Below are 576,716 nucleotides of genomic sequence, written 5' to 3' on the forward strand. Positions count from 1 at the left end.
TGCTCATCATCTTCCTCCTGTGGCACTTCTCTGCAACATCCCAAAACGGCGCTGCACCTCCTTCGTTCTCCTAAAAAAAACGTCATTGCGCTCTTCGTCGGGCCATCTCCGTCACCACGACGGACAGCCCCGAGCTTTGCATCACCTTAGTTCGGGCTCGCGTCGCCCCCGGTTGCCATTGCGCCAACTAAACCCGAGCTCGTTGATTCTTTTCACGGGACGGGGATGCTCATCAGTGGTCTCCCGATCGTCGCCCCAACGCCTAGCTCTTGAAACTCTCGCCCAACACGGGCCGCCGAACCGACACCGCCCTAGCTTCCGTCGCTCGTGCTTATGGTTTGAACCTCCTTATGCGCCGGAATCTCGCCGGACCTTGAACCACTTAACCAGTCCCCTCCCCAAGCGGCTCCTAAGTCTCACCATGAAACCCCGGAGAATCGACGACCACCAACAACGGGTTCGGTAGAGGTTCAAAACTACCATCGCTACTCCATTTCACACGGCTAAACCCCTCCGAATGGTCATCCACTCAAAAGACCGTCCATAGTTTGAAACCAAACAAAGACATTAAACTACCAACCAAAGCAAACAAGTGCAGCCAAGTGACGAACCGAGAAAAGGAGTCGAAAACTTGCGATCGGACATGGGTATTATAGTTAAAACAGACCAAGAACTCAATAGCAAGACCCGTAGCGGCCGAAACAACACGGTGGCCTAAGGCTCGCCGGTCCGAGAAATGGAAACTCTCGGCCCGGCGAGCTGCGAGGATGAAATGGGGACCACCAAGATCGAGAGAGGGTGCCAACCTTTACGAACGAGGTCACGGGTTCGCGGGTGACTTCTCGGAGATTGGCAACTGCGCTCTTGTTCTCCTTAAGCTTCCTTCGCACCCCTTCTTCCTCCCTATTTTTTTTTTTCGACCGAACCCCTTTCTTCCCGGAGCCGAACCAACGAACCTTGAGCCCGCCCTCCTCTCCTTCTTTTATGCTTTTCTTGACTCATTCCCCAAGTTTCAACTCGTGGACGGGAGTGAAATCCGCTCGACGTAGACGTGGGTTGGTGAATAGCCACGTGAAGTGAATGGTGAAAATGTGAGTGACGTGAAGCTTGTGCAAGAGAGGGTGACGTAAGTGGGGTGAAAAATGAGAGATGGGCTGTTGGGAAACAAAAGGGGAGTGGGCTGAGGAAAAATAAAAAAGGGAAGATGGGTTGCTCGTCCGGCCCGTGTGAGGAAGAAAAGCGGAGGGAAGAGATTTGGGCCGAGAAATAAAAAAGGCAAGTCCAGTCAAAAGGAGAAAAATGGCCAAATAGGGCCACGTTACGTCCGTGCCGCCCCGGGCCCGGTGGGCACGATCCGTTTTCTTCTTTATTTCTTTTTCTTTTTCTTTTTTTTTTCTCTTTTTTTTTAAAATTCGTTTTATATATTTTTTTTATTTAATTTTTCTATTTTTCAATAAGACAAAAATAAATTAGACGTATTCTTATTTAATGAATAATAATAATAATAATAATAATAATAATAATATGAGATCGCCAAAATTAGGTGTCAACAACGGTAAACATGTGTTAGAACTTGTTAAGTTCTACAAAACCCGGTTAGTACATCTTCCATTTCTCTTACTTTTTGTCATTAACAAATCTCTAATCTATATTATCATTTTATTAGGACAAAAAGGAAGTGAAAGTACATGCTCATTGATATATAGTTGCTACCATATACGATGCTCGATTTTTGAGAAGATGAGCTATATTTAACATCTTTTATGTCCAACTAAGCATGTAGAAAATGTTGCATTGAAGATTGCATTTCATGCCTTATAATTTTCAAAATAGCATGAGCTGCATTGTATATTCTCTACCCCATTAGCGCGCTGCGATTGATTATATTCTTATATATTATTATGCTCAATGGATATGCTATCTCATGATTACATTATTTGGTTATCTTAAAATGGAGATTGCTTTACATGCTTATTATGTCTTGATTTGAAATACTCGTTTCTGGCAAGATCTTATTACTTTCAATACATAATATCTTTGAAATATGTTTGCACATCCACATATTAAGAGATTGTTTTTCCATCACAAAAAAAAAGAGGAGATTATTAAGGAAAATCACTTATGATGCTTTGAATATGACAAAATAATCAAATGCTACTAATACATATAATGGTTGAGTAGAATCGGGTGAAAGATGCACAAGCTGTTAAGTAGATGTTGTCTTAATAGAACGTCCGAAGGTTGTGAGTTCTCTATTAATGGTGAATAAGGCATTGGGCGTAAAGGTTTCTACAAGCTAGAGGTACCCGAGTAAAAGGTGAATAAGCCTAGAACGGGAAGTTCGATAATGCTTGGAGGGACCTTGGATAGGTGAATAATGAAGTAGAGCCACAATTGCCAATACGCTTAGAGAGACTAGAAGATGGAAGCTCTAGTGAAGTTTGGATATCGCATTTGAAGATTGTATGTGCTCGGATGTTGGCACTAGACGAGCTCGGACGTTGACATAGGACAAGCTCGGATTCTGACGAGACTTCCGAAGCAACATTCAGATTCAAACACAAATCATTTTTACAATGGCTAGTGGTCCGGCTTGAATTTCTTTCTTGTGATAGACAAGCTATCTTCCATAAAATGAAGAACTCTACTTATGGAAACCTTGATTCAAATTGTATAGGCGACTAAATCCACGAAGATTCTGATCTCATCTCTCAAGGGCTACTAAATCTTCTTTGTTCAATCTTGTCCAATGGGTTGATTGCAGAGTAATCCTCGGAAGGTTTTCCAATGGGTAGATTGAAAATGGAGAAGTATAAAAGGAGACCATTGTACTGAAGAGCATAAAGAGATCAACAGTAAAAAATTCCAAAGTTCAAAGAGAACTTCAATTTATATACTTGTCTCCCACGAGCATTCATTTATATATCCTTGAGAGGTGTTGGTTGTATTTAGCTTGTGTTTAGGTGTAAGATAAAGAATCCTATCTGCTTGAGTATTAGCAACACCTACTTCAAGAAGAAGTGATTGGGTATAGGCGACACTTGCTACTATAACCTTTGATCGATTGATTAGTGAAATCCTACCAATATGATGTTAGTGTGGAGTGTGGATGTAGGCTTGATCCAAGCGGAACCACTATAAACATCGTGTGAAAATCTCTCTACTCTTCAACTCTCCATGCTTTATTTGTAATAATTGAATTGTGCATAGTCGGACTCTCAAGTCATCTTAGAATCTATTCTTGATCGGATTATAAACTAAACTTCGAGCTTGGTTATTTTAACTCCGCGATAATTTGAAACTATTTTTTATAATAACTTATTCACCCCCCTTAGAATATAAATATGCATATGTATTGATAATATTGAGCTACGACTGATTATACTCATATTATTATGCTTAATTTATCTACTATCCATTGATTACATCATTTTGTTATTTAAGCTGGAGCTCGCTTTACGTGCTTATTATGCCTTAATTTGAAATGCTTGTTTCTGGCAAGATAAGCTTATTACTTTTAATAGACAATATCTTTGAAATATGTTTGTACATCTGTATATTCAGAGATTTTTGTCATCATAAAAAAGGAAGAGATTGTTAGGGAAAAAGGCTTATGATGTTTTGAATATGAGAAAATAATCAAAGGCTAATAATGTGTATAGTAGTTGAGTAGAACTGCGTAAAAGATGCACAAGCCATTATGAAGATGTTTTCTTGATGGAACGTCTGAAGTTATGAGTTCTCTATCAATGGTGAACAAGGCATTGGGCGCAGAGGTGTCTACGAGCTGGAGGTACTTGAGTAGAAAGTGAAAAAGCCTAGAAGTGGAAATTCAGTAAAGCTTGGAAGGACCGTTGGTAGAGCCACAATTGCTAATACATTTAGAGGGACCATCGGATGGAAGCTCAAGTGAAGTTCTGGTTATTGCATCCGAAGTTTGTATGTGCTCAAATGTTGGCACATGATGAGCTCAGACGTTAATGCAAGACGGCTCAGACATTGAGCTCATATGCTGATGAGCTCAAACACCGAGGAGACTTCAGAAGCAATGTTCAGATTCAGACGCAAATCATTTTTACAATAGATAGTCTTCTGGCTTGGATTTCTTTCATATGATAGACAAACTGTCTTTCCATAAATGAAAAACTCTACTTATGGAAACCTATATTTAGATTGTATGGGCGATTGAATCCATGAAGATTCTAATTTCATCTCTCAATGGCTATTAAATCTTCTTTATACAATCTTGACCAACGGGTTGATTGGCAAGTGATACTCTGAAGATTTTCCAATGGGTAGATTGAAAATGAAGGAATATAAAAGGAGACCATGGTACCGGCGACCAAAGTGAGATCAATAGTCGAAAAATTCCAAAGTTCAAAAAGAGCTTCAAACTAAATACTTGTCTCTCGTGAGCGTTCACTTATATGTCCTTGAGAGGTGTTGGTAGTATTTAGCTTGTGTTTAGGTGTGAGACAGAGAGTCCTATCTGCTTGAGTATTAGCAGCAACTACTTCGAGAAGAAGTGCTTGAGTTTAAGTAACACTTGCTAGTGTAACCTCCGATGGATTGATTAGTGAAATTCAGGTAGAAGGCTGTTAAAGTAGAGAGTGGACGTAGGCGTAGGCTTGATTAAAGCTGAACCACTATAAACATCGTATGAAAATCTCTCTATCCTTTGACTTTTATTTATTCCATTAGAGAGTTTATTGCACACACATGAATCTTGAGTATATTGCTATTCATATTCAGTTTCTGACTTGGTTATGAACTTGTTTGTTTTAATTTTGCATTGTTTTGAACAAGTTTTTGAAATCATCTATTCACCCCCCTCTAGGTAATATCGCTACCCCCAACAGTTTATTTCTAAGACATTGAGGAGAGTGCTGGAGAACTGGATAGTCTTGAGAGTGCGTGAATCAGCAAGAAACAAACAAGTCGATGTAGGAGAGGAGCAACGAGGAGAGGGGAGAGACTAAGGCTTTGTGGGGAGAGGGAAATGAGGGAGAGGAGAGAGAGCATGTAGTCGGAGACTGCTAGTGAGGGGTCGTAGTGTCAGCGGCACGCGATTTCAGGCGATAAATGCGGGTCGAGCGAAAGCATGGAGAAGAGAGTTGCGGAGGGAGAGGAGGATGAGGATGTTTACTGGAGGCGAGGGAGGTCTTGCGCGAAGCGGATAATGTTGGTGTCCATCAATGGCAGCTCTCCGACGGCGGTGGCCATTGAAGTGGCAGCTGCTTCTTCTGAGGTGCTGTCCGTGTTGCGAATGGGAGGAGGAAAGTGATCAGCTTTTTAGAAAAGCGAAAGGTGAAAAAAAGAGTAATTCTGGATAGTGTTGTAACATTTTTAGATTAGAAATTCACTTTCCTAAATCTATGCGTCGTTATTTTTTATGACCAGAATGTGTTTTTGGTTAACTAGTCCTTTCAGCTATTTGGCCAGAATTGTCTCTCGCTACTAAATATTTTTGACCAAAACTCATTCTTCAATTCTTAATTAAGTGAAACAGGGTTCTCGGGGCATCTCCGGACAGGAAGCATCATAGGTAGAGACACAACAACTAATTTGATCCACATAGGAATGTACAAAGGCGAACCGTGCTAGAATCTAATTGACGACAAGATTCTATTGTATAGACTTGATGACATTACCAGATATAAACAAACTATGTTAGAATTTAATTGATGAAATACTTTGAGAACACACAAGTACTATGCGGGGATTTTATTAACAACTCAATACTCATGATAGAGATACACATTGGAATTTAATCAATGAGACGAATCTAAAAGCTACAACTACAAAAAACAAAGTGCGATACTAGAAAGTAAAAATAAAGACAAATTTGCTTGATTGGGCGGAGGGGCACTTTCTGATGGCTGACTTGTGGTATTTATAATGACCTCATGGCATCTGCCTCCTGATGGTTATTCTAGCGATTCCACTCCTCAGCGTAACCTCTATCGATTTATCTCTGTGATCCTGTATTTCTGCGAGTGTTACATCCATGTTCTTGAACAATTATCCTTGTTGTGTGTGAACTTCTCCACGATCTTCATGTGTCAACTATTCCATGTCCCTTCTCATCGTTGCTGAGTGGTAACCGCTCCCTCAAAAAACTTGCACGTTTGATCTCAACTGCCCTTGTTGTTGTCAAGTTTCAAAATGATACTTTTATCTAGAAATTATTACAATAAATGTTCGTCGCCAACATTTGCATTGTGGGCTATCGATTATCTGTCATCATATTTCGATAACTGAATACGTAGTGCTGACGAAACCCCGTGCATGTCGATTAAGCCAATATATATTGAGATTCGTGTGTTATGGGCATGATTGCCTATACACCCATGCCATCCACGTGTTCGCCTTTGCTCACGTGCCATGCCTACGCTTATTGACTACCAAATTACTTTTGGTGTCAATATATTCACCCTTCTTAAAATAATTGAAACAAATTTTGATTCTTTTAAAGTCATACCTCGATTGCGCGTGCTGTTCTCATTGGCAACACCGACGTCCGTATTGCTCTTTTTGACACTTTGTACTTCATGTACAGTCCTCCAGGTCATAATACCTTGTATCGTCGCAATATGCCATTATGAACACTCATGATTTACAAATCGTTATCATGACGGGTCATATCTTTTCAATTCGCCGACCTTCAGATTTGATTTTTTTTATCATTGTTGATCTTTTTGAGATTTTCAAATTAGGGAAACAAATCATGATACTATTATTGACACCTAAATTTTGACTAATTCTTTTCAGTCATTCTGCATAAAAAATTAGAACTAATTTCGGTTCTAAATAAAAATAATCAAATCAATTTCTCATGCTTATTTTTAGCATGAATGCATTACATCAGCATTAATTTGGACTGATGTCAAAATTACGTTTGCGAAGCATTTAATAAGAAATGGCACATAGTTTGCATTTAATTGCCGCCATTCAGACAAAGAATTATCCATCCCATTCTTTGCCGAAAATAGGGATCTGGTCAGAGGAGATAGGAAAATTGTGAGCTATTGTCTCCATTGAACATATGCGAAACGATGACCTCACATGTCAAGTCAAGCTCCCTCATCCATTGCCTACGATGACTTCCTTTGTCCTCATTCACTGATTTCTTTTGGTTTCTTCCTTTGCCATTTTCAGCCGACAAAGAAGAAAGAATGGGTGAAGCCGATGCATGCATTCAATGAAGGGCAGATGGAGAGGCGAAAAATGGGTCGGAGAAATCGAGAGAAAAAAGAGAACACATAGGGAGACCATTCACATCTTACACGGCCACAGTGCAAATGAAAAGAGGGGACAAGACACGCCACAAAAATAAACAAAACCAGTCCAAGCGGTGCTACCAAGTCCTCCATCTTGAAGTGGGCTTCCATTGTCTTCTTTCATGTTTTTTCCCACCTGATTCAATGATGCGCATGCATGCCGATAATATAGGAGGGCGCCTGTGAAGTTTGTCTTATGGGCGCTATTTAATGAAGACGGTTAATGAGTCAAAACTTTTGTCGTGTCTTTGTGTCCCTTCTTCCTATAAAAGGAGAGGGAAGTCCGGAGAGGAAAAAAAGAAAAAACAGAGGAGAAGGTATAAAAAATTGTCGAGAAGCATCCAGAACAGAGAGTTCTCTCATGCCTGAGACCTCCATCATAGCTCCTGCCGATCCTGACTGAACGTGACGCCTCAGTTGAAGTTGTGGGTCCAAGAAGTTTCCAACGCTTCAGCTTGCCATCGCTGCAGGTTTTCGCCCAAAACTCACTGCTGCCTAAGGACTAATTAAGCTGCTGTGTAGGCGAGACCAAGCTGCTGTTTGAGTGAAACCGAGTACCATCTCGGTGTAATTTCGAGCTGATGGATTGTATCTTAATATGAATCAGAACAATCATAAAGATAATAAAAAAAATATATGAAACATGGTTTATCCAGGTTCATCCCAAAATAGGGCTATGTCATGCAAAGAGATTTCACTATGATTTAGGTTTACAGCTGCAAAACTCATTACAATGATAATTCATACGACCACAATATATAAGACCTAAAAATGGGTCCAAAACCTAAACTTATCCAAACCCTTTTGATCCCACAATAAATGGACCAGCTTAAATACAAGCCCAAACCCGTTGTTGTTTTGAGAGCGTTGGCCCCGAACCCCCATCTACCGACCGGGCAGCGGGACTCCCCTTTTGGGGATGGTATCCCCAAACCCCCGCGTTCCATGTGCACGGGTCATATATCGTCGGTTCATACTTTAGTTTTCCCAAGCTCACGTAGGCATGCCCGATATGAGAAACAAGGGTCTTTGAAGTATTCGACAACTCTAACATTCTCCTACTTTATGGATACTTCGCGCAAATAAGAGACTTCTCAACATCATTCCTCTTCAATCACATCACAGCAGAACACCATTCAAACTTCGCACCCATGACGGCTTTAGTAAGGAAGTTTGAACTATTTTCAATTGTGTTGACCTTTACAAGCCGAACCTCTTTCTTCTCTATCTTCTCTTGGATAAAATGATATTGTATAGATGTGCTTTGTACGTAAATGAAACGCTAGATTCTTAGCTAATAAATAGCCCCTTGATTGTCGCATCTCACCTCCACGGCACCTTGCTCAAAATCGAACTCCAAGTACATCTGCTGTAACCATACGGCTTCTTTTTCGGCATGAGTAAGAGCCATGTATTCAGTCTCCGTAGAAGAAAGCGCTACCACGCTTTGCCTCCTACTCATCCAACTAAATGCCGCACCAAATAATGTGAAAACATGTCCGCTAGTGGACTGTCTACTATCAATATCCCCACTCCAATCTGCATCTACATGGCCTACAATATCAATGGTGTTTCCATTCCCTGTACCTTTAAAATACAAAGAAAAATTTCAAATTCTACGAAGATACCTGAAAACTCTTTTGATCGCATTCCAATGTTCTCTACCCGGGTTAGACATATATCAGCTCAAGACTCCCACTACTTGGGCTATATTCGGACACGTGCACAACATAGCATACATCAAGCTACCCACTGCACTTGCGTATGAAACTCAAGCCATCTCCTCAGCCTTCTCATCCGTTTTAGGGCATTGTTCCGCATATAGCTTGGCCCCTAAAGCTATAAGGATACCAACAGGCTTGCAGTCCGTCATATTGAATTTCTTCAACACTTCTTTGATGTATTTCTCCTGCCCTAGCTATATCTTCTGTTTCCCATGGTCCCTCGTAATCTGCATGTCCAAAATAAAATTTACAGGCCCTAAATCTTTCATTTCGAACTTTCTAGCCAACAATTTTTTCACGGATTTCACCATCTTCACGCTATTCCCGATTAATAGCATATCGTCTAGGTACATCCGCGTATAGCCCGAGAATGACAAACCGATCACCCGTCCTCTTCACATAAACACAGTTGTTAGAGTTTGAACATACAAAATCAAGCTGGAGCATGTATGTGTCAAACTTCTGGCACTACATCCTTGATGATTGCTTCAACCCGTATAAAGACTTTTTCAACTTGCATACCAGATTCTCTTTTCCTTTTGCTTCAAAACCTTTTGGTTGCCTCATATAAATCTCCTCCTCCAAGTCCCCATGAAGGAAAGTCATTTTTACATCCATACGTTCTGCGTCAAGATCACATGCAGCTGCCATGGACAGAACGAACAGTATCAAGGTCAATTTCCCCACGAGAGAAAAAATCTCATCATAGTCAACTCCCTCGATCCGAGAATATCCCTTGGCTACGAGCCTCTGTTAAATATGTCTTGAAGTTTATGTACTCGGTCCGGTTCATCACCCGAATCGACATATTTTTGTGCGGCCCAAAAGTGGAGAAAAAATTGAAATTTAGTTTGTGACGCGGAGAGTTAGGTTGATAGGACCGACATTTTTTTTTGGTTCTATTTATACTGCGGCTAGGGTTTTTTCGTTTGGTTTTGAGGATTTTCCTTACGCAAGAGACTTGTGAGCCGTGTGCTTTTGTTCAGTTGATAATACCGACTTACGTAATCTGTACTCTCTTTGATTATAGTAAAATCTTGTTTTGCCTCGCCCGTGGACGTAGATCACCTGGATTGAACCATGTAAATTGTTGTGTTCTGTGTTTGCTTTTCGCATTCCTTTCAACAGCCTTGCTTTAGACATGGCCGAGGTGGAGCCATCGGGCGACACATCACAGCAACGGCTACGGTGGAGGGCCTGGGCAATGATCACCGAAGCAAAGACCAGCGACTTGTGGGGTTGGCAATGGTAGCGGCAGCGACTCATGCAATTAAAATTTTAATGATTATATTCTTATTATTCCCGAATCTGATAATGCCGACTTTTTAATCTTTGCACCTCACGTACATATGCAAACTTTCGGCCGTATTAACTAATTAATGGATTTGGTCAAACTTTCGATCTATATGGGTTTAATCTAATTTAGTATTTAAGTTTAGTACCATTCATTTAAGTCCGTATGCCGCTGCTCCGATTAAAATGCAAATGCTTATATGCAGAAAATTAAGCTAACCTAAATGTAAACTATATGAATTTGAATTAAATATTTTTGGTATGGACTAATGTTAGTTGAGAATTTTTATGCAATTAATAGCTAAAAAAGATAGCCGAAATTTAGGTGTCAACCATTCCGATAAGTGTCGCCTTTTGAACTTGTATGACTAATATTCGGAACATCATATCCACGGTCCAAGTTTCCAAGATCATCCCCAGTTCCAGCTTCCCTTGAACCTTGTTTCCCCCAAAAGCGTGGGGAGTTGCTACCTATTCAGGGGCCTTTCCTCCCGATATTTGGATTACCGAGTCTTCTCACTTTTGAGGTTTCGCCTCTTTTGAAGCGAACTTCTACAAGTGGAATCTGTAGATGAAAGAGGATCTTCGAATACAACTTATCAGGTCCGCCAAACTCCCCGATACAGTTCTTGCCTATGGTAATTTTCTCGTTGCATCCTGTCGAACGTCTGGCTCGATTAGCGATGAAGAGCTGGCGGCGTTCCGCCTCTTCTGGCTTTCCAAGTATGTCTTCTCTGGTCCATCGCTTGGAGCGTCTAAAGATTTTCTTCATATTTCTTCCAACCTTGCGGTGGTACACTGATTGTCAAAGAAAGGACGGTTTTGCCATGGATTTGAAGTATACCCTCCACAGTATTGTGCTAGATAATTTGGTTTGGTGCCGACTGTACCCATGCAAATTCTGTATTCTTTCGAGTTTCCTTTCATGAACAAGCATAAATATAAACCATCGGAAGATGACCCTTTCAATAGCTGTTGCACTGCATAGCCGGAATTCTGTTGAGATTGGAACATTCGACACCAATCCTGGTCATACTCTTGAATGGACCACATAGTGGATCTCTTTTGCCTTTGAGAGTCCTCATGAAGAAGCCGTTAAATCTGCTCTGTCTCGGGTAAAACCACGTTCTCTTTGTGCCAAATCAAAGGATGTCGGTAAGAAAGGAAAGAAAAGTCATGGATCAAACTGGATCTTCTGCCCAACCAGAACCCTCGTCTACGATCAAGGAGATTCCTCTAAAGAGGGCTTACATTTACTAATGGGAATATAAACTAAGGGAGTTTCAGACTTGTTTCTTCTAAGTTGCGTGTATTAGGGAAAGCTAAACGGAAGGTCATCAAAGGTAACCTTTAAAATTGTCATCCCTGGCTAACCTCCACGTTCCTTTTAATGTATATATTCTTGCTCCTGGCAGATACTACTTTGACAGCTAGGGTCACCTCTCCTATCACCAGGAGCTCTCGATTGGCTGAACTTCAAGCTTCCCAGGAAGGGGAATCGAAGACACAAACATGCCCCTGTCTAGGAAAAGGAAGAGGAATCCTTCGGTTTTGCCTGAAAATCCTTCTGAGGATATTCATAATAATGTGGATTTGACTCCATCCCCGCTGTTCCAGTCGATAACCTTCCTACAGGTGGCAGCAAGAGCACTTTTGTAGCTAGTCGCAACCTCCATTCTTCTCCTTTATCGGGCATGTCGCTTGTTCCTGTTTCGACTTCTTTAGTGGCATCTGGTGAGTACTTCCCAATATATTGATGACCGCTTCATATGGTAATTTATTTAGATACGCTTGTCGATAACTTAAAAAGAATTCGCCTGGTGTACCAGTCGACACATCTCAGCGGTCTTTGGTGAAAATTTAGGTCGCGGCAATGAGAATGCATGCGAGCCCCAGAAGTGGAGGAGATCGAGCAAGTTCTTCTCCTCCACTTCATAAAGATAAGAGACAGGCAAAATCAAAGCCTATGCCTTATCTCAATAATTATGCTCAAAAAAATCATGTTTCACAAAAACGCCTATGCCGCATTTTCTTGGTTCGATCATAATCAGTTAGGGGGCATTTTTAAGTGAATCACGGAATCGATTCTCTGATTGTATCCAGTCGTAATCACATGTGTTTTCTCATAATTTTTGTATGAATTGTCACAGGATAGAGAAATTAAATAAAATTGCAACAGACAGTCCAAGTTTGCCCTCTCGCTTGGTCCGATAACCATCACATCTTTGAAGATTTGACCAAGATCCTAGGAAATTTATAAAATCCCCAATTAATTAACTCGGGTATAACCAAGTATTTACCCTTTTTCTTATACTGTAAATTTCATGACCAGAATTAGTTGAATTGCCGCCCCATTTAATGACTACTTTCCATGTAATGGGATTACTTTGACACATGCAAAAGTGGGAAAAGTGTCAAAAAAAGCCTAAACTTATTGCATTGGATCCAATTTAGTTTTCAACCTTTTGTATTGGCGACAATTTAGTATTAAGCGTTTTGCATTTATGCAAATTGAGTCCTAAACCTTTTGAATTTGTGTCAATTGAGTTAATTCAGCCAATTTTGGCCGAAAATCGCTAACGGAGATGTTAATTGTCCTACATGGCACGGCTGGCACTAACGTAGATATTTTTTAATATTATTTTAATAATATTTTAAAATTTTAAATATTTGTTTTGTTTTTTTCCTTCTTTTTTCTTGCACTTTCTTTTTTCTTTTGATTGGGGGACAGCATAGGCCAACGTCCTTGCCGGACCCAGGCACCCTCGCCCTGCCGGATCCGGCAAGGACTACGATGCCCCCGCCAAATCTGGCTAGACGAGGACACTGCGGCCCTAACAGGCCATAGCAAGGGCCCGCAAGCCCATTGGGCAAGGGCCGGCGGGGTTCATCTAGCGACCCGTGCTGACCTCGAAAAAAAAAAAAAAAGGAACTGCAAGTAAAAAGAAGGGAAAAAAATAAAAAAAATAAAAATATTAGTAAAACTATTAAAATAATATTAAAAATATCAAAGTAATATTAAAAAATATCTACGTCGGTGCTAACCAAGCTTCGTAGGACCACCAACGTTAATTGGCACGATACAAAAGGTTTATGACTCAATTGGCATAAATGCAAAATATCTAAAAGCGAATTAGCACCAATCGCCGGCCCCCACCACCCATCGCAGGCCATCGCCGACCTTGCTGTTGCCGATCATCGCTTGTTGCCAACCACCTCCAAACTCTACCGCCCAACGCCACCCTCCACGGCCGCCTCAACCATCGTCGGCCACAGCCAACCTCCGTTAGCCGCCGCCAACCACCACCCACCGCCGGCCTCTGCGGCTGCCATCCATCGCCCACCGCAGACCACCGCCGCCCACCATCGTCCCCCGCCTCACTGCCAATGGCCGCCACCCACCGCCTACCATCACCGCCAACCATTACTTGCCGCCAACCTCTGCAGCCCGCCGCCAACCTCTGCAGCCCACCGCCACCCTCCGCCAATTGCCGCAACCATTGCCGGTTGCCGCCTATGACGTCCCAAAATTTCTACTTACGTAAGAAAAATGGATTTGATGGATTTGAATCACGAATTCCAGTTTGGAAAATAAATTTGGATTCTTGAAGATTTAAGGGACAAAAATTGGATTGTTCTACCCACTGATTGGTGGTCGAGTTGGTTTGAGTTCAGTTCCTTTTACGAGAGATCATGGGTTCAAAACTCCTTAGCGCCGGTGTCTTAAGTGGGGGGTTGTGGTGGTGGGCTCCTACGCTAGCCTCTCCCGAGGATTAGTCGTGCTCCGCCGTTGTGTTGAGCGAAGCTCACCGACCGCGCAGAACCTCGTCAAAAAAAAAAAATGAATTGTTCTTCCTTACAAAAAAAAATGGATTATTTTGATATGTCGGTAAGAGAAAGTCAAGCTAAAATAATCAAGTCGTCGAGTTATAGTACCGAGACTCTTTGCTCCTGAATCTAGCCCTGAGCGAGTCTTAAATGTGTAAATACAAAATTACCCTCAATCGATTGTGCCTAATATACAATCAGTCTTAAGATGTCAATTGACCAAAATGTCATTGCCTTTATGTACTAGAAATCAAAATAATTCAAATTTAATTTGACCACTTGTAAGCCTCGCTTATCTTTTCTTCTATCCATCACCATCACCTTTTTTTTTTCTCTCTCCTCTCTTCTCTCACCCCCAACTTGCCGACCTCTCTCTTTTACCCCATCTTGTGGCAACTTTTCCCGCCTCCATCACATCACCATCACTCCATCAGCCACATCATTGTCTCTCTTCTGCGCCCCCCAACAAGCCCCGCGGCGCTCTCTCTCTCCTTTCCCCCTCCCCTTACCCGACGACCCCCTTCTCTTCTTCCTCCCCCCTTTCGTCTGTGCACGCCCGACGCCGACCCCACCTACACCGCCAACCACCGGCCGTCCACCTCTATCGCCGATCGCCGAGCTGCCTCGCCGTCGCCCCGACCGCTCGCCGAGTTCGCTCTTCGTCTGCCAGGAACGGACCTAACCGGAACCCCTCTATATCTCATCCCCTCCTCCTGCTCATCTAACCACCCACCCAGCCACCACCACACCTCGCCATCAGTCATCGCCGCTCCGTCGCCACCCAACTACTGCCGACTACCCAGCTCGCCGCGCCACCTCTTTCTGCCGTTTGTCCAGCCATGCGAGGCCCGAGAGACCCGAGAGCTCCCCCTTCCCTCTAGGCCTTGTATTGCGATGCCACCAGCCCGACGCCTACATCCGCGCCGCTGGTCGTCATTCAGTCCGTCGCCCCTAGCCCTCCGTGTGCCGCCTGTCAACCCGCCGGTCGCCTGAGCTCTGGTCACCCGAAAACCCCAACCCGAGGAACCCACAACCGAGACCCTCCGTCCGTGAGCCCAACTCGAGGTCGCACCCCGCGATCCAAGCCCGTGGATTCCACTTGAAACCATCAGCTGCCGTAGGCCCGAGCCAACCCATGCCGTAGCCAAGAACCCGCCGTTGTCATCGTTGTCGCCGCCACGCCCGAGTTATCACCGAACGTCGATTACTCGGTGAATTAACCCGTAACTCTCAGCGAGGCCGTTAATTATGTTTAGGGATAGATTAATTAGTTTTAATCATAGATTAGTTAATTAACTGTGGTCGGATTAGGTTAGTAATCCTGGTTAGGTTAGGTGATCACAATTAGTTAAGTTAACTCTGGTTGGATAAAATAGACAGTGGCTAGTTGTTTTTAGATTGTATTTAATGGATTGACAGTGATGACCGATCGCGAGTGTGTTATTTAGCTGGAGTCTAGTGGGCCGTTAATTGACGGGTTCATTGTTTAAGATGGACTCAATTAAGTGTAATTGAATTAATTAATTAATGTCGGGCCAATTAAGCGTAACCGGAATAATTAATTATTATTAACGATGGATTGATGGGTGATTATTGATTGATCATTGAGTGCACTGATGTGGTGTATGTATGTATGTATGTATGTATGTATGTATGGGATTAATCATCCCGTATCAAATACAAAGTCCAGTGAATAAATTGTGCATTCATGTGACGACGTGTGGATCAAATCGCATATTTAAGCATGAAAATGGCCTTAGGCCGAGTCTTTAAGCATTACCGTGTGAGCATTTGACTAAATGCCAAAGATAAGAATTGGATGATTGTACGGTATGCTTGTGTGGTCATATGATGAGATTATGCCGTGCTAGTCGTACGGCATCCTACAAGTTCATATCGTGCTAGTCGTACGGAATCACACGACTTATTATATGCTCGTCAATCCGTGCCCGTACCAGTCGTACGGAATCACACGACTTATTATATGCTCGTCAATCCATGCCTGTGCCGGTCGTGCGGATTATACGGATTGTTGGATGCCAGTCACAAATTGTGACGAACCAATGCTCCTTTTGGAATGCTTTATGCTATGTCGTGCCGTCCCCGGAAATAAGGGACGATGCATGGTCCCGCCAGTAAACACTACCAGTCGTAATGTTTGGGCCACACTAGCCATGTGGGTCACCCGATAATAAATGGATTTCGTGTGGTATCATGTGCATGCAAGTTAATGTGATGCTTTGTTAGTGAATTGTTTGATGTGATTGTTGAGTCGAGTCGAACATTACATTATGTGTGGATTGCGGCTAGTCGGCTTGCATGTGGTTGATATTATATGCTTGTAAACTGTGCTGGTTGGTAGGGTGTCTTGAGTGAATCAACGCCCTAGCCAGGCTTAAGCTTTGACTCATTGAGATTCATATCTCACCTCGTTATTGCTAACCATTTTCGGGCCCTTACCCGTGGAGAACCGAAAGTGGACGTGGACCTTATTGGAGTAGTTTGGGAGTCGTGTTAATCTCGGAATGGTACCTCCGAGAGTTGTAAAAAGTGGCTCGATGAATGGGCATGTAGATATTTCACTTCTTTGGGTTAACAAAAATAATTAAATAAAAAGTGCACTTTGCTAAGCCGTCATGATTTGATTGTTGTGATGTCTTACCCTGTTATCCCCGTTGTTTAAATTGTTGTTTGGGAGTTGTACGTTTCCGCATGTGCTCAATAAAACGATAAAATGTATGGGTCAATGACGTGCCTAGGACATCGTCCTTATTGACCTGAGGCACATTGGTAGGGCTATTGCATACCCGAGGATTGGGGCGTGACACCGCCAACCACAGCTAATCTCCATCGACCGCCGCCACTGCAACCACCGACACAGCCGAAGTAAAAATAAATAATAGTTTTTATTTTTAAATAATAAATAATAATTTTTAAAAGTATAAATTTTCGACGGTTGTCAAACGAACTTTTGTTCCATGATCAGAAATTTTACGTCATTATCAAACGCATTTTCTGCTCAAAAACTCATCCAGAAGCAGAAATAGAAAAATTTATTTCTAACTAGAAATCTATTTCTTGAATAGAATAGTTGTCATGCACCCCGGAAGTCACGCCATCATCTAATGGTTAGGTTGAAATTTGATCAGAGTTAAAAATGCGGGAAAATATGATTGAAAGGCAAATGAAGATATGAAAAGATATAACTTTAGGATCTTCTATTTTGAGTTTGAATTGAGAGCCATATCCTTCATCTTGACTTGACCCAAGCAAAGCTAGCTTGCTAAAATCTTTTTCGCTTTACAAAAATGATAGCACTATCCAAAAAAAAAAAAAAAATTTAACAAGAAAAGCTCCAGAAGAAGGAATTAAAGTCCCAATCACTCAAAGCGCCTTCAACGCTAAGGTTTCGTGCACAGTACACTGCATCTTTTGATATCAAAACAACCAAAGCGACCTTCAAAAGACCAACAAGCCACAAAACAAGCACATTCAAAGAAAGGAAACTCGAAAGATGGAGAGGCACTTGGATCTTATTTCGCAAGATGATCTGTTCTTATCATTATTGTTTGATGTTCCTCAAGTATCAGATTCTGAATATGCGCATGAGTTGCAGCTTCAGGAGGTTTTAGAAGTCTCCTGGGTGATGAATATGAATCCTTCAGAAAGAAATGCTGGGTCTTCCTCGTCTTTTGTGGTTGTGACTGAGGCAAACCCGAGCAGAAGTCAGATGAAAATCATAGACCCGGTTGAGATTGGTGTTCAGAAAGATGGTGGCCAGTCATCAGAGAGCTTCTGTGAGATTTGTGCAGAGAGAAAAGAGCCCAAAGAAATGTTCAGGACCGGGACCGTGTGTTCTCACAACTTTTGCTCTCTCTGCATAAGCAGGCATGTGGAGACCAAAGTCCTGGACAGTGTCACCACCATCAAATGCCCAGGACTGGAGTGTGGGGGTGTCCTACAGATTGATTCCTGCAGGCAAATCCTCCCTGAGAATGTCCTCCACATGTGGGACAAGTCGCTGTGCGAGGCGATGTTTCTCAACTCGCAGAAGTTCTACTGCCCTTTCAACGACTGCTCAGCCCTTTTGATCAAGGACTATGAGGGAGGGCAGGTGATTAGAGAGAGCGAATGTCCATATTGCCATAGGTTGTTCTGCGCCGAGTGTTCCGTGCCGTGGCACGTCAGCATGTCTTGCGAAGAGTTTCAGTCGCTGAATGAGGATGAGAGGGGGAGTGAAGATCTCATTGTAAGGGAGCTTGCAAAGGAGAAGAAATGGGGAAGATGCCCTAAATGCAAATTTTACGTGGAGAGGACTCTGGGTTGTGCTCACATCACTTGCAGGTTTGTGATACGTTCACTGAAAAGAATCACTTGCTAACGAATCTTTGTTGAGATATTTTTGAAATCCTGTATATGCCAAAGAGTTGTTGCTTGGGTGTAATTGGTGAAACACAAATTAGAGGGTATCTTCCAATTTTCAGAGGAATTGTTGTCGATCATGGCCTCCATCACAATGTAATTCAAGTACATTGTCTCAGCGTATTTCGTCAAACTGTAGTGGTGGTTAAAATACTTTTGAAAACAGTGTGAAAGTTGCATGACTAGGCAATGGCCAGTACGTACTTTGATAATTAGACACAAGACAGCTTTTATATTCATCGGGCTTTATCTGTGATTGTCAAAGGTACACTGGCCAATTCTGTCTATCACTAGTAGTGAAAATCGCGCTGCTTAGTGTTTTATTGTAAATCCTCCGGCAAAGTTAGTGGTACCTGAGTTTGTGAATGTTCAGTTGTTCCTCAGTGGCTTGCAATTGCAGGTGCCAGTTTCAGTTTTGCTATGGATGTGGATCAGAATGGACTCATTTTCATGGTGGTTGCACAAGAAACTGAGCAGCGAAAGGCACAGGAAGAAAGGCCTAACCATGTAATATGATCAGTTGCATCTGTATTTATCGTTGATAAGAATTTGTGGTGAAGTAAAGTAGCGATGCAATCAATGTTTTTTGGTGAAGGAACATATAGTACATGGATTAAAACGGCTCTATGCTTTTTTCCCAGTGTGTGTTGTTCATGTTTGAGCTTCCCATCACCTGTCAATCTTTTCTTCCAAGATTGTCACCGCAAGATTATTCAATACAAGTAATAGCCACAATTACTTCTCAATTTATCAGTGGGTGTGTCTATTCGATATGGCTTTAGAATGCTTTCACACTTCAATCCTGTGGCTTCTTTGATCATCAAAATAGATTGTCCCTTATGCTTTTTGAGAGTTGATTGTTGCTTAAAGTGTTTCTATAGACACAAAGTAGAATTATTTGCTCGTCCATGAAACAAAAGAAGTAAATGAGAGTATGAACGCTCTGCCGATGTTCCTAAGATCTGCCATTGCATCTGAGTATTGATAAGAATTGTGCTATCTTTAAGACATTCGGATTCCTTTTGTCGGGGTTTGAACGACGGTCATTCTGGCCCCGCCTCAACATGTTGTCTCCAAAAATATTGTACGTACTGTTTTTAAGTATTCTACTCATTGATAAAAAATACTCGTTTGCCTTCAACTAGAATGTACCCAATAAAAAAGAGAATATATAAAGTGGCTACTCCTTTCAGCAGAAGTTGCTGAGCTTATGCCTTTTGTTGACTAGTTGGCAGAAAGAAATAAAAAATACTTTCTTGACTACAATATACCATTCACACTGGAAATTGCTTATGCCTCCTCTTTTCACCAGGTCCAATTTCATGGCATCTCAATATCCCAAGGCCAAGGTAGACCAGAAAGAGCATCAGTAAGATCGGTTTGCATTCTACCCCAGTCTCAGAAAAACAACTTTATTTGATATTGTGTTTGAAGGCTCTCGCCCAATATTACTTATGATCTAAGATACATGAATGTCATCAGTCAAGATCATCAAAAATCCAAAGTAAACATAATTTAAAAGGTGTATGCTGGCCTTTAAGAGAAGGAATCTTTTCTGTGTCTGCTACTACATTTAATTATCTTTTTGAGATGGCTTTTTCATTTTTCAGCACTAGAACTCTTCTGGGTGAAGCTAAGAAGACTTTTCTTTTCCTCCTTATAGCTTCAATCCTTTTCGATTTAGCCTTCTTATGACCTATACGAATTAAAAATCACAGTCCTCGTCTGCATAACAGGAAAGAAGTTATGGTTCTAGTACTGTCTTCAACTGTTGATATTTTTACTTAAAATTTATGTTCGTCGCGACTTCCTGACCCCACGAGGTATATGGTACCATCAAAGTCCATGTTCAGTGCTAGTCGACAGATTATGAAAGACACACGGTGCGGCTTGACTGCGAAAATTGTAGAAATGGTTGACTACAAGACTCATTGATTTTTTGCAAGAATTGGTTCCGTCCGATCATGCCTAATGTGAAGAAGAGGACTATTGGAGAAAATAACTCTCAACAGGAAAGCAATTCCAAAAATTGCTCTCGACCAGTCAAGCAATTCTTTTACTCTTGGCAAATGTCGTGAGAGCTTCCAAAGTTGATAAATTCATTTTATTTTTCTTTGTATATAGGACTTTATCTTTCCACACATAAAGGCCGTATGCATAACAAATTTTCCTGCTAATGTTTTTCCATAAATCACTATCTACCATTTAAATTTTAAATACATATAAGAAATAACAATAAAGTATATTCTTCATGGTTTTATAGCTTACTGCTTACATGCATATCGATCAATTTTTTTCCAATGGAAGAAGAATCCTAAAACACCGACGCTCCTATGATTGTCACTGGGCCCTCTTTAAATAATGCCATCATGCTTGTATTGATCAACAGTTGCGTACCTACCTTCAAGTTAACATCGTTGAAGTATCCCTTCTAGTTAGCTCAATTTAATTCTCTACTCCTAGGCTACGATTTAATGGGCATGTATGTTCAAACTTTTAACAAGTAAAATATTTTCAAAAACCAGATTTCTCAACTCGATTTCTGGATTCAAGGATTTGATTGTATGGGCAAGCAAATTCTCTCAAATCTCTGATGCTTCAACCTCAATGGCTACGTTGTCTTTATTTATCAATGGCTAGTTTGGAGATTGATCCTTGAGATGATTCTATCCAATGGGAAGCTTGGATGTCGAGAAGTTTATAAGGAGCACAAGGCACGTAGAGTGAGTAAGATCAAGAGTTCGACATCCATATTTCGAGAGACCTATACATATTCTAAGTAATTTTTTGAAGGGTGTTGTGCAGTGTTCAAAAGTGCATAGAGTGAGAAAACTTTGGATAGAAGCAACACTCGTTTCTAAATTGAAGTGATTGAGTATAAGCTATCACATGTTACTATAATCTCTAATTTGATTAATTTGTGTAATCCAACCAGTAGGCTATTAGTGTGGAAGAGTGGACGTAGCATATTCACCCCCTCTAGGTGATAGTGTTGGCCAATAACAACAGTGCTACGTTGTGAGAGCCATCTCTTGACCGTGTTAGAGCCACCTCTAGAATCACAATTGTGCAACTATGTCTATATATATCGATGGGATTACGTATTAGGTATAAATCATTTGATAGTAAATGTTTGATACATTATCATTAGCAATTTTTATGTCTAGAGGAAGTGGTGGATTCCGTGCGGAGGCGGTAATGTGTTTACTTGGCATTGTGGAGGCTGATTTACTAACAAAACGGTCGGATTCATCTAGATTGGGCAGAATCGGAGATGGAAGTCCTGGAACAGGAGGGTACAGCGGAAGCTAAGTGGAACTTGAGATATTACCCTAGAACTCTTGTTGCACCTATTCCTTGAAAGCATTTACTTTTAAATTTATAGAGTTACTAACTTTTCATATAGAAAGAAGGGTAGAAGGACACCTCAAGTGTCAATATTTGTTTACGACCCTCAAGTGAGGACCAATATTTTTTGCCGGCTCACTTAAGTGCCAAATCAGAGAAAAAACAATCACTTAATTGCCAACGGCGAGAAATTTCCGGCCAACTAATTACGTGTCATTTATTTTTAACTTAATTATGTGATGATTTAAAAAAAATAGGTCACGTGGTGTCCATGTAGACTGGGTTGGTGTAGTATATGTTTTTCTCTTTTCGCTGAATTATTAGTAACGCGATATTAGTTATCATAAGATATTTCAACAAATTTAATTTCTTGAGATTTTTAAAGTCAAATTCGTTAGATGTACGGCAATACTCTTTAAATTAGCGAGGTGGATTGATGATGACTCTAACCTTGCATTCTGTAACTTTTTTTTTTTTTTTAATCTCAATATACCAATGTCAATTCAAAACTCAACTCAATGTCTTCACAACTTTCAAATATTGAAGTAAGATGTCAATCTAAACGTAAAATACAAAGGATTTTTTTTTAAATATCTAATAAAATAATGTGCATTCAAACTAAAGTGAATGCGACACATTTTGTTTTGCACCCTATCCATCACGGTAGTCATGTTAACTAGGGAACGAGCCTGTTGAGTAATATTTCTATCAAAGAGAGACTCGAAGCACCAAAAAAAAAAAAAAAATGGATCCTCCAAATTCCCAGCTACCTACTGTGGTTCCACCGGCAACTTCACCGGCGACAGCACCTACCAAACCACCCTGACCACCCTCCTCTCCTCCATCTCCACCACCAACCCCTTGTCCCTCTCCTACGGCTTCTTCAATGCCTCCACCGCCGTCTCCGGCGCCTCCCAAACCTTCTACGTCTTTGGCCTCTGCCACGGTGACTTAACCGCCAAGAGCTGCCGCGCCTGCCTTGATGTCTTGGCCTCTGACATCAGCCGCCTCTGCCCCTTCCAGAAGAAGGCACTCCTCTACACTGGGAGCTGCATCATCCGGAACTCAGACGCCTCGTTCTTCGGCGCAGTCGTGACAGACCTCATGTACGTGGCGAGAACCTCCGACAATGTCTCGAGCCGATACACTTACGCAGCAGCAATGACGAAGCTGCGAGAACCTGCATGATATTTCGATTGTGATTAGAACCCATCGTCAAAGGAAAAGAGAGGCTAAAGCTTGCTTTATTTGTGTGTGATCGTCTGTAAATGAAGCTAGTCAGAATAACATTAAATAGCAATGTTAGACATCCTAAGAAACTTTATCGAATTTCTCTTATTAGGTGTTTGAAATGAATGGAACCCGTGTATCAAAATGAACTAGATTCAATCACCAGCGCCTGAATAAAATATTCAAACAAATAAAAAAAAAGTCCTAAGAATGAAGGACGATGGATTCGATCACCGTCACCGGAGATGGTGACCAAACCCGGTGACAACTACCGGGATTGTTGTCTCTCTACCACAATGGTCCTCTAAGAGAGACAGAGAGAGGGGATAAGTACACCGTGAGTACCATAACTTGTGTACGGCGTTCATTTGAGTGCTAGAACTTTCAAAACGTTCACTTGAGTGCCATAACTTTCAAAAATCGTTCATTTAAGTGTCACAACTTTCAAAAATCGTTCACTTGAGTGCTAGGTCAGCTTTTCCGGCGTCCACGTTAGCGATGATACTCAAGTAAACGATTTTTGAAAATTATAGCACTTACGTAAACGTTTTGAAAATTATAGCACTCAAGTGAATGCCGTGCAAAAGTTATGACACCGATAGTGTACTTATCTCGAGAGAGAGATCAAAATCAATTGGGGTTAGAATCCATAGCAACCATCCTTAGGGTCACACTAGTTTTTTCACTAGCACTGATCAACTCGATGCAAAATCCAGGTCAGAAATCAAAGTTTCAAAATGGTGCTCTCGTATATTTTGCTTCTGAAGTGTCCCGCAAGTTTCTTCTTGGTGGTTGCGCTGGTTCTTTCATTGGCTGAGGAACCATCTCAACCTTAATGAGCAAGATGAGCAAATACCAAGGTTGAAGTCATTTTGTCGAAAGCCCCGAACCTTCGACTTTCTCCCCATAAGGGACAGGGAACTCTAGTGAAAGGTCCCATCGATTACGGTGGTTGTGTAAGGCAAGAGACAAATTCTCATGTCCGGTATTTGATGAATCAAAAGTGTAACGTTAATTAGGGTTAACAGAGATATAGAAAGTGTAACTAGTTACCCTGCAGAAGATTTGCAAGATTGCATTGGCTGTTTCTTGCTCTAGTCTGTTTCTGTAAACCATTTCACTATTTTTACTCTGATTTCCGTAAGAAATTCAGAAAAGTAATGAAATTGAAGTCGAAAAGGCAATCAATTATCCCTAAATACATAAAATTTTACAGTATAATGCGACATACTCCAAATCTTATTGGACGGATATCAGTAGATTGACAAAATCCAGAAATCCATATAACTTCCCCTTGAGTTATCATAGAACGACGTGATGTATTTTGTGATGCGTATTTGTTCCTGTTATATCTTTGCAACATGAGTTTCGTTTCCATATCATAAACATAATGTGCCGGTGCTCCCGAATGTTTGGACGTCCGTGCTATAGAAAGAATTGTTCTAATCTGAGCTGCTACCAATCATGAATTGCGACTTCAAACTGGATTAAATGCATTGCTTGATGTTGGCAGGAAATAATTGTGGTTCTATGGCAGAGTCGGTAGTTCTCTTGGTGATGGTTGTTGTCCCTGTGTTTTGCTTTATTAGAAGGAGAAGAAGTGATCCAAGGAAGGTCACATCTAGTAAGTGGATTTATCGATTATTTTGTGTTATCAAGCTTAGCATGAGGATTAATGTTAAGATGCATTCACATTGCATTGTTATGTGTTCAAGAGAATGTAGTGAGACGGCCTACCATGGCTCCGATGGATTTGAAGCTCCAGAGCCAAAGCGCAACCATCTCAACACCGACATGGCCTGCACATCCGACGGATGCCAATGGTGAAGAAATGTCTGATGGGATAAATCGAAAGTGAGGCTCACGCAAAAACTCACAACTCAACTCTGCTCATGAAGGAGGAGGAGACCGAAGATGGATTTTCAATATTCTATATTTAAAATCGATTCACCCATACCAAAATGGTTACAAGATAAACCTATTTATAGACTTGATTCATGACTCTTGAGATACTCTAAAAACATGAACAAACGCATGTGTATACATTGCATTTGCTATACATCGGAATATGAATCAACTCTTAAGAGACTCAACTAATAATGACTCTTAAAAACTACACAATAATAAGGACAAGTCTTGGTTGGTGCACTAGTTCGTGCATGTGTCTTAGGAGTCTAACGGACATCCACACGTTGATGCGCTCCACGAAAGTCCGGATTGCGACCTGGCTTGTTTGCTCATTCTTGTTTGTCATGTTGTTTTTCATATTAGCTAGCCAGTGATGGTGGTGTTGAGGAGTAGTGGACATGGATGGTGGCTAGCGTGTACAGGCGGATTTATGATGGTGACACAGCCAACACTTTTCTGAAGGAACCGTAGTATAGATATGGATAGCGATGGTGGTAGTATTTGGGAGTGGATACCTCTTGTTACCCACCCAGTAGCCTACGTTGATGTTTGACGATCTCAGATGTACCTAACTGGGTATAATGATATATAAAATCAGGTGTTATGGTACATGTGGAATGATCTTGTTATTACATGTGTAGGTAGTTAAACCCTTAAAGGCCACACCCTATAGCCGTGCGTCCTTGTTGATTGTGTAATGAGGCCTCATGAGTGATTTTTGTTGGTCTTCCGCATGCGCCACGTAATATATATGAAAAGATTAAGAGAAAAACGCGAGTAGGTGACGACTTGGGACGTCACATCGGAGCAGCAACGGGAGTGAACGATGACCGAGCAGAGGCAGCAGTAGTGCGGGGCAGCAAGGCTTCGTTGGGGATGTTTCGACCGAGAGAGGCTTCTTGGATTTTACTACACTTCCCGCTGTTTTCCTCTCTAATTTTCTAAGCAGAATTTTCTGTATTTTGTCCCCCCAAACCCTAGACATAGTAGCATCATTATTTTTAGGCACAAACGTTGCAACTCAGGGGCCTGGAATTCTTAATTATCCGCAAAATAAACCCGAAATCAAAATATAATTTGAATTAAATTCAATAGGACCAAATTGTGTTAAATTGAGCCTCATGCTCATTGGAGAATTCGGCTAGGCCCTTTATATGGGCTAGTCGAATTGTCCCAGCCCATTGTGGGCTTGATTGCTTTTTTTTTTTTTTTATTTGGCGGGCCTAATTATGCCTTTTACAATTAATTGACATTTATTTATTTATTTTTTTGGGTCAGATATTGACATTTAATTAAAAAGCCATTTTTTTTATTAAACACGAATGGGCTAACTCCAGCTTGAAATAGGCCTTGAGGCCTTGCAATTTTTGGCACCTGCTTCCCTTTGATTGCCGAATTCAGCTTTTGTGCTCTGGTCCGTCCGTGTGTCAATTTTAGCTCTAACTTTCACTGCCGGTCCAATTGAATGCAAATGTTAATGCATATAGAAATTTAATTCAAACTATATGAATTTTAATTAAATACTAAGATTAGTCTCTAATTTTTTATGTAGATTTTTCAAAGTAACTTAGCCAAAATTTAGGTGTTAATAAGTACTTAATATGATTTTCTGATCTAAACAGCTATCCTTTCCAACTCCTTTGATGAAAAAACCATCTTATCTTATCTTGCAATTCTTGAACAATTTCTCATTGTTATCCTCTCTCTTTCCATCCCTTTTTACATGAACTTCTTCATGGAACTAGTGAATTATTAGCAAGGGTGAGTAACAAGAACTTTAATTTAATATACTAACCAAAGTTAGGTTCCCATTCAAGAAATATAAAAAATCGATGGATTATTGGATTTACATTTGAGAAATAATAAATACAAATAATTGATCTAGTTTGTTCCCCCAAGAAACAACAGCCGAATCGGAAATCACTAATACCAATTTTATGAAATAAGAAATCAAATCGAAACAGATGGTTGGTTCAGGTCGGAGCGGTTCCTAGTTCGATCGGTCCACCTTGGTCAATATGATGTGTTACTATCTTAGGTAATGCACATCGCCGAGAGGGGGCCGACTCCCTAAATGTATTAGCGGGGGCCATTCGACAAAGGCAAGTAGCAAATGCTAATATCGGCGCATGCCAGAGGCGGTCAATCGCAAAAGCGCGTGGGCGGTGCACACCACCTCGAATCAGGGCGATGTCCTCGGAGGCGTGCCACCCATTGTTTTGCTCATCCCGATGAGAGGGGTCTGAATATGTGACCAAAATCAATGTTCATCGAGCAAAACTTTTGAAACCGGGAAAAAATCAAAAGTTCTAATACCAAATGTAAACCATGGAAACGACCCCCAATATCATCATAACTAGAATCTAGAACTTTAACGGAGAAAAGGGATTCGTGCACCTAATTTAGAAACCATCATTCTTGATACGGATTATCGATGATCCAAAACTCAAGCGCTTCTCCTTTATTGGCCCATGTATCATTGGCTCAAGGAGACTGTCCCTCATGAAACCTGATGTGAGGTTATTTGTGCATTCATTAGGAATAGAGAATAGACTTGAACGCTATTTATAGAATTTCTAGCCTATCTCTCTCATCATGGGTCAGGCTCAACTCGGCCCACACAAGGCAAACTCATGGTAGACTTACTAAGAATATTTATGTCTTACTTTATTAAACCAATGCCGTAAAACGATAAATTACAATCTCAATTAATGTAACCAGAAAAAAGTCTCAACGAAACACAGTTCATCCATTCGTCAGCAATCATTCAATTTGCAAATTCTTTGGTGTTCATTTATGAAATCCTTTATGTTGAATAATTGCTCAAGAGACTCTTTGGTCCTCAGTGGTCTGCCATATTACTTTCCATTCCCACTAGCACTACCGGTAAAGACTCGACAGAAGGCATCAATGCTTTTCTATGATAGCTGCAAAAGAAAAGAGATCCCTTTTCCATTATAATCGCAGACGACGGATACTTCGTAGAAAGGAGTCTTTGCTTTTCTATTTGAGTCGATGCTTCCTCGAGACCCGACTTTCTCACCCGTCGCCTTATTATACTTTCAAAACACAGATAGGCAGTAAAAGAAGACACTTCTTTTGCGAGACCCCAAAGTTGCCCCTTGAGAAACACGACAAGTCTGCAAAAGTTTAGTCATCCGTGTTGACGAGGTTTGTGTTTGTGCGTGTTCCTTTTTTTATTTTTCCCCGCTGAGGCATTAATGAGTCGTGCGATTTTCATAATCAAAGAGAGACTCGAAACGCACCAGAAGAAAATGGATCCTCCAAATCTCCTTATCTTGCTCCTTCTCATGTTTGCTTCCACCACAAACGCCCAATTCCCGGCGAGCTACTGTGGTTCCACCGGCAACTTCACCGCCAACAGCACCTACCAAACCACCCTCACCACCCTCCTCTCCTCCATCTCCACCACCAACTCCTCGTCCCTCTCCTACGCCTTCTTCAATGCCTCTGCCCCTGTCTCCGGCGCTTCCCAAACCCTATACGTATTTGGCCTCTGCCGCGGTGACTCGACCCCTGAGGACTGCCGTGCCTGCCTCGATTCCTTGGCCTCCGATATGCGCCGCCTCTGCCCCCTACAGAAGGAGGCACTCCTCTATACCGGGGACTGCATCATCCGGTACTCGGACGCCTCGTTCTTTGGCGCACTCACGACAGAACCCACTTACGTGGCGGGGGCCCCTGGCAACGTCTCAAGCCTGGACACATACGATGCAGCGATGTGGAAGCTCCTGAACAGTCTGTGGCCCGAGACGGCAGGTGGCGGCTCTCTGAGAAAGTACGCGTCCGGGAACCAACTAGCAGGGCCTGACATGATCTACGCGTTGACACAGTGCACGCCGGACCTAACGGAGCAGCAATGCACAGACTGCCTACTGATAGGCGCCCAGACGGTGAGGGACTGGGACAGTCTCACAGGAGGACGGTTCATGGTGCCAAGTTGCCTGATTCTGTGGGGGATCAATAATCAGTTCTTCAACCCGGTCAGTGTGCCACTTCCACCGCGGCCGCCGCCACCACCGACACCGCCATCGCGTAAGGCAGATGTGCCACCTCCATCACCAGGTACGTTGGCTCTTGTTCAGGAGTGAGGTACCAGCGTTGGGGTCTTTTTTGTTTCTATAAAATTATGTGGGTTTCTGGTGAGATTTACACAATCAATTTTTCCGTGTGAGCTAAATCTACAAGCTCTATAAACCACACGAGTTTTTTTTATTGATATATGCTCAGTAGATTATGTAATCTTTATTTTTTTTTGGTCGAAATTATGTAATCTTTATTGAATAAATGCTTTTTGGCGAAAAAGAAGGTATCGGTTGCTCAATATTTTCCGAAAACAAGAATATATGTTTAGGTTTCGTTTGCTTCGCAAAAAATGTGACATTCATTAAAAATGTTCATTTTCCAAGAAAATAACAATGTTTTCCTATATTTGGCTGAGACCCGAAAATACTGGAAAATATTTTTTTGTCGTTTGGTTAAAAATTGCTAACGAGGACGCTAGTTGCCGTACATGGCATGCACGGCTTCCCCGACGTGGATAAATTTTATAATATTTCAAAAAATCAATTTTTAATAAATTTTTACATTATTTTCTCTTTTCTCCCTTTTGTTCTTTTTCTTCTTCTTCGTCCACCAATCACCAGACCTCAACTGCAACTGGCTTAATTGTGTTTGATTGTCCATAAATGAAGCTAGTCACAATAAGATTCGTTAGCAATGTTAGATATATCTAACAAATTCTATGGAAATTCTCTAATTAGATGTTGAAATAAATGGTTCCCGTGTATTAAATGATCAACATTACCAATCAAGGGAGTTTCTGTAAAATCTCTTATTACTTATAGGTCCGATGAGAAATTGCTTCATATTTTTTTTATATCTTATACTTTGGTCTGGCAAAATGCCCAAAAATAAAAATATTCCGACATTTTAAGTTTTGACGAACATAAGGTAGGATGAAATAAAAAACAAAATATTCAGATAATTATTTTTTTTTTAAATAGACCTAAGACTAAAGGACACCGATTCGATCACCGCCACCTGAGATGGTGACCCAACCCGGGGACGACCACTGTGATCCTGTGATTGTTGTTCTCTACCACAGTGGTCATTTCAGACAGAGACTTAAAATTGAAGTCGAAAAGGCAACCGATTATCCGTAGAAACTTAAATTTTAAAGTATAATGTGATGTATTCCCATTAGACGAAATCTGGTGGGATGGCAAAATTCAGAAATCCGAGTAAATTTCCCTTGAGCTATGGGAGAACGGGCCCGATGTATTTTTTGCGTCCTAGTTTGTGGTGCGTATCTGTTTTTGGTATATCTTTCCAACGTGAGTTCTGTTTCCCCAGTTGTAATGGCGCTTTAGAAATTTCTCCAAGGTACGATTTTGTTATCAGTGAGCTATGATCATAAACATAATGTGCTTTTGCTCTTGCAGTTGGAAAGAGCAATTCAACGAGGAAAGTGATCATTGCGGTGGTCACAAGTGTTTTTGCACTACTCGTCGTCGGTGTTGTCGTGCTCCTGAAAGTGAAAAGGAAGAAGAAGCAGCCCAGACAAAGTGTCAAAGGTGAGTCCTTATCCTTTTGCATTGGAACAGCAACTGTTCATGAGGGTTTGTGGTTTATTAGTAATGGTTGCTGGTGCAATTATGTATACCGAAAGTTTGCGAAACTTTCATTACGAAAAGATAATGATGCTTGCTCTGGATGACCGCGTTTCGTCTTTCTAGGTGAAGTTGTGCTTGAAATTAGCACGGCGGAGTCGCTGCAATTTGATTTCAGCACTATCAGAACCGCAACGGATAACTTCTCTGATTCCAAGAAGCTTGGACAAGGCGGTTTTGGTGCTGTTTACATGGTAACAATCAACAAAGCACAACCTCTACTCCCTTGTATTCAATATTTAAGCAACCAAATAGTCAAAGACGACATCAATCTGACAGTCTTCGAAATGCTTCAATGTACCAATCGATACTCACAAGGATCTAATTTGGTGAGATTTCAGGGTCAGCTCTCCAACGGACTGAAAATCGCAGTGAAACGGATGTCGCACAATTCCAGCCAAGGGGAAGTAGAATTTAAGAATGAGGTCATGTTGCTAGCTAGGCAACAACATAGGAACTTGGTCAGGCTCCAAGGCTTCTGCCTGGAAGGAGTCGAACGGCTTCTCATTTACGAGTTTGTGCCCAATTCGAGCCTTGACCAGTTCATATTCGGTATGTTTCTCCGTAATCATTTGTGACATCAGATCCTCCCAAATGTTTAATGGACACCTTATAGACTGTGATTTGACCAAAATGCCTAGATTCCCGGAAGCGTGTGAATCTCAACTGGGATAAGTGTCACAAGATAATAATGGGTGTTGCTCGAGGGATGCGTTACCTACACGAAGAATCTCGACATCGTATCATCCATCGGGACCTCAAAGCCAGCAACATCTTGTTGGACTCGGACATGGATCCGAAGATATCAGATTTTGGTACGGCGAGACTGCTCAAGTTGGATCAAACTCATGCGAAGACAAAGCGAATCGTGGGGACCGAGTAAGTGCCACGATCTCCTACAGCTAATGAGTAGCAAAACAACAAAGCAAACCGTAGAGCTAATATGGTGAACTTATTGTGATGCATAGCAGATATATGGCGCCAGAGTATGAGATGAACGGAAAGTTCTCGGGCAAGTCGGATGTATACGGTTTCGGAGTGCTGGTTTTGGAGATTGTGAGTGGTCGCGGGAACAATCACCACATCGGCAATGACATGGAGGACCTTATAAGCTACGTGAGTATAAGAACATGCCTTCTCATTTTGCATAGTATTTGGGAGATGAATCTGCTCAATGTTTGTCGGATCTTTGCGGGTTTGGAAGAATTGGAGGGAAAGATCAATATCGAACATCATCGATCCCTCCATAGCTTCTGGTTCGAATACTGGAATTGTGAGGTGCGTCCACATTGGCCTGCTATGTGTCCAAGAAAACGAAGCTAGCCGGCCAACGATGGCCTCAATTTGCCTCATGCTTAGCAGCCCCTCAGTTGCTCTCCAAGTGCCGTCGAGACCCGCATTCTTCATTCACGGGGCCGTGGTATCTGATGCGTCATCCACGCAGGATTACAGTTCAAGAGTATCCGAGGCGGAGAGATCAAGAAGCGAATCGAACCAGTTCTGAAAAAAATGAGGCCTCTATCACCGAGCCGTACCCACGGGGCCACGGTTGCCTTAGAAAATGGGTTGTTAGCGTACCCTGCACATTGCTTTTTGCCTTTGTTGTGGTTTCCACATCACCAAAAGTAGCTTGATGTTTGTCATTTTGAGGAGTTATATGGCTTCAAAGGCTTGGGATTAAATCCAGATTCATAGAAGGTTGGAAGTGAAGTGTACTTAGAAAAAGTCATGCCTTGCATACATAAACATCAAGCACAAGCTTGTTCCCCGACCCAAAGATTCTAGATCCATTGCTATTCATAGAATCAATTCTCCGATCGTATCCCATTGTAATGATAATTCTCTTTTCCTAATTTCTATGTGAATCATTGCAACATACGAAAAAGTTATGTGATATGTGGTCCAGAACTAAGGCTTAATCTCACTTGATCCGATCACCATCGCATCTTTGAAGATTCGATGTAGATCCTCGAAAACCTATAAAATCTGCAGTTTATTTGGGTCTAGTCAATTATTTAGTCTTTTCATAACACATGTAAGTTTCCTGCACCTAATTTGTTGAGTTTCTGTCCTGTGTAATGGGACTACTTCTTTCCTCATCTTATGCATCAATTTTCGTCTTGTTATGGATGTATGGAGGTACTTGTTCTTTCTTCTTTGACATTCGAAATATGAACTTTGAGATTGATAGATATTAACTTTCCTGCATAATTTTCAGGCAGGCTTAAAGCTAATATGTATTCAATCAAAGCAAAAATCGAAGTTGTTATAGTTTGAGTAGAAAATAGGTCACAAATCTGTTCAAACTATACTATAAATACTCCTAGATATTACTATTTTTTGCTTAATGCTCAAGTGATATATGGAGCCAATTTTTATGCATCAAGCTAAGGCTATTTTCGATTTAGTCAAAGACTATCTATATGTATGTCCACGCTGAGAGAATCGTAAGGAATTAGTTTTTAAGATATAGCCCAAAACAGTTATATCGAGCAAGAATCGAACCTATAATCCCGACGTTTTTCGGATACAATATTTTACCAAAATTAAGGTTCTCCTAGGCCTAGCAATTAATAAGACATTGACTGTTCATGAGACTTGAGGAGGGAAAATTGTATAAAAAGTCTTATTGTACGGCAGCTAATTCAGTATAAGCTTTTCAATTGTGTCAATTTAGATCTAAACTTTTTCGTTGTATTAATTCAGTCTTAAAGCTTTTTATGATTTACCAACTTAGTCCTAAACCTTTTAACGATTTGTCAATTTTGGCAAGAATTCGGCGACGTGGCAATTTAGTCAGCATCAACTGTCTTAAGTGGCATGATCATTGCTAACATAGACTATTATTGCAATTTTTCATTTTCTGAGTTTTTTTCTTTTTTTTTCTCTTTCTTTCTTTATTTTATTTTCCTTTTTTCCTTTAACCCCCCACCGGGTTAGCCATCCCCGAAACTCATCCATGGTTGGTGAGGTCATCGACCTCAGGTGAGAAGCGCCCTCGCCTGATCTAGTAAGTTGTACCTCGCTCGAAGACGACGAAAGGAAAAATAAAAGAAGAAAAGATTATCCACATCAGCACCTGTTTGACACATAGGATTGCTAGCGCTAGGGGTTAGAAAAAAAACCAAGATCCACCCAAATCGGACGGACCGAACTATACCTAACTGGCTAGTTTTCAGTCGTTCCTAATTGAGCTTCGGCCGAAGGTGTATCTCCAACAAGTGGTCCGATTGACCACCGTCGGCATCAAATGATTGATCGATCCGAACCCGACATGAATTACATTGAAAAAAAAGATGGAATTTAACAATCGACACGATTCCTTAAAAATTAAATCTCCTATTCCATAATTTTAAGTGCCAACTGGTTCATCACTTTTCATGCATATCTGTGTCCTCAACTATGAAGAACCGACACGTGAAGAAGGCAACCGCATCAGTGTCGGACACGTATCGGACACGGACACGCGTCCGACAGGCTCCGATACGCGTCCCACACGCGGTCAACGCGTGTCGGAGGTCCGACACGGCGTCAACGCCGGTGAGACGCGAGTCGAAGAGGAAGGAGGGAGTGGAAAGTACAGATCTGGACATGAGAGAGATGATGAAGGAGAGAACCGGCGACCGCAAGTCGGTGAGGAAGGAGTGTGGGGAAAGCGCGGATCTGGAGGAGAAGACAGAGTGCAGAGTTGTAGGTAGAAGCAGAGGCAGCGACGAGTAGAAAGCGAGTCAGCGCCACTCAGCGCTAGAGCGAGCAGAGAGCGAACGCAGGAGGAGAGACGAGGCAGCTAAAATCACGGAGGTCGTCGTCGCCGTCGCTTGCTTCGCGAGACAGGGAGGTGGGGTTGACGCAAGATGAGAGAGAGCACTGGGAAGACACAAGATGAGATGAGAAGATGAGAGAGGAGAGAGAGCGTTAGCGTGGGGAACGAGATCTTTCCAAAAAGTAAAGAGAGAGTGAGGAAGGGCGACGATCTTTTTCAAAAAGTAACGGGTGAGGGAGAGTGGGGCAGCACAAAATCAGAGAGAGGGTTGAGATCGTTGGGAAAACGCAAGATGAGAAGATGAAGATGAGAGAGGCATTAGCGCGGGGAAGACGAAAGATGACAAGAGAGAGAGAGAGAGAGAGAGAGTTCAGTCTGTGTCTCATCAAGTCATTTCGGGAAGCATCCTTCGGTCAAGTGATTCATTTTTCTTTTTTATTTTATTATCTTTTTCCTTGGTTGGCTGAGCTTAAATTACGGGATGAATCACAGTAGAAATTTATTTTTTTGTAAATTCTCTATTTTTATAAAATGTCATAAAAATAATAAATTATCTTTGTATATAAAAAAATATTTATTTAATATATAGCGTGTCCCAACGTGTCGAAATTTTTTATTTTTTGAAAAAAAACGTGTCGGCATATCATGTAGTGACGTGTCCTATATTGTGTTCGTGATACATAGGTCCTCAACCATGAAACTAAAATCACGCGTTGTCGTTGCGTTTCCGTTGTCCTTGCGTAAAGACAGACTTCGTGGAAAGGAGTCTTTGCTTTTCTACTTCTTCGAGGAATTTCTCGCTGGTTGTCTTTTTCATACTTTCCCGAGACAGAGAGGAGAGGCAGTTAAAAAGAGTCGATGGCTTTTCGAGAGTCGAAGGTTGCCCCTCGAGAAACGCGATAGCTCTGCAGCAAAAGCTTTTTTTTTTTTTATCCGGGTTGGTGTCGTATATGTTTTGTCTTTTTGGCTGAATTATTGAACACAATTTTTTTTTTTTTTTTGCACCCCTGTTGAAAAAATGGATCCTCCTAGTCTCCTTTTCTTGCTTCTTGTTCTGATGTCTGCTTCCACCATGAACGCCCAATTCCCAGCTACCAACTGTGGTTCCACCGGCAACTTCACCGCCGGCAGCACCTACCAAACCACCCTCACCACCCTCCTCTCCTCCATCTACACCACCAACTCCTCGTCCCTTTCCTACGGCTTCTTCAATGCCTCCTCCACCGTCTCCGGCGCCTCCCAAACCCTCTACCTCTTTGGCCTCTGCCGCGGTGACTTAACTGCCTTTAGCTGCCGCGCCTGCCTTGATGCCTTGGCCACTGACATGCGCCGCCTCTGCCCCCTCCAGAAGGAGGCACTCCTCTACACCGGAAACTGCATCATCCGGTACTCGAATGCCTCGTTCTTCGGCGCAGTCGCCACAGAACCAACGTACGTGGCGAGAACCTCCGACAACGTCTCAAGCCCGGACGCTTACGATGCAGCGATGATGAAGCTCCTGGACAGTCTGTGGGCCGAGGCGGCAGGTGGCGGCTCGTTGAGAAAGTACGCGTCGGGGAACGAATCGGCGGGGCCTGACATGATCTATGCGGTGGTGCAGTGCACGCCGGACTTGACAGAGCAGCAATGCACAAGCTGCCTAGTGAAAGGGGTCGAGACGATCAAGGAGTGCTGTGTCAGGTACACAGGAGGACGGTTCATGGTGCCAAGTTGCATGATCATGTACGAGACCAATCATCGGTTCTTCGACCAGGTCAGTGTGCCACTTCCGCTGCCGCCGCCGCCATCGCAGGAGGGAGATGTGCCGCCTCCACCACCAGGTATGTTGGTTCTTGCTCAGCAGTTAGGTGCACGCCTCCGTCGCAAAGAAATTACGAGGCCATAATTGAAATATTGGTGATAGGAACCCGCATGAGATCTTTGATTATGACTAGAACTGGTTGTCAAAGGAAAGAGAAGCCAAAACTTGCCTTAATGTTGTCTGATCGTCCGAAAATGAAGCTAATCAGAATAGGATTGATTAGCAATGTTAGACATGTTGAAATTGTTGTCCTCATCGCTTGACAACGGGTTCTACATGTTCTTTATATTCATGTGGTCGCCCTACACCTACTACATTAAGCTTTTGGGTTGAACTTTCTAATAAGACATACTAATAAGTTTTCTCAAAATTCTCCTATTTGGTATTGAAATAAATAGGACCCTCGTATTAAAATGATCGACAATCAATAAAAAAAATCAACATCACCTAATATTAGCAATCAATGAAAAAATCAACATCACCTAATAAGAGAGTTTTTGTGAAATCTCTTATTACTTATAAGTTCGATAAGAAATTCCTTCATGTTTTTTATATGTTATATTTTTTATTGGCAAAAAATAGACATATTCTTACGTTTAAATTTTTATGAACATAACATAGGATGGGGTAAAAAATAAAACATTCAAAAAAATTAAAAAAAATGACCTAAGACTAAAGGATGGTCGATTTGATTACTAGTGTAGTGTTGTTAATTAGGGTCAACAGGGCCATAAAAAGTGTATCTAATGCTGTTCCGCATGTAACTATTGGTCCCATATGGGCACATGGGGAGCGTCTAATGACACTGCAGGAAATTTGCAAACTTGCATTGGGTATTCCTTGCTCCGATCTGTTTCTGTAAACCATTTCACCGTCTTTACTTTGATTTCCATAAGAAATTCATGAAAGTAATGATATTTAATTCGAAAAGGCAATCAATTACACCAAAAATACTTAAAATTTTAAAGAATAATGCCACATATTCCAAATTTTACTAGACAAAAATTGGTAGGTTGATAAAATACAGAAATCCGTATCACTTGCCCTAGAGTTATCATAGAGTAGCTTAATGTATTTTTCACATCGTAATTTGTGGTGCGTATATATTCTTGTTATATCTTTCCAACATGAGTTTCGTTTCCGCAGTCATTATTGCACTTTAGTAATTTCTCCAATGTACTACTTAGTGATCACTAATCAGTGAATAATGATCATAAACATAATCTGAAATGCTAGAAATCATGAATTTCAACTTCAAACTAGGTTAAACGCATTGCTTGATGTTGGCAGGTGGTATCTTGAAGTCATTACGAATTGTGGTCGTTGTGGCAAGTTCGACAGTGCTCTTGGTGATGGTTATTGTCTTCGCGTTTTGCTTTATTAGAAGGAGAAGAAGTGATCCACAGAAGGTCTCATCTGGTAAGTGGATTTATTGGTTGTTTTTTGTTCTGCATTTTAGTTGTTATGGAATGATTATCAATCTTGTGATAAGGATTAAGTGTTGTGGGAGAGAGAACGGTGTGAGTTTGGTTAATGTTAAGATGCCTTCACATTGGACTGTTATGTGTTCAAGAGAACGTAGCAAGACGGCCTACGATGGCTCCAGTGGATTTAAAGTTCGAGAGCCAAGGCGACACCATCTCAACACCGGCACAGCCTGCAAATTTGACAGATGCCAGTGGTGGAGAAATATCGACCACGGCCGTTCAATGCTCATCACAGGCATCAACAAATGAAGCTCAAGACGGATCGACACAAACCATTTCATGCCTCATCAACAACATGTAAGCCGATGCGAGCTACTGTGCAAATTGGTTTGTGCTTTTGAAAGGTCTAAACTCAAGGTAAGTTCCTTAAAAATATAACCAGAGACTATAGATGTAATAAATTATCGGAGTTATAGATGCATGGACGTTGTCTAAAAATTCATGGAACACGTAGCAATTGAAAGAGATCCGAAATGGTTAATACTCAAATTCATGCTTTTGATGTATGAAGTGTGCTTTGAAGAGTCAATTTTTTTTAAGAATCTATTTCAGGATCGCAGTCACTTCATCATCGGACATGATGTACAAATCAAGCTATTCAAGTTATTTACTAGCTCCTCTCCTCTATAACTTTATTCACGGCCTAATATAATCTCCGAAAGACATTTTTTTACGTTGCTCCACGCTAACATAACATTATGTTTTGTTAACGTCTTCTCCCAAAGGAGTGCAGGGAAATAGCAAAACTAAGAAAACAAAGTTGATTTGCTTATTTCAGATGTAATGCTGCTGCTCGACCACATTCAATCATTCATGAAACTTTTAATTAGCATGAATCAACATAACATGAACAATAAACTTGAACGAGAAAATCGAAATACGTTGATATGCCCATTTCTAGTCAAAACGAGAAAAAACCAGAAAACACATCTCTCCCTCATCATAGCTCCCCCCGGGGTAATATACTGGTTAATAGCAAACTGGATATCAAAATTGGGGTCATAGTTACACTTAGGCAAACTTACCAAAAAAGTATCAAACATATTGTAATTGTGTTAATATAGTCCTAAAACTTTTGCAATTGTGCCGATTCAGTCCATCCGACCCATTTTGGCCAACTAGCACTAATGTGGATACTGGTCGGCAACATACTGTTTTAATATTATTTTGAAATTTTTTTTCTTTATCTTTCCTTTTTTGTCTTTTTCTTTTCCTTTTGGGAAAATACCACCAACAACCTCAAACTATTGCTTCTCTAACACATTTACTGTGAACTTGCTTTTGCGACGTCAAAGCCCAAAACTACACACGTTGTGACCTAAGTAGCACCGACACCGACGCGCAACACACGACACAACACGACATGACACAACGACACATTATTTCTAAGAAATAGAGAATTCCGACACGTTGGAACACGTTATTTATTAAATGTATATTTTTATATATGCATGATAAATTATCATTTTTACGATTATTTCAATCAAATTAATTTGATTTAGATTCACAAAAAAAATAAATGTATAAATAGAAGCTTAGAATTGATCCCGCATTGACAGTGAGGAAAATAGATAAAAGCAAAATGACATTAGAAGATGCGGACTAAACCCTCCAACAAATTGTTACGTTCATGGGAACAATTACAGCATCGATCAAATGCCTCAAGATGAAAGGATTGGAGACAGACTTGGACGGCCGATTTTAACGATTCCAATTCTAGGCTTTTGTTATTTTCATTCAGCTGTTATTTTGAGGTACATTTAGCAAAACATCAAAAAAAGAAAGAAAGAAAAAACAGAAAATTCCACAATTTAGTCTAAGACCCTAAATTGACTATCGAAAAACAAGGAAAAAAATTGTGAAGGAATAAGAAGGAAATCAGAGAGCTCAACCAGCTAGAGGTGAGGGCTGGCAAGGTCCTTACCCATCCCTGGCGAAGCTCGAACTCGACAAATTTTGCGAGACTAGCCGCTAGCCGGGCACTAGCGATGTCAACCTTGCTAGCCTAGTAAGGCTTGACCTCACCATCGCTAGGCGAGGTTGGCCTTGCCAATGGCTAGACGAGGCTTGTCCATGCCAGATCTAACGAGGGTCGAGCCTCGCTAATGGCAAGGCAAGCTTCACCAGAGGTCGACAAGGTCGACTTAGCCGGCCCTCTCCCGTGGCTAGCCACCGAGTCTCGACGACCGACTAGATGAAGAAGAGAAGAAAAAGAAAGAGAAAGAAAAGAACAAATAAGAAAAACAAAAGAAATATCATTAAAAATTGTTCACGTCACTTCAATTGTGTCACATAGGACGGATGCCATCTACATCAGCGATTTTCGGCCAAAATTGGCTGGATAGTGTTGATACCTAATATTTTGGAGCTCCATTTTTATCATTATTTGCATAGAAAATTAGGGATTGGCCCCAATCCCTAAACAAAAATATTAATTAGCTTGCGTACGGTTTTAGGAGCATGGAGCGTGCAAATAAGCTTGAGGCATTAAGCCTTTTATCGCTAAAAGCCCACAAGGATTAAAGAATTTAGCCCATAATTGATTGAACGAACAAAAAATCCTAGTTTATTGTTCTAAATTGGTGCTTTAGGATTCATAATGGGTGCTGGAGAATTGGAAGTACACGGCCAGAGCTTGGGAGATGCGGCCACAATGCACACGAGCAAAATGGCGAGCAAATCGTAAAGAGAAGCGAGCTTCTTATCATTTTCAGGTATTGATAAAATGTTGTTCTAAAATTAATGTGAATATGTTAAACGGATATTGCTATTAAAATGTGAAATCACTAGATTAATAAACGCGGAACAATAAATAAAAAAGGGGATTTATGTGCTTCAACCCAAAAGTCTGATACCTACTCTACGGGAGAGCCATCAATAAATAACCTACTAATAATCAATGAATTATGAAGTTACATTTGCTCACGCTCTTGAGTGTTTTTCATAAGTAGATTACACCCAAACCAACATTGTGTATCAATAAAACAACCCAAGAACCCACTTTGCACAAATCACCCTATGACCCTTTTGGATGGAGATCTCTTCATACAGCTTTGAGAAGTTCATTATGCAGCTCCAGCAAGAAAAGAGACATCGGGTTTTAAACAAAATACAAGTCCTCCCAATGGATCAAATTATGTACATGGCTCAAGCTCGAGAAATAATTTAACAAGATCTATAGCCTCTGTCAAATGTACATACTATCTTGAAGTGAAAACATCTGCATCTTAAAGCTACATATTCGTCCTTAACCCTAACTTTATCTCGTGACTAATAGCCAACCATGGATCGACATTTGGAGCATAGGAGATCAAAGTACTGTTCATCCATTAATTAGCAATCATTCAATTTGAAAGTCCTTTGTTTTTCATTTCCGAAATCTTTTTATTGTTGAATTATTAATCTAGAGAGTCTTTTGTCGGCATTGGTTTACCATATTATATTCTCCCATTCCCACTAGCACTACACGCTAGACTTCTAAGTGTAATATTATGGAATAGGAGATTTAAGTGGAGTGTTCGTCCTGCCAAACAAACTAATATAAAAATGTCGCGTCAGTATTATTTTTTGGATTTTTTTATTTTATTGATATAGCGGGTCAATTGAAGTCCGCATCAGCTTTCACACGTTTCAACTAGTTTACTTCCAATGCACTCCCCCACATAAAATTAATGTACTTTTTGAGTACCCTCGACAAAACTTGAAACAGCATCTTTAGAAAAGGTTCTACGTTGCTTGGTCATTGCCAGTTGTCTTTTGCTTTTCTATTATACTTGAATAAGACAGAGTTGACAAAAAAAAGAAAAGAAGAATCAGACAAAGACTCGGCAGCAGGAGTCGATGCTTTTCTCTTATAATTGCAGAAAGTCTTTGCTTTCTATTAGGGTAAACGCCTTCTTCGAGAATCGAACTCCCCGTTGCTGGAAAATCGCCAGTCAAAGGAGCTGACACTTTCTTCGAGACTCCAACGTTGCCCACCGTAAAACACGGCAACTCGGCAACAACAATGCAACAACTCCGCATGAATGTCTCATTTTCTCAGATAAAAAATTGAAATTGACTTATTTCAAATAAAGACATAAAATTCCCTCTTTATTTTAAGAAAAGGCTTAAACAAGAGCATTTTTAGTCATTTTATTTTTTTTCCTTTTTTATTTTTTCTCTCTTGTTTTCCTTTGGTTTTTTCCCTTCATTAGCCGGCCGACTAGACCACCAACGAGGGCTAGGAAGCCTCACATGGGGCCATTGAGGGCGAGCAAGGGATGGTCTCGCCCCACCTAGGCGCGGTGGGCAAGGCGGGCCCTCGCCCAAATCTAGCAAGTCTCGCCTTGACAGTCCCGGGAGAGGCGACCTCACTTGGGCAAGGAGAGGTTGTCCTCACTATTTTGAGGGGTTGGTGCCATGGAAGCAAGGCCCTCCTCAACAGCCGTGAGGCAAGCCCTAGCCATATCTAGGCGAGGGCTCACCTCGTCTATCGCGCCCGTGAAGGGTGAGGTTGTCCCTCATGGCCGTCGAGGGAGGCCTCTCCTCGATGGCCCTAAGCGAGGCAGCCATCCGTCACCGGTGGCGTAGCTGGTCAGCAAAACCAAGATGAAAATACAAAGGAAAAAAAGAAAGAAAAAGAGAAAAGAAGAAACGAAAAAAAAAAAAAAAAAAAGCAAATGACGAAATGTCATTGGTCAAGTCCTGATTTGAAACAAAGAGAGTGGCACTTCAAGTCTTTATTTAAAATAAGGTTCACTTAAGGCCCTTATTTGAGAAAATAAGGGTATTGCAGTCCTTATTTGAAAATTTCCTAAAATTGGTGATCCGGGTTGATGTGGTTTGTGTTTTTTTTTTCTCCGTTGAAATATTGATGACGTGATAAAGTTTCATAAGATGTTCCGATAAATTTACTTTCTTAAGGTTAAACCCACCCTTCGTCCATGTCGTGCGACTTTTATATTTGCTCAACTCAAGTTCTTTAGGTCATTTAGTATGACAATGCTCTTTAAAAATGGTATTTTTGGCCAAATTTAGCGAAGTGGATGATGGCTCTAGCTTTCATTCATTAAAATTTTGTGAGATATAACTTTGGGCCACGCTTTTCGAAATAACTTAGTCAAAATTTAGGTGTCAATTAGTACTTAGTATGATTTTCTGATCTAAATGGCTATCCTTTCCAACTCCTACGACGATAAAACTACCATATCTTCTCTTGAAATTCTTGAAGAATTTCTAATCGTTGTCCTCTCTCTTTCCATCCCTTTTTCCACGAATGGGCTCATGGCTCATCACCAACATATAAGACGACAGCTGCTGTTCATATTAGTTTATGCTTTTGAAATGTCTTCGTCAAGATAAGTTCATTAGAAATCTAATAGGTGAATATGCTGTGGAATTGTGTAATATAAAATTACAACTCTCGTTAATTTTTATAATATGAGGGTATAGAGAAACACCCTGCAATGAAGATGAAATAGTTAATACTTAAATTCAAGCTTAAGTATATGCAATTTGCTCTAAAGAGTCAATTTTTTGAAGAAAATATTTCAAGATTGTAGGTATTACTTCATCATCTCACATGATGTACAAATCAGGCTATTCAAGTAATTTATTAGCTTCTCTCCTCTATAATTGTATTCACGATCTAACTTAATTTCTGAAAGACATTTTTTTTTTTTTAAATGTTGCTCCACACTACATAACATTTATGGGTGATTGGTTGGCGGTCCGGTCAGGTTCCACCCAAGAACCAGGAATCGAACTAAATGATCCTGGGATCGAATGTTCTTAGGACGGGAAGACCGGTTTGTTCCGGTTCTCAAGCGATCCAATGAAACCGGTGAATTACTAGTAGGGGTGAGCAACACAAATTTTAATTTTAATATACAAATTAAAATTAGATTTCCATTCAAGAAATGTAAAAAGTCGGTGAATCATTGGATTTACATTTGAAAAAAAAAAAAAAATAAAAATAATCGGTCTGATCCGGTTCCCCCGTGGAAAGGGAGCCGGATCGAAAATCACCGATACCAATTGTTGCTCAAGAGACTCTTAGGTCATCATTGGTTTGCCATAGTATATTTTCCCACTCCCGCTAGCATTACACGCCAGGCTTCTATTTTTAAAATTATATGATAGAAGAATTAATCATCTGTCGAGAAAACAGCATTTTTATTGCAATCGCAGAAGCCGGAGACTTCGTAGAAAGGAGTTATGTGATTTTCTTTTAGAGTCGATGCTTCCTTAAGACCCGAATTTCTCGCCGGTCGTCTTATTAGACTTGCAAAAGACAGACAGACGGGCAGTAAAAGAAGGCAATGCTTTTTCAGAAACACGACAGCTCTACAGCAACTCTGCAGAAGTTTGGTAATCCGGGTTGACATGGTTTTTTTTTTTTTTTTTCCGTTGAATTATTAACGAGTCATGCGATTTTCATAATCAAAGAGAGACTCGAAACACCCCAGAAGAAAATGGATCCTCCAATTCTCCTCCTCTTGCTCCTCCTCATGTTTGCTTCCACCACAAACGCCCAATTCCCGGCGAGCTACTGTGGTTCCACCGGCAACTTCACCGCCAATAGCACCTACCAAACGACCCTCACCACCCTCCTCTCCTCCATCTCCACCACCAACTCCTCGTCCCTCTCCTACGCCTTCTTCAATGCCTCCGCCCCCGTCTCCGGCGCTTCCCAAACCCTATACGTATTTGGCCTCTGCCGCGGTGACTCGACCCCCGAGGACTGCCGTGCCTGCCTCGATTCCTTGGCCTCCGATATGCGCCGCCTCTGCCCCCTACAGAAGGAGGCACTCCTCTATACCGGGGACTGCATCATCCGGTACTCGGATGCCTCGTTCTTTGGCACACTCACGACAGAACCCATGTACGTGGCGGGATCCTCTAGCAACGTCTCGAGCCTGGAAACGTATGATGCAGCAATGTGGAAGCTCTTGAACAGTCTGTGGCCCCAGGCGGCCGGTGGCGGCTCGCTGAGAAAGTACGCGTCCGGGAACCAATCAGCTGGGCCTGACATGATCTATGCGTTGACACAGTGCACGCCGGACCTAACGGAGCAGCAATGCACAGATTGCCTACTGGTAGGCGCCCAGAAGGTGAGGGACTCTGACAGGCTCACAGGAGGACGGTTCATGGTGCCAAGTTGCCTCGTTCTGTGGGGGATCAATCACCAGTTCTTCAACCCGGTCAGTGTGCCACTTCCGCCCCGCCGCCGACACCGCCATCGCATGAGGCAGATGTGCCGCCTCCATCACCAGGTACGTTGGCTCTTGTTCAGGAGTTAGGTACACAGCGTTTGGGTCTTTTTTGTTTCTATAAAATTATGTGGGTTTCTGGTGAGATTCACACAATCAATTTTTCCGTGTGAGCTAAATCTACATGCTCTATAAACCACACGACTTTTTTTTATTGACATTTGCTCAGTAGATTATGTAATCTTTATTGAGTAAATGCTTTTTGGCGAAAAAGAAGGCATCGGTTGGTCAATATTTTCAGGAAAAAAGAATATATGTTTAGGCTCCGTTTGCTTCGTAGAAAATGTGATATTCTTTAAAAATGTTCATTTTCCAGGAAAATGACAATGTTTTCCTATATTTGACCAAGACCTGAAAATGCTAGAGAATATTTTTCGTCATTTGGTTGGAAATTGCTGACATGGATGCTAATTGTCCTACGTGACAAGCACCGCTTCTCTGACGTGGACAAATTTTATGATATTTCAAAAAATAAATTTGTTCTTTTTTTTTTTCTTCCGCCACAAATCACCAGGCCTCGACCGTAGTTGGCTTAATTGTATTTGATTGTCCAAAAATGAAGCTAAACACAATAAGATTCGTTAGCAATGTTAGATATATCTAACAAACTCTATGAATGTTCTCTTATTAGATGTTGAAATAAATGGTTCCCGTGTATTAAATGATCAACATTACCTATCGAGGGAGTTTCTGTAAATCTCTTATTACTTATAAGTCTGATAAGAAATTGCTTCATATTTTTTATATCTTATATTTTGGTCTGGCAAAATGCTGAAAAATAAAAATATTCTGAGATTTTAAGTTTTTACGAACATAAGGTAGGACGGAATAAAAAAAATATCTTCAGATAACTAATTAAAAAAAAAAAAACACTTGAGACTAAAGGACACTGATTCGATCACCGCTGCCCCGGGGACGACCACTGTGATCCTGTGATTGTTGTTCTCTACCACAGTGGTCATCTAAGAGAAGAGAGAGAGAGAGAGAGAGAGAGAGAGAGATTTAAAATTGAAGTCGAAAAGGCAACGATTGTCCATAGAAACCTAAAATTTAAAGTATAATGTGGTATATTCCGATTAAACGAAATCTGGTGGAATGGCAAACTTCAGAAATCCGAATAAATTTCCCTTGAGTTATGAGAGAATGGCCCGACGTATTTTTCGCGTCCTAGTTTGTGGTGCGCATCTGTTTTTGGTATATCTTTCCAACGTGAGTTCTTTTTCCCCAGTTGTAATGGCGCTTTAGAAATTTCTCCAACGTATGATTTTGTTATCAGTGAGCTATGATCATAAACATAACGTGCCTTTGCTCTTGCAGTTGGAAAGAGCAATTCGACGAGGACAGTGATCATTGGGGTGGTCACAAGTGTTTCTGCACTACTTGTCATCGGCGTTGTCGTGCTCCTGAAAGTGAAAAGGAAGAAGAAGCAGCCCAGACAAAGTGTCGAAGGTGAGTCCTTATCCTTTCGCATTGGAACCGCAACCGTTCATGAGGGTTTGGGGTTAATCAGTAAGGCTTGCTGGTGCAATTATGTATACCAAAAGTTTGTGAAACTTTCATTACGAAAGCCACGAAAAGATAATGATGCTCGCTCCGGATGACCGCGTTTTCGTCTTTCTAGGTGAAGTTGTGCATGAAATTAGCAGGGAGTCGCTGCAATTTGATTTCAACACTATCAGAACCGCAACGGATAACTTCTCTGATTCCAAGAAGCTTGGACAAGGCGGTTTTGGTGCTGTTTACATGGTAATAATCAACAAAGCACACCCTCTGACTCTCTTATATTAAATATTTAAGCAACCAAATAGTCAAAGACGACATCAATCTGACAGTCTTCGAAATGCTTCAATGTACCAATCGATAATCACAAGGATATAATTTGGTGAGATTTCAGGGTCAGTTCTCTAACGGACCGAAAATCGCGGTGAAACGGTTGTCGCAGAATTCCAGCCAAGGGGAAGTAGAATTCAAGAACGAGGTCATGTTGCTAGCTAGGCAACAACATAGGAACTTGGTCAGGCTCCTAGGTTTCTGCCTGGAAGGAGTCGAACGGCTTCTCATTTATGAGTTTGTGCCCAATTCAAGCCTTGATCGGTTCATATTTGGTATGGTTCTCGGGTAATCATTTATGACATCAGATCCTCACAAAATGTTTAATGGACATCTTATAGACTGTGATTTCACCAAAATGTCTAGATCCCCGGAAGCGTGCGAATCTCAACTGGGATAAGCGTCACAAGATAATAATGGGTGTCGCTCGAGGGATGCGTTACCTACACGAAGAATCTCGACTTCGTATTAGGGGTGAGCGGTTCCGGGTTCCTTGCAGGTTCCACCTGGAACCCGAAACCTACCCGTCGGAACAAGTTCCTCATTTTTTAGAACTTGGAACCTGCCCGTCATACCTTGGAACCTGGAACCTACCCTATCACAGGTTTTAGGTCGGTTCCGGGGTATCCGAAAACCTATCAATTTCTGTTATTTTCTTTTATTTTTTCATTTTTAGTTAAGCAAAATGACAATGAACGCTACAACATCTAAGAGAAAGTAGAGGTGAGTGATTTTAGACTTTGTACAGGTTACATTTAGAACCCGAAACCAATCCATTGGAACACGTTTATCATTTTTTGGAACCTGAAACCTAAAAATTTGTTTGGCTCCAAATTATACACTCATCATTAGATGCCGTAGAATATTATATGATCGTGCAAAAACATATACCAAGAAAAATATAAACATTTATTTCAGAATCTAAGGGTCCAGGTTCCGGGTTCTAGATAGTGGAACCTAGAACCTACCCATTGGAACAGGTTCCTCAATTTTTGGAACCCGAAACCTACCCGCATACCTTGGAACCTGGAACCGGACCGGATCCTACGGGTTCCGGTTCCGAGTTCTCGGTTCTACCCTGGAACCATGCTCACCCCTACTTCGTATCATCCATCGGGACCTCAAAGCCAGCAACATTTTGTTGGACTCAGACATGAATCCGAAGATATCGGATTTCGGTTGGGCGAGACTGTTCGAGTTGGATCAAACTCATGCAGAGACAAAGCGAATCGTGGGGACCGAGTAAGTACCACGACCTCCTAGAGCTAATGATTACCAAAACAACAAAGCAAACTAGAGAGCTAATATGGTGAACTTATTGTGATGCATAGCGGATATATGGCACCGGAGTATGAGATGAACGGAAAGTTCTCGGACAAGTCAGATGTATACGGTTTCGGAGTGCTGGTTTTGGAGATTGTGAGTGGTCGCAGGAACAATCACCGCATCGGCAATGACATGGAGGATCTTCTAAGCTACGTGAGTATAAGAACATACCTTCTCATTTTGCATAGTATTTCGGAGATGAATCTGCTCGGTGTTTGTCGGATGTTTGCAGGTTTGGAAGAATTGGAGGGAAAGATCAATATCGAACATCATCGATCCCTCCATAACTTCTGGTTCGAATACTGGAATTGTGAGGTGCATCCACATTGGCCTGCTATGTGTCCAAGAAAACGAAGCTAGCCGGCCAACGATGGCCTCGGTTTGCCTCTTGCTTAGCAGCCCCTCGGCTGCTCTCCAAGTGCCGTCGAGACCCGCATTCTTCATTCAACGGGTCGTTGTATATGATACGTCATCCACGCAGGATTACAGTTCGAGAGTATCCGAGGCTGAGAGATCAAGAAGCGAATCGAACCAGTTCTAAAAAAATGAGGCCTCTATGACCGAGCCGTACGCACGGGGCCACGGCAGCCTTAGAAAATGGGTTGTTCGCGTGCCCCGCACATTGCTTTTTGCCTTTGTCGTGGTTTCCACATCACCAAAAGTACAAACATCAAGCAGCTTGATGTTTGTCATGTTGAGGAGTTATATGGCTTCAATGGCTTGGGATTAAATCCAGATTCATAGAATGTTGGAAGTGAAGGGTACTCAGAAAAAGTCATGCCTTGTATACATAAACATCAAGCACAAGCTTGGTCCCCGACCTGAAGATTCTAGATCCATTTCTATTCATACAATAAATTCTCCAATCGTATCCCATTGTAATCATAAGTCTCTTTTCCTAATTTCTATGTGAATCATTGCAACATACGAAAAAGTTATGTGATATGTGGTCTAGAACTAAGGCTTAATCTCACTTGATCCGATCACCATCACATCTTTGAAGATTCGATGTAGATCCTCAAAAACCTATAAAATCCGCAATTTATTAATTTGGGTCTAGTGAAGTATTTAGTCTTTTCATAATACATGTAAGTTTCATGCACCAAATTTGTTGAGTTTCTGTCCTGTGTAATGGGACTACTTCTTTCCTTTTCTTATGCATCAATTTTCGTCTTGATCTATCAAAGGTACTACTGCATCCTACTTTTTCTTCAACTAGCTTGTCATAGGAGCATTATTGTCTTGATCAATCGAAGAGTACAACATCCCTTGCTTATGTTGGGGTTTAATTATTGTTATGGATGTATGGAGGTACTTGTTCTTTCTTCTTTGACATTCGAAATATGAACTTTGAGATTGATAGATATTAACTTTCCTGCATAATTATTTGGTAGGCTTAAAGCTAATATGTATTCAATCAAAGCAAAAATCGAAGTTGTTATAGTTTGAGTAGAAAATAGGTCACAAATCTGGGGGGCAAAGTCCTTGCTACTTTAAGGCAATTAAAGCTCAAGATTACCGCAGCAAAGTGCGTTCCATCGAGGCCTTGATTTTATGCATATATTGAGCATATCTTCGAACATTGGGCATATATTTTTTGGCTTTTATATATATATATATATATCTCGTGGTTTGATTTTTAAGTAAACCTAAAAAATTTATAAAAAAAAATTTGTACCTTGCTCTTGAATAAAATTTTCAGAAGTTACAATTCAAGATGATTTTTAATGTAAATTGAACTTTCAGAAAGTCAATCTTTAATTTATGTTAACTGTCACCAAATTTTTGGGTTGGACTCTTCAACACATAATAAAAAATCGAAAATTCATGAAAAGACGAGGTCATTCATTTGTATATCATATAGTTTAATTGTCATGCATATTTACTATGTCCATCATACATTTTTTCCATGTCATATAAGTTTTAGAACATATCTTTGCCCGTCATTTATGTTATGTTATGTAGTTTAATCAAATCATGTCGTATATCCTATAGGTTAGATTTCACATCGCATGTCACATCTAGTTAGAACTCATGCTTTTAAGTGCATCAAAATTCAATTTTTTTTAAAAGTCATCATTATTAATGTCATATTTGCATTCATACATATTGCATTCATATAATCAAGAAAGCCCAAGAAAAAAAACATTTTTGCACCTTGATTTCTAAAGTTGAATAAATTAATTTTGCCAATTTTAGGAAATTTTCATACGAATGGTACCGAAAGGGCGTTAATTGAAGAGTTAATGTATCGTGTCGTGTCGTGTTGCGTGTCGTTGTTGGTGCTTCTTAGTTGATAAGTTCACTATGTAGCATCAGCAGGAAAAGAGACACCGGATTTTAAACAAAATCAAAATCCTCCCGACGTGTCGGGTTCCGTACAAGGCTCAAACTAGAGAAATAATTAAACAAGATCTATGACCTTTGTTAAATGTATGTATTGTCTTAGAAGCAAAAAAAGTTTGCATCTTAAAAACTACATAAATCGACTAACCTTAACCTTAAACTTTTATCTTTAGTGGTTAATAGCCGATCGGGAATCGAAATTCGGGGTCGGTCCTCAACTTAGGAGATCAAAGTACGGTTCATCCATTCATTTGTAATCATTCAATTTGCAAGTCCTTTGTTTCAGTTGTCCAAGATCTTTTATGTCGTATTGCTGCTTAAGAGACTACGCTAGCGCTACACGCTAGACTTCTAATTTTAAAGTTATGGAATAGGAGATTTAAGTGGAAGTTCCCTCTCATCCAACAAAGTAATATAAAAATGTCGTGCCAACCAAACTAGAAACAAAAATCACGCGTTGTCGTTGCGTTTCTATTGTACTTGCGAAAGACAAACTTCGGGGAAAGGAGCCTTTGCTTTTCTATTAGAGTCAACGCTTCTTCGAGGAATTTCTCGCTGGTTGTCTTTTTATACTTTCACAAGACAGAGAGGCAGTAAAAAGAATCAATGCTTGTTCGAGAGAGACTCGAAACACCAAAAAAAAAAAAAAAAAAAAAAAGGATCCTCCTAATATCCTTTTCTTGGTTCTTGTTCTCATGTTTGCTTCCACCATAAACGCCCAATTCCCAGCTCCCTACTGTGGTTCCACCGGCAACTTCACCGCCGACAGCACCTACCAAACCACCCTCACCACCCTCTTCTCCTCCATCTACACCACCAACTCCTCGTCCCTCTACTATGGCTTCTTCAATGCGTCCTCCACCGTCTCCGGCACCGCCCAAACCCTCTACCTCCTTGGCCTCTGCCGCGGTGACTACACTGCCTTGAGCTGCCGCGCCTGCCTTGATGCCTTGGCCTCTGACATGCGCCGCCTTTGCCCCCTCCAGAAGGAGGCACTCCTCTACACCGGGGACTGCATCATCCGGTACTCAAACGCCTCGTTCTTTGGCTCAGTCGCCACAGAACCCACGTACGTGGCGAGAACCTCCGACAACGTCTCAAGCCCGGATGCTTACGACACAGCGATGATGAAGCTCCTGAACAGTCTCTTGGCCAAGGCAGCAGGTGGCGGCTCGCTGAGAAAATACGCATCGGGGAACGAATCAGCAGGGCTTGACATGATCTATGCGGTGGTGCTGTGTACGCCGGACTTGACGCAGCAGCAATGCACAGGCTGCCTAGTGAAAGGGGCCGAGACGATCAAGGAGTGCTGTGTCAAGTACACAGGAGGACGGTTCATGGTGCCAAGTTGCGTGATCATGTACGAGACCAATCATCGGTTCTTCGACCCGGTCAGTGTGCAACTTCCACCGCCGCCACCATTGCAGGCGGGAGATGTGCTGCCTCCACCACCAGGTATGTCGGCTCTTCTTCAGTGGTAGGTACAAGCCGAGGCCATTGCAAATAAATTGTGAGGCCATAACTAAAACGTTGGTGACACGAACCCCGTATGTTGGCCTTAATTGTGTTTGATCATCCGAAAATGAAGCTAACCATAGTAAGATTGATTAGCAATATTAGACATACTGAGAAGTTTGATCGAAATTCTCTTGTTAGGTGTTGAAATAAAGAGGACCCGTATATTAAATTATTAACAATCAATAAAAAATCAACTTCACCTAATAAGGGAGTTTCTGTGACATCTTTTATTACTAATAATTTCGATAAGAAATTTCTCCATATTTTTTTTATCTCATATTCTGGTTTGGCAAAATACTGAAAAATAAACATATTCTGAAATTTAAAAAGTTTTTATGAACATAAAAATGAACTCGCTTCGATCACCTCCGCCTGAGTATAATATTATTACAAATAAAAAAAAAAACCTAAGACTAAAGGACGGTCAATTCAATCACCGCCGCATGAGATGGTGACCTGACCCGGCGATGTCCACCGTGATTGTTGTTCTCTTTACAACAGTGGTCATCTAAGAGAGAGAGAGAGAGATCAAAATAAATCTAGGGTTAGGATCCATAGCAACCATCCTTAGGGTCACACTGGTTTTTTTCGTAAGCACTGATCACCTCGATGCAAAATCCAGGTCAGAAATCAAAGTTTTAAAATCGCGCTCTCGTATATTTTGCTTCGAAAGTGTCCTGCAAGTTTCTTCTTGGGGGTTGCGCTGGTTCTTTCATTAACTGAGGAACCATCTCAACCTTAATGAGCAAATACCAAGGTCGACGTCATCTTGTCGAAAGCCCGAACCTTGGACTTTCTCCCCATAAGGGACAGGGAAACCCCAACCACGAATTGTCAACTCTAGTGAAAGGTTTTCTCGATTACGGTGGTTGTGTAAGCCAAGAGACAAATTATCATATCCGGTATTTGATGAATCAATAGTGTAATGTTAATTAGGGTCAACGGAGATATAAAAAGTGTAACTAATAACCCTGCAGAAAATTTGCAAGATTGTATTGGATGTTCCTTACTCCAGTTTGTTTCTGTAAACCATTTCACGATCGTTACTCTGATGTCCGTAAGAAATTCATTAAAGTGATGAAATTGAAGTCGAAAAGGCAATTGATTATCGCTAAATACTTAAAATTTTAGACAATAATGCGATATATTCCCGAGTCTTATTAGACGAAAATGGGTAGGTTGGCAAAATCCAGAAATCCATATAACATTCCCTTGTGTTATCATAGAACAGCGTTATGTATTTTTCACATGGTAATTTGTGGTGTGTATATGTTCTTGTAATATCTTTGCAACATGAATTTTGTTTTCACAGTCGTAATTGCACTTCAGTAATTTTTCCGGCGTATTACCTAAAGATCTAGAAAGAATTCATTTTAATTTGAAATGCTAGCAATCATGAATTTCAACTTCAAACTGGATTAAACGCATTGCTTGATGTTGGTAGGTAATATCTCGAAGTCATTACGCATTGTGGTTGTTGTGGCAAGTTCGACAATTCTCTTGGTGATCGTTATTGTCTCCGTGTTTTGCTTTATTAGAAAGAGAAGAAGGAAGGTTTCATCCGGTAAGTGGATTTATCGATTGTGATTGAATGACTTCTAGTGTGGGAGGGAGTATGGGGTGATTTTTGTTAATGTTAAGATGCATTCACATTGCATTTTTATGTGTTCAAGAGAACGTAGCGAGATGGTCTACCATGGTTCCGGAAGGCGCAACCACCTCAACACCAGCACGGCCTGCAAATTCGACAGATGCCAGTGGTGGAGAAATGTCGACTCCATCCATTCATGGCTCATTGCCGCCATCAACAAACGAAGCTCAAGACGGATCTACACAAACCGTTTCATGGTCCATCAATGACATGTAAGGCGATGCGAGCTGCTGTTCAAATTTGTTTATGGTTTTGAAAGGTCTAAACTCAAGGTAAGTTCATTAAAAATCTAACTTGGAGACTATAGGTCTAATTTATTATCTGAGTTATAGACACATGGACGTTATCTAAAAATTCATGGACCGCGTTGCAATTGCAAGGGACATGAATTGGTTAATACTTAAATTCAAGCTTTTGATATATGAAGTTTTCTTTGAAGAGTCAACTTTTTGAAGAATGTATTTCTTGTTCAAGTTTATTGTTCATGTTATGTTGATACATGCTAATTAAAAGTTTTATGAATGATTGAATGTTGTCAAGCAGCAGCGTTACATCTGAAATAAGCAAATCAACTTTGTTTTCTTAATTTTGCTATTTCCCTACATTCCTTTGGGAGAAGATATTAACAAATCATAATGTGATGTTAGCGTGGAGCAACATAAAAAAAACGTCCTTGGAAGCCGGCCGTCCCGCGATATATTGTTTTAATATTTTTTTTGAAATATTTTTACTTTTTTTTTCCTTTTTTTTTTTTTTTGAAAAAATACCACCAAAAAACCCCAAACTATGCCATCTCTAATACATTTACCTTGAACTTGTTTTTGCGACATCAAAAATCCCAAACTATGCACGCTCTGACACGTTTACCGCAAATTTTTTTGTGATACCATAAACCTCAAATTTATATTCGTATGACACATCTACCATCCGTTAAAAATTCGTTAAAAATATGATATGGTGCCATGTTAGTACCACACGAGTGCCAAGTCAATAGAAGTTTAGAACAAAAATTAAAAACTAAGAGCAATTCGAATTTACTATTCATCATCTTCAACCTAGCAAGCACCGAATGAGTTTCATTATCCACCACTGCCAAAACCTCTTAGTAGCGTTCATCGGCCCTACTTGACCGACCTTCAAATCTTGCCACGACGGCCATGAGCTTTGAGGTTGGATCTAGCTTCAAAGTTCTTAGCTACAATGGCCGCTCGATCTCGAGCTCGAAGCTTTGCCTAAGGGTTTCCGGATTTTGTCTCTTTGGCGACGAGACGGGTAAGCCCTACGCTTCATCTTTGCGAGGGGCGGACGGTGGACTAAGGTTGGTGGTTATGTACTCGCGCAGGAGGGGCACATGGTGAGGGTAGTCGGGGGAGCTGCAAAAAAGGTTGAAAACAATATGCAAATACAAAATGTTAAATGAAATTCAGATTGACAAATGCCAAATGGAAAACAATATGGGCAAACGAATATTTGCATAAACAAAGGACTGAAACAACACAAACCTAGAAACTCAATTTAGGGAAAAGAGGAGCGATTCGCAAGAACAGTCAAATTTAAGTAAGAAAGTGCTTGGAAATGAGAAGAGCCTCAAATCACACAATAGCAGAGTAATAAATTGATGCGATTGAACACCTACCGTACGCATTAAGACGAAATTTACAAGCCCTCAAGACAAGCATGGAGCTCGAGCGATAATGGTAGCTGCGACCTTCGAACCAAGATTGGACCTCGAAGCTTGTGGGCGGCATGACCAAATCTATTGGATGTGGTCAAGGACGGATGCCGCCATATGTGACATCCCGAAATTTTGAAGTCTATAAGAAAATAAATTCGATGGATTTTAGTCACAAATTTCGATCTAGTGAATAAAATGGGGTTTTTGAGATTTAAGAGACAATAATTAGATTGTCCCGAAACGTTGGTAAGAGAAAGTCAAGCTTGGATAATCGAGCCATCGGATCATAGTCTCGAAACCCTTTGCACTAGAGTCTAGCACCGACCGAACCCTAGTTGTGAGATTTTCAATAATGCCCTCGGTTTTAATACTAGTAGATTAATTTACCCTCCGGTGACCCAAATTACGGTTTTGTCCCTGGATATTATTCATATAGGACGAAAATATTAATGGAGATTTGCCCCGTGGGCCCCACCCCCATTAATTCATCTCACATCACTATCTCTCTTCTCTTTCTCTCTTTCTCCTACCCCTCTCTTCCTCCATTTTTGCTCAACCACCATCACCATCTCCTCCTCCATCCGCCCTAGTCGCCGATTGTCCCTCACCACCGGTCGCCGCCACGCCGTCCTTTATCATCGTGTGGAACCACAGCGGGCTGAGCCTAGCCGAACCGCCGCCATGCCACCCAAACCGTCCCACGCCCGAGAGCCCGTCTTTTTGGATTTTTGCGTGCGCCGAAGAAGAAATCGCTCATTTGAGCCCATTCGGAGGAGGAATCGAGCTCCGTTTTCTCCTATGCGGCTGTAAGATCGAGGGCTATTTGGATATTAGGGCTGATTGCTAAGAAAGTAGATGAAATTTCGTGGATCTGAGCTGGACAGAGGTTGGTTGGTGGAGACCCAATTTGTTCGGTGTCGATTCAAGTTCCACTATTCGTCATTCGTTGCCGCGCCGCCATGGGTTGTTGTCGTCAACCAACGCGCCACCCCCGAGCTCAAGCTACCGACCTCCATGCTGAGCCGAGAGGTCGAGAGCATCTAAGGATCGTCGTTGTCGCACTCGAGTTATCGTTGCCTATCATTTGTCATCGCCGGCCGTTATTTGTGAGTTAATCCCTAATCTCCGATTAGGTTGTTAATTATGTTTAGGGATGGATTAGTTTATATTAATTGTTGGTTAGTTCAGTTAATGATGGTTGGGTTAAGTTAATTGATTACGGTTGGGTTAGTCAACCACGATTATTAAAGTAACCGTAGTTACTTTTCGTTAACCATAGTTACTTTTAGTTAACTATAGTTACTTTTCGTTAATTACGGTTACTTTTAGTGAACTGTAGTTACTTTTCGTTAACTGTAGTTACTTTATGTTAACCATAGTTACTTTTTATTAATCATGGTTGGGTTATTTAACCTTGATCGATAAGCTATCAAGGGTTGGACGATAAGCTATCGAGGTTTGGAAGATAAGCTATCGAGATTTTGGTGACGAAGTTTGGACGATAAGCTATCTAGGTTTTGGGCAATAAGCTATCAAGGTTTTGACGATAAGCTATTGAGGTTTGGATGATAAGCTATTAAGGTTTTGACGATAAGCTGTAGAGGTTTGGATGATAAGCTATCGATTTATTATTTTACTAATATTATTGTGTAGTTTTAATACTCGTCTGTGATTGTTACGTGCTTGAATTGTGATGTCGATATTGGGAATAACCATTTAAATTGGCTTATGTAATAAATTGATTGGCAACTTTCAAGGATGGTAATTGAAATGTGTGTAGTTGATCACGGGCAATTTATTTACCGCCTGTTTCATCTCGTGCAATTTATTTATTGCGTATTTGGCATGTAAGTTGTGATTAGTGTTCTGGTTGTTAGACTTGATTTGTGTGTGGTTGAATGCCATGTTAAATACTATATAACATGTGAGCTAAGGCAAGGTAAGCTGATATGTGATTGATGATTAACTATTGAGTTGCGTCCGATCATGTGGTAGTTAGAGTATAACGCTAGTCGCACCCTATTGATATGTTATCGATAGTTACCTTGTGTATTTAGGCCACCCCGAGTGAATCAGCGCCCTATTTGGACTTAGGCATTGACTTATAGAGATTTTATATTTCACCCGTTGTTGTTAACAATTTTTCAAGCCATTAGTTGTGGAAAGCTGGAAGTGGACGTGGATCCCTTTTTAAGTTAGCACGGAGTAGCGTTAACCCCATCCTAAATCTGGTATTTTGAGGGTTGTAGGAAGTAGCCTTGAAGTAGGGCTTGCGTGTATAAATATACTTCATAGGGTTAACGATATAAATGAAATTATCTTTTCCTTTTGTTGATTGTTGGTTGTCCGCTGACTGTTCCTATCGCTTTTAATAGTATTTGGGGAAGTAGCACATTCCACATGCGTTTAATCAAAGATAAAAAAAAATGAATGGGTCGATGATGCGTCCCGAGATGTCACAACTTAAAGACCAAGAAGGGATGTTGGCATGCCCGATAGGTGATGGGCGTGACATCCTCATTTAAGTGGTATCAGAGCAAGGTCATCTTGAATCATTTGGTCATGGCTTGGAGTGATAAGGTGCATTGGGAATTGGGATAGTTAGTAGGATTAAAACCCGTGCTTGTAATTGTTGAGTGAACTTTGGGTTACTGTTTTTGAGTTCTTTTGGCATGTCAACTTTGGTCAAGCGGAATTCCGTAAGGTTCCTACAAGTTGAGCAGCCGTATTATGAAAGTGCCTAGAGGAAAGGCAATGCAAGAGGATCCTTGAGTGGATGGGATTCTGCGGGCATTGGAAGCCCTAGGAGAAATAGTAAGGCAGCAAATGAGGAACCAAGCTACATTTCGCCAAGCTGTCGAAGTATGCACTAAGGATGGTTGAGGACCCTGTGGATAGGACAAGGAGATTTCCAATGGACTGAAACCCGAGATTAAGGATCAAGTAGTGCCACTAACTTTCAAGGATTATAGGCTTCAACTTCTATTGTATTCTAATGGCTTTAGTATTGACTTTAATTGATAATCCCGAGTGGTCCTCAAGGGTGATATGATTGAGATTCGCAAGGAATACAAATGAGGATTGGGAATTTTTAAGCGTGGATTTGAGCTAGTAAATGTGCTTGAGGTATAATGATTTACTTATAGGCAAAAGTCCGGTTGGATTATATGATTGTGATTCTAGCTTATCAACGATCAAGCTCGAGGTATATATAGTTGAGCATAGGCAATTGATCTATGAGATATGACGGTCGCTCATGGAATTAGAAACTTTCGATTGATATTGATTTGAATTGTGTGATGAGTAGTGAGGACGATCGTGCATTGCACATGTTTATTGCAAACGAAAATTGAGAAATGTGCATGCATGAACATATCATTATTTTGTCGGGCTTTGATAAATCATCGCTTGGTATGGGACAAGCTATACGGGATGCCTACAAACCGTAATGAGATGTGGTATAGGACATGTCGAATGGGACCTTTTTAGTAGGTGCCCGACTTGGGGACAAACCAGGCAAAGGCTAGTGGACTTATAATGACCTAATCTAACAAGGGTAGGAAGTGACACCGGAACAAAATGGCTTGAGCAAGGAGCGGCTTCTGGCATATTTCTAAGATGGCAATGGGGGCAAGAATGAACCAAGTTACGCATTGAAAGGTAAGTCTAGAAGTTGTGCTAAGTCTGACCTTTATCAAAAGATACATTGCATTAAAGTTGTTTCTCAAAGTGAAAAATATTTTTTCGAAAATGCATAGCATTGCATCTCAATGATTGGAGTGGTGAATGAGAGAACAATGAGTGGATTGAAGTACCATGGACAAGTATGTGAAAATGCCTAGACTGCCTGGTGGGAAGTTAGTGAAAGTCTATCATGATACCTCCAAGGTTGTTTTCGGAGAAGATCCCATCTGTGTGAGGAATGTGTTGTTTGTATGTGTCTGTAGTGATATATCCTAGAGAGGTCTAGATTGCATCACGGAATGCTTGGAGTTTGATTTCCAGAGATTCGAGGATTGCATCAGACTTGTTTGAAATTGTGTTTTGTGCGAATACCGTAACCAAAAGAACCACGGGTAGGCATGTTGATCAAAGAGTTGTGGAAACGAATATGAAAGGTTCGTAATGGCAAGTTATAAGTGGATGACATATTGTGGTTTGCCAATTGAATCTATGAGTTACTAAGGTCGGTGATGACCCGGAATAAGGTTAAGATTACGACATATGGCAATTAAGAAAAATAAGCAATCAAAGTGCGTAGCGAAAGCGTAGTAAGGCCTCATAGTTTAATGAGATGATGACTATAAGGGTTTTGCATTTGATAAGAAAGGAATTTAAAGGCCAAATTTCGAGAACAAAATTTCCTAAGAATGGGAGATTGTGATATCCTGAAATTTCGAAGTCTATAAGAAAAATAAATTCGGTAGATTTTAGCCATGAATTTCAGTTTGGTGAATAAAATGATATTTTTTAGATTTAAGAGACAATAATTGGATTGTCCTGAGACGTTGGTTCGGAGAAAGTCAACCCCGGGTAATCGAGCCATCGGATCATAGCACCGAAACCCTTTGCACTTGAGCCTAGCCCCGACCGAACCCTAGTTGTGAGATTTTCAATATTGCCCTCGGTTTTAATACCGGTAGATTAATTTACCTTCGGTGACCCAAATTATAGTTTTTCCCTTGGATATTGTTCATATAGGATGAAAATATTAATGGGAATTTGACCTATGGGCCCACCCCCATTAATTCACCTCACATCACTCTCTCCCTTCTCTTTCTCTCTTTCTCCTCCCCCTCCCTTCCACCATTTTTGCTCAACCACTATCACCATTTTCTCCTCCTCCATCCGCCTACGTCACCGGCTATCCCTCACCATCGGTCGTCGCCACGCCGTCCTTTGTTGTGGTGCGGAACCACCGCGGCCGAGCCTAGCCGAACCATCACTATCCCGCCCAAACTCCCCCACGCTCGAGAGCCCATCTTTTCTGATTTCTACACGTGCTCGAGAAGAAATCGCTCATTTGAGCCCATCCGGGAGGAAGAATCGAGCTCCGTTTTCTCCTACGCTACCGTAAGATCGAGGGCTATTTCAATTTGAGGGCTGATTGTCCAAAAAGTTGATGGAATTTCATGGATTTGAGCTGGACAAAGGCTGATCGATGGAGACCAAGTTTGTTCTGTGGCGATTCAAGTTTCGCCGTTTGTCGTTCGTTGCCGTGCCATCGCGAGTTGTTGTCGTCAAGTCACGCGCCACCCCCGAGCTCAAGCTTTTGACCTCCATACTGAGCTAAGAGGCCGAGAGCCATCAAGGATCACCGTTGTCCCGTTCGAGTTATCGTCGCCGATCGTTTGTTGTCGCCGACCATTATTTGTGAGTTAACCCCTAATCTCTGATTAGGTCGTTAATTTCATTTAGGAATAGATTAGTTTATGTTAATTGTTGGTTAGTTTAGTTAATGATGGTTGGATTAAGTTAATTAGCTACAATTGGGTTAGTTGACTTCGGTCGGGTTAGTCAACCTGGATTAGTTAAAGTAACTATAGTTACTTTTAGTTAATCATAATTAATTTTTGTTAACTATAGTTACTTTTCATTAACTGTAGTTACTTTATGTTAACCATAGTTACTTTTTATTAACCATGGTTGGGTTAGTTAACCTTGGTCGATAAACTATCGAGGGTTGGATGATAAGTGATCAAGGAAGTTATCGAGGTTTGGACGATAAGCTATCTAGATTTTGGTGATAAACTATCGAGATTTGGACGATAAGCTATCCAGGTTTTAGGCGATAAGCTATCGAGGTTTGGGAGATAAGCTATCATGGTTTTGGCGATAAGCTATCGAGGTTTTGACGATAACCTATCCAAGTTTTGACGATAAGCTGCCAAGGTTTAAATGATAGGCTATCGATTTATTATTTTACTAATATTATTGTGTAGTTTTAATACTCATATGTGATTGTTATATGCTTGAATTGTGATGTCGATATTGCGAATAACCATATAAATTGGCTTATGTAATAAATTGATTGGCAACTTTCAAGGATGGTGATTGAATTATGTGTAGGTGATCACGTGTAATTTATTTATCACATGTTTCATCACGTACAATTTATTTATTACATATTTGGTATGAAAGTTGTTATCGGTATTCTGTATTGAGCCTTGATTTGTGTATGGTTGAATGCCATGTTGAGTACTGTATAATATGTGAGCTAAGGCGGGGTAAGCTGATATGTGATTGATGGTTAACTGTTGAGTTGCGCCCGATCATGTGGTAGTTAGAGCGTGGCGCTAGTTGCATGCTATTGATATGTTATCGACAGTTGTCTTGAGCCAATCAACGCCATACTTAGACTTAGCCATTGACTCATAGAGATTTTATATCTCATCCGTTGTTATTAACAATTTTTCGGGCCATTAGTTGTGGAAAGTTGGAAGTGGACGTGGATCCCTTTTTTAGTTAGCACGGAGTAGCGTTAACCCAAACCTAAATTTGGTATTTTGAGGGTTGTAGGAAGTAGCCCCGAAGTGGGGCTTGCGTGTATAAATATACTTCCCAAGATTAACGATATAAATGAAATTATCTTTTTTGCTGTTGATTGATTGCCTATTGATTGTCCATATCGCTTTTAATAGTGTCCGAGGAAGTAGCATGTTCTGCATGCGCTTAATCAAAGATAAAAAAAATGAATGGGTCAATGACGCGTCATGAGACGTCACAACCTAAAGACCCGGGAAGGGATGTTGGCGTGCCCGATGGGTGCGGGGTGTGACACTAGAGGTCCAGGCAGAAGTGGGTAGTGATTTTTTGTCTTTTTCATGTTTTTTTGATGTGGCGCTTGCATAGTGCAATGTCAACACCACATCGGACTAACTTTATCTTTTTAATCATCATTTTTAACGAAACCTTAACGGAAGGTAAATGTGTCACACGAACACAAGTTTGGAGCCTTTGGTGTCACAAAAAATTGTTCGGGTAAATGTGTCACAGTGTACTTAGTTGGGGGTTCTTAACGTCACAAAAAAGAAAAATTCAAGGTAAATATATCATAGTGAACACAGTTTAGGGTTTTCGGTGGTATTTTTCCTTCTTCTTTTTATTCCCCTTCCATTTTCTTCCACCAAGTTGTGAGTTGCTGTTTAGATTAGTTTATCTTCCTTACGTTCTCTGCTCGTTTACGGGAGAAGTACTAGATAAAGATGCTGATGTTGATCATCGCAACTCTCAAGGCTCCACCACGAACGCTCGACTACATCTCCTTCAACCCAAGCCATCTATCACCACCGCTCTCGCCCTCTTATAGGAACTAGATTAGTTGTAGGTACAATTTGATGAAGACGCCACCAAATCTGAGCTAGCGAGGTTTGCCCTTGCCAGTGGCCAACGGGGGCAAGCTTCACCTAAGGCCGATATGGTTGACCTCGCCGACCATCCCCTCTGGCCCGTCGCTGAGGTTCGGTGACCGACTGGAGGAAGAAGAGAGAATGGGAAGAAAAACAAGAAAAAAATAAAAAGAAATAAAAAAATTCAAAAAAATCATAAAAATATTAAAATATTATATCACCGGATGACTAGCGTTTATCTGCATCCATGATAGCACCGACTTGCCCAAATTGGCCGAATGGACTAAATTAGCACTATAATAAGAGGTTTAAGACTAAACCAAGAAAAAGAAAAATTTCAAATTGAATTGGAATAATTGCAATAGATTTATGACTTTTTTGATAATTTTCCCGTTACACTTAGGAGTTCAATATACGATTCATGTCCATATCAAAGTCTTCTATGTTGATTCATTGCTCTAGAGACTTTGCAATCATCCTTTTACAAAACCATATTCTCCCATTCCTACTAGCATTACTAGGGGTGAATATGATTCCAAGGTAGAATCGGGAACTAGAATACTAGACCGGTTATAGGTTCAAGGATATGCAAGATAGGTTTCGGGTTCTAAAAATTGAGAAATTGGTTCCGACGGGCAAGTTACAGGTTGCGGGTTTCATATTTCTGTAACCTTAAATAAGTCTTTGTGTTTTTATTGTTCTATAACTCCACGCGATCATATGGTATTCCATAATGTTTAAAGATGAGTGTGTAATATGAAACTACTAGTCCGAGCTTCTATTCTTAGCGATATCGGTGACTAAGACTGTTACTTTATTAAATCATCACCTCTAATGACCATTATGTGAGGCATTAAGCCTTTTATTGTTAAAAGCCCATAAGGATTAAAGAATTTAGCCCATAATTGAATGAACGAACAAAAAATCCTAGCTTATTGTTATAAATAGGTGCTTTAGGATTTACAATGGGGGATGGAGAATTGGAACTACATGGCCAGAATTTGAGAGATACGGCCACAATACACCCATGAGCAAAATGGTGAGAAAATCGTAAAGAGAAGGGAGAGAAAAAGTTCTTCTTGCACACACGTTTGATTCTCTCGCGTCATAAAAGGGTAAAATTTTTTATAGGTGAAGATATGAATTTCTCACATGTCATAAATGGATTAACATTTATCGGGTTACGAACTTTTGATATAGGAAAATACTTTCCGCATAAAAGTTTCTAAGCAAGCTTCTTATCATTTTTAGGTATTGATAAAAGGAAGCTGCTAACCTGACAATCCGATAATACTACTATTTATTTCTAGCCACACGATTTTCCAACTAATGAATGCTTTATGCAAAGTAGCCGGTGATGGTGTGTGGATCTACGATTTGAGATTATATCATCTTCAACGGTAGTGTCAAGGAAGCATTTTCCTTGATAAAATGTTGATGTTCTAATATTAATGTAAAAATGTTAATCGGATCTTGCTATTAAATCAATGCAAAATCACTAGATTAATAAATGCGGAACAATAAAAAAAATACCAAAGAGTTATGTGGTTCGGTCCAAGAGTTCGATACATACTCTACGAGGGACTTAGCAAGAAATAACCCACTAGTAATCAATGAATCATTGATGTAGAATAGTTGGCGTGTGATTTTTTTAAAAAACACGATCGCCGTAAATTGGGGTGATTCCACCTCTGATTCGCACTTGGGACTAGCAAGCCCGGATCGTACTTAGATTTAGTCGATCGTATGGAAATGGGTCGCTGATCAATACTCACTGCTTTGCTATGACTAATGTCGTATTTTCGCGTTTCAAAGTCGTTTAGATAGGTTTTCGGGCAATTTTTCTATTTTAGGCAACTTGCAATACATCCGATCGCAATATTTGATTCAATTTCTATTTTGATTTGATTAGATTTGATTCATATTATCTTGTTTTATGTTACCCTAGTTCCCAAAGGAGTCCTATCTATATAAAGGATGTCCACCCTTTGTAATCGACAAAATTCAATCTATCAAGTTTAGTCAATCTTTCGGGAAAGCTTTCCTGTTATCACTTTCCCTACCTCATTTGGTATTAGAGCAAGGTTCTCCCTACGACAATGACTAATAACGTGAATCGACAACCTCCGTAGCTAAGGGCCATCCCGATGAACATGTTACACAATAGGAGTTTACCCAATTTGCTAAAGAAACTTGGCGAACTTTGCGGGATAACAAACGGACGATGCAAGAATTGCTTGATGCAATCCAACGATTGTCTACAAACCCAAACCCTAACCCCGGCGTTCTTCCGGCCAAGCGAGTTCCGATCGATCGCATCCCAAAAGTAGTTGTGGAACAAAGGGCCAACCCCCAGTGCAGGCATCAAGCCTATACTGGGGATTCTGATGAAGATGAAGGCGAATTTCCGGAGCCGATCCGTAGGGGCTACCGGAATGGAGGCTATCGACGTGGTCTAGAATAGTACCAATTGAAGTTCGACCTCCCCACCTTCAATGGCAATCTCAACATTGAAGACTTCCTTGATTGGCTTTGGGAAGTTGAGAAATTCTTCGACACCATGGATATTGAAGAGAATCGCCAAGTGAAATTGGTGGCTAACAAACTAAAGGGTAGGGCCTCGACGTGGTGGGAACAAACACAATTATCCCATCACTATCAAGGCAAGGATCCTATTCAAACCTGGAGTCCGATGAAGCAGATGCTCAAGATGCGGTTCCTTCCACTCGACTATGAACAAGTCTTGTTCCAGCAATTCCAAGATTGCAAATAAGGAAGTCGGAAGGTTCAAGCTTACACAAAGGAATTCCTCCGACTTTTGGCCCGCAATAATCTTGCTAAGTCAGAAGTGCAACAAACCACTAGGTATATCAATGACCTGCATTTAAATATCCAAGATCGTATTTTGCTGCATCGTCTATATTTTGTAGAGGACGGGCAAGAGATGGCAAAAAAAGTAGAGCTACAATTGGAGCGTAGCAACTTCTCAAATTGAGGGGGCAATTATACTCCTTGGGGGACATTTGGACGAGGAAAATCGTAAGAGGTGGCTGAGTCCTCTAATCGGCAATTCAACAATACAAATCGAAATTTGGGGAGTAATGTTAGAGCGCCTAAGCCTTCCAAAACCCCCGCATCAAACGCCCGTGATGCTGTTGCTACGAATCCCTACGCGAAGCCCTATCTAGGGAAGTGCTTTAAATGTAATGAACTTGGGCACCATTCGAGTGACTGTCTGCGGTGAAAGGCGGTGAACCTGGTCGAGCATGAAGATGAACTTTACAAGAATGATTGGGAAGATGAAGAAGAGGTGACCGAAGAAGAAAGGGAACATATTAATTGCATAATTATACGGTTGTTATTAGCTCCACGAAAGGATGATTCACAACAGAATAACCTTTTCCACACCCGTTGTACTGTCAACGGGAAGGTCTGCGACGTCATTATTGATAGCGGCAGCTGCAAGAACATTGTATCAAAAGCACTTGTCGATCACCTCCAATTGAAGACAGAAGCTCATCCCTCGCCTTATACGATTGGTTGGATCCATAAGGGAACCCGAACTTAAGGTAACTCGGATTTTTTGTTTACCTATTTCTATGGGAAAATCGTATAAGGATACAATAGTTTGTGATGTTATTGAGATGGATGCATGCCATGTCTTGCTGGGACGACCGTAGCAATATGATGTTGATGTTACTCACCAAGCACATGAGAATGTTTACTCCTTTGTGTGGGAGAAAACGAAAATCACTCTTCGTCCTTTGGAGGAAGCTGCTCGTGTTTCACGAGCTACGTAAAAATAGAATGGGATTGGCATTCTACTTAATGTTCGCAAAAGAAATCGCATGTATTTGATCATAGACAATGGATCCAAGCAGGAAGCCATCAAATTTCAAAAGCCCTCCAACCGTTGCTGAAGGCTTTCTCTAGTCTTAGTCCTAAGGATTTACTCGATGGGTTACCATCGATGTGAGACATCTAGCATCAAATTGATTTTCTACCCGGTCCTAGTCTTCCCAACCTATCGCATTATTGCATGACTGCGAAGGGAAATCTAATACTATGGGAGAAGGTGAAAGAAATTCTTCGGAAAAGGGTTTATACGAGAAAGCATGAGCCCCTATGCCATTCCTGCCCTCCTTACACCGAAGAAAGATGGAAGCATGCGAATTTGTGTCGAAAGTCAAGCAATTAACAAAATTACCGTGAGGTATCACTTTCCTATTCCTCGTTTAATGATATGCTTGATAGGTTGGCAAGGCCAAAGGTCTTTTCGAAGATTGATTTGCGGAGTGTATACCATCGTATTCGCAAGAGACCAAGAGATGAATGGAAGACGGTGTTCAAAACAAGCGAAGGACTTTACCAATGGTTAGTCATGCCCTTTAGACTTACCAATGGTCATAGCACTTTTATGCGCTTGATGATGCAAGTCCTCAAACATTTCTTGGGAAAATTTGTGGTGGTTTATTTCGATGACATGCTTGTCTATAGCTCGGATGAACAGCAGCATGTAGGTCACCTACGAGATGTTTTACAAGTTCTAGAGGTTAATCAACTCTATATCAACTTGCCCAAATGCAGCTTTATGACCAAACAATTGTTGTTTCTAGGGTATGTTGTTAGTGTAGATGGCATTCAAGTCGATGAGGCAAAGGTTGTTGTCATTCGAGAGTGGCCTACACCCAAGATTATTGGGGAAGTGTGGAGCTTCCATGGCCTAGCAACATTCTACCGTCGGTTCATCCACAATTTCAATGCCATCTTAGCTCCTATTACATAGTGTTTAAAGAAGGGGCAGTTCAAGTGGAGTGATGTAGCAAAGGCGAGCTTTGCCTTAATAAAGGAGAAATTATCTATTGCTCCAGTTCTTGTTTTGCCAAACTTTGACAAGGTATTTGAACTAGATTGTAATGCTTCTGTAGTAGAAATTGGCACTATGCTATCCCAAGAGGGCAAACCAGTTGCTTATTTTAGTGAAAAATTGAATAAAGTTCAGCGCCGATGGTCTACTTATGAACAAGAATTCTATGCTATGCTACAAGCTATTAAACATTGGCAGTTTTATCTCTACCACCGTGAATTTGTACTCAACACGAATCACCAAGCACTCAAGTATATCAAAAACTAGAAGCATTTGAATAAAATGCACGAGCGTTGGGTTTCTTTCTTGGAACAATTCAATTTTGTTCTTCGTCATAAAGCATGTCATCTTAACAAAGTAGCCGATGCTCTAAACCGATGAACCGCATTGCTTGTTACTATACACAATGAAGTGGTGGGCTTTGAGTCTTTGTGCAACCTCTACCTTGAAGATGAGGATTTTCAAGATACTTGGGCGAAGTGTAAAGCTACTGGTTTCTTTGGTGACATAATTATCCATGATAATTTTTTGTTTTATGGCAATAAGTTGTGTAATCCGCGTAGTTCCCTTCGAGAGAAATTGATTCAAGAGCCGTATGGTTGGAGCCTTGGGGGACATTTGGGGCGCGATAAATCCATCGCCTTGGTGGAGGAGCATTATTATTGGCCTCAATTGAAGCGAGACATTGGGCGTTTTGTTTAGAAGTGCCCTATTTGCCAAATTACAAAGGGGCATTCCTAGAATATTGGCCTTTATACACCACTCCCAATTCCATCTAGACCATGGGTGGATATTTCCATGGATTTTGTTTTGGGACTCCCGCGAACCCAACGAGGTATAGATTTTGTCTTTGTGGTGGTGGACAAATTCACGAAGATGTTACATTTTATTCCTTGTAAGAAGACATCCGATGCTTCTCATGTTGCTGGTCATTTCTTCAGCAAAGTGGTGCGTTTACATGGTGTACCAAAGACAATCACTTCTGATCGAGATACCAAATTCCTCAGTCACTTCTGGAGGACCCTATGAAAGTTGTTTGGCACAACTTTGCAGTACAATAGCTCCTTCCACCCTCGGATTGATGGGTAGACCGAAGTGGTTAACCGAACTATGGCAAACATCATCCATTGTTTTTACAGTAATACGCTAAAACAGTGGGACCAATAGCTTGCCCCAGCAGAATTTGCTTTCAATAACACGGTCAACCGTTCCATCGGCAAGTCTCCATTCGAGGTTGTTTACGGTTGTGTACCTCAACATACTCTTGATTTGGTTCCTTTGCCTAAGATTCCTGGTTATAGCGTGGCGGCAAAAAATTTGGCGACCAAAATTATGGAGATTCAAGCTGATGTTGCGTGTCAATTTGCTACTTCTAATTCAAAGTACAAGGATGATGCTGATAAACAGCGTCGTTCCAAAGTTTTTGAAGTAGGCGATGAAGTCATGGTTTATCTACACAAGGAGCGATTCCCTATCGGCACTTATAATAAGTTGAAGCAACGGAAGGTGGGTCCATGTCTCATTCTTCGCAAGATCAATGATAATGCTTATGTCGTTGACCTTCCAGCTGACCTTTCTAGCTTGCCGACGTTTAATGTGGCTGATTTGTTTGAATATCACTCCCCCGATATTCCTTTATATCCGGATCATAACTCGAGGACGAGTTCTTCTGAAGAGGAGGAGAATGATGTAAAACAGTTAACGTGTGATTTTACGGAAAAATGCGATCGCCAGAAACCAAGGCGATTCCATCGCTGATTCGCACTTGGGGTTGGCGAGCCCATATTGTACTCAGATTTGGTCGATCGCATGGAAATGGACCGCTGATCAATACTCACTACTCTACTGTGATTAATGTCGTATTTTCGCATTTTGAAGCCGTTCAGATAAGTTTTCGGGCAATTTTTCTATTTTAGGCAACTTTGCAATACATCCGATTGCAATATTTGATTCAACTTCTATTTTCATTTGATTAGATTTGATTCGTATTATCTCGTTTTATGTTATCCTAGTTCCCAAAAGAGTCCTATCTATATAAAGGACGTCCACCCTTTGTAATCGACAGAATTCAATTTATCAATTTCAATCAATCTTTTGGGAAAGCTTTCCTGTTATCACTTCCCCTGCACCAATCACAAAGTTACATTTGCTCACACTCTTGATGATTTTTCATATGTAGGTTACACCCAAACTAACAGTGTGTATCGATAAAACAACCCAAGCACCCACTTTGCACAAATCACCCTGCGACCCTTGTGGATGGAGATCTCTTCATATGGCTTTGTGAACTTCACTATGTAGCTCCAGCAGGAAAAGAGACACCGGATTTTAAACAAAATACAAGTCCTCCCAACGGGTCAGGTTACGTACACGGCTCAAGCTCGAGAAATAATTTAACAAGATCTATGGCCTCTATCAAATATAGATACTATCTTAGAAGCGAAAAACATCCGCATCTTAAAGACTACATATATCGCCGTACCTTAACCCTAAACTCTTATCATCAGTGACTAATAGCCAACCATGGATTGAAATTTGGAGCTTAGAAGATCAAAGTGCGGTTCATCCATTAATTGGCAATCATTCAATTTGCAAGTTCTTTGTTTTTCATTTCCGAAATCTTTTTATTGTTGAATTATTAATATAGAGAGTCTTTTGTCGGCATTGGTTTACCATGTTATATTCTCCCATTCCCACTAGCACTACACGGCAGACTTCTAAGTGTAATATTATGGAATAGGAGATTTAAGTGGCGTGTTCATCCCACCAAACAAACTAATATAAAAATGTCGCGTCAATATTATTTTTTTGATTTTTTTTATTTTATTGATATAGCGGGTCAATTGAAGTCCGAATCAGCTTTCACGCGTTTCAACTAGTTTACTTCCAATGCAGTCCCCCACATAAAATTAATGTACTTTTTGAGTACCCTCGACAAAACTTGAAACAGCATCTTTAGCAAAGGTTCTACGTTGCTTGGTCATTGCCAGTTGTCTTTTGCTTTTCTATTATACTTGAATAAGACAGAGTTGTCCGACCAAAAATAAAAAAATAAAAAAAAATAAGACAGAGTTGACATAAAAAAGAAAAGAAGAATCAGACAAAGACTTGGCAGGAGGAGTGATGCTTTTCTCTTATAATTGCAGAAGTCTTTGCTTTTCCATTCGTGTAAACGCCGTCTTCGAGACTCGAACTCCGCGTTGCTTGAAAATCGCCAGTCAAAGGAGCCGACACTTTCTTCGCGACTTCAACGTTGCCCACTGTGAAACACGGCAGCTCTGCAACAACTCTGCGTGAATGTCTCGTTTTCTCGTAAAAAAGTTTGAAATTGATTTATTTCAAATAATAACATGAAACTTCCTCTTTATTTTTATAAAAAAAAGGACTTAAACAAGAGCATTTTTAATTATTTTTTTCTCTCTTTTTTTCCTTTGGTTTTTTCCCTTCATTCGCCGGCCGACTAGACCACCGACGAGGGCTAGGAAGCCTCGCATGGGGCCATTGAGGGCAAGCGAGGGATGGTCCCGCCCTACCTAGGTGCAGCAGCCCCTCACCCAGATCTAGCAAGGCTCGCCTGGACAGTCCTAGGAGAGGCGACCTCCCCTGGACAAGGCGAGGCTGTAATACAGTTTTCAAGGGGTTGGTGCCATCAAAGCAAGGCCTTCCTTGATGGCCGTGAGGCAAGCCCTAGCCATATCTAGGCGAGGGCTCACCTCGTCTATCGCGCTTGGGAAGGATGAGGTTGTCCCTCGCAGCCGTCGAGGGAGGCATCTCCTCGATGGCCTCAAGCGAGGCCGCCCATCCGTCATCGATGGCCTAGCTGGTCGGCAAAATCAAGAGGAAAATACAAAAGAAAAAAAGAAAGAAAAAGAGAAAAGAAGAAATGAAAAAAAATCAAAAAAAGCAAATGACGAAATGCCAATGGTTAGGTCCTTATTTGAGCAAAGATGGCGGCACTTCAGGTATTTGTTTGAAATAAAGTCCACTTAAGATCCTTATTTGAGAAAATGAGGATAATGCAGGCCCTTATTTGAAAATTTCCTAAAATTTGGTGATCGGGGTTGATGTGGTTTGTTGTTTTTTTTTTTCCTCCGCTGAAATATTGATGACGTGATAAAGTTTCATAAGATGTTCTGGTAAATTTACTTTCTTAAGATTAAACCCTTCGTTTATGTCGTGTGACTTTTATATTTGCTCAACTCAAGTTCTTTAGGTCATTTAGTATGACTATGCTCTCTAAAAATGGTATTTTTGGCCAAATTTAGCGAAGTGGATGTTGGCTCTAGCTTTCATTCATTAAAATTTTGCAAGATATAACTTTGGGCCACGCTTTTTCCATTTTTTTTTTTTTTTTTTTGCTAAAACACTACTGTTTTGACAAATTTTCCCTAATAGGTCTCACTTTTTAGCACCCTCCGTCACTGTTCTAAGTAAGTGTTCTCTTCTTCTTTTTTTTTGTGGTGTCCTTTCTTTTATTGATTTCCTTTTTTTTTCTCGTGGATCCCACATCTAAAAGTGGGACCCACAAAAAGTAATATAGTCAAATTATTGTGTTATGGAGTTTTTTAGCCAAAGAGAAAGTAGAAAAAACGCAGCCCTATAACTTTTTGTGACCTCAAAGGCATTTTTGTATCAATGTAAATTTAGTACTCAACTCAAGGTTCTTACAATTTTCAAACATTAAAGTGAGAGGTCGAACCAAGTGGAAAAGTACAAAGGAATTTTTTTAAGTATCTTATCAATTAATATGCGCACAGACTAATAAAATGATTCTTGCTCCAGTCTGTTTAGCATTCCAGGCATGGCGCCCGCCCCTGTATAAAATGATTCAACACCTTTTGTTTTGCACGCTATTGACCAAGGCAGTCATATGATCTATCAAAGAAAAAATGGATCTCCTTCTCTTGCTTCTTCTTCTCATGTTTGCTTCGACCATAAACGCCCAATTCCCAGGCCTACTGTGGTCCGACCAACTTCACCGCCAACAGCGCCTACCAAACCACCCTCACCACCCTCGTCTCCTCCATCGCCACCACCAACTCCTCGTCCCTCTCCTACGCCTTCTTTAATGCCACCGCCGCCGTCTCCGGCACCTCTCAAATCCTCTACCTCTTTGGCCTCTGCCGCGGTGACTTAACCGCCCAAAGCTGCCGTGCTTGCCTTGATGGCTTGGCCTCGGACATGCGCCGCCTCTGCCCCCTCCAGATGGAGGCACTCCTCTACACTGGGAACTGCATCATCCGGTACTCAGACGCCTCGTTCTTTGGCACAGTTGCGACAGAACCCTCCTACATAGTGAAAACCATTTACAACGTGTCGAGCCCGGGCGCATACAAGGCAGCGTTGACGAAGCTCCTGAATGGTCTGGGGACCGAGGCGGCAGGTGGTGGTTCGCTGAGAAAGTACGCATCGGGGAACGAATCGGGAGGGCCTGATATGGCCTACGCATTGGTTCAGTGCACACCGGACTTGACCGAGCAGCAGTGCAGCGATTGCCTGGTGATAGGCGTTCAGGCGATGAGGGACTGCTGCGCCACTTACACTGGAGGACGGTACATGGCGCCAAGTTGCTTGATCTTGTGGGAAACCAATAATTCGTTCTTCGATGCGGTTAGTCAGCCACTTCCGCCGCCACCGACACCACCATCGCATGGGGCAGATGTGCAGCCTCCACCACCAGGTACGTTGACTCTTGTTCAGGATTTAGGTACACGGCGTTTGTATCCTGGTTTTAGATGAGCTTCACAAAATCAATTGTTCATATGAGCTTTGTAAACCATACCATATTTTTATTGTTATGTACTCAGTAGATCATGTAATTTTTATCATTTGGATTGATCCGTTGAATAATTAAATTTTGGCAAAATAGAAAGTATCGGTTGGTCCGTATTTTCAGGAAAAAAAGATATGTTTGATCTTTGATGCATCTACGTGGCTACTAATCAACTATCAGGGTCAGCTCATTGAATCACAACTTAGGGCATTCACGGCTCACAAGCTGTCGTATGAGATTATGTGTCTAAAACTTGATAGCAGGTGTAGTCTAAAGCTACATGGCCACTGGCTAGGGTAATGTATCCCTATCAGATGTTCGGTAATTACTAGAACTTTATAGCATCCGTCGTCAAAGGAGAAGAAAGGCTAAAACTTGCCTTAGTTGTGTTTGTTCGTTCGAAGACGAAGCTAATCCGAATAAGATTGATTAGCAATGTCAGACATACTAAGAAATTATATCGACATTCTCTTATTAGGTGTTTGAAGTGAATGAGACCCATGTATTAAATTATTGACAATCAAATCAACATCACCTAATAAGGGAGTTTCTGTAAAATCTCTTATTAGTTATAAGTCGATAACGTATTCGTTCGTATTTTTATATCTTATATTTTGGTTTGCAAAATACTGAAAAATAAACATATTCAAACCACAGTGGTCATCTAAGAGAGATCAAAATCAATCTAGGGCTAAAATCCATAGCAACCATCTTTAGGGTCACACTGGCTTTTTCGTTAGCAGTGATCACCACCACAATGGTGGCCCCTTCGAGTACGGTGGTTTCGTAAGATGAGACAAATTTAGAGAATAATGCGATATATTCCGAATCTTACTAGATGAAAATTGGTAGTTTGACAAATTCCAGAAACCTAAATAAGTTTCCCTTGAGTCATCAAAGAACGGCGTGATGTACTTTTCGCATTGTAATTTGTGGTGAGTGTCTATTCTTGTTATATCTTTACAGCATGAGTTTTGTTTCCACAGTTGTAATTGCGCTTCAGTTTTTTCTCCAATGTATTAATTAGTGATGAGTGAGCAATGATCATAAACGTAATGTGCCTTTGCTCCCAAATGTTAAGATGTCCGTGCTACAAAAAGAATCATTTTAATCTAAAATGCTAATAGTCATGAATTTCAACTTCAAATTGGATTAAACACATTGCTCGATGTTGGCAGGTAGTATCTCAAAGTCATTACGCGTTGTAGTTGCTGTGGTAGTTTCGGCAATTCTCGTGGTGATGGTTATTGTCTTCGTGTTTTGTTTAAGGAGAAGAAGTGATCTACCGAAGGTCTCATCTGGTTAGTGCATTTATCGGTTGTTTTGTGTTCTCCATTTTAGTTGTTATTGAATGACTTATTGCCAAACTTAGCATAAGGATTAAGTAGTGTGGGAGGTAGAATGGCGTGATTTGGTTTATATTCCCTTTCTAAGTGACGTTGCATAATCTAAAACCAATCCTACATTTTTGTGTACTGATTAAGAAAAAGCCCAAACGGCATGTTAAGAACAAGAAAATTATAACTTTTTTCTGATGGGATTCGGGGAGATCTCTTGTTGATTGCTCTGCATTTTCTTCAGTGAAAGAGGAGGTCGAAACTGCTGAAAGCTTACGGTTCAAATTAAGCGAGATCAAGGCAGCCACAAATTCCTTTTCAGAAGGCAATAAAATTGGAGAAGGGCGTTTTGGAAAAGTGTATCGGGTAGCTGGAAATTTGTTTTGACGTTTATTTTGGAATCACATCACTACATGGAGATAAACATTGTTTCTTGCAAATGAAATTTTGACTGTAGGGCACTCTTGAAAATGGACAATGCATTGCTGTGAAAAGACTTGAGGGGTGTTCTATCCACGGTCAGCAACTGTTTAAGGATGAGTTCACTCTGATGGCCACACTTCAGCATGATAATCTGATTAAGCTCCTTGGGTATTGTTTGGAAGAAGGGGAAAATATTCTTATTCTTGAGTTCGCACGCAATGGTAGCCTCGAAGGATTCATTTATGGTAGGAACTTGGACGTTCAAATTTGTCGCTTACATTTCACTTATAGTTAATGTATTGAGAACCTAAAAGATGTCTATTTTGCAGATTCAAACAGACGTATGTTGTTAAGTTGGGAGAGGCGTCTGAGTATAATAGGAGGAATAGCTCAAGGACTTCTTTACCTGCACGTGGATTCCCGCCTTGGGATCATACACTGTGATCTGAAGCCTGGCAATGTTTTGCTGGATGAGAACATGAATCCCAAGATAACTGATTTTGGATTGGCAAGGCTATTCGCTTTGGACCAAGGTAGAGCAAATGCCGCACAAATCGAAGGAGCTTCGTAAGTTTTGAACTACACTTATCTAAAGCTCCTTGGTTTGTTTCAACCTTTCTAGGAAAGTATGCAATGAAAACAAGCACCAATTTCAGTTTCCGAATTGACGATTCTTGGATCCTTTTGTTTTATGTGTTGCAGTGGCTATGAGGCGCCTGAATTTGTGCGGCATGGAGAGATATCTATGAAGACTGATGTGTACAGCTTCGGCGTAGTGGCATTGGAGATCATCAGTGGCAAGAAGAATTCACACTTCAGCAGTTCGGGGAATTCGGAGCACCTACTGAGCTACGTGAGTTTACAGTTGTGGAGCTTTGCCCAACAATTTAGCAAGTGAAAATCTATTCTACTTCTTCTTCCGCATGTGAAATTACAAAATCCATTTACTTGCTTTCACGATTGTACACTGCAGGCATGGAAAAATTGGAGAAAGAGAACGGTTTCTCGCCTTATAGATCCGATTTTAAACGGCAGTTCGAGAACCGAATTGTTAAGATGCATTCAGATTGCGTTGTTATGTGTTCAAGAGAATGTAGAGACACGGCCTACCATGGCTGCTGTGGTTTTAATGGTCGGGAGCCAAAACACGACCCTCCCAATACCGACACGACCTGCATATTTGGCAGATGCCAGTGTTAGAGAAATGTCGACTTCATCGGTCAGTGGCTCGTCAATGACATCAACAAACGAAGCTCAGGACGGATCCACACAAACAGGTTCATGCCCATCACTGGCATGAAAGACAATGCCAGTTGCTGTTAAGATAAGTTTATGATTTTGAAAGGTCTAAACTCAAGGTAAGTTCATTAGAAATTTAATCGGAGAATATGCGGTGGAAATGGGATTTTTGTAACACGAGGGTACAGAGAAACACCCTGCAAGGGACACCAAATTGTTAATACTTAAATTCAAGCTTTTGACATGCCCAATTTGCTCTGAAGAGTCAATTTTTTGAAGAAAATATTTTAGGATTGCAGACATGATGTACAAATCAGGCTATTCAAGTAATTTATTAGCTTCTCTCCTCTATAACTTGTATTCACGATCTAATTTAATCTTAATGTTGCTCCACACTGCATAACATTTAGGGGTGATTGGTTCTTAGTCCGGTACGGTCCCACCCAGGAACTGGGAACCGGACCGGATGGTCCTGCGATAGGACATAGGTCTGGCCCAGTTCTTGAGTGATCCCGTGTGGAACCAATGATTAACTAGTAGGGGTGAGCAACTCGAACTTTAATTTTACTATATTATTTAAAATTAGATTGCTATTTAAGAAATGAAAAAAAATTATCTGGCTTCGTGAATGTTTGGTGGTATGTTATATTGGGTTGGTGAGATGGTCATGACTTGTTGTTGGAGAGTGTTTTAGCCAAATTATTAGTAGAAAAAGCGCAGCCCTAAAAAAATACTAGAGATTTACATGGTTTGGTTTGTTGAGAGTAAAGGGGGTCAAGTGTGACGGCCAAAATTTCCGACCAAAGTTTAACGAGTGGATTAGTCAAATGTCAAGCTTGGGGTATTCAACATGGTGAATTGGGGATTAAATAAAGTGGCAATGGACTACTTGACCTTGGTGCTCGACAGGCGCGACAATAGTAGAAAATTTTGGGGCAAAGATTATCTTGGATCACGAAGGAGATATGTCGCGCTAGAATTGATTCGTGGTTCGAGCGGGAAGCACCCCCAAACAGGGATAAGCCACCACCACCAGCCCTATAATTCCCCCCTAAACCCCCCCCCCCCCCCCCCCCCCCCCCCCCCCCCCCCCCCCCCCCCACCCCCCCCCCCCCCAAAAAAAAAAAAAAAAAAAAAAAAAATAAAAGACTATTTCATTTCCATTGGCAGATAATCTTTAATCCTACAGAGCTATACATATACAACCCCATGTTTCGAGACGGCTCCCTAAGACCAGAAAAAAGATAGGTAGGTCGGGGCAAGGTTAAAATCATATCTACTACAAAAGATGGGTCACGTCACCCTCGTCCATACATCTCCCAAAAAAGTCTCCACGACGACAGCGGTTCATCAGAAATACTCGAGCGTAGGCGCTAGGTTGGGCGATCAAAGATCGGGTCATACTCGGGGTCGACTACCTCCCCGTCGGGTGTATTGATGTCCATTGGGTCCCGGGTTTCGATCCTAGGTCGGGGCAAGGTTAAAATCATATCTACTACAAAAGAGGGGTCACGTTACCCTCGTCCATACATCTCCCAAAAAAGTCTCCACGACCATAGCGGTTCATCAGAAATACTCGGGCGTAGGCACGTAGGTCGGGTAGTCAAAGATCGGGTCGTACTCGGGGTCGACTACCTCCCCGTCGGGTGTATTGATGTCCATCGGGTCCCAAGTTTCGATCCTAGGAGTCATGGTAGGTAGCCCCTCGAATCCACCTATCGACCCACAGAGAGCATCATCGTGGCGCACGAATCAAGCTTTGAAGCGGTAGGGCACTAAGTGCACCAACCCCTCCTCTACCTATATGGTCGTCACATGATGCTCCCCGCACCGGATTTGTCATCGGACCGGATGGTACTCGATATCAAATGACTTGTCGAAGGGGACTTCGAATAGAACCGAACGAGTCTCCATTACCTTAGTCCTAAAAAGGGTCAATAATAATATGATGAGAAATAAATCTCGGTGAGTCAATGCCTAAGCCCAACTAGGACGTTGATTCACTTGGAGCAACCTAAACGTACAGCACAAGTCGATAACATATCAATAGCATGCGATCTACACTATGCTCTAAGTAATCACAGAAATAGGCACAGCCAAGAAGTATATCCATAATCACATGCAAGCTTACTACGCCTTAGTTTATGCATAATGCAACACGACACAACTCAACAATCACTCCAATCAAGACATATAACCAAAACACCCAAACAGCTTTCATGCACAGAAACCCACACGTGTTCCGGTTATAAATGGATATTCGGCCTGGCACACTAGATAGTTGGTGCTTAGCATATTAGACGATTCTTGCTCTACTGGTATGACCATGCATCGTTCTATTACTTCGGTAGTGGTAACTGTTACGCCGTGTAATTCTGATCGACATGGCACGGCATAACATGCATTCCTATAAGAAGCGTCGGTTCATCACAAGCTGCGACCGGCATCCGACCAACCCGACGTCACGGATTGATATGTATATGACAAGTCGTGTGATTCCGATCGACATGGTACAAATGTGTCGGGAAATCATCATATGACCACACAAGCACACTAGACAACCAATCAATTCTTATCTTTTGCATTTAGCTAAATGCTCACACGGTCATGCTCAAGACTCGGGCCCGGGCCATTTTCATGCTCAAATATACAATTTGATCCACATGTGGCCACATGGATGCATAAATTATCGACCGGACTTTGTATTTGAAATAGGATGATTAAGTCTAGTATATATATATATACACACACATACACACACAACCAATGCATATAGCAGCCAATCAATAATCACCCATCAATCAATCCATAATAATAATTAATTATTCTGGTAACGGTTAATTAGCTTGACCACAATTAATTAATCTAATTATAATTAATTAAGTCCATCTTAATTAATTAACCTGGCAATCATCAATGTACTTGGCTTCAACTAACTAACTCGCTCGCGATCAAATCCAATGCGATCTACCATCAACTAGCCGCGATCTATTTTATCCAACCAGAGATAACTTAATTAAATGTGATCATTTAACCTAACCTGACCATAGTTAACTAACTAATTCAGGATTAATACTAATTAATCTATCCCTAAACATAATTAACAATCTAACCGAGGGTAAGGAGTTAACTCACAACTAATGGTCCGATATGACGGTGGCGGAGAAGAGGACTCGGCGGCATCACGAGCGCAACTCGATACGGGTCGGGCTCGGGTCACGGCGGCTCGGTCTCGGGTCGGGCTCGAGCTCATTGGCGAAGGGTCTCGAGGCTATGGGTTCCTCAATGGCCGGGGACCGGACAGCTAGGGTTGGCGGTTGGAGGTGATGATGTGGTTGCAAGCTCGGTGGGTTGGGGTTGACGGGTCCCCGGGGGCTCGGGGTGGCTGAAGGAGGCAGAGCACGGCGGGAGCGGCCCGCATTGGCTCGTTGCTAGCGAGCAGGTGAAGCGACGGTCAGGCGGTGTGGCGGGGTGGTGGTGCAGGTGGTGGTCTGCTATGGTGGTCGAGAGAGGATGACTCGTGGGTAGAGGTGGTGGTGCGGTTTCGTGGGACCACGACGAACGGCAATGGCTAGTGAACGGTGTGAGGCCGGTGGGCTCGGCGATGGCCGGGCAGCGTCGATAACGGCAGACGGAAGTGGCGAGGTGGTGGCTAGTGGTGGTTGGCCGAAGCAAATGGGAGGAGAGGGAGAGTCGGAGGTGGCTCGGTCACCAATTAGGGGGGAAAATGTGAGAGAGAGAGACAGAGAGAGTCAGAGAGACAGAGAGACACGGAGAGAGGGATAAGTTGAGTTACAAGTGAGTGTCATGACCCTCTTCGGACCTTGATCCAACGAGGCTAATGGATTACCGATCGGGCCTTCGACCTCGGGATGAAGAGGCTTCAAGTTTTCTCGGCGCGGGCCCTCCCAAGCCCATACCAAATTGCGGAGGGAGTAAATTTATGTTTTGAGTTTTTCGACGATAAGAGTCGATCGAGTTCGACCTTGGTGTGGTCGTGGTGGCATGTGCGATTTGTGCATGCGTTTGGAGTCGCCACCAATCCTTCTTGGTTGGAAGACCAAAAACCCCATCGAACGATTGGGAGAGATCTTTCGGTTACGCAGAAACTGAGATTTGAGTTCGGGGACTTGATTATATCGATGTCATTACCAATGTCCTTTCGGTACCTAACGTGAGTGATTATGCTAATTGAGATTTCTTGCAAGTGCGATTTTCAGGAGAAGTGAGTTGGATCGGGGGTTTTCATGCAAATTTGAAGATTAATCCTATCAATCACAACCAATAAAATCCAATCATATATGGAAATCGGACACATCAACACCAATCAAGGGCCTCCTAGTATAACCTTAATTGCTTAGAGAATGTGTGATTCGGGGCCAAGGATAGTTCGGAGAAATTTGGAAACAATTCTTAAGAAGGGAGAAATCGTCATTTTTTTTAAGGTTAGGGAAACGAATTATCCAAAATAGTCCATGGCCGATTGATCATGGCCATATTCTATTTTTGGGAATTTTTATGGAATTTTTTGAATTTTTTGGAGACGACTAGCCATAAGGGCAAAATTGTCATTTTTTGAAAGGTTGGGAGTTGAAACACCTGAAAATAGGTCTCGACCAGTTGATTGTAGCCATTTCCTAATTTTTGAAATTTTTTTGAACAAATTTTTTGGAGACGATTTGCCACAAGGGCGAAATCGTCATTTTGGAATGATAGGGAAACAAAACACCCAAATTAGGACTTGGCCAATTGATTGTAGTCATTTCCTAATTTTCGGGATTCTTTGAAATTTTTGAATTTTTTGTATTATTTTATATATAAAAAAAAATTAATTTTTTTTAAAATTTTGTAAGGACCGGGATGACCCGACCCGCGCGTTGAGGGTGTCTATCCCAAACCATACGGTTTTCGGATCGGCCTAAGCGACACCATTTTAAGAAAATATATATATATTTTGGGATTTTTTTTTTTTTTGAAATTTTGCTCAACCAACGGAAATCTTGTGGGGCAAATATCTCGACCCTTAAAAATAAGTAACTGGAGCCAAGCACATCATGGGAAACTAGGAAGAAAAGGGTTTTTAAAATGATTGACAGTTTTGGAAAAACGCGACCGAGCGCTTCATAACGACATCGTAAATACACCTACTTAGTAGCCAACATAAAAAAATAATCAACCCCCAATTTTGCGGTTCATTATGGTGTTTTTGGAAGCGAATAACTTAATCTATATAGACAATTATATCAAACCCAAGATACCAATGTGAAGTGCTACATACAGAGAGCAAAATTTATCAAAGAACCACCTCATAAGCCCGAGAAATCACCAAGAAAAAGACCCCAAAGTGACAGGTTCGCACTGCTCTCAACACTTAGAAAATTTTTCAATGCCCAGGAATGGTTCACAGAGGCATATTCGGGACCGATTTTCTTGCACTCTGATCCTAATCGGCACAAGAACCATATATTATTGCAAAGATCTATGTATGAGGAGTAATTCAAGACAAAAATGACACTTAAATATTATAAAACGAATGAGAAGAACGACCCGAAAGTCAAGGGTTTGAATTGTTTTTAGACCAGAATCAGACCAACAAGGAGTATTCGGGCCCCCATATCTCACTCCATATTCAGAAATAATGGCCAAGCCATATATCATCGTGAAGATCTATGTACAAGAAACCATTTAAAACAAAAATCACCCCAAAACCATATAATACCGGAGAGAAAATCACCTCGAAAGTCAAGAGTTTGCACTAACCTAAGCTCCAACACCTAGAAAATTTTTAGGGTCCGGAAAAGTACAATTCACTGAGGCAACTTTAGAGGATCGTAACTCGCACGTCGATTACACCCAAAGAGCAAATGATATATGAAAATCAAGAGCTACACAAGAGGAAGAGATTGATCCAAGAATGACCCGGAAATCCCGTAAAACGAGAGAGAAAAATGACTCCAAAGTAAGGGGGTCGAACTGTTTTTGCTAAAAACAGGGCAAATGGCTGGTCAATTAATCATGTTACCGAGCTCATATCTCAACATCCATGCATTGTGTAGGGAATAAAATGGTATCATTACGAAAATCCGCACACATGGAACGCAACAAACTCAAGAACAACAAAAAAAAAATCATGAGAAGGCAATGAAAAAAAGCTCAAAGTAGGGTATTCGAATAGCAACATGCATTTCATCAAACACATGGCATGCAACACGAAAGACATGAATCTAGGGCATTTCAAGCGAAACCAAAGTACATAATGACTCAAATAGGATGTAATAAGCAGGGAAACATATATTGAATAGGTCGGTTTGCCCCCATTTGACCCGAAGGTCGAACGAGACCTAACCAGGAAAAATGCACAAAATCGGTAAAGAGTTAGTCATGAAGGGACATTTACGTTACCTTTTCGGGCTGCTCGGCGATGATAGGTAGTCAATGATGGCTATTTCGATAGAATAGGTATTGGTCAACTTCCTCCCAATGGTGGTTGTCACTCACCTCCCGACGTTCGCTCCGTATGTGCCCTCAAAGAAACTTCCTCACCAGCCCGAGGAGCTCACCAAATCAGCTTTGGTTGACCTCTCTCTCACAAAATCAACCAAAATTTGCAGAACCCTAAGCTCTATGACGTCTCTCCCCTCTTATAGACAACACTCGGTAGCTTTGCGCGCGTGCTCCTCCCCTGTACGAGTACACTAGCCACTCAATATTCCTTCTAACGGCCACTTTTGTCATTTTGTCTTGTACCCAAGCCAGCTCACTCCTTTTCGTACCCAATTCACTTGCGAAAAATGCCAAAAAACGACGAGTAACATTCTGGAATATGGTTAGGAGGGGTATGTGGCGTAGGTCGTGCGAAATGGCCGCGGATTTGGTCGAGACTCGACTAGTTTGTGTACCAATTTTGCTGGTCCGGGCAGTGGCGAAAATGGGGTTGGATGTCTCGGCTCCGGCGACGGCAAGTCGCAAAAATGGGTTCAACGGGATCGAGGTTGAGTTAGCTACAAAACCTACGCTTTATGGTCGCCGATTATGTCCAAAATTGTTTTCAATTTGGCCGATATTGGCTCGGGGGTCGGCTGGCCCGGAAGAAGGGCTGGAGCTTGAAGATGATGAACAGTTCCGGGTCGGTGGGCCGGATCCGCCCGACCCGGTTTGACAATTTTCATCCAATTGGCTCTCAAATTGACCTTTCTTCACCAAATTGAAGTTGAAATTGAGTTCTACAACATGTTTTCCATCTAATAGAGGTATTTTGGGGGTTAAATGATTTGATTTAGCGCAAAGACCACAAATCCAAAGTTTGGCCCAATAATGATTTTTCAATAATTCAAAGCCTAAACGATCGAATCGAGCCGAGCTACCTCCACCAATGCGTTTAGAATGATGAAAAACATATGGTAGTGGTCTTGGATTTGCATGGGTGTTCATAGGAAAAATTTAATTTCAATATTTGTGAAACCGGGGACTAAATTGAAAAGAAATAGTGCAATTAATCTCTTTTAGTCAAAATTGATCAAATTGGATGGCAAGTGAACCCAATCGCACCTCAAGGCTCTAGATAACAATGTCATAGCTTATTAAAAGTGAAAATTGAAAATTAAAAGACTCGAAAAGAAATTTTTATGCTCGATTCGGGTTTACATTTGTTAAGGAACATAGTGACCCAAATCGAATTTTCAAAATTTTAAGTGACCAAAGTGAAGAGGGAATTAAAATAAAAATATGTACTATTTTTTATATATATTTTTTTACCATGAATGGTATTTTTATGATTTTTTGGGTATTTTATAATTAAATAAATTCAAGAAAATATCGAAAATTATGAAAAATATTTTTTGTTCAAAATTGGTTCCTAAGGCTAGGCCAAGGCTTCCAAAGTTGATTTCGCAAAATTTACAAATTTTTAGCTATTTTTAAATAATTTTTCAAAATAAAAGAAAAACTAAAAATCGAGTGTCAACAGTGAGGTGATTGGGTAGGTAAGATGTGAAGGGTGGCCCACAGATAAACTCAAGTTCAAATTTTTTTGTCTTGTAGTGCATAAATTCAAGAGCAATTTGGTCATTAGTATTTTAAGACTGGTTGGTCATTTGGCACAAACAACCGTGGGTATTTTGGTACTTTCAAGGTCAGTGGCCGGGTCGAGCTAGGCTCGTGCTCGAAGGGTCTCGGTACTACTATGCGACAACTAAACCGCCGGAGCTTAAACTACTCTGACTAACGTCTCAAGAATATCCAATTATCATCTCTTAAATTCTCAAAAATCCAAATTTATTTTCCAGGCTGGAATTCATGATTTGACTTTCATTTAATCAAGTTATCTTACGGACATCAAAATTTTGGGACGTCACACTCTCTTTCCCCAACAGTTGCTCTTGCGCATGCCAAGGAAAGGGAGTAGAGACTCAAGCTCGTTCTTGCTTTGATTTGGGCTCCATTTTCTTTTAGAAGCAATCCCAGGCAAGTACTACCTCTGTCCTAACCACTAGGCCGCTCAATAGTCGTTCGTTTTGGTGCGACGAGTTATCTTGAAAATAGGTTTGGTGTGTGAGAGTTCTGCTTGCATAGAAGGGTAATAGCCTTTAGAAGAACGATCCACCGCTTGAGTTAGCTTCCTCGGGTTATGGGTAGTTAGAATTCATGAGCCGATCGTCTTGGATGTTAATGAGCTAGTGGAATTTTGGAGTAGTACCAACTATGGGTGGCTGGCCGTGGGATGTAGAGAATGGTCCATGGAGTTTGTGGCCCATCGAGTGATGCTATCGACTATAGTATGATCTCTCGGTCATAGGTAGTTTGAATTTGAGGAGCAAAGGATGAAATTATCGTTGGAACGGAGTGATTGGACAAGGAAGTTGCGTGTAAGGGCGGTTTGGCTATGAGCTCTATAGGAAATTCATATTTTGTTGTGATTATTGTGGTGTGAGCTCTATAGGGAATTCATATTTTATTGTGATTTTTGTGGTGTTCCTTGGCGTTATCTGATTGTTTGAATTTTTGTCTGAATAACTGGTGAATTGGATAGCTTAGTCGTTTGGTTAGATGTTTAACTTGCCGAGCTTCAGCTCACTCCCGTTGATTACCTCTTTTTCATATAAGCTTCCCATTTGAGAAGTAGTGGACTTGGATGGTGTCATTGGAGCTTGTCGAAGGAGACGGCAGATAGTACTCTGGAGCGCTTCTTCCTTTGTAATCCTCCCAATGTATTCTCATGTTTGTTTTAAGTTAAGAAAGATGCAATCAATGGTTATCAATTATATAAAAATAGTTGCTTTTGAGATGCGTGTCTACGGGTGCTATTTCATGCATGTTGTACAGGTTAAGAAACCCTACTAGCAAGGCCATACCATTTTTGGCGTCGTGCCTGAATTTTGTTTCGCATGCACTTGTTTATTCCGTATGGCCGCTAACTATTTCTGGTTCACTAAGCTTCCGCATGTGCCTTCTACTATCGATAATATAAGATTAAAACAGAGTTCGTAAGCAAGGTGGAAGCCTTGGGATGTCCCGACCGTTACATCAAGCGAATTGATAAAACAATTGGAACGAAGGAAAGAAAATTGGACACCAGATTTACGTAGTTCGGTGTGAGACAATGAGATTACAATCATTCGAGCACTCAAACATACTATTGGTGTTTCCCAGCCCTCAATTACACCTAATAACTCACACGTTGTTTAACCTTTCACAATTCCTAGTGAAATTTCACTCGAGGAATTATATAAATTCTATTCACAAGAATTTAACTAGTTAAATCACTAACTGGTATAATTACAACAAGCAAACTCTCACGAGAAGAATTCTCTCTTCTCTTGGCCACCGAATGAACTTGGCGCACTTTGACGTTCAAGGGAACTCCTCTAGTTATAATCAAGAGAAGCCTCCCGTCACTTACTACTGTATGAGAAAGTCTTCTTTGAAAGCAACATAAAGTAACATGGGGGCACCACCGCTTCTTTTCCTCTTGTGATACACAAAGGTCTCTCGTTAGCTCTTCGTTTCTTCTTCTTCTTGGTAAAGTCCAACGGGACAACAATGATGGCCCATTAAATGCTGCTCATTTTCTTCTCTCTTCCCCCCACGTTCACATAGCCTTTGGTAAATAAGACAAAAGGAAAGAAGGGAACACAAGTGGTACAATGTCCTCTTTCCTCCATTGCGGCTGCACGCGTCCATCAAGCCGCATTCTTAATTCTCCAGAAGCCTGCGTACATTTAATGTAGAGAGCTTGGCCAGCATACAAATTCTTAGGCGATCACAAAAGTCCAATGTGGACTATATTTATTGAAACAAATTTGCACACATTAATTTTGATGATTGTTTAATGGGCTTAAATTTGAGACATATTTTAATACAGTCCAATTGTGGGTACGTACTCTACAAGAGAGTCAGCAATAAATAACCCACTAATAATCAATGAATCATACAGTTACAATCACTTACACTATGTTCTTCTTCCTTCCTTCTCCTTCATTCTTATTGGCGACAATGCCCACCAAACGACACCCTCTCTTTCCCTTGAGCTGTGGACGATGATGCCTTGGCCCGACGACGGTTCCTCGAGATACTTCTACCTCAACTCGGTGACTCAATGAGACTATCCTTCACAAAACCTAATGTGATGTTGTTTGTGCATTCATTAGGAATAGAGGATAGACTTGAATGCTATTTGTAGAGTTTTCAGCCATGCTCTCTCATCACGAGCTGGGCTCAACTCGACCCGCACAAAGCGGACTCATAATAGACTTATTAAGAATATTTATATATTACCTTATTAAACAAATCCCGTAAAATGTTAAATTATAATCTCAATAATGTAGCCCATCCCCAAAAAAAACTCTTTTAGAAAGACAGTTCATCCATTCATTAGAAATCATTCAATTTGTAAGTTCTTTGTTTTTCATTTCAACAATCTTTTAGTTGCACTTTTCCTCAAGAGATTCGTTGGTCGTCTTGGCTTGCCATATTATTTTTACCCATTCCCACTAGGACTACACGCTAGGCTTCTATTCTTAAAATTATGGAATAGGAAATTTAAGGGATAATGACATAAATGGTTCTTGAACTTTGATTTAATGTGCAATGTGGTCTCTGAACTTTTAATTTGATCAATATGATTTCTAAACTTTTGGAACGTGTTAAACTTAGTTGCTCAATTATAGGAATATGTTCAATATAGTCTGTCCAGTAATTCAAGTTCGGGGATGACTTTGAACATTTTCATACGGTTCAGGGACTAAGTTGAACATGTTCAAAAAGTTCAGGGATCACATTGAACAAATTGAAAGTTTATGGGTCATATTACACATTTTTCGCCTGAATGCTTTTCTATTATAGCTGCAAAAGAAAGGAGACTCATTTTTTTATTGTAATCGCAGAAGACGGAGACTTCCTGGAGACCCGGATTTCTCGCCGGTCGTCTTATTATAATTGCAAAAGACAGACAGGCAGTAAAAGAAGTCAACATTTGTATTTTCCGGGTTGATGTGGTTTGTGTTTTCTTTTTATCCTTTTTTGTTGAAGTATTGATGAGTCGTGCGATTTTCATAGTTGCTAAAGTCAAGTTCGTTTCGTCATTTAGTATCACAATACTCTTTAAAAATGGTATTTTGGCCACCCATTTTGAATCCTCCTAACCCAATAATGGATCTTTCAGGCCAAAATGAGTGATATGGATGATGGCTCTAGCCCTTCATTCTTTAAAGTTTTATAAGATGTAACTTTTTGTGATCTCAAACGTATTCTTATACCAATATCAATTTAAAACTCAACTCAAGGAATCTACAACTTTTCAATATTTAAGTACGATGTCAGTCTATACGAAAAATACAAAGGATTTTTTAAATGTCTTAAAAGACAATGTGTTCCCAAATTAACAATTTGCCGTATCTAGCGTGCCAATCATGTCAGCCACCCCTATATAAAATGATTCAACATGTTTCGTTTTACACCCTACTCGAAACAACACCCCGCCCCCAAAAAAGAAAAACAAAATGGATCCTCCAAGTCTCTTTCTCTTGCTTCTTCTTATGTTTGCTTCCACCATAAACGCCTATTTCCCAGCTGCCTACTGTGGTTCCACCGGCAACTTCACAGCCGATAGCACCTACCAAACCACCCTCACCACCATCCTCTCCTCCATCTCCACCACCAACAACTTGTCCTTCTCCTACAGCTTCTTTAATGCCTCTGCCCCCGTCTCCGGCGACTCCCAAACTCTCTACGTCTTTGGCCTCTGCCGCGGTGATGCGACTGCTGAGCACTGCCGCTCCTGCCTTGATGACATTGCCTCCGACGCGCGCCGCCACTGCCCCCTCCAGAAGGAGGCACTCCTGTACACCGGGGACTGCATCATCCGGTACTCGAACACCTCGTTCTTTGGCACAGTCGCGACAAAACCCATGTACGTGGCGGGAGCCTATGTCAACGTCTCAAGCCCGGATGCATTCGATGTGGTGATGAGGAAGCTACTGAACAGTCTGTGGGCTGAGGCGGCAAGTGGCAGCTCGCTGAAAAAGTATGCGTCCAGGAACGAGTCAGCGGGGGCTGACTTGGTCAACATGTTGATGCAGTGCACGCCGGACCTGACAGAGCAGCAGTGCAGCGACTGCCTGGGGACAAGTATCGAGATGATCAGGGGCTGCTGTGCCACTCTCGCTGGAGGACGGGTCATGGTGCCGAGTTGCTTAATCCTGTGGGTGACCTCTTTTCACGTCTTCGACTCGGTTAGCCAGCCACTTCCTCCACCAATGCCGCCGCTGCCAATAGCGCCATCACCGCCGCCACCGATACCGCCATCGCATGAGGCAGATGTGCCGCCTTCACGACTAGGTACGTTGGCTCTTGTTCAGGAGTTAGGTACTCGGTGTTTATATCCGGGTTTTAGGTGAGATTCACGAAATCAATTGTTCATATGAGCTTAATCTATATGCTCTATAAATCATTCCATATTTTTTCTGATATATGCTCAGTAGATCATGTAAGTTTTAAATTTTAGGTAGTTCCGTTGAACTAATACTTTTTGGCAAAAAAGAACGTATCAGTTTGGTCTGTATTTTCGGGAAAGAAAATATGTTCAATATTTGATGCTTCTACATGGCTACTAATCAACTATGACAGTCGGTTCATTGAATCACAACTTATGGCATTCATGGCTCACAAGCTGTCGTATGAGATTGTGAGTCTAGGCTAGGGTAATGAATCACTAGCAGATGTTCGACAATTACGAGAACTTTATAGCATCCGTCGTCAAAGGAAAACAGAGGCTAAAACTTGCCTTAACTGTGTTTAATCCTTCGAAGATGAAGCTAATCAGAATAAGATTGATTAGCAATGTTACACATACTAAGAAATGTTGTCGAAATTCTCTTATTAGATGTTGAAATGAATTGGACCAGTGTATTAAATGATCAACAATCAATGTAAAATTAACATCACCTAATAAGCGAGTTTCTTTTTTGGTTATGTAAACCCCCCAAACCTTATGGGACTTTCTTTGTTGTGATGCCCTTGGGTTGAGTTTACGTTCTGCTAACCCAAGCTGAGAAATAAAGATTACTTGTGTTTCCGACCAAAAAAAATTAAAAAATAAAAAAAAAAATAAGCGAGTTTCTGTAGAATCTCTTATAACAGTTCCATAAGAAATTGCACCATATTTTTTTATATCTAACATTTTGGCTTGGCAAAATACTGAAAAATAAACACATTCCTACATTTTAAGTTTTTTTGAACATAAGATAGGATGGGGGTAAAAAATAAATAATCAAACAAATAAAACAAAAGTACCTAAGACCAAAGGACGATCGATTCAATCACCACCGCCTGAGATGGTGCCCCAACCCTGCGACGACTACTGGGATTGTTGTCCTCTCTACCACAGTGGTCATGTAAGAGAGAGAGATCAAAATCAATCTAGGGTTAGTATCCGTAGCAACCATCCTTAGGGTCACACTGGTTTTTTCATTAGCAGTGATCACCTATGAAGCACCGACACGCCAAACCTCTCGGCGTGTCAGTGTCGGACAAGTGTCGGACACGGACACGAGTCCGACACTTTCCGACACGCGTTCGACACGTAGTCAACGCCGGCGACACTTCGGGGACACGCGAGTCGTGAAGAAGGAGGGCGGGAAAGGCAGATCCGAAGGGCAGAGATTGGTGGGGGGAGGGGGAAAGAGCATCTCGGGCCATGAGAGGGATGAGGGAGGGAGCCGGCGACGCGCGGCGAGCGTCCGAGCAGGGAACAACTTTTGTGCACGACGGAGCAGAGAGCGAACGAGCAGGAGGACAGAGCAATACAGCATCAGAGGAGAGATGAGAAGCAAAAACCATGGTGGCCGACGTCGGGGTTGGCTTCACGAGACAGAGAGGAGTGAGAGAGGCGTGAGAGATTTTTTCAAGAAGCAGAAAGGAGGATGGAGGGGAACGGAGCGAAGAGAGATGAAACATGTGAGATGTCCTTTTGGTGATTTTTTCAAAAAGCAAAGAGAGAGAAGAGGGGGAGACAAGGAGGAGAGAGAGGGGTCGGAGGCGTGTGTCAAATATTTTTTCAAAAAAAAGTAGAGAGAGAAGGGGAGGAGACGTGAAAGAGGAGGAGAAGCGTGCAGACGTAGATTAAGAAATTTTTTTCTTTTTAATTCATTATTTATTTATTTTTATAGGCTGATTGGATCAAATTATAGAAGTACCTGTGGTGGTATGAGCTTTATTTTTATTATAAAAACTCCTTTTGCAAATCATCCATTTTATAAAAGAAATTATAAAAATAATAACATATCATGCATATATAAAAATATATTTAATATATAACGTGTCTCCAACGTGTCGGAAATCTCTATTTTTTAGAAATGACGTGTCGACGTATTGTGTCGTGTCGTGTCGCATGTCACGTGTTAGTGTCGGTGCTACTTAGGTGATCACCACCACAATGGCGGTCACCTCGAGTATGGTGGTTGTGTAAGACAAGAGACAAATTATCATATCCAGCATTTGATGAATCGAAAGTGTAATGTTAATTAGGGTTAACAGAGATATAAAAAGTGTAACTAATAACCTTGCAGAAAATTTGCAAGATTGCATTGGACGTTTCTTGCTCCATTGTGTTTTTGTAAACCATTTTACTGTCTTTACTCTGATTTCCTTAAGAAGTTCATGAAAGTAATGAAATTGAAGTCGAAAAGGCAACCAATTATCCCTAAAAACTTAACAATGTAAAAGAAAAATGCGATATATTCCAAATCTTATTAGACGAAAATTGGTAGGTTCACAAATTCCAGAAACCTGAATAAGTTTCCCCTGAGTTATTAGAGAACATCGTGATGTACTTTTCACATTGTAATTTGTGGTGCATGTTCATTCTTGTTATATCTTTGCAACATGAGTTTCATTTCCATAGTTGTAATTGCGCTTCAGTTTTTTCTCCAATGTATTACTTAGTGATCGGTGAGCAATGATCATAAACATAATGAGCCTTTGCTCCCGAATGTTAAGATGTCCATGCTATAGAAAGAATCATTTTAATCTGAAATGCTAACATTCATGAATTTCAACTTCAAATTGGATTAAGCAAGTTGCTTGATGTTGGCGAGTAGAATCTCGAAGTCATTACGCGTTGTGGTTGTTGCGATAGTTTCGGCAGTTCTCCTTGTGAATGTTTTTGTCTTCATTTTTTGTTTTATGAGAAGGAGAAGAAGTGATCCATTGAAGGTCTCATCTGGTTAGTGGATTTATCGGTTATTTTGTGTTCTGCATTTTAGTTGTTATTGAATGACTTATTGAGAAGCTTAGCATAAGGATTAAGTAGTGTGGGAGGGAGAATGGCGTGATTTTGGTTTATGGTCCCTTTCTAAGAGACGGTGTAGAATCTAAAACCAATCCTACATTTCTTGTGTAATGATTGAGAAAGCCCAAATGGCATGTTAAGAACAATAAAATTTTAGCTTTTTGTTTGATAAGATTCTGGAGATCTCATGTTGATTGCTCTGCATTTTCTTCAGCAAAAGAGAAGGTCAAAATGGATGAAAGGTTACAGTTCACGATAAACGAGATCGGGGCTGCCACAGATTCCTTTTCAGAAGGCAATAAGATTGGAGAAGGGGCATTCGGAAAAGTGTATAGGGTAGCTGGAAATTTTTTTTGATGTTTTTCTGGGAATCACATCACTACATGTAGATAAACATTGTTTCTTGCAATTGAAAATTTGACTGTAGGGCACTCTTGAAAATGGACAATCCATTGCTGTGAAGAGGCTGGAGAGGTATTCTGATCAAGGTGAGCAACATTTCAAGAATGAGGTCACTCTGATGGGCAGACTTCAGCACGATAATCTGATTAAGCTCCTTGGGTATTGCTTGGAAGATGGGGAAAGACTACTTATTCTTGAGTTCGCACCCAATGGTAGCCTCCAAGGTTTCATTTCTGGTATGAACTTGGACATTTCAATTTGTCGCTTCCATTTCACTAACAGTTAATCTATTGATTGGACAGATTTTTGCGTCAAACCATTTGGCAATACTTTGCATTCCATGTAGAACGATTCAGAACTTAAATGATCACTATTTTGCAGATTCAGACAAACGTGTGTCGTTAAGCTGGGAGAAGCGTTTGAGTATAATAAAAGGAATCGCTCGAGGACTTCTTTACCTGCATGAAGATTCCTGCCTTAGGATCATACACCGTGATCTGAAGCCTGGCAATGTTCTGCTGGATAAGAACATGAATCCCAAGATTACTGATTTTGGCATGGCAAGGCTATTCCTTTTGGACCAAAGTAGAGCAAATGCTGCACAAATCGAAGGAACTTCGTAAGTTTGAAATAAACTTATCTATAGCTCCTTGGAATGTTTCAACATTTCTAAGAAAGTATACAATGAAAACGAGCACCAATTTCAGTTTCCCAATTGATGATTCTTGGATCCTTTTGTTTTACGTGTAGCAGTGGCTATATGGCTCCTGAATATTTAGGGCGTAAACAGATCTCCGTGAAGACCGATGTGTATAGCTTCGGCATAGTGGTTCTAGAGATCATCAGTGGCAAGATGAATTCATACTTCACGAGTTCGGGGAATTCGGAGCACCTCCTGGACTACGTGAGTAAAAAAAATTGGAGTTTTATCCAACAATTCAGCGAGTGAATATCTATAATACTTTTCCTTGTGCATGTGAAATTACAGAACCCATTTACTTGCCTTTGTGATTGTGCACTGCAGGCATGGAAAAATTGGATGAAGGAAACGCCTTTTTGCCTTATAGATCCCATGTTAAACGGCAGTTCGAGAAGCGAATTGTCAAGGTGCATTCACATTGCGTTGTTATGTAGTCAAGAGAGTGTAGAGAGCCGACTCACCATGGATTCGGTGGTTTCAATGCTCGAGAACCAGAACACCACCCTCCCAATGCCGATGCCGCCTACATATTTGGCAGATGCCAATGCTAGAGAAAGGTCGGCTTCATCGGTTCATGGCTCATCCCTGCAGTCAACCAAAGCTGAGGACGGATCCTCACCCTAGATGATATTATCACGGAGAATCAGCGCTGAATTTGGAAGTAGGACAATGCAAGCTGCTGTTCAGTTGAATTTATGGTTTTGAAGGGTGTAAACTCAATAGAAATCTAACCGGAGAATATGCGGTGGGAAGGTGAAATATAGAATCAAAAGCTCTGGTTTATTTTTGTAATATGAGGGGATAGAGGCATGAATCCGTTATCTACGGATCGGTTAATACTTAAATTCAAGCTTTTGATATTTGCAGTTTGCTTAGAGGAGTCAATTTTTTTGAAGAAAATATTTCGAGATGGTAGATATTACTTCACCATTTGACATGATGTGCAAATCAAAATTTGGGTCAAGGTTACACTTAAGAGTTTAATATATTGGGGTGTAGTTCATATTTTCCATCGACAGGAAAGCACTGGGTCCTAGTTTTATAGTTTGAGCTCATATTTTTTCATTGATAGTTTGGACTTAGGCTCATGAATAACTACTGCTACATATTATTTGTTTTTTTTTTTGTGATTGAGGGATGTAACGAGAGGTGTGAGGTGTTAATTATAGTGAAAAATCCTCTGCTGGACGTAACCCTAGTTTAAGGGTGAACCGGGATAAAATCTCGTGTCTCAATTTCTCTTTCCCACTTTTACGCTTTAATTTGCCATGATTATGTGCCAAGTCCTAACCATACGGTTAATTCATTCAATTTGCAGCCTATCCATATCAAAGTTTCCTATGTTGCAAAGTTGCTCCAAATACTTTCTAGTCACCCTTTGACCATATCGCACTCTCCCATTCCTATTGGCGGGAGCAAAGTTTTCGAAAAATTGAAAATCAACAGAATGATGAAGCATAACTCCTCTCGCCCGGAGTGAATCATAGCACTTAATGTGATTTTCTTATCTAAACAGCTTTCCTTTCCAACTCCCTACGGCGATAAAACCACCATCTCTTCTCTTGAAATTCTTGCACAATTTCTCATCGTTGTCATCCCTCTTTCCATCCCTCTTTCCATGAGCCGGTTCATGGCTCATCACCGATAGGTAAGACGATGCAATATGCTGTTCAGATTGGTTTATGCTTTTGAAAGGTTTAAAGTCAAGGTAAGTTCATTAGAAATCTAATGGGCGAATATGCGGCCGAAATGCGAAATATAAAAAATGAAAACTCTCAAGTATATCAATTTGCTCTAAGGAGTCAGTTTTTTTAAGAAACTATTTCAGGATCGCAGGTATTACTTCGTCGTCTCACACGTGTTAACACCTAATTTTGTCGGTGCCTGCTAAATTTAATTTATTTTTCTTTACGGCTTAAAATAGGAAACGGTTAAATTGGATTTCCCTATTCCCCATTTTATTTGCCAATTTGAGAAATTTTAAATTAAATTTAGTTTCATCTGATTTTTAATATCGAAAAGAAATGAAAAATATAAACTGGAAATTAATAAATAAAAAAAATGGATCGAACTGGGTTGAACCCAAACTTCCCATTTCCCTTTTAAATTCCCGTGGCCCAATCTCTTCTCACTCCCCCCTTCTCTATCTCTTGTAGCCCAGCCCGCACATTCTCTCTTTCCCACTTTCTCGTGCCCGCTCTCTCTCTCTCTCTCTCTCTCTCTCTCTCTCTTCATACGAGATCCGCTTGTCTAGTCGGGCCGGGTGAGAGACTTGGGCTGAGCGAAAGCCAGCCTAGCAGGGCCAACGAGTCTCCAATGCGGGCCCCGGACGTTGAACCCCGGGTACAATCCCTTTTATTAATCATTAAGATGAGAAAAATCCATAAAATTTCAAAAAACTAGAAAATAGGTAGTAAATGCCTGTGTTTGCCTATTATGTCTAGTTAGGCTCTTATGTGGCTGTATTGACTACTTTCCATGTTTAATTCGCATGATTTAACTTTAACTTAGCATGTGAATATTTGGTGGATGACTTGATCCGTAATGCATGTCTCAAGAGATAAATTAGTATGGTAATTAGAGTTTAATTCAAAATGCTCGTTTTATCCTTTAATTTGCTGAAATTTGCTAACTACCTACTTTGAGTGAATACATGTTTAAATGCTCGGATGCATGAGATTGGCACATCGATGTGACCATCGATGGCGATGTCCATAGAGGTGGCAGCTCATTGGGGTTTGGCTATGGTGATATACCGGTGTCCGGTCCGATCTAATTTATGTATACCCGATTATGTCTCGGCCCTGATATTTGGGATTGTCGCTTATATTAACTTGGTATGCATGTCTAGATTCCAGTCGGTAGTTAGCTGTTTTCCATACGTTGAGCGTTTATTACAGCATCGTCTTTTGATAAATTGCTTGTTAAATGCTTTCCTAGGTACTAGGTCAAGGATTAAATAGGTAATTGCACAAAATGACAAAAAAACATTATGCATGATCATCTAGCATTGGTTAGACACTAGCAAGATTAAAATGATGCGCATAAGTATGATCGGTTTAGGGAATATTAACTAGTTAGGTGTCAAAAAGGCGCTAATAATTTAGTTCGCCTAAACAAGTCCTCGAACCTAGAAGCTCTGATTGCGCAGGAATTGAGATGATACTCTCATGTCTCGATTGGTTTCTAGCCGACCCCAATAGGCTAGAGGCGACTCCTAATAACCTTTTAAGTTGCTAATCAGTAAAATGAAATCCCACTTCACACAAGGAAGGACTTAGGAGAGTTCACGCCTAGAATGATAGACAATACCTCTAAACCCGTTGGACTATTGAGAAAGGTAAAGGCAGGTAGTAACAACATGATATACAAATTAGGCTCTTCAAGTAATTTATTAACTTTGCTCCTCTATAATTTGTATTCACGATCTAATTTAATCTCTGAAAGACATTTTTTTTTCTCAATGTTGCTCCACACTATATAATATTTATGGGTGATTGGCTCGTAGTCCGATCCCATCCAAGAACCAAGAATCGGACCAAATGATCCCAAGACTGGATGGTCCCGGGATAGGACGATCGGTCCGGTCCGTTTTCCAAGCGATCCAATGAAACCGGTAAATTATTAGTAAGGGTGAGCAATACGAATTTTAATTTTAACATACAAATTAAAATTAGGTTTCCATTCAAGAAATACAAAAAGTGGGTGGATTATTAGATTTATATTTGAGAAATAAAAAAATTAAAATAATCGGTATGGTTCGGTTCCCCTAGAATCGGAGCCGGACCGAAAATTACCGATACCAATTGTCACGCCCCGACCCTCGGGTACGTAATATCCCTACCAAATCGCCTCGGGTCATAATGATAACGTCCCAGGTACGCTATCGACCCACGATAACATATGGCACATGCGGAAACGAACAACTCCCAACCATACAAAACAACGGGGATAGTCAAACATAACACCCGTAAAAGTAGGATATCAAAATACATATCTATCAGATAATAGCTAGCCCTATAGAGCTACAGACAAGGCAAGGTCAAATCCTCATCTACTCCAAAAAGAATCAACGGCTCCCAGCCTACGAACTTCATCACTTCGGACCTGAAAATGTTCCCACAAAGGGGTGAGATAAAAATCCCAGCGAGTCAACGCCTAAGCCTCAACTAGGGCGATGATTCGTCCGGATACCATATCGGGCAATCACATATTCATATCAATCACATGCAACTTACTTGACATTAAGTCACGCAGATGTGCACCATGAATATAACGTGAGACCATGCCAACTCGAGACGATCATCGAGGCAATCAAGAAACATGGTATACTCAAACATAAAGCAACATTGGACATCACACGCAGTCCATTTATTAATGATGATTTTCGTGAATGAAATTCTTTGGATCCATACAACGCAATGCTGGGGTCCATTAATTCGACCCGCACAACACAATGCCGGAATCGACTTCTGATAAACAGGCATCGTCCCGACTCCTTTCGGCGATGGCAACCACAAGTGATAACTCAATATCTCAAGTAGGCATTCCCCTAAAGGGCTTCGGTCCGTTATAAGCCGCAACCGGCAACCGACAATCCATGACTCGACATGGAAGGTCGGGCAACCGACAAGTCGTGTGATCCGTACAAAAAGATACGATAAGAACTTGACAGGCCACGAATCATCATCCATTATGTGATCACTCAATTCATCCATTAGTCATGCCACTTACTTTATTTAAATTATAACCGGATACCCAAAACTTGACCACAGGCCATTTTTATGCTACGTGCATCACAAGAGACAATTGAATGCATATCGCTATCTACCAGCTTTAGCAAGTAAATACAGGATGGACGGTTATCAAACGATCATGCAATCATGACAGTCAATGGCCTTTTATTTATAGGCAATCCATGCTAATAAGTCAAGTTAAATATAAACCCAACTCGACTATGTCAACTAAAATCCATAATAACAAAATTATCGCTAATCAATTATTAACTAATCGATCGCTCTTGGCTAATCAATCCTTCGCTCACTATCAAGCAAGGCCAAGCACAAAATAAGCAATCTCAAATCAGACAGCCATAAATATGACTAACCCAACCGATTAGGGCCATTTAACCTAAATCCACTTCCTCGCCTAACCGGCCCTAATCGAACTACCTAAACACTTAATAATATAGGAAGACTAATCCAAACGTAATTAAAGACCTAATCAAGGATTAGAGGTCAACTCACAGTCAAATACTCGAGTTGAGATTGGCGGCGGTCCTTGAAAAATTCTTCGATGCGAGCCTCGAACTCGAACGATCCGCGAACCTTAGTTTCCGTCCAACGAGTCCAATTCTTTAATTTCTTTGGCCCACGGGCTCAATTCAAGGCCCAAATTCGAAGCCCAACAAGGTAAGACATGGCCCAAGTCAAAATGGGCTTCGGCCCCACTCGATAGGCCCAATTAATCTCGGCCCAAGCCCAAAACAGGGCACCCAAGTCCAGAAAACAGGGGAGGCCGAGACTGTTTGGGGCTGGAACGGCGGCTACGGGCGGCGGCCAGAGCTGGGGTCGGCGGCCAAAGGTCGGGGAAGGTTAGAGGGTGTCGTCGGTGGTCGGTGGTGGCCGGAGCAGCGACGGCAAGGGCAGAACAGTCCTGTTTCTTCAAAAACAGGGCAGATTGAGCAGGCCTGACGGCGACGTGTACAGTTTCAATTTCGAGGACTGATCTGGGGGTTTTTTTTAGATGGAAACGTCGTAGAGAGGTAGAGGAAGGTGTGTACAAATTTTGGGGTGGTTTCGGGTCCGTTTGCTATGCGAACGGGCTCTGTTTCTCCAAGTCAGTCTTTAAAACTGCACTGTACAGCAGCAGGGGAGGTATTCCGGTTCTGTTTTTTGGTCGTTTGGGGCGGTGGCCGGCGGGATTGAGGGCGACGGCGGCTGGGACACGTCCAAGGGTGTCTGAGGAGGTTGCAGGTGGCCAGATACGGGAGCTGGAGGTGGCGGAACCGGCGAGCTTGAGCTTGCACAGAACCGGCCCCAAAACAGGGGAACCGGGCTGAGCTTCTGGTTTTCCGGCTCTCCGGCGAGCTGCGGCGGTGACGGGCGGTTGGTGACAGTCGAGGGGGTCCTGATGGGTGGCGTGGTGGTGGTAGCGGGCGTCGGTGGCGACTGGAACGCCGCTGCAGCTCCCAAAACGCAACAGCAGCAAACTCGGCCAAAACAGAGCAGGGGATGCCGAGTTGCTTCCAGGGGTATTCCGGCGACTCCCGGTGGCGACGACGGTGGCGGCGGCCTTCTATGGATAGAGGAGGATGTGATGAAGGTCGGGTGGTGAGCTGGTGGGGTGTCGTTCACTCAAGGGCAGCGAACAAGGGAGTGAAGCTCTGTTGGTTTTTGCCAAAAAAAACAGAGCAGGGGGGGTAGGTTTTCTTAAAAACCTACGTATAGAGAGAGAGAGAGAGGCGGTGGAGAGAGGCGGTGGAGAGAGGGAAAGTCCAAGATGACTTTTGACCCAAGAGAATTCTAGAGAAAGGTAGGGCCCACCTACATTATAAACTTTGTCTTTTAATCCATAAAACCCTAGGGGCACAATCGTAATTTTCCAAAATTTCAGGGGCATTTTTGGTACTTTGACATATGAGGGTGGATTGGACATTTGGCCATCCAATCGAGGGTAATTCAAGATTCTCGATGGTCAGCTCAACCAATTTTAAGGCTCGAACTCGAGAAATTTCAATCTCAAATCGAATTAACTAATCGATCGTATTTCGATTCTATTCGACAAACTATTCCAAAAACTAATCGATTTTCGATTTCCAAATTCTCAAAATATAATTTTGAGAGACAAAATGAAATTCACGGTCATTCTATAGTATGAATTTCACTATTTACAGAAGATGAGTTTCAGGGCGTCACACCAATTCTATGAAATGGGGAATCAGACCGGTTTCCTCGAGAACTTGACCGAACTAGCTGGTTGGGTCCGATCAAGTCAATATCTACTTCGGTCGGTCTATTTTGCTCACCCCCAACAACAATAAGATATGTCAATATCTTATTTAATGCGCATTGCTAGAGAGGGGTCAACTCTCCAAATATATTAGCAAGGGCCGTTTAGCAAAGGCGGGTGGCGGATGCTAATATAGCATGCGCCAAAGGTGGTCAAGCTCATGGGTGGTGTACATTGCCTCAAATAAGTGCGTAGTTGAGCATGGGCAGTGCACATAATCTCGAATCGGCATGTGTGGCATCCGTCGAAGGCGTGCCACCCATTGTTTTGCTCATCTCGACAAGAAAAGTCCAAATATGCGATGAAAATCAGTATTCATTGAACAAAAATTTGAAAATTGGGAAAAAAATCAAAAGTTCTAGCTCTAGACAAAGGACAGCTCTTATACCCATATGTAAATCGCGAAAACGGCACCCCAATATCACCATTACTAGAACTTAAAAAGACAATAACGGAGAAAAGGATTTGTACACCTGATTTTGAAGCCATCGTTCTTGTTATGGAATGGCAACGATCCAAAGTTCAAGTGCTTGTCCTCTGTTGTCCTCTGTATCGTTGGCTCAACGATACTACCGCTCCCGAAACCCGATGTAAGGTTGTTTATGCATTCATTAGGAATAGATGAGGACTTAAACGTTATTTATAGAGTTTCCAGCTAGGCCCTCTCATCACAAGCCGGGCTTAACGTGGCCCACACAAGCCAGGCACATAATAAACTTGTTAAGAACACTCCAAAACCAGGAACCGGACCCCCGGTCCGGTCCGAGCTAGTCCCGGTTTAATCGGTCCAACTTGCTCACCCGTACCGGACAAGATAAAATGTTGATGCTCTAATATCAATGCAAAAATGTTAATCGGGGTATTACAGTTAAATCAACACGAAATCACCAGATTAATAAATGCGGAACAAAAAAAAAATGAGAGATTTATGTGGTTTGGTCCAAGTGTCGGTACTTACACTACAAAAGAGCCAACAACAAATAACCAAATGGTAATTCAATGAATCACGGAGTTACAATTGCTCACACTCTCGAGTGTGTAAATTACACCCAAACCCAACAGCCCAAGAACCTACCTAGCACAAATCACCATTCGCTCCTTGTGTATTGAGATCTCTTCGTACAGCTTTGAGAAGTTATGAAGTATGGACACTTTCTAGAAGCGTGCAGGTCAATTTTAAGTATTTTCAATAAATTAGGGATCAACATGCAAATCTATCAAAAATATATATACTTAAGTCATATACCCAGCCACCCCAAAAATAATATACCCAACCAACCCTAAAAAAACCTAATCGTAAATCCCTCCCATAAGAAGAAAAAAACTCACCGTTGATATTTTTATAATTAAAATAAATATTTAATATATAACGTGTGCCAACGTGTCGGAGTTCTCTATTTTTTTTAGAAAAGACGTGTCGGCATATCATGTTGTGTAGCGTCACATATCTCGTGTCGGTGTCAGTGCTTCTTAGTTGATAAGTTCACTATGCAGCTTCAGCAGGAAAAGAGACAACGGATTTTAAACAAAATCAAAATCCTCCCGACGGATCAAGTTCCATGCAGGGCTCAAAATCGAGAAACAATTAAACAAGATCTATGACCTCTTTTAAATGTATGTATTGTCTTAGAAGCAAAAAAAAAAGTCTGCATCTTAAAAACTACATATATCGACGTACCTTAACCTTAAACTTTTTTATCTTTAGTGGTTAATAGCCAATCGGGAATCGAAATTCGGGGTCCGTCTTCAACTTAGGAGATCAAAGTACAGTTCATCCATTCAATTCCAAGTTCTTAATTTCAGATTTCCAAAATGTTTTATGTTGGATTGCTGCTCAAGAGACTACCCTAGAGCTACGCATTAGACTTTTAATCTTAAAATTATGAAATAGGAGATTTAAGTGGAAGTTTCCCCTCATCGAACAAAGTAATATAAAAATGTCGTGCCAACTGGTCCATCACTTTTGTCGAACTAATGCATTCAGGATTTTTTATTTCTAGAGTGCCCTCAACCAAAATTGAAGCTAAAATCACGGGTTCTCTTTGCGTTTCTATTATACTTGCGAAAGACACAGATTCGGCAGGAGGTGTCAATGCTTTTCTCTTCTAGTCGGAGAAGACGGAGACTTCGTAGAAACGAGTCTTTGCTTTTCTAGCTGGGTGTCTTATTATACTTGCAAAAGACAGAGAGGCGGTAAGAAAAGCAAACTTGAAACTAAAATCACGCGTTGTCTTTGCCTTTCTATTATACTTGCGAAAGACAGAGACTCGGCAGGAGTAGTCAATGCTTTTCTATTATAGTCTAAGTAGCACCGATACCGACACCGACACCGCCGACACGCGACACGACACGACACGCCGATACGTTATTTCTCAAAAATAGAAAAATCCGACACGTCGGGGACACGTTATATTAAATATTTTTTTTAAAATATAAAAAAATAAATAAAGCCGAAATAGGTATTATATGCACTGATTCCAATCGTAGATGGCGAGCTTTCACTTAAGTCAACAATTCGACAAACTCAAGAATTGTAAAAAATAGAAAGATATCATATTCTGAAAACTTAAAAGCATGGCACCATAAAAGGATACCAAACGAGATTAGAAGGTTTTATCTTTCATAAAAGACCTGAAAGTTAGCATTGCCGAGTAGTTAAGGCTAAATTTTTAGAAGATGGGTCAGTCTCACAACCACAACTCAGAGAAAAGGAAAGGGAAAAGCGACGACGGGGGTCGTAGTTCTACAATATCTAGGGTTCCAAAGTCCAAACTATCGTTATTAAGTTTTTTCTCTTTTTTAATGAACTTCACATGTCCGACACACCGGACTCGAGTGTCGGCAGAGTGTCGGCCCCATTGACCAAGTGTCGAAATGCCGATACGCGGTCAACGCAACCGACACGGGTGTCGGGAGGTGTCGGACGGGTGTCGGTGTCGGACACGTGTCGGACACGACACTCTCACTTAGGAAGGAGTGTCGGTGCTACATAGATTATAGTCGCATAAGACAGAGACTTCGTAGAAAGGAGTCTTTGCTTTTCTAGCTGGGTGTCTTATTATACTTGCAAAAGACAGAGAGGCGGTAAGAAAGGAGTCAACCCTTGAGAAACGCGACAGCTCTACAAAAGTTTGCTCATCCGGGTTGATGTGGTGTTTTTTGTTTTTAACTGAAGTATTGACAACGGGATATATTTATCATAAGATATTTCAACAAATTTACTTTCTTAAGTTTAGTAAAGTCAAATTCGTTAGGCCTGGGACAAAACTCTTTAAAAATGGCATTTTAGCCAACAATTTTGAATCCTCCCAACCAAATAATGGAACTTTTAGGCCAAAATTAGTGAGGTGGATGATGGCTCTAGCCTTCCATTCTTTGAGGTTTTATTAGATGTAATTTTTTGTAATCTCAAAACGTATTCTTATATCAATGTCAATTTAAAACTCAACCCAAGGTTTTTTTGCAACTTTTAGACATTAAAGTAAGATGTCAATCTAAACAGAAAATACAAAAGATTTTTATTTAGGGTTCCATACGTATATAAAATGACTCAACATGTCGGCCACCCCTACATAAAATGACGGAACATATTTTATTTTTACACCATATCGATCAGGGTATTCATATCATGTAGGGGACAAGCCTGTTGAGTAATACTTCTATCAAAGAGAGACTCGAAACGCCCACGAAAAAAAAAAATGGATCCTCCAAATCTCCATCTCTTGCTTCTTCTCGTGTTCGCTTCCACCATAAACGCCCAATTCCCAGCCTACTGTGGTTCCACCGGCAACTTCACCGCCGACAGCACCTACCAAACCACCCTCACCACCCTCCTCTCCTCCCTCTCCACCACCAACTACTTGTCCTTCTCCTACAGCTTCTTTAATGCCTCCGCCCCTGTCTCCGGCGACTCCCAAACTCTCTACATATTTGGCCTCTGCCGCGGTGACTTCACTGCCGAGGACTGCCAAGCCTGCCTCGTTGACATTGCCTCCGACATGCGCCGCCTCTGCCCCCTCCAGAAGGAGGCACTCCTCTACAAAGGGAACTGCATCATCCGATACTCGAACGCCTCTTTCTTTGGCGCAGTCGCGACAGAACCCATGTATGTAGCGGGAGCCCCTGCCAACTTTTCGGACACATTCGATGCAGTGATGAGGAAGCTCCTGAGCAGTCTGGGGGCCGAGGCGGCCGGTGGCAGCTCTCTGAAAAAGTACGCATCCAGGAATGAATCCGCGGGGGCTGACTTGGTCAACATGTTCATGCAGTGCACGCCGGACTTGACGGAGCAGCAGTGCAGCAACTGTCTGGGGACAGGCGTCCAGACGATTAGGGACTGCTGTGCCTCTTACGCCGGAGGACGGGTCATGGTGCCAAGTTGCTTGATCCTGTGGGGGACCTATCACAACTTCTTCAACTCGGTTAGTCAGCCAATTCCGCCAGCGCCGCTGCCATCTCCAGCGGCGACACCAACATTGCCATCGCATGAGGCAAATGTGCTGCCTCCACCACCAGGTACGTTGGCTCTTGCCCAGGGGTTAGGTACACTGCGTTTATATCCGAGTTTTAGATGAGATTCACAAAATCAATTGTTCATATGAGCTTAATCTATATGCTCTGTAAACCATACCATATTTTTACTGATATATGTTCGGTAGCTCATGTAATTTTTATTTTTTAGATTGTTCCATTGAACATATACTTTTTGGCAAAAAAGAAGGTATCGGTTGGTCTGTATTTTCAGGAAAAGAAGATATGTTTAATCCTTGATGCATCTACGTGGCTACTAATCAATTATGAGATTGTGAGTCTAGGTTAGGGTAATGAATCACTAGCAGATGTTCGATAATTACTAGAACTTTATAGCATCCGTCGTCAAAGGAAAAGAGGGGCTAATTAATCCTTCGAAAATGAAGCTAATCAGAATAAGATTGATTAGCAATGTTAGACAAACAAAGAAATTTTATTGAAATTCTCTTATTAGATGTTAAAATGAATAGGACCAATGTATTAAATGATCAACAGTTAATGTAAAATTAACATCACCTAATAAGGGAGTTTCTGTAGAATCTCTTTTAAGTTCGATAAGAAATTCCACCATATTTTTTTATATCTAATATTTTGGCTTGGAAAAATACTGAAAAATAAACACATTCTTACATTTTAATTTTTTTTATGAAAATAAGATAGGATGGGGATAAAAAAATAAATAATCAAACAAATAAAAAAAAATAAGACCAAAGGACGATCAATTAGATCCCCGCCGCCTGAGATGGTGACCCAACCTGGCGACGACTACTGGGATTGTTGTCCTCTCTACCATAGTGGTCATCTAAGAGAGAGAGAGAGAGAGATCAAAATAAATCTTGGGTTAGTATCCATAGCAACCATCATTAGAGCCACACTGGTTTTTTTTTTTTCCATTAGCAGTGAACACCACCATAATGGTGGTCACCTGGAGTAAAGTGGTTGTGTAAGACAAGAGACAAATTATCATATCCAGCATTTGATGAATCGAAAGTGTAATTTCAATTAGGGTTAATGGAGACATAAAAAGTGTAACTAATAACCCTGCAAAAAATTTGCTAGATTGCATTGGATGTTTCTAGCTTTAGTCTATTTCTGTAAACCATTTTACTGGGCTAAAGTATAATACAAGTGCCAAAACTTGTGTACGGCGCTCACTTTAGTGTCAAAACTTTCAAAACAACCACTTAAGTGCCAACTTTTTTTGAAAACAATTACTTTAGTGCCAACTTTTTTTTTAAAAATGATCACTTCAATGCCAACTCCAATTTGAGCTTACGTGGCTCATGGGAAATCCGACATAGGCCATTTTTTATTAATATTTGAGTTGACGTGGCTCGCCGGAATTGACACTGAAGTGAGTATTTTTAAAAAATTTGGCATTTAAGTGGTCGTTTTTAAAAAAAATTGACACTTATGTTATCGTTTTGAAAGTTTTGACATTGAAGTGGTCATTTTTCAAAAAATTTGGTACTTGAGTGATTATTTTGAAAGTTTTGGCACTAAAATGAGTGTTGTATACAAGTTTTGGCACTTATAGTATACTTAAGCCCATTTTATTGTCTTCACTCTGATTTCATAAGAAGTTCATGAAAGTAATGAAACTGAAGTCGAAAAAGCAACTAATTATCCCTAAAACTTAAAAATGTAGAGAATAATGCGATATATTCCAAATCTTATTAGACGAAAATTGGTAGGTTGACAAATTCCAGAAACCTGAATAAGTTCCCTTTGAGTTATCAGAGAACAACATGATGTACTTTTCACAATGTAATTTGTGGTGTGTGTCTGTTCTTGTTATGTCTTTGCAACATGAGTTTCGTTTCCACAGTGGTAATTGCGCTTCAGTTTTTTTTCCAATGTATTACTTAGTGATCAGTGAGCAATGATCACAAACATAATGTGCCTTTGCTCCCCAATGTTAAGTTGTCCATGCTGCCAAAAGAATCATTTTAATCTGAAATGCTAACGGTCATGAATTTCAACTTCAAATTGGATTAAACGCGTTGCTTGGTGTTGGCAGGTAGTATCTCGAAGTCATTAAGTGTTGTGATTGCTGTGGTAGTTCCGACAGCTCTCTTGGTGATGGTTATTGTCTCCGTGTTTTGCCTTATTAGAAGGAGAAGAAGGAAGGTCTCATCTGGTAAGTGCATTTATCGGCTGTGATTGAATGACTTCTTATCTAGCTTGGCATAAGGATTAAGTAGTGTGGGAGGGAGAATGGCTTGATTTTGGTTAATGCTAAGATGCATTCCCATTGCATTTTTATGTGTTCAAGAGAACGCAGCGAGACGGCCTACCGTAGCTCCGGTGGACTTAAAGTTCGAGAGTCAAGGCGCAACCACCTCAACACCAGCACGGCCTACAAATTTGACATATGCCAGTGGTGGAGAAATGTCGACTACATCCGTTGATGGCTCATCAACGCCATCAAGAAATGAAGCTCAAGACGGATCCACACGAACCGTTTCATGGCTCATCAACGACATGTAAGGCGAAGTGAGCTGCCGGTCAAATTAGTTTATGCTTTTGAAAAGTCTAAACTCAAAGGTAAGTTCATTAAAAATCTAGCTGGAGACTATAGGTGTAATTTATTATCTGAGTTATAGATGCGTGGACGTTATCCAAAAATTCATGGAGCGCCTTGCAATTGCAAGGGACATGAATTTGTTAATTCTTAAATTCAAGCTTTCGATATATGAAGTTTGCTTTGAAGAGTCAATTTTTTGAAGAATGTATTTCAGGATTGCAGTCACTTCATCATCTGCCATGATATACAAATCAAGCTATTCAAGTTATTTACTAACTCCTCTCCTCTATAACTTTATTCATGACCTAATATAATCTTCCAAAGGCGTTTTTTTATGTTGCTCCACGCTAACATAACTTTATGTTTTGTTGATGTCTTCTCCCAAAGGAGTGTAGGGAACTAGTAAAATTAAGAAAACAAAGTTGATTTGCTTATTTCAGATGTAATGCTGCTGCTCCACCACATCCAATCATTCATGAAACTTTTAATTAGCGTGCCAACATAACGTGAACAATAAACTTGAACAAGAAAATCAAAATACGCTGATACACCAATTCCTAGTCAAAACCAGAAAAAAAAATACTATTAATTATCGGTCCGGTCCGTTTCTGCTTGGAAACGGGAGCTGGACCGAAAATCAAAGATACCAATTTTATGAAACAGGAAATCGAACTGGCTTCCCCCAAAACCGGACTGAACTGGATTGTTGGATCCGATCGGGGCAGTTTTTGGTTCAATCCTTCCGCCTTGCTCACTCCTAATAACAATAAAATGTGTTAATATCTTATTTAATGCAAATTGATGAGAGGGCGCCGACTCTCCAAATGTTTTAGTGAGGGCCACCTGAAAAGGCGGGTGGCGGATGCTAATATCATCACGCACCTGTGGCGGTCAAGCGCAAAAGTGCAATGGCAGCGCACACCGCCTCAAATAAGCACGTGGTTGCAAGTAGGCAGTGCACACCACCTCGAATTGGCATGTATGGCGTTCCCTGGATGCGTGCCACCCATTGTTTTTCTCGTCTCAACAAGAGGAGTCCAAATATGTGATCAAAATCAATATTCATCGAGCAAAAATTTTGAAAACAGGAAAAAATAAATAGTTCTAGCTCTAGACTATGGAAAGCTCAGATACCACATCTAAACCGTGAAAACCGCTACAAGATCACTATTACTAATATCTAGAAACACAATAATGGAGAAAAGAGATTCGTGCACCTAATTTGAAATCCATCGTTCTTGATGCAAAATAACAACGATCCAAAGCTCAAATGCTTCTCTTCTATTGCCCTCTATATCATTGGCTTAACAAGACTACCCTCACAAAACTTGATGTGAGGTTGTTTATGCATTTTTTAGGAATAGAGGAGAGACTTGAGCGATATTTGTAGAATTTTCAGTTTGGCACTCTCATTATGGTCGGGCTCAACTCGGCCCACACGACCCAGCTCATAATAGACTTATTAAGAACATATACATATACATATACATATATCTTATTTTATTAAATCAATCCCATAAAACAATAAATTATAATCATAATTAATGTAGCCCACCCAAGAAAACTATTAGAAAAGATGGTTCATTCGTTCATTGGCAATCATTGGATTTGCAGTTTCTTTGTTTTTCAGTTCAGAAATCTTTCATTTTGAATTATTGCTCAAGAGACACTTTTCTCGTCCCTGGTTTTCCATATCATATTCTCCCATTCCCACTAGCACTACACGTTAGGCTTTTATTTTTAAAATTACAGAATAGGAGATTTAACTGGAAGTTTTCTCTCACCAAACAAAATAACATTATTGAATTTTTTGATTTTTTTCATATAGCCAGCCAATTGAAGTCCAGATCAGTTTTCACGCATTATTTTACTGCTGTAGCGCTCATAACAAAACTTGAAAATAAAATCACTAGGAGATGAACAAATTTTCCTTAACATCTAGTTAATCATCTGTCGAGAAAACAGCATCTTTTGTAGAGATTCCACCGATAAAGACTCCACCGAATACGTCAATGCTTTTCTATTATAGCTGCAGAAGAAAAGAGACTCCGTTTTTTAATGTAATCGCAGAAGACGAAGACTTCGTAGAAAGGAGTCTTTGCTTTTCTATTAGAGTCAATTCTTCATCGAGACTCGAATTTCTCGCCGGTTGTCTTATTATCCGCCCAAAAGACAGAGAGGCAGTACAAGGAGCCAATGCTTTTTCGAGACTCGAAGGTCTGCAAGTTCTTTGTTTCTCATTTCGGAAATCTTTTATATTGAATTATTGCTCAAGAGAATACACCAGCACTACACACCAGACTTCTAATTTTAAAATTATGGAATAGGAGATTGCAGTGGCGTTGGAAAAATATTAAATAACATAAAAATAAAAATAGTTAGAAATCTATTTAGAAAAGACAAGAATATAAGAACAATTATCTGAGGTGTGTAAATACTATCTTTAAGGATAATTTCGCCCTTTGTAGTATGAAACTTGGTGCATAAAGCTCTAGTGGCTATTCTTCCAGGATACAACATATCTTCCTCTATATTCCGCATAGAATAATAGAGAGAACAAGAACAACAATCGTTAACGTAAACCCAGCTAATAAAGAGAAATAAATAAAGGAGAATATCTTATTTTTGTATGTTTTTATTGTAATAGGAAATTCTCTCTATAGGCAAATAAGGAAGAGAGATAATAAATAAAAAAAAATCAAATCACCAATACAAAGCCGATTACAACTCGATTGCATTGGTTGCGGACATACTCACCATTTAAACCGTTGCAAAATAACTGCTTCGATAATACAAAAACTAATGAAATATCTAATAATCCCCATATATTTCAAGACGTTTTGAAAAAGAAAATGCTGGGTTAATGAATATAATGCGGTGGAGCTGTTGCTTGTTAGCCCATGAATTAGACCTACAAAGAATGAAATATAATTCACGAAATCATTGTTAAAGTTTGAAACTTCTATGAAACAACAATTTCTTTGTGAAATATTATTTTCATCAGCAACATTACACCCCCACAAATTTTGTTATTCAACGCGGTTTTGAGCTTAATAGGACAGGCGTGTGAAATTTTAGCCAAAAATTTTCATAGAAGAGGCCTCACATCATACTTATATAGGTGATTCCATCAAGTGTATTTTGCAATTTAATACACCATCAATAATAATGGCTATGGAATTCATTAAGAGGTTAACTCAGCCTTTTTTTTTTCTTTGTAGTCTTACACTATTCTCACCTTAAGAGGGACATAAATTTCAATAGTGCATCATTAATATACACGTGACTTATTATTACTTGTATAAACCTAATTCATGGGACCGCCAATCATATAGGTTAGGTTACCATCACTGTTGATTTTCTTCAGCTGGCTTAAGTCCCATTCCCCTTGATGCATATAGTCAAAGGACGGCCAAAATCACTTTTGACATTGCATAATCAATGGACATAATTCAATTTCTATGCAATTGCTTTAACTCATCATTTCTCAATTGGACGTATCTCTATGTTTTTTTTTTATTGAAAGTTCCATTCTTTGCAATTGTTATTGCCACTTGTAATCGGTTTCATTCATCTTTTCAAAAACTTGAGCAGTTCTCAAATTGTCAAAATAAATATTTTCATCTCCTCTCCATTTAGAGGGTAGGAGGATAAATTATTATGTTTTTATGCATATGCCTAGTGGCACTTGAGTCCACAATCCATTCTTTTGCATTGACCACAATATTGGCATGATAAATGACCGCAGTAATTATGTCATCAAAATCAAATGCTTCTACCAAGTCAACTTTTGGTTTAGCTGGATTGTAATTTTTCCCGTAATTTTGTTTGGCTAATTTCCATACTATAATATTTCCATCAAAGTGAACACTATGGATTTGAAAGTTAGCATCATAGTATCTTTCTAACACAACGAAATATCCGTTAGATAAAATGCCTTGTTTATATCACAGCGAGGTATCCCATAGAGTCGGAAACAAATAGCCTTAAGCAATGCATCTATTCACACTCAACTTGGTAACAAAAAAATGAGCACTACCAGAGTCATATCTCGAACAAAAGCACCAATTAGTTCTTCTTATGCGAACGACAAACTCGGCAGGAGAGTCAATGCTTTCCTATTATAATCGCACAAGATGGAGACTTCGTAGAAATGAGTTTTTTCTTTTTCTATTAGAATCGATGCTTCCTCGAGACCTGAATTTCTCGCCGGTGGTCTTATTATACTTGCAAAAGACAGATAGGCAGTAAAAGAAGTCAATTCTTTTTCGAGACTCCAACGTTGCCCAATGATGGCCACCCCTATATAAAATGATTCAACATATTTTGTTTCACACTCTATCGATAAGAGGATTCATATTGTCTAGGGAACGAGATTGTTGAGTAATACTTCTATCAAAGAGTCACCCGAAACACCCGCAAAGGGGGGAAAAAATGGATCCTCCAACTCTCCTGCTGTTGCTTCTCCTAATGTTTGCTTCTGCCATAAACGCCCAATTCCCAGCCACCTACTGCGGTTCGACAGGCAACTTCACCGCCAACAGCACCTACCAAACCACCCTCACCACCCTCCTCTCCTCCATCTCCACCACCAACTATTTGTCCTTCTCCTACTCCTTCTTCAATGCCTCTGCCCCTGTCTCCGGTGCCTCCGAAACACTCTATGTTTTCGGCCTCTGCCGCGGTGACTTCAACGCTAAGGACTGCCGCTCCTGCCTAGATGACATTGCCTCTGATATGCGCCGGGTTTGCCCCCTCCAGAAGGAGGCAATCGTCTACAAAGGGAACTGCATCATCCGGTACTCGAACGCCTCGTTCTCTGGTGTAGTCGCGACAAAACCCATGTACGTGGCGGGAGCCCCTGCCAATTTTTCGGACACATTCGATGCAGCGATGAGGAAGCTCCTGAACAGTCTGGGGGCAGAGGCGGCGGGTGGCAGCTCGCTGAAAAAGTATGCATCCAGGAATGAATCAGCGGGGGCCGACCTGGTCAACATGTTTATGCAGTGCACGCCGGACTTGACAGAGCAGCAGTGCAGCAACTGCCTGGGGACAGGCGTCCAGACGATCAGGGACTGTTGTGCCGCTTATGCTGGAGGACGGGTCATGGTGCCGAGTTGCTTGATCCTGTGGGGGACCTATCATAATTTCTTCGACTCAGTTAGTCACCCAATTCCGCCGCCACCGACACGAGCTCCAGCACCAACATCACCATCGCATGAGGCAGATGTGCTGCCTCCACCACCAGGTACGTTGGCTCTTGTTCAAGAGTTTGGTACACGGCATCTATATCCGGGTTCTAGGTGAGATTCACGAAATCAATTTTTCATATGAGCGTAATCGATATGCTCTGTAAACCATACGATTTTCATTTTATTGATATATGCTATTTAGGCCATGTAATTTTTATTGAATAAATGCTTTTTGGTGAAAAAGAAGGTATCAGTTGGTCAATATTTTCAAGAAACAAAGATATATTTAGGCTCTGTTTATTTCGCCGAAAATGTGTCATTCTTTAAAAATGTCGTGGAAGTCATTTTTTCAGGAAAATGACAATGTTTACCTATATTTTCCAGAGACCTGAAAATAAATTGGAAAATATTTTTCGTCGTTTGGAATGAAACTTACGAATGCAGTGAAATTGAAGTCGGAAAGGCAACCAATTGGCGAGATGACAAAATCCTGAAATCCGAATAACTTTTCCTTTGGTTATCGGAGAATGGCGCAATGTATATTTCGCATCGTGATTTGTGGTGCGCATCTGTTCTTGATATAACTGTGCAACATGAGTTTCGTTTCCACAGTCGTGATGGCGCCTTAGTAATTTCTCCAACGTATTACCCTTTTATCAGTGAGCAATGATCATAAACATAATGTGCCTTTGCCCTTGCAGTTGGAAAGAGCAACTCGACGAGGACTGTCATGATTGCTGTTGTCACAAGTGTTTCTGCTCTACTTGTCATCGCCGTTGTCGTGCTCCTGAAAGTGAAGAGGAAGAAGGAGCAGCAGCCCAGACAAAGTGTTGAAGGCGAGTCTTTATCCTTTTTCACTGCAACAGCAACTGTTGATGAGGTTAAGAAAGATCACGAAAAGTAATGACTACGCTTTTGCCCCAGCAAAGTAGTAAGAGCCGCTTTGCTTTTGACAATTAGGCCGAAAACTTTATAAAGGTTAGGGTCTAGGATTTATTAGTAAAACCTACAGGTGCAATTAGATATACTAAAAGTCTGTGAAACTTTCATTATGATGAAAAGATAACGATGCTCACTCTGAATGACCGTGTTTTCGTCTTTCTAGGTGAAGTTGTGCAAGAAATGAGCAAGGCGGATTTGCAGCAATTTGATTTCAGCACTATCATAGCGGCAACGGACAACTTCTCTGATTCCAACAAGCTTGGACAAGGCGGTTTTGGTGCTGTTTACATGGTAATAATCAACAAAGCACCCCCTTTACTCTCTTGTATTCAAAATTTAAGCAGCAAAATAGTAAACGATGACTTCAATCTGATACTCTGCGAAATGCTTCAATGTACCAATCGATACTCACAAGGACATACTTTGGTGAAATTTCAGGGTAAACTCCCCAACGGACGGGAATTCGCGGTGAAACGGTTGTCGCAGAATTCCAGCGAAATGGAAGTTGAATTCAGGAACGAGGTCATGTTAATAGCTAAGCAACAACATAGGAACTTGGTCAGGCTCCTAGGTTTCTGTCTGGAAGGAGTCGAACGGCTTCTCATTTACGAGTTTGTGCCCAATTCAAGCCTTGATAAGTTCATATTCGGTATGTTTCTCTGGTTGTTATTTTGTGAAAATCAGATCCTCACAACATGTTTAATGGACATCTTATAGAATGTGACTCCACCAAAATGTGTAGATCCCGAGAAGCGTGCGAATCTCAACTGGGATAAGCGCCACAAGATAATAATGGGCGTCGCTCGAGGAATGCTTTACCTACATGAAGAATCTCAAGTTGGTATCATCCATCGGGACCTCAAAGCCAGCAACATTTTGTTGGACTCAGACATGAATCCAAAGATATCGGATTTCGGTACGGCGAGGCTGTTCAAGTTGGACCAAACTCATGCGGAGACAAGCCGAATCGTGGGGACCTAGTAAGTGCCACAACCTCCTAGAGCTTATGATTACCAGAAGAACAAAGCAAACTATAGAGCTAATATGGTGGACTATTTTGATGCCCAGTGGATATATGGCACCAGAGTATGCTATGAAAGGAAACTTCTCTGTCAAGTCAGATGTATACAGTTTCGGAGTGCTGGTTTTGGAGATTGTGAGTGGTCGCAGGAACAATCACCGCATCGGCAATGTCATGGAGGATCTTATAAGCTACGTGAGTATAAGAAAATGCCTTCTCATTTTGCATAGTATTCCGGCAATGAATCTGCTCAATGTTTGTCAGATGTTTTCAGGTTTCAAAGAATTGGAGGGAAAGATCAATAGCGAACATCATCGATCCCTCCATAAATTCCTGTTCGAGTACTGAAATTGTGAGGTGCATCGAGATTGGTCTGCTATGTGTCCAAGAAAATGAGGCCAGCCGACCAACCATGCTCTCGGTTTTCCTCATGCTTAACAGCCAGTCGGTTGCTCTCCAAGTGCCGTCCTAATCTCATACGTCATCCACGCTGGATTATAGTTGTGACGCCCTGGAAATTCGACCTTCTTTTGATAATAGAATTTAGTTATGGATCGTCTGTGAATTCTAGTTTATTGCTTGAGATTGAATATCGAGTATTTAGGCAATGGAAATTGAGAATTTCCTGAATCGTCGATGGAATTAGTTTAGGGTTCGATCGATTGATCGTTTCGTTTTAGGATTGAAATTGTTGAGCCTAAGCTTTGTTCTAACCAAACTAGATTAAGTTTGGACGAGAATACCCTTCATAGAAATGCCAATTGCCTAAACTACCCTTGGCTTGACAAATGACCAAAATGCCCTCGACAATTTTGGAAATGACAAAAATGCCCCTAGGGTCTCTATCAAAGTATTTATGAAGGGAGGACCCACCTTATCACTTATACCCCTAAAAACCAAGGCCACCTACCCCCTCTTTGGCCGGCCCCTCTCTCTCCCATATCCTCTCCCAACCGCCTCTCTCTCTCCCTCTATTATCTCTCTCTCGCCTTACTCCATCTCTCTCGGTTTTCACAGCGCGCCCGGGAAGAAATCGCTCGTTTGAGCTCATCCGGAGGCCAAATCAAGCTCCGTTTTTTCCTACGCGATTGTAAGATCAAGGGCAACTCAAATCTGAAGGCTTTTTTTCAAAGAAACCCTTATGTATTCATGAATTCGTGCTGAACAGAAGCTGTTGGGGAATACTTGGTCCGTTCTGCTTCTTCGGTTCTGTTTAAGGGAAACAAGGCTGTTGCTCATTGCTGCGGCCTGCTGCCACCACTCACTCCGACCACCTCAGCCCTCCTCTGAGTTTCAGGCACCGCCTCCAATTGTCAGAAACCGCCATAGAGCCGCCGAAGAAGCGGAAACAGCTGGCAAACCCAACCTGCCCTGTTTCCCCTGTTTTTGGCGCCGCTTCTGTTCTGCTTTGGAACAGCACCTTCTGTCGCCTTCCTCCGCCACCAGCGGCCACCACACACTCCCCGACACCCCCTCAGACCTTCACCAACCACCCTACGAAGTCTCGACGCCGTTGGAACCCTGAACAGCCCAAAACCGTCCCCTGCCCTGCTGCTGTATAGTGCAGTTTTCAAAGTCTGACTTGGAGAAACAAGGCTTGTTTGCATAGCAAACGGACCAGAAACCACCCCAAAATTTGTACACACCTTCCTCTACCTCTCTACGATGTTACCAGCTAAAGAAAACCCCCAAATCAGTTCCGGAATTTGAAACTGTACACGTCGCCATCCGGACTGCTCAATCTGCCCGGTTTTGGAAAAACTGGACTGTTCCGCCCTTGCCGTCGCTGCTCCGACCACCACCGACCACCATAGCCTCCCTCTGACCACCTTACACCTCCAACATCGATGCCGGAGCCACCCACCGCCGGTCGGACCCCAGAACAGCCACCACAGCCACAAAACAGCCACGAATTCCCCTGTTTCTGGTCTGGGCCGAGTCTAGTTGGGCCTGTTTTGTGGGCCGGCGAGTTGGGCCAAGGTCCAATCTGTCTTGGACGGTGTAATTGGGCCTAATCTCAAGCCCGTGGGCCCATAGGACCAGAATTTTGAGCCCATCGTTTGTGATTTTAGGCCCGTGATCCAAACCGCACCCGACATTCGTGCCTAAGGTTTTCGAGGATCATCGTCGCACTCGCCTCACCCGATTAACCGTGAGTTGACTTCTAATCCCTCGCTAAGTTGTTAATTGCATTTGGAATTAGCAGAATTGTGTTTCCTAGGCATTTAAGTAGATTGATTATGAACCGATTAGGCTAGGCTCTAGGTAGGCTAAATGATCTTGTTTGAGAAGAACAGTTGATTACGATAATCCGTGACTGAATTGTTGGATTCATGATCACCCTTATGAGAAAGAAGTTGGTTCTCAAAGCGTCTATATTTGGGTTTTGTTATCAGATTGCCCTATCTTGTGAATTGCTTGATAAGTCTCATTTGAGTGATTATGTGCCTTGTCCAACTAAAGATCAATTGGATGATTGTTTGAGGGACGTTGATCCTTTATGCTCCTATTGGACTTCGTGATTGGCATTGTGCATTCATACAACCTCAAATGTCTCAAAATGCATGTTTTAGCATAAAAATGACCAAGGGCCAAGTCTTTGAACATGATTGTGTGAGCATCCGGCTAAATTCATAGCTAAGAATGAAATGGTTGCTAGATGAGTTGAATAGTCATATGATGGAACGATAACGTGTGGCCCGGCGAGTTCGTATCGTGTCTACGGCATGAACCACATGACTTGCTAGTTGCCGACTTCTTGTGTTGTGCCATGGGTCGTCGGATGCCTGTCGCAGCTTATGATGGACCGATGCTCCTTAATGGAATGCCTACTTGAGGTATTGTGTTACCACTTGTAGTTGTTGTCACCGAGAGGTTATGGGACGATGCTTGGTTTACCGGATGACAACCACAACATTGTGTTGCGTGGATCGTATTAATAGATTCCGCCATTGTGTTGTGCGGATCTATTCGCATTAGTCGCGCAAATCATCGTTAATAACTGGACTTCGTGTGGTGTCCAATGTGTGACTGATGTTGAGCTGCATTATGGGTATTTGAGAACTTGATCATTGATTTGGATTGACACGATTATACATTGTACCCATGTTGCATTACATGTGATGTCCTGGCAGGTAAGTTGCTTGTGTTTGACCCGCATGTATCCCATAATCTGTGATTGATCAATAGGATGTTCTGAATGAATCAACGCCTTAGCCGGGCTTAGGCGTTGACTCGCTGAGATTTATATCCCACCCCGTGATTGATAAACTTTTCAGGTCCGAGTTGATGGAGCTAATGGTTCTTGTGGAACTGTTAAAGCGAGGATGACATAGACCTTATTTGGAGTAGATACGATGTTTAACCTCACCCCGCCTCGAAGCATGAGGCTGATTAGTATATTACCTTGATTGGGTTAGGACATGTCCGTAAACAAAATGATGTTTTTGAATTGAAGTGTTTCCCGCTTTCTATCACTATCTTGTTTATTGTCCGGGAGTATTAAGTATTTCCGCTTGCATAATAAAGTATCGTGGGTCGATAGCGAGCCTGGGATGCTATCCTTTATGACCCGAGGGACAATTTGAAACGGATGCCATGTACCCGGGGATTGGGACGTGACAAAAGTTCAAGTGTAACCGAGGCTGAGAGATCAACAAGCGAATCAAACCAGTTCTGAAAAAATGAGGCCTCTATGACGGAGCCGTACGTTAGCCTTAGAAAATGGGTAGTCAGCGTGCCCTGCGCATTGCTTTTTGCCTTTGTCGTGGTTTTCACAGCTTGATGTTTCTAATTTTGAGGAGTTTCATGGCTTCAATGGCTTGGGATTAAATTCAGATTCATAGGATGTCGGAAGTGAAGGGTACTCTTAAAAAGTCATGCCTTATACACATGTAACATCAGGCACAAGCTTGGTCCCCGACCCGAAGATTATAGATCTGTGGCTATTCATATAATCAATTCTCTGATTGTATCCGATTGTAATCATATGTCTATTCTCATAATTTCTGTGTGAATTATTGCAACATATGAGAAATTTGTGGTCTAGAACTAAGGTTTAATCTCACTTGATCTGATAACCGTTGCATCTTCGAAGATTCGATGTTGATCCCTGAAAACCTATAGAATCCCAGGTTTATTAATTCGGGGCTAGTCAAGTATTTAGTCTTTTCATTATACCTGTAAGTTTCGTGCACCGAATTTGTTGAGTTTCTGTCCTGTGTAATGGGACTGCTTCTTTCCTTATCCTATGATTTAATAGTCGTCTTGATCTACTACTGCATCGTACTTTTTCTTCAATTAGCTTGTCATAGGAGCATTTATTGTTTTGATGAATCAAAAAGTACAATTATCCTTTGCTTATGTTAGGTTTTAAATAATTGTTGTGGATGTATGGAGGTACTTGTTCTTTGTTGTTTGGCATTCTAAATATGAACTTTGAGATTATGTTGATATTAACTTTCCTGCATAATTGTTAAGTAGGCTTAAATCTAATATGTATTCAATCAGATCGAAAATCGAAATTGTTATAGTTTGAGTAGAAAATAGGTCACAAACCAGTTCAAATTATACAATGAATACTCCTAGACATTACTATTTTTTTGAGTAGTGCTCAAGTGACAAATGGAGCCAATTTTTATGCATCAAACTAAGTCTGTTTTCCGATTTAGTCATAGACATGTTATCTATATGTATGCCAACGCTAAGATATTCGTGAGGTATTAGTTTTTAAGAAATAGCTTAAAAGAGTTATATTAAGAATCGAACCTATAATCCTGAGTTTTTTCAGATACAAATTCCCAGTTATTTTACAAAATTAAGGTTCTCCTAGGCCTAGCAATTGCTAAGACATTGACTCTTCATGAGACTTGAGGAGGGAAAATTGTGCAAAAAGTCGTAAACCTATTGTATGGTAGTCAATTCCATCCTAAACCTTTCAATTGTATCAATTTAAACCTAAACATTTTAATTATGTCAATTTAGTCCTACACCTTTTAATGATTTGTCAACTTAGTCCTAAACCTTTTAAAAATTTGCCAATTTAGTCATTCCAACCAATTTTAAAAACGTCACTTTAGTGTCAAATTCCCGCACGATCTCGAATATTAATAAAAAATAACAGTGTCGAATTTTCGAAGCTTTGGACTAAAGTGATCGTTTTTAAAGAAGTTGGTAAGAAATGATCGTTGAAAGTTTTGGCACTAAAGTGACGCACCAACTTATTGTCTTAAGCCTTTGCCAATTTAGTCTTCGGCATGCGTCATCAACTATTCTACGTGGCATGGTTGTCACTAACATGGACAATTTTCGCAAATTTTTAAATTTTTCATATTTCTTTTTTTTTTTTACTTTTCCTTTTTCCCTCCTGCAGGCCATCGCCGAACTCATCCATTTCCAGCAAGGTCTTCGGCCTCAAACAAGGACCGCCCTCGTACGATCCGGTAAGGGCAACCTATGCTTGAAGATGATGGAGGGAAAATGAAAAATGAAAAACTGGAGAAGAAAACGAAAAAAAAATATGAAAATTATCCACGCTAGCAATTGTCGTGCCATGTAGGATGGCCAACGCTAGCCGGACCCAAATTGTTTTGTCAAAATTAGCTAGGATGACAAAATTGGCAAATCGTCAAAAGATTTAGGACTAAATTGAAAATTTATTAAAAGGTTTAGGACTAAATTGACACAATTGAAAAGTTTAGAGTTGAATTGTCATTATATAATAGGTGTAGGACTTTTTGGATAATTTCCCGACTTGAGGATGACTCTATATGATTATGACCACTCCGAACAAAACAACTACATCAACTTGCTAGTTAATCAAATAAATTGGAACTAGCATATAATCTTTATTTAGCAAAAATTGATAGGTGTCACGCCCCGATCCTCGAGCACGCGGCATCCCTGCCTTCTCGTCTCTCGGGTTAAAAGGATAGCATCCCGGGCATGCTACCAACCCTTGAGATTAATTACGCATGCGAAAATGTATAATACTCCCGGACAATAATATAAGATAGGGATATGCAAGTAGAAAAACGCATTAATTCAAAAACATGATTTTATTTACAGTCACATCATAGGCCAACCGAGATGACACACTAATTGGTCCCATACTTCGGGGAGAGGTAGGACTAACTTTGTATCTACTCCAAATAAGGCTACATCACCCTCGTCCTCATCAGCTTCTCAAAGAACTACTACCTTCATTAGTTAGAACCTTAAAGTTGTAACCACGACGGGGTGAGACATAAATCTCGGTGAGTCAACGCCTAAGCCCGGCTAGGGAGTTGATTTGCTCGGAACCCCTACTAAATAGTCATAGAATCATGGTGTAAATCTTTCGGTCACATGCAAGCTTACCTGACTGAAGCCACATATAATATAATGCAAAACATGACGTAACAATCATATCAATCAACTCATGGGCCATGCATCACGTCAACTCGTCCAAAACGTCTTATCAATCAATCGCATACCTCAATGTAGATATTTCATCCACATGCAACTCACCTACCAGATTACCACACAAATGCAATGATAACTCGGACATGTGCGAATATGTGCCTCTGTCATTCTACTCAATCCGTCCCATACTAGATTTCATAGTCAATATGCGCACACACTTGCCCATGAATAAGTCACAATTGCATGTAGTTTAATTATTAACGGCCGTTTGGCCTTGCACACTGGATAGTTGGTGCATAGCACACTAGACAGTTGGTGCTCTTCTAGCAGGACTAGGCATCGTCCCTTACTTCCGGCGACGGCATCCGATAATCCGTGTGATTCCGATCGACATGACACGGAACTACCAGGAATCTCTATAAGGGCTTTAGTTCGTCACAAGTCGCGACAAGTATCCATTCAATCTAACGACACGGAAAGGCGTGCATCTAACAAGTCATGGAATTCCGATCGACACGACACGAGATTGTTAGGGAAGATCCATTATATGACCATTCAAACACACTTGGCAATCCATCGGTTCATAATCCCATTTTTAGCCATATGTTCACACGATATGTTCGTGACTCGGCCCAAGGCCGTTTTCATGCCAATACGTGCAATTGATGCCGGATGTGGCCATACGAATGCACGAAATCATGTATCGAACTCTGCATGCATCACGAGGTAATTTTCCCCCAAATCAAACATCCAATCCGTCAATGGCCAATCAAAGTATTCAATCAAACAATCGATATAGGCGATCGATTCAAGCAGGTCAATCAATTCAATCATGAATATTTGATCGAATTATGCACATTTAAGCTCAATTCAAAATACAATTTAATATTAGTCGATTTGATTAGTCAATCGATCGTACGCTCGTCTCTAATCTATCGCTCACTCCCGATCAATCAATAACGACCATTCAATCAATCAATCTCATCCAATTAGCCATAGAATCCTAGCTAATTTAAACTAACTTAACCAATTAGAGCCATTGAACTTAAACCAAGTTTTTAACATAAACCAGCCCTAATCGAGCTACCTAAACACCTAATAATCTAAATAAACTAATCCGAACATAATTAATGACCTAACCAAGGATTAGAGGTCGACTCACAATTAAATACACTAGGCGAGTACGGCGTCGGTCCACGGAAGTCTCGAGCTTGGGCACTGCCCGCACGGATCCTCGGACACTCAGCCCAAATCCTCAGCCATGGACTCGGACACTTGGGCTCACAGGCTCGGCCAATCGGCACACTTGGCAGGACACATAGGCACACTTTCTGGGCCACTCGGCCAAGCTCTCGACCAACTTGCCCGGACACGACCCAGGCTCTCAGCCAATTTTCTCGATACACGGCCCAGCTCAACTGGGCACGGCCTGGGACCAAAACGGGACGTGGCCCGTGAAACAGGCCCACAGCCTAGCAAAAAAGGGTACTCCAGGCGTGAAACAGAGCAGGCATGGCCGGGTGTTGAGGCGGCTATTCGCTTGGCTTGGAAGGGTCTCGAAGCTGGCGACTTGTGGCGGAAGACTTGGAGGACCTCAAAGAATGTCAAGGGAAGTTGCTAATGGCTCGTAGTGGCCGGAGCAGTGGCTGAGGGCTATAAACAGAAGCAGAATCATAGCACAGGTGGAGGCAGAGCAGAACAGGGGAATATCCAGGCTTGCGATGGCTGTTCAGCGATGGACGGAGGCTACATGCAGTCGAGAGTGGTAGCTAGGGATCAGAGGAGCTAGAGGGTGGTGTTGCTGGTGGTTGTGGCCAGGCTGAGGCAGAGCAGCAGCTCGAGCAGATTGGCTCAGGCAAAACTGACAGAAAACAGAGCAGGCGGACAAAGGCTTCGGGTTTGGGGTCTGTTCAGGGTTCCAACGGCGTCGGGGCTTCGTGGGGTTGTCGATGGAGGTCCGAGGGAGTGTGGGGGAGTGTGTGGTGGTCAGAGGTGGGCGGTTAGTGGCTTACGGAGGCCGGAACAAGAGGGAACAGAAGTTGACGTAGCAGAACAGGGGAAGTCGCGAACAGGGGAGGTGTCGGGGCTGCTCAGGCTGGCTCGCGGCTAAACCGGCGGTGGTGGTTGCTGGCGAGGACGACGAGAGATGGCTAAGAGTGGTGGTTGAAGGCTGGAGGACGGCTAGTGGTAGCAGAACAGCAGCAGCTGCAGTAAACGACGGTAACAGCAGTTCGGGTGGCAGAAAACAGGGGAGTCGGATCTGGGGCTATTCAGCGATGGCCAAGCGCGGTGCGACGGTGGTGGCAGGTCGACGGCTACGGCATGAGGGAGAGGAAGCAGGAAGGGAAGCTGCTCGGTTGGTGGTGTCGCCCAAAACAGTGGAGGAAGGGAGAGGGAGTCGGTGTGCAAGGGGGTGTCGTCAAAAGGAGAGAGAGGAAGTGGGAGGCGGTGGAGAGAGAGAGAGAGAAAAAAAGAGAGAAAAAGAGATGTTGCCAACTTTTGACTTGGATGCTTAGAGATAAGGTGGGGCCCGTGTCATTAATTTCCTCTGTCTTGTAGTTCCTAAAACCCTAGGGGTAAAATCGTCATTTCACAATTAGGCTAGGGGCATTTTGGTAATTTTGTATTCAAGGGAAATTCAGACATTTGGCAATTCAACGGAGGGCATTCTAGTCCAATCTCAAGTAGGTTTGATCCGAACCTAGGCTCAAACACAAGAATTTTTAATTCTAAGGCGCGGTGACTAAAGGATCAAACCCGAACTAATTCGATCGTTGATTCGGGAAATTTCCAATTTCCAACTCTTAATTCTTTCAAATCCAATATCTTGAATCAAATTGGAGTTCAATCTCAAATCTTTCATTGAATTCAAATGCCATGCAAATGTTGAAAATCCCGGGCGTCACAATAGGTATTTGATGTCATAGCCATATGAAAAGACTAGGGATGAACATGGTTCAAGTATAGAATCGAGAATTGGACAACGGCACCAATGGGAACTGGTCTAGTTTTAAGTTGTAGGGTATGCATCATAGGTTTCATGTTTCAAAAATTAGGGAATCGGTCCCAATCGGTGGAATCTGAAACAAGTTTTTGTGTTTTTCTTATTCAAAATTTTCGCATGATTCAATCCTACATTTTTTGTAATGATTAAGAAAGCCCAAATGGCATGTTAAGAGCAATAAAATTTTAGCTTTTTTTTTATAAGATTTTGGAGATTTCATGTTGATTGCTTTGCCTTTTGTTCAGCAAAAGAGAAGGTCAAAACCGCTGAAAGATTACAGTTCACATTGAGCGAGATCGTGGTCGCCACAATTCCTTTTCAGAAGGCAATAAGATTGGAGAAGGGGCATTCGGAAAAGTGTATGGGCTAGCTGGAATTTTTTTTTTTTTATGGTTTTTTGGGAATCGCATCACTACATGGAGATAAACATTGTTTCTTGCAAATGAAAATTTGACTGTTGGGCACTCTTGAAAATGGACAATACATTGCTGTGAAGAGGCTTGAGAGTTACTCCGATCAAGGTGAGCAACATTTGAAGAATGAGGTCACTCTGATAGGCAGACTTCGGCACGATAATCTAATGAAGCTCCTTGGGTATTGCTTGGAAGATGGGGAAAGACTTCTTATTCTTGAGTTCGCACCCAATGGTAGCCTCCAATTTTTCATTTCTGGTACGAACTTGGGACGTTTCAATTTGTCGCTTCCATTTCACTGATAGTTAATCTATTGATTGGACAGATTTTTGCATCAAACCATTTGGCAGTACTTTGTATTCCACGCAGAACGATTCAAAACTTAAATGATCACGATTTTGCAGATTCAAACAAACGTAGGTTGTCAAGTTGGGAGAGACGTTTCAATATAATAAAAGGAATTGCTCGAGGACTTCTTTACCTGCAAGAGGATTCCCACCTTAGGATCATACACCGTGAAATGAAGCCTGGCAATGTATGCTGGATGAGAACACGAATCCCAAAATAACTAATTTTGGCATGGCAAGGCTATTCGTTTTGGACCAAAGTAGAGCAAATGCTGCACAAATCGAAGGAACTTCATAAGTTTGAAATAAACTTATCTATAGCTCCTTGGAATGTTTCAACCTTTCTAGGAAAGTATACAATGAAAACGAGCACCAATTTCAGTTTCCCAATTGATGATTCTTGGATCCTTTTGTTTTACGTGTAGCAGTGGCTATATGGCTCCTGAATATTTAGGGCGTAAACAGATCTCTGCGAAGACCGATGTGTTTAGCTTTGGCATAGTGGTTCTAGAGATCATCAGTGGCAAGATGAATTCATACTTCACGAGTTCGGGGAATTCGGAGCACCTCCTGGACTACGTGAGTAAAAAAAATTGGAGTTTTGTCCAACAATTCCGCGAGTGAATATCTATAATACTTTTCCTTGCGCATGTGAAATTACAGAACCCATTTACTTGCCTTTGTGATTGTGCACTGCAGGCATGGAAAACTTGGATGAAGGAAACGCCTTTTTGCCTTATAGATCCCATGTTAAACGGCAGTTCGAGAAGCGAATTGTCAAGATGCATTCACATTGCGTTGTTATGTAGTCAAGAGAACGTAGAGAGCCGGCTCACCATGGATTCGGTGGTCTCAATGCTCGAGAACCAGAACACGACCCTCCCAATGCCGGTACCGCCTACATATTTGGCAGATGCCAGTGCTAGAGAAAGGTCGGCTTCATCGGTTCATGGCTCATCACTGCAGTCAACCAAAGCTGAGGACGGATCCTCAACCCTAGATGATATTATCATGGAGAATCAGAGCTGAATTTGGAAGTAGGACAATGCAAGCTGCTGTTCAGATGAATTTATGGTTTTGAAGGGTGTAAACTCAATAGAATCAAAAGCTCTGGTTTATTTTTGTAATATGAGCGGATAGGGCGGGAACCGTGAAATACAGACCGATAATATTAAACTCTGGTTTATTTTTGTAATCTTAGAGGAGTCAATTTTTTTTTAAGAAAATATTTCGGGATGGTAGATATTACTTCACCATTTGACATGATGTCCAAATCAAAATTTGGGTCAAGGTTACACTTAAGAGTGTCACGACCTAAAAAATAAACAAGTTAATTTTCGGGCTAATGGATTATCAGGTTAATTAATTAACTAACCTAACTCGGATTCTCCCAAGTCCATACCAAATCGCAACTTAAGGTTCAAATAATTAACATGCAACGTGTTTTGAATTTGGAGTCGCCACTAATCATTTTCGGTAGGTTGATTAGAAACCTAAATAAAATAGCGGGAGAAAACTATCTTGTTTCCGCGAACCGGAGATTTTGAATTCGGGGATTTGGTTACGCTAGATTACTCTAACGCCCTTTCGGTACCATTTTCATGAAAAATATTTGATTTGGCAATTTTGATGGATTTTACTTGAAATTCAAAGATGCAATTTTTTTGGTTTTTCTTCTTTTTTATGGGGATGTAAAACATTGAACTTTGTACGATATACACCATGGATGATTTAGAAAGAAAGAAAACGCAGCCAATCACGAGTATTTACAAAAATAAATTAACATGTAATAATGCTAAATTTTGGGACACGTGACATGTCTAAAATAAACAAACAAATGTTCACACCAAACGATTACATTTTTGTAGATCGAGATGGAAAGGGTTACCTTCTATTCCACAAAATCTTACTCACGTACACGTTATGGCTTCCTTCAAGATCTCGGAGTTGGAAGAACGTGGCTATCGTCGAAAAAAGGCAAGCAGTGGCGTTGTTGGATGGCGAGAGGCGAAGTACGTGCCGGGACTCGTCGAAGATGATGCTCGACTAAAACTCTTTTCTTCACTCTCAAATTTTCTCTTACGATTTTTCTCAAGAACTCTCTTTTTTCCTCTTCAAAGAATTTCTCTCACAAATTCTCTCAATTCTCTTCCACTCTAAAACTCTCTCAATTCTCTTTCACTTCCTCCTCCAATTCTCAAGAACTCTCCCCCCTTTTATAGCCAAATTTCTCCATCATCTTCCCTTCTTCATCTTCTCTTCATCATCTTCTCTTCATCACCTTCCCTTCATCATATTCATCTTCTCTTCTTCATCTTCCCTTCACCATCTTCCTTTCATTATCTTCTCTTCTTTATCTTCTCTTCATCACCTTCCCTTCATCATCTTCCCTTCATCATCTTCCCTTCTTCATCTTCTCTTGGTATTTGCAATGCGAGTCCCCGAAGTTTCAAGTATTTGCAATACGGTCCTCAAGTTTTAAGTATTTGCAATACAGTCCCTGAAGTTTCAAATCTTCTCGGTATATTTTTCCATCCCGTGCCTAGTCTAGACGCATGCTAAATTAAGTGTTCCGCTTGCCCAATTATATGCCAATGCAATGTACGCTAAAAATAAATATATGAGATGATTTTTTATAATTTTTATGCAAAAAATAGATTAGTCAAAATTTAGGCGTCAACAAAGAGTTTAATATATTGGGGTGTGATTCATACTTTCCATCGACATGAAAGCGCAAGATCCCAATTTTATAATTTCAGCTCATATTTTTTCATTGGCGGTTTGGGTTAGGGCTCATAAATAACTACTGTTACATATTATCTATTTCTTTTATGATTGAGGGATGTGACGAGAGGTGTGAAGTGTTAATTATAGTGGAAAATCTTCTGCTAGACATAGCTTTAGTTTAAGGTGAACCAATATAAAATATTGTGTCTCAATTTCTCTTTCTCACTTTTACGCTTTAATTTTCCATGATTATGCGCCAAGTCCTAACCATACGGTTAATTCATTCAATTTGCAGCCTGTCCATATCAAAGTTTTCTATGTTGCAAAGTTGCTCCAAATACTTTCTAGTCATCCTTTGACCATATCGCACTCTCCCATTCCTATTTGCGGGAGCAAAGTTTTCGAAAAATTGAAAATCAACAGAACAATGAAGCATAACTCCTCTCGTCAAGAGTGAATCATAGTACTTAATGTGATTTTCTTATCTAAACAGCTTTCCTTTCCAACTCCCTACGGCGATAAAACCACCATCTCTTCTCTTGAAATTCTTGCACAATTTCTCATCGTTGTCATCCCTCTTTCCATCCCTCTTTCCATGAGCCGGTTCATGGCTCATCACCGATAGGTAAGATGATGCAATATGCTGTTCAGATTGGTTTATGCTTTTGAAAGGTTTAAAGTCAAGGTAAGTTCATTAGAAATCTAATGGGCGAATATGCGGCCGAAATGCGAAATATAAAAAACGAGAACTCTCAAGTATATCAATTTGCTCTGAGGAGTCAGGTTTTTGAAGAAACTATTTCAGGATCGCAGGTATTACTTCGTCGTCTCACACGTGTTAACACCTAATTTTGTCGATGCCTACTAAATTTAATTTATTTTTCCTTACGGCTTAAAATAGGAAACGGTTAAATTGGATGTGCCTATTCCTCATTTTATTTTCCAATTTGAGAAATTTTAAATTAAATTTAGTTTTATCTGATTTTTAATATCGAAAAGAAATGAAAAATATAAAATGGAAATAAAAAAAAAAAAAACGGATCGAACTAGGTTGAACCTAGCCAAACCAGGCCCAAACTTCCCATTTCCCTTTTAAATTCCCTGTGGCCCAATCTCTTCTCACTGCCCCCCTTCTCTATCTCTTGTAGCCCAGCCCGCACATTCTCTCTTTCCCACTTTCTCGTGCTCTCTCTCTCTCTCTCTCTTCATACGAGATCCGCTTGTCTAGTCGGGCCGGGTGAGAGACTTGGGCCGAGCGAAAGCCGCCCTAGCAGGGGGCCGAGTCTCCAATGCGGGCCCTGGACGTTGAACCCCAGGTACAATCACTTTTATTAATCATTAAGATGAGAAAAATCCATAAAATTTCAAAAAACTAGAAAATAGGTAGTAAATGCCTGTGTTTGCCTATTATGTCTAGTTAGGCTCTTATGTGGCTGTATTGACTACTTTCCATGTTTAATTCGGATGATTTAACTTTAACTTAGCATGTGAATATTTGGTGAATGACTTGATCCGTAATGCATGTCTCGGTAGATAAATTAGTATGGTAATTAGAGTTTAATTCAAAATGCTCGTTTTATCCTTTAATTTGCTAAAATTTGCTAACTACCTACTTTGAGTGAATACATGTTTAAATGCTTGGATACATGAGATTGGCACATCGATGTGACCATCGATGGCGATGTCCATAGAGGTGGCAGCTCATTGGGGTTTGGCTATGGTGATATACCGGTGTTTGGTCCGATCTAATTTATGTATACCCGATTATGTCTCGGCCCCGATATTTGGGATTGTCGCTTATATTAACTTGGTATGCATGTCTAGATTCCAGTTAGTAGTTAGCTGTTTTCCATACGTTGAGCGTTTATTACAGCACTGTCTTTTGATAAATTGCTTGTTAATTGTTTTCCTAGGTACTAGGTCAAGGATAAAATAGGTAATTGCACGAAATGATAGAAAAAAATTATGCATGATCATCTAGCACTGGTTAGACACCTAGCAAGATTAAAATGATGCGCATAAGTATGATCGACTTAGGGAATATTAACTGGTTAGGTGTCCAAAAGACGCTAATAATTTAGTTAGCCTAAACAAGTCCTCGATCCTAGAAGCCTCGATTGCGCAGGAATTGAGACGAGACTCTCATGTCTCGATTGATTTCTAGCCGACCCCAATAGGCTAGAGGCGACTCCTAATAACCTTTTAAGTTGCTAATCAATAAAATGAAATCCCACTTCACACAAGGAAGGACTTAGGAGAGTTCACGCCTAGAATGATAGGCAATACCTCTAAACCCGTTGGACTATTGAGAAAGGTAAAGGCAGGTAGTAACAACATGATATACAAATTAGGCTCTTCAAGTAATTTATTAACTTTGCTCCTCTATAATTTGTATTCACAATCTAATTTAATCTCCCGAAAGACATTTTTTTCTCAATGTTGCTCCACACTATATAATATTTGTTGGTGATTGACTCGTAGTCCGATCCCATCCAAGAACCAAGAATCGGACCAAATGATCCTTGTCGCAACCTAAAAAAAAGACAAGTTTATTTTCGGGCTAATGGATTATCAGGTTAATTAATTAACTAACCTAACTCGGACTCTCCCAAGTCCATACCAAATCGCAACTTAAGATTCAAATAATTAACATGCAACGTGTTTTGAATTGGAGTCGCCACTAATCATTTTCGGTAGGTTGATTAGAAACCTAAATAAAATAGCGGGAGAAAACTATCTTATTTCCGCGAACCCGAGATTTTGAATTCGGGGGATTTGGTTACGTCGATTTCTCTAACGCTCTTTCGGTACCATTTTCATGAAAAATATTTGATTTGGCAATTTTGATGGATTTTACTTGAAATTCAAAGATGCAATTTTTTTGGTTTTTTCTTCTTTTTATGGGGATGTAAAACATTGAACTTTGTACGATATACACCATGGGTGATTTAGAAAGAAAGAAAACGCAGCCAATCACGAGTATTTACAGAAATAAATTAACATGTAATAATGCTAAAATTTGGAACACGTGGCATGTCTAAAATAAACAAACGAATGTTCACACCAAACGATTACATTTTTGTAGATCGAGATGGAAAGGATTACCTTCTATTACACAAAATCTTACTCACATACACGTTATAGTTCCCTTCAAGATCTCGGAGTTTGGAAGAACGCGGCTGTCGTCGAAAATGGCAAGCAATGGCGTTGTTGGGTTGCGAGGGGCGAAATATGTGTCGGGACTCGTCGAAGATGATGCTCGACTAAAACACTTTTCTTCACTCTTGAATTTTCTCTTCTGATTTTTCTCAAGAACTCTCTTTTCCTCTCTAAAAATTCCTCTCAAAAACTCTCTCAAAACTCTCTCAATTCTCTTCCACTCTTCCTAAAAACTCTCTCAATTCTCTTCTACTCTCTTTCTCAATTCTCTTCCACTTCCCCCTTCTAAAACTCTTCTCAAGAGCTCTATCTTTTATAGGCAAAGTTCTTCATCCTTCATTCTTCACCTTCATTTCTTCACCTTCCATCTTCATCTTCTCTTCTTCATCTTCATTTCTTCACCTTCCATTTTCATCTTCCCTTCTTCATCTTCATTTCTTCACCTTCCATTTTCATCTTCCCTTCATTATCTTCCCTTCATCATCTTCCCTTTTTCATCTTCTTTTCATTATCTTCCCTTCTTCATCTTCTTTTGGTATTTGCAATACGGTCCCCGAAGTTCCAAGTATTTGCAATACGGTCCCTGAAATTTTAAGTATTTGCAATACAGTCCTTGAAGTTTCAAATCTTCTCGGTGTATTTTTCCATCCCGTGCCTAGTCTAGACGCATGCTAAATTAAGTGTTCCGCTTGCCCGATTATATGCCAATGCAATGTACGCTAAAAATAAATATGTGAGATGATTTTTATTTAGAACTAAAATTAGTTCTAATTTTTATGCAAAAAATAGATTAGTCAAAATTTAGGCGTCAACAGTTGCCCCTCTTTGAGTGGAGGCTCGTAGAGGTTCCGCTCAAAGACAAAATTGAATCCTAAATTTTGACAAAGGCAAATTATGGATGAACTTTTTGGCGGGAGTTTTAATCCCATTTTTTATATAATGAAGTGATGCATGATATGCAAGACTCTAAATAACATGTGTCATAATTTCCCTTTTTCATGTTAGAGAAACCTGCACATGGATCGCATACAAGAATACCTGTTTTACCAAATTTCTCGTAAGCTAATGGTTCTCTTAATTTCCAAGTTTCTTTTTGCAGATGCAAGGATTTTAAGGTATCGGTGCCTTATACGTTATCGGAGACTTCTCCCTAATGCAAGACAGCGCAAGATATGTGTGTCGTTTGAGATCACAAGAGCTACGTCGTTGTGAGTTGAAAGAAGTGGAACCAAGTTCACAAGAGCTACGTCGTTGTGAGTTGATTAAATGTTGAAATCGCCGGTGCATATGTCTTCACGATTCGACAAAGGGGAATCAAAATCATAAGAGCTACGTCATTATGATTTGGTTTGGATCAAAACCATGGGTGCTTATGTCTTCATGATTTGATAAAGGAGCCGAAAATCATAAGAGCTATGTCATTATGAGCCGACTAAAGGTCAAGATCACCGGTGCATACGTCTTCGTGATTCGAGATCGAAATCATAAGAGCTACGTCGTTATGATTTGATAAGACGTCAAGATCGCCAGTGCATATGTCTTCACAACCTGACGGAAGAGGCATATTGCCCGAATTGAACAATATTTGATAGGAGCACCATCGAATGGAATCAATAAGTACAAAAGGGGCATATTGCTCGAATTGAATCATAACAACTATCATCGGAAGAGTTGTTAATTTGAAAAGGGGTTCGGAAAACTTACCGGGTTCTCCAAACGATTAATCAAGGAACGAAACAGATTGTTGTATCGTACCGGTAGGCATTTGCCAAGCAAAACTTGTTCATTCAATAATCCTTGGATGAATTTCGAGACCTTGGGAGGGAACTCGAACATCGGGAATGTATTACCTATCATAGAATGTCAGAGGTAACACACACAAACATATTCAACAATGAGTATAATGCAATCACTCATACTATGGTTCATGCATAACCATTCTGTCAAGTTTGCATTACCAATTTTGTCCAGGGAGGTTCTCACATTACGAATACCTCGAATGTGAGCTGAATGGGGGGACTTCAGTCCGAAAGGGCTTTCTCTCACTCTCGAGAAAAGCTATTTATCCTGTCTGCAGGATTCAAGAGAAATCACTCAATCTTTCCATCATCGCATTCGATAAGGATCCAAGTAATCTCGCAATTGATACGACCGAGCCGATCTGGAGGTCTTGATTAGGACCGTAATGAGGGCTAGGTCAAAGGTTTACAAAGGGGACTCTAATTGAGTCAAGGCTGCTGAAATGAATTTCTTCATCATCTGCTCCGGATTTACAACTCAAGAATCCCGCAAAAATGAGAGAGAAATAATCTTGCTCGAACTTCTTCGAGTGATGCTTAAAATCATTTAACTCTACGTTAACTCAAGTGTCCTAATCGAAGAGACTTTGGAGGGTTATAACGTAGGCTAGGATTGGGGACCGAGGAACGAAAATGCTCGTTTGGCTCGGAAATTAAATGAGAAGGGGCTTGACGTTGGTGATCATCGTTGACTAGTCACCGATCTTGGTCTTCGGAAATGTCTTGTAAAGAATACCATCATTGAATGAGGGATGGTAGATTTCTACTGAAAATTGCACTTTGCAAACCGATTTCTTGGGGAGTCTTCTTCACAACAAGTGTCTGTCAAGGATTTGCAAGAGACACAATGCAAACATGTACATGGAATTTACAACTTAACATGCAAAAATGTACATTCAAAATTCAGAAGTACTTTACAAATGAATGTGCATTGGCCTTACTTTTGGTAGGCACTTTGCTTTTCCTATGCTTGAAATTTTCATATGAGATCGGCCTTTGCTTTTCTTACTCCCGACTCTCATTTTTCTTTTTTCTTCTTTTTTTCGAGAAGAGATTTCTTTTCCTTTTTCTTTGAGAGCTCTTCAGCATCTCTTTATTTTTCTTTTTTTTTTTTTTTTTTTCGAGAGCGAGCCCTTCTCCTTTAAGCCGAGTTTGCCTCTCCTTTTTTTTACAATCCCATGATTTTGAACCTGGAATTACAACAAACATAAACATTTACAAAGAAAAATTATGTAAACATAAAAAATCTAGCATACAAGAAATGAGTCCATTCGGGAATTCTCTGTTGACCCGACCATCTCCAATTCTAATCATTGGGACAATGCTATCTTTGTCTTTGGAATGAGCAAATGATCACCAACAGGGGTTTAAGAAATGAATTTGCGGGCTCAAGTGGGCTATGCAAAGAATGAAGTGTATAGGATAGAGAAGTGAATGCTCTTCATCATCCTAAGGCACTTGAATTAAAATTCGAGTATAAATGCAAAGAAACACCCGAAGATTAATGTTAGTCCGAGCAAGAAAATTTCTAACCATTTACCTCGTGTTGCTGCTGGAATTAACTCGTCTGGACTCCGATGTGGGGTGGTTCTTGACAGGGGTAAAAAAATGAAACCACCGCTCAAAAGGGGTAATCAATGGATCACCTGTAGTGTTTGGGATAGAGAACCGAATGCCTCTGTCATTTCGGCTATCGTACCTTTTGCGAGAAAACCTTTTACCTTGTGAAATGCGGAACTTAGCCATCGTTCAACTCTCCTGAAAAAATGGGACGTGTTTGGGAAAGGATTGCCTTTCATCATCCTGTCCCGCCCCATTCCATACATTCGATGTATCTTATGTAGTTCGTGTTCCTTATTCAGAGTTGGTAAATTAAACATGAGGAACAGTCATGCGCAAACTATGCAATGTATGAGTGTTTTTGAGCATCTAAAATGCAGCAACTTTTTATCTTGGTGGACAGAATTCGCAAGCACATAAGAAACTCCTTAGGGGCGTGGATTGGGAGTTGCCCCTGCTCATGCAAATGAGTTGCAAAACTTCATTATCTGGTTCGAGACATGAGATTGTCAAAGGCTCCAGGAATTTCTTATTTCATTAATTTTTCAGGGAGAATGGATACTTCCCTATCTGGAAAGGCGGTGACCCCTGTAAAAATCAAAAGGGAAAGCATCAATGTACGTTCTCATGTCCTAAACGAGTTGAAACGATACCGCTTTACCCTTGTACGTATTCCTTGCAAACTTTGAATTTGAAAAGATCGATTCATCTGGATCGGATTGTATGTCCGGGATGTTATCTCTCCGGTTTTGTAACCATCTGGGCTGAGCTTCAATCGGCATTGAACTGCGAAGCAAAACGGTTTTTATTAATCTTTGTACATTGATGCCAAATCCCGGGATCGAACCTGGGATGCCTCGGACCATTGTCATTCCCCCAACCACTAGGTCGTGGTGCTGTTGGCGTCCACGGTTGGTTCGCTTTTTGCTATATTGTTCTCAAAAGCAGTTGGCAATCCCTGTCGAGAATGAAATAAGCTTAAATCAGAGTTTGAAATGAACGAGAGCCAATTGGGACGATACGGAGTTACCCATTTTTGAGCCCGATACATCCGAACGTGCTGAACCGGGTTGGAAGTTCCATCATACTTCTCAAAGTCGGGCATCTTGAACTTCTCTCGCACTGTGATCTTTGAAAAGACAGACAGGTCAATCTGGGATATGTTGTGAGTCCCCTCGACTTCTCGGATCCTCTGTTCCATTTGGGCCAACAGCTTGGCCGCATCACCATTCAATCCGGGGGCCACGGGACTGGCTTGAGGGATTGGGACTACGGGCGGCGTGCTCGAGCTCATGCCCGTGATGATCACATTTTCTAGCGGCATTATCTGATAGGGAGCAGCTTCCGGGGCTTTACCGGAGTTATCCGCAGGAGGAATTTGAGCAGGAATGATTAGCGGCGGGCTGGAGGTGGATGATTGAAGTTTGGCGATGAAGGCAGCCAACATTTCTTCCATCTTTCGGGACATCATCCCTTCAAAGCGCTCGGTCAAGGAGCTAAGTTTCTCGTCTAGGGCAGCACTGACGGTAGCGTTGATGTCGGCCATCCTCTTCGCGATCGATCGAGTAATATGTGGAGGATCCGTGATAAATTACCTGTACGCAGTAACAAACCCAAAATGAGTACAGGGAGCAAGAATAGCGAGCCGGCCCATGACATCCCTCTAGACTCAAACGAACAAAGTGATTATGACCAAAGGATTGAAACATGTAATTTTCAGTTTATCCGCTTTTACGAAAAAATTCATATTAATTCGCATGTTGATCAAAACATGTCCAAATTTTACGAGCTTGTAGTTGAGAAGATGATGAACAACTTTTATGTTGGCCAATCGGACTAGAAATGCACGGGTCAAATCAGTTTAATGTGTTTTTCCAAAAAATCACATTCAGAAAACTGTTATAACCGCAGGTAGTTGAAAAAACGAAAGGCCATCTTAAATTATGAATTTAATTCTGAAATTTTGTAGGATATTAGTTGAAACATAGGTCTACAACTTTTGTGTTTGGCACTTACTCAAAGCTCGATCGTAAAATTTAGTAAAAGTCGCACAACAAGAACAAGCCAAATCAGAAATGAGGACAACCGATGAAATTGTAAAAGCTACGGAAGCAAAGTGCGAAATTGGAAATAAGACAACGATACTCCTAAACCATGGACCAGCTCAAAATAAAAATGAGATAATAGGGTAAAAGAGACAAGAAATTACCGTTCATAGGAAGAAAATGTCAATCACAAAGACATGCGCATGAATTGTGAGTTTAAATCTTATTCTATCTATCCAAAAGGCTTTTGCAAAGTGAAATGATGAACGAAGCGACATGTCGCAGCCTCGCGCGCAATCATCATGACTAGTCGCAGCCTCGCGTACAATAGTCATGACTAGTCGGGTTCAATCACTTCGGCTTGGTTCGGTCGACAAGGGCAATTCTCATGCATCGTAGCCTCACGTGCATAAGAACGACCCTTGAGCCATTTTTTTGAAAAAATTTTCGGGATCCAGATGGGATAACCTTTAGCGAAGCCTTACCGCCAAGGTTAAAGAACCATCTAAATACCATCTTAAAACTATTAGTGTGACCCAAGTCCGGTCACGGGTTATGTGCGGTGTGGTGCAAATACAATAAATCATGCACAACAATTAAAGGCAAACACCGCTTCAATGATTCAAAAGTTAAATCACAATTCCAATTCACCAAGCCTGCAAAACAAAGGGTTAGCCGATCACTCCTCCCCTTATAACTCCCAATCTGCAAAAACATTTAACACCTAAGAATGAGAATTCAACCAAAGTTTACCAAATCAAGTGATTTCTTTTTCATGAAATTATCTGGCCTAAGTCCTCTTCGGGTCCCCGGTGGAGTCGCTAAGTCGTCGCGACCTAAAAAAAAGACAAGTTTATTTTCGGGCTAATGGATTATCGGGTTAATTAATTAACTAACCTAACTCGGACTCTCCCAAGTCCATACCAAATCGCAACTTAAGATTCAAATAATTAACATGCAATGTGTTTTGAATTGGAGTCGCCACTAATCATTTTCGGTAGGTTGATTAGAAACCTAAATAAAATAGCGGGAGAAAACTATCTTATTTCCTGAACCGGAGATTTTGAATTCGGGGATTTGGTTACGTCAGATTTCTCTAACGCCCTTTCGGTACCATTTTCATGAAAAATATTTGATTTGGCAATTTTGATGGATTTTACTTGAAATTCAAAGATGCAATTTTTTTGGTTTTTTCTTCTTTTTTATGGGGATGTAAAACATTGAACTTTGTACGATATACACCATGGGTGATTTAGAAAGAAAGAAAACGCAGCTAATCACGAGTATTTACAGAAATAAATTAACATGTAATAATGCTAAAATTTGGAACACGTGGCATGTCTAAAATAAACAAACGAATGTTCACACCAAACGATTACATTTTTGTAGATCGAGATGGAAAGGATTACCTTCTATTACACAAAATCTTACTCACATACACGTTATAGTTCCCTTCAAGATCTCGGAGTTGGAAGAACGCGGCTGTCGTCGAAAATGGCAAGCAATGGCGTTGTTGGGTTGCGAGGGGCGAAATATGTGTCGGGACTCGTCGAAGATGATGCTCGACTAAAACACTTTTCTTCACTCTTGAATTTTCTCTTCTGATTTTTCTCAAGAACTCTCTTTTTCCTCTCTAAAAATTCCTCTCAAAAACTCTCTCAAAACTCTCTCAATTCTCTTCCACTCTTCCTAAAAAACTCTCTCAATTCTCTTCTACTCTCTTTCTCAATTCTCTTCCACTTCCCCCTTCTAAAACTCTTCTCAAGAGCTCTATCTTTTATAGGCAAAGTTCTTCATCCTTCATTCTTCACCTTCATTTCTTCACCTTCCATCTTCATCTTCTCTTCTTCATCTTCATTTCTTCACCTTCCATTTTCATCTTCCCTTCTTCATCTTCATTTCTTCACCTTCCATTTTCATCTTCCCTTCATTATCTTCCCTTCATCATCTTCCCTTCTTCATCTTCTTTTCATTATCTTCCCTTCTTCATCTTCTTTTGGTATTTGCAATACAGTCCCGAAGTTCCAAGTATTTGCAATACGGTCCCTGAAATTTTAAGTATTTGCAATACAGTCCTTGAAGTTTCAAATCTTCTCGGTGTATTTTTCCATCCCGTGCCTAGTCTAGACGCATGCTAAATTAAGTGTTCTGCTTGCCCGATTATATGCCAATGCAATGTACGCTAAAAATAAATATGTGAGATGATTTTTATTTAGAACTAAAATTAGTTCTAATTTTTATGCAAAAAATAGATTAGTCAAAATTTAGGCGTCAACAATCTTAAGACCGGATGGTCCTGGGATAGGACGATCGATCCGGTCCGTTTTCCAGGCGATCCAATGAAACCGGTAAATTATTAGTAAGGGTGAGCAATATGAACTTTAATTTTAATATACAAATTAAAATTAGGTTCCATTCAAGAAATACAAAAAGTAGGTGGATTATTAGATTTATATTTGAGAAATAAAAAAATTAAAATAATCAGTATGGTCCGGTTCCCCTAGAATCAGAGCCGGACCGAAAATTACCAATATCAATTCTATGAAATGGGGAATCGGACCAGTTTCCTTGGGGAATCAGACCAATTTCCTCGAGAACTTGATTGAACTAGCTTGTTGGGTCCGATCAAAGTCAATATCGCTTCGGTCGGTCTATTTTGCTCACTCCCAATAACAATAAGATATGTCAATATCTTATTTAATGCGCATTGCTAGAGAGGGGCCGACTCTCCAAATATATTAGCAAGGGTCGTTTAGCAAAGGCGGGTGGCGGATGCTAATATAGCATGCGCCAAAGGTGGTCAAGCGCATGGGTGGTGTACATTGCCTCAAATAAGTGCGTGGTTGAGCATGGGCAGTGCACATAATCTTGAATCGGCATGTGTGGCATCCGTCGAAGGCGTGCCACCCATTGTTTTGCTCATCTCAACAAGAAAAGTCCAAATATGGGATGAAAATCAGTATTCATTAAACAAAAATTTTAAAAATGGGAAAAAAATCAAAAGTTCTAGCTCTAGACAAAGGACAGCTCTTATACCCATATGTAAATCGCGAAAACGGCACCCCAATATCACCATTACTAGAACTTAAAAAGACAATAACGGAGAAAAGGATTCGTGCACCTGATTTGGAAGCCATCGTTCTTGTTATGGAATGGCGACGATCCAAAGTTCAAGTGCTTGTCCTCTGTTGTCCTCCGTATCATTGGCTCAACGAGACTACCGCTCCCGAAACCCGATGTAAGGTTGTTTATGCATTCATTAGGAATAGATGAGGACCTAAACGTTATTTATAGAGTTTCCAGCCAGGTCCTCTCATCACAAGATGGGTTTAACGTGGCCCACACAAGCCAAGCACATAATAAACTTGTTAAGAACACTCCAGAACCAGGAACCGGACCCCCGATCCGGTCCGAGCTAGTCCCGGTTCAATCGGTCCAACTTGCTCACCCATACCGGACAAGATAAAATGTTGATGCTCTAATAGCAATGCAAAAATGTTAATCGGGGTATTACGGTTAAATCAACACGAAATCACCAGATTAATAAATGCGGAACAAAAAAAAATATGAGAGATTTATGTGGTTTGGTCCAAGTGTCGGTACTTACACTACAAGAGAGCCAACAACAAATAACCAAATGATAATTCAGTGAATCACGGAGTTACAATTGCTCACACTCTCGAGTGTGTAAATTACACCCAAACCCAATAGCCCAAGAACCTACTTAGCACAAATCACCATTCGCTCCTTGTGTATTGAGATCTCTTCGTACAGCTTTGAGAAGTTATGAAGTATGTACACTTTCTAGAAGCGTGCAGGTCAATTTTAAGTATTTTCAATAAATTAGGGATCAACATGCAAATCTATCAAAAATATATATAATTAAGTCATATATCCAGCCACCCCAAAATTAGTATATCCAGCCAACCCCAAAAAAACCTAATCGTAAATCCCTCCCATAAGAAAAAAAAAAAAAAACTCACCGTTGATATTTTTATAATTAAAATAAATATTTAATATGTAACGTGTACCAACGTGTCGGACTTCTCTATTTTTTTTTAGAAAAGACGTGTCGGCATATCATGTTGTGTAGCGTCACGTATCTCGTGTCGGTGTTGGTACTTCTTAGTTGATAAGTTCACTATGCAGCTTCAGCAGGAAAAGAGACAACGGATTTTAAACAAAATCAAAATCCTCCCAACGGATCAAGTTCCATGCAGGGCTCAAAATCGAGAAACAATTAAACAAGATCTATGACCTCTTTTAAATGTATGTATTGTCTTAGAAGCAAAAAAAAAGTCTGCATCTTAAAAACTACATATATCGACGTACCTTAACCTTAAACTTTTTTTATCTTTAGTGGTTACTAGCCAATCGGGAATGGAAATTCGGGGTCCGGCTTCAACTTAGGAGATCAAAGTACAGTTCATCCATTCAATTGCAAGTTCTTAATTTCAGATTTCCAAAAGGTTTTATGTTGGATTGCTGCTCAAGAGACTACCCTAGCGCTACACATTAGACTTCTAATCTTAAAATTATGAAATAGGAGATTTAAGTGGAAGTTTCCCCTCATCGAAAAAAGTAACATAAAAATGTCGTGCCAACTGGTCCATCACTTTTGTCGAACTAATGCATTCAGGATTTTTTTATTTCTAGAGTGCCCTCAACCAAACTTGAAGCTAAAATCACGGGTTGTCTTTGCGTTTCTATTATACTTGCGAAAGACACAGACTCGGCAGGAGGTGTCAATGCTTTTCTCTTATAGTCGCAGAAGACGGAGACTTCGTAGAAAGGAGTGTTTGCTTTTCTAGCTGGTTGTCTTATTATATTTGCAAAAGACAGAGAGGCGGTAAGAAAAGCAAACTTGAAACTAAAATCACGCGTTGTCTTTGCGTTTCTATTATACTTGCGAAACTAAAATCACGCGTTGTCTTTGCCTTTCTATTATATTTGCGAAAGACAGAGACTCGGCAGGAGGAATCAATGCTTTTCTATTATAGTCGCATAAGACGAAGACTTCGTAGAAAGGAGTCTTTGCTTTTCTACCTGGGTGTCTTATTATAATTGCAAAAGACAGAGAGGCGGTAAGAAAGGAGTCAACCCTTGAGAAACGCGACAGCTCCGCAAAAGTTTGCTAATCCGGGTTGATGTGGTGTATTTTTTTAACTGAAGTATTGACAACGGGACATATTTATCATAAGATATTTCAACAAATTTACTTTCTTAAGTTTAGTAAAGTCAAATTCGTTAGGTCTGGGACAAAACTCCTTAAAAATGGCATTTTAGCCATCAATTTTGATTCCTCCCAACCAAATAATGGAACTTTTAGGCCAAAATTAGTGAGGTGGATGATGGCTCTAGCCTTCCATTCTTTAAGGTTTTATAAGATGTAATTTTTTGTAATCTCGAAACGTATTCTTATATCAATGTCAATTTAAAACTCAACGCAAGGTTTTTTTGCAACTTTTAGACATTAAAGTAAGATGTCAATCTAAACAGAAAATACAAAAGATTTTTATTTAGGGTTCCATACGTATATAAAATGACTCAACATGTCGGCCACCCCTACATAAAATGACGGAACATATTTTATTTTTACACCATATCGATCAGGGTATTCATATCATGTAGGGAACAAGCCTGTTGAGTTATACTTCTATCAAAGAGAGACTCGAAACACCCACGAAAAAAAAAATGGATCCTCCAAATCTCCATCTCTTGCTTCTTCTCGTGTTCGCTTCCACCATAAACGCCCAATTCCCAGCCTACTGTGGTTCCACCGGCAACTTCACCGCCGACAGCACCTACCAAACCACCCTCACCACCCTCCTCTCCTCCCTCTCCACCACCAACTACTTGTCCTTCTCCTACAGCTTCTTTAATGCCTCCGCCCCCATCTCCGGTGACTCCCAAACTCTCTACATATTTGGCCTCTGCCGTGGTGATGCGACTGCCGAGGACTGCCAAGCCTGCCTCGTTGACATTGCCTCCGACATGCGCCGCCTCTGCCCCCTCCAGAAGGAGGCACTCCTCTACAAAGGGAACTGCATCATCCGGTACTCGAACGCCTCTTTCTTTGGCGCAGTCGCGACTGACCCCATGTACGTGGCGGGAGCCCCTGCCGACTTTTCGGACACATTCGATGCAGCGATGAGGAAGTTCCTGAGCAGTCTGGGGGCCGAGGCGGCCGGTGGCAGCTCTCTGAAAAAGTACGCATCCAGGAATGAATCAGTGGGGGCTGACTTGGTCAACATGTTCATGCAGTGCACGCCGGACTTGACGGAGCAGCAATGCAGCAACTGTCTGGGGACAGGCGTCCAGAAGATCAGGGACTGTTGTGCCTCTTACGCTGGAGGACGGGTCATGGTGCCAAGTTGCTTGATCCTGTGGGGGACCTATCATAACTTCTTCAACTCGGTTAGTCAGCCAATTCCGCCACCGCCGCTGCCGCCTCCAGCAGCAGCAGCGACATCACCATCGCATGAGGCGGATGTGCCGCGTCCACCACCAGGTACGTTGGCTCTTGCCCAGGAGTTAGGTACACGGCATTTATATCCGAGTTTAAGGTGAGATTCACGAAATCAATTGTTCATATGAGCTTAATCTATATGCTCTATAAACCATACCATATTTTTACTGATATATGTTCGGTAGCTCATGTAATTTTTATTTTTTAGATTGTTCCATTGAACATGTACTTTTTGGCAAAAAAGAAGGTATCGGTCGGTCCGTATTTTCAGGAAAAGAAGATATGTTTAATCCTTGATGCATCTACGTGGCTACTAATCAATTATGAGATTGTGAGTCTAGGTTAGGGTAATGAATCACTAGCAGATGTTCGATAATTACTAGAACTTTATAGCATCCGTCCTCAAAGGAAAATAGGGGCCAATTAATCCTTCGAAAATGAAGCTAATCAGAATAAGATTGATTAGCAATGTTAGACATACTAAGAAATTTTATCGAAATTCTCTTATTAGATGTTGAAATGAATAGGACCAATGTATTAAATGATCAACACTTTTATGTAAAATTAACATCACCAAATAAGGGAGTTTCTGTAGAATCTCTTATAAGTTCGATAAGAAATTCCACCATATTTTTTTATATCTAATATTTTGGCTTGGAAAAATACTGAAAAATAAATACATTCTTATATTTTAAGTTTTTTTATGAACATAAGATAGGATGGGGTAAAAAATAAATAATCAAACAAATAAAAAAAATAAGACCAAAGGACGATCAATTCGATCCCCGCTATGACGCCCTGGAAATTTGACTTTCTTTTGATAATAGAATTTAGTTATGGATCGTCTATGAATTCTAGTTTGTTGCTTGAGATTGAATATCGAGAATTTAGGCAATGGGAATTGAGAATTTCCTGAATCGTCGATCGAATTAGTTTAGGGTTCGATCGATTGATCGTTTCGTTTTAGGATCAAAATTGTTGAGCCTAAGCTTTGTTCTAACCAAACTAGATTGAGTTTGGACAAGAATACCCTTCGTAGAAATGCCAATTGCCTAAACTACCCTTGGCTTGACAAATGACCAAAATGCCCCCGACAATTTTGGAAATGAAGAAAATGCCCCTAGGGTCTCTTTCAAAGCATTTATGAAGGGAGGACCCACCTTATCACTTATGCCCCTAAAAATCAAGGCCACCTACCCCCTCCGTAACGGCCTTGGGCCCCACGTGCTTCCGCTGTGCCACTCTGCAAGATATTGTCCGCTTTGGACACACAGTCCTCACGGTTTTGTTCCTCCGAGCGTCGCCCATACAACGCCCGGAAAACGCGTCTTGCAAGTCCAAGGGCACCCAAGCCTTATCAAGCCTTCCCAAGACCTCCTCCTAGGCAATGTGGGACTAGAGGAGTTGTGACAAACTCCCCCCCTCAAAGGTACGGCGTCCTCGCTGTGCCCTCTAGCACCAGCGAGTGCCCGCTGCGGCCCCACATGCGGTCGGAGGTCGGCTCTGATACCAACTGTAACGGCCTTGGGCCCCACGCACTTCCGCTGCGCCACTCTGCAAGATATTGTCCGCTTTGGACACACGGTCCTCACGGTTTTGTTCCTCCGAGCGTCGCCCATACAACGCCCGGAAAACGTGTCTTGCAAGTCCAAGGGCACCCAAGCCTTATCAAGCCTTCCCAAGACCTCCTCCTAGGCAATATGGGACTAGAGGAGTTGTGACACCCTCTTTGGCCGGTTCCTCTCTCTCCCTTATCCTCTCCTAACCGCCTCTCTCTCTCCCTCTATTATCTCTCTCTCGCCTCACTCCATCTCTCTCGATTTTCAGTGCGTGCCCGGGAAGAAATCGCTCGTTTGAGATCATCCGGAGGCCAAATCGAGCTCCATTTTTTCCTACGTGATCGTAAGATCAAGGGCAACTCAAATCTGAAGGCTGTTTGTCGAATAAACCCTTATGTATTCATGAATTCATGCTGAACATAAGCTGGTAGGGGATACTTAGTCCGTTCTGCTTCTTTGGTTCTGTTTAAGGGAAACAAAGCTGTTCCTCATTGCTGCGGCCTGCTACCACCACTCACTTCGACCACCTCAGCCCTCCTCTGAGTTTCAGGCACCACCGCCAATTGTCAGAAACCACCATAGAGCCGCCGAAGAAGCAGAAACAGCTGACAAACCCAACCTGCCCTGTTTCCCCTATTTTTGACGTCACTTCCGTTCTACTTTGGAATAGTGCCTTCTGTCGCCTTCGTCTGCCACCAGCGGCCACCACACACTCCTTGACACCCCTTCAGACCTTCACTGATCACCCCACAAAGTCTCGACACCGTTGGAACCCTGAACAGCCCAAAACCGTCCCCTGACCTGCTGCTGTATAGTGCAGTTTTCAAAGTCTGACTTGGAGAAACAAGGCTCGTTCGCATAGCAAACAGACCTGAAACCACCCCAAACTTTGTACACACCTTCCTCTACCTCTCTACAATGTTACTAGCTAAATAAAACCCCCAAATCAGTTTCGGAATTTGAAACTGTACACGTCGCCGTCCAGACTGCTCAATCTGCCCCGTTTTGAAAAAACTGGACTGTTCCGCCCTTACCGTCGCTGCTCCGACCACCACCGACCACCATGTCCTCCCTCCGACCACCTTACGCCTCCAACATCGATACCGGAGCCACCCACTGCCTGTTGAACCCCAAAATAGCCACCACAGCCACGAATTCCTTTGTTTCCCCTGTTTCTGGTCTGGGCCGAGCCTAGTTGGGCCTGTTTTGTGGGCCGGCAAGTTGGGCCAAGGTCCAATCTATCTTGGGCGGTGTAATTAGGCATGATCTCAAGCCCGTGGGCCCATAGGGCAAGAAGTTTGAGCCCACCGTCTGTGATTTTAGGCCCGTGATCCAAACCGCACCCGACGTTCGTGCCTAAGGTTTTCGAGGATCGTCATCGCACTCGTCTCACCCGATTAACCGTGACTTGACTTCTAATCCCTAGCTAAGTTGTTAATTGCGTTTAGAATTAGCAGAATTGTGTTTCCTAGGCATTTAAGTAGATTGATTAGGAACTGATTAGGCTAGGCTCTGGTTAGGCTAAACGATCTTGTTTGAGAAGAACAGTTGATTGCGATAATCCGTGACTGAATTGTTGGATTCATGATCACCCTTATGAGAAAGAAGTTGGTTCTCAAAGCGTCTATATTTGGGTTTTGTTATCAGATTGCCATATCGTGTGAATTGCCCGATAAGTCTCGTCTAAGTGATTATGTGCCCTGTCCAACTAAAGATCAATTGGATAATTGTTTGAGGGACGTTGATCCTGTATGCTTCTGTTGGACTTCGTGATTGGTATTGTGCATTTATCAACCTCAAATGTCTCAAAATGCATGTTTTAGCATGAAAATGACCAAAGGCCAAGTCTTTGAACATGATTGTGTGAGCATCCGACTAAATTCATAGCTAAGAATGAAATGGTTGCTGAATAAGTTGATTGGTCTTATGATGGAACGATGACGCGTGGCCCGACGAGTTCGTATCGTGTCTACGGCATGAACCACATGACTCGCCGGTTGCCCGACTTCTTGCGTTGTGTCATGGATCGTCGGATGCCGGTTGCAACTTGTGATGGACAAATGCTCCTTAATGGAATGCCTACTTGAGGTATTGTGTTACCACTTGTAGTTGCCGTCGCCGAGAGGTTATGGGACGATGCTTGGTTAACCAGATAACGACCACAGCATTGTGTTACGTGGATAGTATTAATAGATTCCGACATTGTGTTGTGCGGATCTGTTCGCATTAGTCGCGAAATCATCATTAATAACTGGACTTCGTGTGGTGTCCAATGTGTGACTGATGTTGAGCTACATTATGGGTATTTGAGAACTTGATTATTGATTTGGATTGACATGATTAAACATTACACCAATGTTGCACTACATGTGATGTCCTGGCAGGTAAGTTGCTTGTGTTTGACCTGCATGTATCCCATAATCTGTAATTGATCAATAGGATATTCTGAATGAATCAACGCTTTAGCCGGGCTTAGGCATTGACTCATTGAGATTTATATCTCACCCAATCGTTAATAAACTTTTTAGATCTGAGTTGATGGAGCTAGTAGTTCTTGTGGAACTGTTAAAGCGAGGATGACGTAGACCTTATTTGGAGTAGATACGATGTTTAATCTCACCCCACCTCGAAGCATGAGGCTGATTAGTAGATTACCTTGATTGGGTTAGGACATATCTGTAAACAAAATGATGTTTTTGAATTGAAGTGTGTCTTGCTTTCTATCCCTGTCTTGTTGATTGTTTGGGAGTATTAAGCATTTTCGCTTGCGTAATAAAGTATCGTGGGTCGATAGCAAGCTTGGGACGCTATCCTTTATGACCCAAGGGACGATTTGATATGGATGCCACGTATCCGGGGATTGGGACGTGACATCCAATTTGGTATCGAGCCAGGTTAGCCTTGATCCATTTGGTTATGGCTTAGAGTGATAAGGAGCGTTGGGATTTGGGATCGTTAGTAGGATCGTAAGGCTTATATGTGTGTTTGTTGCTTAAGATTTAAGGCTTTATGCCTGAGCTTTTATTACGTGTTGCTATGGGGTGAGCAAGACTCCGCAAAATACCTGCTATATTAAGCAAACCGGAATGAGATAATGCCTTACGAGAGGTTGGTTCAAGAAAGTTCTGGAGTGAATGGAACCTCATAGACGTTGGAAACTTCGAAAGCTACAATTGGACATTAAGTAAGGAATCAAGCCATTGTTGACGCCGCTGCTCCACGTAGAGACCTATTGGATGGAGGTAGGAGCAGTGGGCCGTTGATGTTTGAGTTGGTGAAGCAACTTTCGAAGCTTGAACCATAGAAGTCTAAGAAAGTAAGAGATCCAGAGAGTGCAACCTTGTTGATTAGGAAAATGGAGAAGACATTTGCATTATTGAGATGCTCAGAAATGGGCAGAGTAACTCTGGTCGTATATCAATTGTAAGGTAAAAATAGTGTGTGATGGGAAGTCATGTAAGGAGACACCTTTATCGAAGGTATGATCCCGATGTAGGATGCTTTCGTCGAAGCCTTTTGTGGTAAGTTTACATTGAATCACATGTGAGAACAAAGGATGATTGAGTTCTAGTAGCTTCGACAAGATCAGATGACCGTAAATCAGTATGAGGTGAAGCTCGCCGAATTGTTGGAGCATGCACCAAGGATAATTGGGAACCCCGTGAATAGGGCGAAAAGGGTTCAAGATGGATTGAGTCTTGAGATTAAGGATCAACTGGTGTTATTGAACCTTGGGCGTTATGATAAGTTGTACGAAAAGGCTTAGTTGGTGGAAAGGAACTTGAACGGAAGGACAATCGCACTTGGTTTGCGATTGGTACCTCTTGCTTGGAATAGCCATCAAATTGAGGAAAGGTCGATAGTAGAAGCAAGGTATCCTATTCTACCCAATCTAAGGAATGTTGTGAAAAAGCCGGCAAGTGGCCCTAAGAGTAGATGTTAACTCTGTAGGAGGAAGTATAGGGCAACCCGTTGTCCCTTTTATAGGTACTTGCTTTGCACATGATTAACCAGATCATCAAGTGAAGGGCTACCCATTGAGGCGAAGAAAGCTCAAGTATCCCCACCGTGAGAAGGACAATCGCAGGAATATGTCCCATAGAACAACTTGGGTTGACTCCGTTAGGAAATAAAGTGGTAGAGTGGTGATATGGTTGAGATATGTAGGAAAACTAACGAGGATTAGGGAGTTACAAGCTTGGATTTGGGCCAGTGAGTATGTTTGATTTAAGTACTCCTCGTATGGATGGAGGATCAGCTAGAAGTTACGACTGCGATTTGGATTATTATCAACCAAGTTTGAGGACGTGGTTTAGTAACCAACGGATGGAATGAATGACGCATTCGGAAGACGAAGACTTAACTTGGAATCGTTGGAAATTGGTGATTAACAATGGTGGAATTTGGGATTGCGATGGTTGCTAATCATAGGCTCTAGGTCTGAATCTCTGCGGCACCCTAGTGGGTTTTAAGTTATTGATCTTGTCGACAACCCCGATTGATGAGGCAAGTATGGCAAGGATATGGCAAGGATATCTCAAGGTACCGATGTGCACTCTAGACTTGCTAAAGAGTCATCAATTACCACCATCAAAACATGGTTTGAGAGAATAAGGACGTTGTTTGTCAGAAAAGACTTAGGATTTTTCCTTGTGTAGCATGATTACTAGTGATGCCCTTAAGGAGGTTAATGAAATGGGCAATCCTATTGAGATTGCGCAGGGAATAACCTTCAAAGAGAAGGTCAGTATTTATAACATGAATTAGTTCCAAAATCTAGTCGATAAAGAGTTATGTTTGGCATACGAAGATGGTTCGACTAGGTAGTCACTTAGAGAAGGTTCCAAAGAGCATACCTTTTCAAGGTCCGGCCAAGGCATTCATTGCAATATTATGGACGGGGACATTGTGTTTATCAATAGGCCGTCGACTACACATAAGCACGATCGGGTTGTGTACATGACGATCATACTGTGAAGATAAATCCCTTGATCTATGGACCTCTTAGTGCTAACTTCAATGGAGAATGTATCCATTTGTTTTATCCCCAGTTAGCACCAACAAGGACCGAAGTTGTAAAACTCTTTTCTGTGGGAAAGAACGAGGAAGGTTCGTAATGACAAGTTATGAGTGAATAATGTAATAAGACTCACCAGCTGACTTTGTAAGTTGATGGAGTCGATGATGACCCAATGTAAGGTTAAGATTGCGAGATGTGATGATTGGGGAAAAGCTAGTGATCAGAGTGCGTAGGAAAAACTTGATAAGATTATGAAGCTGAGGGGGATAAGGATCACAAGTTTTGTTTAGGAATTAGACTATTCGTAAATGATGGCTAAGAGTTGAGGAGGCCACCGAGACTTAGAGGTCGCCTTCGACTTGGATCATGGCTTGACTTGCCAGTCGATTATGTTATAAATCAAGGTGATGACCTTGAGTCAAGCATGGATTGATTTGGATTGATCTTGCCCAGATATAAGTCGACCATGGGATCGCCCTAAACTCAAGCAGGAATTAATCCATGGCGCGATTTATGAGATTGCATTGACCGACAACCAAGCTAGCCATGAGTCCAATGGAGGATGATTTGTACTAGAACCCCGTACTAGCCACACACTAGTAAGGATTAGCTACCCTGGTCTACGTGATGTGTTGCTGGAGAACTATGGATCGAGACAAACTAATTCTGCATCAATTTGAATTGGTCATGAGAGGTGATCTCGATAGTGTTCGACTGTACCATCAGTCTAGAAACGGGTGATTCCAACCCTAGACCGAAATAGTGAAGGTGACCCTTGACTTGTCAGCTAACCACGAGCAGGCTTTACTCGATAAGATGGACAATCCGATCTTTAGCTTGATTAGACACCAAGGGTCGAGAAATCCCTAGATGTTTCATTGATTGACTAGTGACATATTCAAATCCTAGAGCGATGATGAAGAGATCAAACATTAGTCGATCTTGCCCATTTAAATAGAATGCCCAAATTGCTATTAGTGCTAGTCATGAATGGCATGTGTAGAAACAGAAAGGGAAATTGAGTCCAAGATACGTTGGACCGTTTGAGGTCTTGGAACGAATGAGAAAATCTGGCGTACTGTCTTGCATGGTTGTCGAGGCATGCTCAGGTTCACAATGCATTCCACATCTCGATGTTGGGGAAGTACGAGCCCGACCTCGCTCATGTGCTAAGTTATAAAGAGATCGGGCCGGATGAGCAAGCATCATATGTGGAACATCCAGTTAGAATCATGGATCGGAAAGAGCAAGTACTCCGGAATAAAACAATTCCCTTAGTCAAAGAGATATGGCAACATCACGGGATAGGAGGAGCTATATGGGAAAGCAAAGAAAGTATGAGGCGTATCTAGCCTAATCTTTCTGAAGGGATGTAATCGTAGTCAAATTTCGGGGACGAAATTTCCTAAGGTAGGGAGAGTTGTGATGCCCTGGAAATTCGACCGTCTTTTGATAATAGAATTTAGTTATGGATCGTCTATGAATTCTAGTTTGTTGCTTGAGATTGAATATCGAGAATTTAGGCAATGGGAATTGAGAATTTCCTGAATCGTCGATCGAATTAGTTTAGGGTTCGATCGATTGATCGTATCGTTTTAGGATCAAAATTGTTGAGCCTAAGCTTTGTTCTAACCAAACTAGATTGAGTTTGGACGAGAATACCCTTCGTAGAAATGCCAATTGCCTAAACTACCCTTGGCTTGACAAATGACCAAAATGCCCCCGACAATTTTGGAAATGAAGAAAATGCCCTACGATCTCTATCAAAGCATTTATGAAGGGAGGACCCACCTTATCACTTATGCCCCTAAAAATCAAGGCCACCTACCCCCTCTTTGGCCGGCCCCTCTCTCTCCCTTGTCCTCTCCTAACCGCCCTCTCTCTCCCTCTATTATTTCTCTCTCGGTTTTCAGCATGTGCCTGGGAAGAAATCACTCGTTTGAGCTCATCCGGAGGCCAAATCGAGTTCCGTTTTTTCCTAAGTGGTCGTAAGATCAAGGGCAACTCAAATCTGGAGGCTGTTTGTCCAAGAAACCCTTATGTATTCATGAATTCATGCTGAACAGAAGCTGGTAGGGAATACTTGGTCCGTTCTGCTTGGTTAGTTCTATTTAAGGGAAACAAGGTTGTTCCTCATTCCTACGGCCTGCTACCACCACTCACTCCAACCACCTCAGCCCTCCTCTGAGTTTCAGGAACCACTGCCAATTGTCGGAAACCACCATATAGCCGCCGAAGAAGCGGAAACAGCTGGCAAACCCAACCTGCCATGTTTCCCCTGTTTTTGGCGCCGCTTCTGTTCTGCTTTGGAACAGTGCCTTCTATCGCTTTCATCTGCCACCAGCGGCCACCACACACTCCTTGACACCCCCTCAGACCTTCACCGATCATCCCACGAAGTTTCGACGCCGTTGGAACCCTGAACAGCCCAAAACCGTCCCCTGCCCTGCTGCTGTATAGTGCAGTTTTCAAAGTCTGACTTGGAGAAATAAGGCTCGTTCGCATAGCAAACGGACCCGAAACCACCCCAAAATTTGTACACACCTTCCTCTACCTCTCTAAGACGTTACTAGCTAAATAAAACCCCCAAATCAGTTTCAGAATTTGAAACTGTACACGTCGCCGTCCAGACTGCTCAATCTGCCCGGTTTTGGAAAAACTGGATTGTTCCGCCCTTACCGTCGCTGCTCCGACCACCACCAACCACCATGTCCTCCCTCCGACCACCTTACACCTCCAACATCGATACCGGAGCCACCCACTGCCTGTCGGACCCCAGAACAGCCACCACAGCCACGAATTCCTTTGTTTCCCCTGTTTCTGGTCTGGGCCGAGCCTAGTTGGGCCTGTTTTGTGGGCCGGCGAGTTGGGCCAAGGTCCAATCTATCTTGGGCGGTGTAATTAGGCATGATCTCAAGCCCGTGGGCCCATAGGGCGAGAAGTTTGAGCCCACCGTCTGTGATTTTAGGCCTGTGATCCAAACCGCACCCGACGTTCGTGCTTAAGGTTTTCGAGGATCGTCATCGCACTCGTCTCACCCGATTAACCATGACTTGACTTCTAATCCCTAGCTAAGTTGTTAATTGCGTTTGGAATTAGCAGAATTGTGTTTCCTAGGCATTTAAGTAGATTGATTAGGAACCGATTAGGCTAGGCTCTGGTTAGGCTAAACGATCTTGTTTGAGAAGAACAGTTGATTGCGATAATCCGTGACTGAATTGTTGGATTCATGATCACCCTTATGAGAAAGAAGTTGGTTCTCAAAGCATCTATATTTGGGTTTTGTTATCGGATTGCCCTATCGTGTGAATTGGTTGATAAGTCTCGTCTGAGTGATTATGTGCCCTGTCCAACTAAAAATCAATTGCATGATTGTTTGAGAGACATTGATCCTGTATGCTCCTGTTGGACTTCGTGATTGGCATTGTGCATTCATACAACCTCAAATGTCTCAAAATGCATGTTTTAGCATGAAAATGACCAAGGGCCAAGTCTTTCAACATGATTGTGTGAGCATCCGGCTAAATTCATAGCTAAGAATGAAATGGTTACTGGATGAGTTGATAGGTCTTATGATGGAACAATGACGCATGGCCCGGCGAGTTCGTATCGTGTCTACGACATGAACCACATGACTCGCCAGTTGCCCGACTTCTTGTGTTGTGTCATGGATCGTCGGATGCCGGTCACAGCTTGTGACGAACCGATGCTCCTTAATGGAACGCCTACTTGAGGTATTGTGTTACCACTTGTAGTTGCCATCGCCGAGAGGTTGTGGGATGATGCTTGGTTTACCGGATGACGACCATAGCATTGTGTTGCGTGGATCGTATTAATAGATTCCGGCATTGTGTTGCGCGGATCTATTCGCATTAGTTGCGCCAATCATCGTTAATAACTGGACTTTGTGTGGTGTCCAATGTGTGACTGATGTTGAGCTACAATATGGGTATTTGAGAACGTGATCATTGATTCGGATTGACACGATTATACATTGCACCAATGTTGCATTATATGTGATGTCCTGGCGGGGAAGTTGCTTGTGTTTGACCTGCATGTATCCCATAATCTGTGATTGATCAATAGGATGTTCTGAATGAATCAACGCCTTAGCCGGGCTTAGGCGTTGACTCATTGAGATTTATATCTCGCCTCGTCGTTGATAAACTTTTCAGATTCGAGTTGATAGAGCTAGTAGTTCTTGTAGAACTGTTAAAGTGAGGGTGACGTATACCTCATTTGGAGTAGATACGATGTTTAACCTCACCCGACCTCGAAGCATGAGGCTGATTAGTATATTACCTTGATTGGGTTAGGAAATATCTGTAAACAAAATGACGTTTTTGAATTGAAGTGCTTCTTGCTTTCTATCCCTGTCTTATTTATTGTCTGGGAGTATTAAGTATTTCCGCTTGCGTAATAAAGTATCGTGGGTCGATTGCGAGCTTGGGTCGCTATCCTTTATGACCCGAGGGACGATTTGAAACGGATGCCACGAACCCGGGGATTGGGACGTGACACCCGCTGCCTGATATGGTGACCCAACCTGGCGATGACTGCTGGGATTGTTGTCTTCTCTACCACAGTGGTCATCAAGAGAGAGAGGAGAGAGAGAGAGAGAGAGAGAGAGAGAGAGAGATCAAAATCAATCTTGGGTTAGTATCCATAGCAACCATCGTTAGAGCCACATTGGTTTTTTTTGTCATTAGCAGTGATCACCACCATAATGGTGGTCACCTTGAGTAAAGTGGTTGTGTAAGACAAGAGACAAATTATCATATCCAGCATTTGATGAATCGAAAGTGTAATTTCAATTAGGGTTAACGGAGATATAAAAAGTGTAACTAATAACCATGTAGAAAATTTGCAAGATTGCATTGGATGTTTCTTGCTCAAGTCTGTTTCTGTAAACTATTTTACTGGGTTAAAGTACAATACAAGCGCCAAAACTTGTATACGACGCTAACTTTAGTGTCAAAAATTTCAAAACAATCACTTAAGTGCCAAATTTTTTTTAAAACGATTACTTTAGTGCCAATTTTTTTTAAAAATGATCACTTTAATGCCAACTCCGATTTGAGCTGACGTGGCTCGCCGGAAATCCGACGTAAGCCATTTTTTATTAATATTTGAGCTGACGTAGCTCACCGGAATTGGCACCGAGTGTTTTTCAAAAAATTTGACATTTAAGAGGTCATTTTTTTAAAAAAAAATTGACAATTAAGTTGTCGTTTTGAAAGTTTTGACACTGAAGTAATCATTTTTCAAAAAATTTGGCACTTGAGTAATCATTTTGAAAGTTTTGGCACTAAAGTGAGCGTCGTACACAAGTTTTAGCACTTGTAATGTACTTAAGCCCACTTTACTGTCTTCACTTTGATTTTCCCAAGAAGTTCATGAAAGTAATGAAACTGAAGTCGAAAAGGCAACCAATTATCCCTAAAACTTAAAAATGTAGAGAATAATGTGATATATTCCAAATCTTATTAGACGAAAATTGGTAGGTTGACAAATTCCAGAAACCTGAACCTGAATAAGTTTCCTTTGAGTTATTAGAGAACAGCATGATGTTTTTTTCACAATGTAATTTGTGGTGTGTGTCTGTTCTTGTTATATCTTTGCAACATGAGTTTCATTTCCACTGCGGTAATTGCGCTTCAGTTTCTTGTCCAATGTATTACTTAGTGATCGGTGAGCAATGATCATAAACGTAATGTGCCTTTGCTCCCGAATGTTAAGATGTCCATGCTGCAGAAAGAATCATTTTAATCTGAAATGCTAGCAGTCATGAATTTCAACTTAAAATTGGATTAAACGCGTTGCTTGATGTTGGCAGGTAGTACCTTGAAGTCATTACGCATTGTGGTTGCCGTGGTAGTTTCGGCAGATCTCGTGGTGATGGTTATTGTCTTCGTGTTTTGTTTAAGGAGAAGAAGTGATCCATTGAAGGTCTCATCTGGTTAGTGGATTTATCGGTTGTTTTGTGTTCTGCATTTTAGTTGTTATTGAATGACTTCTTGCCAAACTTAGCATAAGGATTAAGTAGTGTGGGAGGTAGAACAACGTGATTTTGGTTTATATTCCCTTTCTAAGTGACGGTGCAGAATCTAAAACCAATCCTACATTTTTGTGTACTGATTAAGAAAAAGCCCAAACGGCATGTTATGAACAAGAAAATTAGAACTTTTTTTCTGGTGGGATTCGGGGAGATCTCATGCTGATTGCTCTGCATTTTCTTCAGTGAAAGAGGAGGTTGAAACTGCTGAAAGCTTACGGTTCAAATTAAGCGAGATCAAGGCTGCCACAAATTCCTTTTCAGAAGGCAATAAAATTGGAGAAGGGGGATTTGGAAAAGTGTATCGGGTAGCTGGAAATTTGTTTTGACGTTTATTTTGGAATCACATCACTGCATGGAGTTAAGCATTGTTTCTTGCGAATGAAATTTTGACTGTAGGGCACTCTTGAAAATGAACAATGCATTGCTGTGAAGAGACTTGAGGGGTGTTCTATCCACGGTCAGCCACTGTTCAAGGATGAGTTCACTCTGATGGCCACACTTCAGCACGATAATCTGATTAAGCTCCTTGGCTATTGTTTGGAAGAAGGGGAAAAAATTCTTATTCTTGAGTTCGCACCCAATGGTAGCCTCGAAGGATTCATTTCTGGTAGGAACTTGGACGTTCAAATTTGTCGCTTCCATTTCACTGATAGTTAATGTATTGAGAACCTAAAAGATGTCTATTTTGCAGATCCAAACAAACGTATGTTGTTAAGTTGGGAGAGGCGTCTGAGTATAATAAGAGGAATAGCTCAAGGACTTCTTTACCTGCACGTGGATTCCTGCCTTGGGATCATACACCGTGATTTGAAGCCTGGCAATGTTTTGCTGGATGAGAACATGAATCCCAAGATAACTGATTTTAGCATGGCAAGGCTATTCGCTTTGGACCAAGGTAGAGCAAATGCCGCACAAATCGAAGGAGCTTTGTAAGTTTTGAAATACACTTATCTAAAGCTCCTTGGTTTGTTTCAACCTTTCTAGGAAAGTATGCAATGAAAACAAGCACCAATTTCAGTTTCCGGATTGACGATTCTTGGATCCTTTTGTTTTATGTGTTGCAGCCGCTATGAGGCTCCTGAATATGTGCGGCATGGAGAGATATCTGTGAAGACTGATGTGTACAGCTTCGGCGTAATGGCATTGGAGATCATCAGTGGCAAGAAGAATTCACACTTCAACAGTTCGGGGAATTCGGAGCACCTACTGAGCTACGTGAGTTTACAGTTGTGGAGCTTTGCCCAACAATTTAGCGAGTGAAAATCTATTCTACTTCTCCTTCCGCATGTGAAATTACAAAATCCATTTACTTGCTTTCGCGATTGTACACTGCAGGCATGGAAAAATTGGAGAAAGAGCACGGTTTCTCGACTTATAGATCCGATTTTAAACGGCAGTTCGAGAACCGAATTGTTAAGATGCATTCAGATTGCGTTGTTATGTGTTCAAGAGAATGTAGAGACACGGCCTACCATGGCTGCAGTGGTTTTAATGGTCGGGAGCCAAAATACGACCCTCCCAATGCCGACACGGCCTGCATATTTGGCAGATGCCAGTGTTAGAGAAATGTCGACTTCATCGGTCAATGGCTCGTCAATGACATCAACAAACGAAGCTCAGGACGGATCCACACAAACAGGTTCATGCCCATCACTGGCATGAAAGACAATGCCAGCTGCTGTTAAGATAAGTTTATGATTTTGAAAGGTCTAAACTCAAGGTAAGTTCATTAGAAATTTAATCGGAGAATATGCGGTGGAAATGGGAAATATAAAATGAGAACTCTTGTTTATTTTTGTAACACGAGGGTACAGAGAAACACCCTGCAAGGGACACCAAACTGTTAATACTTAAATTCAAGCTTTTGACATGCCCAATTTGCTCTGAAGAGTCAATTTTTTGAAGAAAATATTTTAGGATTGCAGACATGATGTACAAACCAGGCCATTCAAGTAATTTATTAGCTTCTCGCCTCTATAACTTGTATTCATGGTCTAATTTAATCTTAATGTTGCTCCACACTGCATAACATTTAGGGGTGATTGGTTCTCGATCCGATACGGTCCTACCTAGGAACTAGGAACCGGACCGGATGGTCCTGCAATCAGACGACAAGTCTGGTCCAGTTCTCGAGCAATCTAGTGGAACTAGTGATTAACTAGTAGGGGTGAGCAACTCGAACTTTATTTTTACTATATTATTTAAAATTAGATTGCTATTTAAGAAATGAAAAAAAAAATTATCCGGGCCCGTGAATGTTTGGCGGTATGTTATATTGGGTTGGTGAGATGGTTATGACTCGTTGTTGGGGAGTGTTTTAGCCAAATTATTAGTAGAAAAAGCGTAGCCCTAAAAAAATAGTAGAGATTTACATGGTTCGGTTTATTGCGGGTAAAGGGGGTCAAGTGTGATGGCCAAGATTTCTGACGAAAGTTTAATGAGTGGATTAGTCAAATGTCGAGCTTGGGTATTCAACATGGTGAATTGGGGATTAAATAAAGTGGTAATGGACTACTTGACCTTGGTGCTCGACGGGGTGTGACAATAGTAGAAAATTTTGGAGCAAAGATTATCTTGAATCACGAAGGAGATGTGTCGCGCTAGAATTGATTTGTGGTTCGAGCGGGAAACACCCCCAAACAGTGATAAGCCACCATTGCCAGCCCTATATAAAGGCCTAACCTTCTCTCTTCTCACCCATTTAAGACAACTCTCTCTCATCTCTCTTCTTCTTCCTTTCTTCTCCTTCATTCTTTTTGGCGATAATACCCACCGAACGACAGCCTCTCTTTCCCTTGAGTTGTGGACGACGATGCCTTGGTCCGACGACGGTTTCTTGAGGTACTTCTACCTCAGCTCAGTCCTCATCGTTGCCTAACTCCCTCTCTATCACGCCCCAATCCTCAAGTACGCCACAATCCTACCAAAATGCCTCAGGTCATAAAGGACGACATTCCAGGCACGTCATCGACCCATACATTTTATCTTATTAATAAGCGTATGCGGAATGTACAACTCCCATATGACGAATCAAACAACAGGGATAGGAAAGCGGGACAACCAACAACAGCAGTAAACTCAGCAAAAGTCTATTTCCTTTCCATTGGCAGATAATCTTTAACCCTACAAAGCTATATATATATACAATCCCATGCTTCGGGACGGCTCCCTAAGACTATAAAAAAGATAGGCAGGTCGGGCTGGGGTTAAAGTCATATCTACTATAAAAGAGGGGTCATGTCACCCTCATCCATACATCTCCCAAAAAAGTCTCCACGACCATAGCAGTTCATAAAAAATACTCGAGCGTAGGCGCGTAGGTCGAGTCGTTTTGAGTTTGACTCTAGTGTTTGAAGTTATGCCTCCCGTCGGTCTAGTGTATTTTGGGAATGTCCATCGGGTTCAAGGTTTCGATCCTAGGGGTCGTAGTAGGTAGCTCCTCGAATCCACGGATCGATCCATAGAGAGTATCACCGTGGCGCACGAACTAGGCTTTGAAGCGGTGGGGCACTAAGTGCACCAACCCCTCCTCTACCTATATGGTTGTTACATGATGCTCCCGGACCCAATCTATCTCCGGGATTGGATGGTACTTGACATCAAATGACTAGTCGAAGGGGACTTCGAATCGAACCGGACGAGTCTCCATTACCTTAGTCCTGAAAAGGGTCGATAATAATGGGGTGAGAAATAAATCTCGGTGAGTCAATGTTTAAGCCCGGCTAGGATGTCGATTTACTTAGGGTGGCCTAAACGTACAGCACAAGTCGATAACATATCAATAGCGTGCGATTTATGATATGCTCTAATTAATCACGGAAATAAGCACAACCCAGCAGTATGTCCACAATCACATGCAAGCTTACTACGCCTTAGTTCATGCGTAACGCAATACTCGACACGACTCAACAGTCACTCCAACCAAGACATATAACCAAAGCACCCAAATAGCTTTCATGCATAGAAACCCATACATGTTCCGGTTATTAAAGGCCATTCGGCTTGGCACACTAGACAGTTGGTGTTTGCACACTAGACAGCTAATGCTTAGCACACTAGAGAGTTGCTGCTCTAGTGGCATGACCATGCATCGTTCCATTACTTCGGTAATGGCAAGCGTTAAACCATGTGATTCTGATCGACACGGCATGGCATAACGGGCATTCTTGTAAGGAACGTCGGTCCATCACAAGCTGCGGTCGGTATCCGACCAACTCGGCATCACGGATTGACATGCATATGACAAGCCGTGTGATTCCGATCGATACGATACAAACGTATCGGGAAATCATCATATGACCACACAAGCATACTAGACAACTAGTCAATTCTTGTCTTTTGCATTTAGCCAAATGCTCACACGGTCATGCTCAAGACTTGGGCCCAAGCCATTTTGATGCCCAAATATGCAATTTGATCCACACGTGGTCACATGAATGCACAAATTATCTACTAAACTTTGTATTTGAAATAGGGTGATTAATTCTAGTAAATATATAATATATACACAACCAATACATATAGCAGCCAATCAATAATCACCATCAATTAATCGATTATAATAATTAATTATTCTGGTTATGGTTAATTAGCCTAATCGCAATTAATTAATCTAATTATAATTAATTAAGTCCATCTTAATTAATTAACCTAGTAATCATCAATCCACTCGACTTCAGCTAACTAACTCGCTCGCGATCAAATCGAGTGCAATCTACCATCAACTAGCCACGGTCTATTTTATCCAACCGGAGATAACTTAACTAATCGTGATCATTTAACCTAATCGGGGTTACTAACCTAACCCATTAACGGTTAACTAACTAATTCAAGGTTAACACTAATTAATCTATCCTTAAATGCAATTAACAACCTAATCGAGGGTTAGGAATTAACTCACAACTAACGGTCCGATATGACGGTGGCGGTGAAGAGGACTCGGTGGCATCACGAGCTTGGCTCGATATAGATTGGTTCGGGTCGAACTCGGGTCACGACGGCTCGGTCTCGGGTCGGGCTCATTGGCGAACGGTCTCGGGGTTATCGGCTCCTCGGGCCGGTGGCCGGACAACTAGGGTTAGTGATCGGAGGTGACGATGGGGATGCGAGCTCGATGAGCTAGGGTTGATGGGTCCCCAGGGGCTCGGGGTGGGCGAAAGAGGCGGAGCACGGCTGGAGCAGCCCACGTTGGCTAGATGTTAGCGGGCAAGTGAAACGACGATCGGGCAGGTGCGGTGGGTGGTGGTGTAGGTGGTGGTCTGTTGTAGTGGTCGAGAGAGAAGGAGGAGTCGCGGGTAGAGGTGGTGGTACGGCTTTGCGGGACCATGACGAATGGCGATGGCTAGCAGATGGCGTGAGGCCGGTAGGCTCGGCGATGACCGAGCGATGTCGACAATGGCAGACGGAGGTGGCGAGGTGGTGGCTGGTGGTGGTCGGCCGAAGCAAATGGGAGGAGAGGGGGAGTCGGACGTGGTGTAGTCATCGATTGGGGGAAAATGAGAGAGAGGAGAGAGAGAGAGAGAGAGAGAGAGAGAGAGAGAGAGAGAGAGAGAGGTAGAGAGAGAAAAGTTGAGTGATAAGTGAGGTGTTTGAGTAGGTGAGATGTGAAGGATGGTCCACAGGTCAACTCAAGTTTGAATTTTTTTGTCTTGTAGGGAATAAATTTAGGAGCAATTTAGTCATTAGTATTTTAAGATTGGTTGGTCATTTGGCACAAACAACTGTGGGTATTTTGGTACTTTCAAGACTGGGGCTCGGTAGAGCTAGACTCTGGCTCAAAAGGTCTTAGTATTACTATGTGATGACTAAACTATCGGAGCTTAAACTACTACGAACGACGTCTCAAGAATATCCAATTATCGTCTCTTAAATTCTCAAAAATCCAAATTTATTTTATAGGCTGGAATTCACGATTTGACTTTCATTGAATCAAGTTATCTTATAGACGTCAAAATTTCGAGACGTCACACTCTCTTTCCTCGACGGTTGCTCTTGCCCATGCCAAGGAAGGGAGTAGAGACTCATGCTCATTCTTGCTTTGATTCGAGTTCCACTTTCTTTGAGAAGCAATCCCAGGGCAAGTACTACCTCTATCCTAACCACTAGGTTGCTCGATAGTCGTTCGTTTTGATGTGACGAGTTATCTTGAAAATGGGTTTGGCGTGTGAGATTTCTACTTGCATGGAAGGGTAATAGCCTCTAGAAGAATGATCCGTCGTTTGAGTTAGCTTCCTCAGGTCATGGGTAGTTAGAATTCATGAGCTAATCATCTTAGATGTTGATGAGCTAGTGGAATTTTGGAGTAATACCAACTATGGGTGGTTAGCCGTGAGATGTAGAGAATGGTCCATGGAGTTTGTAGCCCATCGAGTGATGTTATCGGCTATAGTATGATCTCTCAGTCATGGGTAGTTCAAATTGAGGAGCGAAGGATGAAATTATCGCCGGAACGGAGTGATTGGACAAGAAAGTTGCGTGTAAGGGTGATTTGGCTATGAGATCTATAGGGAATTCATATTTTGTTGTGATTGTTGTGGTGTGAGCACTATAGGGAATTCATATTTTATTGTGATTGTTGTGGTGTTCCTTGGCGTTTGTTGACTGTTGAATTTTTATCCGAATGACAAGTGAATCGGATATCTTAGTCGTTTGGTTAGATGTTTTACTTGCTAAGCTTCGGGTCATTCCTATTGATTACCTCTTTTTCAGATAAGCTTCCCATTTGAGAAGTAGTGGACTTGGACGGTGGCGATGGCGATGGAGCTTACCGAAGGAGACGACGGATAGTACTTTGGAGTAGTTCTTCCTTTGTAATTCTCCCAATGTATTCTCGTGTTTGTTTTGAGTTAAGAAAGATGCAATCAATGGTTATCAATTAAATAAAAATAGTTGTTTTTGAGATGCGTATCTACGGGTGCTATTTAATGCATGTTATACAGGTTAAGAAACCCCACTAGTAAGGCCATATCCTTTTTGGCGTAGTGCATGTGTTTTGTTTCGCATGCACTTGTTTATTCTGTATGGCTGCTAACTGTTTCTAGTTCGCTAAGCTTCCGCATGTGCCTTCTACTATCGATAATATAAGATTAAAATAGAGTTCGTAAGCAAGGCGAATGTCTTGGGACGTCCCGTCCATTACATCAAGCGAATCAGTAAAATAGTTGGAATGAAGGAAAGAAAATTGGATACCATATTTACATGATTCGGTTTGAATGTCGGAATCTACATCCACAGGGAAAGCAGCACGGAATTTCACAATAAAAACAAGTGATACAATGAAATTACAATCATTCGAGCACTCAAACATACTCTCGGTGTTTCCTAACCCCCAATTACACCTAATAACTTACACAGTGTTTAACCTTTCACAATTCCTAGTGAAATCTCACTCGAGGAATTATACAAATTCTATTCACAAGAATTTAACTGGTTAGATCAGTAACGGGTATAATTACAATGAGCAAACTCTCATGAGAAGAATTCTCTCTTCTCTTGGCCACCGAATGAACTTGGCGCACTTCAACGTTCAAGGGAACTCCTCTATTTATAATCAAGAGAAGCCTCCCGTCACTTACTACTGTATGAGAAAGTCTTCTTTGAAAGCAACATAAAGTAACATGGGGGCTCCACCGCTTCTTTTCCTCTTGTGATACATAAAGAGCTCTTGTTAGCTCTTCATTTTTCTTCTTCTTGGTAAAGTCCAAGGGGACAACAATGATGGCTCATTAAACGGTGCTCGTTTTCTTCTCTCTTCCCCACACGTTCACATAGCCTTTGGTAGAGAAGACAAAAGAAAAGAATGGAACACATTCAATACAAAGTGGTACACCGTCCTCTTTCCTCCATTGCGGCTGCACGCGTCCAGCAAGCAGCATTCTTAATTCTCCAGCAGCCTGCGTACATTTAAAGTAGAGAGCTTGGCCAGCGTACAAATTCTTAGGCGATCACAAAAGTCCAACGTGGACTTTATTTATTGAAACAGATTTGCATGCGTTAATTTTGATACTTGTTCAATGGGCTTAAATTCAAGACATATTTTAACACGGTCCAAGTGTTGGTACATACTCTACAAGAGAGTCAGCAACAAATAACCCACTAATAATCAGTGAATCATATAGTTACAATCGCTTACACTCTCCTCTTCTCCCTTCATTCTCCTTCATTCTTTTTGTGACAATACCCATCGAACGACACCCTCTCTTTCCCTTGAGCTGTGGACGATGATGCCTTAGCCCGACAACAGTTCCTCGAGGTACTTCTACCTCAGCTCGGTGACTCAATGAGACTGCCTTTCCCAAAACCTAATGTGAGGTTGTTTTTACATTCATTAGGAATAGAGGATAGACTTGAACACTATTTGTAGAGTTTTTAGCCAGGCTCTCTCATCACGAGCTAGGCTCAACTTAGCCTAGACAAGGCAGACCCATAGTAGACTTATTAAGAATATTTATATATTACCTTATTAAACAAATCCCGTAAAATGGTAAATTATAATCTCAATAATGTAGGCCATCCCAAAAAAAAAACTCTTCTAGAAAGACAGTTCATCCATTCATTAGGAATCATTCAATTTGTATGTTCTTTGTTTTTCATTTCAAAAATCTTTTAGTTGCATTTTTTCCTCAAGAGACTCGTTGGTCGTCTTGGCTTGCCATATTATATTCACCAATTCCCACTAGGACTACACGCTAGGCTTCTATTCTTAAAATTATGGAATAGGAGATTTAAGGGATAATGACACAAATAGTTCATGAATTTTAATTTAATGTGCAATGTGGTCTCTAAACTTTTAATTTGACTAGTATAGTTTCTAAACTTTGGGAACGTGTTAAACTTAGTCACTTATTTATAGAAAGATATTCAATGTAGTTCTTCTAGTAATTTAAGTTTGGGTATGACTTTGAATATTTTCATACAGTTTAGGGACTAAGTTGAACATGTTCTAAAAGTTCAGGAACCACATATTGAACAAATTAAAAGTTCAAGGACCACGTTGTATATTTTTTTGCGCGAATGCTTTTCTATTATAGCTGCAAAAGAAAGGAGACTCATTTTTTATTGTAATCGCAGAAGACGGAGACTTCCTGGAGACCCGGATTTCTCGCCGGTCGTCTTATTATACTTGCAAAAGGCAGACAGGCAGTAAAAGAAGTCAACATTTGTATTTCCGGGTTGATGTGGTTTGTGTTTTCTTTTTTTCCCTTTTTTTTTGAAGTACTGATGAGTCGTGTGATTTTCATAGTTACTAAAGTCAAGTCGTTTCGTCATTTAGTATAACAAAACCCTTTAAAAATGGTATTTTGGCCACCCATTTTGAATCCTCCTAACCCAATAATGGATCTTTCAGGCCAAAATGAGTGATGTGGATGATGGCTCTAGCCTTTCATTCTTTAAAGTTTTATAAGATGGAACTTTTTGTGATCTCGACCGTATTCTTATACCAATATCAATTTAAAACTCAACTCAAGGAATCTACAACTTGTAAATATTTAAGTACGATGTCGGTCTATACGAAAAATACAAAGGATTTTTTAAATGTCTTAAAAGACAACGTGTTCCCAAATTAACAATTTGCCGTATCTAGCGTGTCAATCATGTCAGCCACCCCTGTATAAAATGATTCAACATGTTTCGTTTTACACCCTACTCGAAACAACACCCCCCCTAAAAAAAAAAAAAAATGGATCCTCCAAATCTCTTTCTCTTGCTTCTTCTTATGTTTGCTTCCACCATAAACGCCTATTTCCCAGCTGCCTACTGTGGTTCCACCGGCAACTTCACCGCCAACAGCACCTACCAAACCACCCTCACCACCATCCTCTCCTCCATCTCCACCACCAAGAACTTGTCCTTCTCCTACAGCTTCTTTAATGCTTCTGTCCCCGTCTCCGGCGACTCCCAAACTCTCTACGTCTTTGGCCTCTGCCGCGGTGATGCGACTGCTGAGCACTGCCGCTCCTGCCTCGATGACATTGCCTCCGACGCGCGCCGCCACTGCCCCCTCCAGAAGGAGGCACTCCTGTACACCGGGGACTGCATCATCCGGTACTCGAACACCTCGTTCTTTGGCACAGTCGCGACAAAACCCATGTACGTGGCGGGAGCCGCTGCCAACGTCTCGAGCCCGGATGCATTCGATGCGGTGATGAGGAAGCTACTGAACAGTCTGTGGGCTGAGGCGGCGAGTGGCAGCTCGCTGAAAAAGTTTGCGTCCAGGAACGAGTCAGCGGGGGATGACTTGGTCAAAATGTTGATGCAGTGCACGCCGGACCTGACAGAGCAGCAGTGCAGCGACTGCCTGGGAACAAGTATCGAGATGATCAGGGGCTGCTGTGCCACTCTCGCTGGAGGACGGGTCATGGTGCCGAGTTGCTTAATCCTGTGGATGACCTCTTTCCACGTCTTCGACTCGGTTAGCCAGCCACATCCTCCGCCAACCCCGCCGCTGCCAATAGAGCCATCACCGCCGCCACTGATACCGCCATCTCATGAGGCAGATGTGCTGCCTTCACGACTAGGTACGTTGGCTCTTGTTCAGGAGTTAGGTACTCGGCGGTTATATCCGGGTTTTAGGTGAGATTCACGAAATCAATTGTTCATATGAGCTTAATCTATATGCTCTATACATCATTCCATATTTTTACTGATATGTGCTCAGTAGATCATGTAATTTTTAAATTTTAGGTAGTTCCGTTGAACTAATACTTTTTGGCAAAAAAGAACGTATCAGTTGGTCCGTATTTTCGGGAAAGAAGATATGTTCAATATTTGATGCCTCTACATGGCTACTAATCAACTATGACAGTCGGTTCATTGAATCACAACTTATGGCATTCGTGGTTGACAAGCTGTCGTATGAGATTGTGAGTCTAGGCTAGGGTAATGAATCACTAGCAGATGTTCGACAATTACGAGAACTTTATAGCATCCGTCGTCAAAGGAAAAGAGAGGCTAAAACTTGCCTTAACTGTGTTTAATCCTTCGAAAATGAAGATAATCAGAATAAGATTGATTAGCAATGTTACACATACTAAGAAATGTTATTGAAATTCTCTTATTAGATGTTGAAATGAATAGGACCAGTGTATTAAATGATCAACAATCAATGTAAAATTAACATCACCTAATAAGGGAGTTTCTATAGAATCTCTTATAACTATTCCATAAGAAATTCCACCATATTTTTTATATCTAACATTTTGGCTTGGAAAAATACTGAAAAATAAACACATTCCTACATTTTAAGTTTTTTTAACATAAGATAGGATGGGGGCAAAAAATAAATAATCAAACAAATAAAACAAAAGTACCTAAGACCAAAGGACGATCGATTCAATCACCACCGCCTGAGATGGTGACCCAACCCAGCGACAACTACTGGGATTGTTGTCCTCTCTACCACAGTGGTCATCTAAGAGAGAGGGAGAGATCAAAATCAATCTAGGGTTAGTATCCATAGCAACCATCTTTAGGGTCACACTGGTTTTTTTCATTAGCAGTGATCACCAGCACAATGGTGGTCACCTCGAGTACGGTGGTTGTGTAAGACAAGAGACAAATTATCATGTCCAGCATTTGATGAATTGAAATTGTAATGTTAATTAGGGTTAACGGAGATATAAAAAGTGTAACTAATAACCTTGCAGAAAATTTGCAAGATTGCATTGGACGTTTCTTGCTCCATTTTGTTTCTGTAAACCATTTTACCGTCTTTACTCTGATTTCCGTAAGAAGTTCATGAAAGTAATGAAACTGAAGTTGAAAAGGCAACCAATTATCCCTAAAAACTTAAAAATTTTAAAGAATAATGCTATATATTCCAAATCTTATTAGACAAAAATTGGTACGTCGACAAATTTCAGAAACCTGAATAAGTTTCCCTTGAGTTATTAGAGAACATTGTGATGTACTTTTCACATTGTAATTTGTGGTGCATGTTCATTCTTGTTATATCTTTGCAACATGAGCTCCGTTTCCACAGTTGTAATTGCGCTTCAGTTTTTTCTCCAATGTATTACTTAGTGATCAGTGAGCAATGATCATAAACATAATGTGCCCTTGCTCCCGAATGTTAAGATGTCCGTGCTACAGAAAGAATCATTTTTATCTGAAATGGTAACACTCATGAATTTCAGCTTCAATTTGGATTAAACCTGTTGCTTGATGTTGGTAGGTAGAATCTCGAAGTCATTACGCGTTGTGGTTGCTGTGGTAGTTTTGGCAGTTCTCCTCGTGATGGTTATTGTCTTCGTTTTTTGTTTTATTAGGAGAAGAAGTGATCCATTGAAGGTCTCATCTGGTTAGTGGATTTATGGGTTATTTTGTGTTTTGCATTTTAGTTGTTATCGAATGACTTATTGCGAAGCTTAGCATAAGGATTAAGTAGTGTGGGTGGGAGAATGAAGTGATTTTGATTTATAGTCCCTTTTTGAGAGACGGTGTAGAATCTAAAACCAATCCTACATTTTTTGTGTAATGATTGAGAAAGCCCAAATGGTATGTTAAGAACAATAAATTTTTAGCTTTTTGTCTAATAAGATTCTGGAGATCTCATGTTGATTGCTCTGCATTTTCTTCAGCAAAAGAGAAGGTCAAAATGGCTGAAAGGTTACAGTTCACGTTAAGCGAGATCAAGGCTGCCACAGATTCCTTTTCAGAAGGCAATAAGATTGGAGAAGGGGCATTCGGAAAAGTGTATAGGGTAGCTGGAAATTTTTTTGATGTTTTCTTGGGAATCGCATCACTACATGGAGATAAACATTGTTTCTTGCAAATGAAAATTTGACTGTAGGGCACTCTTGAAAATGGACAATACATTGCTGTGAAGAGGCTTGAGAGGTATTCTGATCAAGGTGAGCAACATTTCAAGAATGAGGTCACTCTGATGGGCAGACTTCGGCACGATAATCTTATTAAGCTCCTTGGGTATTGCTTGGAAGATGGGGAAAGACTTCTTATTCTTGAGTTCGCACCCAATGGTAGCCTCCAAAGTTTCATTTCTGGTACGAACTTGGACGTTTCAATTTGTCGCTTCCATTTGGCTGATAGTTAATCTATTGATTGGACATATTTTTACATCAAACCATTTGGCAGTACTTTGCATTCCACGCAAAACTATTCAGAACTTAAATGATCACTATTTTGCAGATTCAGACAAACGTGTGTCGTTAAGTTGGGAGAAGCGTTTGAGCATAATAAAAGGAATCGCTCGAGGACTTCTTTACCTGCATGAAGATTCCCACCTTAGGATCATACACCGTGATCTGAAGCCTGGCAATATTCTGCTGGATAAGCACATGAATCCCAAGATTACTGATTTTGGCATGGCAAGGCTATTCCTTTTGGACCAAAGTAGAGCAAATGCTGCACAAATCGAAGGAACTTCGTAAGTTTGAAATAAACTTATCTATAGCTCATTGGAATGTTTCAACCTTTCTAGGAAAGTATACAATGAAAACGAGCACCAATTTCAGTTTCCCAATTGATGATTCTTGGATCCTTTTGTTTTACATGTAGCAGTGGCTATATGGCTCCTGAATATTTAGGGCGTAAACAGATCTCCGTGAAGACCGATGTGTATAGCTTCGGCATAGTGGTTCTAGAGATCATCAGTGGCAAGATGAATTCATACTTCACGAGTTCGGGGAATTCCGAGCACCTCCTGGACTACGTGAGTAAAAAAAATTGGAGTTTTGTCCAACAATTTAGCGAGTGAATATCTATAATACTTTTCCTTGCGCATGTGAAATTACAGAACCCATTTACTTGCCTTTGTGATTGTGCACTGCAGGCATGGAAAACTTGGATGAAGGAAACGCCTTTTTGCCTTATAGATCCCATGTTAAACGGCAGTTCGAGAAGCGAATTGTCAAGATGTATTCACATTGCGTTGTTATGTAGTCAAGAGAACGTAGAGAGCCGGCTCACCATGGATTCGGTGGTTTCAATGCTCGAGAACCAGAAGACGACCCTCCCAATGCCGATACCGCCTACATATTTGGCAAATGCCAGTGCTAGAGAAAGGTCGGCTTCATCGGTTCATGGCTCATCACTGCAGTCAACCAAAGCTGAGGACGGATCCTCACCCTAGATGATATTATCACGGAGAATCAGAGCTGAATTTGGAAGTAGGACAATGCAAGCTGCTGTTCAGTTGAATTTATGGTTTTGAAGGGTGTAAACTCAATAGAAATCTAACCGGAGAATATGTGGCGGGAAGGTGAAATATAGAATCAAAAACTCTGGTTTATTTTTGTAATGTTAGAGGAGTCAATTTTTTTTTAAGAAAATATTTCGGGATGGTAGATATTACTTCACCATTTGACATGATGTCCAAATCAAAATTTGGGTCAAGGTTACACTTAAGAGTTTAATATATTGGGGTGTGATTCATATTTTCCATCGACATGAAAGCACAAGATCCCAATTTTATAATTTCAGCTCATATTTTTTCATTGGTAGTTTGGCTTAGGGCTCATGAATAACTACTGCTACATATTATCTATTTTTTTTATGATTGAGGGATGTGACGAGAGGTGTGAAGTGTTAATTATAGTGGAAAATCTTCTGCTGGACATAGCTTTAGTTTAAGGTGAACCAATATAAAATATTATGTCTCAATTTCTCTTTCTCACTTTTACGCTTTAATTTTCCATGATTATGCGCCAAGTCCTAACCATAGGATTAATTCATTCAATTTGCAGCCTGTCCATATCAAAGTTTTCTATGTTGCAAAGTTGCTCCAAATACTTTCTAGTCATCCTTTGACCATATCGCACTCTCCCATTCCTATTTGCCGGAGCAAAGTTTTCGAAAAATTGAAAATCAACAGAACAATGAAGCATAACTCCTCTCGTCAAGAGTGAATCATAGTACTTAATGTGATTTTCTTATCTAAACAGCTTTCCTTTCCAACTCCCTACGGCGATAAAACCACCATCTCTTCTCTTGAAATTCTTGCACAATTTCTCATCGTTGTCATCCCTCTTTCCATCCCTCTTTCCATGAGCGGTTTCATGGCTCATCACCGATAGGTAAGACGATGCAATATGCTGTTTAGATTGGTTTATGCTTTTGAAAGGTTTAAAGTCAAGGTAAGTTCATTAGAAATCTAATGGGCGAACATGCGGCGGAAATGCGAAATATAAAAAATGAGAACTCTCAAGTATATCAATTTGCTCGAAGGAGTCAGTTTTTTGAAGAAACTATTTCAGGATCGCAGGTATTACTTTGTCGTCTCACACGTGTTAACACCTAATTTTGTCGGTGCCTGCTAAATTTAATTTATTTTTCTTTACGGCTTAAAATAGGAAACGGTTAAATTGGATTTGCCTATTCCCCATTTTATTTGCCAATTTGAGAAATTTTAAATTAAATTTAGTTTCATCTTATTTTTAATATCAAAAAGAAATGATAAATATAAAATGGAAATTTAAAAAAATAAAAAAACTGGGTTGAACCCAAACTTCCATTTGGGTTGAATCCTAGCTCCTTTCAATCCTAGTAGCCCAAACTTTCCCACTTTCTCGTCCCAATCTCTCTCTCTCTCCCCTCTCTCTCTATCTCTTGTCTAGGGCCACTGCGAAAGCCAGCCTAGCAGGCTAGCGAGTCTCCAATGCGGGCCCTGGACGTTGAACCCCAGGTACGATCCCTTTTATTAATCATTAAGATGAGAAAAATCCATAAAATTTCAAAAAACTAGAAAATAGGTAGTAAATGCCTATGTTTGCCTATTATGTCTAGTTAGGCTCTTATGTGGTTGTTTGTTGACTACTTTCCATGTTTAACTCGCATGATTTAGCTTTAACTTAGCATGTGAATATTTGGTGAATGACTTGATCCGTAATGCATGTCTCAGTAGATAAATTAGTATGGTAATTAGAGTTTAATTCAAAATGTTCGTTTTATCCTTTAATTTGCTGAAATTTGCTAACTACCTACTTTGAGTGAATACATGTTTAAATGCTCGGATGCATGAGATTGGCACATCGATGTGACCATCGATGGCGATGTCCATAGAGGTGGCAGCTCATTGGGGTTTGGCTATGGTGATATACTGGTGTCCGGTCCGATCTAATTTATGTATACCCGATTATGTCTCGGCCCCGATATTTGGGATTGTCGCTTATATTAACTTGGTATGCATGTCTAGATTCCAATCAGTAGTTAGCTGTTTTCCATACGTTGAGCGTTTATTACAAGACTGTCTTTTGATAAATTGCTTGTTAATTGCTTTCCTAGGTACTAGGTCAAGGATTAAATAGGTAATTGCACAAAATGACAAAAAAACATTATGCATGATCATCTAGCATTGGTTAGACACCTAGCAAGATTAAAATGATGCACATAAGTATGATCAGCTTAGGGAATATTAAGCTGGTTAGGTGTCGAAAAGGCGCTAATAATTTAGTTAGCCTAAACAAGTCCTCCAACCTAGAAGCTCTGATTGCGTATGAATTGAGACGATACTCTCATGTCTCGATTGGTTTTTAGCCGACCCCAATAGGCTAGAGGCAACTCCTAATAACCTTTTAAGTTGCTAATCAGTAAAATGAAATCCCACTTCACACAAGGAAGGACTTAGGAGAGTTCACGCCTAGAATGATAGGCAATACCTCTAAACCCGTTGGACTATTGAGAAAGGTAAAGGCAGGTAGTAACAACATGATATACAAATTAGGCTCTTCAAGTAATTTATTAACTTTGCTCCTCTATAATTTGTATTCACGATCTAATTTAATCTCTGAAAGACATTTTTTTTCTCAATGTTGCTCCACACTATATAATATTTATGGGTGATTGGCTCGTAGTCCGATCCCATCCAAGAACCAAGAATCGGACCAAATGATCCTAAGACTGGATGGTCCTAGGATAGGACGATCGGTCCGGTCCGTTTTCTAGGCGATCCAATGAAACCGGTAAATTATTAGTAAGGGTGAGCAATACGAATTTTAATTTTAATATACAAATTAAAATTAGGTTTCCATTCAAGAAATACAAAAAGTGGGTGGATTATTAGATTTATATTTGAGAAATAAAAAAATTAAAATAATCGGTATGGTCCGGTTCCCCTAGAATCGGAGCCGGACCGAAAATTACCGATACCAATTCTATGAAATGGGGAATCGGACCGGTTTCCTCGAGAACTTGATTGAACTAGCTGGTTGGGTCCGATCAAGTCAATATCCGCTTCGGTCGGTCTATTTTGCTCACCCCCAATAACAATAAGATATGTCAATATCTTATTTAATGCGCATTGCTAGAGAGGGGCCGACTCTCCAAATATATTAGCAAGGGCCGTTTAGCAAAGGCGGGTGGCGGATGCTAATATAGCATGCGCCAAAGGTGGTCAAGCGCATGGGTGGTGTACATTGCCTCAAATAAGTGCGTGGTTGAGCATGGGCAGTGCACATAATCTCGAATCGGCATGTGTGGCATCCGTCGAAGGCGTGCCACCCATTGTTTTGCTCATCTCGACAAGAAAAGTCCAAATATGCGATGAAAATCAGTATTCATTAAACAAAAATTTGAAAAATGGGAAAAAAATCAAAAGTTCTAGCTCTAGACAAAGGACAGCTCTTATACCCATATGTAAATCGCGAAAACGGCACCCCAATATCACCATTACTAGAACTTAAAAAGACAATAATGGAGAAAAGGATTCGTACACCTAATTTGGAAGCCATCGTTCTTGTTATGGAATGGCAACGATCCAAAGTTCAAGTGCTTGTCCTCTATTGTCCTCTGTATCATTGGCTCAACGAGACTACCGCTCCCGAAACCTGATGTAAGGTTGTTTATGCATTCATTAGGAATAGATGAGGACTTAAACGTTATTTATAGAGTTTCCAGCTAGGCCCTCTCATCACAAGCCGGGCTTAATGTGGCCCACACAAGCCAGGCACATAATAAACTTGTTAAGAACACTCCGGAACCGGGAACCGGACCCCCGGTCCGGTCCGAGCTAGTCCCGGTTCAATCGGTCCAACTTGCTCACCCGTACCGGACAAGATAAAATGTTTATGCTCTAATATCAATGCAAAAATGTTAATCGGGGTATTACAGTTAAATCAACACGAAATCACCAGATTAATAAATGCGGAACAAAAAAAAAAAAAATGAGGGATTTATGTGGTTTGGTCCAAGTGTCGATACTTACACTACAAGAGAGCCAACAACAAATAACCAAATGGTAATTCAATGAATCACGGAGTTACAATTGCTCACACTCTCGAGTGTGTAAATTACACCCAAACCCAACAACCCAAGAACCTACTTAGCACAAATCACCATTCGCTCCTTGTGTTTTGAGATCTCTTCGTACAGCTTTGAGAAGTTATGAAGTATGGACACTTTCTAGAAGCGTGCATGTCAATTTTAAGTATTTTCAATAAATTAGGGATCAACATGCAAATCTATCAAAAATATATATACTTAAGTCATATACCCAGCCACCCCAAAATTAATATACCCAGCCAACCCCAAAAAAACCTAATCGTAAATCCCTCCCATAAGAAGAAAAAAAAAAACTCACCGTTGATATTTTTTATAATTAAAATAAATATTTAATATATAACGTGTGCCAACGTGTCGGACTTCTCTTTTTTTTTTTTTTAGAAAAGACGTGTCGGCATATCATGTTGTGTAGCGTCACGTATCTCGTGTCGGTGTCGGTGCTTCTTAGTTGATAAGTTCACTATGCAGCTTCAGCAGGAAAAGAGACAACGGATTTTAAACAAAATCAAAATCCTCCCAACGGATCAAGTTCCATGCAGGGCTCAAAATTGAGAAAAAATTAAACAAGATCTATGACCTCTTTTAAATGTATGTATTGTCTTAGAAGCAAAAAAAAACAGTCTGCATCTTAAAAACTACATATATCGACGTACCTTAACCTTAAACTTTTTTTATCTTTTGTGGTTAATAGCCAATCGGGAATCGAAATTCGGGGTCCGTCTTCAACTTAGGAGATCAAGGTACAGTTCATCCATTCAATTGCAAGTTCTTAATTTCAGATTTCCAAAATGTTTTATGTTGGATTGCTGCTCAAGAGACTACCCTAGCGCTACACATTAGACTTCTAATCTTAAAATTATGAAATAGGAGATTTAAGTGGAAGTTTCCCCTCATCGAACAAAGTAATATAAAAATGTCGTGCCAACTGGTCCATCACTTTTGTCGAACTAATGCATTCAGGATTTTTTATTTCTAGAGTGCCCTCAACCAAACTTGAAGCTAAAATCACGGGTTGTCTTTGCGTTTCTATTATACTTGCGAAAGACACAGACTCGGCAGGAGGTGTCAATGCTTTTCTCTTATAGTCGCAGAAGACGGAGACTTCGTAGAAACGAGTCTTTGCTTTTCTAGCTGGTTGTCTTATTATATTTGCAAAAGACAGAGAGGCGGTAAGAAAAGCAAACTTGAAACTAAAATCACGCGTTGTCTTTGCGTTTCTATTATACTGGCGAAACTAAAATCGCGCGTTGTCTTTGCCTTTCTATTATACTTGCGAAAGACAGAGACTCGGCAGGAGGAGTCAATGCTTTTCTATTAGAGTCGCATAAGACGGAGACTTCGTAGAAAGGAGTCTTTGCTTTTCTAGCTGGGTGTCTTATTATACTTGCAAAAGACAGAGAGGCGGTAAGAAAGGAGTCAACCCTTGAGAAACGCGACAGCTCTACAAAAGTTTGCTCATCCGGGTTGATGTGGTGTTTTTTTTTTTTTTAACTGAAGTATTGACAACGGGATATATTTATCATAAGATATTTCAACAAATTTACTTTCTTAAGTTTAGTAAAGTCAAATTCGTTAGGTCTGGGACAAAACTCTTTAAAAATGGCATTTTAACCATCAATTTTGAATCCTCCCAACCAAATAATGGAACTTTTAGGCCAAAATTAGTGAGGTGGATGATGGCTCTAGCCTTCCATTCTTTGAGGTTTTATAAGATGTAATTTTTTGTAATCTCGAAACGTATTCTTATATCAATGTCAATTTAAAACTCAACCCAAGGTTTTTTTGCAACTTTTAGACATTAAAGTAAGATGTCAATCTAAATAGAAAATACGAAAGATTTTTATTTAGGGTTCCATACGTATATAAAATGACTCAACATGTCGGCCACCCCAACATAAAATGACGGAACATATTTTATTTTTACACCATATCGATCAGGGTATTCATATCATGTAGGGGACAAGCCTGTTGAGTAATACTTCTATCAAACAGAGACTCGAAACACGCCCCAAAAAAAAAAAAAAATGGATCCCCCAAATCTCCATCTCTTGCTTCTTCTCGTGTTCGCTTCCACCATAAACGCCCAATTCCCAGCCTACTGTGGTTCCACCGTCAGCTTCACCGCCGACAGCACCTACCAAACCACCCTCACCACCCTCCTCTCCTCCCTCTCCACCACCAACTACTTGTCCTTCGCCTACAGCTTCTTTAATGCCTCCGCCCCCGTCTCTGGCGACTCCCAAACTCTCTACATATTTGGCCTCTGCCGCGGTGACTTCACTGCCGAGGACTGCCAAGCCTGCCTCGTTGACATTGCCTCCGACATGCGCCGCCTCTGCCCCCTCCAGAAGGAGGCACTCCTCTACAAAGGGAACTGCATCATCCGGTACTCGAACGCCTCTTTCTTTGGCACAGTCGCGACAGAACCCATGTACGTGGCGGGAGACCCTGCCAACTTTTCGGACACATTCGATGCAGTGATGAGGAAGCTCCTGAGCAGTCTGGGGGCCGAGGCGGCCGGTGGCAGCTCTCTGAAAAAGTACGCATCCAGGAATGAATCCCCGGGGGCTGACTTGGTCAACATGTTCATGCAGTGCACGCCGGACTTGACGGAGCAGCAGTGCAGCAACTGTCTAGGGACAGGCGTCCAGACGATTAGGGACTGCTGTGCCTCTTACGCCGGAGGACGGGTCATGGTGCCAAGTTGCTTGATCCTGTGGGGGACCTATCATAACTTCTTCAACTCGGTTAGTCAGCCAATTCCGCCACCGCCGCTGCCATCTCCAGCGGCAGCACCGACATCGCCATCGCATGAGGCGAATGTGCTGCCTCCACCACGAGGTATGTTGGCTCTTGCCCAGGAGTTAGGTACACGGCGTTTATATCCGAGTTTTAGATGAGATTCACGAAATCAATTGTTCATATGAGCTTAATCTATATGCTCTGTAAACCATACCATATTTTTACTGATATATGTTCGGTAGCTCATGTAATTTTTATTTTTTAGATTGTTCCATTGAACATATACTTTTTGGCAAAAAAGAAGGTATCGGTTGGTCCGTATTTTCAGGAAAAGAAGATATGTTTAATCCTTGATGCATCTACGTGGCTACTAATCAATTATGAGATTGTAAATCTAGGTTAGGGTAATGAATCACTAGCAGATGTTCGATAATTACTAGAACTTTATAGCATCCGTCGTCAAAGGAAAAGAGGGGCTAATTAATTCTTCGAAAATGAAGCTAATCAGAATAAGATTGATTAGCAATGTTAGACATACTAAGAAATTTTATCGAAATTCTCTTATTAGATGTTGAAATGAATAAGACCAATGTATTAAATGATCAGCAGTTAGTGTAAAATTAACATCACCTAATAAGGGAGTTTCTGTAGAATCTCTTATAAGTTCAATAAGAAATTCCACCATATTTTTTTATATCTAATATTTTGGCTTGGAAAAATACTGAAAAATAAACACATTCTTACATTTTAAGTTTTTTTATGAACATAAGATAGGATGGGGATAAAAAATAAATAATCAAACAAATAAAAAAAAATAAGACCAAAGGACGATCGATTCGATCCCCGCCGCCTGAGATGGTGACCCAACCTGGCGACGACTACTGGGATTGTTGTCCTCTCTACCACAATGGTCATCTAAGAGGAGAGAGAGAGAGAGAGAGAGAGAGAGAGAGATCAAAATAAATCTTGGCTTAGTATCCATAGCAACATCATTAGAGCCACATTTTTTTTTTTTCATTAGCAGTGATCACCACCATAATGGTCACCTCGAGTAAAGTGGTTGTGTAAGACGAGACAAATTATCATATCAAGCATTTGATGAATCGAAAGTGTAATTTCAATTAGGGTTAACTAAGATATAAAAAGTGTAACTAATAACCCTGCCGAAAATTTGCAAGATTGCATTGGATGTTTCTTGCTTCAGTCTGTTTTTGTAAACCATTTTACTGGACTAAAGTATAATACAAGTGTCAAAATTTGTGTACGATGCTCACTTTAGTGTCAAAACTTTCAAAACAATCACTTAAATGCCAACTTTTTTTTAAAACAATTACTTTAGTACCAACTTTTTTAAAAAATGATCACTTCAATGCCAACTTCGATTTGAGTTTACGTGGCTCATGGGAAATTCGACATAGGCCATTTTTTATTAATATTTGAGTTGACGTGGCTCGCAGGAATTGACATTGAAGTGAGTGTTTTTAAAAAAATTTGGCATTTAAGTGGTTGTTTTTAAAAAAAAAAATTGACACTTAAGTTATCGTTTTGAAAATTTTGGCATTGAAGTGATCATTTTTCAAAAAATTTGATACTTGAGTGATTATTTTGAAAGTTTTGGCACTAAAGTGAGTGTCGTATACAAGTTTTAGCACTTATAGTATACTTAAGCCCATTTTACTATCTTCACTCTGATTTTCGTAAGAAGTTCATGAAAGTAATGAAACTCAAGTCGAAAAAGCAACTAGTTATCCCTAAAACTTAAAAATGTAGAGAATAATGCGATATATTCCAAATCTTATTAGACGAAAATTGGTAGGTTGACAAATTCCATAAGCCTGAATAAGTTCCCTTTGAGTTATCAGAGAATAGCATGATGTACTTTTCACAATGTAATTTGTGGTGTGTGTCTGTTCTTGTTATATCTTTGCAACATGAGTTTCGTTTCCACAGTGGTAATTGCGCTTCAGTTTTTTCTCCAATGTATTACTTAGTGATCAGTGAGCAATGATCACAAACATAATGTGCCTTTGCTCCCCAATGTTAAGATGTCCGTGCTGCAGAAAGAATCATTTTAATTTGAAATGCTAACAGTCATGAATTTCAACTTCAAATTGGATTAAACGCATTGCTTGGTGTTGGCAGGTAGTATCTCGAAGTCATTAAGCGTTGTGGTTATTGTGGTAGTTCCGACAGTTCTCTTGGTGATGGTTATTGTCTCCGTGTTTTGCCTTATTAGAAGGAGAAGAAGGAAGGTCTCATCTGGTAAGTGCATTTATTGGCTGTGATTGAATGACTTCTTATCTAGCTTGGCATAAGGATTAAGTAGGGCTTAAGTACACCCCAAGTGCCATAAGTTGTGTACGGCGCTCACTTTAGTGCCAAAACTTTCAAATCGATCACTTTAGTGCTAAGTTTTTGTAACTTCGATCACTTCAATATCAAAACTTTCAAAACGATCACTTAAGTGCCAACTTTTTTTAAAAACGATCATTTAAGTGCCAATGTTTTTAAAAAAACGATCACTTTAGTATCAAATTCACCGAGCCACGTCATCTCAAATATTAATAAAAAATAACACGTGTCGAATTTTTGGCAAGTCACGTCAGCTCTGGCACTAAAGTGATCGTTTTTAAAAGAAATTGGCACTTAAGTGATCGAAGTTACAAAAACTTAGCACTAAAGTGATTGATTTGGAAGTTTTGACACTAAAGTGAGCACCGTACACAACTTATGGCACTTGTGGTGTACTTAAGCCGATTAAGTAGTGTGGGAGGGAGAATGGCTTGATTTTGGTTAATGCTAAGATGCATTCACATTGCATTTTATGTGTTCAAGAGAACGCAGCGAGACGGCCTACCGTAGCTCCGGTGGACTTAAAGTTCGAGAGTCAAGGCGCAATCACCTCAACACCAGCACGGCCTACAAATTTGACATATGCCAGTGGTGGAGAAATGTCGACTACATCCGTTGATGGCTCATCATCGCCATCAACAAATGAAGCTCAAGACGGATCCACACGAACCGTTTCATGGCTCATCAACGACATGTAAGGTGATGCGAGCTACCGTTCAAATTAGTTTATGCTTTTGAAACGTCTAAACTCAAAGGTAAGTTCATTAAAAATCTAGCTGGAGACTATAGGTGTAATTTATTATCTGAGTTATAGATGCGTGGACGTTATCCAAAAATTCATGGAGCGCCTTGCAATTGCAAGGGACACGAATTTGTTAATTCTTAAATTCAAGCTTTCGATTTATGAAGTTTGCTTTGAAGAGTCAATTTTTTGAAGAATGTAATTCAGGATTGCAGTCACTTCATCACCTGCCATGATATACAAGTCAAGCTATTCAAGTTATTTACTAACTCCTCTCCTCTATAACTTTATTCATGACCTAATATAATCTTCCAGAGGCCTTTTTTATGTTGCTCCACGCTAACATAACATTATCTTTTGTTAATGTCTTCTCCCAAAGGAGTGTAGGGAACTAGTAAAATTAAGAAAACAAAGTTGATTTGCTTATTTCAGATGTAATGCTGCTGCTCCACCACATCCAATCATTCATGAAACTTTTAATTAGCGTGCCAACATAACGTGAACAATAAACTTGAACAAGAAAATCAAAATACGCTGATACACCAATTCCAAGTCAAAACCAGAAAAAAAAAAAATATTAATAATCGGTCCGGTCCGTTTCTGCTTGGAAACGGGAGCCGGACCGAAAATCAGAGATACCAATTTTATGAAACAGGGAATCGAACTGGCTTCCCCCGAAACCGGACTGAACTGGATTGTTGGATCTAATCGTGGCAATTTTTGGTTCAATCCTTCCGCCTTGCTCACTCCTAATAACAATAAAATGTGTTAATATCTTATTTAATGCAAATTGATGAGAGGGCGCCGACTCTCCAAATGTTTTAGTGAGGGCCACCTGAAAAGGCGGGTGGCAGATGCTAATATATCACGCACCTGTGGCGGCCAAGCGCAAAAGTGCAATGGCAGTGCACACCGCCTCAAATAAGCACGTGGTTGCAAGTAGGCAGTGCCCACCACCTCGAATTGGCGTGTATGGCGTTCCCTGGATGCGTGCCACCCATTGTTTTTCTCGTCTCAACAAGAGGAGTCCAAATATGTGATCAAAATCAATATTCATCGAGCAAAAATTTTGAAAACAGGAAAAAATAAATAGTTCTAGCTCTAGACTATGGAAAGCTCAGATACCAAATCTAAACCGCGAAAACTGCTACAAGATTACCATTACTAATATCTAGAAACACAATAATGGAGAAAAGAGATTCGTGCACCTAATTTGGAATCCATTGTTCTTGATGCAGAATAGTAACGATCCAAAGCTCAAATGCTTCTCTTCTATTACCCTCTATATCATTGGCTTAACAAGACTGCCCTCACAAAACCTGATGTGAGGTTGTTTATACATTTTTTAGGAATAGATGAGAAACTTGAGCGATATTTGTAGCATTTTCGGTTTGGCACTCTCATTATGGTCGGGCTCAAGTCGGCCCACACAAGCCAACTCATAATAGACTTATTAAGAACATATACATATACATATATATCTTATTTTATTAAATCAATCCCGTAAAACAATAAATTATAATCATAATTAATGTAGCCCACTGTCGCGACCTAAAAAATTCGAAAATTTCTAGGCTAATGGATTATCGGGTTAATTATTTAACTAACCTAACTCGGACTCTCCCAAATCCATACCAAATCGCAACTTGAGGTTCAATTGATTAACATGCAATGTATTTTAATTTTGGAGCCGCCACTAATCATTTATGGTAGGTCGATTAGAAACCTAAATAAAATAGCGGGATAACTATTTTATTCCTACGAACCAGAGATTAAGAGTTTGGGGACTTGATTACGCCGGATTACTCTAACGCCCTTTCGGTACCATTTTATTTCATGAAAAAATCATTTGAGAAGGCAACATTAATTAATTTTAACCTAAGTCACTAACAAAGGTTATCATGCGGGTGCACAATCAATTAATGAACATCCAGAAGTCAATATAATCAAGGGAGCATGCGCCACAAAATTATTGTTTTCACTTTTTGATTTTTTTTTTACATGAATGTATGAAAAACTATACTATATGCAATGCAATGTTATGAATTAAATGCCGGACTAAACAAGATAACATGCAAATTAAATTAATATGCAAGTGAGACCGTGGTTTAATTAAATTAACTACGTGACATGTAAATTAATTAAAACCTAGACATGCAATTCTAATACGCAATATATGCTAAAATGCAACCTAATATGACATGGTAAGAAATAATGACGTAGCAAAGATGACGTGGCATGGATGACATGGCATGTATGATGTGGCATGGATGATGTGGCATGTATGACGTGGCATGGATGACGTGGCAAGGATGAATGATTTTTTTATATTTTCGGATGAATTAATTTCCTAAAATAGAACTATGCCAAAACAATATTTATCTTGCATATTTTAGAGTTCAAATTGACCTAAACCCTAATATATTAAGATAGATTATTTTAAGCATAAAATTCTATTTAAACATGCAATTTCTATTCTAGTATGCAATCTAACCTAAATAAAAAAAATTAGATATGCAATATCTACATGACGTTATTTTTTAAAAGATGCAATTTTCAGATATGCAAAGTGAATGAATGCAATTTTTTTTAGAATTTTTTAGATCACATCATGCGACGGGTATGTTCTAAAAAAAATATGACAATCAAGCAATTCAAATCAAATGAGCAAAGTGAATATACCAATCAATATCAATCAAGAAAGTGGATATATCAATCAAGTTTTGAAATATTTCGCGAATATTTGAGTCAATCTTTAATTCGTAATCTTACGATTAACGATTAAACCCAAATCCTTGCCTAATCGAGTATTCCATCAATAATCCTAAAGATGGACGTTCTCGATCGTGTGACAAGTTGCGGATTAGGAAAGAAAATTTTCCTAATCAACCTGTATTTTGAAAAAATATCCACTTTGATGCAATATTCAAGATATGCAAATAAATCACAAAATAAGCAAGTGAATATATCAAAGTTCAAGATAGGAAATTTACCTTGTCTTGCAAATTTATGCTTCCCTAATTTGGACCGGACCAAATTTTGCACTCCGAGCTTCCACTCCTTGGATCGGTTTAGTGAGGACACGTTCGGACAAGAGAAACCAACGTTGACGTTAAATGGCCCATGATCGACAGAGGACAGCCGCAACGCAGGGGCAGTTCAACTTGGCCTTTTGTGTTACTTGAGACTTCGGATGAAGGAGAGGAATTGACTGGTGCAAGTTTGCAGATGAATCTTCTTGAAGACCTCTCGAGCCGTCCCCCGCACTTTTCTTTAAAGCTCTCTCTCTTGCCCCGAAAACTCCTCACGCACGCTCTTTTTTTGATTTTTCTATTTTCTGAGCCTCCGGACCCCCATTTCAACGTGAACATGAGTCTTATATAATGCTAGGTTTAGAGCTTCAAGTGAATATTTCATTTCCTATCTTGAGATAAAGGATATTCTTAAAGAAATCTCAAAATTTGATAATAAAATGCTGAATTATCCTCCAAGATTTATTTTGCTAATTGGCATTATATAAATTTTGGCTATAACAATGGGCTCAGCCCAATTTTGTGTGGGCTTGGGTTCATTGCTTGTTAATTTAAGCTCAATTCTCCGCCACCGGTCCAATTATGTTGATGCAAAAGTAATGCAATGGATGTTAAAATGATTAAATATTTTTGGCCAGGGACTAAGATTAGTCCCTAATTTTCTATGCAAAAATGACTAAAAACGTTAGTCAAAATTTAGGTGTCAACACCCACCCAAGAAAACTATTAGAAAAGATGGTTCATTCGTTCATTAGCAATCATTGGATTTGCACTTTCTTTGTTTTTCAGTTCAGAAATCTTTCATTTTGAATTATTGCGCAAGAGACACTTTCTCGTCCCTGGTTTTCCATATCATATTCTCCCAATCCCACTAGCACTACACGTTAGGCTTCTATTTTTAAACTTATAGAATAGGAGATTTAACTGGAAGTTTTCTCTCACCAAACAAAATAACATTATTGAATTTTTTGATTTTTTTCATATAGCCAGCCAATTGAAGTCCAGATCAGTTTTCATGCATTATTTTACTGCTGTAGCGCTCGTAACAAAACTTGAAAATAAAATCACTAGGAGATGAACAAATTTTCCTTAACATCTAGTTAATCATCTGTCGAGAAAACAGCATCTTTTGTAGAGATTCCACCGATAAAGACTCCACCGAAGACGTCAATGCTTTTCTATTATAGCTGCAGAAGAAAAGAGACTCCGTTTTTTAATGTAATCGCAGATGACGAAGACTTCGTAGAAAGGAGTCTTCGCTTTTCTATTAGAGTCAATTCTTCTTCGAGACTCGAATTTCTCGCCGGTTGTCTTATTATTCGTCCAAAAGATAGAGAGGCAGTACAAGGAGCCAATGCTTTTTCGAGACACGAAGGTCTGCAAGTTCTTCGTTTCACATTTCGGAAATCTTTTATATTGAATTATTGCTCAAGAGAATACACCAGCACTACACACCAGACTTCTAATTTTAAAATTATGGAATAGGAGATTGAAGTGGCGTTGGAAAAATATTAAATAACATAAAAATAAAAATAGTTAGAAATCTATTTAGAAAAGACGAGAAAGTAAGAACAATTATTTGATGTGTGTAAACACTGTCCTTAAGGGATAATTTCACCCTTTGTAGTATGAAACTCGATGCATAAAGCTCTAGTGGCTATTCTTTCAGGATATGACAGATCTTCCTCTATATTCCGCGTAGAATAATAGAGGGAACGGGAACAACAATCGTTAACGTAAACCCAGCTAATAAAGAGAAATAAATAAAGGAGAATATCTTATTTTTGTATGTTTTTATTGTAATAGGAAATTCTCTCTATAGGCAAATAAGGAAGAGAGATAATAAAAAAAATAAATCAAATCACCAATACAAAGCCGTTACAACTCGATTGCATTGGTTGCGGACATACTCACCATTTAAACCGTTGCAAAATAACTGCTTCGATAATACAAAAACTAATGAAATATCTAATAATCCCCATATGTTTCAAGACGTTTTTGAAAAAGAAAATGCTGGGTTAATGAATATAATGCGGTGGAGCTGTTGCTTGTTAGGCCATGAATTAGACCTACAAAGAATGAAATATAATTCACGAAATCATTGTTAAAGTTTGAAACTTCTATGAAACAACAATTTCTTTGTGAAATATTATTTTCATCAATAACATTACACCCCCACAAATTTTGTTATTCAACGCGGTTTTGAGCTTAATAGGACAGGCGTGTGAAATTTTAGCCAAAAATTTTCATAGAAGAGGCCTCACATCATACTTATATAGGTGATTCCATCAAGTGTATTTTGCAATTTAATACACCATCAATAATAATGGCTATGGAATTCATTAAGAGGTTAACTCAGCCTTTTTTTTTTCTTTGTAGTCTTACACTATTCTCACCTTAAGAGGGACATAAATTTCAATAGTGCATCATTAATATACACGTGACTTATTATTACCTGTATAAACCTAATTCATGGGACCGCCAATCATATAGGTTAGGTTACCATCACTATTGATTTTCTTCAGCTGGCTTAAGTCCCATTCCCCTCGATGCATATAGTCAGAGGACAGCCAAAATCACTTCTGACATTGCATAATCAATGGACATAATTCAATTTCTATGCAATTGCTTTAACTCATCACTTCTCAATTGGACGTATCTCTATTTTTTTTTATTGAAAGTTCCATTCTTTGCAATTGTTATTGCCACTTGTAATCGGTTTCATTCATCTTTTCAAAAACTTGAGCAGTTCTCAAATTGTCAAAATAAATATTTTCATCTCCTTCTCCATTTAGAGGGTAGGAGGATAAATTATTATGTTTTTATGCATATGCCTAGTGGCACTTGAGTCCACAATCCATTCTTTTGCATTGACCACAATATTGGCATGATAAATGACCGCAGTAATTATGTCATCAAAATCAAATGCTTCAACCAAGTCAACTTTTGATTTAGCTGGATTGTAATTTTTCCCGTAATTTTGTTTGGCTAATTTCCATACTATAATATTTCCATCAAAGTGAACACTATGGATTTGAAAGTTAGCATCATAGTATCTTTCTAACACAACGAAATATCCGTTAGATAAAATGCCTTGTTTATATCACAGCGAGGTATCCCATAGAGTGGGAAACAAATAGCCTTAAGCAATGCATCTATTCACACTCAACTTGGTGACAAAAAAATGAGCACTACCAGAGTCATATCTCGAACAAAAGCACCAATTAGTTCTTCTTATGCGAACGACAAACTCGGCAGGAGAGTCAATGCTTTCCTATTATAATCGCAGAAGATGGAGACTTTGTAGAAATGAGTTTTTGCTTTTTCTATTAGAGTCGATGCTTCCTCGAGACCTCAATTTCTCGCCGGTGGTCTTATTATACTTGCAAAAGACAGATAGGCAGTAAAAGAAGTCAATTCTTTTTCGAGACTCCAACGTTGCCCAATGATGGCCACCCCTATATAAAATGATTCAACATATTTTGTTTCACACTCTATCGATAAGAGGATTCATATTGTCTAGGGAACGAGATTGTTGAGTAATACTTCTATCAAAGAGTCACCCGAAACACCCGCAAAGGGGGGAAAAAAATGGATCCTCCAACTCTCCTGCTGTTGCTTCTCCTAATGTTTGCTTCTGCCATAAACGCCCAATTCCCAGCCACCTACTGCGGTTCGACCGGCAACTTCACCGCCAACAGCACCTACCAAACCACCCTCACCACCCTCCTCTCCTCCATCTCCACCACCAGCTATTTGTCCTTCTCCTACTCCTTCTTCAATGCCTCTGCCCTTGTCTCCGGTGCCTCCGAATCACTCTATGTTTTCGGCCTCTGCCGTGGTGACTCCAACGCTGAGGACTGCCGCTCCTGCCTAGATGACATTGCCTCTGATATGCGCCGGGTTTGCCCCCTCCAGAAGGAGGCAATCGTCTACAAAGGGAACTGCATCATCCGGTACTCGAACGCCTCGTTCTTTGGTGCAGTCGCGACAAAACCCATGTACGTGGCGGGAGCCCCTGCCAACTTTTCAGACACATTCGATGCAGCGATGAGGAAGCTCCTGAACAGTCTGGGGGCAGAGGCGGCGGGTGGCAGCTCGCTGAAAAAGTATGCATCCAGGAATGAATCAGCGGGGGCCGACCTGGTCAACATGTTTATGCAGTGCACGCCGGACTTGACAGAGCAGCAGTGCAGCGATTGCCTGGGGACAGGCGTCCAGACGATCAGGGGCTGCTGTGCCACTTATGCTGGAGGACGGGTCATGGTGCCGAGTTGCTTGATCCTGTGGGGGACCTATCATAACTTCTTCGACTCAGTTAGTCAGCCAATTCCGCCGCCACCGGCACCGGCACCGGCACCGACATCACCATCACATGAGGCAGGTGTGCTGCCTCCACCACCAGGTACGTTGGCTTTTGTTCAGGAGTTAGGTACACGGTGTTTATTCCCAGGTTTTAGGTGAGATTCACAAAGTCAATTGTTCATATGAGCTTAATCTATATGCTCTATAAACCATACGATTTTCATTTTATTGATATGTGCTCCGGAGGTCATGTAATTTTTATTGAATAAATGCTTTTTGGCGAAAAAGAAGGTATCGGTTAATCAATATTTTCGGAAACAAAGATATATTTAGGCTCCATTTATTTCGCCGAAAATGTGTCATTCTTTAAAAATGCCTTGGAAGTCATTTTTCACAATGTTTACCTATATTTTCCTGAGACCTGAAAATAAATTGAAAAATAATTTTCGTCGTTTGGAATGAAACTCACGAACGCACTGAAATTGAAGTCGGAAAGGCAACCGATTGGTGGGATGACAAAATCCTTAAATCCGAATAACTTTTCCTTTGGTTATCGGAGAATGGCGCAATTTATATTTCGCATCGTGATTTGGGGTGCGCATCTGTTCTTGATATAACTGTGCAACACGAGTTTCGTTTCCACAGTTGTGATGGCGCCTTAGTAATTTCTCCAAAGTATTACTCTTTTATCAGTGAGCAATGATCATAAACTTAATGTGCCTCTGCCCTTGCAGTTGGAAAGAGCAAATCGACGAGGACTGTGATGATTGCTGTCGTCACAAGTGTTTCTGCTCTACTTGTCATCGCCATTGTCGTGCTCCTGAAAGTGAAAAGGAAGAAGAAGGAGCAGCCCAGACAAAGTGTTGAAGGCGAGTCTCTATCCTTTTGCATTGCAACAGCAACTGTTCATGAGGTTAAGAAAGATCACGAAAAGTAATGACTATGCTTTTGCACCAGCAAAGTAGTAAGAGCTGCATTGCTTTCTACAATTAGGCCAAAAACTTTATAAGGGCTAGGGTACAGGGTTTATTAGTAATGCCTGCAGGTGCAATTATATACACTAAAAGTCTCTGAAACTTTCATTATGATGAAAGGATAACGATGCTCGCTCTGAATGACCGTGTTTTCATCTTTCTAGGTGAAGTTGTGCATGAATTTAGCAAGGCGGAGTTGCAGCAATTTGATTTCAGCACTATCAGAGCGGCAACGGACAACTTCTCTGATTCCAAGAAGCTTGGACAAGGCGGTTTTGGTGCTGTTTACATGGTAATAATCAACAAAGCATCCCCTTTACTCTCTTGTATGCAAAATTTAAGCAACAAAATAGTAAACGATGACATCAATCTGATACTCTTCGAAATGCTTCAAAGTACCAATCGATAATCACATGGACATACTTTGGTGAAATTTCAGGGTCAGCTCCCTGACGGACGGGAATTCGCGGTGAAACGGTTATCACAGTATTCCAGCCAAATGGAAGTTGAATTCAGGAACGAGGTCATGTTAGTAGCTAAGCAACAACATAGAAACTTGGTCAGGCTGCTAGGTTTCTGTCTGGAAGGAGTCGAACGGCTTCTCATTTATGAGTTTGTGCTCAATTCGAGCCTTGATAAGTTCATATTCGGTATGTTTCTTGTGAAATAAGATCCTCACAAAATGTTTAATTGACATCTTATAGAATGTGATTCCACCAAAATGCGTAGATTCCCGGAAGCGTGCGAATCTCAACTGGGATAAGCGTCACAAGATAATAATGGGTGTCGCTCGAGGGATGCGTTACCTACACGAAGAATCTCAACTTCGTATCATCCATCGGGACCTCAAAGCCAGCAACATTTTGTTGGACTCAGACATGAATCCGAAGATATCGGATTTTGGTACCGCGAGACTGTTCGAGGTGGATCAAACTCATGCAGAGACAAAGCGAATCGTGGGGACTAAGTAAGTGCCACGACCTCCTAGAGCTAATGATTACCAAAACAACAAAGCAGACTGTAGAGCTAATATGGTGAACTTATTGTGATGCATAGCGGATATATGGCACCGGAGTATGAGATGAACGGAAAGTTCTCGGACAAGTCAGATGTATACAGTTTCGGGGTGCTGGTTTTGGAGATTGTGAGTGGTCGCAGAAACAATCACCGCATCGGCATTGACATGGAGGACCTTATAAGCTACGTGAGTATATGAACATACCTTCCCATTTCGCATAGTATTTCGGGGACGAATCAGCTCAATGTTTGTCAGATGTTGCAGGTTTGGAAGAATTGGAGGGAAAGATCAATATCGAACATCATCGATCCCTCTATAACTTCTGGTTCGAACACTGAAATTGTGAGGTGCATCCACATTGGTCTGCTATGTGTCCAAGAAAACGAAGCTAGCCGGCCAATGATGGCCTCGGTTTGCCTCATGCTTGGCAGCCACTCGGCCGCTCTCCAAGTGCCGTCGAGACCCGCATGCTTCATTCACGGGGCCGTCGTATCTGATACGTCATCCACCCAGGATTGCAGTTCAAGGGTATCTGAGGCTGAGAGATCAAGAAGCGAATCAAACCAGTTCTGAAAAAACGAGGCCTCTATGACCGAACCGTACCCACGATAGCCTTAGAATATGGGTAGTCAGCGTGCCTTAGAATATGGGTAGTCAGCGTGCCCTGCGAATTGCTTTTTGCCTTTGTCGTGGTTTTCGCAGCTTAATGTTTCTAATTTTGAGGAGTTATATGGCTTCAATGGCTTGGGATTAAATCCAGATTCATAGGATGTTGGAAGTGAAGGGTATGCAGAAAAAGTCATGCCTTATACACATAAACATCAAGCACAAGCTTGGTCTCCGACCCGAAGATTCTAGATATGTGGTTATTCATACAATCAATTCTCCGATCGCATCCGATTGTAATTTTATGTCTCTTCTCATAATTTCTGTGTGAATCATTGCAACATATGAGAAATCTGCAGTCCAGAACTAAGGTTCAATCTCACTTGATCCATAACCGTCGCATCTTCGAAGATTCGATGTAGATCCTCGAAAACCTATAAAATCCCCAGTTTATTAATTCGGGTCCAGTCAAGTATTTAGTCTTTTCATTAAGTTTTATGCACCGAATTTGTTGAGTTTCTGTCCTGTGTAATGGGACTGCTTCTTTCCTTGTCCTATGATTTAATCGTAGTCTTGATTTACTACTGCATCCTACTTTTTCTTCAATTAGCTTGTCATAGGAGCATTTATTGTCTTGATGAATCAAAAAGTACAATTATCCTTAGCTTATGTTAGGTTTTAAATAATTGTTATGGATGTATGGAGGTACTTGTTCTTTCTTGTTTGGCATTCTAAATATGAACTTTGAGATTGCGTTGATATTAACTTTCCTGCATAACTGTTAGGTAGGCTTAAAGCTAATATGTATTCAATCAAATCGAAAATCGAAATTGTTATAGTTTGAGTAGAAAATAGATGACAAACCAGTTCAAATTATACTATAAATACTCCCAGAAATTACTTTTTAGAGTAGTGTTCAAGTGATAAATGGAGCCAATTTTTATGCATCGAACTAAATCTGTTTTCCGATTTAGTCAAAGACGTATTATCTATATGAATGCCGACGCTAAGAGATTCGTGAGGTATTAGTTTTTAAGAAATAGCTTAAAACAGTTATATTGAGTAAGAAATCGAACCTATAATCATAAGTTTTTTCAGATACAAATTCCTAGTTATTTTACAAAATTAAGGTTCTCCGAGGCCTAGCAGTTGCTAAGACATTAACTGTTCATGAGACTTGAGGAGGGAAAATTGTGCAAAAAGTCATAAACCTATTGTATGGCAGTCAATTCCATCCTAAACCTTTCAATTGTGCCAATTTAAACCTAAGCATTTCAATTATGCCAATTCAGTCCTACATCTTTTGATAATTTGTCAACTTAGTCCTAAATCTTTTAAAGATATGCCAATTTAGTCATTCCGGCTAATTTTGGTCGAAATCGCTAACCTGATGGTCTTGTGAACACCTGTCACGCCTCAATCCTCGAGTACGTAGCATCCGTGTCAAATCGTCCCTCGAGTCATAAAGGATAGCGTCACGAGATAGGCCATCAACCCACGATACTTTACTATGCATGCGGAAACGTACAATACTCCTACACAATAAAAGAGATAGGGATAGAAAAGCAGAAGTACATTAATTCAAAAACATTGTTTCGTTACAATTTGTCCTATCCCAATAGGGCAATACACAAATTGGCTCCATACTTCGGAGTGGGTAAGGTTAACTCGTATCTACTCCGAACAAGAGACTACATCGCCCTCATTCTCAACATCAACTCCCAAGGAAACCATAAGCTTCATTACTTCGGGCTTGAAAATGTTACCCATGACGAGGTGAGATATAATCTCAGCGAGTCAAAGCATGAGCTCGGCTAGAGCATTGATTCATCCAAAACATTCCGCCCATCAATTATATATCACATAGCAATCAATTTCAATCGTAGGCAACTTACCAGCTAGGATACCACACGTAATGCAACATGAATAGAGTATAACAATTATATCAGACCGATTCAACTATCCAGGCACTCAATCATTCACGAATCATCACATCATCATTTAGACATTGGACACCACACGAGGTCCATTTGTTATTAACGACGATCGGCACGATTAGCACGTTCAACTCACACAATTGGTGAGGCTCACACTACAATTAGTAGTGTCATCTGGCAGGACTAGGCATTATCCCATATTCTCTTGGCGACAGCAACTACAAGCAATGTATCTAGTGCACCCAGCACGGCACGGCGAGTAGGCATTCCCATAAGGATCATCGATCCATCACAAGTTGCAACCGACATCCGACAATCCATGCATTCTATCTTGGAAGTACATAGAAGGTCGTACAATTGACAAGTCATATACCCCGTACTAGTGTCACAAGAACTTGACAAGCTGGCATCATCACTCCGTCACATGATCATTCACTTCATCCGACAGCCATTCAATTCTTATCTTTGATTATAGTCGGATGCTTACATAATCGTGCTCAAGGACTCGGCCTTCGGCCATTTTCATGCCAAAACATGCGGTTTGAGTCATGCGAGAACATATGAATACATAATGTTATCTACCAGATTTTACAAGTCAATATAGGGCGAACAACTAATAAACGATCATCCAATCCAACCAATAGCCAACCAAGTCGGTTAATCACATAAGCAACCCGGATGATCAATCAAACAATCAATATAGACGATCGATTCAAGCAAAGCCAAGCATACCGATATGAGAAATCAATCGAACCTCACTTATTTGCACTCAATTCATGCATCATTTCATTGTTAACCAATCCGATTTATTAGTTGAATGTATGCTCATCTCTAGCCTATCGTACGCTCGCGATCAACTAAGAGCAACCGTTCAATCAATCAATCCAATCTCATTTATCCATAGAACCCTAGCTAATCAAACCAACTTAAACAATTAGGGCCATTTAACCTAAACCAAATGTTTAACCTAAACCAGCCCTAATCGAACTACCTAAACACCTAAAAATCTAAATAAACTAATCCGAACGTAATTAGCGACCTAACCAAGGATTAGAGGTCGACTCACCGTTAATTAGGCGAAGTAAGTGCGACGACGATCCTCGAAAATCTTAGGCACGAACATCGGGTGCGGTTTGAACCACGGGCCTAAAATCACGGGCGATGGGCTCAAACTTCTAGCCCTATGGGCCCAAAGGCTTGAGATCGGGCCCAATTACACGGCCCAAGATAGATTGGGCCTTGGCCCAACTCGTCGGCCCACAAAACAAGCCCAACTAGGCCCGGCCCATACCAAAAACAGGGGAAACGGGGGAATCGGGGGCTGTTTCGTGATTATGGTGGTTGCTCCGGGGTCCGACGGGTGGTGGGTGGCTCCGGCATCGATGGTGGAAGTGTAAGGTTGTCGGATAGAGGCTATGGTGGTCGGTGGTGGCTCACGGTGGCTTGAGGGAGGCGGAATAGCGGATGAACCGAAACCGGAGCAGAGTAGGGGAAAAACAGGGGAGGCGACACGGCTTCGATTTGAGGGCTGTTCGGGCTTCCACCGGTGTCGAGGCTTCATGGGGTGGCCGGTGAAGGTCTGATGGGGTGTAATGAAGTGTGTGGTGGTCGGAGATGGCTGAGGAAGGCGGCGAAGTGGCTGAAAACCAAACTTGGACAGAATCGAAGCAAAATAGACCAAGTATCCCCGACCAACTTCTGTTCAGCACGAATTTGTGAATACAAAAGGGGTTTCTTCAACAAACAGCCTCCAGATTTGAGTTTTCCTTGATCTTACAATCGCATAGGAAAAAACAGAGCTTGATTTGGCCTCCGGATGAGCTCAAACGAGTGATTTCTTCTCGGGTGCAAGCAGAAAACCGAGAGAGATGGAGTGAGGTGAAAGAGGGATAATAGAGGGAGAGAGAGAGAGAGGCAGTTGGGAGAGGATATGGGAGAGAGAGTGGCCGGCCAAAGAGGGGTAGGTGGCCTTGACTTTTAGGGGCATAAGTGATAAGGTGGGCCCTCCCTGCATAAATACTTTGATAGAGACCCTAGGGGCATTTGAGTCATTTCTAAAATTGTCGAGGGCATTTTGGTCATCTGTCAAGCCAAGGGTAGTTTAGGCAATTGGCATTTCTACAAAGGGTATTCTCGTCTAAAGTCAATCTAGTTTGGTTAGGACAAAGTTTAGGCTCAAGAATTTCAATCCTAAAACGAAACGATCAATCAATCGAACCCTAAACGACTTTGATCGACTATTCAAGAAATTCTCAATTTCCATTATCTAATCCTCGAAAATTCAATCTCAAGCAATAAACTAGAATCACAGACAATCCATAATCTATATTCTATTATAGAAAAGAGGTTGAATTTCCAGGGCGTCACAACACCGACTATTCTACATGGCATCACTAACATGGACAATTTTTGCAAATTTTTTAAGTTTTCGAATTTCTTTCTTTTCTTTTTTTTTTTGTACTTTTCCTTTCTTTTCTTTTCTTTTCTTTTCTTTTTCCTTTTTACCTCCACAGGCCATTGTTGGCAAGGCCTTCGATCTCAATTGAGGACCACCCTTGCACAATGTGGTAAGGGCAGCCATCACCCGAAGCTAACGGAGGGAAAATGAAAAATGAAAAAGCGAAGAAGAAAAATGAAAAAATAGTAAAAATTATCCACGCCAACACCTGTTGTGCCAAGTTGGATGGCCAACGTTGACCAAACAGAAATATTTTCGCCAAAATTAGCTAGAATGACAAAATTGGCAAATCGTTGAAAGGTTTAAGATTAATTGAAAATTTATCGCTTAGAACTAAATTGACACAACTAAAAGGTTTAGAACTGAATTGTCGTTATATAACAGGTATAGGAAATTTTGGATAATTTTCTTGACTTGAGGATGACTCTATATGATCATCACCACTCCGTACAAAACAACTACATCAACTCACTAGTTAATCAAATAAAATGGAACTAGTGTATTATCTTTATTTAGAAAAAATTTATACGCATATAATGTCATAGCCATAAGAAAAGATTAGAGATGAACATGGTTTCGGGATAGAATCGGGAATTGGACGACAAGACCAGTGGGAACTGGTTTAGTTCCAGGTTCTAGAGTATGTAGGACAAGTTCCATGTTTCAAAAATTAGGGAATCGGTCCCAAGCGGTGGAATTTGAAACAAGTTTTTGTGTTTTTTTTATTCAAAATTTTTGCACTATTCAATCCTACATTTTTGTGTAATGATTAAGAAAGCCCAAATGGCATGTGAAGAACAATAAAATTTTAACTTTTTGTCTAATAGGATTCTGCAAATCTCATGTTGATTGCTCTGTAATTTCTTCAACACAAGAGGAGGTCAAAACTATTAGAGTAAACGGCTAGGTTACAGTTCATGTTGAGCGAGATCGGGGTTGCCACGGATTCCTTTTCGGAAAGCAATAAGATTGAAGAAGGGCCATTTAGAAAATTATATTGTGTAGCTGGAATTTTTTTTTTATTATGTTTTTTTGGGAATCACATCACTACATGGAGATAAACATTGTTTCTTGCAAATGAAAATTTGACTGTCGGGCACTCTTGAAAATGGACAATACATTGCTGTGAAGAGGCTTGACAGGTATTCTGATCAAGGTGAGCAACATTTCAAGAATGAGGTCACTCCGATGGGCGGACTTCGGCACGATAATCTAGTTAAGCTCCTCGAGTATTGCTTGGAAGATGGGGAAAGACTTTTTATTCTTGAGTTTGCACCCAATGGTAGCCTCCAAGGTTTCATTTCTGGTATGAACTTGGATGTTTCAATTTGTCCCTTCCATTTCGCTGATAGTTAATCTATTGATTGGACAGATTTTTGCGTCAAACCATTTGGCAGTACTTTGCATTCCACATAGAACGATTCAAAACTTAAATGATCACTATTTTGCAGATTTAAACAAACGTAGGTTGCGAAGTTGGGAGAGGCGTTTGAGTATAATAAGACGAATCACTTGAGGACTTCTTTACCTACATGATGGTTCCCACTTTAGGATCATACACCGTGATCTGAAGACCGGCAACATTTTGGATGAGAACATGAATCCCAAAATTACTGATTTTGGCATGGCAAAGCTATTCCTTTTGGGCCAAAGAAGAGCAAATGCTGCACAAATCGAAGGAACTTCGTAAGTTTGAAATAAACCTACCTATGGCTCCTTGGAATGTTTCTTGGAAAGTATACAATGAAAACAAGCACCAATTTGAGTTTTCCAATTGATGATTCTTGGATCCTTTTGTTTTAGTGTAGCAGTGGCTTTATGGCTACTGAATATGTAGAGTGTAAAGAGATCTCTGCAAAGATCGGTGTGTATAGCTTCGGCTTAGTGGTTCTAGAGATCACCAGTGGCAAGACGAATTCTGTTGGAAATTAAACCAAATTCATTAAGTATTGCCAAGGTTTCGATGAGTCCATTAGACTCCCAAGGTGCATGCACGCGCTAGTGCATGAATCAAGAATTTTCTTTAATGCTTTTTAGTCTCTCCAATTGTCTTTTAGAGTTACAATGTTTTGATTAATGCATTTAGTTGTTCTTTATTTATGAGTCGTGTAATTGAAGAGTCATTGTATTATGCCTATATAAAGGCTTGTCTTGTAACCATTTGGGTATGGGTGAATCGATTGTGAATACAGTATATTGAAAAGCCACCTTTTGTCTCCTCTTCCTTGTATGAACAAAGTTCCTTTGTGAGTGCTTGTTGAGTGCCCCATAGTCGACTTCTCCCAACAAATTGGTATCAGAGCTTCGGGGTTTCGTGATTATGGCATCAACAAGCAACCTTCCTTTTAGTATCCGAGTCCTCACCAAAGAAAACTATGGGAAGTGGGCTTCCGGAATGAAAGCCATACTCGGCGCCCATAGTGTGTGGGATCTCGTCAACAATGGCTATGATGAGCTAGATGAAGATGTTGCGTTGATTCAAACTCGGAGGAATGCGTTGGAGAAGACTCGTTCGAAAGATCGACTTGCGTTGTCAATCATCTTTCAAGCCTTGGATGATTCCATGTTCGAAAAAGTCTCGAATGCTACTACATCCAAGGAGGCATGGGAGATTCTTCAAACCACGCACCAAGGTATTGAGAAAGTAAAGAAGATTCGTCTTCAAACTTTGAGAGGCGAATTCCAGGTAATTCGTATGAAAGAATCTGAGTCGATTTCTGATTATTTCACAAGAGTTTTAGCTATTGTGAATCAGATGAAAAGGAATGGCGAAGATGTTCCTGATGTTCGTGTTGTCGAAAAAATCCTGCGGTCATTGGATAAGAAGTTCAACCACATCGTCGTCGCTATCGAGGAATCAAAAGATGTCGATTCTATGACGGTCGATGAGCTCATGGGTTCGTTACAAACCCATGAAGAAAGACTAAAAAGAAATAAGCATGAACCGGTGGAGGAAGTACTCCAAACTCGGTTGTCGATCCGAAATGAGAAGGAACAAAGACGAGAACCTATGCAAGCCCGAAGCACTAATCAAGATCAAGGTCGTGGTCACTTTCATGGAAGAGGTCGTGGACGAAGCAGAGGGGAATTTGCTCGCAGATAAGGTGGCTACCGGAATCAAAGTTTTGTTCGTGGAAGAGGGAGAAATTCGAGAGATCAACGGTATGATAAATCTAAAATCCGTTGTTATCATTGCAATAAACTGGGTCATTATGCTTCCGATTGTTGGCATAAAGAAAGTAGTGGAGCGGATGAAAAGGCAAACTTGGTGAATGATGCCAATAACGTTCTTTTATTGGCATTCAAAGAAGATGGAGGAGAAAAGAGTGATACGTAGTACTTGGACACTGGAGCAAGCAACCACATGTGCGGAAGAAAGGAGATGTTTGCCAAGTTAGATGAGACAGTCAAAGGGAAAGTCTCATTTGGTGATAATTCCCAAATTCTTGTCGAAGGCAAAGGTACAATCCAGATTCGTTTGAAAAATGGTGCACTTCGGTTGATTTCTAACGTTTATTATGTTCCAAAAATGTCAAGCAATAGCTTGAGTTTGGGACAGCTTCTGGAGAAAGGATATTCTGTGCACATGAAAGATCTTAGCCTTGTGCTAAGAGATCAAAATAATAGGTTGATTGCATCCGTGAAGATGTCGAAGAATAGGATGTTCACTTTGAACATCAAAGATGAAATGTCTACATGCCTTCAAGCATGTGTAGACAATCCTTCGTGGCTATGGCACTTGAGGTTCGGCCATCTCAATTTCGGCGGACTCAATATGCTCTCTCGCAAGAAGATGGTGTATGGCTTACCGCATATTGATCATCTCGATCAATTATGTGAAGGGTGTGTTATTGGCAAGCATTCTAGAACCAGCTTTTCGAAGGAGTCGACGTATCGGCGAAGAAGCCACCGGAGTTGATTCATTCGATGTATGTGGTCCGATCACTCCTGTCATACGAGAATCATCGATACTTTGTTACGTTTATTGATGATTTTACTCGAAAGACTTGGGTGTTTTTCTTGAAAGAAAATCGGAAGTGTTTGATACGTTTAAGCACTTCAAGAAAATGGTTGAAAAGGAGAGTGGTTATTTTATCAAGTCTTTAAGACCGATCTGGAGGAGAATTTACTTGGAGAATTCAATCAATTCGTGATTACCATGGTATTCGACGTTTCTTAACGGCGCCGTACTCCCACAACAAAATGGTGTGGCTGAACGAAAGAATAGAACCATTCTCGACATGGTTCGTAGTATGTTGAAAAGCAAAATTTGTCAAAGGAGCTTTGGGAAGCTATCGATGTGCAATTTATCTGCAAAATCGATGTCCCACGCAAGAACTCGATGGTGTTACTCCTGAAGAAGCATGGACCGGGAGAAAACCTACAGGTTCTCACTTAAGAATTTTCGGGAGCATTGCTTATGCTCACATACCCGATCAGAAAAGATCGAAGCTAGAAGACAAGAGCAAGAATCTTATTTTTATCAGGTATGATTCCTCATCGAAAGCTTACAAATTGTTTGATCCTGTTACTTTGAAAGTATATGTAAGCAGAGATGTGAAGTTCGATGAAGATGCTTTGTGGGAAGACAATCGACAAGTCGTCGAATCCCCTCGTAGTGATTCTGTCGAAATGGGGCGTGATTCTGTCGAAATAGAAGACAACTCATCGAATCCTTCATCTTCCTTTCAAACATCATTTTCAAGTCCAAGTTCATTATCACCAACTTCTTCAAATGGTGTTGATGAACCGATAGCACCAAGATCGAGAAGATTATCTAAACTTTATGAAACCACCGAAGAACTTCATCTTATATGTCTTCTCGCAGACTGTGAACCACTTATTTTCGATGAAGCTGCTAAAGAAGAAAAATGGAGAAAAGCCATGGATGAAGAAATAGAAGCCATCGAAAAGAATCAAACATGGGAACTCGCGGATCTTGAAGGACAAAAGGCGATCGATGTCAAATGGGTGTATAAGGCCAAGAAGAACGAGAAAGGAGAAGTCACTCGTTATAAGGCCGACTAGTCGCAAGGGCTATAAGCGAAAGTTGGGATCGACTATGACGAGGTGTTTGCACTGTCATCCGAATGGAAACCATCCGACTAATGATTTCCATTACAGCTCAAAATCGTGCCCATATATCAAATGGATGTCAAATCGGCATTCCTGAATGGTGTTCTTGAAGAAGAAATTTATGTCAAACAACCACTTGGGTTTGTTGTGAAAGGTCATGAAGACAAAGTGCTGAGATTGAAGAAAGCTTTGTATGGGCTTAAGCAAGCTCCAAGAGCTTAGAACTCCAGAATCGATGCTTATTTCAAGGCGAATGGCTTCGAACAATGTCCGTATGAACATGCTCTCCACTTGAAGCACGAAAGGTGATGTTTTATTGGCATGTTTATACGTCGATGATCTTATCTTTACGGAAATAATTCCGGATTGATCGACACTTTTAAAGCGTTGATGGTGAAAGAGTTTGAGATGAGATAATGGTCTCATGAATTATTTTCTGGGTATCAAGTAAAGCAAAATGCAGATGGGATTTTTATTTCCCGGAAAGGATATGCTGAAAATATCCTTGAGAAATTCAACATGAAAAATTGCACTTTGGTTAATACTCCGATGGATTGTGGTGCAAACTGTAGTTCGATGAAGGTGTCGATGTTGATTCGCATATTATAGAAGCTTGATTGGAAGCTTGAGGTATTTGACTGTACCACCATTTCATGTATAGTGTCGGAATTGTGAGTCGATATATGGAGAATCCGAAGACATCACATCTTAAAGCAGCGAAGAGGATACTTGGTACATCAAAGGTACTATCTCTCTTGGCTTGTATTATTATCGTCGAACTATTTCAACTCGAGGTTATTCAGATAGTGACTATGGGGGAGATGTCGATGACCGAAAGAACACTACGGGTTTTGTATTTTATTGGTGACTGTTTTACATGGTCATCGAAGAAGCAATCCGGTGTTACTGTCGACATGTGAAGCGGAGTATGTTGCTGCATCATCGTGTGTGTGTCATGCGATATGGTTGAGAAAGTTGCTAAAAGAAATCCATATGGAACAAAAGGATGCAACGGAAATTTTTGTTGATAATGTTTCAACCATTGCTTTGGCAAAGAATCCAGTTTTTCATTAGAGGAGCAAGCATATCGATATTCGATATCATTTTATTCGAGAACAAGTTAGCGACAAACAAATCGAAGTTGTGCACATGAAGACCATTGACCAAGTCTAAGATATTTTTACAAAACCTCTCAAGATCGAAGTGTTTCGGAAATTCAAAAGTTTACTTGGAATGATCGACGGAAGAGAATTTGGTTTAAGGGGGAGTTTTGTTGGAAATTAAACCAAATTCATTAAGTATTGCCAAGGTTTCGATGAGTCCATTAGACTCCCAAGGTGCATGCACGCGCTAGTGCATGAATCAAGAATTTTCTTTAATGCTTTGTAGTCTCTCCAAGTGTCTTTTAGAGTTACAATGTTTTGATTAATGCATTTAGTTGTTCTTTATTTATGAGTCGTGTAATTGAAGAGTCATTGTATTATGCCTATATAAAGGCTTGTCTTGTAACCATTTGGGTATGGGTGAATCGATTGTGAATACAGTATATTGAAAAGCCACCTTTCGTCTCCTCTTCCTTGTGTGAACAAAGTTCCTTTGTGAGTGCTTGTTGAGTGCCCCATAGTCGATTTCTCCCAACAAATTCATACTTCACCAGTTCAGGGAATTCGGAGCACCACCTAGACTACGTGAGTGAAAAAAGTGGAGTTTTGTCCAACAATTTAGCGAGTGAATAACGAATATCTATAATACTTCTCCTTGCGCATGTGAAATTACAAAACCCATTTACTTGCTTTCGTGATTGTGCACTGCAGGCATGGAAAAATTGGAATAAGGAAACACCTTTTTGCCTTATAGATCCGATGTTAAACGGCAGTTCGAGAAGCGAATTGTCAAGATGCATTCACATTGCGTTGCTATGCAGTCAGGAGAACGTAGAGAGCCGATTCACCATGGATTCGGTGGTTTCAATGCTCGAGAACCAGAACACGACCCTCCCAATGCCGATACCGCCTACATATTTGACGGATGCCAGTGCTAGAGAAAGGTCGGCTTCATCGGTTCATGGCTCATCACTGCAGTCAACCAAAGCTGAGGACGGATCCTCACCCTAGATGATATTATCACGGAGAATCAGAGCTGAATTTGGAAGTAGGACAATGCAAGCTGTTGTTCAGATGAATTTATGGTTTTGAAGGGTGTAAACTCAATAGAAATCTAACCGGAGAATATGCGGTGGGAAGGTGAAATATAGAATCAAAAACTCGGGTTTATTTTTGTAATCTGAGAGGATAGACGCATGGATCCGTTATCTAAAGAGATACGGACCAGTTAATACTTAAATTCAAGCTTTTGATATTTGCAATTTGCTTAGAGGAGTCAATTTTTTTGAAGAAAATATTTCGGGATGGTAGATATTACTTCACCATCTGACATGATGTCCAAATCAAAATTTAGGTCAAGGTTACACTTAAGAGTCCAATATATTGGGGTGTGGTTTATACTTTTCATCGACAAGAAAGCACGGAATCCCAGTTTTATAGTTTGACCCCATATTTTTTCATTGATAGTTTGGGCTTGGACCCTTGAATAACTACTACTACATATTATCTATTTCTTTTGTAATTAAGGGATGTAAAAAGAATTGTGGATGTAACTCTAGTTTAAGGGTGAACCAGGATAAAATCTTGTGTCTCGATTTCTCTTTCTCACTTTTACGCTTTAATTTGCCATGATTGTGCGCCAAGTCCTAACCATACGATTAATTCATTCAATTTGCAGCCTGTCCATATCGAATTTTTCTATGTTGCAAAGTTGCTCCAAATACTTTCTAGTCATCCTTTGACCATATCGCACTCTCCCATTCCTATTTGGCGGGAGCAAAGTTTTGGAAAAATTGAAAATCAACAGAACAATGAAGCATAACTCCTCTCGTCAAGAGTGAATCATAGTACTTAATGTGATTTTCTGATCTAAACAGCTTTCCTTTCCAACTCCCTACGGCGATAAAACCACCATCTCTTCTCTTGAAATTCTTGCACAATTTCTCATGGCTGCCCTCCCTCTTTCCTTCCCTCTTTCCACGAACCGGTTCATGGCTGCTGTTCAGATTAATTTATTCTTTTGAAGGTCTAAAGTCAAGGTAAGTTTATTAGAAATATAATCGGAGAATATGTGGTGGAAATGTGAAATATAAAATGAAAATTCTTGTTAATTTTTATAATAGGAGGGTATAGAGCAACACCCTGCAAGGGACACAAAACAGTTAAAACTTCTTTTTTTGTCTAAAGTTAATACTTAAATTGAATCTTTTGATATGTGCAATTTGCTATGAAGATTCAATTTTTTGAAGAAAATATTTCAGGATCGCAGGTATTACTTCATCATCTCACATGATGTACAAATCAGGCTATTCAAGTAGGCTTCTCTCCTCTATAATTTGTCTTCAAGATATAGTTTAGTCTCCGAAAGACATTTTTTTTAATGTTGCTCCACACTACATAACATTTATGGGTGATTGGCTTGTGGTCCGGTCAAGTTCCACTCAAGAATCGGGAATCGAATCAAATGATACAAGGACCGGATGTTCCTAACATAAGACAATCGGTCCGGTCCTGTCCGGTCCCTTGGAAATCCAATGAAACTCGTGAATTATTAGTAGGGGTGAGCAACACAAACTTTAATTTTAATATACAAATTAAAATTAGGTTTCCATTCAAGAAATATAAAAAATCAGTGAATTATTAGATTTATATTTGAGAAAAAAAAATAAAAAAGTAATCGGCCTAGTCCGGTTCCCCCTAGAAAGGGAGCCCGACCGAAAATCACCGATACCAATTTTATGAAACAAAAAATAACCCGGTTTCCCAAAAAACCAAAAAAATAAATCCCAAAAAAAGCGCTTCCCCATTCCTTCTCTTCTTTTTTCTCAAAAAAAAAAAATAATTTTTTTTTTTATTTTATTAAAAACAAGAGGGCCAACCAATTTTCAAACGGGTCGAGGTTTCTTAGCAATCGTGGGAACCGGCTAATTAAGTCAGTCGGGCATCGTAGTCCGGTTATCGATTCGAACCGGCGGTCGTCGTCATGTCTTGCTCACCCCTAATAATAATATGATGTGTCAATATTTTATTTAATCAATTTCCGCATCAAACTAGAGAGGGGGCCAACTGACTCCAAATGTATTGAGCGAGGGGTCATCCAAGGTGGGAAAAAAGGCGGGTGGCGTTTTGTTTTAATTTTATTATATATTTTATAAATAATTATATATTATTGGGGTCCCAATACAAGACACACCGGAGGTGGTCAACCGCAAAAAGCGCTTAGGGGACGTTGCAGTGCCGCCTCGAATAAGCACATGGTCGCATGTGGACGGTGTACACCATCTCGAATCGGCGTGTATGACATCCACCGGGGGCATGCCACCCACTGTTTTGCTCGTCTCAACAAGATGAGACCGAATATGTTATCAAAATCAATTTTCATCGAACAAAATTTGGAAAACGGAAAAAAATCGAAAGTTCTAGCTCTAGACTATGGAAAGCTCTGATACCCACATGTGGATGGCAAAAATGGCACCCCAAGATCACTATAATTAGAATCTAGAAACACAATAATAGGGCAAAATGACACCTCAAGTGCCAATATTTGTGTACGGCACTCACTTTGGTGCCAATATTTTTTTTCGGATCACTTAAGTGCCAATTTTTTTTTGTTTTTTTGAAAAATGATTACTTAAATACCAACTCTATTGAGGTCACCGGAATTTCTTGCCGTTGGCACTAAAGTGATAGTTTTTTATCCGATTTAGCACTAAAGTGATCATTTTTTGGATCGCTTAAGTGCCAATTTTTTTGGAAGACGATTATTTAAGTGCCAACTCTAGTGAAGTTGTTGGAATTTCTTGTTGTTAGCACTAAAGTGATCGTTTTTCTTCAATTTGGCACTAAAGTGATCCCAAAAAAACATTGGCACCAAAGTAAGCGTCGCACACAAATATTGGCACTTGAGGTGTCTTTATGTCCAATAACAAAGAAAAAGGATTCATGCGCCTGATTTAGAATCCATCGTTCTTGATGCGGAATAGCGACGATCCAAAGCTCAAGTGCTTCTTCTCTATTACCCTCCGTATCATTGGCTCAATGAGACTGCCTATCACGAAACCTGATGTGAGGTTGTTTGTGCATTCATTAAGAATAGAGGAGATACTTGAGCACTATTTATAGAGTTTTCAGTCAGGTCCTCTTATCACGAGTTGGGCTCAACTCGACCAACACAAGTCGGGCCTATAGTAGACTTATTAAGGATATTTATATCTTATCTTATTAAATCAATCCTATAAAATAATAAATTACAATCTTAATTAATGTACCCCACATAAATTAAAAAAAACCTTAAACAAAGTACAGTTCATCCACCCGTTAGCAATCATTCAATCTGCAAATTCTTTGTTTTTCATTTAAGAAATCTTTTATGTTGAATCATTGCTCAAGAGACTCTTTGGTCATCATTGGTCTGCCATGTTATATTCTCCCATTCCCACCAGCACAACACGCTAGGCTTCTATTTTGAAAATTATAGAATAGGAGATTGCATTGGAAGTTTCCTCTCATCAAACAAAATAACATAAAAACGTCGGGTCAGCATTATTTTTATGAAGCCTAAATCAGTTTTCACGCGTTTCAACTGGTCCACTTCCGATGCACTCCCCACGTTCAAGGATCTTACTGCTGCAGTGCTCTCGACAAAACTTGAAACTGAAATCACTAGGAGATGAACAAATTCTCCTTAACATCTGGTTAATCATCTGTCGAGAAAGCAGCAGCATCTTTTGTAGAGATTCCATCGTTAAAGACTCGACAGAAGGGGTCAATGCTTTTCTATTGTAGCTGCAAAAGAAAAGGGACTTGCTTTTGTTTATTGCAATCGCAGAAGACCGAGACTTCGTGGAAAGGAGTCTTTTGCTTTTCCATTAGAGTCGATGCTTCCTCGAGACCCGGATTTCTGGCCGGTCGTCTTATTATGCTCGGCAAAAGACAGACAGGCAGTAAAAGAAGTCAAATTCTTTTTCAGAAACACGGCAACTCTGCAGAAACTCTGCAAAAACTCTGCAAAAGTTTGGTAATCCGGATTGACTTGGTTTGTGTTTTTTTTTTTTTCTTTAGCTGAAGTATTAATGAGTCGTGCGATTTTCATATTTCCTGAGAGCAAAAATTTATTTAGTATCAAGAGCTTTTAGAATAAAAGTCCGTTTAATTATGCAATTTCATTTTTACTACTTCTTGAGCTTTTTTTTTTTTACTCCAGAAGTAGTTTTGAAGTCACTTGAAAAAGTTTTAAAAAAAAAATTACTTCTCTTCAGAAGTTGAAAACTCAATTTCTCATTAAAATCTGATTTAGAGAGCAGAAGTGTTACCATACGCGCTCTAAGTTTCCTCATTTGGTATGACAATACTCTTTAAGAATGGTCTTTTGGCCACCCTTTTTGAATCCTCCCAACCCAATAATGGAACTTTTAGGCCAAAATTAGTGAGGGGGATGATGGTTCTAACCTTCCATTCTCCAGCGTATTCTTATATCAATGTCAATTTAAAACTCAACTCAAGGTCTTTACGACTTTTAAACATTAAAGTAAAATGTCGATCTAACCGGGAAAATACAAAGGATTTTTCAAATGTCTTATAAGACAATGTGCAATCAAACTAAATAATGTGCCGTGCCTGGCGGGTCAACCATTGCGGCCCCCCTTTATAAAATGATTCAATATATTTTGTTTTGCACTCTATCGATAAGGGAATTCATATTATCTATCAAAGAGTGACCCGAACACCAAAAAAAAAAAAATGGATCCTCCAACTCTCCTGCTGTTGCTTCTTCTAATGTTCGCTTCCGGCATAAACGCCCAATTCCCAGCCACCTACTGCGGTTCCACCGGCAACTTCACCGCCAACAGCACCTACCAAGCCACCCTCACCGCCCTCCTCTCCTCCATCTCCACCACCAACTCCTCGTCCCTCTCCTACGGCTTCTTCAACGCCTCTGCCGCCGTCTCTGGCGCCTCCCAAACCCTCTACGTCTTCGGCCTCTGCCGCGGTGACTTGACCGCCGAGAGCTGCCGAGCCTGCCTCGATGGCTTGGCGTCCGACATCCGCCAGCTCTGCCCCCTCCAGGAGGAGGCACTCCTCTATACCGGGAATTGCATCATCCGGTACTCGAACGCCTTGTTCTTCGGCGCAGTCGCCAAAGAACCCACTTACGTGGCGAGAACCACCGACAACGTCTCGAGCCCGGACACATACGGTGCCGCGATGAGGAAGCTCCTGAACAGTCTGTGGCCCGAGGCGGCGGGTGGAGGCTCGCTGAGAAAGTACGCGTCGGGGAACGGATCAGCGGGGACTGACATGATCTACGCGTTGACACAGTGCACACCGGACTTAACGGAGCAGCAATGCGGAGACTGCCTATTGTTAGGCGTCCAGACGATCAGGGATTGCTGTGACAGGTACACAGGAGGACGGTTCATGGTGCCAAGTTGCCTGATTCTGTACGAGACCAATCATCAGTTCTTCGACCCGGTCAGTGTGCAACTCCCGTCGCCGCCATCGCCATCCCCATCGCAGGCGGCAGATGTGCTGCCTCCACCGCCAGGTATGTTGGCTCTTGCTCAGGACTTAAGCACACGGTGTTTGGAATTTTTTTTTTTTTCTATAAAATTGTGCGGGTTTCGCGTGAGGTTCACACAATCAATTCTTCGCTAAATCTACATGCTCTATAAACCATAGATTTTTTTTATATTGATGTAGGCTCAGTAGATTATGTATTTTTTATTGAGTAAATGCTTTTTGGCGAAAAAGAAGGTATCGGTTGGTCAATATTTTAAGGAAAAAAGAGGGTTTTTTTCCAAAATAATTTAAAAAAATATATATTTACAAAAATATTTTTTAAAAATAAATATTTCTAGATTTGGGCCTCGTTCGGCGGTTGGGTTACCGAGCGAGGCCCGCTCAGCAGCCCAACTGCCGAGCAAGGCAGCCACCGGGCCCGCCTGTGTTTTTTTTTTTTTTTGTAAATTTCGTATTTTTTTTAATTATTGATACTTAGAATGTTTATTTTATTTATAATTTTTTTTCTTGTGAAGCTTATATTTATAACATTATTAGCAATAATTAATGTAAATATTTATAGATGGGAAACCGCAAGAAAAGAGTTAAAAACCGCATGAAAAGATTAAAAACCGCAGCAAAAAAGTGGAAACGAGTAAAGAAATGGCAAAACTTTGGAAGAGCATATCTCATCGCTCGGGCGTCCATTTGAGACGATTTTTTTTTATTTCACATAATTTTTCGAGACGAATCCATTGGCAAACAGCCGTAGGCGGTTTGGCCCGGCTTTTTTCCCAAAAAACGCCGTTTTCCTTGTCAATTTTGCATTTTCTCCCTTCGATGCTACTTCTCGATATCGAATGAACCCTCCTTTCCCTCTTTCCTCTTTCAATCTTTTAGCCGGTCGGCTAAAATTCGGTCACCTCACTTTTGCCAGACAAATGCTCGTGACTAAATCGGCAAAATTAAAAATTTTACGATTAAATTGACATTCACATAATAGGTTTAGGATTGAATTGGTGATTTGCCCACATAGGAATTAGGAAAGAATGGAATCATCTTGAGATATGGACAGTTTTGGATTACAGCTTAATTTCTTCTGGACATTTGCTCTTTAAGCGTACCCTGTTTGTTCGTCTCTTGGCTAATGGTAGCAATTCCAGTTTTTAATCTCGTACACAGTAACACATAGAACTGATGCTGTTGAGATATGGTTGTCCATTGTAGGCAAAAGCAATAAAACTACTGTGATAATCATCGCCGTCGCTGTTCCTGTTGGCGTAGCCGTGGTGCTTCTCTTCCTCGCTTGTTGTTTCAGGTGGAGGAAAGCGGCCAAGACTTACGAAGTCGCCCAAGGAGATGAAAGCGGTATGAAATACGTATCTGGTGCCATATACTTGGATGGGGCAAAGAAACCGTATACGCGGGATGTACTGTACTATGCTTTTGCTGAAATCACCATCTTGTGTTGTTTCGTCGTGCAGGCGTAGACGACATTACAAACATCGAGTCCTTGCAGTACGATTTGGCCACCATACAAGCCGCCACGGACAACTTCTCTCATCAAAACAAGTTGGGCGAGGGCGGATTTGGTGAAGTTTTCCAGGTATGATTAGTTAGAAACTAGACTGAGAATGGCTTAAGTGTGTACTTGAAAGAAATCAAAATGTAAAGATTTGAAGATCTCTGATTTGGTAACTTAGAAGATTTGATCAGGAGCTATTCATGTGTACTTAGACATCAAAATGCTAACCTTTCCAGGGTAGGCTCCCTAATGGACAACAGATCGCCGTGAAGAGACTATCTCAAGGCTCGGGACAAGGTGCCGGAGAATTCAAGAACGAGGTCGTACTGGTGGCGAAGCTTCAGCATCGAAACCTCGCCCGGCTGCTTGGGTTCTGCTTGGAGGGTGAAGAAAAACTGCTTGTCTACGAGTTTGTGCCGAACAAAAGCCTCGACTCCTTTTTATTTGGTACGTTGTGCTTCAATATATCCTAGCTTTTGGAACCTAAAGCTAGTTCCTTGCATAAATTATATTCAAGAGGATTTGTTAAGCAAAGGTACCGGCATTGGAATTATGCATACACGCAGATCCTGAGAAGAGCAGGCAATTGGATTGGCCGATACGTTACAAAATAATATACGGGATTGCTCGAGGAATGCTCTACTTACATGAGGACTCTCGGCTTCGGATCATTCACCGCGATCTGAAAGCGAGCAACATCTTGTTGGATGGTGAAATGAACCCGAAGATTTCAGATTTCGGCATGGCAAGGATTTTCGGAGTCGATCAAACACAGGCGAACACGAACAAAATTGTGGGGACTTTGTAAGTATTGATATGCTTTGTTCTCTACTTCTTATGCTTATGTATACTTGTATTGCTGATGTACTTTGGTTTGCAGTGGTTACATGTCACCTGAGTATGTGATGCACGGGAAGTTCTCCGTGAAGTCCGATGTCTATAGTTTCGGCGTCCTACTTCTTGAGCTCATTAGTGGTAAGAAGAACAGTTTCTTCTACCAAGCAGATCGGGGCGAAGATCTCGCTAGCTACGTAAGTTGCAGAAATCGGCTATAACTGATGAGAAAACTGTTGAACAAAGCAGATTCGACGTACTGAAAAATTTTCTCCGAATGAACTGTCTTTCAGGCCTGGAAAAATTGGAGAGACAGCACGCCGTTGGAGGTGTTGGATCCAGCCATTAGCGACTCATATTCGAGGAATGAAGTTCTTAGATGCCTCCACATTGGTTTACTATGTGTTCAGGAAGATCCAATGGATAGACCCACAATGGCAAACATAGTCCTTATGTTGAACAGCTACTCCGTTTCTCTCGCGCTGCCCCAGCAGCCAGCCTTCTTCCTCCGGAGCAGGACCGACAGACCCATGAAAGACCTCGAATCGGACCAATCCGCCACCAGGTCTATGCCGTTGTCGACCAATGAGATGTCGGTCAGCGAAGTTTACCCCCGGTGAACCGTGAAGTGATCGGAAATCTTTCTTCAGGATAGTCTCACAGAGACCTTGATCATAAGGTCCTTGGGATTCCACTGAGATCAATAATGAACAATGAGCAAACACCTTTGTCCTGTACATGTAAAGGTACAAAGCGTCTGCCCTTTGAGGCCAATCATGTTTTGATCCACTAGGCATGGTAGGCTGTTTAAGAAATGTAAGTTCTTCCTTGTCCAAAGAAATAATTAGCTGAAATGACTAGGGTTTCAACGATGGTCGTTTATGTAAGGACATACATCCGTTTACAGCCTCGCTCGAGCCAGATTTAGGCCAGGAAATTTCTTGGCTTGTTCCCTCAGCTTTTCCCAGGCAAAAGTTTTCCGTGTAGGCCATTAATGCTGAGGTATTTGCTTTAAAGTTGATGAATCAACAGACAGACAGTGATTGGAGCTTAGGACTTAATTCAAACCAACTACGTTTGATCTCAGCGATTGGGCGAGGCGTGACCGTCAGTGATCGGTGGGGTCGAGCCTTGTCTAAGGTAGGCAAGTTGCCCGTGACTAGCTCGAGGAAGAAGAAAGAAAATGAAAAAATAAAAAATAAAAATAAAAAATAAATTAATTTGAAATAAATTTAAAAATATTATTAAAAATTATCCACGGCAGTGCCGGTCGGTCAAAGTTGGACGGATGGACTGAATTGACACAAATACAAAAGATTTAGGACTAAATTGATACAAATACTAAAAATTTATTATTGAATTGAAAAAATTTAAATATTTAGAATTGAATTGGAAAAAGAGCAATATGTTTAAGATTTTCTTTTTACATTTTTTGGATAATTTTCTATTTAAGTAATTAAAAAAGTCAATTATTCAATTTACAGTGTCACTTCTTTCCCTTTGCAATTAAAACCCTTATCTCACGAATTTTTTGGGCCACAAATTCGTCATCTCACCGAGCTACAAAGCTTTAGTACAATTTCGAGTATGTTAGGCGCGTTCGTTTCTCGAAAAATAAGAAAAATAACCGCTTATACTTCTTACAAAAATAGAAGAATGAAATTCTTTTACTTATACTTGCATATTCATCCATAGGTCAAATCGGGTATGAAATTATCGGAATAATTATTAGAGACTCAAATGATGGATATGCGAGCATGATAACTTATATGTTGTTCTATATCTCGATGAATCTAGTAACTTTTTCTTGAATTGTATTATTTGGTCGATGTATCGAAACAGATAACATTCGAGATTATCTATGATTATACATGAAAGATCCTTTTTTGGCTTTTTCCCTAGCCCTGTGTCTTTTATCTGTAGGAGGTCTTCCTCTACTAGCAGGTTTTTGCGGAAAACTTCATTTATTTTGGTATGGATGGTAGGTAGGCTTATACTTCATGGCTAGGGCATGAATGATAACCATTCCGTTTCTCTATTTCTATTCCAAATCTATTTCTAGAACAGGTTTGGAATATAAATTCGTTTCATAACTCAATTTTATTTTTCTATTTCCGGAACATAAATTTGTTCCGGAAATAAATTTGGCGCAAAAATGATAAGTTAAACCTTTTGGGTTCTCTGTTTTCGGAAGCAGATGTGATAAATAAGAATCCTTCTCATTGCTCACTCTTTCTCTCTTGCGTCTCAATCGTTGTAGACCTGTCTGTTGACCCACCAATCTGTGGTTCTCCGGTCGCCATCCGCCCGTCCGTTGGTTCGTTGTCCACCGGTTTGCCGTCCGCCTACCCTTCCGCCGTCTGTCATTCCACCCATCCCCCGATCATCCATCACAGGTTCGTCGGTCCTCTCGTTTGCCGGTCACCGTCCGACAATCCTTGGCAACCCTAAAAATTTGATGTTGTTATCAAACAAAGTTCTGTTTCGGGAACAGAAATTTTGTATTGTTATCAAACACATTTAGTAGCTCAGAAACTCGACCATAAACTAGGAATAGAAAAATTAATTCATTTCTGACCTATAATTGATTCCGGAAACAAAATGATTATCATTTGCGCTTATAAATTATTATCTATGCTGAAAACATTTTTCGTTGACTAATTTTTCTAAACGATATAAGTAATTATTTTTCGAAAAGTATTTTTTAAATTGCTCATTTTTCGCGAAACGAACGCATCTTTACAGTCCCGTCACTAATACTTTTACTTCTTCTTTTTTTTGGGGTCGTTGTGCTAATACTATTACTTACCTGTAACATTTTTCCGACTCTTTCCCGAGACAACTGAACATTATCTTCTTCTTTTTATAATTCTGTGCTCAGTTCCGCAAGCAAAAAAAGATCGTCAGACTATCATGAATTTTCGCTTCAACTTCTCCCTCGCCCTCTTCTTCTTTCTCAATCTTCTCAGCAATCACAGCCGTACTGTAGAAGCCGCACCTAATTATCTATTGCACGACTGCCCAAACACCACGCTCTTCGCTCCCAACTCCACCTACCAATCCAACCTCAACACCCTCCTCGATAACCTCTCCTACGCCGTTGCCAACAACGCCGGCGGCTTCGCCAACGGCACCGCCAGAAAGGACGCTCCTGGCCATGTCTACGGGCTCTTCCTCTGCCGCGGCGACATCAGCACCGCCATCTGCAGCGATTGCGTGGCCAGCGGAATAAAAGACATCGTCAAGCGATGCCCCGGCAGGAGGGTCTCCACGATCTGGTACGACGAGTGCATGTTGAAGTACTCGGACCAGTCTATTTTCTCGGTGCTGGAGATCGTACCTGGCGACGTGATGCCGGATGCCGGGAACGTCGCCGACCCAAATCGGTTCGTGCAGCTGCTAGGTGAGACCATGAACTACGTGGCGGAGAGGGCTTCGGGGAGCGAGTCGGGGAAGAAGTTTGCGGTCGTGGAGGCGAACTTCACGAGCTCGCAGAAGCTGTACACGCTCGCGCAGTGCACGCTGGACTTGACGGGGTCGGACTGCAACACATGCCTCCGGGCCGATCGCGAATCTACCTCAGGGGAAGGGAGGCGGCAGGTCGTTCACTCCGAGCTGCGGGGTGAGGTTCGAGCTGTACCCTTTTTATAATGCCTCAGCCGTGGCGGCAGCTGTGCTTCCGGCGCCCCAGCTTCCTTCTCCTCCTCCTGCTCCGTTGAACAGACCCAAAGGTACGTACTTGATTGAATCAAGGAAATGGATTTAGCCATGAAAGCTCAACCTGGATACGTTTGCCCCTTGATAGTTTAGGATTGTGGATTACTAGTTTTTCCCTTTTATAGCTTCTGGGAATTGATCTGTTGATCTTTGCTCATTGATTCCGGTGATGAATTATGTCCATCTAGGCTTGTGTTTTTTGATGTCCTAGCCCATAAATATCTATCCGGGTATGCTTTCTATAATTTTTTTTCGGGACTTTACTGGCATAACAACACTTGTATGGCTGTGTGAACCACAAATTCTTAAAAAAGTGGGCCCCACAATAATTTATAAATAATTATTATTAATTTTTTGTGGCTCAAAATAGATGTTAATATAACAGTCACCCAAAAAATTGTTATATGATCACATCCCATATTTTTGGGGCGAATAAGGGTGTATCTGGTGGTTTTGAACTTTGAGGGAGTTTTCTTTATTGAAGCATGTATAACATTTAATAATAAAAAAAATGTCCCTAAGAACTTGCTTAGTAATCAAATAACACAAAGTTCTTAATTTTAGATTCACTATTTTTTTTTCCATATTTTATGTAGGAAAATGATTAAGTGACAGTTCTTAATCTACTATGAGAATAACCGTTTATTCTGGGCCATAAAAAATAAAAATAAAAAGAATAATTATACATTATAGTGAGATCCACTCTTTTAAGAATTTGTAGCTCGTAACATGCTGTTGCTCTCACAGTGACCCCACAATTCTTATGGTGGCAAATTCCCATTTATGTGATCGGTGTTTCGGAAGTCAAAATATTTTTGTTTGTAAAGTATACTTAACAACTAAGATCTTTATGAATATCCAGTCATAGGTACGGGCCGCATGTTCTTTTTGTGTTGTATAGTTGATCTCTAGATTTTTCCTTTTTGTTGGTTTGTTGCCTTTGCCTAGCAAGTAGCAAATGATGTCTCAAATGGTTTCGTACATATTTCACATTCTCTCATTCTTTTTCTTTTCAAAGAGTGGTGATTTCTCATTTATGTTTTTTTGACCTTTAATGCTTCGTTGAAGTCTTCCGTCCCAGAAAGTCAAGATGAGGTGCAATTTTAGGTGCAAACTTTCCTAAGTGGATCAGCCAGTTGTCTCAATCTCAAACCAGTTAAACATGGAAGATTCTAACATCACTTCTGAGATTAAGATTATCTAGAGAACTTTCACAAGAAAACCATTGATAGTAGACTATTGGATTCAGATGTTTAGGGCACGCATGACAACACTTTTGGTGTAGAAATTTGTTTGGTAACGTAACTTCTGGAGCAAATATCAATTTTTCTACTTTTGAAGTTTTTTTTTTTTTTTTTTGGCTCCGAAAGCAATTTTGGAGCCACTTCACTCCAGAAGTACAAAAATCAAAATTTGGCCAGAAGTTGATATCCACAATAGAAGTGTTGCCATGCTTGCCCTTAGCCTTTGAAGCTCGTGTTTGGTCTAATTAATCACTAATACGAAATCAAGAATGGTTGCACTCCTACAATATAAGAATTATAAAAGGGAAAAAGACATAGTGAGAAAATGAAATCTCATGCCTGAAGAGCTTAAAGAGCATGATTTGAGTGGAAAAAGATAGTAGAATCACTTACTTGAATGAGTCTGTAATATCTGTTTTTTCAAATTAGCTTCTAGCTGTGGCAGCTAATTAGCAATTCAAATTACTAAAATATCATGCACCCCTGTGATATGGTTGCACATATGCAGGCAAAAGCAATAAATCTACCACAATAATCGTTGCCGTGGCTGTTCGGGTTGGCGTTGCTGTCATACTTCTCTTTGGCGCTTGCTGTTCACCATGGAGTATAACAACAAAGACATATGAAGTAGTCAAAGCAGAAGGCGGTACATATGTCACGTCCCGACTCTCAAGCTTGCGACATCCCTACCTTACTCACCTTAGGTCATGAATGATAGCGTCCCTAGGTAGGCTATCGACCTACGAAAATTTCGGCGCATGCGGAACGTGCAAATCTCCCAAACAATAAAAACAGCAGGATAGTATAGCAGGAAAATTAACACAATCAATTAAAAAAAAACATAACTTCATTCAACAGCCAGAGCAGACGAATCTTAACCCTACCGAGCTACGGTAAATATGTACAATCCCATTCTTCGGAGCGGCTCACTAGGACCTCAAAAGACATAAGGTCGGGTAAGGTTAATCCTTCGTCTACTCCCAAAAATCCTACCACAATTCTCTTGGTTCAACGTCCATGGCCTTCAGCATGCCTGAAAATTGTTAACCACAACGGGGTGAGAAATTAATCTCGGTGAGCCAACGCCTAAGCCCGGTTAGGACGTTGATTCGCTCAAACGCCCTAATAATTATCACGTCAACATTGTTGACACCTAAATTTTGACTAAACTTTTCAATCATTTTTGCATAGAAAATTAGAGCTAATCTTTTAGTTCTAGACAAGAATAATTAAGTCATTTTTCATTCATGCATTGCATCTGCATTTATCTGGATCGGCGGTGCGAGATCGAGCTTAATTTGTCAGGCGATTTGGACTTAAATTGATGGGCAAATTTTCTAGCAATTCATGGACATATGTGCCGGAAAATTTAAAACAATTTTGGAGCTTATATTTTTAGAAAAAGGCTTTATCTAAAATGCTAATTATTTGGAAAAGCCTAATTAAGCTCACATTGACATGAAAATTCGACTAGCCCATCTATAGGGCTAGACCAAAATTTTTACTCATTTAAGGATAAATTTATGTAGGAATTACACCCTTCGGGACTTAATTCAAGTTATATTTTGAGCCCGGGTTTATTTTACAAAAATTAAGAAACTTTAGGCATTTGATTTGGAACACTTTTATCTATAAATACAAGTGTTATGCCTAGGGTTGAGGGGGGCCAAATTCAATATTAGAACACACGGCAGAGACGGTGAGAGGGAGAACGTAAGAGGAGTTGCGGAGAGAAAAGACAAAAAAGAACGAAGTTCTTTGCTTCCTCCTCCATGGGTTGACACGAAGGGAGAATCAATATCAGCCCATCTTTCTTCGTGCTCATTGAGCGAGTCTACTGCAGCCCAGTGATCGTCCCAACAATTTCACCCGACGGTGATTTATTCCTCCACGGGCAACAACATCCCGGTTATTGACTAATCACCGTTGCTCTAGTTATTGCCCGATATTACCCAACGTGTCGCGCAACCACCACGACGGAATCAGCGGTCGTGCCCTCAAGCTCCAGGCGATTTTTGCAAGTTCTCGGCCAACGCATCGGCGCGTAGCTCCTGTTCTGGCCGATTTCCGCGCACCGCTCGTGGACACCCTGTCGAAGCCCTCTCTAACCGTTGCTCCTTATATTGCCAACGACACCAACAATTCATAAAAATTCGAGATTGCATCTCGTTTGCTGGGTGTCTTTGTTTGCGGTCTTTAAAGTGAGTTCTCACACCACGACTAGTTTTGGCTTCACGGTGTACTTCCTTGCAATCCCTCCAGTGGTACGCACATAAAGTCAAGCTTCAGAATCTAAGACCAGTGGACTCCCTTGAAGACGTTGCAGTATTTTGGCAGATCCGAACTTGAGAACACCCATCAGCCGAGCACCACCACCAATTTCTTGTTGTTCAATTGCCTCTCCCTAACAATGTCCTGTTTGGTTTATTCAAGTTGTTCTGCGGTCCTTGGCGTTGTCGGTACCTCCGATTGCCAGCGACCATTTTCATTAATATCAGTGCAGGCTTGAGTTGTTCCCAATAAGTCCGATCCAATTTGGGATCACCCGGTGGTCAAAGCAAATCGAAGTCTGATTAATGGTGGTCCCAGTATTCCACTTGCTCACATGTCCCTTTACGGTTGACCAGCATTCAACGTAAAATGCAGAATTTTTAGCTTGGAAAAGAGTTCAAAATCGCTACTGCGAATCAAGCCTTAACAAAGCTCCTAGGCGTGCGAGAACCCTAGCCGATTGGCCTCCTTTTCGATTTGGGTGCGCAATCCTTGAACAAAGTTCGAATTAAGAAATCGCAATCGCATGATAAGGTAAAATTCTATCCCTTGAATGTTAAGATTATCTTGTTTTCCTAATTTGATTTATTTGAATTATTCGAGCATATCTACAAGAAAGATTGTTGCTTAATCATGCATGTTTGAAGTTTCTGAATAAATCTTGAGATGTCATGTTTATCTTTTTTGAATTCGTGGCATATCTTGTTGTAGTTTTATTTTGAGGAATCTTGATCTTGATCATATTTGATAAGATATTTGCATTTTCTCAAAATTTAAGTATATCTACGATCAATCTTAAGGTCTTCTGAAATATTGAGCATATCTTTTTGAATTGGGATAATTATCAAGATATTCATTGCAAATCTTAATATAACTTTCCTAATTTTAAAAGATGTTAATATCCTTTGTGGATAGGAGCTTATCTCCTTTAGAACCTCAAATCCCTTAAGGGTTTTAAAAATTCAATAAATATTTGCACATCTTTAAACAAAACTGCCTATAATGTATGCTCCCCGGTGCCTAGTCCCCGGAAAATTAAAGCACACGCCTTAGCCACGATCTCGTGGAATGGGATGGTGATTTAAATATAGAAATTCGTATTCTGCCCTTTGGCGAGAAGGGATGTTGTATTTCTATATATTATCCGCATATTGGCTCGAATCTTCGAGGGAGCGGATAAAATCTAGCTCGGCCCGGATCTTCGGGAATGAGAAGATTTATCGGAAAATCGGATTTAAAGATATATTATGGGCATTTTTGTTTAGTTTTGTTCAAATTCATTTGTTTCAATTCAAAAATTCGAAAAAGTAAAAAAAAGGGAAAATTCGAAAATAAAAAAGGGAAATCAAAATCACAAATCATCAATCGGAAAGGCATTTTCATGAAATTTGGTACTGAAGGGTGTTAATTAAAAATTAACATAACGAAGTCCCCGAACCCTAAACCTCTGGTTAGCGGAAAATAAAGTATTCTCCGTACTTTTTTAGGTATCTAATCTACCTACCAAAAAGATTAGTGGCGGCTCCTAAATTAAAAATCAAACCTAAGTTGCGAATTGGTAGGGCTTGGGAGAGTCCGTATTAGGTTAGTTAATTCATCTAATTAACCTAATAATACATTAACCTAAATTAATTTTTAGGTCGCGACAAACATAGAACAATTATTTCAATCACAAGCAAACTTACCCTCCATGCCACACAAAATGCAATGCGGACTCGACTCAATAATCAACCAACCAAATCAATTCACCACTACAAAGCATCACAACACTTGCATGCACAGGACACCACACGTAGTCCATTTATTATCAGATCCAACCCGTAGGTCCAACACACTAGTCGGTTGATGCTCTCCTGGCGGGACCAGGCATCATCCCTTACTTCCGGCGACGGCGTCTGATTGTCCATGTGACTCCGCTCGACCAACCGGAAGACAATGATTGTCGACACGGCCCGGAGCTAACAGGAATCCTAAAAAGGCTTCGGCCCATCACAAGCTGCGACCGGCAAACGTACGGCTAGAAGATAATGACTGACGCACATCCAGCAACCGTAAGACAATGATTGCCAGGACCGAACGACCGTAAGACAATGATCGTCGGAATTATCCCATTATGTGACCACTCAGGCACTTCGACAACCAACCAATTCTTTTCTTGGATTTAGGTCGAATGCTCATACTCGCATGTTCAAATACTTGACCCAAGGCCGTTTTCATGCAAAAACATGCAATTTTATCTCATACGTGATCACATGAATGCGCAATTTATATCGACCGATAGACCAAGCAAGTTGGAGCGATTAACCTCTAATCGGACTCCCACGGCAATCAATAGCCAAACCGGCACTCACGGCCAATAATTCAATAATTCAATTAATCAATTATAGCCAGTTGATTATTAATCTCAATTTCAATTCCAATTGCGCACTCATCTCTAACCTATCGCTCGCTCGCGATCAATCAATACAATCAATCAATCTCATCTAATTAGGCATAAAATCCTAACTAATTAGACTAACTTAACCAATTAGGGCCATTAAACCTAAACCAAGTTTCTAACCTAAACCGGCCCTAATCGAGCTACCTAAACACCTAATAATCTAATTAATCTATTCCGAACGCAATTAGCGTCCTAACCAAGAGTTAGAGGCTAACTCACCAAATTAATAGCTCGGGCGGTCTCAACTCGAGCGGCGGCGACACGAACTCGGCTCGGCCCGACGACGACGACGACTCGCGGCCCGATCCACTTAGCTCCGGGCTTCTAATTTGGTCAAAGGCGGGCCAAAGACTTGGCTACACCTCGGGACAGTAGCACGGGGCTCGGGGGTGGCGGTTGGAGGTGGAGGCGGTGACGGCACAAGAGGCTGGTAGTCGGAGATGAAGTCTTGGGTCGGTGGCCGCACGAAATATCACCAAGGGAGAGGTTGGGTGTGCACGGTTCTGTGGGGGGCCAAATCGCGCGAGTAACAGGGGAAGGGGGGCTGCAGAGAGAGAGAGAGAGAGAGAAAAAAAAAAGAAGTCACGTGGACTGCTAGAGGGTGGACCAGATTTGACTGGGGTTTGACTGAGGTGGGGTCCACAAGATATTTTAAAAAAAATCTTGTCTTATATGCATTATTGGAGGGCAATTCGGTAATTCGATAAATCGGGACTGATTGGATTTTTGGCTCAACCAATTGGAAAATAAAATTGGGAATTTCACGGGCTAGGTTCGGTCCAGAAAAGTTTAAGCATGAGGATTAAAAATCCTAAGTCCCGGCGACCACGGTTTCGAGACCCAATCGAAACCGAACGACATTTTGGGAACCGTCTAAAATTTGTCACTTTCATCCTTGCGATCCGAAAATTTGCACCGACTAAAATTCCATTTCTTCCTTTTTTATTGAATTTAGGCAAATTTACAAACTTCGAATTTCTCGGGCGCCACAACATAACTACGCACATGTTTATGCATTGTAGTCCGAGAAGATTTCGAAACTGTGGACGTGTGATACACAGTTCTATGCTTTTGGTGAGGGACCATATCCTGTTGTTTCGACGTGTAGGCGGAAGTGAAATTACAACTGCAGAGTCATTGCAACACCATTTAGCTACCATACAAGCTGCCACAAACAATTTCTCTCATCAAAACAAGTTGGGTCAGGGCGGATTTGGTGAAGTTTTCCGGGTATTGTTAATGTTGGTTATGTGAAGTTGTGGTCGGAAGCAATTCGTTTGTACTCAAACAAGCGAATGAAAAACTTTTCAGGGTCGGCTTCTGAATGGACAAGAAATAGCTGTGAAGAGGCTATCTGAAGGCTCAGGACAGGGAGTAGGAGAATTCAAGAACGAGGTTGTTCTGCTTGCGAAGCTTCAACATCGAAACCTCTTGCGGCTGCTTGGGTTTTGCTTGGAGGGAGAAGAGAAGATACTTGTCTACGAGTTTGTGCCGAACAAAAGTCTCGACTACTTTCTATTTGGTACGTCGCACACTACAATAGACTCTTCAGATGTCATTTTCCATGTGGAAGAAACTGTATGCCCGATTAGCATGATCATAGAGTTGAAACTCTCCCTGGCTTCTGGGGAACATGATGAAAGTTCTTTGAGGATTCATCAACTCAGAATATTTGGTTTATAATCGTGTAAATATGCAGATCCTGATAAGAGAAGGCAGTTAGATTGGTCAAGGCGTTACAAGATAATATCTGGAATCGCTCGAGGAATGTTGTATCTGCATGAAGATTCTAGGCTCCGGATCATTCATCATGATCTAAAACCGAGCAACGTCCTGTTGGACAATGAAATGAACCAGAAGATTTCAGATTACGGCATGGCTAGGATTTTCGGAGTTGATCAAACTCGGGCAGAAACTAATAAAATCGTGGGGACCTTGTAAGTCTCAAATTTTTTCTAGTATGACTCAATTCATTAGAATGTGGTTCATTTGCAAGTTGATCATTTTATCAGATTATAATTACATAATGGATGCTGCCGTCTGTGTATTTTCGTCTGCAGTGGTTACTTGTCTCCTGAGTATGCAATGCGTGGGCAAATCTCGGTGAGGTCCGATGTCTATAGTTTTGGTGTCCTAATCCTCGAAATCATTACTGGCAAGAAGAGCAGCTGCTCTTTCCAATCAGACGGGGGCAAAAATCTCGCCAGCTATGTGAGTTCCACCTGTGCTATTACGACATATATTGCGCTGCATGGATCTAATTAAGTTGAAATTCCTCCACTGATACAATTTTTTCTTCAGGCGTGGAAGCATTGGAGACCTGGAACACCGCTCGACGTGTTAAATCCATCCATTGGCGACTCATGTTCGATGGATGAAGTGATTCGATGCCTCCACATTGGTTTACTAGGTGTTCAGGAAGATCCAGCTGATAGACCCACCATGCCAAGCATAGTCCTTATGTTGAGCAGCCACTCTGTCAAGCTTCCACAGCCGCGACGACCGGCCTTCTTCCTCCAGAAGAGCACCGAGAGACAGCTGAAGGAGCTCAAGTCGGGTGAATCCACCAGTGGGTCTGTGCCGTGGTCAATTAATGAAATGTCGGTCACCGAGGTGTACCCTCGGTGAATTGTGACTCGAGGGGAAGTCCTTCATACAGAGACCTCGAGATCCTTGGCCTTCCACAAGGATCATTAATGAACAATCAACAAGCACCTACGAAGACAAGATTATTCATATAAAATCATGATTATCTATGGACACAAAGCCGTCATCTCCACTTCGCAGGATCATATTTCTAGATCAGCATGACTTTGGGATCATATTATATCTTATATTTTGGTCTGGCAAAGTGCTGAAAAATAAACATATTTTGACATTTTAAGTTTTTAAAACATAAGGTAGGATGGGATAAAATTTTTAAATAAAGATTTAAAAAGAACGACCTAAGACTGAAGGGCATCGATTCGACCACTGCCGCCCGGGATGGTGACCCAGTGATGACTGCGGTGTTCCTCTAAGATGAGAAAATCCATTGTTGGTGGTCCGCATGTATATGTTGGTTCCGTATGTGCACATCGGGAGCGTGTAATAACTCTGCAAAAAAATTTGCGAACTTGCATTGGATGTCCCTCGCTCCACTCTACTTTTGTAAACCATTTCGCTACCACTGTCAAGTGTTCTAAAATCTTAGGCGTGCAAATATTTCTTTGGGAAGGCAAATTCGGCCCGGAAGATTTGAACTCAGAATCTCCTGTTTTGATACCATGTGAAATTTTGTGAAACTAGTGCCAACAGTTTGAAAAGCTTAAACTATTAGATGAAAATGTGGTTTAATATTTAACTACTCTAATACTCTGATTTCCGTAAGAAATTCATCAAAGTACTGAAATTGAAGTCGAAAGGGCTACCAATTATCCCCAAAAAATTAAAAATTTAGAGAATAATGTGATATATTCCGAATCTTATTAGCCGAAACCTGGTGGGATGACAAGATTCAAAAATTTCTCCAACGTGTTACTGAGCAATCAGTGAGCAATGATCATAAACATAATGCGCATTTGCTCTTGCAGTTGGGAAGAGCAATTCGATGAAGACTGCGATCATTGCGGTCGCCACAAGTGTTTCTGCACTACTTATCATCGGTGGTTTCCTGCTCCTGAAAGTGAAATGGAAGATGAAGCAGCCCGGACCAAGTGTTGAAGGCGAGCCTAAGCAGCCCGGACCAAGTGTTGAAGGCGAGCCTAAGCAGCCCAGACCAAGTGTTAAAGGCGAGTCTTTATCCTTTTGCATTGCAACAGCAACTGTTCATGACGTTAAAACACATCATGAAAATAATGAAGTTGACTAATTACTATGCTTTTGCACCAGCAAAGTAGTAAGAGCTGCATCGATTTCGACAATTAGGCCAAAAACTTTATAATAGTTAGGGTTTAGGGTTTATTGGTAATGCCTGCAGGAGCAATCATATATACTAAAAATTTGTGAAACTTTCATTATGACAACTATGAAAAGATAATGATGCTCGCCCTGAATGACCATGTTTTTGTCTTTCTAGGTGACGTTGTGCATGAAATTAGCACGGCGGAATTGCAGAAATTTGATCTCAACGCTATCAGAGCGGCGACGGGTAACTTCTCTGATTCCAAGAAGCTTGGACAAGGTGGTTTTGGTGCTGTTTACAAGGTAATAATCAACAAAGGACACCCTTTACTCTCTTGCATTCGAAATCTAAGCAACCAAATAGTCAAAGATAACATCAATCGGATACTCTTCAAAATGCTTCAATGTACCAATCGATACTCACAAGGACATACTTTGGTGAAATTTCAGGGTCAGCTCTCCAACGAACGGCAAATCGCGGTGAAACGGTTGTTGCAGAATTCCAGCCAAGGGGAAGTTGAATTCAGGAGCGAGATCATGTTAGTAGCTAAGCAACAACATAGAAACTTGGTCAGGCTCCTAGGTTTTTGTCTGGAAGGAGTCGAACGGCTTCTCATTTACGAGTTTGTGCCCAATTCGAGCCTTGATAAGTTCATATTCGGTATGTTTCTCAGGTTGTCATTTGTGAAATAAGATCCTCACAACATGTTTAATGGACATCTTATAGAATGTGATTCCACCAAAATGCGTAGATCCCCGGAAGCATGCGAATCTCAACTGGGATAAGCGCCACAAGATAATAATGGGCATCGCTCGAGGGATGCTTTACCTACATGAAGAATCTCAAGTTGGTATCATCCATCGGGACCTCAAAGCTAGCAACATTTTGTTGGACTCAAACATGAATCCGAAGATATCGGATTTCAGTATGGCGAGGCTGTTCAAGTTGGACCAAACTCATGCACAGACAAACCAAATTGTGGGGACATAGTAAGTGCCACGACCTCCTAGACCTTATGATTACCAGAAGAACAAAGCAAACTAGCTAATATGGTGGACTTATTGTGATGCACAGCGGTTATATGGCGCCGGAGTATGCGATGAAGGGAAAATTCTCGGTCAAGTCAGATGTATATAGTTTCGGAGTGCTGGTTTTGGAGATTGTGAGTGGTCATAGGAACAATCACTGCATGGGCAATGACATGGAGGACCTTATAAGCTATGTGAGTAGAAGAACATACCTTCTCATTTCGCATAATGTTCCGGAGAAGAAGCTGCTCAATGTTTGTAAGATGTTTGCAGGTTAGGAAGAATTGGAGGGAAAGATCAATATCGAACATCATCGATCCCTCTATAACTTCTGGTTTGAATGCTGAAATTGAAAGGTGCATCGACATTGGTCTGCTATGTGTCGAAGAAAACGCAGCTAGCCGGCCAACGATGCACTCGGTTTTCCTCATGCTTAACAGCCACTCGGTTGCTCTCCAAGTGCCGTCGAGACCCGCATTCTCCACGGACAGCACCATCGAATCTGATACGGCATACACACGGGATTACAGTTCAGAGGCCGAAAGATCAAGAAGCGAATCGAACTAGTTCTCGAAAAGCAAGGCCTCTATGACCGACCCGCACCCATGGTAGCCTTAGAAAATGGGTAATCAGCGTGCCCCTAAGCATTGTACTTTGTCCTTGTTGTGGTTTTCGGATCATCAAAACTACATACGTCAAGCATAACTTTGAGGAGTTATGTGGCTTCAATGGCTTGGGATTAAATCCAGATTCATAGGATGTCGCTATAAATACATGAGAATGCATGTGATTCGCAGAAGTGAAGGAGATCAAAGAGACGCACATTGCGGCCGAATATGTCTACATCTTAAGCTTAGGCATGCCACATTATAGTATAACTTTGTTCACACCAACCCACGTCACACTCAATTCTCCAATCGGATCCGATTTTCATCATGTGTCTCTTCTCGTAACTTCTATGTGAACCGTTGCAACACGTGAAAAAGTTATGTAATCCACGTTCCATAACTAAGGTTTAATATCGCTTGGTTCAATTGTTGAGCAAACATCCTAATTGATTTTGAATTTGATAAAATAATCCATATTCTCTAGAGTCTGAGTTAATACATAGAAACACTCTTTTATATATTGTCCTAAATACTTTTTTTTTTGTCATAGTCCTAAATACATTCAGATGCTGAGGAATGGTTATATTGGATTTTAGACTTGTAACTCAAGCTCAGACGCTAACACGGGAAGAGCTAAGACTCTCAAGGAGTATTTCAGATTAAACCTCCGACACTGGTTAAGAGATATTATATTGTCACAACAGCTAGCAATCAGGTTGCATTCATCTTTGGAGCATACCAATTATAAAAAACATTTTGCTCTATCAAATACGTGGATTGAGAAAGAAGAGATTTATTACCAAGCAAATAATTCTATCTATGGAAATCCAGATCTTAATTATATGGGCGATTAAATCAATGGGAGATTCTAATCTTATTTCTCAAGGACTATGAAACCCTTTGTATACAATATCGTCTAACGGGTTAATTGGAGAGTGATCTTCTAAAGACCTTTCAATGGCTAGATCGATGTGGAAGAGTATAAAAATAGACTTCAAAGTTGAAGAGAGTACAAGAGTCCGGAATATGAAATTCCAAATTTCAAGAGAAAGCTTTAAAGTTCACTACTCATTCTTGATCAAAACACTGTCATTCTCGGAGATTCTTAATCAAGTGATTGAGTGTAAGATAGATTTATCTATCAACTCAAGAAGTGTCACCAAGTTGTAACCTCTAAGCTATTCAATAGTAAAATCTAGCCGATTGGCTGTCAGCGTGAAGAAGTGGATGTAGGCTTGAACTAAACCGAATTACTATAAACTTCGTTTGCAAATTCTCTATCCCATAAACTCGTTTATTATTATTATTCTTGATAGTAGAATTGTGCACAATCAGACTCTAAAGTCACCTTGGATCTTATTTTTTATCGGACTCTAAACTAAGTTATGAACTTGTTCTGTCGAATTCCGCATTGTTTTAATATTTTGAAATCACCTATTCATCCCTTCCACGTGATACCGCTAGCCACTACAATTTGTATTAGAGCTTGGTACTCTTTATTCGCAAGTGTTTTTATTTCTGAGTTAACAATCTATCATGGCTAGCAATTCTACACCAATTTTTGTGGAAGGAGGAAGCAACTCCCGACTTCCTTATTGGATGGGAAGGAATATTGTGATTGGCAAAACAAAATTTTTTTTTCCTAGGTGGGAATCGGACCGGACTTATTTTTTCATAGAGAAGCCGAAACAGGGCGAGATCTTGGGTTTCTCGACGTCGATGCACAACTGCGGTCAAGGAAAAAATCGAGTAATTTCGCTTGATCGTCCCCAAATCTCATTTTGGAAAAATGTCAAAAAATTCATAAACCTATTACATTGATGCAAATTCAGTCATAAACCTTTTATTGATGTCAATTTAGTCTTAAACCTTTTGTATTTGTGTCAATTGAGTCCGTCCAATCGATTTTAGCTAGAATTCATTAACATGGAAGCCAATCGTCCCACGTGGCACATCTAATGTTGACGTGGACATTTTTAAATATTTTCTAATATTTGTTTCAATAATTTGTATATTGTTTTTCCTTCTTCTTTCTTCTTCGTTCTTCTTTCCTTCCCTCTTTCGCATCGTAGGTGGCCGGCCACCGTCCAACCGCAGCCAGTACACCACGCACTGGGACGACTAAGCTTGACGAGCCGAGGGCGAGCCTCGCACTTGCCCAAGCGGGGTGGCCTCGGATGGCATCACCCTAGTGAGGATGAGCCCCAGTGAGGTTGTCCTCACCTAGCTAAATCCATCCTCACCGGGTCGAGGTCGTGACGATACCTCGCCATCACGCCTTCAACAATCATCAAACACCAACCCCTCACAATTTGAGTTGTCACTACATCCCTACATTCTGTCTTTCACCATTCGCGAAGGTAGTGGGTTGGCGTCGGCGGCGGCGAGTGTCGACTGTAGCGAAGCTGGCCACAATGAGTGTCACGCCCCGACTCTCGAGCTCGCAACATCCCTATCTTACTCGCCTTAAGTCATGAATGATAGCGTCTCAGGTAGCTTCAAGACAATTAATAACAACGGGATAGTGCAGTAGGAAAATTAACACAGTCAATTTACAAAAACAATTTCATTCAAAAGCCAGAGCAAATAAATCTTAACCCTACTGAGCTACAGTAAATATATACAACCTCATTCTTCGGGGTGGCTCACTAAGACCTCAAAAAAGACACGAGTTCGGGTAAGGTTAATCCCTCGTCTACTCCCAAAAATCTTACCACAATCCTCGCCTTAACGTCCACGACCTCCATCACCGCTTGAAAATTGTTAACCACGATGGGGTGAGAAATTAATGTCGGTGAGCCAACGCCTAAGCCCAGCTAAGGCGTTGATTCGCTCGAGATATCCTAACAATCAATCACATCAGCATAGAGCAGATATTTCAATCACATGCAAGCTTACCCTCCAGGCAACACATATTGCAATGCGGACTTGACTCAACAATCAACCAACCAAACCAATTCAACCCACTGCAAAGCATCACAACACTTGCATGCACGGGACACCACACGTAGTAATTTATTATTAGATCCGACCCGTAGGCCTAGCACATTAGTCGGTTGGTGCTCTCCTAGCGGGACCAAGCATCGCCCCATACTTCTGATAGTCCATGTGACTCTACTCGACCAACCAAAAGATAATGATTGTCGACACGGCACGGTACTAACAGGAATCCTAAAAAGGTTTCGGCCCATCACAAGCTACGACCGACAAACGTATAGCCGTAAGACAATGAGCGACGCGCATCCCGCAACCGGAAGATAATGATTGTCAAGACCAATTGACTAGAAGACAATGATCGTCGGAATTATCCCATTATGTGACCACTCAGGCACTTCGACAACCAGCCAGTTCATTTCTTAGAAATTAGGGCGAATGCTCATACTCGCATGTTCAATACTTGGCCTAAGGCCGTTTTGTGCAAAACCGTGCAATTTTATCTCATACTTGATCACAAGAATGCCCAATTATATCGATCGACACACTAGGCAATTTGGGGCGATTGACCTCTAATCGGACCCCCACGGCAATCAACAATCAAATTGGCATTCACAACCAACAATTCATAAGTCAATTAACCAATTGCGCCCGGTCGATTATTAATTCCAATTTCAATTTCCAATTGTGCACTCGTCTCTAACATATCGCTCGCTTGCGATCAATCAATCAAATCAATCAGTTTTACTCACCAATTAGTTATAGACTACCTAGCTAATTGACTAATCTTAACTAATTACGGTCATTTAACATAAACCACGTTTCTATCTAGCCCGACCGTAATTACTCTATCTAAACACCCTAATTAGTTCATTAAACTAATCCGAACGCAATTAGCATCCTAACCAAGAGTTAGGGGCTAACTCACAATTAAAAATAACTCGGACGGTCTCAACTCTAGCGGCAGCGACACGAACTCGGCCCGGCCCGGCCCGGCGATGACGATCGGCGACTCGCGGCCCAAATTAAACTTCGGGCTTCCAACTTGAACAAAGATGGCCCGAGGACTTGGCGACACCTCGGGACAGCGGCACGGGACTCAGGGGTGGCAGCCGGTGGCCGGAGCTTGCTGGAACAGTGGCTGGCCTGCGTGAACAGTGCTTGGCAGAGGAAAACAGAGCATAACAGTGAGCGTCGGGGGCTGTTTTTGGGGTTTTGAGCTGTGCAAGGTCAGGGGAATGGTTGGCCAAGATCGGGGGGGTTTCCGGGGGAGCTTTGGGTGGCGGCGACGGCCCCGGCGGATGGCCGGAGGCGGCCAAATCGCGGCTGTACAGAACCGCGACGCAAAACAGAGGAAGCTCGGGCAGAAAAGGGGAGGTAGATCCGGGCTGTTCGCGGCCTCCACAGGCGACAGCTGGCTTCCACAAGCCTCGAGGGGCGACGGGAGGTTGAGGGTGATGGCTGAGGATGGTCGGAGAGCGGCGGAGGAAGCTGAGCTGCGGCGGTTCAGTGGTTCGAAGCGAAACAGGGTTGGAGGTCCCGAAACAGGGTACGTCGGGTTGCTGGCTTCTGTGGCGGCGGAAACCGTGGTTGCTCTGGGCTTCGCGGCCACGACGGGCGACGGCACTGGGCGGGGTGGCTGGCGGATCGAGTACGACGGCTCAGGGTAGCTGGTGGTGGCCTGAGGCGCGGCCTGAAGCGGGCTGCAGCAAAGGGCAGAACAGAGCAGGGGACGCCGGGCTTCCTCGAGCTCGTCGGACTGCAGACGGCGGAGGTACGACGGCGGTGGAGTGGTCGTGGTGTCGGACGATGGTTGGCTGCAAGGCGGAAGCGTTCGGCGGTGGAGTCGCAAGCCAACGATGGAGAGGGTGCTTCGGTGGGGGTGGTCTTCGCGCAATAACAGGGGAGAAGAAGACTAGCGGGAGAGAGAGAGAGACGGCTGAGTTGACTGGTGGGTGGCAGATTTGACCGAGGTGGGGCCCACCAGTCCACTTACCATTAAAATATTTTGTCTCCCATGCATTATTGGTGGGGCAAAATGGTAATTCGATAAATCAAGACTGATCGGATTTTTAGCTTAATCGATTGGAAATAAAATTTGGATTTTCACGGGTTAAGCTCGGTTCGGAAAAAGTCTAGGTCCATAGAGGCCATGGGTGGTCCGAGTGGTGGTTCCACCTGGAACGCAGGGAAGGAAAAAAAAGAACGAAGAAGAAAAGAAAAAAATAAAAAAAAAATTATGGAATTGAAAAAAATATTAAAAAGATATGTAAAAATGTCCACGCTGGCGCCGATCATGCCACATGGCATGGCTGGCATCCACAGTCACGAATTCCAATCAAAATTAATCGAATAAACTCAATTAGCACAAATACAAAATGTTTAGTACTAAATTGACAATTCAATGTGATAGAATGGGCTATTCGATGTCTAGGCACACCTTCTTTATTCGGATGTTATTTCTTCCGTTCTAAAATTTTCTTTTTTAAAGAAATTAATGGCTGTGGTTTTTTAGAAACGATAATTGAAAGAAGTCCTATAATTGACGCACGCAAGCAAGAGTATACCTCATTCAAGAGCTTAGTTTCTGGCGCAAGTAACACATCGAGACAGGTTGATACATTTTATGAACAATGTCTGTCAGGTTGGGCTTCTTCGAGACAGGGACGAACTTGATTTTGTCCTTAAATTTGCCTATGTGGAAACCGCAGTAATTCCAACTCCTATGGCTTGCAAAGAGAATCAAATTTTGCCACAACACTTTTTAGTTTAATGAATTTGATGGGATGAGAAATAGAGGTAAGTCAGTCTAATCGAAAATAGCTAACATGGATACTGACCATCCTACACTAGCATGGACATAATATTTTAATACTTTATTTATTTCTCTTTTCTCTTTCCTTTTTTTTCTTTTCTCTTTCTTTTCTTTCTTCTTCTTCATCGCCAGGCCTCGGCGACTAGCCAAAGGCGAGGGCCGGCAAAGGGGAGGCTCGACCTCTCCAAATCCGGCTAGGGCGAGGCTTACCCGGCCATCGATAGGGCTCGCCCGCCCCTAGGGAGGTCAACCTCGCCCTCATAGGGCAAAGTCAACCTCACCATGGCCAAGCAAGGCTCGATCGGCTAGAGGAAGAAGGAAGGAAAAAAAAATATAAATTTTTTTAAAAAGAGAAATATTAAAATATTATTAAAACTTATCCACGTCAATACCGGCCATGTTATGTAGGATAGGCGGCATCTATGTCAGCTTTTTTTTGTTAAAATTTGTTAGATGGAGTGGATTGACACAAATGCAAAAAGTTTAGGAACTCAATTGGCGGAAAAAAAAACAGAGTTTAGAACTGAATTGATATAATTGTAATAACTTTAATAACTCTTTCATTTTTTTTTTTTTTTTGTGGATAATTTTCCCTAAATAAATAAACTTGGCTGCGTCATGTGCTAACCATGATAAACAAATAGAAAGATAATAAAAGTCGCCGAGTAAAGACAAGGTCTGCTTCTTCAACCCCCCAATTCAGTAAACAAAGGAGTGCCAGAGCGGCGCCCACAGTGGTCGCTCTTCCCAGGAAACTTCCCATTTGAAGACCGAATTCATTTGGCCGCAGAATAAACTTCTAGCCACCCACTTTGACAAAGAGAGTCTCCCCCACCTTATCGTTCATCTCATTCTCCATCGTTGCTTCAACTTCAAGGGCCAAAAGCGGAGAAAATCATCAAGTTTGGGATTTCCTAGGCTTGTTTGGTCCGTGAAGAAAGAAAGAACAAGAAATGGTTGATTATGCTGGAGCGGCTGTGGGAACGGCATTTGGCGAGCTGTTCGCGCTCGTTAAGCACGTAGTGAAGACTGTTGCCACGTTTCGTGATCAGCTGAAGAAGATACAAACCACTTTGGGCGACATAGAACCTATAATCAAGGACATGAACAAGTACAACGATCGGCTGAAGCGTGGTCCGGAAGAGATGGCTCCAATCAAGGACCTATTGGAGGAAGGGAAAGCACTTGTCAACAAATGCTCGGCGATCCACGGGCTCGACCCTGTCACGAAGTATACGCACTCGAAAAAGCTTACCGAGTTCAACGCGGCAGTGGTGGAAAAGTTCCAGCTTTACATGCCGCTTCTGAATGCAAGGGACGAAAAGGAAATATTGGTGGACGTGAAGGCGATACAGGGAGATGTGAAGGAGGTCAAGAACTTGTTAATTTCCATGCTGAACAGCGGAGCCCTCCAGCGCAGGCCCGAGGACTTGGGCGACCTTGCGCTCCCTGCGGCGCCCGATTTCATTTTTCGGGTCGGAAGTGGAGGCATCCTCAAGCAAGCTCAAGGACTTGTTAACTTCCATGCTGAACAGCGGAGACCTCCAGAGCAGGCCCGAAGCTTTGGTCGAGCTTGCGGAGCTCAAGGACTTGTTAACTTCCATGCTGTGCAGCAAAGCCCTCCAGAGCAGGGCCGAGGCTTTGGGCGACTTTGCGGTCCCTGCAGGACCCGATTTCATTGTCAGGTCAGAGGTGGAGGCATCCTCTAGCAAGCTCGAGGAGCAGTTGCTCGAGGAGGGAGCGTATGTGATTGCTGTGAACACCGGGGGCGAGTGCGAGAAGACCAGTCTGCTTAGGAAATTATGTCGGGGACTGGCAAATCAAGGTATGTGTGATTAGTACTTTAATTGATCCGGAACTAAACAAAGTAGGGATGAATTAATTGAATTGATCCTTGCTGATTATGGTAAAATTTACCAAAACAGCCCACCATCTATGTGTATTGGAGCTTCTTGGTTATTATCCTGCCATTTAATTGAATTGATCCTTCCTAAACAGACTTGTTTAGGTTTAGAACCGAATTGGTATCTGTCCAATAGATTTATGACTTTTTTGGTAATTATCCTGCCATTTCTGTGTGTAGGTTGAATGATTGAATTCCATTACATGTTCTCTCTGTCGATCAATCCGAAAGGAAGACAGAAACTTCTTTCATATTGATCGAGTAAAAGAAGACAATGATTATATATTTATTCGTACTAAAAAATAAAAATAAGTGTATAAGTCATGTTCCTTGTTTTTTTTTTTTGTCGAGAATTCGATGTTCCTGTTCACTTCTTTTAAAAATGATCAAGAAAATCCATTGTTGTTGGTCTGCAGATCGGGAGCGTCTAATAGCTCTGCAAAAAAAACTTCCAAACTTGTTCTCTCTGTTTCAGTAAACCATTTCACTATCTTTACTCTGATTTCCATAAGAAATTCATGAAAGTAATGAAACCGAAGTCGAAAAGGCAACCAATTGCTGGGATGACAAAATTCAGAAATCCGAATAACTTTCCCTTGATTTATCGGAGAATGGCGCGATGTATCTTTCGCATCATATTTGGTGGTGCGTGGTGGGCATCTGTTCTTGTTATATCCTTCACTCTGTTCAGTCGTAATGGCGCTTCAGTAATTTCTCCAGTGTATTACTTAGTATCCAGTGAGCAATGATCATAAACATAATGTGCCTTTGCTTCTGCACTACTTTTCATCGGCGTTGTCGTGCTCCTGATAGTGAAAAGGAAGAAGAAGCAGCCCAGACAGAAGAAGCAACCCAGACAAAGTGTCAAAGGCGAGTCTTTTAACCTTTTGCATTGGAATAGCAACTGTTCATGAGGTTAAGAACGATCATGAAAATAATGTAGTTGACTAATGACTATGCTTTTGCATCAGCAAAGTAGTAAGAGCAGCATCGCTTTCGACAATCAGGCCAAAAACTTATAAGGGTTTATGATTTACTTGTATGCCTACACGTGAAATTACATGTACTAAAAGTTTCTGAAACTTTCATTATGAAAACTATGAAAAGATAATGACGCTCGCTCTTTTTTTTTTTTTGGGTTGGAAGATGCTCACTCTGAATGACCATGTTTTTGTCTTTCTAGATGAACTTGAGGATGACATTAGCACGGCGGATCGGCTGCAATTTGATTTTGGCACAATCAGAGCAGCAACGGATAATTTCTCTGACTCCAAGAAGCTTGGACAAGGAGGTTTTGGTGCTGTTTACATGGTAATAATTGACAAAGCACATCCCGTATTCTCTTGTATTCAAAATTCAAGCAACCAAATAGTCAAAGATGACATCAATCTGATACTCTTCCAGATGCTTCAATGTATCAATCGACTCTCACGAGGAACTAATTTGGTGAAATCTCAGGGTCAGCTCTCCAATGGACAAGAAATCGCGGTGAAACGGTTGTTGCGGAATTCCAGCCAAGAGGAAGCAGAATTCAGGAACGAGGTGATGGTAATAGCCAGGCTAAAACATAGGAACTTGGTCAAGCTCCTAGGTTTCTGTCTGAAAGGAGCTGAACGGCTTCTCATCTACGAGTTTGTGCCCAATTTGAGCCTTGATAAATTCATATTCGGTATGTTTCTCGGGTTGTCATTTGTGAAATTAGATCCTCACAAAATGTTTAGTGGACATCTTATATAATGTGATTCCACCAAAATGAGTAGATTCCCTGGAGCGTGCGAATTTCAACTGGGATAAGCGTCACAAGGTAATAATGGGTGTCGCCCGAGGGATGCTTTACCTACACGAAGAATCTGGACTTCGTATCATCCATCGGGACCTCAAAGCTAGCAACATTTTGTTGGACTCAGACATGAATCCGAAAATATCGGATTTCGGTATGGAGTGGCTGTTCGAGTTAGACCAAACAGAGATAGAGACAAGATTCGTAGGGACCTAGTAAGTGCTACAGCATTCTAAAGCTAATGACTACCAAAAGAACAAAGCAAACAATAGAACTAATATGGTGAACTTATTGTGATGCACAGCGGATACATGGCGCCAGAGTATGTGATGAACAGAAGCTACTCGGTCAAGTCAGATGTATACAGTTTCGGAGTGCTGGTTTTGGAGATGATGCGTGGTCACAGGAACAATGACCTCATGGGCAATGACATGGAGGGCCTCATAAGTTATGTGAGTATAAGAACATACCTTCTCATTTCGCGTAATATTCCGGAGATCAATCTGCTCAATGTTTGTCAGATGTTTGCAGGTTTGGAAACAATGGAGGGAAGGATCAATCTCGAACATAATCGATCCCTCTATAACATCTGGTTCGAGTACTGAAATTGCAAGGTGCATCCACATTGGTCTACTATGTGTCCAGGAAAATGCAGCTAGCCGGCCAACGATGGCCTCAGTCCTTCTCATGCTTAACAGCCACTCATTCACACTCCCAATGCCGTCGAGACCAGCATTCTTCATTCATAGCACCAGCGAATCTGTTATGTCATTCACGCAGGATTACAGTTCAGTGGTATCTGAGGCCAAGAGTTCAACAAGTGAATCGAACCAGTTCTTGAAAAGCGAGGCCTCTATGACCAAGCCCCACGGTGGTAAGAGCTGCATCGCTCTCAACAATTAGGCCAAAAGTTTTTGAAACTTCCATTATGAAGACTATAAAAAGATAATGATTCTCGCTCAGAATGACCGCGTTTTTGTCTTTGTAGGTGAAGTTGTGCATGAAATTAGCATGGCGGATTCACAGCAATTTGATTTCGGCACTATCAGCGCAGCAACGGAGAACTTCTCTTATACCAAGAAACTTGGACAAGGCGGTTTCGGTGCTGTTTACATGGTAATAATTTGACAAAGCACATCCTCTACTCTCTTGTATTCAAAATTCAAGCAACCAAATAGTCAAAGTTGACATCAATCTGATACTCTTCCAAATGCTTCAATGTACCGATCAATACTCACGAGGAACTAATTTGGCGAAATTTCAGGGTCAGCTCTCCAATGGACAAGAAATCGCGGTGAAACAGATGTCGCTGAATTCCAGCCAAGGGGAAGCAGAATTCAGGAACGAGGTGATGGTACTAGCTAGGCTACAACATAGGAACTTGGTCAGGCTCCTGGGTTTCTGTCTGGAAGGAGTCGAACGGCTTCTCATTTACGAGTTTGTGCCCAATTCAAGCCTTGATAGCTTCATATTCGGTAATGTTTCTCGGGTTTTCATTTTGAAATCAGATCCTCACAAAATGTTTAATGGACGTCTTATACAATGTGATTCCACCAAAATGCCTAGATCCCCTGAAGCGTGCGAATCTTAACTGGGATAAGCGTCATAAGATAATAATGGGTGTCGCCCAAGGGATGCTTTACCTACACGAAGAATCTCAACTTCGTATCATCCATAGGGACCTCAAAGCCAGCAATGTTTTGTTGGACTCAGACATGAATCCGAAAATATCGGATTTCGGTTTGGCGAGGCTGTTCAAGTTGGACCAAACTCATGCACAGACAAACCGAATTGTGGGGACCTAGTAAGTTTCACGACCTCCTAGAGCTTATGATTACCAAAAGAACAAGGTAAACTATAGAGCTAATATGATGGACTTATTGTAATGCATAGCGGATATATGGCGCCGGAGTATGCGATGAAGGGAAAGTTCTCGTTCAAGTCAGATGTATACAGTTTCGGAGTGCTGGTTTTGGAGATTGTGAGTGGTCATAGGAACAATCACTGCATGGGCGATGACATGGAGGACCTTATAAGCTATGTGAGTATAAGAACATACCTTCTCATTTCGCATAATGTTTTGGAGATGAAGCTGCTCAATGTTGTCAGATATTTGCAGGTTAGGAAGAATTGGAGGGAAAGATCAATATCGAACGTCATTGATCCCTCTATAACTTCTGGTTTGAATGCTGAAATTGAAAGGTGCATTGACATTGGTCTGCTATGTGTCCAAGAAAACGTGGCTAGCCGGCCAACGATGCGCTCGGTTTTCCTCATGCTTAACAGCCACTCCGTCGCTCTCCAAGTGCCGTCGAGACCCGCAATCTCCATGGACAGCGCCATCGAATCTGATACGCCATACATGCGGGATTATAGTTCAGAGGCCGAGAGATCAAGAAGCTAATCGAACCAGTTCTTGCAAAGCGAGGCCTATATTGTCGGAGTTAGCGAATACTTCAAGGACCCTTGTTTCTCACACCGGCTACGCTCACGTGAGCTTAGGGAAACTGAAGTGTTACCCAACGACATGTGACCCCTGCGTGCGGGATGCGAGGGTTCGGGGGCAGCACCCCCGACACGGGTGTCCCGCTGCCCGTTCGGTGGGCAAGGGTTCGGGGGCAGCTCCTCCCGACGGAGGTTTCTGGGTAATCTCTTTGCAAGACGTAACCCTAATCTTGGGGTGAACCTGGGTAATCTCGTCCATCTTTCCAATTTTTCTTGATTCTCTGTGTGATCGTCTGATTCGGTTTCGATAAATCCCTTCATATATGACCGACCCATACCCATGGTAGCCTTAGAAAATGGTTAATCAGCGGGCCCTGAGCATTATATTTTGTCCTTGTTGTGGCTTTCGGAAGTTATATGGCTTCAATGGCTTGGGATTAAATCCAGATTCATATGATGTCGCTATAAATACATGAGAACGCATGTGAGCCGCAGAAGTGAAGGAGATCAAAGAGACGCACATTTTAGACGAATATGTCTACATCGTAAGATTAGGCATGCCACATTACAGTATAACTTTGTTCACACCAACCCACATCATATACTCAATTCTCCAATCATATCCGATTTTCATCATGTGTCTCTTCTCGTAATTTCTATGTGAACCGTTGCAACGCACAAAAAAGTTATATATATTCCGCATTCCATAACTAAGGTTTAATCTCGCTTTATTCAATTGCTGAGCAAATATGCTAATTGATTTTGAAATTGACAAAACAATCCATATTTTCTAGAATCTGAGTTAATACATAGAAATTCTCTTTTATAGATTGTCCTAAATACATTCAGATGTTGAGGAATGGTTATATTAGATTTTAATCTTGTAACTCAAGCTCAGACGCTAACGTAGAAATAGCTCAGACTCTTAGGGATTATTTCATATTAAGTCTCAAACAATGATAAAGAGATATTATATTATCATAACGGCTAGCAATCAAGTTAGATTCGTCTTCGGCAGCGGCAATGGAGTTAACATGGATCGGCTTCACCAGATCTGGCTTGGACGAGCCTTGCCCATGCTAGCAAGGCCTCACTAGGCATCGGCTAGGCGAGTGTTAGCCATAGCGAGGCTCGCCACAACAAGTGTTGGCCTAGGTGAATGTCGGCCGTGGCGAGTCTCGCCTTCACCGGTGCTTGCCCTCGGCCCGACAAGGCAGCCGTCCCGGCATGTGGTGTGCGGCCGGGCGATGGCCAACCACCTGCAATGCGGGGAAGGAAAAAAGAACGAATAAGAAAGAAGAAGGAGAAAGGAAAAAAGAACAAAGAAGAAAGGAAAAGAGGAAAAAAAGTATAGAATTCAAAAAAATATTAAAAAGGTATGTAAAATATCCACGTAGGCGTCAACCGTGTCACGTGACACGGCTGGCATCCACGTCATCAAATTCCGATCAAAATTGACCGGATTGACTCAATTAGCACAAATGCAAAAAGTTTAGAACTAAATTGGCACTAATAAGAATTTGAGAATTGAATTGTTACTAATGCAATATGTTCAAGACTTTTTTGACACTTTTCCCAAGATAATGGCGAGATTTCATGCTTCTGACCTCAAGAGCCGAACAGGAGAGAAGATCGATGAAGTGGGCTCATTTTTCAAAGCCATGCACGAGAACGCTATGTGGGAAAGGCAAACATAAACTTTTGTATTGGGAATCTTCCAAAACTGCTGGTGTTGTTCCATGGATTTTGGGCAACGTTTTTTGGTGACAGGTTTCGCAAGAATATTGTTGACGCCTAAATTTTGACTAATCTATTTTTTGCATAAAAATTAGAACTAATTTTAGTTCTAAATAAAAAATCATCTCACATATTTATTTTTAACGTACATTGCATTGGCATATAATTGGGCAAGCAGAATACTTAATTTTGCGGGATGAAAAAATACACCGAGAAGATTTGAAACTTCGGGACTGTATTGCAAATACTTAAAACTTCGGGGACTGTATTGCAAATACTTGAAACTTCGGGGACTGCATTGCAAATACCAAAAGAAGATGGAGAAAGGAAGATGGTGAAGAGAAGATAATGAAAGGAAGGTAGTGAAGAGAAGATAAAGAAGAGAAGATAATGAAAGGAAGATGGTGAAGGGAAGATGAAGAAGAGAAGATGAATATGAAGAAGGGAAGATGAAAATGGAAGGTGAAGAAATGAAGATGAAGAAGAGAAGATGAAAATGGAAGGTGAAGAAGTGAAGATGAAGAATGAAGGATGGAGAACTTTGCCTATAAAAGAGGAGTAGAATTGAGAGAGAAGGGGGGGAAAGTGAAAGAGAATTGAGAGAGTTTTAGAGTGGAAGAGAATTGAGAGAATTTGTGAGAGAAATTCTTTAGAGAGGAAAAAAGAGAGTTCTTGAGAAAAATCGTAAGAGAAAATTTGAGAGTGAAGAAAAGAGTTTTAGTCGAGCATCATCTTCGACGAGTCCCGGCACGTACTTCGCCTCTCGCCATCCAACAACGCCACTGCTTGCCTTTTTTCGACGATAGCCACGTTCTTCCAACTTTGAGATCTTGAAGGAAGCCATAACGTGTACGTGAGTAAGATTTTGTGTAATAGAAGGTAACCCTTTCCATCTCGATCTACAAAAATGTAATCGTTTGGTGTGAACATTTGTTTGTTTATTTTAGACATGTCACGTGTCCCAAAATTTAGCATTATTACATGTTAATTTATTTTTGTAAATACTCGTGATTGGCTGCGTTTTCTTTCTTTCTAAATCACCCATGGTGTATATCGTACAAAGTTCAATGTTTTACATCCCCATAAAAAGAAGAAAAAATCAAAAAATTGCATCTTTGAATTTCAAGTAAAATCCATCAAAATTGCCAAATCAAATATTTTTCATGAAAATGGTACCGAAAGGGCGTTAGAGTAATCTAGCGTAACCAAATCCCCGAATTCAAAATCTCCTCGGTTCGCGGAAATAAGATAGTCTTCTCCCGCTATTTTATTTAGGTTTCTAATCAACCTACCGAAAATGATTAGTGGCGACTCCAAATTCAAAACACATTGCATGTTAATTATTTGAACCTTAAGTTGCGATTTGGTATGGACTTGGGAGAGTCCGAGTTAGGTTAGTTAATTAATTAACCCGATAATCCATTAGCCCGAAAATTAACTTGTTTATTTTTTTAGGTCGTGACAGCTTGGCGACTCACTGGGAATGTAAGAGGACTTAGGCCGGATAATTTCATGAAAAAGGAATCACTTGATTTGGCAAACTTTGGTTGAATTCTCATTCTTAGGTGTTAAATGTTTTTGCAGATTGGGAGTTATAAGGGGAGGAGTGATTGGCTAACCCTTTGTTTTGCGTGCTTGGTGAATTGGAATTGTGATTTAACTTTTGAATCATTGAAGCGGTGTTTTGCTTTTAATTGTTGTGCATGATTTATCGTCTTTGCACTACACTACACACAACCCGTGACCGAACCCGGGTCACACTAATAGTTTTAAGATGGTATTTAGATGGTCCTTTAACCTTGGCGGTAAGGCTTCGCTAAAGGTTATCCCATCCGGATCCCGAAATTTTTTTCAAAAAAATGGCTCAAGGGTCGTTCTTATGCACGTGAGGCTACGATGCATGAGAATTGCCCTTGTCGACCGAACCAAGCCGAAGTGATTGAACCCGACTAGTCATGACTATTGTACGCGAGGCTGCGACTAGTCATGATGATTGCGCGAGGCTGCGACATGTCGTTTCGTTCATCATTTCACTTTGCAAAAGCCTTTTGGATAGATAGAATAAGATTTAAACTCACAATTCATGCGCATGTCTTTGTGATTGACATTTTCTTCCTATGAACGGTAATTTCTTGTCTCTTTTACCATATTATCTCATTTTTATTTTGAGCTGGTCCATGGTTTAGGAGTATCGTTGTCTTATTTCCAATTTCGCACATTGCTTCCGTAGCTTTTACAATTTCATCGGTTGTCCTCCATTCTGATTTGGCTAGTTCTTGTTGTGCGATTTTTACTAAATTCTACGATCGAGTTTTGAGTAAGTGCCAAACATGAAAGTTGTAGACCTATGTTTCAACTAATATCCTACAAAATTTCAAAATTAAATTCATAATTTAAGATGGCCTTTCGTTTTTTCAACTACCTGCTGTTATAACAGTTTTCTGAATGCGATTTTTCGGAAAGACACATTAAACTGATTTGATCCGCTCATTTCTAATCCGATTGGCCAACATGAAAGTTGTTCACCATCTTCTCAACTACAAGCTCGTAAAATTTGGACGAATTTCAGTCAACGTGTGAATTAATACGGATTTTTTCATAAAAGCGGACAAACTGAAAATTGCCTGTTCTATTCCTTTGGTCATAATTACTTTATTCGTTTGAGTCTAGAGGGATGCCATGGGCCGGCACGCTATTCTTGCTCCTTATACTCATTTTGGGTTTGTTACTGCGTACGGGTAATTTATCACGGATCCTCCACATATCACTCGATCGGCCGCGAGGAAGATGGCCGACATCAACGCCACCGTCGGTGCTGCCCTAGACGAGAAACTTGGCTCCTTGACCGAGCGCTTCGAAGGGATGATGTCCCGAAAGATGGAGGAAATGATGGCTGCCTTCGCCGCCAAACTTCAATCATCCACCGCCAGCCCGCCGCTAACCATTCCTGCTCTAATTCCTCCTATAGACAACTCCGGTAAAGCCCGGGAAACTGCTCCCTATCGGACAATGCCGCTAGAAGACGTGATCTTCACGGGCGTAAGCTCGAGCACGCCGCCCGTAGTCCCAATCCCCCAAGCCAGCCCCGTGGCCCCCGGGTTGAATGGTGATACGGCCAAGCGGTTGGCCCAAATGGAACAGAGGATCCGAGAGGTCGAGGGGACTCACAACATACCCGATTGACACTGTCTGTCTTTTCAAAGGTCACAAGGTCTTAGGAGAAGTTCAAGATGCCCGACTTTGAGAAGTATGATGGAACTTCCAACCCGGTTCAGCACGTCCGGATGTACCAGGCAAGAATGAACAAGTATGCGATCAATGGCCTCCTAATGGTCCGGACTTTCCAGGCTAGTTTAAAAGAAGCTGCCATGAGATGGTATACGGACTACGAGATCTACCGGATGGATGATTGGGAGAAGGCAGCTAATGCTTTCATCAAACATTTTAGCTTTAACTTGGACGTGCTGACCACCAGAGAAGATCTTGAACAGCTTGAGATGAAGAGAGGAGAAACAATCAAAGCGATATGCTACCGGGTGGAGGAACGTGGCATCTCAAGTGAAACCATCCCCTCCCGAAAGGGAGCTCATGAAATTGTTTGTTTCAACTCTGCTGCAAGTTATGAAAACCCGAATTGCGGGATCCGCTGCTACGTCATTCAGCCATCTCATCGCAATGGCTGAAGAAATCGAGAACGGTATGAAGAAAGGTTGGTACGATGATGTCACCACGACGACTAAGAGGTTTGCGGTAAGGAAAGATAAGGAACCGGCTCCACAGGTTAACATGACCTACAGCCGAGAAAACCCATGACCCGGACGCCGGTTGTGCAGATTCCTAATCAGCAGAGAAGCTAATTTCCGCGCACAACGACAAAGAGGGAATCAACGGCCCCCTCGGCGGTTTACTCCTCTACCAGGAACCCCGTCACGGGTACTCGCGGTTCTACGTAAGAGAGGTTTACTGACTTCCGAGCCTCTACGATCCGGTAACACGAGCTCGCCAAAATATGATCCATCAAAGAAATGTGATTACCACTTGTGGGGAGCCTTGGACATGACACCGACACTGTTTCGTGTTGAAGCATCGGATTCAAGATCTTCTTGATTCTAAGGCATTCTCATTCCAAGACAACAAACAGCCAAATGTCCAGAATAATCCTTTGCCGATCATTCGGTAAAGTTAATGCTTGTATTCGGGCTGGGAATCGACACAGGTTGGTGCTAGTAAGGATGAAGGAGTCTTCGATATCGCCGGTTGTTTTGATGATGTAACCATTGCTGCTATATCTGAAGACGGAGCGCATAAAGAGGAACCTTACCTAGCGCCTAAACCTTCCAAATCATTCATTAACGCCATGTGTGATGATCCACTGGAGGGTTTAGATTCGTAGTAACATCTTTATGTTTATGCAATCCTCTGCGTGGGACATTTTCTGTTTCCTTTAGGTTTTGGGTCACATTGGGATTTCTATTCTGTGTTGCACTCTTGAATTTTTTCCTAGAAGATGTAATTTCATATCAATAAAATTGCACTATTTTTCGAATCTTGTTGAAGTATCCCAAACCAACCCGATGACGATAACCAACGACCAACAAGTTTGTCATCATGGTAAGAACTGAGGGTTGGGCTTCTTCAAGAATTCATGTCCCACGGTTTTGAAAAAAAAATAATAACAAAAAAATAAATAAATAAAGTTCTTCAAAAAAAAAAAAAAAAACACCGCAATTAAACCTTGTTTGTTTTTCTGATTTTGTTACTTTATGTTTCGTGGGGATACATGAGGAGGGAAACCTAGTGGATTTAGAAGTATACGACCTAGATGAGTCCAGTCCAGATTATGAGGAAATTCGTCGAGATTTCGAACGACATGAGGAGATCAAGCCCTTGACAAGTGAACAAACTATCTCGGTCAACCTAGGCGATGCGGAAAATCCTAAAGAAGTTAAGATCGGGGCAAACCTTTCCAAAGAGATGATTGAGCGCTTGATTAAGCTCTTGAAGGATTACCGGGACATTTTCGCACGGTCCTATGCGGGATATGCCCGGTCTTGACCGTTCTATTGTCGAACATTGTTTGCCGATCGATCCTTCGGCTAAGCCCGGTAGTGCAAAAGTCAAGGAGGGCCGGACCTGCACTGGTCCGGAAGATCAAAGAGGAAGTCATGAAGCCGCTTGACGTCGGATTCTTGGAGACTACAGAATATTCTGATTGGGTTGCCAATATAGTCCCGGTCATGAAGAAGGATGGACGTATTCGAGTCTGTGTCGATTACCGAGATTTGAATAAGGCCAGTCCTAAAGATGATTTTCCCCTCCCACATATTGACATGCTCGTTGTGACGATCATGCAGGTTTGAATTGTTTTCATTCATGGATGGTTTTTCCGGGTACAATCAGATCCCGATGAATGTCAATGACAAGTTGAAAACCACTTTCACCACACCATGGGGAATGTTTCATTACCGGGTGATGCCGTTCGGTCTCAGAAATGCTGGGGCTACTTACCAACGAGCCATGGTTGCCCTTTTCCACGACATGATGCATAATGAGATTGAGGTTTACGTTGATGACATGATAGCAAAAACAAGGCATGGAGAAGATCACGTCGAAACGCTCAAGAAATTGTTCGACGGACTCCGAAAGTACAAGTTACGCCTCAACCCCGCCAAGTGTGTCTTTGGGACCAGCTCGGGCAAGCTGCTCGGATTCGTGGTGAGCAATAAGGGTATTGAAGTCGACCCTTCTAAAGTCAAGGCTATTCGTGAGCTTAAGCCGCCGACGACGGTTAAAGAAGTTCGAAGTCCGATGGGTAGGCTAAACTATATTGCTCGATTCATCTCTCGGTTATCAGAAACCGCTAAGCCATTCCTCAAGCTGTTAAAAGAAGAATGCGCTAATCCAATGGGATAGCGAATGTGAAGAAGCTTTTGGGAAACCGAAGCAAAGATCTCATGAGTCCACCCGTGCTTGTTCCTCCAACACCGGGGCAACCTTTAATCCTCTACCTCACAATCCTTAGTGAGTCTTTGGGTGCTATGTTAGCACAAGAGAGGCAGGAGGATGGAAAAGAACGAGCCATTTATTATCTGAGCAAGAAATTCACCGCTTCGGAAATGAAGTACACCGGCGCAGAAAACATGTGCGGCGTTAGTCTGGGTACTGCATAGGCTTCGGCAATATACCTTGCATTACCAGGTACTTCTGGTGACAAAGTGCGATCCTATCAAATACTTGCTTAATCAACCCGCCTTGATTGGTAGACTTGCCAAATGGCAAATCCTCATCTCCGAATTTGATGTTCAATATTTGTCCCAAAAGTCAATCAAGGGACGGGCTATAGCAGATGTCCTAGCTGAAAATCCGGGGCGAGATGATGATGCCTATTATTCCGAGGATCGGATCATGTCGGTGGAGGATTACATCTGGACTATGTATTTTGACTGAGCTGTCAATTTATCGGGATCGTGCACGGGCGCGGTTCTGATATCTCCAGGTGGTCAACATTATCCCGTGGCCGCAAAATTGGTATTCCCTTGCACAAATAACATAGCGGAATATGAGGCATGCATCCTCGGTCTGCAGGCTGCGATTGAAATGGGGATAGCCCGACTCAAGGTGTTCGGAGATTCCGCTCCGATTATCCTTCAGATCGTTGGAAAGTGGAAGACGAGAGATGCTAAATTGCTACCCTACCATGAGTATCTGGATAAACCGGTGGAGGAATTTGAGGATATCTGTCGCGACCTAAAAAAAAAATAGACGAGTTAATTTTCGGGCTAATGGATTATCGGGTTAATTAATTAACTAACCTAACTCGGACTCTCCCAAGTCCATACCAAATCGCAACTTAAGGTTCAAATAATTAACATGCAACGTGTTTTGAATTTGGAGTCGCCACTAATCATTTTCGGTAGGTTGATTAGAAACCTAAATAAAATAGCGGGAGAAAACTATCTTATTTCCGCGAACCGGAGATTTTGAATTCGGGGACTTGGTTACGCTAGATTACTCTAACGCCCTTTCGGTACCATTTTCATGAAAAATACTTGATTTGGCAATTTTGATGGATTTTGCTTGAAATTCAAAGATGCAATTTTTTTGGTTTTTTCTTCTTTTTTATGAGAATGTAAAACATGGAACTTTGTGCGATATACACCATGGATGATTTAGAAAGAAAGAAAACGCAGCCAATCACGAGTATTTACAAAAATAAATTAACATGTACTAATGTTAAACTTTGGAACACGTGACATGTCTAAAATAAACAAACAAATATTCAAACCAAACGATTACATTTTTGTAGATCGAGATGGAAAGGATTACCTTCTATTACACAAAATCTTACTCACATACACGTTATAGTTCCCTTCAAGATCTCGGAGCTGGAAGAACGCGGTTGTCGTCGAAAATGGCAAGCAATGGCGTTGTTGGGTGGCGAGAGGCGAAATGTCGGGACTCATCGAAGATGATGCTCGACTAAAACTCTTTTCTTCACTCTCGAATTTTTTCTTCTGATTTTGCTCAAGAACTCTCTTTTTCCTCTCTAAAAATTCCTCTCAAAAACTCTCTCAAAACTCTTTCAATTCTCTTCCACTCCCCCCTAAAACTCTTCTCAAGAGCTCTCTACCATCTCTATCACAAAAATTCTCCTCCTCAATTCTCAAGAACTCTCCCTCTTTTATAGCCAAATTTCTCCACCATTCATTCTTCATCTTCATTTCTTCACCTTCCATTTTCATCTTCCCTTCTTCATCTTCATTTCTTCACCTTCCATTTTCATCTTCCCTTCTTCATCTTCATTTCTTCACCTTCCATTTTCATCTTCCCTTCATCACCTTCCCTTCATCATCTTCCCTTCTTCATCTTCTTTTGGTATTTGCAATACAGTCCCCGAAGTTCCAAGTATTTGCAATGCAGTCCCCGAAATTTTAAGTATTTGCAATACAGTCCCCGAAGTTTCAAATCTTCTCGGTGTATTTTTCCATCCCGCAAAATTAAGTGTTCTGCTTGCCTAATTATATGCCAATGCAATGTACGCTAAAAATAAATATGTGAGATGATTTTTATAATTTTTATGCAAAAAACAAATTAGTCAAAATTTAGGCGTCAATGTACCCCCTCTTTGAGTGGAGGCTCGTAGAGGTTCCGCTCAAAGACGTAATTGAATCCTAAATTTTGACAGGTGCAAATTATGGATGAACTTTTTGGCGGGAGTTTTAATCCCATTTTTTTAATGTAATGAAGTGATGCATGATATGCAAGACCCAGTAAATAACATGTGTCATAATTCCTCTTTTCCATGTTAGAGAAACTCGCACATGGATCGCATACAAGAATACTTGTTTTACCAAATTTCTCGTAAGCTAATGGTTCTCTTAATTTCCAAGCTTCTTTTTGCGGATGCAAGGATTTTAAGGTATTTGGCCTATCTGTTATCGAGACTTCTCCCTAATGCAAGACAGCGCAAGATATGTGTGTCGTTTGAGATCACAAGAGCTACGTCGTTGTGAGTCGAAAGAAGTGGGATCAAGTTCACAAGAGCTACGTCGTTGTGAGTTGATTAAATGTCGAAATCGCCAAGTGCATATGTCTTCACGATTCGATAAAGGGGGAACCAAAATCATAAGAGCTACGTCGTTATGATTTGGTTTGGATCAAAAATATGGGTGCTTATGTCTTCATGATTTGATAAAGGAGCCGAAAATCATAAGAGCTATGTCATTATGAGCCGACTAAAGGTCAAGATCACCGGTGCATACGTCTTCGTGATTCGATACCGAAATCATAAGAGCTACGTCGTTATGATTTGAAGAGATGTCAAGATCGCCGGTGCATATGTCTTCACGTCCCGAGATTGAAACCATAAGAGCTACGTCGTTATGATTTGATAAGATGTCAAGATCGCCAAGTGCATATGTCTTCACGTCCCGAGATTGAAACCATAAGAGCTACGTCGTTATGATTTGATAAGATGTCAAGATCGCAAGTGCATATGTCTACACGACTTGACGAAGAGGCATATTGCCCGAATTGAACAATATTTGATAGGAGCACCATCGAATGGAATCGATAAGTACAAAAGGGGCATATTGCCTGAATTGAATCATAACAACTATCATGAGAAGAGTTGTTGATTTGAAAAGGGGTTCGGAAAACTTACCCGGGTTCTCCAAACGATTAATCAAGGAACGAGCGATTGCTTAGTATCGTACACGGTAGGCATTTGCCAGCAAAACTTGCTCATTCAATAATCCTTGGATGAATTTCGAGACCTTGGGAGGGAACTCGAACATCGGGAATGTATTACCTATCATAGAATGTCGGAGGTAACACACACAAACATATTCAACAATGAGTATAATGCAATCACTCATACTATGGTTCATGCATAACCATTCTGTCAAGTTTGCATTACCAATTTTGTCCAGGGAGGTTCTCACATTACGAATACCTCGAATGTGAGTTGAATGGGGGGACTTCGGTCCGAAAGGGCTTTCTCTCACTCTCGAGAAAAGCTATTTATCCTGTCTGCAAGGATTCAAGAGAAATCACTCAATCTTTCCATCATCGCATTCGATAAGGATCCAAGTAATCTCGCAATTGATACGACCGAGTCGATCTGGAGGTCTTGATTAGGACCGTAATGAGAGCTAGGTCAAAGGTTTACAAAGGGGACTCCAGTTGAGTCAAGGCTCTTGAAATGAATTTCTTCATCATTTGCTCCGGATTTACAAGTCAAGAATCCTGCAAAAATGAGAGAGAAATAATCTTGCTCGAACTTCTTCGAGTGATGCTTAAAATCATTTAACTCTACGTTAACTCAAGTGCCCTAATCAGAAGAGACTTTGGAGGGTTATAACGTAGGCTAGGATTGGGGACCGAGGAACGAAAAGGCTCGTTTTGGCTCAGAAATTAAATGAGAAGGGGCTTGACGTTGGTGATCATCGCCGACTAGTCACCGATCTTGGTCTTTCGGAAATGTCTTCAGAAAGAATACCATCATTGAATGAGGGATGGTAGTTTTCTACTGAAAATTGCACTTTACAAACTGATTTCTTGGGGAGTCTTCTTCACAACAAGTGTCTGTCAAGGATTTGCAAGAGACACAATGCAAACATGTACATGGAATTTACAACTTAACATGCAAAAATGTACATTCAAAATTCAGAAGTACTTTACAAATGAATGTGCATTGGCCTTACTTTTGGTAGGCACTTTACTTTTCCTATGCTCGACATTTTCATATGAGATCGGCCTTTGCTTTTCTTACTCCCAACTCTCATTTTTTCTTTTTTTTTTTTTTTTTTTCGAGAAGAGATTTTTTTTCTTTTTCTTTGAGAGCTCTTCAACATCTCTCTATTTTGCTTTTTTTTTTTTTTTTTTTTTTTTTTTTTTTTTTTTTTCGAGAGCGGGCCTTTCTCCCTTAAGCTGAGTTTGCCTCTCCTTTTTTTTTTTTCAATCCCATGATTTTGAACCAGGAATTACAACAAACATAAACATTTACAAAGAAAAATTATGTAAACATAAAAAATCTAGCATACAAGAAATGAGTCCATTCGGGAATTCTCTGTTGACCCGACCATCTCCAATTCTAATCCTTGGGAAAATGCTATCTTCGTCTTTGGAATGAGCAAATGATCACCAACGGGGGTTTAAGAAATGAATTTGCAGGCTCAAGTGAGCTATGCAAAGAATGAAGTGTATAGGATAGAGAAATGAATGCTCTTCATCATCCTAAGGCACTTGAATTAAAATTCGAGTATAAATGCAAAGAAACACCCGAAGATTAATGTTAGTCCGAGCAAGAAAATTTCTAACCATTAACCTCGTGTTGCTTCTGGAATTAACTCGCCCGGACCCCGATGTGGGGTGGTTCTTGACAGGGGTAAAGAAATGAAACCACCGCTCAAAAGGGGTAATCAATAGATCACCCGTAGTGTTTGGGATAGAGAACCGAATGCCTCTGTCATTTCGGCTATCGTACCTTTCGCGAGAAAAGTCTTTACCTCGGGGAATGCGGAATTTAGCCATCGTTCAACTCTCCTGAAAAAATTGGACGTGTTTGGGAAATGATTGCCTTTCATCATCCTGTCATGCCCCATTCCATACATTCGATGTATCTTATGCGGTTCATGTTCCTTATTCAGAGTTGGTAAATTAAACATGAGGAACAGTCATGCGCAAACTATGCAATGTATGAGTGTTTTTGAGCATATAAAATGCAGCAACTTTTTATCTTGGTGGACAGAATTCGCAAGCACATAAGAAACTTCTTAGGGGCGTGGATCGGGAGTTGCCCCCGCTCATGCAAATGAGTTGCAAAACTTCATTATCCGGTTCAAGACATGAGATTGTCAAAGGCTCCGGGAATTTCTCATTTCATTAATTTTTCGGGGAGAATGGATACTTTCCTATCTGAAAAGGCGGTGACCCCTGTAAAAATCAAAAGGGAAAGCGTCAATGTACGTTCTCATGTTCTAAACGAGTTGAAACGATACTGCTTTACCCTTGTACGTATTCCTTGCAAACTTTGAATTTGAAAAGATCGATTCATCTGGATCGGATTGTATGTCCGGGATGTTATCTCTCCGGTTTTGTAACCATCTAGGCTGAGCTTCAATCGGCATTGAATCTATGAAGCAAAAAGGTTTTTATTAATCTTTGTACATTGATGCCAAATCCCGGGATCGAACCCGGGATGCCTCGGACCACTTGTCATTCCCCCAACCACTAGGTTGTGGTGATGTTGGCGTCCACGGTTGGTTCGCTTTTTGCTATATTGTTCTCAAAATAGTTGGCAATCCCCTGTCGAGAATAAAATAAGCATAATTTAGAGTTTGAAATGACCGAGGGCCAATTGGGACGATACGGAGTTACCCATCTTTGAGTCCGCTTGGTCTTTTACTCGTATTCTCCCAAGTAAGGCTATTCGGAATCTCTCTTTACGGGCGTTCAGGGGCGTCGTCCACAAATTGATTTACTACGAGCCTAGCTTAACAAGGAACTTACGCACTTGATAAGATAGGAGAAAATTCGCCCTTTAACTCTAGACATGTTCTAGACAGTTAGAAAGTAAAAAAATCCCACGTAGGGGAACTATACATGGAATTAAAGGAGTATTCATGCGAGATTGGTTCCACCTCTCTTGCTGGCCACTTCAACGATCAACCGATTCTGTCTTGGACTAAACACCAACAATCGTTGTTTGAAGACCCATAATAACTTGCTTCGGATCACGGCTCCGGAGGTCCTTCATTTCCAAACAGGCTCATCAAGGTAGCAAGCTCATCATCAAAGTAATCTTCTGATTTTTCGAGCAATTGATACTCGAATTGGGCATTGTTACTTGCTAACACCGGTGACGATTCCTTGTGAGCAGTTTGACTCCTTAAGCTTGAGCCTCCGTCGTTGCTTGGGAACTTGTAGGGATGATCAACCGGTCTGCTACTAGAACCACCAGTGGAAGGTTGGTATGCCATGTATTCTTGATTGGGAAGTGGCCGGGTACCTTTTGCTCGGTAGGTTTTCCCGAATTGATCTTCCAAGCCAACTCCGGTCCGGTCGCCTTGGTCCCAAGCTGCATCGTGCTTCCTCAGCTTATCTCTAACCCTTTGAAGGTGATTTGTGACACTTTACATGGTGAGTCCGTCTATATTCATCATTTTGTGTACAGCCAATGGTCGTGCTGAATTGATTCCTAGCCGTCGAACCGCCTCAATGAATATAGAATGAAGCTTGGCGGACCAAAGGGGCCTTTTCTTTTGGACAAAATCGTCGTCGTCGCCTTGGTCGTGGTTTTTTTGTACGAGTAATTGCTTCCTTACAGCATGCTGCCAAATGTTTTGGAGCACTCGAACGCAGACCGGCTTCTGTAGGACGTCTCGAGCACCATGCGATATGGCCCTCGTTATGAACTGCTGATCATTACTTGCTGATACTACGATGACCTGTATGTCCAACTCGGAATCAATGATCTTTAAGAGACTGAAACCGTCCATGTCGATCCCTACGACGGCTGTGACGACGATGTCAAAATCATATTTGTACCGCCTCAGTACTTGTAAGGCATCCGTTGCCTTCGCATAAGCAAAAACCCTGTACATGCAACTTCTCAGCATAGCAACGAGGATTGAGAGGGAAACGGGGTTGCCATCAATGGCCATGACTCGCAGATCCTCGGGATAGGAAGGTTCCCATACTTCCGCTTGGAATGAACGTGTTTTTCTTTTAAAACCTTCCATATGTAGACCGAAAATGGCTGTTTCGACTAGAGAATGAGCTTTAGATATTCTTGGACTTGCAAAAACAAATTGCCCGAAAATCACAAAAGCGATGATGGCCTTTCGTGACGGATTCTGAAGGTCGCTAGGTGCATGGAGACTTCAAGTTCTTTATAAACTTCCTCTCTCTTTTTTTTTTTATTAGTCTTGCAGACGGGTTTTCGCTTTCTCTACGAAAGAGGACAGCTTTTTCTCTCCTTTTCGGTCTTAGTGCCTTGGATCCGTTTCGTAATAACTCTTATCTCTCACTCCATCTATCATCTTCTTCCTTTTCTGATATGGAGGAGCCCTCAAATCTTTTCACTTTCTCTACAAACGAGGCAGTTACTTCCCTCCTCAAATCTTTTCGCTCCCTCCTACGAGCGAGGCAGTTATTTCCCTCCTCAAATCTTTTCACTTCCTCCCGAGGCGGTTATTTCCTCGAATCTTTTTGCTTTCTCTAATAACGAGGCAGCTATTTTTTTCTCAAATCTTTTTGCATCTACCTATGTGAAGGCTTTTAATGCTTTTCCTTTCGGCGTTCGGTCAAATCTGACAAAGAATTTACGCATTTAAGCATGACGATATTTGCGGATAGTACTGTTCTTTGCCCCTTGATTAACTCTAGGCATAAAAGGAAGAATGTATCACATGGGGACTTTGTAACAAACAGTACATTCATTCACGCATGTCTCTACTTCTCTTGAGAATTCATAAGGGCTAGCTAGTAATGCTCAAAAGAGTGATATTTTGAAAGCCCATAATAAAAACTCAAGCTTCATGTAGGCTACGGATTCGGAGTTTCATCGGTGTTGAATTGGCCGATTGTGACATCGTGGAAACTCCAATTGTAGTGATGCATGTCACTTCCCTCGAAGGGCATCGGTTACGCCTCCGCAAGGCCGACTTTGCGGGATGTATCCCCAACGAAATCCGATTGTGCGAGAACTTGCTCGGGAGGATGAATCGATAAATGAGCATTTTCAATGCTCGGATGTGGCTCATCAAGGAACATGCCACCAAAGGTGATGGGGTTGCTTTGCGAGACATGGCAAATAGCGATGTTAAGAGTATCCCTATACCTCTTGATCTCTGCTCGAAGCTCTTCATTTTCTTCCTTTAGAGACGCAAGTTCATGACTTTCACTTTGAACTTTCACTCGGGCCCGCTTGTTTTGAAACCAAACCTGACCTTCAAGGGCTCCATTCCTAGCTTCCGGCTCAACTCATTTTTTCGTTTCCCGTTCACGTAAGGGCACTCCTTGAAGGCAGCTTCGAGCTCTTTGATTTGATGTTTTCTTTTTCGGGGTTGACTACGGTTGCTTGCTGCTTGCTATTGTTGTTCTTGTTATCGAGATCTTGAACTTCATCGCCAAGGGAGTTGGGTTTTACGGCTTCTGTGGCTGGATCCGGCCTCGAAATTCAGCAGTTCATTCTCGGGGATGTCTAGGTTGGTTGCCTCCAGTAAGTCCCGGTAACCTCCAAACATGTTGGATTGAAATACTTCTTACTGCCTTTTGTTCACTCTACTCTCCGTTGTATGCTTACTCTCTCCAAATTCTTTCGAGTAAACATGCATGTTCCGGAGCCTCCCTTTTAACGTGGATGAAAACCACTAAGCCGGTGCTTCTCCCAAGATTTCGTGTTTCCCGCTCTGTCTTCTTCATTTCCTTCGACATGGTGGGACCCTCAAATCTTTTCGCGAAGTATGCTTGTCCCTCTTTTAATATGGCGGAACCTTTAAGTCATTTCGCAACTTTTTCGAATTCGTGAGCCTCGAGATGGTAGATCCGTGATTCACGGACGAAACGTCTGTAGTTTCACCCGGATAATTAACTCGGCCCCCACAATAATTATTGCTATGACTTTTCCTGCCCTTTAAATTAGGATTTAACGCCGAGACGATCATCGCTTTCATGTCTTCATCTCCAACCTTCTAAGCACTCTTTCGCATCCATTCTTTTTCGGTTGCTTCAACAACAATGGCCTCCCTCCCCGCACACGTCTTCTCGGCTGAGGTTTTGGCCAAATGGGAGAAACTTTATAATCTCCTAGGCCAGGGCTACTCTTATATAGCCAACCATCCGGAGGTCGAAACCGAAATTCGTCTTATGTTTAGGGATATGGACACTACTTCTATTCAAGGTACCAAGTTAGAAGAGGAATATAGGATCTTCCCTACCCTCTTCACTAACTTCCTGGAGGCTTACAATCATGCTCATCAAGATGTTACTTTGGCCCATCTTGTGAGGGCACGCTATCGGGATCGGACGGATAACTTGGTGTTGGCCGGTCTTGTAGCCGACAATCATAAGAAGGCCCTTGACTATGGTAATGAACAAGTCTCGCTGCTGATTCGTGAGAGGGGGAACTTGGTGGAACGTTTGGCCATGTCCCGGACCATCTTCAAGCGCGATCCGCTCGATATCGTTTTGAAATTCCAATGCACATGGCTGGAAGAAAGGCTGGACGATCTGACCCTAGATATAGCCCGCGGGAGAATGCTGATCCATGACTTGGAATCTGCTGCCGAGTATCACGAGGACAGGGTGGCCAAGCTTAAAGAGAAATGTGAGCTCCTCCTCTTTAAGCTAGCGGATCTCGATTCTCGAAGCGATCGGTGTAGGCGGAGCATCAACCGTATGGAGAGTCAGTTAAACTCCTTTGTGATGCTCATTAGGGCTCGGTTTGGCTTTACGTTCCCACCCCGATGATCCGTTTGTAAGGTTTCCCGATGGATGGAATAAATGCAAGTTTTTACTGATTTGCATTTTGCTTTCGCATTATTCCTTCTTCCATATCTTGACGGATTTTATCTTGGTCGTCATATTTTTTTGCAAGATAACCCATTTACTTTGTGGATATGTAAATCTCACGCTCCCGATGATCAATTCAATTGGGCCAGAGAAACCCCCATTTGAAATAATCTCTCAACAAACGAATGCCCGAATGTGAACAACTCGCGAATCTGTCTTAATATTATAACTCGATTATGAAAACATGAGAGTAAATCAAGTATAATATTTTTTACAGATCGTAATTGACTGGATTGGTAAAGATACGACCATCCATCTCGGCTAGAATCAAAGCACCACCAGGGAGCACCTTCTTTACTATATATGGACCACCATAGTTTGGAGTGAACTTCCCTTTTGGGAGTGGGACCATTGGCAACAATTTTCGCAAGACCAGGTCATTGATCCGAAAATATCGATGCCGAACTTTTTTGTTGAATGAATTAGCAACCCTCTCGCCGATAACACTCGGCCATGACATATAACCTTAAGTCTCTTTTCATCGATCGGATTCAATTGGCTCGCCCTCTGCTGGATCCATTCAGCTTCCGTCAGTATAGCTTGAGACAGTATACGTAAGGAAGGAATTTCCACTTCAACCGGTAGAACAGCCTCCATTCCATATACAAGAGAATACGGGGTTGCCCCGGTAGATGTCCGGATCGAGGTCCGATACGCCATAAGTGCAAATGGCAACCTCTCATGCCAATCGCGATAATTTTCAGCCGTCTTCGCTAAGATTTTCTTGATGTTCTTGTTGGCGGCTTCTCTTGCTCCATTCATCTGAAGACGATATGGGGAAGAGTTCGGATGCTTGATCTTGAACAATTCGTCCATTAGCTTGTTGTTTAAGTTCGAGTCATTGTCGGTGATTATAGCTTCGGGTGAACCGTATCGAGCAATGATATCCCAGCGGATAAAATTCACGATATTTCGTGCCGTGACCGCTAAATAGGATGCGGCTTCGATCCATTTGGAGAAATAGTCAATCGCCACCAAGATGAATCGATGGCCATTGGATGCTTTAGGGTTGATAGGGCCGATAACATCAATGCCCCACATAGAAAACGGCCATGGTTCGGATAAGCGATGCAACTCGTTTGGAAGGACATTAATCTTGTCACCATGAATCTGACATTTGTGACAGCTTCGGACATGCTGAACCGGGTTGGAAGTCCCATCATACTTCTCGAAGTCGGGCATCTTGAACTTCTTCCGCACTGTGACCTTTGAAAAGATAGATAGGTCAATCTGGGGTATGTTGTGAGTCCCCTCAACCTCTCGGACCCTCTGTTCCATTTGGGCCAACAGCTTGGCCGCATCACCATTCAATCCGGAGGTCATAGGGCTGACTTGAGGGATTGGGACTACGGGTGGCGTGCTCGAGTTCATGCCTATGATGATCACATCTTCCAGCGGCATTATCTGATAGGGAGCAGCTTCCGGGGCTTTACCGGAGTTATCCGCAGGAGGAATTCGAGCAGGAATGATTAGCGGCGGGCTGGCGGCGGATGATTGAAGTTTGGCGGTGAAGGCGGCCATCATTTCTTCCATCTTTGGGGACATCATCCCTTCAAAGCGCTCGGTCAAGGAGCCAAGTTTCTCGTCTAGGGCAGCACCGACGGTAGCGTTGATGTCGGCCATCCTCTTTGCGATCGATCGAGTAATATGTGGAGGATCCGTGATAAATTACCTGTACACAGTAAGAAACCCAAAATTAGTACAGGGAGCAAGAATAGCGAGCCGGCCCATGGCATCCCTCTAGACTCAAATGAACAAAGTGATTATGACCAAATGATTGAAACATGTAATTTTCAGTTTGTCCGCTTTTACGAAAAAATTCGTATTAATTCGTACGTTGATCAAAACATGTCCAAATTTTACGAGCTTGTAGTTGAGAAGATGATGAACAACTTTTATGTTGGCCAATCGGACTAGAAATGCGCGGATCAAATCAGTTTAATGTGTCTTTCCAAAAAAATCATGTTCAGAAAACTGTTATAACCGCATGTTGTTGAAAAAACGAAGGGCCATCTTAAATTATGAATTTAATTCTGAACTTTTGCAAGATATTAGTTGAAACATAGGTCTACAACTTTCGTGTTTGGCACTTACTCAAATCTCGATCGTAGAATTTAGTAAAAATCGCACAACAGGAATAAGTCAAATCAGAATTGAGGACAACTGATGAAATTGTAAAAGCTACGGAAGCAAAGTGCGAAATTGGAAATAAGACAATGAAACTTCTAAACAATCAACCTAAACCATGGACCAGCCCAAAATAAAAATGAGATAACAGGGTACAAGAGACAAGAAATTACCTCTCATACGAAGAAAATGTCAATCACAAAGACATGCGCATGAATCGTGAGTTTAAATCTTATTCTATCTATCCAAAAGGCTTTTTGTAAAGTGAAATGATGAACGAAACGACATGTCGCAGCCTCGCGCACAGCCATCATGACTAGTCGCAACCTCGCGTACAATAGTCATGACTAGTCGGGTCCAATCACTTCGGCTTGGTTCGGTCGACAAGGGCAATTATCATGCATCGTAGCCTCACGTGCATGAGAACAACCCTTGAGCCATTTTCTGAAAAAAATTTCGGGATCCGGATGGGATAACCTTTAGCGAAACCTTACCACCAAGGTTAAAGAACCATCTAAATACCATCTTAAAACTATTAGTGTGACCCGGGTCCGGTCACGGGTTGTGTGCAGTGTAGTGCAAATACGATAAGTCATGCACAACAATTAAAGGCAAACATCGCTTCAATGATTCAAAAGTTAAATCACAATTCCAATTCACCAAGCACGCAAAACAAAGGGTTAGCCGATCACTCCTCCCCTTATAACTCCCAATCTGCAAAAACATTTAACACCTAAGAATGAGAATTCAACCAAAGTTTTACCAAATCAAGTGATTTCTTTTTCATGAAATTATCCGGCCTAAGTCCTCTTTGGGTCCCCAGTGGAGTCGCCAAGCTGTCGCGACCTAAAAAAAAAATAGACGAGTTAATTTTCGAGCTAATGGATTATCGGGTTAATTAATTAACTAACCTAACTCAAACTCTCCCAAGTCCATACCAAATCGCAACTTAAGGTTCAAATAATTAACATGCAACGTGTTTTGAATTTGGAGTCGCCACTAATCATTTTCGGTAGGTTGATTAGAAACCTAAATAAAATAGCGGGAGAAAACTATCTTATTTCCGCGAACCGGAGATTTTGAATTCGGGGACTTGGTTACGCTAGATTACTCTAACGCCCTTTCGGTACCATTTTCATGAAAAATACTTGATTTGGCAATTTTGATGGATTTTGCTTGAAATTCAAAGATGCAATTTTTTGGTTTTTTCTTCTTTTTTATGAGAATGTAAAACATGGAACTTTGTGCGATATACACCATGGATGATTTAGAAAGAAAGAAAACGCAGCCAATCACGAGTATTTACAAAAATAAATTAACATGTACTAATGTTAAACTTTGGAACACGTGACATGTCTAAAATAGACAAACAAATATTCAAACCAAACGATTACATTTTTGTAGATCGAGATGGAAAGGATTACCTTCTATTACACAAAATCTTACTCACATACACGTTATAGTTCCCTTCAAGATCTCGGAGCTGGAAGAACGCGGTTGTCGTCGAAAATGGCAAGCAATGGCGTTGTTGGGTGGCGAGAGGCGAAATGTCGGGACTCGTCGAAGATGATGCTCGACTAAAACTCTTTTCTTCACTCTCGAATTTTCTCTTCTGATTTTGCTCAAGAACTCTCTTTTTCCTCTCTAAAAATTCCTCTAAAAAACTCTCTCAAAACTCTTTCAATTCTCTTCCACTCCCCCCTAAAACTCTTCTCAAGAGCTCTCTACCATCTCTATCACAAAAATTTTCCTCCTCAATTCTCAAGAACTCTCCCTCTTTTATAGCCAAATTTCTCCACCATTCATTCTTCATCTTCATTTCTTCACCTTCCATTTTCATCTTCCCTTCTTCATCTTCATTTCTTCACCTTCCATTTTCATCTTCCCTTCTTCATCTTCATTTCTTCACCTTCCATTTTCATCTTCCCTTCATCACCTTCCCTTCATCATCTTCCCTTCTTCATCTTCTTTTGGTATTTGCAATACTGGTCCCCCGAAGTTCCAAGTATTTGCAATGCGGTCCCCGAAATTTTAAGTATTTGCAATACGGTCCCTGAAGTTTCAAATCTTCTCGGTGTATTTTTCTATCCCGCAAAATTAAGTGTTCTGCTTGCCTAATTATATGCCAATGCAATGTACGCTAAAAATAAATATGTGAGATGATTTTTATAATTTTTATGCAAAAAATAAATTAGTCAAAATTTAGGCGTCAACAATATCTCATTTGAGTATCCGTCCGGGACTCATAATCGATTCGCCGATGCATTGGCTACCTTGTCTTCAATGTTACAAATCGCCAATGGACTTGAGGTTGACCCCATGAAGATCGAGGTATTAAAAAAGCCGGCATATTGTATGGTCGTGATCGATGAACCCGATGGTAAGCCGTGGTACCATGACATCAAAACTTATATTCAAAAGCAGCAGTTCCTCGAAGAAAGTACCGTATCTGACCAAAAGTACATAAGGAAGATGGCTTTGAAGTTCTTCTTAAACGGAGAAAATTTATACAAGCGATCATTCGATTCTGTCCTACTAAGATGCGTTGATTCAACCGAAGCGGTTCGTCTGATGATGGAAGTGCATGAAGGGATCTGTGGTCCACACATGAATGGCCACATGTTAGCTAAGAAGGTCATGAGGTTGGGTTATTATTGGCTCACGCTCGAAAGAGATTGTATTCAGCATGTCCGGAGTTGTCACAAATGTCAGATTCATGGTGACAAGATTAATGTCCCTCCGAATGAGTTGCATCGATTATCTGAACCATGGCCGTTTTCTATGTGGGGCATTGATGTTATTGGCCCTATCAATCCTAAAGCATCCAATGGGCATCGATTCATCTTGGTAGCAATTGACTATTTCTCTAAATGGATCGAAGCCGCATCCTATTTAGCGGTCACGGCACGAAATATCGTGAAATTTATCCATCGAGATATCATCGCTCGATATGATTCACCTGAAGCCATAATCACCGACAATGGCTCAAACTTGAACAACAAGCTAATGGACGAATTGTTCAAGGAATTCAAGATCAAGCATCCGAACTCTTCCCCATATCGTCCTCGGATGAATGGAGCAGTAGAAGCCGCCAATAAGAATATTAAGAAAATCTTAGCGAAGACGGCTGAAAATTATCGCGATTGGCATGAGAGGTTACCATTTGCACTTATGGCGTATCGGACCTCGATCCGGACATCTACGGGGGCAACCCCGTATTCTCTAGTATATGGAATGGAGGCTGTCCTACCAATTGAAGTGGAAATTCCTTCCTTACGTATCTTGTCTCAAGCTAAGTTGTTGGCCGAAGCCGAATGGATCCAGCGAGAGGGACGGCCCAATTGAATCGATCGACGAAAAGAGACTTAAGGCTGTATGTCATGGCCGGTGTTATCGGCGAGAGGGTTGCTAAATCATTCAACAAAAAGTTCGGCCTCGATATTTTCGGATTAATGACCTGGTCTTGCGAAAATTGTTGTCAATAGTCCCACTCCCGGAAGGGAAGTTTGCTCCAAACTATGGTGGTCCATATATAGTAAAGAAGGTGCTCCCTGGTGGTGCTTTGATTCTAGCCGAGATGGATGGTCGTGTCTTTACCAATCCAGTCAATTACGATGCTGTAAAAAAATATTATACTTGATTTCCTCTCATGTTGTCATAATCAAGTTATAATATTAAGACAGATTCACGAGTTGTTCACATTCGGGCATTCGTTTGTTTCCTCACTACTAATCTTTGCTGAGAGATTGTTTCAAATGGGGGGTCTCTCTAGCCCAATTGAATTGACCATCGGGAGCGTGAGATTTACATATCCACAAAGTAAAGGGGTTATCTTGCAAAAAAATATGACGACCAAGATAAAATCCGTCAGCATATAGAAGATGGAAAAATGCGAAAGCAAAATGCGAATGAGCAAAAACTTGCATCCATTTCATTCAGCGGAAAACCTTACAAACAGATCGGCGGGGTGGGAACGTAAAGCCAAAGCGAGCCCTAATGAGCATCACAAAGGAGTTCAACCGACTCTCCATACGGTTGATACCCCGCCTACACTGATCGCTCCGAGAATCAAGATCCGCCGGCTTAAAGAGGAGGAGCTCACATTTCTCTTTAAGCTTGGCTACCTTGTCCTCGTGATACTCGACGACAAATTCCAAGTCATGGATCGAGCATTCTCCCGCGGGCTATATCCGAGGGTCGGATCGTCCATCCTTTCTTCCAGCCATGTGCATTGGAATTTCAAAACAATATTGAGAGGATCACGCTCAAAGATGGTCTGAGACATGGCCAAACGTTCCACCAAGTTCCCCCTCTCACGAATCAGCGGTGAGACTTGATCATTACCGTAGTCGAGGGCCTTCTTATAATTGTCGGCTACAAGAGCGGCCAACACTAAGTTATCCGTCCGATCTGATAGCGTGCCCTCACAAGATGGGCCAAAGTAACATCTTGATGAGCATGATTGTAAGCCTCCAGGAAGTTAGTGAAGAGGGTAGGGAAGATCCTATATTCCTCTTCTAACTTGGTACCTTGAATAAAAGTAGTGTCCATATCCCTAAACATAAGACGAATTTCAGTTTCGACCTCCGGATGGTTGGCTATATAAGAGTAGCCCTGGCCTAGGAGATTATAAAGTTTCTCCCATTTGGCCAAAACCTCGGCCCGAGAAGACGTGTGCGGGGAGGAGGCCATTGTTGTTGAAGCAAGCGAAAAAGAATGGATGCGAAAGAGTGCTTAGAAGGTTGGAGATGAAGATATGAAAGCGATGATCGTCTCGGCGTTAAATCCTAATTTAAATGGCAGGAAAAGTCATAGCAATAATTATTGTGGGGGCCGAGTTAATTATCCGGGTGAAACTATAGACGTTTCGTCCGTGAATCACGGATCTACCATCTCGAGGCTCACGAATTCGAAAAAGTTGCGAAATGACTTAAAGGTTCCGCCATATTAAAAGAGGGACAAGCATCTGCTAAAAGATTTGAGGGTCCCACCATGTCGAAGGAAATGAAGAAGACGGAGCGGGAAACACGAAATCTTGGGAGAAGCAACGCTTAGTGGTTTTCATCCACGTTAAAAGGGAGGCTCCGGAACATGCATGTTTACTCGGAAGAATTTGGAGAGAGTAAGCATACAGCGGAGAGTAGAGTGAACAAAAGGCGGTAAGAAGTATTTCAATCCAACATGTTTGGAGGCTACCAAAGACTTACTTGGAGGCAACCAACCTAGACATCCCCGAGAATGAACCGATGAATTTCGAGGCCGGATCAGCCGCGAAGCCGTAAAACCCAACTCCCTTGGCGGTGAAGTTCAAGATCTCGATAACAGCAACAACAATAGCAGCAAGCAGCAACCGTAGTCAACCCCGGAAAAGAAAACATCAAATCAAAGAGCTCGAAGTCGCCTTCAAGGAGTGCCCTTACGTGAACGGGAAACGAAAAAATGAGTTGAGCCGGAAGCTAGGAATGGAGCCCTTGAAGGTCGGGTTTTGGTTTCAAAACAAGCGGGCCCGAGTGAAAGTTCAAAGTGAAAGTCATGAACTTGCGTCTCTAAAGGAAGAAAATGAAGAGCTTCGAGCGAGAGATCAAGAGGTATAGGGATGCTATTAACATCGCTATTTGCCATGTCTGCAAGCAACCCCATCACCTTTGGTGGCATGTTCCTTGATGAGCCACATCGAGCATTGAAAATGCTCATTTATCGATTCATCCTCCCGAGCAAGTTCTCGCACAATCGGATTTCGTTGGGGATACATCCCGGAAAGTCGGCCTTGCGGAGCGCGTAACCGATGCCCTTCGAGGGAAGTGACATGCATCACTACAATTGGAGTTTCCCGATGTCACGATCGGCCAATTCAACACCGATGAAACTCCGAATCAGTAGCCTACATGAAGCTTGAGTTTTTATTATGGGCTTTCAAAATATCACTCTTTCGAGCATTACTAGCTAGCCCTTATGAATTCTCAAGAGAAGTAGAGACATGCGTGAATGAATGTACTTGTTTGTTACAAAGTCCCCATGTGAGACATTCTTCCTTTTACGCCTAGAGTTAATCAAGGGGCAAAGAACAGTTACTATCCGCAAATATCATCATGCTTAAATGCGTGAATTCTTTGTCGATTTGAGTGAACGCCGAAAGGAAAAGTATTAAAAGCCTTCACATAGGTAGATGCAAAAAGATTTGAAAAAAAATAATCGCCTCGTTATTAGAGAAAGCAAAAAGATTCGAGGAAATAAGCGCCTCGGGAGGAAGTGAAAAGATTTGAGGAGGGAAATAAGCGCCTCGTTCGTAGGGGGAACCGAAAAGATCTCGAGGAGGGAAATAAGCGCCTCGCTCATAGAGAAAGCGAAAAGATTTGAGGGCTCCTACATATCAGAAAAGGAAAAAGATGACAGATTGAGTGAGAGGCAAGAGTTATTACGAAATGGATCCAAGGCACTAAGACCGGAAAGGAGAGAAAAAGTTGTCCTCTTTCAAAAAGCGAGAACCTATATGCGAGACTAACGGATCAGAAAAAGTTTATAAATGACCACCGGAACTCGTCACGAAAGACCACCATCACTTTTGTGATTTTCGGGCGAGTGTTTTGCAAGTCCGAGAACATCTAAAGCTCAGTCTATGGTCGAACCAGCCATTTTCGATCTACATATGGAAGGTTTTAAAAGAAAAACACGTTCATTCCAGGCGGAAGTATGGGAACCTTCCTATCCCGAAGATCTCGCGAGTCATGGTCATTGATGGCAACCCCGTTTCCCTCTCAATCCTCGTTGCTATGCTTGAGAAGTTGCATGTACGGGGTTTTTGCTAATGCGAAAGCAACGGATGCCTTACAAGTGCCGAGGCGGTACAAATATGATTTTGACATCGTCGTCACGGCCGTCGTAGGGATCGACATGGACGGTTTCGGTCTCTTAAAGATCATTGATTCTCGAGTTGGACATACGGGGTCATCGTAGTATCGGCAAGTAATGATCAGCAGTTCATAACGAGGGCCATATCGCATGGTGCTCGAGACGTCCTACGAAGCCGGTCTGCGTTCGAGTGCTCCAAAACATTTGGTAGCATCTTTGTAAGGAAGTAATTACTCGTACAAAAAAACCACGACCAAGGCGACGACGACGATTTTGTCCAAAAGAAAAGGCCCCTTTGGTCCGCCAAGCTTCATTCTATATTCATTGAGGCGATTCGACAGCTAGGAATCAATTCAAGCCACGACCATCGGTTGTACACAAAATGATGAATAGACGGACTCACCATGCAAAGTGTCACAAATCACCTTCAAAGGGTTAGAGATAAGGCGAGGAAGCACGATGCAGCTTGGGACCAAGGCGACCGGACGGAGTTGGTTGGAAGATCAATTCGGGGAAAACCTACCGAGCAAAAGGTACCCGGCCACTTCCCAATCAAGAATACGGGTCATACCAACCTTCCTCGGTGGTTCTAGTAGCGAGACCGGTTGATCATCCCTACAAGTTCCCGAGCAACGACGGAGGCTCAAGCTTAAGGAGTCGGCGCTCCACAAGAATCTGTCACCGGTGTTAGCAAGTAACAATGCCCAATTCGAGTATCAATTGCTCGAAAAATCAGAAGATTACTTTGATGATGAGCTTGCTACCTTGATGAGCCTGTTTGGAAATGAAGGACCTCCGGAGCTGTGATCCGAAGCAAGTTATTATGGGTCTTCAAACAACGATTGTTGGTGTTTAGTCCAAGACAGAATCGGTTGATCGTTGAAGTGGCCAAGAAGAGAGGTGGAACCAATCTCGCATGAATACTCCTTTAATTCCATGTATAGTTCCCCTACGTAGGATATTTTTTACTTTCTAACCTGTCTAGAATTTGCCTAGAGTTAAAGGGACGAATTTTCTCCTCTCTTGTCAAATGCGTAAGTTCCTTACTAAGCTAGGCCCGTAGCAAATCAATTTGTGGACGACGCCCCTGAACGCCCGTAAAGAGAGATTCCGAATAGCCTTACTTGGGAGAATACGAGTAAAAGACCAAGCGGACTCAAAGATGGGTAACTCCGTATCGTCCCAATTGGCTCTCGATCATTTCAAACTCTAAATTATGTTTTTTTTTATTCTCGACGAGGGGGATTGCCAACCTGTTTTGAGAACAATATAGCAAAAAGCGAACCAACCGTGGACGCCGACATCACCACGGCCTAGTGGTTGGGGGAATGACAGTGGTCCGAGGCGTCCCGGGTTCGATCCCGGGATTTGGCATCAATGTACAAAGACTAATAAAAAAAATTTTTTTTGCTTGGCGGTCCGGTACCGATTGAAGCTCGGCCCAGATGGTTACAAAACCGGAGAGATAACATCCCGGACATACAATCCGATCCAGATGAATCGATCTTTTCAAATTCAAAGTTTGCAAGGAATACGTACAAGGGTAAAGCGGTATCGTTTCAACTCGTTTAGGACATGAGAACGTACATTGATGCTTTCCCTTTTGATTTTTACATGAGTCTTTGCCTTTCCGGATAGGGAAGTATCCATTCTCCCTAAAAAATTAATGAAATAAGAAATTCTTGGAGCCTTTGACAATCTCATGTCTCGAACCAGTTAATGAAGTTTTGCAACTCATTTGCATGAGCAGGGGCAACTCCCAATCCACGCCCCTAAGATGTTTCTTATGTGCTTGCGAATTCTGTCCACCAAGATAAAAAGTTGCTGCATTTTATATGCTCAAAAACACTCATACATTGCATAGTTTGCGCATGACTGTTCCTCATGTTTAATTTACCAACTCTGAATAAGGAACATGAACTACATAAGATACATCGAATGTATGGAATGGGGCAAGGCAAGATGATGAAAGGCAATCCTTTCCCAAACACATCCCATTTTTTCAGGAGAGTTGAACGGTGGCTAAGTTCCGCATTTCACAAGATAAAAGGTTTTCTCGCAAAAGGTACAATAGCCGAAATGACAGAGGCATTCAGTTCTCTATCCCAAACACTACGGGTGATCCATTGATTACCCCTTTTGAGCGATGGTTTCACTTCTTTATCCCTGTGAAGAACCACCCCACATCGGGGTCCGGACGGGTTAATTCCAGCAGCAACACGAGGTAAATGGTTAGAAATTTTCTTGCTCGGACTAACATTAATCTTCGGGTGTTTCTTTGCATTTATACTCGAATTTTAATTCAAGTGCCTTAGGATGATGAAGAGCATTCACTTCTCTATCCTATACACTTCATTCTTTGCATAGCCCACTTGAGCTCGCAAATTCATTTCTTAAACCCCTGTTGGTGATCATTTGCTCATTCCAAAGACGAAGATAGCATTTTCCCAAGGATTAGAATTGGAGATGGTCGGGTCAACAGAGAATTCCCGAATGGACTCATTTCTTGTATGCTAGATTTTTTATGTTTACATAATTTTTCTTTGTAAATGTTTATGTTTGTTGTAATTCCTGGTTCAAAATCATGGGATTGTAAAAAAAAGGGAGAGGCAAACTCAGCTTAAAGGAGAAGGGCCCGCTCTCGAAGCAAAATAAAGAGATGTCAAAGAGCTCTCAAAGAAAAAGGAAAAGAAATCTCTTCTCGAAAAAAAAAGAAGAAAAAAATAAAAATGAGAGTTGGGAGTAAGAAAAGCAAAGGCTGATCTCATATGAAAATTTCAAGCATAGGAAAAGCAAAGTGCCTACCAAAAGTAAGGCCAATGCATATTCATTTGTAAAGTACTTCTGAATTTTGAATGTACATTTTGCGAGTTAAGTTGTAAATTCCATGTACATGTTTGCATTGTGTCTCTTGCAAATCCTTGACAGACACTTGTTGTGAAGAAGACTCCCCAAGAAATCGGTTGCAAAGTGCAATTTTCGGTAGAAAACTATCATCCCTCATTCAATGATGGTATTCTTTCTGAAAACATTTCCGTAAGACCAAGATCGGTGACTAGTCGGCGATGATCACCACCGTCAAGCCCCTTCTCATTTAATTTCTGAGCCAAAACGAGCCTTTTCGTTCCTCGGTCCCCAATCCTAGCCTACGTTATAACCCTCCAAAGTCTCTTCTGATTAGGACATTTGAGTTAACGTAGAGTTAAATGATTTTAAGCATCGCTCGAAGAAGTTCGAGCAAGATTATTTCTCTCTCATTTTGCGGGGGTTCTTGACTTGTAAATCCGGAACAGATGATGAAGAAATTCATTTCAGCAGCTTTGACTCAACTAGAGTCCCCTTTGTAAACCTTTGACCTAGCCCTCATTATTGTCCTAATCAAGACCTCCGGATCGGCTCGGTCGTATCAATTGCGAGATTACTTGGATCCTTATCGAATGCGATGATGGAAAGATTGAGTGATTTCTTTTGAATCCTGCAGACGGGATAAATAGCTTTTCTTGAGAGTTAGTGAAAGCCATTTCGGATCGAAGTCCCCCCATTCAGCTTACATTCGAGGTATTCGTAATGTGAGAACCTCTCTGGACAAAATTGGTAATGCAAACTTGACAGAATGGTTATGCATGAACCATAGTATGAGTGATTGCATTATACTCATTGTTGAATATGTTTGTGTGTGTTACCTCTGACATTCTATGATAGGTAATACATTCCCGATGTTCGAGTTCCCTCCCAAGGTCTCGAAATTCATCCAAGGATTATTGAATGAGCAAGTTTTGCTGGCAAATGCCTACCAGGTACGATACGACAACTGTTTCGTTCCTTGATTAATCGTTTGGAGAACCCGGGTAAGTTTTCTAAACCCTTTTCAAATTAACAACTCTTCTGATAATAGTTGTTATGATTCAATTCAGGCAATATGCCCCTTTTGTACTTATCGATTCCATTCGATGGTGCTCCTATCAAATATTGTTCAATTCGGGCAATATGCCTCTTCCGTCAGGTCGTGAAGACATATGCACTGGCGATCTTGACATCTTATCAAATCATAACGACGTAGCTCTTATGATTTCAGTCTCGAATCACGAAGACATATGCACTGGTGATCTTGACCTTTAGTCGGCTCATAATGACATAGCTCTTATGATTTTCGGCTCCTTTATCAAATCATGAAGACATAAGCACCCATGGTTTTGATCCAAACCAAATCATAATGACGTAGCTCTTATGATTTTGATTCCCCCTTTGTCGAATCGTGAAGACATATGCACTGGCGATTTCAACATTTAATCAACTCACAACGACGTAGCTCTTGTGAACTTGGTTCCACTTCTTTCAACTCACAACGACGTAGCTCTTGTGATCTCAAACGACACACATATCTTGCGCTGTCTTGCATTAGGGAGAAGTCTCGATAACAGTATAAGCCAAATACCTTAAAATCCTTGCATCCGCAAAAGAAGCTTGGAAATTAAGAGAACCATTAGCTTACGAGAAATTTGGTAAAACAGGTATTCTTGTATGCGATCCATGTGAGTCTCTCTAACATGAAAAAGGGAAATTATGACACATGTTATTTGATTCTTGCATATCATGCATCACTTCATAAAAATGGGATTAAAACTCCCGCCAAAAAGTTCATCCATAATTTGCCTTGTCAAAATTTAGGATTCAATTTTGTCTTTGAGCGGAACCTCTACGAGCCTCCACTCAAAGAGGGGCAGCTGTTGACGCCTAAATTTTGACTAATCTATTTTTTGCATAAAAATTAGAACTAATTTTAGTTCTAAATAAAAAATCATCTCACATATTTATTTTTAACGTACATTGCATTGGCATATAATTGGGCAAGCAGAATACTTAATTTTGCAGGATGGAAAAATACACCGAGAAGATTTGAAACTTCGGGGACTGTATTGCAAATACTTAAAACTTCAGGGATCGTATTGCAAATACTTGAAACTTCGGGGACCGCATTGCAAATACCAAAAGAAGATGGATAAAGGAAGATGGTGAAGAGAAGATAATGAAAGGAAGGTAGTGAAGAGAAGATAAAGAAGAGAAGATAATGAAAGGAAGATGGTGAAGGGAAGATGAAGAAGAGAAGATGAATATGAAGAAGGGAAGATGAAAATGGAAGGTGAAGAAATGAAGATGAAGAAGAGAAGATGAAAATGGAAGGTGAAGAAGTGAAGATGAAGAATGAAGGATGGAGAACTTTGCCTATAAAAGAGGAGTAGAATTGAAAGAGCAGGGGGGGAGAGTGAAAGAGAATTGAGAGAGTTTTAGAGTGGAAGAGAATTGAGAGAATTTGTGAGAGAAATTCTTTAGAGAGGAAAAAAGAGAGTTCTTGAGAAAAATCGTAAGAGAAAATTTGAGAGTGAAGAAAAGAGTTTTAGTCGAGCATCATCTTCGACGAGTCCCGGCACGTACTTCGCCTCTCGCCATCCAACAACGCCACCGCTTGCCTTTTTTCGACGATAGCCACGTTCTTCCAACTTCGAGATCTTGAAGGAAGCCATAACGTGTACGTGAGTAAGATTTTGTGTAATAGAAGGTAACCCTTTCCATCTCGATCTACAAAAATGTAATCGTTTGGTGTGAACATTTGTTTGTTTATTTTAGACATGTCACGTGTCCCAAAATTTAGCATTATTACATGTTAATTTATTTTTGTAAATACTCGTGATTGGCTGCGTTTTCTTTCTTTCTAAATCACCCATGGTGTATATCGTACAAAGTTCAATGTTTTACATCCCCATAAAAAAGAAGAAAAAATCAAAAAATTGCATCTTTGAATTTCAAGTAAAATCCATCAAAATTGCCAAATCAAATATTTTTCATGAAAATGGTACCGAAAGGGCGTTAGAGTAATCTAGCGTAACCAAATCCCCGAATTCAAAATCTCCGGTTCGCGGAAATAAGATAGTCTTCTCCCGCTATTTTATTTAGGTTTCTAATCAACCTACCGAAAATGATTAGTGGCGACTCCAAATTCAAAACACATTGCATGTTAATTATTTGAACCTTAAGTTGCGATTTGGTATGGACTTGGGAGAGTCCGAGTTAGGTTAGTTAATTAATTAACCCGATAATCCATTAGCCCGAAAATTAACTTGTTTATTTTTTAGGTCGTGACAAATATCACCAACCACAATTCATGATCTGCAGGCCGTCTAGAATGAGAGTTTAGGACCGACTTTTGACATTTTTGTGCGGTTTTGCCCATCGCCTGTCGGCTACTGAGAGAAGTTCCTGGATCTTTATTCATACACGTGTCCTCTTCTTACAAGTCGAGCCAAAATATACCCAATCAATTAGAAAACAAAACAATCATATAATTAAAACAAAAGTTAATATCACGAAAAACTATAAACTAGTACGTCCGGATCAATCTCGATTGAGTCCAGTGATGATCAATTCAACGCGACAGAATGGGTCACCCCATGTCTAGGCACACATTATTTATCCGGATGTTATTTCTTCTGTTCCAAGATTTTCTTTTTATAAAGAGAAACAACTGAAAATAATGACTGTGCTTTTTCAGAAAGGATAATTGAGAAGAAGTTGTAATAATTGAGCCAGAAACGACGAACCTATAACGGACTTCGGAAAATATCGACCGGAGAGACTTGGCAACGACTTTAATAACCAAAGGCAATCGCTTACATTGTTCCACCATCTGCCACAGGGAAAAAATGAAGCAATAAATTGAAGCCTGATAGGAATCATGATTAGTACATAGCAATAAATTAACCCAGAGTTTCGATGACCATAACAAGTCCTATAATTGACGCACGCAATCAAAGAGTATGCCTCATTCAAGAGCTTAGTATCTGGGGCACCCACGCTACGACCATCGACAGTAACACATCGACAAAAATGGTCCATCGCTTCGTCATGAGTCAGCGAGTTAATGAATTTGATAGGATGAGAAATAGAGCTAAGTCAGTCCATTCAGCCAATTTTGATCGAATATAGCTGATATGGACACCAACCGCCCTACGTGGCGTTGACGCAATATTTTAATTTTTTCTTCAATTTTTTGGCATTTTCATTTATTTTTTTAAATTTTCTCTTTTCTTTTCTTTTTTCCCTTTTCTTTCTCTTTCTTGTTTTTTTTCTTTTCTTCCTTCTTTCTCCAACCTATCGCCAGGCAGGCAAGGCTCGACCTCGCCATCACCGGAAGAGGTCAACCTCGCTAGATTCGACTAGGACAAGGCTCGCCCAGCTATTAGAGAGGCTCGCCCACCCTTGGCGAGGTCAACTTCACCATCGCTAGGCAAGGCTCTACCGGCTATGGGAAGAAGGAAAAAAAAAGGGAAAAAGAAAGGATAAAGAACAGACAAATAAGAAAGCGAAAAAATATTAAAGTGCTATCAAAATTTTCTAAGTCAACGCCGATCGCGCCACATAGAACGGTCGACATCCATGTCATCTATTTCCGGTCAAAATTGGCCGAATGGACTTAATTAACACAAATGTAAAAAATTTAAGACTCAATGAATAATATAAAAAGAGAGAGTTTATGAGTGAATTAATACATTCGTAATAAATTTACAATTTTTTTTTTTTGGTAATTTTCCCAAAATGAATAAGACGCGGCGGCTGTTACGCGCTTAACTAAACTCTCGTGCTAACCAAGTCAAAAGTCGCCGATGGCTCCCTATTGACGGAGACTTAAACCCGGGCCATCGCCATGCAACTTCCGACTGGACATGGTCAACGAGTAACGACAAGGTCTTCTTCTTCAACCCCCCTATTCATGAAATAAAGGAGTGCCAGAGCGAGGGCTGCAATGCTCGCTCTTCCCAGGAAACTTCCCATTTGATGACCGACTTTATTTGGCCGGAGAATAAACTTCTAACCACCCACTTTGACAAAGAGAGTCTCTCCCACCTTTTCGTTCATCTCATTCTCAATCGTTACTTCAACTTCAAGGGCCAAAAAGCTCCTCTTCCTTCTTGACTCTGCATAAAAACCCAGAATAAAAAAGCAGAGAAAATCGTCAAGTTTTGGATTTCCTAGGCGTGTTTTGGTCCGTGAAGAAAGAAAGAACAAGAAATGATTGATTATGCAGGAGCTGCGGTGGGAGCAGCGTTCGGCGAGCTGCTCGGGCTCGTTAAGCACCTAGTGAAAACTGTTGCCGCGTTCCGCGGCCAGCTGAAGAAGATCCGAACCACTTTGCGCGACATAGAACCAATCATCAAGGACATCGACAAGTACAACCGCCTGCTGAAGCGTGGTCCGAAAGAGATGGCTCCGATCAAGGACCTACTGGAGGAAGGCAAAGCACTCGTCGACAAGTGCTCGAAGATCCAGGCGCTCGACCTGGGCACGAGGTATACGCACTCGAAGAAGCTTACCTACTTCAACGCGGCAGTCGTGGAAAAGTTCCAGCTTTACATACCGCTGCTGAATGCGAGGGACGGAAAGGAAGTATTGGTGGACGTGAAAGAGATTCGGGGAGAGGTGAAGGAGGTCAAGGACTTGTTAATTTCCGCAATATGGTACAGCGGAGTCTTCCAGAGAGGGCCTGAGGCTTTGGGCGACGTTGCGGGACCTGCCGCGCCCAATTTCATTGTCGGGTCGGAGGCGGAGGCGTCCTCAACCTCAAGAAAGCTCAACAAAGTAGAGATATCCGAAGTGGCAACTGAAGGTATGTCTGATTAGTACTTTAATTGATCCAGAACTGAACAAAGTAGGGGATGAATTAATTGAATTGTTCCTTGCCAATTACGGTGAATCTAGACTCAATCGACAAAATTGAATATGACAAAATCAGAAATCACAAAATTGAAATATTTATAACTGAATTGGTATCCGTACAATAGATTTAGGACTTTTTTAAGTAATTATCCCTCCATTCATGTGTATAGGAGTTATCGCCTGAACGATGTTCCCCGTTTGGACATATTTGAATGCTGGAATCCCATTACATGTTCTCTCTGTTGATCAGTTTGAAGGGAAGAATAAACTAATCATCGTTCACATGAAAGGCAGAAACTTCTTTGAAAGGTGATCGAGTTTTGGAAGAATAAACTAATCAACTTTCACACGAAAGGCAGAAACTTCTTTGAAAGGTGATCGAGTAAAAGAAGACAATGACCATATATTAATTCGTAGTAGGAGATATAATTAGTATGTGAGTAGATGTTTCTTGTTCACTTCTTTCAAAAGTGATCCACAAAATCCATTGTCGGTGGTCTGCACATTGGGAGCGTCCAATAACTCTGCAAAAAAAATTCCAAACTTGCATTGGATGTTCATCGTTTGCTCTGTTTCTGTAAACCATTTCACTGTCTTTACTCTGATTTCCCTAAGAAATTCATGAAAGTAATGAAATTGAAGTCGAAAAGGCCACGGGATGACAAAATTCAGGAATCTGGATAACTTTTCCTTGAGTTATCCTAGAATGAGGCACGATGTATCTTTCAATCGTAATTTTCGGTGAGCATGTGTTCTTGTTATAAGTTTGCAACACAAGTTCCGTTTCGACAGTCGGAACGGCGCTTCAGTAATTTCTCCAGTGTATTACTTCGTATTCTGTGAGCAATGATCGCAAACATAGTGTGCCTTTGCTTCTGAACTACTTATCTTCGTTGTCATGCTCCTGAAAATGAAAAGGAAGAAGCAGCAGCCCAGACAAAGTGTTGAAGGCGAGTCTTTAACCTTTTGCATTGGAATGGCAACTCTTCATGAGGTTAAGAAAGATCATGAAAATAATGAAGTTGACTAATGACTATGCTTTTGCACCAGCAAAGTAGTAAGAGCTGCGTCGCTTTTGACAATAAGGCCTAAAACTTAAAATGGGTTACTAGTATGCCTGCATGTGAAATTACAAATACTAAAAGTTTCTGAAATTTTCTTTATGAAAACTATAAAAAGATAATGATGCTTGCTCTGAATTACCGTGTTTTTGTCTTTCTAGATGAAGCTGTGCATGAAATTAGCACGGCGGATTCGCAGCAATTTGATTTTGGCACTGTCAGAGCAGCAACTGAGCCATTTGAGCTTGGCACATTGGGGGCGTCTAATAAGTCTGCAAAAAAATTCCAAACTTCCGTTGGACGTTCATTGTTTGCCATGCTCCCGAAAATGAAATGGAAGAAGAAGCAGCGCAGACAAAGTGTTGAAGGCAAGTCTTTAACCTTTTGCATTGGATTAGCAACTGTTCATGAGGTTAAGAAAGATCATGAAAATAATGTAGTTGACCAGCTTTTGCACCAGCAAAGTAGTAAGAGCTGCATTGCTTTTGACAATTAGGCCAAAAACTTTATAAGGGCTTAGGATATATTAGTATGCCTACAGGTGCAGTTATGCAGTAAAAATTTGTGGATCTTTCATTTTGAAAACTTCAAAAGATAATGATGCTCACTCTGAATGACCGCATTTTTGTCTTTCCAGGTGAATTTGATGAAATTAGCACGGTGGATTCGCAGCAATTTAATTTCGACACTATCAGAGCAGCAACGGATGATTTCGCTGATTCCAAGAAGCTTGGACAAGGAGGTTTTGGTGCTGTTTACAGGGTAATAATTGACAGAGCACATACTCTACTCTCTTGTATTCAAAATTTAAGCAACCAAAATAGTCAAAGATGACATCAATCTGATACTCTTCGAGATGCTTCAATGTACAAGGACCTAATTTGGTGAAATCTCAGGGTCGGCTTTCCAACGGACAGGAAATCGCTGTGAAACGGCTATCGCAGAATTCCCACCAAGGAGAAGTAGAATTCAAGAACGAGGTCATGTTACTAACTAGGCTACAACATAGGAACTTGATCAGGCTCCTAGGCTTCTGTCTAAAAGGAGTCGAGCGGCTTCTCATCTACGAGTTGATGCCCAATCCGAGCCTCGATCAGTTCATATTCGGTATGTTTCTCGAGTTGTTGTTCCTGAAATCGGATCTCTCACGAAATGATTAAGGACATCTTACAGAATGTGATTTTCGACATAACGTGTAGATCCTCTAAAACGTGTGAATCTCAACTGGGATAGGCTCCACAAGATAGTAATGGGTGTTGCTCGAGGGCTGCTTTACCTACACGAAGACTCTCGACTTCGGATCATCCATCGGGACCTTAAAGCCAGCAACATTTTGTTGGACTCAGACATGAATCCTAAGATATCAGATTTAGGTTTGGCGAGGCTGCTCGAGTTGGACCAAACACAGGCAGAGACATCCCGAATCGTGGGGACCTAGTAAGTGCTACAGCCTTCTAAAGCTAACGACTGCCAAAAGAACAAAGCAAACAATCTTTACCAAAATTTATTGTGATGCACAGCGGATACATGGCGCCGGAGTATGCGATGCATGGAAAATTCTCGGTCAAGTCGGATGTGTTCAGTTTCGGAGTGCTGGTTTTGGAGATTGTGAGTGGTCAAAGGAACAATCTTTGCCGCATGGGCAAGGACACGGTGGCCCTTACAAGCTATGTGAGTATGAAAACATACCTTCTCATTTCGCATAATATCCCGGAGATAAGTCTGCTCAATGTTTGTCAGATGTTTGCAGGTTTGGAAAAAATGGAGGGAAGGATCAATATCAGACATCATCGATCCCTCTATAACTTCTGGTTCGAGTACTGAAATTGCAAGGTGTATCCACATTGGTCTACTTTGTGTCCAAGAAAACTTCGCCAGCCGGCCATCCATGGCCTCGGTCTTTCTCATGCTTAACAGCCACTCGGTCACTCTCCAAGCGCCATCAAGACCCGCATTCTTCATTGACAGTGCCAACGAATTTGATATGTCATCCACGCAGGATTACAGTTCGAGAGTATCTAATGTCGAGAGATCAAGAGGCAGATCCAACCAGTTCTCCAAAAATGAGGCATGTATGACGCAAGATTACAGTTCGAGTATATCTAACGTCGACAGATCAAGAGGCAGATCCAACCAGTTCTCCAAGAACGAGGCCTCTATGACGCAGGATTACAGTTCGAGAGTCTCCGACGTGGAGAGATCAAAAGGCAAATCCAACCAGTTCTCGGAAAACAAAACATCTATGACCGAGCCCCACGGTAGCCTTAGAAAATGGGAGACCAGCGTTCCCTGCTCATTACTTTTTATGTTTGTGGTGGTTTTCTTATCATCAATGTTACAAAAAAAGCTAAGCTTTTGTGCTTGATCTTTGTAACTTCGAGGAGTTAAATGGCTTCAATGTCTAGGAGGTTGGAAGTGAAGGATACTCACAAAAATTCGTGCCCTGTATATGCAGATGGTCGTTTATAAAACAAATAAAAATGCCTTTTTTTTTATGTTCCAAATAGTAAAGATGGGAAAGTGTGAGATACTTTATAAGTGGAAGGCTATTCTAATCTTTCAAATTAAGAAGTGAGCAAGTGAGCTATACCCCACTATACCCACGTGTGCGTGCGCGATTATTAGAGCACTTGACACGCTTGCGCGGTCGCGGATCAAAAGTGGCACTAGTCAATAATTTTTTTTTTTTTTTAGATTTTAGTAATGATTTAACTATTATGTCCTAACGAAACAGTGAGACAGTTATTTTCTGTTAATTTTAACTTTTAATTTTTAAATATTTAATTATGTCTAATGGTTATTAAGGGCTCTTACAACATCCACAAAGGTGTGTCCGCATTTGCAGTTATTCGGACATGAAGAGGTGTGCCCGAATTAACCTATTTTGGACATGACGAGGTGTGTTCTTTTCGCTAACATGTACATTACATTATGTTCATTTTTTTAAGAACAACTCCTATTTTTGTTTCTTTTCAAAGAAAAACAGTCACCGTTTTAATTTTTTTCCCTTTAGAATTCTAGGAGAAATATTAGAATTACTATCTAATATTCTCGCTTGAGACTTTATTTATCCTGAAAGATTTTTTTCGATAACCATATGCGACGTTGCGGGGCAAATAATTCATTAAAGAGAGTGTTATCACGTCTCAAACTCCGATTCCATTTATTCCCATTCGATTGTCATGTTTCCCAACAATATGCATAAACATCAAGGACAGGCTTCGTCGCCCGACCCTAAGATTCTAGATCCATCGCTAGAAAGCAAAAGCGATTCTCGTAGTAGCGAGCGATAAAAGAGGGCAGTTCTTCTCTTCCACTTCGTACAAGACGAGACAGACAAATCAAAGCTTTATGTCTTATCTCAATAACTAGGCTAAAAGCATGGCATTTCACGCCAACGCCCATTGCTGACGAATATGTCTACATCTTAAGCTCAGGCATGCTGCATTTGCTTAGTTTGATCGAAGTAGGGGACCTTTTATAGTATAAAGTTGTTCACACAAACCCACGTCACAATCAATTCTCCGATCGTATCTGATTTTAATCACGTGTCTTTTCTCATAATTTGTGTCTAACATACGAAAAAATTATGTAATCTGTGGTCCAAAACTAAGGTTCGATCTCGCTTGATCCAATAACCATCACACCTTCGAAAATCTAGGTCCTCAAAAACCCATAAAATCCCCGGTTCATTAATTCGGGCCTTATTTACCTTTTTTTATCATACCAGTAAAATTCATGAACCGAATTCGTTGACTTCCCAACCTATGTAATGGGACTACTTTTCTTCTCCTATGCGTGAATTGTCGTCTTGATCTGCATCCTACTTTTTCTTCAATCAGAACACTCGTTTGAATCCAAAGTCTATGTTAAAAGTGGCTTACTTTGCGACAAATTGAGCAGCGATGGTCTCGCCTCCGACCGTTCTTGTCTTAATTGTTGTTATCTTTCCCTCGATCTCGATGAGCTCCCCTTAGTTGAGTGCCCGTTTCTTCTTGCCGTCTCTGTCAGGCTCCATGAACTTACCTCTATTTCCTATCTCCAGTGTCGATCCGTTTCTCATCTTACTCTTGAACCCTCCTTTGTTACTGAGTAAGAGCACTTTCCATCATCCTTGACTAATACCTTAGACTATTGTCTGTGTAAAGTCTCTTGGTCGACCAGTATATTCTCCAACTCAGTAAGAGTTGCGTCTCGAGCCCATCCACGGGTGATTGTCACAATGCCGTTGTACTCAAAGAGTCATGCCTGGCCTAGCCTCCATGGACCCAGGCCGAGCCGCCGAGGATTGGACACAAGTATCAAGGTTCCCATATCCAAGTGCCGAAGTCTCTAATCTAAGTGCCAAAATTTAAGTATATGTTTCCCATTGACAATTTAGAAATGTTTCATTGATTCATTTTTCCAAGCGATCCAAATACTAGAAGAACGAGGGATAAAAAATCAACCAGGAAACATACGGAGTGTTAGACTTAATTGAGTGTTTTGATTGATGAATTAATAATACTCAAGAAAAGACATAAAAAAATGTGAACAACTGACTCAGAGGTTAATGTTGGTGTCCCAGTCAGAAACATGAGAGAACCTAACGGTGTGTTTTTTTTTAGGAAAATCTTATGAAAAAAAAAAAAGAAATACTTTCCAAGAAATATTTTCTCATTTTCAACTTAAGGAGTTCATTTTGCTAACTTTACACATGCATATTTTCGTTGACCGTAAATAGTTTTCTATTGAATGATCAATTTTAGCAAATTAAAAGCACGAAAGTCTAGAAAGCTGATTTGCATAAAAATTTTCAATCAAACAAACGCACCCTAAATTGAAAAGCGATAGAACCATGTGACTCAGTGCCGAAATGTTTCCGAGGAAAAGATGCAACTGAAATTGCCAGGGGCTCAAGTCTTAAGAGGGAGAAGTAACTTCAAGCAAATGAGTAAGATGATTCATAGTTGATTCTCACAGTAACTACAAAGTTTACCTTTAATTTTATTTAGCTTGCAAAAGTCTGTCGACAAAGTAGAAAATTTACCTCCCATCTACGCCAGATGGTGATCGGTTTGCTATTTGGGCACCCGTGCCGTCCTCTGCAATTGCATTGTTGCCGCAGTTGGCGCAATCATGAACTGTGTTCGAACCCTTGTCAGACGGCGCTCTTGTAAAAGCCACCATGAAGAAGCGCATTCGCCGTCAGAGAAGCTAACAGATTGTTAAGATTAATACTAAGACAGCTGCTCACCGGAGGGTTTCTCAGATTGCAAGCAAGACTCGCACGCGATGTAATCCGGATCGGCATAGGAAGAACTATGAGCCTGATAATATCGTGTTTACTCAGTGGTATATAGGCTGCGGGTTCATGAAAATGGGGCAGAACAGCAGATCGAAGTCCTGGAACAGGAATGCGCAACGGGAATTTGGGATGTTGCGTTAGAGCTCTTGATGCACTTGTACCTGGAAATCATTTACTTTTCAATCTACGGGGTTACTAACTTTTGATATTAGTTGGTTAATGGCCAATTGAAAAATCGAGATTTGGGTCAAAATGTACTACTTAGGAGTTCAAAATACGGTTGATCCATTCGATCAGGAAGTTCTTACTTTTTTATCCGTTCGTTTGGCAAAAAATGAGGTGCTTTTGGAAAATGACTTCTACAAAGTCATTTTTCAAGAAAATGACAATATTTTCTGATGTTGTTTGAAACCTAAAAATGAATTGAAAAATATTTTCACCGTTCGGTATGAAAAGTCGGATTTGACTTTCCCCGTGCACTCTTTTCAATAATTTTTTATTTTTATTTATTGTTATTTTTAAATTCAATGTTTTATTTTTTATTTTGTATTTTTCTCATTTCTTTTTCTTTTTTTTCTTTTCCCATCTTCTTCGACCGATGGCCGGCCCGTCGCCATGGCCAGCGACCGGTCAAAGAAGAAGGGAGAACAAACAAAATAAAAATAAAAAAATAAAAGGCAAAGAAAAAAATAAAAAATCTGAAAATAAAAAGAAAGAAAAGAAAAAATTTAAAAAAAAAAAAGGAATATAAAGGAGTGGAGGGAGTAAAGATGAGTGAAAACAATTTTTCTCTTTTTAGAAGAGGAAATCATTTTCTCCACTTTTTGAATGTATTTTTTTTATAGGTGAAAAATATTTTCCTTAACCCATTTTATTTTTCATCTATCGAATGCCGAAAAATTCGAAAGATATTTTCTTTCGAAAGTTGTTTTCCGAAAAAATGAACGGAGCCTTCGTTTCAAAATTTTCGTACGTCGAGTTATTATTGCTCAAGAGACTTTTGTGGTGGTCCCTGGTTTACCGCGTTATATTCTCCCATTCCAATTAGCACTCCCCACTCGGCTTCTATAAATGTACGAAAGAAGACATGGCACGAGCACGAGCTTGTCACGCTAGACCCAGGCCACACTGGTGCGTGTTGGAAAAGCTGAACTTCGATGATTTATTGTTTCCTTTCGTCATTGTCCTTATCTACTCCAATCTCAATCATTGGTCATAGGACATGATACAACGTAGTCTGAAACCTTCGTAGCAATTGTTTAAAGTCAATATAGAGTCATAGTGGCCTGATCTTAAAAGTTAAGACAAAGATAAACGCGTTGTCACGGAAGTTAAGATCAACGATTATCAGAAAATTAATTATGTCAGAGGAGAGCCTAATGTAAGAAAATTAAATATGTTATTAACCGTTCGAGAGGATTGGATAAGTCGGTATTCGATGATACAGGTCGTTATTTTATGGGCAAATGTTCGAATATTGGAGGCTGTTGCGCTTTTTTTTAACGTTGCACAAGAGGCATTACCGCGGGTTCCAAATCCACTGTGCCGAGCTATGTATCATGTGTGTTCGGGAGGATTATCAAAAAAGTTATTTACATATTACAATTATGTCAATTTAATCCTAAATCTTTTTCTTTTTTATCAATTGAATTCTAAACTTTTTGCTTGTGTACTAATTCAATTCATCCAACCACTTTTGGCCGAAAATCACCGAAGTGGCGCAACCGACGATGTCGTGAATAATTTTTAATAATATTTTTATATGACACTTAAATGATCCAAAAAAAAAGATAAGTATTAAAGCGAGCTCCGTATATAAATATTATCACTTGAGAAGTCTTTCGTTTGAAAATATCTATCTTTCGCCATTGCATAACAAGATAAAGACGGTTGTTGCGGTCTTGAAAGACTTTTTGCAGGTTTTCAGCAATGCAACGGACGTTTTTGGGTCTGACAATTATCTGTCAAGCAACCACTCATTTTGTTCCATACATGGTATAAGTGAAATTAGCAAATGAGGAGGGCGATTCTTTTTTAAATGAAGCAGCATTGACCGTGATTAAAACATCCTAAATCTATTGCAATTATACCTATTCAATCTTAAATCTTTTTCCTTTTGTCAATTAAGTCCTAAACCTTTCACATTCGCCCACGACTAGCGAAGGTGGCCATGGCCTCACACATGGCCGCTATTGCCTTACCTAGCCGAGGCAAGGGCTTCGCGGCTCTCACCGGCCATAGTGGGGAAGGAAAAGAATGAGAAAGAAAGGAAAAAAGGAAACAAAAATTATTTTAAATTTTGTCCACGTCAGCACATGCGGCGTCACATCAGCGCCGACCAACAAAATGGATTGAATTGGCGCAAATAAGAAAGATTTAAGACTCAATTGGCAAAGAAAAGGATTTGGGACTGAATTAACACAATTGCAATAGGTTTAAGATTTTTTTTATTAATTTTCTTGTCTTAAATTCGAGGTTAAAGATGGAATACACTGTTGTGGTAGCCGAAACGGTGGATTTCCCAGCTACATTACAATACCTCGCTCCTATGACTTCTTTGGCAAGCGAAAAGCTCCTTTCTTCCTTGTTTTACAGTTAGTTGGCTTGCTAGCTGCATTTCTTATCAATCGCTCGTTCCTTTTTACCAAAATTCGGGGCCTTGTAAGGATGTCCAATTGAAGTAGATATCGGCGATGGTGAGGAATTGGTTCTAAAATCCGTATGTTGGATGTGCCAATCGATTCCATCCGACGAACTCCATCCCACAAGTGGAGATGACGCCTTCATCAGGCAATGCCTAGAAATTTGTATGTCATTGCTTCGTGAAAAGAAGGATACCCCCACCGGCTTTTGCTAGCTCTTTGTCTTCAACTACTAGTGAGGTCGAGATGCATTTGACGACGAACCACATTCAAAGAATCGGCCACGACAACGTCGGCATAATGAAGCGATCGGAGAGCAGAGTCCCGTGTTTCCAATTCTTTCTACCATGGCTCGTAACTTCCCGATCCCATAGGATTCATGGTATCATCGATGCCCAGTGCAATGCTAGCCGAAAGATTATAAAAGATATTAGGTGATGCTTAACCGCAAAAAATTATAGAAATGGCTGGTTGAGGAAAAGAATTATTCCTTTTTTTTTTTTTGTCAGAAAGAAAAACTTTCATTTCACTTAAAAGAGATGTACGTAACTTCAAGACAAAGTCTATTACAAAGCATTACAATCCAGTGCAAATCTAAAAAATAGATCAATTTGGTATATCCCGCAGCAACTCCCTCCTTCCACGGGAACGGATTTTTCATAGCATTATAGCACAATCGACAACCGATCAGCGAAACTCGCATCATCATTAGTTATAAGTACACGCTGAAATCTTTTAATATAGTAAAACTACGGCTTTGTCAAAAAACGGTGCGTGCCTAAGTTCGGCACTATCATTGTATAGAGACAATAACAAGAAGTTGAAAAAGCGCATATAACATCTTGTAAATACTAGATCTATATCTAAATCGGGAGAGAAGAGCGGCAAAGCATATACAAAGAGGAGTTTCGGAGACTTACGAAGGGCTTGAACGGTATTCACAAAATCACCGAAGAAGTCTTGATGATTCTAAAAGATGAAAAGATAAAGAATGATTTAGAAAATTATCGCGACCTAAAATTAAGATTTCCAAGCTAATGGATTATTAGATTAATTAAATGAATTAACTAACCTAACTCGAGCTCTCCCAAGCTCTACCAAATCGCAACTTATAGTTCAATTGACGTGCAAAGATCTTTAAATTGGAGTCGCCACTAATCGTTTTTTGTAAGTCGATTAGAAACCTAAGTAAATTAGCCGGAGAACTAAATTACTTCTACGAACCAAAGATTCTAAGTCCAGGGACTTGATTACGCTATATTACTCTAATGCCCTTCCGGTACCATTTCATTTCATGAAAAAAAAATTTGTTGGGCAACATTAATTGATTTTAACCTAAGCAACTAACAAAGGTTATCATGCGGGTGCACAATCAATTAATCAAACAATCAAAACTCAAGGTAATTGTAGGGAGCATGCGCCAAGGACAATTGTTCTCACTTTTAGATTTTCGCTTTCTTATAAAGAAGAAAGACAAACCTATATGCAATGCATGAATTTATTCTAAGAATGCAATTATAGGAATGTAAACTAACCTAAGAGCGCATGACTATCATAATGACATGCAACTACCAACTACATTGTGTATGAATTAATTAATTAACCTAAGCATGCAACTCTATATGATGACTTAATTGACTAAACATGCAATTCTAAATGCCGTGGCAAAGATGACATATAATGCATAATGAAATGACATGAATGACCTTTTTTTTTTTTGCATTTTTTGAATTTGTGAAAGACCCCAAAATAAACTATGCCTAAAAAATAGTTATCTAGCACATTTTAGAGTTTAAACTTTCCTAAAATTTGACCTATTAAAAATAGATAATTTTTTAACATGAAAATCCACTCAAATATGCAGATTATATCCTAGAATGCAATCTAATTTAAACTATCCTAGGTTTTATTTAAAGGAAAAAAATATATCTAAATGATTTTAATTCTGTAATTAAACTAAACATGCAACCTTATCTGAAGTGCAACGCAACTTTTAGAATTTTAAATATCATACAAGAGAATATTCATTCTAAAGATATTATACCTATCAAATCAATCAAGAAAGTGATATATCAACCGATTTTTGAAAATATCTCGTGAACATTCGAGTCAATCTTTAATTCGCAATCTTACGATTAACGATTGAAATCAAGTCCGTGCTCGTGTGGCAAATTGCGGATTAGGAAAAGATTTTCCTAATCACATCCGCATGGTTAGATAGGCAATGTTCTAAGAGATGCAAAATATTTAATGCTATGCTAAAATATGCAAAGGTATGCAACAAATCACAAAACAGGCAAGTAAATATTGCGATTGATAAAGATACATAATTTTTACCTTGAATTTGAGATAAGCTCGATCGGGTCAAATCGGCTCGGTGAGGACTCGCTTACGGTAGGGACTCCTTGGGCGTGAGGCTGGTCTCACGGCTAAAGGACGAATTCGACAAGAGTCGGGGCCCACTAAACTGAGCAATAAGAACTACTTCGGTGCCCACTATCATGGCAGCAATTTCATGGACGATTGTGGACGTCTGACCATACGGTGCCCACTTTTTTTTATAATAACCGAATTATTGAGTAGAATACGAATCACATAATAGTTTCGGTCCATTATGGGCTCCTTCGAATTTTATGCCTCCGCAAGTTTCGTCCAGAAAACTTAAGTCCAAATCATCTACCGTTGGTCCAATAAAAATGTAAATTCACACATGCTCAAAAAAAATAAAATGAACTAAGTGCAAATTATATGTAAGATGATTTAATTATTTTTTGTAGGGGCTAAAGTTAGCTTTTAATTTTTTATGCAACAAATTATTAAACAATAAATTAAAATTTAGGTGTCAATAAAAGTTATATTCATCTGATTCAAGAAAAGGTTTAATGACTTCGTAAGCATCAAAATTCAAGCCGCCACAACCCCCACTACCAAATTAAAAAATGTGGACGAAACAGATTTCGACGAAGCAATTTGAGTAGGAGCTTGACAAGCTATATGTTCATACCTTATTAATGCCTATCGACATTAAATCAAATAAATACCCATAACACTAAAAAGAAATTAGAAAAATGGATCGTCCAAATCTCCATCTCTTGCTTCTTCACATGTTTGTTTCCACCATTGACACCCAAGATCTCTTCCCACGCGAGGTCTGCGCCACCCCGGCCAACTTCACAGCCGGCAGCGCCTACCAAACCACCCTCCTCTCCTCCATCTCCACCACCAAATCCTTGCCCCTCACCTATGGTTTCTTTACCGCCTCCGCTGCTGTCTCCGACGCCTCCCCAACCCACTATGTCATCGGCTCCTGCCGCAGAGACCTCGCCGCTGAGACCTGCCGCACCTGCCTCAACGCCTCGGCCTCCGATGTCCACCACCTTTGCCCCCTCCAAAAGGAGGCAGTCCTCTACAACGAGAACTGCACCGTCCGGTAATCCAACGCCTCAATCTTCGGCACAGTCACAATCGACCCTGACGACCAGTTGTACGGCTGGAACGACGTCACGGGCCCGAAAACATTCGACGTGGCACTGCGGCAACTGCTGGACAATCTATAGGGCAAGGTGGCGGCCGGCGGCCCACAAAGGAAGTACGTGACAGGAAGCGTGCCTGTGGGTTTCGACACGATCTAAGCGATGGTGCAGTGCAAGTCGGACTTGACGCAGTAGCAGTGCAACGGCTGCATGGTGACGGTGGTCGCGAGGCTGTCGTTGTGCTGTGCCGGGAAGATGGGAGTAAGGATCACGGCACCAAGTTGCTAATTCCAGTATGAGACCAATGCTCGGTTCCTCGATCCGGTCGGAGAACCACTTCCACCGCTGCCCGCACCTCGACTGCAGGTGGCAGATGCGCTGCCTCCACCACCGGGTACGTTGGCTCTTGTTGAGGAGTTTGGTAGTAGGCCATCATGTCCTTTTTTTCTATAATTAATTATTCAGGTTCCACGAAGATTTACACGATTAATCGTTCAAACGAGTTTAAAGAACTTGCTTTATAGATCATCATGCAATTTATTTCTTCCTTCGGATCGATACATTGGATAGATGCTTTGTCGCCAAAAAGAAGGTGAGCGTTGGTCCATACTTTCGGCAAAAGGAGACGTGGGCCATTAGTCAACACTAGTCAACTATCACGATCAGCTCATTGATTGAATCACAACTTGCGACAAATTTATTATTGGGTGCTGAAATAAGCGGGATCCGTGCAATAAAAAAGCATGTTTGGAACAGAAATCTATTTCGTAATACAATTTTATTTTTTTTATTTTTGAAATAAACATTTAGTCATAAAAATAGATTTGGAATAGAAATGATTTTCTACTTCTCTATTTCTTGAATAGAAATAAAAATAAAATTTTTTTCATCGTCTATCCTCAGCAGCGAATCACCAGTCGTGGTACCAGTCACTCGCCACCCATCAATCCCCGATAACAAGCTGCCAATTGTCCGAGTATTTCTCTTTCTCGTTGAAGCTGTGGATGAAATAAGCAAAGCGGAGTCCCTGCAAATTGATTTTGCTATCAGAGCGGCAACTGATAACTTCTCTGATTCCAAGAAGCTTGGAGAAGGCGGTTTTGGTGCTGTTTACATGGTACTAATTAACAAAGCATGCTCTGGTCTCTTGAGTTCAAAATTAAAGCAACTGAGTAGTCATAGATGACATCAATGTGATGCCCTTCAAAATGCTTCAATTAGATATCAATATTCACAAGGACCTATTTTGATGAAATCTCAGGATTGGCTCACCAAAAGACAGGAAATCGTGGTGAAACGGCTATCGCGGAATCCTGGCCAAGGAGAAGTAGAATTCAAGAACGAGGTCATGTTACTAGCTAGGATCCAACATAGGAACTTGGTCAGGCTCCCAGGTTTCTATCTGGAAGGAGTCGAGCGGCTTCTCATCTACGAATTTGTGCCCAATTTGAGCCTTGATCAGTTCATATCCGGTATGTTTCTCGGGTTGTCATTCCGTGAATCGGATCCTCATGAAATGATTAAGGGAACTTCTGATAGAATGTGATTTTCAACAAAACGTGTAGATCCCCTGAAGCGTGTGAAGCTCAAGTGGGATAGGCGTCACAAGATAACAATGGGAGTTGCTCGAGGGCTGTTTTATCTACACGAAGACTCTCGACTTCGTATCGTCCATTGGGACCTCAATGCCAGCAACATTTTGTTGGACTCGGACATGAATCCTAAGATATCAGACTTCGGTATGGCAAGGTTGTTCGAGTGGGACCAAACACAGGCGGAGACGAATCGAATCGTCGGGACCTAGTAAGTGCCACAACCACCTATAGCTAATGCTCATCAAAATAACATAGGCAAACTATAGAGCTAATCCGATAGACTTACTGTGATGCATAGCGGATATTCCGCCGGAGTGTGCGATGCATGGAAAATTCTCGCTCAAGTCCGATGTCTTCAGTTTCGGAGTGCTGGTTTTGGAGATTGAGTGGTCAGAGGAACAATCCTTTCCAGGTGGGCAACAACACGGAGGTCCTCATAAGCTACACACCTTGTCGTTTCGCACGATGTTTCGGAGATCAATCTGTTAGAATATATTTTAATATTCATTGTGGCCTTTATTAATTATTATTATAAATATTAATTGGTCTTATATATATATATATATATATATATATATATATATAGTTTCCTATTTAGTCTAATATGGTGTTGGATAGTGTGGGCCGAGATAAACATTATCTTTAATGAGGGGATAAGTTTTAATCTCTATAAATAGAACTCAAGTCCCTCCTCTAAACCATATTATCCACATTACCTCACATAAGGAGTCGTCGAAAAGCGATACATAAGAGGCCGTCTCATTGAAGTCGGTGATTAAGGGGATTAATAGAGGAGAAGCTCTTAAGTATCGAATCATCATAATTCCGCATCAAGACCGATGGATCAGAAACAAGATGCGTCAATTCCTCTAATTTATGAATCTGTGATTCCCGTCTCTATACGTGTGATTCTTGGGTCGCTCAGCTAACATGTGGTATCGGAGCAAACATGTCTTAGATCTCGAATCACGTTTTTGGTATTTTTCGAAATTTTATTTTTGTCGAAAGTTTAAAATAATTATATGTTCTGAAAGTGCTCGTCGATACGAGAAAAATTGTATAAATATTGCCGATGGATGACGGGGGACGGACCGCCACACGCAGCCACGCATCGAGACCGAAGACCACGCGCTGGCCCAAGCCCATACGTGCCGGGGTGCGGATCGGACCCAACCCGGGAACCGACCCGACTCATAACCCAATTCGATCCGGCTGACCTTTGACTCGAACTTCCCTATCGAACCGGTCGCTAATCGATCAGATCGGGTTAAGCTCGATTGAGTTCGCCGGTTCGGTTAGAGGAGCGGTCGGACCGATTTAACCGGTTGGACCGATTTCAAAACGGCCGAGAAGCAGAACACGTGCCCCGCACGTGTCGCCGCGTAGGCCTCACGTGCTGAACCTTTTGGTGGCGAGTGGGCCTCACGCGCCGAACTTTCCGGTGGCGCGTGAGGGAGCGTGCGACCTCCCATCGGCGAGTTCCAGGTACCGACGTGCTCGCATACTCATGCTCTACAAGGTGGTATATTTATTTTACATGTTTGATGCCTTTATGGATGGAAAATACCTATGGAACTCTAAATATGTGTATTTTTAGGGTTTTTATGGCATCATCTATGTATTTCTATACGGTTTCATGAAATATAGGTGCAAGCTCACATGTGAGTACCACATACAGATATGTGGAACATAATTTATCAATTACATGTTTATGGTTTGACATGTATTATTGATTGTATCGATGAAAATTAGCAATGCGTGTAATTTTGCGGAGAATTGCCCCTTTCCGAAATTATATGCATACGGTAAATGTGAAATATAAAGTTTATATCCCAATTTCAGGAAAATTCAATTGGGTTGTGACAGGCAAAGTGGCACACTTGATTGGGTTTAATAAATAACGGTTTATAAAATATTGGGATGCCTCTTGTTAATGCGTAATTATACTCCCAAGTGAGGTAATTGCGTATTGTTACATGGAGAGTTGCACGTACGACATATGGTTGAGAATTGATTAGTCTAAGTATTTTCACACACCCAAAGATGGTGATTAACAAAAATTAATGTAAATTCTTATGACCGCCGTAGTGTAAGGAGTATACAACCGCATGTCATATTTTCTGCCCAAAAGTGATTATATGATGACATACACATCTCTCAAGGTGAATTTTCACATTATGCTAATTATAAACATTGATTGGTTTTTAGTCACCGTTTTTGTGAACGGCAACTCTGTTAAAATTGAGAATTGAGATTTTTCTTGGATCAAGTTTTGAGAACTAAATGGGGATTTTCTATTTACGAAGGACCGGCAAATATTTGTATTGCTCTTGTCAAGAAAGACCCCGCAAATCTCACTTTCATTAGTGAGAACCTTCAAAAGCACAATGTGCTAGTTGGGTAAAGAACAATTGGATTTGTTTGTTTGATCGATCCATTAAAGAACACTTTAAAGTGTTTTGCCAGGTAATTGTACTGTTATATAAATGAAGGAAGCCCTAGTGACCTGGAATCATGTCTCAAAACTTGTCCACGTCGGCACTAACTGCGCCACGTAGGAAGAACGGCGTCCATATCATCTATTTCATATCAAAATTGGTCGGATAAACTGAATTAACATAAACGCAAAAAAATTAGGACTCAATTAATAATAGTAATAAAAAGAAAGTTTAGGATTTAATTAAGGGCTTTTTTTCAAATTGCATAAAAAAAAATTATTTACCAAATAAGGGGAAAAAAAATTTATTTACCAAATAAGGGGAAAAAAAATTTAATTACCGTTTAGGGGTCCGCTCGTCGGTTTGTGTGCCGAGCGCACCCGCTTGGCGTCTATAGTGCCGAGCACACCGATCGGCATTATAGGTGCCGAGGCGCTGTCTTGCTCGGCACTATAAGTGCCGAGCAAGACAATAAGCACAGAGAGAGCAGTTTTGCTCTCTCACCTTCTTTTTTTTTTCGCACGCTTTAGTGCGAGAGAGAGAGAGAGCAGAATTCTCGCTCGCACTAAACGCTTTAGTGCGGAGCAGAATTCCGCTTTTCTCTCTCTCTCTCCACTAAAGCGTGCAGAGCAGGGAGAGAGAGAGAGAGAGCAGAATTCTACTCTCTCTCTCTCCACATTCGGTCTTGCTCAGCACTCGTGAGTGCCGAGCAAGATAAAAAAGCATGCGGAGAGAGCGGACTTCGCTCTCTCTCGCATGCCGAGCCCTTACCCGCTCGGCGCATACCGCCGAGCGGGTAGGGGCCCCTGCGTCGCCGGCGCCTTTAATCAAAGGCGCGAGACGACGTGAAAGGTGCTACAAAGCACCTTTCACGAGTGTCTGAGCAGCCTTCGGCTCGCTTTAAGCAAAGCCGAAGGCTCTCCGTTGATAAGCTCATCCACGTAAGCTTCATTCTCTCGCATTTCGCTCCTCCAAGGAAGTTCATCGCTCCTTTGCATTTCTGCGTTTCGCCTCTCAGAAGCTCATCTCTTTCTACAAATCGCCTCCTCTCAGAAGCTCATCTCTCCTCCGCATTTCGCCTCTCCACAGAAGCTCAACTTTCCACCGCATTTCACCTCTCCACAAAACCTCATCCCTCTTTGTTGAAGCCTCCTTCCCGAGAATCTCCGATTTTAAGTGATCCGGATATTAAGTGAACAGAGTGTGGAGTCCGCTAGGAGCCCTCCCCTCGCTTTGATTAACTTCGGCGAGATTTGTTCTTAATATCCCGACCAAGTTTTAATCAGATTCTCTAAGACGTCATTTCTTGTTTTCTTCTATATAGCTCACGAAGATTTTCTCATATCCCCCTCTCCTCAGGTGCCTTTATTGATATTAGGGTTTTATTTTATTGCAAATATTTTTGCCATGTTTAAATTAAATTGGGACTTTTTTATTTTTGCGTAAGCCGAGAGAAAAGCAAAGCCGACCTTCTTACTAGTTTGAGGTAAACCTTGTTATAGTTATTTTTTGCGGTTTCGTAAGTATTGTTTTATTTATTTAATTATTATTTGTAGACTGAATAGTTGTAATGTTTACGATTTGTGGTAAATAAAAAAAATGACCATAATCTCATAAGAACAAATTTTGAGGACTCATTTTTGCAACTACGTCCACATATTTATTTTGACGATTTTCAAAATTTAAAAAAGAAAATTAGGAGTGTGAAATGATTTTTTGGACAGAACCATCTTGTTTGGACAGAACAATAGAAGTTAATGAAAGGACAACATTGCATGGCTCCATAAAAAACCCTAGAAAAGTAGCAAGACGAAGCAAAACCGCGGCCATTTTCACCCTTCAAAGAAGAGTGGCTTTACATGAACCTCTCTCCCTCTCTCTCCAGTTATTTTTTTGCTTGTTTTTGGTCTGATCTCTCTCTCCAGTTTGCCCACCCACAATATTGCAATGGAAGTGTAGGTGTTACGTATGGAAAAAGTATGACCGCTCAATATATTTTTGTATAACGTGGTTTGTCTTCTTTGTCTTTGTTTTTTTAAGTCATGAGCAGTACGGATTTCGCTGCCCAAGAGGGGCCTCTAACATTCTTTATTCGAGACAGATTACATAGTTAGAGATTGGCTTCTTTTTGGGGCTTTTTTTAAGATTGCATAAAAAAAAAAATTATTTACCAAATAAGGGGAAAAAAAACTTAATTACCTTTTACGGGTATGCTCGGTAGTCTAGGTGCCGGTCCGAAAAATATTTTTTCGGACCGAGAAGCAAGGGCGGGGTTTGACCCGGTCCGAAAAATATTTTTTTAATAATTTCAAAATTCGGATAATGGAAAATTACAAAATACTAAATGGATTAAAAATAAAGAAAAATCATAAAGACTTTCAAAAAAATGAAGGAAAAAAATATTAAGAAAATGGGAAAATAGCCACAATGAAGTGGCCATAGATTATTTTGGCTGGCGACTTAAAAAAATGACGATTTTGTCCTTTTGGAAAATTATATCCCAAAAAAATTGTAAGAAATCATCAAAATTAGGAAATGGCCACAATCAATCGGCCATGGACGATTGACGATATTTTGGCCGATAACATTTGAAAAATGACGATTTTGCCCTTCCGGCAAATCGTCTCCCAAAAAATTCAAAAAAAAATCTCAAAAATTAGGAAATGGCCACAATCAAATGGCCATGGACGATTGACGGCATTTTGGCCGACGAATTTTGAAAAATGACGATTTTGCCCTTCCGGCAAATTGTCTCCCAAAAAATTCAAACAAAATCTCAAAAATTAGGAAATGGCCACAATCAATCGGCCATGGACGATTGACGGCATTTTGGCCGACGAATTTTGAAAAATGACGATTTTGCCCTTCCGCCAAATTGTCTCCCAAAAAATTCAAAAAAAATCTCAAAAATTAGGAAATGGCCACAATCAACTGGCCATGGACGATTGACGGCATTTTGGCCGACGAATTTTGAAAAATGACGATTTTGCCCTTCCGGCAAATTGTATCCCAAAAAATTCAAACAAAATCTCAAAAATTAGGAAATGGCCACAATCAACTGGCCATGGACAATTGACGATATTTTGGCCGATAACATTTGAAAAATGACGATTTTGCCCTTCCGGCAAATAGTCTCCCAAAAAATTCAAAAAAAAATCTCAAAAATTAGGAAATGGCCACAATCAACTGGCCATGGACGATTGACGACATTTTCGCCGACGAATTTTGAAAAATGACGATTTTGCCCTTCCGGCAAATTGTCTCCCAAAAAATTCAAACAAAATCTCAAAAATTAGGAAATAGTCACAATCAACTAGCCATGGACAATTGACGGCCTTTTGGCCGACGAATTTTGAAAAATGACGATTTTGCTCTTCCGCCAAATTGTCTCCCAAAAAATTCAAACAAAATCTCAAAATTAGGAAATGGCCACAATCAATCGGCCATGGACGATTGACGATATTTTGGCCGATAACATTTGAAAAATGACGATTTTGCCCTTCCGGCAAATCGTCTCCCAAAAAATTCAAAAAAAAATCTCAAAAATTAGGAAATGGCCACAATCAATCGGCCGTGGACGATTGACGGCATTTTGGCCGACGAATTTTGAAAAATGACGATTTTGCCCTTCCGCCAAATTGTCTCCCAAAAAATTCAAAAAAAATCTCAAAAATTAGGAAATAGCCACAATCAACTAGCCATTGACGATTGACGGCATTTTGGCCGACGAATTTTGAAAAATGATGATTTTGCCCTTCCGGCAAATTGTCTCCCAAAAAATTCAAACAAAATCTCAAAAATTAGGAAATGGCCACAATCAATCGGCCATGGACGATTGACGGCATTTTCGCCGACGAATTTTGAAAAATGACGATTTTGCCTTTCCGGCAAATTGTCTCCCAAAAAATTCAAACAAAAATCTCAAAAATTAGGAAATGGCCACAATCAATCGGCCATGGACGATTGACGGCATTTTTGCCGACGAATTTTGAAAAATGACGATTTTGCCCTTCCGCCAAATTGTCTCCCAAAAAATTCAAACAAAATCTCAAAAATTAGGAAATGGCCACAATCAATCGGCCATGGACGATTGACGGCATTTTGGCCGACGAATTTTGAAAAATGACGATTTTGCCCTTCCGGCAAATTGTCTCCCAAAAAATTCAAAAAAAATCTCAAAAATTAGAAATTGCCACAATCAACTGGCCATGGACGATTGACGGCATTTTGGCCGACCAATTTTGAAAAATGACGATTTTGCCCTTCCGGCAAATTGTCTCCCAAAAAATTCAAACAAAATCTCAAAAATTAGGAAATGGCCACAATCAATCGGCCATGGACGATTGACGGCATTTTGGCCGACGAATTTTGAAAAATGACGATTTTACCCTTCCGGCAAATTGTCTCCCAAAAAATTCAAACAAAATCTCAAAAATTAGGAAATGGCCACAATCAATCGGCCATGGACGATTGACGGCATTTTGGCCGACAATTTTGAAAAATGACGATTTTGCCCTTTCGGCAAATTGTCTCCCAAAAAATTCAAACAAAAGCTCAAAAATTAGGAAATGGCCACAATCAACTGGCCATGGACGATTGACGGCATTTTGGCCGACGAATTTTGAAAAATGACGATTTTGCCCTTCCGGTAAATTGTCTCCCAAAAAACATTTGATATATTGATCTGGCAAATTGTCTCCCAAATTGTCTCCCAAAATGACGATTTCTCCTTCTAGCAATCGGCCCTTAGGCCTATACTAAGACATTTATTTCATTTGATATATTGATAGTGGGTATGTTAATTTGATAACGTATATGGGACAATATTTAGGAAATTGTAGTTTAGAAATCATTTCTAATTTATTTAAATCTCGTAATGTCGTCTACATCTTTTGCGATTGTACTGGGAGGCACAATAGTACGAACCGAATATGGAATTGATTACGAAGGCGGACAATCTACCATGTTCGGGATGGCAAATATATCGACATTTGATGAGTTACGTGTGTCGATTGAAAGCGCTTTGAATATAACAGGAAACCAATATATTCAAACAGTGGTGTATAGATATCCGTATGTAACACGCAATTGTGTTACATATGACATTACGGAGGTGCATGATGATGCCACGATTACGATGATTCAAGAATTTGCACTTCAGGCTGGTGGTATGGGGTTCTTGCGGTTTTATACAACCGTAGCAAAACATCAATTGAGAGATGATTTCGCGGAGGAAGCTTCGAATGTTGGTGAAGATGATGATGGTCCGCATAATCGGTACGTGCAAGCCGATGATAATGCTGATAATGCTGATGATGATGATGATGATGATAATACCGATAATGCTGCTGCTGATGATGATAATAATGATGATAATGCTGCTGCTGCTGATGATAATAATGCTGATAATGCTGATGATGATGATAATAATGCTGATAATGTCGCTCTCGATGATGATGATGATGATGGTGATGAAGAAGATGATCTTTGGATGGACTCCGATGACAATGACGAAGAAGATGTCGGATGTGAGAATATGGAGGCTTACTATAATACGCAAGACAGCAATCCCATTTTGCCGTTGGTACATCCACCGCCTTATTCGGAGATCGACTTTGACATGATGAAAGACGACACAAGAGCCAAGCCGGGCCGTATGCTATTTGATCCATCAAAAGAATTTGATGTTGGCATGTTGTTTCCATCACGGGACGCGGTGCAATTGGCTACGAAAGAGTACTCTCTTAGGAGAAATCAAAATTTTCGCAGTTATTTGACAAAGAAAGACGAATATGTAATAAGGTGTGGCAATTCAAATGGACCGTGTGGTTGGAGGCTCAGCGCGATTGCTAAATCGGGTGGCATGTTTTGGAAAATAAGTAAATATAATGGGCCACATACATGCGGTTCTCCGTAAATGTCACGGGATCATCGGCACCTTGACCAAAAGTACCTCTACAGCAAAATAGAAGCAATGGTCGTTGTCCAACCAGATATCAAAATCAAGCCACCGATGGCGGAGATTCAAGATAAGTCGCAATTCGAACCTACTTACCGTAAAACCCGGAAGGCCAAACAAATGGCGATCGCGTGACAATTTGGTGATTGGGATGAATCATACGGTAAGTTGAGGACGTGGATGATCGAAATGAAGAGTCGGAATCCAGGTTCACATTTTGTGATCGATGATCATATCAACCTAGATCAGGCCGCACGGTTTTGAACCGGATGTTTTGGACTTTCAAGCGGACGATTGAAGGCTTCGCAAGTTGTCGTCCCGTGATTTTTGTTGATGGTACATTTTTGTACGGAAAATACGAAGGAACCTTCCTTTGTGCGGCCTCCCTTGATAGAAATAATCATATTTTCCCGCCGGCATTTGCCGTAGTCCATCGGGAAAATGTTGATAATTGGACTTGGTTTATAAATCTGTTGCGGATATATGTCACTAGGAGAGATGATATTTGTGTAATATCAGGCAGACATATCGGTATTCAACGAGCAATGGAGACAAGACGGTGGCGTCCTCCACATGCCCACCATAGATATTGCATTCGGCACATTGCCAACAACTACAACAAATATTTCAAAAATGCCGAAGGGAAAAAACTTATTCGGACGGCAAGTAAATTCTCGAATTTGTAAATTTTAAGAAAATACGTATGGAAAAATTTGAGTACAAAGTACTAATTAATGTTGTCATGTACGACTTACGCGAACCAACGGCGGAAGTTCGACTAATTCATGAGCCAAATTAGGGAGTTTGATCCAGCCACAGTTGCATGGTGCGATCAGATTCCAAGAGAAAAATGGACAAAGGCTTATGATGAAGGGAGGAGATATGGATCGATGACGACAAATTTAGTCGAATCGGTCAACGGGATGCTGAAGGGTTTCGTGGTCTACCAATAGCAGCCATGGTCGACAAGATATTCTATCGGTTGGTGCACTATTTTGATACGAGAAGAACAATGTATAGGATGCAGAAAGACAACCGGTGGAAATATACAGAATTTGCCGGCGTCACGCTTCAACGTAACAGTCAAAAAGAAAATAGGCATGTCGTCACGTGTTTCGACTCTGATAGAGGCGTTTTCGAAGTGACAACTGGACGTGACAGATCCAGAGGTTCAGGGGGCCACAAACACATAGTGCGCCTACACTTGAGAACGTGCACATGTGGGAAATTTGAAGGATTGAAAATCCCATGTTCACACGTAATGGCAGCATGTCAAGCGTATGGCATTGATTGCGAACCATACGTAGATGAATTCTATACTTTAGAGAAAACCCTTCAATGCTATCAATATATGTTTAATCCGTTAGGGCATCTTCATTACGAGCTTGAACCCGACGAGCTGCCATTAGTGCCGCACCCGAGTCGTATTCGGAAGAAAGGAAGGCCCCGTACATCACGGATCCGGAATGAGATGGACTCGAGAAGCGCGAGCAATAGCTCTTCGTGAAATCATTGCACGCACTGTGGAAAATCAGGGCACAATAAGAAAACTTGTGCACATAGATCGGCCGGAGAGTAGATCATACTTGCTCGATCCTTATGTATTTCGTTCCTATGCGTTGTAAGGATGATCGTATTTCTATGTTATAAAATCTCTTTGTCTTTCGAAGTCATCAAATGAATATCTTCATATGGGAAAAAAATTGTATCATGAAATAATTTCTATGTTATAAAATAATTTCTATCGTCGTGTCGATCCTAGGAAATAAACGAATAACGGATGTTGGCGCGTAAAAAGGACACGGGGCGTGACAAGTATCATGAATTTTTGTAATGTTATAATATCACAATTGCACGATATTTATTCGGTTTATGTGTTCCATGTTATATATACATATGGGAATTTGTTGTAATGTTATAGTATCACAATTGTGTAGATATGGCACAGAGTACTTACATTCAGCCGGGCCCAGAGGATGATTCACTACTTATCGGGCAAGCCCGACATAGATCTCAGGCTATATGGGACGCTAAGGTAATTGAAGATTTTTCAGTTGATCTGTACTTTGTAACAATATCATCAAAATTGCTACTAACTATTCATGTTACATGTCACAGATACCTCCGATAGAAGCCCTTCGATGTCGGCGAGCGATGCTACACGTAGGTGATCTTGATCCACGGATAGTCCCGTATCTGCAAGCTTCAGCATTTTTTGGCGTTTATTTGATGGGATTCGTGCAGCTAGATTGGCACTTAATTACCGCATTGGTCGAGCGGTGGAGGCCCGAGACCTACACCTTCCATATGCCGGAAGGTGAATGCACTATCATCTTTGCAGGATATTGCAAAGGTCGACAAGCCTTCCTATAGATGGACGTGCATTCATCGGCCCCAGGATTGTGAATTGGGCCACTGAATGTGACGATCTACTCGGTGCTCACCCAGCCCGGTTGCGGGGCACAGAGATCGGTTTGAGCTCTTTGAGACAGCGCTTTGAAGAGCTTCCGCCAGACGCCGATGACGTCGCCATAGTGCAGCATTCCCGGGCTTTCATTCTCCGTCTGCTAGGAGGATCTATTTTCTCGGACAAATCAGGTGCCCGAGTTAGTTTGCTATTTCTTCCATTATTGTCGAACCTTAACGTCCCTACGCAGTATAGTTGGGGTTCAGAAGCACTTGCATGGTTGTACCGAGAGTTATGTCGTGCAACCGACCCGCAGACGAAGCAAATGGGCGGTGCCTTACATATACTGCAGATTTGGACGTGGGAGCGCTTCAGATGTGTCTCCCCATCCCCGACGGTTGAGGTTCCTTTAGGACTTGCACCTTTCGGTAGTCGGTATGTGATCTATTATATTTTTAGTTCGTGCGTCATTAATTCCTTCCAATGCGTATAATATAAGAAAATTGAATGTTTTTTGTTTATGCGGTTGGAGTCACGGTCGAAGCACGACGGAGATCCCCACGCATACGTTGATACATCTGCGCTACCAACTTGATAGATTGGCATCCGAAGATGTAAGTAATGATAGCAACGAATGAGTTTAATATAATGTTAGCTTTTAAATTAATTCTTCATTTAATTTCATATGTTTTATTATGATAACAGATTATTTGGGAGCCCTATGGTGGCGACATTCTGGAGAATGTACCAGCCTTCTGCTTGCAGGGACGGGATATTTGGAGGGCTCGTGTGCCACTCATCTGTTTTTGGATAGTTGAGTGGCATTATCCAGATCGGGTACTTCGCCGGTTTGGTATGCAGCAGCCGATACCTACTCCTCCCCGCGATCACACAGGCTTGCATGATATTGACAATAAGCCACCCGGGAAGGATTGGGCGGCTAAACACGGACGATGGATCGCTATGTGGGACAGACGTACCGAATATGTAGTCCATGTCGATCCCGCCACGGAGGAACTCCACTTTCACTCAAGATATATGGAGTGGTTCATGAGACATACACGGAAGTGGATTTCTATTACGGGAGCTGCAATGGGTTCAATGGTTCATGCAAATACTTTCAATTTAATTCATTAACTATATTTTTACTAACATAAGTTATTGTAATTTTATAACATTTGTTGCTTGTCATATCATTACCAGGGTGATGGTGTGGAACAAATCTTACGTATCTTAAATTCACGTCCATCTCGTCGGACTTGGGGAGATGTATGGAGGATAGCTAAGGCAATGTTATACGCCCAACATGAGGAGAGGCGTCTCACGATGATGCCACCACCCCAACCAGCCACTACAGCGACAACCGTTGGCCCTCACGATAACGATCCGCCCGAGCCTGTTCAATCGACCCGGAGGACTCCTCGAGCTCATGTAGTTGGCGATGCCGTCCCTTACACCTTCGAGTATCATACGACGGATTTCGCTCCGGGTTTCACTTCAGGATTAGACCGGATGGGTTTCAATGCTGGATTCACCCCTTTTGCCGCCCCATTTCCCGAGGGATCTACTTTTGCATTTCCCGATCCGGAGACTCCGGCTCCTTCTCCTACTTCGTATGTACCCGATTTCTCTCCTTTTTATTCGAGCTTCTCTCGAGAAGGATATGTACCGTCCGGGCAGGGCGTATTTTCACAAGATATGCCTTCATCATCTACACATCCTCGTCAGACGGATTCTCCTCCTCGGCCTCCTCCTCGTCCATACAATACTAGAGCCGCCGAGCACCGAAGAGAGCCACGTTGCGGAACAAGAGGTCATGTAGGAAGACGACATCGTTAGTACATGTAATTGCGACAGTCCGATTATTATCTATTATGAAAATAGCATGTTTTTCATATATCTCAACACTTTCATTTTATCAATATTCTGAATTAATTACACTAATAAAATAAGCTTCAAAAGAAACAATTTATAAATAAAATAATAATTATTAAAAACTTAACAAAAATAATGATTTCCTTTTTAAAAAACGTCGAAAGCGAACAAAACGCCCTGAATCGTCCATGGCCGGTTGATTGTGGCAATTTTCTTTTTACAATTTTTTTGGGAGACAATTTGCTAGAAGAGCAAAATCGTCATTTTCTAAAAGTCGTCGGCCAAAATACCCTCAATCGTCCATGGCCAGTTGATTATGGTCATTTACTAATTTTTGAGATTTTTTACAATTTTTTGAAAGACAAATTGCCGGAAGGGCAAAACCGTCATTTTCTAAAAGTCGTCGGCCAAAATAACCCGAATCGTCCATGGCCGGTCGATTATGGTCATTTACTAATTTTTGAGATTTTTTATAATTTTTTTGAAAGACAAATTGCCGGAAGGGCAAAACCGTCATTTTCTAAAAGTCGTCGGCCAAAATACCCCCAATCGTCCATGGCCAGTTGATTATGGTCATTTACTAATTTTTGAGATTTTTTATAATTTTTTTAAAAGACAATTTGCCGGAAGGGCAAAATCGTCATTTTCAAAATTCGTCGGCCAAAATACCCCCAATCGTCCATGCCAGTTGATTATGGTCATTTACTAATTTTTGAGATTTTTTATAATTTTTTTAAAAGACAATTTGCCGGAAGGGCAAAATCGTCATTTTCAAAAGTCGTCGGCCAAAATACCATAAATCGTCTATAGCCAGTTGATTGTGGCCATTTACTAATTTTTAAGATTTTTTACAATTTTTTTGGAAGACAATTTGCCACAAGGGCAAAATCGTCATTTTCTAAAAGTCATCGGCCAAAATACCCCGCATCATCTATGGCCAGTTGATTGTGGCCATTTATTAATTTTTGAGATTTTTTACAATTTTTTTGCAGACAATTTTCCAGAATGGTAAAACTATTATTTTCTAAAAGTCGTTGGTCAAAATACCCCGAATCGTGCATGACATGTTCATTATGGCCATTTTTGACATTTTTTACAATTTTTTTCGAAGACAATTTGCCATAAGGGCAAAATCATCATTTTCAAAAGTCGTCGGCGAAAACACCTTGAATTGTCTATGGCTAGTTGATTGTTGCTATTTACTAATTTTTGCGAGCTTTTATAATTTTTTTAGAAGATAATTTCCTACGAGGACGAAATCGCCGGGCCAAGATCGGGGCCGGTGGTGGGGAGGGGCGGCAGGGGAAGGGGGCGGCGGCAGGGGGAAGAGGGGTGGCGGGGCCGGTGGTGGGGTGGGCCCCGCTCGGCGCTTATCTCGCGGAGCGGGTGCCTGGCTCGACAGTTAGCTCGGCGGTTTAACCGCTGAGCGGATGCCCGCTCGGCGGTCTTACTGCCGAGCAGATCCCAAAACGGCAATTATATTTTCTCTCCCCTAAAATGGTAAATAAAATTTTTTTTGTATGCAATTTGAAAAAAAACCCTTTAATTAATATAATTATCATAGATACGTGACTTTTTTTTATGATTTTTCCAAAATGAATAAAACGCGGCCGTTACGCGCTTAACTACACGTCTTGTGCTAACGATGGTAAAAGTTGCCGATACCTCCCTCTCGACAGAGACTTAAACCCGGGTAACGACAAGGCGTCCAACGGTCGCTCTTCCCGGGAAACTTCCTGACTGACTTTATTTGGCCGGAGAATAAATTTCTAACGACCCACTTCGACAAAACAGAGTCTCTCCCGCCTTTTCGTTCATCTCATTCTCCATTGTTGCTTCAACTTCGAGGGCCAAAAAGCTCCTTCTTCCTTCTTGCCTCCGCAAAAGATCAACCTCTGCAAATCTTGGGATCCGAAGCATCCTTGAGACCCATCAAAGTTTCGGATTCTCTAGGCTTGTTTGGTCCGTGGAGAGAGAAAGAACAAGAAATGGTTGATTATGCAGGAGCAGCTGTGGGAACGGCATTTGGCGGGCTGTTCGAGCTTGTTAAGCACCTAGTGGAAACTGTTGCCGCGTTCCGTGGCCAGCTAAAGAAGATCCGAACCACTTTGGGCGACATAGAACCAATCATCAAGGACATCGACAAGTACAACCGCCAGCTGAAGCGCGGTCCGAAAGAGATGGCTCCAATCAAGGACCTTTTGGAGGAAGGCAAGGCACTCGTCGACAGGTGCTCAAAGATCCAGGCGCTCAACCTGGGCACAAGGTATACGCACTCGAAGAAGCTCACCGACTTCAACGCGGCAGTCGTGGAAAAGTTCCAGCTTTACATGCCCCTGCTGAATGCGAGGGACGAAAAGGAAATATTGGTGGATGTGAAGGAGATTCGGGGAGAGGTGAAGGAGGTCAAGGACTTGTTAATTTCCGCAATATGGTATAGCGCAGTCTTCCAGGGAGGGCCTGAGGCTTTGGGCGACCTTTCGGTGCCTGCGGCGCCCGATTTTGTTGTCAGGTCGGAGGTGGAGGCGTCCACAACCTCAAGCAAGCTCAGCAAAGTAGAGATGTCTGAAGTGGCAATTGAAGGTATGTCCGATTATTACTTTAATTGATCCAGAACTAAATATAGCAGGGATGAATTAACTGAATTGTTACTTGCCAATTACGGTGAAAATTACCAAACAGTCCTGGACATATTATATGGATGCTAATTTAGTCCTAAACCTTTTGACGAATTATCAATATGGTCCTTCCGACTAATTTTAGCATAAAGTTACCGACTCGGACGCCAATCGTCCTAGATGGAAACAGCCGGCATTGAGACAAGTTTTCTTTGATTTATTTTTGTTGTCTTTTGAAATTTTTGCTTTTTCTTTTTCTTTTTCTTTCTTTGATTCTTTTCCCTTTTTTTTTTTTTTTTCCTTCTAAGACTACCGAGGATTGTCAGCCGACCGGGGGCGAGGGTTGGCTGCTAAACCTTGCCAAACTTAGTAGAAATAAAAATAGAAAAAGAAGGAAAAGCTAAAAAGAAAAATATAAAAAATTAGAAAAGTAACAAAAAAATTTTAAAAAGCTCTAAAAATTGATCGCAATGACTATGTTGAAAAATCGTCAAAAGCTTCAATACTCAATTGAAAAAATTGCCAACCAAAAAAGGTTGACAAAATTGAATCTGACAAAATAAGAAATGACAAAATTGAAAAGTTTATAACTAAATTGATATCTGTACAATAGGTTTATGACTTTTTTGGTAATTATCTTTTTATTTATGTGTTTAGGAGTTATTGCCTGAACGATGTTCCCCTTTTGGACATATTTGAATGTTTGAATCCCATTACATGTTCTCTCCGTTGATCAGTCCAGATGGAAGAATAAACTAATCAACGTTCACATGAAAGACAGAAACTTCTTTGAAAAGTGATAGAGCTTTGGAAGATAAACTAATCAACGTTCACACGAAAGACAGAAACTTCTTTGAAAAGTATCGGGTAAAAGAAGACAATGACCACATATTAATTCGTAGTAAAAAATAGTATATAAGTACATGTTTCTTGTTTTCTTTCAAAAGTGATCTACAAAATCCATTGTCGGTGGTCTGCATATTGGGAGCGTCTAATAACTCTGCAAAAAAAAAATCAAGCTTGTATTGGATGTTCCTTGTTCGCTCTGTTTCTGTAAACCATTTCACTGTCTTTTCTCTGATTTCCGCAAGAAATTCATGAAAGTAATGAAATTGAAGTAGAAAAGGCAACAGGATGACGAAATTCAGGAATCTAGATAACTGAGTTATCCGAGAATGAGGACGATGTATCTTTCAATTGTAATTTGCAGTGAGCATGTGTTCTTGTTATAAGTTTGCAACACGAGGTCCGTTTCCACAGTCGGAACGGCGCTTCAGTAATTTCTCCAGTGTATTACTTCGTATTCTGTGAGCAATGATCACAAACGTAGTGTGCCTTTGCTTCTGAACTACTTATCTTCGTTGTCATGCTCCTGAAAATGAAAAGGAAGAAGCAGCAGCCCAGACGAAGTGTTGAAGGCGAGTCTTTAAACATTTTTGCATTGGAATGGCAACTCTTCATGAGGTTAAGAAAGATCATAAAAATAAAGAAGTTGACTAATGACTATGCTTTTGCACTTGCAAAGTAGTAAGAGCTGCATCGCTTTCGACAATTAGGCCAAAAACTTAAAAGGGTTACTAGTATGCCTACATGTGAAATTACATATACTGAAAGTTTCTGAAATTTTCATTATGAAAACTATGAAAAGATAATGATGATTGCTCTGAATTACCGCGCTTTTGTCTTTCTAGGTGAAGCTGTGCATGAAATTAGCACGATGGATTCGCAGCAACTTATGTAGTAAAAATTTGTGGATCTTTCATTTTGAAAACTTCAAAAGATAATGATGCTCACTCTGAATGACCGCGTTTTTGTCTTTCTAGGTGAATTTGATGAAATTAGCACGGTGGATTCGCAGCAATTTAATTTCGACACTATCAGAGCAGCAACGGATGATTTCTCTCATTCCAAGAAGGTTGGAGAAGGAGGTTTTGGTGCTGTTTACAGGGTAATAATTGACAGAGCACATACTCTACTCTCTTGTATTCAAAATTTAAGCAACCAACTAGTCAAAGATGACATCAATCTGATACTCTTCGAAATGCTTCAATGTACAAGGACCTAATTTGGTGAAATCTCAGGGTCGGCTTTCCAACGGACAGGAAATCGCTGTGAAACGGCTGTCGCGGAATTCCCACCAAGGAGAAGTAGAATTCAAGAACGAGGTCATGTTACTAACTAGGCTACAACATAGGAACTTGGTCAAGCCCCTAGGCTTCTGTCTAAAAGGAGTCGAGAGGCTTCTCATCTACGAGTTTATGCCCAATTTGAGCCTCGATCAGTTCATATTCGGTATGTTTCTCGAGTTGTTGTTCCTGAAATCGGATCTCTCACGAAATGATTAAGGGACGTCTTACAGAATGTGATTTTCGACATAATGTGCAGATCCTCTGAAAAGTGCGAATCTCGACTGGGATAGGCGCCACAAGATAGTAATGGGTGTTGCTAAAGGGCTGCTTTACCTACACGAAGACTCTCGACTTCGTATCATCCATCGGGACCTCAAAGCCAGCAACATTTTGTTGGACTCAGACATGAATCCTAAGCTATCAGACTTCGGTATGGCGAGGCTGCTCGAGTTGGACCAAACACAGGCAGAGACATTCCGAATCGTGGGGACCTAGTAAGTGCTACAGCCTTCTCAAGCTAATGACTGCCAAAAGAACAAAGCAAACAATCTTTACCAAAATTTATTGTGATGCACAGCGGATACATGGCGCCGGAGTATGCGATGCATGGAAAATTCTCGGTCAAGTCAGATGTGTTCAGTTTCGGAGTGCTGGTTTTGGAGATTGTGAGTGGTCAAAGGAACAATTTTTGCCGCATGAACGAGGACACGGTAGACCTTATAAGCTATGTGAGTATGAAAACAGACCTTCTCATTTCGCATAATATCCCGGAGATAAGTCTGCTCAATGTTTGTCAGATGTTTGCAGGTTTGGAAAAAATGGAGGGAAGGATCAATATCAAACATCATCGATCCCTCTATAACTTCTGGTTCGAGTACTGAAATTGCAAGGTGTATCCACATTGGTCTACTATGTGTCCAAGAAAACTTCGCCAGCCGGCCATCGATGGCCTCGGTCTTTCTCATGCTTAACAGCCACTCGGTCACTCTCCAAGTGCCATCAAGACCCGCATTCTTCATTGACAGTGCCAACGAATTTGATACGTCATCCACGCAGGATCACAGTTCGAGCGTATCTAATGTCGACAGATCAAAAGGAAAATCCAACCAGTTCTCCAAAAATGAGGCATGTATGACGCAAGATTACAGTTCGAATATATCTAACGTCGACAGATCAAGAGGCAGATCCAACCAGTTCTCCAAGAACGAGGCCTCTATGACGCAGGATTACAGTTCGAGAGTCTCCGACGTGGAGAGATCAAAAGGCAAATCCAACCAGTTCTCGGAAAACAAAACTTCTATGACCGAGCCCCACGGTGGCCTTAGAAAATGGGAGACCAGCGTTCCCTGCTCAGTACTTTTTATGTTTGTGGTGGTTTTCTTATCATCAATATTACAGAAAAGGTTAAGCTTTTGTGCGTGATCTTTGTAACTTCGAGGAGCTAAATGGCTTCAATGTCTAGGAGATTGGAAGTGAAGGATACTCACAAAAATTCGTGCCTTATATAAGTTGATCGTCGTTTATAAAACAAATAAAAATGCCTTTTTTTTTTTTTTTGGTTCCCAATAGGAAAGATGGGAAAGTGCGAGATACTTTATAAGTGGAAGGCTATTCTAATCTTTCAAATTAAGAAATAAGAACTGAGCAAGTGGGCCATCTCCCACTATACCCGCATGTGCGTGCTCGATTATTAGAGTACTTGACATGCTTGTGCGGTCGCGGATCGGAAGTGGCACTAGTCAATAATTATTATTTCTTTAGTTTTTAGATTTTAGTAATGATTTAACTGTTGTGTCCTAGCGAAACAAGATGACAGTTATTTTCTATTATTTTTAATTTTTAATTTTTAAATATTTAATTATGTCTAATGGTTATTAGGGGCTCTTACAACATCCAAAAAGGTGCGTCCGCATTCGCAATTATTCGGACATGAAGAGGTGTGTTCTCTTCGCTAATATATACATTACATTATGTTCATTGTTTTAAGAACAACTCCTATTTTTGTTTCTTTTCAAAGGAAAACAGTCATCTTTTTAATTTTTTTCCCTTTAGAATTCTTGGAGAAATATTAAAATTACTATCTAATATTCTCGCTTGAGACTTAGTTTGTCCTGAAAGATTTTTTTCGGTAACCATATGCGACGTTGCGGGGCAAATAATTCATTAAAGAGAGTGTTATCACGTCTTAAAATCTAATTCCATTTTGTTCCCATTCGATTGTCATGTTTCCTAACAATATACATAAACATCAAGCACGGGCTTGGTCCCCTAACACTAAGGGTCCGTATGGTAACGTTTACATTTCCGGAAACATATTTGGAACAGAAATATTTTTTTGTATTTTCGCTCCCGGCTACGATTTTCGAGAACGTAAACGCGTTTGGCAAATACAAAAAAAAAATACTTTTTTCACCAAAAGGAAGGATGTACAACAAGCCGCCGGCGGCGGCGAGCGGGGGCAGCGACACACCGGCGACCTGTGGCTGCAGGGGGCGGTGATGGCCGGCAACCGGCGGCAATCGGCGGCCACCGGTGGCCGGCGACCCGTAAGCGGCGGCGGCGACGGAGGCGGTTGGAAAACAGCTAAGGCTGCCGGCGACCGGCGGTGGCGGCGATGGAGGTAGCCGGCGGAGACCGGCGACAGCGGAGGCGGCCGGCGACCAACGGCGGCCGCTTCAACTCCTCGCCGACAATGGTGAACGTTAGTAGCTTGCACAAGCTCGCCTTCAAATTGTTTCAAAAAAATATTCCAAAACCTAAAAACAAGTTTTTTTTTGTTTCTCATTTTTGCTCTAAAAATGTTTTTGTTTCTCACTTTGGAACAATTTTTTACCATACACATTTTCGGAGTGTTGCCATGCAGACCCTAAGATTCTAGATCCATCGCTAGAAAGTAAAAGCGATTCTCGTAGTAGCGAGCAATAAAAGGGAGCAGTTCTTCTCTTCCACTTCATACAAGACGAGACAGACAAATCAAAGCTTTATGTCTTATCTCAATAACTAGGCAAAGAGAAAAAATAAAATAAAAATAAAATAATCTCAAAATAAAAAGAAAGAAAAAAAAAAAAAATAAAAGTATTTAAAAAGAAAAGGAATATAAAGGAGTGGAAGGAGTAAAGATGAGTGAAAATGATTTTCTCTTTTTTAAAAGAGAAAATCATTTTCCTCACTTTTTGAATGTATTTTTTTCACGGGCGGAAAATATTTTCTCGAGTCGTTTATTTTTCATGCACTGAATATCGGAAAATTCAAAAAAAAAATTTGAAAATTAATTTTCCGAGAAATGAACGGAGCCTTCGTTTCAAAATTCTCGTGCGTCGAGTTATTATTTGCTCAAGAGAGTTTTGTGCTGGTCCTTGGTTTACCGCGTTTTATTCTCCCATTCCAATTAGCACTCCCCACTCGGCTTCTATAAATGTACGAAAGAAGACAATGGCACGAGCACGAGCACGCCACGCTAGACCCAGGCCACACTGGTGCGTGTTGGAAAAAGCTGAACTTCGAAGATTTATTGTTTCCTTTCGTCATTGTCCTTATCTACTCCAATCTCAATCATTGGTCATAGGACATGATACAACGTAGTCTGAAACCTTCGTAGCAATTGTTTAAAGTCAATATAGAGTCATAGTGGCCTGATCTTAAAAGTTAAAAGACAAAGATAAACGCGTTGTCACGGAAGTCAAGATCAACGATTATCAGAAAATTAATTGTGTCAGAGAAGAGCCTTAGGCTGCGTTTGGGAACCCACTTGCAAAGCTCTTTGGGCCTGTAAAGTCTCTTAGCCAAATGTTAGAGTGTTTGGCAATTATTTTTGAAGAGCCCATTTCCCAAATGCTAGCATTTCCAATGCCTTCTAAAGGCCTTTAACTCAAGGCTCCTCCTTACCTGCTTTAGCTTTCTAGCTTTCTCGGCATACAAAAAGGCTGAGTTAATGAATATTTTTAATTTCCAATCTTGCCCTCATTCAGTCTTCATAATTCAACATTTACCCTTTTTAACCTGAAAACCCTTGCATCTGTCGCTTTTCTCCTCCTAAGCGGAGCTCGCTCGCCACTCTTCTTTCCCCCCCGAACGCAGCTCAGCTGGTGACATCGCTTGCCTGTATGCTTTCGGTCGCCTGGTTGATGCTCGTCGCCGATCTCCTGGTCTACGGTTGCACCACCGCAGCAAATCCATTGTTGCGAGGTTCGCCGAGGTAGCACGACCCCCGCATTACCGTGCTTGAAGAAGGTATCCCTTGAGGCAGGACTTCTATGCCAACTTGTGCCCAAACGTCGAGAGCATCGTGCGCAATGCCGTTTGGCAGAAGTTCCAGCAGACCTTTGTCACTGTCCCTAGTACTCTTCATCTCTTTTTCCATGATTGCTTCGTCAAGGTATTTCCGATACCCCGTGATTGAATTTGAAGACCCATCTATTCATTTTTGTTCGGGATTAACCCATTCGTGTTTTGGTACTTTCTTTGGATAAGTGGGGTTGTGACGCTTCGGTGATCGTGGCGTCCACCGCTAGCAACAAAGGCGGAGAAGGACCATCTGAACAACTTGTCGCTGGCCGGAGACGGGTTCGACACCGTGATCAAGGCGAAAGCGGCCGTCGACGCGGTCCTGAGCTGCTGGAACAGGGTCTCGTGCACCGATATCCTCGCCATGGCCACCCGAGACGTCATCGCCCTGGTTGGTGTGCTAATTTCTCGCATTAAATAGTTTCGAGTCATCGCAATGCCGATAATTGGTGCCACATTCGTTGCTCTAGAAATCTTCTTCATCCTAAATGCGACGACCATGGAAGCTCCGAAGAAATGGAACGTCAACTTCACGAAGCACCTGAAGTAGAAGCTGAAGCTGAAGCGCAATGTCTATCGCGACGGCTTCCTCTCTCTTCGCAACTCCACGGACAAGGCACCTTTGTTTCACTACTAATCTCTGCCACTAATGTTAAACTCAACCCGATAAGCAATTTAGTTGCATTTGATATGGCTCGGACATGATTTGGTTTGATTAGCTAGTCTATTTCAAAAATGCAGTAGCAATCGATCCATTACCGTTTTTCCCTGAATTTAGCTTGCTCAAGAGTACTGAATGGCAATAACTCAATGCTGCTTAGGATTATGAATATGTCTATCATCACGGATTGTTATGTTTTGTGCTTTTGGTTGTAATACTCTCCATCGTTAAGCTTGTTCTCAGTAGATTAGTCCATGCCCTGATCAATGGTCGGATATATGATAAGTAATGTTGTATGAGGCAGGGAACTACTGTTAGAATTCAGGATTTTGGTGAATGATGAAGTTGTTTGTTCCATGGAGACACTGATGTTCAATGCTTATTTGGTTGGTGTTGTGCCTGAAGGAGGGCAAAGTGCATTGTTTTTTGAGAGCCTGAACAATTGTTTTTGTTTTGGCAGCACATGGTACTTTCGATATTGTGCTTGATTGAGGATATTACTGGTCAAGTAATACAAAGTTTTTTATGGAGATGGAAGAGTGCAAGGTATCTAGAAGTAGATTGGGAGAGTCTGCTTACTGATGGTGATGTTGTAAAATTTGGGATTGTCTTAGTTGAATTGGAGAAATAAAACTGTCATTTTGTCTGCCTTGGGTGCATATGTTTCGTGTAATTCGCAGTGTTGCAGCTATCTTAGATTAGCTGCTCTTAGTTTTACTTTGTTTTGACAACTTTGTGGCGTTATTGTGGTATTTTGGTAGAAAGATGTTCAACATGTTGCGCTTGACTTTGCCTAAGCATTTGGGGTATTGCCTTTCTGCAAGCCTGAGTTAATGAATTGTGGAGACTGTGCTTTGTTTGATGCTAGTTCCTTTATTTTTTTTATTAAAGCGAGAGGATCGTATTCAACTCTCTTTCTTTTGTATGTCAGAATTTGGTCAATGCAATGACACAGTTTAGAGGAATGAAAAACCAAGAGAGAAATTGGTTGAAATCTATGGTGAATTGAAATCTTTCTTTTGAAGTGATGTATTGCCTCTACAAGTTTTTTTCACTTGAAATATGTGATGGTTCTCATTTACAACTGATGAAATCCGTATGAATGGTTACTGGCAATAGAGAAGGTTTCCGTATAATGCCACCATTTATGCTTTGGTGTTGGCGGTTTTGATAGATTGAATCCAAGAGCCTTCGATGTCAAACTTAGACGGTTTATTGGTGCCTTCAACAACAAAACTAGATGGGTATCTCTATGAGGCATGAAGTTTGCACATCCACAAGTCCAGCTTGATGTGCATTCAGATAGTTGATCTCATGGGGCATATAATCATTCAAAAGGGATTGAATCGGTTCTCTGCGGGAGAAATTCATTGTCTGTGAGCTTTGCTATATGTGATCTTCAGCAAGTTTGGAATGCTTTTCTATTTCTTTCTTTGTGTGTGCGTGTTTAGTAATTGTCCAGAATTAAGAAGTCCAGCTGCAGGAGGGCATATGTATGAGGTGTGTGGTTAAGCATTCTTTCGCATTTTGGTCAAATGTAAAAGCAGGGATAAGTACATCAGGAAATTTGTTAAGTATATTTCTGGTGATGGGAGATGTGATGGATATTCGGTTGACTCTATGATATAAATAAATATTTGAATGCTTGAAATGATAATATATTCACTAACGTGACACGTTTGTATGATCAAATAGCAACAACTTTAAGAAATAAGAAGTTTGTAATATTCAAGGATAACGTATTTTTTTCCTCGAGACATATGCGACCATGTTTATTATAGTGCAATTGCTCTCTTTTTAGTTGAGATATCCACTTTGATTTGATTTTTTAATTATAAATTTGTGCGTATGTAACAATTATTTTTTTAATTTTAAACAAATTGCATTTAAAAACTAAAATTTAATCACATCTAGAGACCTTTCGAATTTATGTTTACCAAACAGCATTTTTCCAAAGCTGCATTTCAAGGCATTTTTCAATTACAATTTACCAAACAGTCTTTGCATTTTACTAAATCCCTTTAGTCTAAAGGCCTTTGCATTTTCTCAAAGACTTTCTCCAAAAGCCAAACCAAACGCACCCTTATGCAAGTAAGCGGGCATGATGATTCATTTAAAATATATATATTATTAATCGTTCGAAAGAGGATCGGATAAGTCGATTCGATGAGACAGATCGTTGTACTTAATTAAATATTTCGCATAATTTTATGGGGCAAATGTTCAAATTCTGAGCTGCGTATTATGTGTGTTCGGGAGGATTACCAAAAAAGTTCTTTACATATTACAATTGTGTCAATTCAATTATAAATCTTTTTTTCTTTATCGATTGAGTTTTAAATTTGTTGCATGTGTGTCAATTCAATTTATCCTACTAATTTTGGCCGAAAACCACCGACTTGGCCCGGCCAACGATGTCATGAATAATTTTTAATAATATTTTTTATATGAAATTTAAGTAATAAAAAAATAAGTATTAAAGTGAATATCGTACACAAATATTATCACTTGAAAAGTCTTTTGCTTGAAAATATCAGTCTTTCGCCATTGCATAACAAGATAAGACGGTTGTTGCGGTCTTGAAAGACTTTTTGCAGGTTTTCAGCAATGCAACGGATGTTTTTGGCCCGACAATTATCTGTCACTGTCAAGCAACCACTCATTTTGTTCCGTGCATGGCGTCAGTGAAATTAGCAAATAAGAAGGGTGATTCTTTTTTAAATGAAGCAACATTGACCACAGTTAAAATACCTTAAATTTATTGTGATTGTACTAATTCAGCCTTAAATCTTCTTCTTTTTTGTTAATTAAGTCATAAACCTTTTACATTCACCCACTGCTGATGAAGGTGGCTAGGGCCTCGCACGTTAGTGCTATGCCCTTGCCCGGGCAAGGCAAGGGCTCCGCGGTCATCGTGAGCCACAGTGGGGAAGGAAAAAAAATGAGAAAGAAAAGAAAAAAGGAAAAAATATATAATTTTAAAATTTATCAACGTCAACATATGTCACACCACGTCGGTGCCCGCCGGCAAAATAGACTGAATTGGTACAAATACGAAAGATTTAAGACTCAATTGGTAAAGAAAAAGATTTTGGACTGAATTGACACAATTGCAAGAGGGTTAAGACTTTTTTGATAATTTTCTTGTCTTAAATTGAGATTAAAGATGGAATACACTATTGGGGTAGCCGAAACGGTGGCTTCCCCAGCTACATCATAATACCTCGCTCCTATGACTTCTTTCGCAAGCGAAAAGCTCCTTTCTTGCTTTCTTTACGGTTAGTTGGCTTGCTAGCTACATTTCTTATCGGTCGTTCGTTCCTTTTTACCAAAATTTGGGGCCTTGTAAGGATGTCCAATTGAAGTAGATATCGGCGATGGTGAGGAATTGGTTCTAAAATTTGTATGTTGCATGTGCCAATCGATTCCATCCAACGAACTCCATCCCATAAGTGGAGATGACGCCTTCATCGGGCAACGCCTAGAAATTTGTATGTCATTGCTTCGTGAAAAGAAGGATACCCCACCGGCTTTTGCTAGCTCTTTGTCTTCAACTACTAGTGAGGTAGAGGTGCATTTAACGACGAACCACGTTCAAAGAATCCGCCATGACAACGTCGGCATAACGAAGCGATTGGAGAGCAGAGTCTCGTGTTTCCAATTCTTTCAACCATGGCTCGTAACTTCCCGATCCCATAGGGTTCATGGTATCATCAATGCCCAATGCAGTGCTAGCCGAAACACTATAAAAGATATTAGGTGATGCTTGACTACGAAAAATTATAGAAATGGTTGGTTGAGGAAAAGAATGATTTTTTCTTCTTCTTTTTTTATCAGAAAGAAAATTTTTCATTTCACTTAAAAGAGATGTACGTAACTTCAAGACAAAGTCAATCATAAAGCATTACAATCCAAGTGCAAATCGAGAAATAGATTAATTTGGTATATCCTGCAGCAACTCTCTCTTCCACAAGAACGGATTTGAGTTGAGTCGAATATGGTCCGAGGGGAGACACGTTCATGAAAAGCGTGAAATCGTGCCTTCGGGGACCGATCAACTATGAACAATTCTTACTTAGGGCTAAGAGTAGGAACATCAATTCTCCGACTCTTATAACTTTTTATAGGTTCAACAAAACTCAAGATATGAAGAACTTAAACAAAATTTTCTATTCCTAATGTTTCTGAATCTTTGTCACGCCCCGACTCTCGAGCTCGCGACATCCCTACCTTACTCGCCTCGGGTCATAAATGATAACGTCACGGATAGGCTATCGACTTACGAAAATTTCGATACATGCGTAACGTGAAAATCTCCCGGACAATCAAAACAACGAGATAGAATAGCAGGAAAATCAACGCAGTCAATTCACAAAACATAACTTCATTCAAACGCCGGAACAAACGAATCTTAACCCTCTTGAGCTATAGTAAATATGTACAACCCCATTCTTCGGAGCGGCTCATTAGGACCTCAAAAAGACACGAGGTCGGGTAAGGTTAATCCCTCGTCTACTCCCAAAAATCCTACCACAATCCTCTCGGTTCAACGTCCACGGCCTTCAAGATCGCCTGAAAATTGTTAACCACGACGGGGTGAGAAATTAATCTCGGTGAGCCAACACCTAAGCCCGGTTATGACGTTGATTCGCTCGGACACCCTAAAAATTAACACATCAGCATAAAGTAAATATTTCAACCACAGGCAAACTTACCCTCCGGGCCACACGTAATGCAATGCAAACTCGACTCAACAGTCACCCAACCAAATCAATTCAGCCCACCGCAAAGCATCACGGCACTTGCATGCACAGGACACCACACGTAGTCCATTTATTTTTATATCCGACCCATAGGTCCAACACACTAGTCAGTTGGTGCTCTCCTGGCAGGACCAGGCATCGTCCCTTACTTCCGGCGACGGCGTTTGATAGTCCGTGTGACCCCGCTTGACCAACCAGAAAACAATGATTATCGACACGGCACTGAGCTAACGAGAATCCTAAAAAAGCTTCAACCCATCACAAGCTGCGACCGGCAAACGTACAGCTAGAAGACAATGGGTGACGCGCATCTAGCAATTAGAAGACAATGATTGCCAGGACCGAACGACCGGAAGACAATGATCGTCGAAATTATCCCATTATGTGACCACTCAGGCACTTCGACAACCAGCCGACTCATTTCTTGGATTTAGGTCGAATGCTCACGCTCGCATGTTCAAATACTTGGCCCAAGGCCGTTTTCGTGCAAAAACATGCAATTTTATCTCATACGTGGTCACATGGATGCGCAATTTATATCGATCGATATACTAAGCAATTTGGGGCGATTAACCTTTAATCGGACCCCCACAGCAATCAACAAATAAACTGGCACTCACAGCCAACAATTCAATAATTCAATTAATCAATTGCAGCTAGTCGATTATTAATCCCAATTTCAATTCCAATTGCGCACTCGTCTCTGACCTATCGCTCGCTCGCGATCAATCAATTCAATCAGTCAAATCAATCTATTCTATCTAATTAATCTCATCTAATTATGCATAAAATCCTAACTAATTTGACTAACATAACCAATTAGGGCCATTGAACCTAAACCAAGTTTCAAACCTAAACCGACCCTAATCGAGCTACATAAATACCTAATAATCTAATTAAACTAATCCGAACGCAATTAGCATCCTAACCAAGAGTTAGGGGCTAACTCACAAAATTAATAGCTCAGGCGGTTTCAACTCGAGCGACGGCGACACAAACTTGGCCCGGCCAGCGGCGATTATCGGCGACTCTTGAAAATTCCTCAGCATAAACTTTGAGGCCGGTGTCGAAATTACTGTTTACCGCCGGAATTACTATTCACGGGCGACCGGTGGCACTATTCACGCCGGTACTGTTCACCCCCCGGTACTGTTCACCCGAACGAAAAATTTCTGCTCTACGCTCTCGGGACGACGGCGGGGCTGCGATTCCGGCGGCCGAGACACCCAGATCTAGTGGGTCTCAAGTGGCGGCTGGGGGTCGAGTGAGTAGAGGGCGATGAAGACTCGGGACAGTAGCCCGGTGGCTGTGGGTCTTGGGTTTTGGGGGTTTGCGAGTCGCGACGGCTTGACCGACGGGATTGGGTGGCGGCTCACGGTGGGGTGACGGTGAAGATGGAGGTCGGACGGTGAGCAGAGGGCAGATCTGGAGGAGTAGGTCGCGGGTCGCCGGGTTCACGAGCAAAGCTTCGAGATGGTGACGGCGCGGACGAGCAAGACGAGCTCGGCGACGGCTAGAAGTAGTGACAACAAGAGGTGTGGGTGGCTGGGGAAGTGGTGGTTGGGTGAAGGGGGCAGACCAGCGAAGACCGAAGAAGAAGAAAATGAAGACAAGAAGTTGAAGGTTGAAGAAGAACAGTAACAAGGGGGTTGGTCGCGCGGCAGAGAAGAAAGAAGGGAGAGAGAGAGAGAGAGAGAGAAAGAAAAGGACAGTCACGTGGGGAGGGGGGGCTAGCTGAGGAGAGAGAGAGAGAGGGTGAGGAAAGAGAGAGTGACGTGAGAGAGGGTTGATGGGTGGGTGAGTGGTGATGGGACTACTGATGTCCTATCACCATTAAATTTTTTGACTTTTTGTGCATAAATATTTGAAGGATAATTGGAATATCAGATAATATAGGATTGGTTGGACATTTAGCTCAATCGATTGGAAATAAAATTTAGAATTTCACGGGCTAGGTTCGGTCCGGAAAAATTTAGGCACGAGGATTAAAAATCCTAAGTCACGGCGACCGAGATTTCGAGACCCAATTGAAATCGAACGACATTTCGGGACTCATCCAAAAATCGTCACTTAATTCCTTACGGTCCACAATTCTCTTCCTTTTTATTGAATTCGGGCAAATTTACAAACTTCGAATTTCCCAGGCGTTACAATCTTCATATTGACCCATTTAATCGTTTTAATCCATTTTCATGTGGTACAAATCTAACGACCACACCGGACCCAACACATATCCGATCCAACCCGTATTACTTAAACACTTCTATATTTAGCTAAATCATGAAATATTTTTTTATTATAATTTATTTAAAAAAATATTGCTAAAACACTTTTGTTCAATACAGTGAAATTTTTATAATATTTTTTAAAATTTTTTATTTTTAAAATTATTTTTGTTTGAAATAAAAAAGAAAATTTTTAAAATATTTTTAAAAATATTTTATGTTTTATTTTTTCCCTTTTTCTTCGACGAATGATGCCGGTTCTCACTTTGTTTGTCTTGTTTCTCAAAAGTGATTCTGAAACAAAAGAATCAACTTTTTTTATTTTTGTTTTCGCTCCAAATTTGTTCCCCGAGAACAGAATCAGAAAATTTGAGAATCAGAATCATATATGTTACCAAACAAGTTTATGATCTTTTTTTTTATGTTTTGAGGAACATAATCAGAATCATTACCCCAAATAGGCCCTAACTTTCCCAAGCTCTGGTTGCCAAATCCTCACAAATGGAAATTTGTGCTCATTATGGCACCGCCATTCATGGTAAATAATGGTAAGGTCATATTAGCAGGTTCCTATCATAAAATGCATTTTTTTTAGTTTTACATCGTTGTACCACTGTTGACGGCATTAGTTTTAACCGAACGCAACATATTATACATTGTAAAAAAATATGATTATCTTAATATTACGATATGATAGTATATATAGAATTTCCCACATTACATCATACGAGCAAAATTTCCCACATACGACATTAGTTTTATTGTTGAACGAAATAAGTTTCTTATTTTATTTCATGAGACATAGATATTGCGACAAAAAACGTTGTACAATGTGAATATTCTTGTTTTATGAGCGTAATATCGTTGCATTACAACAAAACGTAGGGTAAAAATGAAAGAGATCATACTGCAAAGTTGTTCATAGATGAACGATGCAATGAAAATTGAATTGAGCTTCAAGAGAAGTAGTTAGGAAGAACAAACCATGGTTTTCCATTTTCCTTCTTGTTAAGGGAATTGTTTTAATTTTTATGTAAAGAATCAAACTAACCTATGGACTTCCAGTTCTTCTCCGAATGAAAAATTGTGTCAACATAGCGTAGAAACTCAATCTAACCACACCATCACGCTAGCAAGACTTTTCTTAACATTTTGACGATTTACCAATTTAGTCCTAAACTTTTTGACGACTTTTCAATTTAGTCACAAACCTTTCAATTGTATTAATCCAACCTTAAACCTTTTGAAATTTTGCTAATTTTACTCCTAAATTTATTATTTGGATAATTGTGTGAAAGGATTACACTGACAAATTATCAAAAGTTTTAGGACTAAATTGATAAATAGTTAAAAAATTTAGGATTAAATTGATAATTGATAACAAAAAAAAAGTTTAGGACTTTCCAAATTTTGATATCTATGCGGTTTCGTGGCGTCGGTAGTCCACGAGTTCACTGATCTTGTGTGCCGTCGTTCGCGATTTTAATTTGGTGGGGCGAATAGAGAAGATAAGCTAGCATCAGTTGACCGTTTCTTCAACATCAAGGACAAGCTTGGTCCCCCGATCCCAAGATTCTGGGTCGGTCGCTTTCGATACACGAGAATGCATGCGAGCCGTGCTAAGTGAAGGGGACCTGAAAGTGCTGGTTCTTCTCTTCCACTTCGTACAGGACGAGACAGACCAATCGAAGCCTATGTCTTATCTCAGTAAATTAGTCTTAAAACATCACATTTCACAACAACACACATTGCAAACCGATAAGTCCGACATTTTTCAACTTAGGCAGGCCGCATTCGATCGTGGTTGATTAGGGGGGTCAGGGAAAGCGTTTCGATCCGGCCGTGATCGCATATCTCTTTTCGTAATTTATGTATGAGCAGCCGCAATATGGAAAGAGTTAAAAGATATTGTGATCAACAACATTGATTCAATAACCATCACATCTTTGAAGAATCGATGTTTATCGAGGAGAATTTATAAGATCCCCAGTCACAATTAATCCGCGTCTAGTCAAGCATTTGCCCTTTTACTTATACCTGCAAATTTCGTGAACTGAATTATCTGACTTTCCATCCAGTGTATTGGGACTACTTCTTTCCCAATCGTACGCATGTACTGTCGTCTCGATCAATCAAAGTCACGGCAATTGTACCTTTTTTATCATTTATTTTATAAGAAAAGGTCAACTGCTATTTTATGAATCTGGAGCCTCTTGTCTTGATCAATCAAAAAGTACTTGATGTTTTGATTTAAATAATTGTTATGGATGAATGGAGGCGCGTGTTCTTTCTTATTTTAAACAAGAATTTCAGATTATAGAGACATAAGGACCTAAGCAAGTCTTTAAATTATTTCATCTAAACTCTAAGACGTAAAATTCGAAGGTATTTTTTAGGATGAAAGGAAAAAAATATTTTCTCTCAACTAAGGAGGTTGTTGTAATATAACGCAAAACTAATCAGGATCTTACAAATAAGTTAATGCGAAAGCACGGAAAAATAACGAAGAACGATAAAGGATATTATAAATTACGTGGTTCAGTTCGAATGTTGATATCTACGTTCACGGAGAGAGTCAACAAAAACAATATATTACAATCGGAGAATCGGAATTTCAATCGTTCAATACATTTTTATTTTTCGCACCTAGATTATACCAAAATTCAAAGTATTTACAAATAAAACAATTTGATCGGATATATAAAACTCACGCATAAATTTTCTGTATTCAGATTCCTTCGCGCGATCAAGAGAATTTCACTGCGTCGTCTTTTTTTAATCTCTCGTGTCGTCCTTCTCGCAGAGTCTATTGCGCGCGGGTTCTACGTTCTTTTTGAGACTGCGGCTAGGTTGAAACTAAAAGTCTAAAACAAACCACGCTTTTGTCTTCTTTTTTATATGACCTCAAAAAAAACTTAGACTTTGTAGGGCCCACAAAATATATAAATATATTTGTACCCTTTTCATTTAATTCAAAAACAAAAGTAATCTGCAGCACATTAAAGTTCAAGTCATGAGCCCCCTTCTCTTGTCCTGTAGTGCCAATAACAATTCTGGAGGAGGAAGAATATCTTTGTCGCACGCCATGCGAGGATTTGTTTTCCTTTAGGGTGCACTTTGATTTTTTTCCTTCAAGGCGTTTTCTCTTTACTTGGATCAGTATGGGCGGTGGTAGTCATTGATTAAGAAGTGATCTAAGGTGGAAGTAAAAAATACTCTCAAGTTGGAAAATCTTGCAAAGTTAAAAATAGTATTTTTTAACTTTCTCTTAAGTTTTACAACGGATTTCCGCTTGATTCACGGAAACAGTAAAGTGTTACATGCCCTTAATGGACCGGTTTAACAGGTCGGTACTTATCTGTAAACAATTTTAAACTCGAGACACAATTCAACGAGAATAACAGTAAAAAAGATAGACTCCACGTCAATTTTAATTGGCTACCATCGGATAGACAAGTATAGTAGCCTTTCACGCTTAAAGTGAGTCATTCGAGCTTCGACTCATGCATTGTCAACCTATACTTTGCACAATGCGTTTAGCCGACTTGTCGGCGATGTACCCCTAGTCAAAGACTTCTTGCATAATTGTTGGGTAGGCTTAAAGGTACTACTTCATTCGATCAAACCAACAACAAAATAGGGAAAAGTATCGGAAAAATTTTAAATTTATTGTATTTATACAATTTAGTACTAAATTTTTAGTTGGACTAATTTAATCATAAATATTTTTAAATTAGTACCAATTCGGTCCACAGAAATCACCGATGTGGATATTAGCCGTCATACGTGACGCGGTTGGTGCTAACATAGACATCTTTAATAATTTTTTAAAAATAATTTTTTATTTCTTTTTTTTCATTCGTTCTTTGTTTTTCACTTTGGCTAGTGAAATGCCAGCAACCATCACCAGCCATTGGGCAAGGGTGAGCTAGCCCTCACCGACCTCTGACAAGGGTTGATTGGCCCTAGTCGGCCGCTAGCGAGGGTCACGACCCTCACCAAGATCCGGCGAGGACTAGGACCCTCGGCGGACAAAGTGAAAAAAATAAAAAACTATTTAAAAATATCCACATCGGCGCCAGTTGGGCTACATGAGACGGCTAACGACCAAAATTGATCGGATAGACTGAATTAGTACTAATGCGAAAAGGTTTATGACTAAATTGATTCAATTGAAAAGTTTAGAACTAAATTGGTACCGTGTAATAAGTTTAGGACTTTTTTTATACTTTTCCCATAACGAAACAAATTAATAGGAAATCACATTTTCTTTGACCGATAATTGAGATTGCTTTAGTTTGAGTTGAAAATGGGTCACAAATCAGTTCAAATCATACTATGGATACTTTTAGGTTCCGATTTAGTCAAAGGCATATCATGTCGATACCATAAGATTCGTCATAACTTGAAACAGTTACATTAAGTGAGAATCGAACCAAAGAGACGAGTTTCTCGAGACACAACTTCCCAACTATTTTACCAGTTTAAGGTTCTCCTAGTTCTAACCAAAAAAAAAAAAAAAATTCTCCTAAGCCTAGCAAATGCTAATAACACATTGCTTGTTCATGAGCTTGAAAATGACTCTATAATCATCACCACTTTGAGCGAGACGACTGCATGAACTCACCAATTAAATCAACTAGGATGTCAATTTTTTTTTTCCTTTGGTCGGAAACTAGGATGTCAATTCCAAAAGCATGAAATCTCAATCTTTTTTAATATAGAGCTTACACATATGTGTCTTGTAAGTAAAAGGAAACTAAAAGGTTTAAAATGAGTGTAAAAACAGATAAAGGTATAAAAACGCAAATTTATTCACTTTTGACCTAATAACCACTTACATGCCTCTATCTTTATGAACATCATTCACATAATTCCCCTCCTTGCATACTCATTTTAGCATTTTGCTTAGGGTTTTGGTGATTTGGTTTTTTAATTGGTTTTGGGATGTGTGAGAATTTAGGATTTCGGGTAGACGTAGGACACGGGATTAATGATGTAAAAGTGCAAAGTGATTTCCAAATTGAGGGTCATCAATTCCCAGTTCGATCCCAACACCCCGAAATCGGGAATTGAATCAAAAGGACCGATCCCAATTTCAAGGATCGGGAATTGGACCGAATCGTCCTAGGATCGGACCGACCGATCCGATCCGATTCGAGCGGTCCAATCATTGGACTGGTCTCATTTTTTTTGCGATTTTCCGTTAAATTATTCTCGTTAATAACATATCCATTGGACCATCTCTTGTTAATTGCATCACATCATCGCTAAACCTAAAATTCATACTAAGCATCTTACATTTATGTTTAGGTTTAAGTTTAGGGAAAAAAAATTAAAATATTATTCGGTCCAGTCGGTCCAATTGGGAACCGGAACGAACGTAACAATTTTCGATTTTACGGAATCAAGGATCGAACCGAACCGATCGGTTCGGTCAGGTCCGGTCCAGGCGATTCTTGATTCGGTCAATTCATTATGACCGGCCCTGCTTCAAATGTAAAATTAAATGCATTTGATATTTGTAATAGTAGAGGTTTTTGGCAGTTATTGGGTACAAAATAAGGTATGGTTTTCCTTACCAAAAAAAATAAGGTATGGTTTGGGTACTTTTCGCATATGAATTTAGGTAACCATTAAACAAAAATGGAAAGTATCTATAGATCAAAGTGTTTCGATTTCCAATTAAACTCCATAATCTTAGATTAACATGATCATGGAGATTTTAACTGTGGAGATTTTCCCTCTCGAGATCTATTTCAAAATTCAATTTCCCTTTCTTGTGGATTGACGCCATATAAAAACTGCTGCACCAAAGCGAATTTTCACTTTTCTTTTGCCACCATATTTTTTTCATCAGTGATCACTTTCTTTAACCGTCATTTCTTTTATTACCGCTAATAAATAATCTCTTGACTTGACCCAAGTAAAGCTAGAGTAGTAAAAAAAAAAAAAGCACTATCCAGAAAAAAATAAGATTAAAAAGCAAAAAAAAGGAAAGAACTTCCTGAAGAAGGGAATACGATAAGATTTGATTGACACGACACCGAATCTTTAAGTCTAAATACGAAGAAAAAAATTACGATCTTCAAAAGACAAACAGGCCACAAAACCAGTAGCAGCACACTCAAAGGGAGAAACTTGGAACCAGAGCTGCCATAAATAATCCGTAGTTGAGGAGTACAGAGCATATGGGAAACGAAGCGGCATTTGATCTTCTCTCCCAAGACGATCTCTCCTTGCCGCCCCTGTTCGACGAGGGTGAAGACAGTAGGGATCAGAAGACGGTGACCCATCAAGCGACGGACTCTGAGTATGCCCAGGGGTTGCTGTTTCAGGAGGTTTTAGAGGTCTCCTGGGTGATGAGCATGAATCCTGCGGAAAGAAATACTGAGTCGTCTTCCTCGTCTGTGGTGGTCGTGACCGAGGCAAACCCAGAAAGAAGTCAGGTGAAAATCATGGACCCGGTCGAGACGGGTGTTCGAAAAGATGGCGGCGAGTCGTCGGAGAGGTTCTGCGAGATTTGTGCGGAGAGGAAAGAGGCCAAAGAGATGTTCGGGAACAGGACCGTGTGTTCTCACGTATTCTGCTCTCTCTGCGTAACCAGGCATGTGGAGACCAAAGTCCGGGACAACGTCACCGCCATCAGATGCCCGGGAATGGAGTGCGAGGGCGTCCTGCAGATTGATTCCTGCAGGCAAATCCTTCCCGAGAATGTCCTCTGCATGTGGGAGAAATCGTTGTGCGAGGCGATGTTTCTGGAGTCGCAAAAGTTCTACTGCCCTTTCAAGAACTGCTCAGCCCTTTTGATCAAGGACTGCGATGATGAGAAGGTGATCAGGGAGTCCGAGTGCCCGTACTGCCACAGGTTGTTCTGCGCCGAGTGCGGCGTGCCGTGGCACGCCGGCGTGTCATGCGAGGAGTTTCAGTCGCTGAACGAGGATGAGAGAGGGTCGGAGGATCTCGTTGTGAGGGAGCTTGCGAAGGAGAAGAAATGGGGGAGATGCCCCAAATGCAAATTCTATGTGGAGAGGACTCAGGGGTGTCCTCACATCATTTGCAGGTTTGTGATACATTCACTGAAATAAATACATAAATTCGCTGCGTAGTGGATTATTTATGGATGAATAAGCAAGAAGCTTGACACAATATAGCTCCTTTGTTGAGACTTTCCTGAAAACCTGTAGATGTCACAGAGTTGTTGCTTCTGCTTAGTTGATGAAACAGAGAAAACAGGGAATCCTGCTTTTTCAGAGTAATTGTTGTTGATTGTGGCTTTTAATCACGTAAAAGGCAACTGAACACATGATAATGTAATTCAAGTACACGGTCTCAGTGTATTTCATCACATTGTAGCAGTTAAATACAGAGTGTCGAAGCTTCATGACTTGGCAATTCCGTATGATAGTTTCATAATTAATCATAGAATGTTTGATATGATATGCAAAGGCACACTAACTGTCTTTCTGTTGGATGGAGAATGTGGTGACTTTGCATAATTCTGGTGATCACCCCTACTGAAAATTCTGCCGTTTAGTGATTTATTATGGAACCTGCAGCAGAGTTAGTGGTGCCTCATTTTGCGAATGTTCGATTGTTCATCCTTTTCTGCTATTTGAGGGGTATATAGTTTTAAGAATGGCAATCAATATGCGATGGCCAGCTACCAGAATGTGGGTCGTCAAATTTCTCTTCTCTGGCAAATGAACGATTGTTCATTGGTGGTTTGCAATTGCAGGTGCCAGTTCCAGTTTTGCTATGGATGTGGATCGGAATGGACTGAAGCTCATGGTGGTTGCGCAAGAAACTGAGCAAAAGGTGCAGGAAAGAAGGCTCAACCATTTATTAATTTCCATTGCATCTGAATTTTATGGTTGATAAGAACTTGCGGTACAGTGTAGTATAGTAAGGACGTGAAGGAGTTTTTTTCGGTGAAGCTACATATAGCATATGGTTTACACCTGGTCTACGATTTTTCTTCCTGTGTGCTTTCTTCGTGTTTGAGCTTCCAGTCACCTGCTGAATCTTTGTCAAGAAATTACTGAAGGATCATTCAATACAAGTCACTATTGCAAATATTGATCAATTTTATCAGCAGATGTGTCTATTCCAAATGGTTCTAGAATGCTTTCCCACTTCAATCTTGTGCTTGTTTGAATTTTTCCTTATTTCCGACAAAACTGATTGTGCCTTATGCTTTTTAAGAGTTCATTTTGTTGTTTAAAATGTTCCTATACAGGCAAAGTAGAATCATTTGCTCTTCCATAAAGCAATAGAAGTAACTGAGAATGTGGACACTTAGCCAGCGTTCCTAAGATCTGCCATTTAGTCTGAGAATTTCTAAGAATTGTGCAATCTCTCCAAAACTTGTTGGTGTTTTTGCCTATTGTCAGGGTTTGAACCACGGTCATTTGCAGCCCCGCCTCAACATCTCATCTCCAATATTCATTGTTTGGAGTGGTTTTAAGTTTGGTACTCATTGGTAGAAAATACTCTCTTGCATTCACTAGAGCCTACAAAAACAAAAGACTATAAAATAGCTACTCCTTTCGGCAGAAGTTGCTGAGCTAACACCTTCCATTGATTCCTTGACAAAGAATAAATTTCTTGACTACAATGCTACCTTTTCACACTGGTGATTGCTTATGCCTCCTCTTTTCGCCTAGTCAAATTACATCATATTTCAATTTCTCAAGACCAAAGTAGACCAGAAAGAGAATAAGTTAGATAGGTTTGCATACTTCCGCAATTTCAGGAGAACAACTCCACTGATTTTTTGTTGAAGGCACTCGCACATAGTTACTTATAAACTAAGGTATATGTATATCATCAGTCAAGAACATCAAGAATCCAAACTAAACATAATTTAATACTTGAATGAGGTACGAAAGAACATGAAGTTTGGCTCTAATGTCACAAGTTCGATGCTAAACGTGTATGATATTAGACTGGGGGAGGTACAAATATGTTAGAAACAGATAGCGCAGGCTGGCCTCTAAGACAGTGATGTGTGTAGTGGTCCGCATATTCTGATAACAAAAGCTGAAAAGCAGTTGCTCTTACATAAAGTTGAGGCAGGTGACAAAAAATGTCTGCTTGCAATATTGCTTATGCTTTGTCTTGTTTTACTATTGCAAGTGCGTCTATCTTTCCTTGTCATGATTTGTGAACCTCAAAGGACTAGGAATCTTTCTATGCCCGCTACTAAGTCTGTTATGTTTTTTAGATCGCTTTTTCTTTTTCCGACGCTAGAGTGCTTCTGGCTTCTGGGTGACGCTACAGTGCTTCTGGGTGAAGCTAAGACTGTTCTTTTCTTCCGGTATAGCGTCGATCCTTGTCATTTTAGCATTCTTATGACCTATACGGATTAAAAATCACAGTGCTTGCTGGAATAACGGGAAATGAGTTGTGGTTCTAGTACCGCCTTTCACTGTTGATGTTTTTGCTTGAATATGAATCATGTTCATCGCATCAGCAAAGGATTGGCCGACATGATTACCAGTTTCACTAGGCGACGTTCTTCACCATGATACGACCGATAAGTGGTAGCAAATGAACCAGCAAGAAAAGTTGTGAATAAGTGACTACAAGAATATCAGAAGGTTTAATACTACAATGGTCATGCCCACTGCATCGCTGCTGGTGGCGGGTCTCGAATCACCTGCACAGAAACTCATAAGAACAGTTATCAGATATGAGTTTTATGATGTTTGTTGTTATTCGCACTTCACGATTATGTAGTGGCGGCTATGATATCTTTAGCGAATTCAAGATTAATGAATGCGAAGTTACTTAGCTCACCATTACTATTTGTATTCGCGAGGTCAGAGATGTTTGAATAGAACTGATAATCATGGTACCCCAAGTTGCAACCAGACCCAAGGATCTCCCGCCCTCTTTTGTTCGCGATCATGGCAGAAAATCCCACAATTTGATTGTCCAAAATTTCGCACAACCGGACTTGCTGATGTCTCTCCTGCATTGAGCCAGTCCATGTCTTTTCCCGCCCTCTCCAACATCCAGAACAGCAACCTGGAACATCAATGGTTGCTCTGGCGCTGTGGTCGTGAGTTTGCTCATGAACACGATTCCTCTTGGAGCAAAAGATGGGATTTCATAGTCGGTTTCATTGAACAACCCCGTTGAAGGTCCATCGACTTTTCCAAAGAAATTCTCATGTGAATAGCCCAGGAGCCACCAACTGCATCTCAGAAAAACATCTTGTGATTCAGTCGAAACTGAACGTTTTGATTGATGGTACTCAAGAAAAGACGAAAGAAGCATGGACTGCTGTGAAATCGCGCCGTTGAAATGTTTCCTGGAGAAAATATGCAACTCAAATTGCCAGGGGCTCAAGACCTAAGAGGGAGAAGTAAATTCAAGCAAGAGAGTGAATACATGGATGTAGAATGAAATGAGTATAAGGATTCAGAATTGATCTCACATTACTTTTATTAGAAACTACGGATTTTTCCTTTTATTTCATTCAGTTTGCAAAAGTATGTCAACAAAGTTGAAAATCGACCTCTCTCACCTATGCCACATGGTGACCTGTTTGCTATTTGGGCACTCATGCCGTGCCTCTCCAATGGCATTGTTGCTGCAGTTGGCACAATCATTCGCTGAGAGATTGCCTCTGCATTGAACAATGCCATAAACTTTGCTCGAGCCTTGTCTGGCGGCGCTCTTGTAAAACCGCCATGAAGAGGCACATTTGCCGCCAGAGAAGCTAACAGATCATCACGACCAGTCTGAAACGGCTACACACCGGTGGTTTTGTCGGATTGCGAGACAAGAGTCACCCGCAAAGTATTGCGAATCAACATAGGAAAGGCTACATGAACTTGATAATATCAGAGCTGACAGTGAAATGGTGAGCATTGATCGGACATTGAAAGTTCTCATATCAGTTGGTGATTTTCTAGTCTTGAAATATGACCCTGACGGTGAGTTGCTCTTGAAATGGTTTTTCAGGTCAAGGAAGATCAGTCCTGGAATGGTTTCTCACGCTATGTCCAAAGTCAACTCTACTATGGGCATAAGATGGATTTTCACCTTTCAACGGGTGAAGCTATGAAGCATTCTGCTTTTGACAAGTTAAGTGCACGTATAGTTGCTCAAAACTCAACCCGACTGGACTTGGAACTTTTCATTTTGCGCCAGCATTGATCTGTAAAATCACCATACTAAGTTTGGGCAAACTGTAAGCAGACAACAGATCATATTCGATAACCCATGAAAGTTTGCCACGTCATTTGGGGCATCAGCTCTAAAAATTAATGTTACAATACACAACATCGTACTCCAAGTCGGATAAGTCGCCTCATCAATCAAGAATATCTAATCTCAAAATGAAAATTCGTACACCACAACTGTCCTGTTGCCAGAGGCTACTAGAATATCCTCCTAATCAGGATTTATCAGGAATAAATCAGTTGCTCTCAAAACATAATCCGGTGCCCCAATGTCACTTCTTTCATACACATTACAGCACAGCCATGCTTTTCTATAATGGGAAGAAGTAAAGATCAAATTCCTCGAAATACAAATCTTCTATTACAAGTTCTTCAATGTGGCACATCTAAAAGTTTGATGACATTCAGCCATAACTCAATCGAGAATCTGCAGAACGTATGGCTGTTTGGCGGCGAGGGACGCCAATTTCGCAAGCATTCACTCTTGCCGCAAACCGAAGAGAACAAAGAGACTCACCAACGGAAGAAGGTTCGGGAGAGAGGTTCACAAACATCAAAGTTTTAGAGTCCCCGCCCAAACATGGCTGTGATTCAGACATTTAATTAGAATTTAACAGTAAGATATGTCAAATCACAGGACAGATATATGCATTGGGACAAGAGATACAAGTCATGATCCAAATAGATAAACAGAAGAACTGCGAAAGGAAATATACCTGAAGAAGAGTTGTCAGCTTTGAGTTTCTAAAGGGAACATGGTCCTCTCTCTTTGCTAAGGCGAATATAACATCGCTCAGGCATGATAAACTTTTATTGATTGCCTAATTCACATTGAGAAACAAAGACATAGGTGCTTAAGAAAACGATCAGGCAAAATAGATAAGCACCATCTTAAAATGTTACTACCTACTGTACCTGAGTTTCTTTCAATCTATCTCCCGTTGCTCCACTTCTTGAGAGCCGCTCACTTCCAGCAAGATCAATAAGATTCAGCACACCTTGCACATGTTGCTCAGTGTTCTGGAGACAAGAGCGTAAATCAAAACTTGGGTGTTACAGCCGAGACAACATATCAATAATAGTGTAGTATAACAGGTGAACAACATAGTAACAAATATTGTCTCTACCTCATTCACTCCAGATATCCTCAGTGTAAAAACGGAGTGACTTCTTGATGAGTGTTCATTCATTAGTGTCTTCCCCACTGACCTGAAGAAACAAAATGACCAATTTTACTTGGCATTGGAAGATAAAAAAAAACATGTATAAAAGTGATAAAACAACCATAAGTTGGGCAACTTAAATGAGTCATCAGACTCTGTTGAAACACATTAAGCTAAAAAATGACAAAGTCTAATGCCATTGAATGTTGAAAATCTCTTGCTAGGCACAGAAGACCAGTATGGACATTTAAATCAACAAGAACTCACCTGCTTTGTGCAGCCTGCTCCAAAAGCAAGTTAATTTCTTTGATACTGCACACGTCAACTATGGTGAGGTCGGGTACATAGGCATTTCCACTTGCGTCATGTTTAATTGTGTACTGTTTTCCACTAACTCCGCTTTCACCACGTGCCATATCCAATGAATTAATTCGATTTGGTAACAGCAAATCACGAATGGTTTCGTTGTATATCTCCAACATTGAAGCCTACATTGCACCTCCATATTAGCCAATTTGCAACAGAGATCACAAGGAAAAAGAATATAAAATAATCAGATATTTACTTGTAATCTGTACTTCCATCCCTGGGCTGAAAGAGCTTGGCTAGTCTGAAATATTTGTTCGAGAGACCGCGGTATCAACCCTTTTTGTTCCGGAGCATTAGGTTTACCCAACATGGTGTAGGTTTTACCCGAACCTGTTTGGCCATATGCAAATATACAAACCTGCGAAGTATCAGATAAGTGAAATTCTTTAAATGCAATACTATTCTTAGATAGAGAAATTTCATTTATTTTCCAGTTCTGGACTTTTAATTATGTAATTGAACTAAAGAAGCACAATAGTTACTACAAAAAACACATCTTCATTTGCAACAAATCAATTAAAAGAGAGCAACTATGAGACATGAATGTTTAGTTAGGATAATTTTTTTCAAAAGCTTCAGGAAAATTCTTTTTCCGTGTAATCAAAGAAACTAACAGCAAAAGTCACCTTATAGCCATCGAGGGCGCTCTGGACTAACTGTGATATCTCAACAAAGACATCTTGCTGGGAAGCCTCATGAGAGAAGACTTTGTCAAATGTGAAAGTATACTTTTGTCCACCTTGTCATAAGAAGAATAGCCACATGAGATATTTGTGTTCTCCCTTTCAGGTTAGGCTAAAAAAGCTTAAAAAGAAACCTTTAGCAAAAAATATATATATGACATGCGCTTATATTTGGTCCGTCAAGCAAATAGGGTGTCAACAAAATTTCTAGCTTATAGAGAGTATTCTTTACCAGTTTGAAGTAAATCGATCCCTCGACCAAGAGTTTCTGTCGATGTTGGATACGAGATGACTGTTTCGGTTCCAATAGCATCATCCGGCAACAATGGACGTACTCGGCAAAACACTCTTATATTCCCTTTTAATTCCTAAAGTAAACAAGATCTTAGCATATAATTTTATATAGGTTATCTGTGTGCTATTAGACAAGATGCTTACCAAGATGGTGTTATGTAATTTTTTCCTTAGCTGTTCTCCTTCACTAAGTTGGAGCTCTGCATTTGCCAAGCGTTCTTGCAATTCAAATATTGTCCTCTTCTGCTCATCAAATTGCGCCGTTGTTTCTATAGCAGATAAATCAGCCATCTAAAGGAAAGAAAATAAGTACCGTTCAAAGATATTTTGATAGAGAAACACCACTAGAGGAATATATTGGAAGACATTACCTTCAACTTTTCATTTGCAGCAGCAAGCTGGTGCTGCAAAATTTGTATTTGCTCCAGCTGAGAGGAACATGTTTCCTATGAACAAAGCAAAAGTCATATCAATTTCTTTTCTAAGAAAGGAACACATCCAAACAAGAAACATGGTTTCCCAAAAACCTGCAAGGCATTGGACTTTATCGTTAATCTATCCAGCTCCATGAACGATTGGCCCGTTTTCTCCTTAAATTTCAACAAGTCGGTTGTTAAGGCCTGGACTTCTGAAACCCGGTGATCACGATCTTCTCTCACCCTTTGTAATTCTTCTCGAAGGCATTTAACTTCATCGACAAGTGATTCCTTTAGCCTAACAGCCTCATCCACTGAAGCCTATAAATATAGAAAAATTAAAGGCACTTCCAAAGCCAATGAGCATAATAGTAACAACTATACGCTAAAAACGTGTTAGGAAAAGAAAAGGGTCAAAACATCTACACTAGTCTTCACTAAGAGCAGCAAAGGGGCAGCAAAGGGGCAGATATTTCACTAGATTCTACCGTATGAAACCATGCATGCTTGGAAAAAAAAATTAAGTTAGTCTACATTACCTAGTCCCAACAAAATCCACGTGGAATGCATTAATTCCACATTGATAACATGTAAAAAGTAGTGACATTCGAGTTCCCTAAATGACGAAAAAGAAAGACTTTCTATGCATCAAAAACCAAATGAATAGCAAATAGAATATGAGAAGTAGAAAGAGTAGTACTCTGGATGAAGTGAGTTGCTCTTGGAGTGTATTGTAATGACCCCTTAAAGTACTAAGGTTTTCTACAATTGCCAGTTTCTCCTTTTCCACTTTTTTTAGTGACTCATTGCCTGTTGACAAATCTGTTTGAAGTTTACTGTTGTACTGCTGTAAACTTGTGTTGTACTCTTGCAATCTCTTGTACATATCTTTCTGAGAAGCAATCTACATTATTTGCAACATATAAAAATAATTAGTGGCTGATAGAATGTAATTGACCCAAAAGTGTAAGACAATGACATTCCTTGGAAGAATTTGATCTTACCTGGTGATCAGCAGCCAATTTCTCTTGTTCAGCTTTCTTAAGATCTTCCGAAAGCAAGCCCTGTACCTTTTCAGAAGCAATCCTTGCTTCCTTTTCTTTCGCATGGCACTTAAGTGCATCCTAGTAGTCACAACCATGAAGATTAGGGAAACAAGTCAGTGCACAACTATTGAAACATTTTTTAAGTCAAAGACAACTGCATAAATAGTAGTCTTACCATTTTCTCTGCTGATTCTTTTGTGAGTTTCTTTTGTAGAGAACAGTTATCATTTCTTAATTGAGCAAGAATTTCATTGAGCTCACCCAGCTTCTTTTCCATCTCAAACTCTACATGCGTACGAATTTGTCTATGTCAATTAGCATACTGTAGTCACTAATGGTCCACAAGATAAGTGATCCAATATCCAATGGCACAGAACTTGCAACAACACTTTCATTTCATAATCAACATGGCACGTGCATGATTGAATGCTGTTTATCGGCACGTGATGATGGAGCTAACCATCACACAAGATAAAGAATTTTCTGGCATGGTAGCTACTCTAAATTAACATAATACAAAAGCAATGAAGGGAATTGATTAGATGAGATACAGCAACCAGATAGATATGTAACTTTTGAATTGTTTCCTTCTCTATTGTTATATTGGGTGGCACTTATCTAACTATAACCTCATAAACACTTGAAAATCATCTAAGCACGTCAGCATACTTATGAATGTGTAGTTTAGCTATATTTCAGAACAATCTCTACATCGAAAATTATTTCAAAAGCAAGACACCAAAGAGCTATGTGGTGTGCACATGCAAATGCAAACTTAAGGCAGTGGGTCCTGTATTGATCAGCTTAGCATGAATCAGGGGTTGTTGCACATCGCACCGATCAAAATGTCACATTTGACAAACTGCTAATATCTTCTCCTATTTGATGTTAAAATTGTAAAGAGTGCTGGTTCTTTTGACAAGCACGGGAACCATCTTGTCGTGAATGTGCATACTCAAGATGGAGTGTTCCTCTTGCATACATGGCAGACTAGACAGGTCTATACGAGTTTCTTTTGCCAATAATAACATATTAAGTCCATGATTTGTAACTGTCACAAATGTTTGTATCCACCAGTCCACTTGATTTTAGAAAAGCATAAACTCATGTTAAAGTGTTACTTCAACTTCATGAAAATTAGTTTCACGGAAGGACAAAAAGAAATTAGAATTGCAGAGAAAAAATTTACCGGTATCCATGCATTTCTTCTGTGCGGATTCCAATGAATCTCGCAATCTTTCCTGCTCAAGGAGGTGCCCTTCGTCAACTCGTTGGAACCACTTAACACAAAGCTTTAGTCTCTTATTGTGCTCAATTGTATATTCCAGTTTACCCTGTCAAGAGAGAAAGATAAGAATTTGAATACTTGCGCAAGAAAAATTTTGAAAAGTGAACACAACCTTGAGGTCAAACTTCTTGGTCTTCGGCTTCTCATTCAACAGCGTCTCTATTTCTTCTTTCGCGAACTCAACAGGGACATTCTCTGAACCCTCTGTACTTGCTATTTCTGCATTGGAGGTTGCATCTTGCCTATTATTCACCTCAGAGAAAGCCTGCCGTGCACGGCTTGAGCTTGTCGGACCAGTTGCTCTCGCTGCACCAATTCGCCTGCGTTTGTCCAAGGGGACTTCTACCATAGCACCCTTCTTCTAGAAAACCCAAAAGACAGTTAAAGTACCATGCATAAAAAACTGGAACAATCAAAACCGAGCCTCTATCTTGTTAAATATAATACTGTCAAGAGAGATTTTTGTGAAGCTTTATTGCATTTTGAGGGTATGTTACTTCCTGTTAGCATCCCATATAGCTTGGACAATAACACATTTAAGAAAATGTTCAACGCACTTCAAAGCCTATTTTCAATTTCATCACCCCATTCATTCTGCACAGTAATCCCTTATTCATATTTCAATTGTTTATTTTCCGCAAGAGATCACATATCAAGCTGGACAATAGTCGTGGCCAGACAAACACGGCTTCCAGACATATATAGCATATGAAATCAGACATGTAAATGTACTCCCAATTGCTTTGCATGAGGATGCAAATTAAGCACCTTAAGAATGGGCAAACAGCGAGGACAGACAATGGTTATACACAAATTCTAAGGCCTTTTTGTCATTCTTAGGAGTAATTTCAAGGTTCAACCCATCATTCTGAGACCACCGCGTTCAGATCAGGAAGAAAGCGAACGGTAGCTACAGAATGAAGATACCGGTCGGCCCAACAAAGTGCAAATAGCTGGAATTCATGCGGTTCATACATAACGCCTAGAAAAGAGCTTCGCACATCAGAAACGCGTCCAATTTCGGTGCGCCCATCGAGTCTTCAGATGAAACCACGACGAAAACAGAAAAGGGCCAAAGCAAAAATAAAACAAGCCCAAAAGGTCGGGGAGGGGGAATGATTCTTACGGCGTTCGGGCTGCGAGGTTGCCTGTTCTGGTTGCGCGTCGACATCGAGAAATCGCGATCTCACGGCGGACGTCGGAGTCGGATGCGCCCGGGGGCGTCAATCGGAGTCGGATTTCGTCGGCGGAGAAGCGAAACTGGAGCTTGGACTGCGAGAGATCGTAAGAGTTCGGCTTCCTCCGAGCGATTCCTTCGGGGGACCAAATCGAAGGCGAGTGTCGGAGAAGCAGAATGTCGCGCAGGGCGAGAGAGGGGAGGGGGGCGCGTGAGAGATGAGTTCGAAATTTTTTGAAATGAGAGAGAGCGGTTAACGTTGGGTTAGCCTTTCTTTTGGGCCTAATTGGGCCTCCAATTTTGCCAGATGTGCCGTCGGCCCAGGCATAGGGTCCGGAAAGTTCGGGTCCACATTTCGGGTTCCGGGTGATTTTGAAAACGGGTCGAATTTGGAGGTGCCTAAACCAAACCGGTAACTGATCAATTCAAAATCGAGTATGCTCTGATGTATCCAACTCAAGATAAATTGCGTCTATCCATTCATTAGATTATGGGAATAACAATCTCAAACCCAAGCAACCTTAAAAAGTTATCTTTATCGATTTCACCATTTTTTGGGTATAAATCACACCAACTAATCGATAGATTGTAATTTTGAATCCCTTCTTTTCAATTAGTAACATGAAAGAAGTGAAATATAAGGTAGCCAATCACTTCCGATGTGTTTGGTATGTGGAAATGAATTCAGGCTAGAAAGTAACTTCTACTATATATAATCAAATGTGTATTCGACTTTGTTTGGTTGCATCATTAGATGTATCTTAATTTGATTTGGCATATAAGCAATGGCATGGATCCAAAACCATCCATATTGTTCATCCCTAACTTGCTAACTAAAAGGAAATTGAATGCCTTGAGTTAGTAATAGGGCAATGCAATTTAAAACGAAAAGTAGTGTTGGCCCTAAATGATCCACTTGTATATGACGACAAGTATGGTCGAACATAACAAAATTTTATTGCCGGCTCGAATGAAGTCAATCTTTCTATAGGGCTCGTTTAGTTTTATTGAATAACGGGTCCCGAAATGGATCCTCATTCTAAGTCATGTACTTCTTTAGAATAAGATTCATTTTCCATTATTTGGATAACAAAATATTATGGTCTTATTAGAGAATAATTCTCGCCAAATAAGGAGACCTATGATTGGCGATAAAACCGCGGGACAACCAGCAACCGATTGCGGCAACTCGCAGCCGGAGTCAATGGGGTTAGGTTTTTGATCATGTTGTGGCTATGAAATTGGTCTAGCGGAATCGGAATCTCAATACTAACTATAATTAGGTCTATTCAAACTTTGCATTTCCTTAAGCATCCTATTTTACGTGGATTTCAAATCCACATCACTTGTAAAATATCTTTATTTTACAATTCGACACATTTCACAATTTCTTCTCCACCCCCTTAAGGAATTTCCAAATCAGTTTCCACGTGTCAGCTTGAGTATGTGGCCAAAGTTATCCATACTTTTCGTATAGTACACGTATGTTACAAATACCGTATATTTCATGCATCTTCTAATGAAAAATACTTTTGTAAAAAACTGTATTTTATAATTAAGATGAAAGTTCTTTAAATTCTAACTCAAGCACCGTTTATAATTTCTTCGAGCAAAATAAAGGGATTCGCATATTTTTTTTTCTTTTTCAAATTTTGCCAAGCATGACCCCGAAATTTTTTTTTTTTCCTCAATAGACAACCTACAATGAAATATATCTATAAAGGCTTGACCAGGTACTTAAATCATGTGATCTCAATGCAACCGATCCCGCATTCGGATTGCGTCTCGCAAACAAAGTAATTTTGGATGGGAGCTAAATTCATCATCTTGTAAGTTGAGTCTTACTCGATACATGTGCATTGAACAGTTTGTTTAAGAGTTAGTCGAGTAAAAAGTTTAAATACACCATATTATAAAAAAAAAAAGAATTAATAACACGAAAAATCTCAAATTGATATGCATCTACGACAAATTTATCAAAACTATTTTTTTAATGACGAAAAATCTCAAATTGATACATTTGTGACAAATTTACCTCCAAACTATTGTTTTAACAATCAAAAATCCTAAGTTAGTACACCGGTGGCAAATTTACCTCAAACTAATTTTTTTGATCACGAAAAATTCCAAAACCGGTAGATCTATGACAAATTTACACTTCGTTAAATTAGGTTAATACCACGAAAAATCTCAAATTGATACACCTATGACAAACATAAGGTGAAAATCCTAAAGTGGTATACCCATGAACTACCACGTGTCATTTAACTTAACAATTTGACGGTTAAATTTAATGAAAATTAATGGAGGATAAATTTGTCACTAGTATACCAATTTGAGGTAAATTTATCACATGTGTATCGGTTTGAGATTTTTAGTGATAAAAAAATAGTTTGGAGTAAATTTGTCACTAGTGTATCAGTTTAAGGTTTTTCATGGTATTAACTAAAAAAAAAATATAGACAAACTTTTTTATATTAATGTACTTCATAAATTCAGGATTTTGTTTTTATTTAAACTTAAATGATGCCAAAAGAAAGAAAGAAAAACTCCCACTCAGCGCCGCCAGATCGCATCTCTTTCCCGATGGAGTCTCCACCGGCGTTTCCGTCGTTGGAAGACGAAGCATCTCAGGTGACACAAGCCCGTGAAGAAGACAGAGAAGCAGCCCCAGGAGAAGAAGAAGAAGAAGAAGATTATGATGGAGAAGAGGCGGCCAAATCCCGTAAACGGACGAGGGCCAAGAACGGTCGCGATCCGACGCGGAAAGCCTGGAGCAAAGCTGACGAATTGCGGGTCCTAAGGCGATTGCTCGAGTTCTCCGCGCAAAAGAAGGAGAACCCAGTCTACGATTGGGACGACATTTACAAATTCATAAGAAGCGATCTCGAGACCTTCTACACGAAGGATCAGGTGAGACGCAAAGTGCACACCTTGAAGAACAATTACAGGGACCGGGTTAAGCTGGGCAAGAAGAAGCAGGCCATGTCCCCGGATGAACTGGCTGCGTATGGGTTATCGAGGAAGCTGTGGCGTGATGAGGTAAAGGGCGAGTCGAGTGCGAGAGATCATGGGAATGATGAGACCGATAGGGGCGATAGGATGGATTTGGCTGCGCTGAAGGCCGAACTGCTCATGTTCGACCAAATGCCCAAAGGAATGGACTCGGGGTTCTTGGATGAGATTAAGAGGTTTTATGTAACTGGAGTTGATGAGGAATTCCTGAGGGCTGGTTTGGGCTTGATCGAGAGGAAGCAAAGGGCAGAGCTGGATGAGAAGAGGAGGAAATTGCGAATGGCTGAATTGGCAGCTCTTGTGGAGCGGGCTGAATTGATCCGTCTTGCTTTGGAGGCGATTCTGGAAGCTTATGAATCAAGAAAGCTTTTGAGTGTCATGTTCAGGTAGTATATTGTGCCTCTGATGACCTTAGAATGGAGAAGGGTTAGGTGGAAAGCGAAATGTCATTCTTTTGGGTGAAGCTTGCAGCTGCAGGTGCTCTTGCTTCATCAAGTGTATATAAGTTGCAACTTCACCGTAAAAGCTTATCTAATTGGACTTCTTTGGTGTCCTTAGATCAGAGTCCTGAATATTGAGTTTATATGGCATGAAGAGAGGCCTACATGCTTTTGAAATTTATGCTGGTTCTTTGCCTGCTTTTGTATGGTATCCGATGTTGCAAGAACTTTGGTTCTCACCGTCTCAGCGATGATTAATTGGTATCCATGTTTGTCGAATACTGTTTTGCTTGACATGGCATGGTACAAGAGTGCGGTGTGATGGCTATGTTATAACTTAATCTGTTAATGTTTATATGAACTATGTGTTTGCTGATTGCCAAATGTTATTTGCAGTCTTCCTCGTTGCCCGTTGTCAACACTCACAGCTTGGCAAGCTCGTGTTATTTGAAGCTGCATTAAGTTCCCATGACTTCATAACCTCAAGTTCTTAGTTGTTCTGTGGTTCCATTTTCATGTTCCTTCATAGCCCAATTTGTTTGTTGCCCATGGAAGTGGAATGCATGCTGATCTTGAAGTTTCACTCCGGTCGCTCCTGGTTTTGCAAACTTACTGTTTCACTTCCCCGAAATGCAACTTTGTTTAATCTTTATAGGTTGACATACAGTTCTAAGTAAAAATAGCTGCTCCGCGTCCTATGTGAAGAAACTAGGCAGTGAGGTTGCTAAGTTCACTTTGGTTTGTTTTGTTCTGAAATTAAAAACCATTTGTTTTTCTCTTCGAGAGAGAGTTGAATTTGAATTGTCAAAGTGCTTGGGTTTTATCCTCATGCTATCACTAACCAGATTTGCGTTGTTTGTTTTTTGGATGTTGTGTGGGTTGATCCTCTCAGTTCTGAGAGATGGTCACACGGCTTTGTTTTGTCCGTTCCTTGGATTCTAATGATCGGCTGCCGTGTTTGGCTTTTGAGTGGGTGACTTTGTATGCTTCTGGTTTGGGCCTTCGCGTTATTTGCCGTTTGGTTATAGTTGGGTTTTTGGTGTTTGGTTTCCTTGGCGGCTATATTAATGATTCCGCTGTTTACTGTTCTTCCTGACTGGTTTATGCCAAATTTGTCTAGATTTTTGTAGATTGCATTGATTATCTCATAGAATCGGGAGTTAGATCTTGAAAACAATGCTGATGACTGATGGTTTTAGGATCTGCAGTTTTCAGGCCCTTAAATTTATTATTTGGTTTCAGCTCCACTATGTTTTCTTCCTTATTTCTCTTATATGTGCAATGTCCAACCGATGGATTTCAGCACGAGGTCTACTCGCAGAACGAGCGTGTCTCGGTCACAGATGGCTAAGCGTGAGCAACCGTGTGTACCAAGTGGGCTTGCTTTCAAAGCTAGATCAGGGATGAGACTGTGCTTGTGTCCGTGTTTCGCAGTTTGAAGACCGAAAAACGAATAAACAATGTCGTTTCGCGGGGATGCGATTCGCCAAGCTGGGGCAAACAACGGTGTCCGGCCCTATTGGATTAGGAATGCAAAGGGCCTTTACTTCGAAAGCAGATCTACCTCGATCTGTTTTATTGCCATTTGAGGAAGATTTTCTTTCAATTTTACGTGGTGATTTTGGTGCTCTTCAGAAAGAGGCTAAGGAGACATTTCCACTCGAGGCTCGAGGTCCCCTTCAAAGATCGAAGGAAATTTCACTTGCATAAACAATGTTTCGGCTCACTGCGTATACCTGGGAAGAAGCTGTTGTTGTGAGGTTGTCTTCTGGGATTCAGTGAGCCATTCCTAGTGCTGTCAAGACGATATCACTCAAACCCTTCTTGAAGGCACGTGCAAGTCATGTGCTATTATAATCATAAGAAGAACAAAAAAAAAAAATAATATTAAGCACATGAAGATTATTTCTTTTCCACATCAATTTTTTTTTTCCATTTCATTAGTTCACTTATTCAATTGAATAATGACTTCAATTAAGTGACTCAAGATTAGTTTTACTGTAAGCGCATAAAATTGGCACTTAAAGTAGGCATTATCAATATGGCACGATGAAGTAGTAACCATCTCTAAATTTATATTTGTGTATCTTTATATTACGGCGAATTTAAGTAACCTTGTGTAAAAGTGAAATGAAAGTCGAAAATAAAAATAAAAATATTGGATAAGGGTTTGGTTAATTGACTTTGAAAAGCAATATCTTTGCTAAAGCTTTTAAATATTTTGCATAGTCTTTTAAAAAATATTTGAAAAGCAACTTTGATGTAAATGTTGTTTGGTGAAAATAAACTTAATAAAAAAAATTTTGAAAAAAGACCTCATGTAAAAGTGAATGTGACAAAATTAAAGTAATAAAAAAATTAATTGCATTTCGCAAAAGTCCTTTAGCCCAAAAAATAAAAATGACAAAAATAAACCAAACAATATTGGGTCATTTGACTAAAGGCTTTGAACTAATTGCCAAAGCTAAGTAGGTAGGGTTAATTCAAACATAGGTTGGTTTGAAACCCATTGTAGCTGCTTGACAAGTACTAAACATCAGACTACTGTGACATTACCCACTATCAATCCACCGTGCCAACTCACCGTGCCCTTGTGTTGGTTTTGTACATCTTATATAAACGTGCCGTTTGTTTGGTTGAAAGTGTGACAAAAAAATCATCATTTTTCAATAAAATGACTATATTTTTCAATGTTTAACTAAAGATTGAAAATGAAAAATAAGAATATTTTTCACCTTTTGTTATGAAAAATCTCATTTGATTTTATTTTCCTCCAAAAAAAATCCAAAAAATTCAAATTAATATTTTTTTACTTACTTTTTTTTTCCTTTTTCCTTTTTCCTTGCTCGGTCGCTAGCCACGACAATAGCCGCTAGGGATAATCGGTTCCAGGATAGGTGGTTCACACCTTAAAATCGAGAACCATTCGCTAGGGATCGGCTCCGCTAAATGGAAACCGTGAACTGTCCACTTATTCCATGGATCCACCCAAGAACCGTACCACCGGTTCGGTCCGGTTCACGGATGGATCCATGGAACAAGTCCTACCAAGCACCAATATCAATTAAAAAAGATACGCAAGTGAACTAGATATTCATTTTTGGGAGTTTTTTGAGGGAATCCTACCAACTTTGGAAGTTCTCTAGATGTCCGTACAGTTATGATATGTGAAGTTCATTTAGCATTCAAGTAATTAACTCCATTGGGTAAGGTATAATACACAAATTCAATTCAGCACAATTCAACAAACGTTGGAACTGATTTTCATGTTGAAAAGTAAAATGCTGAACAATCTACATGATCTCGGGTTCCAAATTGATTAAAAAGAGGAAACAAAAGAAAATTAGTGAACAAATAAAAAAAATTCAGCAGCTCTTATCTATCCTCGAGCCACCAAAATTAGCTTTCCTTCCCTCCCTAGCCAAAATCGCTTTAGCTAAAATGATCTTAGGCTTTTGGTTAAATTTTGAGGGGCTTTGAGAAATGAAATGGGCTTTTAATGAAGTTTGTAAATACATTTTAAAAACATTTAAAGAACTGCGAAATGTTGTTTGGTGAAAATGAACTTTGTAAAATATTTTTTTTTGAAAAAGGTGTGCGGTGGGCCGGGCGTGGCGGCGGTGCCGTGACGGGGCGGGCGGCGTGTGGGTGGCAAGCAAGGTGAAAAATTAATAAAAAAATTGTTAGCCCCTTAGTAAAGTACCTCTGAGGTTTTGGGGTTTGTGTTGTCTCCCAATGTAAAATGACAACCTTTCTTGACTTACAGCCTTAGTAGATCACAAAATGATATTTCATGGCAAATCGGATCCTAAGAAGATTGAGCTTGGCCCGGGTCACTTAAGCTAGTTTAAATTAAAAAATATATACATCTACATTATATAAGTAGGTCCGGTCCGGTTGGGTGGTTCCCACATGAAATCGAGAATCAAATCGATATCACTGGTTTCAGCAAATTGAAATCGGAAACCGAACCGGTACTCGGTGAGAACCACCCATAACCAATTGGTTGGGCATGGGCCGATCCGGTTTGGGTGGATTCTAGTTTTTTTACTCACCTGTAGGTGAGGGATGAGCTTGCTCAAGCCGCACTAGAGGTTGGCGAGGTTGAGCTTGCCCGTGGGCGCCAAAAGGCTCTTATGGTCCAAACCCAAACTAATAATATACACAATCTCTTGCTTTTGTAATTGAGAGTTGCAACAAAGATATGAAAGGTGCTAATTATAGTGAAATGATCTATTGGATGTAGTTATAATTTAAGAATGAACTAGGATAAAACCTTTTTCTTAATTACTTTTTATCGCTTTTAGTCATTATTTCGTTGTGGTTGCGCACTTAATCCGAACACGCTCGAGGCCAGCGAGCAATGGTACCTTCCATGGGTTGAGGGTCGTCGGTGTACTCGATGTTTGGGACCAGCATCTCGTTGTCCTTCCGTTGCAACAAAGAAGCACAAAAAGCACTAGACGAAGAGAAATCGTAAGACCTCGAACTGGATCACACAAATCCTAGGCAAGTAACGAACAACTAAAGAAGTATTGATCGCCACGGAAACGAATTGCAAAAGAGATCACATCAAAATTATAGTTGCAAAAGTGACAAAATCAAGTCTAGAGAGGTGGAGCTCGCCGGATCTACCGAGGTCAAGCCTCGCCGACCTTGGGCAAGCTCAATCGTCGCCTATGGCCGATCGTCGACCGTCCCCGTGGTCGGGTTTGGCAGAGGAAGAAAGAAAAAGAAAATGAAAACAATAAGTTAAAAAAGGAAAGAAATGCGTGCAGAGAAGAAAGAATGTGGTCTTTTCATTGGTAGTAAATACTTTCATTAACTAGTTTATTTTCAGTGAACCAAATGCCGGAAAATAACAAACATAATCAAAGTGCCGTGACATATGAATATTAAAAAAAATTCAATGAATGTCTAAAAATTTCGTATTTGAAAGTCAGCGACGACAAATCTCATGAGAAATGGTTTCTTGGGGAAGTATATAGACTCTTATTTATAATGGACGCTTACGATTGAGTGTGTTTTTTTTTCTTTAGAAAATTGTGATATGTTTGATACGGTGAAGTTGAATAGAATGAAGAAATAAATAAAATGAGACACAACAAAAGAATCAAATGAAAATTTTTTATTGTTGATTAGTAAATCATGGGAAGAAAATGGAATGGGATTAATTAGTAGTGGTATTATTACATTGAAATATGATCATATTGAATTTGCATATTAATATTTTAGATTTTAATAAGAAAATAATAACCATAGATAAAAAGAATATAAATATAATTACTTATTCTCATAATTATAGAGTTTATAAAGACATTTTCGTGAAAACCTTCGACCTTGACGCTGTTGCTGTTGAAGACTTTGAAAAGAAGGTGCTTTTCCCTTTCTACCCTTGTCGGATGCTTTGGATTTAGATTTGGATTTGGATTTCCCGCCATTCCTCCCGTTTGACGATCCGACACCAGCAGCGCATCGCGCCGTCCATTTCCTTCCGAAACCAACGGCCACAGATCTTTATCCGCGTCCTCGCTCCTCGTTGGCCAACCTCCACTCATCTCCTCAAAACTACATAAACTCTAGAGCGAGCTGCAACTTCTTCGTCAAACTCTCCGTCTCTCCCATCCCGCCCGCTCAAGCTCAATTCCCAACGCCTGCAACTCAGAGAAAATTCTCCGTTCTGCCATGGCCGGAAGAGGAAAGGCACTGGGCGCCGGCTCCGCCTCGGCGAAGAAGCTGAGCTCCTCCCGCAGCTCGAAAGCCGGCCTCCAGTTCCCCGTCGGCCGCGTCGCCCGCTTCCTCAGGACCGGCAAGTACGCCGACCGCCTCGGGGCCGGCGCCCCGGTCTACCTCGCCGCCGTGCTCGAGTACCTCGCCGCCGAAGTAAGCCGATGGCTTGGCCGATTGTTTTCATTAGCTTGATTGAGAAGCCGAGTCGATCTTGATTCTAAATTTTGCATTTTCGCCGTTCGACTTAGGTTCTGGAGCTGGCTGGGAACGCGGCGAGGGACAACAAGAAGACGCGAGTCGCGCCGAGGCACATTCAGCTGGCGGTGCGCAACGACGAGGAGCTGGGGAGGCTGCTCGGCGCCGTCACCATCGCCAACGGCGGCGTCCTGCCGAACATCCACAACACGCTGTTGCCGAAGAAGGCCGCCGCCGGCGCCGGTTCCCGGAGCTCAGTCGCCGTCGACGACGCCTGATTGACCTTCGAATCCTTTTTTGTAATCATGTCCAGACCAGTGTAGGAGAGTAGAGATCGTTGGTAGGAACGCCAGAAATGTGAAGGTGGGTTTGAGGTTTCGAACGATTTGACATGTAAATTGAAATCGAATGCCAATTGGAGACTCCTGATCTGGGATTGGATCGAACTGTCGATCTTATTCTGATGAAAGTACAAATCAAGAACAGCATATATGCTTCTTCAATCGATTCCGTGGGGAAAAATCCATTCACAATCAAACGTTCTTCGATCTGAATCCAAACATTCAGGCAACAACAGGAGAAATAAAAAAACTAACGAAAGGAGCAAACTTTAGAAGACGAATCCGAAGCAACTAAGCATGTTCCTGTCCTTGTGCTCTTTGTCTCTGTTGAAGAACCATCATCCTGTCTTCCTTCCTCGTGGCCTCGGCCGACACGAAGTATGCAACCGTGAAGAGCCCGTGGATGAAGCACAGCACTCCCCCGATCGACAGCAGCCGGTGGTGGGCGATCCAGCAGGTCCTCCTCGACTTCGAATTGGATAATGTCCCCACCATCAGCATCGAGAATGCGACTGCCAAAACTATCCTGAAATCACAGCACGATGTAGTTTCTCAGTTAGTCGGTTTCATTCGATTTCGCCACATGACTGTTGCACCGACACGAGTTTGGGGGGCTTGATCGGCCTAGAATCAATATTTCTTCAAATTGTGGCAAGCTTGAGACATAGTTTGTCAGGCTCGGTATCTACTCCAAATTTCGTCACGTTCAACAGCACTAATCTACTCGTTACCCAAATGCGGAGGATCATCGAGAACATCAAGATCCACCAAGCTGGTAGTTGCAACTAACTCACGCAGCATATCATGACAACAAACCTTTTGCGACACGATACACGAATCCATGACTCGATAGTTCGTCGCTCAATTGACATGACCATTGAGCGAAATTCTCGAAATTGGACAAACGCTTGTCTTTGCACACTCTCACCATGTTAGGCCAATTAAATTAGGTAAATCTACTTAATAATGTCCCATGTACAGATGAGGAGCTCGGTATAACAACACGACACGTGATTTCACGTGCCCCATGCTGTTCGGGCCAGAGCGTCCCCGAAACCCATGAAGAAAAATCGTGCCCGAGCGAGGGATTTCTAACATCTATGACGATTAATTTTTCGGAAGAGAGAGTGAAAAAGTGTACCAAGAGAAAATGAGAGAGGCCACGGCTAATTGCTTGTTAGCGGTCTCTCTGTTCAAATCCTCCTTGGACCAAATGCAAACGCATCCCCCCACCAAGTTGCCTATCGCATGAGCCAGCGCCAAGAGCACGCACGCAGCCAGCCCGAGCTTGAACGCTTTGTAGCTCGGCTCTCGACACTCGAACACCCGCACCTTCAAATGTTTCACCTGTCGAACAAATTTCACACACGTCGTCTTCACTCCTCATCTCTTTTTTTTTTTATCGCCTCTTGATAAGGAGAAGCAGACATTTGATGCCTTACCTGATTCTCAGCTTTCTCGGCCTCGATGCCGAGAATCCCGGCGACCACATCCATGACCAAGATCAACACACAGAACAAGAATCCCGCCTTCTTCACCAACTCGAAACGGCGATCGCGGGGGCAGTGGGCGGGACGGCACCCGAGTCTCGTGTATGCATCGGTCCTCTCTGAATCAGCTCAGCCCAGGAGCTCTCAATTTACGAGAACACACGAGTCATGGAATCCGAATAAAGCAGGGGACAGGTGATGAAGGGGTTGACACCATTTTATGGGGGGAGAGATTAGCTGTGATTTGAAAAAAGTTTGCCTTTGTTTCTTCCTTTTCTTCTTTATTCTTGCCTTGCTCCACCTTTTGGTGCAAAATGAAAATTCGGATTCCTTGCATGGAGGAAGAAGAAAAGGCAAGCACAACTCCAATTTTACGATCTTACTCTTACAGCAGAAAGAACGAGTAATTACTAACCTCTTTTCGATTTATCGGACGAATTTCACCGTACGAAAATACGAGAACACATTTGTATAATACGCGATTCGCACGGGTTTTTCTAGCATGTGATTCCTTCTATCGGGTAAGTGATAAACTTAGATTACGTAAATAATTACTTTCTGACGGGAGTAGATTCATAATAAGAAAAAATAAGTTGAGAAAGAAAGTATTTGCGTCTCCTGCAAGAATATTGGTAAATTTGATCGAGGGTGATGATGACATTATCCATGCCAATTGTGTTTAGTCGATTGATGATTACGTAATTTCTCGAGAATCCCCTCGCTTCGACATGAACCACCTTGACTTTGCCCGGACTGAGGAGGACTTAGGGTTTGATATTATAGTGCAATTGAGGTCGAAACTTACTTAGAGATCAAACATACTTGAAGAAAAAGGATGGAAAGGTTAGAAGTCATGCCGTAATTTACATCATTGTTATACGTAGGTATTGTCTTTAAACTTTGAGGTTCCGTTTGTTTTACGGAAAAACAAATGATTTAGAAAATATTTTTCAAAAAAAATGATCGCTTGTATCGATTGAAAAAATTGAATGAACGAAAAATATTTTTGTCGCCCACAAAAACGTTTGTACATAAATTGTAGTCGACAATGAGAACATTATTCATTGACCAATTATTTCAAGTGATAAAAATGATTATTTTAAAAAATATTTTTTGAATTATTCATTTTTTGTGAAATAATATAATCAGTTAATTACTATTGTAAAAACGGTTTTATATTTCTTTCAAATGGAAGAAGAAAGATGGTTGTTGTTAGTGGAAACGAAAGTGATTAAAATAATGTCCACTTTCTCGTTTCTTGAGAATCATTCCACGTGACCCAACAGCACAATAACATGAACAGATTTACCCCAAATAAAGAAACAACTGATGTGTGAATTAGCCCATTTTAATTTTAAGTTCAGTTTGTTTTGCGAAAAACAGACTTCTAAATTTTTTTTTGAATTTTCCAGCAACCGTTTCAAAAAAAGTAGAAAAGTCGAGGAAAACATTTTCACCTTATAGAAAAAACACTGTTAAAAGCGGAGAAGATAATTTTCCCCCTTTTGAAGAGAGAAAATTATTTTTCCTCATCTTTCCTCCCTCCATTTCCTTTTAAAATATTTAAAAAAATTTGAAATTTGTTTCCAAAATTTTAATTTTTATTAAGTATTTATTTTGTTCCTTTTCTTTTTAATTAGTTTATATATTTTTTTACTTTTTTTTCTTTCTCAACGGGACGGTTGGTGAGCCTCAAGCTCACTAGACCTCGGCGAGGTCGGCGCTCGCTCGAGGTTCGCATGTGGCCCATCCGAAGAAGGCAAAAAAATAAAAAATAGAAAATAGAAAAAAATTAAAATTTTTAAAAAAAGAAACAATAAAAATAAACAAATTAAAAGGATTGCACTCGAAGAAAACTAAATTTGATTTTTTTTTGTATCGAACAAAGGAAAATATTTTTTAGTTTATTTTCATGTTTCAACCGAACGCCGAAAAATACCGTCATTTCTATTTTCCGGAAACAATTCATTTTTTGCGAAACGAACGGAGCCATACATGAGTCGTGCCTTGATGGGCTTGGATTCGACGAGCTGGTATATGGACCTATTTTTCATATGATTATCATTTTTACCGAGATTCGAAATATTCTTTGGTTGCGTTTAGTCGTCGGGATTTTGGTCAGGATAGGATTGGATATGATAGGATAAGAAATCTAGGGATTTGGCCATATCCTATATCATTGATTTAAGTCGGATATTCTCATATCCTATCCTATCCTATCCTGTATTTGGTAAAAGCTGTATATCAATATAAAGGACATATATGCCCTACGTTGCTCATGAAATATTTCGATCTTATTACTATAAAATTAATGTTCTCATACAAAAAAAAAAACTTGAAAATATACACATGTTATTAGATTTTCAAACCCTTTGCAAAAAATAAAATAAAATGAAAATAGAAATAAATGCAGAAGTTAGTTTTATATGATGGATAGGAAATCCTTCACCTTATCCAACCCTTCCATTTTTATCCGTTATATGCTCCTATATCCGACATTATTATATCACCGGATATGATAAAACATATCTTTTCCCTTTTAGCGCCTTTAAGTATTTATGTGGGCTTGGACAAGGCATTTATCCGGGGAGCTAATGGAAAGGCTTACAGAATTTGATAAATACTAGATTCACGATAATTCACTCCCGGCTAACCGTAGTTTAAGGTAACGAGATTTGAGTTTTGACGTAAAATTTGATTAGACTTATGATTATTCTTCAATTTCGCATTAAGCATTGTAATACAGCACATCTTTCACAATTATTCTTTTTTTTTTTCGGTTAGCAATTAAAGTACAAGAACCAATTCAAGTGTCCATTAATTGCGGTAAGTAAAATACAAATAAATAAAATTAATTTTTTTAAACGCAAATCTATATGCCAGCATTTGAATGTCGAAAAATTCAGGTATTTCGAAACAAGAGAAAGTCAAACCGTGTTGGATAGCTATTTTTTCATCACGAGAAATTATTTAGCAACACACACACGCATATATATATATATATATATATATTAAAATGAAATTGGACCATTGATTAGAGAAAGCCCTTGTAGGAATCACATCGGATCCACTACTTCTGACGGTCCATATTAATTATGGTTATTTAGGGTGCGGATGTTTCGTGAAAAATAAATCATTTGAAAAACAATTTTTCAAAAATAATTGCTTATTGTAGACGAAAAAATTTAGATATAAATTTTTATCGATAAAAAAATACTTTAATTTCAGTATTATTTCAAGTAATTATTTTTTGAAGTTTTTCAAATCATTTGTTTTTTGCGAAGCAAACGGAGCCTTAATTGAGGGTAAAAGTGAATTACGGACGACAGGTTTGGGCCATAGCCCAGCCCAATGACAGCCCATTTAATTGGGCCTTAGCCTCTGATGCGTCCGGCCCATCATCATCACTTCGCCGAATGAGAGAACAGGAGCAACCTCCCCCTGCGATGTTCACTTTCTTCTCGTATTATCACCAGCGTCATCTCTCCCTCCTTCTGCAGATTCGGAGCTTCTCTCCAAGCGATTTTCACTTTCTTCTTCCGGATCATCTGGTGGAGGTCGCCGATCCGCAACGCCAGATTCAGGTTCCGGCGAGCGATTGACCGAGCTTCGCGAGGCGATTTCTTCCGGAGAATTCGACACAGAGAGCAGGGCAAGGCATCGCGCTTGGGGCGGGGGAGAGCCAGAGAGAGAGAGAGAGAGAGCGAGACAGGGAGGGAGGTGCGATGTCTAAGAAGAAGACGTTCAGCGGGAGCACCATGACGCTCAAGGACTTCCATGGCGGCTCCATCCCCTCCGATCTCCCTCTCCCTTCTGCTCCTGGCGTGTAAGCTCCGGAATCTCGAGCTTGATGCTTTGTGATTCGTTTACGAGTGCTTTCTCTGTCTGAAACATTCGGCGGTTAATTTTTTTTCGTGTATCGTTCTCTGTGTCTCTGTGGCCGACTCGTGTTGCGCTAATACTGGATCTGAGCTCCGAGTGTCTCCTCTTAGTGTTCTCTGGTCATAATGTGTTCTGTGCGATATGATTTGTGTTGGTTGGTTTATGGTATTGCTCATTGATGGATAAACTGGATCTGCGACTGGATAGGTAAATGATTAACGCCTTTCTTTGACTGCCGCAGTACTGTGAGGCCGTCCGACCGTCCGGGATTCGAGAGGCAGGCTCCGTGGGGTAATCCTGTGGGCCGTCCTGATCACCGTTCTCGGCCTAACTCGTCCCCAGCGACCAGGCATTTTGATGACAAGTCGCCGTTCCTCAGTCAAACTATGCCTATTGGCCGTAATTTCGATGAAGATGAGCGCAAGCCCCTTGATGGAATATCAGCCTCGCGTCGAACAATAAGCGATGATAGCATTCGGGTTCCTTCCCGTTTGGAGCTGAAGCCACAATCTGTCACAGTGGGCAGGGTTCCAAGTCCGCAGGGCCAATCTCAGGTTTTGCAGTTGCCGAGCCATCCTCAAAGTGCATACTTTGGAGTAGCTGCAGAGGGTACACAATTGGGTATTAGTTCGCCAAGTGCAGGTGGAAATAACAGGCCTGGAGTTCCTGGGTCCTCGCTGAATGTCTGGGCTGCAAGGAAGGAGGCTGCAAGTGTTGGGGAGTCATTTCAGTCTGCCTGGTCTGCTTCAAGTGCTTCTTCCAAACTGGTACACGCCAGTGCTCTTGAAAAGGTATCATCTGGTAGGTGGCAGTCGAAACCAACAGTTCCGCATCAGGTCGATGTGGAAGTTAATAAGTTTGTGGAGGAAGAAAGTGAGTTAATCACCAGGGGAGTTGATGATGGGAAGTTTAGAAGGAGCAATGTGGTGGCTGCCAGGGAACATCATGATGCAGCACTGGCGAGGCATGTGGAGAGGAATTTGAATGTTGCTGTAGGGTTTCATGGTGGTAGGAAAGGGTTGCCAGATCATATGATGGTTGAGTCTTCAGATGGAAAAGAAAGGAGCCCACTTATTTATTCTGAGTCTGTTAAACTGATGCATACAGAGGGTAAACTTGGTCAATCTAGATTGCAGCAACCAGTGCCTTCAGAAGCATCAGAGAGGCCTAAGTTGAAGTTATTTCCTAGGACGAGGCCATTGGAGAGTTCTGAACTGCCTTCTGGCGAGCCTAAACTGGTAGGCATTCTAAGTACTCCTACAGTTATCATCGTGGTTGTCTATGTTTTAATTTTGTTCCCGTTGCTTCTTGGATTGATATAGGTGCATCAGAGACCAATTGACTTGGTACACTCAGGAATGACTGATGAATTGCAGGGCATAGTGAATCCTGCAAAGCATGCTTTACATGGACCGGAAAGTGGGAATCTGGCAGTGGAGCGTCCAAAATTGAACTTGAAACCAAGATCACAGCCCATTGAGCAATTGGAAGGAGACAATGAACGTGATAGGTGAGTGACAAATGTAGTCCTTTTATGGATGATTGTGCAGCTGATGCCTGGAAATTGAGATTATTGCTCAAAAATTGTTTTGAGGATTAGTGACATTGGAATTTAATCTTTGTTATCCCCTAATAAGAAACTGATAACATCTGGTTAAGTTGATGTATCATTTTGGTGCATTCAGAATACAGTGTAATTTCTGAGGATGCTTTCAAAACAATGTCTTCAGAACAGTCATTGCCACACAATCTTGTGCTGCATTTGTTTGTAAAAAGCAGAGGCATTCTTCCTGATGGACTGGTAGTTACAGAGTTTTCAGTTGAAAGTAAAATCATCACACATAGGTTATCTGCATTCAACAAGAGTCCCTATGAAAATCCTCTACGACGAGCCGATGGGACACAGTCTCACGAGGTTCTTTTCTTTCCTTTTGTAAAATGAAAATGGTGAAGTCATTTGGTTTTTTTAATGGGTGGTTTCTATTTAAGGTAATGCTTGATGGGTAATTCTTGCTTTTGTTTTTCTCATGTCAGCATTGCAGCTCTTCTTGTCAGCTTTGCACATTGTATTGATGTTGTTTGTCTAACCAGTAGTTGCATGTGGTTGGTGCTTGCGATGTTTCAAGTTGGTTGAAAATCGTCTACCAGACTCGAACTCGTTTCAATTCGAGGCCAGGGAGACGTTAATTTTTTAGACATCCTCTTGGACATCAAGTATTGAAGATGTGACTTGTCCTGTTATGTGTGATATACTGTTGGGCCTGTTGACTTCATGGCAATGTAAAAGGTTCACTTTATTCTATTGAAGCAGGACAGTTTGGATTTTTACTTTTAGTGTAATTTTCCGGTCTAGGACCCTCACTGAATATTTTGTCATACTCCTAGAAGGCCTAATGTGTTGCTTCAATGGCGATTTTTACTTTGGCATGGGGTTGGCTGAATATGCCAACAGCTTTGATAATTAGACTGAAGCAGTCATGCATGAAAGTTAGATTGGGCATTTGTCTTGAAAGATTTCCCACTGTGTCTTAGCAAATAAGATCTTTTCAATACAGTTGGTACAGGATTTGTAGAGTCGTCTCATTGATACATGAGTCATGCGTAATTATGCTGTGATCCAGATGGCTCACTGGAGTCTCTCTCTCTCTCTCTCTCGACATCTGAATATGCGGTACCTAAAAAGGGGTGAATCTCATCAATTCTTTACTGGACCTTTGCACTGAAACAGTTCCTTTAAGAAATTCTTACATGCTATCTGATATGATTGATGCAGGAATTATGTGTTTGGTGGTGCTCGTCCACGAGAATTGGTGAGTGCTTGTATTTGTTTCTGTCAGGGACATAAAATAGGTTTATCATACTAATGATTACTAGCATTTTTCTTTCTCTGGATAGATTTTAACTTGGTGTTATCCACGTGGCGCAAGGTCAAGTTTTGATATCTCCTTCTAACTTACCAATTTATTTAGGTGTAGTTATTCCAATTGAATAATGCAGGCCCTTATCACAAGTTTGTAGTTGAGATTGATGCAATGTCAATCACCAAATCACTGCCATGGTTCATAAACTGTATGTTGGACTTTTCATTCACTTTCCTGTCAGTAGCCATTAGAAAACTAATGGAGATTGGGAGGATGGTGCGTTAAGCATGTTGTTAGCCGGGTGGCGAGATCAGAATGATTGACGAATCCAAAAAGACGCGCAACTTTAATGGCCAAATTTGCAGTATACCCTTCTCAATGTCCTTTTTACTCTCTTCATTGGTCTTCCTATTTTGACCAGGGAGAGTTTCTCTCTGTGTCCTTATTGGTGGAAAAACAGGGGGGAGGGAGGTGGTTTCCCTTAGTTAATCTTGTTTTCCTTTAGGGTTGGTAACACTAGTAGCTTATTGTCCCAGTTTATGTCCCAACTCTTATCACATTTTATTTCATATTTCAGGTTCTTAGAGAGAGAGGGATCGATGATGTACCTGTCAACAATCACGATTTGGGACCAAGTTCTGACAGGTATGCATTTTGTGCCTTTTTTGTTGTGCACATTTCCGGATGTTGATTATAATTGGTGAACTTTTCTGTGCAGGTTAAAAAATGATGTTCCAAAGACGGAGAGAGCTTCAGGGAATGTTATACCTACCTATCACAGCCAACAATCTGAAAACCTTGTTATTGATCAGAGAAATGGGAAGAAATTTGAGAGGAAGGATCAAAGGATAGTTGAAAAAGATGATGTACAAAGGAGGAGCTGGCGCAACGAGAATCGTCAGAACGGTAAAGAAGCAGAGAAGCAGCAGCCGCCTCACCATCAACAACAGCAGCCAGAGAGGCGGCCTTCTCCCGAAACATGGCGCAAGCCAGTGGAGGAGCCGCCAAAACCAGCTTCCCCAGAAGCAGGTGTGCGATTTGGCAAAGCAGCTTCAGCTGTCGAGCTTGCCCAAGCATTTTCCGGTTCATTATCGGCTCAGCCGTCAACTCCAAAGTTTTCTGGTCAAAAGGGCATCCCCACGCAGCCGCAGATGCCCTTCTCACGGCTTACGGGTCCTGCTTCTCGCCCACAGATCAATGGTTACTGAAATCTCTCCGGATTGGTGTGTGCACACACCCAATAGCAGTGATAGGGAGCCTGGAAGCATTTCAATTGAGCATGTGCACTAAACTAAAGCACATGATCCAGTGCTACTTAATTTTTCTCCATTTTCCTATTTGTCCTCTCTTTTGGTTTATGATGGAGAACTTGCTGTAAGAGGACCGCATTCTTGCATTGAAGCCCTCGAAGGATCTGTTTTGCAACATCAATCATCTCCTTATCAGTCCACTTGAGAAATTAAATCCCTCGCAGTTCATCGAAATGCAGACGGGATTCCCGGCTGACCCAAGTTCATGGGAAGGGGATGGTTGCTTGAGTTGAGTTCACAGTTTGGATGCATGTAAGATGGATCTTGAGGCCGCTTTGGTTCATTTGATATATACAGGCAGCGTGAAAATTTGGTGAAAGATGTTTGTTGAATGATGGGGAAAGTCTGCCCATAACACCGGGAGCGTGAGCTTTTGGTTGTTCTAGAACTAGCTGACTCCTAATGGAGGGAATTCTATTGTCTTGACAGAATTTATCACTAATGAGAGAGAATAAACAATTTTCAATGTTTTGACCCAAAAAAAAAAAAAAAAAGAAAAGCAAGTCAATGTAGAATTCATGTGAATCTTCTTATTGATTTTATTTTTATTTTATTTTTATTTTTTTGAGTGATAGGAATGCTACATTACCTGTGAATTATAAGTAGTCTAATTAAAGATTAAATTTTGTGCCAACAGCCGGTAATTCCCTTAATCCCGAGGGGCAATTTTTCCTCGCGCGAGATGCCTTTGGGTGGGACTTCGACGTACGACCCCCAGGGCAGGTTTTCCTTTTCAACCAGCCAATATGACACTACTAATTGCTAGATTTACGCAAGAAATTAAAGTTTACGGATTTTAAGGAGATGATACGACATTAATACTAGTCAATTTGGCGCACGGGAAAGCTGATTCGCAAATAATTTAGCCGAGCCAGTAAGAAGCAGCTGAAATGCATTCTTGTAGTCTATCGCTTCGACAATTCATTATCATAGACAAAGTTGAAGAATAAGAGGTAACAAACATTTGTCAAATAAAGTCAGTGACGCAGTTGTCCTTCTCCGTCTTTGACCCCTAAAATAAGCTCTTGGAAGCCTCGCCAGATTTGGGGAAGCTTCTTGTATGGACCCGGGTCGACTAGACTAGGTCCACGTCTACCATTGATCATGTAGGCCCCGCATATGAGACCTGAATGATCAGCGGTGAAGAGCGACCCGGTCTAGCGGCCCTGAGTTCGGGGCAAGACCAGCCCCTGATTCCGATGTAGAGTCTCAATGATACCAGGACTTCAGTGGTCCATCTTTCTTCGAGAGGTCATATTGCTTGTGGAATTTTGCTGGCCTATTTGTGCCCCTCATTGTTTGATTCTCCGTATTTGGCGATTCTCCTCATGCTTCCCCACACCACCACAACTGTAGCAGAAAGTACAGGCTTAACGATGCATCCACGAACAGATCTTCCCTATCCCCCTTTTCATCATTTTTACCCCAGGAAGCAAGGGTTACCACTGAAGTCTCAATGATACCAGGACTTCAGTGGTCCATCTTTCTTTAAGAGGTCATATTGCTTGTGGAAATTGCTGGCCTATTTGTGCCTCTCATTCTTTGATTCTCAGTATTTGGTGATTCTCCTCATGCTTCCCCACACCACCACAACTGTAGCAGAAAGTACAGGCTTAACGATGCATCCACGAACAGATCTTCCTACCCCTCGTTTCATCATTTTTACCCCAGGAAGCAAGGGTTACCTGTTGAATCAATCTTCTCGTTATATAAGCGTTTTTCAAAAAATCACTGGTGTTGCAAGCATCAATTTAACTGTGACATCTAGTTTCTGATGAACACAAGCCACATAGGTCTTTCAGGAAGAAAAAACTCCGTCCAACATCTAGAACATGCGAAGAACGAGCAAACCAAGAAGGTTCAATCAACTGTGTATTCTACTTCATTAGAAAGAAGTAGATAACATACTCATAGCTTGTGCTGCGGCAACTCTTCTCTACATACTTCAGCATCCTCTAAGAGTTCATTGTTGATTCGTTGCCAGGCTTGGCCACAGCTATCGTTGATATTCTCTTCTTGCTTATTAAATAGTAACAGCCGAAGCATAGGGTGAACTTTCTTCATTTAATTGGTAAATACACGGTATAAAGAGGAAGAGAAAAACTTGGAATTACTCTGGCCCATCCTGTTGTGAACTCGTCATATCAATATACTACCTGAAGCATCATAGATATGGTGAAAAAAAGTGTGAAACAAAGAAGTGTACCTGCACTGTTGGATTGTACAATTTATATACCGATGACAACTGGATGCTGAAGCTTGAGGAACTGGACTTTTTTCAGCCTTAACGAGCCCAGACACCAAAATTAACCACACGCTTTATTTGAGAAAGCACTTTTTCATGGGCATACTAGATTGCTTGTCTCCAACTTACTAAAAGTTCTAAACCTCACTGAAACAATCTACACGACATGTTTTTTCTGAAGTTGCTTTCACCAAAATTCACAGCAGGACCATTGGCCACTCTTAAAATAATGAAACCGGTGTATATCTCTGATGACTGTTTCCCTATCTAAGAGTTGGGAAGCAGACTTGGCGAAGTTTTGACAGTCAACACAAATTCCAAACATCAAAGTAAGGTTCTTTCCTGCTCATTGTGAAAACAAGACTATTCTCTCTCTTCTTCTTCTACATCCTGCATTGCCGACTTCACACGAGGAGAATCTCCATCCTTTAGTCATCCAATTAGTTTGCCCAAGTATGAATGCACCTCAGCAGCTTGTGGGTGCGAATAGTCTCCCATTATAAATGCATGCACCTGACCATTCACTTGGATCCACGATTGCCCAGGGTGCTTTTTAAGCCCTCCCTTTTGCATTTGATTTCTAACTAGAGCTGCCTGCTCCCATTTTTTATCAGTGGCATACATGTTTGACAACAAAACATAAGGTTCCTGATCACGTGAATTAAGTTGGATTAATTTCTCAGAAACCCTTTTTCCCATATTAACTCTATTGTGCAGTTGACAGGAAGATAGAAATGACTTCCAAATTGCAATTTGGTCAGATATGCCATTGCTATAAATAAACTCCTTAGCCTCATTCAATAAACCCTTTCGCCCATAAAGATCCACCATGCAAGCATAGTGTTCTATTCCAGGTTTGATTCCATATACATCTTTCATGAGCATGAAATGTTCATGACCTTCTTTAAGCAGTCCTGCATGGCTGCAAGCAGTTAAAATACCAACAAAAGTTATCTCATTTGGTATAGTTCCCTCATTAATCATATGCTTAACAAGCCGAACAGCCTCCTTACCTCTCCCATGTAAAGCGAAGCTGAATATCATTGAAGTCCATAGCACAACATTCGAGTCTTTACTTTGCTCGAATACTGATGATGCATCATCGAGGCTCCCACATTTGGAATACATATCAATCAATGAGGAAGAAAGGTGAACATCCTGGTAATACCCAACTTTCAGGATGTAGGCATGGATCTTTCGACCAAGTTCTAATATACCAACATTTGCACACGCTGAAATAATGCTTGTAATGGTACATTTGTCCACCTTCATACATTTTCGGACCATCGTGCTAAAAATTTCAAAGGCGTCTTCATAGTTACCATTCTTCACAAACCCAGAAACCAATGAACTGCATGCATATGCATCCTCGTAAGCTATTTCACAATTCTTCGTGCTCCTAAACATTAAAGGCCAACAATTAAATACTATTGAAGCCTTTTCAGTTTCTCCACATTTGCAATACATATCTATGAGAGAAGTCCTGATAAATTCATTACTGTTGACTCCCAATCTAATAGCTATCCCATGAACTTGCCTTCCAACCTCCAAAAGAGACAAAAAAGAAGCCAAAACCAGAGCTATGGAAAAGGTCACCTCGTTAAACACCGGTCCTTTTACCTTCATCTCATAAAGCAGCTCCAGTGCCCTTCTTTCTGATCCATTTTGCATAAGCCCATCTATAATCGTATTCCAACTAGCAACATCTTTGTATGGCATACTCTGAAATAGATCAAACGATTTCTCTGCATTTCCACCACGTAGGTAAGCACCAATCATTACGTTCCAAGAAATGGTATTCTTCTCTCTCATCAAATCAAACAACCTCTCCACAGCATTGATATCCCCGCATTTCGCATAAACATCAAGAACAGAGTTTGCCAACACGGTGTCGACATGAATTTGGTTTCTGATGATCCACCCATGAACACCTTTACCCAGTTTGAGCTCATTCAAGCTGGAGCAACACTTCAAGACACTCGACAAAGTGAAGTGATTCGGACAAACACCCTCAATCGCCATAGCCCTGAAAAGATCCAAAACCATCCTCCAAGACCCGTCGCGCGCAAAAGCGGACAGAAGAATCGTCCAAGCCCGGACATCTCGCTCGGGCAATGCATCGAACATCTTCTGGGCGTCGCCCAAGTTCCGAGCTTTCGCATAAAGAGCCAAAACGTAGTTGGCAACGCTCACACCCTGCACGGAGCCTTTCTTGATCGCTGCGGCGTGGAACGTCTCTGCCGCTGTCTCCGTTCCTGAGCAGCTAAAAGGGGGAGAGTGACAACACCGATGCTGAACTCCATTGAGCTCCAAGCTAGGAGGGTTCCCTGTTCCTGGGGTTCGAGAATCCACGAAGAGTAATGGCCGATGATCGGGCAGAGGAAAGGATCGAAGGCGGCTGCAGTTGGCCCTCAAGGTCAGTCTCAATTGCATAACCAGTTGCTTGAGCTCTCCGCTATGTCGGCTTCGATCGATCTGGAATGGGATCAACGGTCAACTCTATGGCCTCATTAGGAATTTACAACGGTCATGAGACATTATAAATGATAATTTATAATGTAACCTAGTAAACACTATTGACAATTTCCCGACCGCCCCCCTCCCAAAAAAAAAAAAAAAAAAATATTGACAATTGACAAAATAATTTCAAAAAATCGCCTTCATCAAATATATAACTAGTATTTGACAATGAAGTATAAAAATAAATCACATGACGATTCTGTGAAATAATATTCTTATTTCTAGTTAAAAGATGGTTCGACCAAAACACAACTCATCATTTTACCATTTGACATATATACCCATATCGATTGAATGCCTAATTTCATGATTGATTTGACCCGACTACTCTTGGAGGGACACGATGAACGGGCATTTGATTTCTTTTTTTTATGAGGATATTATGACAAGGTTATATGAAAAGCAAGTATATACGAAAATCATTCGAGAGAATTAACTCGACACACTTTCATCGAAACACCTTTGACTTTGCTCGGCTCTTACTATCAAATGAAAGTTCCCTAGTTCGCAAGTTAACAAGTTTTAGGGAAACCCGGAATGGGAAATTTTCCGAATGATTTCATTTGTAAAGAAAAAATTAGTGTGTAGGGTCAGTTTGTACGGTACTCTCGAGCATCGAGTACTTTTCGTTTTATGATCCAGTGCAATGTTAAGCTCAATTGGTTCGAAGAAAGTGCATTAATGATGTCCAACAGGTTCTGCTTAGTCGACGTACGTCAAGATTTTATTGATTTGTATCTAAAGCCCGCCTAGACATGTAAGACGGCAATAAGTGATAACTCAGCCATACTAATCCTGTGCGAATGTACATTAAAAGGGCTTTCCTCCCTAAAGCTACTAAGGACAACACCACCCCCCCAAAAGATTGAATTACTCCAATTGGTTGCTACAGCAAAAGGGCCTTGATTAACTCTAGCTCCAATTATGCGCCCATTACCATTCTAAGTGGCTCGTTGTATCGATCTCGAGAGTGCTTTCGTAATAAAAGTTCCAAGTGACAATTAGGGTAGAAGCCGAGTTGGGAACAACGCATCTTATCATGATAAACATTCTATTTGAGGTTGTTATTGCGTTTTTTTGTTTGTAGTTTAACATGACTTTTCAATATGCGGCATTCATTACCTTAAAAGACGGGACACAAAATTATAAGTCTAATTTAGACTAGCATCATATGCCGGAGAGGGGGAGCCACACACCGCCGATCCGTCGTCGGGTCCGATTAATTTCCTTGACTAAGCCAGCATAGACCTTATAATTCGCGGGCAAGAGGAGTTTGCGGAAGCTGTCTGCGCATGAGGTCAATGTGATGAGCAACTTGTTGGCACATCCGATCTTGGAATTAACGTGCAAGTTACTCTACTTTTCCGCTCTCGGAAACAGGTCCCTCGTGACCTATGATTAGTCTCCTTCGAGTCCTTTATGCACAGGGACTTAGAGAAGGAGATTGTCCCCAAAGTGTAGTCCATGGTACCACTTGATACTTCATTGGATATGATGTGTAGTTCTTGCCACCTTATAGGGGTGGGACCATAAATTAGGTGGCGATTTAGATGATTGATCATCTTTTTGCTTGTAATTAGAGACTTCTTATTTTGGTTCGACTCGACGGCAATAGACAATGACTCCTACGAAGGGCTACGATTGTGATTTGCTTACAATTATGACTTGATTTGAATTTGAGGTCTACTGCTTTTACGATTGTGATTTGATTTCGATTATGGCTTGGTTTGAATTCGAGATCCGCCACTTTATTGAACCGTGATTTTGGAAGAAAAGTATAAAAAAAGTCATAAATCTATTCTAATTGTGTCAATTTAGTCTCTCTAGCTAATTTTGGTAGGAAATCGCCGACGTGGTCGTTGACCGTCTTACGTAGCATGATCGACACTAACTTGGACAAATTTTGATTATATTCTGAATATATTTTATAATGCTAGCTTATTTGGTTTAATACAAATAGTAAGTACTCATAATTAATTAGGCAAAAGCCACCAAAAAGGGAAGAACTATAAAAAAAGTCTTAAACCTATTGCAATTGTGCCAATTTAGTCTCAATTTTTTTTTGTCAATTCAGTCTTAAACCTTCTATATTTGTACCAATTCAGTACTTCTAGGCAATTTTGACCACCGACGCCGACGTGTGCGTTGACCAATGTTGATTTGGACGATTTTTTTATAATATTTTGATATTTTTAATTTATTTATTTCCTTTTTCTTTTTGTTTTTTTCTTCACTTTCCTTTGGCTTGTTACCGATCCGGTGGCTGACCTGAGCCGGCGAGGGCGAGGTTGGCCTTGCCTAGGCCGAGCCTTGCCGGATCCAAGTAAGGCCAACCTTGCCATGGCTGGCCGAGCTCGTGCAACCATGGAGGCAGAGCTTGCCCGGATCGATATTGAGAAGAACAAAAGGAACCATAGATTGGTAGATCTGGGTCTGTTTTTGCTTGACGCTTTGATTGTTGGGCCTTTGTATTTGTTAAGGTCGCGATTGGGTCAAGAATATGCTCGATTTTGGATGTGTTTGACAGGTCCGGGAAGAAAATGGAAGAGGAGCACTATTGCTAGGCTCCGCGTCTCTACGCCAACAACGGCGGCTTCTTGGGGAGCCCCTGTGATGGCCATGACTACTTGAGCCCGAGCTCGCATAGCCATGGATAGGTTGGCCATGCCCAGATCTGAAGAAAGGCCGAGCCTAGCCATCTCCGACGAGGTTGCCTAGCGATGGTGGCTAGTAGGGGTGAGCAAATTGGACCGCTCGGACCGGGACCGATTGAATTTTTTTTTTAATTTTTAAAAGTTACCCTAAACAGATTTAGGGTTATGATGAGGCCTGATAGACATCATAACTCAACATATGGATAATGGAAAGCTGGCTTATCTATGTCCACGGAAAAGCAGAACTATAATGACCTGTCAATTCAAAATATTCAGCAACCATTTTCTCCATCTTCCACGACTGTGCAAGTGAAACCTCCATGTGAAGTTACTACTTGAGTTGGCTATGGTCCAAGAGGTCAGAAACCTAGGTTTGCTGCATCGAGGGAAAAACAGAAATACAGTGACTTGCCAATTGAAAATATTCAGCAGCCATTTTGTCAAGCTACCAAGAGTGCGCAAGGAAAGCCTCCATCTAAAGTTTCTACTGTAGTGTGTCATGGGCCAAGAGGTCCGAAAGCTGGGTTTACTGGTTCCTTGGAACCGCCGGTCCGGTCCGATTCCCGATTTTTGAGGGGAATCTGATCGGATCGGGAACCGATCACCCTTAGAAGCGAGGCTCGGCCAACCTTGTCCTTGCCGGCTTTGGTCGATCACCAATCCTGCGACCAGTTAGAGGAAAGAGGAGAAGAAAACAAAAGGAAAAAGAAAAAAAATGAAAAAAAATTCTAAAAAATGATAAAATATCATTAAAAATTGTCCACGTCTTTGTCGGCATCCACATTATTGCCGGTCGGTGTCCACGTCAATGCCGATTGATTAAAGTTGGTCAGAAGGATTGAATTGACAAAAAAAAAAAAGTTTAGAACTGAATTGACACAATTGCAATAGGTTTATGATTGTTTTGGTAATTTTTCCCACCAAAAAATTCAAAACTATACCCACTGTTACACATTGATCTTAAACTTTTCTCTGTGATGCCAAAAAAATTCAACCTATGTGACACATTTACCCTCCATCAAAGTTCTGTCAATAAGGACAGTTAAAAATATGCCTATATGGATAGCAAAAAGCAAATAATTTTGATATAGCGCCTATGCGGCTTAAGTGAAATAAAAACAACATATTATTTTGGGCCAAAAAATCATCCGACGAAACTTGATAGATTGTAAATGTGTCACATAACTGCAAGTTTGTTGTGCTATTTTTTTTTTTTAATGTCGGATGAACAAGTTTAGGGCTAATGTGTTATAGTGAGTATAATTTTGGGATAGTTCAAGGTAAATATGTGTAGCATAATTGAGTCTTTTTTTTGTTGTTGTGTGGCTTTTTCCCTAATGATATATCCTTGTTTAAGAAGAAATGATAGGCCTATGAAATGAAACGACCACTTCCTAACCAAAGTTGTGAAATTGGGGAATGTGAATCATATTTGGGAAATGACAGTATTATCGGGGACGGTACAATCTCAACCGTAGATCAATATATCATTCTTGCGTATTTTGCATAAAGTACTTATTGATTGGGAGATCGTATGGTTAAAAATAACTAATAGTATTGTTCGGATTGTCGGGCTAGCAGCTTTCTTAAGTTTTAGGTTGATTCTCTACTACTGGAAGAAATTACATAAAACTCCCTCGAATTTTGGGAGGATACATTGGATCTATGGATTATGTTATCATAGGAATTCTACTCAACGCGACTTGATCGAATTGGGAGAAACTGTAGATAATCTATTGGAAAACACCGACCAAAAAAAAAAAAAAATCTATTGGAGAACCTCTGACCAAAAAAAAAAAAAAAAACTATTGGAGAACCGCTACATGTTATTCTCATGAACTTTTGTTTTGTTAAAGCCGTTAACCTCTGTTATATTTTTCGTTAGCACGTGCAAGACAAATGATTTTTATTTTTAATCTCATTTCAGGAAGGAAATCTCTCATAGTCGTGCCCCACCGAAGATGATGGAAGGCCACAAGCCTAACATCTTCCAGATGGAACGACAGTTTTCTTGCCACAGGTGAGAGAAAGACAGATTTATTATGTCCAATCAATCAAATTGCTCGTGTAACGTGCATACTAGCTGCTTTGCATTTATCATGTGTGACGACCCTGACCTGATCCTCGTGCTCGTAATAGGAAACTTAAATTCCTTTAGGACTCTCAATCTCTTGAATCCCTCCAAGAGCACTACAGCTTTATGCCGTTTATAAACCGAGATAGTATGAGGATTGTAAAGTTGCGACGTTGCGGGGGAGGACATGTGGTGTCTTAGGTACACCGTCCTCAAAATCGACCCTTAATTATTTTCACTTTTATCAATGATTCGCATACGGAAATGATTTCATTTCAAGCTTTCGATTAGTTAAAAATCTAGGGGAAATATTTATGAGTAAAAATATGCTTCATCTATCCATATCATTTACATCAAACTATATCGATCTACAACATATATATGCATCATAACATGGCTCCATTTAGGTTTTCTACTTCGGGATGGTAAAATGTTCCAAAAAGTTTCCTCCCGCTTCCAAAAACTCCTTCATGTAGATCGATCACCTTAGGTACACGCCATTGATATTCATGCTATCCTTTTTCTCAATCAAAAGAACTTCATCTTTGCTTTGCTTTTTAATCTACATGTGGTAACCCTCATCCACCGATACGGTAGTCACGTAGCGTCTAAGAGTTACTTCTTATTTCACAGCCATGACATCAATACAATAAAATTCTACGGACATAATAATACCGAAACGAGAAGGGGGATTTACCATTACCTACAAATCTGAAAAAATAAGGAGTGAGATACAACTATTTTAGTAAGCGAATATCTAAAGCAAATATAGAAAGCAAGCTGGAGGTACAATTCATAATGCAAGCAATCATATCATACACGAATTGTTTCTGATTCCTTTTTATATATGCATAACATTTCTACTTTTCATATCATATTGCGCACTTTTTAAGGCCCTTTCATCCTTGTAGATGAGGTGTGTACACATATCTTATCATATCATGTCATGTGGATCCACCCTTTTCATACATGCTCAAGGCTCTCTTATCCTTGTGAATGAAGTATATAACATATCATATCATATAATCTCACCACCAAAGGTAGCAAGACCAAGGAGAGTATGCATCACATGTAACTTTTCAAGCAAACATTAGAGTAGCTAAAACTTTACGTCCTAGATAAGGGTTAGATATCACTTACCTCTAGTAGATAACCGTAAAATAAAAAGATTGGCCGACTATATCTTGTATGGCATGGCGTGGCGTCTCGGGAGGCGGTTTGGTAACGACGGCTTATGGTGGTGCTTGGTGGCCGAAAAATGAGGGAGTGAGAAAGAGAGTGTTCGGCTAGAGAGAGGGAGAGGGAGAGAGGTGATGGCCTAAACTCTAAGGGCATTGGTGCTATTTATAGCCTTTCTTGACTTACTCCGCAAGTCGGATTTGTCCTTATGTATTTTCCATATGGCATCACCTCATTGGAGTCTTCCCTTGACTTATTCTCCAAGCTAAAATTAGACATTTTCATTTTATTTGCTTGACTTTTTAAGTATATTTGTCTTTTTGTTTTCTTTGTGTCTTTTTTTTTTCAATTTAGCTCTAGAAACTTCCCTATTTTTTTTTTAATTATTTTTATATTTATTTTTCTTATTTATATCTATTAATTATAGTAATATTAATTTCTTTTATCTTTTCTAAATAAATTATTAGCATAGAATATTCTAGATATACCATTTGATTTTGCCACATGGCTAGTCAAGGCATCTAAAGATCCTAGGTTACTTTTTCTAATTCAATTTTGTCTTAAATGCTTGGCTTGTTCCTCAAGCAAAAAATTATATTATATTTCTATTTTTTTTGTCTTATATTTTTGACTTATTTCCCAAGTCGGATTCGTCGGTCCTCTTATTCCAACTTATTTTCTAAGCCTATTTTGTCCCTATATGCTAACTTGCTCTCCAAGCAAATTGTATTTTTATTTTATTTAATTCCCTTCAGAATATTCTAGATGCAATTTCTTGTTCTCCAAGCCAATATTTAACATTTAATTTAATTAATAATAATTTGGATGCCACGTGTTTATTTTTAATTTGTCCATTTAGCTCTCCTATAATCCTATACCATTTAGCTCCTATTGATGACATATTTTTATAATTGAATTTCTCATCTCTTTTTCTCTATAGGTTGCACGCCTATTATACATCAAAAGACCATTTCTTTTATTTCATTTTACATTTAAAATAGAGATTTAATACGTAAATCTCAGTACTCCTTGATGTCGCCCAATCGAGTGTGTCATAGGTTCCCATTTCTATTCTATAGATGCGAAGCATGACTAACGCTAATGACAATTTGGGCATTCTATTTAAATGGGTAGGGTCGTCTAATATTTGACTTGTTATTCATTAGTCTAAGACTTCAGAGGTGGAGCTTACCAAGCTTTCAAGATATCTATGCAATTCTTTGCTTTAGGTGCCTAACAAGCTAAATGTCGGATTATCTATTTTGCCGAATGAAATCGGCTCATATGTAATCAAGTCCAGAGGTGCCGCCCAACCCACGGTTTGACGGGCTCTAGCACGTGTCCGGTTGCCTATCGAGTCAAGAGCCACCTAAATTTTATCTCGGTTTAGGGTTGGAATCACCCGTTCCTAAACCGATAATATAATCGAACACTATCGAGCTTCTCTCTCATGACCAATTCAAATTAATGCGGGATTGGTTCGTCTCGATCCGTAGTCCTCCAGCAGCACATCACATAGTCCAAGATGGCCAATCCTTAACTAGTGTGTGGCTGGTACATGGTTCTTATATAAATAGACCTTCGTCGAATCCATGGCTAGTTTAGTTATCGACCTTTGTCGCCTTGCAAAACATCCCATGGATCAATCCCTGGTCGACTTCGGGGTGATCCTATGGTCGTTTCACAGCTACGTGAGATCGATCATAATCGATCCATGTTTGATTTATGGTCGCCACACAGTCGACCCTCAATCAATAGCATAGTCAATTGGTTTTCTGAGCCATGATCCATATTGAAGGCAATTCTTTGTTCCGTGGTGGCTAGCTCAACCCCTGGCGGCTATCCGTAATAGTCCGAATCCAAGCTTGAACTGGCCCTAAGATTTGGGGTGTCACATCATGACCATGACCACTACAAAAGAAAGAGAAAATTTAAAATAAAAGCTTGAAGAACTCTTATTTTCTCAAATAAAAATTTGACGTGGAACTTATTTCAAATAAATGTTTGAAGTGCCATCTTTAATTCAAAGAAGAGCTCGACCAAGAGTATTTTCGTCAATTTTTTTAATTTCTTTTTCCTTTTCTTTTTTCCCATTTCTTTTTTTTTCCTTTGTTTCGGCTGATGGACTCTCTCCGATTGTTGGCGACCCTAGCCTAGATCCGGCGAGGCCTGGTCTTGCTTGTGGCCGGTGTGAGGCCGCACGACCTCACCCCGCCTAAGCGAGGGTTGTCTTGCTTGGAGCTATCGAGGCGAGACCGTTGTCGATGGCCGCAACAAACATCTCGATTGGGAAGTGGATCGCATAATATTGGGATTTCCGTGACATATGTGACATTACTCAAATTAGGCCGTCCAAATGAAAATGGATGGTTTGATTTGAGCCACGTTATCTATTGAAAGGGAGGAAAAAAATGTGGGCGGGAATTTTTTTGGGATTTGAAAAATTTTGAATCTCAAATGTGTCTCAAATCAAGTTGTCCATTTTCATTTGGATGGCTTGATTTGAGTAATATCACGCATGTAACGGAAATCTCAATGTTAGGCAATCCGGATCCCCTCGCCTAGGTGAGGGTTGCCTTCTTTAGCCATAGGTGAGGCTGGCCCTCACTAGATTTGGGTGAGGGTCGCCAAGGACAGGCAAAGGTAGCAAATCTCGCCGGCCGAAACAAAGAAAACAAAAAGGCCAATGAGAAAAAGGAAAAGCAAAAAGAAAAAAATATAAAAAAGAAAATGACAAAAATACCCTTAGTTCAGTTCTTTATTTAAAACATTGTCGACTTCAAGCTCTTATTTGAGAAAATGAGAGCGATTCGGACCCTTATTTAAAATTTTTTCCAAAAAAAAAAAAAAAGTGTGAGGTCTCTCTTCACTTTTTCTTGTTTTCTAATTGCCCTTCTCAGTTTGTTGTAATTGTAATGGAGTCAAGTTTGAAGATTGAAACTCTTGAGTCTCAAACTTTATAATAACATTTCTACCTCTTGAATTAGACAATTTTCCAATAACGCCCCTCTCTATTTCTCTCTAAACATTTTGTCTCCCCTCGTAGAAGAAGCGAAGAATTTCATCGGCATCGCGCAATCCATTCGTAAACATGTCATTCAGAAATCCTAGCAGCAAACGAACTGTTCGAGTTTCCGTGTCCATCAAGTTTGTCAAAGGGTATGCATTTTTTGCTGCTTTAATGTTTGTTTTCACGTAAAATCCATCTTCTAAATTTTCCCATTTCAATGTTCATTTTCCCCTTTAGACAACAACTGAGATAAGCCGGATTCATTTGTTAAATTGATCTGCTAAATTTATCTTTTGAAACTCTACAGATATAATAGAGTAGAGTCTTCCAATTTTAACTTCCATGCAGTTCCATTTCTCTCTCAATTTTCTTTCTTTCTTCTCGAAATACTTGGTGAAATTCAATTCGTCATGTAACTTTGAACTTTCCTTGTATTAACATATGTATTATGCTACTGGATATCCTTATTGTGCTTCGTGTTCTACTTTTTTGAACATGACTCATTTTTTTTTCCAGTCATAGCATAATTATAAATTACAGTTGTTTTCCATTCGAAATTAACACAGATATTTACTTTTCAGTTTTTAAGGAAAAAAATTCTCGTCTTTTTCATATATTCCTTCCATAAATTCTTATGCTTGAAAGAGTTTAATATTAATTTACTAACTATTACTGTAACGTGTTTCATTCTTTTTCTGGATTTCTCTTTAATGGTTAACCTCGACATAGGGAAAAACTGTCAAAAAAGTCCTAAACCTTTTCCATATTTTCCAATTTAATCCTAAGCCTTTCCAATTGGCCGATTCAGTCCAAAACCTTTTCACCTTTTATCAATTTAGTCCTATTGGCTAGAAATAATTGACGTAGGTACCGGCCTTCTTATGTGGCACCGCCTATGCAGACGTAAATTTTTTTAACAAATTTTTTTTTTTTTTTATTTCCTTTTATTTTATTGTTTTTTCATAAATGGGTATGGGGCCCAACAACCCCGTCCTTTGTTATTATTGTCTCTTTCTCTCATGAATGTCTAGTGTCAAAGCTAACGATTTCAAGAAAGATATGGACGATAACGAGTTATCATATCATGTACGGTTAGGGTAATCAAATGTCAATTTCTTTCATTTTTCATGATTCACTTCTGAATCAAATATATATGGTATTTTTGATAATCACTCAAAGCTAAATAAGAATCCTCAAAATCACGCTTGATAAGTTTGGTTTCCTTACATCTTGAAGAAAAATGTACGGTCTTAACAAGTGTAACACTCTTGTGACAGAATAACAATATTACAAGTGTCATGATTTTTTTACGATGCTCATTTGAGTGTCATAATTTTATTTTTTGAATTTGAGATACCACATTAGCTAAAAATCGTTCACTTGAGTGCCATTGGCAATTTACTTGGCTGAAAAATCTAATGTGGCATTAGTTCAATCTAAACCATCCGGCGTGGCTCACTGGAGAACTAAAGTCAGCATAAGCATGCAAATACGGTGTCGATTTAGTCCTTTGGTAGCCCCAAATGGCTTTAAAGATGAAATCCTAACTCCATCCATTTTCTTCCGTCCACTGTGCAATCACTGTCCATTTTCGTCAGATGTTTGGCTGCAATAAGTCAATGGCAGGATGACTTACGGAGAGCTCGCGGAGCCCCGGGAAGGTAGCTTATGCTCAACGTTGAACTTGTGGTCCACCTGTGCCGCATGGAATCACATGTTCCGATCTAAACAAAGAAATATGACTTAGTGGGTTATGCATATATTTGAAACCTTGAAAAACAAACGTTTGACTTCTCCTCATCTGCCCGGATGTCGATTATAGGAGCGGACAAAACCAATTTGATCGGCTTGGGCCATTATTGAACAGCCATTGGTACCCTGCACAAATCACGCCGGAGCATGAATCACGACACTACTCCATTGTATGAACAGATACGTAGAGACAACTTCTCTTTATTTTTCTTTCCCGTCCTCTCACGACCACCGTCCGTACCAAAAGATGACAAAACATCGTGTGAACCAATTTCATCGCCGTCTTGGACCCAAAAAAAAAAAAAAACAAAACAAAAATCATCACCAGCCAAAAATGATGCGGCCCTGCTGATGAAGAGACAGGGATGTAGTGCTGGAAAAATATGAGGTGAGGTCTGATATTCGATTTCCATGAGCACCACCAGACCCATTAAGTGTGTGGATCGGATAAAAAAATATCTGGTTCAAATAGACTAATTTAACTAGTATTGATCAATTTTCATACAATGCAAATCTGATAAACCATTCTTGATCCATATCAATCCGTATTTGACCTGACCATTATTGCTAAAACACTTTCATAGTTAGCCCAATCCAAGGAAACTCACACTCAAATTGAAGTGAGAGTGCGAAGTGAGCGAGCATAAGATCGAGTGAGGAAGAGAGAAGAAAGAGCGAGTCTCAGCGGTGGGTTGAGTCATGATAAGTTGTAAAATCATTACGACCCATTTGACACCCATATCATGTTTAAGCCTATTTATGACCCATTTATTAAATATAGTTAACCCACATAACAACTCAACTCACTATATGCGGGTTAAGAAATTGGGTTACGACATGTTTTGATAGGTTAAAGCACTGCACACACATCATGTGTAACACATGTACATAAAAAAGAGGAGCGAGACCCAAAAGCAAAAAGGATCTTCTCGCCGATAAAACACTTATCTTTTTCACTATAAATAGGCCATCCAAACCGCATCAACCTCCCATCAAGACACCTTTGTTTTGCCCCTCTTGTGCTTGGGCTAAATCACCCTGTCCTATTCTTCACAATCTTCACTCCTCTCTTCTCTCCCTGTGACTTGTAGTTCTGCGAAAGGTTCGACCACCGATTCCAGCTTCATAATGCCTCGACCTAACCAAACGCAAACGTCGAGCATTGACAAAGAGCAAACTCATCTGGTAAACGCACTGATCTTAGCCTTTTCTTTTCACCTTTCTCATCTCCTTCCTTAGCTCGTGAAGGGGATAAAAAGTTAGAAAAGAAACTCTTAGACATAGTGCTTGCCCTTGATATAAGGACATCACAAGTGTTATAACTTTCGTACGGCATTCACTTGAGTGCCATGAACCTTTTTTTTTTTTTTTTCCGGATTACTTAAGTGTTATAACTTCTAAAAAACATTTACTTAAGTGCCATAACTTTCGATCGATCACTTGTGATTGGAAAAGATATTATGTCACTCATGTGCCGAAAATCCGACGTGGCATAACGTTCACTTTTTTTAATTAATTTTTTTTTACTTCAATACGATAATTTTTTTTAATTTACATGAGAAAAAAGTATCACCAATTAAGTTCGATCCTGCTTAAGTTTTTTTTTTTTTTTGGGCATTATAACATCGACCTCACTTGTAACTTTGGATTTCCACTATGCGGGATGATTTGGGGATCAAACATGAAGAAAAAATTAAGAGCCTTACAGAATTTCTGAATGAAGTAGTGAATGAGCCGGTAGAAAGTTTGATCATTGTTGACACGATTCAGCGGCTAGGAGTCGAATCCCTATTCCGAGAACAGATTAAAGCCATTCTACGGTGGCAATACACACATTTTAGCTCTCTAAATCACGGCAAAGATGATGTCTATGAGATCGCTCTCCGGTTTCGACTTCTTCGGCAAGAAGGTTATTATGTGCCTGCAGGTCTGTTTCTCATGAGTTTCAAGTCGATTGTAATTTCAAAGTAAAATGTTGCTATTGATTCATAACAACAGAAGACAATTCATAGAAGAATTTGCCCAGTTCCTTCATTTTTACTCCTTTTTCGTTGCATTTAGAGTAAAACTTTACATCAGATGAAATAATTTTAGTGGATTTAATCGAAACCAAAGTATGCACATCATAATTTTGAAATGTGTGAAGCGACTAATAGATTACATAGCAAACTATACTTTTTGATGTATTGGACTCCTTGTGCTTTTTATGCAGCTGTGTTCGAACGCTTCAATGATAAGATAAATGGTTTCGTTGAGGGGAACATCAAGGGTATGATGGAATTATACGAAGCGTCCCAGATGAGCATAGAAGGAGAGGATATACTCGACAAAGCGGAAGACTTTAGCAGCAAGTTTCTCAACGCACTGCTGACATGCGATCTTGATCATGAGCAGGCGAGAATGATAGAAAGTACGTTGCGATATCCATATCGCAAGAGCATCGCAAGATCGCTAGCGCCTCAAATTTTTGTAGACGACATGCCTGCCACGAGCTCATGGATGGAAGACTTGCTAGAAGTGGCAAACAGAGAGCGAAGAATTGTTCAATCTGTGCACCAGAAGGAGATTCACCTAATTAACGAGTGAGTAACTAATTAATTACTTACCCAAAATTATGCTCAATTGAAGAACAATAGATGACCAGCATGTCGCAAAAGACGCGCTTTTAATTTGAGAAGTTGGCATTTACGTTCAGATTAATATCAAACTCATAAATCACAAATTAAAGGATGACTTAGACCAGTTCCCTCATGCGTTTCCTATTATTTCAGATGGTGGAAAGAGTTGGGATTGGGAGCGGAGACGAAGTTTGCTAGAGACCAGCCACTGAAATGGTACATGTGGTCCATGGCGATTCTCACAGATCCAAGCTTTTCTGAACTTAGGGTTGAGCTCATTAAGCCCATCTCTCTCGTATATGTTATCGACGATGTTTTCGATGTCCACGGCACGATCGATGAGCTAATTCTCTTCACAGAAGTCATTGGAAGGTATGCAGTTGCCGACAACCCATTTTACTTATTATGTCGCGACTATTACAACGACAAAAATGTCCGCTTCAGACATTTATTTTTTATGCTTCCAATTGAGATATCGCAATTGCTGTCGTCTTCAGATGGGACAACGCAGGTGCTGAGCAGCTCCCAGAGTACATGAAAGTATGCTTCAAGGCTCTCGGCGATATCACAGATGATTTTGGCAACATCATCTTCAAGAAGCATGGATGGAACCCCACGGGATTCTTGAAACAGATGGTATTGATACGATATTAACATCGATAAGATCCTGTGTCCTAAAAAAGCACACTATCGCATTCTGCACTTATGATTAACCGGTCACGTAACATTTGATGTTGCAGTGGGCGAATTTGTGCAATGCATTCCTGGTGGAATTTCAGTGGAACGCTTCTGGGAAATTGCCAAATGCAGATGATTACTTGAAAAATGGGACTATCACTTCAGGTGTGCCCTTGGTGCTAGCTCACCTATTCTTTCTGACGGGCCAAGACATTGCCAACCAAAGTATGGATTCAAAGAAAGAAGAGGTGCCGCTGCCGAATGCAGTCTTCCTAGTCGCTCAAATTCTTCGCCTTTGGGATGACCTCGGATGTGCCCAGGTAAAGTAGCTAACGGTTTCACGCCAGGCAACATTCGGGTTCTATTCTTGTCTCTATTCGTGTTTTGTGATTATTTTACTGATTTGATTATTTCATTCGGGGGTTTCGATTTCCTTAAGGATGAGAATCAAAATGGCTACGATGGGTCTTACGTGGAGTGCTATCTGCGGGAAAATCACGGCTGTTCGCATCAAAGCGCGAGAGAGCATGTGATGGAGTTGATATCGAAGTTGTGGAAGCAGCTCAACAAAGAATGCCTCTCTCCATGTCCGTTCTCTGCGCCTTTCCACGAAGCTTGCGTGAATGCTGCTAAAATGGTTTCATTGATGTACAACTACGAAGACAAACATGGTCTTGGACTCCTACAAGAACATATGAAGTCGTTGACCTGTGATCACGCGACGCCCTAGCATCATTTTCATGTTTTGATCTTTCATGCTTGTTGGATTACTTCCGGATAATGTACTGCAGGTCACCTTTTAACTTGCAACGAAGTAGCCTTCTTTTTCTAAGCAGTCTTGTTTTCTAGAATATTTGACTTAATTGAACCTCAATGCTAATTTGAATTACCGAACTCAATCATTGTAAGCCATACGACTGCTGAGGTTTTTTATTATTATTTTACTTTCAGCGTTATTAATCTAAAACCCTAATTCCACCTCAGCCCATTGCGTCTCTTCTCTCAACTCCTTGCCCATTTCTCTTCGGCATCGTCACTGCAGAACCGGTTTGCGTCTGTTCGGTTAAGCCGGCAACAAGCATAGAGACCGGTTCGACGTACGCTCAATTTATTACATCTTTTTAGCCACCGCATACGCTAAAGCCTCGCCTCTCCGCCTCCAAGAGACCATCGGCGTCTCCGGCACATTTTCTCCATCTGTCGAGCGAAGCGAACATTTGCTGTTCGGTTAAGCCGGCAACAAGCATAGAGACCGGTTCGACGTACACTCAATTTATTACATCTTTTTAGCCACCACAGACGCTAAAGCCTCGCCTCTCCGCCTCCAAGAGACCATCGGCGTTTCCGGCACATTTTCTCCGTCTGTCGAGCGAAGCGAACATTTGCTGGAGATTGGCAAGTACTAGTGCTTATAATCGTGAAGCGAGCATTTGCTCATTTTCGCGCATATATTCGTGAGGACTACTCATCCCTGCGATAGACATAATCTTCATGACTATTTTATTTATTCTGGTACATAATCTTTTGATTAACGGGCATCCGTATGTACTGTTTGATGGTTTGCTAGCAAGTACTAGTGCCAATAAATTGGGAAAAGATTTCTTGTCCTGTGTATAAGAGAACATCTACGTATCAATGTAACGCATTTTAAGTGTTTTTTCCATGACAAGTTGCAACAGTATTTGTTTGCGTACCCTAAACTACGCTCGATTTGAATATTTAACTGCCTTATTTGGAATTATGTTATTTTAACTCGATTTCGATTTGATTCGTTAGGCATTATTGAATAGTCAATTTGCTTATTTAATTCACTTTATATATATGTTTGATAATTGGGGATCAGATTTTTGAGACTAAAGATTGGACCCTCAATTAAATATACTTCCTTATTTGGATGTGGTGATATTTAGGGTGCGGTTGGCAACGATTTTGATAAAAAAAATCAATTATGTTCAGAATTGGTTATTTTTTATTCAATTCTCCGGACGAGTTTCGGAGAATCAAAATATATTTGGTAACTACGTAAAATTTCTGTTACAAATTTCTATTCCCAATTTTTTTCCATTTAAGTCAAATAATTACGTATTGTCACTATAAAGTCAAACTATATAACATCACTAATAAAATGAAAATAGATCATGCAAAATCCGTAATTAATCTATTTATTCCGTGGAGAATGAAGATATATGCAAGATCTTTAAGAAAGAACATAAGCTCAATAGGCAATTTGCATTTAAATTTTTGTTACGAATTGACATGGAACTAGAGGTGTCAAACGGATATGTCGGGTTGGATTTGGGTTGGGTCGAATATGATCTAAAGGGGGACACATTCATGAAAAGCAAGAAGCCGTGTCGTGGGGGACTGACCAACTATGAATATACCTTACTTAGGGCTAAGAGTAGGAACATCAATTCACCGACTCTTATAGGTTCAATAAAAATCAAGATATGAAAAACTTAAATAGAATTTTCTATTCCTAATTATACTTTTTTATAGGTTCATATTGACTCGATTAACCTGTTTTGACCCATTTTCACGCAGTACAAATCTAACGAACCATATCCAACTCAACTCATACTCGTCCCAACTTGTATTACTTAAACACTTCTGTATTTATCAAATCATGAAATTTTTTTTTCTTATAATTTGTTAAGAAAAATGATATTGTTAAAACACTTTTATGTAATACAGTGAATTTTTTAAATATTTTTTTATTTTTAATAGAATGAAATTATTTTTAAAAGTATTTTTACTTTATTTTATTTTTATTGTCCTTTTACTCTGGCGAGCGGCGGTGGGTTCTCACTTTGTTGGTCTTGTCTTCAAAAGTGATTCTAGAACAAATGATCAACTTTATTTTTATTCTTGTCTCTGCTTCAAATCTGTTCGTGGAAACAAAATCAGAAAATTGGAGAATCAGAATTATTGACATTACCAAACAGGTTTCTTATCTTTTTCGTTCCGGGGAACATAATAAGAGAATAAGAATCAGTTCTAAACAGATTTCATTAAATTAGGCACATGCCTTATGAAGAAATTATAAAAAAAGATTGCATTGCATTGGAGGTTATGTTGCATCCAATTGAATTTTCTAATTTAAAACTTCACGTTTTGGAAATTCTGAAGTAATTTAGGTACCTAATTTAGATTAGGATTTAAGATAAATTACTTCCTAGTATAATTTAGGTCATCATATAGATTTAGGATAGTCTATGAAAATGTCACCTATGTTATATGGACTGCATATAGGATTTATTAGTCTCATATTATGCATGTCATGTGTTGCATGTCATTTATTGAGTCACATAACGTAATAGATATCACGTCAAATAGAGAGATTTACTCAATAATGACATCTCATGGATTGCGTGTTGTTAGTTTTCATGGAAAAAAAAACCCAAAAATGACTAATAGACATTGCATTTAGAAATCATTTTAAGAGCATGCATGCAGTATTTGGTCTTTAGTTCTTAATTTGCAAAACATTTGATGCATTGGATGATAATAAAGCTCCGCTTTGGCTTTGCGTAACGCATCAAGGTTCTTTACCCTTTTGCAGCAACATATTTCTTGCTTTGATTATTAAGTGTTGAATTCTTGCTCGTTGACCCAAATGATCACGCATTGCATATTAGTGGTTTAAAAGTAAAATTGACTAAGACTAGAGGTCAATGGTTCCAGGTTCCTTTTAGGTTTCACTTGAAACCTATAACCTACTAGGCGGACCAGTTACTCATTTTTTTGAACCTAAAACCTAACATGTATACCCCGAAACTTGGAATCTACCTTGTCACAGGTTCCAGGATATGATCAAGTTCCATCTGTATTCTTAATTGAACGATTTGTAGCAAATTATCATCTCTAATGACTACCATTTGTTGTTACAGTCCACTGATCATATCACATTAGTTAGACTCACGAAGAATATGAAACATTAACAAAGTAGAAATCATAGTCTTGAATATTACTGGAAATGAGAGCTCGGACTAATAATTTCAAACCGCACACTCACAATCGGACGCTCTTGAATATCGCATGATTACGCTAAAACATCAAACAATAAAAACAAAAAACAAAAAATTGTTCCAAGTTCCAAGTTTCAGTTTTCCACCTCCTAAAACCTATCGGTCAAAATCGGTTCCCCAAAATTTGGAAATTTGAACTTACCCAAGATATTTTGAAACCCGAAACCTATCATGTTTCCACCAAGCGGGTTCTTCGGGTTTTGGTTCCACCCTAGAACCAACATTCCCTTAATCAAGACTACTTGCAAAACAATTTTTTATTTTGAAATAAATAGAAATTGTACCAAAAGGGCATTAGATTTACATAGCGTAACTAAGTTCCTATATCCATGAAGTCTCTAAAATGTTCTCTCACATTTTACTTGGGTTTCCAATACACCCATAATACATTAGTGGCGACTCCGAAATGAATTAAATTGCATGTTTAATTAATGAAATCAAAACTCCAAAGTTGCGGGTGGTGTGGGGTTGGGAGAGTCCATGTCTAAGTGTTTACTTAGTGATCTACTAACTTGTCCTCAGTAGTTCACCTCTGTGAAGGTCGTGACCAAACAAATGTCAGGAGCATGTCTTATAATGAAGCCTTCTAAATTGATCAAAGGCGAATAGAGAGAGCTTATAAGCAATGGTTTGCCTAGTAATCAAGACCCAAAGTCCAATACGACCCCATGAATCCACAAATCCATGTACATAAATTTGTAAACCAAATCTTAAATTCTCCCTCTCGTTTAACATGGATTAGTCGTATGTAACTAAGAAAATAATACTCATGGTCGAGTAAATAGTAATCTCCAGATATTAGAGAACAAATGCAGAAGTATATTGCTTCTCTTAACACTCACCCTTTTACATTCATTGGTATCCAATACACACATAGAGGGAAGAATTTTCAGAAAACTCAAAGTTCTCTCTGGGGAATGCTGCAAGAAAGAATTCTGTGGCTCTTCAGTTGATGTGGCAAGAGACCATGTGAAGAACATGATTTCAGAGTCTCGGAAGAGACCCAAAAGGGCATGTCTCTATCCATATGTGCCTCGAGAAAATCGTGCCGTCAGCGCACGTTTTGCCGATTCCGCTGCGGCTAGAATCGGTCCAGGCACTAGGGGAAACAAGAAGCAATAACCCTGGAAGGTGTTTAGATCACTGAACAAAGAGGCAAGGCCCCTAAAAGGAAGGACCTCCATAGAGCAATGACTTCGTATGGTGCTCAAGGAGCGGGAGTGAATGGTTGTCGTCATAATCGTACATCAGCGGGACCATCCTGGCCGTGTTGAGGGCAGCCTTGGTGAAGGACTTCGTGAATGGGTGAGGATAGAGGCACGCCTTGTTGAGCCTCTTCCATGCCTCCGAGATCATCTTCTTCACCCGGTCTCTCGCCACTTCATCCGAAGTGATTTGGAATTCTTGCTTATAGCATTCCAAATAAGACCCGTCTCGGCCATCTTGGGACTCGTCCTGTTGACATTGTTCAACTTGCTCATACAATAGTGGAATAATCTCCCAATTAAGGAAAGTAGAGAGAAGCTTTGTAAAGTGATATTTTTATGGAATAATAACACAAATGATCCATGAACTTTTAATTTGACTAATACGGTCTCTAAATTTTTTAAACATATTTAACTTAGTCCCTAAATTATGGAAAGATGTTCAATGTAGTCTTTCCACTCGGGGATAATTTTGAACATTTTCTTATAGTTCGGGGACTAAATTGAACATGTTCTAAGAGTTTGGGGACCACGTTGAACAAATTGAAAGTTCAAGAACGACATTGCATATTAAGTTAAAGTTCGGATATCATATTAATCAAATTAAAAGTTCAAGAACTACATTGCACACTAGGCCAAAGTTCAAGGACCATTTATGTCATTTTCCCTATTTTTATCGCTCACCTTGGCACTTCCCAAGTCGTCCCAAAGACGAAGTATTGAAGCTGTGGAAGATACGATTTCGGGTATATTTTCTAAGTGATGGACACTTTCGGGGTCGATTCTCTCCCCCAAGAGGAAGAACAAGTGGACCAACAAGACGTGCACTCCGGAGCTGACAATTGCGTTGTCCAAGTAGTCCTGTGTTGTTGGGTAGTGACCCCTAGCGAGCCATCTTGCCTCCACTAAGAAGGCATTTAACAGCTTCGCCCACTGCCCATGAAATTGGAGACAAAATACGAAAATGAGGACGCTGACATTACGTGCTATCCAAATTTTTAGAAATTTTCAAAAATATTACTCGCAGATTTACGTGCTAATATTTACATGATGTAAAAAGTTTCGGGTTTCTTGATCAATGAGAAGCAATATTTTTGCGTCGTAAAATTTAGATTAGAGAAGAAACTAAAATGTGAAAGTTGATCTAAACACGTTATGATTCGTCTGTACTTCAAAGAGGTAAACAGATGAAGAAAAATAAAAGAAGAAATGTGGACTGAGAGAGAGAGAGAGAGAGAGAGAGAGAGCGCTCTCGAAAAATTTTACCGTTCTCCTTAAGGAGTATAATGGGTTCCACCCGTGATTTTTGTGCACCACAAAGCTGACTTCATTGGTAATATCATCTAGAGCATGAAAACACATCCTCATGTACTCTGGTATGTTATCCTTTTCAGTACATTCCCATCTGACAGATCAAGAACATCATCATATCGGCAACAAACCAATAGGGTTAGAACTTTTAAATGCACTACAACATGCCCAAATCTAGTAAAACACATGAGGCCAAGTGTTTTGTGTACAAGTAGGGTTTTCTTTTTCTTTTCTTTTCTTTTTTTTGAAATTTTCATGCATGTCGGTATTGCTTGTATAAAAAATAGTTTAGCCCGAGTATATTTCATCACGAAATCATTTGAATTTGTATGAGAAAAATAATCCGTGAAAAGTATTCTTTGCACGCCTAGGTTTGAGATCATGGCACGTGTGAAAGTCCAAATTATATACCTGTTGACCACATCTGTGAACGAGGCGAGTTCATCGATCGTGCCATAGACGTCGAAGATGTCGTCGATGACGTAGATGAATGAGATGGTTTTGGCGGCGGCCACTCTCTCCTGGGACAAGCCGCTATCGGTGAGGATGGCCATTGGCCACATGTACCACTTTATCGGCTGGTCCCTCGCGTACTTCAACTCCTTTGCCATGCCCAGTTCTTTCCACCAACTGATCGACATATAAGAAGTGTCAGTCAAGCTGGTCACTTAATCAGTAATATTACTGAGGAATCTAAGGGAGATGAGATGAGGTGCCACAACATATTTCTAGCTAGTCATAGTCACAACTTTAGATAGAAAGTTTGTATCACGTGTACGTACTTCGAGATTTGGAGAATTTCACGTTGATGCACGGATCTTACAATGTTCATGTCCAAATGGGCAAGTTCCCCTAAATTCTCGGTCCAGCCGTAAGAATGTCCCCCAAGATTGCTCAAGAAATCATTAGCCTTGAACCTGGCCATGCTCTTATGGAACGGATTGCCAAGTGAGTTTCTCACGAGTCTAGCTTGAAGATGGTCGAGGTCGGCCAAAGAATCATGGAGGCGTTGACCAATTGACTCTCTTACTTCATCAAGAACATCTTCTCCATCAGTGCCAAGGTGGGAAGCTTCAAATAAACTTGTCAGCCCTAAAATGTCGTTGTCCTGCGGCTTTCTTTCTTCGAGCCCACCATTCATTTTGTCTAGAAAAGGCTGAAACACATCTGTTGATCAGACGTGGAAAAGCTAAAAGATGTTAGATTATTGGTAGTAGATGGTGAGAAATTTTGTCCCCACCCTCTTATCATCTGGCTCAAATTGCGAGAAGAAGTAAAAGCAAAGAAGAGAGAGATCTGCTTTGATACTCGTCTGAATTTCTTTTGAAATCCCCCAACAGCGATCACATCAGTTGGGAACTGTATTTCATATCATCAAGTGAAGGTGATTTCATTAACCTGAAGGAACAGGATAGCCTCCTTGCCTCAGGAGCCGGAAACGAAGTGCTGCCTCATGCAGATTCTCGGCATCGATGGGGTGAGAATGAGATCGAGAGGTGGAGATCAAGAAATGCCTTTGCAAGAGTGCCTCAATCTCATCCTCGAAACGGTAGTCGATGGCAAGACGTTGGAGAGCATCCACCATCACCAAACTTTCGAGCGAATCTCCTCTTACTCGCTTGAATAGTTGCTTCACTTCTTCTAACCTCCTTTCGTGCTGCCCTCGAATATCATCCTGAAACACAAGAATAAGGATTTCATGTCTCTTTTCTTATCCCTTTCAAGAATGATAAAGAAGGGGTGATACTATATAAATCATCGATCTGCGAAATAGGAAGAGTCACGTGAGAAGAAGGGACGAACAAACCTCAACGGCAAAGTTCCGCTTTCCGGTCGGGTGAATATGGCCCTTAAAAGGAGTAGAAACCAAGGTCTGATGTGAGGAAATACTCCACTTGTTATTCGTTGAGGAGAGAGAATTTGCATCTTGCAGATGTTTATTCTTGTTTGCTGTAGAAGTTCCATTTGAAGCGAATGGACCTTGTAAGAACGCAGAGGTTGCTAATGACAAGGCCATTTTGGGATGAGTATAGAAAGAGTTCTTCAAAGAGATGGATGAGACCGGGAGGGTTTGCTCGTTTGCTCACAATGATCAAGTTTACTCACTACGTCCTATTTATAGGCAAGAGGAAATGTTCAAATTATTGTAGAGGGATGCATTTATAGCACGTGCCATATATGGATGGGAGGCAGGAAAATTGTCCAAGTCGTCTTAAGCCTTTTGCACTTTTGCAAATTCAGTCCTAAACATTTTAATTTCGTTAATCAAATCATAAACCTTTTCAACATTTTGCCAATTAAGTCCCTCCGGTACTAAATAAAGTGGTTGTCGTAATTTTCCTCAAGCCCCTACTCCTCATACCGCACGTCCTCGCAGAAAGCAGCATAATGCCCAATGCATTCACAAGAATAGCAATTCAGTCTTAAACTTTGGATTTCATCATGCCGATAATTGGAAAAAGTAACAAAAAATTCATAAACTTATTGTATTGCTACCAATTCAGTCTTAAACTTTTCAATTGGATCAATTTAATTATTAACTTTTTGCATTTGTACCAATTAGATCCATATCGCCAATTTTGGTGGAAAATCATTGACGGGATTGCCAATCATTCTACGTGGCACAACCGATGCTGACATGAATATTTTTAATAATATATTTTTAATTTTTTATGTTTTTTATGTTCTTTCTTTCTTTCTTTCTTTTTTTCCCTTCATTTTGGCCGGTGAGGGCAAGCAAGCCCTTGCCCGGGGCCATCACAGCTTCAACGGTTGCGGACAAAGGGCGCAAAGGCACTTGTCCATGGCTTTCACGACCCCACTAGTCACGGGCAAAGCACCCCTCACCTAGATCTGCCGAGGGCCTAAGCGAAAGTCGTTGGTGACTCTTGTTGGCCAAAATAAAGTGGAAAAAAGAAAGAAAGAAAGAATTCGATTTTTTTTTAAAGATTGTTAAAATGTCCATGCTAACAACAATTGTGTCACGTATGATGACCAACGTTCACGTCGGTGATTTTCCGATCAATATTGGCCGGATGGATTGAATTAACACAAATACAAAAAGTTATAGCTAAATTGATTCAATTGAAATATTTATTACTGAATTTGTATTAAGACAATAAGTCTAGGACTTTTATAATATTTTTCCCGCTCACGATTTATCTATGGTTTGTTCTTATTATCTCTTTTTCTCATGGATGTCTAGCGTCGAGTTGAAAAATCTATCGTATTCACGAAAAGCGTGATGAATAATGAATTGTCACATCATGTACGATTAACATAACAAAATATCGGTTTCTTTTTGTTTCATGATTCGCTTTCGAAGTAAATAAATATGTTTTTTAAGTACTTACTCAAAATCGAATAAGAATCTTCAAATCGCGCTCGGTCATATTCGGTTTCCGTGCATCTTGAAGAAAAGCATCTGTCCTTAACATGTGCAGCACTTTCGTCTCTGACTACCGATATATTTGACTTCTTCTCGTCGCATCACTATAGCGTCATGTATTCACAGGAGTTTCGATTCAAGGAGCGGACAAAACCCGTCTGATTGGCTTACGTTTGCCCACTGCATCTCCCTTTCAAGGTCAGAGCACAACATGCCGAGTGGCCATCATTCAACAGCCATTTGAATCCTCGGAGCATGAACGACGACAGGGCATGAATCACGACGCTACGCCACCGGATGAGCAGTTACGTAGAGACAAACTCTCTATGTTCTGTCACGTCTACAAACGACAACCACACGTTCTAAAAGATGACATAAACTCGTCTTGAACCATTTTTATCACCTCTAACCCCTCCCCTCCCCTCCTCCCCCCGCCAAAAAAATACATTTTATCGTCGGCCAAAAAGGCCGCGTGGCCAAAAAAAAAGGGACCGGTAAAGAGCTCGTGGGTGGAACTTCGGAAAGTACTAAGTTACGGCGCTCAATGTCCGTGACCACCGACTAGATATCACATGTTGTTCTTGTCACCGCCCAGATATCATATGTTGTCCTTAAATTTTTTATTTATGCAATTTGATCCCTAAATTTTGAGCTAATATGCAATCTCATCATTAAACTTTTAATCTGTTCAATATAATCCTTAAACTATATGAAAGTGTTTAAAATTTTAGAGATCAAATTAAATATTAGACCAAAATCCAGAGACCACCGTAAACAGATTAAAAGTTCAGAAATCATATTGTATGTTGAATTAAAGTTTTGGGACGGCATTGCACATTGAACTAAAGTTAAAGGATCATTTGTACCATTTTTTCATATATTTTAGGCACTTTTTTTTCACTATAAATAGGACTTCTCTATTCCATATCGTGCATTAGCTAAATCCCAGGATAAGTATATCGTGAGTATCATAACTTGTGTACGGCATCCACTTGAGTATCATAATTTTTTTTTTCGTTCACTTGAGTGTCATGTACGAGCAAAATCGTTCACTTGAGTGCTGCGTCAGTTTTTCCGACGTCTACGTCGGCTTTTTCAGCATCCACGTAAGCAATGACACTTAAGTGGTTGATTTTTTTAAAGTTATGGCATTCAAGTGAACGAAAAAATATTATAGTACTCAAATGAACGCAGTATACAAGTTATGGTACTTGCACTGTACTTATCTCGCTAAATCCCCATGTACTATTTCTGCACAATCTCCACTCCTCTATTCCCTTCCTGTGACTAGTAGTACTGCGAAAGGTTCATAATGGCCCGACCTAGCCAAATGCCATCATCGAGCATGGACAAAGACCAAACGCATCTGGTAAATCCACCGATCTTAGCCTTTGATTTTCACCTTTGTATTTCCTCCATAAGCTCGTGAAAAAAGAAGAAGAAAAGAAATCGCAGACATAACATTTGCCTCCAAGCATTATTTTGTAGGGCATGTATCACACCTCTTATGAAAATTGGGATATCCCCCGGGTCAGCGGTTAGATTATAGAGAAAATATAAGTTCTTACAAAATCTTTACACATAGAATTACACATGTTATGGCAAAGGGATAATTGCCAAAAAAGTCTCAAACTTATTATAATTGTGTCAATTCGGACCCAAACCTTTTTTTGGCTAATTAAGACCTAAACTTTTTGCAATTGTGTCAATTCAATCATCGTGCCAATTTTAACCCGAACTCGGCGACGTGATGCGATCAGCACTAACGTGAAAATTTGTAATAATACTACAATATTTTTTGAATTTTTTTTATATTTTTTTTCTTTTTCTTTCTTTTCCTTCTTCCCTTCCTCTTATAGCCGTTCACGCCACGTCGGCGATTTCCAGTCAAAATTGATCGGATGGACTAAATTGGCACAATCGCAAATGGTTTAGATCCGAATTGGCATAATTGTAACAGGATCAGAACTTTTTTTTTTTTTTTTTACAACTATCCCTTATGACAAGTATTAGCCAAGTTTGTTTTGATCACCTAGCTCTTATTGTCGGTGTGGTGGCCCCATCTAGGGCTGGAATTCGTGTCTTATCGTGCTAATTGTGTCATATCGGGATATAGTGTAATACAAATATGGCTAAACCTAACACGACATGTTTACCAGACGTGTTGACCTTCCTCGACACAAATACGATATGCTTTATAAAACAAGTCACAGGACATGACTGACACGACTAACACGATTACCAAACACTTACTGTGTTTCTTGCATCAATAAAACACAATATTATAACCCGTTGAAAACGGGAAGTATGTAAAGGATGTTTATACGACAATGTGTGCTAACATGTTTAGGCCGTTTCACCTAGTATCCCAATAATGTGAGTACAATATAACTTTACATAATAGCTAAAGTGTATTGTACAATTAATGTTTTATATTCTATAGTGGCAATACTCACATTTTAGTTCTCTGAATCATGACAAAGATTTTGACCACAAAAAAAAAAAAAAAATCATGGCAAAGATTATGTCTATGAGACTGCTCTCCGGCTTCGAATTCTTCGGCGAGAAGGTTATTATGAGCCTGCAGATCTGTTTCCCACGAGTTTCAAGTCAAATATAATTGTGAAATTTGCTCATAAAAAAACTTGATTGCCCTTTTTGAAAAATATTTAGGACTTCATTGAGCCAATTAAAAGATTTGTGACTTGATTGCATTCTATACACAAGGTTAACCACTTTAAATGCATTTTAACTTTCATTTGAGTTGCTTACCAATGTTCATTTTTTTCTCATTTACCAGTTTTTTATTGAGTTAGCAACTTTTATTTGCATTGCTTACCGATCCATTAAACTTACCAACTTCTTTATAAATTATAAACCTCAATTAAAGTGATATTGAACTTTCCTTTGACAAAGTGGTCAGCTAGTTTTGTGTTACCAACTCTTATTTGAGATAACTATAGATATATAAATATGTTATATTCAGATAACCAACTTCTTTTATCTCTGCCAAAAAAAGGAGGGCTTATCTCACCATGTACAATCTTTTACGTAAATTATTTTGCCAATGCCTTAAATATACCAACTATCGTACAAAATTACTAAATTTCAATTTTCCTTTTCTACAAATGGCTTCAACTAACAAATTATTATATGAAATTGCCATCACCGATCTATGTCGATTTTTAACTTTTAGTTCGATTAAGTTACCTACAAAAAAGAAATAAAACGTTGGCAAGCAACTCAAATGAGAGTTGGCAACACTTTGATAATTTAATTGAAGAAAAACTTGAAATGTGACATTGATCAATTATGGGAGTCTCATATAATAGTTCGTTAATTGGGATAAGTACAACACAAGTGCCATAACTTTCGTATGGCACTCACTTGAGTGCTTTAACTTTTCTTCTGATCACTTAAGTGCCATAACTTCTAAAAAAATTTCATTTGAGTGCAATAACTTTCAATCGATTACTTAAGTACCAATTTATTTTTAAAACGTTCACCCAAATGCCAAAAATCCGACGTGGCATAGCACTTGTGATGAATGTTTTTAAAAAATTACGGCGTTCAAGTAATCAATTAAAAAGTTATGGGACACTCAAATGATCGAAAAAAAGTTGTGGCACTAGTAAATGCCGTACATAAGTTATGGCACTCAAGTGATCAAAAAAAAGTTATAGCACTTAAGTAAGCGCCGTACGAAAATAATGATACTTGTGGTGTCCTTATTAAGCAAGGCAAATAAAAGCCGGTAAAAGATAAGAGGATTTTTAAGTCATAGATAAGAGAAGTTAGTGATTTAGAAAAAGAAGAAATAAAACTTTTTTTTTTGGTAAAGACGAAATAAAAACGTTGGTAAGTAACTCAAAGAAGAGTTGGTAATGCAAAACTAATTGGTAACCTAAATTGTGAAAAATTGATAATCACCCTAATTGAAGTTGGTAATTGTAAATAGAATTGGTGAATTCAAAAAAATTCGTAAACACAACAAAAAAAAAAAAGTGGGAACTCAATAGAAATGTGACCACAATTGACTAAGGTGCTACTTTTATTCGCCTTGCTTAAGAATTCCTGTGCAATTAAGTTACCAACTAGTTTTATTTTAGTTACTCTTATTTGTTTTCCATCACTAACTTCTCTTACTCCAAAGAAAAAATTTATCTCATATTTGACCAACTTAGTTTATCTTTCTTACAAATGCCTTATATTTTCTAAACTATTATGTAAAATTACCAATCATCATTTAAATGATTTACCAACTTTTTCTCGATAAAGTAACCTAATAGAAAATATGGTAACTTCACAAATAAATAAAAAAACATTGGTAACTAACATAAATGAAAGTTTGTAATCTGAACTAATTGATAACTTCATCAGAGAAAAATTAATAAGTTATTTAAATTAGAGTTAGTGATTTTATATAAGAATTGGTAAGTTTAAGTTGTAATTACGAAATAAAAGTTGCTAAAATATAAGAAAAATTTGCAATTAAAAGAAAAATAAACTTGGTACGTTACTTTGGTAACACAAAACTCCTTGGTAACCAGAGAAAAGTCAGTAAGTCGATCTAATTGAGGTTCATAATTTTTAGAAAGAGTTGGTAAATCTAATATCTTGTTGAGAAATCCAAATAATAGTATGTAAACGATAATAAACGCCTGTAGGTAAGTCAAAAACAAAAAAAAAAGCTAGTAACCTAATACTATTTGGTAATTTAATGGTTGAAAATTTGGTGAGTCAAACTTATTTAGATCAATAATCTCTCCAAAAAGTTAGTACATAACGGGGTTGCTGAATGAGGCAAATAAAAGTTGGTTTCTCAACATAAAAGTTATTTAAATTTAGAGGAAAAAAATATCGCTGCTAAGAAATCTAAATGAGAGTTGTTAACACAAAACTCAGTTGGTAATTGAATCTAATAAAACTTGGTAATAACTCTGATCTAAGTTAGTAATATCATGTGAAAGTTAGTAAAGTTGACACGTTAGTAAGTTATGCAAATAAAAGTTAATAAGTATGATTTGCAAAATGCAAAGAAACGATGTTTATGATTTCAGAAAAGCCACCAGTCACTTTATTTTACCAGCAATGTTTATTCCAGAAAAAATCTTATTGAAAATTGCCAGCCTGAAAAAGACATGCACTTTGGGGGCGTGGAACAGTAGAATTCCGCTGCTAAGAAATAACTGTCCTGTATTCTTGTGTATCAACACCAGTATTTTACTTCAACATTAGAGTGAACTTCAACTCATGGATTGGAAGCCCAGAAGGGAGAGATGAAATACAGACCAGCAGGCTCATGATAACCTTCTTGTCAAAGAAGTCAAAACCGAAGAGCAATTACATAAACATCATCTTCGCCGTGATTCCGAGAGCTAAAATGTGTGTATTGCCATTGTAAAATGGCTTGGATATGTTCTTTGAAGAGGTAGTCGATTCTTAGCTGCCGGATCGTGTCGACAATTATCAGACTTTCTAGAGGTTCATTCACTACTTTATTCAGTAAATCAATAGCGTCCATTACTCTTTCTCCATGTTTGATCCCAAAATTATCCTGCATATATTCAAGTGAATGGTCGAATCGATCTTCGGTTCACCAATTGATTTGTCAGCCAGGGAAAGTGAAAACACTTCATTAATCAAGAATGCGCACTAGTACAAATGTCTACGTAGCTACCGAGAGATGAAATAACTATGGGAGCAAAACCTCCAAACGATTTGCATAAGCTCCAAAGAATGAGTTTTTCATTGACATACATGTCGGCTCGGCGCCTCAACTAGACGGTACACCTAAGTGACTCGCCACCTTTTTAAACAAAGATAAAAAGCATACACTGGCGCACATGGCAACACTTCTGCTCTAGAAATCAACTACCGCCTACGAGCAAAAATTGATTTTTAACTTTTGGAGAGTAATAAATTTTTATTTATTTATTCAAGTGACTTTAAAACTACTTTTGAAGCATCTAAAAGTAGAAAAATAAAGTTACGTAATCAAACAAATTTTTACTTCAAAAATTACATTACTAATTAGATTTTTGATTTAGAAATATTATCATGCCCACCCTAAACCTGTCTTTTTTTTTTCCCCCTACGAGAATCTACGCCATTGTCCCCGCCGCTGCGTGTTTAGGACCTATAGACGTTGTGGCGGTTGTTTTTGGCTCGGAAAGCAACTGCTGATAATACGACAATTTCACTACAGCAAACCCCACCTCCAGAAAACACAGCTTCAATGTCAAGTCAATATCGAGAGACCCATCACCCTCGCACCCACCTCCAGGCCACCGCCACTACTGCCTAGCACTAACCCATTATAGAGGCATAAGTATCCATTTGTGATCAGCTTGTTTTGCTGAAAATTTTTTATTGCTGGAAAATATTTTCAAGAAATTGGATTTTAGCAAAAGTAAGCTATTTTGTAGTATTGGTTTCAATTGAAAACAAGTAAATAAAAGTGGGTTTTATGGAATTTGATTAAACATATCGTCAAAAATGACATACAATAACTAACAGATTGAAATTAATTTTTATGCTGTAATCCATCAACATAACAAGAATTTCAAAGATATTAGAAAATAAATTATGAAAAAATATTTGTACGATATATATTTTTTTTTTTTTGGTCTAAGTACGATATTGAATATGATCCTTTTTTTTTTTTTGTGGGGGGATTGGGGGAATGGAGAAGAACACGAACACTAATGAAGTATATTTAGGAGATGATATGTGAGATTTATGGAAAAAATCATAGTACACTTATAGAAAAGAAAAACGAAGAATCATCGATGCGAGATAGAGAGATGAGAAGATAGGAAATATGTACTAAGAAAAATGATTTCGGAAATTATTTCCCTCAATATAGGGTTGGTGTTTTCGATGTATCAAAAACTTCTTTTGTCAATAGCTTTCTATCTTCCGGATGCCGAAACTCTGACAATATCTTTTCGGGTGTTTTCGGTGCATCAAAAAATTTCTATTGTCAATAGCTTTCTATCATCCAAACGCTAAAATCCTGAAAAGAAATTCTTCGAAACAGACCGGGTCTTAAAAGTACGAAATTAAATGGACACAGGCTCACACAGAAAGCGATTGACAATGAGACAGCCCACCCAATATTTTACCGAAAAATGTCACGAGAGCACGAGACACATGGATAACTTTAAAAACTGAAAAAATGAATAAAAAAGATGCAATAAGACTTGACTTTCTCTTGTTATAGATTTTTCTCTTTTTGGGAGTGGAAACGTGAAGTGGGTGGACAAACAAAATGCCCCCATGAGCATTGAGCACTATAAGGGCCTATATAATAACACTCTCTAGAAAGTATTTCTATTCCGAAAGTATTTCCAAAACACTTTTCGAAATAGAAGCTCGTATGGTTGAAAAATATTCTAAAAGTGTTCTGAAAAAAGAAACACTTTTGAAGTAAAAAAAAAAACACTTATTTTTGAATTTTGGAACACTTTTAAAAACAACTCGAGGGCGAGCTCGTGCAAGCCACCACCGCACACCATCGTCGGCGGGGAGCCGAAGCGGCCGCAACCACGCCACCGCCGGTCACCGGCCGCCCCGCCACCGCCCACTAGCCGGCTACCGGTTGCAGATTCTTCCTTTTGGTGAAAAAAGTATTTTTTTTTTGTACTTGCCAAATGCGTTTCTGTTCCCGAAAATTATACCCGGAACAGAAATACAAAAAAATATTTTTATTCCAAATATGTTTCCAAGAACAAAAACTTTTACCATACGCAGAAATGGATAGTTAGTGTTTGGTTCATCTTTTTTTTCTTATTCGAAGCACACGCGAAAGAGGAAAACTCCAACTCTCCAATTTTCAAAATGAATGAATTTGTTACTATTGACCGTTACTATATCGCGTATATTTCGTAGATAGGTAACATAAATGAAACTCTTCCCATTCCCTAACCGTTTCAATCATTTGATTCATTTCCTAAAGAGCCCCAGCAATTTTTCTTTTCCAGAATTTTATTTTCTCTTTCTAATTTATGCGGTGATTGTTTTGCTAGCAGCAAGCAAGCATCTTTATTGAGAAAAATACCACGCGATCGCAACTTTTTTTTTTTTGAATTAAATCTATGTTTTAAGGAAGCGCTAAAATCAGTCGTACTTTACATGTGGAGGCAGACAGGTTGGGGCAGTGTGAACTCACGAACAAAAAAACAAGCCGCTTCTCTCTGCCTACCTTCGAAAATTGAAAGAAGAAAAATGGTTCCGCAAAATCAATATAAAAATATCCTCCGAACAAACATCACCGGAAATGGGGGAAAAAAGAGAAAAAAAGAAAGAAAAGGAAAACTTTCGGTTGGCAACTGGTGGCTGCCTCCACCACCGCCGGTCGCCGGCCACCGCCGCCGCCCGCCACCGGCCGTCTATTGCGGATCCTTCCTTTTGGTGAAAAAAATGTTTTTTTTTTTTTTGTACTTACCAAACGCGTTTCTGTTCTCGAAAATCATAGCCGGGAATAGAAACACAAAAAAATGTTTCTGTTCCAAATATGTTCCCGAGAACAGAAACGTTACCATACACGGCCTAAATGGATAGTTGGTGTTTGGTTCAATTTTTTTTTCTCTTATTGGGGGGTGAGGAATACCAACAAAGCTTTAAACCTATTGCATCGATATTAATTCAGTCCTAAATCTTCCAATTGAATCAATTTATTTTTAAATTTTTTAAGTTGAAAAATTATCAAAATAGTCCTACATCTATTATAATTGTGCCAATACAGTCTTATACTCTCTTTTTTTTTGTGTGAATTCAGTTGTAAAACTTTTGTATTTGTGTCAATTCAATTCTAAAAGTCCGGCCTAATCGGCGTCGCCAATGGCTAGTGAGATTTGGTGAGGCTCGACCTCACGATCGCCGGGCAAGGGCAAGCTTCACCCGAGATCGGCGAGTTGCCAGCCCTCCCCTCTGGTCGGTCGTCAAGCCTCCCTGATTGGCTAGGGGAAGAAAAGACAAGGAAGGAAAAGAAAAGAAAAAATAAACTAAAAAATCAAATAATTACATGAAACTATTATTAAAAATTTCTACGTTAGCGTCGACAATGCCACGTCGGTGATATCCGGCTAAAATTTACCGGATGGATTGGCACTAATACAAAAGGTGTAAAACTAACTTGACAAAAGAAAAAGTTTAGAATTGAATTGGTTCAATTGTAATAAATTTAGGATTTTTTTATAATTCTCCCGATGTGATGAGGGTTTCATGGGACGTTCCTACGTGTTGCTGTTCTTAGGGCAAGTCAACATTAAATCACATAGAGTCTGGTCCAACTTATGTTGGGCGTGATTACGACTCGAGGACCGTCCGAATTGTTGAATTTTTTTTCCCTTCTTGTGATAATATGAGCGTAGAATCAAAAGATGAGAAAAGCCATTCTTACCTCGTATCACTATGGATTGAACAATACTAGGTGCATCTTACGAATCTATTTAAAATACATCATTAGATCATGCATCCCTCTAAATATCTGATACAGCCATTGCCTCATTCTCTTTTAGAAAAATTACCCGATCAGTTTTAAACATATTATATGGATGTCAACTCAGTCTGAAACTTTCCAATTTTTTAAATATAATTCTAAACCTTGCGAGATGATTTGAACATTTTCCTAGCCCTAAATGTACTTGAGAAAAATGTGGTTGTTTTTTGTCGTTTTTGTTGTAATGACAAAATATCTAATTTGTATGTTTTTTCACCCCTTTTCCCCGACTCTCACTGTTTGCTTCTCTAAAATTTGCTGCCCCATCCAAGTAAGATGAAAGAAATATGTCGTGTGCACTTGTGGTTGAAAATTTTTAGGATAATTATGAAAAAAAGTCCCAAATCTATTGCGCTAATGCCAATTCAATCATAAACCTTTTAATTTCGTCAATTTAGTTATATATTTTTTTGACAATTTGCTAGTAAAGTTCATCCGATCAATTTTGGACAAAAATGATTAATGTAAACCCTGGCTGACCTACATAGTGTGGCCGGTGCTGCCGTAAGAATATCTTGGACTTGTGCATATATCTACGTTTATTGTGGGAAAATGTCTTCAGCGCACGACACACATGGGTAACTTAAAAAAAAAAAGAAAAAAAAGATGCGATGAGACAAGACCCTACCAATATAAGACTTTCTCTTAGTATAGACTTTTTCCTTTTGGGAATGGAAACGTGAAATGGGTGGACAAAAAAGAGGGCCCATGAGCAGTATAAACTGTTACTGGGTGATTGGTACATTTGGGTTTGCAATTCCAATAAAGCCTTAAACCTATTGCATTGGTATTAATTCAGTCATGAACCTTTTAATTGGAACAATTTAGTTCTAAACTTTTTGTATTGACAAATTATCAAAAAAGTACTAAACCTATTGCAATTATTCAATTCAATCTTATACCTATTTTTTTGGCAAATTTAGTTATAAAACTTTTGCATTTGTGAGGTTCAACCTATTTGAAGTTGCCAATGGCCGGCAAGGTATGGCGAGGCTCGACCTCATAGTAGTTGGGGAAGGGAGAGCTTCACATGAGACCGGTGAGTTGGCGGCCCTCGCCTCTGGCCAATGGCTACGCCTTAATGATGGGCTAGAGGAACAAAAAGATAGGGAAGAAAAAGAAAAGAAAATAAATTAAAATATTGATAATTATATGAAACTATCATTGAAAATTTCTATGTCAACGCCGATAGCACCACATTAGGGATTTTCAAGTTGAATTGTTTGGATAGATTGAATTGGTATAAATGTAAAAGGTTTAGAACTGAATAGATTAAAAAAAGTTTAAGACTAAATTGATACAATTGTAATAGATTTAAGATTTTGGTAATTCTCTCGATTTGACGATGGTTTCATGGGACGTTCCTACGCGTTGCTATTCTCAGGGCACATCAACATTAAATCGCATAGAGTTGGTCCAGCTTATGTTGGGAGAGATTAAGACTCTGACACCGTCCGATTTGTTGAATTTTTTCCCTTGTGATAATATAAGCGCAGAAACATAATATGAGAAGAGGCATTCTTACCTCGTATCACTATGGATTGAACAATGCTAGGTGTATCTTACGAATCTATTTAAAATACAAATCATGAAATCATGCATTCCTCTAATATTTGGTACAATCGTTGCCTTGTTCTCTTTTAGAAAATTTACCCGATCGGTGGATGTGAATTGTCAATTCAATTCGAAACTTTCCAATTTTTTAAATTTAATTCTAAACCTTGCGAGATGATTTGAACATTTTCCTAGCCCTAAATGTACTTGAGAAAAATGTGGTTGTTTTTTGTCGTTTTTCTTGTAATGACAAAATATCTAATTTGTATGTTTTTTTGCCCTTTTCCCCCCGACTCTCACTGTTTGCTTCTCTAAAATTTGCTGCCCAATCCAAGTAAGATGAAAGAAATATGTCGTGTGCACTTGTGGTTGAAAATTTTTAGGATAATTATGAAAAAAAGTCCTAAATTTATTGCGCTAATGCCAATTAAATCATAAACATTTTAATTTCGTCAATTTAGTTATATACTTTTTGACAATTTGCTCCTAAAGTTCATTCGATCAATTTTGGACAAAAATGATTAATGTGAACGCTGGCTGACCTACATAGTATGGCCGGTGCTGCCGTAAGAATATCTCTTGGACTTGTGCATATATCCACGTTTTTTGTGCAAATATGTCTTCAGAGCACGAGACACATGGGTAACGTCAAAAACTGAAGGAAAAAAAGATGCGATAAGAGAGGACTCCACCAATATAAGACTTTCTTTTAGTATAGACTTTTTCCTTTTGGGAATGGAAACGTGAAATGGGTGGACAAACAACAGGGCCAATGAGCAATATAAACTGTTACTAGGTGATTGGTACATTTGGGTTTGCAATACCAATAAAGCCTTAAACCTATTGTATTGGTATTAATTCAATCATAAACCTTTCAATTTGACCAATTTAGTTATAAACTTTTTGTATTGACAAAATTCGATGCAGAAAAATCAGTACATTAACTTTATATTAATGAAATCATAATATTGAAACCAATATTAATAATGACCATAATTCTGTTATTTAGTTCAAATTTTGATTATGATTTTTTTTCTAGAAGGAAAGTTATAGCAACTTTTTGTAGAAATTTGAAATAATAACTGATAGCATTACTATGTTAACTCTATAATAACAATAAGAAAAATATCAACATATTAATACCAATATTGTTGTTGTTGTTTTTATGGCACATTACAAAAGTTACAACAATACACACGTAATTATTGGTAATCTCCACCACAATGTTATAGGTCTTTTTTGTCATTCTAATAGACATAGAAATTTTGCAGCATCATTTGCCAAACGAGTTAAGCATCCGCACCCACGACAAAGCATCATTCAAACACGCGCCGTCAAATGCGCTCGGGCCGTAAGAGTCCATGTCCTGCTGGGACACCACCAACCGACGTCTCGGGGAGAAAAGCCATTGATTGCGTCTCTCGGTGCGTCGCCTTGTGAGTGCCGACACTCCTTTAGAGGATTTCAAAAGATTCACGGTAGATCTCTTCCTCCTGGTGGGTGCATCAACGATACAACAGTGCTTCGCAAAACAATCTTTTTCCTAGTATGTACCAACGGCAGCGACGCGTTGGAAGGATTTTCATAACATTTTAGTGTCTCGATAGATCATGAATGCACTTATTCCGACACGGACCAACTTTAACCGGTCGGTGTGGTAATGAATTGACACAAATGTAAAAAAGTTTAGGAATAAATTGATATAAATGTAGATTTTTTTTTATAGCAATTTTCCTTACTCCACATAGCAAATTATTCAAATCAATGCATAATACTAATTTGAATCTAAAGAGAGCCCAAAATGAATGCGTCTCTTTTTCTTGGCCTGGGCCACACATGTGCGGCAAGGGTTCCGTCTTGATTGCTCCTCCATCAATCTCGACCTCACAGTAGCTAGGCAAGGGCGAGCTTCACACGAGACCGATGAGTTGTCGGCCCTCGCCTCTAGTCGGTCATTGAGCCTCAATGACTGGCTAGAGGAAGAAAAGGATAAGGAAGTAAAAAAAAGAAAAAATAATTAAAATGTCGATAATTATATGAAACTATTATTGAAAATTTCTATGTCGGCGTCGACAGAGCCACGGTTGCAATTTTGTGCCAATTCAGTTCTAAAGGTCCGGCATAATCGCGTTGCCGGTGGTCGGCGAGATTTGGCAAGGCCCGACCTCACAATCGCTGGCAAGGTCGAGCTTCACCCCAAATCGGTGAGTTCCCGGCCCTCGCCTCTAGCCAATTGTCAGGCGCCGGGGACTGGAGAAGATAGGGAATAAACATAAAATAAAATCTATAATTATATGAGACTAATATTAAAAATTTCTATGTAAGCATTGGCAGTAATACGTCAGCGATTTTCGGCTAAAATTTGCCGAATAGATTAAATTGGTACAAATGCAAGAGGTTTAGAAATGAATTGACAAAAACAAGTTTAGAACTAAATTGGTAAAATTGCAATAAATTTAGGATTTTTTTGGTAATTCTCCCGACCTGATGAGGATTTCATGGGACGTTCCTACACGTTCCTATTCTAAGGGCACGTCAACATTAAATCGCATAGAGTTGGTCCAGCTTATGTTTCGTGCGATTACGACTCTAGGACTGTCCGATTTGTTGAATTTTTTCCCTTCTTGTGGCAATATGAGCGTAGAAACATAATATGAGAAGAGGCATTCTTACGTCGTATCACTCTGGATTTAACAATGCTAGGTGTATCTTACGAATCTATTTAAAATACACAATCGTGAGATCATTGTCTGATACAATGGTCGCCTCGTTCTCTTTTAAAAAAATTACTCGATCGGTTTTAAACCTATCATACATATGTCAATTCAGTTTGAAACTTTTCTTTTTTGTTAGTTTAATTCTAAACCTTGCGAGCTAATTTGAACATTTTCCTAGCCCTAAATTTACTTGAGAAAAATGTGGTTTTTTTTTTTTTGTCTATTTTGTTGTAATGACAAAATGTCTCATTTGTATGTTTTTTCGCCCTTTTTCTCCAAGTCTCACTGTTTGCTTCTCTAAAATTTGCTGCCTCATCCAAGGAAGATGAAAGAAATATATCGTGTGTGTTGAAAAATATGATCGAATGGGATGAATAACAGAATCAAACTTTGAAGCGTGATAACACTCTTTGCAAGGATTTATTTGCTCCACAACATTGCTAATGGTTTTCGGCAAATATCCTCCAAAATGCAACAAGTTTCAATGAGAATAGCATATAGCAATTCTGATATTTCTTCAAGATCTCTAAAGGAAAACAATTGGAGAAGATGGCTATGTTTCTTTTAGAAAAAACGAAATTGAAAGTCATGAAAAATCCAAGTTCTAAAATGAAAAGAATTGTTCAATATATAATAAACGAAGGAAGATAACTTTTAATGTCTCAAAACTGTAATTTGGATGCAACTATTCGTTTTCAAAGAATATTTAATGCGAATGCACCTCTTCGTATCCAAAGAACAGTTAATTCAGACGCACCTCTTCATAATCCAAAAAAACTGTTATGTTTGAAAAGTCCCAACCATTAGACATAATTAACTAATTAAAATTCGAAATAAATTTAATAAAACAAACAGCGACTCCTATGTAAACAATCACACTATTTCGTTATGAATCAACAGTTTATTTTTTTATTTTAATTTGAAAATTAAAGAATAAACAATAAAACTATTGTTAATTAGTAGTGCTAAGTGCTCCTGATAATCGTGCACCCACACGCGGGTATTGTGAAGTTAAGCCCATTTGCTCATTTGTGTTTTTTGGAATTATATAATAGCATTCTATTTAATAAATTGACTTGCACTCTGCCACCTCTCCTATGTGAGACACAATAAAAGACACTTATGTTTGTTTTTTTCAAATAAACTTCAACAATGTGCACTTGTGATTGAGAATTTCTGGGATAATTACACAAAAAAAAAAAAGATTCAAAATTATTGCACTTACGCCAATTTAGTCATAAACCTTTCAATTTGATCAATTTAATTCTATACCTTTTGACAATTTACCAATGAAGTTGTCCGGTCAATTTTGACCAAAAATAGTTAATGTGAACGTTGGCTATCCTAACATGATACGGTTGGTATTGCCCTAAGAATATCTCTCAGACTTGTGCATATAACTAGCTTAATAGTGCAAAAATGTCTTGATTGCACGAGACACATGGATAATTCTAAAAACTGAAAAAAAAAAAAAAGATGCGATAAGATAAGTCTCTACCAATGTAAGACTTTCTCTTATTGTAGACTTTTTTTTCTTTTGAGCATGGAAACGAGAAATGGGTGGACAAACCACATAGCCCATGAGCAATATACATGGATACTGGGTGTTTGGTTCAGTTTTGTTTTGTTTTCGTTTTTTTTTTTTTTTTTTTGGGTGGGGAATACCAGCAAAACATTAAAATCTATTGCATTGGTAGTGGTTCAGTCATAAACCTTTCAATTAGATAAATTTAATTCTAAACTTTTTGCATTGAAAAATAACCAAAAAAGCCATAAATTTATTACAATTGTGCTAAGCCCATTTGGCTTGTCGGTATTAACGTGGTTGATTTTTAATAATATTTTACTATTTATTCAAATTTTTCTTTTTTTTTCTTTTTCTTTTTTTTTCTTCCTTCTTCCTCCAGCCGGTCGGCGTGGCGCAAACTTGCCGGTAGCTACCAAGGTCGGCCTCGCTGACCTCCCCCAAAGGCTGGTTGCTAAAGGTCCGACCTAACCGGTGTCACCAGTGGCCGGCGAAATCTAGCGAGGCCCGACCTCATAATCGTGGGCAAAGGTGAGCTTTGCTCGAGGCCGATGAGTTGACGGCCGGTTGCCGGGCCTCGGTGACTAGCTAGAGGAAGAAAAAAGATAGAGAAGAAAAAGAAAAGATAATTAAATTAAAAAACTCGATAAAATATGAAAATGTTAGTAAAAAATTTTACGTTAGCGTCGAAAGCACTACATCAGCGATTTCTGGCCAAAGTTCATCGGGTGGATTAAACAAATGTAAAAAATTTAAAATTGAATTGGCACAATTGCATTATGTTCAAACTATTTAGTAACTCTTCCGATCTAACGAGGGTTTCATGGGACATTCCCACGCGTTGCTGTTCTTAGGACACGTCAATATTAAATCGCATAAATTCTGGTCCAGCTTATGTTGAGCGTGATTACGAGTCGGGGACCGTCCGATTTGTTGATTTTTTTTTCCCCTTCTTGTGATAATATGAGCGTAGAAACATAATATGCGAAGACACATTCTTACCTCGTATCACTATGGATTGAACAATGCTAGGTGTATGTCACGAATCTATTTAAAATACACAATGGTGAGATCGTGCATTCCTCTAATTATCTGATGCAATCATCGTCTTGTTCTCTTTTAGAAAATTATCCGATTAGTCTTAAATTTATTATGCAAATGCTAATTGTCAGTTTAATTCTAAATTTTGCGGAGCTGATTTGAACATTTTCCTAGCCCTAAATTTACTTCAGAAAAATGTGGCTATTTTTTTTGTTTTTGTCTTTTTTGTTGTAATGACAAAATATCTAATTTGTATGTTTTTTCGCCCTTGTTCTACGAGTCTCTCTGTTTGCTTCTCTAAAATTTGCTGCGCCATCCAAGGAACATGAAAGAAATATGTCGTGTGCACTTGTGGTTGAGAATTTTTGGGATAACCATGAAAAAAAAGTTCCAAATTTATTGCACTTATCTTGATTCAGTCATAAAGCTTTCAATTTGATCAATTTAGTCCTATACTTTTTGACAATTTGCCAATGAAGTTTGTCCGGTCTATTTTGTGAAAAAATGGTCAATGTGAATGCTGGTTGTACTACATGGCACGTAAAAGTTATTTATAAAAATGCATCAAGGCTAATGTAGTCAATTTCTACAATTTTTAAGAATTGTTTTCCCTTTTCTTGTTCTTTCTTTTCCTTTTTTACTTTCTTTTTAGTTTTCAAAGGAGGTAAGTGAGTGTAGCCCGCTGACCCTTGCCGACACAAGGTAAAGGCTCGTGACCCCTAACCTGTTCTAGCTAGGGCCGCGACGTCCTTGCCAAATTTGGGTGGGGACACCATGGCCTGCCCTCGCCTTTGGCCGACAACCTCTGCCGGCCACTATGAGGCCATAGGCTAATGGAGGCAAACAGTAGAAAAAGTAGAAAGAAAGAAAAAATAGAAAAAAAAGTTATATAATTTATCTATATTAGTGCTGACGGTGCCAGTTAGGACGACCAACATCCACGTTGTAGATTTTTTATTAAAATTGGCCTGATGAACTTAATTGACAAGTTGTTAAAAGGTTAAGATTAAATTGATCGAACGTAAAGGTTTAGGACTGAATTGATACAAATGCAATAGGTTTCATACTTTTTTTTTGTTGCGAAAGGACACCTCTAACTATCAAAATTTGTGTATGACGCTCACTTTGTTGCGAATTCCTTTTATTTGGATTACTTAAGTACTATTTTTTTAAAAAATAATTATTTGAGTGCCAACTGCGGTGAGATTTGTTGAAAATCTTATGTGACTCGCCGGAGGATCAAGTCAGCAACAACAAAATAAAAGTAAAAAAAATTAATAAATAAAAAATTCACTTAGCCCGAGCATCTCTCTGCACTTTGTCTTCTTCGTCTTCTTCCACCAAGCAGCATCTCTCTCTCTCTCTCTCTCTCTCTCTCTCTCTCTCTCTCTCTCTCTCTCTGCGTGTCCTGAAACTCCGATCAATATCGACGACTCCAGCCTTCACACATCTAAGAGCTCGCATTCGCCTTCCTAGCCCAATGCTCCGTCGTTCCAATTGCCGCACCGATTGCTGTTAAAATCCTCACAGGAGATCCCCAGGAGCCGCTCAATTGCGTAATTCTGTAGATCTAGGTAAGGCTGAGCCTCGCCCAGCGATGGCCAAGCCTCGTCGACGTTGGCAAGGCCACTTCCGCCGGCCACTCGACAACCCAGCCGGCCATCCCCCACCCTCATTGCCCATTGCTAACAGTGGTGGGCGGCGACAGCGAGGGCTGTGCAAGCCTTCGCTGCTATGCCAACCTTTTTTTTTTTTTTTACTTTTTTCAGTTATTTAATTTATTCTTTAAATTTAATTTAATTTTTAAAAAGTAGCTTTTTTGTAAAAAGTCAGTCCGTGTGGATGCACTTTTTTGAAAATGCACTTTTTTGAAAGTATTCCTTGTAATATTAAACGATTAATAAAAAAATGTCACGTGAACTGTTTTGCGGGAATCTTTCACCGTTGGTACTAAAGTGGTTGTTTTTTCTCCGATTTAGCGCTCAAGTGAGCCGGCGAAAAATTTTGGCATTAAAATGAGTTCCGTACACAAAATCTGACACTTATGTTGTCTTTCTGCCCCCTTTTTTTCATTTTGTAATATCTAAAAAATTTCAACCATGATGACATATTTCTTTCCTTTAATCGATGATATGGCATTAGAATCCAATTAACGGACTTTCCTTTATTCAACCGGGCTTACTCATACAATTCATTTATGTTCGAGTTTTATTCATGAGCTCAAACTCGAGACATATTTTATTACTTTGTATCACTACAAACCCTGGAAATCCACCTGCACACACGGGAAAACAAGTGACAGAAGAGTAATTTTCTATGTGCAAGGCGGTAGTATAAGTTTCTAGGGTGTCATCCGTGTGTGGGATAAGCTGAACATTTCCTCTTAGCTATGAATAGAACATAGTGAACAAACGGGATCATTATGAACTAACAACTGACCCCCTCACATCATCTCTCATTCCTCTCGTTGAAGAACTCGTTAATACTCATCCAAAAATGGCATTGTCAAGAGCCACTTTGCTTTCTTACAAGGTCCATTTTCGCTTCAGAAGGATCTTTTCAAACAGACAAGATTAAGCATCTGCAAAATGCAAATTCTCTCTTCTTAAGTACTAACTTCAAGTTATGTGACTCACTAAATGACGTGCATACATACATCACACACACATATATATTCATGCATATTTTAAATCACATATGCAATCAATAGGGAAAATCATCCCCAAAATCCTAAACCCATTACACTTTTGACAATTCAGTTTTAAACCTTTTAATTGTGATAATTAAGTCTCCTAAACATTTTCACGTTTTGGCAATTTACTCCTTCCGGCCAATTTTGATCAGAAATCACCGACGTGAACGTCAACCGTCCTCAATTGTCCTACGTGGCATGATTGACTCTAACGTGAATAATTTTAATAATATTTTAATATGTATTCAATTTTTTTTACTAATTTTTCTTTTTTTTTCCCTCTCTTTTTTTGGCCAGTCGCCGAGGCCCGGCGACCGGCCAGAGGCGAAGGTCTGTGAGGTTGACCTCGCAGGATCTGGTGTAGGTCGAGCTCTCTAGGGGTTGGACGAGGCCCGTGAGGTCGTCCTCGTCGGCCCTCATCTCTAGCCAGAGGAAGAAGGGAAGAAAGAGAAAAAAAGGAAAGAACAAATAAATAAATAAAGTCCAGACTTGCTGAACGGATGTAATGTGGAAATTGCTGAACCTTTTTTGCAAGATCCATTCTTGAATATTGGCAGAACATCTATTCTACCAACAACGACAACTTCTGTCACGATCTTCAAGGAGATTCTTTTGATCTATCTCATTGCTTCACAGCTTGTGATCTGGCCTGAATTCCTACTTCCGAAGGATAAAATTGATGAATCACTCTTAGAGATTGTCTCTGGAATCTTCAAGTACGCGAGACATCTTCTAGCTTGAAGATATACCCACTTTTCAGCTCAGACTAGGGATTAGAGGTGACCAGTCGAGGTGAGTAGGTTCCCATTCTATCAGAGCCAATTCCCAAATTTTTGGAATCAAGAACCGAACAAGCTTCGACCCTGGAACTGACATGTTTGTCGTTTCGTTGTTTTTTTTTTTCGTCTGGTTTCTGCAAAGAAGCACACAGAACAAGGAACCACGAAAGACGAACTGAGATAACTGACAAGAAGCAGAGAACAAAAGAAAAGAAAGGGCTAAATACGATCAAAATCTGGAGAATCTAAGATGACCCAATGGATTCTGTTAGGTCGAACTCCTACAGAACTTATACAGCTTTCCTCTATTGGAGTAGATGATGAGAGCAACCTCGGCATGTAAAGCTACAAAGAGAGAGAGAGAGAGAGAGAGAGATGTGGCATTTTATTACGGTAGGTTCAAAACCGGTTCTACCCTGAAACAGGCCATGGTTCGACCTTGGAACCTGGGCAGTTTCCCTGGTAGAAAAGACCGGTTCAGGGCATAGAAGCGATAACCGAACCGGTAGGTGTGGGAACAGATTTTGAATCTGTCAAGCCGGCCCGGATGATCTCCTTACAAATTTTGACACATAGAACTTGTCATAGAATGGTTCAAGAAAGCTTCAACATTCGACTGCAACAATTAGTCATAGAATGCCGCCATCAACCCCCACCACCTCCAGTCCTCCGCCATCAGTCTGCCTTGGCCATGCCATTTCCATCTAATGTCATTGCCATTGCTTTCACCATTTACCGATTCCCACAGCTGCTATGCCTACACCGATGGTCCATGCCTCCACCTTCCTCCACCGGTTACTACCTCCAACACTACCGCCACATCAATTGATTGGCTTATGTCAAAGCACCATTAGTTATCAATGCTATTATGTCACTTTTGAAGGTATAATGACGGACGAGCACATAGAGGAGCTCAATGCCTTTGTAGAAAAAATTTTGAAACTAAAGATACCCGTACAAGCATGACAAACAAAAGCAACACAGATACAAGCACCTTGAAAGTCATGTTGAATTAGAAACTACGTAGAGACGTGTGAAAAGTTTTTTCCTAACAACAAGAGAATTTATCTTGTTCACGCTCAACAGAAAGAACATAAGAACAAAATGCCATGTTCCTTAAATGGGACCAGTCTACCGTCTTCTAAGAGTAAAAACCATGCCTCTGTCAGTACCTGCTCCACAAAAAAGATCTTCTAACATGATGCTATGCTGACAAGTATCACCTTTTATCAGCTCAAGACTGAGAAAGATTCATAGAAATGTCTGCAAACTTTTGGCACAAAACCAAATCCTGCTCTTAACATTCTTTAACCTATATAGTATAAGCAGAGTCCACGAACTAAATCATCAGATTAGATCTTACAAGTAATGACATAGACAATACTTATGTATGTACATATGTAGACTCAACCACATTTAGCAGATACGCAACTCAAAATTGTAAAGTAACAGCAAAAATACTTCAAAGATTGCATTGGAATTAAATAGCAACCATTAGGAAAAATCGTTGCCAACTAAGCAGCTAGGAAACACTATCTTGGCCGACTGCCTATAACCTTGATATCACAGTAACAAATAACCTGCTCCTAGCACTATCGAAATACAAAAAGAGATTACACCGAATACATACAAAAACATCAAAGTATTGAATACGTCATGTTGAGATGCTTTCGATGGATTGCCAAACTTCATTTCCAAGCTAAACCATCGAGATGTGACGCCGAGAAATTCCTTTTAAGCCTCAAAATTTGCACTGAGATTATTGATTCCAAATGAAGTCAGCAAAAGCAGAGCGACCTACAGCTATGTTTACTTGCTGGCTGGTAGTTGCAAGCTATATCGGCGGTACTTATTTACCTTCCCAAGCTGCACAAGCTTCTCCACTTCCTCAATCCTTGACTCCTCCACCAACCTATCAACAACAAGCTGCAATACTGCCCCATCAACGAGGCAACGAATATTGAAAATCTCTTCGCACAGCTCGTATGCAAAGTCAACATCTCCCTTCTGGCAAGCAAGCGGAATTAGGGTCCCATATGTCGTCTTATCTGGGTCGAAATTACTCTTTCCTATTTCACTATACCACAGTTTAGCATCATTCAGATTACCACTCTTGGCAAAACCCTTGATCAAAGCATTGAAGCTAAAAATGTCCGGGTTGGTTCCTTTCATCCTCATTTCCTCAACCGTCTCAACAGCTTCCTTCATTTTCTTCTGTGAAACCAATCCAAATAACTTTGCATTGTAACTCCTGACATCAGGAACAATATTCTTCTCCTGCATCCTGGCCCAAATTTTGTCCCCGTCAGCAGTTCTGTTACCCAGATAAAGCCCGGACAGAAGAGTATTGAACGTGACCAAATCTGGCTCCAAGCCCTTCTTCTCCATCTCATCAAGCATCGAGATCGCAGAATCCAAAGAACCCTTCGCGCAATACCCCTTAATAGCAATATTATAAGATACAGAGTCGGAATCGATGGACAACTTCCCTGGCAACTCGCGGAACAGCTCCTCCATCTTATCAAACTTCTTGGAATTAACACAAGCGCCCAAGAGGGCATTCAAAGACAACACCGTGCGTTCACAGCTCAACTCAGGCATTTCGTCGAACAGCTTCTGGGCATTCTCGAACATGCCCGACTTACCGTACAAGCTGATGATCCGGACCGCGAACCCTTCCTTGGAGATGTCCCTGTACTTCTTCTGCTCCTCGAGGATCTCCTCGATCAGGTCGAAGCGCCTGGCCGAGGCGAGGCGGCGGACGGCGTACTGGTACGTGCCGATCTTGGTGCGGAAGTGGTCAAAAGCGGACGACTTCTTGAACTGTGCGACGAGGCGCTTCAGGCTGCGCTCCTTGTAGAGGAAATCGTGGGCCGACTTGAGGCTGGTGACCGAGTCGCCGGCTTCCAGGGAGGTGGAAAATGCGCGCTTGAGGAGGCGAAACGAGGAGGGTGCAGCCATTTCTGGGTCTCTTGAGCTTTGTGAATCTGCAGGCTGGAATGAACGTGACCTTCGAACTCTCAAAAATCGCGAGGGTTTTGGGTGGAGGGTTTAATCTTCGAGGGCTTGGGCTTGAAGAAACGACGTAGGATTGGTTCCCCGGTTAATTTACTTGGGCCATTTAGTCTTCTCCGACAGATTCGCTGATCAAGGACATGATTAATGGCCCGGTGAAAATCGGATGTCGGGCCTAAAAGTCCTAGTCTAGGTCCGTTCATGATTTTAAATTTTGAATTAATAAAATTTCAATGTATCGGTGTCGGACGTGCCTGACTTAGCAAGCCTGAGGTCAAGGAGGGAACAGTTAGACCAGTCAAACGGGTGGGTCGAGTAGGGTTTGGGTTGGATTGAAAATGGTCCTACTCGTTCTGATCCATTTATATCTATATCCATTGCGAAATTAGCTACCCATGCCCAACTCAACTTAACTCGAAATCTCATTTTTAGCAACTTTTTCTTCTTAAATTGTTTCTTATGAAGAATGGCTGATGCATGACCGACTCGTGAAGTTAGTCAGGGAGCTTCGGGGCCGGTTTATAGACGAGAGAGCGTGAAGGTGGTGGTGAGAGTTTCGATTTCCTCAAAAGTGCACTTCATTGCAATGGTATAAAGTTGCGAGCCAAGGATTGAAGAAAACCTAACGATGGCGGAAGGGAACGAACGGATAAGGTCGCGAGTCACAAGATCAAAGAGGGAGAGACAAAGACCGGCGAAGAAGGACCAAAGTGGGTTAAGCCTGACCTATTTGTCAAATAGGTTGAGAGTGACTTTATAACCAATCTACTAAAACCCGTACGTTCCTAGGTTTTTAACTATAGAACTCATTTTGGTCCACACTTTAAGTTTGGTGTGACCCATTTAAATAAATGTTGGTTAGAAAATGAATTTGTGACCCATTTTGATAGTCTTACGAAACGATTTACCGGAGTCCGCTTAGCATACGCTTCGAGCCTGGTGGGTTGTCACTTTCGACATGGATGAGGTCCATAGCTTGTCGATTGGTATTCGGTATAGTTCTCTAACTTCCTATTTGCCATAATTTATTAACTTAAAGTGTCGAACATGATGCATCATAATGACTCATCGACTTGCACAACAATAGTGGTTGGCGATACGACTTTTGTGACGCCGGCCACATTCACACGCGCCCCCAACGAAGTTAGCAAGTTCAAGTTTATTTCAACTCATTTGGTATGATCAAAAGACCGATCGTGTCGGGGCGTATCTAGGTATCCGACATAGGTCTTTCTCGTGTGCCAAGATGCAGTAGCGTATTAGAAAAGGAATGCGAAAAGCAATCACTAACAAATTGTTTGATCAAACTCAAAGGTTACTTCCTAGTGTTAGAGATCATATCTCTCAAAATCGTGCATCATCTCCTGTGATTGTGTATGTTATTAACCAATCCCGATTGATTGTAATTGATGCTATAGTAACATGTCAGCTTAAACAATCATCTTGTAAAGTTTATAAATAGGCTCGTGCCCTCTTGATTAAAAAAAGAATATAAAAATATACGATTCTTTATTCCGCATTACGGTCAGTTTGGAGATGCCTTTAAAACTGGTATAAGCTGTGATAAAGACCTCCTCCTTTCATGATTCAAACACAAGGAGCTCAAGATGCTTCATTGCCAAAATATTACTGAATCCCTACTGTCCCCACCATCTAGATTTCTGCCCATGTTAATCTAGTACAGCAAAGCAATGATCTCAAGACATAATTCATGGTGGGACAGCTCCAACCGTCATTTGCAATCGACAGAAAACCTGTCAAGCCAGGCCATATTTGAAGATTTTGACAGCATCTTCCAGAACAGTGAAAGTTGAAAAGGGGTCAAATACAAATGGGATAGAAGAGTAGATGACAGGAAGCTCAATGACTGCAATGAGAAAAGCAAGAAAAAGTTTTGAAGATGCCATATCTCTAGAACATTATAAGCCAGTGAATTGAATTCTCACCTCCTCGTTCATTCCCAGTTCCCTACTACATAACTCCAGTTGCATCAAGCTTTAAGCCGTAAGAAAAAACGTGAAAAAGGATCTCAGGACGGTCGTCTCGATGAACCGAATCTCAGAACCAACGACATGAGCACCTGAGATTCGTTTCGATCTGCGAAGAAGACGGTCCTGATGTTCGACCTACCAAGAATTTGAATCCCCATAGTAGTCATGCTGAACCTGATTATAATACAGTTGCCCTTCACTTTGCCTTTCAGGTGCATGCACATGATAGTGCCCAGGACTCACCTGGGAATCATACCTTCGATCGGCGTAAGGGTCGGCGTTTCCGAAAAGATAATCAGCAGTGCCCTGCCACGGATCTTCATTCCTTCTGCAATATTCTCTATCAGCAGTTTTTTCAGCTCCATAGTCTCTCCTGTAGTCCCTAGACAAGCAAGGCCAATACCCGTGTATGCCGTCGCAGATATCCCAAGCATCCAACCCGCAGCCAGGCGGAGCCGGGGGTGCCATCCTCTGGAACCCGCATCCATAACCACCCCAAGGAGAGTAGCCCGGATTCTCATCGTAACTTTGCTCGCTCTCTTCATGATCCGAGCCTTCTTCTGTTTGATGGGAAGAGTTTTGCCCTCCCTGATCAATCTTGGCTGGTTCGATTTCGCTTCCTGCTCCAGGCTTTCTTGCTTCCTCATCTTCCGCTATAGCGATAGGCAATTCGGGAATTCCGTCTCGAACACCGCCTAGCGCCGGCGGATCTTGAACCCTCGTGGAATGAGGATAACAGATCTCTGCAGATGGTGGGAGGGGTTTCCCATAAGTGAGAGAAGGGTCATAGCCACCGCCGTAAGGTTTCGGATCGTACTCTTCGAAATCAGGCTCGTTGAACTCCGCCGTCGAGTAACCAACTACGAAACGGGTCGAGTTCCGATCATAGCTGCCGCTGTAATAGGCATGCGGGTCGATCTTGATCAAGTCGGAGTGGCGGAAAGTGGAGGCAGAGTACGAAATTGTGGTCTGAGGAGGAACATAATCGTAAGTTGTGTAGTATTGAGCCGGGACGTGATCTGAGAACTCTGTCTCGCCGTCGAACCTGCGGTCATAGTAAGAAGCGAAATTGCTGGAGGAATCATAAGAATTTGGATGATACCCTCTATCACCATGGCCTGAGTCATAGTAATTGGAGTAGAAGAAACTCATCATGAAAGGCTCAGCTTCTGCAGGTCTCTTCAGGAATCAGCTTGATCAGGAAGTTGTTGACCTATGGTGTTGAGAGCAATTGAAGAAAAGATGACGAAACTTTTCTTCGAGAGAGAAAAGTAACTGGTTGCTTGCGAATGTCACTTTATCACCCACCATCCAATACCTTATCTATTGCCACTAGATAGCACCATCTGAAGGTAGGTGCAAGATTGCGAAAGTTAAGTGAAAAAAAGCCTCACATCATAAGTGTCGTACAAAGCGGGATTGGCTCATGACTCATCAGTTCAAACTTTTGAGTGTAAATGAGTCAAACTGGATTTATTGATGGGTTCGAATTTGAGCTTCCTCTAAACGATCTCAGCAAGCAAATGATTTGAACTTCGACTACATCGACCTAATAAATGGTATGATAGCTGATGGCAACATGTGTGGATCTGCATCTAGTGGCTATCTCAAAAAGGGAATCTCTAATGTGACTCCCAAGTTGAGATGGCGGATCCTCCGGCTTCCGGCTAAACGTAGTCGCGCCAAGGCGAGATTGAGGTTTATGTCGAAGGACAAATGTTGGAGATTCGAATTGAGAAAACCCGAGAGCGCAATGGTACATGAATTAATAGAAAGCACGCTTAACACAGGAGGTTCATATGTAAGGGAGAGATATGTTGATATACACTCGTTGGCCCATCTTGACTTAAGTTTCTATGCAAATGTGAATCCAATTAGATATACTAATGATTTCAAAATTAAGCTTCCTCTTAACAATCTCTCTAAATGAAAAAATCAGATTTCTACTGCACCGATTCAATTGAATTGCACAACTCGATCCCACCGTAAACAAGATCAAATTGAGAGAGAGAGAGAGAGTTCTCGCAGGACACACAATGAGACGATGTCTAGCCAATTTAGACAACTTTCTGCAAGTGGAGGATGTCCCCACGGGGTTGTCACTTGGGAAAGTGGGGACTACGAGTGAGGGGTGAGGGAGACGTCTGAGTGTTAGGTTCATGACAAGAGTGACTTTGAAACGGAGTGCCGAGAAACTTCCTAGGAGCAAGAGGACAACTGAATCATTAATTACGTTTGGAACCATTTACCCACCAACTAGACTCTAAAATCTTGAATAGAGTGAGCTTTGGATCTTGTAAAGTCCACGGTGCATTATCGCCACCGATCTGCTTATCCAAACCTAACGCGAATTTTCATATGACAAGAACTAATTGTGCTGTGGATCTCTCCTGCGGAGACACAAAGGAGTTGAGGAGCTACCCATGAAGTTTCATGCTCATTTTAGCATAAACCGGCTGACAATTCATATATTTCGATTGCATTTTCTTCACCGTACGGCTGATGAAGAGTATTTTCTTTGAATTTTAGTACCTAGAAATCATTCGAAGAAATTACGACTTTGGACAAAATTAAAAATACGAAAACCAATTTCGCATCTTTAAGACAGGCAAATCATTTCACAAACTCAAGTAGCATCTTGCCATCAAAATTACTCAGACCACCACCCATTGCAGGCAGATCCAAGGACCGCCCCCTCGACCGCTATGTACGTTGTTCTTTCAAGGTTCTGCCAGAGTTCCCACTTAGTCCCCCAAGTTTACAATTTTGCATCTGCTTAACCAATTTCGACTGCCATCACCAGCAGCCACCGTCTGCTGTCATCACTCCTCAAGCTCTCACGACCTCCACCATCAGTCAGCCTTGGCCATATCTAACTTCCATCTACAGTGGCTCTTGATTTCCACACCTAGAAGCAATTTGATCCCCACCGCCAACAATCCATGACCTCTGCCTTTCTCCAGCCATCACTACCTCCAACACCGCCACCACATCCACCAAGGCACCATTTATCAATCATCTACCCTGTCGCCATTATGGTATCCGATAGAGAGCTATATGCCATCCTAGAAGGTATTTGACACTCAAGATACCCGTGCAAGCATAAGAAATGCAACGAGATACAAGCAATTTAAAAACCACGCGGATGTAGACACAACAAGGCGACATGGGAGAAGTACTTTGGAAATAACAAGACATTCCATCTCTGTGCACACTAAACAGGAGGAACACAAGAACAAAATGCCATGTTCATTAGATGGGACCATTCTACTGTCTTCTAAGTTCGCAAAGCAAGCATCTGTCAATACTTGCTCCACAAAAAGGATCTTCTAGTACGAGGCTACACAGATGGAACATCATCTTTTATCAGCTCAAGACTACGAAAGATGCATAACAAATTATAGCCGGGCCATCCATTGGAAATCAAAAACTTCATGCACCTGCAGGAAAACATGAATGAAAAAGAAAATAAATTAATAGGATTTGCCAAAATTATCCAACATGCAGTAAACTTCATGATCGACTGGTTGAAAGAGCAGGGATCGACTGGTTGAAAGAGCAGGGAAAGTATCGGCATACGCCAAGTCATTTAATGAACATGGGGACAACGTCTGATAAGCTCCATTACCTCATGCGGATGATGACTCTGTGCTGGTTGCCTCCTGCTTAGGTCTTGGCCTTTGACGTGGTGGCCCATCTCTCTGCCTTTCATACCTCTTACTCTTGCTTCTAGGGTTATGTCGAGGCTTTGGCTGGTAAGTGGGATATTGGCAAGGAATGATCTCTCCATTAATGTACTTATCCCCTGAGATCAGCACAGCAATTATAGAGGAAAATGTTAAGCTAGACATTGTTCTCGAAAGGAAAAAGGCAGAGACATTCATATTGAAGAATGTCTCGAGATTCAAAAATTGAGTGAATTAGCAGACCTCCGTAATCCTTGTTCTTCACATCTATGTATGAATCAGGGAGTACCCACAGAACCCCAGGCAGACCTACATAGGACGGAAACCACAAATCGGCAATTAATTCAACGGAAAGCTATATTTCTAATTAACACAGTTCAAATATAGTTCCCCACCTTTGAATTTCTCAGACGTGGCTTCATCCACGGTACACTGAAACCCGGTATAGGTTGTGGTACTAAATGCATACATATTCTTCTTGGCCTCCTCAATGCTGAGACAAATGACACAATGTATTTATCAAGACTCAAAATGCAATTTAGGAAACTTCAATCAACGAACTTGAAACTAAACAAAAGAGAAAGTGAAACCACAGCCCATTATCACACTCAAAAGCAATTACAGAATGACAATCAGCAAAGCAAACACAACCTCTTGTTTGGTGTTATATGGAAGTAGTAGCCACTTATAACAAAAGAGGCGGACCCAAACCAGACCATTCTCTAGACTAAAATTTCTACACTTGAAAAAGCTAATAATCCAATAAATCTCATTTCCCATATGTCCCTTATTAGTTTTTGATCTGATCAAACATCCAGAACACGGCCTATTCGGTCATCTGTGACCGAAATTCTTGAAGGTCCATTCATTTGTGTATATCGTCAAGACCCGACTTAAGCTACGGATCAAACAAACATCATCATTCAGCAAATTCCACTCAAGAACATTCCAAACTCCACGAAATGCGCATAACAATCAAATCATCAATGGCAGAGGCAAGAAAACCCCAGGAACAAAACCAAATCCACCACTACAAGAACATCTATGCATGAGAGAGAGAGAGAGAGAGAGAGAGAGAGAGAGAGAGAGAGAGAGAGGGTCACCTTCCGAGCACAGTGGCGAGAGTATTGAGGTAAGTGTCGATCATCTGCTCCCGGGTGGGGGCAGGGTCCTTGGGGAACTCCATGACGATGAGCCAGTGATTGTAATCGCACCCGGGGAGCATGATCGTCTCCCTCGGCTCGCTGCTGCTGCTCCTCCTCGACGAGTACTCCCCATCGACGGCCGCGAGGACGAGCGACCTCCGACGGCGAGGCTCGCTCCGCAGCTCCCGGCGGTGCCTCCAGACTCCGGACTCGCCGGAGCCGAAACGGAGGGCCGGCGAGGGAGCGAGCGCCGCCGCAAAAGACGGGCGCGAAGCGGAGGAAGGGGTTAGGGTTTTAGGAGGGAGGGAGAGACCGGTAAACGTCGCCATTGTCGTCGAGAGGGCAGAGGGAAAATGGGGATAAGGCTTGTGTTTACAGTTTAGGGAAGCGCCATTGACAATTTGACATCATTTGAGATATTTTAGTTTGAGATTTGGATGGGCTGGGCTTGATATGAATAAAGTTGAAAAGGCCACGACGGGTCGGGTTCCTTGTCCTCTCGGGTCGATGGCCCGGGTCCAGGAAATGGGAAAAAAACTCGTGGACCCGGGTCGAGGGGGGGGGGGGAGTTCCACCGGGCTAGGGGTTGGTCGTTGAGTTCGATCGAGGTTTCGGATGTCGAGGGGTATTGGGTCATGCACCAGCCTCGAGTCCGTTTCTCGAAGAGGGATCTTGAGTACTTTCAATGATCGATATTGAAAAATAGTTGTTCCAACTCTTTCGAAAGACCTAATCAAAACACGGGAAACTCAAGTCATTTTTTTTCTAGAAATCACTTCTTTGGGAAGCACCTTTCGTGAAATAAGCAGGTCCTTATCGGGTGGCCTCAATCCACAAACTTTGTGACCGAGCAAGAATTAATGTTCCCGCCAAAGTTTAGCTTTTAAAATTGAGCAATGTTAAGTATACTCATATCTGTACATGAAAATCAGCATACTAAATGACGTGGCAAAATGCAAATGGGGACAGACACGCAAGCGGGCCACATTCAACAATTCGTCACGTCATTTAAAATTTAAAAAAAAAATCCATAGCCAACATATAGCAAACATAATATTTCTCTCTTCGTATTATGCTAAACATCGGGAAAGTGAGGAAAATATTTTCACTAATTTCATTTGCGCGAAAAATGTATGCGTTGGCCTTATCACGAGCTAGACTTGAACCACCAGGCACGAGATAGATCTTCCAAAGAGCAAGTCTTTTTTCAACGGGCCTTGAAGTAGCAAGGACAACAAGTGAGCCCGGAAGCCCAATTCTTGTAAGGAGAAGGGCAAGTGTGTGAGCCTGTGAGGCCTTCCAAATTTCACGGCCGGGCCATGGAGTTGTAATATGACTATGAGTATGAGTTGATCTCCTTTTATTTTGGGCCAAGTTTATTTTACATATTCATGAGCTTTCTAATGGCTATCCGAATGAATTCGTCCTGTGCATGCAACAATTAAATTGGCTAAATCAACTATCAAGTTGTACATATACAAAACTAGGAGTGATCGGCTATAGGGTAGGTGGGTTTCTTACAAAGTCGGTTCTAGGTTTCTAGAATTGGGAGCCGAGCTGGTCAACCTTGAAACTAGCCCTGAAACCGGACCGGCCGATTCCTGGGTCTACCTGGGTTTTCGTTTCCTTTTTTTTTTTTCTACTTCACTTTTTATTTAATTGCTCTGTCGGGGTGTCTTATTTTCATAATAGTCCTCAATTATGACAACTTAATGGCCTCTTTTATGTTGGGATGCTCAACCTCATTACTTTTCAGCAAAATCTGTCAATTAAGAAACTTGTAGAGTTTGGATTTGAACGGCCTTGTCCCCAAGCAGATTCGATCGATTCAAGGCCAAGAATCGGGAAGCGAACCTATCAAGGTTGGTTCTAAAATTTTCTTTACCTTCGAACTGAATCAGCTCCCACGGGAACCGGCCTGGAACCCACCCACTAAGGCAGGTTCAACTTGCTTCCCACGTTAAACTGGCCCGATTAATGGCATGATAATCCACATATTATGATATAGAATAAATATATGGCTGTGATGAAGTATCATTTATGACGTGCTGTTATCTTAAAAGAAAAGAAAAAAACATATATGCAAACATAAATAACCGTCCAAACGATTGTGTTGGATTAGTCTTAACTGCTTCAGACAAGAACTCAGTACCAATTCTATATATTATTACAGATTCTCGTGAGTTTCCTCTCACGTAGTTGCTGAGCAAAGATGACCCTACCCTGTTCTCCCTGCGTAAGTCAACTGTGGTCACCACCTAACGCCTCCTTCGTTTCTTACCACCGCGATCTCGTGCATTGATATCTGGAAAAACCCTAGATCTTTTTCCTTGGAAAATTCATGTGCGTGGACGAATGATGTTACAGAAAGGACTTAAACTATGTGTTCAGCCGAACCTCTTCTTGCATGCATGGTTGAGTACGTACAAAGATTAGGTGAACATTGCATCACATGATGGGTACGAAATGAATTAGTTTAGGGCAGATCGAGAAATATGTGCATAACTAAACTACAGCCGACGATGTGTCCTGAGCCATGAAAAGAAACCTTGCAAGATGGTATAAGTCCTTTCGAAATTGTATCCGAGCTAACGGTCTTACATATATCCGATTCATGCATTGATGCCACGAGAAACATGAAATTAGTATTCTTGCAACAAATTAACTCTGAACTAATTTTTTACCATAAAAAATCTCACATTGGTGCATCTGCGACAAATTAACCCTTATCGCCTTCTCATTAAACTTTACCATCAAATTATTGAGTTAGATGACACATGATAATTAATGAGTGTACCGATTTAAGATTTTTACCATCCGTTTATCACATGTGAACCGCTTTGAGATTTTTCATGATATTAATTCACTTTAACGGAAATTTACGGATAGTTAAATTTGTCTCAAATGTACCGCTTTGAAGTTTTTTGTTGTTAAAAAATTAGTTCGGAGTAAATTTATCATATGTGTACCCATTTGAGATTTTTCATGGTTAAAAAAATTAACTTTGGGTAAATTATCACTGGTTTGAGCTGCTTCATCAATGTTTTGGGATCACAAGAGCAGTTTTGACCCTTTTTTTTCCCTGTGGATCTCTTGGAGGGTTGCTCTTGGAGGAAAGCGATTTGACTCTAATGACCGGATTAGCAGTCATGTCAGGTAGTGTTGACTTGAAGGGACAAAGATATCTGCTCTTTATTACCTCATGAGATACTCCTGAGTCACATGAGTACAAAAAGTTGTTACACACATCCCTGCTCTACGTTTGTTTCTGGATGTTTCCTATTGTTAAATAGAGCAAGTTCACTTAATCATCACCAAATTCTCAAAACCCAAGCATTTGGAGAGTCATCAAATTGGGACTAATTAGCAATTTCACAACGTGTGCAAGTGACCTCACTCCGCCACTAGGCATGCAGTCATGTTGGTAAAAGGATTGTGAAAGGTGGGGACGCTAGCATCACAATTGCGGGATTTGACTCTGGCGCTCTATAAAGAAGCAAAGCAAAAATAAGAGAGGTAAGAGTTAGAGAAAAGTGTGGAGTTAAAAGACTCGGGTTAACAAAATGGACCCTGTAATTAGAGTTAGATACCATAAAAACAATGCCAACTCCTCATCTATCCTCCCTATGGTAACACAGATAGTTGCCGAAGGTGGTCTTTCTTTCCACCCTTTTGCATATAAAAGTTTTTATGGCAAATTAAGGGCGGATCAATTAGGTAGAAGTATGCAATTATAGAAGTAAAACTGACTCGTGTTGACAATTATGTGAAGTGTCCCCGTTGATTTGCCCGAAAATCAACATCGTCCCTTGACCTTTTCTTTATTCGAAACTATCTCTGTGCTTTTTAAAATCTTCAGCTGTAGTGTTTAGGTTACAAATTATCTATTGTCGGCCAATTTTTGCTGATGTGGACAATTGGATTGCTAGGTCGGATGTGAGATTATATCTGTCCTATCTGGAATCATGAAATTATTTTTTTTCGACGTCGCCACGTCAGCCAACATGAAATTGAGAGAGAGATAGAGAGATCTAGAACTTGCAGCCATAGTTAAGTAACCGTGGCCGTGAGACCTTTTCTGAGCTCATAGCCATGGCGGGCTGTTGGAGCTTCTTCAAGCTTGTGACTATAGTTTATGGAGCTTCGTCGAGTTGAGGATTGTGGCTAGTCGAGCTTCTCCAAGCTCGGCCAGGGCCGCCGTAGCTTCGTACAGCTTGATCATGTTGGCTTGAGCTTCATTGTGCACACGGTCATGGAGGCTAGAGCTTCTTTGAGCTCGACCCATGTCTGCTCGAGCTTCATTGAGCCCATGGTGCATAGAGCTTCGTCGATTTCGAGCTCACGACCATGGATGCTTGAATTTTTGCATATATATTGGTTGAATTTTTGCATATATTAGGATGTTAGATTTTGTGGGCTTTGGTTTGGATTTGGTGGGGTGAATGTTGAAGAAGAAGAAGAAGAAGATGCTAGTTGGAGAGAGAGAGAGCGCGTGCGTCAATACTAAAAATAAATTTAAGTTAACCAATTTCTAAGTGCATTAAGTTGCACCAACAAGTTTCTAATAGAGTAAACACCAAGTTTCTAATAGATTAAACACCATGTTAACAAACTCCATCCCATGACCGATCCAGGAAAGACCAACGACATTTTTTAGAAAGTACAGGGTGATTTTGAACCAAGAAAATAGAGGTGCAATTTTAGAATTTCTGACAAAGGTGGGCGGCTATGGAGAGAGAGAGAGTGTTCTAATTAGGTGATGTGAATCTATTGATTCTTTAGATAATGAGAAAATGTTACCCTCACCCTTTCATGATTCAGTAGCTACTACAGTATTCGTTGCAATTTTTTTTTTTTTAGTTCAATTCACTTAATTCCATTTAATTCAAATAATCCATGACCTTAACATGCCTATTCGTGGCATCTTATTAAGCCAAAATGAATTAACGGGGACCAGATTGGAGATAGATGGGTCTCCCCCTTGATTATTCATCAAAGAAGTAGCAACATAATTAAGGTTATGCAGAGAAGGCAATATGATGACCCACGCTCGCACTCAAATGTCCCAACAAAAAAAAGCTTTGAAACCTAGTAAGAATGAAATTCTCTTGGTGGGGACATCATGAAAATGTGGGGACCCAATTGAGGAGGGATTTCAAGAAATATGCAAGAGATGTGATCAATGCTAGGACCCTAATCATATCCTTTGTCAACCCTACCGAGGAGGAAGAGGAAGAGGGTTGCTTTGTGGTGACACATTCCACAAGTTCCACACATAGCCAATGATTCCAAATAACTTGTCATTCTTTGGAAGATGGACGACCCTCCCCCCTCTCTTGGGTTGGAAAAATGTTTTGCAAACTTCCAAGTTTATCAAGTCCAACTGGACAAATGAGAGAGAGAAAGAGAGAGAGAGAGAGAGAGAGAGAGAGAGGGTAGGTGAGCTTGACGAGGATTTGGACAGGTGACCAATGATGAAGAGTTAGACACCAATGATAACTCCTAAAAACAAGTAGGGGCAGGGAAGATAAGGATGCGAGGAAGGCAAGTTTTTCTAACCCTTACTTCCATCTTTCTATTATGTCCTCGCTTATCGTGCTGGCTAGCTTTTGGAACATGAAGCTAGTTATGTCACGGAACCGTCTTGGTGTGTGTTAATAACCAAATGAAAAAGAAAAGAAAAGGAATAGCCAAGAAAGCATTCTCTCGCACTTAAATTTCTGCTCACTTGGTTACATGATTCAAGAAGTTAGCGAAGTATTTTATGGGGATAATTATCCAAAAGGTTTTAAACCTATTTTGTGACGGTCGATCCAATCTTAAAATTTTCAACTGTGTCAATTGGGTCCTAAACCTTTGACAACTTGCCAATTTTGTCATAAATATTTCAATTGTGTTAATTTACTCCTAAACCTTATGAAATGTTGTCAATTTATTCTTAAGCTTAGTATTTGGGTAATTGGTAGAAATGACTACGTTGACAAATCGTGAAAAGGTTTAAGATTAAATTGATATATCATCAAATGATTTATGATTAAATTGTCACAATTGAAATGTTTAGAATTAAAGTAGCACAATTAGAAGACTTATGACTAAATTAGCTGTCGTATAATAGGTTTATAATTTTTTGGATAATTTTTCCATAATTTTTTTATCAATTTTTCGGTGGTTTATGAGCCTAAAAATGACATGTTTATTGTCACTTATTGTACATAAAGTATTTGAAAGTTGACATGATACTTTGGGTACAAGCGTGACACTTCACACACCTGTGTGTGTACATTTTGATATGCCATGCCGCCATTAATTTATCCTCATCTAGTGTGGTAGACTCGGAGGATGTTTGTTACAATTTTTTCCACACGATTGTAACTATAAACCACACGTTAACGAACATCGACAGCACAAACACAACAAAAAATTTAGCTATAATTATATGAAAAAAGCTCGAAATCACCTAATTCAGGCCGTTTAAAACTTCATAAACTGTAGCGGAAATCATCGCAAGCACGCTTTCAACGGGAGTAACTCCACGAAGGACAACTGACCTTCTTACCTCGAACGCGTCCTCGATTTTTCTTTGCACGGTTAAATTTTAAAATAAAAAAGGACGGCAACTTTTCTTTTATTTTATTTTCTTTCTCTTTTGTTTATTATTCTCGAGTGCGTATTTTTTATTTGCAATCATTCCTCTTGTGAAAACTTTTTGTGTTTTTCAAACGTGTGGATCGTAATACATGTGTGGCTCTTTACCATAAAAAACACAACTTGAGTTTGGCAATTCACATTTTCGTATGGTCAACCCTTGGCCACATGTTATTACACTCGCGTTGCCTCTTTGCACTCCTGCCTTTTTTCTTTTCGTTATTTTATTTGAAGCTCGCTATCACGCCACGTGGGCCCTCGCACGTGTTTTGTGGTCGCCTTCGATTGGCACGTGAGTGTTCCGCCCCTCTTGTCCGAATTGGTCTACACGTGTCTCCTATTTTTGTCACCTTCCGCACCTCATGATGACACCAGCATGACTTCATTAATGAAACATTTTAAGGTTCACCTTTAATTACCTCAATAATTTGCCATCCGAAAGTCTTTTATTGAGGTCATAAAACTGCATTTGTGACAATTAATCATTCCTTAATGGAACTATTTGTTGCATTGCGATAACAATTAATCGTTCTTTATTTATTAAATGCTTTCTTCTTGAAAGGGATGCTAACATTCTTTTTTTTTTCTCGAAAAATGAATGATTTGAAAGATATTTTTCTAAAAATAATAGCTTATGTCATTTGAAATAATTAGTCAATCAAAATATTTTCATTATCAATAATAATTTATTCTTTTATTTGTTATTGTAGAGTATATGTTGCGAGACGAGCGTATTACTCCCAATTCACATAGCAACGATCCATAACAATTAATATTGTTCAAAAAAATATATGAAACCCCGTTATGATATTAATTCTCCCAGTCCTTCTTAATAATGTGAAAATTGATACTTTTTAAGAAAACCCCCACATGTGCAATTATGCAAAATCATTTGAATTGTAGTACCAATGTAATTTTATTGAGGTTCCATTTATTTCGTGATAAATGATTTCTTTTTATAAATAATCATATGTATCGCTTACAAAAATAAATGAACGAAAAATATTTTCATCATTCACAAAATATTTTAGCCAAAAATTAGTGTTGATAATAAAAATACTTTTTATTGACTAATTATTTTAAATAATACAAACGATCAATTTTAGAAAAATATTTTTCAAATTATTCATGTTTCGCAAAACAAACGAAACCTAAGATTAAGATAAAATTCCCTCGTTTTATGATTATTGAAGTGAAAGGAGTGGTACATATACATATAAGGACATGAATTGGTGGAGAATCGTCCTTAAAATAGGGCAATTTCCTTTTCCTTTTTATAAGTCTTTGTTCCACATAATTGCATTGTTGAACAACTCCCTCTTAGGAGATGGTATGAGGATTCATGAAACGTGACATGAGCAACTAAGTAAGGGACAAAATGGTCAATTTCTGTGAAGAGGCAACATTCCATTGGGCACAACGAGACAAGGGGAAGATCCAAGTAGTGGATGGTGCCACCTAATTATCATCCATTTGCATTGAAAAGAGAGAGGAAAAATAGAAAGCAATCGGAATAAAATATCACGTAAATATATTTTAGCAAGATAAAATAATTCAAAAGTGACTAAAATTATTTTTCTCATAAGCTAGGGTTACAAATTCCATGTTTTTGGACGACAAGAATGTCTCCACACATTTTTGTAATTACATCCTTATTTAGTTAATACGTAAAAGTCATATAAAATATAATCTTTTGCTGGTAAGATAACATTAAGTGGGCACGACAAAACTTAGTGGCATAAATTAAACAAAATATAAAGGAGCAAATTTCGTACCTCCGCACTTTCTTACTAGTGAAATGACACGTGTTGCACAAATTTTGAATATTTTTCGCTTTAAACTATAGTTGCATTTTAATTTATTCAGACTCCGTGTGCTCGATGGATACATGGTTGGTATAATGTCTGAGTGGTTATGATTTGGTTAATTATTTTTATGAAGGGTATTAACATCTAGAATATTAGCGAGAGGATATGATAATAGTAGCTATTAAACACATAAGCTATCTCGATAAAACAAATTTGTTCATTATATTGCATAAATAATCATCACACTTCATTTTCCTTGCGCTTTAGCCCTGGCAATGACTTTTTTTGATGAAGCAAAATGCCACTGAATCACAAAATTTCATTCTATCTGTAACTAGGTATTATTTCATAGAAGCTATACGTGAAATTGAGAGCCCCCCCTTTCTTAGACATACGAGATCTCGAGTCGGATGTCACTAGCAGAATGGATTTTTTTTCGAAACAGAGGTTCAAAGGTACGCGATATAGTCTCTAACGGTATTGCCATGTTTGGTAACTTTAGAGCTTGTGTGTTACACTAACCTCAAGATTTAGATAGGAGTATTTCATTACCACGGGTTAGTATTCATGATAAATCAAATGGCTGGGTGATGTTATAGTCATGAAATTGATTGCCCTTACATCTCTTTCACTAATTTACAAGTTCTTCCATCTGTCACACACTTCATTCACATATTTCAAGCTTTCCTCATCCAATTGAATTTTTAGATGTGGCGGAGATACCGAAACCATATTTAAGATAAAAAAAAAACTCACCATTTTTATAGTGAATTCTAAGTAAATAATACATCACCGTTGGAGCACGGTAGTCAAATGGTGAAGAAGGCACTCGAATCTATCACGGGATTACAAATTTGAGACACGTTATGAATGAACCTCTTGCTAATTTATTCCGTGAAACTTGTTATATCTTGCGCAAGGAGACCATTAGCCTTTTAGCATGCCGCCAGAACTCTGGCCGAACACTTGTCAATATCAGATCTTTGGATTTTCAATGAACCAGAAGGAGTTAAAGTCCCCCGAATTGACCTTTGTCAATCAAAATCTTACATGGATGCTAGACATATAAAGTTTGAAATATTTTTAAGTACGCTAATCATCCATCGGTATCCTCATCCTCATCCTCATAAAAAAGAAGAATCGACAACTTCGAACTTCGAATTCTACGGCACGTGTACCTTAATTTTCTAAATTCCGAACAAGTCGAAACTTTCACATAAGGCAAATACTGCCGCGTCAATTCACGTATAATGTTTTCTTAGCCCTTAAAATGCAAATATTGTTTTAAATTTTTCGTGAAAGAAAAAACTGAAGGAAAAATAAAGAAAAAGGAGTTGCTTTCCACTTTTTATAGGTAGGAATAAACAAATCCCCGGTAAATGAACTTGTGGCTGAGAATGAAAGTGGGGGGCCACGACTCGAGTGCCGTCCATGAAAAGACTTGGCCGAAAAACCTTCCCGGGTTGTCTTCTTCCCGAACACGGTCAGTCGCCGTTTGACTCTCTTGCGACGGGGTGGTGGGGAGTTCCGTTTCCACACCTGAGCGGGGCCCCGCCGGCCGCGGCACGCGCGCACGCCGCCCTGGGCCCCCCACCCCCAACGTTGACCGGGAAACATTTCTCGGTCGAAGGGGAGTGGTCAACAAGCATGTTGTTCTTGCGTCTGATTTGGGTTTTCACTCCGACACGCAGGACCGCTGGACCCGTCGGACCGGGGAGTCGGGTCAGATTTAAAATGATTCGATCCAAATTAATTCATTTAGTTGTGAATGTAATTATTCATTCTTGACCCCATACATATTCAACCCAATTTATATTGCTAAAATACTTCATTCTTTGACCTAGTTTAGATATACTCATATCAAAATTGAGGTGAGAGTGTGGAGCAAGTACACGTGAGACCGAGAGCCGGCGAGAGAATTAAGAAAGAGTCATAGAGGTGGGTTGTGTTTAATTAAGTTGCGTACCCATTGAACATTTATATTATTTTGGACTTTACCGTTATAAACCAATTTATTACTAATTTACCGAATATAACAACTCAGCCCATCAAATATGGGTTAAGGATTGAGTCTATAACCCATTTTGATAGGTCTAATGACTACTATCTTAAGACCTCATTTGTTTCACGGAAAACAAGTGATTTAGAAAATATTTTTCAGAAAATAATTGTTTATATCGCTAACAAAACTAAATGAACCGAAAATATTGCAAAGGTTAAAATATAAATTGTTGTCGATGATGAAAATACTTTTTCATTGACTAATTATTTCAAGTGATACAAACGATCATGTTTAGAAAAATATTTTCCAAATCACTCATTTTTTGCGAAACAAACGGAGCCGTAATGATTTTCAAGATTGTCAAACTTAATATTTTCATGTTTTTCGTGTCGCGCAGTTGCCTGCTTGTTCTCTTCTTCGTCTAGGGTCTTCACGACTCGAGGCTTCACCTCCGTGAACGGCAAGGAAATGTTCTCGTCAGGGTTATCGACTCTCGAGCGACGACCACAGGGTGTGATCTCGAAAGAATAGCCATCAAAACACGAACAAAGAGCATGCATGGCTCGATTATTAAGACCCAAGTCTAAGCAATTAATATAGAAGTTTACACAGTTCATTATATATCTCGTTACCCTAATCGCATCTGTACTTGACACACCCGGATCTCACAAGGAAGCACGACTTGGATAATAAAAGGCATTCTCCATCCCCTGCTGTCATCTCTTATCTGAGTCTAAACCCTAACTATTAGTTAGATAAACCAAAATTTCCAAAAACTTACTAACTGTTGAAAACGGGCCAATAGTATATATACATATATATCGAATTTCTTGACGATCTCCCGTGAGTATAAGACCGACTTACATGTGCGAACATGATGTGGACATACTAAATAAATAACCGGAGATAGGAAAACATGTGGAATGATATAAGATTTTACAAGTAGGTGAAAGATGAGAGGAAGTGTCGGGATTCAAGCTCTTGACCTGCGCTATGATACCACAGTAGACAAGCGTCTTTAATTATTTGTTCTAATCTTCTAACCCTACCCAAAATAGGATATATATGACCTATCTCAACAAACATCATATTATTCTCTTCAAATTGAAAGGGGTTTGCTCAATTTAACATGATATCAGGAAATCACTACATACATGCATGCCGTAACTTGATGCATAGAGTTTTCAATGAAAGATGCATGCAAAGTTTCGCGAAAAACGAAAATAAAAAGAGTATCCAAGAACATAAAAATGAATTCATGTTTATGGCAAGTGGATGACACTAAGAGCTGGTGTGGTTGTTTGACGAGTGACAAAACCCTTCTTGCTTTGGTTCTAGTTGAGCTTCTAGAAAGTCAAATTATTATTTAATAAACTCCTTCTACGACAGAAATGCGTCGATTTAAGCAGGGAAATAAATTAAAAAAAATTGCACCTTAAAGAAAGGTAAATTCGAAATTATTATGTGCTGACCTCTCAAGATCATATCATAGAATGTTAGGCTTACGACAATTGCACGTTAACGAGTTGACCCAAAAAAAGTGGTTATTGACTTTTTTGGTCTTACCCAATCCGTCTTCTCGATGGCTGATGTGTTCCACGGAAGACGTAGAGAAAGTTGACCCTCAAGTCATGACGTTTTTAGGTCAATTGTTGCATCATTCAACCAATCTCTCGGCAGCCTTATAATTATACAGATATATATTAGGTGATGGTCCACGATGTGATGAGTTAAATCAAGGGAAAAACGAAAGAACACAAAATATTCCGATGATGTTCAGCAACATGTGCGCGGCTCTTGAAGTATTTTTTCTTCGAGTTTTAAGATCTTAGAGATCTTGTGCGATTAGTTGGGGGTTGATCAATCGATCGGGGTTTTGCAGCTGAAAGAACTTAACACATCGTGTTTCATACTACGTGGCATGTTTTCCTCACATGGACGGTTTGAAATAGGTTTGGTGTTCTAATGTAGACCTGTCATTGGGCCCGCACAGGTTCGGCCGGATCGACCGGGGTCAATCATTGTATGAGTAAAGCTAGATGTTTTGCAAATCATGGGCAAGCTTGGACAAGAGCTTTGGGGCTCGGCTTTTCTCGACCCATCCGGACCTGACCATCGATCGTGTCTGTTTTAAACCAACTTGTGATGTCACTTAAGTTAGCGTAGGCGTGAAACCAAAACAAAATTAGAAAGATGATAGCCAAAATGAATGGACAAAACCTAGTTGGTTGCTCTATGTTTAACTTTTTCTTTGAGACGAATTGAGTGTAGATTGACCTTCTTCCCCCTTAAAATCATATAATATCTTATACTTGTTTTGTGAGAATTCCAAGCAATAACTTTAGTTTTGTATAATTCAACACGCAAACCGTTGAAAAATTTCCTTTGAGTTGAAAAAGGAGTGATTGTATGTCAAAGCTTGTAGCGTTAAACTTAGTCTATGATGTGTCTTGTTGCTTGCAATTTCCAGGAAAAAGCAGTGCCTATTTGGACTTCACCTAACTTGCTTATTAGTTCTTAATGCCTCTAGGTCAACTATCTCAATTCTCAAAATTCCCATCAATGAAATAATTTTCCTTTAGGCATGCTTGTAATTATCAGAGCCACCTTTTTAAATTAAATTTTATCTTCAGATGACTATATCATATTCTGGTTGCGGAAATAATAATTTCGTCGTCACGAGTACTGTTTGATCTTATCAATATTCCTTTATTTGATGACTATAGTTTTAAATTTATATTACATGTATGAGGAAATCAATTGATAGTTTTGTGAAAAGTTTCTTCGCTGCCTATGGACATAACATAGTATATAATTCCGCACGGATTAGCGAGAGTTTGATTAACTTATCTTCTGGGTCTCTGCAATTTGAATAAGTAGTCAACAAAGAGTGTGATTTGGTTTCTTTATGTTGACTCTAATCCTAATCAAACACCAATGTCAGTTGACTATTTATGCCTAACAAAGTCATTTATTAATACTAATTACAGAAATACATTGGACTAGCCTAATACTTGCTGAGCCTAACATATTCCTTCCCAACTTGGTCCAAATGATGAGTATTGACTATCTCGTTGACAGGGATTGAGGCTTCATGCGTTGACCTGTAGTATCCTCAACGTGCTATATTAATCCTTTATTCCTTTTTTTTTTTTGGTCGGAATATTACTCCTTTGCTCAAAATGGTAGAGTTTTGTTCTTTGTACCTGGTCCAAATAGTGGAGTATATTTCGCGATATTATTAGGAATTTTTTTTGGGAGTTATTTTGGAATTAGAAAGCGAATAAAACAGAAAACAAAGTATGAACTGAGAAGAACAAGCAAAGAGCAAACTATTAATTTTGAACTCAATAGACTTAGCTCGAGAAAGTCCTTGTCACCAAAGCCAATTGATGAATTGGTTACAAGTTGGCACTAAGTATAACATTTTGAACTTCGGGTGTATTTATTTCACGAAAAATAGATGATTTGAAAAATATTTTTCAAAAAAATGATCACTTATCGTTTAAATAATTAATGACAAAAAATACTTTTATTATTTACCAAAATGTTTAGACATAAATTATTGTAAAAAAATGAGAATATAACTCATTAACTAATTATTTCACATGATACAAACGATCATTTGTTAATTTTTTTTCCAAAGCATGTGTTTTTTGTGAATAAAACAGACCTTAGAAAAAGTTGCTAGTATTGAAAAGCATGGCTTGAATGAGTATGAAAGGCGAATGACGTAGAAAGGAATATGAAACTTATAAGACTCTTGGGTTGCACAAGTGGAAAAGGCATATGGTTAATGCTTCCTTCGTTTGGTAGAACATATGACATTTTAAAAGATATTTTTCATTTATTAAAAAAGTACAATAATTTTTTATATTCGATAGAAATCCGAAAATGAACCGGCAATTGTTTCCCATCAATTGAAATGGACAATTTGCTTTTATTTTTTTTGAAGAGACATGTTCATTTGTGTGATATAAGGACCACACATGCTATATTATCAAATTTAGAAAGATTTTATTAAATTGTATAACATATGTGCCATTACATATTGTAAACAATGCGCGCGCGAGGGACCCGATCTTGGCCATATTGAACCCAAACTAGGGTTCTTAGTTCCAAGGCTAGCCTTGGGGTACTCAAGCACAGGCGTTGGGGTCCTAGACCCAGCCACAAGGGACCTAGTCTTGGCCATTTGGGTCCCAAAGGCTTAGGAATGATTGGCAAAGAACCAAGCACGTGGTGTAAGGTCTTGGGCCTGCCCTCGAGGGGCTTGGGTGTCGGGGACTAAGCCCCGATCTCGAGAGACTCGAGCCTAGCTGTCGGGATCTCCAAGCCCGGGCGTCGAGCTTTCTCAAGCCCAACCACTAGGAACTCGAGCATGGGTACTAGGGACCTAGGCTCGATAGGCCCCGGCATGGGAGTTGGGTGCTTAGGCATATACGGAGGGGAGCCGAGCATTGGCATGGGAGTCTTGGGTTCGACCTCGAGGGGCTTGGGCCCAACCCTTGTGTACCTGGGACTAGATGCTGAGGGACTAGGCTTGGCCTCGATGGACCGGGCTGGAGCACCAATGACTTGGGTGCAGGAGCCGGGTGCCAGAGTATGGCTACCAACAACCCATAAGACCAAAGAACGGGCACTAGGCTCTTGATCCCCACCTTTAGAGAACCGGACTCAACTTCAATGGAAATGACCCCAATCTTGATAGTCTCGAGCACGGGGGCTGGTGACTTAGGTACGGGAGCCGGGTATATTGGGCATGGACATTGGGGTCTTGGGCTCAGCCTTGAGGGACCTGAGCCCAACCTTTGTGGACCAGTGCCCAACCTCGAATGACCTAGGCCTAGCTTCTGGGACCTAGGTCGGACCACCGAGGACCCCGAGCACAATTGTTGAGGTTCACTTGCCCAAACTCCAACGTCCCTTGTTCAAGTGTTAATATCTAGTTGTAGTTTGGAAATTTTGGTTTTCAAAAGAGAAAATTATTTTCCTGAATTCAAGCATAAAGTTTTTGTTTAACGTGAAAAGATTTCACGTTAACTTATTTTTCTGAGCTATCCAAATGACAAATCTTAGGAAAAAAAGGGTAATGTTTTCCTCACCCCAAGTCAAGTGGTGCGTTGCAAAAGTTGGTTGCCAAAGAAAGACAAAGTAAATCAAGTCGTGAAGTTAGCAATATCAACAAAGTCCTATATCAGATATAGTGTGGTGTAAAATATTTCATATATCCTATTTAGCACCTCATTCATATAAGAAAGTTTTTGAATGAAAGTGTGTCAAACTGGATATATTAATGAACTCGAATTTGAAATCTCTTTTAGTAATCTTCACTAGCGAAGGTGTCGAGCTTTGTGCAACCTTGCAGTAGCTTCACAACCAATATTCGATTGCGGTAGCTTCTCAATATATGTTGGTGTCGGATTACTACCCAATGAAAGAATCTTGCATCGACTCCGGAATCTTGCTTCTCTGTTTCACTAGTAGTGGAGAAGATCTCATTATGGTCGATACTTGTTTTTTGTGTGAATATGGCTTCACCAGGGTGCTTTTCCGGATTGGTTGCGGTAATGCAACTTTGGAGTTGGAGAGACTGTGTGATAAGACAGCTTTTCTCTCCGGTGAGTTAGAGGAGCAAATAGACATGCATTCATCAATTAGAGAGATTTGTCACTTAGGAATGCAAGATAAGGTACACTTCCTTAAACAACCTTTATATAGCTAGATCAAAGCAATCTCTGAAACAATGGTATTAGAGTTGATGATTGATTGGTTGCAGCCTCTCAATATGTGTCAACGGTTAGAGACTATTTCAGTGTAGCAGTCTTGTGAAGTTGAAATAATTGATTGTTCTTCCGAAGAGAAGAATTTAAGGAGAGAATGTGAATCCATAAAGTCTGCTATCGATATTCGTTACAAGTTCTTTTATCTTATTTCTAGACATGAAATGTATTTCAAATGGAATTGTAAGTACTTTAGCTTTAGTTAAATGGGGCCGAACATTGCATGGGGAATGTCTATAAAAGTTACACGAACATAGGATTGACCATACGCACTTAACATATGGGATAAGCAACTCTAAGGTTGCGTTTAATTGTCCGTATTTCTTGTCGTGATTGGATTAAATATGATAGGATAAGAATTCAATGATCTTATCATATCCTATTTCTTGTATGATGAACTGCGGATATAATGTCGGATAAGTAGAGGCAAAACGCAGTTGAGATCGACTCTGTTTTATTGAAACATTATAATGCTTTAGAAATTATTCAATGATGAATTTCGATGAGCGAGTTATTATTGAGTAGAGGTTGTGCTATCTAAATTCGGGCATGACATTGATCGAGCAGACTCAGTAGAACTTGAGGTCTTGATTTGAAGTCAAATCCTTTGAGAATGGCCCACTGGTTTTGCTCGTTTTTCTTATCGAATGAGTAAATAAGTGCTCAACAATGAAATGATTCAGCCTCTTTTCACAAGTTGAAGATGTACTCACGCGACTCATCCAACGGAGCTACTTCGAAAGTTGATGATCAACCTCGAGTTCTTCATAACATGTAGAGACCCCTTTTCGAATGTTAAAAAGGTTTAAACGATTAAAGAATAAGAGACATGATCTCATATCACGTCAAATTATCGAATAAAGAATGAGGTTGTACAGATACCCAGCTTTGTTGTCGGAGACCCTAGCCCGGCCCCGTCAGAGAGGCGGCCACACTTGACGGTAGTTGCCCCTGGAAGAGGTGGCCACTCGTTGGAGAGGCGGTCTAGCATGATGAAGAGGTGGCTCGGCGCGGAGGAGAGGCGGTGATTGTGGAAAAAAAATCCGATTTTCTTCGTGTTTACTTTCTTGAGAAATTCCATTTAGGCCTATCCCACCTCCTTCCTTAGAATATCTTTATTTGGGCTATATTGCCTTTATCCTATTCTGTATATCTACCAAACGCAGAATAAGATAAAATATATTATATCATGATTTTCATTCTTATGACCAAATGCCCTCATTACATAGTCAAGAAGTTTTGATAAACAATTGCGCAGGAGAATGAGATAGGTACAAACCAAAAAAGTAAGAGAGGCAGAGTAAATTATGGAAAGCTAGCACAATTAAAGGAAGAGAGAGAGAGAGAAAAAAAAAACTAAATTATTCCGATTCAAAAATTCCATTTCTCTGACTTGTCCCATCCCCCTGAAATGTCAACCAGGTTCCGGTCTCTTCCAATGTCCTTACCGTTCCCTTCATATATATAAATAGCCCCTCACGCTTCTCATAATTCATTCTCACACACAATTGAGAAAGAGAGATAGAGAGAGAGATACAAAAGGACTAACAGTATAGATAGTCGCAAGGGTTAGTCGATATTAAATCCTATATTCATCGAGTCATTCCGGCGATGGCGGAGAATTTCCAGGCCGGGATATGCGGCGAGAGCTGGTGGAGCTCGCTCAGGGGCGTGCCTTTTGTGGGCGGTGCGTCGCCGTGCTCGGCGGTAGCCAACGACGGGGGAGGGTTTGGTTGGGCGGCAGCGGCGGCCGACATGGCAATGAGCAACGTCAGAGCGAGATCTTTTGAGCACAATGATTCCTCGCTCTCCTCCGGTGGCTCCATGGTCTTCGAGTTCAACCACTACAAGGCTCAGCCGCTGAGCGCCGTGCGTGGCTGCAGCAGAAGCGAGCTGGTTGTCCCCGACGTGCAGCTCACGGGATTCGGGATCTCATCGCCGCTGACCCCGGATTGGAACCAAGCCTTACTGTAAGTTTATATGGTTGTCATGATAAGTATTTTGATTTCTATACAACAGTCTTTATGAGTTTTACTCTCTCTCTCTCTCTCTCTCTATTATTTATTTTTTTTCACTAAGTAGGGTCTAATTTGCAGTGAAAGTCATCTCATGAGATCGTTTGATTTCAACCATACAATTATTAGATTGACATGTAATTCAACACAAGCATGTTCTTTCCCACTGATTTAGCTCATAACCATTTAAGCTTCTTTCAACTTGAATTTAACTAATACAACACAGAACTTATGATATAATCTGCGGCCGTATCGCAGTGGTGGCGGCGGAAAATTTGCTCAGAGCAATTATTGTTCGATATTGAACGAAGACATGGGTTCAAGAATCCAGAAGGAATGGAGCCCCAGAAGATATTCAAGTTGTGTGGTTGAAGATTCCTCCATCAATGGGTTCAAGCAAATAAGTCAAGAATTCTCTTCGGACCAATCTGAACTGACTTCCATCACAACCAGCGCGACCACCGTGGCCACCTGCGAGGGTTTCTCAGCTGGGTTTCCGATGGGATCGGGACTGTCCGGTGGAGGGTTGTATGGATTCCCTTTGATACAAAGCTTACTTGACGAGCCCACAGGTTTTCAGCCCCAACATCAATCCCTCCTGAACAGCCCAGCGCGGTCGGTGAACAACTTCTCTCAGACCAATAGCTCCGATGATCAATCGCCCCCTTCTTTCGCCAAACTGTCGCCCCTCTTGAAATCCTCGTCTGCGAATCGCCAACCTAATAGGTTGCCGTTGTCTAACATCGCCATGGCTTCGACGCCAATGAATAACTTGGATTGGACCGCTACATCACCTCCTACGATATATGATCAAAAACCAAGTTGTGCTCAGCTAAACACCAAGGTACAGATCTTAACCCATTTGATACCAACGTTAGATAACTTTCATGTAATACTCTTTACCAGGAACTATATTCACGTGAAGAGAGATTTTCTGATCTTGTAGAGAAATTGCGATGACACACGGGAAGTGGATTCCGCTGGAAAGAAAAGCAGCTCTACCGAACCCGGGTTCAAAAGGCCTAGAATCGAAACCCCGTCGCCGTTGCCGACTTTTAAGGTGAGACGATAACATTTTCTTGATCTTTTGAAATTCTTGTTCTTGGAGGAGCAACCAAGCTTGCAAGTGATGTCCTTTTCATTTTATGGCGAAAGCATTCTGCAACTTGTTGGCACGAGAAAGTGAAGAGAAGATAACGAGTTACCATCGCATTTTGTTATCAGGTTCGGAAAGAGAAGCTAGGGGACCGAATCACTGCGTTGCAGCAGTTGGTTTCACCTTTTGGAAAGGTGAATTATTGGATTTTTCCTCACACTTTTCTGTTTTTAATGGTGTTATTTTTTTCTTTGGCTGAAGTTGCATTTTTGCGAAAGTACATTAAATTGGAAGAACAGAAGTTGATGTTTCGTTAAATTTGTGCAGACTGATACAGCATCTGTTCTTCATGAAGCCATCGAGTACATCAAGTTCTTACATGATCAAGTCCATGTAAGCCCAGTCCCCTCTTTTCCTTTCATTATACTTTAGAAGTGAATCCTAAACTGGACATGGAGCTGTGATAAGTATACATTCGAAGTCAAGTTATGTTGATGGTTGGTCCTGTGCGTTTGTGCTTTCAGGTTTTGAGTACTCCATACATGAGAAATGGAGCTCCCATTCAGCATCAACAGGTAAATTAACAAAATTACCTAAGTTTCACATCAATCTCTTTACTAGCTTTATATTATCTTGTCTGGTGTACACTACCTATGCCCAAATAATTTCCACAATAGCGTGACACAGGTGTCGGAAAACTTATCTTGTTCGCACAAGTAATTCTTCATAGATCTTCGATTTACACATTAGAATTGTCATGATAAATGCTGCTGGTGTGTGGATGCACTGTTCACTTAAGTTGTCTCTTAGGGCGTGTATGACAACACTTATGGAGCAGAAAGCTATCTGGTAACCCAACTTTTGGAGCATAAATCCAACTTTTTGTCAGAAGTTGATTTTGGAAAGTAGAAAAATCAACTTCTGTTCAAAAGCATAAATCCAACTTTTAGCCAAAAGTTGATCTCTAGAAGTAGAAAAACCAACTTCTGCCTAGAAGTAGAAGTAGAAAATTAACTTGAATTTCTGGCTAGTAGTTAATTTCTAGAGCAGAAATCTTGCCATGCGTGTCCTTAGTTCACCTTTTTTGAATTTCCATGTTAGGCTAAGTAACATATAGTTCCACGCAGTAACAGATACATACTATATGGTTTTTGCAGGGTCTTGATAAACTGAAAGATTATACATCAGAAGGGCCAAAGCAAGACTTAAGGAGCCGAGGGCTATGCTTGGTGCCAATCTCAAGCACATTCCCAGTGGCTCATGAGACCCCGGTTGATTTTTGGACTCCAACATTCGGAGGAAGTTTCAGATAGAGACGGAAAGAGAGAAGATAGAAGGCAAGCAACGAGTTGACTCGTTACACGGGTAGCTGACTCAACAGACCAACAAGGAAGAATCTGACTCCAACCCCAACAAGAAAAAGAAGGGTTCAGAAAAGATGTGTATAACATAAACTTCAGTTTTTAGTAAAGACAGAGAAGCTGCATTGCTTTTGTTTGGCTCTGCCAGTCCTGGAAACCCCACAGAAGCATATAAATAGAAAAAGCTAAACAAGCAAAACCAAATGTGCAAAAAGGAAGATACATAACCGAGAGAGAGAGAGAGAGAGAGAGAGAGAGAGAGAGAGAGATGGACATAGAGATAATGAAGAGACAGTGATGGTCCACAGAAAAAGAGAAGAGAATAATGGTGGGGGGCATGGAATGATTAGCAACCATTGGAGAGCAAGAAGAAGCAAAAGGAGGAGGAGAAGAAGAAAGAATATTGCTGAAGAAAAAGTTGTGGTTAGGAACAGGAACAGGTGTTAGATTTCAACCCGAAAAGCTGACCTTTTAGATCAAAACAAGTTAGAATAATTTCAGTTGTTATATATTATTAGCTTTAATCAAATGTTCATAGTGGGAAGCTGAATTTGAGCAGGAGATGGGGGGGTCTGCTGCTGTGCCTCTCTATCTTGCTCCTACCCTCATCTTTTGTACGATAGTCTCGGTACCGCCTTTTACTTAATCCGTTTTGTTTTATTTGGAAATCTGAAGAAGAAGAAGAGATAGAGTTCAAGATAATCGGGAGAGTGAGCTGCGGAGATTAAATTAACTCTATGATTGTCTGGAATCGGAGAGTGGAAGTCATAGGGCGGCCCACTTGCTGCCTTACTTTTCTAGGGTTTCATGATATCATGAGAAACAACCATGACAAGCATGCGCTTCTACATGCTTTCTTTTTGCCCATTATGACGTGATAAGCATGCAAAGTGTGGTTTTAATGGAGCAATGGAAAGCATTTCCAATGAGATATACATCCCGATAAAACGTTACGTCCACATATCGTCCAGTTAAGACAGCTGGAAAATTGTCGTAAATAAGAGAGATTTTTGATTTCTCGAATTTTATCCAATCGTATATTTTATGGACACCATTTTCATTCGGTTGCCGCGCATTTTTCTACAAAATTTCACGACTTGACAATTTGAGAAATATAAGACCGACGGATGATATGTCGCTACATGTCATGATAAGGGCACTCATGGGAACATACAAAAGATAAAAGGGGAAAAAGAAATCTCGGTGAACGAGCTCATTTTTCAAAGAAGAATCGATTATGTAACAGTTTTTGAGCCACTGTAAAATTAACAATCTATTTTGGGCAAAAAAAAAAAAAAATCAAAAGTTTTTATGTGGTCCGCTCTTTTAAGAGTTTATGACTCATAACATATTGTTATTTTTATAGTAACCCAAAAACGGTTATGCTAGCAAATCTCTATCTGAAAAACCCAAAATTAACTTGCCTTCAAGACTACAACTACTTCATAAGGTAACCCATAGGGTGTGTTTGTTTCGGATAAATCTCATGATAACGGAAAACGTGCTTTGTGGAAACCATTTTCAAGGAATATGTCTTTCCCTTTTCAGATTTTGGGAATTCATTTTCCTTACTTTAAGCGTACATTTTTTTTATATTATATATGGCTTCCGTTGACTAATTATTTTTAGTAAACCAAAAGCATGAAAATGCGAAAAACTAGTTCAGATTTTTCCATTCAAAGAAACATATCCTTAATCAGTATTAGAAATGGTATCCCTATCGTACTAACTATTTTAGAGCAGTAATGTGATAATATGCCTCAACTATGAAAAGAAGGTACTTACAATGTTGTACCTTTTAAAGTTGTTTGGCGAACTTCGACCAAAAAAACAGAAAGATGTTTGGCAAACGTCCACCTCAACAACTATAACATCTCCAAGTTTATAGCAGTTTCTATGAAGTTGCCTAACTTTGAGGTGCTTAAATTTCGAGAATTGTATGACTAAACTTATTATTTAGAGCGCTTTAGAAAATCAGTATAGATTAACACAGTTAGAGTTTAGCCACAACTATACCAAACTTATTATTTGAATGAACTCGAAATTATCTCTTTTTTCTCGACAAGATGAGTAACGAAGAGCATAAAAGAAAATGTTTCCTAAAACAATTATGAGACTCTTGATGTCACAAAGCTTCGACTCTTGTCCTCACCCCTATTGCCATGCCCAAATTTTGCATGTCGTCGCCATTGCAAAATTCACGATTTGGTCACTCGCCTCTGCCGTTACAGTACGACCATTGCTCTTCTCCTTGCCTCTACCGTTATGGCATGACCATTGCTATTCTCCCCTAGATCCCAAGCATAACGAGTGCAATGACAACTCCTGCTACGTGGCGGCGGGCTTGGCATGGGGTAGGGACAAGCACGAGTCTACTTGAAGCTTTGAGGCACCAGGAGAGTTTGAAAACACTTCAAGTTGCAACAAAAGTATCTGCTCAATGAAGGTGGGAGAGTGAGTTGAGTTTTCATTTAAGGGTATTCGGGTCGACTACTTACAAAGGAACGATTTTAGTAATAAATGGGTTGGAAATAGCGCCTCTAACACATATACGTGTTTTTCTATTCTAAATTATCATTTATCGACGTCAATGCTGTCTAATTAAAACTGACTACTTTGACATGTTAGTGCAATCAAAGATGCTTCTAGGCATTTTATTCTTCGTTTTGCATGGACCGTCTAATAAATAAGTCTAATTGATGCGTATAAACATATAATACATAGTGCCAAAGATATGGACAGGTGAGCAAGCACTTGAAGTCCATGAAGAAGATTAAAATAGAAGACTTAACTCGGACAACCGACAATGAAGTGACTAATCATGAACAATGAACATCAAATAACTATTAAAATTTCTTATAGATTGGAATCTTCCAGCGGCCTATCATTTTTATACTCTTAATTATTCTCTAAAGCATCGGGATCAGTATTTCTTTTCGCTCTCGAGTAGTGCAATTCAAGGAATTCAATTCTTTCTTTTTCTTTTTTATTTTCCCCCTAATTCCCTCGCATCAAGTTTCGATAATGTTTTAATTCTAGTCCAAACTTTTTTTTTGGTGGTTTCATAAATAAACATCAACTTTTAATTCGTTCAAGTTTTGGCCCGAACCTTTTTTTTTTCTCATAAAAACAGAAAAAACTTTCAGTTGGTACCCAAATTTTGACCCCCATCAAGTTTTCATCCATAGATGCTATTAAACACTGGGCATTTTTTTAATATACATACCTACGTGTCATTCTACTTAATGGGGATATATTTGGGTACCAACTACAAGTTTGCGCCATTTCCGGAAAAGAAGAAGAAGGTCGGGCCATAATTGAGATCCGAATTTAAATTGGTGTTTTATACGAAATGAAAAAGCGTAAGGTCAGAATAGAGACCCAATCCAAAGTTAATGTTTTTTTATGAGACAAAAAGAGTTCGGGCTAGAATTGGAATTGAATCTAAAGTTAATGTATTTTAAGAGAAATGAGACTATTTTTTTTTCCTAGCCTAATTAAGTCAAAAGATGATTTATAGAAAGAATAATGAAAAGCGGCAAGAAAAAAAAAAGCAGCATATTGGTATCATTGTCGTGTTAAATAAAGTAAGACTCAAAGTCGCTGTCCAAGCAGCTACAATTATATATGCTTCGATGGGAGAGACTTTGCCTTTACTTTGTCTTGGCTAATCAGTGGCAAAACAACGCTGAGTTTGTAGCTTCTACGACAAGATTGTTTCCTTGAAAAAAAGGGGTTTCTCTTTCTCTTTGTCCCTTTGAATCTGATCCATTAGGTCTTCTTCCAAACACAAATATTTTTATTTAGGGAGCTGTTATCCTGACAATTTGACAATATTATCATTATTTCTGACCTTACGATTTTCTAACTAATGAGTATTTTATGCAAAATAGGCAGTGATAGTATGTGGATCTACGGTAAAAAATAACTGGAAGTACTATCAGACTGTTAGGGAAACATTTTCATTTTATTTTTAACTATGCTCAAGGAGGATCTGCATAGCTCCAAATGGGGGAAATAGTTTTAGAAACTTTCACAATATAAAATGGCAGTGTAAAGATATTAATTTGCTAAAATTCTAATGCTGCACATATAACACAGTCTGAACTTACTTTTATACATTATGACAAAAAAAAAAACCTTAATATTATACATGTAAATGCTGTAGCTCCATTTGGTTGTTATGTCGCACCGGTCCTGTGCGTGATGAGCAAGAAGCATCTAATGAATTGAGTATATATGCTAAACTAAATCTTGACTGTTTAATCTGATGGGTATCAGGTGGGTTCCACGCGGATCCCACCAAGTCTGACGGTTCGGATTGACTTAGTAAATGTAATACACTCGCTAAATAACTCTTTGACTTTTTGATGCATAAAATATTTTGTGCCTTTGGTTTAGTACTCAGATGTGCAGAAAAAGTGTCAAAAAAATCCTAAACATATTGCATTGGTGTCAATTCAGTTATAAACTTTTTATTGGTGCAAATTTAGCCCTAAACCTTTTGCATTTGTGCTAATTAAGTTTATTCCAATTATGGCAGGAAATCGCTATTGTGGATGCCGATCGTCCTATGTGGTACGCTTGGCGTTGACGTGCACATTTTTTAAATATTTTTTAATACTATTTTATAATTTTAATAATATTTTTGGTTTATTCTGTTTCTTTTATGTACAATTCTCTTTTTATTGAGGACCGACAAGGGTTGCCTGCAGACCATAGGCGACCCTTGCCGGCATTGCGTAAGGGTGTGGCCGGCACCGAGCCAAGGCGTCGCAGCCCTTGTTGGCTCCTGGCGAAATCTTTAAGCTCCTTAAGTTGCACGAGGCTAAAGGAGTAAATTAATCCTTATATCATGAGTAATTATATTTTGTACACCAAATTACGTGAAAATCAAGCAATTACAACGCTCATGTCCAAATAGTTTTACTTCTCTAAGGATTTTTATAGGAAAAAACATCGAAAGAGAATCCTTCTTGAAAAAAAAAGAAAAAAAAAAACTCTTTTAGGCCACTATTCTATTTTTTTTTTCTCATTACTTTCCATTAGTAATCACATCCTGTACCCCAAATTACATGGATATTTAGTTTTACAAGGTACAGACGGTCCGTCCTTTCCGGCAAGGAACGATAGAATCGTCCTTGGGAAGTATGATTAATTCGTTCCAACAAGCACTAATTCCGAACAAAGTATGACACTCATTTGAAACTTTCATCACCCGCATGTCCCATCACTAATGTCTAATCTGTCGATACAAGTTGGACTCTATTTTCGCAGAAGTTACAATACTGACCTGGTTATCTTCTTAGCATCCGAGGAGCTCACCTTTTGGTAAATTTCTGTTTTGCTGCGTGGGAATGGTCTATCCGATTCGAAACATAGGATGACGAAACCATGGCCACATCGAGTCCGATCACCCGACCCTCGAGGTCGGTTATGGTTACCTCGTTCTTAGAAGCTCCCGCAATCGGTGGAAGTCGAGAATGTTGCCGCTTCTGTTCAAAACGAAAGCGGGCTTATTGGGAGAGGCAAGAGCTGCTTCATTACCCAACATTAAGACAATGCCCAACATGGGTGGCTGGTCTGCCGCGTGTTCTTGCGCGCACAATAGGCCGGTTCGGATCCTTCTCGAAACCTGACGAGAGTTGTAGGGTTGGGCCATTAATGGATCAACTATGTCTGAGGATTTTCCTTCTTTCGATAAGTTCCAAACCCACAAAAGTTGAAGGTAACTATATCTTACAGAGATTAAGCAATGAGATCTGATTTCAAGAAGCAGCCGAAGGTAAATGAGGGTGAAGGAATTTTTCGTTCTATGTTCTTACATGTGCTATTAGATTCAGACATGCACTGTCATTGGAGAAATCAGTGTTCCTCTTGCCACTGACTATTTCCAGTAATATGTATATGACACCGAAGCTGAAAAAATCGGATTTGGTCTAGTATAATCCTTGCATTGCGTTGTATTCTGGAGACATGTAACCACTACACAAAAATGAACAACGTTAATATCTCAGCACATATAATCAGTTTGTATCTCTCCCCTTATTGAGTGCGCTGTTTGAGTTGGGTAGATAGCATAGAACAACCTACTATGTTCTGACCACCCTGTTCGTATTTGCTTCGCTCTGGTCTTCTCCAAACATTTTAGCCATCCCAAAATCAGAAATTTTCGGGTTCACTGCAGCATCGAGGAGGACATTGCTTGCTTTGAGATCTCTATGTATGATTTTAGGTCTTGAATCTTGGTGAAGACACAAAACTCTTCAGGCAATTCCGAGAGTAATTTCAAAACGTTGGTTCCAATCAAGGGTTGTCCTGTTTGCTTCATCTGTGACCCAAAGCCGGGAAAAAAGAATTTACTGGCGGGTTTGTCATGAAATCGTTGCTGATGGTGAGGCGTTTCAGCAATTAGATTAGCATGAAGAGGGAAAAAGGTGAGGCCATACTGAAAATGAAGCAGACCAAACTTTAGTTAGGCAAGTACTCGTTTATCAACATCCTCTCGTCTTGACTGATGCGACAGCCAAAAAGCCTCACGAGATTCCTGTGTTGGAGTTCGGCTATAAGCATGACTTCGTTCTTGAATTCCTGACTTCCTTGTCCTGAACTCTTCGGTAACCTCTTCGCAGCTACTCCCTGTCCACTGGCCAACCAACCCTGTAAATTTCGTCTCGCCTTCAGACATATCCATGAAAACTACCCTGTCCACCTTGTTTCTCAGTTCAGGCTTTCTTGAGGAAACCCGATTGTTGACCTCATACTTATACATCAACTATCTTGGACACCTGAGACTAAAGTAGAAAGGGAGATCTAAGGGTTTTAGTATTAGGACATGGTATAGCACCTTGTAGACTGGACCGAATCCTCCTTGTCCAAGCTTGTTCATTTGAGGCGAAATCGATCTATCATACAAGACTGACTGTGCTATTGCAACAGTACATGGCAGTGACAAAAATATGAGCAAGTTAGAATGTCCTACTTATTTTCCTTCTCTAGGATTACCCCTAAGTCATCCGGAAGTCTCGCCCTCCACCCTGAGACCTCTCTTGTATCCATGAAATCTCTGTACCCCATCAATCATCCACTTCCTCTTGTAAAATCTGCATCGGCATAAGCCGTGCATGAACAACTCCTCAAGCATTCACTTTCACACTCCTGTGAAGTACTATTCATGTCGAAAGATGTGACCGAAGAGTCTGGCACTTTTACATTGGCTACGTTTACAAACCCTTCACCATTCCGACAAACCGATTCTTCCTCATGGACCCACCTATACTGTCTCTCGTGCTCCAATTGTTCGGGGCCTTAGGGGTAAACCCGGGTAGGCACTTGCACTCAATGCAGTCCATGCTATCAGAATGACAGTTTCATTGCCACCACAATGCCCATAGGAGTCACATTGGTCCTCTGGTTTGGTGAATAAATTATCCACTCACTCAATGAATATTTTTTGTTTAGGGCCTGGGGTCGTTCACGAATTTTATGTGCAGTAAATGACTAAATGGTACGTAAACTGCACTTGTGGTTGGAGAATCGCAATGTTCCTGTCGAACACTAACCTTTCTTTTGTAAACCAGGATTTACGAACTTCCTTCTAGCTTTCTTTTCGAAGTTCCTAGCCATGGTTTTCAACCCATGTGAGCAGTCACACACTTCCGGACTCTTGAACCGATCCCCTTGCCAAGATCGATTAGTTAAAAACATCTGACACCAGGACGACCTCATCGGCATCAATTATGAAGCTAAAGTTGAACCATGAGGAGTGCTCTATGGCAGAAATCCCATTCAATCTGTCTGTGTTCCAGGGGCTTGATTGCCATAACAGAACCTGATTTTTGTACAAGGTTAAGTGCGGGAAGCCACTGGGGTTGATTTAATAAGTCGTTCCTGTTCTGGGGTCATCCTGAGACTTCCAAGACGTTAGGATTCTATATAGGCCACTGGTACGGTTGAGCCCAAGAGTCATGGAGGGGAGCAAAGTATCAGTAGGATGGTCGAAACTCTGCCAAAACACCTGAACTTTTCTTGCCATCCTCAAACAGAACAAGATTGCCCGAATCCAAAACTTGAGCTACACAGTCACTCGCCACCGAAGATGACGAAAGATTGCTGCCCCGAACGGAGATGCTTCTCTTTGTGTCAGTAGCGTATGAGATCCCCCAGCTCATTGATACTGAGATGTCCTGAAGTATCTTTGACAGGGTTGTGCCGGTAGGTGACCCACACCACCGTTTCCTCAGGAATTTTTTTGTGCCAAAAGCCTAAGTACCTATGGCTAGAATTGCCAGGGCTAAAGAAGCCGAAAGCAAAATCTCCACCACTGGCTAAATTAGAACCTCTCTCCTCCGGACAGTGAATCCGAGTTTGAGACCGACTGCTCAGTCTTAGCTCAGGCGATATTAAGCTCCCACCAGCTCACGTGCCAAGTTTTCTATTGCCCTAGAGAAGCGGAGTCGGTCGCGGATTGGGTGGCTAAAAATCATAGGCAAAATGCCTTATGTCAAAACTGGCTTTCCTCCCGTCCCCTAACTCTTTGGAAGCTATTATGTACCGAAGCCCATCCTTTGGGTTTCCCTTCTTGAAACAGTTCAACGAATTTTTTTTTTCCTGACCAAAAACACAAAAAGAAAGAAGGCAGAATTCGACTGGGGTAAACGATTTCATGTAATTCAAGGTATTGCAAGGGGGATTTTCTACCTGCATCAAGATTCTTGCCTTAGGGTCATGCATCGAGAATTAAAAGTAAGCAATATTCTCTTGGATGGAAAGATGAGCCCGAAATGTTTCGGGGTGGCACGAATGTTCGAGGGCACTTTAGTTTTGGTGAACACCCACAAAATTGTTGGCAGCATTACAATCTCCTTTCCTATGTAAGTGCGAGGAATGCAGTCTCGAGTGACCTTCTATAATCTTTTTGGCTATGTATGCGCCTTACGATCTCTAATTCTTACAGGCATGGCAATTGTGGAGCGAAGATACTGGACTATACCTAACAGATGAAGCAATTGTTCATACTTGTTCGCCATCGGAAGTGATGAGATGCATTCAGGCAGGGCTTCTATGTGTGCAGGACCACACAACGGACGGACCCCCAACATGTTATCAGTATTTCTGATGCCGAGTGATGAATCAGATCTTCCTCACATTGACCTTCAAAAGTAAAATTCCAAGTCAAAATATCGAGTCACGATTGGAAAACATCTTCTCCACAAACTACATCACGAATTCCATCGTTGAAGGAAGATGATGACTAATATTATCCGGGAAAAGTATACTAGAAGTGCCATAACTTTTGTACAACATTCACTTGAGTGCCATAACTTTTAAAACGTTCACTTAAGTGCTATAACTTTCAAAAATCGTTCACTTGAATGCCATGTTGACGTGGCAGCTGAAAAAGCTGACATGACACGCCGGAAAAGTTACTATAGCACTGAAGTGAACGATTTTGCTCTGACATAACATTCAAGTGAACGATTTTTAAAAATTATGACACTTAAGTGAACGTTTTGAAAGTTATGGCATTCAAGTGAACGCCGTATACAAGTTATGACACTTCTAATGTACTTTTCCTAACATTGTCCTTTTAGTTTTCATACACTTGTATTGTTCTGTGCTGAAGGTCAGTGCCCACTCAATTGAGAGACCTCAAAATTTCACACTTCCATGAACTAATGATCAAAATTCTGCACTTAATTTTCACATAGATCTGTATGTACACTATTAATTGGGTTTATGTATATTTATGAAAGGAGTCGTTTTCAAAGTTCATAAGCTCATAAGATGAAAGAATTCAAGTGAACCTCTGAGAATCACTTGACCCGTACTTCGAATAAGCGCGTTCAGGTTAGTTGGCGCGGCATTTCTGCATGAGTCATAAGATTGTCTCCTTGACATGGACTTGATGACCACCAGTGGGAAGATTGCACTGAAAAATAACTAGTTATCTTTTGAATGATAAAAGACTAAGCAGCTTCTGGGAGGTTACACGGGACTGAGTAACCTTTCGAAAGACTTCTAGCCATTTCATTGTGATGACCCAGACCCCATAAAGTACGGAGGGACGGGTCAGTGCAATGCCTTGGCAGTACGTGGCCGAGGCTAAGCGCATATCTTTTGTCCCACATTAGCTAGGGGAGAGTCCTCGAGCTAGTTGATAAGGTTTAGGGTTCTTACTCTGTGTAATGCATTTTAAAGCCGTGATAATTTCGGCCTAAAGCGGATAATATTATACAGTGGTAGCTTCCCAAGGCCCTTTCAGACCTGATTCCCGACCGCGTGCAGCAAGGGCGTTGTGCTCGAAGGAGGGGAGAATGTGACGAGAAAAGTTAAGTGTGATGACCTGGTAAGTACGGTCGAAGGAGGAGAGATCGTGAAAACTAGAATTAATTCATAGGTCGAAGGAGGGGAGAATGTGAAAACTGGAATTAGTTCATAGATAGCTTTAAAGTTAAGTAACTGGAATTAGTTCATAGATAAGCAAAGTTAAGTGTAATGAGGTTATTTATAGATAGCTTGCTTTGGAACTCCAAAGTTAAGTGTGCTAAGGCTAAAACAGTACTTTCTGTCTGTATGCCAAAGGAAAAAACCGTGAGACTCGCTATGGGATAGGACAAAGCGAATAAATACCTCAAGTGAGTTAATCCAGGGATGTCACCTATCGGAAGTGAGATGGCATTATCAGCAGTAATGCTCGAATATCATTGAAAATCTACATGAGCATATCTCCCAAAAGGAACAGATTTATCGATCTCTACTTATGGATCGGGCCATAAGTTCTCTCTCTTTTGAGATTGGACTACGATGTTGCAAATCAAGTTCCGATAAATGCTCGCAAGGTAACTGAGACACTACAAAAGCTTTCTGCCTTTCAGTCTAAATTGTGGATTGTGTTGACGAATTTTTCAAATGGATAGGATATAACTAATGTAATTTTTGGTAACCATTGACTGCTCACATAATTGATAAAAAATTTTCTTTGTGGGTCATGCAATGACATTCCTTTCCTTTCACCCAAAGGACGTAGCCAAAATGTAACCATATATATCAACCAGCTATCGAAATACATATTTGTAGGTACATTTGACAGGAAGAAGGCTTGTTTTCAACTCAGTGAACTTGTATTGCTTCATTTGAGAAAGGAGAGATTTCCGTCTTGTCGAAAGAACAAGCTCATGCTAAGAGCAGATGGTCCATTCAAAGTTCTCGAGAGAATTGGTGACAATGAATACAAGATTGAGCTTATTGGAGAGTTTGGCCTCTCGGCAACTTTTAATGTGAGAGACCTTTCTCCTTATTTGAAAGATGATGGCATGTCAGATTTGAGGTCAAATCTCAAACTACCCTATGGCTTATCGATAGAAACCTTAAGTTCTGATTTGATTTCATCAGCAAGCTCAACGCAATCATTATTCCTTAAAGCCCAAAATGAGTTTGGTCACAACTTACTTTGGTGGATTGAAAATAAAGTTACCAATGTGAAGACTATTGAACAAGAGACTGACTTAGGAGTTACCGTTTCTCCCTTGCTAATTAAGTTCTATTTTACCAAGGCTAGTTGCTGATTTCGACGCACACCAACCACATATCAATGGGAGGCTGTTCTGAGCCATTTCCAAGGATATTTGGTGATCTCCAAAGATGGTTATTTGCTTGTTAAGGCTGGTGGGTGAATTTTGAAAGATGAATCGCAAGGCTGAAGAATCAAGATTGCAAGTCTTCATGTCATTTAGGGCGCGCATGGTAATACTTCTGCTTTAAAAATCAACTTCCGGCAAGAAGTTGATTTTTTTTACTTTTATTTCAGAAATTGATTTTTGATCGGAGAAATTCGTTTGGTAATGGTTGAAAATTTATACTTTTGAAACATTATTAGCACAAAATCTTCTATGAAAAATTATTGTAGGCAGCCAAAAAATTTCTACTTCATTTTTACACTTTTCAAATTCTTTAAAAATACTTTTTATTATTCAAAAATATTATTTAATTTTCAAAAATAAAAATAAAAAATTATTAATTATTTTCTACTCGGAGGCCGGGAGAGGGCGACTAGGTGGAGAGCGGCGGAGGTGGTCAACGATGGTTGACGGAGGTCGGTAGTAGATTGGGGTGGTGGTCGATGGTTGCCGGGGGGGAGGGGGCGAATGTGGTCGGTAGCGGGGGGTCGGCGGTGGAGGTGGTTGGTAGGTGGCTATGGGTGATGGTTGGCGACAAGGGGCGGTTGGCGAGTGGTGACAACCATGGGGGGTGATCATGGGGGCGGTGGGTGGTAGTTGACGGAGGTTTGCGGTGGGCGATGGTCGGCCGGGGGTGGCCGGTAGGGATGGTTGTGGGCGGTGGTCAACGGTGGGTAATAATGGAGGTCGGCGGACATAGTTGAAAAGAGGGTGAGAGCGTAATGAAAAGATGAGTGATGTGAGAAGTACTTCTTGAGTTGAGAAACAATTTTTTTTAACTTCTCAAATTGGAGGAAAAACAAATTCAAAAGTGGAAATTCACTTCAAAAATAAAAAATTTTACCAAACGGATTTTTGCTTTAAAAGTTATATTATCAAACGGATTTTTCCTCTAGAAACACTTCTGGAGCAGAAGTCCACTTTTGAAGTGTTACCATTTGCACCCTTAATGCTTTTCTAGTTACTAGGACTTTAATTGCTTTCTGGTTTCCATGTCTTAAGTATTTAGGGAGTCCCCATGTTTCTTAAATGTTGGTCTAGTCCTCGTATCTTTAATGTTTGTCTATTTCTTATATCCGCATCCCTCTATTAATAGAGGAAGAGTTCTCCACTAACAAAAAATTATGTTCATTGAATGAGAATTTCTTTTCGTGAGTTGAATTGTCTACCATCAGTTTCTTTAACCTTGGAGAGTGTATTCTTGCTCGGTTGTAAGCCGAAAGCCCTTTAGCCTCGGTTGGTGGTTTATCCTCTAGACCTTGGTGGTGAACTTCCCATCCGAATTCCAATATTTGTCCTTGGTTGATGGTGTGTCCTATAAGCCTAGGTGGTGATCGTATTTATCATGCTTTCTCATACCATTTCCTTCCTTCCACACACCTTATTCCCTAAAAACTTTATACACCTGTCCATACATTTAACCAAAAAACCCCCCATTTTAGGAACTACTCGTCCACGCACGCATCACGTATAATCCGTTTTCAAAGCATCTGATAAATAATGGATTATACACGCTAAACTAAATCTTGACTGTTAATCAGGTGGGTACCATGTGGGTACCATGTGGTTTCCAAGCATATCCACCAAATCTGACGGTCCAGATTCGAATTAGTAAATATAATACACGGACTATATAGCACTCCCACGCGACTTAGAAAATCCACAATGCCTTTGGTTCGGTACTTAGATGGGTTTGTCCCCGTCCTTGGGTTCACGACGTTTATATTAGCGTGTCAAAAAAAAAAGAAAGAGCACAAGCCCATGGGCCCATGTCCATGCCTATTAGAAAAGATTCATTTAGAAAATCTTTCGTTTCATTTGCCCTTGTTAATACATGAGAAGTCGAACCTGTATCGTGCATCTAAACCACACATCGAGACTTTTCCTTCGACAACTAAACCAAGCTCCACCGGATTCACTGAGACATTGTTTCCTATTGGTGAGCTTACATGTAAATCACTCAAGTTCATCTAAAATTAACTGATCGGTCTTTGGACCCATGTTCACACACGATTCGACACCAATTTGCTAGAAATTGTCTGCATGACGAAATCTTTAAGCGCCTTGAGTCACATGAGGCAAAGGAGTAAACTAGTCAGTACATCGGTTCCCTAATTGATGATATTCAAAAGGTCCTATGCCATTTCTTCAATGTCTCCAAATAGGTGAAGAGTTGTGCTAGCTATTCTGCTACTGAAGGTGAGCGTTAATGCATGTTAGTTCAGGCGCTTTGGAATCTGTACAGTCAGAAGCTGGAATTGGGACTTGTACGCACAATGTAGATGAAAATAGGTTATCGATATTGAGTTTTACAAGGTACAAACAGTCCGACTTTTCGGGCACGGAATGGTAGAATCGTCATTGGGATCAAGTGAGCGAGTACTAGTATGATTAATTGTTCAAACAAGCACTAATTCCGAACAAATTATGACACTCATTTGAAACTTTCATTATCTGTATCTCCAATCACTAATGTCTATTCTACTCATACAAGTAGTTGTTGCCTAGAGTTCTGCTTTTTAGATAGTTGAACTCTATTTTTGCAGAAGTCACAATGCTGACCTGGTATCTTCTTAGCATCTGAGGAGCTCACCTATAGTAAATTTCTTTTTTTGCTACATTGGAGTGCTTTATGTTATTTGAAGCATAAGATGATGAAACCATGGTCACATTGAGTCCAATCATCGACCCTCAAGGTCAGTTATGGTTACCTCATTCTCAGAAGCTCCTGCAATCTGTGGAAGGTCGAGAATGTTGCCGCTTCGGTTACAAACGAATGCAGGCTTAGTAGGAGAGGCAAGAACTGCCTTGTTACCCAACATTAAGACAATGTCCATCATGGTTGGTCGGTCTGCCGCGTGTTCTTGCAGGCACAATAGGCCGATTTGGATGCTTCTCAAAACCTGACCTGAGTTGTAGGGTTGGGCCATCAATGGATCAACTATATCTGAGTCTTTTCCTTCTTTCCATAAGTTCCAAACCTACAAAAGTTGAAGGTAACATCATTTAGTGATTAGGCAATGAGATCTGATTTCGAGAAGCAGCTGAAGGTAAATCGGTTTGAAGGGAATGTTTTGTTCTATGTCCTTACATGTGCTATCAGATTCAGAGATGCACTGTCATTGTAGAAATCAGTGTTCCTCTTGCCACTGACTATTTCCAGTAACAAGACACCGAAGCTGAAAACATCGGATTTGATCGAGTATAATCCTTGCATTGCGTATTCTGGAGACATGTAACCGCTACACAAAATTGAACAACATCAATTTCTCTGCACATCTAATCAGTTTGTATCTATCCTCTTACTGAGTCCATTGGTTGACTTGGTTGGACAGTATAGAATAACTTACTATAGAACAACTTACTATGTTCCAACCACCCTGTTGGTGTTTGCTTGGATCTGGTCTTCTCCAAACATTTTAGCCATCCCAAAATCAGAAATTTTTGGATTCATCGCAGAATCAAGGAGGACATTGCTTGCTTTGAGATCTCGATGTATGATTTTAAGTCTTGAATCTTGGTGAAGATACAAAACTCCTCGGGCAATTCCAAGAATAATTTTGAAACGTTGGTCCCAATCGAGGGTTGTCCTGTTTGCTTCATCTGTCACCCAAAGCCGGGAAGAAAGAAGTCACTGGCCGTTATGTCATTAAATCAATGCCAATGGCGAGGTGTTTCAGCAATCAGATTAACATGAAGAGGAAAAAGAAGGTGATGCCATACTGAAAATGAAGCAATCCAAACTTTTGTTGGGCAAGTACTCGTAGATTAGCATCCTCTCGTCTCGACTGATGCAACAACCCAAAAGCCTCACGAGATTCCTGTGTTGGAGTTTGGCTATAAGCATGACTTCGTTCTTGAATTCCTGGCTCCCTTGTCCTGAACTCTTCGATAATCTCTTCACAGCTACTTCCTGTTCACTGGGCAAGCACCCCTGAAATATCGGGTCGCCTTAAGACATCCACGAAAACTACTTTGTTACCTTGTTTTTTAGTTCAGGCTTTCTTGAGGAGACCCATTTGTTGACCTCATAGGTATACCTCAACCATCTTGGACAACTGAGACTAAAGCAGATAGGGAGATCAAAGGATTTTAGTGTTAGGACATGGTATAGTACATTGTAGACTGGACCGAATCCTCCTTGTCCAAGCTTGTTCGTTGAGGCAAAATTGTCTGTGGCAGCTCTAATTGTGCTGATATCAAAGAGGGGTAATACTTGATCTTTTATAGTTCCATCTAGCTCCTTTCCAACCGCAGAGCCTGTCACACAAAAAGAACTACGAATCAGTATGAGCCGACACTAGTTGTCATCATCGTGACAAGCTTCTGTGGCTTCATAAGACCCAAATTCTTGAGTCGCTAAAAGCGCCAGAACTTTGGTGCGATACATGTATATATCTGGCTTTAAAAGCAGCAAAAGAAGGGACTGTGGTGTAGCGAGTCCAAGAAACATGCAGATACCTTTTCTTTTCTTTTTCACGAGCACAATGGACACTGCAAGAGAGATTATTGCTGCAGCAGTAACTAACATTATCAAGGTTGCCAACACCTTTCTCCTCGAAAGAAATCCTTTCTTCTGAAACTCAGCTGAGAGGAGAAACTTTTAGTCGATCTATCAGATAAGACTGACTGTGCAATGGCCATCACAACTTAGTAGTGACAGAAATTTGAGCAAATTAGAATCTCATACCGATTTTCCTATTCTAGGATTACCTAGTACATGTGCATCCACGCGCACATATAAGTCTCGACCTCTACCTGAGAACACTCTTGTATCCATCAGGTCTCCGTACCACATCAAGCATCCACTTCCTCCGCTTGTAAAATCTGCATCTGCATAGGCCGTGCATGAACAATTCCTCAAGCATTCACTTTCGCACTCCCTCAAAGTTATATTCATGTAGAAAGATGCGACCGAAGCGTCTGGCACTTTTGCATTGGCTACTTTTGCAAACCCTTCACCGTTCCGACAAACCAATTCTGGATTCTTCCTTACACATCCACCCGAACTGTCTTTCATGCTCCAATTGTTCGGGGACTTGGGGGTAAACCCGGGTAGGCACTTGCACTCATTTTGGTCCGTGCTATCAGAATTACAGTTTCCATTGGCACCGCAATGCCCATAGAAGTCACATTGATCATCTGGTCTGGTTAAAAAATTGATCCACTCACTCTTATTTTCGACCCATATGAACAGTTGCACGATCCCGGACTCTTGAACCACTTCCCTCACCAAGATAGATGAGTTCGAAGTATTTGACACCAGGACGACCTCATCAGCATCAATTCTGAAGCTAAAGTTAGACCATGAGGAATGAGCAGGTATAAATCTGACTCCGTTCGAGGGGCTTGCTCGGCTCAACAGAACGTGATTTTTGTACAAGGTTAATTGCGGGAAACCACGGGGGTTGATCATGAAATAAGTCGTTCCCATACCAGGGTCATCGGGAGACTTCCAAGACGTAAGGATTCTATTTAGGCCACTGGTGCGGTTGAGCCCAAGTTTCATGGAGGGGAGCAAAGTATCAGTCGGATGGTCGAAACTCTGCCAAAGGATTGAACTTTTCTTGCTATCCTGAAACAGAACAAGATTACCCGAATCCAAAAGTTGAGCTAAGCAATCACTCGCCGCCGACGATATCGAAAGATTGCTGCCCCAAACAGAGATGCTTCTCTTAGTGTCGTAGAGTATGAGATTGCCCAGATTGTCGATGCCGAGACGTCCTGAAGTATCTTTGATGGGGTTGTCCCGGTTGGCAACCCACACGACCGTTTTCTCAGGAATTGTGTTGTACCATAACCCTAAGTACCTATGGCTAGGATTGCCAGGGCCAAAGAAGCCAAGAGCAAAATTCCCACCACCAGAGATCAACAGATCACCATCTCTCATTGAGCTCTCTCGTGTAATCAGGTCAGCGGAAATGCAACCTCTATAAAGAACTGATGATATAATTAAGTTGAGAAGGTTGCTAGGCCAATTCATGAGTACAAAAAGCAGACATTAGCATGAATCAAAATGCCCTTTCTTCTAATGGGTGATCACTTTTGGAAGAGAAGAAAATTGAGAAGAAGTTGTTAGATGCATCAAGGTGTTGACCTCCTGGCGTTCAGTCAATCTTGATATCCCTTCTGTGGTTCCTTCTACTAGAACTCCAGACAACGTGTCACAACCATAAGTCGTATAATTATTGCGAGGTGGCAAGGGCATAGCTTCTTTGACCCGCCACGCCAGGGAGGAATCATCAAGTTCATGGGAGAAGTTTGGAGTAAACTTTCCTAGAGATCAAAGCATCACCATCTCTAATAGAACTGCCCCCACCAATCAAGTCAGGGAAAATGCATACACATTAGCGAGGACAGTGGAATAAGACAAAGCATTTGCAGACTAAGATGAGGACTTCACCTGCTCATTGCTCAACAACCTCTATTGAATTTACTTTATTAGGTGGATTCCGTGTGGACGTCTAGGAGTGCTTGTCATTGTCGCCAATCTTGATGGATGGCTTCTCTTTGGCTCCACACACTTCAACTTAGGAACAAGATTGTATCAGAGCACTCCTTGTCCTAAGCAAAATTGAGGCACCCCGAGGTTGAACAGTACAGACGTTCGGTGATTGCGAATATCCCGTGAAAATAATGTCACAGAACTAGACCATCCCGTGTATTCGGCAACAGCAAATGGCTTAGTTCATGTCACTTGCTTTGGTTCCCATCCAAGGGTAGGAATTACTCCTTTCGCGTCAGTTCCTTGGACAAAATCAGTATGACAAGCCCACCAATCTCACTGTAGGTAAGAACAAGATTGACCGAGGAATGCTTCACATAAATCTTAACATGTGCTGCAAACTATATTTTGAACTTGTTGATGCTATCAAATATGTTTCAGAATATTAGTTAAACCGTGCCAATAAAAGATCAATTTGTTTGTTGCTGACGATTTCTTTTAGATACATTGAGTGTCGATATTCATTATCTTGATTGCTTTAAAAATTTCATCAAAGTTGCTTTAATTGTTTTCTCATTGAGTCCAACCACAGACCCATCTTTCTGATTTTTTTAGAGAAGCTATAGGTCAGTTGAAAATTTATTGGCTTTGAATCTATACCATTCCAATTTTCTCAAAATTTCTGGAGTCCCTAGTAAGCATCCATATCTGTGTTTTTGTTTTTGTCCTCTGTTGAATCTGATGACTCTTTGACCTTAAATTTCTCACCCTTTGATCTATTCATGGTACTGAACAAGCAAAATTTCCAGAGAAGTTTTTATTAGGGGAATGAGGTCAGTGGAAGTGTTTCCCTACCAGACAAAAACTCTCTCAGTTACATAGCATCCGATGAATTCCAAAGGCAGAGAGATTTTCCATTTCCTGAGTAAAGAATGTCATGCACTGACAGAGCTAGACGACTCCATACTTCATTCCTTAGGCTTTTGGACAAAGTACAATGAAGTTGATGGGCCCTGTGGAAACTAGTCCATCAAATCTATCAGCTTAGGCTTTTGGGTTAGAAGTCATAACAGACAATCAAATAACTATTTCCAAATATCCCATTCATCAGATTTCAAAAAGGTCCAATCTTTGCTTTCTTGCAGAGCAGATGCTAGGTTATTTTTCGATATGTATTGAGTTACATACAAATAGGTAAGGATAAGTATAAACCAGGTGCATCCTAAAGAGCAAATACTCTGTTAAAGAAGGTACAGATGTTTGGTTTTTTTTTTTTTTCCTGATTTTTATGCAGACAATAGCATTTACTAGAGTCTCAATCTGCAGCGTGAACAATCAATACACTGAATGTAAGTTTGTTAACTTTGTTTGTACAAATCTCGTGGATAGTCACTGAACCGCAACTAAAGTAACGGTTAACTCGTTTGTTTCACTATCTATTTGATCGTGAAACCTCTCCGCATAAAAACCCGGTTGCTTGGGTTGCGGCAGCAAGGTGCTCTCGCTGTCCAACATTAGAAGCACAGATGACATAGACAACCTTCGTTCCGGATCTCGTTGAACACACAAGAGGCCTATCTGGATGCATCGCCCGACTTCTGACATTGGAAAGGAATCCTCCATTTGTTTGTCTATGAGTACGATCGCCTTCCCTTGAAGCCATAAGTTCCATGTGACGCCCTGGAAATTTGACATCCATTTAGTAGTAGAATTCAGTTATGGAAAGATTGTGAATTCCATTTCGTTGCTCAGAATTGAATTTGCAAGGATTTAGTGCCAGAAATTGGAAAATTTCTGATTTGTCAATCGAATTAGTTTAGGGTTCGATTGTTTGATCGCCGTGCCGGGAATTCTAGCACCCGAGCCTTGCTTTGACCAAATTGACCCGAGATTGGAGTAAATTACCCTCCGTCGGATTTCCAAATGCTCCAATTATCCTTGGTTGCAAAATGACCAAATTACCCTCTGTCAATTATTGAAATGACAATTTTGCCCCTAGGGTTTTATGAAGGTCAAGACAAAATGATTAGTGGAGAGGGACCCACCTTATCACCTAAGCCACCCCCAAGTCAAAATTCTACACTCTACTCTCTCTCTTTCCCTTCTCCTTTTCGCCCACGCCACATTCCCCCTTCAACCGACTCCGCACTTCCTCTTCCCTTTTTCTGTTTTCATGCAAAAACCACCAAACTACTCCCACTCTCATCACCGCCACTGCTTGACCACCAAGTCACCACCACCCCAGACCACCACACGTTCACCACTGGCCCTTGTTGAGCTCAGAACAGCCGGAAGTCCCGCAACAGCCCCTGCTCTGGCCTGCTGCGTCTGCCGCTGTTTTGTCTTCGTGCGGCCACCTCAGCCGCGATCACCACTTCCTCGGACCACCTCAGTCTTCCTCTGACCTCCAGCCACCACCTTCGACCGCCAGAAGCTGCCACAGAACCGTCGGAGGAGTGGAAACAGCTGCTACTTCCGGTCTGCTCTGTTTTAGCCCCTGTTTCGCCGGGTTCTGTTTCCAGCTGCTGTTCTCCACTCCACCGCCTTCCTCTGCCCATCTCCGACCACCACAGCATCCTCCAGCCTATCCTCGACCACCCTGCACCATCGTATAGCCGCCTGAAGTCCCGAAACTTTGCAGAACAGCCCAAAACCGCCCCTTCCCTGCTGCTGTACAGTGCAGTTTTCGTAGTCCGACTTGGAAAAACAAAGCTCGTTCGCATAGCAAACAAATGCGAAACCACCCCAAATTTTGTACACAACTTCCTCTACCTCTCTACGATGTTGCCAGCTAAATAAAATCCCTAGATGATGTCACGACCTAAAAAATAAACAAGTTAATTTTCGGGCTAATGGATTATCAGGTTAATTAATTAACTAACCTAACTCGGACTCTCCCAAGTCCATACCAAATCGCAACTTAAGGTTCAAATGATTAACATGCAATATATTTTGAATTTGGAGTCGCCACTAATCATTTTCGGTAGGTTGATTAGAAACCTAAATAAAATAGCGGGAGAAAACTATCTTATTTCCGCGAACCGTAGATTTTGAATTCGGGGATTTGGTTACGCTAGATTACTCTAACGCCCTTTCGGTACCATTTTCATGAAAAATATTTGATTTGGCAATTTTGATGGATTTTACTTGAAATTCAAAGATGCAATTTTTTGGTTTTTTTCTTCTTTTTGATGGGGATGTAAAACATTGAACTTTGTACGATATACACCATGGGTGATTTAGAAAGAAAGAAAACGCAACCAATCACGAGTATTTACAAAAATAAATTAACATGTAATAATGCTAAATTTTGGGACACGTGACATGTCTAAAATAAACAAACAAATGTTCACACCAAACGATTACATTTTTTGTAGATCGAGATGGAAAGGGTTACCTTCTATTACACAAAATCTTACTCACGTACACGTTATGGCTTCCTTCAAGATCTCGGAATTGGAAGAACGTGGCTATCGTCGAAAAAAGGCAAGTAGTGGCGTTGTTGGATGGCGAGAGGCGAAGTACGTGCCGGGACTCGTCGAAGATGATGCTCGACTAAAACTCTTTTCTTCACTCTCAAATTTTCTCTTACGATTTTTCTCAAGAACTCTCTTTTTTCCTCTCTAAAGAATTTCTCTCACAAATTCTCTCAATACTCTTCCACTCTAAAACTCTCTCAATTCTCTTTCACTCCCCTCTCTCAATTCTCAAGAACTCTCCCCCCTTTTATAGCCAAATTTCTCCATCATCTTCCCTTCTTCATCTTCTCTTCATCATCTTCTCTTCATCACCTTCCCTTCATCATATTCATCTTCTCTTCTTCATCTTCCCTTCACCATCTTTCTTTCATTATCTTCTCTTCTTTATCTTCTCTTCATCACCTTCCCTTCATCATCTTCCCTTCATCATCTTCCCTTCTTCATCTTCTCTTGGTATTTGCAATGCAGTCCCCTGAAGTTTCAAGTATTTGCAATACGGTCCCCGAAGTTTTAAGTATTTGCAATACAGTCCCTGAAGTTTCAAATCTTCTCGGTATATTTTTCCATCCCGTGCCTAGTCTAGACGCATGCTAAATTAAGTGTTCTCGCTTGCCCAATTATATGCCAATGCAATGTACGCTAAAAATAAATATATGAGATGATTTTTTATAATTTTTATGCAAAAAATAGATTAGTCAAAATTTAGGCGTCAACAGCTGCCCCTCTTTGAGTGGAGGCTCGTAGAGGTTCCGCTCAAAGACAAAATTGAATCCTAAATTTTGACGGTGCAAATTATGGATGAACTTTTTGGCGGGAGTTTTAATCCCATTTTTTATGTAATGAAGTGATGCATGATATGCAAGATCAGTAAATAACATGTGTCAAAACTTCTCATTTTTCATGTTAGAGAAACTCCGCACATGGATCGCATACAAGAATACCTGTTTTACCAAATTTCTCGTAAGCTAATGGTTCTCTTAATTTCCAAGCTTCTTTTGCGGATGCAAGGATTTTAAGGTATCGGTGCCTTATCCGTTATCGAGACTTCTCCCTAATGCAAGACAGCGCAAGATATGTGTGTCGTTTGAGATCACAAGAGCTACGTCGTTGTGAGTCGAAAGAAGTGAAATCAAGTTCACAAGAGCTACGTCGTTGTGAGTTGATTAAATGTCGAAATCGCCCAGTGCATATGTCTTCACGATTCGACAAAAGGGAATCAAAATCATAAGAGCTACGTCATTATGATTTGGTTTGGATCAAAACCATGGGTGCTTATGTCTTCATGATTTGATAAAGGAGCCGAAAATCATAAGAGCTATGTCATTATGAGCCGACTAAAGGTCAAGATCACCAAAGTGCATACGTCTTCGTGATTCGAGACCGAAATCATAAGAGCTATGTCGTTATGATTTGATAAGATGTCAAGATCGCCAATGCATATGTCTTCACGACTGACGAAAAAGGCATACCGCCCGAATTGAACAATGTTTGATAGGAGCACCATTGAAATGGAATCGATAAGTACAAAAGGGGCATATTGCTCGAATTGAATCATAACAACTATCATCGAAGAGTTGTTAATTTGAAAAGGGGTTCGTAAAACTTACCCGGGTTCTCCAAACGATTAATCAAGGAACGAAACAGATTGTCAGTATCGTACCCGGTAGGCATTTGCCAGCAAAACTTGCTCATTCAATAATCCTTGGATGAATTTCGAGACCTTGGGAGGGAACTCGAACATCGGGAATGTATTACGTATCATAGAATGTCGAGGTAACACACACAAACATATTCAACAATGAGTATAATGCAATCACTCATACTATGGTTCATGCATAACCATTCCGTCAAGTTTGCATTACCAATTTTGTCCAGGGAGGTTCTCACATGACGAATACCTCGAATGTGAGCCGAATGGGGGGACTTCGATCCGAAAGGGCTTTCTCTCACTCTCGAGAAAAGCTATTTATCCCGTCTACGGGATTCAAGAGAAATCACTCAATCTTTCCATCATCGCATTCGATAAGGATCCAAGTAATCTCGCAATTGATACGACCGAGCCGATCCGGGAGGTCTTGATTAGGACCGTAATGAGGGCTAGGTCAAAGGTTTACAAAGGGGACTCTAGTTGAGTCAAGGTCGCTGAAATGAATTTCTTCGTTATCTCGCTCCGGGTTTACAAGTCAAGAACCCCGCAAAAATGAGAGAGAAATAATCTTGCTCGAACTTCTTCGAGTGATGCTTAAAATCATTTAACTCTACGTTAACTCAAGTGCCCTAATCAGAAGAGACTTTGGAGGGTTATAACGTAGGCTAGGATTGGGGACCGAGGAACGAAAAGGCTCGTTTTGGCTCGTAAATTAAATGAGAAGGGGCTTGACGTTGGTGATCATCGCCGACTAGTCACCGATCTTGGTCTTCCGGAAATGTCTTCGTAAAGAATACCATTATTGAATGAGGAATGGTAGTTTTCTACCGAAATTTGTACTTTGCAAACCGATTTCTTGGGGAGTCTTCTTCACAACAAGTGTCTGTCAAGGATTTGCAAGAGACATAATGCAAACATGTACATGGAATTTACAACTTAACATGCAAAAATGTACATTCAAAATTCAGAAGTACTTTACAAATGAATGTGCATTGGCCTTACTTTTAGTAGGCACTTTGCTTTTCCTATGCTTGAAATTTTCATATGAGATCGGCCTTTGCTTTTCTTACTCCCGACTCTCATTTTTCTTTTTTTCTTCTTTTTTTCGAGAAGAGATTTCTTTTCCTTTTTCTTTGAGAGCTCTTCGACATCTCTTTATTTTGCTTTTTTTTTTTTTTTTTTTTTTCGAGAGTGGGCCCTTCTCCTTCAAGCTGAGTTTGCCTCTCCTTTTTTTTTTACAATCCCATGATTTTGAACCAGGAATTACAACAAACATAAACATTTACAAAGAAAAATTATGTAAACATAAAAAATCTAGCATACAAGAAATGAGTCCATTCGGGAATTCTCTGTTGACCCGACCATCTCCAATTCTAATCCTTGGGAAAATGCTATCTTCATCTTTGGAATGAACAAATGATCACCAACAGGGGTTTAAGAAATGAATTTGCAGGCTCAAGTGGGCTATGCAAAGAATGAAGTGTATAGATAGAGAAGTGAATGCTCTTCATCATCCTAAGGCACTTGAATTAAAATTCGAGTATAAATGCAAAGAAACACCCGAAGATTAATGTTAGTCCGAGCAAGAAAAATTTCTAACCATTTACCTCGTGTTCTTGCTAGAATTAACCCGTCCTGGACCCCGATGTGGAGTGGTTCTTGACAGGGGTAAAGAAATGAAACCATCGTTCAAAAGGGGTAATCAATGGATCACCCGTAGTGTTTAGATAGAGAAATGAACGCCTCCGTCACTTCGGTTATCGTACCTTTCGCGAGAAAACTCTTTACCTCGGGGAATGCGGAATTTTGCCACCGTTCATCTCGCCTGAAAAAATTGGACGTGTTTGGGAAATGATTGCCTTTCATCATCCTGTCATGCCCCATTCCATACATTTGATGTATCTTATGTAGTTCATGTTCCTTATTCGAGTTGGTAAATTAAATACGAGGAACAATCATGCACAAACTATGCAATGTATGAGTGTTTTCGAGCATATAAAATGTAGCAACTTTTTATCTTGGTGCAAGCACGTAAGAAAATTCTTAAGGGCGTGAATTGTGAGTTGCCCCTGCTCATGCAAATGAGTTGCAAAACTTCATTATCTAGTTTGAGACATGAGATTGTCAAAGGCTCCAGGGAATTTCTCATTTCATTAATTTTTTCAGAGAAGGGATACTTCCCTATTTGGAAAGGCAAATGACTTCGTAAAAATCAAAAGGGAAAGCGTCAATGTACGTTCTCACGTTCTAAACGAGTTGAAACGATACCGCTTTACCCTTGTACGTATTCCTTGCAAACTTTGAATTGAAAAGATCAATTCATCCGGATCGACGCGTGTGTCGGGGATGTTATCTCTCCGGGTTCAGTAACCATCTTGGCTGAGTTTCAATCGAGCACCGAATCGCGAAGCAAAAAAGTTTTTATTAATCTTTGTACATTGATGCCAAATCCCAGGATCGAACCCGGATGCCTCGGACCACTTGTCATTCCCCCAACCACTAGGCCGTGGTGATGTATGGCGTCCATGGTTGGTTCGTTTTTTGCTATATTGTTCTCAAAACAGGTTGGCAATCCCTCGTCGAGAATAAAATAAGCATAATTTAGAGTTTGAAATGACTAAGAGCCAATTGGGACGATACGGAGTTACCCATCTTTGAGCCCGCTTGGCCTTTTACTCGTATTCTCCCAAGTAAGGCTATTCGAATTTCTCTTTACGGGCGTTCGGAGGCGTCGTCCACAAATTGATTTGCTATAGGCCTAGCTTAGTAAGGAACTTACGCATTTGACAAGAGAGGAGAAAATTCGTCCTTTAACTCTAGGCAAATTCTAGACAGTTAGAAAGTAAAAAATATCCCACGTAGGGGAACTATACATGGAATTAAAGGAATATTCATGCGAGATTAGTTCCACCTCTCTTGTCGGCCACTTCAACGATCAACCGATTCTCGTCTTGGACTAAACACCAACAATCGTTGTTTGAAGACCCATAATAACTTGCTTCGGATCACGGCTCACGGAGGTCCTTCATTTCCAAACAGGCTCATCAAGGTAGCAAGCTCATCATCAAAGTAATCTTCGATTTTTCGAGCAATTGATACTCGAATTGGGCATTGTTACTTGCTAACACCGGTGACGACATTGCCGTGGAGCGCCCGACTCCTTAAGCTTGAGCCTCCGTCGTTGCTCGGGAACTTGTAGGGATGATCAACTCGTCCGCTACTAGAACCACCAGCGGAAGGTTGGTATGACCTGTATTCTTGATTGGGAAGTGGCCGGGTACCTTTTGCTCGTAGATTTTCCCGGAATTGATCTTCCAGCCAACTCGGTCCGGTCGCCTTGGTCCCAAGCTGCATCGTGCTTCCTCGCCTTATCTCTAACCCTTTCAAGGTGATTTGTGACACTTTGCATGGTGAGTCCGTCTATATTCATCATTTTATGTACAGCCCAATGGTCGTGCTGAATTGATTCCTAGCTGTCGAACCGCCTCAATGAATATAGAATGAAGCTTGGCGGACCAAAGGGGCCTTTTCTTTTGGACAAAATCGTCGTCGTCGCCTTGGTCGTGGTTTTTTTGTACAAGTAATTGCTTCCTTACAAAGATGCTGCCAAATGTTTTGGAGCACTTGAACGCAGCATCGGCTTCGCAGACGCCTCGAGCACCATGCGATATGGCCCTTGTTATGAACCGCTGATCATTACTTGCCGATACTACGATAACCCGTACGTCCAACTCGAATCAATGATCTTTAAGAGATCGAAACCGTCCATGTCGATCCCTACGACGGCTGTGACGACGATGTCAAAATCATATTTGTACTCGCCTCGCACTTGTAAGGCATCCGTTGCTTTCGCATTAGCAAAAACCCCGTACATGCAACTTCTCAAAGATAGCAACGAGGATTGAGAGGGAAACGGGGTTGCCATCAATGACCATGACTCGCAGATCTTCGAGGATAGGAAAGTTCCCATACTTCCGCCCGGGAATGAACGTGTTTTTCTTTTAAAACCTTCCATATGTAGATCAAAAATGGCCGTTTCGACCGTAGACCGGGCTTTAGATGTTCTCGGACTTACAAAACAATCGTCCGAAAATCACAAAAGTGATGGTGGTCTTTCGTGACGAGTTCCGGTGGTCATTTATAAACTTTTTTTCGATCCGTTAGTCTCGCATATAGGTTCTCGCTTTTTCTACGAAAGAGGACAACTTTTTCTCTCCTTTCCGGTCTTAGTGCCTTGGATCCATTTCGTAATAACTCTTGCCTCTCACTCAATCTGTCATCTTTTTCCTTTTCTCGATATGTAGGAGCCCTCAAATCTTTTCGCTTTCTCTATGAACGAGGCGCTTATTTCCTTCCTCGATCTTTTCGGTTCCCCCTACGAACGAGGCAGTTATTTCCCTCCTCAAATCTTTTCACTTCCTCCCGAGGCGCTTATTTCCTCGAATCTTTTTGCTTTCTCTAATAACGAGGCAGCTATTTTTTTCTCAAATCTTTTGCATCTATCTATGTGAAGGCTTTTAATGCTTTTCCTTTCGGCGTTCAAATAAATCGACAAAGAATTCACGCATTTAAGCATGAAGATATTTGCGGATAGTACTCGTTCTTTGCCCATTGATTAACTCTAGGCGTAAAAGGAAGAATGTCTCACATGGGGACTTTGTAACAAACAAGACATTCATTCACGCATGTCTCTACTTCTCTTGAGAATTCATAAGGGCTAGCTAGTAATGCTCAAAAGAGTGATATTTTGAAAGCCCATAATAAAAACTCAAGCTTCATGTAGGCTACGTATTCGGAGTTTCATCGGTGTTGAATTGGCCGATCGTGACATCGTGGAAACTCCAATTGTAGTGATGCATGTCACTTCCCTCGAAGGGCATCGGTTTCGCGCTCCGCAAGGCCGACTTTCTCGGGATGTATCCCCAACGAAATCCGATTGTGCGAGAACTTGCTCGAGAGGATGAATCGATAAATGAGCATTTTCAATGCTCGGACGTGGCTCATCAAGGAACATGCCACCAAAGGTGATGGGGTTGCCGCAGACATGGCAAATAGCGATGTTAAGAGCTTCCCTATACCTCTTGATCTCTCGCTCGAAGCTCTTCATTTTCTTCCTTTAGAGACGCAAGTTCATGACTTTCACTTCGAACCTTCACTCGGGCCCGCTTGTTTTGAAACCAAAACCCGACCTTCAAGGGCTCCATTCCTAGCTTCCGGCTCAACTCATTTTTTCGTTTCCCGTTCACGTAAGGGCACTCCTTAAAGGCAGCTTCGAGCTCTTTGATTTGATGTTTTTTCTTTTGGGTTGACTACGGCCTGCGGCTGCCGCTATTGTTGGTGCTGTTATCGAGATCTTGAACTTCACCGCCAAGGGAGTTGGGTTTTACGGCTTTTGCGCTGATCCGGCCTCGAAATTCAGCAGTTCATTCTCGGGGATGTCTAGGTTGGTTGCCTCCAAAGAAGTGCCGGTAGCCTCCAAACATGTTGGATTGAAATACTTCTTGCCTTTTGTTCACTCTACTCTCCGCCGTATGCTTACTCTCTTCAAATTCTTTGAGTAAACATGCATGTTCCGTAGCCTCCCTTTAACGTGGATGAAAACCACTAAGCCGTTGCTTCTCCCAAGATTTCGTGTTTCCCGCTCTGTCTTCTTCATTTCCTTCTAACATGGTGGGACCCTCAAATCTTTTTCGCAAAGATGCTTGTCCCTCTTTAATATGGTGGAACCTTTAAGTCGTTTCGCAACTTTTTCGAATTCGTGAGCCTCGAGATGGTAGATCCGTGATTCACGGACGAAACGTCCGTAGTTTCACCCATATAATTAACTCGGCCCCCCACAATAATTATTGCTATGACTTTTCCTGCCCTTTAAATTAGGATTTAACGCCGAGACGATTATCGCTTTCATATCTTCATCTCCAACCTTCTAAGCACTCTTTCGCATCCATTCTTTTTAGTTGCTTCAACAACAATGGCCTCCCTCCCCGCACACGTCTTCTCGGGCCGAGGTTTCGGCCAAATGGGAGAAACTTTATAATCTCCTAGGCCAGGGCTACTCTTATATAGCCAACCATCCGGAGGTCGAAACTGAAATTGCCTTATGTTTAGGGATATGGACATTACTTCTATTCAAGGTACCAAGTTAGAAGAGGAATATAGGATCTTCCCTACCCTCTTCACTAACTTCCTGGAGGCTTACAATCACGCTCATCAAGATGTTACTTTGGCCTATCTTGTGAGGGCACGCTATCGGGATCGGACAGATAACTTGGTGTTGGCCGCCTTGTAGCCGACAATTATAAGAAGGCCCTTGACTACGGTAATGATCAAGTCTCCTTGCTGGTTCGTGAGAGGGGAAACTTGGTGGAACGTTTGGCCATGTCTCAGACCATCTTTGAGCGGGATCCGCTCAATATTGTTTTGAAATTCCAATGCACATGGCTGGAAGAAAGGATGGACGATCCGACCCTCGGATATAGCCCGCGGGAGAATGCCGATCCATGACTTGGAATCTCTGTCGAGTATCACGAGGACAAGGTAGCCGAGCTTAAAGAGAAATGTGAGCTCCTCCTCTTTATGCCGGCGGATCTTGATTCTCGAAGCGATCGGTGTAGGCGGAGCATCAATTGTATGGAGGACCGGTTAAGCTCCTTTGTGATGCTCATTAGGGCTCGGCTTGGCTTTACGTTCCCACCCCGATGATCTATTTGTAAGGCTTTCTAATGGATGAAACGAATGCAAGTTTTTCTTGATTTCATCTTGGTCATCATATTTTTTCGCAAAATAACCCCTTTTACTCGTGAATATGTAAATCTCACGCTACCGATGGCCGATTCAATTGGGCCGAGAGACCCCCCATTCGAAACGATCTCTCAAAGAAAATTGGTAGCGATGAAACAAACGAATGCCCAAATGTGAACAACTTGTGAATCGGATAAATATTATAACTCGATTATGAAAGCATCGAGTAAATCAAGTATAATATTTCTTTACGTAGTCGAATTCACTGGGTTGGTAAATACACGACCATCCATCTCGCCGTAATCAAAGCACCACCAGGGAGCACCTTCTTTACTATATATGGACCACCATAGTTTGGAGCAAACTTCCCTTCCGGGAGTGGGACTATTGGCAACAATTTTCGCAAGACCAGGTCATTGATCTGAAAATATCGAGGCCGAACTTTTTTTGTTGAATGATTTAGCAACCCTCTGCTGATAACACCGGCCATGACATACAGCCTTAAGTCTCTTTTCGTCGATTAGATTCAATTGGGCCGCCCTCTGCTGGATCCATTCGGCTTCAGTCAACTTAGCTTGAGACAATATACGTAACGAAGGAATTTCCACTTCAATTGGTAGAACAGCCTCCATTCCATATACAAGAGAATACGGGGTTGCCCCAGTAGATGTCCGGATCGAGGTCCGATACGCCATAAGTGCAAATGGCAACCTCTCATGGCAATCGCGATAATTTTCAGCCGTCTTCGCTAAGATTTTCTTAATATTCTTATTGGCGGCTTCTACCGCTCCATTCATCTGAGGACGATATGGGGAAGAGTTCAGATGCTTGATCTTGAATTCCTTGAACAATTCGTCCATTAACTTGTTGTTCAAGTTTGAGCCATTGTCAGTGATTATGGCTTCAGGTGAACCATATCGAGCGATGATATCTCGACGGATAAATTTCACGATATTTCGTGGCCGTGACCGCTAAATAGGATGCGGCTTCGATCCATTTAGAGAAATAGTCAATTGCTACCAAGATGAATCGATGCCCATTGGATGCTTTAGGATTGATAGGGCCAATAACATCAATGCCCCACATAGAAAACGGCCATGGTTCGATAATCGATGCAACTCATTCGGGAGGGACATTAATCTTGTCACCATGAATCGACATTTGTGACAACTCCGACATGCTGAATACAATCTCTTTCGAGCGTGAGCCAATAATAACCCATCCTCATAACCTTCTTAGCTAACATGTGGCCATTCATGTGTGGACCACGGATCCCTTCATGCACTTCCATCATCGACGAATCGCCCGGTTGAATCAACGCATCTTAGCGAGACGTAATCGAATGATCGCTTGTATAAATTTTCTCCATTTAAGAAGAACTTCAAGCCATCTTCCTTATGTACTTTTGGTCGATACGGTACTTTCTTCGTGGAACCGCCGCTTCGAATATAAGTTTTGATGTCATGGTACCACGGCTTACTATCGTGTTCATCGATCACGGCCATACAATATGCCGGCTTTTTTAATACCTCGATTTTCAAGTGGTCAACCTCAAGTCCATTGGTGATTTGTAACATTGAAGACAAGGTAGCCAATGCATCGCCGAATCGATTATGAGTCCCGGATGATACTCAAATGAGATATCCTCAAATTCCTCCACCAGGTTTATCCAGATACTCATGGTAGGGTAGCAATTTAGCATCTCTCGTCTTCCACTTTCCAACAATCAAGGATAATCGTAGCGGAATCTCCGAACACCTTGAGTCGGGCTATCCCCATTTCAATCGCAGCACTGCGCACCGAGGATGCATGCCTCATATTCCGCTATATTATTTGTGCAAGGGAATACCAATTTTGCGGCCACGGGATAATGTCGACCACTTGGAGATATCGTAACCGCGCCCGTGCCTCGATCCCGATAAATTGACAGCTCCGTCAAAATACATAGTCCAGATGTAATCTTCCACCGACATGATCCGATCCTCGAATAATAGGCATCATCATCTCGCCCGGATTTTCAGCTAGGACATCCGCTATAGCCCGTCCCTTGATTGACTTTTGGGACAAATATTGAACATCAAATTCGGAGATGAGGATCTCGCCATTTGGCAAGTCTACCAATCAAGGCGGGTTGATTAAGCAAGTATTTGATAGGATCGCACTTTGTCACCAAAAGTACCCGGTAATGCAAGGTATATTGCCGAAGCCCGTGCAAGACCCGCACTAACGCCGCACATGTTTTCTCTCCGCTGGTGTACTTCATTTCAAGGCGGTGAATTTCTTGCTCGATAATAAATGGCTCGTTCTTTTCCATCCTCCTCGCTCTCTTGTGCTAACATAGCACCCAAAGACTCACTAAGGATTGTGAGGTAGAGGATTAAAGGTTGCCCGGTGTTGGAGGAATAAGCACGGGTGGACTCATGAGATGTCGTCAGGTTTCCCAAAAGCTTCTTCACATTCGCTATCCCATTGGATTAGCGCATTCTTCTTTAACAGCTTGAGGAATGGCTTAGCGGTTTCGATAATCGAGAGATGAATCGAGCAATATAGTTTAGCCTCGCCCATCGACTTCGAACTTCTTTAACCGTCAGTCGGCGGCTTAAGCTCACGAATAGCCTTGACTTTAGAAGGGTCGACTTCAATACCCTTATTGCTTACCACGAATCCGAGCAAGCTTGCCCGAGCTGGTCCCAAAGACACACTTGGCGGGGTTGAGGCGTAACTTGTACTTTCGGAGTCTATCGAACAATTTCTTGAGCGTTTCGACATGATCTTCTCCATGCCTTGTTTTTGCTATCATGTCATCAACGTAAACCTCAATCTCATTATGCATCATGTCGTGGAAAAGGGCAACCATGGCTCGTTGGTAAGTAGCTCCAAAGCATTTCGAGACCGAACGGCATCACCCGTAATGAAACATTCCCCATGGTGTGGTGAAAGTGGTTTTCAACTTGTCATTGACATTCATCGAATCGATTGTACCCGGAGAAACCATCCATGAATGAAAACAATTCAAATCCCGCAAGATCGACAACAAGTACGTCGATATGCGGGAGGGGAAAATCATCTTTGGGACTCGGCCTTATTCAAATCTCGATAATCGATACATGCACCCGAATACGCCCATCCTTCTTCATGATCGGGACTATATTGGCAACCCAATCGAATATTCTGTAGTCTCAAGGAATCCGACGTCAAGCGCCTTCATGACCTCCTCTTTGATCTTCCTCGGACCACTCCGTCCGGCCCTCCTTGACTTTTGCACCATCGGCTTAGCCGAAGGATCTATCGGCAAACAATGTTCGACAATGGAACGATCAAGACCGGGCATATCTCGCATAGGACAGTGCGAAAATATCCCGGTAATCCTTCAGAGCTTAGTCAAGCGACCAGTCATCTCTTTGGAAAGGTTTGCCCCGATCTTAACTTCTTTAGGGTTTTCTCAGATCGCCTAGGTTGACCGAGACAGCTTTGTTCACCGGCCAAGGGCTTGATCTCCTCATGTCGTTCGAAATCCCGACGAATTTCCTCATAACTGGATTGCACTCATCTAGGTCGTATACTTCGAATCCACTAGATTTCCCTCCTCATGTATCCCCCTGAAACATAAAGTAACAAAATAAAAAAAAACAAACAAGGTTTAATTGTGTTATTTTTTTTTTTTTTTTTTTTTGAAGAACTTTATTTATTTTTTTTGTTATTATTTTTTTTCAAAATCGTGGGACATGAATTCTTGAAGAAGCCCAACCTCGGTTCTTACCATGATGACAAACTTGTTGGTCGTTGGTTATCGTCATCGGGTTGGTTTGGGATACTTCAACAAGATTCGAAAAAATAGTGCAATTTTATTGATATGAAATTACATCTTCTAGGAAAAATTCAAGAGTGCAACACGTAATAGAAATCCCAATGTGTCCCAAAACCTAAAGGAAACAGAAAAGGTCCCACGCAAGGGATTGCATAAACATAAAGATGTTACTCGAATCTAAACCCTCCAATGGATCATCACATATGGCATTGACGAATGATTTGGAAGGTTTAGGTGCCGGGTAAGGTTCCTCTTCATGCGCTCCGTCTTCAGATATAGCAAAGAATGGTTACATCGTCAAAACAACCAGCGATATCGAAGACCCCTTCATCCTCTTCGCACCTATTGGCTCAACTGGAATATCTCGATCCTTCGGTGTGTCGGGAACACAATCCCCAAGTCTTCTTCGAATTGGGTCAAATTATCGTAACCTCCAACCACTCCACCGATCGGAAAGTGGTATATAGAGGTGGGGGTAAAGGATCGCATGCCCGCTACCGCGACCCATTACGCCTCTTTTATGTCCACGTCCTCGACATCCTGCATCAGCTTGTATGAGATTGGCCTTTGGGTTCAATTGGGGTGCGAATCCCTTGGCCATGTCGACCTAAACCCATACCGGGTTTGAAGTCATTGCCAACCATTATCTTAGCCACCATAAGAGAAGTGGCCGATATTTCGAACCGGCAAAGGACTTTCCCGGTGATGCATGGATGGTGTGTACTATCTCAAAAGCGTGGTAGGAATCTTCTTCAACATGAGTCGGCTCGATGTAAGGGATGGCCGTCTCATTGAAAATCTGGTGATCTTCCTCCCCATGGACAAATACCAACTTCTCGTTCGACCACGAACTTAATTTTCTCGATGAAGGCTTGATGGGACAGCCTCCGGCATTATGAATCCAAGGTCGGCCTAAGAGAAGGTTAAAGGCCGAAGGAATGTCTAATACCCGGAAGAGAATGTCAAACAAAGAAGGCCCGATCTGAATTTCCAAGTTGATCCGCCCAAAGACATCCTTCTTTACGCCATCGAATGAGCGGACGGAAGTCTTGGCCGTCCGCAACCCGGCCGAGCCGATTCCAAGACGATTCAATGTGGCTAATGGGCAAATATTTAGTGCCGACCCGTTGTCAATAAGTACCCGAGCTACGTGAGTTTGCTTATGTTTGATCTGTTATGTGCAAAGCTTTGTTATGACCTCGCCCTTCAAGAGGAATCTCATCGTCGCCGAATGCAACCCGATCCTTTAGAAGGATCGTCCCCACAAAGTTCTCTAGTTTGTCCTGTTCAACATTCTCGGGTACGTGAATTTCGCCGAGTACCTTCATCAAGGACTCCCGATGCTTCTCGGATGATCGTAGAAGTTCGAGTAGGGATACCCGAGCCGGTGACTTCCGCAATCGGGTCGACAACGCCGTACTCACTTGCCTTGATTACGGCCAAGAATTCCTTAGCATCTTTCTCGGTGACTTGTTTAGTCGGTTGGTCATCACTATAAGCGCGTCCCGATCTTGTTATCGTGGCAAGATCGTAGGACCAAGGAACCGCCTTGTCATTAGCGTACGGAAAAGGCCGAGGCGAGGCAATGACTATTCCAAATTCATCATCCACTACATCTTCCAAGGCGGGCATGTCTCGCTAACTCCGGGTCATTCTTGATCAAGTTAGTCACTTTAGCATCTTCCACCCGAGACTCTTGAAAAGTCTCGGGTTGGGTCAAAGCTGCAAGCCTCCCGATCCTGGGCCAATGACAACTGGGATATAGTGGCCACCGTCCCGGTTTGACTTGCCCTGCACTATGAATCCATTCTTCATGAGAGCGGAGACCTTTTCCTTCAATCGATCGAGTGATATCGGTTCACCAACCTCATAATATCCTCGCCCCGATCGAAGCATTGAGAACATCGGCTACTTCAACTTTAACAAAGACCAACCCGTCTAATCCCCGCCCGAATATAGCATTAACTTTACTTGAATGATCCGGCAAAGGATTATTCTCGACATTCGGCGGTTTGTTGCCTTGAAACGAGAATGCCTTAGAATCAAGAAGATCTTGAATCCGATGCTTCAACACGAAACAACTGTCGGTGTCATGTCCAGCTCCCCGCAAAGGGTAATCACATTTCTTTGATGGATCATATCTTGGCGAGCTCGTGTTACCGGATCGTAGAGGCTCGGAAGTCGCAAACTCTCTTACGTAGAACCGCGAGTACCGTGACGGGGTTCCCGGTAGAGGAGTAAACCGCCGAGGGGGCCGTTGATTCCCTCTTTGTCGTTGCACGCCGAAATTAGCCCGCCGCCGATTAGGAATCTGCACAACCGGCGTCCGGGTCATGGGTTTTCGGGCTGTAGGTCATGTTAACCTCGTGGAGCCGGTTCCTTATCTTTCCTTACCGCAAACCTCTTAGTCATCGTGGTGACATCATCGTACCAACCTTTCTTCATACCGTTTTCAATTTCTTCAGCCATTGCGATGAGATGGCTGAATGACGTGAGCAAGGATCCCGCACTCGGGTTTTCATAATTCGCGGCAGAGTGGAAACAAACAACTTCATGAGCTCCCTTTCCGGAGGGACCGGGTTTAGCCGAGATGCCACGTTCCTCCACCTGGTGGCATACTCGCTTGATTGTTTCTCCTTTCTTCATCTCAAGCTGTTCAAGATCTTCTCTCGGTGGTGAGTACGTCCAAGTTAAAGCTAAAATGTTTGATGAAAGCATTAGCTGCCTTCTCCCAATCATCCATCCGATAGATCTCGTAGTCCGTATACCACCTCATGGCAGGCTTCTTTTAAACTAGCCTCGGAAAGTCTGGACCATTAGGGGGCCATTGGTCGCATGCTTGTTCATTCTTGCCTGGTACATCCGAACGTGCCGAACCGGGTTGGAAGTTCCATCATACTTCTCAAAGTCGGGCATCTTGAACTTCTCCGGCACTCGTGACCTTTGAAAAGACAGACAAGTCAACTGGGGTATGTTGTGAGTCCCCTCAACCTCTCGGATCCTCTCGTTCCATTTGGGCCAACCGCTTGGCCGTATCACCATTCAACCCGGGGGCCACGGGGCTGGCTTGGGGGATTGGGACTACGGGCGGCGTGCTCGTGCTCGCGCTCACGCTTGTGAAGATCACATCTTCTAGCGGCATTGTCTCGATAGGGAGCGTTTCCGTGGCTTTACCGGAGTTGTCCATAGGAGGAAATGGAGCAGGAATGGTTAGCGGTGGGCTGGTGGTGGATGATTGAAGTTTGGCGGCGAAGGCAGCCATCATTTCTTCCATCTTTCGGGACATCATCCCTTCAAGCGCTCGGTCAAGGAGCCAAGTTTCTCGCCTAGGGCAAGACCGACGGTGGCGTTGATGTCGGCCATCTTCCTCGCGATCGATCGAGTAATATGTGGAGGATCCGTGATAAATTACCCGTACGTAGTAATAAACGCAAAATGAGTACAGAGAGCAAGCATATCGAGCCGGTCCATGGCATCCTTCTAGACTCAAACGAACAAAGTGATTATAACCAAAGGATTGAAACATGTAATTTTCAGTTTGTCCGCTTTTACGAAAAAATCCGTATCAATTTGCGCGTTGATCAAAACATGTCCAAATTTTACGAGCTTATAGTTGAGAAGATGATGAACAACTTTTATGTTGGCCAATCGGATTAGAAATGCACGGATCAAAGCAGTTTAATGTGTCTTTCCAAAAATCACGTTCAGAAAACTATTATAACCGCATGTTGTTGAAAAACGAAGGGCCATATTAAATTATGAATTTAATTCTGAAATTTTGTAAGACATTAGTTCAAACATAGGTCTATAACTTTCGTGTTTGGCACTTACTCAAAACTCGATCATAGGATTTAGTAAAAATCGTACAACAGGAACAAGCCAAATCGAATTGAGGACAACTCGATGAAATTGTAAAAACTACATAAGCAAAGTGTGAAATTGGAAATAAGACGATGAGATTCCTAAACAATCAACCTATGAAAGTAAATACATGACTCAATTTAAGCAAACCAAGAAATCAAACGGTTTTTCTTTTTTAGAGGCCACGTGATCTATAGACGAATGGGCCTTCAAGGCGCGCCGCAATCGTGCATTCTCCTTTGCCAAAGCATCTCGCCTTTTCTTGGGCCTTCATCGCCTTCTCTTCGCCGGCTTTGAGTTGAGCTTGACGGGTATGCTGCATTGTCACGATCGGGATCTTCGGGAGTATCTCAGCGGGGATGGCATGAAACCGAATATACCGAGTTGTGGCAAAGTGACTCCTCATTTTTCCGGTGAGCTCCTCTATGGGCCAAATCGCCTTCGATTAGAACACTCCTGCCAAGCCTCGTAATGACGTCTCGCCCGCTCCGTAGTTCTCGTCCTTCTCAAATTGAACTTGGAATTCGTTGGGCCCAAGTGAAGGCGGGATATCCCGTAACCCGAAATTGTCGTGTAACCCGAAGAGGCCGATAGCTGGTTGCTCCATAAATGCCCATCAAAGGCACGGGTTTCGGTCGCCATGGCACAATCGAGCTTCTACCACTCGGAACCATACAGCTTGCCAAAGGAAAATCTTAGGATTTGGATTCTCGAATAAATGGACCCACTCGCGTATAGTGCAAGTTTTTAGTTCGATCCCTGTATTTGTTTAAATCTTAAAATAGGGTTGTTAGTCATACCCATTTCAAATACAATCATGTTTTCCCCGAATTGAGAAAGGTGTGAGAAAAACCAGATTTGTAAAAGCTCAATTGGGGCTCGAAAAGTCTTATCTTTTTCTTTCTTGTTTTCTTTTTTGGAATGAGCGAAACATGTTAGTGAAATGAAAGTTTCAGCAAGGATGGTGTTTACAAAATTGACCCCACCACAAACTTGTTTTACCGTCCATGCTATCACGGGATTTATAGCGTTTCGACGGAATGGAAAAATGATAAGTCCAAAAAAGGTTAAGATAAAAATCTTAGATCTCATGAGGTCGGAGTTATTTTCAAAACATTCAATGAGGAAAGATAATGGGCATGCCCGGTAGCTTACCCTTGAGCACTTTTTCAATTTCTTTTTAGTCGAACCCAAAAATTCAGCAAGCACTACCACCGGATCTACCCGAATAGGTGGTTCAACCACATCCAACTCAATTGATTTTCCGATGGCAATACTGTATTCTTCCAGAGTGGGTGTGAGCTCAAACTTACCTCCGAACACAAACGTGGTCGTCTCGGGGCACCAAAAATGAGCAAGTGCTTGCATGATCCCGCTTTGAACATCAATCTCAAGAATTGGCAACATGAACCCGATACGCTTGAGCACGCACGCTGGCCATCCGGTTTCAACTTACCCCATAGCTTCTTGAGCTCTAGCTTTGGAGTAGGCACGAAACGGATATCGTTGCGACCCATTCGTATATAGATCACGTGCCAATTAAATCAACCTAAACCATGGACCAGCCCAAAATAAAAATGAGATAACAGGGCATAAGAGACAAGAAATTACCGTCGTAGGAAAAAAATGTCAATCACAAAGACATGCACATGAAGTGTGGATTCAGATTTTAGTTCTTTTAGCAAAATGAAATGAAAGACAGAACGACATGTCGCAGCCTCGCGTACGTTCATCATGACTAGTTGCTGCCTTGCATACATAGTCACGACTAGTCGGGTCCAATCATCTCGGCTTGTTCGGGTCGACAAGAGCAACTCTCATGCATCATAGCCTTATGTGCATGAGAATAACTCTTGAGCCATTTTTTGAAGAATTCGGGATCCAAGCGGGATAACCTTTAGCGAAGCCTTACCGCCAAGGTTAAAGAACCACATAAATACCATCCCGAAACTATCGGGTGACCCGGGTTCGGTCACAAGTCAAGGTGGTGTAGTGCAATTATATAGAGGCATGCACGACATTTTAAAAGCAATCAGCACTCCGATAGTTCAAAAATTAAAATTCTCATCACCAAGCCTCGCAAAATGTAGGTTAGCCACGGACTCCTCCCCTTATAACTCCCTTTCCCGCAAAACCATTTAACACCTAAGGATTAAAATTCAAAAAAGATTGCCAGATCAAGTGATTTTATTTTTCATGAAATTATTCTGGCCTAAGTCCTCTTTAGTCCCCAAATGAGTCGCTAAGTCAAGTCACGACCTAAAAAATAAACAAGTTAATTTTCGGGCTAATGGATTATCAAAGTTAATTAATTAACTAACCTAACTCGGACTCTCCCAAGTCCATACCAAATCGCAACTTAAGGTTCAAATGATTAACATGCAATATATTTTGAATTTGGAGTCGCCACTAATCATTTTCGGTAGGTTGATTAGAAACCTAAATAAAATAGCGGGAGAAAACTATCTTATTTCCGCGAACCGTAGATTTTGAATTGGGATTTGGTTACGCTAGATTACTCTAACGCCCTTTCGGTACCATTTTCATGAAAAATATTTGATTTGGCAATTTTGATGGATTTTACTTGAAATTCAAAGATGCAATTTTTTTGGTTTTTTTCTTCTTTTTGATGGGGATGTAAAACATTGAACTTTGTACGATATACACCATGGGTGATTTAGAAAGAAAGAAAACGCAGCCAATCACGAGTATTTACAAAAATAAATTAACATGTAATAATGCTAAATTTTGGGACACGTGACATGTCTAAAATAAACAAACAAATGTTCACACCAAACGATTACATTTTTTGTAGATCGAGATGGAAAGGGTTACCTTCTATTACACAAAATCTTACTCACGTACACGTTATGGCTTCCTTCAAGATCTCGGAATTGGAAGAACGTGGCTATCGTCGAAAAATGGCAAGTAGTGGCGTTGTTGGATGGCGAGAGGCGAAGTACGTGCCGGGACTCGTCGAAGATGATGCTCGACTAAAACTCTTTTCTTCACTCTCAAATTTTCTCTTACGATTTTTCTCAAGAACTCTCTTTTTCCTCTCTAAAGAATTTCTCTCACAAATTCTCTCTCAATACTCTTCCACTCTAAAACTCTCTCAATTCTCTTTCACTCCCTCTCTCAATTCTCAAGAACTCTCCCCCTTTTATAGCCAAATTTCTCCATCATCTTCCCTTCTTCATCTTCTCTTCATCATCTTCTCTTCATCACCTTCCCTTCATCATATTCATCTTCTCTTCTTCATCTTCCCTTCACCATCTTTCTTTCATTATCTTCTCTTCTTTATCTTCTCTTCATCACCTTCCCTTCATCATCTTCCCTTCATCATCTTCCCTTCTTCATCTTCTCTTGGTATTTGCAATGCAGCCCCCGAAGTTTCAAGTATTTGCACATACGCCCTCGAAGTTTTAAGTATTTGCACATACAGTCCCTGAAGTTTCAAATCTTCTCGGTATATTTTTCCATCCCGTGCCTAGTCTAGACGCATGCTAAATTAAGTGTTCTCGTTTGCCCAATTATATGCCAATGCAATGTACGCTAAAAATAAATATATGAGATGATTTTTTATAATTTTTATGCAAAAAATAGATTAGTCAAAATTTAGGCGTCAACTGATGAGTCCCCGAAATTGAAACTGTACACGTCGCCGTCCGGACTGCTCAATCTGCCCGGTTTTAGAAAAACCAGACTGTTCCGCCTTGCCGTCGCTGTCCGGACCACCTCCGACCACCACAGCCCTCCCTGGTCGAAGTCCAGCCATCCCAGCATCTGTTTGAACACCCTCAGCCATGAAAACAGCCGCCTCAGCCCCGACGTGCCCTGTTTTCCGCCTGCTCTGTTCTGGCCGTGCCCTGTTCGGGCCTGTCCATGAGCCTGTGAGCTGAGCCTAGGCCTAATCTGACCCGGGCCGTGTCCTGTAAAGTGGGCTGAGAGCCTGGGCCCATGAGCCTGGCCCATGGGCCAAGTTGGCCGAGAAATTGCGCCTGTGAGCCTAGATCGCAAGCCAAGAATTTAGGCCATTTGTCCAAGAAATTTAGCCCATGAGCCAAGTGTCCGAGCCAAGTCCGACGTTCTTGCCCGAGGATTTTCAAGGACCACCGTTGTACTCTCCTCGCCCAATTGATGGTGAGTTGACCTCTAATCATTGGTTAAGTTGCTAATTACGTTCAGATTAGTTTAATTAGATTATTAGGTGTTTAGGTAGTTCGATTAGGGCCGGTTTAGGTTAGAAACTTGATTTAGGTTCAATGGCCCTAATTGGCTATGTTAGTTTGATTAGTTAGGATTCTATGGATAATTGCATTGGATTGATTGATTGAATGGTTGCTTTTGCTCAATCGCGAGCAAGCGATAAGTTAGAAACGAGCGTATGAACGATTGACTAATTGAATGAGCTATTAGTGATTACCTTGGAATTGAGCTTAAATGTGTATGACTCGAACGAATGTCCACGCTTAAATTAGTCAACACGTTTGAGTCAACTATCTATATTGATTGTTCATATGGTCGTGAGGACGAGTTGAGTGTTCATATGGTCATGTTTGGCATCGAATACATGATTTAGCATAAATATGGCCGGAGGCCGAACCTTGATCATGGCTACATGAGCATGTGGCTATACTTGAAGATAAAAATGGAATGGTTGTTGGATGAATTGAATGGTCTTATGATGGGACGATGATGCAAAGCCCGACGAGCTTGTACCGTGCCTAGGGCACGAAGCCACACGGCTTGTCGCTTGCACGGCTCTCCATGTTCTACTAGTACGGGGTTCATGGATTGTCGGATGCCGGTCGCAGCTTGTGAAGGACCGATGCTCCTTACTGAAATGCTTACTTGCCGTGGCTGGTACGGTCACCACTTATAGTTGCCGGCACCGAGAGATTATGGGACGATGCCTGGTTCTGCGAGATGACACCGCTAATTGTAGTGTGAGCCTCGCCGATTGTGCGGGTTGAACACGCTAATTGCGCCGATCATCGTCAATAACAAATGGACCTCATGTGGTGTCCAATGTCCGAATGATGACATGATGCATCGTAAATGATTGAGTGCCTTGATAATTGGGTCAGATTGATATGATTATTATACTCTGCTCATGTCGCATTACGTGTGGTCTCCTGGCTAGTAAGTTGTTTGTAATTGTGATTGATTGCTTTGCAATATATGGTTGATGGACGAGACATTTTGGACGAATCAATGCCTTAGCCGAGCTTAGGCATTGACTCACCGAGATTTATCTCGCCTCGTCATGGTTAACTTTTTCTTTCAGGTTCGAAATGATGGAGTATAGGGTCCTTTTTTGGAGTTGAGGCTGAAGGCCATGGTGATGTAGCTTCTTTTGGGAATAGAAGTGATGTTAACCCCGCCCGACCTTTAGTCCCTTTTTGATGGTCTTAGAGAGCCTCCCCAAAGAATGAGGTTGTATATGACAGTAGCTCTATAGAATTAATTACCATCTACTTTTAATATGGTATCGACAGTTGTATTTTGGTATTTGACTGTTATGGATGTTCCTTGTTACTATCCCAGTTGTTTTGTCTGATTGGGAGTTCATATGTTTCCGCATACGTGTTGTAAAATTTTGGGTCGATAGCGTACTTGGGACGTTATCCATTGCGGCCCGAGGCGATTTGGTAGGGATGCCGCGTGCTTGAGAGTCGAGACATGACATCCCCGCCCAAGGTGGTATCAAAGCAAGGTCGACCCGATCCATCCGGGTCGTTGGTTTGGAGTGATAAGGAGCGATGGGAAATGGGATAGTTAGTAGAATTATACGCTTGTGCATGTGATTGCTGCTTGTGTTTTTAAGTTTTTGGGTTGCCTTCTTATCGTGCTTTGCTATGGGGTGAATAGGACTCCGTATAATGCCTGTAAAATGAGCGAGCGCGGTAAAAAAATACCCCAAGGTAGGCTTGCCTGACGGATTGAGGACATCGTGGGAGTTGAATCGTCCGCACCTTGAGTCGGGCTTGCCAGGTAGAGTCCAAGGATCAAGGAGACCTTGGAAGTGAAGGAGCGTCCCACGGACCTCTTGGATGGGACCCGAGGATGATCAATGAAATTCTTGAAGCGCTTGGGGAATTGGTGAGACAACGAACAAGAAATCGGAATGCTACAGAATCTGAGACATCCCATGGAGGCCCTTCGATTGTGAATGTGAATGAAGGTGTGCAAATGCACAAGTTAGTGGAATCATTTTTGAAATTGAAGCCACCTAAGTTTCCGAGAGAAGGAGATCCCAAGATTGCTACCTTGTGGATTAAAGAACTGGAAAAGGCGTTTGCCCTACTAAGATGCACCGATGAGGACAAGGTCACCTTGGCCGTCTATTAGATGCGGGATAATGCGAGCACTTAGTAGGATGCATCCAAGGGATGAATTTTCCCTAAAGGGACAGCCCCGAGATGGGATACATTCGTAGAAGCCTTCTATGGGAAGTATTTCTCGGAGTGTGCTTGAGAACAGAAAATGAATGAATTCCTGCGTCTGCGTTAGAATCGGATGACAATGGACCAATACGAGGACAAGTTTGCCGAATTGTCTCGATATGCTTCAAGGATGGTTGAAGATCCCGAGGATAGAGCTAGCAGATTCCAAGATGGATTGAAACCAAAGATAAAAGATGTATTGGTACCATTCAACCTAAAAGATTATAATGAGCTTTATGAGAGAGCTCACTCAATTGGTGGAAAGGAATCTGATGGAAAGGCTTGTGGCCTCTAGACAATGATTTATACGCTCGAATAGAAGGAATATTAGACAAGGAAAGCAGCCAATCCCTAGCGGTAGAACCCACATTCCGCCAAATAGGACTAGTGCGATTAACAAGCCGATGTATCGTTCGAACGACGAGTGTCATTTGTGCCACCGAAGGCATGGACCTGGTTTGTGCCCGCTTAGGACTGGAGCATGCTTTGGGTGCGGTTAAATTGGCCATCAAGTGAGAGATCGCCCCCAACAGTAGAGGAATTGGCCACCGAGAGGGCAACTTGGAGGGTATGCGCCATAGAACGTTCAGAATTGACCTCTAGCACAAGGAAGGGTGTTTGCGGTCACCCGGGATGAGGCAAAGGATTCGCCGACCGTTACAGGTACGATTCTCTTACATTACCAAGTTGCTTATGCTCTGTTTGATCCCCGGAGCTACCCATTCCTTCGTAGCTGAACAATTTGTTAAACTCGTTGGTTTATATCCGAAACCGTTGGGTACTATGTTTAGAATTTCTACACCCTTAAAAGATAGCGTGATAGCTGCCGTAGGTTGCCCAGATTGTAAACTTGTTGTGGGTGATCATGAGGATAAGATAGATTTGATCGTGGTGGAAATGTACGACTTTGACTTGATTGTTGGAATGGACTAGCTAACAAAGCAAAGGGCTACAATGGATTGCTATCATAAGATAATTTAGTTCATCCATCGAGGTAAGGCTAGTTTTGAGTTTATGGGTAACCAAGGTGGAACCTCGATTGGAGTGATTTCGTCGCTTGAGGCGACTCATCCGTTGGAAAGTGGTTTCCAAGGCTATTTGGCGTCTGTTGTTGATGTCATTGCTGAGGAACCCAAGTTGGAAGATGTGACATCTTGAATTCCGACCCACTTTCAAAGCTATGAATGAATGAAATATCTCATAGATGTATCTCAACTAAATCTCACTCAGATTTGATCATTCTTGAGAAGACTAACCAATGGGGAATGGCTAGCTAGGAAAATCAAGTACGTGAACCTAAAAACTTGATCCTGGATTGACTATTGGCCATAAGAATTGTTGAGGGAATACTTTGGACCATTAGAGTCCGATCCTAGAATGGTTAAGGAATGATTTGGGTAATACCCTACGATTGGATCACGGGTGACTCCGTTTGATCATGTATAGGTTTTGAACGTCCCTGAATCATTTTCTAATGATCGTGTCCATCGGGACTAGTGATTGACCCTCACAATTACATGACAACCAAAGTCGCCATGGCTCGAGTAATTCTTAAACGTGATATTAATCACGGGTCGATACGCGTAACTCCTAAAAGCCGCCCGTTAGTTTGAGATACGCTGAAATTTCCAATTGATTGAGATTGATTGCAAATTAGACTTTGAAATTAGACATCGGACTTTCGGGGGTTGCAATAATTAAATTTTGAACATTGCCTCATCCGGAATATAATTTCTTCGCGGTTCACCCTAAAAGGTTCGGAAAAATGAAATATGTATCGAAAATGGGAAATTACCTATTTACCCTTGAAAAAATACCCATCTAGCCATTTGGTCAAGGGGCATTTCGATCAAATACCCCCTAGTGGCTGAAGATTTTGACTAGTCAAAGTGAGGAAATTACCAAGTTGCCCTTCTTGCAATGTCAAGAGCAAATTGAGTGAATTATTAGTGGGGCCCACAAGACTTTGTCTCCTCAAATTCAATACCATTAATTCCCCATAATATCTTGCCAAAATATCTTACTCTATCCTATCATCTTCATCTTCTTCATTTTGGATACCACTTTCTCTCATTGCACTTCTCTAATTTTCGCCCAGCCCGCTGCCCTGTTCCGACAACCCCACTGTTCCAGCCATAACTTCTTCGTCCGACGTGGCCTTGAGGTAAAACCACCGGCATTTGAAAGCTTATTGTCTTAGCTTTCCAAGGACATATTATAAGCTCAATTTGGCTGGGTGGTTTTTCCCGTAGGTCTGTTTGAAGGGACAAAGGTCCGGAAGAGGCCGAATCTGACCCGGTTTGAGAGAGAGCCTCCTTGCATCGGTTTTTCCAGCTTTTTCACCAAAGGATTTAGCTAGAAATCAAGGTAAGCAAGTTTCTAAACCTTGATTAGGTAGTTAGGATGCTAAAGGATGAGGATTTGAGTAGTTTTGGATGAAAACTTGTTAGTTTTGGCTCTTGAATTTCCTTGGCCAAAAATAGAAGAGAGAGAGAGATTATGTGGTCTTGATTGATGAGTTCTTCATGATTGAAATTTGTGTGGCCAAGATTGGTAGTTGCTTTATGATGTGTGATCGTGTGGCGTAGATTAAAAGTTACTTTATGCCGATTGAATCGTGTGGCCATGATTAATTGTTACTTCATGATACATTAATCGTGTGGTATAGATTAAATGCTACTTTATGATGATGTCATCGTACGGGCCCGATAAATTGCTACGTTAACATGAATTAATTGTGGTGCGTATTAATTACATGTTAGCATAATTTTTTAATCGTACGGCATTTATTAATTGTCACGTTAGCACAAATTGACCATGTGGCGTAAATTAATTGTGGCATTAGTATAAATTAATTGTGTGGTTCATATTGGCCTATAGCCTTATTGTGAATAAATCGAGTGGTCTCGATTGAGTGGATGGGAATAATTAGAAAGATCGGGTGGTCCCAATCGAGCGATCGGCGAGAATAGTGCAATCGTGTGCTCCCGATAATGGTCCCGATCTGCTATTCAAGAAGTTTAGCAAAATCGTATGGTTTAGACTGATTGATCGAAAGATATATTATGAACGTGTGGTATCAATCGAGCGTTTGAGAGAATATTATTATTATGTGGTCTTTTCTAAGAAGAATCAAATGTGATTGAGGAAGTTGTACCTTGAGGCGTTAATACGTGGGGATATTGTGTATATAAGACCATATTATACTCTTGTGGAAGTTATACCCTAATGCGTTATTACGCGGGGTCAATATGTATAAGAGACTATATTATATCCCGAGGCGTTATTATGCGGGGTTTTGTATTCATCCTAAGGCGTTAAACGTGAGTTAGATCGACCCGAGGCGTTATTACGCGTGTCTGGAATACTATATGGCCCGAGGCATTATTACGCATGCATTGAGAGTAATTATATTGACCCGAGGCGTTATTACACGAGTCCGGACTAGTATAATGGCCTGAGGCGTTATTACGTGGGTCTGTCCATACGTATTGTAGCCTAATGCGTTAAACGTGGGCTTTTGAGTAGCGTGGCCTTAGTAAAGGCGTAGTGAGTTGGATGAAAGAATGAAGTTTATTTCTGGAACTTATTTGTGTGATCTGGAACTTATTTGTGTGATCCACTGGCTGAGTGAGAATCTATTGAGAATTGCTCACCTAGGATGTGTCCGGAGGCACTAGTGCCTTAACCTAGGATTAGGGATTTGCTTATCGAGATTTATTCTCACCCCATCGTGGGATTAACATTTTCAGGTCTCAAGTAATGGACCATGTGATCGCCATGGAGTGACATCGGAAGCCATCTTTGGGAGGACTTAGATATTAAGCTCTATTCGGATGTAACCTTTCGTAGCCTTAAGAAATTGATAATTTTGTATTGTCTACTTTGACTATGCAGCCAGTTTGGTGAATACTAAGAGAGGTACCATCCTTCATCCTAAGTCATCTTTGTTTATAATGAAAGGAGTTTTGCATTCGCTTCCGCATGTGTATTTCTTTTACATTAAGCTTTAGTTTGATGGCCGAGGGATCCTGGGAGACTAAAGAAAGTCAAACGGCCTGGTGGGATGTTTGCGTACTGCTGGGTTCGGGGCATGATAGAAGATATCCCTATTGTGCGAGAATTTTCGGATGTCTTCCCTAAGGAATTACCTGGTTTACCACCGGAAAGGGAATAGAATTCGTGATAGAATTAGCTCCAGGGACGGAGCCAATCTCTAAGGCGCCATATAGAATGTCGTTGTTTGAATTGAAGGAACTGAAAGTTCAAATGCAGGAATTGTTAGATAAAGGGTTTATCCGTTCTAGTGAGTTGCCTTGGGGAGCACCCGTGCTATTTGTGAAAAAGAAGGATGGATCGTTGCGCTTGTGCATCGATTATAGACAATTGAATCAAGTGACGATCAAGAATAAATACCCTTTGCCAAGGATCGATGATCCGTTCGATCGGTTGCAAGGAGTCTCGGTATTCTCCAAAATCGACCTTAGGACAGGATATCACCAATTGAGGATTAGGAAGGAGGATATACCGAAAACAGCGTTTAGAACGCGCTATGGACATTATGAGTTCACGATAATGCCATTTGGGTTGATGAATGCTCCTGCTGCTTTTATGGACTTGATGAATAGGGTATTCAAGGAATTCTTGGATCGTTTCGTGATTGTATTCATAGATGACATTTTGGTATACTCGTGGAGTCATGAGAATCATGAACAGCATTTGAGGACTGTTTTAGACACTCTTAGGGTGCATCAATTGTATGCCAAGTTTAGTAAATGCGAGTTTTGATTAACTCGTGTGGCATTTTTAGGCCACGTGATTTCTGGTGAAGGTGTTACCGTAGATCCATCTTAGATTGAGGCAATGATGAATTGGCCGAGACCTACGATGGCGACTGAGGTTAGAAGCTTCTTGGGTATGGCAAGCTACTATAGACGTTTCGTAGAAAGATTCTTAGCTATAGCTTTGCCTTTAACACGACTACTGAAAAAGGACGTGAAATTCGAATGGACTGATAAGTGTGAGCGTAGTTTTCAAGATCTCAAACATAAACTAACTACGGCTCCTGTTTTGACTATTCCGTCTAATCCTTGAGGATTTGAGATCTATAGCAATGCTTCGCTTTAAGGTTTAGGCTGCGTTTTGATGCAGCATGGAAGAGTAGTCGCATATGTCTCTCGTTAGTTGAGACCTCACGAGTTGAATTATCCTACACATGATCTAGAATTAGCTACGGTCGTGTTTGCTTTAAAGATTTGGAGGCACTATTTAATTAGAGAAAAATTTCAGGTATACACTGACCACCAAAGTTTGAAGTACTTGTTTTCACAAAGGAGTTGAACATGAGACAACGTCGATGGATAGAGTTGCTTAAGGATTATGACTGCAAGATTCTATACCATCCCGATAAGGTGAATAAGGTCGCTGATGCCTTGAGTAGAAAATCAGCGATTGCTCAATTACAAGTCCATGAATGGCGTTTGTTAGAGGAAGTTAGGGACTCCGATTTCAAGTTGGAAATAAGTCGTCTATTGAGTCTTGTAGCTACCCTAAGGATCGAACTTGAAGTACAGGCAAGGATTAAGACCTTGCAGTTGATAGATCCCACCATTCAAAAGATCCTTCGGGAGGACTCAACTAAACAAAGGGTAGACTTTCAAGTAACCGAGGATGGAATACTTAAGTTTCGTGGACGTTTGGTTGTACTTGACGACGAAAGATTAAAGGAGGATATCCTATCGGAAGCACACCGTAGTAACTATAGTATCCATCCTGGTAGTACAAAGATGTACCAGAACCTGAAACAACACTATTAGTGGAATGGAATGAAAGCAGATATAGCCAAACATCTGGTTAAGTGTTTGACTTGCCAACAAGTCAAGGCACAACACTATAAACCTGGAGGTTTGCTGCAGCCATTAGAAATTTCAAAGTGGAAATGGGAGCACATTACGATAGACTTTGTCATGAGATTACCAAGAAGTCAGAGAGGTCATGATTCAATCTGGGTTATAGTTGACAAATTGACAAAGTCAACTCATTTTATTCCTATTAGAAAAGATTTTGCCTTAGATAGATATGCAGGCCTATATGTGAGGCATATCGTGAGACTGCATGGAGTTCCAGTGACGATCACTTCGGATCGTGATCCCAAGTTCACTACAACGTTTTGGAAAAGTCTGCTTTGGGAACGAAACTGCAATTCAGTACGGCATATCATCCGCAGATGGATGGTCAGTCTGAAAGGACAATTCGGACGCTCGAGGATATGCTACGAGCTTGCGTCCTAGACTTTCAAGGTAATTGGGAGGAACAATTACATCTAGTTGAATTTGCCTACAACAATAGTACTAGCTGAGTATTCAAATGACACCATTTGAGGCATTATACGGTAGTGTTTGTAGAACACCATTGTGTTGGGACGAAGTGGGCGAAAGAAAAATTACAAGCCCCGAACTAGTGCAACAGTCAATGGAGGCCGTCAAGCTCATTAGAGATAGGCTGAAGACAGCACAAAGTCGTCGAAAAACTATGCCGATAGAAGACGTAGACCTTTGGAGTTTCATGTAGGCGACCATGTGTTCTTGAAAGTGTCACCAATGAGAGGAATGTCTCGTTTTGGCAAGAAAGGCAAGTTAAGTCCAAGATATGTTGGACCATTCAAGATTTTGGAACGAATTGGGAATATGGCATATCATCTTGTGTTACCGCCGAGACTTGCTCAAGTTCATAACGTGTTTCACGTCTCGATGTTGAGGAAGTATGAACCCGACCCCGCTCATGTGCTGAGTTACGAAGAGATTGAGTTGGACGAGAGAGCGTCATATGTGGAGCGCCCAATCAAGGTCGTGGATCAGAAAGAGCATGTGCTCCGGAATAAGACAATTCCGTTAGTAAAAGTGATTTGGCAACATCATGGAGCTGAAGGACCTACGTGGGAAAATGAGGAAGCTATGAGGAATACTTATCCCGATCTTTTTGAAGAATTGTAACTATAGTTAAATTTCGGGGACCAAATTTCCTAAGGTGGGAAGAGTTGTGACGCTTTGGAAATTTGACTTCCATTTAGTAGTAGAATTCAGTTATGGAAAGATTGTGAATTCCAGTTTGTTGCTTAGAATTGAATTTATTAGGATTTAGTGCCGGAAATTGGAAAATTCTCGATTTGTCGATCGAATTAGTTTAGGGTTCGATCGTTTGGTCGTCTCGCTTTAGAAATGGCAATTCTAGCGCCCAAGCCTCATTTTGACCAAATTGACCCGAGATTGGAGTAAATTACCCTCCGTCGGATTTCCAGATGCTCCAATTATCCTTGGTTGCAAAATGACCAAATTACCCTCTGTCAAATTTTGAAATGACAATTTTGCCCCTAGGGTTTTATGAAGGTCAAGACAAAATGATTAATGGAGTGGGACCCACCTTATCACCTAAGCCACCCTCAAGTCAAAACTCTACACTCTTCTCTCTCTCTTCTCCTTCTCCTTTTCCCCCACGCCACTTTCCCCCTTCAACCGACTCTGCACTTCTTCTTCCCTTTTCCTGTTTTCATGCAAAAACCACCACACTACTCCCACCCTCATCACTGCCACTGCTTGACCACCTAGTCACCACCACCCCAGTCCACCACACGTCCACCGCTGGCCACTGTTGAGCTCAGAACAGCCGCGAGAAGCCGGAAGTCCCGCAACAGCCCCTGCTCTGCCCTGCTGTGTCCGCCGCTGTTTTGTCTTCGTACGGCCATCTCAGCTGCCATCACCACTTCCTCCAACCACCTCAGTCTTCCTTTGACCTCCAGCCGCCACCTTCGACTGCTGGAAGCTGCCACAGAACCGTCAGAGGAGTGGAAACAGCTGCTACTTCCAGTCTGCTCTGTTTTAGCCCCGGTTTCGCCCGGTTCTGTTTCCAGCTGCTGTTCACCACTCCACCGCCTTCCTCTGCCCATCTCCGACCACCACAGCATCCTCCAGCCTATCCTCGACCACCCTGCACCATCGTATAGCCGCCTGAAGTCCCGAAACTTTGCAGAACAGCCCAAAACCGCCCCTTCCCTGCTGCTGTACAGTGCAGTTTTCAGAGTTTGACTTGGAGAAACAAAGCTTCGTTCGCATAGCAAACGGACCCGAAACCACCCCAAATTTTGTACACACCTTCCTCTACCTCTCTGAGATATTGCCAGCTAAAGAAAGCCCCCAGATCAGTCCCCGAAATTGAAACTGTACACGTCGCCGTCTGTACTGCTCAATCTGCCCGGTTTTGGAAAAACCAGACTGTTCCGCCTTGCCGTCGCTGTCCGGACCACCTCCGACCACCACAGCCCTCCCTGGTCGAAGTCCAGCCATCCCAGCATCTGTTTGAACACCCTCAGCCACGAAAACAGCCGCCTCAGCCCCGACGTGCCCTGTTTTCCGCCTGCTCTATTCTGGCCGTGCCCTGTTCGGGCCTGTCCGTGAGCCTGTGAGCTGGGCCGTGGCCTAATCTGACCTGGGCCGTGTCCTGTAAAGTGGGCAGAGAGCCTGGGCCCGTGACCCTGGCCCATGGGCCAAGTTGGCCAAGAAATTGCGCCTATGAGCCTAGATCGCGAGCCAAGAATTTAGGCCATTTGTCCAAGAAATTTAGCCCGTGAGCCAAGTGTCCGAGCCAAGTCCGACGTTCTTGCCCGAGGATTTTCAAGGACCACCGTTGTACTCGCCTCGCCCAATTGACGGTGAGTTGACCTCTAATCCTTGGTTAAGTCGTTAATTATGTTTCAGATTAGTTTAATTAGATTATTAGGTGTTTAGGTAGTTCGATTAGGGCCGGTTTAGGTTAGAAACTTGATTTAGGTTCAATGGCCCTAATTGATTAAGTTAGTTTGATTAGCTAGGATTCTATGGATAATTGCATTGGATTGATTGATTGAATGGTTGCTTTTGTTCAATCGCGAGCAAGCGATAAGCTAGAACGAGCATATGAACGATTGACTAATTGAATAAGCTATTAGTGATTACCTTGGAATTGAGCTTAAATGTGTATGACTCAAATGAATGTCCACGCTTAAATTAGTCAACACGTTTGAGTCGATTGTCTATATTGATTGTTTGATTGAGTGAGTTGATTGACTCTTGATAGATTGGATGCTTGATTGGGGATTAATTATCTCGTATTACTTGTAAAGTTGAGAAGACGAGTTGAGTGTTCATATGGTCATGTTTGGCATCGAATACATGATTTAGCATAAATATGGCCGAAGGCCGAACCTTGATCATGGCTACATGAGCATGTGGCTATACTTGAAAATAAAAATGGAATGATTGTTGGATGGATTGAATGGTCATATGATGGGACGATGATGCAAAGCCTGACGAGCTCGTATCGTGCCTAGGGCACGAAGCCACACGACTTGTCAATTGCACGACTCTCCATGTTCTACTGGTATGGGGTTCATGGATTGTCGGATGCCGATCGTATCTTGTGAAGGACCGATGCTCCTTATTGGAATGCCTACTCACCGTGGTTGGTGCGGTCACCGCTTGTAGTTGCCGTCGCCGAGAGGATATGGGACGATGCCTGGTTTTGCCGGATGACACCGCTAAGCGTAGTGTGAGCCTCGCCGATTGTGTGGGTTGAACGCGCTAATTGCGCCAATCATCGTCAATAACGAATGGACTTCGTGTGGTGTCCAATGTCTGAATGATGACATGATGCATCGTAAATGATTGAGTGCCTTGATAATTGAGTTAGACTGATATGATTGTTATAATCTGTTCATGTCGCATTACGTGTGGTCTCCTGGCTAGTAAGTTGTCTGTAATTGAGATTGATTGCTTTGCAATATATGGTTGATGGACGGGACATTTTGGATGAATCAACGCCTTAGCCAGGCTTAGGCGTTGACTCACTGACAATTATCTCGCCCCATCGTGGTTAACTTTTTTTCAGGTTCGAAATGATGGAGTATAGGGTCCTTTTTTGGAGTTGAGGCTAAAGGCCATGGTGATGTAGCTTCTTTTGGGAATAGAAGTGATGTTAACCCTGCCTGGCCTTTAGTCCCTTTTTGATGGTCTTAGAGAGCCGCCCCAAAGAATGGGGTTGTATATGACAGTAGCTCTATAGAATTAATTACCATCTACTTTTGATATGGTATCGACAATTGTATTTTGGTATTTGACTGTTATGGATGTTCCTTGTTACTATCCCAGTTGTTTTGTCTGATTGGGAGTTCATATATTTCCACATTAGTGTTGTAAAATTTTGGGTCGATAGTGTACTTGGGACGTTATCCACTGCGGCCTGAGGCGATTTGGTAGGGATGCTGCGTGCTCGAGAATCGGGGCATGACATTCCATGCCTGAAAGTTGCAGAGTTCAAAGCAATTCTATTTGGACAGTGTCGGAAAATAAAGTAGAAACTTGGAATATAAGCTTACATGTCCACGAAGGTTGAGATTGTGATCATGATGATGAAATTTTCTGTTCCTCCTGCCACTTATTATTTCCAGGACTAGGACTCCAAAGCTAAAAACATCCGATTTAGTCGAGAAAATTCCGTCTATTGCATACTCCGGAGGCATGTATCCACTACATTCCATTCGATGCGTACATACATAGTCAATTACTAGATAGTTGCCGCTAAACAAATGCATCAGAATATGGAAAACATTTAGTATGCCGAGAACCGAGAACTTCGAAAGGCACTTACTAAGTCCCGACTACACGTTTTGTCTTTTCCAGGAATTTATCTCCTCCGAAAGCCCTAGCCATGCCAAAATCTGATATCTTTGGGTTCATTTCACTATCCAGCAACACATTACTAGCTTTCAGATCCCGATGAATTATTCTCAATCTTGAGTCGCGATGTAAATATAGAAGTCCCCTTGCAACACCCACAATGATATCAAGACGCCGCCTCCAAACGAGAGAGTTACCTGCTCTATTGCCTGCAAGTTTTTATGGGGCCAAATCAACCATTGGAAGTTATTCACAGTCAAAACTCATAAACTGAATTAAAAACAGGACCATTGCTATCTGAAAGGAAGAATTCGAAGTTATCAACTACATTTTGAGACTGAGTTGAGGTTCTAGGAACAGACCAAATATTAACGAATTGAGGCTTCCATTCGGCATATATTCATATACTAGCATCATTTCTTCTCCGGCAATACAGCATCCCAACAGTTTGATAAGATTTCAGTGTTGAAGTCTCACAATCAACAGGACTTCATTCTTGAACTCGTCCCAACCCTGTCTTGACTTCTGCGACAGCCTCTCGACAGCTATTTCTACTCCATCAGACATTAGACCCTGTGATATTAATGCTCGTCGTTTATGACAAACACTCAAAACAAAAAAGCCAAAATTTCATATCCATGTCTACTTCGGTAAGTATATATCCGTATCTTCTTTTCTTTATACCTATATCACTGAAAAGATCCTTACCTTATAGACTGGACCAAAACCGCCCTCTCTGATTTTATTCAAATACGAAAATGCTATTAGTCGCTTTAGTAATGTCCTCAAAGTCTAGTATAGGCAGCTCTAAGTTTTCTTCACTCCCAGGTTGCACCTCTGATTTTTTCCCTGCCAAAAATAGTTGAAGGCTTGTGTAAGGAAGAGACTTTCGCAACTCGAAATCTTTTTAGTCCTCGTCTAACCGTCACATTTATGGTTCCAAAAATACCAACGAAGACTGATTCTAGTACTCTGACAAGTTGACCAAGAATGATGCCTGATGACATATACAATGTTTGAAAATGCCTCGAGGAAACTGAACAGTTGCACTTCTGAATTGAAGAAAGACATTTTACCTAGACGTTCTTTCACTCTCCTCCTCCAGAAACAAAGTAGCAGCAGAATGGATAGAGAGAGCAATGCGGCTACTACTGCCATCACCAACCGCAATTTCCTCTTATGATTGCCTAAGATCCAAAATGTGAGAGAAATTTTATGAACATCTTGGCAGACAACAAGATAGAGAAAAAAACAAAAGTGACTTTCGAATGTACCTATGTCCAATGCCATGACCCGGATGAAAACATTCTGACTGCTTATTGATTCAGTGAGCTTTCTTATGTCAATAAGATCGCCAAACCAACGCAGACACCCTCTTCCCTTCCTGGTAACGTCTGAATTGGCATATGTGGTGCAAGTACAATTTTTCAGGCACTTGGCTCTACATTCGTCAAGGCTCAAGCTCGTGTTCACCCAGTAGCTCAACATATCAGGAACCTTCACGCCCTTCAGCTTCTTGAACCCTTCTCCTTTTGGACAATTCAGGGACTTCTTCTTAATGCACCTGCCAGACCAAACTAGCACCGCCCAATCCTGGGGGGATTTCGGGGTGTACCCGGTGAGGCAGCTGCATATCTGGGGGTCACCGATCGTGCACACAGCATTAGGCCCTCATTTTGCATACTCGTCACAGAAATCGTTCGGCAGCTAATATATGATGGTCCACTGCGTGTTATCATTCCAGACACAGCATTGGATCGTGCCAGAGTGGCTAAGAAAGACCCTCATGATGGTGGACTCGTTGATGACTTGAGTGGCAAAGTATACTTCTTGAGCGGTTGTCATGAACTGGGGATTGAGGATTGCACTCGGGCTCATCGGCACTCCACTAAATTGGATACCATTCCAAGGCCCGCTTCATACAATTACCGAAGCATTCCTGCAGAGGACCTTCTTGGGCAGTCCCTCGAGTTCGACCTCGTATGTTATGTCTCCTGTCGAAGGATTGTCCGAATCCCTCCAGGATGTGAGGTACTGATTCAACCGAATCCTCAGGTCCCATCCTAGCTTCATACCCGCAAGTAACGTGTCGGAAGGATGATCGAAACTTTGCCACAGGAAATTCCCCGAACCGTTGTTGCTTTCATCTGTCAGGACCAGATTCCCGGAGTCCAGGAGCTGCGCAACCACGTTACTAGAAGTCACACTCATTGTGTTCGTGGACCAAACGGCCCGTCCCGTTCCATCGACGATGGCTAGATTCCCTCCTCTCCCAATCTTCAGGACCCCTGAAGAGCCGTTGATTGGATCATCTCTATTCGCGACCCAGAAGATGGTCTTTACCTGGATGTTGTAGAACCATATCCCCACATACTGGTTAGACGAATTTCCAGGGCTGAAGAATCAGAGCTCGAACTTTGCTCCTGCCAAAACAAGTGTCTCATTATCGCTGACCGGCCGAGACAGAGTTATTGTGTCAGCAGATTTGCCAAGCTCTGCTGCTGTCGAAAACAAGGTGATGAAGATGAAGAAGTGAAGAGGAGAGTGAAGAATCTCCATTGAAGAAACAGAACCCATATAGTGAATTACATGTGAAAATGTGGATCAGGCTTGGAGTTTTGTCGAATTGATGTTCTTTCAAACATGGCTGGCGGCCACAGAGGAGGGGGTTTATATCCAGAAAGAAGATAGTTGCAGGAAACAGGCATTCAGTGTAAACAGACTACAATGTGACAAAAAAAATGTCACATTTAAAACTCTCCTACGCGTTGAAATTAGATCGATCTATAAAATTGAATTAGAAAATGACGTGCGCGATAAATAGTCGCTTATTAAAAAAGAGGATGATAGCAAAACATTCAAGATGACGTATGTGTCATATGCTGCGTCACTTCATGAATAATTTGCCCTTACATGTTCAGTCATGTGGAATGGTTTTTGACCAATAGAAGGCTACTATAGCCTTTTAACAGAATAAATGGGCAAGTGGGCTAGACCTCACTATATCAGCATGCAGGTGTGCAATAATTAGGCGTGCTTAGGAGACATAACGGTTTCGGAAAATAATAATTCCCTTTAACAAATTTGATGCTCAAGAATTCCCATTTTCCCATGGCGTCATTTGTTGCCTGTTGGGGGATATAAGAGAGACCATAACAAAGAAGGACTAGAAGACTGCATAATCGAGAGACTATTGATCGATCTCGCATCCATAATTTCAGGACTTCTAGTGAAACTTATTAAATTGTTCATTGTGTGATTAAAATTCAAAATTGAAAGCACAATCGTTAGGGGAGCTTGGGAGAATATATTGCATGATATTGAACAAATTAACTGCGCTAATACGAAATGCTAACTTAGATATGTCAGACCGAGCCAATCACTATTGAATTGACACACGAGAAAAGGAAGTTCGATGGAAGATTAAGGGTGCGTTTGGTTCGGCTTTGAAAATGGGCTTTGAGCAAATGCAAATATCTTCCAAAGCGGCTCTGGGGAAATGCAAATGGTATTCAGTAAAATATACTTTGAAATGCAACTTTAGGTTATATAGTACAAAATTACAAGGGGCTTTTGGCTGCATATTTCTTTTTTATATGTAATTTATTTATTTATTTCTTTTTTTTCCTAAAAAAATAATAAAACCATTCACTGGCCACTGCCGAGCTAGATTTGGCATCGAAGGCCGTTCGTTGAGGCCATCGGGGGTCGCGCATCACTCGCCAGCCTTTGTCGGCCCTCCACCAGCCTCACTTGAATAAGAAGAAGAAGATGAGCAGTTACTTGAAAGGAGGAGATGAGCAATTAGGGTTTCAATTTTAAAATAGGGGTAAAGATGGATTTTTTGTAAGTTTTTAGGACAAAATGTGTAATTATTTAATTTTTACTAATGAGGCCTTTAGCATTCTGAAAATGCTAAAAGCCTAATGCTGTTACCTATCAGCATTGGGCTTTCAGCCTTTCTAAGGCTGGCATTTGGCTCAATGCCCCTTGAAAAGTCTTGCCAAACACCTTAGCATTTCCCCAAAGGGCTTTAGAGGCCCAAAGCCCCTTGGGAAAGATGAACCAATCACACCCTAAGTTTTGAAGATGGACTTGTTTTTCCTTTCAATGACGGCATGCACATCGAAAGAATTAATTTCTCTCTTGACACTTGCAGTAGGTGTGACTAAGACTGATTGGTTCCAAGACCTACACCATGTTAGAATCGGTTCTCAAATTTTGTAATCAAAAAATTACAATGTCTGTATTAAAATCGACTCCATTTGTTCGGTCTAGTTCTAGGGTCTACTCATGAACCAGTTTCTTTCTTTCTCTTTCATTTTTTTAAAAAACCTAAGACAAATAATAGGGAAGAAGAAACACACCTAGAGTGCCAAAAGTTTCGTATGACATTCACTTTAGAGCCATAACTTTTTTTCGCTCTCCTGTGGGTGGGATCAATACTTACAACCTAATACCTATCTGCACAGTATTGTTCCAAAATTTCAAACCAAGAATTGTACCTGTTTCCGCAGGAACCCGAATTGCACATGTTTCCACGGGCGGTTGGTCCGATTTTCAGGTAGAACACAACCGGTTGCATGGTCCTAGGTCCAGCTACTCCAAAATCCACAAAGACAATGTTGTTTCGCTGGATGTTTATGTCCTAGCATTTTTTATGAGGTACAATACCAAAATTATTTTTGCACCAGCCAATGACAAACCATCCTTTCGCAACGAGAATTTTGGCCTAGTACTATGACATGGAAATATATAATGGGGTAGCAAATAAGAGGGCTAAAGAGATTCCAACGCAGGACCAATCTAAAGTCCCGTTGAGCTTGAGATAAGAATTATGCGGTAGAGAGAAGAATTGAGTTATTTATGTAAACTACTCTACGTGTCATAATGCAGAGTACATGAGCCTGTTTATGAACTTTATTAGAAGACTATATAAGGTAACAAGATAACTATGATATCAATTATAATCTATGTAATCAACGTAATCACATGCAAAATCATGAGAGACATGGAGATGAAAGGAAATATTCTAATTATCTCTAAGATTCCCCGTCAAGCTCAAATTGACTTAAAAGAAGTCATTTGGGGTTTTAAGTAGGGGTGATCGATTCCAGGATAGGTTGGTTCTCACCTTGAAATTAGCAACTAGACCAAAATGACTTGTTTCCAATTTGTGGAACTAAGAACCGCCCACTTGGTCCTGGACCCAACCGGGGCACGATTCTCGACTACGTCCTGGAACCGGCAGTATATTCCCTTTTTTTATCCTATTCCCTACAAGACTGCAAGCGTTGTCACATAGTATAATTACTACATAATTTATGTTAATAGAACAAGCTCGTGATAAGCCAACATGATGATCATCTCTACAAACAAATCTATAAAAGATCATAGCAATTATTACAGCAATTTGCTATAACGTTCTGAAGTTTCACTTCAAATTAGGAATGGAGCAATTAGGATTTTGGGAGGGTGAGAGTGAAGATGAAGAATGAGTGTCGCGACCTAAAAAAAAATTAGATTAATGGATTATTAAGTTAATTAGATGAATTAATTAACCTAATGCGGACTCTCCCAAGCCCTACCAATTCACAACTTGGGTTTGATTTTCAATTTAGGAGCCGCCACTAATCATTTAACATAGGTTGATTAGAAACCCATATAAAATAGCGGGAGAACTATTTTGTCTCTACGAACCAGTGAAATGGAGTTTGGGGACTTAGTTACATTAATTAAAAATTAACGCCCTTTGGTACCAATTTCATGAAAATATCTTTTTGACTGGTTTATATGAATTGGATGTTTTTTTTATATATATTTGCCTTTTTCTTTTTTCTTTTTATTTTCAAATTTTTTAATGAATTTGAACAAAATTAAACAAAAATGCCCATAATATACCTTTAATTCCGAATATTCTGAATTTTCCAATAAATCTTCTCATTCCCGAAGATTTGGGCCGTAGCGAGATTTTATCCGCTACATCCTCGAGGATTCGAGCCAGCACGCGGATAAATATATAGAAATACAATGTCCCTTCTCGCCAAAGGGTAGAATACAAATTTCTATATTTAAATCACCATCTCATCCCATAAGATCATGGGCGTGGTGTGTGATTTAATTTTCCGACAGGATTAGGCACCGGGGAGCATACATTATAGACAGTTTTGTTTAAAAATGTGCAAATATTTATTGAATTTTCGAAAATCCTTAGGGGATTCCGAAATTTTCAAGGAGATAAGCTCCTATCCACAAATGATTGATATCTTTTAAAATTTGGAAAATTATCTTCTGAAATTTTCAAAGTATATTAGACAACTTCCCGAATTTTAAAGATGCATTCAATATCTCTTAAAAAAAAATCAGATTGAATCTTGAGTTATTTGAATATTCCGAAAATATATCAATAGTCTACAAGATATGATTGCCTCAAAATCCAGTGTGATCTTATCCCTAAATACTCTAATTTTCAAATTTTCCAAGGATCATCAGATTATGCACAAACGCTTAAGATAAAGATCGTGGTTTAGATCCTTCGAAATTCGAACCGCAAGATAATCGAAATTCAGAAATATATATCGTTTGAAGATAACATGCTCAATATATTCTCAATTTCGAAAAAAAAGGGTTAAGGGATAAGACTCGCCAAATAAACAAATCAAACAAACAATCTTCAGCATATCGACAGATCAAGCAAAAAGTCACCTATGATTAGAAAATCAAGTGCCAAAAAAGCATGATCATCAGCAGATAAATGACACAAGGGACAGCCAGATTGAACGCTAAATAGCAGCGAACCTCGACCCTAAATAGCGGCTGATTTTGACCATGAATAGCAACAAGTTTTTACATTTAACAGTAGTAGCTTTCATCATTAAACTGCAGCAAGTTCCGGTACTTAACAGCATGCAAAAACATCCTAAACAGTAGGAATTTCCTTCCTAAAATAGTAGCAAAAACATCCTAAAACAACGGGTGATTTCAACGTGAAAACAACGGTGATTTCAATAGGAAAATAGCAGCGAACCGGCACGAGAATAAAACGAATAGCAGCATTGAACAGAGGCGAAAACAACAGCAATTTCGTATCATTAATGGTAGTAAAAATTGGACATCAAACCATGGCGAATTTAGCATTAAACAATATGAAACAACAACGGTTTTTAGTGTGAAACAACAGCAAAAACAAGATTAAAAAAAAACATGCTTGAATCAAAGCTGAAAGTATATGAGGATTACCTTAGTTCGCGAGACAAAACTCGGACCGATTCGATGCAAAAACACCTATGGACAGCAGCTTTGAACACGCCTCGTTCTCCTCTTCTCGCGCTTGCCCTTTTTTGGCCGTGTGTGCTCCTTTTTTTCTTCCCCCTTTTTTTTTGTGTTCCTCCCTCTTTTAAACCCTAAACATCTATGTATATAGAGAACTAGGGTTTACTAGTAAGCACGGGGCTTGCCGATGACCGTTGGATTCAAAAGCTCTAACTAGATATCGACTGTCCGATTGAAAATTCTGACTTTGAGGACTTAAATACCTCAAATTTTCGGCCAATAGGAGTGCAAAATGGTCTTGCCCAATTTTTTTTGCTTTGTGGCCTTATTTGCGCAAATTTGAGCTCGAACTGGGCTTTAATTAATTAACAGCTTAATTAATTGAAGGTCCCGTCAATTAAATAGACTTGAATGGGCTGAATTGAATTTAAATTTAGGTCCAAACCTTCTTAAGAATTTCAGTACACCATTGCAAGGCCTTGGCCGAAATTCTCATGCTTAATTATGGGATCGTCTCAAATTTTCAGGCTCGATTAAGGCTCATTCCAAATAATGGACGTTTAATTAAAAGCCTTAACAAAGCTCACATGGCCCGAATTATACTAAAAAATAGATCCACTTGGCCCATTGAAAATTCACATATCCTATGGCTTTCCTCGGACCGAGCCCGGTCCTATTGCATGTCGGTTTTAAACTCTATCTGTCACGCCCCGACTCTCGAGCTCGCGACATCCCTACCTTACTCGCCTTAGGTCATAAATGATAGTGTCCCGGGTAGGCTATCGACCTATGAATTTACGGCGCATGTAGAACGTGCAACTCTCCCAAACAATCAACAATAGCGGGATAGTGCAGTAGAAAAATTAACACAATCAATTCACAAAATACAATCTCATTCAATAGCCGTAGTATATGAAATTTAACCCTATTGAGCTACAGTAAATATGTACAACCCTATACTACGGGGTGGCTCACTAGGACCTCAAAAAGACATAAGGTCGGGTAAGATTAAACCCTCATCTACTCCCAAAAATCCTACAACAATCCTCGCCTTAACGTCCACGGCCTCTATCATTGCCTGAAAATTGTTAACCACGACGGGATGAGAAATTAATCTAAGTGAGCCAACGCCTAAGCCCGGTTAGGACGTTGATGTCGCGACCCTCCTTCGTCGAATACGCGAGAGTTAACGAGCCGCGCTTCCGACCCAGTTGACGGTGGATCTTCGGCACGCGGGTCTCTCCCAAGACCCATTACTCGAATCGCGATGTAAAGAAAATTTTATCGGGGTCGACCTTAGTGTGGTCGGGTGACATGTGCATAGTGTACATGCATATGGAGTCGCCACCGATCAATTTTTTAAAGGGTATGATCGGGAACCCTATCGAGCGGTTGGGAGAAACCATTCGATTCTGCGAGAACCGGAGATTTGGGTCCGGGGACTTGGTTACGCCGAGATTTACATCGACGCCCTTTCGATTATCGAAGTTGAGTGATTTTCTAACCTAAGAATTCATGCAGATGAAATTTAGGGTGAGGTAGGCTCTAACGATCTAGGGAAGCATGCGGACGAGAATTTGCTAACCTATCATTCACAATCAAAAAATTAAAATGTGCAATCAAGAGTAATCACAATCAAATCAAGCAATCAAATGATCATGGCATGTCTAATATGGCCCTATCAGCCCACGAAAAAATCAATTAAGTGTCGGGATGGTTCGGGGAATTTTTTTTTTTGGCGAAAGGCCCGGAGGGGTAAAATGGTCATTTTGGAAAGTTCGGGACCCAAAAATCACAAAATCAGGGTCGGGCTAGTTGGATGTGACCATTTCCCATTTTTTGTGATTTTTTAGAATTTTTTGAAATTTTTCTAATTTTTTTGGATTTTCCATTTATTTTCTAAAAGTCGGGAATTTTCCGGATCAGTATAGACCGACCCTCAAAACTTTAAAATTTCTCGATCCAGACTATATGAGTCTCGAATTGACCTAGATATTTTTTAGAAATTTTTTTGGGAAAATCTGGGAATTTTTATGAATTTTCTATGAATTTTGCAATTTTTTGGATTTTTTTAGAAATTTTATGTATTTTTTATTAATATTCTCGGACCGGGTCAAACCGGTCAACTCGGTCCGGACCCGCTCAAACCCGCTCTACACAAAAACGGTGACGTATCCTATTTATTATTCATTTTTTGATTTTTCTAAAATCAATTTCCTAATATTCGAATATATATAAAAAGAATGAACGGCTGAGATCAATCTTGGAATTAATCTTAGCCGTCCGTGCACATTAAACCAAAACGACGCCGCATTTGCTCCGCTTATCCTAAACGACGCCGCATCAAGCATTTGAACGAACGGTCATGATTCAACCTAAATCTAATCTCAATCGTTGGCTCGCCTATGACCAAGACGACGCTGTATCAACCAATACTACGAACGGCCACGATTGATCCTAGACTCGATCTAGACCGTTCGTCCCTATTAAAGCCAAAACGACGACGCTTCTGTCTCATACCCTAAACGACGTCGCCCGTTCACTAACCTAAACGACATCGTTTATGATTTATTGTATTTTCTATCTAATAAACTAAATAACAGAAAATACAAAAATTCAATCTAACGATTGAGAATCAAATTCACCGATTTATCTCGGTCGTTGGATCAGATCTGAGTCGGCTCGCTCGCGCCAACGACCGAGCCGACTCGGATCCAAGCTGGACCAATAGGGCAACGACACCTTAGACACGTTGACTCGTTGACCTGCCGGGTCGGCTCATCTTCTTCCTCGCGACGATACCGGATGAACGGGCGACATTCCTCCGGTGAGATCCAACGATGAGATCTTGCCGGAATGACGCGAAACCAACGCCAATCGACTCGTCTGAACTTCCTCTACAACATATCCAAAAATCATACGACTTCATCGGCTAAATTGCGAGATAGACACCACACATAGACTCGAGATCGCAAAACTCAACATCACAATCCAAAGCATAATAGTCCAATTAAATCACGGGAATCACTCAAACGATGTTCGGAAACCTTACCTGCAGGTTTGATTGACCTGGTTTGATCTAGGATTCCCTAGACAGGCTTCAATAGTAATCGGCGATGGAGGTTGAGGTTCGTAGACTCGATTGGAGGTTTTTGCGCGAAATTGAAACAGAACAAAGATGTGGAGAGGATCGGCATAGTTCAAGGATCAAAATACACACGATAATTGCATCAATCATGTATGTGACAATGCGAAGCCATGAACGTGCATAGTTAAGCTCGAGAGTTAGACTCACAATTTTGGAGCTCGCAAGTTGATTGAGCTGGTGTGATCGACTCCTGGAGTTGCTACGAAGCTTCTGGATTTGATCCGAGGTCTCGATTTGCTCTGGATTGCGCGGACGAACTTCTCACGGTTGAGCTCAAGTTCTCGACCGAGCGAGCGGGAGAACGAACTCTCTCTCGCTTTCTCTCTCTCTCTCTAGCCCTCCGAGTATGTTGCAAACATGAATGAGCCTCCCCCTTTCGCGAATCTTCCTCAGCTATTTATATCGAGCTTTTGAATTTGGGCGCGCACGGGCGAGCCTTCGTCGAGCCTCCCTCATGCCCCGCACGTGCCAATTGGTCACCGGACGATGACGGAATAGTTAGGATTCCATCCAAGACCGTTTGGCCCACCATCGAGCTAAAACAAGCATGAATTCACGTGATTTGCAAAATGTTGACTTTTTTGGGCACCGGGGCTTTGATCGGCTCGCCGGAGCTCCTTCGGCGAGCATTGGTCGAGCCACTAGTGGCAATTGACGCGGCTTGACTCGCGTAACAAAACCCCCACATCAATTAGTTCAATTAGGTTCGGATTGGCCTTCGATTTGACCGTTGAATCTCGCCCCCTAAACCCGCAACTCGTGCGAACCTGTGAAGAAGATGACACTATTCTAGACCGGTTCGATCGGTCCGACCGGCGGTCCGACCGATCTAAACCGGTTCGGACGATTATTTTTCAAAATTAATCAAAATCTGTGGATAATTTTCACAATTAAACCTCAAAATTGCACTTAGGGGCCCAAATATTATCTAAAAATGTGGTTTTACCCAAAAGTTTTCACCAATTTCTACAAAAACCTCAAATTTTTCTAAAATTGCAAATTGGGGAAAACTTCAATTGGACACCCAAATGATCAAATTAGACCAAGCCACCCCTGCCAATCGATTTAGAATGTATGAAAACCTAGGGTGGCAGTCCAATTTTGACACGAAAGTCCCTCAATTAAAAGCAATTTCAAAAATTAAAAAGTTGAGGGACTAAATTGCAAGAATCTTAGGAATTTTTGCCCAATTTGTGTGATTCGTGCAATTGGAGATGCAATTGATCAAATTAAAGCTAGAAAGGACTGCAAATGAATGTCTTGACTCAAAATGTGTAAAAAATTGCAAATAAAAAGACTGAATTTGTATTTTTTATGCGAATTCAATCCTTAGTGTTATGAAGAAACACCTAAAATTGGCTTCAATTTTTAATTTTTGTTGAGTTTAATATGAAGAGGGAATAAAAAGAAAAATATGGGACATTTTTCTATATTTTTGTGACCTCTAGAAGTATTTTTTATGGATTTTCTAGTATTTTCCTATTTTCTGAAAATATTAAAAAATGTGAAAAATATGAAAAATTATTTTTTTGTTCAAAAATGGTTCCTTATGCTTGGCCAATGCTACCAAACTTGATTTTTCAATTTTTTGATTTTTTGTGAATTTTTGAGAATTTTTAGAAAATAAAACTAAGGAAAACTTGATTAAAAATCAGGTGTCAACAGGTGATTCACTCGGACACCCTAATAAATAGCCATATCAACACAGAGCAGATATTTCATTCACATGCAAGCTTACCCTCTAGGTCACACATAATGCAATGCGGACTCGACTCAACAGTTAACCAACCAAACCAATTCCGTTGAGAAAAATTCCTAGACGGTTTGAAATTAACAAAACAATCCAAGTGCTCTTGTGTTTTGAGATAATGCCGTGATTTTCTTGTTTTGCAGATTATCCTTTGGTGTGGGGATGCACGAGATTGAATCTAGCAAAAGGATTTGGCTCGGATGTTGTTTCTGAGAGTCTCAGATGCTGGTTCGAGCTCGGATGATGAGCGGGGATAACTCGGACGTTGGAATGATGCTCAAGCTCTGAGAGAAGTACTTCACGAGCAGTAATCATAACTTCAAGAGGAATACAAATTGAGCTTAATTGATGCATATCAACGGATGCCATCGAGCTGGATCATTCTTGAAGATTCTCGGTGATGGAGATCAATCAAGGATGCGGAACCAAGGAGACAAACAAAGACTTTCCAAATGGAATAAACCATCTATGGAAACCCGGGATCATAATTGTATGGGCGATTTGATTCAAGCGGGGAAGACTTTCCTTTGGCGATCCCCAACGGCTAAGAGATCTTCTTTTAGTAATCATCTCGTCCAAAAGGGTAGATTTGGAGAGATCTCTTCTGGATGCCTTGCAACGACTAGATTGGAGGTGGAAGAGTACAAAAGACATCTCGAAAACGAAGGGAAAAAATATCGGATTTAAGAGGGAAAAGTGTTCATAATTCTTAGATAAAGTGAACTCCATTTCCAACACACTTCTTGATCCACCCATTGTAATTGTGAGGAGGTGTACACACGAATGTTGAGCGCTAGGTGTGAAGTCCTATATGTCAAGGAGATAATTGATCTGTAACCTCCGAGCGGCTTACTAGTGGAATCCAGCCGATTAGCTGTCAAGCGAAGAAGTGGACGTAGGCTTAACCAAAGCCGAACCAATATAAATCTTCTGTGCAGTTTTCCTTATCTCTTACTTTGATCACTCTAGATATCTTGTGATAGCTAAATTGCACACGAACAGCGCGCATTGATCACATTACATATCCTGCATCAATCGAATTACTTGCTCGTTGCGATGCACTCTATCTCCATTATCCGAAATCTCTATTTTACGCTGTATGATCTAAATTCCGCAATAAATTCTTAAAATCACACTCTATCATCTATTCACCCCCCCTCTAGGTGAAATCACTAGCCACCAACAATTGGTATCAGATCTTGGTGTTCATATTTTGTGAAGTGTTTTTGCTTCTAAGCTAACGATCTTTATGGCTAGCAATTTCTCTCCTTCTTGGATCGAAGGTGGAAGCAACAACAGGCCACCATACTTTGAAGGAAAATATTATAGCGATTGGCAGAACAAATTTAAAGCATTCCTCGGATGCCGGGATCCCTAAATCTGGGATGTCGTACAAAGAGAAGTAAAACCAACGATAAAGACTACAAGTGCGGGGGACAACACAATGCCGATGGCTGCTCTATCTGCAACCGAGATAACCAAGAGAGATGCTCTTGATGCAAAGGCTATTTATTCATTTTATAGTGCATTACCTCCTACCGAATATAGACGTATTGCTGATTACTCCTCATCGAAAGAAATATGGGATAAGCTTCACGTCACCTATGAAGGAACAAACAGAGTAAAGGAGACATTTGATGCCCAAGATTGGATATTAAGAAATTAGAAATCGGAAATTGAAAATTTCCGAGATCGTTACTCAAATTGGAATAAATTCCGATTAAATGAGTAATTGCGTCCTAGAGTTAGAAAATTTCATATTAATCCTCGTTTGGGCTAAATTGACTCAAATTCGGGTTAAATAACTCTCCGTTGGGTTTCCGGACGTCCAAATTACCCTAGAATGTGGAATTACCAAAATACCCCCGGCCAAAGTGTGAAATTACAAAAATACCCCTAGGGTTTTATGAACTAGTGGACAAGATTATAAATTAGTGGGCCCCACCTTATCATTTCAGCCCCTTAGTCAATCTCCAGAATTCTCTCTCTCTCTCTCTCTCTCTCTCTCTCTCCCACGTTACCCCCCCATTAATCGACTATGCCTAACCTCTTTTCTTCCTCTTCTTTCTTCATTTTTTGGCTATAACCTCTGCTGCCTCAAGCCACCACGACCAACTATAACACTCCCGGAACCCCCCGACACCATCGGAGCACCGTCGCGCCGCCGGAGTCGCCGGAAAACCGGCTGGAAGAAGCCCCAACAGCTTACTCTGTTTTTTGCCGGGTTGCTTCTGCGGCCGTTTCCTGTTATGTTCGGCCTTCCTCAGCCCAGCTCCGCCCTTCCCCGACCTCCATAGACTTCCTCCGACACCATCCAGCCACCACCGGGTCGAGTCGCAACCGTGCCTCACCGGAACACCCACGAACAGCCGGTCCTATCACCGACTTGCTCTGTTTTTCGTTGCCCTAGCCTACACCGCTCGGAGTTGCTGCCGCCGCTGTTCCGCCGCCTTCTCCAGCCACCTCCGGCCACTATACACGTCCCAACACTCCCTCAAACCTCGGCTACCAGCCCCACGAAGTCCCAACACTGTTGGAGCTCCGAAACAGCCCGACCAACTTGCCCTATTTTTGTTTCTTCTGCCCTGTTTCGCCTATTACAGCACCTGTTGGCTGCTTCCGGTGCTAGCTCCGGCCACCGGGAGCCACCACCGACCACCATCACCCTCCCTCAACCTCCTTGGACATCCACCGTCGAGCACGGAGCCAACCACCACCCACCAATCCACGAGACAACCCCGGATCCCCCTCGGTTTCCCCTGTTTTTGGTCCGGGTAGCTCCATTTGGGCTTGGACGGTGGGCCTATGAGCTGGGCCGTGGCCCAAATCGACTTGGGCCGTGATCGAGGGTGTTGGGCCAAGTAATTGGGCCTTTTCTTAGGCCCGTGGGCTAAGTGGATCAAGAGTTTGGACTCATTATCCGAGGTTTTGGGCCCGCGATCCAATCGAGTTCAAGGTTTGCACCGAAGGTTCTCAAGGATCGCCGTTGCACTCGCCTTGCCTAGTTGACTGTGAGTTGACCTCTAATCCTTGGTTAGGACGCTAATTGTGTTCGAATTTAGTTTAATTAGATTTTTAGGGTGTTCGGTAAATTAATTAGGGCCGGTTTAGAGTAGAGCTTGGTTTAGGTTAAATAGCCCCAATTAGTTAAGTTAGTTCGATTATGGCTAATTAGAATTAAATAGGGTGACTTAATGATTGTCGATGATTGATCGCGAGTGAGCGATAGGCTAGAGACGAGCGTATGATCGAATAACAAGTTGGGATGGATTATTGCTAAATTAGATTGAACCTTGTTAAGTTGACGTACGAATTGGAATTAATTGGATCGAATATGTGTTATTGATTTGATTGATCGTGCTTGATCGATCATCTATATCGATAATTTGATTAAATGCTTTAACCGATTACCAATTGATTTGTCGATTGTTGAGGGTTGAGCATTCTGTTTATATATGCAAAATTTGGTAGATAATGTGTCTATCTGTGTGACCATATGTGGGTTCAAGTCGTATGTTTGGCATGAAATGGCCTGTGGCCGAGTCTATGAGCTTGCTCATACGAGTAAATGGCTAAATGTGAAAATGAGAGTTGAATGGTATTTGACATGCTGGTGTGGCTACTTGATGGTTGGTCCGCCAATCATTGTCTTCTGATTGGTTGGATATCCCCGACAATCACTGTTCTTTGATTGAATTGGATGCACGACGGTCATTGTACTCGGACCGATAGGATACCGGTCGCAGCTAGTGAAGGACCGAAGCCCTTATAGGGATTCTCGATAGATCCGTATCGTGACGATCGGAATTACATGGACTATCAGATGCCGTCACCGGAAGTAAGGGACGATGCCTGGTACTGCCGGAAAAAGCACCAACTAACTAGTGTGCTGGCACCAATTGACTAGTGTGCCTGGCCGAATGGCCTTAACCATCAATAACTGGACTACGAACGGTGTTTTGTGTGTAGATTGACATAGTATACTGCCGGTGGATTGATATAATATACTGCTAGTGGAATGATTGCTATGACTGTCACGTCATGGATTGTTTAGATTGTTTAATGCGACTGTCGTGTCACTTCTGCATTATTTATTGCAACTGTCATGTCGTGTCTGTTTTGTTTTATACGTGTGGCATCCTGGCGGGTAAGTTGCATGTGGTTGAAACATCTGCTCTGTAATATGTGATTAGTTGATAGGATGTTCGGCATGAATTAACGTCCTAGCCGAGCTTAGGCGTCGACTCACTAAGATTTATCTCACCTCGCCGTGGTTAACATTTTTCGGGTCCAAAGTGATGGAGTTTAGGATCTTTTTTGGAGTTGATGCCGAGGGCTGTAGCTATATAGTCTCTTTATGGGATAGTTGAGAAGTGAACCCTTCCCGACCCTATTACCCTTTTGTTGGTCTTAGAGAGCTGCCCCAAGTTATGGGGTTGTGTAGGATAGTAGCTCTGAAGGATTAATTATCACCCACTTTTGGTATTGTATCGATGGCTGTATTTCGTTATTTGATTGTTATGAATGTTCGTACTTTGCTGTTCTTGTTATATTTATAGATTGGGAGAGTATACGTTTCCGCATGCGTAATTAATTTCAAGGGTTGGTAGCATGCCCGGGACCCTATCCTTTTGACCCGAGGGACGAGATGGCAGGGATGCCGCGTGCTCGAGGATCGGGACGTGATAGATCTAGGGTTGAGCGGGGTCGAGCAACGCCGGGTGGCGTCGAGCAATGCCGACCGCTCTGGATCCTTTTTTTTTTTTTTTTATTACTGAAAGTGAAGAAGGGTTTTGGTAACCATAGGCTCTAATACCATGATGAAAAACATAATTGTCATAATATAATTCTCAGATTACATCATCTATATATATAGTGAGCATTAGGGCTCACTAATTATAGAAAAGATTAAACTACCCTTTCAACCTATTGGTGAGCTTACATGTAAATCACTTAAGTTCATCTAAAATTAACTCATCGGACCTATGTTCACACGATTCGACACCAATTTGCTAGAAATTGTCTGCATGACGAAATCTTGAAGCGCCTTGAGTCACATGAGGCAAAGGAGTAAACTAGTCAGTACATCGGTTCCCTAATTGATGATATTCAAACGGTCCTAAGCCATTTCTTCAATGTCTCCAAATAGGTGGAGCTGTGCTAGCTATTCTGCTACTGAGGGTGAGCGTTAATGCATGTTAGTTCAGGCGCTTCAGAATTTGTATGGTCAGAAGCTGGAATTGGGACTTGTTCGCGCAATGTAGATGAAAATAGGTTATCAATATTGAGTTTTACAAGGTACAAACAGTCCGATTTTTCGGGCATGGAACGATAGAATCGCCATTAGGATCAAGTGAGCGAGTACTAGTATGATTAATTGTACAAACAAGCACTAATTCTGAACAAATTATGACACTCATTTGAAACTTTCATTATCTGTATCTCCGATCACTAATGTCTATACTGCTCATAAAAGTAGCTGTTGCCTAGAATTCTGCTTTTTAGATAGTGAACTCTATTTTTGTAGAAGTTACAATGCTGACCTGGTATCTTCTTAGCATCTGAGGAGCTCACCTTTAGTAAATTTCTTGTTTTGCTACATTGGAGTGCTTTATGTTATTTGAAGCATAGGATTATGAACCATGGTCACATTGAGTCTGATCATCGACCCTCGAGGTCAGTTATGGTTACCTCGTTCTCAGAAGCTCCTGCAATCGGTGGAAGGTCGAGAATGTTGCCGCTTCCGTTCCAAACAAATGCAGGCTTAGTAGGAGAGGCAAGAGCTGCCTTGTTACCCAACATTAAGACAATGTCCATCATGGTTGGTCGGTCTGCCGCGTGTTCTTGCACTCACAATAGGCCGATTTGGATGCTTCTCAAAACCTGACTTGAGTTGTAGGGTTGGGCCATCAATGGATCAACTATGTCTGAGTCTTTTCCTTCTTTCCATAAGTTCCAAACCTACAAAAGTTGAAGGTAACATCATAGAGTGATTAGGCAATGAGATCTGATTTCGAGAAGCAGTTGAAGGTAAATCGGTGTGAAGGGAATGTTTTGTTCTATGTCCTTACATGTGTTATCAGATTCAGAGATGCACTGTCATTGTCGAAATCAGTGTTCCTCTTGCCACTGACTACTTCCAGTAACATGACACCAAAGCTGAAAACATCGGATTTGATCGAATATAATCCTTGCATTGCGTATTCTGGAGACATGTAACCACTACACAAAATTGAACAACATCAATATCTCAGCACATCTAATCAGTTTGTATCTCTGCCCTTATTGAGGGCATTGGTTGACTTGGTTGGCAGTATAGAATAACTTACTATAGAACAACTTACTATGTTCCAACCACCCTGTTGGTATTTGCTTGGATCTGGTCTTCTCCAAACATTTTGGCCATCCCAAAATCAGAAATTTTTGGATTCATTGCAGAATCAAGGAGGACATTGCTTGCTTTGAGATCTCGATGTATGATTTTAAGTCTTGAATCTTGGTGAAGATACAAAACTCCTCGGGCAATTCCAAGAATAATTTTGAAACGTTGGTTCCAATCGAGGGTTGTCCTGTTTGCTTCATCTGTGACCCAAAGCCGGGAAGAAAGAAGTCACTGGCCGTTATGTCATTAAATCAATGCCAATGGCGAGGTGTTTCAGCAATCAGATTAACATGAAGAGGAAAAAGAAGGTGATGCCATACTGAAAATGAAGCAATCCAAACTTTTGTTGGGCAAGTACTCGTAGATTAGCATCCTCTCGTCTCGACTGATGCAACAACCCAAAAGCCTCACGAGATTCCTGTGTTGGAGTTTGGCTATAAGCATGACTTCGTTCTTGAATTCCTGACTCCCTTGTCCTGAACTCTTCGATAATCTCTTCACAGCTACTTCCTGTTCACCGGGCAAGCGCCCCTGAAATATCGGGTCGCCTTAAGACATCCACGAAAACTACTTTGTTACCTTGTTACCTTGTTTTTTAGTTCAGGCTTTCTTGAGGAGACCCATTTGTTGACCTCATAGGTATACCTCAACCATCTTGGACAACTGAGACTAAAGCAGATAGGGAGATCAAAGGATTTTAGTGTTAGGACATGGTATAGTACCTTGTAGACTGGACCGAATCCTCCTTGTCCAAGCTTGTTCGTTGAGGCAAAATTGGCTGTGGCAGCTCTAATTGTGCTGATATCAAAGAGGGGTAATACTTGATCTTTTGTTGTTCCATCTAGCTCCTTTCCAACCGCAGAGCCTATCACACAAAAAAAACTATGAATCAGTATGAGCCGACAATAGTTGTCATCATCGTGACAAGCATCTGTGGCTTCATAAGACCCAAATCCTTGAGTTGCTAAAAGCGCCAGAACTTTGGTGCGATACATGTATATATCTGGCTTTAAAAGCAGCAAAAGAAGGGACTGTGGTGTAGCGAGTCCAAGAAACATGCAGATAATTCTTACCTTTTCTTTTCTTTTTCACGAGCACAATGGACACTGCAAGAGAGATTATTGCTGCAGCAGAAACTAACATTATCAAGGTTGCCAACACCTTTCTCCTCGAAAGAAATCCTTTCTTCTGAAACTCAGCTGAGAGGAGAAACTTTTAGTCGATCTATCAGATAAGACTGACTGTGCAATGGCCATCACAACTTAGTAGTGACAGAAATTTGAGCAAATTAGAATCTCATACCGATTTTCCTTTTCTAGGATTACCTAGTACATGTGCATCCACGCGCACATATAAGTCTCGACTTCTACCTGGGGACACTCTTGTGTCCATCAGGTCTCCGTACCACATTAAGCATCCACTTCCTCCTCTTGTAAAATCTGCATCTGCATAGGCCATGCATGAACAATTCCTCAAGCATGCACTTTCGCACTCCCTCAAAGTTATATTCATGTCGACAGATGCGACCGAAGCATCTGGCACTTTTACATTGGCTACTTTTGCGAACCCTTCACCCTTCCGACAAACCGATTCTGGATTCTTCCTTATACATCCACCTGAACTGTCTCTCATGCTCCAATTGTTCGGGGACTTGGGGGTAAACCCAGGTAGGCACTTGCACTCATTTTGGTCCGTGCTATCAGAATTACAGTTTCCATTGGCACCGCAATGCCCATAGAAGTCACATTGATCATCTGGTCTGGTGAAAAAATTGATCCACTCACTCTTATTTTCGACCCATATGAACAGTTGCACGATCCCGGACTCTTGAACCACTCCCCTCACCAAGATAGATGAGTTCGAAGTATTTGACACCAGGACGACCTCATCAGCATCAATTCTGAAGCTAAAGTTAGACCATGAGGAATAAGCAGGTATAAATCTGACTCCGTTCGAGGGGCTCACTCGGCACAACAGAACGTGATTTTTGTACAAGGTTAATTGCGGGAAACCACTGGGGTTGATCATGAAATAAGTCGTTCCCATACCAGGGTCATCGGGAGACTTCCAAGACGTAAGGATTCTATTTAGGCCACTGGTGCGGTTGAGCCCAAGTTTCATGGAGGGGAGCAAAGTATCAGTCGGATGGTCGAAACTCTGCCAAAGGATTGAACTTTTCTTGCTATCCTGAAACAGAACAAGATTACCCGAATCCAAAAGTTGAGCTAAGCAATCACTCGCCGCTGACGATATCGAAAGATTGCTGCCCCAAACAGAGATGCTTCTCTTTGTGTCGTAGAGTATGAGATTGCCCAGATTGTCGATGCTGAGACGTCCCGAAGTATCTTTGATGGGGTTGTCCCGGTTGGCGACCCACACGACCGTTTTCTCAGGAATTGTGTTGTACCATAACCCTAAGTACCTATGGCTAGGATTGCCAGGGCTAAAGAAGCCAAGAGCAAAATTCCCACCACCAGAGATCAACAGATCACCATCTCTCATTGAGCTCTCTCGTGTAATCAGGTCAGCGGAAATGCACCCTCTGTAAAGAACTGACGATATAATTAAGTTGAGAAGGTTGCTAGGCCAATTCATGAGTACAAAAAGCAGACATTGGCATGAATCAAAATGCCCTTTCTTCTAATGGGTGATCACTTTTGTAAGAGAAGCAAATTGAGAAGAACTTATTAGATGCATCAAGGTGTTGATCTCCTGGAGTTCAGTCAATCTTGATATCCCTTCTGCGGTTCCTAATGCTTGAACTCCAGACAACCTGTCAAAACCATAAGTCGTATAATTATTGCAAGGTGGCAAGGACATAGCTTCTTTGACCCTCCACGCCAGGGAGGAATCGTCAAGTTCATGGGAGAAGAGCGATAAAAAGGAGAAACTCACGTTCGAGGTTTGGAGTAAACTTTCCTAGAGGTCAAAACATCGCCATCTCTAATAGAACTGCCCCCACCAATCAAGTCAGGGGAGATGCATACACATTAGCGAGGACAGTGGAATAAGGCAAAGCATTTGCAGACTAAGATGAGGACTTCACCTGCTCATTGCTCAACAACCTCTATTGAATTTACTTTATTAGGTGGATTCCGTGTGGACGTCTAGAAGTGCTTTTCACTGTCGCCAATCTTGATGGATGGCTTCTCTTTGGCTCCACACACTTCAACTTAGGAACAAGATTGTATCAGAGCACTCCTCGTCCTAAGCAAAATTGAGGCACCCCGGGGTTGAACAGTACAGACGTTCGGTGATTGCAAATATCCCTTGAAAATAATGTCACAAAACTAGACCATCCCGTGTATTCGGCAACAGCAAATGGCTTAGTTCATGTCACTTGCTTTGGTTCCCATCCAGGGGTAGGAATTACTCCTTTCGCGTCAGTTCCTTGGACAAAATCAGTATGACAAGCCCACCACTCTCACTGTAGACAAGAACCAGATTGACCAAGGAATGCTTCACATAAATCTTAACATGTGCTGCAAACTATATTTTGAACTTGTTCATGCTATCAAATATGTTTCAGAATATTAGTTAAACCGTGCCAATAAAAGATCAATTTTTTTGTTGCTGAGGATTTCTTTTAGATACATTGAGTGTCGATATTCATTATCTTGATTGCTTTAAAAATTTCATGAGAGACATGGAGATGAAAGGAAATATTCTAATTATCTCTAAGATTCCCCGTCAAGCTCAAATTGATTTAAAAAAAGTCATTTGGGATTTGAAGTAGGGGTGATCGGTTCCAGAATAGGTGGTTCTCACCTTGAAATTAGCAACCAGACCAAAATGACTGGTTTCCAGTTTGTGGAACTGAGAACCGCCCACTTGGTTCTGGGCCCAACCGCGGCACGGTTCTCAAGTTGGTCCATGAACCGGCAGTATATTCCCCCCTTTTTTTTCCTAATTCCCTGCAAGATTGCAAGCGCTGTCACATAGTATAATTACTACATAATTTATGCTAATAGAACAAGCTCATGATAAGCCAACATGATGATCATCTCTACAAACAAATCTATAAAGATCATAGCAATTATTATAGTAATTTGCTACAACGTTCTGAAGTTTCACTTCAAATTAGGAATGGAGCAATTAGGGTTTTGGGAGGGGGAGAGTGAAGTTGAAGAATGAGTATTTAGTAATGTAGGGTTTGAGTATTGTAATAATAAGCATAGAGAAAAAACCGATCCGGTGGTCCGGGTGGGTGGACCAACAATGTTGAGGATCGACATCGAGAGATGGCTATTAGTAGTTATTCAAAAGGAGATGACATGAGATAAGAGGTGTGCTTCATATCTCCTCTTGGGTGTGCACCGGGTGTGATGTACACCGGCAGCACTTAAAATTGCTCTAATACCAAGACAAGAATTATGTGGAAGAGAAAAGAATTGTATAATTTATGTATATTTTTGGTGTTTCATGCATATTTCTTAGACATGGAGAATTAAAGGAGATGTCGTAATTGTCTCTAATATGCACCATCTATATTTGAAACTAGAACTTCCTTTCATCCTTTTACTTTTTTGAACTTTTATTCTTTTTTTATTGCTGACTAGACCTCTAGTGAGCCATGTTGGCATCAAATGCTAATAAAAAATGTCACATCAAATTTTCAGCTAAGTAGATCAAAATTGGTACTTAAGTGATCATTTTTTTAAAAAAAAAATTTGACATTTAAATGATCCAACAGAAATTTTTGACACTAAAGTGAGTGTCGTATGTAACTTTTTGGCGCTTCTAATGTACTTCTACCCGAAAAAACTGAATTACCCTGTTCGAACCAAAATATAATACTAAAAATCCAAAAAGAAAATGTCGTCACCAACCATTTACATGCTTGAAACTCTAGCCTAATTTGCCGCCCCCAACCAACCCTCTGCTCACCTTGGTGGCGATCCTCGTGGTCGTTTGACCTCGGCGGAAGAGCTTGATCCAAGGTCGTCGAGGCCCATAGTGAAATGGATGAGGTTGTTCATGGCATTTATGACATGAATGAGTTGCCTTAAGGCTATAAATAATCTTAAGTGGGTCATGGGTACATAACAATCTTAAATGGATCAGAAACATGTCATATTTTGTGTTTATGTTTTACTTGTTTCTCTATTTTCCTTTTTTTCCTTACGAAGTCCTGTGAGGGTTGTTGGTTGAGGGCCGTGAAGCCCTTGTCGGCTGCAGAAGAGGGTCGCAGCCCTCGCGTGTAGTTGGCATGGGTGTGGCCCTCGCCCCACCTAGAAGAAAACAAAAAGAAAAAAATAGACAAAAATGCAACAATCATTTAGCCAAAATCAAGGAACTATTTGCACATTATTACATAAAAACAAGGAGATATTTTTTTATAAAAATTATAAAAATTTATCCATTGTGTTTTAGCAATATAATTTTTTTTTATAAATTTATTAGAAACAAGTTTTCCTAGATTAGATTAAATATGAAAGTCTTTAAAAAATATGAGTTGGGTCACTAAATTTCATATTGCCTGAAAAATTGGTTAAAACGGGTTGAATATGCCAATTTGGGTTGGACCATTTTTAATTCGATCCAAACTTGATCCACCTATTTGACAAGTATAATGGTAGTGCCATTAACAGCCTTGGATCTAGGTTAGGGGAGTGTCGTTGTGTTGGCACTCAAAATAATCTGTCTGCTAATACACGTGCTATGCATGGGAGAAATCGATACACGCGCTATACACGTGAGAAGAAAATATCGAGGCCTAGTGTCAAGATACAAAGAGGTCATGCACTGAGCACGTGAAGACTCCTATATGTATCGATCAAGAAGGAAATATTGAACGAGCTATTGACACCAGTATATGTTGACGCCACATGTCCAAGTTAACTATATGTGTTAGATGGACGAAACAACTATAACCAAGGATCTAAATGTTTTCCAAAGGTGCGCTAGAAAAGATGAAGTTTTTCCTTTGAATACTTGGCTGGAGAACAGTTATCGACAGTTGTCCGAGTGTTAACACAGCCTCTTGAAAACACGGAGAACGTGGGTATAGCCCACATGAGCTAAGGAAGAAGGGAGTTTTGAGCCGATACATGCAATTTTGAAGCGATTGATGGTTACTTGGGCACCAGAACAACCTCTTGAAATCTTGGCTCAAAGAATCCTAGAAAGTGAGAAACATGGCCAGGATTCACTAGAACAATAAGAGCATAGGGCTGGTAAGAGAACAGGACTGATCCGACCTGAAGGCTTGAAGAAGGTCGGTAGTTCCTCAAGGGCTTCCTATAAGACTCAAATAGCTGCCTGAAGACATAGTCAAGTGAGTTCGTGGGAAACGGTGGACGTGGTAGCTATCGACACGCCAAAAGCAATAACCGTCTAAGGGCGGTATCTACTCAACCATTATAAATACCATCAATCATCCATAGAAAAGCCCCCCCAACAAATCAACAAAATTACTTTATTTTTACTTATGGCATTGCACTTTACTTTTATTAACTGTACCTTTCGGACTCTTGGCGTCGAGTCAAACTTTGACATTTATCTTTATCTTAGATTTTGCTCCGTTGAGTCAACACTCCGATGTAGCATTGAAGCGTATTCAAGGCTTTGTTGTCGACTCTAACTCCGGCATCGTTTTGGGTGCATTGATTTGTTATTGTGGTAGGAATTGTGCTTGCTAAGCCATCCCATCGAGTCAAACTCTAGCCTGGTTTATATTTGTGTAATTTCTTCCAAGTTTATCCGTATCGATATCCTTTCAATTATACTTACTAAGCCTCTCCATTGAGTCAAACTTTGGTCGGGACCTCGTTTGTGTAATTATATTGGAATCTTTACTCAACTTAGGTGTTGATTTTCTGACTATTTAAATCTCTCCTATCTAGAATTGCTACATAACCCTTTATCACATTTAAAAGTCAAAGAACGAATCTTGCAGCAAGATATTTTTCCGCGGAGAAATTCCGGCGAAATAGGTTGAGATAGAGAGGCGAAACAGGTTGAGACAGGGAGGAGGTGCTATGGTGGATTCCTTCACGATGGTGGCGGCGAAAGCCACGAGGCCACAAGTAGGTGTTGGCAAATTGGCAATGGCGTGGGCGGGTTTGTTGGGTAACAAAGCTAGGGGCATTGGTTATAGTTTTATGAACGAATGATGTCTATTAACGGCTATGATGGAGAAAAAAAAATGGTCAGGGATACTATTGGAAAGAGGGGAAAATGTCAATATTAGTCCACATATACCTGGCCTATGTCCAATCTTATCCTTATACTCTTTGAATGGATTAGAAGGGCAAGATTAGTTCCATTCAAAGAGTATTAAGGAGTAAATTGAATAAAATTAAAGTTCAAGAACTAAATTGAACATTGACTAAGAACACAAAAACAATTGTCATATTGTGCCTTGGAAAATAACGGACATGCACGGTTCTGGGGAAAAAAAAAAAAAATAAAAGAAAACGACAAAATTAAGTTCGACTAATTGAACATCACTGAACACAACATTGTATATTGTCCTTGAAATAAGACATGCACGGTTCTGTGGAACCGATGGTGCTGTATTAAGTGGTAAACTTGTGTGAAGGCAATTTGCCTAAAGAAATAATCTCACAAGGAGGCTAAATTTCGAGACATGCCTGATTCGCGTGGATCAGCCGTTGCTGATTCATCCATGGTCCTACCCCGGACGATCGTCGTCGCCGTACTTGAGTCGCCATTGTTTATTTATTAGACCTCGCAAGATAGAATTTGACCGGAGATTCGGCCTTTCTTGAGTTGTCCGTTTAGTCAGCTTCAAGACAAACACAGGTACATGGTCAGTCATCAAGATTGCGACTTTGGGACTTGCTTAGCGTGCTGGGTTCAGTCTCACGCTAACACATGTATCCTATTGTAATTTCTCAAGACTTTTCCTCTTCCAGTAGATTAGACAATACACAGGAGATTGTTGAATTTTTCGTCTACGAAATCATCCAAGTTTGTCCATCATCCTCGTCATCTCTCGCTCTATCTTAATTTTGACAACTTGTAGCCGTGGAAGACGATGATTGAAAATCAGATAGGAAGGGTGATCATATGCCTAAAAGTTGACTGATGGTTGAAATTTTCTTTTTATTTTTTTTTTTTTTTTAGGAGCTTCTGCATTGAAGAAGGCATGGTGAAACACTGCACTATTGTAGTTGAACAGAGTCCGACGGGAGCTCGCTCTTTACTCTTCAATACTGGGTTAGATGAAGATCTCTTGGTCGAAGCATTAAATACTACTTGTTGGTTAGTAAATAGATCGCTATTTTGAGCGGTTTCTTAGTTTGAATAGGCTTTTTAAAACGGGTTTTCTTTTTTGGTAACAAATATAGTAGCCAGAAGAGATGGAAATCCACACGGTTAAAACAAGAGATTGGGAAAGAAAATTGTGAGTTTGCTTTTGGTGTAATCTAAGACCGGGAAAAAGTTGAGTGATTGAAAATTGTAAACTTTGTATTCTCCGGATTCATAATAAATTTCTTGGCGGCTGGCTTTGACCATGTATTAGGTCACTCGAATCAAACCAAGTAAAGTTTTAGTGCTCTTTGACGTCCCTTGTTCGTTCTTGCCTGTCAGGAGCAAAAGCGTATCGTTTCGAGCAAAAGCGGTTGAACAAAATTAATAGACGGAAGGAATATAAATTGGAAGATGAATTTACGTAGTTCGGTTGGCGTAGCGTACATCGACAGAGAGAGTACCGCATACATTCACTATTGATCAAGTGACACAATAAATATTACAGCCACACTGGAGCAACTCCAACACTCATTGATGTTTCCTAACCTTCGATTACACGCAATAACTCGCACAATGTTTAGCCTTCAATTCCTTCAAAAATGATCTCTCAATCTCATAAAGGAAATTAGACAAATTCTTAATGCAAGAATTTAATCGGATATGTCAAGGGCGAGATTAGGCGGCATTTACTAGGAAAGGAAATGCCTACGTCATTCTTTCTCAGACTACAGTCACAACTTTTAATAATGTGCCCCTTTCCCTTCTTTTTGACTTTCACGTGGTTAAGCATCCGCACATTCTATTGGGTCGGGTTTCATACGGGCTCAAACTCGAGACATTTTCTAACAACTTAGGATTCATCTCAATGTCGAGTAACACGTTGCTTGCTTTGAGATACAAACATATTATTCTCAATCTCGAATCTTGGGAACGGAAAACTTTAGTCCTGATATTTCTGTCTTCAAAGGCATCTTGGAAAGTGAACGAACTCAGATTTACGAATGTACTACTTAGTTTTGATGGCCTGGAAACTCATTCACTTGATCTATCAATTTATGCTTTTGGGTTAGAATTCGTAACAACCAAGCAGATAAATGTTTTCCAGATATCCAATTCATTAACTTTCATAAAGGTCCAATCTTTGCTTTTCTTCCTAAAGAGACGCTTTGTCATTTGTCAAGATGAATGGAGTCGCATATATATAGGCAAAGAGAAGCACACATCAGGTGCTTTCTCAAGAGCAAGTACTTTGTCAAAGAAGGCAGAGGTACTTATTCACATCTTTTATGCAGACAACACCACAAACTAAAGTTCTAATCTACAATCTAACAGCAAATTCCTTGACTACACATTAACTTTGTGTGCAAGAAACCTCGTGGGTCTTCACCGACCCTCGACTATGGTAATAGTTAACTCGTTTGTTTCGCTGTCTAATTGATCATGAATCCTCTCTGTGTAAAATCCCGGCTGGTTGGGCTGCGGCAACGAGGCGCCCTCGCTGTCCAGCATCAGAAGCACAGATGACATAGTCGGCCTTTGTTCTGGACTTTGCTGAACGCACAAGAGGCCTATCTGAATGCACTTGATGACTTCTGACATTGGAAATGAATCCTCCATTTGCTTGTCGATGAGTTCAACGGCCTCCCCTTGAAGCCATAATTTCCAGGCCTGAAAGTCATAGAGTTTTAGGCATTTTGTTCTGAGTAGTATCAGAACTCGAAGTAGAAACTTGGAGTGGAAGCTTACATGTCCAAGAAGGTTGAAATGGTGATCATGATGATGAAATTCTCTGTTCCTCCTGCCGCTAATTATCTCCAGGACTAGGACTCCAAAGCTAAAGACATCAGATTTAGTCGAGAAAATTCCGTCTATTGCATACTCTGGAGACATGTATCCACTGCATTACATTTCGAGGCAGAAATACGTTGTCAATTCACAAAAATGGCCACTAAAATAATGCATCAGAATATGGGAAATGTTTAGTATGCTGAGAACTTCGACAGGCACTTACTAAGTCCCGACTACATGTTTCGTCTTCTCCAGGAATTGATCTCCTCCAAAAGCCCTAGCCATGCCAAAATCCGATATCTTTGGGTTCATCTCACTATCCAGCAACACATTACTAGCTTTTAGATCCCGGTGAATTATTCTCAATCTTGAGTCGCGATGTAAATATAGAAGTCCCCTTGCAACACCCACAATGATATCAAACCGCCGCCTCCACACAAGAGAATTACCTGCTCTATTACCTACAAGTTTTTTCAGGGGGGTCAAATCAACCAAAGGAATTCACAAATCAAAAGTACAAACTAACTTAAATCAGGATCAATAAGTTGAGGTGCTAGGAACAGACCAAATATTAAGGAGTCAAGGCTTCCGTTCAGCATATATTCATATACTAACATCCTTTCCTCTCCGTCAATACAGCACCCCAATAGCTTGACAAGATTTCGGTGTTGAAGTCTTGCAATCAACAAGACTTCGTTCTTGAACTCATCAGAACCCTGTCTTGAGTTCTGGGACAGTCTCTTGACAGCTATTTGAACTCCATCAGACATTAGACCCTGCGATATTTATGTTCAACGTTCAGGACAACCATTCAAAATGATGAAGCTGAAATCATTATATCCATGAAATAATTTGAAAAGTACATATCCGAGTCTTCTTTTCTTATATGGGGCCATCATAGTACTTTTTAACTGCTCTGGAATGAAGGGCCGTCAGATGAATGAAGCCCTGAAGCTCGTATGAGAGTTGATGAGCATAAATACCCTCTTTGACTTCTATTCTGATGGAATGATCCCCTCTGTGAAGAGGCACCCCTTCCCCCTTTCTTGTTATTGGGATAGGTGAATTCTTATAGATCCAGCTGATATCAATAGAACCAATATCCATATTCACAGATAGAAATATTGAAAAGGTCCTTACCTTATAAACAGGACCAAAACCGCCCTCTCCGATTTTATTGAGATACGAAAAGCTATCAGTCGCTTTAGTAATGTCTTCCAAATCTAGTATAGGCAGCTCCAAGTTGTCCACGCTCCCAGCTTGCACCTCCGATAGTTTCCCTGCCAAAAATAGTTGAAGGCTTGCGTAAGCGAGAAAGTTTTGTAATATATCAGCTGGAAATTGCTCGATCCACTTTGTTTTTCTAGGAAAAGATCTTCATGAAGTTTGAATAGCAGTGAGCTTGTCTTGTTTCAATGCTCATTTATTTATTAGCCTCTCATTTATTGTTGCAACGATGTCGATGAAGCCCTGATTCTAGCATTCTTACAAACTTGAGCATCAAAGATGCCTAATAGCTTATACAATGACAGTGCCTCGAGGAAACTGAAATGGCTGCCCTAGAGATTATAAACCAAGGTCAATATTTGCTGAGGAAGAAAGACATTTTACCAAGACGCTTTTTCGTTCTCCTCCTCCAGAAACAAAGTAGCAACAGAATTGCTAGAGAGAGTGATGCTGCGACTACTGCCACCACCAACCGCAATTTCCACTTATGATTGCCTACAACCCACAATGTAAGAAAAACTTCAGGAACAGATTGGGGAACAAGAATCTAACTTCACTGAATTTCCAATATATACCTAGGTCTGAATCCATGACCCTGATGAAAACATTCTGATTGCTGCTTGGTTCAATAAGCTTTCTGATGTCAAGAAGATCTCCAAACCAAAGAAGACACCCGCTTCCCTTCCCGACGATGTCAGTATTGGTATAGGCGGTGCAAGTACAATTTTTCTGGCACATGGCTCTACATTCGTCGAGGTTCATGCTTGTGTTCATCCAGTAACTCAACATATCAGGAACCTTCACGCCCTTCAGCTTCTTGAACCCTTCTCCTTTAGGACAATTCAAGGCCTTAATCTTAACGCACCCGCTGGACCAAACGTGCATAGCCCATTCCTGGGGTGATTTTGGGGTGTACCCTGTCAGGCAGCTGCATATCTGGGCATCACCAATCGTGCACACAGCGTTAGGCCCGCATTTTGCATATTCGTCACAGGCATCGTTCGGCAACTCATATATGACTGTCCACTGCGTGTTATTGTTCCAGACACAGCGTTGAAGTGTGCCAGAGTGGCTGAGCACAGCCCTCGTGATGGAGGATTCGTTGTTGAGTTGATAGGTGTAGTACACTTCTTGAGCAGTCGTCACGAACTTGGGGTTGATGATTGCATTCGGGTGCAGGGGCAATCCACTGAACTGGATACCATCCCATGGCCCGCTCCGTTCAATTACCGAAGCATTCCTGCGAAGGAACTTCTGGGGCAGTCCCTGGAGTTCAACTGCATATGTGATGTCTCCTGTTGAAGGATCGTCCGAATCCCTCCAGGAAGTGAGGTACCGATTCAAACCAATCCTCAGGTCCCATCCTAGCTTCATCCCCGCGAGCAACGTATCGGAAGGGTGGTCGAAACTCTGCCACAGGAAATTCCCCGAACCGCTGTTGCTTTCATCAGTCAGGACCAGATTCCCGGAGTCAAGGAGCTGCGCAGCCATGTTACCAGAAGTCACGTTCACCGTGTCCGTGGACCAAACAGCTCTTCCTGCTCTGTCGACGATGACTAGATTCCCTCCTGTCCCGATCTGCAGAACTCCTGAAGAGTCGTTCACTGGATCATCTCTATTCGCGACCCAGACAATGGTCTTCACTGGGATGTTGTAGAACCATACCCCGACATACCGGTTAGACGAATTTCCAGGGCTGAAGAATCCGAGCTCAAACGTTGCTCCCACCGAAACAAGGGTCTCGTTATCCCTCACCGGCTGAGACAGAGTTATTGTGTCAGCAGATTTGCTGAGCTCTGCTGCTGCTGAGAGCAAGGTGATGAAGATGAAGAAGTGAAGAATCTCCATTGAAGAAACAGAACCCAGATGGCGAATTATATGTAAGAATGTGGCTCAGGATTGGAGTTTTGTCGGATTCGTGTGTTTTCAAACGTGGTAGGAGCCAGCGGCTACAGAGGAGGGCATTTTCTCTAGGAAGGTGGTTGCAAGAAACAGACGCAAGTATAAATTTTGTGGCAGTATACGTTATTCGGACAAATTTGATGGTGGCAGAAAGAATAACCTAATTTGTTTGACTCAAGTCGCACGTTGATGTACGGCTCTATTTGGTGGAAAGGCCAAGGGACAAATTTTGTTGGATAAACCCTAGAGACAAATTACAGATCTTGATTAATTCGTTATTGGCTTAGTCAGTAAGAACGAACCGATCTCTGTGGTTTGAGCGCATTGCAATCTCGTGTTTGGATTTCTCAAATTGGTTTTGATTCACATATGATCGGATTCACGAGGTCAATCAAGCAATTTATAAAACTTGTTCATCCTTTCGACTCGTCCACAATGAACCCATTCTTCTCGTTCAATATTTTTGGATAATTCATTTCATCCATTCTAATAAGATGCATTTAAAGTTAGGTCTATGTTGTCAATTCAACAAGTTGAAAAACTTGTTGGATAAGTCCTAGAGACATAGCACATAGACTGATTAGGTTCGTTATTGGCTAAGTCGATAAACAACAACTGACCTGTGTGGTTTAGATGTATCACAATCTCATGTTAGGATCATTTAGATTGATTTCGATTCACATCTGATCTAATTCATGAAATTAGTCGAGTAGCTTATAGAACATTGTCATTGTAAAGATTTAAAAAAACAAAACAATATAAGATAAGGGGCTCCTTTGAATAGGATATTTGACCTTTCTTGCATCCTTCTTTCTTCTCTGTCTTTGACTCTGACAAATCCATCTCACCTCTTTAATGTCACCCATCAGCTTCCACAATTCCAAGGTGCCAGTCCAAATGGTGGTTGAATGAGTGGCCCTTTCCAATTAAAAATCCATTTATCACCATAGGAAATCCGTAGGTCCCAAATAGCAAATTGACCTTATTGCTTATGAACATTTGAAGAAAAATTATTGACTGTACGATTGTAAAAAATTTACCACACATTGAGAATAATTACCAATTAATAGGGGCCTTAGGCTCGCAAACCGAAAAAGATGTTACAATCATTAATGTAAGTTACTGAGATTGGGAAAGCGAATATATAGTTCATGCTTTTTCGTAGGAAGCCACTAATTATAGGATATTCAACCATATGACAATTTGAGGTATTTAGCTTGTCGATTACGGTGACTAACTGGAAAATTGCAGTTACCCAGGGAAAATCCGTATCATCACTCACGAAAATTTGAGATATATTATCATGTTACTGTTTTACACGTCGATTACTAAATGGTTAGCCTTTTCACGTTATTGATTCTATTGTAAAAAATTACCGTTTCCAAAAAGATAAATTGCCAGTTACATGCACAAACGAGTTACAACTGCTTACGAGTAAATTACGATCTATAAAGTCCAATCAAAATATGTCGGTTCGACTAACCTCCACATGATTTCGGATACATTACGATAAATTGAAAAAAAAAAGAAATAGGGATAAAATTCAGACCGGTCCCCTTGTTCCCATGGGACTCTAGAAGCACCCACAATTGAAATCAACTTGAGTCTACAACCATGTGAATCGTAGACCTTGTGCTAGAGCACAAGAAGCGCCATGTTAAAGTCAAAAAGGGATTTTGACCCAGCATTCTTTTGAAGAAAATTCTCCAATTTTTAATGTTTCTGCTTTTAATTAAAAAAAAATCATTTTTATTGTGGGAATTAGTGGAATCCCAAACGTTTAGTGTATGCTAACTACAGTGCGACACCTTTCTCGCATTTTAACATTATTTTATCATACATGTTCATAATTGCTGCAACAAAAAAATAATAATCGGCCCTATAAAATATTGCTGGCGGGCGGCTCTTTTCAGTGGGCTCGACATGGCAAAATGGTTGCTGAAGTGGACGTAGTTTTATCCTAAAATTAAATAGACTGTTTTTTCTAGACAGCAGCAGATCAAAGTTGAATAAAACCGAACTTGACCCCCAGAGACACGTGGGGTGTAAGAGGCGCAAGCCGTGACCGAACATTTGCGGAAAAGAGTACTAAAATTTAGATGCCAGCCGTGACCAAACATTTGGAAAGTAATTTGCACAATGAATAGTGGTAGTTGAAAAAGAGGTTGATAAAGCTCAAGGCAAAGTATGCGAATGATTTCGTCAACAAAGAAGGACTTCATCGTACTTTTCCTGAAAATGATCAATGGACCTGATTGAATAATCAAGCGAGTCGATTGATCTATCGAACCTCGTGCCTAAAGTTATAGGACTTCTAATGAAATTAATTAGTTGGAACATTGTGTCCTTACAATTCAAGATGGAAGTGTAATCAAGGGGAGTTTGGGAGAAAGTCTCACAAAATATCGTCCGAATGTGGTAATGTGGAATGCTAATCTAAATAAGGCGAACCGAGTTGATCGCCATTGACTAATAACACAATCTATGCATGCAAATACCATATTAGGGGTGATTGGTTCTCATTTTGATGCAATCCCACCCAAGAACCGAGAACTGGACTTGATGGTCCGATCCGATTTTCGAGCGGTTCAATGGAACCGGGTGAACTAGTAGAGGTGAGCAACATAGATTTCGATTTTAATATGTCAACTAAAATTAGATTACATTTAATAAATAAAAAATAATCAGCATATTATTGGGTTTATGTTTAAGAAATAAAAAAAGATAAAAAAGTAGTCGATCCGGTCCGAGCAATCCGGCCCCTGGGTTGCCCTTTGAACTAGGAACCGGGTGGTTCCCTGTTCGATCTGTCCATCTTGCTCACTCCTATATCCTGTGATTTGGAGGTTGGTCATGTCCGGACTATTGACTTGATCCTAAGGGAGTGTCTGGTTTGGGACGCTGGCCTGGCCATTCTGAATTGTCCAATTTCCATTTGAGAGTTCCCAAACGAGAAAGGGTAGTTTGAGAGAAGATCAAGGTGTAGACATGGACTTGTTCATACGTAGGGAAAGAGTTAAGAGTTCGATTTTGACAATTGAGGTCGGCCCAACGACTCTGAATCCAAGAAGACTCTGGCATTCTTGATGTTTCTGTATCGCTGAACGTCTGCTTTGCGGCAAATTTTTTTTTTTAATGAGTGAGAGAGAGAGAGGAGGTGATACGGCGGGTTCCATCGCAACGATGGCAGCTGAAATGGCAGGTGGCAAGGAGACCTCGGCGGCAGGATTTGGCAATTGTGACACTGGGGTTTGCCGGTGACTCAGCTAGAGGTACCGTAGCGGCTTTGAAGGGATAGGGGTACTATTATCACTTATCAGAATGAGGGGGCAGTGTCGAAAATAGTCGACACATGTCTGGCCAATGTTAAATGTAATCCTTACGCTCTTTGAACGGAACCAAATTGACCAAATTGTGTGTGTGTGAGAGAGGGAGAGCAAATTGATTAGTCGGGGGCTAAATTGGCTCCATCCAAAGAGTATTAAGGAGTAAATCAAACAAAATTAAAATCAAGAACCAAATCGGACACCGACCAAGAATAAGAGAGTTTAATTTTTATACCCTCCCTTGAAATTGGTGGTGCAAATTTGTAGTTACGAAAATAGAGGGTGCTTAGTTGATAAAAGATGTGAATAAGGCAAGCCTGTCCTGACCTGATTCACGTGGATTGACCAGTTTCTGCTTAGTTTTAGACCTCACGGGAGAGAACCGACCAGAGACTTGGCCTTCCTGGAAGTGTCCCCTGAGTCAACTTCTTGAAGATTCAATATTCACGGTCTTTGAACATTGGCTTAATGTGAAATATGGTTCTTGAACTTTTAACTTGTTCACCGCAATCATGAACTTTAACTCAATATGCAATGTTTCATCTCTCAAATTTTAATTTGTTCAAACTGTGGTCTTTCAATTTCTGGTATATGTTCAAACTAATCCTCCGAGAAGAGAACACGCTGCTCTATAATTGGTGATGAGAATATCAGTATTTCTCGCCTCTCCTAGCTAGTTCTCGGTGGTCTGTGACTTTGTCCTTTATGGCTAGGAGAAGAGCACATGCATATTCATGCCGAATAACAGGAAGGGCGTGATGAACGTGTCCACAGCGAACCGAACGTGGTACAGGCATGGTCCGGTGTCCACTGAGGATGGCATTGCTCTCGACATATCGTTCAAGGTTTGATAGTGCTTGGGTATATGGAATACCGATTATGCTCCTATAATGTCTGCTAAAATAGTGGTCATGGACAACAGCCTAAGTATTCAGCCTCGGGCAAGAGCAGGTTGGCCCACTGATGGGCGCGGGGCAGGGAATCTACTGTTGAATGTTTACAAGCATAACAAAGTTTGATTCTAACAGAAATTTTTTTGACATGTCCATGGTATTGCAGAGCGACATCAAGCGATTATAACCTGATGCATCAACCTGGTGCTTCTTTCGAGGTTGAAGCATGTGGAACGTAACTAATCATTGGAAATGCCTAGCCTGGTGATCAAATTTTTTCTGAGCATGATCACATAGGATATTGCTAAGAAGGGATAAGTCGCATGAGTACGACATTAAACTTGAGTGCTATAATTTTGAAAACGTTCACTTAGATGCCATAACTTTCAAAAATACCTGAGTGCTTCTTCCAAGGTCGAATGCCATGTTTTTCCGGAACTTTCACTAATCATTCCTGAAATGCCTAGCCTAGTAAGTGGATCAGATCAGTACGTATGAGCATGCAACACATAGTGATATTACCTGCTAAGAAAGTGCAATAAGTTATTTGCTTTTATAAGACTTGTACTGTGTGATTGTAACATCATTTGGTATGAAAACAATCGAGTATTCCAACTATTAAGGGCGTGCATGAAAACACTTCCGGGGTAGAATTTCAGCTCCAAAACTCCAGAATAGCTTCTATAGCAGAAATCCATTTGGTAACGCAACTTCTGAAGTAAAAAATCGTTTGGTTACGTAACCTCATTTTTTTATTTCTCGAGCATTTTTTTGCTACTGAAGTAGCTTTTGACCCACTTGAAGGAGAAAAAAAAAATTACTTATCTCTAGAAGCAGAAAAATAAAATTTTATGAGAAAGCAAAAGTAGAAAAATCAGATTTTGCTTAGAAGCAGAAGTAGAAAAAATCTACTTACGGCTAGAAGTCGATTCCTAGAGCAGAAGTGTTGTCATGCGCGCCCTCAGATTTTGTTTCTATAACTGCTATAATCAACACATTGTGATGAAAATGATGTTGCCAACACAGTATATGCTCAGAGTATGGGCTGCGGGCGGCTGTTAATTCCCGCTTTTCTGGCTACAAAATGTCTTTCTCACCAATCCTCTTTAGCAGGTGGAGGAACCGGACCAACGTTCAACTTCCGTTTTTGGTTGCTTCCATAATCAGGTACATTGCTTCTAGTGAACTTTGAACGTCTCTCGGTTAGTGATGCGTCGCTGTCTCACAATGGAAAAACTCAGCAGAAGCAAGAGACTACACATGCTTGGCAATCTATCTACCTTCCAATAATGTTATGGTAATCTCATTCGAGTTACAATTTCGTCGCCTCATTTCAACGTCTGCATTTTCAGAGCTCCTCTCGATGTAGAAACCGGGCTGCTTGGGCTGTGGCAGCAAAGCCCTCTCACTGTCCAACATCAGAAGCACAGATGACATATTCAGTCTATCGTCAGGATGCCATTGCACGCATAATAGCCCGATTTGAATGCATTTAACAACTTTCGACGGATTGAAAGAATCGAGAAGTCGTGGATCTATGAAGTCGCTCACTTTCCCCTCAAGCCACAACTTCCAGGCCTGACAAAAAAGAAGTGAATTTTTTTAGGCCCTATTCAACAGAAGTATTACTGAGAATTTTGACTTCTTAGGGCGATGTTGCCCATGTCCGACAAGATTAAAGCAGTGGTCCGGATGATTGTACTCTCCATTCTTCTTTCCGCATATTATCTCCAGCAATAGTACTTCAAAGCTAAAAACATCTGTTTTTGTCGAGAAAAGCCTGTCCATTGCGTATTCTGGTGCCATGTAACCACTGCAGGAAAAACAATATGCATAACCAGAATAGGAATTTGAATATGAATGTGCATGTATATTCCCATGAGAATCCTACTCACTAGTCACTACTTACTAAGTGCTGACTATCCTCTGTCTTCGCTAGTGCCGGATCTCAGGCTCTAGCCACACCAAAATCCGATATTTTAGGGTTCATCTCACTGTCAAGCAACACATTGCTTGCTTTGAGATCCCTATGTATGATTCTCAATCTCGAATCCTGATGGAGATAATGGAGTCGTCTCACCATTCCTAATTCCTATGATAATGTCGAATCGCCTTCTCCATACTAAAGAATTTTCCCTTGTTTTGCGTGATTCAATCCTTTTTCTAATCAATAATTTGGATGGAAATTGTGCATTGAATCAGATTCAACTAGGAGAAGGTATCGATCAAAGCAAACCAAATTAGAAGTGTCTAGGCTTCCATTAAGCATGTATTCATGGATTAGCATCCTCTCTTCTTCAATGCAACACCCCAGAAGCTCAACAAGATTTTGGTGCTGAAGCTTCGTGATTAATAAGACCTCATTCTTGAATCCATTAAGACCTTACTAGGAGTCCTCTGATAATCTCTTGACTGCTATTTCTTGTCCATTTGATAGCTAACCCTGGCACTTGAATTGCATAGTTTTTCCGAGAGGGGGACAAGACCAATGAAATTGCATGAATGAACAGCACCGTTCTTTTTCAACAAATGTAATTGTAGACTAAACTCTAACATGTTTACGGGGCAAAACCTCGTCTCACTTACTTGAGTCACAAAAGTTGTTCGTCGTTAAGTGGTGACCATATGAAAGATCGGAAGCGGTAAGCTATTGTCATCTTCAGCTTGAAGGTTGAATCTTATCCCTGTTGATCATTGAACTTTCATCAGAACAACATTTCCCTAGAATAAATGACTAAGTTATATTGGTTGCCATAGGTGTAAGCAATGGGGCCTACCCCTTAGAACTTTTCTTGTATCAAGAGATCTAAAATTCATTTGACATGATGAGAACATGTAAGTTTCTTTACTGTAAGCTATCGGCTTTCATTATTGATTGTCGACCCTCATGTAAAGAAAACTGATGGTAGTAAATGGAGTGATGCTATTACTTGATGCCCAAGTACGAAAAAAACGAGAACCAAGAATTGTAATTGACGTTCTGAAAGCAAGTTGTAGTCAGACCCACAATTCCTATAGAGCAAGAGCTCAACTCAACTGATGGAAATGGAGTACCTTGAGCATTTTTTTTTCCTCTTCCGGAAAATGCAGAAGAAAAGCACCACCGAAAGAATGACAAATGCAGCGGAAATTGCCACCGCCACCCATTCTTTCCACTTGGAATTCGCCGAGTCTGAGAACATTGAGAGAGGCTCAAGGTCATCAAGTTGAATGATGAATAGGATTATCACTTTTCCAGGAAGAGGAAGAATAGAACAGAGTTATAACTACTACCCAGGTCTGAGGCTGAAACACGAATAAAAAATATCTTGGTTTGCGTATTCGATAGGCTTTCTGACATCATTGAGATCCCCAAACCATAGGAGACAGCCTTTTGCACTTCCCGTGGTGTCTATGTTTGTGCAGGCCCTGCAAGAGCAGTTCTTGAAGCACTCTAATTCAAATTCCTTCAGGCTCATGCTAGCGTTCATCGTGAACTGCAACAAATCAGGCATTTTCACACCGTGGAGCCTTGTAAACCCTTCTCCTTTGGAGCAACTAAATGGGTGCTTACTGACACACCTGCTAGACCACACAAGCACATCGCACTCTGCCTGGGACTTCAGTCGATAACCGGTCATGCAGCTGCACAATTGAAAATCGCCGACCCTGCACATGATGTTAGGCCTGCAATTCCCATAGACATCACAGGCGTCATGTGGCAACGTATAGATCAGGGTTCACTCCTGCGCTTTCTTGTTCCACAGGTACTGTTGGTGGTTCCCTGAAGCATTTAATACGGACCTCGTGATGGTGGATTCATTGAAAGCATTGAACGTGTAGTAGACCTCCTGAGAGTTGTTGATGAACTTGGGGATGAATATCAAATTAGAGGTCATCGGAACCCCGCTGAACCGTTTTCCATTCCAGGGCCCACTTCGGAAGTACTTGGCATGCCCCTTATGTATGACTAGCTGGGGAATTATTCCTCCAAGATTGACACCATAGGTGAAGTCTCCAGTTGAGGGTTCCTCTGCGCTCTTCCTGGATGTCATGTGTCGGTCCAACCCCGTTCTCAGGTTCCAACCAAGCTTCATGCTGCCAACAACGTGTCAGAGGGATGGTCGAAACTCTGCCACAGATAGTTTCCTGAGACATTTTCACTGTCATCTTTCAAAACTTTCCAGAATCCAGGAGCTGAGCAACTATGCTTTGCGAAGAAGTATTCATGTTATTTGACAACCACAAGACTCTTTCTGCTCGGTCGACGAGGACTAGTTTCCCTTCATTACCTATCCTCAGAACCCCTGACGTATCATTCGCAGGATTATCTCGATTTGCCACCCAAACAATGGTCTTATCCAGGATCTTGTGGTAGCTTATTGCGAGGAATCTGTTGCTGGAGTTTCCAGGCTGAAGAAACCTAGCTGAAACTTTTCTCCTGCCAACACCAGAGTGTCACCATCACGAATTGGCTCAGATGAGCTTAACACATCGACTGATTTGCATACTTCTGCCAGTGAAAACAATGAAATCGAAATGCAATAGAGTAAAGAAAAGCACAGAATATCCATCTACTGGAGAAATCTTGTAATGGACTGTCCATTGTAGTCTTGCATGCTTGCATACAAACTTACCAGGAGGAGAACAAAAAATCAAGTTGACAAAAAATCCGGCGTCCATTGGATTGATAGAGAGGTAAAGAAGTTCATCATGATGTGTTGGTTCCATGATCCAATACTTGATGAAGATTTGCTAGTAGCCGCATACCAAATACCTAACAGTCTTTGTGGATTGTCTGTTTCTGTGTCACTTTTCACAAGTGAAGGACCCATCATATGGAATATATAGCGTGCAAACAATAAAATCCCTGGCTAATGGGGAAGGGGGAAGACAGTCCAAGACATTTTGTGTAATTGAACTTTTCAACTTTCGCGAATGTGCATGAAACTAGTGATTTCGTTTCCATAAGAGACCTTTGTAAGCCAACTACTGTTAGGTTAACTTCCTCATTATAGCAAAGTGTAAAAGCCTGCCTATTTCTTCAAGTCAATCATGAAAACCAAGTCCATCACGTCAATCATCAAGAACAAATAAAATTCTTCCTCCCTCATTAATGTTCTTCGTCGTTCAATCTTCATCTCAAATGCTCTCTAACAGAACATGATTATTTTAAGGATGTTTAGTCATTCTCATAATGGATTTCTTTTATCAGTTAGACATGGACACTTTTTCACTTAAACATCAGTAGATCATCGAGTTCATCCCATCTGTCCTCAGGCTTTGCCTATACCAGGGCTAGTAGAAGATGTACTAGTCTTGATAGATTGGCCAGGTGAAGGCTGGGCTCTGTACCCTGCTTGTTCTGATGTTGTAGGGGTAAACAATGCTTGGTATGGAATGCTTCAAGATGATCTGACTTTTCTATTGCATCTTCTTGGGAGTTTTGCCTTAATTGAGGTCAACTAAGGTAGATACACTCATGATAGTTTGGCTTTTGAAGATGATTTGTTCTTGCGGTAGAGTCCTGAACCTCTGATATTCTTACAAACAAAGACACTGAAAGACATAAAATTGCATACTGACTTTGTTTCAACGATAAGATTCACGAAATAACAAATGGGACACTGTACATTTGACATAAAAGAAAATGAAAGCACTCGACATTAACATGAAGTTCTGTCCTTGCACATCCTACAACCTGAAATTGTCTTCAAGTTAACACAAAACATTCAACAGAGCGATGAATCTGCAAATTTAATCACCTTCCTTTAATGAAAGAGTTGGAGATTATGTCTTCGAACCGACTACTTAGTCAGTGATTTACTCTGTTCAGTATGTCACTTGCAGAACAAGTTTACCTTCTGTATAAAGTACTTTTGGTGCAAAATTTGCAACCAGATGGATACACATACAGACCTTCCAATTCATTTTTAGCAAAAAGCTCATGAGACGCATTCAATCTTTCTGCAGCCAAAAAAAAAAAAGGGAAACTATATGTGAGCCACCCATGTATTGACACCAGATGCATGACGGTAATATTAAGCTGAATTGAGATAGGCCATCAATCTTATTAAGCTAGAGAAAGAAAAAACATGATCATGTAATAAGAGTCAGTGGAAGTTGCATGCTATTCTTAACTATACAAAATTAAGGTGTACTAGTATTGAAGTTCATCCACATGTGTACCTAGTACAAACTTATTTTTTTAACCCTTTATTTCCCACAAAGAAGAGTGCCCAATCAGTACTTGGAACTGCGCTTATCTTCCTTGAAGCACGGAGTTAGTGACGATGTTTTTGGACCAACTACTTTGCTGGGGCGACAGAATTCCAGAAGCAAATGAATTTTGGAAGATAAATGCCGGTTCCTTCAGTTGTGGAAGCTTCGATTCACCACTCAGCATCAGAACTACAGTCAACATGTTTGGTCTATCCACAGCAAAGTTTTGGACACACAGAAGACCGATTTGGATGCATTTCATTACTTCAGATGGAGAAGAAGAGGAGGAAATCGTTGTGTCCATCAAATCCAATCCTCTTCCCTCCAGCCACAATTTCCATGCCTGCAATAATTCACCTCTTTGTTGGCATGTGATAGATAGAGAACAAACTTGGGGCGTCAATGGTGAAAGATTCAAACAATAAGAGAACTTGTACATAGTCTGAAGCAGATTCTGAAAATGTTCTACCCAGCCTTCAGGAATCATAGCTCAGTAGGCTCATATTTTAAGGCGATCTTGTCTTGATCGAAACAGATTGTGTAAATTCTGGGTTTACGATTAGTGAAATTTAATAGGAATGTCATGGTAGACTTTGCACAAGCTGGTGATTTTACTAGAATGTAAATTAAAATAGTTAAACTACAGCCGTAGACGTCAGATTTCTCGGAAAATATCCCGGCCATTGCGCATTCTAGAGCCATATAGCTGCTGCAGTCAATGAAGCCAATTAGTAAATTTCACCAGAAAAGAAAAACTTGTAAGTTCTTGCATTCAACGAGGAAGATTGGAAGCAAATGAATAGCTTTTCCTATGTCTAGTAATTCGAAGTCCATACAGTGTTCCCACTACCCTATCAGAAACAACCTTGGGAGGCCAAAATCAGAAATCTTCGGCTTAAACTTTTTGTCGAGGAGAATGTTGCTGGCTTTCAAGTCTCGAAGGATGATCCGAAGGCAAGAATCTCTGTGGAGATAGAGAAGCCCTCTAGCTACCACCCCAATGATACAGAACTGCTTAGACCAGTCAAGTTCAGCTTTCCTTTTCATATCTATGACAACAGGCACCAAAAAAGAAAAAACTCTTTATAAGTGATGATATTTTCTGTAAAATATTCCACTGAAGAACCTTTTTTGGACTGAGGATATTTTGATTTCACAATTCTAGCCTGCTTTATGGGTAAAAGTACACTAGAAGTGCCATAACTTTTGTACGGCGTTCACTTGAGTACCATAACTTTCAAAACGTTCACTTAAGTGCCATAACTTTCAAAAATCGTTCACTTAAGTGCCATGTTGATGTGGACGCCGGAAAAGCTAACGTGGACAGCCGGAAAGCTGACGTGGCTCACCGGAAAGATGATGTGGCTCGCCGGAAAGGTGACGTGGCACGCCGGAGAAGTTACTGTAGCACTTAAGTGAACGGTTTTGCTTTGACATAGCACTCAAGTGAACAATTTTTGAAAATTATGGCACTTAAGTGAACGTTTTAAAAGTTATGGCACTCAAGTGAACACCGTGCACAAATTATGACACTTCTAGTGTACTTTCCCCTGCTTTATGATAAGAGAGAAACCATTTTCTTGGAAAGTAGGAACTGACCAAAAATAAATGTATCCAAGCTTTTGTTAGGCAAGCATACATATACCAGAATTTTCTCTTCTAGTTCAATGCAGCACCCAATGACCCGAATGAGATTTCTATGGCGGAGCTTTGATATAAGAACAATCTCATTCTTGAACTCCTCGATCCCTTGGCCCGAACTGCTGAAAAGCCTTTTGACAGCAACCTCCTTACCATCTTTTAGCTTGCCCTTTATTATCCAAAGTCTCCGAACTACTATTCCATCCATCACTCAAGTAAATCTTTATTATAGAGACGTTTAATATTTAGCTGACCTTATAGACTGGACCAAAACCTCCTTGCCCCAATTTATTTGCCATGCTGAAATTGTCTGTAGCTGCAACAATGTTATTGAAATCGAAAACTGCATTTTGGATCCATCTTCTCGCTTTAGTTTCTCTCATATGTTACTTGTCTTGATTTAGTCAACTTTGAACAATGGCCAAGAGAAGAATGACAATGTCTACTGGCTTCTCATCGAAAAACAGCTCTCTTTTTAAAACCCAACATTTGACTCACAATGAACCTGCTTGGGCATAATCGAAACTGAGTTGTCAAATGCCATTGTCATCATGATCTCTTCACATATAGTCAATGCATTTGAACTGGGACAGGCATCATCAGCTTCCTAAATAAAACTAATTTGTTCAATAATATAACCTTTGAAGCTGTCTCCAAAAGGACTTATGAACTCACACCTTTGGAAACACGCTTTCGTTTGCAGAAATCTTTTCTTCCTTTCAAATCTGAGTTGTCAAATGCCAATGTCATCATGATCTCTTCACATATAGTCAATGCATTTGAACTGGGACAGGCATCATCAGCTTCCTAAATAAAACTAATTTGTTCAATAACATAACCTTTGAAGCTGTCTCCAAAAGGACTTATGAACTCACACCTTTGGAAACACGCTTTCGTTTGCAGAAATCTTTTCTTCCTTTCAAATCTGCAGACGAAAAGGAAAGCGAAGAACTGGGAGCCTTTTATATTCTCAAGGAACTGGCGCCTGAATGCACTAGGCTTTTTTTTTTTGGTGGTCATTAACGCATAGGATTACTATGCTAGTTGTGATTGGTCTCTACTCTTCCTTGGTCATCTTCTTCCTTCTTCAGGCACATCAGAGCACTGCAGTTTTTAACATCACTGCAACTGAACCACTCTTCCAGAACCAGACTCTTGTCTCCTCCGGTCAAATCTTCGAGCTCGGCTTCTTCACCCCTAATGGATCAGGAAATCAATATGTGGGCACATGGTACAAGAGCATGACTCCATCCAAGATTGTCTGGGTTGCCAACAGGGATACACCACTTGCCCACTCAGATCAATCTGCAAAATTAAAAATAGGCAGCAATGGGAATCTGAAGCTCGTGGATGAGCGACAGAACATAGTATGGTCCACCAATGTTTCTGTCCACTCAAATAATACCACAGCAATGCTTTCAGATGGTGGAAACTTTGTTCTACAAGACAGGAATTCTGTTGAAATATGGGCAAGCTTTGATGATCCAACTGATACTCTTCTACCAAACATGGAGATAGGACTAAACAACAGAACCGGAGAGAGACAGTACTTAGTTTCATGGAAAAATGACAACAATCCACCTTCTGGATATTTTGTCACTGGGATTACGTGGGAGACACCGCCGCAACTTTTCACCTGGAATGGCTCGAGCCCTTATTGGAGAAGTGGACCATGGGATAAATCGACTTTCATGGGCATACCAGAAATGGACTCCTCATATTTTAGCGGGTACGTTCTCCAGCAAGATCCTCAGCAGGGAACCGCTTATTTCTCTGGTGATACTACTAACAACTCTTTGCTTGGTTACGGCTTCATTTCACCTGGAGGCGTTCTAGCCTTAATAACGTGGGATTATGGATCCAAGAGTTGGTTGACAAATTGGGCGGCACCAAGCAACAGTTGCGAAGTTTATGGAACTTGCGGTCCTTTTGGCCTCTGCAACTCACTAAACTCTCCTATCTGCCGTTGTGTAAAGGGGTTTATGCCGAGATCCAAAGAAGAATGGAACAGTAGGAATTCGACCAGAGGGTGCATCAGAGAAACTGAATTGAATTGTCAGAAGAACACAAGCAGGTCGGCTTCGATGCAGGTGAAGAAAGATGTCTTTGTGCAAATGAACCGGATGAAAGTGCCTGATTCTGCGGAATACTTATCGGACATTGGAGATGAAGGAGGATGCCAAAGCTGGTGCCTGAATAATTGTTCTTGCTTGGCTTATTCTTATGTCGGCACAATAGGGTGCTTGGTCTGGGCTAAAGATCTGATGGATATGCAGGAGTTTTCAACGGCTGGGCAGGATGTATATGTTCGGGTCGCACATGACAATACAGGTATAAGAGGTTTCATTACAACGAGTATCATTTGAACAGTATCACGTATCTTTCAATTCTTTTCTCATGTCAGGCATGTCGATACAAACAAAACTTATCATCAGCATAAGTACCATGGTTGGCATCGTGTCCATAGGAGCTGCTATTTTCAGTCTCTGCAAGTGGAGAGCTAGCAAAAGAGGTACCAATAATTCTAATCTTTTGATTAACTTCACAATAAACGTACTCTAGAAACATTACCAGAATCCCTAAGGCTCTTGACTCACCGTATGTCAAAGATAAAACAGGTGAAATGTCACTTGGAAATGCATGGAAAGATGAGCTGAAGCAAGATGATGCATCTGAATTGACGATGTTCAGTTTTAGTAACTTACATCATGTGACAAACAACTTTAATGCAACAAACAAACTTGGCCAAGGAGGGTTTGGCCCCGTTTATAAGGTAAAAGCCTTCCCTAAAATGTTTGTTTAGTAAAATTTTATGACATTATCCTGGGGCTGATACTTCTATGAGTTGGGAAACAGGGAAAGCTGAATGATGGAAAGGAGATAGCTGTCAAAAGACTTTCCAGTAGCTCAGGCCAAGGCATGGAGGAGTTTAAGAATGAGATCATTCTAATATCAAAGCTTCAGCATCGAAATCTCGTCAGACTCGTGGGTTGCTGCATCGAAGGAGAAGAAAAAATTTTAGTATATGAGTACTTGTCAAACAAAAGCTTAGATACCTTTCTTTTTGGTTGGTCACTCTCCCTCTCTTCAAGTCATGCTTGTGCTGATAAGAATAACATATATCATAGTAGTAACTCAAGTTACCAATTCTTTTCGCTTTCTTCCTTGCTTAGATTCAGGAAGGAAAGCAGAACTCAACTGGGACATACGATTCTGGATCATTCGAGGGATCGCAAGTGGGCTTCAGTACCTCCATCGAGAGTCTAACCTTCGAGTTATCCACCGAGATTTAAAGGCAAGCAATATTCTCTTGGATGAGAAAATGAACCCAAAAATTTCGGACTTTGGGCTAGCGCGGATCTTCGAAGGCACCCAAGTTTTGCTAAATACTCACAAAGTTGTTGGAACACTGTGAGTTTTCAATCCTTGCCGCTGAAAAATCAGTTCAATAAGGAAACTATATCACTTGAGTGATTAACATGATCAAAGCAATTGCAGAGGATATATGTCACCCGAATATGCCATGGGAGGGATATTTTCTGAGAAATCTGACGTCTATAGCTTCGGTGTGCTGCTACTTGAGATCGTCTCTGGCAAAAAGAACACGAGCTTGTACTACCAAGGCCATCATTTCAATCTTCTTTCCTATGTAAGTACGAGGAATACAGTTTCGAGGGATCTTCAATTAATCTTTTCGGCTATTTATGCGCCCAATGGTCTCGAATTCTTACAGGCATGGCAATTGTGGAGCGAAGGCACTGGACTAGACCTAACAGATGAAGCAATTGTTCATACTTGTTCGACATCAGAAGTGATGAGAAGCATTCTGGTCGGGCTTCTATCTGTGCAGGACCATGCCACCGACCGACCCAACATGTCATCAGTAGTTCTGATGCTGAGCGGTGAATCAGAACTTCCTCAGCCGAGACCGCCGACATTCACCTTCAAAAGTGAAATTCCAAGTCATGATATCAGGTCACAACGGGAGTGCATCTTCTCCACGAACACCATCACGAATTCTGTGGTCGATGGAAGATGATGATCACCATTTTTTGTCTTTTGTTTTTTGTCGAAGAGTGAGAGAAAATCTTGGAAATCAGGAGAAAATCTTGGGATATGATACTCTTTGTCTTCATTTATTTTATTTCCTTTATTTCTGAACTCTCAAGATTAGAAAGTAGGAAATCTTTTCCTTTTCTGCTTCTATTTCCTTTCTATAGCCTAGATGTCCTAGACTCTATTTATGTGTAATATTCTCTACAATAAAAATTAGAGAATAAAAAATAAAAGAAATTACTTTTCTTTTTTGAAATCAACATGGTATCAGAGTGGAGGTTTTGAATCCATCTCCTTCTATGGTGAAAACGGCGATGATCGGAGCTCGTAGGGATGCTGATTCTAGTGTCGTGCTAAAGAGAAATTCAACTGATCTCTCTAGACGATCAAGCATTAGTGGAGAGCAATTCTTCCATAACTCCAATCTACTATTAACATTTCAACGATTGAATGGCCAAAATTATTTGGAGTGGGCTCAATCGATGAAACTAGCAATCGATGGTATAGGGAAGCTTGGCCACTTGACATGCGAGGTGAAGGAACCAGCAAAAAGCTATCCGAAATGGAAGGCTTGGAGATCGAAGAACTCCTTAGTGATTGCCTGGCTGATCAATTTTATGGAGTCAGCAATTGGAAAACCCACCAATTTTATGGGCTCAATCGGTGAAACTAGCAATAGATGGTGAAAGGACGCTTGGCCACTTGACAACAGGCAAGGTGAAGGAACCAACTAAAAGCGATCCCAAAATGGAAGGCTTGGAGATCGGAGAACTCCTTAGTGATTGCTTGGCTAATCAATTTTATAGAGTTAGCAATTGGAAAACCAACCTATTCCTTCCGATCGCTAAAGATATGTGAGAGAAACATATTCTGATTTGAAGAGCTCTTCCTAGATCTTTGAATTGAAGACAAAGTTACGACAATCAAGGCAAGGAGATCGTGAGGTCACTATTTACTACAATGAAATGGTGACCATGTGGCAGGAATTAGATCATTGCTATGATGATACATGGGAAAATTCAGCTAATTGCAAGAGACAAATGAAGAGAGAAGAGAATGATAGAGGATACATATTTCTATCAAGCCTCAATCGAAGCTTGGATGAGATAAGAGGCATAATCCTTGGTTGAAAACCTCTGACATCCATTCGCGAGGTTTTTTCTAAAGTTAGAAGGGAGGAATCTCGGAGGCAAATCATGCTACGTGATTTGGAAACAAATGTGAACTCTATATCCGAAAATTCTACACTTGTAGCTCGGGGACTTGATTCTAAAGAAGAGAGGAGGAAGAAACCATGTTGTGAACATTGCAAGAAACCATGGCATACCAAAGAAACCTGCCGGAAAAATGATGGGAAACCGCAGAATTGGAAAAAGGAAGCCTAGAAGAGAAGGAGCAGTAGTGATGGTCGAGCGTTCCAAGCAACAAATGAGGAAGAGCAAATCAAGTCAAATTCGGTTCCATTCACAAAGGAACACCTAGAGCACCTGTCCAAATTCCTTCAACCTCCACATCCTTCTTTAAATCCATCTTGTTCTTTAGCTTATAACGGTAATCATTTTTCTACTGTTTTCCTCATAGAAAATCCACACCAAAATACTCTATGGATTCTTGATTCAGAAGCAACCGATCATATGATAGGCTATTCAAAACTCTTTTCCACCTATAATCCGTGTGCAGGAAATTAAAAAAAAAATCACAATTGTAGATGGTTCTCTTTCAGCTATAGCTGGATAAGGATCCATCAAGCTCTCACCCGCCCTCACGCTTCACAATGTTCTTCATGTCGCAAATCTATATTGTAACTTGATGTCTATTAGTAAAATAATCTCTTATCGAAAGTGTCAAGCTAATTTTTTCTCATCTTATTGTGAGTTTCGAGATTTGACCCTGGAGAGGATGGTTGGTAGTGTTAGAGAGAGTGAAGGAGACTATTTCTTTTGAAGATGGAACAAGCTCAAGTAGACAAGTTCGGGCTAGCTGTTTCGAATCTGTTACCATTTGTAAGGGTGATGATATTATGTTATGGCATTATAGGCTAGGCCATCCGAATTTTCTATATTTGAAGTTCTTGTTCCCAAAGTTGTTTTCGAATAAAAGTTCATTTCCATTTTAGTGTGAATTTTGCGAATTAGCCAGACATCATCGAACCAATTTTCCCTCTCAAACCTACAAGCTGCCGAAAACATTCTCATTAATTCATAGTGATGTTGGGGGTCCATCAAGAATTCCTATGCCCTTAGGAAAGAACTGGTTTGTTACATTTATTGATGATCATACGAGGATGAGTTGAGTGTACTTTTAAAAGAGAAATCTAAAGTAGAGTTCATTTTAAAAAAATTTTACACCATGATACAAACACAATTTCAAGTACAAATCCAGATTTTTACGTGTAACAATGGGATAGAATATTTCAATAAGATTTTGGGACAGTTTTTCTTGGAAAAAGAAATTGTGCATCAATGTTCTTGTCCCGACACCCATCAACAAAATGGGGTGGCAAAGAGGAAGAAAAAGCATATTTTAGAAGTAACCAGAGCTCTACTCTTCACAACTGGAGTTCTCACATCTATGGGGTGAAGCTCTTCTTACATTCACATATCTTATCAATCGAATGCATTCCAGAGTGTTAAAGTTTCAAGCATCCTTGAGAGTCTTTTAGAATACTTATCCAGCCTCTAGAATTGCTGCATCCCTAACCTTAAAAATATGTGGTTGTACCTCCCTTGTTCACATCCAAGATAAAAATCGAGGCAAACTTGATCCTAGAGCAAAAAGATGTATGTTTCTTGGTTATGCACCTAACCAAAAAGGTTATAAATGCTTTAACCCGATTTCCAAAAAAAAAATTGTTTGTCACCATGGATGTCACCTTTTTCTGAATTAACACTTTTTTTAAGCTTCTCTTCAAGGGGGAAAGAAAGTGCAGATTAGCACAACACTATCACAGAGTCGTTTCGTCTTGCAAAACCCGAGAATCCTCTTCCTGAAAATTCTATTCCGGCTACTCTTATACCTAATTTTGAACCATGTTTTTCAAATAATAAAAATTCGGGTCCACCCATTTTGGCATCTCATCCTACTTGTGAGCATAACGGGTGCGAAACTACTACCAAGAATACTAAGCTCCTATCCTATGTTTAGTCTCCATGAGAAGAAACAAAACTCAAAGAAATGAGTCTTCTTCTCTCTTAAGGTGCCATGAGTCCGAACCAAGGCATGACTAGTACTCCATACAATCATCAAGCAATGTCCCAACTCAATTTGTACAACCTAATCATAGTAAAAAAAAATGAGTCTATTGATGAACTTGACATACCTATTGCTATTCGAAAAGGAGTTAGGTCTTATACCAAATATCCTACGTCTCATTACGTGTCTTACAAAATCCTCTCACCCAATTTTTATGCCTATACCTCAACCTTGTCTTGTGCGGAGATTCCAAAAACTATGCGGGATGCTCTACAAGTTCCTAAGTGGAAGGAAGCAATCTTTGAGGAGATGAAGGCTCTAGAAGAAAATGGAATGTGGGATATGGTGGATCTACCTAAGGGAAAGTCCATAGTCGGATGCAAGTGGGTATTCACAACCAAGCATAAAGCTAATGGGTCCCTTGAAAGGTATAAAGCTTGATTGCCAAAGGATTCACCAAGACGTATGAACACGGCTACAATCAACATTGCACATAATCGGTGCTACATAATAGAAATAAGTATGTTGAGATTTGTGACGCCTTGAAACCTCCACGTTTGTAAGTTAACTGGACCTAGTTAAGGTCCAACTATGATTCCAGTTTGTTGAATAAAACTGGGTTTTAAGGATTTAAGTAACAATGGTTGGATGATTTCTGAGACGTCGGTTAGTTTAGATTAGGTTTCGTTAGTTTAGTCGTCGCATTTTAGGATTGAAATCCGCACACCGAGCCTAACCCCGATCGAGCCCGATCTGCGAAAAGATCAAAATTACCCTCCGTCGGTTGAGCCAAATGTCCAACTAGTCCTAAATTACCTAATGTTTGAATTGTCCGCAGTTTTAATGCAAATAAAACAAAAGCTTTAATGGGTGATGGGACACTACTTGTCCCGTCACCACCAACTCAACAACCCCCCCAACCATCACGTCACCTTTCCTCTTCCCTTTCTCCCTCTTCTTTCCCCCCTCCCTCACTCACACCCGACCCCCCCCCCCCCTCTCCTTCTCGTCTTCTTCTTCTTCTTCCTTTTTGCTTGCTATCATGCACCGACCACCAACGCAGACACTTGCCTCGGTTGCCCGTCATCCAGCCCTCCACCACCTCGCCACCAATCCCCTACCCTTCGTCCTCACCCGTCAATTGCCGTGCCACCTCAAGCTCGGGCCGTAACCAACCTGCTCGAGCAGCCCTCGAGCTACCTCAACCCGACGCTACCAGCTACCACCTCCAGCCTAAGTCGCCGCCGCTTGCCTCCGTCGTCGCCGACTTGAGCTAGCCGACCCAACCTCGTGCCAACCACCGGGAGACTCGCGAAGCCTCGGCCACCCTCGAACCAGCCCGACCTCCTTTGTTTTTGCTGCCCAAGCCATCCACCCAAGTCGCCATGGACCGTGACCGCTCGCCGTGCCATTGCCGACCCTTTTCGCCTCCCGACCAGCCCCGCCACCACCCATGAGCCTCCGTTGTCGCCATGCCTCCTAGCCAAGGACCACCACTGTCCGGCCCGCCCTAAAACCAAGCCGGAGGCCCCCGAGACCTAAGGTGGCCGAGAGCTCCACCGAAGGCCCGTCGGGGATCGCCGCCTCCCTTTTCATCGTTGTTTAGTTGCCTGAGTTAGATTAATTGTGAGTTAAACCCTAAACCCCGATTAGGGTGCTAATTGCGTTTAGTGGTAATTAGTTAGTGTAATTAGTCTAATATGGTGTTTAGGTAACTCAATCATAGTCGGTTTGGATAGAAACTAGGTTTAGGTTAAATGACCACGATTAATTAAGTCAGACCGCTTAGTCGGGTCATCTATGGCTCATTGGTGATTAGATTGGATTGTTTGAATGGGCAGTGGACTGCCATTGTTTGATCGCGAGCGAGCGATAGGGCAGAGTCGAGTGGACGATTGATTGCCTATTGGATTGGATTTTTGATAGTTCAATTTTATGAGCTTGGATCATTGTTTATCGTTAAAATAATAGAACTTGTTTGGCTAATCATCCCGATGGTTTGTTTGTCTAGATGCTTTGGTTTGCTTGTTGGAGGTTATGGGTGAAAGTCGTAGTTATCGATCCCATGTTTTTAGATGCAAAGTCTGATGGACAAGTGATGCATTCATACCACCTGTGTAGAATCAAATTGCATGATTTAGCATGAAAATGGCCTAGTGCCGAGTCTTTTAGCATGTCCATATGAGCATTCGGCTAAGTGTAAAGATGAAAAATTGACTGATTATTGTCGGATGTGCTTGAATGGTCACATAATGGTTGTCCCCGACAAGATCGTGCTGTGTCGATAAAAAATACACGATTTGTCGGATGCACGTCAATCCGTGTCGCCAAGTTGATCGGATGCCGGTCGCGACTTATAACGGACCGACGCTCCTTTTGGAATTGCTATTATGTCATGCCGTGTCGATCGGAATTACACTAGCATAGTAGTTGCCGTCACCGAAGTAATGGGACGATGTTTGGTCCCGCCAATAGAGCACCAATCGTATAGTGAGCTAGGCACCAACTGTCTAGTGTGCCGGGCCAAGTGGCCTTATCTATTAACAAATGGATTTCTTGTGGTGTCTTGTGCATGCAAGTTGATGTGATGCTTTGCCGGTTGTTTGTTGGTGGTGGCTATTGATTTGAGTTAAGCATTGCATTATGCATGGCTGAAGATCGGTAAGTTTGCATGTGAGTGAATTATATGCTTGATACTTCTGTAGTTGCTTGGTAGAATGCTCTGAGTGAATCAACGCCCTAACCGGGCTTAGGTGTTGACTCACCGAGATTATTCTCACCCCGTTGTTTAACCTTTCAAGTCCTAAGTGATGGAGAGGCCTGTTAGATTCGGGGTCCTCGTCTAACTAGTCAATTAATATCACGTCTTATACGATCGTAGGCATGGGGCATGTTTGGGAGCTTCACGTCACGACAATTTGGGTCGATGATGGGATGCCACACCTAGTGGCACATCTCTTCAAGGCCTGGTATTTTCGTGATGAGGATGGTCTCTTTGGCCCACTCCGTGGGTTTGAAGGGCCACCTAATCCGGCCATTTATGCCCCTGCTTGGAACTCGATGGACGTTGATACTCCCGACAAGGAGATAGTAGATCCCGAGTCCGACATGGAGGTCGTGCCCTTCGAGTCATCAGAGATGGTCCTATCATCCTCTTTTGATAACGGCCATGTCTAGTGGTCGTAGGTCGAGATGGACTTTTTGGAGGTAGCTAGTCAAGGAGGAAGACCGTGGTGGAGTAGTCTTTTGAGAGTATACAAGAGTTTAACCTTACCCTACTCTTGTATCTTTTTGTGAGTCCTAGAGGGCCAACCCAAAGCATGGGGTTGTATATGTAGTTGGTAGCTCTGTAAGGTTAAGGATCATCTATTATTATTATGAAATGAATGTCTTTTGTCTGATTGACTGTTGTATTTATTCCTGCTTTCTATCCTTGTTGATCTTGTTGTTTGGGAGTGGTGCACGCTCCGCATGCGCCATAGATTCGTAGGTCGATAGTGTACCCGAGACACTATCCTTCGTGACCTGTGGCGGTTTGGTAGGGATGTCGCGACCTCAAGAGTACGGGGCATAACAAGATCGATAAACACTTTATCAAGGAGAAGATTGATGGGAGCTAATTGTATGCCATTTGTGCGAACAACGCAACAAATAGCCAACATTCTAACGAAGGGACCGTTCGGACCTAACTTCAAATCTCTCATCAACAAGTTGGGCATGTTAGATATTTACGTACCAACTTGAGGGGGGAGTCAAAGAATCGGGAGAAGATCTCAGAAATTAGGAGAAAATCTTGGGATATGATACTTTTTGTTTCCATTTATTTTATTTCTCTTATTTCTAAATCCTCAAGATTAGGAAGTAGGAAATCTTTTTCTTTTTTGTTTTTATTTACTTTCTATAGCATAACTGTCTTAGACTTTATTTATGTGTAATGTTTTCTATAACAATAATAAGAGAATAAGAAATACAAGAAATTACTTTTCTTCTTTGAAATCAAAACTTTTCATGCACTTGTAATGTTCTGTGCCGACAAGTTGGTGTTCCCCTAATTTGAGAGTCCTAAAACTTTAACACTCCCATGAACCAATGATCGAAATTCTTCATTTTATTACCACATAGATTTAGCAATATGAATGTGTATGTCATTACAAGCAACTTACGGATCTCTGACGGGAAGTCGGGTTCATTGAACAAAGGTAATTATTAACTCCGGCCAAAACAAAGACATAGCTACTAGCTCCGAAGTTTATATACGTCCACAAAATTTTGGCCCATTTCAAATTGAAGTAGCAAGGAGCCGTGTTCAGAGTTCATAAGCTCATAAGATATTAGTATTCAAGTGAACCTCTGTGAATTAGTTGACCCGTATTTCGAATAATCGTGCCCAGGTTAGCTGGTGTGGCATTTTACGTACCGGTCACAATATATTTTCCCCTTGACATGGACTTGATAAAAGACTAAGCAACTTCTGGAAGGTTGCATGCGACTGACTAATCTTTCGAAAGACTTTGAGCCATTTCATATTCTAAGCTTGCCTTAGCTTAAGATAATGACTTCTAAAGTTGGCGGGATTGCCAGGTTTCAACAAAACATTATCAGCTCAAGGCCTTGGAGCCATTTCATAATATGCAATTGACTTTGAGGGTTGTTTGACCGGACTCCAGGAATTTTTTAGGAAAACCCGGAACCATAAGCTATTCTTATGACAAAACAATACTTATGAATGCAGAATCCGGGGGCAAAACATTGTTTTTGCTTAAAGAATTCCGTCCGGGAGGATCTTGCTCAATAGACTTCGTATCTCTGTTGGTATTCTTTCCTCAAAGCCATGCATTGAGATTTTGAGGTGAGCACCATTAATCCCAAATTAAATTACACATGTTGAGCTGGCATGGATGATTACATTATAAAACCTGTATCCGACGCGGCATGGCATTGTCGATCGGCCTAATACCCAAAAAAACCTCGAAATTTAGCATTTGTGACAATTACATCCAATTTTTTTTGTCTTATAAAAAACCATCAACTTTTACATTTGTCCCAATTTTACCAATCTAATACACAAAAAAAAAAAAAAAAACCTTCAACTTTAGCATCTATCTCAATTATATCCGAAACTTTTTTTTGTCTCATAAAAAACCCTTAACTTTTATTTTTATCCCAATTTTACCACTATTAGCCTTCCATCCATAATTACCGTTAATTAGTCCTACGTGACTCAAATTTTCTTCAAAATTAGAAAGAGTAAGTTTCAGGAACGACGAGATTTTAGATCGTTCGTTCAAATATCTTCATGTCTAGTCATTCTTTGAACTGTTAAGCTCTGAAGAGAATACGAAACTTGTATCTCCCGACAATATGTAGGGGAAGCAAACAACGGAAGAGAAGTTCGAGGCTTTTTTCATGTCGGCTTTGCTAAAGTGTAATTCATTAACGATGTCGAATGCCACATAGGATTAACTCACGGTGATTATGGGCGAAAAATTAACGGTGGTAGAATTGGGACAAAAGTAAAAGTTGAAAGTTTTTTGTGAGATAAAAAAAATATTTTGGATATAATTGGGATACATACTAAAGTTGAGGTTTTTTTTATACTAGGCCGGTAGAATTGGGATAAAAGTAGAAGTTGAAGGTTTTTTATGAGACAAAAAATGTTTTGGATATAATTGTCATAAATGCTAAAGGTGGAGTTTTTTTGAGCTATTGGACCATTTTCGGTCCATATAGGTTAGAACCATGTTTATTCATAGCATATATGTGAGAGATGACTTTTGCGCAACACTGTAGCGCGTGAGATCTTAATTTACGATAAACATAACATTATTCAGCATCTTTTACAGTAATTGTGACTTATCACTTTGTTAATTGAGCATCCTTTATACCACAGAGTATAAGTTGAAGCACATGAACGAACTTCACTCCTAAAGGCCAAACTTTTCAACACTGCTCGGAATGAATGATGTTGCAAGGTTAGGAGTTTCTCATATTGTCATACTTCTTTGGTGCTTCTCTGTTGAATGTTGATTAGGATTTGGATCTTAAAACAATCGTTGCTCATCACTAATGGCCCTTTTGTTTCGCGAAAAATGCATGATTTGATAGTACCATTTAAAAGAATCAACCAACAAAAAATGTATTCATTATGCCTCAACAATTTCATGCGTATACAAGAACGATGATTTTTTTTTTGTTTATTCATTTTTGTAGGCTTTATAAGTGATCGTTTCTAAGAAAAAATATTTTAAAAAATGTGGAATTTTCACCGAAATAAATAGACCCTAAATACTTAGCAGAAACTAGAAATGGGTTGAGAAAAGCGAGCCAAGGTGTAGCTTCGTGGGTCTAAAATAGGATGTTGAGAATTGGACTCTAATTTATTTTTCTTTCTGGCCCATCTTTTGCATTTTCTCCCTCGCATTGTTACTCTTTCTCAACTAAACTTTAAGTGGTCATTCATAAGTTTGGGATTAAACACAATCCAGGTGGTTCGGTTCCAAATCCGGGACCTAGAACCAAATTGGGGAACCGTTCCTAGAAAACCTGGCATAGGAAAACGAACCGGTCTATCCTACAACTTGCTTGGAACCATATCGGCCAATTCCTGGGTAAAACGAGGAACCTATCCTCCATTTTTTTTTTAAAGTTTTTTGTGTATGGAAAATGAATTACCTTTTTATTTATATTTTCAGTTCATACTTTATCTTGGTATGACCTTCCTTTTCATCTTTTTCCTTTTGAGTTGTTAACTTGTTAACAAATCAATTTCTTGAAAATATGTATAGGCTCGCCTTATCGAAGCCTGTTCAAAATTGGTTAAAAATGGCTTGATCTGTTTGGTTCTTGGACAAAACAAATTGGTCAAGGCTTGATTCGAAGGCAACCAAACATGGTCGGTTCCTAGGCTTTCAACCAAACCGGCAAGGCCAGCTCCCGACGGTTCCCAAGTTGAATGTGAATTGTTGCTTAACCTTAGATAAACTTAAAATCATTACAACCAACTTTCTGTTGTACCAAACATGCCATTGAGATTTAAAGAGGATCATAGGATGGACAACAAGGACAATTTTTCCTACATCAGTCGAAAGTGCAGATACTAAAATCTCACGTGCTATAGAGTGTTGTGCAGAAGTCACCTCTCATATCTATGCTGTCCATCTCTAATATCCTATGAATGAATATGGTTCTAACCTATATCAACCGACAAACCATGCCACATCGAATACGTGTTTTATAATGTAATCATCCGTGCCAGCCCAACACGTGTAATTTAACGTGGGTTTAATGATGCTCATGTGACGACTTGGATTTTTTGTCAAATTAAGTTTACGAGCGGAATAGTTAATTTGGGCTTGGATAGGTGAGGAACAACAATTGGAAATTGTACTTTTGGGACTTTAGTCGACGGCGCGGAAATATATTGACGAAAGGAAGAGGGTGCCTTTTTCGGTTCATAAAGTTTAATTATATGAGAAATTAGAGCAACTAGTAAAATTGCATCTAGTGGGCCGAAGGACAAGTGGGATTGTGCATGGAGGACACTTGACAAGCATGCAATCAACCTTCCATCCACTATAAAATGCTCAATTTCTCTCTCCTCTCTCGTTGGTGCTTGAAATCTTCATGAAAACTCTCAAGAACTCTCTTACTCTCTCTCTTTTTCTCTTGCCCGAAAGCTCTCTCACCCTCTTCCTCTCACCGACTCGACCTCCCTCTCTAATTCTTCTTTGATTATTGGTTTTGCGTGTGCCAAAGAGGAGAAGGTCGCGCTCGAGCTTGCAGCGCGGTGGTTCGGGATCGTTTTCATGTTTGGTCAAGAGGCGAGTAAAATTTCTAATTCTTTAATCATCGGTTGTCCATCCTGTTTGCATGTCTTAGATTCTAGTAGAATAGATATCCTTGAGGCTTGGGTGAACTGGATTGGTGGTTGGTTCATCGCAAAAGGCAACGTATTGATGGTTCGGGCGCATAGGACCCGAGGTAGAAGTGTGGGCGCGAACGGCCCCTAAACTTGTTTGCATGTCACAGATTCTAGCTAGATAAGGTTCTCTTGGTGTCGGATTTGTGAATTTGGAGGACGGATCATTGAAATTGAGTGACGAATAGCTTGGCCGAGAGAGGACATGTTCGGTTTTGGAGGTATTAGTGCACGATGGACTTTTAAATGGTTTGCATGTAATCGCTATTGCTTGAGTAGCCTTTGTTTGGTTCTGAATTGGTTGAGTTGATGGTTTAATTTAGTACGACAAGTGATGATTTGCGGATGGGTGGTGAAGGATTGATGGCCGAGAAGGCCTAGGGGGTTGAATTCGAGTTGTTTGATGAGGTTTAGCATCGATAGTCCTCTATGTGACCCTTTGTTTCATTTATTAGTCGATTATTTGATCTATGGCTTGTTATTTCTGGCTATGTTTGTGAATGACCTTAATATGGCTAGGTCGGATGGACAGAAAGTTTATATATGGAGATGCCGAATGTGATATCTGGCATGTATCCAGTGATTGACGATTCCGATAGTTGGCATTTTAGACATTGTACTTGCTGAGCTTATAACTGACCCTCATTGGTTGTAATCTTTTTAGATTTAGCTAGCCAGTAAGGATGGCGGAGAAGGGCAGAGGACATGCTATGTTGGTGGTATCGATGGATGATGAGATTATGGATCGGGAGTAGTAACCTTTTGTAGACTCCCAGCTGTTGTCCTTTGCTAAAGAAGATGTAATTGACTGGTTATCTATATAAATGAAATCAGTTATTATGGTAATATGTGTATTTGTTTTATGTGTTATATGTGAATGTTTGCATCACGGGGTTAGTGAACCTTATAAGGCTATACCTTCTAGGCGGCATGTCTATCCGTTGAATGCACTAGTTGATGGCCTGACTTGTTTGTTTACATAGTATTCCACATACGCCAAATATTATATGTAATATTAGATTAAAGACGAGGACGAGTACGTACTAAGTAAGTGGTACCCTGGGACGTCACAGCTCTCCTCATCATCTCTATGCATGACTCTAGGGAAAGGATTCCAATTGGGATACCAAGCCCTGTGGCGAGTAGTAACCTCATGGATGAATTTCTTCTTGCAGAGAAGTTTTATAATCCAGCTAGCCAGAGAAAGTGTTTTGTCTTAGGATGCTGCATTGATCAGTATTGTTTTGTTAAAGACTAGATTATGGTTCTGCTTTTTCCTAGAAAAATCCTGGAGTACAGTCAAAAAACACTTGGCGCTCAAAAGTCAATTGTAGATTACGAAAAGGCTCCAAGGCCTAGAGATGATAATGTTTTCTTAAAACCTTGCAATCCTGCCAACTTTAGAATTCATTTTTTAACCTATGTCAAGCTTAGAATCTGAAATAGCTGAACGTCTTTCGAAAGGTTAGTCAGTCGCATGTAACCTTCCAGATGTTTCTTAGTCTTTTATCAAGTCCCTGTCAAGGGGGAAAAAACTTATGACAGGTACAGAAAATGCCACACCAAATAACCTGGGCACGCTTATTCGAAATATACAGGTCAACTGTTTCTCAGAGGTTCACTTGAATACTGTTATCTTATGAGCTTATGAACACTGAACACGACTCCTCGCTAACTCAATTTGAAAGAGGCCAAAATTTTGTGGACGTATTTAAACTTCTGAGCTAGTAACTATGTCTTTGTTTTGGCCAGAGTTAATAATTACCTTTGTTCAATGAATCCCATTTCCTGTCAGAGATCTGTAAGTTGCCTGTCATGAAGTACACGTTCATATTGCAAAATCTATGTGACAATAACAATGCAGAATTCCGATCTGTGTTAAAGTTTTAGGACTCTCAAATTGAGTGAGTACCGAACTTTTGGCACAGAATATTACAAGTGCAAGAAAACAATAAAGAAAAAATGTTGATCATCATCTTCCTTTGACCACAGAATTCGTGATGGTGTTCGTGGACAAGATGCATTCCCACTGCGACTTGATATCGTGACTCGGCATTTCACTTTTGAAGGTGAATGTAGGCGTTCTTGGCTGAGGAAGTTCTGACTCACCGCTCAGCATCAGGACTACAGATGACATGTTGGGTCGGTCGGTTGTGTGGTCCTGCACACACAGAAGCCCGACCTGAATGCATCTCATCACTTCTGATGGCGAACAAGTATGAACAATTGCTTCATCTGTTAGGTCTAGTCTAGTATCTTTGCTCCTCAACTGCCATGCCTGTAAGAATTAGAGATCATATGGCGCATACATAGCCGAAAAGATTTACAGAAGATCACTCGAAAATGTATTCCTTGCACTTGCATAAGAAAGAAGATTGAAATGCTGGCCTTGGTAGCGTAACCTCGTGTTCTTTTTGCCAGAGACGATCTCAAGTAGCAACACACCGAAGCTCTAGACGACAGACTTCTCAGAAAATATCCCTCCAATGGCATAATCAGGAGACATCTGTCCTCTGCAATTGATTTGGTCATGTTAATCACTCAAGTTATAGAGTTTCCTTATTGAACTGATTTTCCAGTGGCAAGGCTTGAAAACTTACAGCGTTCCAACAACTTTGTGAGTATTTAGCAGAACTTGAGTGCCTTTGAAGATCTGCGCCAGCCCAAAGTCTGAAATTTTTGGGTTCATTTTCTCATCCAAGAGAATATTGCTTGCCTTCAAATCTCGATGGATAACTCGAAGGTAAGAATCTCGACTGAGGTACAGAAGCCCAGTTGCGATCCCTCGAATGATCCCGAAACATATATCCCAGTTGAGTTCTGCTTTCCTTCTTGAATCTAAGCAAGGAAGAAAACGAAAAGAATTCGTAACTTGAAGTACTACTAAAATCTATATCATTCTCATCAGCACAAGCATGACTTGAAGAAAGTGAGACCAACCAAAAAGTAAGGTGTCTAAGCTTTTGTTTGGCAAGTATCCATATACTAAAATTTTTTCTTCTCCTTCGATGCAGCAACCCATGAGTCTGACGAGATTTTGATGCTGAAGCTTTGATATTAGAATGATCTCATTCTTAAACTCTTCCATGCCTTGGCCTGAGCTACTGGAAAGTCTTTTGACGGCTATCTCCTTTCCATCGTTCAGCTTTCCCGGTTTCCGAACTCATAGAAGTATCAGACCTGTTATAATGTCATAAAATTTTCAAAAACAAACATTTTAGAGAAGGCTTTTACCCTATAAACGGGGCCAAACCCTCCTTGGCCAAGTTGTTTGTTGCAACAAAGTTGCTTGTCGCAAGAAGTAAGTTACTAAAATTGAACATCGTCAATTCAGATGCATCATCTTGCTTCAGCTGATCTTTCCATGCGACATTTCTCCTGCTTTATCTTTTATACACCGTGAATCAAGAGCCTTACGTATTTTGGTAATGTTTCTAGAATACATTTAATGTGACGTTAAGCATTAGATAAGAATTATTCGTACCTCTTTCGCTAGCTCTCCACTTGCAAAGACCAAAAATTGCAGCTCCTACGAACATGATGCCGACCACTGTACTCACACTGATGATAAGTTTTGTTTGTACCGACATGCCTGACATGAGAAAAGAATTGGAAGATATGTAATACTGTTCAAGTGATACTCATTGTAGGGAAACCTCTGATACCTGTATTGTCATGTGCGACCCGAACGTGTACATCTTGCCCAGCTGTTGAAAACTCCTGCATATCGATCAGATCTTTAGCCCAGACCAAGCACCCTATTGTGCCGTCATAAGAATAAGCCAAGCAAGAACAATTATTCAGGCACCAGCTTTGGCATCCTCCTCCATCTCCAATGTCTGATAAGTATTCCGCAGAATCAGGCACTTTCATCCGGTTCATTTGCACAGAGACATCTTTCTTCACCTGCATCGAAGCAGACCTGCTTGTGTTCTTCTGACAATTCAATTCTGTTTCTCTGATGCACCCTCTGGTCCAATTCCTGCTGTTCCATTCTTCTTTGGATCTCGGCATAAACCCCTTTACACAACGGCAGATAGGAGAGTTTAGTGAGTTGCAGAGGCCAAAAGTACTGCAAGTTCCATAAACTTCGCAACTGTTGCTTCGTGCCACCCAATTTGTCGACCAACTCTTGGATCCATAATCCCATTTTATTAATGCTAGAATTCCTCCAGGTGAAATGAAGCCATAAGCAAGCAAAGAGTTGTTATTAGTATCAGCAGAGAAATAAGTGGTTCCCTGCTGAGGATCTTGCTGGAGATCATACCCACTAAAACATGAGGAGTCCATTTCTGGTATGCCGATGAAAGTCGATTTATCCCATGGGCCACTTCTCTAATAAGGGCTTGAGCCACTCCAAGTGAAAAGTTGCGGCGGTGTCTCCAACTGAATCCCAGTGACAAGATATCCAGAAGATGGATCATTGTCGTTTTTCCAGCAAACTAAGTACTGTCTCTCTCCGGTTCTGTTGTTTAGTCCTATCTTCACGTTTGGTAGAAGAGTATCGGTTGGATCATCAAGGCTTGCCCATATTTCAACAGAATTCCTGTCCTGTAGAACAAAGTTTCCACCATCTTCAAGCATTGCTGTGCTATTATTTGAGTGGACAGAAACATTGGTGGACCATGCTATGTTCTGTTGCTCATCCACAAGCTTCAGATTCCCGTCACTGCCCATAGTTAATTTTGCAGATTGATCTGAATGGGCAAGCGGTGTATCCCTGTTGACGACCCGGAAAATCTTGGTTGGGGTCATGCTCTTGTACCATATGCCCACATATTGATTTGCTGATCCATTAGGGGTGAAGAAGCCGAGCTCGAAGATTTAACCGGAGGAGACAAGAGTTTGCTTGTGAAAGAGTGGTTCGGCTGCAGCGATGTTAAAAACTGCAGTGCTCTGATGTGCCTGAAGAAGGAAGAAGATGACCAAGGAAGAGTAGAGACCAATCATAACTAGCATAGCAATCGTAGTGCGTGAATGACCACCAAAAGGAAACCTAGTGCGTTCAGGCGTCGGTTCCTTGAGAATGTTAAAAGGCTCCCAGTTCTTCGCTTTTCCTTTTTGCCTGCAGGTTTGAAAGGAAGACAAGATTTCTGCAAACCAAAGCGCGTTGCCACAGGTGTGAGGTCATAAGTCCTTTTGGAGATGGCTTCAAAGGCTTTGTTATTGAACAAATACGTTTTATATTGGAAGCTGATGATGCCTGTCCCAGTTCAAATGCATTCCCAATATTGCAAGAGATCATGATGACATTGGCGTTTGACCACTCAGTATCGATTATGCCATAGCAGGTTCATTGTGGGTCAAATGGGGGCTTATAAAAAGAGAACTGTTTTTGGACATTGGCATTCCTCTCTTGGCCGTTGTTCAAAGTTGACTAAACCCAGGACAAATAACACATGAGAGGTCGAAGTCACTTCTGATGAAACTTGGCCATATGTTTCTGTTAATGCACTAGCCCAAGCTTCTTGTTCAATGAAGCTAAATGAGTTCATACCAATTCTGTTTAAGGATTACATGGCTCCGATTTTGATCACTAGCTGATATTAGCATTCCATTCACGCAATGCTCATCCGAATTGAATTGTTCAGTTATTCAAGCTTCTCGACACTATCTCTTTTGTTTCCTTGTCTTAGATAACTAAGAATAATTTTATGTCTGTAACAAAGCAATCTAATTTCCACAAGGCATAGATGACTTCAATAACAATTGTGGAGAAGATAGATCGTATCTATGAATTATCTGGAAGTACTTTTTGCTGCACCAATGCTCATGCTTCTTATGTGGGAACTTAGTCTATCTTTGGTAATGAATCTTTCGTCCAAAAGACCAGAAAATCATGTCTTCATAACACTACAGGTTCTGTGGTGATTACTTGGTAGTTCTTCTCAATGATACCAACAGTTCTGGCTATTCCAAATCAGAAAAATTCCTGCGTCGATTATGTTCTGTCAAAAAAGAATATATTTCAAACCCCTACTTTGCAGCCTAAAATTCATGCAAAAAAAGTGGAGCAGTTCATTCACCCTTTTGTTCAGGGCGGACTAAAGCCATACTTGAATTGAATAAACACTAATATATTAGAAAGCAGCATCAAAATCTTCTCCAAAGCAAGCAAAATAAAAATGAAGAAAAAAAATAGCCGTCATCTTCCTTCGACCAATGTATCAGTGACAGTGTTAACAGACCAGATGCTTTCTTCCTGTGATGGAATAGAACGATCTGGCATTTCGGCTTGGAAAGTGAATATAGGCTGTCTCGGCTGAGGCAGATCTGACTCGCCACTTAACATCAGAACCACATTCGACATGTCTGGTCTGTTTGTGGGATGGTCCTGAACACAGAGAAGCCCAACATGGATGCATCTTATTACCTCCCATGGAGAGCTAACAGCAATTGCTTCATCTGTTAGGTCGAATGCTTTTCCATCACTCCATAATTGCCACGCCTATAAGAGAGAACACTGTCATGATATCGCAGGGAACTTAAAATACTGATTAAGGTTGGAATTTGAGACTTACGAGGGAAAGGAGATTCAGATGTTGGCCCTGGTCATAAAGGGCTGTGTTCTTTTTGCCGCTAACGATCTCCAGAAGGAACACTCCAAAGCTATAGACATCGGACCTTTCGGAAAAAATCCCGCCCATGGCATGCTCAGGAGACATAGAGCCACTGCATAAACAGAGGGCATCGTTGTGTTAAACCAATCATTTCAGTCTGCTTGAAAGAATTGACTCAATAAACTGATAATTCAAATAGGCCTAGAGAGCTTACAGTGTTCCAACAATTTTCTGGGTGTTCACCCAAAACCTGAGTGCCCTCAAACATTCGAGCCAGCCCAAAGTCCGAAATTTTTGGGTTCATCTTTTCATCCAAGAGGATTAAAAATCCTAAGTCGCAGAGACTGAGATTTCGAGACTCAATCGAAACCGAACGACATTTCGAAAATCGTCCAAAATTCGTCACTTACGTCCTTACGATCCAAAATTTGCACAAATTGAAATTCAATTTTCTTTCTTTTATTGAATTCGGGCAATTTACAAATTCCAAATTTTCAGGGCGTCACAAGTCGTGTTCAGAGTTCATAAGCTCATAAGATATTAGTATTCAAGCGAACCTCTGCGAATCAGTTGACCTGTATTTCGAATAATCGTGCCCACGTTAGCTGGTGTGGCATTTCTGTACCAGTCACAAGATATTTTCCCCTTTGACAGGGACTTGATAAAAAACTAGGCAACTTCTGGGAGGTTGCATGCCACTGACTAACCTTTCGAAAGACTTTGACCCATTTCATATTCTAAGCTTGCCTTAGGTTAGATAATGACTCCTAAAGTTGGCAGGATTGCATAAATCTTTTCTTCCTTCCAAATCTGCAGGCAAAAAGGAAAAGCGAAGAACTGGGAGCCTTTTAACATTCTCAAGGGACCGACGCCAGAACGCACTAGGTTTCCTTTTGGTGGTCATTCACGCATTACGATTACTATGCTAGTTATGATTGGTCTCTACTCTTCCTTGGTCGTCTTCTTCCTACTTCAGGCACATCAGAGCACTGCAGTTTTTAACATCACTGCAGCCGAACCACTCTTCCCGAGCCAGACTCTTGTCTCCTCTGGTCAAATCTTCGAGCTCGGCTTCTTCACCCCTAATGGATCAGCAAATCGATATGTGGGAATATGGTACAAGAGCATGACTCCATCCAAGATTGTCTGGGTCGCCAATAGGGATACACCGCTTGCCCATTCAGATCAATCTGCAAAATTAAAAATAGGCAGTGACGGGAATCTGAAGCTCGTGGATAAGCAACAGAACATAGTATGGTCCACCAATGTTTCTGTCCACTCAAATAATACCACAGCAATGCTTACAGATGGTGGAAACTTTGTTCTACAAGACAGGAATTCTGTTGAAATATGGGCAAGCTTTGATGATCCAACTGATACTCTTCTACCAAACATGGAGATAGGACTAAACAACAGAACCGGAGAGAGACGGTACTTAGTTTCCTGGAAAAATGACAACTATCCATCTTCTGGATATTTTGTCACTGGGATTACATGGGAGACACCGCCGCAACTTTTCACCTGGAATGGCTCGAGCCCTTATTGGAGAAGTGGACCATGGGATAGATCGACTTTCATCGGCATGCCAGAAATGGACTCCTCATATTTTAGCGGCTACGTTCTCCAGCAAGATCTTCAGCAGGGAACCGCTTATTTCTCTGCTAATACTAAAAACAACTCTTTGTTTGCTTATGGCTTCGTTTCACCTGGTGGAGTTCTAACCTTAATAATATGGGATTATGGATCCAAGAGTTGGTCGACAAATTGGGAGGCACCAAGCAACAGTTGCGAAGTTTATGGAACTTGCGGTCCTTTTGGCCTCTGCAACTCACTAAACTCTCCTATCTGCCGTTGTGTAAAGGGGTTTACGCCGAGATCCAAAGAAGAATGGAACAGTAGGAATTGGACCAGAGGGTGCATCAGAGAAACCGAATTGAATTGTCAGAAGAACACAAGCAGGTCGGCTTCGATGCAGGTGAAGAAAGATGTCTTTGTGCAAATGAACCGGATGAAAGTGCCTGATTCTGCGGAATACTTAAAGGACATTGGAGATGAAGGAGGATGCCAAAGCTGGTGCCTGAATAATTGTACTTGCTTGGCTTATTCTTATGTTGGCACGATAGGGTGCTTGGTCTGGGCTAAAGATCTGATCGATATGCAGGAGTTTTCAACAGCTGGGCAGGATGTATGTGTTCGGGTCGCACATGACAATACAGGTATAAGAGGTTTCACTGCACCAAGTATCATTTGAACAGTATGACGTATCTTTCAATTCTTTTCTCATGTCAGGCATGTCGATACAAACAAGACTTATCATCAGCGTAAGTACCATGGTTGGCATCGTGTTCGTAGGAGCTGCTATTTTCAGTCTCTGCAAGTGGAGAACTAGCAAAAGAGGTACCAATAATTCTAATCTTTTGCTTAACTTCACATTAAACGTACTCTAGAAACGTTACCAGAATCCCTAAGGCTCTTGACTCACCGCATGTAAAAGATAAAACAGGTGAAATGTCACTTGGAAATTCATGGAAAGATCAGTTGAAGCAAGTTGATGCATCCGAATTGACGATGTTCAGTTTTAGTAACTTACTTCATGTGACAAACAACTTTGATGCAACAAACAAACTTGGCCAAGGAGGGTTTGGCCCCGTTTATAAGGTAAAAGCCTTCTCTAAATGTTTGTTTAGTAAAATTTTATGACATTATCCCAGGGCTGATACTTCTATGAGTTGGGGAAACAGGGAAAGCTGAACGATGGAAAGGAGATAGCTGTCAAAAGACTTTCCAGTAGCTCAGGCCAAGGCATGGAGGAGTTTAAGAATGAGATCATTCTAATATCAAAGCTTCAGCATAGAAATCTCGTCAGACTCATGGGTTGCTGCATCGAAGGAGAAGAAAAAATTTTAGTATATGAGTACTTGTCAAACAAAAGCTTAGATACCTTTCTTTTTGGTTGGTCTCTCTCCCTCTCTTCAAGTCATGCTTGTGCTGATAAGAATAACATATATCATAGTAACTCAAGTTACCAATTCTTTTCGCTTTCTTCCTTGCTTAGATTCAGGAAGGAAAGCAGAACTCAACTGGGACATACGCTTCCAGATAATTCGAGGGATCGCAAGTGGGCTTCAGTACCTCCATCGAGAGTCTAACCTTCGAGTTATCCATCGAGATTTAAAGGCAAGCAATATTCTCTTGGATGAGAAAATGAACCCAAAAATTTCGGACTTTGGGCTGGCGCGGATCTTCGAAGGCACCCAAGTTTTGCTAAATACTCACAAAGTTGTTGGAACACTGTAAGTTTTCAATCCTTGCCGCTGAAAAATCAGTTCAATAAGGAAACTATATCACTTGAGTGATTAACATGATCAAAGCAATTGCAGAGGATACATGTCACCCGAGTATGCCATGGGAGGGATATTTTCTGAGAAATCTGACGTCTATAGCTTCGGTGTGCTGCTACTTGAGATCGTCTCTGGCAAAAAGAACACGAGCTTGTACTACCAAGGACATCATTTCAATCTTCTTTCCTATGTAAGTACGAGGAATACAGTTTCCAGTGATCTTCAATTAATCTTTTCGGCTATTTATGCGCCCTATGGTCTCGAATTCTTACAGGCATGGCAATTGTGGAGCGAAGGCACTGGACTAGACCTAACAGATGAAGCAATTGTTCACACTTGTTCGACATCAGAAGTGATGAGATGCATTCTGGTCGGGCTTCTCTCTGTGCAGGACCACGCCACCGACCGACCCAACATGTCATCACTAGTTCTGATGCTGAGCGGTGAATCAGAACTTCCTCAGCCGAGACCGCCGACATTCACCTTCAAAAGTGAAATTCCAAGTCATGATGTCAAGTCAGAATGGGAATGCATCTTCTCCACAAACTCCATTACGAATTCTGTGGTCGATGGAAGATGATGATCGCCATTTTTTGTCTTTTTTTTTTGTCGAAGAACAGGAGAAGATCTCGGGAATCAGGAGGGATATGATACTTTTTGTCTTCATTTATTTTATTTCCTTTATTTTTGAATTCTCAAGATTAGAAAGTAGGAAATCTTTTTCTTTTTTGCTTCTATTTCCTTTCTATAGCCTAGCTGCCCTAGATTCTATTTATGTGTAATATTCTCTATAACAATAATTAGACAGTAAAAAATAGAAGAAACTACTTTATTTTTTGAAATCAACATGGTATCAGAGTGGAGGTTTTGAATCCATCTCCTACTACGGTGAAAACGGCAATGATTGGAGCTCGTAGGGATGCCGATTCAGGTGTCGTGCCGGAGAGAAATTCAATAGGTCTCTCTAGACGATCGAGCATTAGTAGAGAGCAATTCTCCTAGAACTCCAATCTACTATTAAGAACGGACCGATCTCTGTGGTTTGAGTGCATTGCAATCTCGTGTTTGGATTTCTCGAATTGGTTTTGATTCGCATTTGATCTGATTCACGAGGTCGGTCGAGCAATTTATAAAACTTGTTCATCCGTTTGACTCATCCATAATGAACCCATTCTTCTCGTTCATTATGTTTGGATAATTCATTCATCCATTCTAATAAGACGCATTTAAAGTTAGGTCTATGTTGTCAATTCAACAAGTTGAAAAACTTGTTGGATAAGTCCTAGAGACATAGCACATAGACCGATTAGGCTCGTTATTGGCTAAGTTGATAAACAGCGACTGACTTGTGTGGTTTAGATGTATCACAATCTCGTGTTAGGATCACTCAGATTGATTTCGATTCACATCTGATGTGATTCACGAAGTTAATCGAGTCGCTTATAAAACATGATCGTCGTAAAGATTTGAAAAACAGAACAATATAAGATAAGGGACTCCTTTGAATAGAATATTTGACCTTTCTGCATCCTTCTTTCTTCTCTGTCTTTGACTCTGACAAATCCACCTCACCTCTTTAATGTCACCCATCAGCTTCCACAATTCCAAGATGCCAGTCCCAATGGTGGTTGAATGAGTGGCCCTTTCCAATTAAAAATCCATTTATCACCATAGGAAATTCTTAGGTCCCAAATAGCAAATTGACCTTATTGCTTACGAACATTTGAAGAAAAATTATTGACAGTACGATTGTCAAAAATTTACCACACATTGAGAATAATTACCAATTATTAGGGGCCTTAAGCTTGCAAACCGAAAAAGATGTTACAATCATTAATATAAGTTACTGAGATTGGGAAAGCGAATATATAGTTCATGCTTTTTAGTAGGAAGCCACTAATTATAGGATATTCAACCATATGACAATTTGAGGTATTTAGCTTGTCGATTATGGTGCCTTATTGGGAAAATTGCAGTTATCCAGGAAAAATCCGTATCATCACTCACGAAAATTTGAGATATATTATCATGTTAGAGCCTTACACGTCGATTACTAAATGGTTAGCCTTGTCACGTTATTGACTCTATTGTCAAAAATTACCGTTTCCAAAACGATAAATTGCCGGTTACATGCGCAAACGAGTGACAACTGCTTACAAATTACGATCTATAAAGTCCAATCAAAATATGTCGTTTCGACTAACCTCCACATGATTTCGGCTAAATTATGATAAATTGAAAAAAAAAAGAAATAGGGATAAAATTTAGACCGGTTCCCTTGTTCCCACGGGACTCTAGAAGCACCCACAATTGAAATCAATTTCAGTCTACAACCATGTGATCGTAGACTTTGTGCTAGAGCACAAGAAGCGCTATGGTAAAGTCAACAAGGGTTTTGACCCATCATTCTTGTGAAGAAAATTCTCCAATTTTTAATGTTTCTGCTTTTAATAAAAAATTCATTTTTATTGTGGGAATTAGTGGAATCCCAAACGTTTAGTGCATGCTAACTACAGTGCGACACCTTTCTCGCATTTTAACATTCTTTTATCATACATGTTCATAATTGCTGCAACCAAAAAAAAAAAAAAAAAACGGCCCTATAAAATATTGACACGTGGCGGACGGCTCATATTCAAGTGGGAGCTCGACGTGGCAAAAATGGTTGCATGAAGTGGACGTAAGTATTTAACCTAAAATTAAATAGACGCGTGTTTTCTTCTCTAGACAGCAGCAGATCAAAGTTGAATAAAACCGAACTTGACCCCCAGAGAAACGTGGGGTGTAAGAGACGCAAGCCGTGACCAAACATTTGTGGAAGAGAGTACTAAAAGTTAGATGCCAGCCGTGACCAAACATTTGGAAAGTAATTTGCACAATGAATAGTGGTTGTTGAAAAAGAGGATGACAAAGCTCAAGGCAAAGTATGCGAATGATTTCGTCAACAAAGGCGGACTTCATCGTAATTTTCCTGAAAATGATCAATGGACCTGATTGCATAATCAAGCGAGTCGATTGATCTATCGAACCTTGTGCATAAAGTTATAGGACTTCTAACGAAATTAATTAGTTGGAGCATTGTGTCCTTACAATTCAAGATGGAAGTGTAATCAAGGGGAGTTTGGGAGAAAGTCTCACAAAATATCGTCTAAATGTGGTAATGTGGAATGCTAATCTAAATAAGGCGAACTGAGTCGATCGCCATTGACTAATAACACAATCGATCCATGCGAATACCATATTAGGGGTGATTGGTTCTTATTTTGGTCCAGTCCCACCCAGCAACCGAGAACTGGACTTGATGGTCCGATCCGATTTCCGAGCGGTTCAATGGAACCGAGTGAATTAGTAAAGGTGAGCAACATAGATTTCGATTTTAATGTGTTAACTAAAATTAGGTTACATTTAATAAATAAAAAATAATCAGCATATTATTGGGTTTACATTTAAGAAATAAAAAAAGATAAAAAGTAGTCGGCCTGGTCCGGGCAGTCCGGCTCCTAGGTTGCCCTTTGAACCAGGAACCGGATGGTTCCCTGTTCGGTCTATCCATCTTGCTCGCTCCTGTATCCTGTGATTTGGAGGTTGGTGATGTCCGGACTATTGACTCAATCCTAAGGAGTGTCTGGTTTGGGACTCTGGCGTGGCCATTCTGAATTGTTCAATTTCCATTTGAGGGTTCCCACGCGAGAAAGGGAAGTTTGAGAGAAGATCAAGGTGTAGGCATGGACTTGTTCATACGTAGGGAAAGAGTTAGGAGTTGGACTTCGACAATTGAGGTCGGGCCAACAACTCTGAAATCCATGAAGACTCTGGCATTCTTGATGTTTCTGTATCACTGAACGTCTGGTTTTCGGCAAATTTTTTTTTTTTTTTTTATGAGCGAGAGAGTGAGAGAGAGAGAGAGGAGGTGATATGGCGGGTTCCGTCGCAGCAATGGCAGCCGAAATGGCAGGTGGCTAGGAGACCTCGACGGCAGGATTTGGCAATTGTGACGATGGGGTTCGCTGGTGCCTCAGCGAGAGGTACCGTAGCGGCTTTGAAGGGATAGGGGTACTATTATTAGAATGAGGGGGTAGTGTCGAAAATAGTCGATGCATGTCTGGCCAATGTTAAATGTGATCCTTACGCTCTTTGAATGGAACTAAATTGACCAAATTGTGTGTGTGTGAGAGAGGGAGAGCAAATTGATTAGTCCGGCCAAATTGGCTCCATCCAAAGAGTATTACGGGTTAAATCAAACAAAATTAAAAATCAAGAACCAAATCGGACACCGACCAAGAATACGAGAGTTTAATTGTTATACCCACCCTTGAAATTGGTGGCGTAAATTTGTAGTTACGAAAATAGAGGGTGCTTAGTTGATAAAAGATGTGACTAAGGCAAGCCTGTCCTGACCTGATTCACGTGGATTGACCCGTTGCTGCTTAGTTTTAGACCTCACGGGAGAGAACCGACCAGAGACTTGGCCTTCCTGGAAGTGTCCTCTGAGTCAACTTCTTGAAGATTCAATATTAACGGTCTTTGAACATTGGCTTAATGTGAAATATGGTTCTTGAACTTTTAACTTGTTCACCGCAATCCTGAACTTTAGCTCAATATGCAATGTTTCATCTCTCAAATTTTAATTTGTTCAAACTGTGGTCTTTCAATTTCTAGTATATGTTCAAACTAATCCTCCGATAAGAGAACCCGCCGCTCTGTAATTGGTGATCAGAATATCAGTATTTCTCGCGTCTCCTAGCTAGTTCTCGGTGGTCTGTGACTTTGTCCTTTATAGCTAGGAGAAGAGCACATGCATATTCATGCCTAATAACAGGAAGGGCATGATGAGCGTGTCCACAGCGAACCGAACGTGATACAGGCATGGTCCGGTGTCCACTGAGGATGACATTGCTCTCGACATATCGTTCATGGTTTGATAGTGCTCGGGTGTATGGAATACCGATCATGCTCCTATAATGTCTGCTAAAATAGTGGTCATGGACGACAGCCTAAGTATTCAGCCTCGGGCAAGAGCAGCTTGGCCTACTGAAAGGCGACCACGCCCGTGTCAAAAACACGTGCAGGGAATCGACTGTTGAATGTTTACAAGCATAACGAACTTCGATTCTACCAGAAATTTTTTCGACATGTCCATGGTGTTCTGATGCAGTCGCAGAGCGACATTAAACGAGTATAACCCGATGCATCAACCTGGTGCTTCTTCCAAGGTCGAAGCATGTGGAACTTTCACTAATCATTGGAAATGCCTAGCCTGGGGATCAGATCAGTACGTATGAGCATGCAACACATAGGATATTACGCTAAGAAAGTGCAATAAGTTTTTTGCTTTTATAAGACTTGTACTGTGTGATTGTAACATCATTTGGTATGAAACAATCGAGTATTCCAACTATTAAGGGCGTGCATGAAAACACTTCCGGGGTAGAATTTCAGCTCCAAAACTCCAAAATAGCTTCTATAGCAGAAATCCATTTGGTAACGCAACTTCTGAAGTAAAAAATCGTTTGGTTATGTAACTTTATTTTTCAATTTCTCGAGCATTTTTTTGCTACTGAAGTAGCTTTTGACCCACTTGAAGGAGAAAAAAAAATTTACTTATCTCTAGAAGCATAAAATCAAATTTTACGAGAAAGCAAAAGTAGAAAAATCAGATTTTGTTTAGAAGCAGAAGTAGAAAAATCTACTTACGGCTAGAAGTCGATTCCTAGAGCATAAGTGTTGTCATGCGCGCCCTCAGATTTTGTTTTTATAACTGCTATAATCAACACATTGTGATGAAAATGATGTTGCCAACACAGTATATGCTCAGAGTATGGGCTGCGGGCGGCTGTTAATTCCCGCTTTCCTGGCTACAAAATGTCTTTCTCACCAATCCTCTTTAGCAGGTGGAGGAACCGGACCAACGTTAAACTTCCGTTTTTGGTTGCTTCCATGATCAGGTACATTGCTTCTAGTGAACTTTGAACGTCTCTCGGTTAGTGATGCGTCGCTGTCTCACGATGGAAAAACTCAGCAGAAGCAAGAGACTACACATGCTTGGCAATCTATGTACCTTCCAATAATGTCATGGTAATCTCATTCGAGTTACAATTTCGTCGCGTCATTTCAACGTCTGCATTTTCAGAGCTCCCCTCAACGTAGAAACCGGGCTGCTTGGGCTGTGGCAGCAAAGCGCTCTCACTGTCCAACATCAGAAGCACAGATGACATATTCAGTATATTGTCAGGACGCCATTGCACGCATAATACCCCCGATTTGAATGCATTTAACAACTTCCGACAGATCGAAAGAATCCGGAAGTTGTGGATCTATGAAGTCGCTCACTTTCCCCTCAAGCCACAACTTCCAGGCCTGACAAAAAAGAAGTGAATTTTTTTAGGCCCTATTCAACAGAAGTATTGCTATATACTGAGAATTTTGACTTCTTAGGGCGATGTTGCCCATGTCCGACAAGATTAAAGCAGTGGTCCGGATGATTGTACTCTCCATTCTTCTTTCCGCATATTATCTCCAGCAATAGTACTCCAAAGCTAAAAACATCTGATTTTGTCGAGAAAAGCCTGTCTATTGCGTATTCTGGTGCCATGTAACCACTGCAGGAAAAACAATATGCATGACCAGAATAGGAATTTGAATATGAATGTGTATATTCCCATGAGAATCCTACTCACTAGTCACTACTTACTAAGTGCTGACTATCCTCTGTCTTCGCTAGTGCCGGATCTCAGGCTCTAGCTACACCAAAATCCGATATTTTAGGGGTCATCTCACTGTCAAGCAACACATTGCTTGCTTTGAGATCCCTATGTATGATTCTCAATCTCTAATCCTGATGGAGATAAAGGAGTCGTCTCACCATTCCTATGATAATGTCGAATCGCCTTCTCCATACTAGAGAATTTTCCCTTGTTTTACGTGATTCAATCCTTTTTCTAATCAGTAATTTGGATGGAAATTGCGCATTGAATCAGATTCGACTAGGAGAAGGTATCGATCAAAGCAAACCAAATTTAGAAGTGTCTAGGCTTCCATTAAGCATGTATTCATGGATTAGCATCCTCTCTTCTTCAATGCAACACCCCAGAAGCTTAACAAGATTTTGGTGCTGAAGCTTCGTGATTAACAAGACCTCATTCTGGGAAAAGTATACTAGAAGTGCCATAACTTTTGTACGGCGTTCACTTGAGTGCCATAACTTTCAGAACGTTCACTTAAGTGCCATAACTTTTAAAAATCGTTCACTTGAGTACCATGTTGACATGGCAGTCGGAAAAGCTAACGTGGCAGCTAGAAAAGTTACTGTAGAATGTTGGAAAAGTTACTGTAAACGCCGGAAAGCTGACGTGGCACGCTGGAAAAGTTACTGTAGTACTCAAGTGAACGATTTTGCTCCGACGTAACACTCAAGTGAACGATTTTTGAAAGTTATGGCACTTAAGTGAATGTTTTGAAAGTTATGACACTCAAGTGAACGCCGTACACAAGTTATAACACTTCTAGTGTACTTTTCCCCCTCATTCTTGAATCCATTAAGACCTTGCTAGGAGTCCTCCGACAATCTCTTGACTGCTATTTCTTGTCCATTTGATAGCTGACCCTGGCAAGTGAATTGCATAGTTTTTCCCGAGTGACGCGGGACAAGACCAATGAAATTGCATGAATGAACAGCACCGTTCTTTTGTACAACAAATGCAATTGTAGACCAAACTCTACCTTGTATACGGGGCCAAAACCTCGTTCTCCTAACTTATTTGAATCACAAAAGTTGTTAGTCGCCCTTAAGATGGTGACCATATGAAAGATCAGAAGCGGTAAGCTATTGTCATCTTTAGCTTGAAGGTTGAATCTTATCCCTGTTGATCATTGAACTTTCATCAGAACATACATTCTCTCGTTCCCTAGAATAAATGGCTAAGTTATATGTTGCATGAATCGACTGAGACATAGGTGTAAGCAATGGGGCCTAACTCGTAGAACTTTTCTTGTATCAAGAGATCTAAAATTCATTTGACATGATGAGAACATGTAAGTTTCTTTACTGTAAGCTATCGGCTTTCATTATTGATTGTCGACCCTCATGTAAAGAAGACTGATGGTAGTAAATGGAGTGATGCTATTACTTGATGCCCAAGTACGAAAAAAACGAGAACCAAGAATTGTAATTGACGTTCTGAAAGCAAGTTGTAGTCAGAGCCACAATTCCAATAGAGCAAGAGCTCAACTCAACCGATGGAAATGGAGTACCTTGAGCATTTTTTTTTCCTCTTCCGGAAAATGCAGAAGAACAGCACCACCGAAAGAATGACAAATGCAGCGGAAATTGCCACCGCCACCCATTCTTTCCACTTGGAATTCGCCGAGTCTGAGAACATTGAGAGAGGCTCAAGGTCATCAAGTTGAATGATGAATAGGATTATCGCTTTTCCAGGAAGAGGAAGAATAGAACAGAGTTATAACTACTACCCAGGTCTGAGGCTGAAACACGAATAAAAAGATCTTGGTTTGCGTATTCGATAGACTTTCTGACATCATTGAGATCCCCAAACCATAGGAGACAGCCTTTTGCACTTCCCGTGGCGTCTATGTTCGCGTAGGCCCTGCAAGAGCAGTTCTTGAAGCACTCTAATTCAAATTCCTTCAGGCTCATGCTAGCGTTCATCGTGAACTGCAACAAATCAGGCATTTTCACACCGTGGAGCCTTGTAAACCCTTCTCCTTTAGAGCAATTAAATGGGTGCTTACTGACACACCTGCTAGACCACACAAGCACATCCCACTCTGCCTGGGACTTCAGTCGATAACCGGTCATGCAGCTGCACAATTGAAAATAGCCGACCTGCACATGGTATTAGGCCTGCAATTCCCGTAGACATCGCAGGCGTCATGTGGCAATGTATAGATCAGGGTTCACTCCTGCGCTTTCTTGTTCCACATGTACTGTTGGTGGATCCATGAAGCGTTTAATACGGACCTCGTGATGGTGGATTCATTGAAAGCATTGAACATGTAGTAGACCTCCTGAGAGTTGTTGATGAACTTGGGGATGAATATCAAATTAGAGGTCATCGGAACCCCGCTGAACCATTTTCCATTCCAGGGCCCACTTCGGAAATACTTGGCATGTCCCTTATGTATGACTAGCCGGGGAATTATTCCTCCAAGATTGACACCATAGGTGAAGCCTCCAGTTGAGGGATCCTCTGTGCTCTTCCAGGATGTCATGTGCCGGTCCAACCCCGTTCTCAGGTTCCAACCAAGCTTCATGCTGCCAACAACGTGTCAGAGGGATGATCGAAACTCTGCCAGAGATAGTTTCCTGAGACATTTTCACTGTCATCTTTCAAAACTTTCCAGAATCCAGGAGCTGAGCAACTATGCTTTGCGAAGAAGTATTCATGTTATTTGACGACCACAAGACTCTTTCTGCTCGGTCGATGAGGACTAGTTTCCCTTCATTACCTATCCTCAGAACCCCTGACGTATCATTCGCAGGATTATCTCGATTTGCCACCCAAACAATGGTCTTATCTGGGATCTTGTGGTAGCATATTGCGAGGAATCTGTTGCTGGAGTTTCCAGGCTGAAGAAACCTAGCTGAAACTTTTCTCCTGCCAACACCAGAGTGTCACCATCACGAATTGGCTCAGATGAGCTTAACACATCGACTGATTTGCATACTTCTGCCAGTGAAAACAATGAAATCGAAATGCAATAGAGTAAAGAAAAACACAGAATATCCATCTACTGGAGAAATCTTGTAATGGACTGTCCATTGTAGTCTTGCATGCTTGCATATAAACTTACCAGGAGGAGTACAAAAAATCAAGTTGACAAAAAATCCAGCGTCCGTTGGATTGATAGAGAGGTAAAGAAGTTCATCATGATGTGTTGGTTCCATGATCCAATACTTGATGAAGATTTGCTAGTAGCCGCATACCAAATACCTAACAGTCTTTGTGGATTGTCTGTTTCTGTGTCACTTTTCACAAGTGAAGGACCCGTCATATGGAATACATAGCGTGCAAACAATAAAATCCCTGGCTAATGGGGAAGGGGGAAGACAGTCCAAGACATTTTGTGTAATTGAACTTTTCAACTTTTGCGAATGTGCATGAAACTAGTGATTTCGTTTCCATAAGAGACCTTTATAAGCCAAGTACTGTTAGGTTAACTTCCTCATTATAGGAAAGTGTAAAAGCCTGCCTATTTCTTCAAGTCAATCATGAAAACCAAGTCCATCACGTCAATCATCAAGAACAAATACAATTCTTCCTCCCTCATTAATGTTCTTCTGTCGTGCAATCTTCATCTCAAATGCTCTCTAACAGAACATGATTATTTTAAGGATGTCTAGTCATTCTCAGAATGGATATTTCTTTTATCAGTTAGACATGGACTCTTTTTCACTTAAACATCGGTAGATCATCGAGTTCATCCCATCTGTCCTCAGGCTTTGCCTATACCAAGGCTAGTAGAAAATGTACTAGTCTTGATACATTGGCCAGGTGAAGGCTGGGCTCTGTACCCTGCTTGTTCTGATGTTGTAGGGGTAAACAATGCTTGGTATGGAATGCTTCAAGATGATCTGACTTTTCTATTGCATCTTCTTGGGAGTTTTGCCTTAATTGAGGTCAACTAAGGTAGATACACTCATGATAGTTTGGCTTTTGAAGATGATTTGTTCTTGCGGTAGAGTCCTGAACTTCTGATATTCTTACAAACAAAGACACTGAAAGACATAAAATTGCATACTGACTTTGTTTCAACGATAAGATTCATGAAATAACAAATGGGACACTGTACATTTGACATACAAGAAAATGAAAGCACTCGACATTAACATGAAGCTCTGTCCTTGCACATCCTACAACCTGAAATTGTCTTCAAGTTAACACAAAACATTCAACAGAGCGATGAATCTGCAAATTTAATCACCTTCCTTTAATGAAAGAGTTGGAGATTATGTCTTCGAACCGACTACTTAGTCAGTGATTTACTCTGTTCAGTATGTCACTTGCAGAACAAGTTTACCTTCTGTATAAAGTACTTTTGGTGCAAAATTTGCAACCAGATGGATACACATACAGACCTTCCAATTCATTTTTAGCAAAAAGCTCATGAGACGCATTCAATCTTTCTGCAGCCAAAAAAAAAAAAAGGGAAACTATATGTGGGCCACCCATGTATTGACACCAGATGCATAACTGTAATATTAAGCTGAATTGAGATAGGCCATCAATCTTATTAAGCTAGAGAAAGAAAAAACATGATCATGTAATAAGAGTCAGTGGAAGTTGCATGCTATTCTTAACTATACAAAATTAAGGTGTACTAGTATTGAAGTTCATCCACATGTGTACCTAGTACAAACTTATTTTTTAACCCTGTATTTCCCACAAAGAAGAGTGCCCAATCAGTACTTGGAACTGCGCTTATCTTCCTTGAAGCACGGAGTTAGTGACGATGTTTTTGGACCAACTACTTTGGTGGGGCGACAGAATTCCAGGAGCAAATGAATTTTGGAAGATAAATGCCGGTTCCTTCAGTTGTGGAAGGTTCGATTCACCACTCAGCATCAGAACTACAGTCAACATGTTTGGTCTATCCACAGCAAAGTTTTGGACACACAGAAGACCGATTTGGATGCATTTCATTACTTCAGATGGAGAAGAAGAGGTGGAAATCGTTGTGTCCATCAAATCCAATCCTCTTCCCTCCAGCCACAATTTCCATGCCTCCAATAATTCACCTCTTTGTTGGCATGTGATAGATAGAGAACAAACTTGGGGCGTCAATGGTGAAAGATTCAAATAATAAGAGAACTTGTACATAGTCTGAAGCAGATTCTGAAAATGTTCTACCCAGCCTTCAGGAATCATAGCTCAGTAGGCTCATATTTTAAGGCGATCTTGTCTTGATCGAAACAGATTGTGTAAATTCTGGGTTTACAATTAGTGAAATTTAACAGGAATGTCATGGTAGACTTTGCACAAGCTGGTGATTTTACTAGAATGTAAATTAAAATAGTTAAACTACAGCTGTAGACGTCAGATTTCTCGGAAAATATCCCGGCCATTGCGCATTCTAGAGCCATATAGCTGCTGCAGTCAATGAAGCCAATTAGTAAATTTCACCAGAAAAGAAAAACTTGTAAGTTCTTGCATACAACGAGGAAGATTGGAAGCAAATGAATAGCTTTTCCTATGTCTAGTAATCGAAGTCCATACAGTGTTCCCACTACCCTATCAGAAACAACCTTGGGAGGCCAAAATCAGAAATCTTCGGCTTAAACTTTTTGTCGAGGAGAATGTTGCTGGCTTTCAAGTCTCGAAGGATGACCCGAAGGCAAGAATCTCTGTGGAGATAGAGAAGCCCTCTAGCTACCACCCCAATGATACAGAACTGCTTAGACCAGTCAAGTTCAGCTTTCCTTTTCATATCTATGACAACAGGCACCAAAAAAGAAAAAACTCTTTATAAGTGATGATATTTTCTGTAAAATATTCCACTGAAGAACCTTTTTTGGACTGAGGATATTTTGATTTCACAATTCTAGCCTGTTTTATGGGGAAAAGTACACTAGAAGTGCCATAACTTTTGTACGGCGTTCACTTGAGTACCATAACTTTCAAAACGTTTACTTAAGTGTCATAACTTTCAAAAATCGTTCACTTAAGTGCCATGTTGATGTGGACGCCGGAAAAACTGTCGTGGACAGCCGGAAGCTGACGTGGCTCGCCGGAAAGATGATGTGGCTCGCCGGAAAGGTGACGTAGCATGCCGGAAAAGTTACTGTAGCACTTAAGTGAACGATTTTGCTTTGACATAGCACTCAAGTGAACGATTTTTGAAAGGTATGGCACTTAAGTGAACATTTTGAAAGTTATGGCACTCAAGTGAATGCCGTGCACAAATTATGACACTTCTAGTGTACTTTCCCCTGCTTTATGATAAGAGAGAAACCATTTTCTTGGAAAGTAGGAACTGACCAAAAATAAATGTATCCAAGCTTTTGTTAGGCAAGTATACATATACCAGAATTTTCTCTTCTAGTTCAATGCAGCACCCAATGAGCCGAATGAGATTTCGATGGCGGAGCTTTGATATAAGAACAATCTCATTCTTGAACTCCTCGATCCCTTGGCCTGAACTACTGAAAAGCCTTTTGACAGCAACCTCCTTACCATCTTTTAGCTTGCCCTTTATTATCCAAAGTCTCCGAACTACTATTCCATCCATCACTCAAGTAAATCTTTATTATAGAGACGTTTAATATTTAGCTGACCTTATAGACTGGACCAAAACCTCCTTGCCCCAATTTATTTGCCATGCTGAAATTGTCTGTAGCTGCAACAATGTTATTGAAATCGAAAACTGCATTTTGGATCCATCTTCTCGCTTTGGTTTCTCTCATATGTTACTTGTCTTGATTTAGTCAACTTTGAACAATGGCCAAGAGAAGAATGACAATGTCTACTGGCTTCACATCCAAAAACAGCTCTCTTTTTAAAACCCAACATTTGACTCACAATGAACCTGCTATGGCATAATCGAAACTGAGTTGTCAAATGCCATTGTCATCATGATCTCTTCACATATAGTCAATGCATTTGAACTGGGACAGGCATCATCAGCTTCCTAAATAAAACTAATTTGTTCAATAATATAACCTTTGAAGCTGTCTCCAAAAGGACTTATGAACTCACACCTTTGGAAACACGCTTTCGTTTGCAGAAATCTTTTCTTCCTTTCAAATCTGCAGACGAAAAGGAAAGCGAAGAACTGGGAGCCTTTTACATTCTCAAGGAACTGGCGCCTGAATGCACTAGGCTTTTCGTTTTTTTTTGGTGGTCATTAACGCACTAGGATTACTATGCTAGTTATGATTGGTCTCTACTCTTCCTTGGTCATCTTCTTCCTTCTTCAGGCACATCAGAGCACTGCAGTTTTTAACATCACTGCAACCGAACCACTCTTCCAGAACCAGACTATTGTCTCCTCCGGTCAAATCTTCGAGCTCGGCTTCTTCACCCCTAATGGATCAGCAAATCAATATGTGGGCACATGGTACAAGAGCATGACTCCATCCAAGATTGTCTGCGTTGCCAATAGGGATACACCACTTGCCCACTCAGATCAATCTGCAAAATTAAAAATAGGCAGCGACGGGAATCTGAAGCTCGTGGATGAGCGACAGAACATAGTATGGTCCACCAATGTTTCTGTCCACTCAAATAATACCACAGAAATGCTTTCAGATGGTGGAAACTTTGTTCTACAAGACAGGAATTCTGTTGAAATATGGGCAAGTTTTGATGATCCAACTGATACTCTTCTACCAAACATGGAGATAGGACTAAACAACAGAACCGGAGAGAGACCGTACTTAGTTTCCTGGAAAAATGACAACTATCCATCTTCTGGATATTTTGTCACTGGGATTACGTGGGAGACACCACCGCAACTTTTCACCTGGAATGGCTCGAGCCCTTATTGGAGAAGTGGACCATGGGATAAATCGACTTTCATCGGCATACCAGAAATGGACTCCTCATATTTTAGCGGGTACGTTCTCCAGCAAGATCCTCAGCAGGGAACCGCTTATTTCTCTGGTGATACTACTAACAACTCTTTGCTTGGTTATGGCTTCATTTCACCTGGAGGCGTTCTAGCCTTAATAACGTGGGATTATGGATCCAAGAGTTGGTTGACAAATTGGGTGGCACCAAGCAACAGTTGCGAAGTTTATGGAACTTGCGGTCCTTTTGGCATCTGCAACTCACTAAACTCTCCTATCTGCCGTTGTGTAAAGGGGTTTATGCCGAGATCCAAAGAAGAATGGAACAGTAGGAATTGGACCAGAGGGTGCATCAGAGAAACTGAATTGAATTGTCAGAAGAACACAAGCAGGTCGGCTTCGATGCAGGTGAAGAAAGATGTCTTTGTGCAAATGAACCGGATGAAAGTGCCTGATTCTGCAGAATACTTATCGGACATTGGAGATGAAGGAGGATGCCAAAGCCGGTGCCTGAATAATTGTTCTTGCTTGGCTTATTCTTATGTCGGCACGATGGGGTGCTTGGTCTGGGCTAAAGATCTGATGGATATGCAGGAGTTTTCAACAGCTGGGCAGGATGTATATGTTCGGGTCGCACATGACAATACAGGTATAAGAGGTTTCATTACAACGAGTATCATTTGAACAGTATCACGTATCTTTCAATTCTTTTCTCATGTCAGGCATGTCGATACAAACAAAACTTATCATCAGCATAAGTACCATGGTTGGCATCGTGTCCATAGGAGCTGCTATTTTCAGTCTCTGCAAGTGGAGAGCTAGCAAAAGAGGTACCAATAATTCTAATCTTTTGATTAACTTCACATTAAACGTACTCTAGAAACGTTACCAGAATCCCTATGGCTCTTGACTCACCGTATGTCAAAGATAAAGCAGGTGAAATGTCACTTGGAAATGCATGGAAAGATCAGCTGAAGCAAGAAGATGCATCGGAATTGACCATGTTCAGTTTTAGTAACTTACTTCATGTGACAAACAACTTTGATGCAACAAACAAACTTGGCCAAGGAGGGTTTGGCCCCGTTTATAAGGTAAAAGCCTTCTCTAAAATGTTTGTTTAGTAAAATTTTATGACATTATCCCAGGGCTGATACTTTTACGAGTTGGGAAACAGGGAAAGCTGAAAGATGGAAAGGAGATAGCTGTCAAAAGACTTTCCAGTAGCTCAGGCCAAGGCATGGAGGAGTTTAAGAATGAGATCATTCTAATATCAAAGCTTCAGCATCGAAATCTCGTCAGACTCATGGGTTGCTGCATCGAAAAAGAAGAAAACATTTTAGTATATGAGTACTTGTCAAACAAAAGCTTAGATACCTTTCTTTTTGGTTGGTCACTCTCCCTCTCTTCAAGTCATGCTTGTGCTGATAAGAATAACATATATCATAGTAGTAACTCAAGTTACTAATTCTTTTCGCTTTCTTCCTTGCTTAGATTCAGGAAGGAAAGCAGAACTCAACTGGGACATACGATTCCGGATCTTTCGAGGGATCGCAAGTGGGCTTCAGTACCTCCATCGAGAGTCTAACCTTCAAGTTGTCCATCGAGATTTAAAGGCAAGCAATATTCTCTTGGATGAGAAAATGAACCCAAAAATTTCAGACTTTGGGCTGGCGCGGATCTTCGAAGGCACCCAAGTTTTGCTAAATACTCACAAAGTTGTTGGCACACTGTAAGTTTTGAATCCTTGCCGCTGAAAAATCAGTTCAATAAGGAAACTATATCACTTGAGTGATTAACATGATCAAAGCAATTGCAGAGGATATATGTCACCCGAATATGCCATGGGAGGGATATTTTCTGAGAAATCTGACGTCTATAGCTTCGGTGTGCTGCTACTTGAGATCGTCTCTGGCAAAAAGAACACGAGCTTGTACTACCAAGGCCATCATTTCAATCTTCTTTCCTATGTAAGTACGAGGAATACAGTTTCCAGTGATCTTCAATTAATCTTTTCGGCTATTTATGCGCCCTATGGTCTCGAATTCTTACAGGCATGGCAATTGTGGAGCGAAGGCACTGGACTAGACCTAACAGATGAGGCAATTGTTCATACTTGTTCGACATCAGAAGTGATGAGATGCATTCTGGTCGGGCTTCTCTCTGTGCAGGACCACGCCACCGACCGACCCAACATGTCATCAGCAGTTCTGATGCTGAGAGGTGAATCAAAACTTCCTCAGCCGAGACCGCCGACATTCACCTTCAAAAGTGAAATTCCAAGTCATGATATCAAGTCAGAATGGGAATGCATCTTCTCCACGAACGCCATCACGAATTCTGTGGTCGATGGAAGATGATGATCGCCATTTTTTGTCTTTTGTTTCTGTAGAAGAACGGGAGAAGATCTCGGGAATCGGGGGAAAATCTTGAGATATGATACTTTTTGTCTTCATTTATTTTATTTCCTTTATTTCTGAATTCTCAAGATTAGAAAGTAGGAAATCTTTTCCTTTTTTGCTTCTATTTCCTTTCTGTAGCCTAGCTGGCCTAGACTCTATTTATGTGTAATATTCTCTATAACAATAATTAGAGAATAAAAAATAGAAGAAACTACTTTATTTTTTGAAATCAACATGGTATCACAGTGAAGGTTTTGAATCCATCTCCTACTATGGTGAAAACGGAGATGATCGGAGCTCGTAGGGATGCCGATTCAGGTGTCGTTCCAGAGAGAAATTCAACTGGTCTCTCTAGACGATCGAGCATTAGTGGAGAGCAATTCTCCTAGAACTCCAATCTACTATTAACAGTTCAACGATTGAATGACCAAAATTATTTGAAGTGGGCTCAATCGATGAAACTAGCAATCGATGGTATAGGGAAGCTTGGCCACTTGACGGGCGAGGTGAAGGAACCAGCAAAATGCTATCCGAAATGGAAGGCTTAGAGTTCGAAGAACTCCTTAGTGATTGCCTGGCCAATCAATTTTATGGAGCCAGCAATTGGAAAACCCACCAATTTTATGGGCTCAATCGGTGAAACTAGCAATCGATGGTAGAGGGAAGCTTGGCCACTTGACAGGCGAGGTGAAGGAACCAGCAAAAAGCGATCCGAAAATTGAAGGCTTGGAGATCGGAGAACTCCTTAGTGATTGCCTGGTTGATCAATGTTACGGAGTCAACAATTGGAAAACCCACCTATTCCTTCCGAACACTAAAGATCTGTGAGAGAAACATATTTTGATTTGAAGAGCTCTTCCTAGGTCTTTGAATTGAAGACAAAGTTATGGCGATCAAGGTAAGGAGATCGTGAGGTCACTGTTTAGTACAATGAAATGGTGACCTTGTGGTAGGAATTAGATCATTGCTATGATGATACATGCGAAAGTCCAGCTAATTGCAAGAGACAAATAAAGAGAGAAGAGAATGATAGAGGATACATATTTCTATCAAGCCTCAATCGAAGCTTGGATGAGATAAGAGGCAGAATCCTTGGTTGAAAACCTCTGACATCCATTCGCGAGGTTTTTTTTGAAGTTAGAAGGGAGGAATCTCGAAGGCAAATCATGCTACGTGATTTGGAAACAAATGTGAACTATATATCCGAAAATTCTACACTTGTAGCTCGGGGACTTGATTCTGAAGAAGAGAGGAGGAAGAAACCATGTTGTGAACATTGCAAGAAACCATGGCATACCAAAGAAACCTGCCGGAAAAATCATGGGAAACCGCAGAATTGGAAAAAGGAAGCCTAGAAGAGAAGGAGCAGTAGTGATGGTCGAGCGTTCCAAGCAACAAATGAGGAAGAGCAAATCAAGTCAGATTCGGTTCCATTCACAAAGGAACACCTAGAGCACCTGTACAAATTCGTTCAACCTCCACATCCTTATTTAGATCCATCTTGTTCTTTAGCTCATAAAGGTAATCGTTTTTCTACTGTTTTCCTCATAGAAAATCCACACCAAAATATTCTATGGATTCTTGATTCGGAAGCAACCGATCATATGATAGGCTATTCAAAACTCTTTTCCACCTATAATCCGTGTGCAGGAAATTAAAAAAAAAATCACAATTGTAGATGGTTCTCTTTCAGCTATAGTTGGATAAGGATTCATCAAGCTCTCACCTGCCCTCACGCTTCACAATGTTCTTCATGTCGCAAATCTATATTGTAACTTGATGTCTGTTAGTAAAATAAACTCCGATCGAAAGTGTCAAGCTAATTTTTTCTCATCTTATTGTGAGTTTCGAGATTTAACCCTGGAGAGGATGGTTGGTAGTGTTAGAGAGAGTGAAAGACTCTATTTCTTTGAAGATGGAACAAGCTCAAGTAGACAAGTTCGGGCTAGTTGTTTCGAATCTGTTACTATTTGTAAGGATGATGATATTATGTTATGGCATTATAGGCTAGGCCATCCGAATTTTCTCTATTTGAAGTTCTTGTTCCCAAAGTTGTTTTCGAATAAAAGTTCATTTCCATTTCAGTGTGAATTTTGCAAATTAGCCAAACATCATCGAACCAATTTTCCCTCTCAAACCTACAAGCTGCCGAAAACATTCTCATTAATTCATAGTGATGTTGGGGGTCCATCTAGAATTCCTATGCCCTTAGGAAAGAACTGGTTTGTTACATTTATTGATGATCATACGAGGATGAGTTGAGCGTACTTTTAAAAGAGAAATCTAAAGTAGAGTTCATCTTCAAAAATTTTTACACCATGATACAAACACAATTTCAAGTACAAATTCAGATTTTTACGTGTAACAATGGGATAGAATATTTCAATAAGATTTTGGGACAGTTTTTCTTGGAAAAGGAAATTGTGCATCAATGTTCTTGTCCCGACACCCATCAACAAAATGGAGTGGCAGAGAGGAAGAAAAAGCATATTTTAGAAGTAACCAGAGCTCTACTCTTCACAACTAGAGTTCTCACATCTATGGGGTGAAGCTCTTCTTACATCCACATATCTTATCAATCGAATGCATTCCAGAGTGTTAAAGTTTCAAGCATCCCCGAGAGTCTTTTAGAATACTTATCCAGCCTCTAGAATTGCTGCATCCTTAACCTTAAAAATAAGTGGTTGTACCTCCCTTGTTCACATCCAAGATAAAAATCAAGGCAAACTTGATCCTAGAGCAAAAAGATGTATGTTTCTTGGTTATGCACCTAACCAAAAAGGTTATAAATGCTTTAACCTGATTTCCAAAAAAAAAAATTGTTTGTCACCATGGATGTCACCTTTTTCTGAATAAACACTTTTTTTTTAAGCTTCTCTTCAAGGGGGAAAGAAAGTGCAGATTTGTACAACACCATCACAGAGTCGTTTCGTCTTGCAAAACCTGAAAATCCTCTTCTTGAAAATTCTATTCCGGCTACTCTTATACCTAATTTTGAACCATGTTTTTCAAATAATAAAAATTCGGGTCCACCCATTTTGGCATCTCATCCTACTTGTGAGCATAACAGGTGCGAAACTACTACCAAGAATACTAAGCTCCTATCCTATGTTTAGTCTCCACGAGAAGAAACAAAACTCAAAGAAATGAGTCTTTTGCTCCCTTAAGGTGCCATGAGTCCGAACCAAGGCATGACTAGTACTCCATACAATCATCAAGCAATGTCCCAACTCAATTTGTCCAACCTAATCATAGTAAAAAAAAATGAGTCTATCGATGAACTTGACATACCTATTGCTATCCAAAAAGGAGTTAGGTCTTATACCAAATATCCTACATCTCATTACGTGTCTTACAAAAACCTCTCACCCAATTTTTATGCCTTTACCTCAACCTTGTCTTGTGTGGAGATTCCAAAAACTGTGCGGGATGCTCTACAAGTTCCTAAGTGGAAGGAAGCAATCCTTGAGGAGATGAAGGCTCTAGAAGAAAATGGAATGTGGGATATGGTGGATCTACCTAAGGGAAAGTCCATAGTCGGATGCAAGTGGGTATTCACAACCAAGCATAAAGCTAATGGGTCCCTTGAAAGGTATAAAGCTTGGTTGCCAAAGTATTCACCAAGACGTATGAACAAGGCTACAATCAACATTGCACATAATCGGTGCTACATAATAGAAATAAGTATGTTGAGATTTGTGACGCCTTGAAACCTCCACGTTTGTAAGTTAACTGGACCTAGTTAAGGTCCAACCGTGATTCCAGTTTGTTGAATAAAACTGGGTTTTAAGGATTTAAGTAACAATGGTTGGATGATTTCTGAGACGTCGGTCGGTTTAGATTAGGTTTCGTTAGTTTAGGCGTCGCATTTTAGGATTGAAATCCGCGCACCCGAGCCTAACCCCGACCGAGCCCGATCTGCGAAAAGATCAAAATTACCCTCTGTCGGTTGAGCCAAATGTCCAACCAGTCCTAAATTACCTAATGTTTGAATTATTCGCAGTTTTACTGCAAATAAAACAAAAGCTTGAATGGGTGATGGAGTACTACTTGTCCCGTCACCACCAACTCAACAACCCCCCCAACCATCATGTCACCTTTCCTCTTCCCTTTCTCCCTCTTCTTTCCCCCCTCCCTCACTAACACCCGACCCCCCCGCCCCCTCTCCTTTTTGTCTTCTTCTTCTTCTTCTTCCTTTTTGCTTGCTGTCATGCACCAACCACCACCGCAAACACTTACCTCGGTCGCCCGTCGTTCAGCCCTCCACCACCTTGCCACCAGTCCCCATGCCCTTCGTCCTCACCCGTCGGTTGCCGTGCCACTTCGAGCTCGGGCCGTGACCAGCCCGCTCAAGCAACCCCCGAGCTACCTCAACCCGACGCCACCAGCCGCCACCCGCAGCCCGAGTCGTCGCCGCTTGCCTTCGTCGTCGCCGACCCGAGCTAGCCGGCTCAACCTCGTGCCAACCACTAGGAGACTCATGAAGCCCCAGCCACCCTCGAACCAGGCTGACCTCCTTTGTTTTTGCCGCCCAAGCCATCCACCCAAGCCACCATGGACCGTGACCGCTCGCCGTGCCACTACCGACTTTTTTCGCCTCCCGACCAGCCCCACCGCCACCCATGAGCCTCCGTTGTCGCCGTGCCTCCCAGCCAAGGACCGCCACTATCCGGCCGGCCCTAAAACCAAGCCGGAGGCCTCCGAAACCTAAGGTGGCCGAGAACTCCACCGAAGGCCCGCTAAGGATCGCCGCCTCCCTTTTCATCGTTGTTTAGTTGCCCGAGTTAGATTAATTGTGAGTTAAACCCTAAACCCCGATTAGGGCACTAATTACGTTTAGTGGTAATTAGTTAGTGTAATTAGTCTAATATGGTGTTTAGGTAACTCAATCATAGTCGGTTTAGATAGAAACTAGGTTTAGGTTAAATGACCACGATTAATTAAGTCATGCCGCTTAGTCGGGTCATCTGTGGCTCATTGGTGATTAGATTGGATTGTTTGACCGGGCAGTGGATTGCCATTGTTTGATCGCGAGCGAGCGATAGGGCAGAGCCGAGTGAATGATTGATTGCCTATTGGATTGGATTTTTGATAGTTCAATTTTATGAGCTTGGATCAATGTTTATCGTTAAAATAATAGAACTTGTTTGGCTAATCATCCCGATCATTTGTTTGTCTAGATACTTTGGTTTGCTTGTTGGAGGTTATGGGTGAAAGCTGTAGGTATCGATCCCATGTTTTTAGATGCAAAGTCTGATGGACAAGTGATGCATTCATACCACCTGTGTGGAATCAAATTGCATGATTTAGCATGAAAATGGCCTAGTGCCGAGTCTTTGAGCATGTCCGTATGAGTATCCGGTTAAGTGTAAAGATGAAAAATTGACTGATTGTTGTCGGATGTGCTTGAATGGTCACATAATGGTTGTCCCCGACAAGATCGTGCTGTGTCGATAAAAAATACACGACTTGTCGGATGCACGTCAATCCATGTCGCCGGGTTGATCAGATGCCGGTCGCAGCTTGTGACGGACCAACGCTCCTTTTGGAATGCCTACTATGTCATGCCGTGTCGATCGGAATTACATTGGCATAGTAGTTGCCGTCGCCGAAGTAATGGGACGATGTTTGGTCCCGCCTGTAGAGCACCAATCGTATAGTGAGCTAGGCACCAACTGTCTAGTGTGCCGGGCCAAGTGGCCTTATCTGTTAACAAATGGGTTTCGTGTGGTGTCCTGTGCATGCAAGTTGATGTAATGCCTTGCCGGTTGTTTGTCGATGGTGGCTAT

General features: G+C 40.9%; 26 protein-coding genes, 1 long non-coding RNA gene and 5 pseudogenes across 49 annotated transcripts; 18 read left to right on the forward strand and 14 right to left on the reverse strand.

The window, feature by feature from the left end:
- Nucleotides 1-17,563: 17,563 nt before the first annotated feature.
- On the forward strand, nt 17,564-19,124 carry LOC115727880 (E3 ubiquitin-protein ligase RSL1-like). Its single transcript, XM_030658191.2, has 2 exons — nt 17,564-18,469; nt 18,948-19,124. Exons 1-2 carry the CDS (start codon nt 17,640-17,642, stop codon nt 19,018-19,020), a joined length of 903 nt encoding a protein of 300 aa, XP_030514051.1. The 5' UTR covers nt 17,564-17,639; the 3' UTR covers nt 19,021-19,124.
- Nucleotides 19,125-21,745: 2,621 nt separating this feature from the next.
- Nucleotides 21,746-23,083, forward strand: LOC125314304 (cysteine-rich repeat secretory protein 38-like). The gene is made up of 2 exons (XM_048276266.1): nt 21,746-21,843; nt 22,702-23,083. Exons 1-2 carry the CDS (start codon nt 21,746-21,748, stop codon nt 23,081-23,083), a joined length of 480 nt encoding a protein of 159 aa, XP_048132223.1.
- A 5,228-nt stretch (nt 23,084-28,311) lies between these two features.
- On the forward strand, nt 28,312-32,360 carry LOC115727873 (annotated as a pseudogene).
- A 3,186-nt stretch (nt 32,361-35,546) lies between these two features.
- LOC115727874 (cysteine-rich receptor-like protein kinase 44) lies at nt 35,547-304,049 on the forward strand. 18 transcript variants are annotated; one of them, XM_048276937.1, is made up of 11 exons: nt 35,547-36,309; nt 46,348-46,479; nt 187,581-187,651; nt 195,190-195,204; nt 271,538-271,573; nt 272,383-272,467; nt 272,737-272,861; nt 272,996-273,206; nt 302,779-303,016; nt 303,100-303,250; nt 303,330-304,049. In XM_048276937.1, the coding sequence occupies exons 1-11, from the start codon at nt 35,547-35,549 to the stop codon at nt 303,942-303,944; spliced, it is 2,442 nt and encodes an 813-aa protein (XP_048132894.1). In that variant the 3' UTR covers nt 303,945-304,049. The 18 variants fall into 18 exon arrangements, with proteins under 18 accessions (XP_048132894.1, XP_048132895.1, XP_048132897.1 ...); XM_048276942.1 differs by lacking the exons at nt 35,547-36,309; nt 46,348-46,479; nt 187,581-187,651; ... (3 more) ...; nt 272,737-272,861; nt 272,996-273,206 and adding exons at nt 270,213-270,336; nt 299,663-300,358; nt 302,085-302,111; nt 302,241-302,341; nt 302,475-302,685 and having other exon boundaries at nt 303,330-304,048; XM_048276938.1 differs by lacking the exons at nt 195,190-195,204; nt 271,538-271,573; nt 272,383-272,467; nt 272,737-272,861; nt 272,996-273,206 and adding an exon at nt 302,475-302,685 and having other exon boundaries at nt 187,581-187,708.
- LOC115733802 (cysteine-rich receptor-like protein kinase 29) lies at nt 47,957-274,241 on the forward strand (the record flags this gene model as incomplete). Its single annotated transcript, XM_048276196.1, has 4 exons — nt 47,957-48,102; nt 48,192-48,339; nt 48,419-48,744; nt 274,092-274,241. Coding segments are annotated over 3 exons (603 nt in total), but the record flags the coding sequence as incomplete, so codon positions are not given.
- Nucleotides 111,753-114,945, forward strand: LOC115733529 (cysteine-rich receptor-like protein kinase 29). The gene is made up of 7 exons (XM_030664182.2): nt 111,753-112,566; nt 113,212-113,346; nt 113,616-113,743; nt 113,891-114,101; nt 114,195-114,432; nt 114,521-114,668; nt 114,748-114,945. Exons 1-7 carry the CDS (start codon nt 111,753-111,755, stop codon nt 114,943-114,945), a joined length of 1,872 nt encoding a protein of 623 aa, XP_030520042.2.
- LOC115729644 (cysteine-rich receptor-like protein kinase 44) lies at nt 205,339-209,288 on the forward strand. Its single transcript, XM_048276968.1, has 7 exons — nt 205,339-206,158; nt 207,340-207,480; nt 207,597-207,718; nt 207,874-208,084; nt 208,204-208,441; nt 208,518-208,668; nt 208,765-209,288. The coding sequence occupies exons 1-7, from the start codon at nt 205,354-205,356 to the stop codon at nt 209,089-209,091; spliced, it is 1,995 nt and encodes a 664-aa protein (XP_048132925.1). The 5' UTR covers nt 205,339-205,353; the 3' UTR covers nt 209,092-209,288.
- LOC115733997 lies at nt 211,294-220,964 on the forward strand (annotated as a pseudogene).
- A 3,747-nt stretch (nt 304,050-307,796) lies between the features above and the next one.
- Nucleotides 307,797-308,140, forward strand: LOC125314513. Its single transcript, XR_007197980.1, has 2 exons — nt 307,797-307,853; nt 307,928-308,140. It is a non-coding gene; the product is annotated as an uncharacterized LOC125314513 (long non-coding RNA).
- Nucleotides 308,141-320,564: 12,424 nt separating this feature from the next.
- On the forward strand, nt 320,565-322,484 carry LOC115732690 (E3 ubiquitin-protein ligase RSL1-like). The gene is made up of 2 exons (XM_030663375.2): nt 320,565-321,518; nt 322,194-322,484. The coding sequence occupies exons 1-2, from the start codon at nt 320,647-320,649 to the stop codon at nt 322,264-322,266; spliced, it is 945 nt and encodes a 314-aa protein (XP_030519235.2). The 5' UTR covers nt 320,565-320,646; the 3' UTR covers nt 322,267-322,484.
- Nucleotides 322,485-325,682: 3,198 nt separating this feature from the next.
- On the reverse strand, nt 325,683-332,329 carry LOC115727197 (kinesin-like protein KIN-14C). The gene is made up of 17 exons (XM_030657366.2): nt 332,036-332,329; nt 331,022-331,270; nt 330,811-330,955; nt 329,797-329,906; nt 329,580-329,699; nt 329,276-329,479; nt 328,687-328,896; nt 328,531-328,605; nt 328,304-328,450; nt 328,098-328,233; nt 327,809-327,921; nt 327,379-327,540; nt 327,081-327,301; nt 326,778-326,859; nt 326,566-326,670; nt 326,367-326,471; nt 325,683-326,234 (listed from the first exon to the last, which is right to left on the reverse strand). The coding sequence occupies exons 1-17, from the start codon at nt 332,078-332,080 to the stop codon at nt 326,055-326,057; spliced, it is 2,409 nt and encodes an 802-aa protein (XP_030513226.2). The 5' UTR covers nt 332,081-332,329; the 3' UTR covers nt 325,683-326,054.
- A 2,303-nt stretch (nt 332,330-334,632) lies between these two features.
- Nucleotides 334,633-335,817, forward strand: LOC115727193 (GLABROUS1 enhancer-binding protein-like). The gene has a single exon (XM_030657363.2). It carries the CDS (start codon nt 334,673-334,675, stop codon nt 335,489-335,491), a length of 819 nt encoding a protein of 272 aa, XP_030513223.2. The 5' UTR covers nt 334,633-334,672; the 3' UTR covers nt 335,492-335,817.
- A 5,315-nt stretch (nt 335,818-341,132) lies between these two features.
- On the forward strand, nt 341,133-369,473 carry LOC115727196 (probable histone H2A.3). 2 transcript variants are annotated; one of them, XM_048275758.1, is made up of 4 exons: nt 341,133-341,424; nt 341,520-341,760; nt 359,974-359,988; nt 369,463-369,473. In XM_048275758.1, the coding sequence occupies exons 1-2, from the start codon at nt 341,227-341,229 to the stop codon at nt 341,742-341,744; spliced, it is 423 nt and encodes a 140-aa protein (XP_048131715.1). In that variant the 5' UTR covers nt 341,133-341,226; the 3' UTR covers nt 341,745-341,760; nt 359,974-359,988; nt 369,463-369,473. The 2 variants fall into 2 exon arrangements, with proteins under 2 accessions (XP_048131715.1, XP_030513225.1); XM_030657365.2 differs by lacking the exons at nt 359,974-359,988; nt 369,463-369,473 and having other exon boundaries at nt 341,520-341,908.
- On the reverse strand, nt 341,983-343,503 carry LOC115727194 (protein DESIGUAL 3-like). Its single transcript, XM_030657364.2, has 3 exons — nt 343,250-343,503; nt 342,949-343,154; nt 341,983-342,333 (listed from the first exon to the last, which is right to left on the reverse strand). The coding sequence occupies exons 1-3, from the start codon at nt 343,301-343,303 to the stop codon at nt 342,099-342,101; spliced, it is 495 nt and encodes a 164-aa protein (XP_030513224.2). The 5' UTR covers nt 343,304-343,503; the 3' UTR covers nt 341,983-342,098.
- LOC115727190 lies at nt 346,737-351,471 on the forward strand. Its single transcript, XM_030657360.2, has 6 exons — nt 346,737-347,123; nt 347,421-348,417; nt 348,502-348,689; nt 349,953-349,989; nt 350,618-350,685; nt 350,759-351,471. Exons 1-6 carry the CDS (start codon nt 347,023-347,025, stop codon nt 351,246-351,248), a joined length of 1,881 nt encoding a protein of 626 aa, XP_030513220.2. The 5' UTR covers nt 346,737-347,022; the 3' UTR covers nt 351,249-351,471.
- LOC115727202 (pentatricopeptide repeat-containing protein At4g21065-like) lies at nt 352,806-356,088 on the reverse strand. The gene is made up of 2 exons (XM_048275757.1): nt 353,557-356,088; nt 352,806-353,035 (listed from the first exon to the last, which is right to left on the reverse strand). Exon 1 carries the CDS (start codon nt 356,026-356,028, stop codon nt 354,028-354,030), a length of 2,001 nt encoding a protein of 666 aa, XP_048131714.1. The 5' UTR covers nt 356,029-356,088; the 3' UTR covers nt 352,806-353,035; nt 353,557-354,027.
- On the forward strand, nt 367,786-370,912 carry LOC115732603 ((3S,6E)-nerolidol synthase 1-like). The gene is made up of 7 exons (XM_030663287.2): nt 367,786-367,969; nt 368,447-368,711; nt 368,997-369,366; nt 369,556-369,774; nt 369,900-370,038; nt 370,143-370,400; nt 370,520-370,912. Exons 1-7 carry the CDS (start codon nt 367,913-367,915, stop codon nt 370,808-370,810), a joined length of 1,599 nt encoding a protein of 532 aa, XP_030519147.2. The 5' UTR covers nt 367,786-367,912; the 3' UTR covers nt 370,811-370,912.
- Nucleotides 370,913-374,906: 3,994 nt separating this feature from the next.
- On the reverse strand, nt 374,907-378,690 carry LOC115727204 ((3S,6E)-nerolidol synthase 1-like). The gene is made up of 7 exons (XM_030657375.2): nt 378,432-378,690; nt 378,023-378,299; nt 377,407-377,791; nt 377,036-377,254; nt 376,580-376,718; nt 375,998-376,246; nt 374,907-375,563 (listed from the first exon to the last, which is right to left on the reverse strand). The coding sequence occupies exons 1-7, from the start codon at nt 378,639-378,641 to the stop codon at nt 375,273-375,275; spliced, it is 1,770 nt and encodes a 589-aa protein (XP_030513235.1). The 5' UTR covers nt 378,642-378,690; the 3' UTR covers nt 374,907-375,272.
- Nucleotides 378,691-401,153: 22,463 nt separating this feature from the next.
- On the reverse strand, nt 401,154-402,936 carry LOC115727201 (pentatricopeptide repeat-containing protein At1g55890, mitochondrial-like). The gene is made up of 2 exons (XM_048276125.1): nt 401,627-402,936; nt 401,154-401,405 (listed from the first exon to the last, which is right to left on the reverse strand). The coding sequence occupies exon 1, from the start codon at nt 402,784-402,786 to the stop codon at nt 401,635-401,637; it is 1,152 nt and encodes a 383-aa protein (XP_048132082.1). The 5' UTR covers nt 402,787-402,936; the 3' UTR covers nt 401,154-401,405; nt 401,627-401,634.
- Nucleotides 402,937-404,765: 1,829 nt separating this feature from the next.
- Nucleotides 404,766-406,116, reverse strand: LOC115727203. Its single transcript, XM_030657374.2, has one exon. It carries the CDS (start codon nt 405,984-405,986, stop codon nt 404,967-404,969), a length of 1,020 nt encoding a protein of 339 aa, XP_030513234.1. The 5' UTR covers nt 405,987-406,116; the 3' UTR covers nt 404,766-404,966.
- Nucleotides 406,117-408,013: 1,897 nt separating this feature from the next.
- Nucleotides 408,014-410,064, reverse strand: LOC115727192 (DAG protein, chloroplastic). 2 transcript variants are annotated; one of them, XR_007197918.1, is made up of 5 exons: nt 409,621-410,064; nt 408,913-409,010; nt 408,761-408,826; nt 408,411-408,636; nt 408,014-408,271 (listed from the first exon to the last, which is right to left on the reverse strand). XR_007197918.1 is itself a non-coding variant. In XM_030657362.2 (5 exons), exons 1-4 carry the CDS (start codon nt 409,989-409,991, stop codon nt 408,461-408,463), a joined length of 711 nt encoding a protein of 236 aa, XP_030513222.1. In that variant the 5' UTR covers nt 409,992-410,063; the 3' UTR covers nt 408,014-408,271; nt 408,460. The 2 variants fall into 2 exon arrangements, 1 of the variants encoding a protein (XP_030513222.1); XM_030657362.2 differs by having other exon boundaries at nt 408,460-408,636; nt 409,621-410,063.
- A 17,244-nt stretch (nt 410,065-427,308) lies between these two features.
- Nucleotides 427,309-430,509, forward strand: LOC115727191 (transcription factor bHLH112-like). Its single transcript, XM_048276600.1, has 7 exons — nt 427,309-427,870; nt 428,174-428,759; nt 428,862-428,975; nt 429,140-429,205; nt 429,339-429,404; nt 429,536-429,586; nt 430,169-430,509. Exons 1-7 carry the CDS (start codon nt 427,512-427,514, stop codon nt 430,322-430,324), a joined length of 1,398 nt encoding a protein of 465 aa, XP_048132557.1. The 5' UTR covers nt 427,309-427,511; the 3' UTR covers nt 430,325-430,509.
- Nucleotides 430,510-435,714: 5,205 nt separating this feature from the next.
- Nucleotides 435,715-448,276, reverse strand: LOC115733948 (G-type lectin S-receptor-like serine/threonine-protein kinase At1g11410). 4 transcript variants are annotated; one of them, XM_048276085.1, is made up of 8 exons: nt 446,764-448,276; nt 446,512-446,637; nt 446,033-446,310; nt 445,774-445,963; nt 445,416-445,653; nt 445,142-445,292; nt 445,003-445,031; nt 435,715-436,056 (listed from the first exon to the last, which is right to left on the reverse strand). In XM_048276085.1, exons 1-8 carry the CDS (start codon nt 448,031-448,033, stop codon nt 435,813-435,815), a joined length of 2,526 nt encoding a protein of 841 aa, XP_048132042.1. In that variant the 5' UTR covers nt 448,034-448,276; the 3' UTR covers nt 435,715-435,812. The 4 variants fall into 4 exon arrangements, with proteins under 4 accessions (XP_048132042.1, XP_048132043.1, XP_048132041.1 ...); XM_048276086.1 differs by lacking the exon at nt 445,003-445,031 and having other exon boundaries at nt 435,715-436,085; XM_048276084.1 differs by lacking the exon at nt 435,715-436,056 and having other exon boundaries at nt 444,375-445,031.
- A 1,540-nt stretch (nt 448,277-449,816) lies between these two features.
- On the reverse strand, nt 449,817-487,764 carry LOC115727200 (annotated as a pseudogene).
- Nucleotides 487,765-502,826: 15,062 nt separating this feature from the next.
- On the reverse strand, nt 502,827-516,990 carry LOC115731618 (annotated as a pseudogene).
- Nucleotides 516,991-525,247: 8,257 nt separating this feature from the next.
- On the reverse strand, nt 525,248-529,320 carry LOC115731964 (G-type lectin S-receptor-like serine/threonine-protein kinase At1g11300). The gene is made up of 4 exons (XM_030662628.2): nt 529,192-529,320; nt 528,896-529,106; nt 528,147-528,345; nt 525,248-525,515 (listed from the first exon to the last, which is right to left on the reverse strand). The coding sequence occupies exons 1-4, from the start codon at nt 529,318-529,320 to the stop codon at nt 525,248-525,250; spliced, it is 807 nt and encodes a 268-aa protein (XP_030518488.2).
- A 926-nt stretch (nt 529,321-530,246) lies between these two features.
- On the forward strand, nt 530,247-532,985 carry LOC115733774 (G-type lectin S-receptor-like serine/threonine-protein kinase At1g61550). The gene is made up of 7 exons (XM_048276091.1): nt 530,247-531,268; nt 531,342-531,449; nt 531,547-531,710; nt 531,794-532,004; nt 532,165-532,348; nt 532,436-532,586; nt 532,671-532,985. Exons 1-7 carry the CDS (start codon nt 530,350-530,352, stop codon nt 532,974-532,976), a joined length of 2,043 nt encoding a protein of 680 aa, XP_048132048.1. The 5' UTR covers nt 530,247-530,349; the 3' UTR covers nt 532,977-532,985.
- Nucleotides 532,986-546,003: 13,018 nt separating this feature from the next.
- On the reverse strand, nt 546,004-547,693 carry LOC125314305 (annotated as a pseudogene).
- Nucleotides 547,694-547,733: 40 nt separating this feature from the next.
- Nucleotides 547,734-548,444, reverse strand: LOC125314306 (G-type lectin S-receptor-like serine/threonine-protein kinase At1g61370). The gene has a single exon (XM_048276267.1). It carries the CDS (start codon nt 548,391-548,393, stop codon nt 547,734-547,736), a length of 660 nt encoding a protein of 219 aa, XP_048132224.1. The 5' UTR covers nt 548,394-548,444.
- A 1,706-nt stretch (nt 548,445-550,150) lies between these two features.
- LOC125314307 (G-type lectin S-receptor-like serine/threonine-protein kinase SD1-13) lies at nt 550,151-550,768 on the reverse strand. The gene is made up of 2 exons (XM_048276268.1): nt 550,625-550,768; nt 550,151-550,551 (listed from the first exon to the last, which is right to left on the reverse strand). Exons 1-2 carry the CDS (start codon nt 550,766-550,768, stop codon nt 550,249-550,251), a joined length of 447 nt encoding a protein of 148 aa, XP_048132225.1. The 3' UTR covers nt 550,151-550,248.
- Nucleotides 550,769-551,594: 826 nt separating this feature from the next.
- On the forward strand, nt 551,595-554,584 carry LOC125314308 (G-type lectin S-receptor-like serine/threonine-protein kinase At1g61370). The gene is made up of 7 exons (XM_048276269.1): nt 551,595-552,879; nt 552,953-553,107; nt 553,154-553,321; nt 553,405-553,615; nt 553,719-553,956; nt 554,044-554,194; nt 554,279-554,584. Exons 1-7 carry the CDS (start codon nt 551,595-551,597, stop codon nt 554,582-554,584), a joined length of 2,514 nt encoding a protein of 837 aa, XP_048132226.1.
- A 13,308-nt stretch (nt 554,585-567,892) lies between these two features.
- Nucleotides 567,893-570,885, forward strand: LOC125314309 (G-type lectin S-receptor-like serine/threonine-protein kinase At1g61370). Its single transcript, XM_048276270.1, has 7 exons — nt 567,893-569,177; nt 569,251-569,358; nt 569,456-569,619; nt 569,703-569,913; nt 570,026-570,257; nt 570,345-570,495; nt 570,580-570,885. Exons 1-7 carry the CDS (start codon nt 567,893-567,895, stop codon nt 570,883-570,885), a joined length of 2,457 nt encoding a protein of 818 aa, XP_048132227.1.
- Nucleotides 570,886-576,716: the final 5,831 nt, after the last annotated feature.

Source organism: Rhodamnia argentea, chromosome 3, assembly GCF_020921035.1.
Source record: "Rhodamnia argentea isolate NSW1041297 chromosome 3, ASM2092103v1, whole genome shotgun sequence".
Lineage (NCBI taxonomy): Eukaryota > Viridiplantae > Streptophyta > Magnoliopsida > Myrtales > Myrtaceae > Rhodamnia > Rhodamnia argentea.

Excerpts from the sequence above, each read along its gene's own strand:
- LOC115727880 (XM_030658191.2), top strand. The coding sequence starts at position 17,640 with ATGGAGAGGCACTTGGATCTTATTTCGCAAGATGATCTGTTCTTATCA. Across the intron at positions 18,470-18,947 it reads TGTGCTCACATCACTTGCAG|GTGCCAGTTTCAGTTTTGCT; the intron begins GTTTGTGATACG and ends TTGCAATTGCAG.
- LOC125314304 (XM_048276266.1), top strand. The coding sequence starts at position 21,746 with ATGTGTTTACTTGGCATTGTGGAGGCTGATTTACTAACAAAACGGTCG. Across the intron at positions 21,844-22,701 it reads GGAAGTCCTGGAACAGGAGG|CACCTACCAAACCACCCTGA; the intron begins GTACAGCGGAAG and ends CACCGGCGACAG.
- LOC115727874 (XM_048276937.1), top strand. The coding sequence starts at position 35,547 with ATGTCTGCTTCCACCATGAACGCCCAATTCCCAGCTACCAACTGTGGT. Across the intron at positions 273,207-302,778 it reads CCTCGATCAGTTCATATTCG|ATCCTCTGAAAAGTGCGAAT; the intron begins GTATGTTTCTCG and ends CATAATGTGCAG. Across the intron at positions 303,251-303,329 it reads CGGTAGACCTTATAAGCTAT|GTTTGGAAAAAATGGAGGGA; the intron begins GTGAGTATGAAA and ends AGATGTTTGCAG.
- LOC115733529 (XM_030664182.2), top strand. The coding sequence starts at position 111,753 with ATGGATCCTCCAACTCTCCTGCTGTTGCTTCTCCTAATGTTTGCTTCT. Across the intron at positions 112,567-113,211 it reads TGTGCTGCCTCCACCACCAG|TTGGAAAGAGCAACTCGACG; the intron begins GTACGTTGGCTC and ends TTGCCCTTGCAG. Across the intron at positions 113,744-113,890 it reads GTTTTGGTGCTGTTTACATG|GGTAAACTCCCCAACGGACG; the intron begins GTAATAATCAAC and ends GTGAAATTTCAG.
- LOC115729644 (XM_048276968.1), top strand. The coding sequence starts at position 205,354 with ATGGATCCTCCAACTCTCCTGCTGTTGCTTCTTCTAATGTTCGCTTCC. Across the intron at positions 207,719-207,873 it reads GATTTGGTGAAGTTTTCCAG|GGTAGGCTCCCTAATGGACA; the intron begins GTATGATTAGTT and ends TAACCTTTCCAG. Across the intron at positions 208,085-208,203 it reads CCTCGACTCCTTTTTATTTG|ATCCTGAGAAGAGCAGGCAA; the intron begins GTACGTTGTGCT and ends GCATACACGCAG.
- LOC115732690 (XM_030663375.2), top strand. The coding sequence starts at position 320,647 with ATGGGAAACGAAGCGGCATTTGATCTTCTCTCCCAAGACGATCTCTCC. Across the intron at positions 321,519-322,193 it reads TGTCCTCACATCATTTGCAG|GTGCCAGTTCCAGTTTTGCT; the intron begins GTTTGTGATACA and ends TTGCAATTGCAG.
- LOC115727197 (XM_030657366.2), bottom strand. The coding sequence starts at position 332,080 with ATGTCGACGCGCAACCAGAACAGGCAACCTCGCAGCCCGAACGCC. Across the intron at positions 329,480-329,579 it reads AATTGGCTGCTGATCACCAG|ATTGCTTCTCAGAAAGATAT; the intron begins GTAAGATCAAAT and ends CAAATAATGTAG. Across the intron at positions 326,671-326,777 it reads GGATATCTGGAGTGAATGAG|AACACTGAGCAACATGTGCA; the intron begins GTAGAGACAATA and ends TCTTGTCTCCAG.
- LOC115727193 (XM_030657363.2), top strand. The coding sequence starts at position 334,673 with ATGGAGTCTCCACCGGCGTTTCCGTCGTTGGAAGACGAAGCATCTCAG.
- LOC115727196 (XM_048275758.1), top strand. The coding sequence starts at position 341,227 with ATGGCCGGAAGAGGAAAGGCACTGGGCGCCGGCTCCGCCTCGGCGAAG. Across the intron at positions 341,425-341,519 it reads TCGAGTACCTCGCCGCCGAA|GTTCTGGAGCTGGCTGGGAA; the intron begins GTAAGCCGATGG and ends CGTTCGACTTAG.
- LOC115727194 (XM_030657364.2), bottom strand. The coding sequence starts at position 343,303 with ATGGATGTGGTCGCCGGGATTCTCGGCATCGAGGCCGAGAAAGCTGAG. Across the intron at positions 343,155-343,249 it reads CCGAGAAAGCTGAGAATCAG|GTGAAACATTTGAAGGTGCG; the intron begins GTAAGGCATCAA and ends TTTGTTCGACAG. Across the intron at positions 342,334-342,948 it reads GCCTCTCTCATTTTCTCTTG|GATAGTTTTGGCAGTCGCAT; the intron begins GTACACTTTTTC and ends CTGTGATTTCAG.
- LOC115727190 (XM_030657360.2), top strand. The coding sequence starts at position 347,023 with ATGTCTAAGAAGAAGACGTTCAGCGGGAGCACCATGACGCTCAAGGAC. Across the intron at positions 347,124-347,420 it reads CTCCCTTCTGCTCCTGGCGT|TACTGTGAGGCCGTCCGACC; the intron begins GTAAGCTCCGGA and ends TGACTGCCGCAG. Across the intron at positions 350,686-350,758 it reads TTGGGACCAAGTTCTGACAG|GTTAAAAAATGATGTTCCAA; the intron begins GTATGCATTTTG and ends TTTTCTGTGCAG.
- LOC115727202 (XM_048275757.1), bottom strand. The coding sequence starts at position 356,028 with ATGCAATTGAGACTGACCTTGAGGGCCAACTGCAGCCGCCTTCGATCC.
- LOC115732603 (XM_030663287.2), top strand. The coding sequence starts at position 367,913 with ATGCCTCGACCTAACCAAACGCAAACGTCGAGCATTGACAAAGAGCAA. Across the intron at positions 369,367-369,555 it reads GAGATTCACCTAATTAACGA|ATGGTGGAAAGAGTTGGGAT; the intron begins GTGAGTAACTAA and ends CTATTATTTCAG. Across the intron at positions 370,401-370,519 it reads ATGACCTCGGATGTGCCCAG|GATGAGAATCAAAATGGCTA; the intron begins GTAAAGTAGCTA and ends GATTTCCTTAAG.
- LOC115727204 (XM_030657375.2), bottom strand. The coding sequence starts at position 378,641 with ATGGCCTTGTCATTAGCAACCTCTGCGTTCTTACAAGGTCCATTCGCT. Across the intron at positions 377,255-377,406 it reads GAAATTCTCCAAATCTCGAA|TTGGTGGAAAGAACTGGGCA; the intron begins GTACGTACACGT and ends TATGTCGATCAG. Across the intron at positions 376,719-377,035 it reads TTCACAGATGTGGTCAACAG|ATGGGAATGTACTGAAAAGG; the intron begins GTATATAATTTG and ends TTGATCTGTCAG.
- LOC115727201 (XM_048276125.1), bottom strand. The coding sequence starts at position 402,786 with ATGGCTGCACCCTCCTCGTTTCGCCTCCTCAAGCGCGCATTTTCCACC.
- LOC115727203 (XM_030657374.2), bottom strand. The coding sequence starts at position 405,986 with ATGATGAGTTTCTTCTACTCCAATTACTATGACTCAGGCCATGGTGAT.
- LOC115727192 (XM_030657362.2), bottom strand. The coding sequence starts at position 409,991 with ATGGCGACGTTTACCGGTCTCTCCCTCCCTCCTAAAACCCTAACCCCT. Across the intron at positions 409,011-409,620 it reads CTCGCCACTGTGCTCGGAAG|CATTGAGGAGGCCAAGAAGA; the intron begins GTGACCCTCTCT and ends CATTTGTCTCAG. Across the intron at positions 408,827-408,912 it reads CACGTCTGAGAAATTCAAAG|GTCTGCCTGGGGTTCTGTGG; the intron begins GTGGGGAACTAT and ends CGTCCTATGTAG.
- LOC115727191 (XM_048276600.1), top strand. The coding sequence starts at position 427,512 with ATGGCGGAGAATTTCCAGGCCGGGATATGCGGCGAGAGCTGGTGGAGC. Across the intron at positions 427,871-428,173 it reads GATTGGAACCAAGCCTTACT|TGGTGGCGGCGGAAAATTTG; the intron begins GTAAGTTTATAT and ends GCCGTATCGCAG. Across the intron at positions 428,760-428,861 it reads GTGCTCAGCTAAACACCAAG|AGAAATTGCGATGACACACG; the intron begins GTACAGATCTTA and ends CTGATCTTGTAG.
- LOC115733948 (XM_048276084.1), bottom strand. The coding sequence starts at position 448,033 with ATGAATTGGCCTAGCAACCTTCTCAACTTAATTATATCATCAGTTCTT. Across the intron at positions 445,964-446,032 it reads AGCCTGAACTAAAAAACAAG|GAAGTAGCTGTGAAGAGATT; the intron begins GTAACAAAGTAG and ends CCCAGTGAACAG. Across the intron at positions 445,293-445,415 it reads AACAGGGTGGTTGGAACATA|CGGTTACATGTCTCCAGAAT; the intron begins GTAAGTTGTTCT and ends AATTTTGTGTAG.
- LOC115731964 (XM_030662628.2), bottom strand. The coding sequence starts at position 529,320 with ATGAGAGAAACTAAAGCGAGAAGATGGATCCAAAATGCAGTTTTCGAT. Across the intron at positions 528,346-528,895 it reads CTTGGATACATTTATTTTTG|ATATGAAAAGGAAAGCTGAA; the intron begins GTCAGTTCCTAC and ends CTGTTGTCATAG. Across the intron at positions 525,516-528,146 it reads CCAAGGTTGTTTCTGATAGG|GAGAAAAGTTTCAGCTAGGT; the intron begins GTAGTGGGAACA and ends TGGTGTTGGCAG.
- LOC115733774 (XM_048276091.1), top strand. The coding sequence starts at position 530,350 with ATGCTTTCAGATGGTGGAAACTTTGTTCTACAAGACAGGAATTCTGTT. Across the intron at positions 531,450-531,546 it reads GTGGAGAGCTAGCAAAAGAG|ATAAAACAGGTGAAATGTCA; the intron begins GTACCAATAATT and ends CGTATGTCAAAG. Across the intron at positions 532,587-532,670 it reads ATTTCAATCTTCTTTCCTAT|GCATGGCAATTGTGGAGCGA; the intron begins GTAAGTACGAGG and ends GAATTCTTACAG.
- LOC125314306 (XM_048276267.1), bottom strand. The coding sequence starts at position 548,393 with ATGGACTCCTCATGTTTTAGTGGGTATGATCTCCAGCAAGATCCTCAG.
- LOC125314307 (XM_048276268.1), bottom strand. The coding sequence starts at position 550,768 with ATGTCTCCTGAGCATGCCATGGGCGGGATTTTTTCCGAAAGGTCCGAT. Across the intron at positions 550,552-550,624 it reads ATCTGAATCTCCTTTCCCTC|GCGTGGCAATTATGGAGTGA; the intron begins GTAAGTCTCAAA and ends TCTCTCTTATAG.
- LOC125314308 (XM_048276269.1), top strand. The coding sequence starts at position 551,595 with ATGATTGGTCTCTACTCTTCCTTGGTCGTCTTCTTCCTACTTCAGGCA. Across the intron at positions 553,108-553,153 it reads ACTTCACATTAAACGTACTC|AAAGATAAAACAGGTGAAAT; the intron begins TAGAAACGTTAC and ends TCACCGCATGTA. Across the intron at positions 553,616-553,718 it reads CTTAGATACCTTTCTTTTTG|ATTCAGGAAGGAAAGCAGAA; the intron begins GTTGGTCTCTCT and ends TTCCTTGCTTAG.
- LOC125314309 (XM_048276270.1), top strand. The coding sequence starts at position 567,893 with ATGATTGGTCTCTACTCTTCCTTGGTCATCTTCTTCCTTCTTCAGGCA. Across the intron at positions 569,178-569,250 it reads GGTCGCACATGACAATACAG|GCATGTCGATACAAACAAAA; the intron begins GTATAAGAGGTT and ends TTCTCATGTCAG. Across the intron at positions 569,359-569,455 it reads GTGGAGAGCTAGCAAAAGAG|ATAAAGCAGGTGAAATGTCA; the intron begins GTACCAATAATT and ends CGTATGTCAAAG.